Below are 551,416 nucleotides of genomic sequence, written 5' to 3' on the forward strand. Positions count from 1 at the left end.
TCATGGACGTCGATGGAGACTACCATACCGAACACACAGAGCTTTTAAACTGGCTCATTGTGAAATATCTGTTGGATAGGATTTATCACAGCCTGGACTCGGATGATACTCCAAGGAATCAGACACCTTATATAACCATAATGAGATATGTGGTTGAGGAAACCATCTCGATCATAAAGGACCTCATGGCTATATTTTGTGCATCCAATGAGGAATTCGAGAAAGTAGCCATTGACAACTCAATTCAGCCTAAAGAGCTCGCAGACGTTGAAAAAGAGATGACAAACCAAACTGCTGAGCCAAAGTCAAAACGCAAAGATCTGACGGGGAAGATCAGGAGGCTTTTCATCAGATTTGCTCAGAAACATTCATCTAGGGTTGCTCCATCCATGTGAAGTCATTAGGTCATTTTATGCTTAATTAGTAGTTAGGTCATTTTATATTTGTTTGTGTTAAGCAGTTTGGTCATTTTATACTTGGTTAGTAGTTTGGTCATTTTATACTTGGTTAGTAGTTAGGTCATTTTATACTTGTTCGTGTTAAACAAGTATAATAAAGTGTGAATACAGAATGAAGTGCTGTATCCACAGCACTTCATTCTTTTTTATACTTAGCATTTAATACTATGCTCCCCCAATGCCTGGTGGCTCCCATCAGCCACCTGCAGTTGGATCCTGGACTTCCTAACAGGTCGCTCCCAGAGGGTCAAACTGGGCCCCCACCTCTCCACTGCTCTGAGCCTGAACACCAGATCACCACAGGGTTGCGTGCTCAGCCCACTTCTCTACACCCTCTACACTCATGACTGTGTCTCCAACCACCTCAGCAACAAGATCATGAAGTTTGCAGATGACATGGCTGTTGTTGGTCTCATCTCAGGCAGGAAGGGGGTGCTGGAGTACAGGGATGAGGTGTACTCAGAGTGGTGCAAAGTCAATAAACTGCTCCTCAACATCTCCAAAACAAAGGAGCTTGTGATTGACATCAAGAAAAAAAAACAAAAAAACGGACATACAGCCTCTCACCATCAGTGGGACCTGTGTGGAGAGGGTCCCAGTGTTCAGGTTTCTGGGCATGGAGTTGGAGGACAAGCTAACTTGGAGCACCAACACCAAGGAGCTGCTGAAGAAGGCACAGCAGAGACTGTACTGTCTGAGAATCCTCAAGAAGAACTGTCTCCCCTCAGACCTGCTGCAGGCCTTCTATCACTGCTCCATAGACGGCGTGCTCACATACAGTCTGTGTGTCTGGTACGGCAGCAGCACATCCTCGGACAAGAAGGCGCTCCAGAGGGTTGTCAGGGCAGCAGAGAGAACCATAGGCTGCCCCCTCTCCACCATGGAACAGATTTACACTTCCAGGCTCCGCAAGAAAGTTGTGGATATTTTAAATGACTCTTCACACTCTGGCAATGGTCTCTTCCAGCTGCTGCCATCAAGCAAGAGATACAGAGAAATAAAAACCAGGACAAATCGCCTAAAAAACAGTTTCTACCCAATGGCAATCATGGCACTAAATTCAAAGGCATAAAAACCCTGCTCTTGACACCACTCTGTTAAACATGTAAATTCTGTATACTCTGCGACACCTCCAGGTGCTGCAACTATCTTCTGATGTCTATTTATTTCTCGTTTTGTGCTTTTTTTTCTTTATCTTTTTATGTATGTTTATGTATATTGTGTTTGTGCAACAACAACAGATCAGCGATTCTTCTGGTCATTAATGTGTGACGTAGACCCACCCCAAATAAAGTGGGCAACATTTAATTTCCTTTTGGGATAAATAAAGCATTTTTAAGTTTAACTTAAAATAACAAACCTTTTATACAAACAGGAGGTCTCATTCTCACGTCAATCAAATTCCTGAATCGGTTTACTTTATTACAGACAAATATTTTCTGATCCTTATTTATTTATTTATTACAAATGAAATAAACCAGTCAATATCTCATTAAATATCAAAGATCTTGCCAGAATGTGTTCAAATATATTTTGTACATCAGAAAGAGATGAATGTAAGTTTATTGCAGCAAAGGCTGAAATAAACATTAAATCAAAACTGAATCAAATTGTAACACTAACAGAAATCTACATATTCAGTGGAATTAGGCGATGGCACAATAAATTTCCAGGAAACATAGTTGGGGTTCACAAACTAAAAACAAAAACAAAAAACAAAATATGTAGCTGAAATGATCAACAAAGATATTTAATAACTGAATAGTATTCCTGGAAATGCTACCAAGGTTTTTATTGTTTCTGATTTTTCTTATGTCATATTTTGGGACAGCAAATTTAATCTTGATTACATAGCTTAAATAATGATAATGACGATGATGATAATAATAATAATAATAATAATAATAATAATAATAATAATAATAATAATAATAATAATAATAATAATAATAATAATAATAATAATAATAATAATAATAATAATAATAAAAAGCTGCGATTTTGGGTCAAAGGACTAATTATATCCAGTGTTTGACTGCTTTTACAGAATGGTCTGCTTAGTAACTTTAAATCAATTTATTATTTATTTATTAAATCACTCATTCTTTCCCATTTTGCTCTCACATTTATTTAAATTTCCGTTTGTAATAATATTAAATATTTATTAAAATGTTCTATTTTAACTTCTGATGGGAACCCTCGCACAAGGAATATAAATTTATATGTTTTTGCTTGAATGGTAAACCAAAACTGAACAAAGAAATCTTTTTTTAAATTGTAAGCAATCGCAGTTTGTTATTTTTCCGGAAAAAAAGCGACATCAAGCGCCTACATGTGAAGTTGCATCGACTAGACACGTTGACACCTTTGTCCCGCCCTTTGGTGAAACTTTGGCGGTGCTACTAACTTCACGCTTGTTATAATGTATAAGAACCAGAGAGAGGGGCGGGACCGTCAGCACCAATTGGATTCTAATACCCGCATTAGTGCCTTCTCTATCCGGAACCCAGCGTAACTTAAAACAATCGCGCCACAGTGACGCAACGGATTTGCTTTAAAAACGTTCTGGATCCAGGAAGTAGCGTCACACAACCAATAATCAATCCCGATTTCAAAGTTTCCTGTTTTTATCCTGGAAAACTGTGATAGCTAGGAGAAAAACATAGAATTTAAAATAGTATGCACATTTGGTTGACTATTTAAATATAGTTATGGCTTACGTTAACTTAAGGACCGTGTTTGCGACTTTGCGACTTTTGCGACTTTCTTCGTACAGTGAATTTCTCTTGATAAGGGGTTCTCACCACTTATCCTTACTGCCATGAAGTACAAATTTGTCTGTAATCAGCCATGTAACGTGTTATGGAAAGTGAGAACCCCTGATACATCACTGCAGTTGTAAAAGTGCTTTTATAAACTTCTTATGGAGAGAAAATCTCAAGAAGACAGAACTCCTCGTGAGGAAGGTGGAGACCTTGATCTTCGTTGGACTCTAAAACAAAGCAGGTCAGAGGATGGAGAATAACGCATCCGAAAATCGAAACGTCTCCACAGCTTTGCCGGCTTGTAGGGAATCGGTACCTGCATTGAGAGAACCACATCATGCGCCTGGAGCTGAGGCTGCTGAACCAGAGAGGGAGGCTTACTCAGCGGATCCCAGTGATCGCTCCATCTCAAGCCTCTCCTCTTCGTTCTCGTCAATGTTTCAACCTCTTTCTTCATCTTCCTCATCTTCCCGTGGCTCAGTCCTGTCTCTTTCGCCACCCTTGCCTCCTTCTGTGGAGCTTTCTGCAATCATGACGGACACCAGGCTGACCCTGGATGTTTACCTTGGGGGAGCAGCTGCGTTGCCCTTGGTATGGGGGTATGACCCTGATCATCTGAGGGGCATCAAGTACCTGAGATTGGGCTCCGAGGACAAACCTGGGCTTGATGCTGCAATGGATGTCCTTCCCCATATGACAGGGCTTCACTCTTTGGCCATCCGGGGTAACATATTGCATCACCAACACATCAGCATGCATATTGCCATATTTTTGTATTTAGTTTAGATAAATTCTTCTAAAGTAATAACTAGCACTACTTTGACAAATTGTGTTTTGATTGTCTCTGGCAGGTTGTTGTAACAATCAAATCACAGTCTTGTCTCTACTTACTTTAGGATTTCAGTAGCAGCAATCCTTCCTGTTAAAATCACATTGTCTGTTACTAGATATATATATATATATATATATATATATATATATATATATATATATTCTTGTGTTTTTTTAAATGTCTAAAATACTCTTTTCAGAGCTGATTTCAGCTCTAGATGCTCAATGTTCATGGGAGGTATTGAAGATAAACATTGTGGATATCTCAACTATACTTTTTAGAAAGGTGAAATTCAATTTTCTAAACTTTTATTTATGAATTCCCATGAAAGACTTTATGGTGTTCATTGCCTTTATCAGTAACTTGATTGGAAGAAGGTCAGTTCAGAACCTAGAGTCGGGAATCAAACTATAGCCTTCGTAATGGTTCACATTTTCCACCATTGGATTTTTTTTGTTTGAGTGGCCAGGATATAAACCAAAGAGTTACATTTTATTCAAAGTTACTTTTGAAATATAATATTTTTTTTATTGTAAATGAAATTTTGGACCTGTAGAAAGGTAATTAAGAAGTATGCAAAGTAACTCTGATTTAAGAGTGACTGACAGAACATTTGCATTCACGTTAAAATATATTTGGTATTATAAAGGAAAGTTGTTCCTTTTAAGAAATTTATTTCAGATATCTACAAGTTTTATCCTAAATATCTGGAGCTGACTGTCAACACATCTAAATTAGATAAGTGACACCATTTATTATTGTAAGAAATATATAGGTATTTTAGAAATAAATATAAAAAATTGTTTGTAGCTTGAACAAAAGGCACTTTGGATAGCTAGAATAAAACATCCGCTCTGAAGATATTCCTTTCACCATCTCCTGTATTTACTCTTCTTTCTTAAAGGACATCGTTTTTATGACTCACGAGGTGATCCGCTGCCTGGACTCCTCACCAGTTTGCCAGACTCCACGTCAAATCTGTCTCACCTGAAACATGTGGATCTCTCTTTCAACCAGCTTACCTTTATGCCATCATGCCTGCTCCAACTGCCGGCACTGTCTCTGTTGCTTCTCTGCCACAACCACATCTCCGCTTTGCCTCCAGATCTAGGCCAATTATCATCCTTAACCTACCTGTCCCTGATGGGGAATAAATTGGTATCTGTTCCCCCAAGCGTGGGTCAACTAAAAGCGCTGCAGAGGCTCGATGTATCAAATAACGCTCTCCAGGAACTGCCTGATGAAATTGGTTTCCTGGGGGAGCTTGTTATGTTGGAATTGTCTCGCAACAAGCTGAAATGGCTGCCAGAGAGCATGGGTAAGAGGTGCAGGGTGAATTACGGTTTTAGATATAGACCACTTTAGAAATAAGCAAGATATTCTGTTTGCTGGGAGTTAAGTTGTTGACGAGTTTTTATTTATTGCACAGGCTCTCTTGTTTCTCTCAGGGAACTGGTCATCTACAGCAATGAGTTCCGGGTAATTCCAAAATGTCTGAATGAACTCCCTCTGCTTAAAATGGACATCCGTGATAATCCTTTGGGAAAACCTCCTACGCCGCCTCCACTGCCTCCCGTACCGGGTGAGCAGACGTAAATTGGTTTATGCTCAAATATCTTTTATTGTAATCATGCAATGCACTTTTTGTATTGTACTCATTATAATTGTCTTATCTTATCAGATTACCCAGAATTCCCAAAGTTGCATCTTAGATCAAACAAGCACAGGTACAGCTCTGCAGTATCGTGATCAAATTTGTAAATGAACACTGTCTGCTTAAGCATTGCAGGACGAAACCAAACGTGTCCCTCTCCTTTGCTCTTTAGCTTCTTTGTTTCGTCTGCTGGTTGCCATGTGTTTCTCCCAGGAGGGGCTGAGCTGATGTTCCCCCCTGGATGCCTGATGACAACCACCAAACTCATGTGGGGTGAAAAAAGGCCAAACAGGAAGTGGGTGTGGCTAGAGGAACACGACATCCTTCTGAGTCAGCCCCTGGAGCTTCGTCCTCACGGTGTTACATTTTTAAAGGTGTGAAAATGATTCCGTATAGTTTATTACATTAGCACAAATGTACAGTGCCATGAAGAAATATTAATAAGCCTTGAAATCTAGAGAAGTGAGGCATGTATTCTCCACTTTTTGCTCTTATACTCTTAAAGAGCATTCTGGAAGCATTAATCATGCTTCAGTTTGCAAACATTTTGTTATTTTAAAGCCTTACTTCAAATGCTTAAATGAATCTTTTTACTGAAATTTCTGCACACAAATATCCCATTATGACAATAATATGAACTGTGAGTACTTGTACATGGAAAAAACATGTACAAGTACTCACAGCCTTTAACCGATCAATTTAATACAATTTGGAACGAGGATGCAACAAAACTAAATGTGAAAAAGTAAAACTGTGTGAGATTATGTTAGAGACCATTAGTGAACAAAGAGCATCATTAAGAGCAAGGAACATGCCAGCTGCACAAAGCATTAGGTTGGCATTTGGTTAAAAAGGTTGTAATTGTCCTTTTATGCATTTTTAGAATTATTGTAGTATCTAAGATACCAAATGTTTAATATAACCAATATCTATTTAGCCATACTTTACACAATTTTAATACAGGCTTGGTTTAAACGGTTGTTTTACTCTTCCACCATCTAACAGGGATGCTGGATAAAAGACAGTTGTTTGTACAGGAATGAAAACCTGCAACTCCCTTCCTTTGTTTGTTTTAAGTGCAACAAATGCTAGAGCTTTTACAAGACCCCAGTTTAATTAGTTTATTATATACTGTTATAATTCTACATTTATGAATCAGTATGCTAGGTCACTACTGTTAAGCGTGTGTAACTGTTTTTGTGATAAATGTTTTCTATGATTTGGACTTGGTTAATGGGGATCCAAACAGACAGGCTTGGATCCCCATATTAATGCTATATGAGCATTAATCTATATTAATGCTCCGACTATTTATTAGGAATGTTTTTGGGTTTCTCAGTTCATGTTTTTGTTGTTTACTTCAGCCTGTGGAGGTATGTGTACCGTATCATCGGACCAAACGTGGGGAGGTGGTGTTGCGCACGTTTGATGGGCAGACATGGAGCACTCTGCCCACTCAACTCAGGAGAGGAAGTGAGGAGCATTGTTGTTATCCTGGGGGACGTCCAGCCAGGGTAAACGAGAAAATCTGAAATTGGACCGTAAAGCTTGTTTTTCTATCTTAATGCAGATCATAGTGTTACTTGTGGAATAACATCAATTTTTATGTTTTTGTAGCTGGCATGTTCCTCTGTGAGCCACTTCTCTTGGTTTATGGCAGTGTCCAGACCTGTAAGGGATACTTGCTCTGTCACACCAGCTGGAGCTCTTCTGGTGTCCAGCTCCAACCCTGGAATAAAACTTCACTTCCCTCCTGACTCCACTGCACAGACTCGCACTATAACCCTGCAGGTGAGGTCAGCAAACAGGAGTGAAAAGAGCACAACCTTCTAAGATCCAAAACCAAAATTATTCCAAGAAAAATCAATAGGTGGCAACAGCTGGTTTGTTTTTGAATGTACTTTTGACTGGATTGTTTGATTGCAGTGTCAGTGTGAGTAAAAAGCACAGAGTAAACATGACCCATCTCTTAAGACCGCAGGAGGGTTCAAAAACCTCCCATCATTACACCAGACATTTGACAAACAAAAAACAACTCTTAAAATAACAGGAGGCTCTAAAAGTTGCTGAAGTAATCATAACAATTCCAAATACAAAAATTAATTACAGACTTTGGTTCCAAATTGACTTCAGGAGATCTTAATGCCTAAAGAAAAAACTAAACGATAGAACTTGTGACTTACAAAAATTCAACATAAATGGCCACAACCAGCAGGTCCACCATTGTTACCATGGCCAGTTGTTGATGCGTCTCTCTCTTCCTCTCTCTGTAGGTGCTGCAGGTGTCTGAGTTTGAGGTGCAGGCTCTGTGTGGCGATCCTCAGGCCAGAGTCAGCCCCCTCCTCTGCCTCTCCCAGACTCCTACCTCACAGTTCCTGCAGCCAGTTAAAGTCCAGATCCCTCTGCCGCCAGGAATCACAGGTTCCATCGGCCATCATGGTTTTCAAATGCGTGCATGAGCAGAATATTTTAGCATGCATTAACATTTACTGTGGATCCACAGGGCATGAAGCCAATATGTCTCAATTACATGTGCTTCACGGAGATCCAGCTGCTCAAACCTGGACTGACATTACATCACAAGTGTCTCTGTATGTTACCCATCTGTATGCCATTTTCTACATTACCCACTTCTCCTGGTAAGCTGCTGTGCTTTGTTATGCAATTTCCAATTGACATACTTCAGATTGTATGCCAGGGGTGTTGTAACTTTGGTTTATCTGCTCTATTACAGGTACTGGCTGTGGTACACTACACAGCGTTGTGTTAGCGGGGTGGTCAGAAAGGTTTATCAACGGCTAAAACAGTTTAAAGTCCAGTTCCTCGTCCTCCAGCGGAAGTCGGATCCCGCTCAGGTTCTGCTGCAGTGCCTGCCTGCTAACAAGGTGTGGCATCTCACCTTCTGACCTTCTTTGGAACCTCAAGTATAGATGCTGAACAGTAATTGTGTGGGTTTTCTGCTCAGATGGAGGGCAGAGTTCAGTCTTTGTCTGAGCAATATGACGGACCTCACCCCTCAGACCTGTGTGACCTCCTGGAAGGAGAGCAGTTCTTTGCTGGCTTTGAGGAGGGCTTAGACATCATCACAGGTTGGAATTCATCTTTGCTGCCATTAATGTTGAATTATGTGTTGCTGGGTAACATCTGTAAACATGTTTTTTTTTTTTTTAACATGTTTATTTATTTTCCTCAGGCAGGCCGGATTGTGTTGAGGGGCGTCTGTGTTTTGTGTTTTACTCCAGTCTGAAAAATGTGAAGGAAGTGTACATTTGTTCTGTTCAGGGGCAAAAAGGGCCGGTGAGAGGACAGGTAAGAAACACAGAACAGTGAATAATAATAGATGATACATGTCCACTCTGCAGATAATATAATGAGCAAAGAGCATAACATTTTAATTTACATTGAGTACGTACAAAATAAATGGCGATCAACCCTGTTGCTTTGCTTCACTTTGATTACTTTCAGTTTAGGAAAGGAAGCCTGTTTTGAGGTCCCACATCTAAGACCCAATAAAGACATAATAAGATGCAGATGTTGTTCTATTGAAATAAAACAAGGTTGGATCACTCCAAGAAGGAAAATGATTTATAAAAAGTAAAAAAAAAAAATCTTCTATGTGCTTCATATATCTCAGCCTGAATGTGAAATTTTAAGTGCAGATTGGGCTTCAAAATTCAACATACAGAATTTCAGTTAAAGGTTTCTTAATACTCCTGTGCATCTGTTGTCAAACAGATTTCTTCCTAGATGTCATCGTTAGTGAACTTGGATATAATCTGTTTGGTAACCTATGACAGTGTAGGGAGGAGGGTGTTGTAATTGAAATATTCTTGTGTTAAGTCTATAGTTGGCTCCCTTCTAAAACTATTAAGAAAATAATAAAATATTCTCTTACAAATGTTCTGGGAATCCTTCATGCTGTTTGTTTCATTCATTTTCTCAGTGCTTTCTGTCATGTATTATAATACTCTTCTTATGCTCATGGTTTGTGCGGAGGATGTGATCTGTAATTCTACGGTACCTTAAACCTACTGAGATTTGCAGTGTGCTATTTTTGCATCTTCATGGATTGCAGGTGTTATCAGTGAGGTGTGCTGCTCCTGCTGCACATAATAAATCAGATTACGCCATTAAACATGGTGGTGTCCTTACACTGGGTTTACCTGTACTTCTCCACTGACTGCCATTAACAGCCAATATGAAACTGATACAATCGGCTCATCAAAATGAAGAGAAAACAAGATTAAACATCTCAATCATACCTCACTTTACATTACTTGGATGAGGGGAATAAAGATAGACACTGGTTTCCACCTATGGAGTCCTTTCATGATACTTGCTTGCCTAGCCACAAGATAAAAATATATAGTTGCAGCTTTAAAAAACTTTGGACTGCAGGCTGTTTTTCAGTGAAGTCATTCTTGGAAGCTGGAAAGAGCATACATAAGTGTGCTCTCAGGGTTGTGGCTGAAACAGATGTCATACTGTCCTTAATGGGGTAAAGGTTGAAAGAGGACAACTTTCTGTACTTGTTTATCGGAAACGTTGCATAATAGGAAATAAGCTAGATGATGTGATTTGAGGCCTTTTGTACAGTTTATGGCCTCATTGAATCTAGTGTCTTTCTTTTATGACTTAATTTGGAATTTAAAGGGAAACAAAAAGATTAAAGCTTGAACAAATAGCCGTGGCGATGTTAGCTGAGCAAGTTGCAGTTTTTAATCTAAATGTTTGTGTTTGTTATTTGTTTTTCAGGTGTCATTCTACAGAGGGGAGATTCCCAGTAATCTCCCAGAGGAAGTGGCCAAAAAGAGGAAAGGACTTGACACCCAGTGGCTCGCTACTTTACCATTAAGACTTCCTGTCAGTTAAAATACCAGACATTGTTGTTTCCCACTTTTCACGTACACTGTTGCTTTTCTTTATCATGTTTCTATTAAAATTTTTTAACTTTATATATAAAATATTTGCAAAATACTTACACTATTGTTTGAATTGCTCTTCTTGCTTTTTGTTCATTCCACTGACAAAAATACAGCTTTTCTAAACCTTTTCGGCTTCTTTCTATGAATAATATTGCCACCTAAAGGGGAACATTTCCATGTTTCACTTGCAGGCTCTGAATTCAGACAACAGTTTCAACATGGAGGAGCTTCAATATCCTCCCCTGAACCTGGGTGACCCAGAGAGCGGCTACCTTACAGAAGCCAACCTGCTGTCCATCTCCCTGCAGATTGGACGGGACTGGCGTGTCATTGGTATTAACCTTGGGATGAGCTATGAAGTGTTGGACCGCATAGAGTACAAACATAGGTGAGAATAAAAACATTTAAATAAATAGTTGTCTTGGATTATGTTAAAAATAGAATTATAATGTGTCTGACTTACAAAGATGTTGGAATTTTGTATTTTTTATTTCAGAACTGTGAAAAGTTTTTGTTTTTATTTAACAGAGACTTGTGTTTTGTTGTTATCCTGTAGTGAGATGTTTAACTTCTCTTTTTAGGTCTATTGTGGCCGATTGATAATCAGAAAAAGGGAAATAATTTAATGAATATTTTTCAGCGTTTTGAGATGAATCTGGAATACAACTGTTGTCTGAAATATCGTCTAAATATACGTGCACTGTTCTCTGTACAGTTCATTGCGAAAGTATTTGAAACCCTTGAGCTTTCTCACATTTTGTGGAGTTGCAACATTGATGTATTAAATTTTGTGTTGTATTAAATACCAACACAAAACAGTTCAAATTTGTGAATTGGAAGGAAAATATTTTATAGTTTTAGTAAATGTTTTGAAGTAAAACTCAAACAAGTGTTCATTTGTAATTAATCCTGCTTTCTCCTAAATCCAATTACTGCTCTAACTCAAAAGGCTTGCAGCTGTAATTGAGTTAAATAAAAACTGAATCAGGGGTCTGAATAGACTACTCTTAGTTTCCCACCTTGCTCCCAGTTATGCACTACTTTGAGATGTTGTATTGCAGGAAGTCAAAATAAAATACATTGCAGTTTTGAGCTGCAATTAGATATAAAAATGTAAAAATCTTCATTTCACTTTTGCATATTCAAGATAGTAATCGGGTAACAAAGCTTGTCTTGATTGTGGAATAGATAAAAAATCATTCAAAACTGCGGCTTAAATTTTGCTAGGATTTACATTTGCTGTAAAGGTAATTTATGTAATCAATGTGCAAATATGGTAAAAGAAAACCTCTGGGGAATCCAGGTAGACTGAGTTGGTATGTAACTACAAAAGAACCAGCAATAGGAGAAAATTTTGATTGTTTTAAATTATACTGTCAGCCATCACTGAGCCATCTGGGACACTGCAGGAGATTACACACAGGCTGTTTACTCATCTGTCCCTCCCCCTTCTCCTAAACCTAAAAAACCCCACTCATGACGCATCCTGTAGATGGAAAAAGATGTGTTATGTAAAGTCAAAGATTAATGTCCTTACAGCAGGAATATAGTGGTTATTGTATGGAGAAGATATAAGGAGATTCAAATTTCTTACTTTTAGGGGGCCGTTTTATTTAAATACGCCTATGACTGCAGATTACACTAAATCTATAATGAGCATGCATTTATTTCAAATGTTCACATTGCTGCTACTGATTGAGTTGTGGACAGATGTATTTATGCACAATGTATTTTTACACCATTCTTTTCTACTCAGGCAGCTGCAGCTGGCTGCTTCATAATGCAACATCTCTTGTTTGTGTTACTCACCAGGGACAACCTCGGTGCCTTAGTGCTGGACATGCTGTTTCACTGGGCCCGAGGACAGAAGAATGCAGGACCTGGGTCAGTGTCCAGGCTCATGGCCGCTATGATAGAAAGCGGCAGGACGGATCTGGCAGAGGAGATCGAGGACATAGTCAGTCTTGGAAGGAGGAAGTACACGGAGTCGCTGAAGAGAGTAGGTCTGGAAGCAGAAAGCTCCTCTGTTGGGGAAGCTCAGCAGTAGATCAGCCCACACTGGGCGCAGATGGTTGCTTTACACTTGAGTAACCTGCTTGTTTACACTGAGGCCCCAATCATCCCGTCCGGCTCTATGATCAACTGTCATAATGTGCAAAACCCTGAGACACCAGCCTCCAACTGGTGGGGCTTTTTATGAGACTTTTTTCTTTTATTCAACTGAATGGACTGCATCAAGACCAGTTCCGTGGTCGGCTGGCATTTTGAAGATTCAATTTAGAAAGCAAAAACCTACTTATAATGTAATATATTTGTAATTGTATAATTTTACATAACATTGTGTAAATATTTTGACTCTGGGATCAAAATATTTCTGAACTGCTTTTGACCGGCATCTGCAATTGTTGAAGATCATTTAAAAGAAAACTGGGATAAATGAGATCTTTTTGTCCTAAGAATTATGTTAATAATAAAAAAATAATGCTCCAATGCAATTGACAAAATGTGATCATATGTTGTCATTTAATAATAATAAGTAATTTGGTTATTTATTAGCTCCCTATTATTCGAATTTATTAGCCAAATTTTAGTTTACAAACATTGGTCTTCTGAATAACAATTATGTTTATCTTCTGGAGTGGCCAACTCAGATTCCTTTCATGAATCTGATAGAGAATCTGTGAAGGAAGCTAAAGATTAGAGCAAGGAGGCCTTCCAACCTCCAAGAGCTTATTATCACAGATGAATCCTTAGAATTGCATTGGTAACATGTAAAAGCTTTATAGCAATGATAAAAAGTGTTTGCAGAAGTGTTTGCATTATTTATTCGGCTCCAAACTTGATTTTGTTTGTGGTTGATTTTTTTTTCCATTTTTTAACTATTCACTATTGATAAAATAATGATCAATTGAGCTTTACAACGTAAATTATATAAGCCAGGTTTGTTTGTATAGCAAATACATAATAAAAACATACACTCACTAATTATAAAGGAATAAACATTAGATCATCAAAATCATCGTATAACCTTAGGCATTAAAAAGCAATAAGCTTTACAGACTTTCTTTTACATTCCACCAAACACAATGCACACATCAAAATTAACTATATGTTTTTGTCTTTGTGCTGTTTTTAAAAAAAAAACTTTTTTCTGCTCTACAAAACTGCAGTCAGTGCATCTGTTAGAATAGATCACTGAATAGTCCTGTGAAATCCATGTTTGGTCTTTAATTTGACGTGTTAGGGTCGCATTCTCAGTCTCAACCCCAATATAGCAGCTCTTGCCATTTTTATATTTTTAACCCACAAGGTCATTGTGCAGCGATGAATCGTCATGATGACGTAGGCTACCGTCCTACCATCCCCCTAGCCTCTTACACCTTTACTGCACTCGTGTGTGTAATTCTACTATACGCCACTAGAGGTCTCATTCAGATTCCCTGCTATGGTTTGCAGCAGCTTTTCTCTGACCAGCCAGTCTGTTCCCCTCCCTGCCTGCCTGTCTATCTGCCTGCCTGGCTGCTTGCTTTCACTCCCACCTCCTCCACTGGACTCAAATGCTAGTAATTCCCGTAGGTTAGCTGGTATTGGAGTATTAGTCAAATACACAGAGTGAAACCGCATTGATTTCACCCCAGAATCACCCCGGAGGCACAAGCAGCGGAAACGACTCTGGTATGTACATAACGGGGATGCTCGTTGACGTTTCCTTTGAAATATTCTGACTGCTTTTCAATGCAGGGAGCGTATATTTTGAAAATATCACCTGAAGATAACCGAAATACTTGGCGTAAATTTTTAGCTAGGCGTAAGATGAAGATAGCTGCATGAAGCAGTGGCTGGTAATGTTGGGGCTAAGATGCGCCTGACTGTGTGAGGTTGTCATTGAGTAACGGGAAGGAAATAATTTCCCGTCATGCAGTAAGTGTAGCAATTTTAAGCTAAAGCGGATTAAATATACAAACTCAGCAGCAACGTCGGCTTTAATATGTATCTAGTGTAAAATGGCTTATTAAAATGTTATACCGGGGCGATTACGTGCCATAAATCGCCGAACCATTAGACACGTACAGGTATATTGACTTTCCGTCTGTAACACAGAAGCGGTGGGTCGGCTGTCATCTTTAAGTGTTGCATACACATTTTTAGTTCGCTTGTTATTATATTCATATATAATAACAAACATTCTTTCTTTTCGGTAGAACAAAAGAGGAAGATACTTTCTGGTTGTAAATTAGAGTTCTCCTTTAAGTTGTAAAGTTCTTTAAAAATATACAACGATACATGTTTAGAAATTAGTGCTTTACATAATGAATAATGCCCCTTGAACTATATAATATTTTCTCAACATGCAATCATAAACCTCACAGTATTTAATGGACCACCTGACTTGCAAGTCTTTTGCATCCTTGAACAGCCATCTCCATCTTTTTCCATTAACTCTTAATTTCACCATTTCTGCTGAACAAAAGCATCTCCATGTTTCATAATGGGAATGACCTGTTAGGAGTAACCTGGAGTATCAGTTTTCTCCCACTGAAAGCGTTTTGGTCGTTGGCAGAAAAGTTCATTTTGCTCTGACTTGACGAAAGCACATGGTTTGTGGCAAATGGGAATTCTGATTGCTTTCTTTCCACAATTGAGGCCATGTTGGTGTTGTGTTAGTGAATCCATTTCCACAGAACTGAAACTCGAGTTACCATAGTCCTTGGCTACTTATTCTTTTTTTATCAAAGCTGTATTTTTGGAGAGGTTAACTGGTCAGCCATGACTTGGTAGGTTCAAAACTTGAAATGTTATTTCCTAAACTAAACCTGACTTAACTTGCGTGATCTTCATGATACTCTTTGTTCTTCAACATCTAAGGCTTTCACAGAACAGCAGGGCTTTGCACTGTTGCCTTCTGGATTCAAAGCCCAACCCGGGGTTTTTCTGCATGGAATGTTGACGTTCTACCCAAGAATGGTGGTTTCTCTCCGGGTACTCCAGACCTCCTCCCTTAGTGCAAAAAAATAAATAAAAAAATGGCTGTTAGGTTAATTGATTACTCTGAGCTGTACAATGTGTGTGTGTGTGTGTGTGTGTGTGTGGATGGTTGTTTGCTCTGTGTGTCTCTGTGTTACCCAATTGGTGACCTGTCTGTATCCCACAACCAGCACCAGCAGCTATGTGACTGCATAGAAGATTAATACTCTTGTAAGCCACAATTCATTTGTAAAACAAATTTTCTTCTGCTCAAATATGCACTACTTTGCATTGGTGTAGCACATAAATACCAACAGAATACGTGAAAATAAAATAATTAAACATTTTTTAAGTGGCATACATACTTTTACAAGCCACTGCACCACACAAGGGTCATTATTCTGTAACCCAAGGCATCCACTGCAAAGGCTTCAAAGCCTTGTAAAACATACACATGGGAATATTTATCAGCTGGGCAGGATGGCAGAGGAACTTGCAAAAATGTATTTATTTTAAAACTGGCACTGGGAGCCTTACTTGTACATGTATGGAAAAGTTCAGGCTATAAGTGTAATAAAGCATTCCAACTGCTTGGAAATAATTGATGAGGTGAGTCATTCTTAGGTGTTAGGTGACATCCTTTGGTATCTGCTGGAACTGTTCAGCATTTTAGACCAGAACTTAGAAAATAGCTTTACTATGACTCATCATGCAAACTTTGTTTTATTTTACTAGCTTGCACGCAAGACCAAAGGGATTTCACAAAAATGTGCTAAGTATCCCACAAGCAGGAGGCTCACTGCAGGAGAAGGATACTTTGTATCATCCCTGTGTGAGAGTTGTACCATCATGTTGCAGTGTGCTGCAATCTGCAAACTGGAAGCAGTTGCAAAAAAATCCACTTTTTTTTCCCCCCTCCACGGGATATTTTCCCAAAGTCATTTGGATGTTTTTGGTGAAATGTGAGAATGTGAAGTTAGTCAGCAATTCTCTTTTTTTTTCTCCGAAGAGTAAGAAAACTGAGATTGAGGCAATAGCGTGAAGATAAAGAAATCCCCAGATGGTTTACAGAAACAAAGCCTCCATGTACTACCTGTGGAGTCGGAGGAAGGACCAAACTCTTCACCTTTCATCTGCACAAAGAGCCTTTTTCTACAACATAAAAGCCTGACTCAACCTGATATCATTGGCCCACGACAGGCGATTTCAAAAAGCACTCTGTTGTACTGTTTTAATGGCTGCAATATGATCTCAGAGCAGAGAATCAGTGACACAAAATGTGTTTCTATGCCCAGATCTCACTCTTCTGGCTCTAAAAAAGGGTTGGGAGTGAGCTCTCATAAGTATGTATTAAGTTTATAATCCTGATGGTGTAGGGAAGAGGAAATATTAATCAGATTTGACGTTGTAAATGTTATCCCTTGGGCCTACACTGCGGTGTAACACTAAAAGTATTCTGTGTCTCGTAAATATTTGCAGCACTGCAGTAAAGCATTAAAATAGGAGAACACAGATTAATGTTAGTCTGGAGGATTATTCAAAGCATTCCTTTTATAAACAACTATCTGACCAAAATTGACACATTGTCATGAAGGTAAATCAGATAATAGATTATGCATGAGTCATTTTATTACAATAGCCCTTTTACATTACTTTCTGTTCATGTCTATGTATCTCAAACTCTGGATTCATTTAAGTCAGTCTTTGGCCTTGGACCTGAGTAGATTGTGAAACCCTGAATGGTTGTTATGACTGCATTCTTATTTATTTTCTTGTACTTTACACAATATTTTATTCTGTATATATTTTCCTTTTTTATCTGTTTGTAAATGTGGTAAATAAAAAAAATCCATAATGCCGTGAATCACACTTACATATTTTCTTAAAAATAACAAAGGAGATAGTCAAGTTGTCCTTGCCAGCAAGAGCTGCCAAAAAAAATCAGCTTTGTACGTAACTGTGAAAAATATTTTGGTCCTCTTTTCCTTGCAGAATTGTTTTAATTCAGCCACTTAAGTTTGCAGAATATTTTACAAAAAGATGTGATTCAGGAAAATATGAGAATGTGATGTTTGTATTGGTTTTTGCCTTTGACGTATTCCATGAATTACATTTTTGTTTGATCTCTTTCATAAGATAGTCATGAATACTGACCTCAACAGAGACAAATGAAGCATCCATCGCTTTAGATGTTCTTTTGTGACTCTAGTTAAGTCATTGATGCGCTCTGTGGTGTAGCCACTCCCAGGAGAGTTTACCACTGATTTGTGCGTTGTCCATTTGTAGATAGTGGCTTTCAATCGTTTTTCCTGGAGTCCCAAAGTCTTACAAATGACTTTGTAACCATTTCCAAACAAATAGAGGTCAATGGCTTTGTTTGTCATCTGTACTTGAATATCTTTAGATTTGAAATTGATGTGTTTCTTTTACCTACTTCATTCAGCCTGACATTAAGTGATTTCTTAATGCTAGATATTGGTCAGAAATCAAGCCTGAATTTGACTAAGGAGACTAAACCAAAACATGAAGTTAATCTCAATTATTATTAATTAGTAAGAGGGATAGGGGTGGGGCCTGTTTCTTTAATAAATGAAATCATAATAGTGCTTTTGGTTTTTACTTAGTTATCTTTAATATTGCAATTTCTTTGAAAAGAGGGCTGATACATTTTCATAACAGTTCATATTATTAACAGTAATAGAAATATTAATAATGCAATGTAGCTCTAAACAGATGGAGCTTTGCGTTAGATCTGACCTCTGTGATCTTGCAGCTCATAGCATTACCCAATATATCTGCAGAAACACACTTCTGCTGTTGGGAGCTCAGTGTGCAGTGTGTTAATGGAACCAACTCATGTGAGACAGATGAACTGGTATCTACTGCCTGCACTGAGCTAATGAAGAAGCTGCATTTGCGTTCCATTTTCTGTCCTGTCTTCCCTAGTCACATGGGTTCGTTTTTAGTGCTGATTGCAACAAGGCTTCGTCACCACAGCCACTCACTTCCTTGTATCTTTAGCCAAACTTGAATGTCATTCATTCACCAAGACCTTTACTCAGTCGGCACTTAAGAAGAGAGGAGCAGCACTGGAGCTTAGATTGAGAAGGTATTTGCCTCTGGCTGGTTGATTTGTGTAAAATAAATATGATTTGCATTCAGTTTGTTTTGGAAATAAATCGAGAAGGAATAGTCTGCAGATTCTTAAAGCTTGATTTCATCTCTTCATGGTGAGATACCTTATAGAAGCAGCTTTAACATCACTTCATCTTTAAGTTATCCACTCATTGATCCTGTTTACTTTTCCCTAATGCATCTGAGTGCAGACGTGCATCTGTCCATTTACTTAGCTGCCTCTATTCACGACTGGCAGGCTGCCATAGGGCTTCAGTATGACTGCAATAGTAAGAAAATTAAATATGGAAATCGTCAAACTTTTCTATTTAAAATAAGCAAATTATGCCACTTGAAATTAAATATAATTAATTTAAATCCACCTTATTATTCATACTTAAAAACTGTGAACTTAACTGATGGCCATGAAACATGCTTATGTTTGGTATGTTTAATATTAAATGTGTTTGCATGTACAAATTACTGTGTTTTAATCATTGATACTGGATGTTCTCTAACTGGCAGCAACAGGTTATCATATTTACATGTCATATCATTAAGAAAGAGTTAACAGTCTTATTGAATAACTTGTTCTGATGAACAAGGGTCACAAACTGGACTGCTACCTTTTTCAGAACCATCATTGTGTGTTAGCTCTTCAGCTAATCAGCTGCATCCAATAGCCGCTTTAGTAGGTTGGCTAACGTTAAGTTCAAGGTTCTGCAGTGGTTGCATAATCACTTATTGTGTACTCATCAGTACTTATCAGTTCCTGTGGTGCAAACATAAAAAAATGACCTTTGTTCAGAAATGTTCAAGAAGGTGAGATTTTTTAGGCCTCACATGAACCGCTGACAATTTTAGGAGCAGATATACAAATTTTGATTAACTGGGTGCAGAGTTTGTACTGGAGTTACTTTCCATTCCATTTTCAAAATAGAGAAAATAAATACAAAGAAATAAATGAATAAGAATAAAGATAGCAAGTACAAGGCAGGATTAACAGGACCCATCAGAAGTTACATAGTGATCACATTACATCCTGGAGGTTTTATGATGCGTTATTTAAAATCTTATGCACAGTACAGTGGACACCCAAGAAAAAAAAGAAATTGTAGCACAGACTTTGCCTTGAGTTTGATTTGATGAAGTAAAGATTTCTGTCCGTTTTGAGTGCAACAGCTTTAAGATCTAACAAACCGCCACCCTCTTATTGACTTTAAAGTGCTGTGTGGTCAGCCCACTCTGCCTGAAGTTTATCTAAGTTTGTCAAAAACTGGATTTTTCTTGCAGCTTTCAGCGTGATGTATTTTATGCTCCAGTTCTGAGCATCATTGTTACTCTGATACCCATGGGCTCCCTTTCTCCAAATCTCTATCAGAACTTTATTTTGAGGCCATAGCCTTTCATTACTTTAACGCAATGCAGAAATATTCTACGTTCGGGTATAGAGCAGTTTAGTGAGATTGTAACAGATTCCTTGCAGCCTTGGTTGATGACGAGTTTTTTTTTGTTTTTTTTTCCTGTGGACACTCCACAGTGGACCTAGTTGTGTCCAAATACAGAGTCTGATTGTCATGACAAGACACTGCAGCCAGGCTTTGGCTTGGGGACATGTCCAAGCGCAGATACCGTCGTGTGGATTAAAGTCGACAAGTAATGTTGATGGCATGGTGGAGAAGGATGGAGATGTCAGATTCACGCTGCATCTCACAAAGTGACAGGAATCTGGACTATTGCTACATTTAGTCTTTGGCGTGAGGTTATTCAGTGGTCTAACAAACTGAAGTGCTGAGTATGGAGTAAACACGTGTTTGTTCATGGGGAAGTAACTGTCAGAGAACAGAAACTAAAAGAACACGCTGTGAAAGGAAAATTTAGGCTAAATGTCACGGCTGTGAGAGAAAACAGAGCTAGATGTGCAGCAGAGACACTCTCAGAGACCTCCTCTGAACCGCTTCTCTGCTCCTCCTTCCTCCACCCCTGGAGCAGCCAGTAAAAGCCTCCAGTTCCCCCATCCACCAGCTGTGCTCAGTGCCAGTTAAGGTTACCATGAACCTAAAACATCCACTCCTGCTGTTGAGTCTCCCAGAAAGAAGATCTGGGAGAATTTAGGATATTACCGTTGGCGTGTGCACACACACACACGCACACGCTCACACTCACACACACTTCACACTGCAAACCCACCAGTCAGCAAAGATCTGAGATGCAAAAGCTGCGTTTACTGAGTCGTGACTCGTGACTGAGAGAGAAATGTTGGGGGAGGGCTGGTGGGAAGGAGAGAGGAGGAGAGCAGACTCAGGTTTTGATTGGTGTGTGGAAGGGTGGAGAGAAAAAAAGGGGAAATTGGAATCATCTTTTCACAGTAAAGACCCTCTGCGTCAAAAAATAGTGACACACATCTTGGATGTGTTGTTTTTTTCCCCCTGTTTTCTCTCTACATGCTACATCTGAAGCAGACAGATTTGGCTGTGCTTGTTTTGCTCCAGTTTCCCAGCGAAAGCACGTTTGCATAAAGCACGATGCTTCAAGGTCACATGATGAACAGATGCTGTGGTGGTTAGAGTTGTTTCACCGAAGCCATTATAGCTTTATGTTAGGAAAACTGTCAGAAACATTTCTTTCTACAGTAGGACTGCTTACAGAGGTCTTAGCATCTACTGTTCAGAGAGGAAAGGTGTCTTTTTTGCAGTTAACGCAAGAAATTTGCTGTATTTAGCGTTGTAGTTTTTTGTTTTTCTTTTTACATATTTTAGAAATTGCCTCATTGTGCATGCAAATGAATGACAGTCACTGGCATCAAGCCTTGTAAGTAACAGTTCTGGTTGTAAAGATATTTTTATTATAACAACCTTCAGGATACAGATACAGCTCAGGCATTTTTCTCCCATTTGTATATTTCCATTGTTTTCTCTGAATAATTGATTCCAGGTATCACCTATCATTATGAGAGAACTAGCACCGCATCTGATTGTAGCAACAGTGGTAATGAAATGAAGCTAATTCTTCAAGTAACTGTTGGGAATCTGAAATCTTAATTTTGTAAATTTGAAAATTTATTTTTTACAGATTTAGAGCTATTATAATGCCTTTTTGAGTGAGTTACTCTGTTTAACACTTTCAGCTATTGTAGTTCTGAAGCTCTTTCGTTACCTTTTGAATATTCGCAATAAACATCATTGATTGGTGTCCTATAATCTTCTCTAACCTCCATAATGATATTCTATTCAGACCAAACCTAATCCATGTTGATCTGTCACAGTCTGCATCTTAGCTTTAAGATTGTTGAAGAACCAAAGATTAATCCTTAAGAATACTGACATAATTTCATTCTGATTTTATCAAAGCTAAAGTTTAATCAGTAATACTTTTATAACAAATTTATGTCAGATCATGATTTCTTGGTTAATGTCAAGTTGTCATAACAAGGTGTCATGATTTACCCAGTGACAATTTATGACAACAGTCATAAATATTCATGAAGACTTACTCATGTTCATGACAGGCGTTATGTCATGTTTATGACATTGTCATGACAGTCTTATTCACAACCCGTCAAATAAAGTGTTACCTAACAATTTTTGTGCATTTTGTTTTTGATAGTTTTTCCTTACTCCTAGTTGAATAGACTTTAGAGTCACTGCCTACTTCATGTTATTTTAGTGCTTGTTGCAAAAGAAAGTCTCTCTTAAAATGTTTGTTGTCGGTGTGCTGGTCCTGTTTTCTGTTGGGATATTTATCTATCAGAATCACTTCACTTAAGCAAGTTTTTCTCTCTTTTCTGTCAGACTTACTTGAAGTAACAACAACTGGATTAAATCGAGTGGGAAAACAAAAGACCACACCACTTTGTCTCACTTAGATAGCAGAACACCACTGGAATTATCATCTCAAAGAAAATAAACATCACCAGAGTGACCAGCTAATCAACGTGTTTTACTGCGACCAGCCGGGGGTTCAGATAAATGGCTGATAAACAGATCAGGTAAAGATGAGTGGTCATTATATTTTAATGATTTCTGTGATATTTTCTTTTTCCTTTCATTCTTGTAACATTTTTTTTGGTCTTCCGTTTCATGCAGTTTGCCTGCCAAATTGATCAATGGAGGGATTGCTGGGATTGTTGGAGTGACCTGTGTGTTTCCCATTGACCTGGCCAAGACTCGCCTGCAAAACCAGCAAAATGGATCTCGCCTTTATACCAGCATGTACTGTATAGACGCTCTTGCCTTAAATTACAGTTTACAGTTTTGCCATATTCAGAACTGATCTGTGTTGTCTTGCAACTTGCCCAACAGCACATGACCCCTGTTGCTGTTGTTTTCTTTCAGGTCAGACTGCCTTATTAAGACCATTCGATCAGAGGGGTATTTTGGGATGTACAGAGGTATGTCGAACACTTTTACTTTAAACTCTGAAACACACAGTTTTTCTTCATGGCTTTCTGTTGTTTTTATCCTCCTAGGAGCTGCGGTGAACCTAACGCTAGTTACACCAGAGAAGGCTATCAAATTGGCTGCTAATGACTTCTTCAGGCATCACCTCTCCAAGGATGGGTGAGGCATCAAAGTGCTGAGAGCCTGACTTACATTCACCTTCTCCTCTAATTCACTCTGAAGATTACTGCCGTGTTTACTAACATATCTATAGCCGAACATATTAGCTGCCTGCACTTCCACCCCAAGGCTCCAGTTAATCCTTCACTTTTTGTCCTCTTCTTGAATACTCAGAGGATTTTAAGACGCTATGAACTCTGTGGCTGACAATGTGTCTCGCAAAAGACACATATTTTATACCCCTTAAATTTTACCATATTTTGCCACATTACAACCATAAATGTCCATGTAATTCTATGTAATTTCCCAATATAAGGTAGCATGTGATTGTTAGTGTAAGGTAATACTTGGTTATAAGTAAAAATGATGCATATGCATTTCGCCCCATAAATTTAATCATCTTCTTATATTGGAATGGCCCAGTCCAAGTCCAGAGCTAAACTATCAGATGTTTGTAAAGTCCACACAGTAGCTCTTCATACATGCCCTCCAATCATCCAATTGAACTGAGGTTTTCCTAGGTATTAAGAAAAACAGACAGAAACTTTAGTCTCTAGATCTCAAATCTGGTAGAGACCTATTTAAAAAAGACTCTCAGCTGGGAGTGCAGTGAAAAGTGTTTTTACATCAGAATAACCAGCTTCTTTAGCAATGGGGTTTTGTGGTTTGATGTCCTCAAAGCTTGTAGACTGTACTCTGGACAACTTTCAAGTCAGTTCAAGAAACCTTTGCAGGTGATTTGAGTTAATCAGCTGTTTAGGATGTGACCTCATGAGTTTCCAATATAACTTTGAATAACAAAATTTAAGGGTTTCATTTTCTTTAAACCGTAACCATCAAAAATACAAGAAAAAAGGACTTGGAATACTCTCTGTGTGATAAAACTATGTAGTACATAAGTTTCACTTTCTGAAATTAACTTTTTATGATATTCAAATTTTTGTACAATGTTTATTCCTCTTTGCATTTCTGCATTACTTTGTGTGGCTTGTCACATAAGACATACATTGAAAATTGTATTTGTAAAGTGTAGAAGAGTAAATAACCCAAAAGTAGTTAAATGAGTATTGATACATTTGCAAGGGACTACAAGTAAAGTCACTTATATATGCACCAGCAACCCTCTTATCAGAAATCTGATCACCAGGTAACAAATAAGGGTTTCATACCTCAAACATTAGCAACCATTATCTGGTTTTACTGAAAACAAGAAACCATTGTCCCCCCTAAAAGCTGCATGCACCGATAAACCGGAAGCTTTCTAGGACATCTATCTCAATCTCCTTGGAAACAAACATGCAGGCTGATGAATGATTGACTTGTCTGGTCCCAGTGGCTCTCCTTGTGAATTATTAATCTGTTACTCTTCCTGACATGTTGATACAGAAGACAAAGATTAGCATCACAAGAACAAGCAGTACCTTTTTCTGCTTTCAAGGATGTTAAGAAATAAAGTTGATCTTTGCATTGTGTCTTTCTTTTCCTCCTCAGAAAACTCACTCTGGTCAAAGAGATGCTGGCTGGGTGCGGAGCGGGTACATGCCAGGTAAATGAGAAAAAAAGCTGGTGTAACTTCTGTTGCACCCTACTTTCCTCCTTCTGAAACTCCTGACTTCAGCACACTCAGTTACAGTAATCATACTACAATGAGTTATGATTGTCTCTGTCCCTGCAGCTGCTATCAGCCACAACCACATTATCACGGGACATGGTAGTCAAAGAAACACCCTTAGAGTCTGTAGACGGTGTGATCTGGGCCTGATAGTGAACTGTAATGTTCTGTTCTAATGAGCGATCTGCAGTCACTGTAAGGCTGTGCTGTGAGCAGGAAGATACACGGCCAGCTGTGTAGATGTGTGTGATCAGATAGGAGACATTGTGAGAGTGCTGAGTGAGTGAGTCCGAAGGAAATGCTTCTCGTCACTGAGGGCAAAGACTTCAAGCCTTAGGACTGTGATTAGATTAAGTGCAGCAGATCTTGGATTACAATCGCAGCTGAGAACGTGGTTGTCTCACCCTTAATCTAGTTAACTAGTTACTATGGTGTTGCTACAGGGAAGGCCGGGGCTTGACATTGAGCCAATTGGTGTCAGTAGATTTACACCAGACACACACTCTTTCAGTCTCACTCAGTATTTATCTAAATCGAGTTGAGTGAAAAAAGTGAAAAAGTCTTCAGACCACATTTGTCATGTTGCAACTATCAAATTTTATCTTTTTAATTAAGATTTTATTTTAAACAAAACAACATTAAGTAGTGCATAGTTGAAAACCGGAGGGAAACCAGTAAGGGTTTTTCAAAAAAGCTTCACAAATAAAAGTGGAATGTAGTTTTATTTAAAGCCCCTTTTTTCAGTCCACCTAAATAATTTAGTTTAACCTTTCTCAGTGTAAATACAGTGGTTTTGTGAAAGTTTTAAAGGATTGCTAGAGTATAATAGTGTTAAACAGTAGTGTGAAGACCAAGGGACACAGCAGACAGGTCAGGGTTACAATTGTGAAAAAGATTACAGTAGGTATTAAAAGATTATTTTTATTAATCACCAACTGCAGTACACTGTTAATCCAAAATTCGAATAAACCTCAAACATAAATGTTTAAGCAAGTAAAAGTGAGGTTTTGGCTTTCTTAGGCAAATATTTATTTGTGAATTATTGGGCTATTATTATTATACAGAATTATTGCACATCTAAATAAAAAACACACATTTTCTCACCTCCTATTTATATCTGTTTTAGTGAGAATTATAAACAAACAGCTTAAAATTTTACCTTAAACATTTTTTACTATAAAAAAGAAACATTGACAAATATAGCCCTCCTTATTTTCAATAACACTGATAAAACTTTTTCATTTATGAAGTCTGTCAAGTTTCTTGTTCTGTTGCTGATCATCTTTTTATTCAGTTACCAAGACACTTCAGAGAGATTGAACTGCCTAAGTTTTTAGTTAGGTTCAGGTGAGGCGAGGAACTGGCCATGTTTTAAGTCTTTCGAATTTGGCTCCTTTACTTTACTTGGATTCATTGTCCTGCATCAAAATGATAGTCTTTTTGAAAGATGCAGACTTATTCCTACCCCTCTGCTTGATGAAAGTGTCTTTTAAAAATTAGCAGTAGGTTTGGGGGTTGATTTTGAATCCATCTTCAACCAGAAAAGGTTCAAACGGGGCGTGCTGTGGTGGTGCAGGGGGTTAGCACGCCCCACCTTGGAGGCCTCAGTCCTCAACGCGGACATCGCGGGTTCGACTCCCGGTCCCGATGACCTTTGCCGCATGTCCTCGCCCTCTTTCCTGTCTGCCTACTGCCGCAAAAAATACGAGCCACTAGCACCGCAAAAACTCTTTGGAAAAAAAAAAAGAAGAAAAAGTTCAAACAACACATCTTTAACTGCATCACCCCATCCATACCAGTACCCCTAATTCAAAGTGGATCACTGATCCAATCATGGCCCCATCCATCTGGGGTCCATCATAAAACTTTTGATAAATCTGTCTTCAGATATTTCTTGGCCTGGTCTGCACCTTGGTCTGTGGTGGTCGAGTTTCAGCCCACCTTACCATGGCCATGTCTCTAAGCTCTAAACATCTTGCACGTCTAGCTATTAGAGTCAGATTATAGTTATAGAAAAGGACAGTGCTGAAAGATAATGGCTTCCTTGTAGCTTAACACTTTATTCTTCTTTTCTTTGTCAACATGTTTCTTGTGACCCTGTGGACTATTTGCAACAAAACATCTAATAGTTCTGTGATCACGCCCCGATATCTTATAAATTTCAAGAGACTTCACTGCTCTGACAGACGTTTGGTAATGTTTGACTTTTCAGAGTTGGTTAAATCTTTTTTTGGCCCATTTTGCCTAAAGAAAGAAGCTGCTTAATAATTATGCACACCTTGATATAAAATGTTGACTTCCTTAGGCAACACAATCCTCCATTACACAGATACACATCACCTAATCTGCTTAAATGCATTAGGCATCCACGTTCATCCAGCTTGGAGCTAGAAAATATGACATGGTGAAAATACTTACTTACCTAATAAATGTTGATATAGTGTATATAGTGATATAGTGTATACTTTATTAAATCTAGCAATCAAAGAGTGTAACACACCTGCAAACACTTCAAGACATGTCTGTCCACCCAAATTGTGAACTACACACATCTGACCTTACGAAGAAATATAGTGTTGAAAGAAACCCAAAACAATTCTTGTAGGGAACACAGCAGGCGTAAATACACTCTGGTCAGATGAGACCATAATTTTGCATTGCATGTTTGATAACTAACTTTGCTCATCACCCTGAACACACCATCATGTTGTTGAAATATGGTGATGTTAGCATCTTGTTGTAGGAATCTTTTCCTTTAGCAGACACAGGGAAACCAGTTGAATGATGTTGGGAAGATGAATGAAACCAAGCACAGGGAAAATCAGAATACCTGCAAAATACTTAATACTGGGTTGGAGGTTTACCTGCCAACAGGACGACAGCCCTAAACACACGGTCCCAGCAACAAGGCTGTGGTCAAAGTCTAAACCTAAATCCAACTGAAAATCTGATGCTCTCCATCTATTCAGGCTAAAATTGAGCTAACTTGACAACAAGAAGATGGAAAAAGGTAGTCCAGATGTGCAGAACTGGTAGAGACATACCCCAAGACTTGCAGCTATTACTCAGGTATTGACTCAGGCAGGCTTAATAGAATCCGATGGTAGACGTAAAAACCATATTACCTGTTCCTTTCAGTTAATGATTATAAGCTGATTTGTTGTGGTCTATCAGGTAAAACTTCAATAAAGTAATTTGAGAAATGTGATACTGACTTGACAAAATGTGGAAAAGTTCAAGTAGCACTCTAAATTTCTACTTTTTGAGAGACAAAGCTTGTGCTGCATGTGTGGATGCTTTGTTTGACACGTTTTATTTCCGTTTCTTCACAGGTTATTGTAACAACTCCTATGGAGATGTTGAAAATCCAGATGCAGGACGCTGGGAGGCTTGGTAAGAGGAAATTAGACATATTTTTCAATATCACAGCTTTCAGTGTCATTAGGAAAGAGCGCCCTCGTGTGGTGTTGTTAGAGAATATACATGCACATTTTGTTTTGGACAGCATTACGAGCTTGAGGTGTATTTTGCTTCTCATGGACTTTAGCTGCTCAGAGGAAGCTCATGCCAGAGACGGTGCCAGCAGGAACGGTGGAGACAAAGTCCCCGACAGCCATGCAGATCACCAGACAATTACTGAGGGAAAAGGGTATTGCTGGACTCTATAAGGGCCTTGGTGCCACACTGCTCAGGTAAATTAGTGTCAGTTTCTAACAAACTCTGATCCATTTTCCGTGTCCAGGCCTGAATCTTCTTTTTGTTGCGTATGCAGGGACGTTCCTTTCTCCATCATCTACTTCCCCCTTTTTGCTAATCTGAATAACCTGGGGAAGAAAGATGCAGAGGGCCCCGCTCCTTTTTACGTGTCGTTCATATCAGGCTGCGCTGCAGGAAGCACAGCGGCTGTTGCAGTCAACCCTGTTGATGGTGAGCTGCCATGTTTTGATGCATGTTCAGCAGCATACACACCGATACTTGACGTCTTTAGCCTAACCTGGGCTTACTGAATTGCAGTGATAAAGACTAGACTTCAGTCCCTGACTCGAGGAAGCACAGAAGACACGTACTCTGGAGTGATCGACTGTATCAGGTGACCTCATTATGTCTGTACAGCTAAAGCAAGTGTGAAGTCTTCATTATCATCTCTGCAGGCAGATTATTAATGCTGCTCCTTTGTTCTGGTGTAAGTAATGACTTATGTCTTCTCCAGGAAAATCATGCGCAACGAGGGTCCTTCAGCCTTCCTGAAGGGAGCCTACTGTCGCGCCCTGGTCATCGCACCTCTGTTCGGCATCGCCCAGGTCGTCTACTTCCTGGGCGTGGGCGAATATATCCTCAGCTTCTTGCCCAAGAAAAACAACTAAGACGCGCCTCTGTTCTGCCTTCCCTCCCATGATGCATTACATCAGCTCCATGAGGATTCGTCTGATTCTTAGAGGGTTTTTTTTGGATCTCGTTTATTTTTGTTTTTAAATTGTGCTGAATGTTCAAAAAGTTCAGAAAGGAGCCTTTGTTTTGCCAAGATGCCTGTGGCAGCGCACAAGTTTCCAGTTGTCAAGCTCCGCCACAGCAGCTTTCTGGAAATCATGCTACAAACAGAGGTCTGTAATTAAATGATTTTATTGTACTTTTAAATATGATTGTCAAACTTAGAAAATTAGATGTACTGCCCTTGGCTGTAGCAGCTCTGCAAGCCGTTCAGTAATGCTCTTTGGCGGCTTCATTACCCTTTTGATATCAGACCATCCTGTTGCATTCGATGCGAAATTTCCATTTTCCACTGCCCTAAATTGATCAATAAAGTCAAAATTTTCTGTTAGAAATATATAGAAAATCTGGAGTAGGCATGGGCCAGTATGAAATTCTCGTGGTATGACAACTATGTGCAGAAATGCCATGATATTACTGGTTTAGACATAAATTCTGAAACAACAATTTATACAATTATTTTAATTTGAAGCAGAAAATCAATCAAATATTGCTACTCCTGCTAAAATAATACTACAATGAGTTATGATATTGTTAAATATCAAGTATATTATGATTAAGAATATTAATATTTTATTGATAAATGGACACAAGCAAATATGCAAGGATTTAGCTTATTATTATGCAGAACATCAATTATACACACACTTTTGTGGTTTTGTTGTTTAGAGAGAAACTATAGGGGTCTACTAATATTTTTAGTTGGTTAATTAGATAGCTAGCCTGCAGCCAGCTGCTGAACAGACATACCAAAGTGTGACAGCAAGTGATAGGTGGAAATCAGTTGACTTTCATGAAGAGCTAATTTTATTCTTTTTTGAACAAAAGGGCAAAAGGTAGCAGCCTTTTTGAGCTAGCTGACCAACAACGTGCAGAAATAGTTTGGGGAGGGGTTTGGAAAAATGTGTTGTTGTTTCCATGGCTCCTTGTTAGACTTTTAGTTGAAATAACTGTATTATGTAAATCTTTAGTGAGTTTTAAGCTGTAACTTTTTAAAACCATCGTAATACATTGATTTCAGTAACCAGCCCATGCCTAATCTGGAACTTTTGTGGATTACTTAAAAAAAAGTCAAATAGTCTTTATGTAATGAGAGAATACTAAACAGTGGGAGTCTGGTTCATGCCAAGTCCCAGGGCAGTGTGTTGATGTGATACCAGCTCACTCCCTGTGATCTTTCCTGGGAATCTACTTCCTTTTTCTTGTATAGTAAGTGGTTTTAATGAACTCAACGGTTCAGCTCAGAGCAGGCTTTAATTGCCTTGGCTTTTTAAGGAGATCAGGTTCCATCTGATATTTAGTTTAGCCACAGTGGTTCTAATGTTTGGCCTCCGAGAACAATGTCTGTTTTTTGTGCTCACACCATGCAACTTCTGATTATTGTGAACGGCCACAGACTGTGTTGCTGAAGTTTAAATTCAAAACAACATCACAGTTGAGTGATCATCGAGGAGATTGTTTTTGAGCTTTAAGACCCTTGCGTGCTGAAATGTTCTGCAATCTGTGATTTACTGTGGATTTCTAGATGGTCAGACATCATGTTGTGAAACCTGTAGTCGCAGACTTGTTTTTTTCTTTTTTTGTTTACACAAGAGTTTGCTCTTCATTTTCCAGCTTTGTCCAAACTTGCATTCAGTGGCAGGACCCAAAGAACTAATGAAAAACCTATTCATTCATTTGAAAAGTCAGACCAATGCGCTCTCAGTGTTGTGTGATTTGTACCAAACATTTCTGCTTGTTTGCTTTAGAGGTTTTGTTTGCTTTAAGCCGCCAGGCGTAAAAAAGAAAAAAAGAACAGCCCTGTCGTATCTTGTTTATGCATCACAACACTGAGGCGCCCTGCCATTGGTAAATCAAGGTGACTTTGATGTGTATTATCCAATCACATTCCTTCCTTGCTCCCACTGGTCAAGCAGCTCTTTACTTGTTCTGTTGCACTTCTGATGCAACTTTTTCAGTGTGATATCATTTGTGGGAGTGAGCTTTATTTATAGATATTCCCTCCTAGAAGCAGTATAGCGTTATATATTTGTATGTTTTTTTTTTTTAGTGTTGTATTGTCTACCTTGTTATCTATATTGTACATATTCAGATGAAATGAACTCTGTTTTAGAATTTATTGTTTTTGTACATTATGGATTATTTGCACACCTACCTCTCCACCTTCCCCATTCAATTCATATTGTGGTGATTTTATGTTAGAATGACAAGTCAAATGAAGGAACATCAGAGTTTTTTCATTACTGTGCGCCAAGGGGAACACTAGCTGATCTTCAGATGGATTTTTTTTTTGGAGGTGCCATTTTCTCCGGACTATGAGTTAAATCTGTGGGTTCAGCCACTTGTTTGAACATAGGACCAAATGAAGAATCTTACTGCTGAAGTTTAGTTTCCAGTGAATGACATAACAATAAATAAATGCACACTGAGGAAGACGAGCTCTAAGGAAGCTGTTATGTTCATGTTTAAATGGTGCTTCTTCTACGAGGCTGCTGCAATACGACAGAGGCTGCACTAAAAACCGAGGCGGCTAAACTCAGCCTCTCTCCACGTCTTACTGTAACTGAAAGCCATAAATCGGGGAGGAGACCGCTAGACACCAAGTGGCACCTTTCAACAGTGGAAGCAGACAATACGTTTGAGGGAGGTGAAAAAGGCAAAAAGACCCACCAACTCATTTAAATTTGGCTTTATTATTATTACTATTATTAGTATTATTTTCTTTGACATTCCAACTTGATTTTAAATGCATTTCTGTTCAGAAGTTTACACTCAGTTATGGGCATGGATTTTATTTAACTTTTTTTTTTTTTTCCAGGTTGGAGAGATGATACTTTGTACAACTATGATTTTTAAGAACAAGAACTGGGTGCTTGGTATATATTTTCAACATGGGTCTAAATCCACACAGGGTCAAAATTACACATTGTATTGGTTAAATGCTCCAGGAGCACAAGCAGCAAAGCAGACCCTTCCAAAAAAATCCCATGAAAGTCACATGTGACTTTGAAATGTGATCACATGTGCCACATGAAAACCACACACGTGTTTCACACAACTTTTCACATGTGAATGATGTGAATCACATGTGAAAGCACATGTACATTTGTGACTCTGAAACATTTTGTGGTAAATCATGCGATTCCCATGTGATACACATGTGGAAGCATGTGTATCACACGTGCATTACGTTTCATATGTGTATCACATGTGAGACACATTGATACATAAGATGTGAAACCCATGTGGATCACATAGTATACATATCTGTAACACATGCAAAAGGTGTGAAATAGATGAATATATATGTAATTATAAATAATGGAACAAAATTTTTTACCATGAAAATTTCCAAATTCTTCATATTAACTTTTCACGATGAACATAAGGTCACATGTCAATCTCCTATAATTTTATAAGACATAACTGCATACTAAAGTAAACTTGTAGCTATCAATCAAGACTTCCAAGACAAGTATATATGTACACAAACAACAATTTATGTACTTCTGTTTGAAACCGTTGAGAACCAGAAACAACTTTTAACATCTGAGCATGACGCCATACAGATTTGCCCCAAATAAGGCCCAGACAATAAACGTGTCGAAACCAGATGTGTAGAAACGGGATTAATGCCATCAGTGCCAGTCCAGAGAGGGAAAACAAAACCTCAGCGACTGGTCCTTCATGTTGTTTCAGGAGAGACTGTAGCAGTCTCCTTCAAGGAGTGTTAGAACACACACATACACACACGTTGGCATTGGTGGCTTGTATAGGGGTCTTCCTATATGTGCCAGTAACCACAGGTGAAGGTGCTGTGGGTGTTGATGCTCAGGTGGGGAGTTTTCCTTCTCCAGTGCTGAAGGTGGTGAGGTCTCTGGCTGTTCTGATGTGTTGCCCCATTCATTCCTCATCTGAGCTTCACTGGACCACTGGCCTCGAAACAAAGCTCATATGACCTTGACTACATTTTATATACACACAGAGCAGAGTCCTATTTTTACATTAGTATGTAATTGACCAGAGTGACATGGGGTGCTCTGATCTGCTAAATAAAGCAGCATAAAGTGAAGTTGTTTGGTGACTATCCTGTGTCAGGCTAATAAAACACTTCAGTTGATAAAAACTATGATTTTCTTGACAATTAAAAGAAAAATCACGCAGTGTTAAAAACAGTAACAGGTCAATTTATATTTTTCAACTGGGAGAATGTCATCATAGTAGCGAGCTCACACATCTGCACGCGCTCCAGACATGGAGGGAGAGTGCAGAAATGGCTGTTTTATTATAACGGTCCTCAACCTTAATTTTGACTGAAAAAACAGCTGCCGTGTGTTGTGCGACCCATTAAAAACAGCTTAGGTAAAGTTTAATTAGTGAAGTATCGAATCATCAAATCTGCACTAATGTGATTTGGGAGCTGTTGGACTCAAGATAATGGCTTCAAACTGTAAAATCGGCCACCAGTCAGTTAACGTTTAGCTACCTTAGCATAACTTTAGAACTAAGGAAAAGTTCACCAGTACATCATTATCATTACCCATTATTTTCCCCATTTATATTGCTGTGTAAACATTTTCGATACACCTCAAGATTCAAATTAAGTAAAACATTTAAGTTTTTCTGAAAAAAAAAGCCAATTCTTCAAGTCCACTTCATCCATAAAAAAGAGAAAGAAAGCACTCAACTATCTGCTTTTTTTTTTTTTTTTTACAGTTTTGTTAAGTTTTTTAACCGTCCTCAACTGTCCAAGTGTCCAACGGTGCGAAATGTGTATGAGCTTTAAACCCTTTGTTTTGTATTATTTTATTTTAAAGCATTTTAAACTTTTATTTCCCACCAGTTGGTTATTTTATTTTAGTTAACTATATACTTTAGATCATTATCAAATATTTCTATTAACACATAAGTGTCACTTTGTCTTAAAGTTGAAGTTTATGCCTCTGGCATAACTTTACATTTATGTGTATCCTATGCACATAAACTAAGGTGTATGTGATGCACATGAGATACACATGTGATCCCATGTTGAATTGGATCACATGAACAAAATACTTTATCACATGTGGAACATGGGAACCACATGTGACCCCATGTCAATTTCATGGGATTTTTTTGTAAGGGGACCCTCAGCATGATGCTACCTTGGTACTGTCAGGAATGTCACATTGACTCCACCAAGTATCTTTTTTAGTGTTGTGATAAAACTAATAATGAACTTCTGGAAAGGCCCTGATATCAATTCTACTAAAGATCTGAGTGATTCTTTTATGTGGGAACTTAACAAGTAAATAAGAACAATGATCAGATATCTAGAATTATGCCCGAAGCTTGTTGAAGGTCTTAGAAAACATCTAAGTGATTCAAGACATTTTGTCAAATATAAATAATAAAAAATAGAAAAAATCTACACTGTTTTCAAAACTGTAAAACTAGTTTTGTGATCAATTATTGTTCCAACCTGGAAAAGAGAAGAGCTGAAATGCATCATTAAAAGCCGAAGGTCAAACATTTCTGCTCTAAGTAAGTGAATGTAAAGTTCTGTCCAGAACCTGTATGCTGTGATTATGGTGAAATGGTCTGTTGTAGTGTTGTTGATATTACTACTCGATTGATTTTCAAACCTCATCCCTCCTCCTTCTCCCTCTTTAGATAGTTTTCATCAGTTTTCAGCTGAATCTCAAAATTCTTCTTACTTTCTTTTGTTTTGTCTTTTATTCAGCTGTGAATTGTTTCACCGACCTTGTGCATTCGGTTGTGTATGTGCGCGTGTGTGTCTGATAGTGTAGTGCTGTAGTTGAAGTGTAGTTGTTGGTGTGCTACGGATTCTTTTTTTCTCTCTCTCTGTTTACTCCCTCTGTGTGTTTTTTTTGTCACAATCCTCTGCCAGTATGAAAGTTGTGTGCAGAGAAACTTCTAAAAACACCAAATGTACTATTCGGAGTGTGTACAATCAAAGAAAGCACAAGGGATTTTTAGGTATAAGATAGCACATGTTTCTCTCTATATACTCCACAAGCTGATTTGGAGGACATGTAACAAACTGATTTATTTCTTTGAATCTGTTGCTATAAATTCCTATATAAAAAAAAACATATTTATCTGCAGTGCTAGTCAGAACTTTGCGTGCACTCATAACGGTATGTTCCAATTTATTGGATATTTTCTTTTTACAAATAATGGTAAATTATGTTTGTTTTGGGATGTTTGTCCTGTTGAAACACCAAAATGTGTTTAAATTTTAACCACCTGACCTGCAATAAGTTGTTACCCATAAATGCTGGAAAATCGGTTAAAAATGATCAGGAAAGAAGGTGAACTACTTGCAAATTATGCACCTTTATCTCTAATCAGATGTGTGGTTGAAATCTAAGTGTTGATTGTTTCAACAGACACATTAGAACAGATTTTTCAAAGTGATACAGCAGGTTATTGTTAAGTTTTTAGAAATCCTTCACTATAAATTTTGTTCGCAATGCTAATGTTGAAATCAAATAAACATTTAATGATGTTGATTTGACCATCTATCAACAAGTGTGGTCAAAAATCTAGCCAGAATCATGTCAGACTCTATACCAGCCATGTTGTCCAGGTGCAACTAGTAAAGAAAATGGGACTTGGATGTACATTTTTTGACCCTTTGGGGGCTAGAAAAAAAATCCATGATAAATTCAAACTTGCAACCCCATTTCTGTTTTTAAAATAATTTAAAGCTGTATAATTATTCCTCCATGTGTAAAGATTAGCTTCAATTAATCAGAAAGCGAACCCAAATTATCCAGAGTGTATGCAAACATCTGACCAGCACTGTGTATTTATCTGTCTGTAAACCTAGAGGGCTGAGACAAAGACCCACATGATAGTGTCCACTATGTTAGCTATAAGCAGTGAGCCACAAGATGTATATCGCCTACATAATCTATATGAATCAAATATAAGAATGTAACTTAGATATTATGAGATGTATCATTATTATTGTGAAGAGTTTATAATATTTTAATCTAAAGATTTGTGCTTTACACTTTCACTAAAAAATTCATGAGCCAGCTTACTGTTATGCAATAAGTAGCCACACACACTCGCGTGTTAAGAGAGGAGGCACTGAATACAACCAAGTAATCACAGCATCACACTCGCACACACACGCATACAGAGTATTATTATTGCACCCATGAAGCTCAGAGGCCGTTCAGACTCTGGGCTCACCTTGCAGCCCTTGTTCTCTTCCTCCAAGAGGAACTGTGCAATAAAGCACTTTAAAAAACAAGGACCCCTGCCTTCGATCTGCTAGGCGTCTCTATCACAGAGGCTGTTTGTGAGGTAGTGTGGTGAAAGGCACAGTTGTCTGTTAACATTTGTCTGCAATGCAATGGAAAAGAAAAAAAAATTTGTTCTGTGTCACAATTTACTGTTCAATAAACTGACTGTCCTTAAATTGCCTGTCGTAGTTGTCTGTCCTGAAGGTTGCGAGCCTTCCACTCATCACTGTATTTGCTTTCAAGGTCCAGCAGTTATTTGACAGAATACAAAAGAACTGACGGAGTGTGTTTGTCTGTAATAGTGCTGTGGAAACAGGAAGGGGAATGGTTTTGAAGAGATCAAGGACGACTGTGTGACTCCTCGAGGGCATCTGCAGTGGCTGCCTCGTAGCCACCAGGTGTCACTGTGGGACTGCGGTGGAGTTTCTGGAAAGAGAGTGAGCGTCACCATCAGGCACTACAGGTGTCTGTTCATTTTTAGGTGGTGTGACCTGTAAGTCACACCTTCTAGCTACTTTCTCTTATTTTTCTCTCTAAAATATGCAAACGTCTACACACTGGTGGCTTGAACACAAATGCCCTTCTTACCTGAGCTCCTTGTGCTTTCGCTTGATTAATTAAGCCTGTCTAAAAACTTAAAATATGCACAAAAATTTGCTTTCCACCTCATGTTTGGTTTTTGACTTAACAGATCTCATAAGAGGGGGTGCTCATTCATTTTTAATCCTGTTTTATTTATTTACCCAGCATTGGTTCATGGTGTTAGCTTTCAGAGTGCTATTTTGCACATCCCTGCAGCATTATTACATCATAGTACTTTCAAGTAACCCTGCATGCACACACACACATTCACACGCAAGCACACACCCTGAAGTCTCTCTGTGTGCTTCCTCATTTATGTTAGTCAGATTTCATATTGAGAGACACCTTTCGTCAGACCATCTACTCCAGTGTTTACTCGCTCACACACTAACACTCACCAGAGAGAAAGAAAGAGAGAGAGAGAGATTAGAGGAAGGCTCAACGAGACTTTGAAATCTGGAAATGAGCAGCAAGCCACTGTTCCTGTGCACACTCAAAATCCTTTTCATGTGTCATGACTTAAGCTTCCACCGTGAACTATTATTAGCCTTTTCTTGCTCTCGGTGGCAAGTGGAGGAGGAAGGGAGAGGCAGTTAAGTTGAGCTGAGTGATGGAGGAGAAGCAGGAAGCAAGAGGTCGAGAAACAGCAGAGAGACTGGAGGAAGTGAGGGGCTGGTGCTGATGTGTATATAGGTCACTAAATCAATGGGAATCAGATTTTTGAAGGTGTATTTATAGATACCAGTGGAGACAGATGCATCAGTGACAGGCACAATGTTGCTGGCAGCGAGGGGCTGGGCAGGAGGGGAGGATCTGGGAACTGAGTGCGGTCAAATTAGTCTGCTAAGAATTCTGCCCGACCAGCGGGGAAAGATGCTCAGCGGAGTGCAAATAGCACAGAGAGCTCGGTGCACGGCAGAGTATGATCAAATGGAAATCACTACAGGATGCTCGGGGTAAATGACTTTTTGGCTCTATTGATAAAATGCAGGGAAACTGTTCAAAGCATTTCCATCAACGGCGCTGATTTACTCATATCCTACTGAGTTTCTAATCTGCGATATCACATGAGCCCCATTATTGAATGGAATACCGGGCCTCTGTTTCGTGAGCTTCAGAGGGAAAAATGTGCAGATTTATGAGTCAAAGTGTCAGAAGTCATTTTGGGATCTCTACTGAGTATAATATTATAGATTTATTACACAGCATCTGTTTTAACAAGTGGCAAAAGTAGTGAGACATCCTTTTTGCAGAGGTTTTTAATAACTGTCATGCCTCATCCCATTTATTCTCTAATGCTCCATGTCTCTCTCTTGCTCTCTCCACCAAGAAGTTCCATTACAAATTGGTAATTTGCTCAGAGAACATGAAGGGAAAAAAATAATTAAAGAAATTGTTTTAAATTGCTTCCTATAACCGGCTTTTTCTGGGACTGTGTCAAGGTCAGGGGCAAATCAGTCCTCCTCCACTTCCAGAAGTCTGCCTGAGTGTGATGTAAGACCGCCTGTATACTGAGGGCTTAAATAGTCTGCATCTCATTCCTGTAGCTTATTCTTGGTGGAGGTGAAAACCAACTATTTCCCTTTGCACCAAAAAGTGATGGTCGACATAACTTACTTCCTTTCTGGGAGTTCCTGATCTGTTCACCTGCTTGCACCTGTGTTTCTGCATGCAGGAACAAAATTGTCATGAATATATAGAGAAGATAATACAAAATAAGAGATCGTAAGAAAATTTCTCTGATTTAACTATTTGTAGATATGTGTTTAAGTAAACGCTTTTTTTCCAGAAACTAGAGACAAGACAAATGACAAGAAAAAGATATTGAGTTTTCAGACAGACAAATCTAGTTCATATTCATTTTATAAACTAACTTATTAAATATTTTAACTCTAATACTTAAAAATTTATATTTGGTGGTATAACCAAGATTTTTAATCACATATTTCTTGCATGGTGGCAAGCACCAGATTGTTTGCTCATTTGAACATTTTGTACCTACTTAATGTTATTTCTCTCACTCCTACTGCTATTTCATACCTACACACTTAAAACACTGAATATCAATTTACTCTTCCAGTTGTTTTAATACATTAATTAATTATTGTGCACAATATTAATAAAAGTTACACAATACGTTTAATTTATTACATATTCTCTGAAAACATTTTGTTCCATTTCCATTTATTTTCATTGTAGTGTCTGGTGCCATATAATCATCTGAAATATGATGGATTTAGATCCCAGTCAAAACCAAACAAACTCAAATCAACCTCCTGCTGGTAGACGTTTCCTTACAGTAGACTATGGGTAAATTATATAAAACTACCATTAATTATCAAGTTGTTGATGACATTATAGCTCTTCTGGCACAAAAGTTCAAACAGCTCAGCAATGTTTTATGACTTATGACCATCCATCTTCCTCCTAATCCTAGTTTTCAAAAGGGGTTCAGTTCTTTTGGTGGGAGTGGGCATTGAAACAACCAATCCACCTTAGAGACGATGGCCACACCATACTATAACTGCCAGTATAAATCACATTTAGAAACAACAATTAAAGCTGACCAAAGTGCTGGAGAATGAAACCAAGGATCGACTGTGGTACCATCCGTCCTAGTGGTCTTTTACAAACCTCATTCTGGCTCTTCTTCATGTTGCATTGACAAAAGATTTGGCTTTCTAGCTTTACATAACTTGAAGAGTCTGTTTTCTCATTCGGCGCTTCATCTCAACTGCCATTTTTGTGACTGTGTAGGGCAACCTATGGTTGCTGGGTAACATCAGAGTGAGTAGCCGTTCATCCTGGTCAGTGAGGAGCTGTTATCTCCCTCTGTTGGTCTGCAGCTTTGTTGTCCCCAACTGTCTGTTTATTGACCATGTCTTAAATCTTAAAGACGGTTCCTCACAAACCAGATTCAAAGTATTCTTTTAAGTTCTTAAGTAGAATGATATGTGCATGTATTAGAATGTTACAGTCAGTGGAATTAATTTGTTGTTGTCCATATAGAGATGCTTATTTCTGAAAAAAATGTTTTGGTCTCTTACTTTTTTGCAGGGCGGCAGACAAAAAGAAGGAGTAAGTGCGTAACAGGGCTCCACATGAAACACAAACACAAGACGTCCCGAGGAGTTTTCTAACTGAACCATTAAAATTACTCAGTTTTTACTGTTGCAACAATAATCAAATGATACCATAGTGTAAACTCCATCCATGTTTTCACATGGATGTTTTACTTTATGACTACTTACATTTTTACTGAGCCACTGATGTAATGTATTTATTTGTTTTAAAATTTGTATTCAGTCTGCAGTTTTTAAAAAAACGTGTTAAAACATTTTGAGTTTTACAACACAAACACATTATTGTTCAACCATATAATATTTACATTGCATGCCCCCTCCTACCAGTTTCTCAATGCATGCTCAAACTCAGAACACCTGATATACAGGATTTTATTGTATGTTAGATGGGGAAAACACACACATGTGGTGTAATAATAATCCTGGATCTTCTTGCTGTGTGACAACATAACTGTTCTACCTTGTAGCCACTAGTGTCTTTAGTAATATCTTCCAGTTGTTATTTCCCTTTTGATTTACGTTGAAAATGCAAGATTTTTATTTGGAGTTTGAGCCCCTGCAGAGTGTTATGGGTAAAGAGCAGAAAACAAATAAACACACATTGCAAAAGTATCCTGTGTGTAAGAAAACAGGAAAAACGATTGTCAGAAAGGTAAATAGGACACAGAGCAAACAACCATGCACACATACACACGTTTTCATCAGCAGTCATCCAGTCTACTTTAATCTGAACTCTGAGGTGCTGCTGTCCATGGTGCTGAAAGGCCAAGCATAGTTTTAGTAATAACAGAAATTAGCTTTATTAGCAATTCATTAGATTTTAATATTTTAGGAGTGTATTAAAAAAATGAGCAGTAATGAACTGACTAAGGTTTTGTTTTCATTTGGTCCTTAAATAAAACTATAATATTCTCTTAAAAATGTTGAAAACGACTTCAAAATATCATAGGTCTTATTTTACAAGTGACAACTGCAGGGACATCTGAAAACAAAAAATTAATAATTTAATAGCCGAATTAACAAAAATTTGTTAGAATTAATGAAAAAAAAGTTAGAAAGGTTAAGTTAAATATGAAGCAATTTGTGTAAACCACTTTAATTTTCAATTAATTCCAGTAAATTCCTCCGATAGTCATTAAGAGTTTCCACTTAGAAATATTTTCCAAACCCACCACCTCCTGGAAAGCTAATACATTTATATGAAGTCTCTGGAAAGTTCTGAAAAGTTCACTAGACATTTTCCACTGCTTGTTATTCCAGCAGCAGGATTGTGGAATGACAGGAGGAAAAAACTAGTGAAACACATATACCTAAAACTTAACAGGTCATGAGACCATGGCTTCCAAATAACCAATGGAGAATTTATACAGGTGCAATTGGACATAGCTTTCTTTAACCACTCATGACGCCCTCCTAGGCTATGCTGCCCTGGGTGGTCGTCCATATCGTCAATGTCAAGAAACGCCCCCGGTTTTTAGAATTTTACTCATTCAAAGGATGCTTTCAAACACAAGTGAAGATATTTCAAATTAAGCTTGAACCAAATTAACAAGCTGCGACCCCAGGTTGCATTTAACATAACGCACAAAACAAAAACCCAACAATAACATTCAGCAGCAGCAGAGAAAGGGAGCACTGGAGACTTTACGCAGCTGCAAAAGTCACTCTCCCCATTTTGTCCTCTAAGTCACAGTACGGAGAGAGAAGGAGGCAGCGAGAGAGGAGAGAGGAGGAGAGAGGGAGGGAGTATAGTGAGAGTCTCGGACTGGTTAGCCTACCTATCCACTAGGAGGAGAGGAGAGGCAGCCGAGCAGCAGCAAAACAATAAACACCTACTACTACAAATCACATCGGCGGAGTTCACGGCACACGCAATCAAAAAGAAACAAAGAAGGAAACAAAGAAAGAAAAACAGGAGTAATACTAACAGACAACTGAAACAAAACGACATTGTGTTCGGCCGGGAGTGAAGTCACACAGCCATGTATCTGAACAGGGAAGAGGACAACAGCAAAGGTAAGGAGATCCTGTCAAGAACTGCCACTCTTCTGGGAGAGCGTCCTGACAGTTTCAAGGTGTTCCATTGCTTAACGCGCCTCCTCTGCTGGAGGTGACACCAAAAAAAAGGTGGGAATGTTCTGTCACACATCCTCCCCTTTAATGTGGCTCGTACTGGGAAGCCTCGTCCTTTCTGAGCGGACAGGGGATCTTGCTGAAAAGTGTGGGCTGTCATTATGTAATATCGGTGCAGTTAATTGCCTCCTAGGAGGATGCATATCTGTACGCCCGATCCTGTTTACTGCTTCTTTACTAAACCGATCAATTGTGAACCTGTTGTGGGCACATCCACTTTAGTCGTGCACGAATTTTGCATGTGTGCACCGGCTGGATTTGTGCGCTTATTTAATGTTGTGGACATTAAGGGTAACGTAGCACAAGGTCAAAGCCTTGAGCTGCAAAGAAAACCCCCGGTCTAAATAGGTTATTATCTTCCGCGCTCTGCAGCATCCTGCAACAAAAAAAAAAAAAAAAAAAAGGAAAAAAAGATACAAACGGAGTCGGCTGCAGCTTAATGCTTGTAAGGAGAGATAACCGTGCCGCAGCGAGAGGAGTAAAGAAGGGTACATAGGAGGAATATTTGAGTAATCTCTCCCACGTGTTTTTGAGGCGTGATTCCCCTCTCTCCACGGCTGCTCAGAAACGCACTCGTCTCTCGTCCCCTGCTGCTCCCCACGAAGCATAAATAACTCCCCCGGGCTGAGAGGTAACGCTAATTACCACCTAAATCTTCAGGTTGTACGGGAATAACACCTGCTGCTACTGGGGACCAGTCCAGGAGGTGAAGGAGGTGAGGGTGGTGAAAGAGGGCGCAAAAGGTGGAGTGGGAGGAGCCGTTTTTGTTCAGTTTCCCCCTGTGTGGTGTGAGATGTGATCTCACACGGACCACAACACCGTGGATACTGTATGGGGAAGTGTGAGAGGGAAGCAGCAGATCCGTGAGATGCTGATAGTGGTGGCAGCTCGAGACAAAAACAAGAAGATATACAGAACCAAGATTACAGCCCCAAACAATCCAGACAATCATTGACGTTTTCTGTTGTCTTTCTGTCTTTACTTTACAAGAACATAAAGGTAAAGACAATTACACTAAAGACAGTAAATACACTAATCCGTCACTTCTTAAGGTTCGAGACACGTTATAATTCTTCGCAACATAAATTTGACAAGCTGTCAGAATAATTGTCCTTATTGACACCATCACACATCTGCAGATTTGCTGTCTGTGCGTCCCGTTCTGTCACATCCCAGTGGTTATCCCAGTAGGATCTGGTGACTATGGAGACTACTGGAGTACAGTGAACTCATCGTCACATTCAAGATGTCAGTTTGAGAGGACTTGAGCTTTGTGACTCGGTGCATTATCCTGTTGCAGGCAGCCATCAGCACACTGTGTTCATAAAGGGATGGATTTGATCCACAATGATACTCAGGTAGCTTGTGACATTTAAACAGTGCTCAAACACTCATTGTCCCCAATATACCCCCAACACCAGATAGTCCTGTGCTTTTATGTTGTTTATACCTAATGCTTACCGTGGTATATGAATGCTGCAGCTGAAATCACAACTTATTGGACCAGGCTGTGTTTTTCTAACCCATTATTGTCCATTTGTGATGAGCCTCAGGTTCTTGTACTTAACAGACTGCAGTGACTCCAGATGTGCTCCTCTGGGGCATAAGCCTAATTTAAAAACACAACTTTTAAATTGTGAACATTGTTTTTGCTTTTGATCGGCTTTTACAAGTAAAAATTTTCACTGTTCTTCAAGCCTGTATGGTTTGCATTAAAAACCATACAGGTTGACCAGAATAGGGCTCATAGGAAATATCTAAACCTTTTAGTTTCAGTCGAATTGAGCAGTTGTAAAACTCGGGTGAGAAAGAAATATTTAAAAATCATTTATCCGATGCAGTGCTGCACTGTGGAGCAGATGGTTGCACTGTGTCCTTGCAGCAAGACAGTCCTGGATTTGAATCCCAGCCTGAGATCTGTATGCGAGTTCTCCCTGTGCATGGGTAGTTTCTCTCTGGGTACTCGGTTCATCCTGGACAAAGTCTACAGATATTCAGCTCCCCTCACTATTCTCTGTTGGGCCCACTTGTCCACCATATTGCAGCTGGAGGATAACACTGAAATGCAGTAAATCAAAACACCCAATCACAACTCCGTAGAAGGTTTTCATGATGCTGTCAGGGAGTGATGTTTATTTTAGTTTTCTTTAAAAGCACAGTCTCTGCTGAGTGCTTCACAATCCCAGTGGTGTTCTTCAACCAGGTGGGGTCATCAGAGATCTGCAGTTCTTGGAACTCAGTGTTATCAACTCTTTCTAATTCACGGTTGCTGAGGCTGCAGGTTGTGAGGTCAGGTTGTAACCTCTGGAAGTCGATAAAGATCTCCTTTTTTTGTTCATGTTGAACACCAGGTTGTTGCTTCTGCAAAGACTCTCTAGCTGTTTCACTTCCTTTACATATAATGACATTTGAAAACTTATGTTTGTGAGATGCATTTACTAAAAAAGGGGGGGCTTTTTTTAAATCAGTTCTGAAGCATTCAAAGAGCAAGAAAAGCATATCTGATTTCTGGTTAAGGAAAAACTGGCTAATTATTCTGTCTTAATCTTGTTAACAACTGACTCTATGCAATCTCTCTAAGCTGGTCTGATTACAAAAGTTAATAATGTAGTGACCTAAAGTAAGGTTAAGAGAAGTTTTGTTCAGACCAGCCGTATGGCACAACTCTGACATCCACATCCTAAAGTATCATTCGGGTGATAGACTTTGTGCTATCCTCATCAGTATGAGTCAAAATACCACAAAGGCTGTTGATAAATTAATTCTGCATTGAAGTTTTAGCTTAAATTAACAACATGTTGATGCTGCTACAATGATTTCTGTCTTCATGTCTGTGTTCATTCACAAGACTGAGAGTTGACACCTTAAACTCTATGGTCAAGGTTGCTATAGTTGCTTGTCAGGAGATAAATACATTCAGAGTTATTTCATGAGTTTGAGTATTGATTGTAATGGTAAAATCTTCTTCAGAACAGAGCAAGATTTATTTATCCTTGTTTCATTCAGAGTGAATGAAGCTGGAGACAATAGCTTCTCTTTGACTGACACATTCACAGTGTACTCCATAGCTGAGTGGGTTACATTACAATGGATGTATCTTTTACACACAGTCTTTTAGAAATGGAGTTGTTTCCACCTCATCAAACAATCTTTATTGACATCCACTGGTGGATTTGCAGCTAAAGCTGGAGGCAGCGTTTTTTTGTTTTTATAAATGTCAATGTTGCAATGTTGTCATTTTTAGTAAGTACATTAACTTAATTTCCTCTTTAATAAGTTGACTCTCTCTCTACTTTGTTACTCAGTTTTTTGGAGCAAACAACAAAGTTTGTTGACATTGTTGAATTGACATTATTAAAAATTTTAGCTGAAAAAAAGTCATTGTACCAACGCACCCCTAGAGTCTTTTCCGTCATTTAGGCTTGAAAAATGGCCAAGCTTATTTCTGGTTTCCTGCTTTCCAAAAACACTTTGTGAGAAAACAGCTGCAACTCTGTCTTCATTTCTCAGCTCGGTAGATATTTTCAAGTTTGTCATTTCCCTGTTTTTGAACATCTCATTTTGAGTAAAACAAATAAAACAGTCAAGGTTGTGGCCACAATGGAAGGCTTTATTGAACAAAATACTTGTTTTGTGACCTGGGTTGAGTTGAGTTGTTTTGAGGTTTTTTATTAATCTGTGTTCCTTAGTCTCTTTTGTTGTTTCTGTTCATTTAGTTAAGTCCTGCTTTGCTATACTAATTCATTTCTTGTTTCTAGTTGTTCCTTGTTATTCTATTTAATTGTTCCTTTAGGTTTAGTCATTCTTTAGTGACTAAAGATTTACTTCCCAGTCCCTGGGTACTTTCTCCCTTTCTCTCTCTCTTCTCCCTGCCTTCTGCTACAGTCAGCATCACACCTGCAATCAGTTAGCCAATCAGCTCAGCTCCATTGTTCCTCATTCGCTCTCTTCTGTCAGTACTTAAACACTTCTATTCCTCTTGCTCTTCGTTTCTTCCCCGTTTTCCACTGCTGGATTTTTTTCAGCCTTCAATTTACGGTTTTTGTTTTGCTCTGGTTCCCTGTGGTCCCTGTTATTTTTGTAAGTTTGTCCATCATTTTTCTCATTAAGCATTCTTCATTTACTTAACATTTTTGCCTTTCTGCATTCGGGTCCACCATCAAAACACACATCATGACAACTTGTGCTGTTTATGTTTTCCTTCTGGCAAGACAAAAATTATTGATTTCAGTTAAAGCTGCATTCAACTAGAATGGCACAATATCAGGGAAACATACTATCCCTAAAAACTGTGATGAAGATATTGATTATGATTAGCCCACTCTGTTTTTCTTTTCCTTCATTTCTTTTACTGTGTATTTGTAGTGACTGAGATGCTGAATCTCAGTCACTATACAAATACACAGTAAGTGTGGGCTAAGAAGACATGAAAAGATATTGCACAAACAATTTGGACTAAATGTGTGGGTAATTGTTATGCAGAATTTGCATGCATGACATGTGAAATATGATATCCTACCAACTATTTTTTTCTCCATGTTTTCATTTAGGACATGGATATTGGAATTAATTGTAATTTGATATATTGTATCTTTCTTAAAGCCTACAAATGCTTTTTTTTTTTTTTACATTCAAGTTTAATCGTTCATTTAACTTTATTTACCAATTCACAACAATTGACATCGCGGTACTTTTCATTTCAATTGACTCCAGTATACATCATGCCTTGTTCCCATGTATACATCATGCTGTTTGTTTGTTAAAGCTGATTTCTATTCATCAATGATCCCAAAAAATGTCAAATTTTAAGACATACTTCAGTGTTATTCAGACATAGTTTTGGGCAGTTTGTAATTTGCAGCCCGTCATGAACAGTACCTTTTCTTCTAGTTGAATATTTGAAATTTTTATTTATTAAATACGTTCTCCTAAAATCAACTGCAATGTGAAGGGATAGTGTGATTTGAAGGTGTTATGGTCAAGGAGCTGAGCACATATTATGGCCCATCGTTGGGCATTTAAAGGGCAGCCACATGTGTTTCCTCTTAAACTGTTATCCATGCAGCTCATATGCTTGCCAATTGCACGATGCAACCACAAGACCTCACTCAAACCTACAATATGACCCCATCAAGTTCTGGAAATGCTGTCGATAAATGCAGCCTCAACCATATTTCAAAACAGTGAAATAGTTCTTAAATCTAGCAGAGGCAGGAAGCCCTGAAGCAAATGCGAACTTTCGGTTAATTGGCTTGCGGTTGCTTACAAATGGTATTTATTTTGCCTGTCAATGTTTTCCTTTCTGGCTAAGTGGTATTGGACAAACAATTTAAAAATAGTGGGGGCCTCATTGATGCTTTCTGTGATGTCAACCACCCTGATGGAAAATCTTTATTAAACAAAACTGTCAAATCAAGACTTCTCAGACATAGATACAAGTTGTGAAGCTTAAAGAACTCACCTTAATAGTTCTTTACTGGGCTAAGTTAAATATGGAAAGCAACTTGATTGCACTTTGCAAGACAAACTTTACTTTGGCAAGAAATATCCTAGCATTTTAAAGTTGTGAGGTCCTGTGTCACATATTACAGCATGCTGTCCTCTCGGCTGCCTGAAACAGTCTGTGTCTGTTGACCTATTCCCTATTAAGGCTTACTGTCAGACACTTCTGCAACTGCCCGATCCTATTATTTTTTGTTGCTGGTACTAAACACGCCAGCTCTTTGCATAAAATCCTTCATGTGTACATACCCATCTCTGCTTTGCAAGTGTACCAAATTACCCTCCGTTTGTACTGTTCTTCCTTGATCCTTCAGCAGTTTTTGGCAGTAACTGTTGTATTTTTGGCCTTGCAAAGTGATTCTCTCTTTAAAACCGGCCAAGAACTTGGTTTACGTAAAACTTCAACTGAAGGATGAAGCAATTTTCAGATTTGCCTTTAACGAATTGTTGGCTCTGACGATTATTCGTTAAGTGATAAAACAGGTTGGTTTTTTGTGGACTATGAGGAGAACTCAGGGTTCCGGTGATGCCTTTACTTGGTTCACATTAGTAGGTATTTCCCTTGCTGTGCTGCTGTGTCCTTTGAATTCACGCTGTATTTCAAGGTGGATTGAAGGGAGAGGGAGAAAGGTCTACCACTGACATATTGAGGACAGAGGATTAGAGGGGAGTCTAGTCAAACAGGTTGGTCATATGTAAGCTTAAAAGTCTGACATGATGTGCTCCCTGAACATCGCTGTCCTTAGCAAAAACAGTAAATTACAGTTCGTGGAATGATGGGAATGAACAGAATATTGTGGCGTCCTATAATTTACTCAGTCTGATTGTGAAATGGATTATTTATACTCTTGAGAAAACATTCAGCAACTATGATGAGAATTATGTAGTCTGTTTTCAAAATGCTATTTTAAAATGTCCTGGTAGGAAAACTATTCAGGGCCGATCTTCTTTCTACCCTTACTTTCACCCATTGACCACTGAAGGCACTCACCAGTCCCCAGGTGATCCTGAAGGATTAAGTGGGTATGGAAAATTAAAAAATGAATGGGCCTAACTGGCCAAGATTTTATATGATCAAATCAATATTTACTGGAATTCAACAGCATAGGTCAGCTGTGCGCTGGTTTTCTGTGTTGCTTTCCACAATAGCCGGAGTTTTTCCATTTTAGCAACCCCCTGCGTGTGTGAAAGTGAGAGTGCAGGAAGCGCCACCGCCCCACACATAACCAGAGCTCTGTGCCTGATTGTGAAATGACTCCAATGCTGCCATCACAGGAAGGATTCTGGCAGCAGAAGGCTAATCTCCACCTGAACGGCAGTGGTATTTACTTGCCAAAATGCTGCAAGGTTAGAAATATTGGACTTTGTTTGATGGCTTTTAATGAACTGAGGTTTGTAGGTAAGCAACTTTAGCCTTTAATGTGTTTAACCACTGATGGAGTAAGGCTGGGTTTTAAAGAAAATCACAAGATATGGAGGCTGTGTTTTTTTTTCTGGTGACTTTTGTTTTACTCCAAAATAGAGTGCAATTTAGTGGAGTCAATACTGTTTCTATCTGAGAGCAACAACTCAAAGCAGAGAATCTTCTTTTTTGCATTTTTATCTTGTGCTAACAGAATTTGTGCATGGGGTAAATTTGCCTTAGCTTTATTTACTGTGTGGTCTTGCAATTGCAGCATATACAGCTTGAATATGATATGTTGTAACACCAACAGTTTCGCTATTGATTTAGGTTGATACTTTATTTGGTTTTGGGCCCGAGTCCAAACTTCTGGTCAAGGCCAGCAGTCTAAATGACTTATGTTTGGCATGCATGAGCTGTACTAGAGAGAGCAAGAGGTGGAATCTGTTTGTTTATTTTGGCATTTCTGACTTATGTGCAACTAGGAAAATATTATGCAGCAGATAGATGCTATAAGGAATACTTAATGTGAGCTGTCTGTTTTTTCTTTCTTTCTTTAGAAGAGACCCGAGGTTCCAGTGTTTCTGTGTTTTGCTCTATTTCTGTCCTCTAGAGAGTCATTGACTGAGCAATTGCTGCCATTATATTTGTATACTCTCATTATTTTTCTTTCCTGTGGAAAGTACTACTAGCTCAGTGACTATTTCTTTAACTGTGTTTCTTTCCTGCGCAACTACTTTATGCAGCTATTGTTGCCATTAACTCATTGTTTTGTTTCACATAGAAATTACTCATCATTGAAAAAGCTGTTCCTTCCATCCAGTGTGGTTGTTTAGTTGTCTCTCTAGCTGTGAATCATTGATGTAAATGTATCTTATATTAACACTGTGTACTCTGTTACAAAGAAAGTACTCCTGGCTAATGGAGTAGTAGTTGTGCTTCCGTCTTTAGCTATGTTTATGTATTTCTGTCCATAATAAAGTCACTAACATAATTTTAAATTGAACTGGTTTATAGCTGGATATGAGTTCGATCTGTTAGTTTATGTGACATCTGTTTTGAATCGGTGCTACATAAATAAACTGAACTAAAAAAAATAAAAGATGCATGTAGCAGTGTTAGTCTCTAATTGGCTTTAATAAATCCAGTTGAACATGCAGTATGTTTATACAGTCAAACCTGTGGATACGACAGGAACTTACTTCTTAATTAGAAGGTCTTCAATGCGCCCCGGGATTTTACACTATCTGCTTTCTGGTTTCTGTAAATTGATGGTGAGCATCAAAGGATTTTAACTGCAGAGAAAATGAAATATAAAATGGAGTGGATTTCTGGGGCATCTTTAACGTGGTATGAAGTATAAGTGTCAGCAGAAGACTGTGAGCTCCTACCCTCTTTGTTATTATTGCCCTGTAGAAATTGATGATGTCCCTCTACTTCATGGCTGTTTTACTAATGTGTGATGGGAAATTATTTGGGGGCAATTGCTCCAGCAGTGTTGTAACGTCCACGCCTCTTAGGGCAAGATGAATTGAAACAGAGCTGGATGGCAAGAGAAAAAGGTACTTGGCTTGGCAGCTGGGCTCAACAAGTCTCATTTTCTTTGATCAAAACTTTAAAGGAGGATTAGCTGAGATCTTAATTCATGACTCCCTGAATTAAATTCTTTACAGCACAAAGCAGCTGTGAGCCACGCTGTTGTCCTGTCAGCTTGCTGCATTGATATCAGATGCAAAGCCTGGATTAAACACAACACATTCACCCTTGTGCACATTAAAGCGGGGAACACAATCACAACAGAGACCGTTGGGTATAAAAGGAACATAAACTGGCACAGAAAAAACAAAAACCCGAAACATTTTGGCATTCAATGGATACTGTCATTTGATTTTACGTTTATCCACCTTGATTAAATGGCTAATGGCTCCAGTTAAGGTTGCAGATGTGTGCTGTGAGATAAAACCGCAGCGAAAATCTCAAGGAGTGTAAGAGTCAGAGGAACAGGCTGCAAAAGATTGCAATTAGATGCTTTTGTAGGAACACCTGTAATGAAACGTGGGTTTGAACCTGCTGTGTTTGTCGATCCCCCCTGGTGGAAACAGGAAGCCAGTCACCTGATTAGAGCAAAGTCTAACCAAAGTTTGAATCGAGTAAAAAGCACCGCACAAGAAAACTGAATTGCATTTGTAGCAAGTTCCGCTAGTTGCTATTGAAGAAGTGGAAGCCTTTTACACTCCTGTATGCTGGAATCAGTCATTAGATAAAGAAATTCATGTAGTACAATATCTTTCACTACTTTTCCGCGTTTCATTATGTAAAAACACAAATATCAATGGATTTTATTTAGATTTTCTGTCACAGACCAGATCTGAGTTGTGTAAAATTGATATTTTCTGTAATAAACACAATGTAGGATTTATTTTTACATTTCTTATAATTAAAAGCAGGAAAAGTGTGACCTACACCAAAGTTATAATCTATTGCAGTCTCTGCCTGCAGAGGTCACCTGATTAGCAAGTAGTCCACATGAGTGTAATTCAATCACTGTAGAAATTAATCTTTTCTGTGCATCATGTAAAAACGGTAAGGTTATGGGACAACTGCAAATACACCACGATACCTAAACCGTAATAGCCAGTTGAGGAAAGCGTTAGTTGGCAAGAATAAAGCAATCAGTGAAAGAAAGCCATAATAAGTCCTACTTGCAGTTTGGCACAAGATGCTCTGGGCAGATCAGGCCAGAATTAAACGTCCTGATCTGCATGCAAAACACAATGTTTGGCGGATAACTAATGCTACACATCATCCACAAAATACCGCTGCAGTGAATAGTGAGGGATCATCACTGTGTTACAAGCATTGCTCAGTTCTGAACAGAGCAATGCTTTTAAAGAGACTGCAAAGACTTGGCTAACCTGTCAGGAAGTCATTGACCCTGAAACCAAACTTGTACAACTAGAGCTGGAGACTTGAAATCTTGTTTAGAAATTCTCTACATAGAAAAAAATGGCAAAACCCTCATTATCTATGTAAAGCTGAGAGCAGAGAGATTTCGCATCAATCTTGCATCTGGAGATGCAGCAAAACAAGCTTATTTCAAGCATTGACCAGTGAAGGCTAAATGCACATCCAAATGCTAATTTTCATCTAAAAAAGTTTGAAAATATTTCCTTTTACTTCAGAATGACACACTACATTATGATAGACTAGCCCATAACCGTCCTCCAATAAAAACTAAACAAAACAAAATACAAAAATGATTTGCTGTTGTAACATATCAAAATGTGAAATAGTAGAAAGTAGCTTCCATCCTAATAGCAGACTTGTTGATACAGTCTCTTAGTGGTGGAGTTATTTTTATAGTATTCTCGCTCAGCTGACTCAAGGGGAAGATGAGGTCCTTCACTTCTCCTTTCTCTGCCATCTTCCATTCCCTTTCTGCTGTGAGTCTCAGGCTTGAGGAGAAAAAGGATCGCGGCAGTTAACATTAGTTAGCCACAGGAGGAGTGATAGACAGGAAAAGCTAGACGGGCGTACAATAGAGTAGGGGTAAACTGGGGGGAAAAAAGATGGAGAGAACAAGTGAGATGGGAGGACAGGATAAGCAAAGAACAAGCCCCGGAGTGCTAGCAAGTCAAGGTCACACAGAGGATAGGAGGCCCTGTGTTTGTGTGTGTGTGTGTCTGTGGGAGTGTGTGGAAAAGCAAAAGTGCAGTAATGGACGGCCGGTACAGGAATTAGCGACGGGCTGGTAACAGCCGACTGGTTTAGCTTGGGATGCGGAGGATGAGGGATAAAAGCAGCGAAAGCTGTAGAAACTTAATGACATACACAACCTTACTTAGAAAAAAAAATCAACATTTATTTTTAGAAAATGTAGTCAGCAGGAATATAAATGCACAACAAGACAATAGTTTTTTTCCTGACCAGGAAACACATACTGGCAAGCCAAACAACTCAAAAGACAGCTCGTGTCTCTCCTTCTTTCTACCAAAGATTGGATGACAAAAATCTTCAGTCTGGTTTATTTGTCTCAACTAGCCTAATTTTTGAAGCGCAATTTTGTTTACAGAGACTTCAGTATCCATTGTATTTATTGTTTTGATTGTTTTGTTTATTTATTTTGGATATCAAAATGGCTCCAGCATGAAATGCTTATTAGAAGTTGAAGTTTATTGATCTTTGAGAGCTTGTACTGTTATCATTTATCACAATGACTTCTGCAAAATTTGCTATGGTAACTGGCCTTGCTGTGGATATTGTTTTATCACCTTACCCTGCTTTATATGTCTCCACAGCTTCATCCCTTAACTGTCTGCTGTGTTCCTTGGTCTTAAAATCCTGTTAATTCACTGATGGTCTCTAACATTATGTCATTAGACTGAGATTAAATTAACATAGTCTCTAATTAATTAAACTAGTTACAGGGGGCTAAATACATATGTGTACTTTTCATTTATTTTCTACTTCACAGTTATACATGCTTTGTGCTAGTCTATGATATATGTTTACCATAATATACATTGAAGTGTGTTGTTGGATGTAAAAATGAAAACAGTTTCTTGGGATTTGAAGGTTGGTTTTGGAGGACAGTGTTTATATACACAGGAAACGATAGATAAAAGCTTTGTTTTTGCATATTTTCAGTGCCAATGGATGCTTCACATGTATCTCAATCCTTCTCTCCTGATATGATTTAATGTCTAACTCTCACTGTATTTGACTGGAATAAGAGGCAGCTGTGGTACATTTGTCCCGTTTATGGCTAAAGGATGTGCTTGTATGCTCAGTGAGTGTTTTCACGTCTAGCTCTCACAGTGTTTCTCTATTTTGCTCTCTATTCTTCACGTTGCCTTCAGTGACCTCCACTGTCTCATTGCAGGTGCAACTGTCAGTACGTGCCACATTAAAGTGACTGGGTTTTGAAAATGAATAGTTGTAGCTCCGGTTGTATGTCCCCCTCTTCTGTACCCTAAAAGCAAAGGAGGAAGAAGAAGAGGCTTCTAATCCCAACCTGAACTGAAACCCTGCTATTATTTTGTTTAGTGCCGGTGAAAGGCTTGGAGTTTGTTATTTTAGTAATATGTTTTTAATACACTTACTCATGCATGATACCACTTTAGAAGTAAAATCTCTGTCCCTTCAAACATATCAGCTTTGTTTATAGTTCACACCCAAGAGAGTTTATGCTTGTGAGCTGTTGCCATAGTGTTTTGGAGCACCAATGAAGTGATGCACAACATCGGAGGTTACTCTGGTGCTCTGACATATCTCTAAAGAGCATAAAGCAGCAAGTCATGACAGGGTATGATCCATCTGCATAGATGTCAGCCCATACTTGACCTGTGAGATCATGTCCAGCTCTTGCTGCTTTAAAGAAGCTTAAACCCTTGCTGCATAGATCTTAGGCATTTTCTTTTTTCCAGTACGTCAGTCTCGCCACTAATCCTTGCATTGAACCTCCCATGGTTACACAATCACATCCGGGTTTGTGATTGTGCTGGGCATCAGCCGGTTCATGATACCCGGCAAATTATCTGCAAATGTTCAGTGTGTGATTAATCTTCTAAACATAATGATTTCTTACATGTGTACAGTAGCAGTTTGTTAAGAAATGGTTCAGATCACCGAGTTTAATCAAGCAAATTCAAATAGACAGTGTTACTGAGAGAGCAGAGACACAAGGAGCACATGGAGCTGAATCCCTCCAAGGAAGTGCTTTTTAGTGTCTATTCAAGTGTCTATTGAAAATAGTAAAATTTACACTTGCATGTAAAAAATAGAACCATCTATTAAATATGCAGGTATTTCTGCAGACATGTTCACATTCCCCAATTTATTTCTTTTTGTTCTTGGAAAAATAAGAAATTGAATTACAGGCAAATACTTGAAATTAACTTTGTTTTACTCCTAACTAGAAGATATCAACAAGAAAGTTTGATTGAACTGAGGAAAAAGTTACGACAGCCTACCCTGCCCTTGCTTTTGTCTGCATCTTAGTGCACACCAAAGGAGGAAATGAACCAGACCTCATTTGAAAATGATTGAAATCCTTAGGTTCAAACTGCTTACAGCATGACATGGTAGCTTTTAGTTTTGGTGCATTAACTTAGTGGAAAAATATCATACTCATTTTAATTTCCAGAGTCATCCAATCACTGGTCAAGTTTGATCTGATTTTACTCACCAGCCAATTTCCCACTGCATCTCTAGAGTCATTCTTGGTGTGATTAGTTGTTTTCTGTTGTAAAGAATACATCATAGGAAATAACAACCAATAGTTATTGGCTGTGGGACCTCAGTCTAGGTTAATGTAAGAATGTCACAGAATCTCTCCAGCAGCACCCACCTGGACTCTTCCTCAGTTGTTATAAAAAGACATTAAAAATATTCAAACATTTTTACTAAAACACTGTTAGTGAAATCACAGCACCCCTGCTTATCAAAAAAGATTAAAAAAGATCAAAAATGTTTATCTGAACTCAAAGCAGCTCTTCACCCATGACTGGCTTCTTATATTTCTAATTCATCCAAGCTACCTAAAATATAACTTGCATGTGTTCATTGATATATATTACAGCATAACCATGATACAACTTTCAGTTATACAATAGTTTATGTTTATAACTTCCTAAAACTGAAAATATTTTAATGAGTGTCTGCACACCTCCCTCTTCTGCTCATTACCACCCGAAAACTGGACCACTACCTCTGTTCCAGTGGATCCTTCTTTGCTCTTGGACCTAAAAATGAGATTCTGGTCTGTTACCACACCTAATTAGCTCCCTTAAATCAACACAGTTGGTTAGAGGCTTTGGACGTTGCCCCAACGTGGCAGTTTAGCTGAGAACTATCTCCAAATGGGCATTCAGTCGAACTGGTTTTCAAAATAGTACCGGTAGGAATGGCTGTGATGTGACTTAGGTGAGTGCTTGGGCCTTGAAATGCACCAGTTAAAATAAATTGTAATGTACGTTTGAGTTAAATATCACCTGAATGCAAAATCTAGCAATTTCTTAATTTTTTTTGTTGAATCCAGAAATATTATTAAACCTGCGCAGCAGAGTTTTCTCCCTCTTTTTTATGTTATAGTCCTAATAGAATAATAAAAAAATCAGAATATGTTAGAATCATAATTTAAGGGTCAGAGTGAAGGAAGCTGGAAATGGGTATGAGCCAAGAAAAGTCTGATCAGAGCATCTCGTCCAATTAATACACCACAATTGAAGTTGCGATCCGGAGGGTATGAATCTGAACCGCTCACTGACAAAAGTAATGAGTGTTGATATATTCAGTGCAACATGTTTGCTTTGGTACACCGTGTTCCTTGACTTAGTTTGTATGTTGGTTGTTAGAGCATTAATTTCTCTGTTTGTGTGTGTAGCAGCAGCCTCTTAGTATTTAGCGGAAGAAAGAAAATAGTGTGATGCTGTGTGAGGCACCCTGTATTTGGCAAGGTACTCAGACTGACAGATTGGGCTATATGAGTGCCATCTCTTCGACTTGGCTGGCTGAGCCTTTCTCCCTCGTTCCTCTCTCCTGGCTTTCATTTCCTTATATCCCACTTCAGTGGTGATCAGCGAGGGAATGGACAATTTTTCCTTTCCCTTGGCTCATTCAGGTGTATATGTTTAGTCACACAACACTTTAAAAGGGAGGAACCAAATGCAGGCAAACAGGGAAGGTGAGGAACACAAGGTTAAAATTCAAGAGTCCTGCAAGTCAGGAAGGCAAAATCTAAAATCCAAGTAATAATCTAAAAATTTATTGAAGGACAAAATGAGACATGATCAGAAAAGAATACAAGAAAGACAAATATCCATAACATGACAAAGTCTTAAGCTGTTTAAATCAACCCCAGACATATACACAAACCCATAAACCATGACAAGAATCCCCCTCTATGGAGTTATTTCCTGTATAAATGTGGCCTTAATTAATGAGTGAACAGCCGTCCTGGCGTGTCTTCCCTGTGGTCGAGCCAGTGGGTTCGCTTCTGACTCTGTGAGGTTCAAGTGTCAGAGAATGCAGCTAGCACACGTGCCCTTGCTTTACTCTCTTCCATTAGCAGCTTGTGGATGTGCATCACAACTGAGTAGAAATTACACACAATATGTAGATGATGAGCCAGAGAGGTATTGTTCTGCAGCATCTGCTATGAATAGGGGTCGATGGAGTCATAGTTGTCTCTGTGTGGCTTGTTGTTGCAGATAATGAATGTTGTGAATTTGCTCACAACAGGTTTTCATCAGAAAATTTTACTAAATTTATTCCAACAAACACCTAATTTCATTGGATTTATCAACACAGTTGTTTTCAAATTTACTCTATGTGGTGTATTGCAATTTCTCTTAACACCATCTTAATACTTTCAGTATTAATACTAACTTTCTAAATTTTGTCATATTGCAACCACAAACTTCAAAGTATGTTTTTGGTGATCCATGTGCTTGGCCACCAAATACTACAGCATGAATATGAAGTGAAAAGTTTTCAAAATATACGCAAAAAATTTTTAATTTGGGATTTGGCATTACATGTATTCAAGATGTAAAAGAAAAACAACACAGAACCCTTGGAATCTTTATCGTCTCTTACATATTTACTCGGCAGTTATGAAAGCAAACTTGGATTTTCAGTAAGACAAGAAAAGATAAATATTTTAAGATTTTTTTCTTTGTAAGAAAAATGCTACAGAACCCACATGCCTTGAACATGCTGTTATGTTATATTAAGTTTTTGTTGTTGCGAAAGCTGCACAACAAAATTTCAGATTTCTTTGAAAACATTATGAAGACAAATATTGACATTTCGCTAGGGTTCACACACTTACTTGAAATCTTCACTTTACTGCTATTACAACTGACATTGCTGTCATTCGTCTTTGTAAAAGATAGCTGTGGAGTCTTTCCTTCACTCTGTAATGACTCTGGCTCATTGCAAGTTTTCTTCTGGTAATGTGCTTCTGTCAAGGAAAACAAGGCAGCACCTCTTAATGAATTGCTCAGAGAATCCACTGCTGATGGATCAGAGGTCCCTATTCTCACGATTTTGAGCACCAGCTGAGAATATGATGGAAAGAGTGCAGAGAATTGACTGAGGAGAGGAAGGAGCAGGCAGCAGACGGCAATGAACCCAGGGAGGAGGGAAAGACAACATAAGAAAATCCAACAAATACAAAATAAATGCACAGTGCCAAGTCATATGGAATCTGTGGCTTTTGATTTATAAATGGAGTGTTTGCTTTGGACTGAGTGTATCCAGTATGAACACAAATAAGAATGCAGGGAGACTTTTTGACTGTTTTTGTCTATTTTTGACACTTTCTTTTTCCAAATTACCTGTATGACCTGCTTTTTGTGGCTTTATCTCGACGCCTCCACCAGTCGTGGAACTTCGTTGGGGTCACAGGCTTATCATTTGCCTTTTGCCCTGGCAGCGGCCTGAATTTGTGCAGCTGGAGGAGCACAATGAATTGAATTCAAGCAATTGTGCATGCACGGGTGTGAGCCGGCAGAGCTCAGATTTGGACTCAGTGGAGCCGAGACACACCAGATTGGACCGACTCGTCCAAGCAATGCAATTCTGATTGGCCTGGCCTACGGAGCAGAAATGTGCCTTTTGTGGAAAATGCACTCATATACTATCACCAGTCCCCCTTTGTTTACATCCATGGATCTTGTTTCATTTACACAACATTCATTGATTAGTGCCAACCGCCCTGAAACCGTTCTCAATGATTATGGCTCTCAGGGCTCAGGAGGAGCGACTGATACCCGCAATGAGTCATAAAAGGCAACAAATTATGCACACCGAAAGCCTGGACATTGGGTGATATTTCAATGTTTGGCCACTCATTCTTGGAGTCTATTTGCTCTCGGAGTTGGCACATGCTCAAATACCCTTCAGAAGTGCAGATGCACAAGTAAACAGTGAAATCTTGACTCTCCAGTCTTATGGTGTATTTTCTGTGCACTCAAAGGATTGCAGGCGGAATCCTTTTGAACTTCTTGCAATAAAACAAACACAAGAGTCAGAGAGAGGTATGATGAAATATGTTGTGACTCTGATCAGCTTGTCACCACCAAACTGAAGTGCACAATTACACAATCGGAACAAGATTCTTGAGTGCCTAAATCCACCATGTGACATGTCATAATGCTTCTAGTTCACTGATGTTATTGTGAATCTTGCCTGGGGTGCCATTTTGTTCACGGTGGTATTTTTTGTCAGTATAAATCTTAGGTTGTTAACCAGCTTCCTTTGGTGTCTGGTTACATTGCAGTTGACTTTGTGCTTGGTGTTACACAAAGATATGAGTGTAAAGTAAAAATAAAAAAAATATTCTGTGATAACTCTTGTTTTATAGTATTATGTATATCGGTAATCAGTGACTGGGAGGGTATGAGCTAAAGAAAAGACAATAAATTATTCATAATTACTTTTTTAATTACTTTGCTGTTTGTTTCATGTTTGCTCCCTGATGACAATCTAGTGTTTCAATACAAATGAATAATTCCACAGAGAAAAAGTCAGTAATGTCATCACAAAGATGAAATTAGGATGCTGTTTTTAAAAGCCATTATTGTTTTGTTTTTTTCTTTTTGTCAACTCTGGTTGTTTTGTGAAGGGTAGAAGTCAGCCAGCCTCTGTTACTCCCTTAGTTCACCAAGCCAGGAAGTCACAGCTTCGAATCAGCTGACTTCCATAAGAGCAGGATCGGCTTTGTGGTCTAAGGGCTGATTTTAGTGATGACGTGCAACCAGGCAGCAGCAGGGTTTACAAGAGTAAACAAGATTCAAGCCATTTACAAGTTGAAAATATCCGGACAGTGAGAAGTATGAAAATTGTGGTTTTGTAAAGAATGGCATGGGAGAGACTTGCAATGCAGATTTTATGCATGATGCTGACTGAGGCTGATGCAACATGACACAGTCTGTCGTCCCACACTGCCCGCTAACTTTTTATTACACTCACAGCTGTGCAGTATATCACCGTATCGGCGTTAGTCTAACAGGGGTCGAGATCAAATCAGACTTTTACCGTCCTGTAACAACCACCCTTCTCAAAAATGTCATGGCTGTTTACGCTAATGCTATTTTATGAACCCATTAACCAAAATTAGGTTTGCAATGGGTTTTTATTCGCACAAAACTGCTGATCATTTCCTCACCCATTTCATAATTAGGAAAAATGGTCAAACTATTTTTCTCAAACATTTTAAATTTGAATGGAAATACCTGCACAGTTAAGTTGACATTAAACCTATTTGTAGTTAGAAGCTATAAAACATTAAGAGCAGTTGAGTCTGGCATATTGTTCATGTTTGTCTTCTTGCATCAAAACACATTTATCTTAATAATGTCAAGATTATTTGTAACAAAAATTGAATAAAACATTCCTTTAACAAATACACTTTTCTGTACCAGATACGTTGGTTTCTAACTTTAATACAATAGTCAGTTTCTTTCTCATATCAAGGTAAATTTATGCTTTCTATTGTTGGCATCCTGAATAATGAGGGAGATAAAGGACTGCTGTGCCCATTGTTTGGAGACGTGTTCTGTTCTTTTGGCTGGTTGTGAAGATCCCATTTTCATGAGAAAGGAAGTGGCACTTAGCAGATAGGAAGGGTGACGTCTAAGGGCATAAAGATGCATCCAAAACAAAATTGGGTTTAGGAGTATAACACAAGAAAAGATTTCAACAATATTTTTGGGGATAGATAAGAATACTCATTTTCTTGCGTTCAAGTCAAATTAAATTTTCTCGAACTCTTTTAAAGAATATTCTTTTAGTGTAAAATAAACCATTTCAAGTTCATCAGCCTAAGTACTTTAGAACTTAAAGTGGAGGTTTTTTAAGTGGAAAATGTGATAGGAGTCGGTGATCTGATGTTTTGAGGATGGAACGTGAAAATCCAGTCAGAACAGTTCTGTGAAATAAAAGTAAAACTGTGTGAATAGCCCAAAGTATTATAGCTATTTAAGTGACATTATTTCATTGATATTTAAACCAGCCTTACTCTATTCTTACATACTTATTCTGACCATGAATGCTTCACACACAAAGCTTATATTTCATACAGGAAGATAATTGGGCCACATTGCCTCCTAACTGTCATTCATGTCTTCTATATTTGAGGTGTGTCTTTGGCAAGGTGCAAATTACTAATAGAGCATTCTTTTCAAAATGGAAGTAGGATTATAACATTCTATGTGGACGTGCAAATGTATGGAAAAGGTCAATGTAAGGACAGTGAAATGCAGTGACAGAGCCTCTCCAGACACTCGCGATGATATGATGGAGATCTTCACTTGTTAATTAGCTATCAGAGAGAAAAGCGGCATGCATGGGTCGTCATAATGGGTCTTTGACACCCTCGTTTTCTAGGGTTAATGTGTTATTGCCTGTGTGAGTCCACTGTCTTCTGAAAAACACTTCTTAATTATAGAAGGAAAAAAAACAGAAGAGGGGAGGACAAAATGGGAGGAAAGGGGGAAATAAATCTACACATTTCAGAAATAGAAATGGATGCATGAGTACAGCTGTGTAGAAGTGGAAGGAGACGGGCAAAGTATTTTTAAGAGAAGATGGTTTTAGAATCACCTAAAAATGCTTGTTAATGTTTGCAGACCAATCCAATTTGAGATGCCCCACTGACCAAGCTCTCACTGTGACGAAAACGCGTAATGACTGCACATCGGACGTGGCTGAGGGTTGACAGCCATGTGGCTCCCAGCCTTCTTCCGACAAGCCTTCCCTTTCTTAAAGCATCTGACAGACCTCATTAAGGGCAGTTCACACAGGGTCTATTGACAGGAGACATACCAGGACAGTCATGTATAAAACATGAGTTCACCATCGTCCTACAGAAGAACCCATAGCTGCAGCCGTAGCTCATAGATTCCAAACACAGTAACATATTTGACTCATATTTGTTGTTTACTGGAAGTTAACTGCATGTCTCTGAGGTTGGTTCACATTTGACTTGCTTTTGTACCGAGTCGGTCAAAATTTAAGTCATGTACGTTAGATGTTAAGAAAATAACACACCCTTTTTAATTGCCAGGCTTTTGTGAAATGAAAAATAAGACCAAGCTAAATCATTCTAAACTTTCTCATCACATATTCTGGTTAACTCAACTGACAGAGATATATGTTTGGTGTATGATTGTACAAATCCTGAAACCAGTATGGAAAATTCAAGGATTCCTCAAACATGCATGAATGGGTCGAGGTGTCACTCCAGGTATGTGTTTGAAGAGAGAATTAACAAAAAATTATTGGTGAAATTGTATGGCATGTATTATCATTCAAGATGTAAGTACAGCTAGAATAATTCAACATTATATATTAAATCACATAGAAGCAGAAAATAACTTAAAAATGATTTATTAGTCTTTCTACCTCAAATAAAGCTGGCATTTTACCACCATTGGAGACACATTGAGATTCACTGCCCCCTAGCTCCTTAACTCTTCTAAAATATTAATATAATATAATAGGTTGTTTGTATTAAATATTTAGCCCTGTGTTATATTTATATCTCATAAGTTGAGGGTCAGTATAGCTGCAGATTACCTTCAGAAGTGGAAGAGGCAGAGAAGCAGATGATGGCTGTGAGAGGAGACAGCAGTGTGTAGTGTATGGTGTGTGTTTGGAATTGCTTCAGGAAGTTCAGTGAAAATGCATCTTGTCTCCTTTCAGCTGCTCCATTTTCTTCCTTTTCTTCTAAACACAGCGCTGTGCTCGGTTTCCCAGTGTTCATTTCCTACTGTTTGCAAGAGCACTTTATGTAATGTGCTCCTGAAAGATTTGACAGCCTGGACGGGGACCATACAAAATCTCCTTTAAGTTCACTATCTAGCACGAGATCTGAGGAAAATGTTTTGAGTCTCTCAGGTTTTGAAGGAACACCGGATGTAAATCAAAAAAACAAGTGGAAGACGCAGGTAAAGATGCATAGAATGTGAATCTGGCTCAACTTTCCCTCAAAGTCAAAAATGTAGCGGGACAAAAATTATTTATTTATTGTGTTCAGCATATAAGACTAATTATTTAACAAATGGGCTGAAAAGTATCTACAATCACATTTCACAAACCACACAAACAAACGAGGAAGTTACACTAGAAAACAACTCTTACAACATAATAAAAATTATTATTTAGCTGCTTTTGGTTAAGTGATCAAAGAAGGTCTGCAGTTACCTGTAAGTACACTTTGAAAATAACTTGGGACTGTAGTAAATTTATTCAAGTCCAGTTTGAAAATTAAGTCAAAAGAGTTAAAGAGGAAGGAACAGAATGTACAAGTGAGAGTTTTCTCTGGTAGCAGTTACTTATGGTGCCTTTACTGGTCAGAATTGGATGTGATATTTGAGTTTCCAGCTGGCTAACCAACCAGTCTGGGTTTGATGTGGTTGAAATTCGTTTGCTTCTGTTTACCAGCAGATATTTTCCATCTTTCTGCAATATGTGCTGGCTTTAGTAATAAATTAATGCAAAAAAACAAAAGAAAAGCAAAAACAAAACAAAAATGAAAAACAAACAACTCATTATTCCCTGTATATATGTTGCTCCTTATAAAATATGTTTTTGAGTTTGACTAACAGGTTTGTTTTTCAGTTTAATTACACTTTGAGGTGACATTAGTAATTTACCTTTATATGTTTTGTGTTTTAAGTAGTAAGAATTTTCATCTGGTATGTGTTCATTGAAGCCAGGTCTACTTCGTAGGGGACAAATTTGTGCATTTGGCCATATTTGTAATCCTGACCTGAGGTTATTACTGTGTGCACTCATGGGGAAAGGAAGGCTGATGCCTGGATTCATTTTATCATACTGTGTCAGTTGTTTGAGGCCTTAGTGTTGGATGTTTGATTGACCTGACATGTATTGTTGATTGCTTATTTACTTTGCTTTATCCATACCTAGATGCAGAATATGCAGCAACATACATTGTCCTTAGAAGTGACTGTGGATGACAATTGATTCAGCACATATTCCTTGATAAGACTAAAATTGCAATATTACATTTGGTCCAATATTTTCATAAGATCTTATCCACAGATACTCTGGGGCCTCCCTTTGGTGTGTGCATGCTCATATTTGTGCATGACCCACTGATCACCTGTGAGCAGCTACAAATGCAGGTGTTGCTGCCCCCAAACCGCTTTAAAAGCAGTGATCAGTGATGCACATGGCTGCATATTCAGTGTAGTGTGAAAGCAAGTGTCTGCCTGACTCCGAGCTGGGGCTTCAACTTCAACATTTTGCAACCTGCAAAGACATGACAAGTTATTTGTTCTGTGGAAATAACGTGGGCAGTTTTGAAACCTCAGTCCATGAATGAATGACTCCAAATTCATTTGTTGTCTCTGTGATCATTTCCTTCTCAGTGTAGGATTTTAGTTGCAAACAGGTTTAGATTTATATATCTATCCCATAACTCAACTGTTTTAATTGTATGGACTAAACTGACATCACTAAATTGGGAGGAAAGTTTTGTTTTTCAACAGGCTTTTGGAAGAATATTAGTGATACATGTTATTTGGCTTTGTTGAATAAGGCTAATGAAAAGCCCTGAGCATTGGCAGTCCTGCAGACTTGCTCACTGTCTGCTGCCAGCCAGACTGCATACCCACTTCCAGACTTATGACCTCCTCCTCCTCCTCCTCTTCGCCCCTTCACAGCCTTCAGCATTGCCAGCCAGCAACTAGCAAAGCCTGGAGGTAGGGCATACTGGCACCCCTCTGTGTTTGATGGTTGCACTTTTCTAATTCTATTTTGAGCGCTTGTCTTTCAGCAAAGGTTCGCAAAAATGATTCAGTCCAGATGAAGAGACAAAGGGACACTTTGGGACATTTCCCCTCCCCTCTCTGCTATTACATGTTATTGTATAATGTGGTTATGACCACTTCACTGCTCAACCATATATTGCCTAGGAATGTTGCTGAAAGTGGTGCCAGTTGCTGCTGCTGCACATAGGCATACAATGTTCCTGTAAGAGGGAGCAGAGCTCTCTGCATTGTACACTCCATTGTTTTTTCCTCCTCCTGTTCCCCTTTACAAATTCTTCTAGTATCAAATCCAATTCTCCATGATAGTGAGCCCACACAGGAATCCTCCAGAACATCCTGGTGAATCACCCTTCATCCGCAGGCTGAACACAGCTGAGCCATGTTTGACTCTAACACTAATAGGCACAGACACATACCCATCCAAACATGTTCTCCTCCCTGAGCCCTATCTTTCAGCCTTGTGCTATTTAGTAGTAAAGGGGTGCTGTTAGCCACTTTATAAACTGTCATTGTGTAATGAATGAGCTCATTTAAACTATTGCATTTAATGCTGATTACTTGATTTAATATTAATTATGACGTAGCAACATTACCCATTATTTTGAAATGACACGATAATAATTTGTGGGGCCTTTAAACATGCAAGCTCCAGTTTCAGCTTTGAGCTACCCAGGGCGACACACCAGAAGGGGACGGCATGTAGCAAAACAGGCAGTAATATCTTGCCCCTATACTAAGTCAATAACAATGTATATTGTGATATACACATAATCAATATTAATAAATAATGTCTGGTAGAATATTCAATAATTTTACTAAACTCTGATCCAGAACTGCACAGCATTCTGGGGGATGTAGGCAGAAGACTGTCTTCAGCTGCTCATTCTCTCATAGCCAGCCAAGCAAGGTTGGTGACATCAACTAACTCACTCACTCTTTGGTTACCTAGTAATAACCTGCTGAGTAACTTTCACAGCAGCAGTTTAAGGTTTCACTACTGTGCCTCATAACTGCTTAAACCAGTTTGGCAGTATTTCAGATAATTAAAACAAAAAACGAATTAATAATAATAAAAGATACTGACTGATGTGAATATTGTGGTGAATTTTCAGCTACCGTATATTGTCCAGCCCTATTTGCACCCTGAGTGAATTTTGTTAAAATAACTCACCAAACACTGGAAAATTATAGAAATCAACTGTATAGTATATATTTGAGTCACCTGGTTTCATACAGTATTGTAAGGATGACAAGAGTGATTGTAAGCAATGGGGTCTGATGTTTTTGGCTGACTTTAATAAACGTCATACTGGAGAAGTAAGTTTGAACTGATTCTGACAGGAATTCTGAAGAATTTTATTTCAGTCAGATGGACGTTTTACTGAGAAATATTCAGCTCTGTGAGAGGGAACAGTCCTGCTGCAGGCAGTTCTGCATTTTAATGTTTGAGCAGGAACATAATGTGAGGAAGAGACTGAAACAACAAGGGAAATGATCACCATCGGTGCTTAAACCAGCATAAATCTATTTATATTCCTGTTTGTTTTTCATTCTACTGATTTCCATATTCTGTTGCTGTCGGCTCAATTATATGACATGCCACCACAGAAGTCAAAGAGATAACATACAAATCTATTGTTATACATTAAACACAGAAGTTTATAAACACATATTTATTCTTGTTACTTCTGCATAGTGGATCAATTTGCTACATGGAAAAAAAGACATTTCCAGATTTTCTTTGAGATTTAGCTAAGAGAACCTACAGGCTCTGGATGTTTGTTCATGTAAAGCAAGTGGAGTTGGGACAAGGAAGAGTGTTTGGCACTCTTATTTGTGTGAAGGCAGAACAATATTGTGTGCGAGTTTCAAACTTATTTTTTAAGACTGTTATAAAAAAATTGAGTTTAAATATTGATGTACAGACACAAAAGGCTGCAGTATGATGCACTCTCTGCGTATACATACTTGATAAGGATATTTTTTCAGGTGGATGAATCTTAATTAAAGAACAATTAAGGGTACTTTCTAATCTCGAGACTCTAAGAGGAACACAATTTAATAGACTTTACAATGCCATTATAGCAAGACCAAAGGTTTATGTGTGCAATGAAAAGTAACATTTCTTATCTCGTTTGTTTCTTTCTGGAAATTAAACCTACTTTATTTATTTTTCTCTAAGTTTCTAACATAATACCAGTATTTAGCAATACTTTAACATAGATATAATAAATTAAAACATTAAAATCAGCATTTCTAATATGATAATCACAAAAGTCAATTGTTAAGTCTTAATTCTGGACTAAAATAAGGGAGAACATCATTCTTCCAGTGACGGGAAATGTGCTCTTCTAACTCTGCTCACCACTCTGAGCCCATTCTCAGCCGGAGACCTGAGCTGGAGTGTTTCCCTAAATACAACGACTCGAAGAGCAGAGGAGGTTGATCTGCTCAATTCAATCAAATCTGATTTAACAGGAACCAACGTTTTCAGACTGTTTGTGAAAGTATTCTCAAGAGCCCCTCGATTGGCTTAAAGGTCAGGTTGTATATAGATTGCACAGTTTCCCCGTTTGTCCTTTTAGAAATCTAACAGGCCTCATAGAGACACGGAGCTGAGAGGCTGCCTCCACAGCATCACTTGTTCCATCAGGCCCCATTACACAGGACGAGAATTATAGCCCCTTCAAGTGAGTCAATTAATCAGCCATGGATCAAGTTAGATCAGAGCTCTTTGTTTTTTGTTCCTGTTACAATAAATAATAATTGCACTGCTGGGGAGATTGTTTGTGACAAGGTATTTTGCATGTTGCCGGGTCAGAATGAAGTGCCCTCAAGAGGATGTCGAGAAATTGAGGGAGGGATGGAAAGCGAAACGCTCTCCACGATTAATTATATATTTGAGGCATTAATACTCTGTTGCTCATTATCACTCCGCCAGAAGAGACGTGTCCGCGGACGTGATTTCCATCTTTTCTCTTTTCTGCCTTAATTCCTCTCCAGGCTGATCTCACACTTCCCTCTATTATTTCCCACCGCCAGCTATGCCAGCAATAGTTAACCAAATGACATCCTTGTCATGATGTTATGGTGATAATGTCAAGTAGCTGCAAGAGCCCTGTCTGCCCGTGTGTGTGTGTATTGCTGTGTTTAATAGTGGTCAATTCTGCCATCAAATCACCCCAGCCTTGCTAGCTAGATGAGAAGCTCTACTGTCTCAGTAGGCGTTACAAACATTGACACAGAGCACTGCAGTTATCATGTTCACTTCTTTGAAATAATACTGAGATGATACTTATGGCAGGAGGCTTGTCTTGTCTGAATGGCTCCTGTTCAAGAGCTTTTGAGGAATAATTATAGGGAGGCTTCAACATTTTTCACATAAGGTTCTGTTGAGAGTTTATTACCTGCATTTCAGAACTGCTTCATCCAAGACCAATGTAGACTTTTAACTTCTTTTACTAACTTCAATCTGAAAAATATTGAAGTGGCTCACACAAAAGTTATTTCATCAGCCTCTGTAATGATGTCCAGAAATGATCAACAGATTTAGATAATGGCTAAAAGATAAATCATCAAAATACCAATGGATAAAAGCTACAAGCTGGTCGTCAAATATAAGCATAGTGCTATAAAGGTGCAATGAAGGTGTTTCTCTTTATCACTGAGAAAGGACTAAATTATTTTCAAAATTAAAAAACAAACAAACATCCAAATAAAAATACTTTTTTCCGAAAATGAGACTGTTTTAAATTACATTTTGTTTTCTTTAGATTCTTGTGTCCTTTCCTGTCCAAAACAAATCAAAATCTCTGTATGTTAGTGTTGTAGGTGGTTAACCACCATTGATCTTCCTGTGGGAAACATTTGCTGAAAACACGAGATTGATCCCTGTCTCATTAGCTTTTCGCTTCATTCTCCAACACCAGCTATTTTGGAATCACTCAATGGCGATGGGCTGGCATTAGATGTGGGCATAATAAATACAGAGATTTCACAGCTATTCACATAAAGACTTGATATCTAACACAATTTAACTGCTTTTATTTTAAAAAATTTATTTATTCTTTTCTAAAGTACTGTTACTACAGTTAAAAATATGTAGTAACCCCAGCCTGTAGTAACCTACAGATAGTCACAGTCTGTAATCAGAATTGTGACCATAATAATAAAAATAATAATAATAATAATGATAATAATAATACTAATTATTATTATTATTATTATTATTATTATTATTATTATTATTATTATTATGCTACAAACTGCAAAACTTTAGGTTTTGCAGTTCTAAACCATTCAAGTTTTTCTAACTAAGAGGCAGATATTAGACTGGTCAGTCTATCTGGTTAGGTCAAGGCTACAAGGAGCTGCCTTACTTCATCTGACTAAAGTCAGGAACAGTACTCAGTCACTGAGCACTGGTCAGCAACAGTGACCAGTGTTGCTGACCATAACTTTCTGCAGCATCTCATGAAAAGGACTTTGAACAGAAATGACAGAAAATGCTGCAAACATTGAAATTGTAACTTTAAAAAACTTTTTTTGCTGACTGCCGTCCAAAACCTAAAGTAATGGAGCCTCTCTTTAAAAGTCCTCAGCTACCCCTTTAAGACGAGCGAGCCACCACAACAAAAAGCCGGGCTAAAATGTCCTCAGGTGCTGTATAATAACTGAGTTAATGTGGAAGGAAAATTAGAGAGTGTGCCCTGCAGAAAGTGAAGGCCACAAGGGCCAGTAGTGGTGGAAAACTATATTTCCCTTGGGCTCCAGACTGCATCCTGCTGTAAGCAAGCAGCTGTGTGGCATCATCAATAAGTCTCTGTCTGCTGGGTGCTACCCAGCTGTAAACTGTTGACAGCTATACGAGCAAACACATCAATGAGCTGTCAAGCAACAGACAGCGGTGCTGAAGGCATCTCCAAGACGAGATGATCCCCATGCTTAGGATTCTAATCATTTACTGCTAATAATATTTGAAGAATTATGTTTTATGCTCAGTTGGCTCTCTGCTTCCGTGTCCGTCTTTGATTATGGAGAATTCAAGTGGGATTAATGTAGGTGGTTGGGTATTTTTCATTACTGGAGTTTGCCCTTCCTTTGACTTTGGTTGATGCTAATGAGGGTTATTTTCTGTGGTGTCACTCCAGCTGGAGTCTAAAAGCAGAGGGATATTTAAATCTTCTCCTGACATGCAGCCAATACAGTGTCGTCCCTGGAGACGCTCTTCAGTCCACAGCACTACAGAGGACAGGACCGGAGCAGCGCTTTACCTGTATAACACCCAGCAAAGTGATGAGATTTGTCACCTGAAGACATGGGCTGCTTACTGGTCTGAAGGTTTATAAGACTAGTTTCAAAAATGCTACAATTTCCCAGTTTGAAATCCTATAAATAATAATAATAATAATAATAATAATAATAATAATAATAATAATAATAATAATAATAATAATAATAATAATAATAATAATAATAATAATAATACCAATGGATTATTATTTTGGTTGATGCTAACATGCAAGTGTTTCCTCTGGCTGTATAGTAACTAGCAATGGTGTCCTGCCCATCCCCAACATGTTGCTGCCCACTGCAAGACAATTGACTGAAAGAATACTGCAATTCCTGATAATCGGTAACTGTCAGTATCAATAATAATTTTAGTTTTTTGTTTTAAATATCTGAAAGGCTGGCTGCACAGTGGCGCAGTTGGTAGAGCTGCTAGTCTTGAAAAATACAAACACCCCTGGGAAGTAAAATAGGGCCACCAGTTACTGCTAAACACTATTATCAGTAAAGGTTAGTTTAAAAATGACATTGTATTGTTGTCAGTTTGAAGAAGAGTGAATACATCCTCAGAGCAATACAAGGCTAACAAGCTGTTCAGACTGATCCCACGCTTTAAATGATCTGCTTGACCTGGCGATAAGGTCATTCCTCCAGGGAGGTATTGGCTGTTTTCATCTGGCCCAATCTTTGGATGTTTGATGGTTCCTCTCTGGAATTCTGAACCGAGTTAATGATGGCAGCAAAAATAGTCTTGATAGATACGCTAGCTCTGTCTGTACTGTTAAATAAATCTTGCTCCAAATTTATTATTAAGATGTAAAACAAAGACAAAATGTTATTGTGGAGAAACTTGCCTCAATCTTCTTGATTCTGTGTTTTTTAGTCTTGTCAGTCCATCACACTCCCTGGCTCGCTGATTCAGGATTAAGGCCAATACAAACACAAACAGAGAAATGTTTTCTCAGAGCTAGCGCTACAAGAACTCATCATTGTGTTGTTACAGGTCGCTCTTGGAGCTTGTGGTTGACACATTTTCTGGGCAAAACCGTTTTATTTGTGGTGTCTGACAAATATTGTGTGATTGGTCAGAAATTTGAAACATTCGTTGCTACCATCCTGATAAATGGTGCTGGGGGAGGGATTTATGAGGACTTCTCACAAATTCTGTACTTTATTATGAAATGTCATGGCAGAGAAAATTTTTTCTTATTTTTGCCACCTCAATAACAGAAAACATATTTCTCTGTTCTTGCTGGATACTTTGAGGCCTTTAATTTGCTCACACAAGTTGCCCCAGCATAATGTTACCTGGTACTGATCACTGACTGGTTTAATAAGTGCAACATTACACAGTTGAGGTAGAAATATAATCTATCTTTTCCAAACTTTCTATTTGTCTGAGAGGATAAACTGTTCCAAAACACTGAGCAACAATATCATGGAAACCATACGGTCATAAAATGTCCACACATGTTATTCATATACAATTTTTAAGATTCATAATGTTGTAATATGTTGCATTATTTTTGCAACAGTATGAATAACTTTTGCTTTTCTGTTTTAGATGAAAATAATTACGTGATTTTAGAAATTGTTTTTCAAATTCTGTGTAAATTTACTCTTGTCCTTTGAAAATACTTTGTAAAGTCTGTATTCTGTTTACTGTGTGAGGAAAGCAGGAATCACCCATTTATAAAGCCTCATATTCTGGAGTTAACATGCCGTTTCTAATAAGTTCCAGTTTGTATGTGTATGTATGATGCCTTTTCAGCATCAGTTTCAGTTCTTTTTTTCTGAACCCTCTTACTCTTTCTCACTAAGCTGTCACACAATTGTTCATCATCCTCTCATCAGCAACTCCTCCTGACACCAGTTGTGAGAAGGTTGTGGTTACAGGCGTGGTGTAGTGATCTCTCCTCACACCATTTTAAGTTAGTCAGTGTGAGGATTTGACTGCAGGGAATGTGTGTAAAAGACTAAAACACACAAACACACAGGAATGGCGTTGGGTCACTTAAGGTCTGTGTTTTAGTGGATTTTTTATGGACTCTAAAGGTAGAGGACTTTGACTGGGCTGTGGCTCAGTCAGTATTCTAACCTCCTCCTACTGACTCCAGCTTGCAGGGTTTTTTTACTGCCTGCTCTGTGCAGACTGGTAATAAAGTGACTTTTACAAGCTATCTTTATTTGAATTAAGAGGCAAAAGGCAGAGCCCTTTATGACGTCATGAATCAAAATTAATTCATTTGTGCTCTGCGGAGTCTGTCCACCATGCCCGTATGAACTTTGTTCATTGTTTGGTAGACACCCGCCACTCCTGGAAACTGGATAATCACACGAAACCCCTTGAGCTGTAAGCTCATGCTTCGCTTCTGTTGTGTGTGATGAGACTTTACATAAACCATAACGGATATGCCGAGAATAGGCTGCTTCGCTGTCATTTGACTGTCATTTAGCTACCATTCAATTAAAGTTGCACTTGTCCTGCCAATAATTTAATTACACCATTAATAATTGTTTTCCCATTTTTAAAAGGCACAGAATATTTAGGCTAATATTTTGCACGTGACCAGAGGGGCAGGAATCAGACATTGATATCTAAGTGCAGGGGCATGAATGCATGCAACTCCGTATCCTCAGGCAAAAACAATTGACTTCAACTTGGATTAGATTTTATTATGCCACCCACATGATACATCTGGAGCATCCGAGACCTCTTTGTCTTGGTTGATGTCACCAGCAGCAAGCAGTTGATGTGGGCAGATGGGGACTGTAGGCCTGTATGCATATGCACAGGCTTCACAAATCGCTTTTCAATAGCATTACAGTTGAGTCCCTCTTCCCTCACTCCCACTCCCACTCTTTTTTTTTCCTGCTTTTTCTCCATTTTCTCGCTTTCTTCACATCCCAAAAGTGCTCTGAGAGGATCCCACTCATGTCACTTGGCTTAGGATGTGTCAAGTGGAAGAGTGCGTGACTGTGTGGATGTTTGCAACTCTGAGCATGTATGTGTATCCATTTTCTGGAAGGCGGTGTCCTTTTTAAAGGGGATGAATTAGAAGTTTGTGTTGAGTACATTGGGTGAAAGTGATAAAAAGTTAGCACTGAGTGGGTGTAGACAGTTGGATATGCCAGGATTAATAGCTGGCACGCTTTACTTTGCATTTAAACGAGGATAAGGAGCAAATTAATATTTATGGGTAGGTAACTAAGTGGAGCAGTTGTCCAGAACTGTCCATACACTTGTTAAAAAGCATGCTTTATCAGGCCAATGCAAATCATAATCACTTTGAAGCAAAGTGGACTTTACAATAGCCAGTAAACTACCTGTTTATTCATTGAAGCTCATAATAATCCATTCCAATGCCAGATTTAGGATGAAAATTAGATTTTGATTTTACCAACATGTTGAAGTAACAAGAGTCCTGCATGAAACCTAATTATGCACAGTATTAAACCTAAAATCACAAAACATTTTTTCAGTGTTTTTTCCAAGTTGAGTCATTTACATAAACACTGTTACTGATACAAAAGAGCATTTTGAAGGATCCCCTTTAAAACAGGAAACTATTACCATAGATGGTTGCTATCTTCATGACTTTAGCTGCGTCTTCTTGAATCCTATCACTCTCTGTGGATTATTTTATGCACAAATACAATGTTTTGAGTGAAACATATTGAATAGACGTCTAGCTGCTTCTTAGTAAAGGACACAGCAAGCACTTTTGCTGCAGCGATCAGTTATGCAGGAAAATTGATATGCTCCATGGGAATAAACAGGTGAAAAGCTTGATTTCTTCTCACCCCCAGAAACAATTCCTCTCTCAGGGTTATGAAGCAACTGAAATATCGGATCGAATAGACAGAACAACCCAAAGCAGAGACAGCAGGAAATTAAACACAGTTCATGCCATAGTTAAGACAGATGAGTGCATGTGTTCTAAAAATGGAAACAAAGTGACACATGTTGTTTCCCGTCCAGCTTTAGGAGATAACGAGCATTTGTCAAATGTGTGCAAGAAGCCATTAGGCCAGAGGTGGTGTTTAACAATCCAGAAGCTGGTTTACTGGGAAGTCTGACCCCGCTTAGAACAAATAAAACTTATTGGCCCTGATTTCAGAATCCTGGTGGCCATGACGGACTTAGTCTACAGCTCACAAGCTCATTACTGGGACAGACACTAGCCCACCTCCAGAGTTTCAGCAGCCACATTGTGGACTTGAATCAATAAAGTCAAAGCCACCAGTGGGACTGGTGAATAATGGCTTATTTGGAGCTGTGTGGAGCAGCCATAACGGCCCAAAGCTTGGGGGACACGAGAAGCTCATTCAGCTTGATCAAGTGCCGGTGATATATTACTTATTTGTCTCTGACACACAGGAGCTCTTAGCTGGTACTTATAAAACAGTGTTTTATAAGTCTGTACTTCTTGCCTGTGGGACAGGAAGTCAAGAGTTACAGTTGATTATAAGTTAAATGCATGATTTATTGTTAAGTAAGCACAGATGGACTGCACTGACAAATATTAAGATAGCATCCAGGCAGGTACATTAACCTTTGTTAGAGCGACATTTGAAGGGATTCTCTGATATATATCTGTAATCTATTATTAACGTGCGCTTCACTTAAGGCAGCAGCACAAATACGAGTTTGCTCATTTGAAGGCAAGGGAAGCTGCCTTTTTATAAATGGGCTGGCTCTATGAGGCTTACACATTAAAGTAATTTATTTCAATCTTGCCGCTTAATTTTGTCATTCTGTGCCAGAGCTGGGGGAAGAAAATTATCTCAGGGACACTGATAGATTATCTGATATATGTTACGGTTTAATGTAACTCTTATCTAAGGCAGGGGAGAGATAGATGCTGCCAGAATGTTAGTTTTATCTCTTGATCAGATGGAATTGAAAGTGGATAATATTCAGTTACCTCCCACTGGGGTTATGACAGTGAATAAACATTGCTAAAAATATCTGTGCTGAGTTTAGGTTTGTGGATATAAAGCTTTGCATTTTTTGAATTAGAGCTCTGTGTTTAGGGACACGACTACTCTACAAGGCAAGTGGAGTGTTAGAACTAGTATTAGAGCTAGTATAACTCCTTATTCAAAGCATTTACACACATTTCGTCACATTTCAATCACACACATGTGTATTTTAATGTGAAAGAACATGGAAAAACACTTCATAACTGAGAAGTGGAAGAGAAATTTAAATAGTGAGTACATGCATGTATTTAGCCCCATTTATTCTGATATCTTTTAATGAAATCAGTGCAACCAGCATCTTCGAGTAGTCATTTAAATAGAAAATAGGTGTGCAGAGGATTGTTAGAAAAATCAGTCTGAATGAGTTTGAGCTATTTCAACACATTCTCACACCCGACTCGTCATATATTGACGAGTTGGGGCCTTATCTGACCATCGTCACATATTGTGGTATACCCCAGCGTCAATATGTATGACAAACGAGTTCCTTCACCGTAAAATTTTGACGATTTTGGCGATTTTGGAAGGTCGCATGTTTTTACATGGATTATTTACGCGAATGGTCCGCAAACACTGCCGACACTTCAAAACCCAAAAATTGGTTAGGTTTAGGGCAAAAATTACGGTAAGGCATCAGGTAAAACCCTTCGTCACATATTGACGCTGAAAGAATACTCAGCGTCAATATGTGACGAGGACGGAAGTCCCATGCGTCAATATATGACGAGTTGGGAGTGAGAGTGGGTTGGCTATTTAGTGAAATAGCTCAAGTTCCTGGGTGAGTGTTTGACTTTGGGGCTCCATAAATACAAATAAATTTTCCATCCACATCTCATATGAGCATTACTTTATGCTCATTTATTTTGCAAAATCCTAAATATATAAACACTAAGATTTTTGATTGTAACATCTATGTGAAAAAGGTTGTCTCCTCTATCTGTGTTTTCTATCCAGTTCGTCTCCGAAGCTTGCTTTTGATGCCTTATTTATTATCTGGAGGTTTTCATACAGTATTAGCTCCCTTTTCTTACCCTGTTTCCTGTGCTTTTTGTTTTTCCTGTTTGGATTTTCAGATCCCACAAAAATTGCTTTTAATTAGAGCTTTCTTTCAAGTTTTTACAGCGTTTGCCTGGCATTTGGGATGGCTTTATAACCAACACAGAACAGATGGTGCCTTTCTAGGTGACGCCGTGCATGTGTCACATGATGCCTTGCTAGTTAAATGCAAGCACGCCTTGTTACTCGGACGAGATGGAGGTTGTCACTGAACCGAGACGTACATGAGTGGAGGTCCGCTTACCTTTACTACGAATCGGCCTCTGTGAGGGGCACAGCGGTGCTGCAGCTGAGCCTCGGGGAGCATATTGGGACCAGAGAACAGACAAAGCGCCCTGCAGCCTACAAGGGAAGCAAGAGACACTTGCTCTCACCACAGGTGCAGCCCACCTGTCAAAATTTCACTGATCCAGTACACATCCATGTGATTTGCTGCACATGGAGCTTGAGTGTCTGCTGTGGACTTGAATTTCCAAAGCTTCAGCTTGTTTCTTTTTCTCCGTCTCCTGAAAATAGCCTCTGTTCCTTGCTATCAGTTCATCTGAAGATGAAGTATTTATGCAAACAAATCTGTGCCCATACACATTCAGCCGTTGCATTGTAAAATGTGGTGTTCTTTATGTCTAAAAGCTGATCTTAACTACAATGCTGAAGTTGCAACCTGGATAAAGATGGTCAAATTAATGTTTTATTTCAGTAGCATAAAAAAGGGAGAGAAACAAGTTATAACTTTACTTTTATTATGCTTATCTAGTGGGGCAGAAATAGTAGTGAAAATATTATGTATGTCAAAAGTATTCACTCTATAAACACTCCCACAAAAATTAATGTAACTGAGGCTTTTAAGATCTTAAATAGAGAAAATGATGGAGGAGTTCAAACAAACCCCAGAACTATAAGAACTGCAGGGTGAGAATATGCTAATGCACCAAAAGAAGGCTTCTTTTTAGATCTTACACACATCTTTTCCAGCGGTGCCGATAAATGTGTGGTGTGCTGCCTGTGTATCCCCACTGCACATCGTATCTTTCTGTTATTTTTTATTTTTTGTGTCCGATTGTTTTGGATGTGATTCTTTAAAGATGGTCTATATCTTTGATTTTTTTTTTCTTTTTTAAAGCTTGGAGCTTCTCAGAAAAATGTGCCACAATTTTCCTCCTATCCTGATAATAATTCAAATGGTTTGCACTTTTGGCTGCCTGCAGTGGGAACCTGTCAGTCTATTTGTGATCAGAGCAAAAATGTCAGTCTGTAAGAAAGCAAATGCCCACTGAACTGTGCTGGAATGGCAATATTACAGTTATAATGTAGAGCGAATGTCAGAGCAGCAGGTTAGGTTTTGAGAAGATTGGTAAATTAAATGCCACCAAGTCAGTTTGACACATTTCTTACCTTAATCTAAAATAAATGTCTAGTTTAAAAAAAAATTATATTTAAGGTTGCTCTTGCAGTTGCAGCTCAAGTTAGTACAGCAGAAATAATTCAAATCTGCTGATTGCAATCAGCTATGTATTAGTCCTCAGACTCCAAAGGAAAAAAAAAAATTCTACTATGTAAAATTGAACCAGAAAGTAGTCGGAACACATTTGCAAAACTCAGCATCATGCTTTAGCTGCAGGTAAGCAAAATTTTGCTGAAACATCCTGTTTCTGCTCCTGAGGCAGAAGAGACTATGGAGTGACATCTGAGGTTTACCCTGCCGGTCAGTGGCTACAAAAAGTGCAGAACCCAGGCTCAAATAGAAGAAGCAGGCTCTTTGAAGTTACTTATAGGCTACAAGCTTTGAACCCAGATCTCTTGAGGCACAGTCCTCTTCACCTCACTTAGAGCACACAGATATGCTTTGTCAGTTTTGATGACTGGACATTGCTCCAGATCCGCCTGTCCAATTACTAAAGCTTTTTCTCCCCCTGAGGACTGGGACTTGTATGTTATTAGGCCTGAGGTCACTCCATGGGGACCAGATTATATTTGCAGTCACAACAATGCTTAATGTCATAAATAGGCATAAGCCAATTATTGCTATCAAGATATACCAAATGCTTTATAAAAGTACAGTTTTAAAGCTGTCATCATGTGGGTCCTGTTTGAAATTATTTATTGATTTGACAAAGAAACTGCTAGGTTTCTTTGGGTTAATGTAACACAACCCAGCAGCACATTTGCTTATCTTGCAAGATATTCAGATTTGGCATTAATAGTCAATGCTGTAGATGTTCAATCTTTTCTTTTTAAATACTGACTTCTGTTTTTCCTGGAGCTCTAACCTGTTGATTCTGATTGTCACTAAATCTGAGCTTTCATCTTCTGACTGTAAATCTTGATTTATGCATTAAAGCATATGTCATTGACCTCTATTACTGTAATGCCACAAGGTTAATTTCGCTGATTTCACTCGTGTGTTTGAGGAGGAAAAAGAAAAACTTCCATAGCGCTACGACGTAAAGATGTAAAACAAAAAATTTATTCCACAGTTTCTTGCGTTATCCTTTACAAGAGCAATTAAATCTTAACCTCTAGAACCCGACGGACCCACCGGTGGGTCCAGCTGCCATGTGACCTTGGCTCGCTTAGGGTGTAAGAGGTTAAATAACCTCCACAAAACAAACTACGGTTGAAAAACCGTGTGGCTCTGTCGATTCTCACTTGCTGTGCCCTCGCTTTTCCCTCTCTCTCCCCTCCGTTAACACTCAGGCCCCTCACCTCATTTGCATAAATTGCAAAGTGGCCAATGAAGTTATAAGGCATACAAACTTAAAATAAAACACTTATTCACAAAACATTATGAAATTAGCTACATGCAATATAATAATGCTTCCTAAACCTCAATAAATTAACTTATTAAATTACTAATTAAACAAATAAGTTTTTACAGTAACTGAATATTTTCTACATTAACCTGGCCTCCACAATTACAGTGTTGTTGGTTTACCTTTCATTTAAATAGTGTGGAATTATATTATGCTATAATAGTTGGGCAATAACACGGAAGCATCACCTTTGTACATATATAACTGTAGCATACATTATTTGATCATAAGATAAGCCTGGCTGAAATAGATTTTTTAAATATTTCAAATAATTTCTAAGTATGAGTGCTGCAGCTTTCACACAGGTGCATTAAACATGTTTTTCACTGATACATGATTAATGCAACCGCTAGTCAAAAATATTAAAGCCCAACTATATTATTACTTGTAGTCATGCAACAATATTCAGACATTCTGTCTGTGCTGTTGAACACACCTTAAGGAGTCTGCAACTATTGAGATTGAAACTGAAACTGATGCCATGAACTACGTTCTTATTTATTTAACAATTATCTGATAACGTGGTGACACTGGTAGAGACCTTCACACCACCAGTTGATTCTTAAATATGTTTTTAAATAAATAAATGGACCTCGGAGAAAGTTACATTCAAAGTTGTTAAGCAACAGAACACTGCATTTTGCATAAAGTGTACTAAATTTCTCTTGTTTAGATGCAGCATAACACATTTATAATTTTGTCTGGCAAGAAAGAAAACATTTTACGAAATTAAAAAAATTAATATATAAATATGATCGAGTAATGTATCATCAGAACAAAAACAGTACAAACTGTTATTTTTGGTGCTTTTGATAAATAGGAAATTCTTTTGGATTTTTCAGTTTTTCACTGATCAAGGTGAAATTGATAATTTTTAATGAATGCATTATGTAATATTTACCAGCAGTAGGAATAAATAAATTTCTGTTTTTAAAAAGCATAATTAAATTATGTTTTAATTATTCACGTAAACAACATGAAGCCATGGTATGTTTACTCAGAGTTTATCATGGGGGGTTGAGGGGGTCCAACGCCAGTCACAACTTCACACTTTGGCTCCACCTTTCTTGTTGACTGTCCACACTTAACCTCTTGCATGAATTCGGTCTTTGTTTTTCTCTTCAGTGAGAAGGGTTTATTACAAGCTCATTTGCAGCATCATTGGAAGCACTTTCCCCGGTACACAGAGCCATTTATTTCCTCTTTTATCTGCATATAAAAGAGCGAGCCACTGAAATCTAAAACAAGCAAGTGACTTTCAAGTTCAAGAGTGGCCTGACTTCTAAAGGCCTTTGATCAAAGGCTTCAATGGCTTGTTCACCTCACTTGTCATTTCTTACCGAGTAGTGCCATTGCAGATGAGATTCAGCACCCTCCCTTTGCTATGATTTTTTTTTACAGTGCTGGCTTAAGCTATGTGTATGTTAGAATATTGCTTCTCTGTTTACAAATTCAGAATGCAAACAACCATTTTAACCTTTCACCCTTCCAAAGCTGCACCTGCTGAAGTATTTCAAGCTTGAGTTGTGTGCAGCGGGAAGAATAAATGTAATTTTTTGAGCGCTGTGATGACTAGAGGTTTTGCATGCTTTTTTTCCTCTAATGATGCAGTTTTTTTCCTACACAGCCATAGAAGATTTGAATATATCTCTAATACCTCCACACAGTGTATTTCCTTCCTTTTATTCCTTTAACCAAGTTTTGCACGCTACAGATGGCTATAAAAAAAAGGGGACCGTGAAATGGGAAGCAGAGTGGAACTGTCTATTACTTTAAATACATCTTTTCAGTTGAAAGCCATGTGAGTGATATAGCTCATAAACTCTCTCCTAACCACCTGCCACATCCCCACCTTTTGACCTTCAGAGAAAATGCAGGGCTTGATGGCTGTACATCAGCTGCTGGCTTCCAGAGATCCTGACACATCCAAACATTTATCACTGAGCCACTCAGCACCGACTGCCTCTCCCACATGCCCAGAGCTTCGCAACAGTCCGACTCTACTTGTTTAAGATTCATTGCTATTCTTGCTAATGCCATGCTTTCTAATGGACTCGACTTTATTGACCTGCTTCTAGAATACACAAGCAGACCACAGAGGCTATTTTTGAACATCTGTGAATAGAGATATTCATCATCCAGGAGAAGGCTGAGGTTTACAGACCCTCTCATACTTAAAGCTTGTCTTCTGCCGGGCGTCTGAGCAAAGATAAAGACAGATAAATAATGGACAAGATGCTTGTAATGAATGTTATGCTGGTTGTAACTTTACAATCAGATAAAGGTCAGGGGAGTACGATCAAGTGTGTTTACTCGGCTGGGTCAACTTCATTTGTAGTCGCGATGAACAAAGATAGTGTAGAGACTTCTTGATATATCTGTACATTGTTGGATTCCGGAAGCACCACATAAAACATCTGATATCATCTATCTCTTCTTTTAAATAGCATTTTTAACCCAGTTGCAAGTAAAATGTTATTCTGTTGTGTTTTAGAGACGATTCCATAGTCTTCTTTGTCTGGCTCCAGGCTAACACTTATTGGAGAGATTGGCAGTTCTAAAGCATCGGCCAGAGAGACTTTGCTCCTTCTCCGACTATTTTATCCAGAAGTTTATCTCCATGGTTATTCACACCCCTCAGGTTTATAAAATGTTTGATTTCTGCTAAGACTAGAAAAAAAATATTAGTGTTAAGAACAGCTTGCACATTTTCACATCGGCCACCTGGATCTTTTAGTTGAGACAAGCAAAAATAATATGTAACTGTGGTTTCCATAAATTTAGCTGACTGGACTGCAGTATTTCTTTAACTTGTAATGCAAAATTGATGCTTCAGTGTTGTCATATGGAGGCCGTTATTTTCTGCTTATTTAATTGTGCAAAATTGACATTTTTTTTATTTTTGCATTATGGTAAAATGTTTGATTTACTTTGATTTATTCATGCACGTTTGAGAAGTCCCTTAATTTCTCACAGTAACTACTCTGGGGTGCCTAAAATAATGGCCTTCCCAGATCATAAGGTTAATATACTGTATTCCCAAAGGTATTCATTCACTTGAGTGGCTTCCAGTTCTTAAGCCATCTAGTTTATTCTGACGACTGTCCACTCTTTACTGCTGCAATGACTTCAGCTCTTTTGGGAAGGCTTTGTACAAGGTTTTGGAGTTTGTTTACAGGAATTTTTGACCATTCTTCCGGAACCACATTTGAAAAGTCAGACACCGATGTTGGACAAGAAGGCCTGGTTTGCAGTGTTCACTCTAATTTATCCCCAAAACTCTGTAGGCTTTAATTCAGCCAAGTTCTTCACATTCAAGCCAACAGTTTAGTCTTTCTCTTTGTTGAAGTGCAAAATATATGGCAATACAAAACCTGGGTCTTTAAAAGTACTTTGCGAATAGTAGCTGTTATAATAACCACTGTTATTTGTAGTAGGCACAGTTCAAGCAAATGCTGGAAAAACATTTCCAAATAATGTTTTTAATCCCATCCTGTGTAAAATGTGAATTAATTACAGCAAAGGCACACATTTTGTTCCCAAGACAATTAATATCTAAAATCGTCTTTATTTTCACACTTGGTGGTTAAGACCAATCAGCACCAAGTAAAATAAATAATGCTCTGGCTCTGGGATTGCCTGCAAACACTAGTCAATGGTGTCTCAAGCAGAATTGCACCTCTGTATTTCAGCCTCTGAAGCTGATTTTTTTTTAGAATATTTTAAATGGCGAAAGTTATAATTTGAAGTTTTGTTCCACAGAAAAAATACTCAAGTTCATTCTAATGCTGTAAATTTTTAACTCTCGTCTGCTTTAAAGTAATAAAGCACTATATAAGTCTGATATCTTTTGTAAAAATAAAAATTGCTTATCCTTTTTTATAAGAGGACTTGCTGATTTTGCTCCTAACCAGCTGAATGGTATCCTTCAAATAAATATGCACGTTAGTTAAATGTGTGAATTCACGCTTGCCTGCCAAGCAACTGTGTAATGAACCTTCTAAACACAGTTGGTAGATACTGTTATGATGAATAAACACCAGCCATAATATAACAAACACAGAGTAGCAAGTCAAGTCATGTTACCTATTTAGTTACAATTAAATTTCTGCATAGAAAACAGCATTTACTGCAAGAGGTATTTAAAAAGAAATCTCCAAAGATTCTGCCTATATGCATGGTAAAAGAGTCTGTGTGGCTGAGCAGTCTGAGTGGATCTGATAGTTATCAAATAACAGTCAACGTCTTAATGGTCAACAAGAGGATTTATTTAGGCTTTAATTAGTGGATGGCATCTAAACGTTTGGCTGAAATATAAATAGGTCTTCAGTAAATATCGAACTCCCATCTGGTAATGAGGGGGCAGGGATATAACAATATGTGTTATCACTTATTCCCAAACACATTCAGTTATAATCACTCACTGTGGATCCAAAAGAAAGAATGAAAAATAGGCACTCGTAATATATCATAAAAATATTGGATTAAAGCACTGAATTTGTTAGTGAGGAATGCTGAAATGATGCAAAATGCAGGCTTACAGACTAAGATTTGGATAAAAGCTTTATTTCACTCAACAAAAACCCAAAGCAGGGAATCCAAAATCATAAATCCAACAACAAGAGGAACACAAAGACAAAATCCACTGAGTGAAGGAGTTCCAACACTTCTGATGGATTTGAAGAAGGACCAAGTTTATATGCTGATGGAGAAGATGATGAAAGGGATATAGAAAAGCCAAAAGATTTATTTATTCCATTGTCAGAAAAAAATGACAACCAAATAAAGCAGCAGATAATACATCAGATGAGCACTAACTCACATTTAAGTGATTTGCAGCTTAAAAAACCTAGCAGGACAAAAAAAGTGTAAAAATCTAAAATATCCACATGTTTTTAATAGACTAATAGGTTTGGTATGAGATTGTCATGATAGTATAATAGAGGGTAAAAATAATGAAAAAATAGGGCTGGACGATGTGGCTTAAAAATGTATCTCAATATAAGAGTTTCATGTCAGTCAGTATCAATAAATATTGATGGATTTTTGGTTTTAAATATCTGAAATACTGCATATTGGTGGTGTGACCTTTCCTCTTTTATCCACGGTTTTCACTCCACACCGTTGTTGTTTAATATTAAGCAGTTATGCAGAACGGTGACGAAACGTTAAACAGCTGCCGCAAGTTACTCAGCAAGTTGTTGCTAGGTAACCAAAGAGTGAGTGAGTTAGTTGATGCCAAAAGCCTTGTTCAGCTGGCAATGAGAAACTGAACAGCTAAAGCCTTTTCTTTACCTACATCTCCCAGAATGCTGTGCGGTTCTGGATCCGAGTTTGGTGAAATTAAGCTGTGTTCATAATACAAGAGAGAAAAAAAAAGTTCTTCCAGCAAAGAGTTGTGTCCTATTTGTTGTATTTAGTGCAAACTAAGTCTTTTTGCTCTTGGGGAAGCTTGCTTGGATCTAGTAGCCTAATTGCTGTGTGCTTCTCATTAATTTCTTCCTCTTTTTTTTCATCCATGTTCTGTGCTGGTCTGTGCCGGGTCATGGTTTCTGAAGTGGACTCACGCTGGCTCTGAAACAGTAGCTGAGGCAGAAGAGAAAGAGGCAGCTTTTCCACATAAAACAACTTCACTGCCATTTTTTGCTCCTTTCTGAGCTAATCTGCTCCCACGGGTCTTGGTGAGAAGGAGAATAAACGCAAAGATAGAATGGAAAAATATGATGAAAAGGCCAGTTGTGACAAGCACAGAAAGGGAGAGAGATAGCTGTTAGGGAAACGAGAACAAACCCAGTTGGTGTAGGAAGGCTGAACTGTTTTTCAGTTTTTGTCGTTGAGTGGGCTTGGAGGTGTACTCTGGCATATTGCTGTTTATTCAGGAACTATTAGGTAATGCAATACCAAATTTCAACATATTAGCATCTTTCCCCCATCATTTAGGCTGAGCATCTCTGTCATCCAAAGTGAAGATATTGAAATGTGGATTCTAAAAAATTCCACACACCAGGGGAAGCAGTGGATGGTGATTTTTATGAGTCTTCCAGAGCCACCACAGTCCCTGGGCATCCTCTGCTGCCCATTAATCATGAGCTCTCTTGCATTGTCACCCCAGCCTCCCATCCACCTCACCACCCACACCCCACCTTTTCACTCTCAGCCTGTCAGTTAACAAGCCTCGACGCCATGACAGTGACGTGTGTGCGGCTGACTGATGCCTGCCTCAGGTTTGTATTGAAAAGGTATTGAAATGCTCCTCCACGGAGGCCAGTAAGATTGTATTTCTCTGCTTACGATGGAATGTAAAAAAAAAAAAAAAAGGAAAGAAAAAACAGCAGCCCAGCTTGGCAATTCAATTAATCGTGCAGGGGAGAAGGCGCAGATCTATTTTGAGACGCTTTCCGTTTGACAGCATCTACAGTGGCATGTAATCAACCCGTGTTTTCATTTTAAGCACCTGTATGTCTCCCCTGCCCACCCCCAAAAAAGACATCACTGATCTTTTTCCTCTTTTATGTGTTGTTGTGTGTCCAGGCTCGGTGTCCCTCAGTGTGTTCCTGGTCTCCCTCGCAATGACAGTTTGTGCAGTTTGGCTGGTGGCTCTTTGTGGCGTCTGTGGTTGGTGTCAACGGAAACTGGTAAGTTTACGTACAAATACAAGCAAAAGCTTTAATCTACACTGCATTACATTACAACTGGAAGTGTTAAAGGGGAAAATATTGCATAATTTTTTTTCAGTCTTTCTTTTTCCTCATCAAAAACATTCTTGGAGTGAATGTTTCATGCTGTAGTCTCCTAATAGTGCACTACAGGCCCCTGCTTCCCCATCTCTGCTCCTTCAGACTAGTGACAGCAGGAATTAGCAAACACCTGGTGGAGCTGTGCATCAGATGAGCTCATCATAACAACTACTTCTCAGTATGACACTCCTGAAAATGATTGAACGGCATTATGGATGAACATGGTTGTGAAGGAGGCGTATTGGAAAGACTAGGAGTTTCTTAAAGAGATAGAAACCTGATTTCAAGGTGATAAATTGCAGAATTGTTTCTAATGTACCTCACAGTAATAAATGGAGGTGACATAGTTACTTGATTGTAATATAAAATGGCACTATGTACCTGAAAAATACATAATTCCGTCCGTTTAATACACCTAGATAATCAGTGAACCATGGAAAAAACAGAAAAAAATTCATGCGCTTGTTCTGAATAACCTCATTTATCCTTGGTGGATAAATGTGCACACATAATACCTGTTGATGCACCTTTTGATTAAATTCTAGTATTCAGTCTTTTTAATTAGGTATCTGTAGGCATTGAAGGCTAAAAGATGTGGTGTGGTCCATTTTGTACATTACACAAATCTTAGTGGTTGTGAACTTTAAGCATCAAGGGTACAATGTGAATCTTCCTGGATGACTCTGCATTTATTCATAAACAAAAGGTTTTCCATCAGTAAAGTTATTAGATTGTGTGCTTCCTGCCTTCATAATAATTATTGTAGAAATATAGATGATTTAGGCTAAGATTAACTTATTGTATAAAAACTGAAAGTTCTCATTTTGGGTAATATCTGTTGTAACATATCTATTAGTAATTATTACACCATTAGCTTGTCAGTATTCCTACATTTGTGATTATTTTTCTATTTGTGCAGCTGTGTGAGCTTAATTTTATCAACCCAATTCACATTTATTTACACTTGAGCAGATTAATCCGGTGGCTGCAAACGTAAGCTTTCTGCTGCCTGGATTCATACCGTCTGTTTAAATGCCTTTGACAGAGGGCTCCAATGTAATGAGCTTATTTCTAAAAGGCATCACAAAAAGGTGTGAAATGCTGGTTCTAATTTCAAAAGGGGTTCTTATGTTACATCAAATGTATGCGATGCAAAATTTTTCTATAGGTGTTACAGTCAAGTAATTATCAGTTGAAGGGATAACTTTTTCTCCTGGAATATTTTTTAAACAAGAGCACATAAGTCATTGGTAGTAAAAAAAAAATTTTCTGTTGTCTCTTTAGGACCCAATATACTTTAGGCTTTTATTTGAATGTTCACATGCATGTGAAGGTTAAAGCTAATAAAGACATGCAGATGTAGTGGGATGACAAAATGTATGGAGGACAGATCCTGCCACAGTTGGCAAGAAAAAAAAGAAAAACATGGCTTGATAAATTAACTAATGTAGCAAATATTACATCCAAAAAAATAAGAATTTTCTCAACTTACTAGACTATACAGTGACAATTTATTGTCAATTTTAGCAGGATCTTCTGACCATGTTGGGCGTAAGTAGTTTTTATATTTTCATAATTGATTTCTTCAGGTATAAAAGGAGCTGACTGCCACTTAGCTTCTTTTTTCTCAACTTCATGCTATATAATATTTGCTTTGGAAACCAGTGATTAAAATTAATGTTCATAGTTTAATACATGATAATGAACATACTCAATATCTATTAGCAAGGGATTACATTAACGTACTTCAGTTTAATCAAAAACCAAATCATATGAAATTGGAAGAGATTATGAAATTAATGCCGAATTAAATTTTACTACACAAATGTATAAACCAACATGCGCTTGGATTTTTTTGGGTTTACAAACCAGAATGCTTTTTTAGAACTAGCAGCGCATTAACTTTGTCAGTGTAACATCAGAATTAGCATAAGCCAAGCTTCATTGGTGCACCTCCATAGTTTAAAGTAGCTGAGTACTTTAAAAACACCTCTTGCCTACATGAATAAAGAGTGCAGACACAGTATGTGTGTAAAATTGTCTCTCTGAGCCCAGATGAAGCAAACTGACCTCTGACAGAGGGCGTGTCATTGGAATTATGTGGTATGAAATGTAATTGATTAAACAGGAGCCACCATTCATCACACAGACAGACCTATAAGCCTGAATGCCACTTCATCTTAAAGGATTCTTTTCACATTTTTATGCCTATAAAGTTAATTTATTTCTTATCCACCCTGGTACAACCAACAAAAACTTGCTTCAAGTTTAATATCGCCTCAATCTCTTTTTCAGCTCAGTGTTGCTCTGCCAGGTCACTCTAATAACAGAATTTGACAGTACAGCAGGTTTTACACACACTATGCCTCGCTATATACGGCCATTGGCAGTGCTACAATCACCAAGAAGGTGGCTGTGCCTGAATTACTTGCTGATGTCATTACAACATATAGGGGGTAAATGATCCTTGCTAAAAAGGAACAGAGGTTCTGGACAAGCTCTGTGTTGTTTCAACATCACATTATATTTGATATTCCACCTTAAAATAAATGGAGCAGTGAATTTCTTCTAGTTTCCTGTGGTGAATAGAGGTAGTTCTGTTGCCGGTGTAATGGGAAGTCTCTGAGGTCCTCCTCTGAGCGCCGCTGCAGATGAATCTTATTTTTATCCTCTGACGGTGCTGTGAAGCAGTCCCGCTGCAGCCGCAAGTTGAGATTAAGTGACAATTTTTCTGACCTCACAACACGATGATGGCCGCCATCGACCACACAGAACGATTCTCTTCCCTCTCTCACGAGATGGCATTTAAAGCAGCCTTTTTGTTTTAATATCAGTGAATCTAGTTACCTTCTGGGTCTGTGTTTGTGTGTGTAGCGGACACAGTGGGAGGAATTAAGACGTCAATTAAAGCGCTTTGTAGTCTTTGGACCACTTACTTTGGGGAAAAAAGGACGGCAGCCCACTGGTGTGAAACCACTTTCAACGCAGCTGTTTAATGTACAAAATAATTAGGTGTGACCGAAATGAATTGAGCTCATTTCTCTGATGAGAAATGTGTTATTTATGACATGCTGCTGTTTGAGGAAGCACAAACAGTGTTAATCTGGTTAAAAACAACTTTTTCACATATCACGAAAATATTAGTTTTCTCCAGGGCCTTATAGACGTATTCATACCTCCTTAAACATTTTTGCCTTTTGTAAAGCTATAAGCTAAAACTTGCTTGTGGCAAAGTGCAAGCGGGAGTTTTTAAGGCTTTTTTTCAAAAGTGTCTTGTCACTCTTCCATAAGGGGAAGATGTTTGGAGTGCACAATTCAGTTGACTCTTGTCCTGTCACCAGATTTCCCACCTGAGCTGTGGATGTCAGAGAGCCATGGGCTTCCCTGATCAATGCTCCTCCTTATCCTTATTTGGCTTATCAGGTTAGATGATTGGCCACTGGCTTGTGTTGGTGGGTTTGCAGACTTTATGTGATCTCTCAGATGTATGCCATCAGTGACATCATAACCCACTATAAAGAGGAAATGCTGGGGCGGCCCTCTCATGCACCCATACCTAAAGAGACAAAGAAGAAACGAACGGAAGTAATTTACCAACTTAGAAACTTAGGAATTTAGAAACTTTAACAAAACTTTCACCTAATAGTGAAAGAAATTAAAAATAATATGTTTAAGGGACAAATTGTAAATAAATACAATTTTTACCACTTCAAATAGGTTTCAGAGAAACGGTGGATGGCACTGGTACATTGCAGCAAGGTAGGCACTAGCCTCTATGGGATCCTGCACAAATAATTGCGTATGGATGATGATGTTCTTTAATAATCTCAGTTGTTTACATCACAACATTTTAAAACTTAGATTAGATTATTCACATGCAGACTAGTAATTTACTAACTAGGTTTATGGAAATTCACTTGACATGTTTCAGATCTATGTTTGTTCCCTGAGTTCATACCAGAATTTACATAAACATGCTTGCTTTAAGCTAAACTCTTTTATTAGCTTAATAAAAGAGTTTATTAAGCTAATAATATACTTAATAATGGAAAATGGAATACAGGCTTCTGTATTCCATTTTCCATAAGGTCGTGCTTCCTGCATGTTTCTTAACTCGTGTCCAAGGCATTTGTTTTGGATATTTCGGAGTGTACTCTTAGACAGCGTCAGCTTTTATAAGAACAAGCAGCTTGCCTGGAGCCTCACGTGTCATTTGCAAGTGGACCCATTCCAGTTTCTGGTATGATTCATAGGTTATAGACAAGATGTTTTTGGGCAAGTGTTGCTTTCGGTATTTTAGCTTTGGCAAACTGGTGCAATGAGTTTTGTTTCAACGGTCCTGACATGAAGTCAGCCTGCTTAAAAAAAAAGCTCATTTTTGAAGTAGAACACAAAGAACAATTTAGTTTGTTGTGGCATATTTTGAACAAGTACGTAGTCAGTGTTGTTTAATGCCTGATTTAATCCCAGTGGAAACAACAGCAAGAAAGCAACAAATACTAATACAATAATCTCTTATAATGTGATTATTGGGTTCCTGTGTGGTGAGGCTGATAGGTGTCAGCAGGGGCCTCTGCTTTCGGTAGTGGGAGAGATTTTCAGATTTCAGAAGCGGTGCGGCTCTAACATCTGTTTGAGCAGCAGTGGCCGCTTGGCATTCAGAAACCCCCCACCTGCTCCTGTGTACCTTGTTGCTGTTTGATCCGTGACATAGTTGTGAGTGGGGTTAAGATTGAACCAGACCACTTTCACAGCACTCACTCAGGGTTTCCCTTTAATATTCTGCCAACTGCTATCGTATGAGAGAGAAATGTTCTAGTTATCAATGAGATGATCACGAATCAAAAATGGTCATGTAGTTATGAAACGGTTCCTGGAGGATGTAATATGCAACAGCAGAATGCAGGTAAATCAAAAGGATTTTGACTGATCCTAAATATAAATCACTTGATTTAACGGCCATTTTAATAGTTGACTCCTATTTAATTGTGGAGGGTTTCTGGTAACATCCAGTGAGCGTGTCTACTCTTGTTGCCTGTTAATTCATGGCAAACAAACACAGCTGGGTGTTGGAAGGCGAGTCCACTGCTGGGTGAGACAGAAAGAGAGCCATGCTTTTAACTCTGCCTCGTTTCATGTTGGGACTCTTTCAGAAAACTCTCAGCATCACCGCAGGCAGTCCAAGACCACTTCTCCTCTTACTCATCTGCAGCTCTTCAGCAGTAACTAAACTTGCTGCTTCCTCCAAACAAAGCATTTCCTGAGTTTCTGTCCCTTTTATTAAGTCAAAGCATCCTCGTCAGTGCCTAAGATACGGAAAATGTGTTGTAAAGTTCCTTCTCTGTTGCGCCATCCTGTTGCTATACTTTGTTTTGAGAGTCATGAAAGAGGTGTGTGCAGTGTGGAAAATGTTCCATACTGCACACACCTTCTTCTTTATGCAGCATCACTCAAACAACGCTGTTGTCTCAGGTAGCATAAAACTGTAATAATGTTATGTCAGTTTTCCTAACATTTTGAAGCACAGGCTGAAAACCGGTGTTTATTTACCAATTTGTTTTAATTGCCAGCCTAGAGACTACAACACCAGTGCTACCTTCAGTAGACAGCAGAGCTTCCAAAATGTGTAATGTTTATAGTGATTGATCTTTGCGAAAGACTTCTTGATGGTGAATGCTCCATAATATCTTCCCCTAAGCCAATATGAAATTGCTTTTTCTTAAAAATCAATACAAAAAAAAGGCAACATCCCTCAGAGATTTTGGTCCAAATTAACTTCAGAACATCAGAGCTATTGCTGCTAATTTGTTAGCTGCATGTCCTGATAGAAATCTTCTGTTACACAACATCCTGAAGGGATTTGACATCTGGCGACTGTGGAGAGACTCAGAGTACAATGAACGCATTGTCATTTTCAGGAAACCAGTTGAGATGGTTAGATCTTTGTGGACCTTCCCTGTCCTCCCCTGTGGTAATTAAGGTCAGCAGCAATAGTCTGGTAAGCTGTGGCATTTAAACTGCGCTAATTTGGTACTCAGGGACGCAAAAGGAGGTAAGAAAATATCCGCCATAGCTTTTCATCGCTGACACCAGTCTGATACCATTCAGACTGGATTTGTGATTTGATCTTACACCAAATTCTGATCCCAACATCTAAACGTCACTTTCCCTTATCTATTATTGCGTAAATTTGGTTTTATGTATGTTTTTTTCTGCTTTTGCTCATTTGATACATGGAGTATTGTGTTAAATGATGGTGTTCTGCTTACCTTAGTTGTAATCATTGATTGCTTGAGCTACTGTTGCCTTTTCATCTTCAAGAGCGAGTCTACCCATTCTCCTCTGACCGCTGACATCATCAAGACATTTTCATACTATAAAGCTTCTGTTAACTGGATTTATTTATTTATTTTTTTGCTTTTAATTTTTCTCTGCACACCTGAAAGAAAATTGTGCATACATCATCTATTCCTGTATTAACTTGTGTTGTTTGATACCAACAGTAACACATCAAGTTCAAAATCTACTTTTTGTTGTCATTCTGATGCTCAATTTGAACTTCAGCAAATCCTCTTCAGCTTGTCTAGATGCCTTAATGCATCGATTTGTTGCATCGGGATTAATTAATTTGCTTTTAGCATTAAGTAGGTGACCAGATGTACCTATAAATTGACCAGCTAGTTTAAATAACATCTAGGTCAAGTGTGAATCAATGAAGTAATAATAATGTCACTGACAATGTGTGCCATTGCCCATACATTGTTTCCAAATTAAGACATGCAACCAACTCAGTCCAGTGGCTGCAATAATGGATTAACCATAACCCCGTATAATTATTTTTTTATGTTTGCATGTGAGATCAGTGCTGGATTAGGACACCTCCGTCTTTATAAGTAATCTATTAAAATGATTTTGTCTCTATCAATTTATGCTTTGTCCATCAAGAGGCTGGTGCTTATTTTAGTCACATTAAACTGTTAAAATATGAAGAATAAACATATGGAGTTTATTATTATTTATAAAAACACTGACTGTACTATAGAGGTGAACTAAAGCTCAGTCATAATTGTCAAATGTATTGTTATGTAATACAACCACATAACTTCCTTCTCTGATTCTGTCATGACATACTACAGTTAGAAAGTTTTGTCAGTTAAATTTAAGTTGGTTATTATTTTTTCAATTTCCAAAATTTATTTGTAGAATTAAGATAAAGAACTTGTCCAGAGAAACATACTAAATTCCTAACATAAGCCTAACTCGTACAAGAAATTGCAGCATAATTTAAAACAGCCAATTCAGAACCTGATTAAATATTTATTTTAATTTATTCATTAAGCTAATTTGTTTTTTTAAAACTAATTATTTAATTCTTTCAAAACAAATGGTTTATTCTGGGAATTTGTTAGAACTGAATGTGACTAAATGATCTAAGTCTTACTAATTAACTGGAACACCCCCAACAGAATTTAAGTCATAATATGTTCGATTGCTAGAAAGTATTTGGGGGATTATTTCATTATTTGATCCATTGTTTTGCTGTGAAATTTATTATGAAGTGCTGACTCAAAGCAAGACCTCACTGAAGCCTTCAGTCTGAAAACAAAAGCCCAGGTGGTGAATTTTATCGTCTACTATTGGTTTTCTGTAACCTAGATTTGGAGGTATTGACTTCATTTTGTCCTTTGTTTTCTGTCTTATTTTGTAATAACTGCTCAGCTTTGTCATATCAGCCTTTATAGATTTCTGCTGCCTTACTGTGTTTAAGGAGAAGAAAATGACTTTTAGCTATCCATTCTTGTGAATGAGCTTGAATGATGCTGTACAGAAGTTCTTTAGTTTCTATTTTTTGAAGCTGTGTGTTCTCTGCGAGACGGCTGTGTCTCACTGCAGAATGGATGACTTCTTCCTCGTTTTAAACCCAACCTACTGGGGGCTGTCTGTCACTCACTGTTTCACTCAGTTCTCATTTTCACCTGTCTCTCTCTCCTGCTACCTTCCATGTCATTGTTTCACAAGCTGCTCTGTGCCGTCGTTGTTTTTCACTCTTTGTGCTCAGGCCTCTTTTTTGTTTTTCAATTTGATTTCCATTTTCAGCTTTCGCTCATCTTTCTTGGCGCGGGACCTCTGCTCATCTCCTGGGTCCTCCCACCTTCCAGAAAATTTTACTATTCTAATGAATGAAACATGAGTTTTTTTTTATAGTTTGTCCTCGCTGCAAAGAAAAGCACAGTTTTGCTCTCCAAAATAATTGTTGTAGATTGAAGAATTTGTTGTAGATTGAGCAAAATCTTTGGAAAAGTCCACGTCTTCTCCTTGGAAGTTATACCTTATGTAGTTTTCAGACACATTTTTGAGTTCCTCTGGGAGTACACACACAGAAACATGCAAATTTTCTTTTGTGTTTTATAAGGAGTTCATTTGAATTTCAGTGTATCATTCTCTGGCCCTCTCTGTTTCGAAGCTTTTTAACTGGTTATCTGCGATTGTTTATTCACTTGTTGACCATTCCAGTTTAGATTATATCTGAACACGCAAGACTTGAGCGGCTTAGTGTCCGTGTATGTATTCGATATGATCCTGTTTGCTATTGTGGCCTTTATCTTTCTTTCTCAGCAGAGTTTTTGTAAACTCTGACTTTGCAACAAAACCAAAATCCACATAATTCTGGGATCTGCTTGCAGTTTTGGGGTGATCTTGATTCTCGGAAACACAAACTACGAAATGTGCCACCCGGCAAGAAAAAAAAATAAGTTTTTGGGAATGAAAAGCATTTGATAATACATATTTCAAATGTTGTAAAAAAATCAAACAAGAATTTAAAATTATAAACAACATATACAGATACATTGCCTTACTATCTTTAGAGGTCAGTGATCATTCACATTTACAGGGTAATTTATTTCAGTGAACTTACTCCTTATTAGTAAGGTCAACAAACTTCTTTTTGGCTTTGTTTAAGTTGTCCAGACTTTAGTTTTTATAATCTAACTCTGCTCTAAAATATTCCACCCTTAAAGTCAGGTCTTTTATATTCACTGGCCTTCTTTGCTGCATGTTAACTAATGTGCTTCAACAACTTTCTGGGACCTTCGGAGAACAGCCATGTTTGTGCTAAGATTAAATTGCTCCCTGATGGACTCTACTTATGGAAAGATTAATGCAAGCAATTGGTTTCACTGGATTTATTCAAGAGTGTCAGAGTAAAGAGGGCTACATATTACAGATTTTTATTAGTAAAACCATTTGATCCCCTCATGTCATGCAACGTGACAAGGTGAAATGGAAAAGTGGATAGGGCTTTAGCTATTTTATTGCGCTATAGTTATATGACCCTGGTAACAAGGATGCTGCTTTATGCTACACCAAAATGTCTTAGGCTCTAAACGCAATTAACTTCCAGTAAAACAGCTGAGCTCTGGAATCGTACCTTTAGTCAACATAAAGAGTTGAACTCATAGGGAGGAACGTGCTCTCCTCTTTGTGTGTATCAGAGCATCACTTTTAGTGTTACGCTCATGGTTTTTTGTGTGGAAGAGCATCTTTGGACTGATTCCCAACCCGTTCCACTCGTATAAAAGTGTCAGTAGAGATTACGTGCAGCAGGACACGTGCTAGGAGCCTTTAAAAGTAATGAGCTTTTCCAGAAGAAAGCGCACAGGAGAACCTACTTTTTGAGCCCTATAAATTGCCATTATTTTCATGGTTACTGCAGGTCATGGTCCAGCTGTTTGAAATCAGGTTTGTGCGGGACTTTTAGGAATGCCACTCTCCAGGACCCGGCGGATTACCTCAAAGAGGCAATTGGCATGTAAATTTCAGGGTGGTGTGAATGATAATCGTAGTCAGAAATGACTCTTCACAGCAGATTTGATTTGACTTTGATTAGTGTAATCAGAGTATCACGAGGAGTGATGGCACAGTGTTTCTGAGATAATGGGAGAGGCATTTACACTTGAAATTAGCACAGCAAAAACACAGCTTCAAAAGGAGAAATTCAGGCTAACCTTTTTGTGTCTTTGTTTTCCTCATCATCCCGTCCCTTCTCCGTTTGGCTCCAGGGAAAGAGGAACAAGCCGGGAGTGGAAACAGCCGACACTCCAGACTCTGCACGTGGGCGAGGGGAGAAGAAAGCCATCAAGTAAGTGTCTGGTAACTGGTTGGGGTGGAACAGTCTGGTGATAATGAGCTCGATTTGGTTCGGCTTTGAGTCCCCCCAATGAACATCCACGCAAACGACGCAAAAAATGAGCATTAATTGTTTTTGTTATGCGACAATTTCCACAAGGATAGTCTTCTGGAGAGCAGTGTAATACCAGGACAGTGATTCAATCAGTTTAGATTTGATCTGCATTATTTCACATTTGAAGATCTTTGTTGTGGATGAAATCCTTTGACTGCTCAAGAGGCTGCAGGTGCAAGGCAAAAGACTTCTTGTGAAATGCATGACGTCTGATTGTTTTGGGGTGATATTAATCTCACATTTCTTACAGGAATGAAACTGAGATAAAGGCATTTTATGGTCTTGGTAAATGAAGCTGGATAGGTCAGGTTTATGTTCCTGTATGTCCTGCTGTATTCCACGTAATAACCTGCTTGTTCTCTTCTTTAGCCTGGTTTTGCCTCAGCTACCTTCAGTGTGTGTTTTATTTATTTATGTATGGATGGTTTTTAAGCACTGAAATGGGCTTCAGCTTATAAATGCATTCTGACTTGGTTTGTTGGATCTCTTAAGTTTTTTTTTGTTTTTTTTTTTTCTGACTGGCTCCAGCAGCGTTGGTGTTTTCTGTTGGTCATTTCAGCTTCCAACTCCTTCCTCCTTTCTGCTCTGTCCCTGTGCAACATCTCTGACCGCTGGTGTGTGACTTGTACAATATTAGCGATTCTGCTCACTGCACTCTCTGACTATGTGTGTAATTTCTCTGCACTGTGTTTCTTGCTTTCTTGCTTTCTTTCTTTCTCACTTCTCTTAACACCAGGGTTGGGGTGCAGACTTCACTTCTGCTTCAAGAGTTTTCTATTATTATGATGTGCCTTTTATTAGTTTGAGTCTTTTTCTTATGTGTCAAATATGTCTGTGGAGTTGACCACCCTGAATAACCACCAATGTGTTTTTAAATACACCTTCTACGACGACTTGTCTGCTTCAGGTAGAGAAACAGACTTTAAATCTGGGCCTGCTGTGTTTCCGTCGATGCAAGAACAGCCTTCGTCCTCCAGCCAAGCCCCAGGGACGGCCTGTGATGTAAATGCTCGGTTGGTGCTAGGTCTGTCCGTAGTTGTGTTGCTCTGACCTGTCTCTCTCTTTGGCCGCAGTGATCTAGACAGAGACTTTTGGAATAACAATGACAGCAGCACAGTGCAGCAGAGGTGGAGCTCCTATCCGCCCAAGGAGTTTGTACTAAACATTTCTCCCTATGCCCCATATGGAGATCCGCGCCTCACGCTCAAGTGAGTCTTGATCCAAGTTTGGTAAGAGACTTCCCTCTGAGCAGGGCTGTAATGAGGCAGGGGCAGCACTGCTCTCTTTCTTTTTCTCCTTTCCCTTTTTCTTTTCCTATCTTCCCCTTCCCACATATTCTCTTCACCTGCTTTGCTGTCATCACCATTAGCAAACTCATCCAAATTCTGATTGGACGTTGATAATTTCCATATGTAAAGACCAAATCTTCTCACAGATAATGGGGATATTTACTGGAACACTCATTTTATAAATGCAATAAAAATATGCATATTTGTTGACCTGCTTTTGTTATATAACATCATTTCCATCATCTGTAGTAACAACAACAACAACAACAATGTTGATGATGATAATAACCCGACCACTGTTGGCACACTGGAGGGCACAAATGATTGCTAATGATGGCTCTAGTTGGGAAATCTGAGCACAGCAAATGCCACTTATGCACATTACAGCGTCCTGTTGAAGGCATTTGACCATTAGTGCATCAACAAAATAGCACAGTCATAAAGCCCCCCAGCATGTTTCTGCTGCTTCTGTTCATATTGCGCCTCGCAAAAGTATGTACACCCCTTCATATTCTGCACATATTTCATCCACAAACTGTGAAAAAGCAACACAAAGTAAAGCATAATTGTGAATTGGAAAGAAAATGCTAAATTGTTTTAAAATATTGTGGGAAGGAAAAAAGAGGGATAAAGGCAGTTGAGCATTTGAACCCATTCCCTTTTACTCTTATGTCTGTATAAACATTTAATGCTGTCAGTTGTCATCTAATTAGCCTGATGCTTGTTTATCTCCTTTTACTGTGAAGACCTCAGAGGTAAACAAGGTCAGACAAGTCAAAGAGCCAAGACTCCCATGGTAACTATGGAAGAGCTGAGGAGATTCACAACTTAAATGGAATAGAGGATAATGTTTCAGAAGGACAATGATCTTAAACATATAGCCACAGCTACAATGTCGTACTTTAGATTAAAGCATACTCATGTGTTTGAATGGACTAGTCAAAGTCCAGACCTTCATGAATGTGTGTAAAGATTTACAAAAGATGTTCACAGATGCTATTCATCTAATCTGGCTGAGCTCCTGCTGTTTGGAAAGATGAATGAGCATAAAATTCAATTTGTAGATGTGTTACACTGATGAAGGTGAAAAGTGGTTTTAACAAATTCTGTTTAAATCCAAATGCATGCAACTTATTCCTGATTTACAATAAATTTTCTGCCACTTTACATCTTTGTTTTATTTTGTGTTGGTCTTTCCCATAAAATCAAAGTAAAACACATTTCAGTTTGCCAGCATTAAACGACAAAGGAGTGTGAATACTTTTGCAAGGCTATGTATAATATCATCTTTAAGTGATGCACAGACGCCCCCTCACTCTCTACAGCCCTGCTGCTCCACACTAACTCCTGACCTATAACCTCGCCCCTTTCTGCCCATGGTGTGACCATGGAGACGGACAACCCTCATTTTCCTTCTCTCCAAAAACACTTTTAACCAACCTTTTTCGATGATGTTTGAAATCTGCCTGTCCTCTGCCTGTTTCTTATATTTGTGTGGTGCTATTGTGGTCGCTTTTGTCGTGGAGGGTTGACCGTTACCACCAGGTTGCAGTGTGGTGACAGTTCTCATCTGTACTTAACATCCATTTGTGGCTTACTCTTGAATTCTTCTCCCATCAATGTAATATCAACAGTGTGTGCTGCACTAACATTGAATCACTTGAACTGCATCTGCTCTCTGCCATTTTTGGGAGACAATATAACACTGTTTTCTTTCTCCTTGTTGCTATAAAAATCTCACTTGATTCCAATGAAACTCCGGCAAGGTCACCTCTGGGCCCTGAGAGGACATTTAGATTCTGGGAATTGATCTGACAAAACTCCTGATAATTGGTCATCTTAACCAGATTGCCCAGAAAAAAAGGCTGCACTCAAGTCTTTGCATTTCAGTATTTAAGAAAGCATTCAAGTTTCCCATTTGTTTCCTATCAACATCTGAGTCATAAGATCCTGCCTTCATGTGTGAAAAGTGGTGAGTTTTCTCTACTACACGGTTAGCAGAAATAATCTGCTAAATCACTGGTGTGTGGGCCTGAAAAATAGTGGCATTCAGTCAAAGTGAGACTATATAATGATAAGTTTCTCACAGGGAGAGACGAAGGCGACCTCTTGACTCCCACCAATAATATGTTGCTAAAGCCAACAGACAGCTGGAAAATCATTTCCTTTCTGAACTCCCTCGAGATGAGCAGCTTTCCGTCGTCATAATGACACCGAGCCTCATTTAGTCAGTCTCCCTGTAAAAAGGATTTAGTGGATTTAATGATAATTTTTAAACATTTTCTACAGCCATAACATTCTTTTCGCAAAGGGTTATAGCTATTGAAATATTAAAGTCATAATTTAATAAAACCTGTTCAGGTAAGGAAATGGTATTTATACTGGCTTCCACTTTTATTGGCAACCCTAGTGGAGCAGTGTAAAAAATAACAATTATATTAAACGTTTATTGAAATGGCAGACAATAAAAATCAGCAAACCCAGCGTTTATTACTTATAGTCAAATGTCTAAAAATTGCACAAACACACACACATGCATAGCCATGTATTCTAATATTGCTGGTATTTTTATTTTTATTCATTTAAAAATTTTGATGAGTTATAGATGCCAAATTTGATAGAAAGTATCAAATCTCAGAATATTTTTCTATTGTGTGTTGGAATGGAGTGAAAAGTAAAGAGTATGTCACACCACTTTTCAGATTACAGTCTTGGGAATATCGTCTGTCATTGTATATGGCAGATTATAATCAATGAAGTAACCAAAACAACTTCAGACAGTATAAATTATTTGTCTGAAATTTTAGCTTTAATATAATTTTTAAAGTTTAATCAGTAATACTTTTATAACAAATTTATGTCAGATCATGATTTCTTTAACGTCAAGTTGTCATAAGAGACATTTTGAATAATGTCAACTTTGTATTAAAAGTGTCATGATTTACTGAATGACAATAGTCATAAATATTCATGAAGACTTACTCATGTTCATGACAGGTTTTATGTCATATTTATGACGATGTCATGACAGTCTTATTCACAACCCGTCAAATAAAGTGTTACCCAAAATAATCCTACTTGCTTTTCCCTGTGTTAAAGAGTAAATATACATTCACCTTGTGCTCTGCTCAGATGAGGCTTGTATCCCATCCTGACCATCGCACAGCTAAAGTTGTGATCGATAATGCATAAATATGCAGGATTGTGGCAGGTAGTGAAAGTCAAATTTGAAAGGTGACCCTGGTGCAAGTTTAATACCCTTACCTCACAAGCATGCACGGTGCAATGCAAAGTTTTAGGAGCCTTGTGTTTTGTGTTTTCTGGAGCGGAGGAGCCATGCCTTTTAATGAAATGCAGTCATGTCACCAGAGGGCACTAATGTTCTTTTAATTTTGATCACCACTGCACCCGTTTTGAGATTAAATTTGAGTTGACAACTGCCTTTAATGGGGACGTTGATTAATTCCGGTACCTTGTGCCCGCTTTTGAAGGCCGGTGTGATTAGCACAGTACTTTCTGCTTGGCGTTTATCTTTCTGAATACTGTCACTGAGTCTTAAGTGCTGCCTAAATGACAAGTAGATATTTCAAAAGGGATCTTTTACACATCAAAGTACAAAAACAAATCGTGCCCAGTGGCTTATGAGCACCAAATATTTCTCATGACGTCATGCTTTATTTGATAAGTAGCACAACACAAGGCCTAGAAGCTCAAATTAAATTAAAGGGAATAACTAAAAAGCTAAACTGCACACCTTTTCTCCTCTAAGCCCAGAGGAGGAACTTGTTGCTGGTTTTTCATCCTTCACAGGCTACCTCTAAATCCCTCTCCTCCTCCTCTTGCTTCACCTAGCCGTCCTCTCCCCATCCCTGTCCTTTTCCACGCTGGACTCCAGACCACTTTCATTCACCTGCTTTCTATTTGACCTCGAAACCTGGGTCTGCCCCTTCACACAGTCCACCGATCGGTCTCACCTCCTTAACCATGTGGTTTCTCAATCTGTTTTTTTGTGTGTGTCTTTGTGTCTTTCTCACTCTCTTTGGTCTTTCTCTTCTCTGCCCATCATTATCCCCCTCTTCTGAACCCTTTGTCTACTTTGGGATCTCTACATCATCTCTTGTCCCTCAGTGGGGCGGTTTCGGGGGGGCAGAAAGGGGCTGCCGCAGCTGGGCATGGGGATGCTGGGGGGGGTCCTTATCGTAGCGACAGCGTGAAGAGCATGGTGACAGAGGGAGTGAAGGCTGGGAAGTGGCAGACCGTCCAAAGCCACATGCAGTCCGGAGGATTAAGACCTACCAAGTGAGTTCAGAACCAGAAATTATAAAAATCAACGCTTCAGTTGCAAAATGCACACCTGACTCACAAAAGATGTAGTTCTTTTGGGTTTATCCCTTTAGCTGCATCAATCATTACATGAATGACTTTAATTTGGGAACAAACAAACAAATAATGTACACTCAACACCCCTCAAGCCCGCCACAGTCACTTTCCTTTCATACACGCCAGTTCTTCCAGTTGTTGCTCTGCATCCGAGTTGCACATTTCTTATTGTCTCATCACTACATGTTGAATGATAAATTATATTTAACAACTTAGGCACACATTGAACATGCTAACATTTTTCTCAGTGAATATACTTTTAATTGGAGCTATTGATTGGATAGAGAAGTTTTTTCTACCTGATAACTGCTTCATTCTAGATTTTGGGTACATTAATGTTTTTTTATCTTCATTTTGCAGACAATGATTATAGGAAAACCTTTTGTGCTAATCCAGCTCTTTCTCAAACTATCTGCAAGTGAACCTGAGATGAATAAGGATAAAACATGCTGAAACATATAATTGGGACTTGATGTTAGTCGGGAACCTGATACCGACCTTTTCAGAACCCTGAGGCAGTAACTAGTTACAAAAGCACTCTGATATAGATTTAGAGACTACTTGGGTGTGTGTAATGTCTTCATGAGAGCAGGACTTACATGCTGCCAGCAAGGTTAAGGTAACCAGAAAGACATAAATCCTTTCTTTCTCTCAAACTTTTTAATTAAGACTTGAACTTACAATGTAAACTATCATTCACTGTACAAATACCTCATCTGTGACGTCTGACATGATGCCGGGGCTATATTCAGTCTTCTGTAAAGGAGGCAGTTAAACGCTGGTGCTGTGATTTTCTTCACATTCCGTTGACACTTCATGCCTGCGATTTCTTCCTCCACAACACATTTACGCTCATCACTACCTCACTCACTCCTTTTCTCCTCCTCTCATCTTTCTTTTTGCCCCTGTCTGTAATTGGATTCTATTTTCAGGCCGCCATGAGTGTCTGTGTGTCTCCTGTGTTTGTGTCTCGCACCCTGTTTCTTCCCATCTCTCCTCCATCGTCACCCTATGCTCCCATCGTGCTCCACTGGTCTGTCACCGTCTCCTCTGCCCTGCCCGCTCTCCATCGTTTACCTCTTTCTTACTAACTGGTTTAGTTTTGCAAGGCATCCATTGAACTTTTTTCATCCTTTTATGTGTAGCTGTTAGGTACGACGAATATCACAAGAAAAGCTGCATGTAAATTGTGCTGGATGAGGTAATGCTAACTGCACAAACTGATGGGAATAGCTCTCTCATGACCTAGTTCTGGTAGTCTGGGTTACACAGCGATCCAAGAGAGGAAGTTATATTTAGTTAGGAGAACAAACTAGAAAAAGAGAGGATGAGAAGTACTGTAGAGTCTGCAAAACACAAGAGTGATGTATAAGTAGGCAGACAAAGGAATTCTAATTGCATTGTGGGATAGTGGTTTGAGTCATTTTAGGTAAGGCAATTAATCAGTTAAACAGTATTTAAGAAGGGGAGGAGTGGAAATTAGGAGACTGACAGAGGGGGAGGGAGTCTTGCTGTAGAAGTTGGTTGGCTGTCAGGATCTCTCCAGAGGTCCTGCATGTGTTTAAAAGACCAAAAATACTTAGACAGAAATGAGGAGAGGCTGTCAGAGGTGGAAATGTTGACAGGCGAGTAGAAGAAATGGGGATTTCTCGTCGAACCACAAAGCTCTCAACGGCGAGGCCCGGAAGCAGTAAAACCTCGACGCGCACCCCGCGATGCGGCCGTGCCGCTCAGAGCCGCAACACACCTGTACGGACGGTCAACATCCGACCGCTGCCGCTGCGAAGCTCACCTCCATACAAACAGCATGCTCAAGCCACACATCCACGCAAGGCGCACTCACGTCCGATGCAGACTCACTGCTCGACCCAGCACCACGAGCAGCACATGTCGCATGCCGATCATCACTCAGGCTGCACCTTTTACTGCTATTTTTGCTACTGCTGTTACAGCTGCTGCCTCATGTTGCTCTCTTTTTCTCTCCTCCTCCTCCTTTCTCCGCCTCCCAACGCTCCTTTCTCTGATCCCTCCTCCACTTTGACCTCAAATACCACCACACCTCCTCCCTCCTCTCCAATCACACAACTTTCAACTTCTTGTTTGGATGAACTTTCCTGCTTCTGCCCGGATGCCAACCTGACTTTGTCTCCAATACCTCCCCAATGCCCTCGACCTCTTTGTCTAATCTCGGATGATTCCTCACCTCTCCTCATCACGTCCTGTCCTGACCCAACCACCTCCGCCTGTCGTGGTTCCTCATACTCCTCTTCAACATCGGACTCCCTCCCACGTCCTCACAAACCAATTCTCTGCCGGCCCTGGCCATCAACCCGCTCTCTTTCCTCGTTACTCCTCTGCCCTCCCAGCTTTGGCGATCCAGTCTTATCCTATGCCTCCACCCTGGAGCACATTCCCACCCGGCCTCGGACGCTGCTGCGGCAGCAGAGTCTGCAGCAGCCCCTCATCCACCCATCGGGTGCGGGTCTCGGCCACCCTCCTACCACATCCCAAAGCTTGGGACAGTTGCACACAGGACCTGGACAGCCTGGGGGAGGTGGTGGGGCAGGGAGAGGAGATGGCGGCAGTAACAGTGGTGAGGGTGGGGGTGCAGGTACACGAGGCAGTGGCCGGGTTGCTCGGGGCGGTTCAGGGGGAGCAGCCGCCTCACGCTATAGGGGAGGCGGAGCAGGAGGGCGCTCTCGTGGCAATCCTGGAAGCTGGGATTACATGATGGACCAGATGAAGAACCGGGGCCTGGATGTCAAGTCCTTCCTGTAAGTCTCTAAAAGCCTTCCTTTACTCATAAATAAATAATAATAGATGTTGTGCTATGTATTTATTGTTATATATTTATGTAAGGTACATCTTTAATGTGTACTTCTTTTCAGAATTGAATAGTTTTCAGTAAAATAACTTTATATGCTTAAGTACTAACCAGTGCATAATCTACAGCCTGCAGATTCTCATCCTTCAGGTGTTTCTGTATGTGTGCATCAAATATCCAGGGAAGGATATTACTTGTTTTTTTCCTCAAAATATAATGAATTATATTTGTCTTTGCGAGTGTGCTGATGTGCGTAAGAGAACATGGCAGTGGAGCTCAGTTTAATAATTACTTCTATAGTAACTTTTAGTAACTATCAACAATTGCAGCGATAGATTTAGGATATATGAACATATCTCCAAAATATAAGCATGTATTTACAGAATATTTTAACCTTCTGTTAAAATACTTTAATCAACAAACTCTAGCAGAGCTTGTAACAATGAAAGAATAAGGACTAATAAACCAACCAGATGTCAAACAGTAAAAGGGTCTACAAGAATAAAGCAATAAAATGATGCAGTGATGTCAAGGTTCACTGTAAGTGTTTACATATATATATAATTGAGATTCTTTCTGCAGGAGCTCAGATAAGCTTAGTTTAGGCCTATTTTTCAGCCTTGCTACAGTCACTGGTCACCCAAACATCATGGTTTAGGGTCATGCTGTGAAACTCCTACATTCTGGAAACTTAAATGAAAATGGGTAAATGCAATTCTTTTTGCAGTTTCTTTTGTTCTGTATGTAGTCCATACCTTTTTTTCCCTGTCATGGCTGGGTAGAACTCTTTAGCCATTATTTCCCACTCCACTATAGAAATAAGTTTAAATTTAAAAATACTAAACTGCCCCTCCCATTGCTTTGTTTTAGATAATCTAATTTAAGTTAAGATGCATATTTAGCGGGGCCGTACTGTGGTGGCGTAGGGGATAGCGCAACCCACATTTGGAGGCCTTCAGTCCTCGACGCAGCGGTCGCGGGTTCGATTCCCGGACCCGGCCAACGTTTGCCGCATATCTTCCCTCTTTCCTGTCAGCCTACTTTCGAATAAGGGACACTAGAGCCCACAAAAAGATGCATATTTAGCTTGCTACCTGCCCTTTACACCTGATATTTTTAATGGATAAATGCTAGTATTCATGGAGAGCCGTGAGGACAATGTTTATTGTGTTGTATTTCGAACTCTTAGCCTTTTTAGAGTCTTGAATTGAAACAATGGGATTTTGAAGGATAGAAACCATTATTTTGGCAACTTTTGCTTTTCAGTTGTGTGTGCATGCTTCTTACTCAAACCTGGTTGAGATAAAGAGTTATTTGAAATGTTGAATTTCTGACACTATTCAGTTAGACTTTGTAATTTCTGTGCCAATCCAGCATTCTGACTCTATGTCAGCACCTTACTCCCAACAATTTACCAGTATAATTTACCTTATATCGGCTTGATGTGAAATGTTTAGGCAGGTATCTTCTCTTTTTATAGTCTTAATCACTTTTTATTGTTTAGCTGTGCTATTGTAATGCAGCTGTCAAAACATATTCCTAAGAAACCATTCAAACTCTATCTGCTGTTTTGCTGTAAGTCAGTTCACGCTAACCTTACACACGGATCAAAGAGCATTAAAATACTAATATATAACCAGATTGAAGTTGTATTAAAACAATATTTTTTTCATTTTTCTCTGACACTCAGAAAAATTTAAGCTGCTATCTGTGGACATCAGACATTTTTGCGCTGACAGAGGACATATAAAAGTAAAAATTGTTGTAATAGAAGGCATGTTATTACCTGATAAACTTTATGCTCGATACAGCTCCTTCACAGTCTCGTTGTTTTACTTTCTTCATGAGATTTGCAGTGACTGTAACATTAACTGCTATTTGTCCTTCGTCTTCAGTTTAAGGTTGTTATTTGCTTTAAATCCAGGAATCCAATTGTTTCATAATCCTGAGGCAAAAACTGTTTCTAACAGACTGCTTTTGGTAGGTAGGAAGAAATCTGTCCTCTTGACCTGTTTACTTCCACTGAGCTTGCCAATGTTTCCTGCATCGATGATCTTTGTAGAACAATTTCTAATCCATCTTTTTTGTGTCACCACACATCCATTTGACATGTTGTTTGGAAAAGGGTCTGTCATTTTAATCAAGACAACAGAGTGTAGTCATTTACAACCATACCCCAACAGACCTGCATATAGATGTGTTGTCACTTATATAGTTTAGATACTTCCTGGTTTTAAAAGAGCTTGCCAAGCATTTTTGTCCAGTTTTTGATTTAAACGTGTTGGTCCACTTGTAAAGGGTCAAAACCAACTTACAAGTAACCTTTCAGCAAGATATTGAGTTTGTTTTCAGTCAACAATATTGATAAAAAATATTTAGAATTCCACTGGCAGATTTGTTTTCTCTTGTAAGATGTGAAAAATGTCTTCTTATATGTGAAGAAATCTGCCAGTGGAACTAGTACTTTTTAAAATCAATATTAAGGAATTATTGACTTAAAACAAGCTTTCATATCTTCCTAAGAAGTAACTTGTAAGTGAGTTTTGGGTTACTTGAAGTGGATCAAAATATTTACACCAGAAACTAGACAAAAAACAAAAAAGAACTTAGTAAGATTTAATGTTTTTGCGATTTTAAATGCATCACAGATAACGATTTGTGACAAGAAGAATCTGTATTAAAGTAATTTATTCTAGACTTCATCAGTGCAAAGTATTATAGATTTTGAAAAAAGCTGAGCTAAGCCCCTGCACCTCCCCCAATTTATTATAGGAGCTGATCATGGTAATGTGAGATAATGAAGCTTAAAACAAATAAGGACTCAATAAATGGGGCTATAAAAGTGCAATTAAAAAGGCTAATAAGCATAGAGCAATACATGTAAATATGTAATAAGATGTTAAATTTGAGGTTTACGCTTGTACTATGGATTCTTGCCTTTATTAAAACCAGTTAATTGACTACATTTATTCACCTTAAAATTAGACACTAGGCATCTCAGGGGAAACATTTAAATGTCTCAACAATGTCAGTTTACAACATTCACAGATTATGTGCCTCTAATGAGCTGTGATCAAATAAAAAGCTACTCATTGAAAACATAAAAAGTACTGAGTCTATTTTTTTATTATTTAGAAACTCCTGCCTGAAGAATGACAGGAAAGTGCGACATACTGGTGGTTCTCGTTCTGTCGGAGGATTGTTAAATGGTTCCACTGCATGCTCTGCTAAACAGTAACATCTGTTTTGTTGGCATTCAGCCTGTCTGCTTGCAATCGCTGTAACAGAACGGCGCTTACTTAATTACATTCCTGAGATGGTGGTAGGAAGAGCTAGAATATAGTTATCTTCACATATGTCTCATCCAGTTTGGTTATTTTTATCCACATTTTATAGGAAACAGAAGTTTTGTTAACTTATCTACTTCTTGTGTCCAATCTGTCCAAACCTTGAATGTTTTGTAAAAGCATCAACACCCACTGAACTTTTTTATTTTCTTCCCTGTCATGACCAGAAGCATCTGTGTTTTGCTAGAAAGACAAGCCCTCAAAAAAACTGTAATCTTTAAATTTTTCAAATGCATCCTCTTTCCAACACACCGGAGTAACATGAGTACCTCCATACCAGGCCTCTGCACATTCAGTACGATAATTATTCAGAACAGAGCAAAGTTATGTATCCATCCTTTAGTTAATCAGGAAAAATATCTCAGTGAGATTAAAAACCTCTTCAAGAGTGACCTGACCAAGATAGCAGAATTAAACATGCAATAAATCATAAATACAAGACCAGACACACAAAATGCATGACCAAGAGCAATCACATAACCAAACATAAAGGCAGTTACAGGAGCAAAGTAATCTGATCTCTTTTTAGAGGTATGATATGACATTAAATATTTCTGCAAATTATTCTATGTGGCTGGGTGGAAAATTTAAAAGCCGTTTTGTCCAGTTCAGTTTTGAGCTTTGGAAAAATAATGTCCCAAGAGCATGTTTTGCTGTATGAAAAGGGAAATAACACTGAATATTACTTCTAATTCACCCTGTCTTGTGACGATACATGGTAGTGGCAACATTATGGTGTGGGTATGCTTTTCTTCAGCATGGACAGGGAGGCAGATCACACTTAAAAATGGATGGAGCTCAATGTAGAGCAATCTTGGAGGAAAAAAACTGTTAGAAGCTGCTGAAGACTCAGGTGACATCAAGAATTAAACCAACCAATAGGATGCTTTAGATAAAAGTACAGTATCCAGTATTTTATGTTATATTGGCCCAATGTCCAGAACTAAATCCAGTGTCAAAACTTGAATGACGGTGTTCACACTTCGGTATCCTAAAGACTTGCATCTGTAAGTGCAGTGAAAGATGGTTCAATAAAGCATTGGTTATACAAGGTCAAATCACATATTTTAAAGTTTTATTTGTGAAAATAGAAAAAAATAGAAAAAAACCCCACAAATAACATTTGGAAGGTATCATCACTTTACAGTTATGCACTACTTAATGTTGGCTCATTAAACCAAATCTTAACAAAATGCATAAAGAATGGTTTAAGGAGTATCAATGCCTTTGGAAGTCAGGCTGATCATAAGGCAGCCTGACACGTCACTGTGCATCAGTTTAGGAACAATGGCTAAGCAGCTGTGTGTAGATTTGAGTTAACCCTGCCGTATTGATCTTATGTCACCAGCACCATTACTTCTGCAACATATTGTAACTCCTTGCCCAGAGGAAGTGGGGAGGGCAGATAAGAGAGGAGGAGGGTGATGAAGGGGCAGATGAGCAAGGACACTGTCAAGGTACAGCATGTGTTCAGAGTGCACCGAATCAGCTTTACTGTAGCCTCTCTCCATCCATTCCCTCTTTCTTTGTGTTCTCTGAAGCCTTCCCATGGATGTCACAGCTGAGCTAATGCCGGTGGCTAAAGTGGGCATCAGCGATGCAGCACAGCGTGCAGCCTCCAAGGTCACTGACAATATGGTCCATGATCATCAACCGTTGCACTCATTGTTGTAAATGCGAATTTAAGGTCATTGTTGGTGTGTTTCCGCCTCTGGAACATCAATGTCTCACATGATTGATGGCACAGAGGGGGCAGTAATAGACATGACCCTTTGCTGAAGACAGTTAATTTTAATCTTGGCTAGATTCCCTGTTTGGGTGAATCATTGCCTAATGAAAGTGTTGATGTCATTGACACAGATCTCTTGCCTTTGCAGAACTTGGACTAAATGGATTACTTTGGAGACCTATCTCCATTCTTTTTGGCTGGAAATCAATAATTCACCCCAGCTTCATTGACATCCCCTCCCTCTCTCACCTCAGCTTCCTTAATGTCTGGTGCGTTGAGCGAAGTGCTTTTATGAGATTCCTGAGTGTAAATGCCCGTACTTAAAGGGTAATCAGAGAAGAGGCATGCAACAGCCATTATGCTTACTATATCAATGTAAGCACCATATCATGTTGCATAATCCAGTGATTTTTAACCAGCGCTACAAGTAGCCGGCAAGTGCTTCTCCACAAATAGATGCAGTCAGGTCCATTTGGACCCGGATGCAGGTTTTTGTTGTCTTGGTTATTGGCAGTATCAAAACACTTATCATTAGAATTATATAATGGGTTTAAAGCACAAAGTTCTAAATGTAATTATAATGTTTGCAGTTGGAGGACATTTTATGAAGCTATAGTGCAACTTTTTAAGGTGATCAAATCTCTTTTAAATCACACTTCATCAAAATTTACAAACACTTATAACATTTTTAATGTCATATTAACGTTGCAAATGTTAGAGAATTTTTTACTGTTTTACTGTAAATTCGAAAGTTTTAAGAAATTTTTTTTTAGTATAAAGAAATTTCTGACTTAGTTCAAACATCTTAAAAGCTGTTTAGAAAGGTTTGCTAGAATTTCAGAATATTCCTCCTGACAGAACCAGCTGTAACCGAGTCCAGTCAGTTGGCTGGCCTGTTCTCACACACCTTTTTCACACACAAATTTCTTATGGGACTAAGACCAGAACATTCAAAACCATAAACAAAATTTAAAAATTCCTACATTCAAGATAATTATTACTAAATGTAAACTTACTTGTCAAATCAAAAGGATTATAAACAAAATATTAGAATTGGATAAGTCCTTGCTAAGAACTGTAGCAGTTAGTGTCTACTTGACATCTTGAATCTACGAAAGACACTCTGACCAATGGGTTTGCATTGTGCAGCTCTGTCAGCTTTCATTTCTCTGTCCGGAGTTTTGCTTTGAGCATTTCCATCACACTGGATCAGCTGTTTGGCTCAGCCGTCCCTGGATTATACCCTATTTTTCTTTTAGAAATCCTGGGCCTACCTTCATTGTATTATTTTGTGTCATTGCCTAGTTAGTTTGCAATGAACTGTCTCATTAACTTTGCAGAATTTAAATTCGAGCAGAAACCACCTTCCTATAAGAAAAGGAAACTTAGAATATTATTTGTCACGTAATCAATGAAACCAGCAGGTATTATTTCCTATCTACACTTGTCCCACTCTGTGATCTCTGTGTGTTTTTTTTTTTTATTCAATCTGGCAAATGTTGATAAGCTGTAGCTGTCCAGGTATATTGTTCCAGAGCAGATCTGGCTTTTCAATAAATGCCTCTTTGGCTGACTATAACTAAGCTTTCCTATGCTTGAGTTTCATGAATGATTTTCATGGTAGACATTGAAAATGATACGTTTACCCCTTGAAGAGTGATTTTTACCTGGCTGTTCTGAGGGGTATATTCATTCATTTTTTACCCTAAAAAACAATGCTGTGATCATCTGTGACTGCTGTCTTCAGTGAGAATCCAGACCTTTTCAATGTTACTGTTTATTCGGCCAAACTCACAGTTCCTGCCGTCTCTCTTGATTTCTTTTTTTCTCATTAAGTACGGCACGCCTTGAGCTTCTTAATTGTATATTGTGAGTTCACAGTGACAGCTTCCAAATAAACATATCACACTTTGAATCAGCTTGGACCTTTAATGTGCTTGGGGGCGGAGGAAGCAATAACACAGCACACTTGCCTGTTCACAGCTTTTAAATGTTCCAATTTGCCCCTTGAAAAGGAGGGTGCTTCATTGAAACAAAATTTGTATGTGAGCAGCCTGCAATTAAAAGTAAAGCCTGCACTTTAAACCTATATTCATTATTCAAATTGCATCTAAAATGAACTATTTTCCTAAATAGCAGAAAGTTGTGTTTGTAGCTAAAACCCAGTTCTCAATAAATCACACCAAGGCATCAAAACTAAAACTGAACTTTGATAGTCTTCAAAGTTTTTGGCGAGGTCATCAAGGGCTCATCAACTCAACTTAATGTAGCGCTTCCATCGTTGGAAACGCCCAAAACTCCCCAGCTGGGGAGAAACACACACAAAGGAAAGTTGTGCAGTTCACATGCAAAATGCAGTTGTACCTTAGGTAAACCTCTGAATTATATTTTGCAATGACAAGAGAGGAGAAGTGAAGAAACATTCAATACAATAGCTGGTAACAACTCTTAAAAAACAATTTCAAGCTTCAGAGCCGAGCTGTAATTGACTTAATTGACTCTTTGAGATATCGATGCAAAGAAATATGACATGTTAGGTTTTGTGAAGGATTAGCAATGTGTGACAGCTCAAAGTATTAAGAGAAGATGGAGTTGCATGAGCAGAGACATAAGCAGTTCAAGGAACATTAACAAGTTCACATCCTACTCAGAAGATGCTAAAAGTGATTTTTTCCCCCCCTTTTCTTTTGTGGTGGTTTTGCTCCTGAGCTGATAAATCAAGACATAATGCTGATTTCTTATCTTCCATCCCCTGTAAGATAAAAGAAGGTGAAAGAACTTAACACTAATCTAACTTTGAGGTTTTGCCACAATGATAAATTTTAGATTTTTAATCAGTTTTATATCTGGTTCCTTGTTTCTTGATTCTTAATCCTTTCTTAGAAATGTTTGTACAGTAGAATTAGTTATGTGTCTATCATTGACATTCATTTAGTTTTTAAAAATTGTTCAGTTTTAGGAAAGCTTTAGTTATTGGATATACTGTGGTTCATAATGGATTTGACTCTTTCCATTGATTTTATTTCATAATCTTTAGTTGAAATGTTTAGTGCTGACTCCAGATGTGTTCTAAATCTTGAGAGTTGAACATAAATCATATTATTCTTTTAAAATGCGATAGATATTGGTCTCTGGAAAGAAAAAAGGTTCATCCATCAGATATTTTGACAGTTTTTTCGTCAGCTTGTGATTAACTGCTTGGTTTCTGAACATTAATGTCATTTAGCTTAATATCACTGCCGGTTTAAAGAAGTGTGCTGACAACAGGTAGAGTGTGTATTCACATTTCATAGACAACAAGCTGATTATTTAATGATTCCTAATGGATGTGATATTTAACAGCTTGCCTTTTTAAGATGTCTACACATCCACACACACCTTTAGTAATTTGTCTAGTTGTTTTTTTTTGGTTCCTTCTGCTTTCCCTCCACATTCGCCTTTTTACACTGAACATTTGGGGCGTCTTTCTCCACAGTTAAGATTTAATTAAGCCTCATTAGGAAGATCTGGACTAATTGCTTCTATTTGAAAGATGGAGTATCTGGAGGTGTACGCCGTGTGTCATCGTTTTCTGGGTCACTGCTCTCTCACTCTTCTCATTTCATCTTCCGCCACAGCTGCTCTACAAATCCTACCACTTTCCGTTCCCTCTTCCTCTTACTCCTTAATTCCCAGGCCTCCTCATCACTGCCTCTCTCCACTGCTTACTGTCATCCAAACCTGCCGTTCTATAGCTTAAGCTCCTCACTGCGTTACGGTATCTCGGCTGAGAAAATATGTTGCCGTCAAGCTGTGGGGAGATATTAACCTGAACTTCAAGATTTCACCTCTTTTTTCTATGAATGAAGCTTTTTTTGGACATTGACTCTAAGTTTGTTAAATAATCTGCCTGTTATGCATCAAAGACTGTAGTTCCTGAGCTTTATAGGTCTCATAAAAACCTTTCAGATTAACACAAGTTCCTGACAACACCTGTCAAATGTGAAATTGGGTTATTTTGCAAATCATTTTCCATACTTTTTGGGTAATTTACAGATCACTTCACATATTTATCGATGTCAGCTTAATGAATATATCTGTTTATGCATTTTAACACATCTATTTTTAGATTTGATAGTATTTTGAGAACAAGCAAATTTAACATCTTCAGTTCCACTTGCTTTTTTGGATCCAGCATGTTTTATGTAGCAACTTCAGACTTTTCTAGACTCAAGTTTCCAGAGTTCAGTCTTTATGAACCTTTAAAATAAAGTAAAAGAAATGTATAAGATATACCAGTTTGTCATGAATTTACCTGGAAGAACAGATGGAAAGGAAGACACAAAAAACAAGATATATGTAAACGGAAAGCTGAAAATTAAACAGGAGTTGAAATGAAAAATGGACAGAAGAAACAAAATGATAAAGAAAGGAAGGAAATAAAAAGCCACAACATTTAGGCAATCAAATAGGGAATGAAGTCTATAAATACAAACATTTTTCCACACGCTTAATTCCTTTCGCCTTACAAATAATAAAATTTCATGTTTTTCCAAACTGTGTTGATCCCTAATTTAGTTTATAGGAGTTTATACTTTATATATATGTATAATTTTAATTACACAAGATGCAAAATATTAGATCCTCTTCACACCAGAATAATTTCAATCCCATGTTGCTGCTTCTTTGGAGATTTGAAAATCATACAGTAGTAAAAGCCTTTCCCAGTTTCCGACCACAATGCTTCCACCATGGGAATTGCATCTGACACTTCCTCATATATTTTCCTTTAAATATGGGAGTTTTCTGCACCTCCACCAGCCTTATTTAAGTTAGGTGAATGTTGCTTCTTTAAAGAGTTCTGCACAGGTGAGCATGACATTCTGCAGAAATGTAATCTAAAACCCAGCAAAGCCACTAAAAAGAAGCTTCTGTAGGTGAAAAGCCAAATATGAAATGTGAATCTGTGTGCTGCAAAATTACTTAGAAATTCTTGAATTTGACCTTTGATTTTCTTCCTAATATCCTTCCCTGGTCAGATTGCTTCCAGCAGGAGTTTTGGTTGTGTTGTGTTTTTTTGTTGTTTTGATCACTTTGTCTGTTTTCTCTGATTTTGGTCTTTTGTTCCACTGCCTCTTTCAATCTTCCTTCTGCCAATCTAAAATGATCTCTCCTTCTTCTTCATGCTCAATTCCTTTTCTCCTTTGGGCATCCGCATTCTTTTTCTTGCCCCTCTTTCTATCTACTGTATTTTTTTTGTCTTTACTGGGAGCCAGTGAAGGAAAGCTGGTGGTCCTGGCTTTGGCCATTGGTGTGGCAGAGCAAGATGACTTTGCCAATATCCCTGACCTGCAGGAAACAGCGCAGGCAGCACCACCAGCCAATCAGGAGCCCCCTCCTGAGAAGAGGTATCAGATATTGTATGAGAGAGAGAGTGTTTGTGAGCATGTGTGTGAAGCAACTGCATGAAAGGGAAATGTGACATGATTTCAGAACTCATGTAGAGCAAAATCTTTCTCTTTTTTTTTTCCCCAGTGATTGTGCACCTGAAATAGCCTTTCACAGTCTGTTGCAGTTATAAAAATACATCCAGAGTTTGCAACGTAAAACTGAAAAAAAAACACTCATCTAATGGTGAGATCAGTAAAAGAGATAAAACGTTTCAGGTTTTAGCTGTAAAGAAGTAATGAACTTCTAAACCACTAGAGTGAGATGCTCACTGGCACTCTACTCCTCTATTATGCTTTTAGAGGCAACATTTTAAACAATCAGATAAAACTGTGTTTTCCTATGCCAGTGGTCTTTCATTTTACATGATCACCATAATCATTTTCTCTATCACAATGACATTTTCTCTCACTATTTTCCTCCCTATTTTTTTTCAGTCTTTTTACTCCTGTCTGAGACCTCCTGCTGGTAATTGTCGTATTTCTTTTGCATTTCCATGCTTTTTATTATCCCAGCCTGTTCTGCGCCTGTGTTCTTCTTTTTCCCTCGTGCTCATTAGCTTCCTTCAATCACCCCTCGCCGCTCTGAGAGTCTCGTCTCTGCAGCTCCGCAGAGGGCCCAGAGAGGCTCCTCATTATTCCACAACACGTTAGTCACTTACATAAACATGCAGCCAAAAATAGCCTCTTTCCTTGTCAGCCAAGTTACACACTTCGAGTCAAAAATATTTCCACTCGTCTGTGAGGATGCACCAGCCTTGCTTGCATGCAGTCTTCCCGTCTCCAGAAATAATTATCTCTGGATTCTGTTGTGGAATCGGACCAGTTTTAATAAGCGACTACAGGGGGAGGGCCATGTTAGGCAAATAGCTCCCGCCATTTTTTATCCGCTGATGGTCGTCCAGATTATCTGGATTTCGCACCCCAGAGCCGATGTTAAATCCTTTCTTTTCTCCAGCCTTCTCGTGCATGTGAGATACTCAGTTTTTGTCTGCACTCCGGTTAGGTTAATTTAACCTCCATCTGTTTTTGTAATAATTTGGTGACACGCTTTAAAACAAAATGGTAGATGAGGGCGAATTAATTCTGAAGTACATCTTGAATCTGATAGTTATTTCTGGAGACTGGGAGAAAATGAGGGTTCTGTTAAAACAGATTTAATGCCTTGCTCTTATTACCTTGTTTCATATTAAGTCATTTTGCAACCACAAATGTCCATACAGAGTTTTTTGGGGTGGGGTTTGATGCGATAGGCCAACACAAAATCTGATATACAATACATGGCAACTATTCTTATAAATTTCACATTACTGTTTTATGGAGTCTCTTAAAAAACAGATCTCCCTTACTTTTCATACATTTTTACCTTTAAAGCATCCCTTTGCCAAAATCTGGTTTGTCTTTTCATCACGGTTTCGCAAACTGTTTGTTGATCATCAATGCTGCAACACCCACACAGCCTGCAAACAATTCTCTTCTGTTCAATTTGCCATGTATACGGCATTTGTCTTTTCTAGCTTTTTTGTGTAAACTGAGAAACCTTTACAAATGGATTGTGAAATCTGCTAATAGACTAAACAGCAAGTGGGAAGCAGCGTGTGGCCCCCAGGATCCACCTTGATTATCAGCGACTGAGTGCATTCCGGTATTCGCAGGATTAACCTGTGGCTCATTTAATTTCTTTGACTTACAAACAGAACAACTGACAGCTTACAGTCTGTGTGGAATAACAAACTGCTGTAGACCCAGTCCATAATTTATTTGAGATGTAAAGTATAAACATAAAGGGAGTGTTTTATCCCTCTTGGCCTCGGCGCTGCTTTCACAAATGTCTAAGAATGACATTATCAATCTCCCGTATAGCATATGGAGACAAAGCCACAATTTCATTCATCCCTCACCCCTCTGCCCATCCTGTTCACCGCTTTTCAACATAGTCACTCTGATCACTCATCTCCGCCTGCATTGAATTCACTGGTTTCGGTTTAAATATATTACTGGTACAGTCAAAAACATAACCGCTGCAGTTTATTTGATTGGGTAATGCAGCTATAACATGTTAGCACAATCCATGCCAGGGTCAAAATTAAATTTCTCTGCTAGCTGATGTGTCCCAACTAAAACTGGTTGGTCAAGCAGCCAGTAGCGACTTTAATTTAGTTTGCTCAAATATATATGTTGGTTCTCATAAGCAGCTCTTGCTTCATGCAGCTTTCAAGCAGAGTCTGCAGAACCTCATTAAAAAATTTAAATGAAGCTTTGATGTATGCAAAACATACAAACATAAACTTCGTTCTGACATATCCAGTTTCAATTTAATTGTATCATTAACTGTTGATCTTAAATACATAACAGGTCGAGCTTATCATTAAAAACTGCACTTACTGTAGATTAATGAATGGTGAAATATTTTTACATTGCTGTGTTGGCACAATAATTCAAGTAAAAGAGCTTGGAGATCATTGCTTCACTGATGTATTTATTTTGGCATGTTGCTGATATTGTTTAACCTTGGTCACAGTGAAATGTAGGGCTGCAGCTAACAAATATTTTGGTAATTGATTATTCTATCGGTTATTCTGACAGTTAGTTGATTAATTGGATAACAAAAATTGGTACATTGCAGGTTTTTTATTGAACCAGTTAAGCCATTTTTACACTATATTTGAAATACATTGAAAGATGATAATAAATAAATAGTTAAATTCTTTTTATGAATAAGAAAATAAAATTTAATAAGTGCTCCTTTTCTGTACATTTGTAGCAAAGGATGCATCTGCAGCTAAAAAAATACTGAGAATTATTATTTCTTTAAAAATTGAATGGCAAAAAGTACTTAATACATTTATTTTACAGAATTTGAATTTGGCGAAGCTAAAATTTCACTTGAGGAGAATGCAAACGCAAAATACTTTTCCTGTACAGTTTTGACCTAATTACTGCTCTATGTTTTTGTTTTAGCAAATGCCCTTTTTACGATTCTATATACTCCAGTTAATGATTAATCGATTACTAAATTAGTTACAGATTATTTCAATAACTGATTAATCACGATTAATGCAATCAATTGTTTTAGCCCTAGTGAAATGTATCTAAAGTTCCTGAGGCCAAAACAAATATAACTCTTTTCTTTATATATCTGCTCCATGTCTCCGGTTAAAGGCAAAGTGGCGTTGTTGTGTCCGATATTCATAATTCACTGACCTTGTGTGTGCTGTAGCTGGGTGAAAGCGCTCTGTGGTGGCACGTTTATGAAGTGCAGCAGAGCAGACTGACAGTTCGAACTGCAGCAGGCCCGGCCCAACTGATAAAGAGTTCTGACCAGTGACAGGGCGGAAAGGTTGTATAATGAGAAGCTTATCTACCAGGCATCTGTAAGTTGTGTTTTCTAAGAAGGCCCAATTAGTATGCTAGAGTTGCTGCTTAATGCCTCATTGGTCTTCGCTCAAACAATTCAGTTACAACTCAGTGAGCATATTCTGCAGGTTCTCTTTGGCCGCTCGTCGTTTTAAAGAGAGCTTTCAGTCCAGATCCCCTCGGAGCAACGATTGAGCGGTCCAATGAGAACCGGGCCACAGTACCAAGTAGGAGGGATACGCATCTTTGTGCCACATTAACATTCAATCCACTTGCCTGTGGTCCTTTAATTATTCATCCATGCATGTTACATAATTCTGTGTAAGCCAGTGAAGGCAGTTTTTTTTCAACCTCACGGATATTATTAGACAGGGATGTATATCTGTGTGCCATAAAGAAGCGATGCATTCAGAGAAATTTGCTGTGTTTATTGCTATGTGGGCCGTGTAATATCATTTTATTATTAATGAGCTTAAATTGATCTGAAAGACAGTGGATAGGGGTTATGAGCTAAATCAATATTAATGTGTGTTTATTTAAGTTCACAATGGGTAATTATTTTCATTACTCTCATAAAGAGTTAAATCTTTTTCTTCTGTGGAACGCTGTGTGCAGCATAGCCGTCAGCCACAAGGTAGCTCAGAGAGAAAAAAAAAAAAAACGCATTAAAAAAGGAAATAACATTTACGTAGGGAAATGTTTTCTGCTTTGTGTGTGTGAAAGAGGTTATTCTCTCCACTTTTGTTCTATATCTTTATTTTTTATTTCATTCTTGATTGTTTATTTCCTTGAATTTATTTCAACATTGTGTATATTTTCAATCCGTTTTCTATAATGAAATGTCTATCTTGTTTTTATCTGTATACACTTTTTGTTTTTTTCTGCATTATTTTTTTTTCTGTTTTGTAAAATATACTTCTTTCCGTTGTTTTTCATCTGAAGCAGTTTTTAAAATTAGTATTTATTACTTTAGTATGGACTGCAATGTTTTTTTTGTTTTTTTTCTTATGTTTTGCTTTTTACTCGTACATGTTGGTCACTGTGCTCTTAGTTCGTCTTTACAAAACAGCTTAAATGTTCCCCTACAAGCGTTTTTAAATATTACAGGAAAAGAAATGCTTGTAATCTCTATCAGAATTTGTACATATAAATTGATTATTCCATGCCTTGCTAGTCTGATACAGCCTTCCTCCTGTGACAAGGGCTTTCTAAGCCTAACTAATCAACAGGGTCACCAGGGGCTCTGCTTAAAACTGTCCCCAAGGCAGTGGCTCCCTGAGGCTGCCGTGTTCATCCACACATCACTGGAGGAATGTCGAAATGTATTCAGCTGCATGCCAAGACGGCTGTAGGAAGATAGCATTTAGCCACGGCCAAAGGAGAGGATGAAGAAGAGGGGGCAGCGTGTTCATACACCAATGCATACAGTTACAGGCCAGTGGAGAATGATAGAAAGTTCAAAGTACAAATCCATTGAGAGAGAGAGTCAACTTCACATTTGTGTTTTAGCTGAAGGTGGATCTCCATCCATCAGGTTTGTGCAGAACCAGATTCCCACCTTTTTTTTTTTACATAGCTAGATTGATGGTGAACTGGGAGAGGAGCTATTAGGAGCATTAACTCAGGACTTCTGTGCCCCATCTCAGAACAGGTTTGATAAATGCAGCTGCCTCATCCTCAGGCAATCTCTGAGATAAATAAGGATCCAAAACATTTACAGCAACTTCTATTTTGGATTTGGAGTCTTATTGGACCTCTGAAAATGGACTTTTTTTCCCCTCACGGCTTTGTGTTGCTTATATTGCTTGGGAGGAGGAGGCAGTTGCTGTGATAGACTCTGAGGCATGAATGCAAAATTACAGGAAGTATTTGGAGGCTGTAAAAGAAGCAGAACAGTGAGCTGTGGTACATAAAGAAGTCACTAAACATACCCCAAGTTACAAGAGTAATTGCACTTACCATTTATCATCAGCAATTTTTGTGTGCTCACTGAACAATTTCACTAAACAGGTTTGCTGTAAAGTCATTACAGACCCTTAAAAACTCCAATATTTACATTTTTCAAAAGTATTAGTATTGTTTGAGCATTTCCTTATTTTGGCACAGTACAACACAAAAAACAAATGTCAGTGTTTTGTATTGAGAGTTAATATGATAAACCAACACAAAGTATAATTATAAGTTTGAATAGAAAGAAAAATTATAAATTTCCTTCATGTTTTTTTTTTTTTTACCTATGAGAATTTGAAAAGTGTGGCATGGAATTGCATTCAGCTGCCCCATCGACAGAAAACAAACCTCTATGTAAAACTCTCAAACTCCAGCCCTTTTTTCCTTATCTGTAACTCGCAGTAGGAATTTTTTAATTTTCATCTTTTCTGTTTTCGGCTAATCTTCAATGAAAGAATCACAAGTATTTTATGTGTATTACTGAAATAGGATTTCACTAAATAAATCTCTTTTAGGCTAAATTACCATTCCAGCATGCAGGAAGTAATTAGTTGACACTGAAAGCAACCTTATTTATTAAGTCATTCCAAGGATTTGCTGCAGCTTTTAAGGAATGACAGCAGGTCTGACTCTAATGTGAATGCTGATGTGGTTCATGTGGATGATGACTTATGTAAGCAACAACGTGCGGCAGTTCTCACTATGATCCTTGGTAGTGAGCTGCACTCCTAACGCATGATAGATCAAGTGGGTGGCAATGAAATTGAGCATAGATGTTGAAATACATCACTCCATGGTCTCAGCATGTTTGTTTGAGTGTTTGCAGAAGAGCGTAAGACTGAATGTTTGAAATAAGAAAAAAAAGAAAGAAAAAAGTGTGGGGTGGAGGGTCTGGGTTGGGCTCTCTTTCTCGCGTCTCTCTCCAGCCTAGAAGTGGAGTGTCTTTGCCCCCCCTTGCCTCTCTCTTCGAGCTGCTGGCCATCGGTCAGGTAATGAAACAGGATAGTATCACAGGACGGTGAAACCCAAAGTATGCCTGCCTGCCTCCATATGTCCGTTCACGTGAATATGTGTCTGCGAGGCTCTCACCCGTACCTGTCATATATCCTAAACCTTATCTTCTTTGTTCTCAGTGTGTTTGCTTGTGTGTTGCACCCACCCCTCCCTGTGCCCACCACCCCTTTTCTCAAACACACCCTTTTGTCCACTCCCAACAGCCTCTTGTCAGACACACCCCAAACATCCTCCCAAACCCATATATATACACATATATATATGGTCTATATTTCAAGAGTTGTTGCTATGCCAACAGCCCACTTTCTGTGTCTTCGCTGTGGCAGAATCTGATCTGAACCCACTCTGCCTCCCACTGGACACTGTAGACTACTGCAGGCTTTACAGAGCCACGTCTACCACAGCAGCCCCCTGAAGGGTTGGATGACAAAGAAAGCATTGGCACCAAAATTATATCAGTCGCTGTTCTGCCATCTGCCAAAATTAATATTGCTTTCTTAGGAATATAAAAAAAATTGGAATCAGATTTAATTTTGATGCAGAGAGCAATCTGGAGAAGAAAACTTAGTTCCTCCAGCAGAGCTGCAGCCCCAGCCACTTTGTTTCAACAGCCTGGAGGCAGAGAGCCCAGGACCACCTTTGGCTGCTCTGGCTCTTACCTGAGAATGCACTGAACTCCTGAATGAAGTATGAGGGAAAATTAATAATTGAAGACGTTCAGTCTCCCATCAATACTTGGGAGATGGAGGAGGCGGGAGGTGCACTGCTTTACTTCAATCCCTACTAGTCTCTCCTGGCTGTAGAGTAGATTGTCATATCTTCACCCAGCATCTCCCTCTCCTCTCTCACTCTAGTTTAGATGTAGTCCAAGAAAGTGAAACAAACGAACAAAAAAAAAAAAACACCCCTTGGCAATAAATACACAGTACAGTGGATTTCGAGTGTGCACACTCTTTTTAAAATCCCAGGGTTTTGTGATGTGAGCAGATAAACCAAACCTTTTCCAACTTTTATTTGATATGCATCCTGAACTGTTCAACTGAAACCTGGTTGTAGCAGTCTGCACTTCTTTAAACTAATGCTTAATTGAAATACTGTTTGATTCATTTTCATAATTTAATCTTCTTGCGTTGATATCTGCCATCAATTGTAGCGACTCTGATTAACCAGAAATAAAGTTCTCCTGTCACATTTGATTTTCTTCAGATTTTTCATCTTCTGTTGAAAGTCATAATTTAGAGAGTTTGTTAAAGATCAAAAGAATCTGATTTGAGAAATCTGTCAACCAGAAGAAGAACAAAAAAGATCCAAAACATTATTTATATGCTATTGCAAAGTAGAGACAATCATTAATAAGAAAAGTAACTAAAGCTGTATTACACAATCAGACATCAGTGCAATAGAGTATAGCACAAAAAAGCATTATTTTTAATTACGGTACATGACTACTGTTTATCATTTATTTAGCCAGTCTAATGTATTTCACCTGTATATGGTTTGTTTATGATAATTGATAAACAAACCAATTATCAATTAGATCTCGATTATTTTCTTTTCCCACAAAATAGTAAAATGTTATATCTTCAAAAAGACCAAGATAGTTTTGTAACTTATTTCTATTAGAGATAGATTAGAGGCACATCACTTAAAAACCATCAGGAGTTATTACTGGAATCAAAGTTTACATTTCTTATTTGTCAAACTAATTTATATTTCCTGGTGTCTACTGACAAAAAGTATAGAAAATTAGACTATCAAAATCAAAACTAAGCAACAGAAACCAAATGTTAGTCTCTAAGATCAGTTTTACAGGGACTTAGAAAATAAAAAATGTAGCAGTCAACCAATTAAGGTTGTGATAGTTGTAAAGCCTTTTCAAACTCCAGCTTAGCATGTGGAAAAGTCTCTAACTCTGAAAGGAGAAAAAATGACATAAAGGTGCAATCCATCCCATTGGGTTCCTTGTCTTTTAAATTCTCCACAACCTTGAATCTGCCACTGGTCAGTTTGATGAACAATCTCGCTTTTGTAGCAGAAGAATTCAGTCTTACTTTTGTCCTGGGGTTTCATGCAATGGGATCTGGGATCCCAGTGCCCTTTGCTGAGCATCCTTTGAGTTAGCCTTGAGGATCGCTTCAGAGGGTCTGATGGGGATTTCTTCCAAATACTTCCAAGCCTGAGCAAAATCTCCCAAACGCTTGTGAAGAATATGATACAGACTAACTAAACTAAAATTGAAATTTTAAGACATGTTATACATTGGATGGAAACAGCTGATATTGCAATCTATTTTAAATTATATTTATAATCCACAGCCTTCAGTTGTCTGCTAGAATGCTGAAGGTGATTGCACTTCTTGGTATTCCAGCGAATGCAAGCATACTTCCAGCTCAAGTTAGGAATGACTTCATGGGAAATAAATGAACATTTTGAAATGGCCTCACTGGAATCATAAAATAAATTTGGTAGAAAATCTGTGGGATCACCCAAGTAAGGTTGTACACTGTCAACAACCCCACAATCTGATAGATCTGGAGAACCTTATCTTGACAAAGTCACGACATGCTAATCAACACATACCAAAGAACACTGGTTGAAATTAAATCAAAGGGAGCCTGAAAATGTGAAGAGTGCAGTCATTCAATCATGTTTTACCTTTTTATTCAGTTTTTTATTCAGTTTTTTCCTGTTGCTTTTCAGTTGAATAGCACAGAATAAACGTCACAATAAACGTGAAAAAAGTTGTTAATTCTTGGCCTAATTTCTTACCTCACAAAAGCTCTGAACTTTAACCAGGGTGTGTATGTTTAAGAGCTTTTGCTACTAAAACCAATCACTAAAGAACAACCTCTGTCCTTCCTGAAATGGAAATATGACAAACCCTCAAAGAGGGTTCTCATCTTCCCTAACTTTTTTTTCCCCTGCCAATTTTTTTAATTTTTTAATTTTTTTTTTTTTGCTGGTTGAAGTGTTTGCTTGTCTTGTTTGCTCGCCTTTTCTGTCTGTCTATTTGTCAGTATATTTTCCTTCAGTCAGTTCTGTCTTTGTCCTTTGCAAAAATGCCCACATTATTGCATTCAACATCGATTCTCATCCAAATTTGGAGCTTTTTTAGCGCAACCAACAAAGAGCGCGCACTTCCTCTCAGCGAAAAGCTCGATAGAGAATGCTGGCCAGACAGACAGACGTTTTATGGGCTCCTTGTTTTATGGCCTGTCCAGGGCATTGCCTTCACTCGCTCTGAGTGACAACTACTTGCATATATTGAATATGCACATGTAGCCAATGCCGGTTTGTGCTTTGGCCCCGTGTTCCCACTCCACACTTTTAGAGTGTTGCTAAAATGCTGGAAAATCAGGCTAGTTTAAAAACAATTTGTAGCATCTGCTGAATTTTTGATGTCCTCTTTTGTAACACTCTAAATGTGCTCTTCCTATGTTCTTATTATTTGTCCCCTTTCATGGTTTTAGTGAAGTTATAGTTTTGAATGGTATATCACCATATTTCTCTTTCTATATCTCATATCTAAGTTATTTTAAACTCTCCGCATCAAAAAAGATGTTTCTTGTTCGCTTTATTCTGATGATCAATTGTATTTATTGTCTTTTCCTTTTTTTCTTTGTGCTCTCTCTCTCTCTCCTTTTAGCATGTTTGCTCCTTTGTCTTCTCTTAAATATATTGTCTGTAGCTCTGTTTTATTTTAATTTTTTTTCTTTTATTCTTTGATTCTTATCAGAACTGACAAAACTAAGCCTATCTTGTGTTTGCAGGCTTTCCTTCCTTCGTTCCCTATCTTTTCTTGCAGCTCTGTTTTTCTCTCTAACGTGGTGTTATGATCTCACTCTCTTTGGTTTTTGTTTTCATACTGTTCATGCTGGTAATACTTGCTATCTCTTCTAAAACAGATTTCTAAAAATCAGCTTGCTTGTGTATTTCTCTCCTTTTTTTGGTCTCCTTTTCTGTCTAAAGTCATTATTATTTGTGTCTCTTTGTAATTTGTGAATCTTATATCCATCTGCTAATTTTTTTCTCTTTCTCCATATTTCTGTCGTTGCTTGTTTGTCACTTAACTGTTTTTCAGTGTTCAACATCTTCATTTAAATGGACTGTTGTCTTAGGTGTCCATCAACCAGATCCTATGTATTTTCCTCTATTCATTTCTGTCCTCTCTCATGCTTGTTTTGTCTTATTTTTCTAATTTGATTTCCTCTTTGTAATTCCTATTTTCGTGATTTATGAACTTAGAGTTTTTGTTTTTTCTCCAAGTGTGTTTGGAACGGAATTAAATGTAACATCTATTAACATTTGTACCTCAGTGCCAACCATGCCAGTGAAGATCTCATGTCTCTTTTTTTATTTTTGTAAAATCAACTGTTTGTCGATGCAACTGAGAGATTTAAACATGCAATGTCTGTCCTCTATATGTTGCTATATGTGTTTGTCTGCGGTTTTTATATATTTATATGTATGCCATTATACGTGTGTATCATAAACTCTCAAAGGATTTGGGAAAACAATTTCATTTCTATTATTTTAAGATCATTGACTTTGTGCTTTTGTCTAAAAATGTGTTTATTATTTTGCTAGTGGAGGTTCTTTTCGAAGATGTACATAAATTTCTTATGAGTTACACCTCTCAGGTCTTGTGCCCCTCATTAATTTGTGGAATACCTGGCAGATTTTATTTGGCTTTTGTTAGCAATAGCTGTTTAAAAAACAAAACCTGTTCCGCTGTGAAGTGACATCAATCCGTAGTAAAACTGGGACTGAACAGATTATTTTAGAGAGGCAGTTTGCTGCTAAACAGGTGGAGGCTGGAATCCCTGTGGGCTCAAACGCTTTCTGTAGACGAATAAACTGCTCATTAATGTTTGAGCTGTTTTACGTTTGTCAACCTGATGTTTTGCTTGCAGGGGCAACAAGCCAGCAAACAGCCCCAAGGGTCACCCTCCTGATGCTGACGGGCACTCTTCTGTAACTGACCTGGCGAACTCGCTCACTGGAGACATGGTGATGGTAAGATGACCTAATCCACCTGACATCCTCCCTCGCTTCCTTCCTTCCTTCCCTCCTGCTTCAGGTCTTGATTTCCCACTCAAAATATGTGGCTAAAAGCCACATATTTTGTCATATGTGATTACTTATTATTATGAGTCTACTGCTTAAATAGGGGGAGGGAGAGGCAGTATTATTTAATATAAAGCTTTTTTTAGCTTTATATGATGTAATAATATTATACCCTCATCAAAAACCTATCTTGGAGTGTTGCTTGGATTTTTTCATCCATGTTTGAGAAATCCTTGACTCTCACAGGACAACCATTCAGTGGTGTCTGAACTCCTGCTCTACAAAGCACTGCCCATTTCCACAAACATTTGCCTCAGAGCTGTAAACTCCTCCAGACTAGTGGCAGCAGCAACTTGCAAACTCCTGGTGTAGCTGAGTGTAACTGTTACACATATAACAGGATATAAGATTGTGAATCTTATATCTCAGTCTCAGTCTAATACGCTTAAGAATGGTCCAAGTTTTTTATGTTTGATATGTACTGCATAGTTACTTGATTGTGCTATACAAATGGCACTATGTGCCTGGAAAAATACATAATGCCCCCTTTTAAACCTTTTTCCATACAAATCTCAGTAATTAATGTGACTAAAATGTTGATTGGAGTAATTTAATTCATGACATATATGAACATGAGTGTTTATTTCTGGCTAATGATTAGATTGAATGAGGAAAAAAATAATGTTTAATTGCAGAAATGCTAAACACAAAAACAGGAGGGCCCCATGGTTTGATGGTACAACAAAGAGACTACAGTCCTCGGTTCGATTCCTGGCCCTGGACCATTTGCTGCTTGTCTTCCCCTTCTGTTGCTGCTATTCCTCCTTAACATCTACTGTTGTAGAAAGGCCACCAGTGCCACAAAACCCTTTAAAAAACAGATAAGCTCTAGTGTTGGGCAGTAAATAACCTTTAGTGTTATTAAGTTCTGACTCATGCTGTTTTCAACCTAATCACTGATGTTTCGAATACGCAGTGAATTGACTTCTGTACACTCCTAAATCAATGTTTTTTTTATTTTTATTTTATTTTATATATATAGAGAGCCATGGGATCAACATTTTGCTACTTGTTACACATTGGATTTCTGTGAACCGTTACATTTATCACTTTTTTTAAGCACCAGCTTAACTTTGGTGTAAATAAAGAAATTAGTTGCATTGCCTTTGAGGGTGCATAACTTGGAACGAGCCAAGGTTTTACAAACCTCTGTGGCACATCACAACTCATCTGTTTTATGGCGTATGTCATCAATTTTATTCAGATGACAGTCAACTCAATTTTCTTATGAAATCCATAAATTCCAACAGTCTTGCAGATTTCACAGGTTTTCTTTCTGACAATTATTCCTTGGATTAACAAATTCATGCAATTTTTAAAATTTTCTTTCTTCAAATTTAGTCGTTACGGGTCATAAGTTTTTTTTGTGTTTTTAAAAGTAAGTGTTGTTAATTTATAAATCTATTAACACTCTGAAGCAAAGATCACAGGTGTCTTTATGGTGTTTTCATGCACATGTGCAGATTGCACTTGAGCATCCTTTATCAAGTGTATTTCACCCAAATTCCTTCAGTTGTTGTAAAATAATTTAGCTTGACTCATTGAGACAAAAAACATCTTTAACTCCTTACACTTGTTCCCTTTTGCTAGTTTTTTTTACAGCAACATTAGGAGATTAGTCCTAAATTACCTTTACTCTATGAACATTGGAGCATTGTCAGGAAAACATAGTCTTGTCAAACTATCATTCTAGAAAATGATTTTGATCATGGTTATAGGGCTAAATTGTTGTGTTTGTATAACTTATACTATACATATAGGCAATATTCAAATTTTATTGCTAATTTGCATTTACTTCCAGATAGATATAATTTGAGAAATACAATCATACATAGCCTATTAACTGTAGTTTAAGCAAAAGGGCAGGAAAAAAAGATTACTTTGTATTTTCAAACTTGGAATCTGCAAGCCAAAGCTTTGGAAATCCTGATTAGATCTCATTTGATTTGTTCTAAGACATGGAAAGCATTTAAGCTAAGTTATATTTGTCAAGATGAGTAAATAAAATCACGTTGTTCCAAGGTAATTCTTGTCACCAAGAGGAGTTGTGCTGCAAAGTCATTTTAAGTTTATAAGGCAGGTTGATCTAAAGCTGCCTCTGTAATGAGCGAGTCATAATAGAAAAAAATAACACACCAGCCGTTCCCACAGTGGCAATCAAGCAAGCCAAGTCATCCAAGGTGACTCATACTGTTTGACAAATTAGAGTTGAAATTCTCCCTCTTTCTGAAACCCATATTGATGAATCAGAAGTGAGCCTTTGTCATTTTAGTTTTGGATGAAAGGTTCAAAAGTACTATTTCAGGTAATTTTCTGAGCAACTCTTTGCATGCCAAACAGCACCTGAGTTCTTTCACAAAAAGGTTTACTGTAGTGCATGCTTCTTATCTCCCGATTGTTTTTCTATGTGGGAAGAAAAAAAAAAAAAACAAGTAGACAACAACGGTGTATAGTAGGAAAGGTTTCACGTGCAGAAAACTGACATTAGTCCATGTTTTACGTCTCACTGAAAGCTTTTTTCCTCCTCTTTCTCTATCTCTCTTGCTCTCTCTCTTTCCCTCTCTCTCTGGCTTTTATCAGATGTCTGCCTTTTAGTGCAGAGCAATGATAAAGCAGTCAGAGTGGCTGTGAGAGAGCACGGGTAGTCTAAAGCTCCATATCTTCAATCTGAGCACCTCCTGCCTCTTAAGTACATTAGTAAGGAAATTAAACTCTCAGAGTCTTCTTAACATCGCACCAATCTCTGTCTCTGAGCAGCTGCTCAAGCATGCCATGATCAAAATGTGACTCTGAAATCATTCCCCCTCACAGCTATTTTCTGTTGAGGTCTGGGTGATGCAGAAAGTCAGTGCCTTTAGGTCTGACTTGTACCTTGTGTGGCTCTTACTGGACACGTGATGGTTTCCGTTCATTGCTTTGTCTTTTGTGGCCTTGCAGTTGTCCCCAGGTTCGGAGGATGACGACGGTGAAGGGCCTGTCAGTGAAAAACTTGGTCGTATCCAGTTCAGCATAGGCTACAGCTTCCAGAATACAACCCTTACCGTCAAAGTTCTCAAGGGCCAGGACCTGCCAGCCAAGGATTTCTCCGGCACCTCGGACCCTTTCGTCAAAATCTACCTGCTGCCTGACAAGAAGCACAAGTTGGAAACCAAGGTCAAGAGGAAGAACCTCAACCCCCACTGGAATGAAACCTTCCTCTTTGAGGGTTTGTCATATTTCCAAGTTTTAAAGACCTGAAATGTAATGTTAATCCTACTGGATTCTGTAATTTTCTCTGGGTTTAAATGTGAATCTTAAAGGGAAAGTGTTACATAAAATTCACATTTTGCATGTTTTTAGGGTCTCAATTGCACAAAAATAAATCTTTAAAATATAAGTATAAAGTTTAATATAAAGTTAATGCAGAGGGGTGTGTGCAAGACTGACGTGACAGTCATAAATATAATATAACACCTGTTATGCACAAAAGGAGTCTTCATGAATCTTTGACTGTTGTCATGAAGTGTCATTTCGTAAATAATGACAGTTTAATGCAAAGTTGTACTAAAACTTGTGTAAAAAGTCCAGTAAAAGTGTCAACCTTGCATTAAAAGTGTAATTATTTACAGAATGACACTTTGAAGCAACATTCATAAATTCATGAAACATTCATGAAGACTCATTCACGTTCATAACAGGTATTATGTCACACCTCTTGATAATAAAATCTTATCGAAGATGCACCTTTGGTTAAAATTAGTACTGTGTCTATCTGAATATGTTTCCACCAAGCTGTAATTTAATAACATTCTTGCAGCTCAAACTCTGTCAGGTTGTAAAACTCTAAAGCTCTATTTATGTTTACTAACAAATTCCTGACTAGACTGATATCTGGGCTTTGACTTGGTCACTCCTTAACATTAACTTTGCTTTTTTTGAACCATTTTTTTTGTGAAGTTTTGCGTTATATTTGAGGTCGTTTTTCTAGTTTGGTTATAAACTCAGATCACATGAACTGACAATTTTATCCCTTGTGCCATCAGCTGAATTCCAGACTAGATTTGTAAGCTCTTTAGAATTCATTTATTTTTTCTTATTTGACATTCTTTGACATTCTGCCATGCAGTTTTGATTCGTAAGAAACCATGGAAGACATTTTGTAAAGCACACTCTCTTCTCTCTGAGCGCTGGAATCTTTAACTCCCTCAGATTCGACGTAGCTGTCTCTATGGCTTCTTGAACCAGTCTTTTTTTCCCGGTCACTCACTTTGTAAGGACAGCCAGCTCTAAATAGATTTAGACAAGTCCCAAACTCCTTCCATTTTTTTAAAAGATGAATTTAGTTCAACTCCGTGGGATGTACATCGAGTTAGAAATGTTTGTGATTTTTTTTCCAGACTTATAGTTTCCCGTTAAATAGCTATGCAAGTTTGTTTAAAAAGTATTAAGACTTACCAATCATATTGACTTTGAGAGCAGTTAAATATTTGATTTTTGAGATTTCTTTTATAATTATACGAGCACAATGAGATGGATCAAATCACACTTTTGTGATTAGACTGAGTCACTGTTGAAATATAAAAAATATATTCATCTAAATTTTGGGTAATTTTTTACCCTACATTGAGTTTTTATTAGATTTTTTCTCAATTTTCTGCTCTTTTATCTCAGGTAATTTCATCTGCAACATTTTATTTCAGCAACAGTTTTCTACCTGATTAAACAATCAAAGACCTTAAAATTACAAAGATAAATGAAATGCTCTTGTAGAGTAAGTGTATTGTTTGAGCACAGAGTTTTGAAACGAGCATCATTTTTGCTGTTAATACAGATTTTTTTTTTTATCAGTGTTTGTGTATTAGGGGGAAAAAAGTGGCAGAAATACTTAAATACTTTACTGTAACCTCTGTATCAAACAACAACAAAACTGATAATGAATTAATGTCTACAGAAAACATTACAAAAAAGGTAATCAATTTTAGTTATTTTATAAACTGTAGGAATAGTTATTGTTTGAGAGGAACTTTTTGTGTGAATATGTCACAGTTGTATTAAAAATGCACTTATTTTATTTTTCTTACACCATAAACAATAGCAACCTCAATCCTGTATATTTTAAACAGTCTGAATGTAGAACTAAGAAGCTGGCATTTTGAATAGAAATGTAAATATTGCGTTAATTTTCCAACTGTTAAGACACTGCAGTTTGCAGTTGATTTCTTTGCTTTTTTTCATCAAGTAATACAGAGATAAAGCGTATTTGCAGCAAGCTTGGCAGATTCCACAAAGACCTATTTCTCGATTGAAAAGGAGCTTTGTGTTAGTTGTGTGAAAACTCAATACCAAAGTGTGAAATTGGAGCAAGTTTTCTATTGATTAGACCTCCAGCCTAGAAACAGCAGACCAATATTCTGTCTTATTGTAATAATAATCATCATCTTGTAAGCTGCCGAGGCCGTTTGTCATCGGCAAAGACAAAAGTGCTTTTTACTTCTTGTAAGAGCATGTTTTTATAACTTTTGTGATGGGCTGAGTGTGAAATGACAAAATAGGGTGGAATATTCTCAAACCTTTTCCATACCTACAGCCCTTTAAGCTTGTATGCGATTAGTTTTGTGACAGGAGTACAGCTTATGCTCCACGCATTGGCATTTTTGTCATATTTTCCCCTGGAAGCATGTTGCACATTACTGTTCCCTCTGTACTGTCAGGAACATGCTTCTCACAATCTGCCACTTAGCTGTGCCTCTCCGCCCACAGTGTTATCTGCTTCCTGTGTCTGCTTTAGGCTTCCCTTACGAGAAGGTGAGAGAACGCACTCTCTACCTCCAGGTGTTGGACTACGACCGCTTCAGCAGGAACGACCCCATTGGAGAGGTGTCAATCCCCCTGAACAAGGTGGAACTAGGCCAGCTGAAGACCTTCTGGAAGGAGCTTAAGCCCTGCAGTGATGGCAGTGTAAGAGGGCCGTTAGACAGAACTACGGCTGATGCTCACTTTTAATCCCAGTGTAATTTGTTAAAGCAAGTGTGACACGTTTGGTCACAGCCTTCATCATGTTTGATGTGATTTTTGGGTGAGCAATGATCATAACTAAGCCAGCCCGGTCACTGGACCATCTGTATTTGGCACGTGGAGTTAGAGCAGAAAGGGCAGTGATGTAACATTGCACAACGAGGCAGTGAGTAATCTGGAGTTTGATATCCCCTGATGAAATCTGATCTTAGACCGGATGATTCACACTCCATTGTTTTTTTTTTTTGTTTTTTTTGTTTTTTTGTGTGTGTGCGTGTGTGTGTGTGTGTGTGTGTTCGTTTTTGCAGGGGAGACGAGGCGACCTGCTGGTGTCTCTCTGCTATAATCCCACTGCCAACACCATCACTGTGAACATCATCAAAGCACGCCACCTTAAAGCCATGGACATCGGGGGCACCTCGGGTAAAGTCTTTACTCTGTTTGTCTCGGTCTTAAATCTGTGTTTTTCAGTTTGGCACCTTTGCCTTGACTTTCAAAGTTTTGAGGTTTTAATTTGAATTTGTAATACAAGGTACTCACTGACTGGTCAACAGAGAAGGAAGAATACCTTGCTAAGAATTTCTTTACACTATTTTTCATATTACAGTGGCAGAAGGTCTGCTCACTTAAATTGAGCGCTTCTACAGAATTGTTCAAATCAAAGAAAGTACTTTTGGTGCACACCAATGTTTTCACATTAAGTGACAGAGGAAGTCAGCATTAGTCTTTACTGTTTGCACAGTAGGACTGATGAATGGTCACTGAGCTGCAGCTCTTTCTGCCTTTGTAAATTTACAGACTTTTATTTGGTAAAAGTCTATAATTCCTTTCTTTACATCTTCATGATAATGCCGTGCTTTGTGTTGGTCTGTCACGTAAAATTCCAATAAAATGCACTGACGGTTGTAATGTGACAAAATGTGGAAACAGTCAAGGCGTTTGAATACTTTGATACTCTGGTTACTGTCCTCTGTTCATAGTCACAGCAGGAAGGTGACATTACATCAAGCATATCTGTTGACCTCTATCTGCCTGTATATCTATGAGGATCTTGAATCTCCCAGCTAAATGTGCATCAGCGCACTCTGGTCTCTTCTGGTTAAAAAAACTTATCCAGTCCTGCTGTGACACGCTTTCTGTACAATATTATTTTTGGTAAAATTAGAGTTTCCTGCAGTTACTATTACCAGATATAAAATTGCTCTAGAATTTGCTGTATGAATCCCAAGCCCCATTTCCATAAATACTTCCTCATTTGTATGTTTGCTAGCTCAGGGAATAGGTTGACCTTGAGCTCAATCGAGGTCTCTGCTTCCCTGCTGCCTTTCCTGTCTATAACAATCAAGAGGGTAATTGCAAAGCTGACCCTGAAAGCAAAAAAAAAGAGAAAAAAAAAACATCCATAGGCATTTTCTTAGTTACCCTTGCGAAAACTTGTGGTCTTTTATGTCCTTTCTGCAGACCCTTACGTAAAGGTGTGGCTCATGCACAAGGACAAGCGTGTTGAGAAGAAGAAGACGCCGGTGATAAAGCGCTGTCTGAATCCAGTTTTCAACGAGTCCTTCCCCTTTGACGTCCCTGCCCATGTGCTGAGGGAGACTACCATCATCATCACCGTCATGGACAAGGACAGGCTTAGCCGTAACGATGTTATTGGCAAGGTAATTTATGACATAAGCTTCTGCAGGGAGTCTGCAGAGATTTTTAGATAGGTGTCATGGGTTAGCTCGGTCTGTTGAAGAATCGTAGAGTCAACAGTACTTGTGGGCCAAGAAAGTAAAATCAAATTAACCAGAATGACTTATTTTATTGTAATTTTTTTCTATAGGAAAGAAATATTATTCCGCGTAGTTCCAAAACTTAAGAGATTTTGCATGTTTACCCAAATTGTCCTGTTGTTAGACAAATCTGCTCTAAAAACAGGTTTTGGGTCACTTTTTTTCAAACTGCCTGCTGGATTTAGCAAAGCTTAATTGAATTCAATAAAATCTGATTTGGTTTCAGTGAGCTGACTTTTCAATCAAAGTCTCTGGATTGACACGGTTCTGCTTATTATAAAAGCTTGATTATAAAAAGATAAATACTTTGGATTATACTTTCTGCAAATCATCAATTCCCTTTGTGGGAGGGGTCAAATTTCTGCAAGCAGGGTGGCTGAATAGTGTAGAGGTACAGTTTCAAAAAAACTCCAACGTTGACCGCAAGGCCAAAGCTTCACTTTGCAGATTCCTTAGACAAGTCACACTTACAAGCTCAGATATCCAGTTGATGTTAAAATTACCTTAAGTCTCTAGATGGGGCCTTCTACTACTGTTAATGGTTAAATTTTGCTCTGAGTTAGGCAAATGTCACCCCTTGTGAACTTGAACAAACACTTTTGTCATGACAACCATGAAACTTTTAAGCAATTTGAATAGTTCTATTGAACGACACCAACCAGCTGTCTCCTCCTATGTGTATGAGTTAGCTTTAAGCTTGCAGATACTTAAAAACGTACAGAAGACTTAGAGTAGAAGCTACAACGCGCTTCTTTGTTTGAATACTGACTATTTCAACGTCTAGCTTCATTATTTTAGGCAACAATGGTATTAATAATGCAATGCCTATTAGTAATACAGCCTGTGAGTTAACAGGGAGAGCTATTAGTGCTTCAACTCACTGTTTTTTGACTTATTGCTGCTCTTCAGCAATAACTGATAGCAAATACCAACGTTTACCATCATGATACACGCGAAAACATTGACTTGGAAGAGATGGACCATACAGTGATATTTTTTTTAATGTTCTCAGTAGTTTACAAATTTTCATGAAGTGTGCATAATTGTTTCTTTCCCGTCTCTCAGATCTACCTGTCGTGGAAGAGCGGGCCAGCAGAAGTAAAGCATTGGAAGGACATGCTCGCTCGGCCGCGTACTAACGTCGCACAGTGGCACTCTCTTAAGGCCTGATTGCACCACCCAGCTTCCTCCATGGCCACTTCCCTTCTCCTACTTCCAGCCCCTCTTTCCTCTCCCTTACTCCCGCTCCCGTCCTTATGCACAAGACTGACTTGCTGCCAGGCTGCGAAACACGGGTACAATTAGCCATCTGCTCTCTTAAACCTTTAAACTCTTCTCTATTTTCTTTTAGAATCTCAATTTCCTCTTCCACTTCTCTCTAAATTTCTCTCCCCTTGTATGTTTTTTTCTGTCGCCACTTTGCCAATAGTCCCCCTGTTTCTGACTGTCTGTATGTCTGTCTTCCTGTCCTTATGCAATCGGCCCATGGAGGTCTAATGATCTGTTTATTTGTCGCTGCAGTCCCTGACCAGTTAAACAAGTTGGTATCTTAGAGAATCATAATTTGAACTCATTTAATATTGTTGTATAAATAGTACAGTTATACAATATAATACATAAGGCACTGTATGAACATACAAGTGGATGTCAGTAAATTACAACACCATTGTTTTGTTAACTTAGTGATTCAGCTCAAAAAGTGAAACTCACTGCATACCAAGTCAGCAAACTAGAGTATTATATATTTCCAGTCTTTATGTCTGTTCATTTTGATGACTGTGATGTACGGCTAATATGAACCCCAAATTCAGTTTCTCGTAGAAGTAGGTTATTACATAAGACCAATGAAAAAAAGTAATACAGCATTGTGGTGCTACAACATGTACTGTATGTACTCAATAATTGACTGGGGCCGCCAGCCTGTGGCTCTGCAGATGTGTGCGCCAGCCTTCAGTTTATCCTCATTGTTGGCTCTGGTGCCTCGACTATGTTTGAGCTTCAGACCAGGAGAGTTTGCAATTTTGCCATATTCTGCTAGAAAATAAAATCTGCATTTCTATAAACCTTGTCAGCAGAGTGAAACATGGAGTGCTCTAAAACCTTTTTGGTAAGCCTCTCTCCTGATGTTGGACTCTATAAAATACAATAGAACAACCTCAACTATCTTGAACTCTGTGCCTCTTCCCTTTATCTCCAGTCTCTGGGACCTTGATTTACCAATGAAAAATAAAATCTGCTTTTCTAATAAAAAGAGGACTTTGGACATGTCCTTTTTAAGAATTATTTGCCAGTGTCTTGCATTCAGCAGTGTCTTAACACAGGGAAGGTAACAGTTGCAGAATATATTTTGGAAATGACTGTGTGCAGTAACTTTTAAGACTCTGACTCCAGCCTCAGTCAATCCCTTGTGAGTCTCACCAAAAATCATACATGAGTTAGAATCCTCTCAAGGCTTCAGTTATCCCTGTTGCCTGTGCCAGATTTTCTGCCACCCTTTTCCCTTCCACTCAACTTTTCAATTAGCAGCACACTCTTGTGGTTTTCCACCTTTGTACAGAATGTCAGTTTCTGTCTGCTGCTATATTCAATTTATTTCAGAAACAGAAATTTGGGTTTTCATTAGTTGTAATCGGTAATGATCAAAATAAAGAGACATAAATGCCCCAAATATATGATCTTTGTAGCGAATCTCTATTAATTATTAATTTTATTAACTAATTAACTTTTCTGTGACGTTAGGATGCAACTGTACCCATCTTATGATTATAAATTTTAGCTATGTAGATTGGCAGGGTTTCACCTATGAACACTAGTTAACTATATTTTAGCCATATTCTGTCACCTGTTTCCCTGTTTCATTAGTCTTTTCATTGACCCTATTGTTCTCATTATTTGTCTCAAGTTTATTACATTTTTCTCTCATAGCAAACCTTTTCTCCTTTACTCAAGAATAGTTTAATGTTCAGCTGAAGTCTTTCAAAGTGATCGATAATAGGTTTGTGATGAAACAAGCTGAACTCAGGATGGATTTGTTCACACTCTTGTCTCTCCTCTTCCGTCTATTCTCCTCTCTGTACTCTTTTTTTTTTCCTCTTCTCTTCCTTCTGGCACAATATTAGTGACTTACTTTTCCCCACCACTCCTCTCACAACAACCCTCTTTCTGGAGCCTTCCTTGTCGTCTGTGTGCTGTGGGTGCTGTGTTGTAGCTCCAACAAAAATAGAGATTAAAAAAAGCAACTAAACTTTCCAAAGCTGGGAAAAGAGGGGACACAAACTTGTGACATGGATCTGTCCCGATTTTTCCAGAAAGAAAAAAAAAAGACACGGAGAGAGAAAAAAGAAGATGAAATCCTAGGATGTCACTTTTCATGCATCACCAACCGAGGGAACTAATTGAAATCTTCCAATGTTCACAGAAAAATCGAGGGTTAGAGCAAAGTTTGTGCACATGGATTCAGCTGTGTGCACACACTTCTCTTCTTCCTGTGCTCTTCTGTCATGCTGGTGGGTGTCCACTTCCAGCAGGTTGGACTGTATAGTTAGACTGCTGTGTTAATGTATGCCTTCTGCCAGTTGAGTGTGCATTTACAGGAGCAGCACACTGAACTTTACAGAAATCTTCTTCTCTTTTCTCTTTCTTCTCTTGCGCTCTTCTTGCTCTTCTTACTGCCATTGTTTCCCCATCCTCTACTGCCCTGCCTTCTGAACGAGGGCACGGGGAAGTTCATTTTGCACTTTTTTGAAAATGTAATAAAAATAATAATGATGATTATAATTTTTGATGACGATGATGGTGATGATTATAGCTGTGGTGAAAATCAAGGGAGGAGAATCTGGAAGGGTTGGTTGCAGTCAGGGGGGGAGAGGAGACGTCTGCTTGGTGTTTTCAGGGTTTGGAGTTGAAGCGGAGGACACAGAGGATGCAGGGCTCTCATCCTCTTCTTGGTCTTTTTTGTGTTTTTTTGTTTTTTTTTCTTATTCTCAGAGTACTTATGTGTGCTTGTGTGTGTATTTGGAAGGAAACTGCAGGACTCCTGGTGGGAGTCCACTGATGTTTGAAATGTCAGGCTGGGATGGAGATTCAAGGCACGTTTGCTTGTCTCATGGAGACTGGCCAGCACAACAGTGCTATTACACAATGTGTCGATTAACATCAAGCTTGTCAGAGCTGAAAGCCACAGCCTGCACATTGTTATTCTGAATGAGTCCAAAAGAGAACAGTTTTTATATATAAGTATATATAGCGACAAGAAAAGGCAGTTCTTAACCATGTTCTGAATTTTAGTTGCAATTCATAGGAATTATAAATGACGGACAGTGTGTGCAATATTAGATGATTGACTTGTCTGCCTCTATAAGATACTGCAGGAGTGGATTAGATGTTATCTAATGCAGTAATAGTTGCCCAGTTTGTCAGAAACATTCAGCTTAGCTTCATACCTGTGGAAATAAAGCTGTCATAAAGCAGCAACAATAAAACTTAATTAGATGCTCAGTAATTAGATGCTCATAGATATCTCTGCTCTGTCTTAGTTTGCTGTTTATCCCAGTTGTTTGCAGTTCACCTTTAAAACACTCTTGTAAAGTTTTGCATTTAATTCTGTCCCAGGGTTTCCCTTTAGCAGTCCCTAATCTTTCTACACCTTGGCACTTTATTCAGGAAGTAGCTAAAATATTTAGCTGAATTATCAGTACTGTGTTTTTCAATTAATTAAAATTTAATGGCAAATGTACCCTAATGCAAATACATCTATTTAAACATATTTAAATTTCCAGTATAATATAATAGCTTTCTAAACCAAAAGTATGTACCAGAAATTACTTGAATTGAGTTATATAAAGCTCATTGAAGTAAGAAAACCTACTTAAATAAGAAGACTCAAATCACTGTATATTACTGTATAATACCTACTTATGTCAAAGTGTCAAATACTGAAGCACCTCAATGTTTCATTGGGGTAAGATATAAGTAAGTAAGTAAATTCAGCTTTATTTATTTATCATATTTTCACACAAATGTCACAAAGTGTATCATAAAAAGGGTAATTTTAATAAACCACACAGAAGTGTACAATACAGAAGCCAAAACACAACCCAATCATCTTGTGACAATCTATTATAAATAAAAGAAAAACCTAATTTTGTCTATGTTCTTAAGGACAAAGAAATAAAATGCTTTAAACTTTACATCATAACAGTTATGGAGAATGTAGACTATTTTGAAAGTGTTAATTCTGCTGTGATTATTAACAATTAGTAACAGCAATACCAAATAAAATATAAAGGAAGATTTCAAATTAAAAACTATAGCGGTTATTTGGCTGATAAAAAATGGTAAATCAGAAAATATAAATTTTTCACTTTTGATTTGCAAGCACAGCTGTTTGTTGTTTCTCTTTTGTTTCCATGTTTACAGGCTATAAGACAATTTCCATTAACCTTTCTCCAAATCAACACAGAAAACTAGGAAACCCTACGCCATTAAATGTAGGCTTACTTGCTATAATAGTAAGTCTGTATAAGCAAATCCAAGACTTAATCTATATAAATACTATTTTTTGAGTATATCTATGTAACAATATTGAAAGATGATGCGATTATTTTAATATTGTAAAACCTTTTTTCCTGGAAGTCATCTATCTGCATATATGGATGATCTACTATTATATATCTCATAAACTTTGAAATATGCCGATATTGGAACAGTAATTTGAGTATGAACAACTATTAAAGCTGATGCAATTTTTATGGAGTTACTGTTCTAATTTCCTGTATCTGCTGACTGTGCTGCCATCCTAATGATAGTTTACTCTTGAGAAGGGACAAATAGTGAGGCAGTTAGTTTGGTTGTGTATTTTTTTATTTTTATTATTTCCATTACTTTAAAAATTAAAAACAAATTTGGTCTTTATTCTTAAACTAGGAAAATGTAATGCAATAAAATTGTGTTTTTGCTGTTTGAGAATATTGATCAAGTTTCATCTTCCCTTACAGACTAGGAAACCAAACAGCAGCTATAAAGAAAGAAGCATTTACTGCATGTTTTAATACCCAAACAGTAGGAGGTTTCCCTATCTGCGTTTATTTTATTAGCAATTGCTTCCCACCACCTTGTGTTCAGTTTCCAAGGTAACCAAGTGCTTGATTGCTTAATGGTTTGTGACAGTCCTCTTGAATTATGTTTACTATTCAAGATGTAATGCAGATATCGGCCACAGCATTTGAATATAGTTTTTTTTCCCTTGCCCCCCATCTTCTTTGTTGCCGATGCAGAAGGATGTTAGTTAGTAGCATTAATACTTCATCAATATGTGCAGGAAACTTGTTTTTCTTTTTGTCTATGTCTATAGTGATGTCTCTAGATTAGTTTGCTTTAGAGATGAGCAACTGGATGAAACATATTTAGATGAGATGATAAAGAAAAGCACAGCAGACTGATCTTTGTGGGTGTAAATGTTCAAGAAGCTGTCTCCCCACATTTCTTGGGCTAACAGTTACTCACCAGTCCAACTAGTTGTTAGCTTAATTCCTTCTCAAATCTCTTCTTGATTCTCTACACTGAGATTCTTCTAATTTCTACTTAATTTGAAACCCACTGTGTAAAGACTGCTTAATAAGCGAGTCCATACATAGCACAGCTTCTGCTAACTCTGCTTTTTTATCTCTTTTGATTCACACTAAAGATGGTGTCAGCATACAACTGTGCAGTTGTAAACTGGCCAGCACTGTATAACTCCTCCTCATGAGTGTCGGTAAGCTTTTCTGGACAGCATGCGGTGTGCCGAGTATGTTCTGGGCACTGTCTTTCATGTGGGCCTCAGTGCTGGCTGCTGTGATGCACTGATCCAGTCCAGTGCCCTTCAGAACAATTGGCCATCCATGGAACAGGGCTCACTGTTTTGACAGCCAGTGCCTGCAGTGTCACAGCACATTACACTCCCATTAGGTGGTCAGAAAGGAGCAATATCTGCTTCCTTGAACCTGGGGGGGTTCACTATTTGCAAAAATAACTCTGGCTAAGAAAAAAGAGATATGGAGCAGTTTTATAACTCACATGCGTGCAAGTAAAAGTCTTGTCACCCATCCGTTAGCTTGGTCAGCTTTATCTTTGCTAATATAGGAGCTTTTCCCAGCTAGAATTAGGCAAGGGAGTGAGTACACCCTGAACAGGTGCCAAGACCATCACAAGGCTAACACAAGGACAGCCAATGCCTAACAATGGATGTTTGTGGACATCAGGTGACATCAGGCCCCCAGGTGACCAGCAGTCCCTTTTTCCAGTTATCTGTCAATGCAAACCGCTGCTCCACCTGGCTTGTCAGGTAAAGACAGAAACTAATCAGTGTAATCACTCCTGAAGGTGTGAAAACACTTTCTGGACCTATTAAGTCATCAGTTTTTCGGCCATTTCCCTTTAACTGAGTTACATATTATTCAGAAGGCTGAGCTACAGGGCTTTATAAAGTAGTCCTCAGTCACCCTGTGAGCTTGGAGATACGCTGTTATTTTTATAACATGAGGCAGATTGTGAAGTCACTCATCCTTGAAAATAGACTGCTGAGAAGACTTTTGGACTTCTAGAAGTCTAAGCTCTGCTCTTTAATCCAGATGACCTCCTGAATAAAAAAAATATTGGTCAGTGTTGGCAGGATGTATAAATAACTTATCTGGAAATTTCATAACTTTTCTTTTGACCACAAACTGATCCTTCACCTTTATGATTAATGGTATCTTTATAGTTTAAAAGAAACTGTTGCTTATTTTTTTAGGAAGCGTAGCCGTCATCTCAGACCTGGATATTTATGAGGATTACTTGTATAAAATGAGATACAGCTAAGTTTCCTTTAGTGGTTAAAATAGAAGAAGCATTGATGCTCTCAGTTGTGACTACTCTTAAATGTTTGACTCTGAAAAATTGTGAGGGAAAATGCTGTGTGTTTGCTATAATGCCTGTTCCCTCATGGTATATTTCGTTTGACAACAGTCTAAATCCTTCAGAAAGCTTTTATCTGTAAAATAATAAGAATCCCCTAATTTATCTTTGTTTTCTGCCATCAACTCAACAACCAAAACGCTAAAATGGATGGAAAGTTTAAATCTAAACATATGGAGACGTTACCAAATACCACTTTTTAATTGCACTGCCACCTCTCTCACACCTCTAAATGTGTTGCGCTTTCTTGGCACCAACAATGTCAGGAGTGACCTTCAGCAAGCCAGGGCTCATGAATATACCAAAAGAGGATTACAGATGTTCCCAATCAAGACCCCCCCCCCCCCCCACACCCCCAGACACGGGGTCCAATTGGTGTGTTTGTTCAGCCTCAGTGCTGTCTCTCATCATTATATTCAATTCCTAGGAGAACCAATGAACAGGTTCTGGTGTGTGCCTGAGTAAAAAAACTTTACTACATTTCCCTGTAAGTTTATGTTCTTTTTCTGCAATAAGTAGACTTTTTGTCTCTAAAACCCTTCCCAGACCTGTATTGTCACCTGTAGTCACGATGTGTAAAAGCTTTAAAATAGATTAATCTTTTACTTCTCTGATTGACAAATATTGAAAAATCTAATATTTAATTTTAGAACATTTTCTAAGTGTATAAAGCAAGGTCTCTTTTTAAAATCTAATTGTATTATGTTCTCTCTTTTAAACTACATAGTCTCTCTAGATTTGGTTCACTACATAGGCTCGGGGACTGGAATGATGATGGTAGAAATGCTTATTGTATTTTAAACCATTATTATATCATAAGCCCAAATTTGAACCCGTTTTCAGATTTCTGGCAGGACCCACCAAACTTAACTTTTAAATGTTCTGGTATTTCAAGCAGTTCCAAGTGGGTTTTTGAAGACAAACAGGAACCCGCCATCACAAAACTGCCATACTTAACAGTGAGCCTGAGGCACGTTACCTCACATTCACCTTTTGTTTCATGGCGGGTCAACCTGGAATGTTTGCTGCAGAAAAATCTTGCTCTCAATTTGAAATTTGGCACAGACAATCATAGTTCCCCAAAGATGATCCTAGCTGACTTATTTATAGCTTTCTTAAAATTAAATAAATCCATGTCTGAATTTTAATATCTTGACATGCTATTTTGTACATTTCCAGGCATTTTAAAAAGTTGAATTATATTTACTAAACTTATATAATTAGCTTAAACCTCTCTCTACTGAAGAGGTCCTACCTGTTCCTTATGTTCCCTTGAGATTTATGATGGTGTTTGTCCTTGTCTCATTCCTCCTTCCCTTAATTTTCCATCGTAGTTTTCCTTGATGGATTTCTTAAGTTAGGCATCAGTGACTCACTCTATTGGAAAGGTGCCTGCTCTGCTGTAGTCTTTGCTAAATTAAATTAGGGTTGTTCTTTCTCTTGGAGACCTTAATGTCTGTGTGTGGATTAAAGTGAGGCTGTGGTAATCCCATCCTGGAGGAACATCTTGGCTGCCTGTGCTTTATTCTGCTGAATCATGTTGTGACACCTGAGTAAGTTCAGGAGTCACCTGGCTCACCTTCGCTGTTTGTCTGTGCGTTCGTCCTGCCCTGCACCGACAGACCTCTCCTCTCCCTCCGACTCACCCTTTCAATTGTTTTAAGCATCTGGTGAAAACCAGTGTGACTCCTTCCATTCAGGGTTGTATGAATAGTAACAACACGAATATGAAAAACAACAACGAGTAATAATTTTCTTTCTGTTCACATTTGACTGTTGGTTAGTGTGTACTTGGTGTTCTTGTGTTTTTATTTCTTTACAGAGCATTGTGAAGAATAATTATTTTTTTCCTTTTTGTTTTTTAAAAGACTTTATGTAAATATTGTTGGTGAAAATTAACATTTATTGTACTCCGAGTTTTCATTTGTCACTCAAGGCGATGAAGAAAACAACGATACACATGAATAACAATGGTGATGTTGATGATGATGACGATGAAGCTGATTATACCTGCCCTTCTTGAATAAGGGCTTTTGATGTCTGCTGTATTTTTGTTGGGGGCGTCGTGAGGTCAAGGCAAGACAAGCGACGGGGAAGGAGTGGTACCCGACACATCCCAGGTTCTTTGTAGCAACACTGCCACAAGTCCCAGAATACACACAGGTAACTCAAGGCGACACAAATTGTAGCCATGAAGCATCATTGCATTCTTACATTCTTTGCAGTGTGTGAGAACAACACACACCTCCTTGTTGAGTCACTCCGACCCAGTCGCTTGGCATCACATCCCCCCCCGTCAGCTTACAGGCTCTGGGATTTACTGAAATGCCATTGTGTTAGATGGGATTGACCCTGTCCTGACACTCATGATGCCTTGCTCATTGAATTTGGAGTCATTATTGATGTGTAGGGAGCCATACATAAGGATGGGCCTGGCTTCCATCATCCTATAGCAACAAGGGTAATTTGCATGCATGTTTTAGTTCCCAAGTGGGCTGATGTGAACTTGCCAAATAACCGGCTTGTCGGTTGCTTGGTTTTTTGCAAGAGCTCTCAAACGCCAGCAAGGACAGTCCAGGATTAGAGAGACAGCCAAACTATAAACTGCCATATTGTGATGTAAAAAAAAACTCATATAACAATACTTGCACCATCTTTCCTCTTTAAAACAGATTTTAGCTGTGCCATATAACAACATATCCCTTCGTTTTCTCCAGGACTCATCTGCAACATGCTGTTAGATGTTAAATCATGTATTAGTTGTAACTTCAGAGAATGCTGAAGGAGCTTTTCTGTGCCGATTGATCATTAAGTAGTAAGGATATAAAGTGATGTCACACTGTGTGTGAAAGAGAGGAGTTGGTGTTGCATAGTTCTGCAATTTAACAAGATTTTGGAAATGTGTCAAAACATCTCAAAATATCTTTGCACTTTGAGCTTAGCACAATTAGTAAGATTAGCTCACTTAACTTTGCAAACTATGAATGGTTATCATGTGTGCTCGCTGAAGACTGAGCAAAAACTGTGAAGACTACCAATTCAGCATGTTCCCCGACAGACAGAATTGAATTAAAACAGAGCTATTTTGCTGCAATGCATCCAGCCTTGCTTTTAAAATGTTGGTGCCTCATGTGACTTCATTTTTAAATGCCTCATCTGTGCTGAAAACAGCTAACTTTGCTCAGTAACAACTTCCAAACCAAAGAGAGTTTTTGTCAGTCTGACATGTTGGCGCCTGTGTTTTCTGAGCCTAAAAAAGATTGGATTTTCAAGTCAATCAGTCACCGCTAAGAGTTGAATAAGTGTAAAATTTTAATTCTGGCCGCTAGATGATTTCTCGGTGCAACGCTGCAATTTATTCTCTTTGGAATAAATGAGGAATCAAAATGCACTTTTATTTATGTTCAAAGCATGCTATGACTTTGTAAAACATTGGTAAAATCAGGTTTGTGGTCAACTACCATAAATCCTACTTTGTCAGATTTTTTTATATGCTGCACCCTCATGTTTCAGGCCCAGCATCCGCACAGTGCAGCAGCGGAGCTGATCAGTTTCAGGTTTCTTTGAGGAGCGTCTCTGACCTGACATGGTTTAGCAGATACTGCCAGCAGCTGAATCCAGGAAAGACAGTGGATACAGTTCTACCTTCATCTGTAATACCACCCCTCTGAGGGAGTCCCACAGGGACGCTGAAGCTCCACCACGCTAACCAAAAATAAAGCCCAGCTACTTTCCCCTCCAAACTCGATCTGATGCTGATTGTGAATGAGATGCAGGCTGAGCGGCGTCTAAATCCTGCCATTTATACAGAGATTTTTAAATCAGGGAGGTAATAAGCAATACTCTTAACTGACCTACTGAATCTAAACTGAGAGGGGTTTTATTTTTGCATTGAGGGATGTCAAGGGTAACACTCCTGCTTTTTGGTTGGGTTTTTAACTCCTTTCTCCACTTGCCTTGGCCCACCTCTTCAACAAAGAGTGCTCTAACTTTAAACACAATTGTGATGTGTACAATCTGATTCCATGTATTTATTTATGCATTTTTCTTTTGCCAACTTTGTATAGTGTACAAATATCTATAAATATACAAACCATGACAGTACTGTATAGATTTTAGCTGCCTGGTAAGGTTAATAGTATATACTTGGTAGACTAAAAGAAAAAGCGTAGAGCTGTTCAAAAGCCAGATACTGAGAAAAAAAAGATTGCTTTCTGTAAGACCCGTTACCACTGGCTCTTTTTTATATTCTAAGTTTCTGCTTTCTTTTTTCATTGTAGCCAGTGGGATTTTTTTTGTCCATTTGTTTTGCTTTTGGTTTTTTTGGGGTTTTTCTTTTTTTTGACAAGACACAGCAAGGTTCTGGCAGCCAGGAGAGCGCAGTGGAACGCAGACTGGAACCCTGTGCAGTTGTGAGTGTTTTTAGGTGTGCGTCCGTCCATCGTAGTGCTTAGTGCTCTTTGTGCAGTGCCTCCCTCCTCCCTCTTTTTCTCTTACGCAGATTGCTCGCTAAGATGCAGGATGATTGTGTTTGCTGAGGCTAGCTGATGCCCTCCTCCTTTCTCTTTTTTTATCCTCACATCCGCTCTGTTTCTTCATTACACCGCTTAGTTTTAATCCTCCACTAAGTATAGATTTCCACTTCCTCTGCTCGATTGTTCATTTACTATCCCATTCAGATGATAATGCGCACACCACCAGAGTCTAATTTCCTGGTAATCCATTCCATCCCCCATCATCTATCCTGGATTCTTTGTCCATTAGGATCTCCCATTTGTCACCCTCCATGTTACTTTTTCTATAGAGCTCTGTGGACCAGAGAATAAACAAAAAAAAGAGGAGATCCATGTTCCTCATCCCAAGTCAAGCCTCATCACTACAACTCTGAGGAGATGGAACAGAATCAGCTCAGCATGCAGCAACACAAAGCAGCCATATTAAAGTCAAGCACAGATGTGAGAGTTTATGTTGTGGCGGCTTCACTGCTGCCTGTTTGTAGCAAGAGCGAGAGGAAAAAAAAAAACGCCTTAAAGATCGGACCAACCACACATATAGATACTGGGATGTGTACATTTGTGGAAACCCTCCCTTTTTCTGCACCACTTTTATTACTTGGTATTCCAGTGTGTTGCTTGGTTGCTTTGTACATATCTGTGTAGTACTTCTGTTGATGTCCTCGTACTGGTATAGTAAAGGGTTCTTACTGGGTGGCCTCGGCTGACGCCCTCCCTCTCCTGTTCTCGTCTCATTCTCCTTAAACGAAAACTTCAAACATTCCATTTGAACCTGAACCAAACAGCTACTAAAGATGATTGGATCTCACTAGGAGCTAAAGAGAAAGGACCAAACTGCAGACGTCTCTCACTGGAGCCATGATAATAACCGAGACGCCTTGGTCACGTCCCTCTGAGGGCCGCAGAACCTCCACTCATCTGCACGCGACTCTCTGCTTCTTCCAACCCACCTCCTCTCTGGTCTGCCCTGGTTTGGAACAGAAGGGTGAGACAGAGGGACCGGGTCGGGAGAGCCCTGGGAGGCAGCGGAGAGCTGCGTCTCTGCGGTCGCGCCCAGCAAAGGGAGGGAGGGCGTCTCAGGGCGGAGCTCAGTAGCACTTTGGTTTTGCGTTCCATGTTTATTTTTTTCAGCCTCTCCTGTTTTTTGGGCCGAGCGGACTGTGATCTTACTGGGTTTTGTTTTTGTTTTTCTGTGTTCTCGCTCTCCTCCACTCATCAGTGTTACAGTGTGCTGGGTGGACGGAGCCTTGGAGCTGAGCTCTGATGTTGTTCCATATTAAAGAATCATTTTTGCTACACTTGTGTTCAGAGCCTCATTGGTCTGTCTTGTCGTCCTTTACTTCGGTATACTGTAACCAGGGCTACACTGCATGGCGAGAACATTATACCTGCTTAATATCTTGTTCTGTAACCAGTAATTATCCTGTTTCTGCACCTGAAAGCAGCTGATTATCTGATCGTTTAATCTGCAACCGTTTTGATTGTTCATTAAACATTTAATCACCTCAATTTCAAGCATTTTCGTCAGCCTGATGCATCCCAACAACTACAAAATGTCATTAATGTTTGAATAAATATTAAAGGCCAATAGAGGATTTACTAATAAAGATTCTAAGTCAATTAAAGTAAATCTGCTGTTGTACTATGAAGTGTATCCATACACTTCATAACATGATTTTTCAAAATCTCGTGATCATTTGTGCATTTCTATGCAGCTCCTTCATTCAATGATTTCCAGAACCCAGTGCTACGATTACAGCTGCAAGGTTATCACAATTCAAAAACTTGATGTTCATAAGAAAAATTCTTGAAACATTTTTCAACATGCCTGGCAACATTTTTGAAGGCAGAGGATTCTTGCTGAAGTAGATAAGAAAATTTTAATTCAGCATGATTGTGTTTTAATTTTCTTAATGAGGGCAAAACCAATACATGGTAGGTAATTCAGCACCAATTTTGAAAAAGGAAAAAAGAAATGAAAATGTCTCTTTCTTACATATCAAACCAGTAGGCAACACTGGAAAATGTGTCAATGTATTATACAGAACTTGGTATCTTGATTTAATTGTGCAGTGAATTGGGAGGAAGATCTTTTTGAAGGTGTAGGAGGAATCTGGTCCACAAGAAAAAAGGTTCATTTCAATGTAAACGTGAATCTGGGACATTAAAATGTTATTTTTACAGGACATTTATGGAAATCTGGTCAATGCAGTTGGTGGAACTCAGAGTAACTTAAGACCATTTTGCATAACTAAAGACAGAAATCTTTGCCAATTTTTCTTTAAGTTGGTTGAATAGAGAGCATCTACTGAAATTTTCTAGTCTTGCCATAAATTCTCAACTGGATTTATACCTGGACTTTGACTGGGCCATGCTAAGACATGAATATGACTCGATTGATGCCAATCCATCGTAGGTCTGGCTACATGTTTAGGGCTGTCATGTTGAAAGCATTTGAATCATTTGACCAGTCTCTTTTATTCTTAGTGTTTGTGGAAACAGGAACACTATAGATGACACCCAAACAATGGCCTTTTTATTTTTATAAAGGTCAGGTTTGTGCATGACTAACAGATGTTTTATCAACAGATTCATTCACTTGAGCTCTCTTTTCAATGTATTTTATTTAAGGAGGTCACATTTTTAAATTTGTATTTTGAAAAATAAATTATAGATCTATTTTCTTTCACAATTATGAATATGTTTTGAAACCCTGAGACTGAAAATCTACAATTTAAAATTTCTGGCTCTCTTCTGGATCACACAAAATGAGCTGTCTGCTAATTTCACTGCACATTGACACAATTAGCTTTTCTAACAGGTTCCCTTGTATGATTGGCTAAATGGTACAAAGTCAATCTAAGCAAACTGAAAGGGCAAAAAAAGAACCTAATTTAGCTCCGCTACTTTTAGTTGCAAAGACCTGCCTTTAATGGACTCCTATTTTAAAAATCACCATAATCTTTTTTGAACATAAATTAAGATTGTGAACAATAGAGAACACCTTTATTAGTAAGATAGATAGGTCAGTAAAGTGTTATTTGATTCAATACATTCCGAAAGAAACCCTCCACCGTGAACTCCTCCAATCAAAAATCTTTTCATCATGGTACTAAAAGTGTAACAAATATCTATATACAGCTCCTTGCAGAAATGTGTATCCTTTTTGAAGCCTAACAGAGTTTTTTGTAATGTTATAATAAAGTTTATTTTATTTTATTAGAATTCACAATTATGCACATCTTTGTGTTGGTCTGCAACATCAAATCCTCCAAATTATTTAGTTTTATTGTCACAAAATGAAGACAAAGTTTAAGATATATGAATAATTTTGCATGTCTCTGCATTCTTGCAAATAAATCTGTTACTGATGGTTCCGAAAGTGATGTTTGGAGGAAAATCGGTTTGATTTAATGGGGACTGTTGTGAAAGGTTTTAACATCATTTGCTGAAGGAAATGGGATTTTGCAAAGGTTGTTTTAGCCTTCAAGACCAATTAAAAATGTGTGGTGGACAGCTTTGGCTCTGAGCAACATATTAGTCAGCATGAAAGAAAATGAATCACACAGTTTCATCCTGTAGTCTGGAGAAAACTTTCCTCCTTTTTAAGAGGTGATGGGAAATTATCTTTGTAATTGGGGTTGAATTATTTTGCAAGTCTATTTTTTTTTCTTCAGGAGCATCTCAGTCATCTGTGCACTTCAAGTTCCACTGACGTGTGTCAAAATATCTCCCTTGTAGATGTTAGAAATGCTGTTGTTTTCACTCGAAATGTCTTATTTCATGCCTTAATTTTCCACACTACATTTAAGTTACCCTCCACATATTCACCAAAGCTGAGTGGAACGTAGAATGGAAAAAGATGACAGTGCAATTTGCTCCAAACCATGCATGGAAGATTTGTCCATTAAGTACAGAAGTTAGAAAGGAGGCTGCCAGGAGATAAGCCTTGCAGAAGTGAAGCAGTGAAGCAGAGGGAGCACCTCCGAGACCCCGGCAACACAAAGACAGGTCTGAGTGCCTGAGCTGGCTCTTCATGTCCTTAAACATTAATTCCATGCTTTTTTTTATGGCAGACAAAGGGAGCAGGTTATTGAACTGACAGGGAAACCTTGGAGAGCCACCTCCCTGAGCAGCAGACTATCATCAGCAGCAGGAGAAACAGGTGAGCCCCTGCAGACAGGGTCTGAACCTCAACAGACGGCTGCGGGCGAACCGAGTGCATCATCACGACGGGAGACCCTTGCTTGCATCACCTGTGTCTATTTTTAGAACAACTGCATGATCCCCCCCTTTTTGTCTTTGCACCTTTTCCTCAAGTGCAAGCTGCACCAACATGCAAAAGCACAGTCTGTTTATCTTGAATGTTTTGATCAAAAGCTTGCATGCAACTGAGTGTTTTGCTGGAGCAGTCACATTACGTGTGAATTATGCAGATGAAGAACAAACACCGGCTGCTGCGTTCTCAGGATGAACAATCAAAGGAAAGCTAAGAGTCTCTGGATCCTTATTCAAATCCAGGACAGCAGGTGTTTTATCCGTTCCCCCACTCTGACTGTCAGATTGAAGTTGCTCAAACAAGTCAACTCATCTGTTGTAATCTTGAACTGGAATGAAAATAGGCATCCGGTCTAACCCTGCTGTGTGGATCCCCCATTGAATTTATAATTATAGATACCAATAACATGCACATTGTATTTAGAAGAAAAGAAGCAGGAAATGAGATGTCAGTTTCAATGATGCAGGCGTTTCCCTGTAGTTATTTTTTGGAGGAGCTAATAAACAGTTCCAAGTTTGACATGACAGGATGTCAAGCAAGAAAGACTGCGGAACAGAAAATGCAAGCAACAGCTTGGTAAAGACGGGCTCTATCCATGCACTGCTGGCGTTCAGCAGATGGAGGGAAGGAAAAGAAAGCGAGAAGTTATGCAGCAGAGAGGTGGGAAAAAAAAGCTATGAGTCCGAGGAAATTAGACGGCATGAAAAGAAATGGGAGGTGAGAATTAAAGAAATAGTGTAGAAATAGTGTAATGCTGCAGTTTTGAGCCCAATTTGATGAAAGGTGTCTGAAATAGCATTGTGGTTGAAGAGACACACAAGCATATAGGATTTGCATATAATTTACAAAAAAGTCAATTTTTCTAATTAAAAGAATCATCTTTCTATGTTGCTTTTTCTGAAGTCCAAGAGTCAGTTTTGAATTAAAAAGCTGACATGAATGTATGTTTTTTAAAAAGTGCGTATGCTTTTCAGACATTTTCTGCTGCTATAAGCAGTGAATTATCACACCCTGTCCTGGATGGACATTTTTTTTATCAAGATGTCATGCAAATTTCAAACCATCCATCATTTTTATGTAACCTTGGACTAAATCAGAGCCATGGTGGCGTCACAATGCCATCCAGTGGACGCATGGAGAATCAGTCCAGACCGGTTCTGTACAAAAGCTATTCTGGTTCCTGCTGCTCTTTGTCTGGCCTGTTTTAGTTCATCCTTTCTGCAACACACATTATTCAAAGAAATGAATAGAGCTGAGCAGAAGGTTATGGAGTTCTGCAAAAATGTGTTAATCTCAATTTAAACCAGATCTTTTAAAGAATATTCTCCTACGCTTGAAGACCAGATATATGCATAGATTTTCCACAGACATCAGGTTCTTAGTACGCTTGTAGTAAGAAAAAAAAACCCAACAACTTACAAGTAACTTTTCAGCAGGTTGCTTGTTTCAAATACATAATTCTTTAGTACTGGTTTTACAAAAATGATTAATTCCACTGGCAGATTATTTCACTTAGAACAAGACATTTTTCCCACCTTATAAGTGAAATAATCTACCAGTAGAACTTGGACTTTTTCATCCTCTTGTGAAAAAGATTTTGATCTCAGTGGATTTTTAATTGATTAAATAAAGGTTTATTGAAATAAAAATCAATATTAAGAAATTATTTACTTAAAACAAGCTCCTACATCTTGCAGAAAAATGATATGAGTCAGTTTTATCATATTTTACATATGGAAAGACATTTGAACTAGAAACTAGACTAAACTTTTGAAAGATTTTGTGTTTTTGCTTTGTATTCAGAAATTGATGTGTGTGTTGATGGCTTCAAACAAAATAAAACCAATTAGATTTTACCATATGAATGATTTCCTCAGCATTGATATTTTTTATTGAGAAAAAAACCAATGCTGGCTTTGAGTGGCTTTATGTGATAAAGAAATAACTTAAATGACAAAGTAAAAGTGCTGAAGAGTGAAATAAATATCATTCATCTATCACTTTGGTCTTGAAAAGTAAGTCGAATAAAAAAGAATAAAGAAAGATTCAATTGCTGGGATATTGTTTCAAATAAAAAAACAGACCTGGAAATATGCTTGCCTGAAAATGAACAGGTGAAGTCATTTCAGTCTTAATCAACAAGACCCTTTTTTGCATCATGTCGCATGATAAAGGCATAAATTTCAAGTAAAGTACAATGTAAGTCATTTTGTCTGCTCGCTTCTTTTAAAAGGCACCCGCATAATTTCACCTTTGATATTTACAGATTTCAATAATTACATGTGCCTTTTCTTCTTTTTTCACTCTCTAATGGCGCCTATTTTCCTTTCTGAAACCTTCCAAGAAGCCTTTGATGGTTCTGTGTAACAGCGAGCTGTCTGCAGTGTTTTGTATTATTACAGTACAAATTGCAGAAAAGGAGCTGAACTGAACAAATTGCAGGAAGGAAGAAAGAGACTCTTAACAATGCCTCCTTGTGGAATAACATTACGCTCACACCTGAAATTATTTCTATGCACTTCAGTTGTAATGTTATGCCCATGTGTTGAATCTCCTAGCAACAGAAATGTGTTTACCTACAAACCGGCTCAGGACAGAGAGACGAGCAAACAACATAGTGTTTAGGCACAGGTGTGTCCTGGGTCAAGCTTTTTTCACACTCATCTCTATTTTACTTTTAACTCTTTAAATTCAGAGGAAATAAGGTGAGATTGCTTTTACTACCCTATTGGTGACTTAAGTTGGCTTTGTAAATAGGAGATTTCTGTCCTTTCTTACAAACTGTTTTTTTTCCCAGTTGATTGTGAAGTCTAAAAAATGCACTCCTTGCTACATTTATTTCAGATTGCTGCAGTGTCAACATGCCTGAAGGATTTTTTCCAACCGTCACTGTTCATGGCGAAGGTTTCATTTACAGCACACTGCAAAAACACAAACAATCTTACCAAATACGTTTTGTATAACTTCTAGTGCAAATATCTTAGTCCACTTAAAATATGACAAAACTAACTTTAAAGTTAGATACAGGACCTGGTTTTAATTCAGTAATTCTTGAATATTGATTAAAAAAAAAGTGCTAGTTATACTGACAGATTATTTCACTCATAAAAATAATGTCTTGTTCATGTGAAAAAATCTAGTACATTTTTACAATATTCAAGAATTTACTTAAAACAAACTCATATCTTGCAGAAAAGTTACTCTTAAGTTACTCTTGTTGTATTTTATGTGGGCTAAGATATTTGCACTAGAAACTAGATAAAAAATACTTGGTAAGATCATATGTTTTTGCAGTGCATCAACAAATGTTTGGTCAGCCGAAGATTGTCGTACCACCCGTTGAAAGAACTGAACAGTGGGGATTACTGAACAAAGCCAGTCTCGCACCACCTAAAGGTCAGCTGATGATGAAAAAGTCAGAGTAAAAAACTCAAATCGATCTGTTTTAGATTTATTTTTGGATTATGACAGACACATTGTTGGTTGCAGTTTCAGGCAGGATGTGTTTCAATTCCTGCCTTGGAGCCCCCGTTGCATCCGGCTACGTATCGAACCAAAGACCCGTTCTCTCTTACCAGCCCAGTTTGGACCTTGTTGACAACCCTCACTTTGGGTAAGTGTCAGGGCAGGTAAGAACTGTCCGCCACCGCGTCAGCTTTCACTGTCCAGTGTCATCACTGTCCACTGGGAAACACTCAGGCAGAGATGTGAGTCAGGCATGGGGGGAAGCAAGTTATTTCTCATGCTTGCTCTGACCAAGTGACACAATAGTTCTGCTCTGACATTTTCTTTGAAAAACTTATCCAAAATAGAAAACCAATACCAATTCAAATCAATTTTTATTTAAAAAATAATTTATTGTTTCACTGTGTATTTATTCGTTTCATGGCTCTGTTTGCACACTGTGATGTGTATGATTGTATTTGGTAAAGTCAAATACCAATTTTGATGTATGTCTATGGATATTTTTGAAGCACTAAGCACTGTGCTTTGAATGTCATACAATTTCATCGCTAGTGTTTTAGCTCTTCTCAGTCTTACAGAAACTATTTTTCTATCCTTGGCTTGTGAAACAATTTACTGAAATGCTGGGCCATGACACCATGGTAAGCTAGATCATTAGACAAAGTCCAGTAAATTTGTTGTTTCATTCTACGTTTCCCAAAATGTTTTTTTAAACAGCCATTTCTTCTGATGTGTTTCCTGAGACGCAGTTGTGTTTTTTTTTCTGTCTTCAGAGTGTGGTTAGCCGACAATTTCGTAACTCAAACTATGCGGAACTACCAGCCTCCCACCTACTCTGATGGCTCCACGGCCTTGCCAAGCCTCCTTAACAAACCCCTGGCCAGCGGATTCCATCAAGTGAGCACTGTTTGCCACACGGAGCCCGTTATGGATAAGGTACTAGAGGTTTTCCTTTACATTATCCTTACAATTCAACAGCATAGGCATGAGCTGTCTATCTTCTGCCCTTCTTTAGACAGAGTACCAAAGAGTGTTTGTGCCCCGTCGCTTACCACCAGGTAAAAACTTAGGTTGTGGCTGCAGACAGATGATAAGATGAGACATGACAGAGACACTAGCAGATTTCCTTCCTACAGTTTCTCGCCACATGAATATGGGTCCAAAATTGGAGACTGGATGCACTGAAGGAGAAGACCTACAGTTCATCACCTTTCGGGACAAAAAACATGCCACTGTGAGTATTGCTTAATAGTAAGCAACCATATTAACAGGATGAAAGTATTCATGTTCTCAAAATATTTAATTGGGATTTTATGTGTTAAAATTTATCCATTATCCATTTGATGATTTTTTTTAAAAATCATTCAGCTTTGATGACTTTTAAATCTTCAAAGCGGAATGATTCCACTCAGACTGTTTGATGATTTTAAAATCATCAAAGCTATGGGGATTTAAAAAGCTATGCTTTGAGGTAGAAAGTCACCCATAGCTTTGAGGTATAAGAGAAGGGATCTTGCATGATGCATGCGTTTACAAATAAAAAAGTGAAATGTATGGCACTCATTTCAAGCCTCTGGATTAATACTTTGTGGAATCACCTTTTGCTGCAGATACATTCTCTAATAGACTCTAACAAGCCTCTGAGGCCTAGAATAGAGAATAAATCACACCCAGGTGGACTATATCAATTTGATGTTTTAATGTGAAGGTGACTGAATTAATATACATGTCACACTTTTCATATTTCTATTTGTAAAGCATTTAGAAAATAACATGTCATTTTTATTTCTACTTCACAGTTTAAACTAGGTCTGTTACGTAAAATCTCCCCAAAGTACATTTCAAATTATGAATATAACGCAAACAAATTATATGTACAGTACAGACCAAAAGTTTGTTATTATATATATATTATTATATATTTGTTACTCTTTGAAAATAAAATTATCCTGAAATTTATATGTATCTTATCGTATAGAATAAAAAATCCTTCATTGTTCACAAATGGGGAAATTTCTTAACTTATATTCATTGGTTCACAACCAGATGTTTTCTTGTTTTTTTCCTCAGCTGAAGTCTAATGTCACCTTCTGTCACTCCTGTCTGTTCTCCTTCTGGTGCTTTCAGAGCTTAGAGAGTAGACAGATGTAAAAGTTATTTATACATGTCTGAGCCACAATATTTTCCACTAGCTGCAATATTTTGGGGGAAAACAGCTAAAGAAAAATGTTGTTGCACAAGATTCATATGTGGCTTTCTACGAGCAACATCACAGAAAAAATACAGTTTGAAAATGGTATTCGGTCATTCCTCAAGATGATTGCATGATTTGGTTGTATATGTAATCTTATAATTGTGAATGTGACTTTGTCTATTTGTGAAGTGTTTCCCTTTCAAAATGTGGCTAATTTGTCCAGGAGGTTCCGCGTCTGACCAGCAAAACAGTGATGATGAACGACTATCGGTCTCCAACTTTTATGCAGGTTGAGCCACATTCACTTCAACTCCCTTTATGCTGAACAAACAAACACAAATATGTTTTGATATGAAACATTTAATTTTTTTTTCAGGGAAATGAACGCTTGCCAGGTGTATGCAGCTGTTCCTGCAGAGAAACAGGGTACACACGTGGTGCCAACCCCCTCTTAGTCGACCCAGTCAGTCCCTATATTCTCTAACTTGTGTTCCTCTTAAACTGTTGTTATTGTACCGATTTTTTATATGTACTGTTTTATAATATTCTAGCGCCTTCATCTGCCATCACTGGAATTGAAGTGTCGTATACCAGTTGTGAAGGCTACTGGAAACAGGGTCAGACTTTTACTTTTTTTTCTCCAATTAATGGATCATCGCTTTTTGATTACACTTTTTGTCTTTACTTTTATTCCTTTCTCATTTAGGAGCCCTCAGGATTTTGCTTAAATATGCCAAATGAAATTTTCTCTAAGGGACCCTTGGATCCGTCACACTTCACTACACATTACAATAACAAGTAAGCGTTTTTTTTGTTTGTTTGTTTGTTTTTAATATATACTTTTGGTTGGAGTTTATAATATTTTTAGGTGCTAAAAAAATTTAAGCCAGACATGAAATCTTTTGTTGACAAACTTTGAATTAGCAATAAATCACTTGTCCATCATTATTCATCATTCAAATCATTTATTTGAAAAGGTACAGATTTTCCTTGTTTGATGTTTCTCCTGTACTAAGTGATCTATGGAAATTTAGATTTTTTTTTTTTTTTTCATGGAATTTTTAAAAGGATGGTTTTCTTGTTTCTTGTTCATTTGTGGTGTCTTGCTGTCCTAATTTATTTGTGTTGTGCATAAGAGAAATTTTTAACATGACAAGAATTACATTACTTTACAGCTTCTGTTATGGCCGTCCGAAGGACAGGAACACTTTTAATATTTCATCAATTGTCAACACAAGCCACACAAAGAACAATGGCTACAACAAACGGAACACAGACAGGTAAGGTATCATCACGTTTTTGCCTGGATAATATAACATTGTGCTCATTTTTATGATTCACGCGTCCTGTTTTTTTTTATTCCACAGGTTCATATTGAAGAATTAGATGTTTTCACTATTTTCAAGTAATCTGCATCTCAAAAATAAAAATTATCATTCAAGCAAATCATTTGGTCTTTATGTTTTGTTTGTAGAAGAATACAAACTCCAGATGTACATGGAGAAGATGCAAAACTGCATTTTGTTTTGGTTTACTTATAGAACCCATCAGCTGTGGGACTGAAGGCGTTGATGTACCTATATTAAAAGCACCTTGTTGTTACTGACCAGAGAGAATGAGAAGACTGTAAACTAAGGTGAAAAATGATTCCACTCAGACTGAAGCAGACTCTGATTTGCATGAACCTCTGCAAACTATCAAGCTGTTGTACCACCCACAGCTGCATGCAAAAAAAACAACCAACAAATCTAGACGAAAAACATAACAGTCTCCAAGTATGACAAACTGTGTATATTACAAATTTATACCACTGCACTACTGCATCTTCTGTGCTGACGTCAGAATATTTGACTTTTCACATTTTGCAATTCTGCAATTACATAGTGCAAATGCTGTTTTTTTCAGGATTTGTATGTGATAAGTCAGACATTATCACTACATAATTCTAATGTTGAAAGTGATTTCACTATTTTTTTCTACAGAGCTGAAATTTAAAGTTGAAGGGGACATTAAAGAATATAAATACAGGAACAAATTGGAAGAAAGTTGCAAACACTTCCTGAGTGGGTGGAGGCTCACCTTGTAGGGGGAAAACAGCCCTAAATATAAAACCGTAGTTATAATAAGTTTAGACAAAAGCATTTTAACATGTTACTTATTTTGTGCCAACACCTAGATTAAAATAGTGGGAAAAAAAAATTGCTCTCCATTAGTGTGATTTTAAACCAATTTTTAAAGACAAACTGGCAAAAAGGCCAATCTCTAGACGAACAAAGCTGACAGAGACTAACACCCAAAGACAGTGATACCAGCAGTAGCATAGCTGATACCACTGTTTCCTTGCAGCAATAATGTCCAGGGGTCTTCCTTTATGATGTGTACATGTTCTTCCTGTGCATGTGTGGTTTTTGGCTTCTTCTATTTGTTGAGAATGCACAACTGTAAGTTTAATTGGTTTCTCCAAATTGCTCATGAGAGCAATTTGGAGAAACCAATTAAACACAGAGACATCCTGTGTGTCTCTGTGTTGTAATTGCTCCTAGGAACCTGCAGGGACAAGAAGGCATAGACAATGGATGGAAACATGGCTCTACAAATTATTGACCAATACAAATGCACACCACACTTCTGTTCACTTCACAGTTATCCACTACTTGGTGCATTCAGTCCATCAGTTGATCTGAGTGACCAAAGTATGAAGTAAAATACATAGATTTTTTGTTGTTGTGCAACAAAATGTGAAAAAAATTAAAGGTTAAGATTGCTTCAGCAGTTGCACCTGTCTAAGAAGAACATCAAATCTGTCATGACACTGAAAAAGCTCTAACCAGTCAGAAAGGAGGCCACAAACATCTGAAGAAATTGTAGTAGGATGTCAGCAACAGATCCTTTGGGTCCTGTGGGTTGAGGTTGGGTTACTTCCCACAGATGCCATCAGATTCCTAGTAGGGGAATTCTGAAGACCATTAATAGTATTTTGCAGCTCATTTCTCACATTCCTGTGTCTTATCTATTAATACCACTTATGTTATTAGACACAGCGATAGAAACTATTGGTTCATGAAAATTTAAAAGGAGCAGTGTGTATGTTCTGCATTGTCCCAATGCAAATGCAATGAGATACTGTCACATGAGTATACGCATTAATATTCTAACACCAGATCAATATTTCACTCTTTTAATGAGATACAAAGAAAAAGATCTGTGCAGACACAAAGGACTGGATTACGCATGAGCCCCTCATGAATAATGTTCTCAGAGATGAGAGGAGTACAAGGGCCTGGCCTGTATAACGTCAAGAAAATGAGTAATGTCATCATCTGTGACAAAAAGAAGTGCACGGTATTCATGACCCAGCTGAATTTTTGCCCAGCAGGGTCCTTGAGGTTTGTTGGGGCACTTATAATATTCTGCTTCATCATTTTCCGTGTCCGCTTCATGTTTGAAGCCTCTTTAAGAACTTACCTTTTATGGTCAGGCACCCCAGCTATTCATCCCTCCAATGCTCTTTCTTGGCACTGACACTCGTGTCGTAAATATTTTTTAAATCTTTGACCAACACACTCATTTAAATGCAGAGACAGTCGTGCCTTAAAGAAGTAGTGCTGACAAGCACATAACACAGGTACTGACTGTGACGAGCAGAAACGACTCTTGAGTAAACACTGCGTCTTCTGTGACAAAGGACTGGCAGCGGCTCCATTCAGCTGAATATTTAATAGCAAAGAACCAAAATAAGTTACAGCGACCTGATAATGTGCAGTTGAGAGAGATGACACTGGTGTTGTTGCTTTAAAGAAATATAATATCAAGACAATTAATTTTCACAGTTAATTACAGATCATTAATTAGCAGCACATCTGAGAATAAGTCATATTCACGTATCTGCTGTACTATCCAACATCTGTTTCCACCTGAAACCAAATCATCTTGGAGTTAGAGGGGCTTTTCACGCTCCCTCATCTTGTCTTCTTGTGTCTTCCAGCTCCTCCCCATCCTCATATTCATAGTCTATTGGAACGTTTTCATACTCCAACCCCTCTCCTTCATACTCAAGCCCTTCTCCCTCACATATCATCTCTTCTGTCTCATATTCAACCAATTCTTCATCATATTCAAGCTCAGCACCATCATACTCTGTCAGTGGCACTTCTCCGCAGTCCTCCTGCTCCTCATCTTTAACCAATGTTTCTTCTTCTCTAACATCGGAGTCTTCGATGTTCACAGCAGCTTCATCTGTTGCCGGTTTTGAGTTGCTGTTCTTTAGGATCCCATGGATCACTGGTTCCTCTCCAGCCTGAGCCAGCTCCTCAGCCAGCTCCTCGGCCTCTTTCTCAGCAGCCTTGCGACGTCTCTCCTTCCTGGCCTCACGGATTTCCATGAACTCAGCAGCCCCTTCCCCAACCAGAAATACATCCTCGCCTACTTTAGGAGGTTCCTTGATGGGATTGTGGTCATAGGAAAATAGGTGAAGGGTCTGGAGACGCTTCAGACTGGGAAGCTCTGTTATTTTGTTTTTATCCAAGTCTAGGATCTCCAGGGACTTCATGCGCAGCAGGACTTTGGGGAAGGTTTCAAAGCGGTTTCCATACAGCCACAATCCCTTTAGTGATTCCATGCGACAAAAGTCTTGAGGCAGCGCTTTCAGCCGGTTGTCCCCCATCTGAAGGGACTTGAGGTTTGGCAGGTCGTAAAGCTCCTGTGGAAATCTTTGGAAGAAGTTGCTCTCCAGCCAGAAGCACCTTAGATTCTTCAGGTTGGTGAACTCAGGCGGAAGGATCATGAGTCGGTTGCTGCCCAGGTACAGATGGGTGAGGCTGGTGAGCTCGCACACAGCCAGTGGAACGTCTTCCAACTTGTTGAAGTCAAGGGCGAGCGTCCGCAGACCCTGCAGCTGGGAGAAGTTGTCAGGCACCTTGCGAAGTCTGTTCCCGCAAACATACAGCTTTTCCAGGTGCATCAGCTCACACACACGCGAGGGTAATCGCTTGAATTTGCGGTAGCTCAGGTCTAACACAGGATCACCGCTCTCCAACAGCTCCTCCACTCCCAGTGGAAGCTCTTCTTCTTCCTCCTCAACTACTTCCTTCTCCTTTTCAGTGTCCTCTTCCTCCTCACCATCTTTTGCCCCCTCTTCTTCTTCTTCCCCCTCGTCCTTCCTGGAAGAGTTGCCCATGCTGTGCAAAGCAGACCCTGACACTGATGTGAGTCAGGGCAGAGTCATTGGATATGGCAGTGTCTGTGACAAGTGAACTCTCAGTTTGGAAGCTACTGTTGTTTTGTATATGAAACCACAGGCTGCAGCCAGCATCATGGTTCAGGCCAGTTAACACTTCTGCAGCCATGCAACAGCAGTTCCCAAATGCCCCTGTCTCCACTGGTTTATTATAAAATTATGACGTGGTATAATCTGGCAAACAGAATGAAAAAAATAATTAAAGGATGAGGTAGAGATAATAGTGAAAGTTTAACTTTATCTTTAGTTTTTTCTCTTACCATTGTCTCTAACATCCTCGGGACTTTGAAGAGAAAAGTGTCCGGCACTTCAGGTCATGTGATCAAGAAAAGAAAGATTCCCCCCCGAAGTCGTTCTTTTGCGCCTCTTAACTTGCCTGCAGATGTCTGTGGATAAATCCAGAGTTGGTGCGCCGCTCAGTGACCTGGCCGGCGGGAAAGAAAATAAGTCACATAAAGGTCCGTGTAAGAGTTAATGCAGCTGCTCCCTATTACAGGCCGGGTCTCACCGCGGGAACTATAATCCGTGCTGGGGAAGAAATTGCATGTTGGAAAATTACAGCGCACTTACTGAGTGACTGACGGACTGTTCCTGATGTTGGCTGCTTCTCTCCATTACTGTGAAGGCTTGCATTCTGCTGAAGCCTGCCTCTGTAACCCGAACAGGGGGTATTCACATCACATGGTCAGTTTGTGCGTGTGTAAGAGGAGCGTGAGTAAGTTACTTCGAGTCAAGTTTTGAAAAAAAAAATTTGAAGCTTTTTTAAAAAGTTATTATTATTATTATTATTATTATTATTATTATTATTATTATTATTATTATTATTATTATTATTATTATTATTATTGTTTGTTGTTGTTGCTGTTGTATTTATCTGGTTGCATTTACTTTTTTTTTTTTTACTTTAAAATGAGATTATATTTTTATCCAAATCCTTATTTTGGAAGTCTCCTTGCCATCATCTTCAGCTCCCTCCATAGAATTTAAATTCGGACTCTTGCTGGGCCACTCAAACATTTTTGTTTGTCTTCCTGTATGAAGACACATGTTGGTAAAATTACTTTTTAAATAAAAATTTGCAGTGGGTTTTTTTCACAACTTTTCCATTTGTTGTTATTCAAAGGGTGCCTTTACAGAAGGTTTGAGAACTGCTGATAATTTAATCTGAAATGTCAATTGTAGCTGAATTTCTGCCTTCAAAGGAGTGCTTCATCCATTAAAGACATCATACCAGCTGGAACATTTCATATTAGCAGTTAAGTAAAACCCAAAAATTTCCAAATGTACCAAAGTAAATTGAGACTTTTAAGTCAATCTTCTGCTGATTCTATCAACTATTTAACAGTGAGCTTTCCTGGGTGACATTCTTTTTTTTATTGCGATGGAATGAAAAGCCTAAAGAAAGCTGATGGGGTCAGATTTTTTGGGCTTCTGTCAGCCTGATGACTCGTAGCAGAAGAAGCGGACAAACAGGGCCATGGGTCAGCTTGCTGCTTGAGGATAATTCTGTCTGATATGCTGAGGACCAAAAGAGCTGATTTGCACATTTTGATGTTGCATTCAAGTGACCCTGAAACGACACGATGGACTGGAAGCAGTAGATAGGCAAGCAGACAGACAAAGACCTTGGGTGGAGAAAGGACACAGCTGCCGAGGTTAATGTGTTTTGGAAGCACTGCGTGGCCTATGCAGGCAGTACAGGAAACATATGGAAAGAAGACAGCAAGCACAAAATGATATTTGTTTTATGAGGGGCAAAATCATGAAAATGAATAAAATCGTAGGCCTACATACTGCATTTAGATTTTTTTCACATATTAAATAGATGATGAAAGAAGCAGAAAAGGTCTGCAATATGAGCCCTAGCTACTGTGCAGCCTTGGGTTAAATGAAGAGAAGAGTTGTGAGATTTAAAGAAAAAAAAAAAACTCTGACACTTGCTGGTAGCTGAAGGAACTGCAGCAGGCATACAAATAGCATTCACAACATTTTCAACACTTATTGGCACCTGTAGTGAAGATGTGAAAAAAGCCTTGAAATAAATTAATTTATTGCTGCACTAAAGCAAATTCTGAATGCTTAAAATAAGTAAATTCAGCACTTTGGGCAACCCTTCTTTTTAAATGTGCTTTACAAATAAAGTGGATTTGGAATTGGATGAGAAAATAGCTAATATAATTAATAACTTTCATTTGAGTATTTTTGGTAGTGAAGAAACACCCCACATTAAGAAAAAAAAAGCTTTTTTCACAAAATTCCACAGTTAATGACACTAATGATAAAACTTTTTACAACCTGCTTCCATCAGTAAGACAGCTTTTTGTCTTCCTGGGTGACAGTATTTCAAGGTTTGATTATACAGAGATAGTAATTTTTGAAAAACAATCTCTAAATCATGTCCTTTCTATGCACTCTTCATAGGCTTTAGGCGTGGGGACTGAGGTGGCCATGCAAAATATTAATAATGTCAAACTATCACTGTGTTGACATCATGTGACACATGTTTTTGCTTCATTATCTCCCACTAATGAGTCATTCTTAGTTTACTCCCAGAAGTCACCAAAATTTCAGCTTGCAGTGTCCAGGTATTTCACTGAGTTTGTGGTAATATAAACTCTAAGGTTCCCAGGCCTTTAGAAGTCTTCTGCATGCTCCTCCTTTATTTCACAAAGAGCTACCTGCAGTGTTTCCTACTGAATAACTAAATCTTAGACTCATCTGACCAAAGCATAAATGGTTTGTGTTTGTGATAGCAGTGATCTTCTTCTTCTTCTTCTTCTGTTGCGTTTTATGGCAGTTTACACACTTTGTGCATTACCGCCATCAACTGGACGGAGATGTAACTTCAGAAATTAATTTTTACTGTACATCTTTAAACAACAACAACAAAAACTAAACTTAATTATATTCCTACACACATACACACACACACACACATACAGTACAGACCAAAGGCTTGGACACACCTTCTCATTGAATTCAATTAGAAAGTATGCCCAAACTTTTGGTCTGTACTGTATACTAAATCCTCTCAGCTAATTTTGTATCTTTTAAGTATTTAATAAGTGCTTGAATTATATCATGTGATTGATGCTTCCCTAATAAATTAGTCGTAGTTACTGAACTCCCCATTACCCTTTCCAGTTCTTTCCTCTCTTTTATACATTTCCTACAATAAATCAACACATGTTCTACTCCTTCTGTTTCCCCTCAATAATGGATGTTTCCCTATTAATTTTAAACCAGCGGTTTACCAGATACCAGCGGTTTATAACCCAATGCGGCTAATATATGTACGTTTCCATTTTTTTATTTATTTTTTTTTTTACTTTGTGGGTGTGGCTTATAGTGTGGTGCTCTCTATAGTCCGGAAAATTCGGTAGATGGTATCTAGTGGTCATTATGGTACGGAGCCCCCTAGGGGACATGGGGATTTTTTTTTCTTTTGCGTTACCTCGCAAAACTTTTGCGTTCCCTCGCAATACTTTTGCGTTACCTCGCAAAACTTTTGCGTTCCCTCGCAATACTTTTGCGTTACCTCGCAAAAACTTTTGCGTTACCTCGCAAAAACTTTTGCGTTACCTCGCAAAACTGTACTGATCAGTTGTGCGGCATAATTGAATACTGTAAGACTTTCTTACGGTGGCCGCCGTACTTTCTGATTTAATATAAGGTTATGTAAGGTTTTTCCATGAATGTTAATATCTCGTTGTGAAATATCTGAAGTTTTATATCTTTCTTTAGAATACAAAGGCACCACAAACCTGTTATATAAACAGAAACCTTCCGTAAGTAGGAAAGAAATATAAATACTGTACATCCAAACTATATTTCTGAGTTATTATCGCGGCGTAATAAGTCATCTGACAGTTTTGATTGTGTCGCTGTTGTGTTGGTTAGCTAAATGGTTTAAAGAGCTGCTTTTATGTTCAGTTCCATCTCAACCTTAACAGACATAAATATGCGGTGAATGAATCGATTTTCAATCAGTTTTTTGCACCAAAGACTTCATAATAATAAACACGTTTTATTATTAAAAACACAACAAACTAATTATTATTAGGGCCGTATTGGGTTAACTCGGGGAATCTCATCTGTCCGTGTATCAATTAGCTCCAAACCACTTCTTTGTTCTGTCACATTTATCGATTTATTCCATTTTGATTATTATGCTCCAGACTTTGCAAGGACTGACCAACCCACCTCACTTTCCTCATACACACAAACCAGCAGGCCAGTAAGCTTCCCATTCATACTTGATGACGTCACTCCCACCACCTAAGTGTCAAAGTCGCGTGCATGCCAAAATGTACATTCATATGGCTCTTACAGAGCCTACGTGTATGAAGTCTTTGGTGCAAAAACTGATTGAAAATCGATTTATTTACTGCATGTCTTATGTCTTGAAAACATAAAAGCAGGTCTTTAAACCATTATAGCATGCCAGTTTATCAAGCTCAGACAGAATTTAGTATATTCATATTCACTTCATGAATTTAGTTTTGCATTCTAAAGAAAGATATAACACTTGATATGAAACTACAGTAAAAGCAACTTATGGTAAAATCGTAATAAAAAAAAGTTAGATATTACAAATGCAAGAGATTGATAAGAAAATATAGATGTTGACAAAAGAAACGGCATAAAAATCCAAGAAAACAGAAAAAATGGCATGTCCCGTATGGAAAAAGATCTTTCTTTTTAAACACAAACGTAGCTTGGAGATCATTTTTTAACTTCTCCACTATCTTATTTTCCAATATAAATACTGACCAGTGATTATAAGAAAAAAAATCAGAATGTAGCAATGTAATAGTAAAAAAGTTTGAAAAGTAAGGACACAGTAATTTCATTTTTAACATTTTACTGAATAAATACACTCAAATTAAAACATTTTTTTTTTTTTTTTACCATTAGTTTATACTATTAAAATAAAAGCTTCACTGTTTATACAGATCATTCGCAAAGTCTAAGCAAAGTTGCTGGATGTTTTACCTTTCTGCTCTACAGTTTAAGCTGTCTACACATTAAAATAATCTATCACTTTACTAAAAAAGTGCAGTAAGGCGGTTATTATGTTTGGGTTTCAAACTGGCACCTGGAGAGTTTTGAGATCGTGTCACAGACTTTGATGTTCTTTGAGTCATTCCTGAGCAGGTTTGTGAGATCAAACACGTAGGTGTCAAAGTAACACCCACGTCAATATCAAAAGTGCTGCACTGTAAAATGGTTAGAAGCATTACTCAGTTTCTCAAAACACACTGCTCATAGGTGTTCATGGAAAAATGTTTTAGGAACTTGTATATTAAACTTACCAGATCAGGGACCAAAGGTGTGTGTGAATGTTTCTGTTTCTGAAGGGAAACCAAAGCTGGCTGTACAAAAATGGTATAAATTTGACCTGTTCAAAAACAAAGAGAAATGGCGATGAACCTAGGTACATTTCAAGCATTAAAGACTTTAAATACTGAAGTTGTCAAACATAAATAAACTCTAACCTTTCTTAACACTGGTTTTAAAGGCAGAGAGTATTTGTAATGCACTATTTGAAAACAACAAATCCTTTGTAGCCACTCTTTTATTGAAAATGAAAAGTGATGCACATTATAGAGTGCCAGTTTATCAAGCTCAGTCAGAATTTCTAGTAATATTCATCACATTCACTTCATGAATTTAGTTTTTACTGAAAATACTTAACGTGAGCTACAGCTCTAAAAGCAACTTGATGTAAAATCGTAATAAAAAACGTTAGATATTACAAATGCAAGAGATTGATAAGAAAATATAGATGTTGACAAAAGAAACGGCATAAAAATCCAAGAAAACACGAAAGAAATGGCAACGTAGTTGAAAAACGTTTTAAACAACAAACGTAGCTTTTATTTTAATCATTTTATTTTCATAAAATAACAAGAAAATCACGAACGGTGTAGCAATGTAATAGTAAAAAAAAAAGTTTAAAACAGCAAAGTAACTTTCATTTTTAACATTTTATTGACATGAAAACACAAAAGAGATAGCAATTAAATAATAAAAAAAAGTTTAAAATACTTATATATTTTTAAACACTGTATCATCGGAAAGTTGGTCTCACGATTTGAGAAACGTATATCTCCAAATTAACAGCAGTCCAGGGCATCAAGATCAGCAGGAAGGACGTGATAAACAGGCCAAGCATCTGTTTATGCTTTCTGAGAATGCCACCGCATCTCCTGTAGTCCGGGCATGGGCCAGACCCACGTCCCCCAGCTGAACTTTTTCCAGGATCACGCAGTTGACCCGGTTATGTCCAGAAGAGCAGCTCTCTGAGCCTATCGCGTATTTAGCAGCGGTTCGGTTCCTGATAACTGCGTGCCGATTGGCCAGAAAGGCTCGAATGATCCGCTCGAAGTTCGTGCACCCGGTGGGGGTGAATGAGACGATGAGCGCAGCCTATGAGGGAAGGAAGCTGGAGGAAGGATTTTATGATGCTCGCAGTTAGAAAATGAATTCGTGCTGAGCTGGAGCAAACTTATTTAAACTGGTCTGGTGATGAGACTAAAACACAGAGGGACTTAAATCATTCAGATCTGGTTAATAGCTACAGTAAGTTTTAGACATTTGTCCTATTAATGTTATTACATGATAGCTGAAAGAAATCGAAAAAACATTCATAATTGATTTGATGGAATATTTTTTTCCCGCATTTAATGTAAGCCTAGCTGGAAGAGTTGGTGTAAAAGTTCGTTTAAGGGCTCAGTCATAAATTCATAACGATTACAATTCCTTTTTGTTGTTTTAATTAACTTGTGTAAGTGTGTTGCAGCATTTGTTTTTAACAGATTTAGTCTAAGCTTCATTTTTTCCTCTCCAGTTGTGACAATCTGTGGTAAAGTGCTCCTGAGCTTCAAGTGAATCCAAGCAGCATCAGCAGGAACGATGGGAGGTGGAGGACAGCAGACTGAGCCTGCAGAGCCAGGCAGTGGGAAAGCTTCAGGTGTTTACACCTGGGAGGAGGTGCAGAAACACTGCAGCAGAAGCGACCAGTGGCTGGTGGTCAACCGAAAGGTTTACAACATCACCCGATGGGCCAAGCGGCATCCAGGAGGGTCTCGGGTCATCAGCCACTATGCTGGAGAGGATGCCACGGTAACATCTCTAAACTCTCTTAAAAAAAATTTAAAAATAAAATCTTATTGCATGTAAATAAAGCAGTTTTTTTTTTAGTTCCAACTTATCTTGAATATAATCAGATCTTTACTCACTTTTATCAATAGGTCAACAGCCTCAGCTAAAGAATAATATATGACATATTACAAGTTCATCATTCATTTTATTATAAAAAGCTAAATTTAAGAACCTTTGTGCACTTCATGTTTGTGTCACCTTTGTAGACACAGAAATGTACAAAAATAGTCATCCTCTTTCTGATATTGTGTTATGAAGAAGCTTTGGTACATTTTTTTTTACAGTGTCACTCTGAACTTTGAATTGTCGCAGCTTTGTGCTTTGGATAATTTTCACAAAGCAGGATCCAAACTCTGCCAAGTTTAATTGTCAAACAAATATCTTTACATCTTTGCATCTTTACATGCTTTGAAGAGTTTAGGGTAAAATCAACGGCTGCAAGGTTTTCTCCAAGGCTTGTGGCTGCAAAGCAAGCCCCCATCATCACCCCTCCACTACCATGCTTTACTATTTTACTTATTTCTGTATTGTTTATCATGCCTCAAAATCTCAGTTTAGAACATATTTCTCTAAAAAAAATGTTTTTTTGGAGGGGGGGTATTTCTGGAAGACTTAATTTTCTGATCAAACTTCCAAACAATCTATACTACAGTTTTCAGGATTTCCCACCCATGCAAGGCATTTCCATGCACAGCATCTAGATACTCATCTGGAACCCCAGTCGTCTTTCATGTATGAGCTAATACCTGCCCTGAGATACTGATAAGATAATGACCCAGCTGGCTGCTGCACATTGACTCATTCCTTTGAAAGCACCAGGCGTCTCTCTATTATCCCACACATGGCTTCCGCACTTTGGCTTTGTTTTCTGTTAAATAAATAATGAGACAGTGTAATATGTCATGTCTTGTTTATCTAAGGTTTGGCTGACCTCATTAAGACTTTTTAATATGTCTATATACAAAAACCTGGTCTGGCTTAATTTTTCAAAATTCACAATGCAATAATAGAAATTAATAAAAAATGTGAAAACGACAAAAGAATCTTTCTAAAATTAAAATTTAATAATAAAGTCTCCTAATATACGCATCTATAATGTTAATAGTGAATGTAACAGCCTGTTGAGGTGTTTTCATCCAGTCCCTGCACATCTTAGATACAGGTCTATCTTAATAAATTAGATCATCCTTGAAAAGCTAAATTATATCATTCATTCAGTTTAAAAATTGAAACGAATATTATATAGATTTATTACACACAATGATATGTATTTAAGCATGAAAATATCTGTAAATTTAGATGATGTGACTTACAACTAAGGAAAAGCCCCTGAAATAAAACAGTTTACCAAAAGATTAGACCAATACAAATATTTTTATTGCAAAATTGTCTTATCTTGCATACACAAAAGCACGGGGAACTGTTGACATAACAGTTGTCCAACAGACAGTATTGTGGCTTATTCTTCCCGTAAAATGTCATTGCTAAAGAAGTTGGTTTTGAGAACTTCCTGAAATCATAGTGTTCTAACGTTCAGAGGAAGTAGAAAAGTACACAAACAATACTGCAGCATAGAGAAGATTGTGAAGCAAAGCTCATTCAGAATTATAGGGTGGATTCACCAGGCATGAACTGTAACTGCACTCAATGCTACAGGAGCCACCATATCTCAGAAACTGGCTACAAATGTTGTATTTCTTGCATTAGGCCACTTCCAAACCAGAGACATGATTGGGCTAAAGAGAAAAAAGACTGGACTGTTCCCTAGCAATCCACAGAACTATTTTTAGATCAAAGTACATTTTTTATTTCACTTAGAAATCAAGGTCAAACAGTCTGTAGGAGGAGTGAAGAAACACAGAATCCAAGTTGTTTGATCTCTAATTTGAAGGTTTCAAGTCAGCTGCAGTTTGAGGTGCCATGTCATCAGCTACTGTTTTTTTTTATCAAGTTCAAGGTCAGAGCAGTCGTCTACTAGAAGATTTTACAGCACTTTGTGCTTTGTTGTGCTGACAAGCATTACTGGTTTGATGATCATGGAATCACATACCTGATTGGAGTTCAGGTCAGGAGAGTTTGCTGGCCAAACTGGATCTAAGGGATCTTATCAAGAGGAAGACCATGACGATCCAACAATGCAGATTTGTTGAGGGTGATCTTTCACGACATGCGCTTGCTTCCTCAGTGCCACAGTAGCTGCACACAGTGATCACCTCCATGCCACTCCACACCGATACAAGGAAGTAACTGATAATAATAATAGTAATATAATAACCTTTTTTCACAGGTTATTATAGTTCACTCTTAAGATGTATTTCTTAATGAATCAAGTTTGACCTTTGTCCAGTGATGTCACGTGAACATTAGTGTGAACTTTAATAGACTCATCACCCCATGGCTAATATCTCTAAATATGAGTCAGACAATGCTCTTTTTTATTGCCAGAAGGAAAACTTACTTAGATATGGATTGTCACCTAAGGAACAATAATTGTTAATAGATATTCTTATTTTCTTTTTATTAATTATAGAAAGTAAAATCAAATCTACCAAAAGCAGGTTTTCACACTCTCTTGTTCCTGGCAAAGTTACAGAAACATCAGATAAGCAATCTGTGTTCTTTTGAATATGTCTATAATTTTCTTATTTTTCCATTTTATTCATGTTCTTAATTAAATATTAATTAAATTCCTATTTGAGAGATATGTACGTGTATTGTGTCCACAGAGTTGACTAATAACCATTCAGTTTGTGTGTTTCTTGTGATGCCACAGATGCAAATACACACTAACCAGAACTCTTTTTGTGAAATCCTGCAGTCCAAATTCTTTATTCATGACTCATTTCAGATGTGTTTTGTTAATCCAATTAATAAACCTCAAGCTCTTTATCTCAAATATGAACAAATGCTGTGGCTACAAATAGCAAAACATTATAAAAAATATAGAAATGTTTCATACACCATGAATATAAACAAATAGTAGAATGTTTTTGTGCAGTCCCTTAGTATATCAGCTCATTTTGGTTGCTTTTGGAGGGGTAATTGTGTAAAAAAACAAAAAACAAAAACAAAACATGCATTTGCTTGTTCTACAGGAGGCTTTTACTGCCTTTCATCCAGATCTGAAGTTTGTGCAGAAGTTTCTGAAGCCTCTACTGCTTGGAGAGCTGGCGGTGACAGAGCCCAGCCAGGACGGGAAAAAAAACGTGAGTCTTTACATTGAAATCTGTTCTGAGTTTGCAGCATCAAAACCGTATTGTTTCTAGCTGAATAACATGTTCTTAATTTTCTTATTGCAACTGAAATTTTTGCTTTATTTCAACAGTTTCACATCTTAGTATAGCTGTAAAAAAATAAAAAATATTTCATTCTCTGCTTCCAGGCAGCAATCATAAAGGATTTTGAGTCTTTACGCACCGAGGTGGAGAAGGAAGAACTTTTTAAAGCTAAGCCTTTATTCTTCTGCCTCCATTTGGGTCACATCCTGTTGCTGGAGGCCCTGGCCTGGCTGATGGTCACGTACTGGGGGACAAGCTGGACGATGACGCTATTGTGTGCACTGATGCTGGCAACATCTCAAGTAATTTAAACTCATAAATTATTTACGTTTTTTGTTGTTTAGAAACTAAATCTCATGCTAATTTACCTTCTTCCGTGCAGTCGCAGGCTGGATGGCTGCAGCATGACTTTGGTCACCTTTCTGTCTTCAAGAAGTCAAAATGGAATCATTTGGTTCACAAGTTTGTTATTGGACACTTAAAGGTGACTGCATAGGTTTATGCCCTGTGAATAATTTCTGCATGGATGCTAACAGAGGGATTTTATAGGGAGCTTCAGCCAACTGGTGGAACCACAGACATTTCCAGCATCACGCCAAACCAAACCTCCTCAAGAAAGATCCCGATGTCAACATGTTGGCTGTCTTTGTACTGGGAAAGACTCAACCAGTGGAGGCAAGAAGCTGAAAGGAAAAATGTTTCACATGATACAAACTGTCACATAGCTGCTCACCCATCTCTGTCCTTCTCTCTTTCACAGTTTGGCATTAAAAAGATCAAACACATGCCCTACAATCACCAGCACAAATACTTCTTTCTCGGTATGCTTGTTGGGAGTCATTAAAAGCTAATTAGAAAATTATAATAGCTTTCCAGGATTAATGAATATTTCTTTTGCAGTGGGACCTCCGCTGCTCATACCGATTTATTTTCACATGCAGATAATGAACACCATGATTACTCGTCGTGACTGGGTGGTAAGATGCCAAACACAGTGTGATGCAGAATCATTACATAAGTTGGAATGGGATTTCAATTTAAGCCTATATAAAACACATTTTTAGCCACCACACAAGATGAATGACAAATTATTCTTCACAATAAGAAAGTTTTTTAGTTGATCTGAATCTTTTGTTTTACAGGACTTGGCTTGGTCCTTGTCGTACTACTTTCGCTATTTCTACTGTTATTCCCCTCTGTACGGCTTTCTTGGCTCATTTGCACTCATGATGTTTGTCAGGTAGGTATTCTGAAGAAAACTGAAAATATTTGGTGGTTGAGGTCAGTTTTTATATTTGTTTTCAGTTAACTGCAAATGAGACAACCTCTGATTTTAATTTTGTTTACTATATTTATGCTAGTTCCACAAGTGATGTTATTTCATTCTCAAAGAATCATTCTATATATATTAATTTGCTATTGTAAAATAATTTAACATTTTGGGCTTTTAACCCACATGAACACCATGTTTGCTTTCCATTGCTTGTTTTGCAGATTTTTAGAGAGTCACTGGTTTGTGTGGGTAACTCAGATGAATCACATACCAATGGAGATTGAGTATGAGATGAACCAGGACTGGCTGACCATGCAGGTGCATGCTTTATTAAAAGAAAACCATATAACTGTCATAATAAAGATTTGTATTCTGCTGATGTTGCTTGTCTGCAGAACTCAACCTCCCCAAACAATTTGGCTCCTATAACCTGCTGAGCTGCTTCAAACACAGACTAGATAATCATTTTAATCATACAAATGATGTGGCTTTGTAGTGCTAATTTACTGAAAAAAAGTAGTTTTTATTTTTTTATTTACAAGAAATTAGAATAGTTTGGATGTTTTACTAAAACTTTGGTTAATATGGCGTATGTCGTAAGTTGCCTTGGATGAAACTTTGCAGTTTTGTCTCCAGTTCTTCTGAAGCATATGTCTGTTTTTAATGCAATCTTGGCAGCAGGTAATAAACCTAATCTCACGAGATTAAGATAGGAAACTATTGATAAAGTGCAGATACTGTGGGTTAATAAATGTGCCACGAGCCTGACCAAAAGGTTTCTTGTTCTCTGCTCATTACTCCATCTATTGCACCCTGTAAGCTGAAGACACCCATCAATACATGATCATTGAGATGCAATCTGTTTACAAAGACTGTACACCCTAAACATTGACTTAGTTCAGGTTGATGTGTTTTACAGTGCTTTGTTTTAGTGTTAGCTTTAATACACTACTTAAAGCTAACACTAAGCTTTTATTAGTGGTAATTAAAGCTTAATTAAGCTTTAAGCTTTAACTACAGCTATCCTTTAAACTGGATAGCTGTAGTTTAAAGGACAGCTGCCTTTAAACTACAGTTATCCAGAAGATTTACTGAGTCAAATGATGTATCAACATATCTAGAGTCTTTTCTCATATGATCTTTTTCAGTTACAAGCCACATGTAATATTGAGCAGTCCTTGTTCAACGACTGGTTTAGTGGACACCTCAACTTTCAAATCGAACATCAGTAAGTCAAACGATTTTGTGACTGAAATGAGTGTAAGATTTTTCAAACTCATCCAGAAAAATACGGAGACTTCACAAATGAGGACTCACCTGTTATTTATTGTCTTTTTCTTCAGTCTGTTTCCCATGATGCCGCGCCACAACTACCACCTGGTGGCCCCTCGGGTCCGTGCAATGTGTGAGAAGCACGGGGTCCCTTATGAAATTAAGTCTTTGTGGCGAGGAATGGCTGATGTAGTCAGGTAATAATTCACTGGGTGAATCAGCAAAATGTGTAAAAATAAAAATGTCCTTAATAAATTGAAATATCATGAGAATAAATGCCTTCTTTTTCTTACCTCTCATTATAGAAACTGCTGCTTGTCAGATCCAAAATGTTTTGCGATTTACCAAAATTTTGTTTTGTCTCCTTGTTTTCTCTTTATTCTTAGCTCATTGAAAACTTCGGGGGAACTCTGGCTCGATGCGTATCTTCATAAGTGATGAAAAGTTTCTAAATGGACTGAGATTTTTCTCTGTATGATTTGTGTGGCTGAAAATGAAGTCATACCTCTGACATTGTTGGTGTTAAAATTAGAACTTTAGAGGGGTTTTTTGCCTTTTTTTAGTAATAGAGTTGCTACTCTTATCACGCATGAAGCATTTATTATATATATTTTTTTGATTAACCATAGTGGAATGTGAACTGGACAATACAATAAATTAATTTATTTTCTTGTTTAAAAAAATCAATGAAAAATAAAAAAAAAATTTAATACAGACAATTACAAAAGAATTTTTTCATCAAAAAACATACAATATAAAGTTTCTTCTGTCAGTCCTTCAGCTGTAACTGTATGTGATCTTTGAATAAACAATAAAATGCTGACCTGTTCATGTACCTTCTTTTTTAATTTAGCTAAACCATGCATCCTTTTTCTTAAGGATAGTTTCGTTGATAGGTGTGCTAGAAATCTGTTTTGTTGCACTTGTAATGGCTACTTTTACAGAAAAGCATAAAATCATCTCTGAACTGCATTAAAATACTTTCACATGTGCAAAACTGCATCTGCATCGGAAAGTTAAGAGGTTAAATTACAGTTAGAAGTGGTTTGCTTTTTCCATTTCAATAAGAAACAAAACAATTGCAGTCAGCCTGAATTTACTTCTGTTAAAACAGAAGTTATTGTAGAAGTTACTACAAATTACATCTGTAAATAAATCCTCTTTAAAGAATTTTTTTATATTTGAGTATAAAACTTTATTTTATTTTTATTTTTATTTTTTATAATACAATTGCTCAGTAATTGGTAATAAAGTATATTTTACTGCTTGGTAAAGTTTCAGAAAAGTAAATGGTGGGAGAATTATTTAAAAACACACAAAAACAACACTGACCACACTGCTTGCACTCAAAAACCTTGCACATTTTTATAAAGCTAACATGTTTAAACAACATCTATAAACATAACATTGACAAATGTATTTGAAATATGTGGACCAGTTGTTGAAGTCTTGTGTTCTATATCAGGTGACCATGGTGACCATGGCATGACTGATTGTGCACCAGCCTTATCTTTATTCCTTCAGGAAAGTTTTGCAAAGGATAAAGGTGTACATGAGTACAGTACATGATCTTACTGCATGATAAACTTGCGACCTATTAAAGAACGTTCTTAAGGTCCAGTATGACATGGCAGGGTGAGGTAATATTGCGACTCAGTAAATTTGTTTTGGACTTTGTGAAGCTTGCCAACTCGATCTGAGATGGTGCAAAACATCCTCAAAGCATAACTAATGCAAGTGTTTGATGAACATAAATTCACATTTTCAGCCATCAAATTGTAGAACATAGAGTAAGGTGGACAGAAGATAATATATGGTATGTTTTTATCACCATCTATGCCGAGTCAATACTTTGCAGAACCAAACTTTTCCTGAAATGGTAGCATCATTTCCAGGGGGTTTCTTAAGCCTACCATGAACAGAGTTTTAGAAATCTATTTCTATTCTGTCAATTTTGTTTCCCTTTTTCAAACCCATTTCTGTTGTAAAGTTGCTCAAGTAAAAATGTGAATGTAAATTTTCAAAACTTGTGACAAATTCCAAATAGAATTTTTCATTCCAAGGAGGCATTTTTGCTCTTTGTCTCAAAGAATAAAATTATACTAAGAACATGATCCAGTTTTCAAGAGAACCTAACATATAAATTCCTTGTGATTGTTGAATTAAATAATAAATAATGTCTATTTAACAGATTTGGTGCAAATAAAATTGTCCTACTTTTGCAAGAAGATCAAAGGACAATTTTATTTAAATGGAAAGCTCTGTATATATGGAAAGTGAAGAAATAAGTTTACAAGTTAATGACAAAACAAAATACCTAAAGAAAATATTTTTTTCTATCTACAGCATCATTCTATTATTTCATGCAATGTAAAAGATGCATGAACCAACTGAAATAAAAATAAAATGACTATTGCTTGTTATTTATTTTTCCTTAATGTTTAATTATTTAATATTTATGTCTGTAGAGTAACTTTTCATGCAGGTCATTATGTTCCCTTACAATTACCTACAAGTTTCTAGCTTTCCAGTTCAAGACTCAACAGCCCTTTGTTTTGACTCTCATTCTTATTATCACTAAAAAAATTTAAACAAGTTTTAGACATTTTTCTATCAGCCACATGATCTTTGATTCCACGTGTTAAATTAATAATAAGGAGTCCAACAAAACAAGAGGTTGAAATGCTGCATATCTGTTTATTTCAGTGAGTTACACCCAGCAGTTGCTTCACTGTATTAGTTTATCTTTTTTCTGGGAAATGTCCAGCATCTCCAAAGTTACATGAGTCACACCTCTCCTGCTGATTTTTTTCTCTTTGCGCTCCCAGACGACCCTTCATGTTTATTGCGCTCCTGATGCCCCGACCGAGCCATCCGAAATGTATGTAAGGTGCGCTCTGATTGGTCAGAAAACCTCGAATGATACGCTCGAAGTTCGTGCTGGGGAAGGAGGGTGACTAAACAGAGGGAACGAACTGATGGCTTTTATGGTCTTTCTTATTAAAAGTTGGTCTTTGCGAGCGGAGAAAATAACGTGAACAGGTCTGTGGACGTGACTGAAGTCCGGAGAAAAGCAACAAGAGTCTGGATTGAGTAAGTTTACATTTTTTCTCTGATATCGCTTAACAGCCAGACTATGTGAAAAAAAAAAGAGTTCTATAGCCAAACCAAATATTTAGGTACATTTTCTTCTCCTGCGTGTATGATTTTACACAGATTTCTAGAGGCATGCATGATTGTCTTTTACAAATTCTGGTAATTATTAATTATGTCGCTCCTTTTTTGTCTAACTTCATGTGTGAATGACTGGTTGTTTAGCGCACAGCCGCCTGCAGGTTCCCGGATCCAGAGACAGCAGCAGAAGCAGAGAGGAGTATGGGAGTTGGAGGCCAGCAGACTGAGGCTGCAGGTGTTTTCTCCTGGGAGGAGGTCCAGAAGCACCGCAGCAAAAATGACCGGTGGTTGGTCATCAGTCGAAAGGTTTACAACGTCACTCAGTGGGCCAAAAGGCACCCAGGAGGATCTCATGTCATCGGCCACTATTCTGGAGAGGATGCTACTGTAAACATGCCGCCTCTTTAATCAGAATAAAAACAGGATGCATTCATGAACTAACAGTTAACATAAAACCATAAAATTTTAGCATTTCTAACAAACTAACGTGCTGTTAAAGTGCCATTGGGTCATTTACATGATTGAGGATGATTTTCTTTGCTGAATTTTTAATTTAGCCCTGCATTTTAGTATAAACAAAAAGTAAAAACAAAAACAACCATAAGAGGGCAAACACTTTTTCACAATTATACCTCATGGAGAAACGTTTTTATCATCAGACTTTACCAGAAAGAACTGTGCCAGAGAAAACTGTGCCAGTGACGACCACTGAAGGCATAATAATAAAGGACCAACAAAGGACAAAGAACTGATTAGTGGCAGATGTTGAATTAGTGAGGAGACACAGTGACCCCCTGGGTTTCAAAATTACAGACTGTGTTGAAGACAAGTCTTCAGATTTTTTTGCGGACATTTATTTATGCACAGAGCCTTAAACTGTAGCTAAAAATGGCCCAATTTGCATAGATTGTGACAAGGTTGAAACCCCAGCTAGACTTGAAGCGCATGGAACAACTTTATGAGGCTAAAAGGTTTTAGCTTCTGGCCTTTTTAAAAGAAGGAAATACAAATCAGCCAGGGACATCCTTCACTGACAGTAGGTTCCCAAGGGAGGACTTGAATGGTGTTGTTGAATTCTTCAATTAGTGGTCATATAATATTTTTCTTATGTCATAAATCTGACAATTATATAAAAGCCCGATATTTTCCATTACAAAGAATTTGATTTTTGCACAATGATCTTTGTTTATCGGGTTGTGTCATTCATTTGTTTTTATAAATATATTAGAAAAGCTGAAGGTGCAAATGAGATGGAATTAACCTAGTTCTGAAGATCATATTTTAATTATCTAAGCAGAAGTGAAAATCAGAATGTGGTGGTGTATGAAACAACACAAATTTAAATAAAATATACTTTTGTGTTTCAGGGCACTTTCTTCTACTCCACATTGTACTAATATTATGATTATTCTTTTGTATTTTTCAGGAGGCTTTCACAGCTTTCCATCCTGATCAAAAGTTTGTGCAGAAGTTTCTAAAACCTCTACTGATTGGAGAGCTGGCAGCGACAGAGCCAAGTCAGGAGGGAAACAAAAATGTACAAATAATTCAAGTCTCTCAAGGATCTCAAGATAACTCACACAATATTTATTCTGTTCACAAATTAGTTTTTTTTTTCTTTTATCAGAATAGGTATTAACAAAACATTGTTACAGCTTGCGTTTTCTCTGCCACAGGTAGCCATCATGCAGGATTTTGAAACTTTACGCACCCAGGTAGAGAAGGAAGGACTTTTTAAAGCCAAACCTTTATTCTTCTGCCTCCATCTGAGTCACATCCTGCTACTGGAGGTTCTTGCCTGGATGATGGTATGGTACTGGGGGACGAGCTGGACTCTGACGTTACTGTGCGCTGTCATGTTGGCAACATCTCAAGTAAGTTCAAAAAAGTTGCCTGTCACATGAAGATTAAATCACCTTAGGTAATAGAAATTATCACTTTTTTTTGCTAGGCGCAGGCTGGATGGCTGCAGCATGACTTTGGTCACCTCTCTGTCTTCAAGAAGTCCAAGTGGAATCATCTGGTCCACAAGTTTGTTATTGGACATTTAAAGGTAACCTTTGTAGTTTTGATGTTTTAAGTTTTCTGGTAATTTTTTCCTGTTTTTAAGAGTCCAATGTTTTACAGGGAGCTGCAGCCAGCTGGTGGAATCACCTGCATTACAATCATCATGCCAAACCAAATATCCTGAGCAAAGATCCTGATGTCAACATGTCGGGCATCTTTGTTCTCGGATCTGTTCAGCCCGTAGAGGCAAGCAGCTGGAAGAAAATTTGTTTTAAGTATTTTAAGAAATTTGTAGCAGCTCACAAACTGTTTTTTCCTTATTTGTTCTCTCGCAGTACGGCATGAAGAAGATCAAACGCATGCCCTACAATCACCAGCACCAGTACTTCTTTTTATGTATGTTTGTCAGAAGTCATGGAATATGAGAAATGAGATGAACAATTTTTCATGACAAAAAATAAATAAAAAATCATAATACTTTACCTCTGTTTCAGTGGGGCCACCTCTTCTCATCCCAGTCGTCTTCAACCTGCAAAATCTAGTCGTCATGATTTCTCGCCGAAACTGGGTGGTAAGATTTTGGACGTATGTTTTCCAATAATGCAATTATGTAATTATGCATGTAATTATTTAAATTTTTTCAAAAAGGGACAAAGGATGAAGGTTTATGTAAACAGATCATTTTAATGTATTGTATTGCTACATGCCAACATTTGCTTGAATGTTTCTTAAAGGCAAAAAATTATTTCATTTTGTTGTTAAAAGTTGCATAAATCCAAACAGTTGCTAATAAAAATAGGAAAAGTTTAAAGCTGCTGTCCAATATTCTTTTATATGTAATATTTATTTTTAATCTGAAGCCTTTAAGTCGTTTAAAGACAACTAAAGTTTTAATTGGAAAAGTTTGTAGCAGGTCTCAAATTCAGAACCAAATTCTCATGTAAAAATTCAATAAATGAGACAAAATGTCCAGTAAGTTTGAACATTTTTAAATAATGTTTAACATGCTCAGGAGTATTTTTGTCTTTTTATCAGGATTTGAAAACATAAAAACATGAGAAAAAATGTTTTAAACAATAAAATTGTGTTTTTCCTCTTTTTGTCATTTAAAGGATCTGGCTTGGTATTTGTCCTTTTATGTTCGATATTTCTCCTGTTACGTGCCCCTGTATGGCTTTTTCGGCTCCGTGGCTCTCAACTTCTTTGTTAGGTAAGAATTTGAATTGTTAATTATTTTGTCATTTGTTGCTTGCTCGTAAGTTTCATTCATTTAGCAACTGATTAAAAAGATCCCAACTGTTTCCAAAAGTTGTTGTTCAAGAAACACGCTTATGATTTGTGTATAAAAAACTGTTGAAATTATTTATATACTGTCATTAAATAGTGCTTGTAATTAAGTGTTTCAATATGACTGTTAAGTTTTTTTTTCTGAGCTCAGAGTAATTTAGACTCCAAAGCAGACCATTTCCTAATCATTAACTGAACCACAGTGTAGCTTATTTTTCTTATGTTCTTAATTTTTTTAATAATTAAGAACATAATAATGATAATGCTAATATTTAATTAACAATTTATGTAGACATTAAATTTTGTTTTTATTTTACACACAATTTTTCTAAATTGTGGCTCTGACCCCAGATGGATCAGGCAGTTTTAACAGAACAAAAGATTCTGACCTCTGAGTCACGTCTTGTTGATGTAACCTTTATGAGTGTATATTAGACCATTACATCAGGTTATCTGCTATCAAAATATGTAGGTTATTATTAAAGGATGTCTTAATAAAAAATGTCAAAAACTGCAAATGTATGAAATGCAGAATATTTAGATGATATTTTTAAAATTGTTTATCTTGCAGGTTTTTGGAGAGTCACTGGTTTGTCTGGGTGACTCAGATGAACCATCTTCCAATGAATATAGATTATGAAAAGAACAGAGACTGGCTCACCATGCAGGTATGTTCTTTTTTTTTAAATCAAATTTATATGCATTAAATATATATTTCCATAACATATAATTTTTTAACAAGGAGACATTTAATCTTGCATGTGAGAAGAGAAACAGATCAAAATATTGACATTCTGATCTGTGTCCAATGCTGACAACTGACCTTAGCTGGTTTTTATTATCCCTTGTTCTTTATTACTTTGTCTACCTTACCTGACCCATTATCCCCTTATAAGCTCTCTCCTCAGTCATTAACATTACTCACAGTAAAATCTGAAGCTTTCTTCTAGTCATTCAAATATGCCATAAGTTTCAACACAGATAAAGTTAAGCCTACGTATGTCTTTTCCTCCATTTCCAGTTTTAATTCAGCAAAGGTGTCTCACTGATTTGGGTGGCCAACACAGTTCACACTTTTTAGATTTTTACCTAACAATTGTTAAACATGTATTACTTTTATTTTGCACTACTTTGTGCTCCATCATCACATTTATTTATTTATTTTTTGCCTTCTGCCTCATTAGCCAAGCAATTACAGCCGCTGTGCTTTACAAATAGATTAAATAAGCCAGAAAATTTATTGTGTGATTCACAGAGAAAGTTTGAACAAACTCTTCAAATCATGCATTAAATTAAAAACATTTTACTTAGAAATTTAATGCCAGTTAACCTATAATTTAACACTAAAGATTCAATTTTGTGCTGGTAAACTGAGCATAGTGTGTCATTTACCATCCAAACTGGCATTTAACATCAATTAGCTCATTTCAGAGGCTTCTGTTCATTATGTTAATTGGTATTCATTTATTAAGAAACAAACTTTGCACTAATGTATATTCCCACTGCAGCTACTCAAATATTCTTGACTTATTTTAGCTGAAACAATCTACTAAAATAATATCAATTATTCAGGTTACTATGTTCTCACAAATTTCACAGCAACATTTTTTGCTCTGTTAGTTGTGGAAATGCTCCACTGTTGTTCTAAGAAATGTCTTGACTCATGGAAAGGAGTTTGCTGTGTGTTAAAAATCAATGAGGGTATATTTGTTGATTTGAATCACCTCATTTGTCTCATCAGAAAAGTTATTTTGTACCTCTAAGTGATGAGCGTCGTTATCAAGCTATCGCTTCTGCATCATTTCCTGTTTCAGTTACAAGCCACATGTAATATAGAGAAGTCCTTTTTCAACGACTGGTTCAGCGGACACCTCAACTTTCAAATCGAACACCAGTAAGTCGACAACGGTTTATGAAAATGCTGGCCTCTTGTTTGCAAGACAAATATGGATACTAATTAGGTGACCTTTTTGCTGTTAACTTGTTGTTGCCACAAAGACACTGTCAGATATTTTAGTTGGCATTTAAACAGTTTTGTGTGACTTTAGCAATGTTAGTCCTCTGTTGTTTTTGATTTAATATCGCCATTCTTCAATGGGTGGGGTATGAAATTTGGTCTTAAACTATTAGAAATTTAAAGCTCTACTATTAATCGTGTTAGTTGGTTTGACTTTGATTCTTCTAATAATTTGAGTCGAATTTTTTAAGTCTGTTTCCGAGAATGCCGAGGCACAACTACCACCTGGTTGCTCCGAGGGTCCGTGCGCTGTGTGACAAACATGGGATCTCTTACCAGATGAAAACGTTATGGCGAGGCATGACTGATGTCGTCAGGTAATAACACAGACAGGAGAGGCGGTTTTATGCAGAAATCACGCTTATTTAAACTAAATTGAAAATGATCCTTCAGCTGATTTAAAATGCATGAGCAGAGCAATGACACACTGTTGGCCTGCTCACCTGCCTGGTTACAAACTGATGTTTTCCTATTTTTTTTTCCCTTTCTTGCTTTTTTTCAGTTCACTGAAAACTTCAGGTGATCTCTGGCTTGATGCCTATCTTCATAAATGAAGAGCTGCTTATACATCAAGTGACCTTCTTTTGCATCAACGACATGTTGTGTGTTGAAAATAAAAAACTAAAAAACTGAAAGTGTAACTAATTTAACCATTTTCGAAGAACTATTTAAATCTTATAGGATTTTAAATGTAAAGCTTAAAGGATCATCTGAAATTATCTTTAAAATTGAAGATAATTTAGGTATTTTTAATTAAATTATCTTAATTTAATATAAGATAATTAACTACATGTTTCTTTGGTAAACGTTTCCAGTCACACTGACTGAGTGTGACTGGAAATTAACTGACAATTAATATGATGACCTTTTTCCAATAGTAATAAGTAACATTACTGATAAAATGGTTGTCCTCTTATTGTAATCATTCTGTCATACAAAGGTTAAATATTATCAAATCTCTTAACCTTCATTTTGCTTTCTTCAGTTGTAGACCTGCAACCTTTTAAATTATTTTGTTCTTTGTTGCACAATAACCAAGTTGTTGTCTACTACAATATTTAGTGTTATTACTGGAGAGACAAACATAAAAAATATTCTTTGAAAAATAATCCAATTTATGGTATATTTTGTAAGTAACTTGGCATTATAGACTCATAGACAGATGTGTTGTGTGTAGGAACATATAGAAGGAATTTTAGCAATCATGACGAAAGTTATTAAGTGAAATAAGAGTGAAAGGATTTATGCACCCATTGATGTTGCAAAATTATTTTTGTACAAATAAGTACAAATAAAACATTTTGTATTTTCCTGTTTTTCTATGTGTCAAATATTTTTGTCATAAAACACAAAATCAAGTTCAATGAAACCCTGCAGCGAGAGTAATATCCCCCTTCATCTAGTAGCTGGTTCTGCTACCCAGTGTTTGCAAAAATGGGTTAGAAGTCTCTTAGGGGACTGGAGGAAGTTTTCTCTTTAATGCAGCACAGTTTTAATTCAGCCACATTAAAGCATGCATTTATTGTTATTGATTTTTCCACACCATTGTAATCACTCTTAACTTAGACTTTGTTACTTCAAAACCTTCAATTTGTTTGGAGGTGGACTTAGTAGGGCATTTCAGATCATTGTCCTACTGCATGACTCAAGAACATTTAAGCATAAGGTTCAAACAGATGGATGGACATTTTGATTTCCGGATTCATGTGCCATCAGTGGCAAATTATCCAAGTTCGGAAGCACCCTTACAAAAATATCCCATGAAAATCACATGATCACATTTGATCAAATGTGTGAATCACATGTAGAAATGTGTGATTCACATGTGAATCACGTGATTTTACCACGAAACGTTCCAAAATCACACGTATTCATGTGCTTTCACATGTAATTCACATCATTCACATGTAAAAATTTGTGTGAACCACATGTGATCACATGTGAAAGTCACATGTGATTTTCATGGGATTTTTTTGTAAGGGCAAGAAAGCATTCCCAGGCCAACAGACAAATATTAGGATGTTTGATTCTCAACCAGGCTCTAAGGGAGAGCCCAGACGCCCTGCAGAGAAAAGGTGTGACCATTGACGAAGGTAAAAACGTAGATTGATCTGTTAATTGGGAGATTTTCCTTACGGCTCAGCTCTCTTCACCACAGCAGAACGGTACAGCGCTGGCATCACTGCAAACGCCACACCAATCTGTCTATCGATCGCCTGCTACATTGTTTCTCCTCATTTATAAAAAAGACCTTGAGATTCTTAAACTCCTCCAATTGAGGCAGGACCTTATTTTCAATTTAGGAGATAAGTTCCTGGTTACTTGCTAATCTCATTCTTTGAGAGGAGGTTACTAAGTAGCCTCTTAGTAACCTTGTCCCAGATGATGAGGTTACTTATTTATATTTTGTTGACCAGAAACATTTAAGTGTTTAAATAGCAAAAACAAAAGAGATCTGTTAGGACTGCAGTGGTTTTTCATAGTACTAGATGATATGGAAAGTATCACCACTTATGTAATTATTAGGGTGAAATATCAGTAAACAAACACCAAATTAATTTGGGGCTCCTGGTGTTTGAAAATACATTATTTACTGGAATATTCTCTTGTGACGATATGTCTCTTTTAAAGTGAAGGCAAACATCACTTTTTCCAATATAGTTTGGAAGAGACAATGAACCAATCCCTCAACAATAAAAACATTACCCAGGGTACCACATACATGCTTTTTATTTTTTGCATCTCTCCAGCCACATGAATTAGACATAAATAGCTAATTGTTCACTGTGGGAATCTGGGTCAGGCTGCGGCTGACTGGACCTCCCGATGAATGCAGTTACCATTTCTTAATTAGCAGATCACATTTCCTTGCAGCACTGACTCTCCACTGAGGGTTAATGTGCAGAAAATGTGTATTTTTCCCCACTAAAATATATTTTGCATGATACAATAAGGATTTAAGAACATTTTTCATTAGACTCATAATTTTGCAATACAACTTGTTTTTTTATTGATTTGATGTAACATGCAAATCTTAAATACATGTTTTGATTAGCTGCAGGCAAGAAAGCATCATCATTAATAGAAATGCCCAGCTAGCAAATTAATGTTTCAACGATATTTGAAAGTCAAATGCGTTCCTGATCTCCGACTAGAACGACGGTTCAATTTTCTGCAGGACAACAACCCAAAGCATGCAAAATCTCAAAGGAGTGGCTTCTGAACCACTCTGTGAATCTCTGTAGAGATCTGAAAACGGCTGCACAGGCATCTCCCATCCAACCTGAAGGAGTTTGTCAAAATGTAGAAAAAGTGAAGAGCTGTGAATACTTTCCAGATGCACTGTGCTGTGAGTTGAAAGGGGAAAAAAACAGTCATTGTTCTTAAATAGCAAATATTAGCCAGATAATCAATAAGTTAAACATGAGTAAGTGTTACACTAACTATATTCAAAATGGCAAAATTAGGTTTTTATCCTCATTTTTATAACAGCTAAGCTCAGCATTCATAAATATATCAATAGGTTATAAAATGGCAGACTGGCCTTTATGCAGCAAATTAACAAGCAGAGAGAGACCAGTTGGTGAAAGGATAAAGTTAAAGTTTTGATTGTAGAGGTAAAACATGATTAACTGAAAATTTGTGTTGAATTCTGGCAGGTCCTATCAGATTTTAATTACTAAGACATCTAATTATGTTTTACCAGATAAAAAAATAAAGTGGAAAATGATGGACACACTTCCACACTGTAATTACAGATCTATCTGCAGTGCTTAAGTTAGCAGATAAAGTAATTATTTCACATGATCCGCTTTTAGAACTGCAGCAAGAATGTGTCAAATAAAATTAAACACTTTTAAACATGGAACAAATGCTGAATGATACCTAGGAGACAAAATTAACAGGAACTTACAGGAGAAAGATTTGATAAGCACATAAAAGGACAGCAAAAAGACAAAAGAAGAGGCATTAATGGACATTTTAAAAAATTTCCAGAAAGACATGTTTCCACAACTGAACACAAAACGGAAATAAACGAAAAAATGAAATCAAAACTCAAAGTATGTTGTGCATATTATTAGAAAAGGGTAATTTGCTGAATATTCAATTGCTCTCAAATGGCACAGCAGATAGAAAATTAGAATATTAGAACAGCAAAGTCTGTGTCCAAACCAGACGTCTCACTTTACCACCCTGTGGTGTGTGTGCGTGTGTGTGGGTGTGTGTGGGTGTGTGTGTGTGTGTGTGCGTGTGGGGTGTGTGCGCGTGTGTGTGTGTGTATTTGCTGCATTTTTATTTAAAGCAAGGTTCTTCTTTACTTTAATACTTTATTTTTATAATTTGACTTAATAAGTAAGCGTTGCTTATTATTGTTCTATTACATATAAAAATAATAAATTACATTGAAGTTCAACCAAAGAGCATGTATCATAAGGGAACATTTTATTTTCACCGTCTGCTGCACAAAGGCTGTTAGAAAGATGACCACACAGAGAAAATCTAGCTAGGATTATTGTATTTGTTTAGCAGCCGGGGGGGTGGGCTCTGGTGCTAAGAAACGAGAGGATTTGTAATCTGCAGATTGTGTAACCTGTTTTGTAAAAAAAAAAAAAAAAAAGTGTGCAAGCAGTCTGTAGGAAGCTGCCTACTCCTTGTCCATTCTGATCAGAAAAAGTAAAACATTTGCATTCATTGAAAAATTATAAATCATTACATTATTGTAATAGTTACTTCTTCACATAATCCCTAACCCATTTTGCACCGTCTGCATAATTTGTGTGCTCGCAGGAGCAGCTGGAACTGAAACACACTGACTGGACGGACAGTTCTGACCTATGGCCTATTTAATTCACCCCGGTGTTGAGCAAGCAGCACTTCCAGGGTTCGGCCTCTAGGGGGTCCCTGCAGCTGATTGGCCCCAGTCTTATCCGAACCCGCTCCTTAACGTTGGCGTAACCTCAGCAGCATCTTGTCCCATGGTGCAGAGGCAGCGCTCCAACAATCCAGAGCTGCTCTTCTCCTATTGGTCAGAAAGCCTCGAAAGATCCGCTCGAAGTTCGCAAGGGACGAAGAGACGTGTTGGGAGGAGGGTGAGAGAGTGAACAAGGCCTATCAGGGAAGACTGCCAACTTGTCGGCTTTTATGATCGCCTTCCTGCTTTTATAAAGCAGCTGGACGGCGCTGAAGGTGAAGGGCTCTGTGGGTGTGAGAAGAGCAATCCGGATCTGGATGTTGTAAGTTACAAATATTTGTTGTAATACACCTGATCGCCGCCACATTTGTGAGACAAAAGTGAAAGCATAATCTGGGAGGGTTTTTGTTTAGCTCAGCAGAACAATGGATGCTTCATTACTGCTAGCTGGATCTATTGTGGAAATTTTAAAAACGCGTTTACGCCTGATTAGATTGTGGTTGTATGTTTTTTTCCCCATCCGTGTGTGAGGGCAGACTGGTCCTCTTGTGAACCGGTGAATTCAGAAAGGGACAGCAGCAGCAGCGGAGAGGAGGATGGGAGGCGGAGGACAGCAGACGGAGCCTGCAGAGCCAGGCAGCGGGAAGACTGCAGGTGTTTACACCTGGGAAGAGGTGCAGAAGCACCGCGACCGAAACGACCAGTGGCTGGTGGTCAACCGAAAGGTTTATAACATCAGCCAGTGGGTCAAAAGGCATCCAGGAGGGTCCCGAGTAATCGGACATTACGCCGGAGAGGATGCGACGGTACATAAGTTTTCTTCATGCCGGAAAAGATCATTGTTTTCCACTAATGATGTTGATAAATTGCTAAAATACAAATGACAGTATGTCAATTGCTGATGCTTCGCTATTAGGAAGTTATGCTAGTCTGTCTGCATTCTACTACAGGACATGCTATGTTATTTATAAAAGACGATTCCTTTTTTGTACTTCCATAAATGATAAAAATCCACACTTTATTGATTTGAAAATCATTACTTCAAAATTATGGGAAGTTTTATTTTTCATGCATTTTAGCCCATCAATTTGTGCAACTGAAAACACAAATCATGTTCTGTTCAGTTTGTAACTACTGTGTGGTTTATACACTTTATGTTGGAGGTATGCATAACCTTTAAGTGCAAAGTTATTCAGGCTAAATGTTGCCTAAATATGGATATAAAAGTTTATCTCAGAGAATATATTTTTTACGTTGACTTGAATATAAGTGAGGTTTAACTTAAAGCTTCCCTTCAAACTGTATGTCAAACTAATTGTTATGTTATTTACATATTATCATCATTTCAGGTTTCCACATTGATTTCCATTTATTATACTACTTAATATGACTCACTTTTAAAAACTAAAGAGTTAAAAGTTTTGTCTGATTTGTTAAAACTTTTTACCCATACTGCACGTTAACCGTTAACCTTTCTGCACTGGAAATGGCTTTTTTTGGTATTCCATGAAGTGGAAATTGGAAAATAAAATAACATAAAATAAAAAACTTCTTTATTGAAACTTAAAATTTTATGTAACAGAGCTACAGAGATTAATTTGGACATCTTTATAAGATTGTGCAGTTGATTTTTTTTCTGTTATTTCATTAAGAAGAGGGTTGTTAATATTTGAGGTTGCAGAATGGACCTCGCTGTGAACTTTGAACAGAGTCACTACGTGTAACTGGAAATGATTTGTGATAAACACATTACTTAATGCTTCTAAATGCACGTCTCTATGTATCCAGATGTCAGTTGTATATGTTTAAATGTAATGTTCTAATCTGTTATTACAAGTACTATAATAAATAAAAAAATATATGAACAGATTTAACATTTGATTTCCAAAATATTCAAATTTGACATTGGAAATACTGGGTTTTGGAGCAGCTGGCGCTAGCTGGATTACCAATGACCTCGTTCTTTGTTGGGTTAATTCCATATGCCTCTGGCAAAAGGATACCCACATGTATTCATTAATTAACTTTTTCTTAATTGATTTTCTTTTCTTTTGTTGATGCAATTTTTTTTTCTTTAACTCCACTATAATGCAAATTTTTCTACATAAATAGAAATGAAAAGGATTATACCAGTTGGTTCACACATTTGCACATGGTACATGACCTGAAGGATTTTTCACATTTTTACCAGTTGACAACAGTTCTGCAGAAAGTGACTTTAATCTGCATGTTATGGTCAGCACTTTGCTCCGAGACCGCAACATTACAACTAGACATTGTTAGTTGTGATGTTGTCCTCTGTTGGACTCAGCACTCAGCTGTGCTCCAACATATATGTGATTTTTTTTTAAACAGCTCTCAACTTTGCTCAGTTTTTATTCTGATTTACGCCTAAAACGTCAAATGTTTCTTTCCAGGAAGCCTTTACAGCCTTTCATCCTGATCAAACATTTGTGCAGAAGTTTCTGAAGCCTCTGCTGATTGGAGAGTTGGTGGCGACAGAGCCAAACCAGGATGGAAACAAAAGTGTAAGATTTTACATTTAAAGGTGGTGGGGGATCCCTGCTGTCTGTGGAGTGTTTTCCACAACAAATTTTAACATCCTTATATACAGCACCCCATGAACAGCCAACTTCTGTGGCAAATCCATTTTGTACCACACCTCGTGGAGGTTGTTAATAACAATCCACTGGACTTCAGTCACTTTTCTTATTGCTGTCATATACTTTTGAAATTTTTCTGAGAAACTGAATCTTAGATTTTCTATGAACTAACAGCCACAATTATCAAGATTTCCCAAAAATGAGACTTTGAAAAATATCCCCTTATGTGTAATGGATCATGAATTTTATGGAATAAATTCATATTTTAATGGTATTTTAAACTACTGTGATGCTCAACTTCAGTTCTAAAGAAAGCATGCATATTTTAGATGTTTCCTGAGTCAATCCATCTGATTCACATAAATGATCCATTAAGGGTCCTGTGAATAACTTTACAACATACTAAAGAAGTAATTAAGCCCTTAATTCTTGCAAATCTAAAATATGTAGAGCAACAGCTGTTGAGGGCAGTATTTGGCTACCCCACATCTTTATACCTCTATTCAGGTTTCACTGAGATTTATAATATTAAGGATTGCACAAGGATTTTATTTTATAATAAAAGTAATTTTACTTCTCTGCTTGCAGGCAGAACTCATTGAGGAGTTTGATCGTTTACGAGAACAGGCAGAGAAAAGAGGCCTTTTTCAAGCGCAGCCTTTATTCTTCTGCCTCCATCTGGGTCACATCGTGCTGCTGGAGGCCCTGGCCTTTCTGCTTCTCTCACACTGGGGCACAGGCTGGACGATGACGCTACTGTGTTCAGTAGTGCTCGCAACCGCTCAAGTAATTTCAGCAGCACTAAACTGTCCTTATTGTCATTGAGTAACTTTAAATGGATGAAATAACTACTTATCCTCTCCATTAGTCGCAGGCCGGATGGCTGCAGCATGACTTTGGTCACCTCTCTGTCTTCAAGAAATCCAAATGGAATCACCTGGTCCACAAGTTTGTAATTGGACATTTGAAGGTAACTCATGATTTATTCTGTTAACCGTCTGGAGTTCTCTAAAATAATGTTTTTTTAGGGAGCTTCAGCCAACTGGTGGAACCACCGACATTTCCAGCATCACGCCAAACCGAACGTTTTCAAGAAGGATCCCGACATCAACATGATGGATATCTTTGTACTTGGGAACACGCAGCCAGTGGAGGCAAGTAGCTCAATAAAGGACTGCATTTCTAATTCGTTCTGAGCTCTAATGCAGCTTAATAGCTCACTGAACTCTGTGCCTCTCTCTGTTGCAGTATGGAATTAAAAAGATCAAACATTACCCCTACAACTACCAACACCAGTACTTCTTTCTCGGTATGCTTGCTTTAAGACGTTTGGGAAGAATTAAAGAAATCTAAAATTGTTCCAGAACTAACTAGTTTATTTCTTTCAGTGGCACCTCCGCTTCTTATTCCAATTTTCTACAACTACAATATAATGAAGACCATGTTTACTCGACGTGACTGGGTGGTAAGATGCCCACCTCAGTTTACAATAAATATGTTTTACATAAAAGGAAGTTGTAACTAATTTTCTTTGTAAAGAAACATATAAATAATATTATTTATTTTTTTGTTTGAAGGATCTGGCCTGGGCTTCCACATACTACATTCGTTACTTCTACTGTTTTGTTCCACTGTATGGTGTGTTTGGCTCTCTGGCACTCATGATGTTCGTCAGGTGAGCTCACTGAGAAGGATTTAAAATGCTGCAGACTCCAATAGCTTGTTTCAAAAATGTATGTGACTAATTTAGGTTGCAAACATGTTCATGTTTGTTTTAGTTGTGAAATAAAGAGGCAGACAAACAAAGTGGAAAAAAAAACAATCATAATTTGATTATGCATTTGCATTAACTTTTTTTTGATAGGATTGCCTGCAATCTTTGCCGTATGCTTTTTTTACTCTGCTTTCAAACAGAATACAATGAATCGAAATGTGTTGATATTAAAATCTGCAGGTTTTTAGAAAGCCACTGGTTTGTGTGGGTGACTCAGATGAGCCACTTGCCAAAGGAGATCGATCACGAGAGGCGCCAAGACTGGCTGACTGCGCAGGTACCTGCTTTATGAAGAGTCTCGTTGGAAATTAGAGCCAACGGCTTATTTTAATTGAAAATAAAATTGAATAAAAACCAGATCAACATGTTTTAAGGTTCAACACTCCAGACAATTTGATTATTTTATCATACATTTTATTACCTTTTATTCCTGCAAGGTTACACACATTTGCTACAGATTTTTGTATTTACAGTATTTTGTTTGATAAATACTTTACAGCACAGTATTCAGTGTATAGTTTCCAACCACATTGTCAAAGTGAAAGATAAAAAATGAAGTACGTTTGAGGTATTTCAAACTTTCTTGTATTATATTGGGACTGGCCAACAGAAAGAAGTGCATAGTTGTTAAATGTTTATCACAATGAGAAATGTGTATCATTCTTTTAGAGTCCACCTGTATGAAGTTTAATCTCTGTATATACTGTGAAGGTATTTGAGGTTTGGTAAAGAAAACAATGGTGGACAAGCAGCATTATGAAAACCAAGGAACATGGCACAGATAAAGCTGTGGAAAAGTTTAAAGTAGGGTTAGACTTGGAAAAAAAAAACAATACCAGAATATTGTCGCACCTTTCCAGACTTTGTGGGGGAAAGACTTTTTAAAAATAATTTCACTTAAAAATGGTGCACTACTTTACATTTGTCTACGTACTACATAAAATAAAATACTTTGAGGTTTGTGGTTGTAACTTGACAAAATGTAAAAAAGTTCCGTGTTGGTTCTTCTTTTTTTTTTCCCCTGTTTCAGTTACAAGCCACGTGTAATATTGAGCAGTCCTTCTTCAATGACTGGTTCAGTGGACACCTCAACTTTCAAATCGAGCATCAGTAAGTCAAAGGATTTAAACTTGGACTGTAACTGACTTTGTTGTACCATGTGAGCATTTTTACAACTTGCTGCAATTTGGACAGAGCCAAAGACTGACGAAGAAAAAAAACTGAGTCAGTAAAAAAACATTTTATCCAATAACAGAAACAAGTACTTGTTTGCTAGTGATTTACTCCTCTGGACCTGCAATGGATTTGATACTTACAAAGAGAATGTATTGTGCTCAGAAAGGCTTGTCCTATTCAGTACTTTGTTAAAAATAAGTGCGGTATTTTAAATTATATTTACATGTTGTTTTCTGAATGTAATATTTATTTTTCCTATTTTTTAATTTTTAGTTTACCTCTAACACTAATGCCCATTCATTTTTGAGTCCATTATTCTGCGTCTCTCTTTCAAGTCTGTTTCCCAGGATGCCGCGCCACAACTACCAGCTGGTGGCGCCGCAGGTCCGCGAGCTGTGTGAGAAACACGGGATTTCTTATGAGACAAAAACTTTGTGGCGAGGAATGGTTGACGTGGTCAGGTAATAACCTAGAGCCACTGTGATCTAATAAACAAACTGATCAGAAAACAACAATAAGAGTGTCATGAAGTGTGGTGGTGATGGCGGTGAGGCAAACGCAGTAGACCCAGATGAGGTGAGATGAGGAGTTTAATGGTGAAAAAATAACCGAAAACAGAAAACGGTCCACAGACCTGGCAGCACTGTTGAGCGGAAGGCTAATGCTCACAACAGGTAACAACAGGTAGCAACAGGCGATGACAGGCGATGACGGACGAACACAGACGTGACAAGACGTAGCAAGACGTGACACAGACGTACAATGACGTAGGACCCGACGAAGACAGACACACACAGGTGACACTAAATACACAAGAGGAAATCAGGGAACGAGATACACCTGGGGACTAATCACGGGGAGACAGGACAACACAGAGACTGAGACACACAGGAAACTAGAAATAAACATACAGAAAAACATAGAACACGACAAAGAGACTCTGGAATATTATATTTCATTAGTGTGAAAGTTGTATACATTCACTATCTTTAGTTCCTCCACTTTTTTTTCCATACACTTTTTGCATCTTAACTACTTCTCCATACTTTGTGCTTTTTCCAACTTTTGCCATGTTCTGTTCATTAAGGCTATTACAGCTATGTCTTTTGGTATTGAGATCTTTTATGGCTTATGAAATATTCAGCTTTTTGTGATCATATTGGGCCCCATTGAAATGAATGGAACATCCCATAATTTCTGAAAAATTCTGCAGAAAAGTTTGGGATCTTTCACAGCTAAATATTTTCACAGTATTCAGCTAGAAATGCCAATAAAACTTTAAAGCATAGTCATATTCTTCAATTATTTCAAAAGCTCTCTATTCAAGTATTTACTTATTTGAGGGAAGAAAAACACTGGCCCACTAGCTGTGAGAGTTCCCAAACAAACCCTTCCAATCCTACATTCTTTTGAGGCTATTAGTCTTTCTTTAAACGGTTATACAAAACAGGCTCTTAACTGATGTTTTTTTCTGTTCTGTTTCAGGTCGCTGAAAACTTCAGGGGAACTGTGGCTTGATGCATATCTCCATAAATGATTAGCTGGCTTTTTCACGTTTGTCATATAATACGGAAATCTAATAGACGAAACTGGAATGATCTGTTTTTCAGTGTTTAATGTAAAAGACTGTTTTAATCTTTAGTGAACACTGGATTTTTGAGGATCAACCATAAGTCAATGTTAAAGGTGAAATTATAAAATGTGACTGACCCATTAAAGACTTTCAATAACAAATAGTGAATCGTTTTTTGTTACATTAGAATAATACTCATGGTAACTTGAAACATAAAATGCCAAAAAATAATGCTGAAGACAATAAAACATGTAACTGGAATTCATCAGGTCTGGAAACAGTAAAAAAATAATTATGAAACTGCTGCTGAAACAGTTATTATAGTTTATGTAACAGAAAAATGGTAAATCTTAGAATATACCTTGAAACTCATAATGAGCGTTGCATATGTTTTACCTTTTTCCGGTGAAGCTTTTGGTTCATTGGAGTTATTACATACAGTGCTATTAAAAAACTGGGGAAAAAAACAGTACATAAAAATCTGTTGCAAAATATTAATGGTAGATTCTTTAATTATATCATCAAAAATATTTACACCAAGAACATGTTCTATGAATCTTTATGTCATTTTTCATACCAGAAAACAAATTTAGTTTATTCCTCTTAACATTTTGTACAGTTTACATTGCAAACACCAGGTTACAATAGACACTAACGTACACAAATAATAGAAGATGTGCAGAAGCCCTTAAAATTGATTAATCTATTTTTGCTGTAGCATAATTCAACACTAATTTACAAGACGTTAATAAAGGAGCAGTGGAGGCTTTGTTTTCAAGGTTATATCTTACTTTTTTAAGTTGTTCAGAGTGTTGAGGTTGTTGATTTTGTCATCAGTATTTTATGTAACTGGTTCACAACAATTTCACTGAGAAAGCAAATGGTTTAACGGTGCCTTAAAGCAGAAAGTCAGATTGTAAAGAGAATGCTCTAGAGTTGATTATATTAATCCAATAAGAACTGAACTTCTTGACAATAACAAATTGTACAGGGGACATTCACTACATTGTTTCTTCAGTGATTTTCTGAGCATGGCTGCCTTGGTCTGTTACATTATTTTTTTCCTTTTTACTTTTATGAGAAGATTCACGTTCCATTTAATAAGTCACAAAACGCCCACAAGAAAACAGCTACTTGTTTACACTTCCCCAGATCTGTAGACAAAGTGATACTTAACTCAGTTTATTAACTCAGTCCACAAGGAGCAACTGGTTCTGTTGCAACAAAATGAAAAGACTATGAAATACTTTGTGTACAACATAATACCACGCACTAATGTATGACTTTGTTAATGGAATATGAAAAAGATTTCAGTCTTAAAGAGCTGCAGAAAAAGTTTCCAATGTCAAAATATGCTTCAGCAATAAAAGGTTCATTCATTTTAAAGATTTATACCCATTTTAGGTATGCCGATAAATTTGGAGGGTGCCATATAAAAGATTCCACAGTTACTGAGAAGGGCATATTGCTTTATTAAGTTGCCAAAATGTCAAATGACATCAAGAAAATAAGAATAAGAACATTTATTCTAATACTTGTCACTGATTTATGTTTACCAACCAGATACAAACTTCTGCCATACACAACAAAAAGTATGCTTGCTATTAACATGAAAATAATTGGCTATGCAATAGAAAATATGTCAAACATCCTGGCACTGATTTTAAAAAGCAACTGTAAAGATTTTAGATGTTTACAGACAAATTTTGTAAACAGTATAAAACAGTATTATTAAGAACATACACTGACCCTGCTCTCTCATGCACACGTATGTTGTATGCATGTCCTGCACATACACCAAACTAAAAAAAAGTTCCTCTTCTTAGCAGGTCATTTCTTCAATAATTTCATCAATTGAGAAAAATGCAACATAATTTGAAAACACTTGAATAACAAACATCTAACATTTTACAAAATAAATATGCAATTAAAAATGAGTGTATTCAATCTTGTTTGTTTCTTTTTTATTTGAGGATCACAAGAAAATGTTCGCTGATTTAGCGAGCTGCTGCATTTGGAAAGCTGTGAGGAGGGAAAACATTTAAAGGAGATCGTGGTGCTGGATGTGTTCAGTCGTAGCTACTTGTGGAGTCGACCTTCTCCTTTCTTCGCGTCATGATTTCCTGCAGCTCAGAGTCTCCCTGGGCCTTCTGGAGAGAAAGCACATTTGATGCTTTTTATCATTTTGTTCTCTGAAGCATTCCCAGAACACAGCAGCTACTTTGTCCAAAAAAATGCAACATGTTGCAGTTTTATGAGAGAGCAACAAACGTTCAGCAGAAACTATAATTTCTTAAACAGTTCTAGATATTTATGTTAATAAATACTTTTCTAAAAAGGCCAACTTTATCAATCCAGCACTGATCTTTGCTTTGTCCAACATTTTTTAATTTTAGATGTATTATTTATTATCTTGTTTACATTACATCTGACTGGTCTGTAGAGCAGTGTGATTGTAACAAACATTTTAAGTTGTTTACTGAACTGTTGTTACAGTAACTCTCCTGAAGGTGGCACCAAAGGGAAACTTTTAGGAAAATTATAACACAAAGCAATGTCAGGACAAACGATTAAACTGTAACACATTTGACCAGATTTCTGCTTCATCAAGATGTCTGCTGTTGAAGCTACCCTATTTTGAAAGTTTACTTTATGTCTATAATAAAATAGAAAACAATATTTTAAACCAGTTCAGAGTTCAACTTAAGAGTTGCAAAAAAATAAAAAATAAAGTAGTATATTTGCAAAACTTTCTTGAGTGAGAGTTGAGAATACAATGACACCAGACTGGATCATTTCATTTTTAGTCTATTTGCAATAAAACTTGAGAGCAGAGGTGAGGAGCCCGGATATTCAAAAAACAGGGCATAAGTGGACCCAGCAAAAAAAAAAAAAATGAGTAAGGTTGTAATGGTAAACATAAACAAAGTTATGGTTAGTTATGTATTTTTTTATTTTAAGTCAGTTTTGCACACTCTAATAAAAAAATAATTCCTATCTGTTTAGATTCTTTTTAATCAAAAAATTAGTCATTTGATTTTTTTATGATAGCAACCCTAATTTTAATTCTTGTCAAATTGTGATATGACTATATTGAACTTCTTGACTTTCTTTTTCTTTTTCAGTTTGAGTGGAAACTTTGATATTACGAGTGACGTCAGATGGTTTATTTTAATCACCTCTGAGTCATTTTTTCTATTAAACATGTATTCATTTAAGACTATTTCCTGCAGTCTGAGACCTGTTGACAGCTCCTTCATTTCTAAATGCACACTTTGTCCCAACTTGTTCAGGTATAGTATGAAGATTTCACACAACATCAATAAAATGACTCCCGGAAAAACAGGTTTTTAAGCAGGTTGCATTGTGACTAACCTCTAATTGTCCTTTCTGCAGAGACACCTGATTGAAGACACGGCCCCCTTCATCCCCACACACAGCCTTCAGCTCCTCTTTGTTCAGGGAAAACAGCTGCGCTCCTGTCAGGATTCCCAAACATTCAACAGTCCTGAAGAAAGGACAGTAAGACAGTTTATTGTAATAGCATTTGAGATACATCGATTGAATTTCTCAGTGTGACATTGCTCCTAACAGAGGGTACGTCGTTGCTGGGTAAACAGTAAAGAACCAGATACAGTCTTTTCAAGGCATTGTGACATGTTGCAGCAGGAAATGCCTTGGTGTCAAAAGTGGCATAAGGAACAAGTGAATTTCTCTGAAATGAGTTTGTTCCATCCCCTGGAGGGATGCCTCTCGAATATTTCCACATTTAAAAAGGAATTACACCTTCGGCTATGCCTTCAAGTGCCTGATCTCTAAGTCATCTCTTCATAATAATATAGCCACATAAAAGCTACCTCTTCAACCATCTCCCAATCAACGATTCTAAAACGTTGCGCAACAACGACTGAAGAACAGTCATTTAATGACTCTGTAGTTACTGCATTATTGCAGTTGTAGATGGTGCAGAACATGAAGGCACTGCACAGTTTATTTCACTGCGATGGGATTTCTAAAGCAATTGTGCAGCTGTTCCTGCTCAAAGTAAATTCTCCTTTCTGATTGCCATCATTATCAGAAATATGGAGATCCTTATCTGTCATAAAGAGAGTCTTGAAAACAGACATGAACACCAGTTCTTCTGAGTCCTCTGACAATTCAACACGCCTCACCTAAAGTGGATACCATGGTCTGGTACTGTCTTGCATCTTGTTACTCACTTGTTAGCCACCTTGGATAAAGACAACTACTGAATGATTAACGTTATGTAAATATAATGCTGCTGTCATTGTTGATGTAATGTCACCTATATGGCTAATGAGAGCAGTTCAGGTCATCTGAAAAATGAAATAATCTCTCACGTTCTTGCGCATTAGTATACCGTATTTTTACCGTCTTCTATTCCCATTTACAGAGCCTGGGAAGGTATTTATATTGCAAACTTCAAAGATTTTATGCAATTAATCAACACAAACTAGTGCAAAACTGTGAAGTGGAAGGAAAATGAGACATGGATTTAAAAATCTTTGACAGATTCTGAAATTTTTTTTCAGAATGTTTGGTCTGAACTTTGGCTAGGCCATTCTAACACATGAGAAAAGTAAAAATAAACCAATCTACTGTAGATATTGTATAATTGGGTTCAGTATGCTGCTGCCTGAATGAAATACCTTGTTGATGTTAGCAGTCAGAGGGGAATACAGAGACTGATTCCAGATGATAGAAAGGTAACATTATCTCAAGGAACTACTCATTACATACAAGGTATGTAGAATGCCTTCTCTGAAAGAACATGTGAAACATTAAAACAGATGTGAAACAGCAGCAGAAGACTGACACTGGGGGCCACTGCTGACAGGTAAAAACAGAAAACTGACATTATTATAACCTGGAATATAACAGATAAGAAAACCGATTGGTTTGTCCAATCGGTCACAGTTTCACCTGATTTACAAAATGATGTATGATATATCAGTGTTTTTCAACTCTGGTCTTCAAGGCACACTACCCTGCATTTTAGGCATTTCCCAGCTTCAGCACACATTACTTCTACTGATTGCTGATTAACAGGCGTTTGCTGAGCTGCAGTCATCTGAATTGGGTGTGTTAAAGCAGAGAAACATCTAACACATGCAGGGCAGTGAGCCTTGAGGGCTGGGGTTGGTATAGATTATAAACCTTGCCTTCCACCTTCAAATGTGCAGTATTATTAGTCTAACACAAATAGTTTGGGAAAACCCCCCCCAATAATTTTATGACTATGAAGACTAATGAAAAACACTAAAATCATCACTACCGTTGGGTTTTTAAGTGAGTAAACAAAGCAAACTTACTGTTTAGAGAAAGCTTTCGCATTGAGCCACTTTGTCACCTGCTCTGGAGTTGACTGGGAAGTTAATGGCACCTGTGGGGCAGCCGGGCGCTCTATTCGGATCTTTCTGGGTGGCGGGTTTTTGTTTGCTGTGATTTTCATCAATAGCTCATTATTAACCTCGTCCATCTCTGCAGAACAGAAACGTGATAGAAACGGAAGTAAGAACAAGTGTTTTGTTTAAACATTCTCGGTTTGTTGTTTTTGCTGTGTGCGTTGACTCACTTTTATCTTTCTGTATTCCCCCTTTGAAACTGTCCCTCTTGTGCAGAGGTTCAGTGGGCGAACTCATGTAGTCGCTCTGGAATCACACAACCACACACAGACGGAGTTCAAGACAAAGAAACCACAATATTATTACAAAAACCGGTTCAGCTTCACTCTTTCTCCGGCCGATTCATTTTTGAATGAAAGCCAGAAGCAAAATATGCGAATGTGTGTGTTGAAGAAGGAAGAGGAGCTGCATGCACGAGCTGACGCAGGATCTTTGTTGTGCATACCATCTGGAGGAAGTGCAAATTGGAATGTTAGGTAGGAAGTGCTGACAAGTCGTACAGAGCATCTTGCAGCTAACACTTCACAATATTTTCTTTCCACTGTTTTAAATCTATAAGTGTCTTCACTCTTCTCCAAATCTATCTCTTGTCTCCAGCCTTCATCAGGAGATCCTACAGATTTTCTCTCAGATTTAGTTCTGAACTCCAGCCAGGTCATACGGAAACCTTTAATTTTGTTCTCATGAAATTATTATTTTGTTTATTTGGATGTAAATTTGCACTTACGGTGATGCTCAGGGATTATTTTTTTTCCAAGCAGATGCTTAAAATTCTGTGGTGAAAAACTACTCCCATTTAGTAAAAAATGAATCTAAACATGTCTCTGCAGAGTAAAGACACCATATTTGTTTGCTTTTTTCAGTTGAATCATATGGGGTATTTATGACTTTACTTTTACTTTGTCTCTTTTACTCAACAAAAATAAAATTTTAACAGGGTTATGTACACTTTCTGTACACCAAAAACATTTAGTGAAAGGAAAGTGTGTTTTTCTTGCCCTGGTATAGATGTAGCAGCCTCTGGATCATCTCTCAAAGCCCGAGCCAAAGTATTTAGGAAATCAGAGTGATAATATGTGTACGAGTTTGCAGTGTTTCTCAACGTGTCTTTAACAGAGAGGACTGCAGTAAATGTTGTGCATGCAGAGTTGGTAAGTTACCGGGAAGGGCTCTTCTGGTTCTTCTAGCCTTACAACATCCAGGATGTTATATGGGACGTAGCCGGATTGGCCGCTGCGATTCCGTAGTTTCCACCACTGTTTGTTATCTTCCAACACCTGTGAGGAAAATTCAACAGCTCACTCCACAACACAGGAAGCTGGAGTAGATATGATACATTATCGCCCAAGAGCTTTCTTTAACAATTCTTCATTTAAAAGGCACAGTTCTGATGCAAAAGTTAACATCTCAATTGAAACTGTAAAAAACAGGAAAGTGTGGTGTTGCAACCTCAAGGATTTCATCCTGCAGAACTGACAGCTCGTTGGGATTCCGCGCCACAAAATTATAACGGATTTTGGCATATTTACGGTTGCTGTGCATCCCATTTGGTGAGGAGTGATTGACGTAATACTAAAAAAAGACAAAACAAGGAAAACAGATACATATTTTTAAGACATGGCTATATGTTTAATAAATCTGAACTGAAGTAGGGAAACAAAAGCATCTTACATCGTCAGGTGAGTGTCTTCTGTAGTCAGGACTTGTGGGAGATGCAAGTGGACTGGGTGGTCCCTCGGTTTCCCAAGGAGACGTCAAGAAAAACTCTGCAGGTGGCTCCCATCCATTTCGAAACTTGGGGTAATAAGGAGGCGCACACTGATCTCTGGGCCACTCTGCTCTGTGAGAGGAGGAATGTTTAAAAGTGATCACATAATAAGCAGACAAAGCCAGCAGCAGGAGCAGCAGCACTCCACATGTAAGGACACCTGGGTCTGGTCCATCCGTCGCCAAGCAGCTCAAACATGGTCATCTCTTTGGGGGTGAGGTGTCCATGCAGGAAGTTGACGGCATCCATCGAAAGATGAGGGGAGATGACGGAACGCACCAGGTCAGGACTTCCACACGTCTGCAGGACCTGAGAACATGGTTTAAAGGTTCACAGTTGGACCTGACTGAAGGAGTAGTGCTCATTATCTCCTCTGAATACTCAGAGGTGATCATGTCAAGATACTGTCCAGGTAAAGATGGCATAACAACCCCAAAATCATGGAGTGGTTTGCAAATCATTAACACCCTTTAGACATTTGCAAAAATAGTTTCAGTGTAATTATGAAGTGGTAGAAAAATGACATGTTTTTGCATTGTCTTTTACAAATAAAAGTCTTAAAAGTTTGGCATGCACTTGTATTCATCATTAATTGCTGCAATACCCCCTACATTTAATACAATGTCAACATTTACCTTGCACAAATCAGAAAACAGTGTGGACAATTTCAGCTCATTAAAAATACAACTATCTTGTGAAGTTACAGCAGCAAACATACCAAGACATGTGTGTCACTCTGGAGGAGCTGCAGAGATGCACAGCTCAGGGGAGAGGACTACTACAATTAGTCGAACGTGCGACAAATCTGACCTTAATGAACATGTTAAGAAAGGTATTCTGATCAAATGATGCCAAGAGTAAATATTCTGGTTAAAGTTCAGAAACAAATCAAAGGAGAATCTGTTGCTATACTTCAAATGATCTGTTTACAGATGCTAACCATACAATCTGACTGAGCTTGAGCTAGTCTGAAAAGAAAAAAAAAATGCTTAAGTGTTGGTCTATAAGCTGTGTGAAGCTGGTAGAGACAAGACAGCATGAATGGCAGAAAATAGTGGTGTACTTTTCTTTTTTTATCTGTGTGTCCTTTAAAAACATCTATTCTAATGTGTTAGTTTATCACACAAAACCCCAATAAAATACAGTTATGTTCACATCGTATGAAAACCTTTTGTATTTCTCGACTACATCACTTTAAAAAAGCAAAAGTTAATCATATAACCTAAGCTTGTATAAAATGAAACAGTGAAAACAATAAAGCAATTAATAAGCAGCATTAAAAACAAGCAGCACATAAAAAAAAAAAATCTGAATAAAAATCAGTTAGCTGCTGCTTTACAAATCCATGTACAATCTTCTGCAGCAAAGTTTCTGGAGAGAAACCCCTGCTTGGGCAATGTATAACAGTTAAAATAGGTCAACTTTCCTCAGAAATATCACAGAAATCTCAAGAGTTCACAAATCATTTTCTGTCCTGCAGTATCGAAGGAGTGGCTGAACACTCCAGCTTTGAAAGCCATGCATGTCGCTCCAGTTGGTTAAGTGTTTGAGCAGAACACCGAGAGTGGGTGTGGTGCCAGAATAAAAAAAAACAAAAAAAAAAAACAACAACAACAAAGAAACCACAAATATTTGATGTGAAAAAAATGCAAGCGATGAACTGAATTTAAAGAGCAGTCTGTCTGTGGCCTCTCAGCTCAGCCAAGTTTCATTTTAACCAAAACAAATATTTTAGTGAAGGCCCCTCAGTGAGAGAAAGATGGCTTTCCTCAGTTACATTAAACTCAAAAAGATTATGGTTTTTAACTCTTACCAGCTCCAAAGGTCCAAACAGGAAATGAACCAGCTCCTGAGCACTTGGGTTCTGTAGATGTTTCTTCAGTTTGGCCTGCAGGGGGCAGAGTGGCAGGCAATCACTGGAGAGTCGTTGACCAGAGAGCGGCTGTTCACCAACGGAGGTTAGAAGCTTTGATATCTCACCAAGAGGTTGAGGGCCAGCTTCAGTTTCTGCAGGCTGTCAATGAACTCTGCTTCAGAGGGGGGCCTGGCCCGCAGGGTCAGCATGCCCTCTGTAAGCAAGAACAACAACAGTGACCACACACAGAGGCCAGGGTTACCAGCTGCTCCACACCCCTGCTGCAGACAGGACGCAGGTTTCACTTTCTTGGCAAAGGATCAAAGTCATAAATGTTGTTTTTTTTTGTTGTTTTTTTTTCATCTATTCCAGAACATTTTATAGCTGAAGCGATACAACGAAGGAAGGTAATAAACAGCTCACCTTGACCAGGTCAAGAAAAACTCCTACAGAGTTTCATAACCAGTGACTCAGCTGGTTGAACAAAATATTTATGATGCAGGATATGTTGGATATAAAATGGGAGCTTAAGATAAATGTTGACTGTTTTCGTAAATTGTCGCTTCTGTAGTATTTACTTTTCAGTTGCGTCATTATGTAGGGATGGGAGGAAAAATTAAAAGACTCTCTTCTACTTGCTGGTTGGTGGATCTTTGTAGATTGACTTACTTTCCATAAATTCTCAACTACAAAGAGTTTCCGAGCTAGTTGTAAATCTCAGACTCCCTTTCATGTTTTATGAACCACTTCACATCTGTTTGATTGGTTTTCAAAAACATTCAGCAAGAGTCAAAACTTCTGCCATTGAATGTTTTTTCACAGGACAACCTTGCATAATGCTGATCTGCTGCATGGCCAAGTTTTTTGTACCAACAGACCAAGATGTTTATGTCTCATTACTAGTCACCCATAATTTCCTTGCATAAAGAAGCCCTGTACTCAGACATCATATGCATTTCTTATGTTTTTTTTATTTTTATTTAATTTTTTACAAAATACCAAAAAGATACTCTGGAATCAATAAAATAATCAATGAATAAGAATAAATTAGAAAATCTGGTTAAATGCAGCTATTCCGCACCGTTAGTACTGTTTGGACATGCTTTTGTACAATAGCAGCTATTCATTATTCTGATTTCAATATCATTTTGTTTGTTTTGTTTTTTTTGTTTTTTTTTTAATTAAATAACGAAGAAATCTGAAGCTTCAAAGCAGATACTAACTTCAGCCTCTCTAACCAGTCACAGTATTCCAGCAGCGCTTCCACGCTGATCTTCCAAGCTGTCACCGTTTCCTTTTTTTAACCATGCAACAAAAATGTCTCCATACAGACATTTTAATTGAGAGCTTTTCAATGCCTACTTAACTGAGTGTTGTCAGCCAGTCTGATCATCAGTTTTAGTCATAATAACACCTATTGAACTAAATACCTCACACACTAACAACAACTGAGCAGAGTTTCCCAGACACACAGTTTGATGAGAAGTATTGTTATATTTTAATACCGCAAGATCTTGTCATACTTGATCAAAAGAATCTTTGATTCATCTATAAAATTTTCTACCTTTCAAATGTTAAAAAAAAAAACAACCCATAAAACATGAAAGCAGGTAAAGTGTTGACAAAACATGCATAAGTATGATGAAATGATCAGCACACAGGACACAAAGAGAACCACACATTGCAATGTGACCAATATGTCCATATTGTCACGCTCATTGAGCCACTGCAAAAGAAGAAAGGTTGACAGACCTGCTGGTCCTTTCTTCTTGTTCTTCTTACTCTTGTTGCGTTGATTGAGCTGATAAAAAGCCTCAGCTGCCTTCTGCAGCCGCGCCACAAAGATCTCGATGTCGTCCAGGGCACAGTTGAGGATTTGCTGAAGAATAATAATAATAATAATAAAAAGAAAAAAACATGTACGCTGTAGTCGTTATGATCTCATGAGAAGGACAATGTTGACCACTACAGTGGATATCAAAGCTCACCACATCCTTCTCAATGCGCTGGGCCAGCTTTTCATGCGACTCTGCATCGTAAGGACCTGAAAGTGGAGAAACTATCATTAATCACAAGAAATACTAATACCATAACTGGTAAAATTATGTTATGTTACTAAAATGTGTGAGTTTGCGTGACTGCGTGACTGCATAACTGCGTGCTTTCTTACCATGAGTGTTTGCAGCGGCTGCTGCTCGCCTATTTGCAACAGGTGGCGGGCCCCTGGGGGCCGAGGGAGGGAGGATGGTTTCTCTCTGACGCTTCATTTTTTCCTGGTTCACCCTGAACAGGGAGAATGGGGCAAAATGGATCACTAGCAGTCATTATTGCCACAAAAGTAAAAGTAACTAATAAAATAAAAACATATGTATCTGTGTGTGTATGCTATTGTTCTTACTTGAGGGTTTCCAGTCTCATTTTTTTCCCATGTTTGTTGTCCCCCAGTGCACTGTCTATGTCTGCGTGAACCATCTCAGCCTGTACGAGGCGGAAAGAGACACAGAGGGAAGAAAAGAAATGTTTTTAAATATCACAGTTCTAGGTGAGTCGTTTTAAAATTATATCTAAACTTCTTTTCTTTTTTTAACAATGACTTTGAATGAATTTGCTCAACAAGTTCCATTTTGCAGAAGCTCTTTCACAAAAAGAAATGTAGCAATAATCTCTGACTTGAAATAGTATTTACTGTAAATAAAAACAAACTGCTATGAATATATCTAGAAATGCAGCAGTCAGGCTCTTATTGGTGAGCAGTGAGACAAATAAAGATCTTTTTTCAACAGCCTGATCTTTGATGTATTTTTGTTTTGATGCATAAATAATGATAATAATTGAATTTGTTTCTTACTAGTGTGATTTAAATTTACTATCTCTATCAAGGAAACTGCAGCTTTTTTATGGTCCAATTGTGATCATAAAAAATTTATATTTATATATTGTTGAAGTAAAATAGAGTTTGTAATCTTGAATAGAAAATCAGAATCAGTTTAAACACAAGAAAAAAAAATCTCTTTCCTTCCCTTGGCCAGAAGGAAAGAGACTGTAATAATATGATATTATTGGGATTGGAGCCGTTTTAAGATGGTAGAAATGTGCCATTATTTTTGCCCTGCTCTAATTTACTATATCATAAGCCCTGGTAAAGATCTGATATCTAGTCTCCATAACAACCATTTATTTTACCACTACCAATGCAGGCCGTATTGTTCCAGTATTTACACAAAACAAAGAAATCTGACCAAAACAACCAATAAAAATGGCAGAATATATTTTTAAACAAACAACATAAAGGTATTCAAGGGCACCTGGACAGGTAACAACACACTTCAAGTCTTGGAAGAATAAAAAACACTCAGACACACACCTCAACTTGGTCACAATGGAAGAAATGGATGTCGGGTTTGTGTTGGTCCCTGTCTTGACACATGAGCAGCAGCACAGATGGGTAGCGTGTCTGATTCAGCACCGTCTGGCAGAGGTGGACTGTGGTGAGGGGGAAGTTCTCCAGTTCTTCCTGCATAACAACCAGAATGCCATTGTTATTAAGGAAAAATAAAACAACAGATACCAATTATTGTAGAGTCATATGCTTTACACTTTTCTGAGGTATTTCTGAAAATCTTTCCCACCAGATGAGAATCATCAACTCAAACAGCCACATTAAACAACATGTAATTTCTAGAAAGTTCCTTAAATGTATAAATAACTTTATATTTAACAAGTAGCTTAAGAAGTCATGCAGAACATCTACATCTGTTTAAAACTGACCTCCTTATGGGAGCATATGTAATGTCAAAGAAACACAGAGACATGTGCAGAGCATAATGTGTGAATATAAACAAACCTGAGTGTCACAATCAAGAAGTCTGAGTGCCTTGTCTGTGACCTGCAGCAGCATCTCCTGTGTCCAGATTTTATCCCTGGAGTCCAGAAGAATCAGTTTCTTGATAGCATCGTCTACTGTCACAATAGATTCTGTCTTGTCCATAACAAACGTGGAGAGATGCTGAAGAAGAAAAAAGGCTGTTAGTAATTAAAACCTGGACTTGGGTAAAAGAAAATGGATAAGAAGCACACACAAAAAAAGAAAACGATTCAAGTTGGTTAGTTTTCTCCTTTGCCAAGGAACTTCTTGTATGTTTTCTGTGTCATCTGCAAAGTTCTTGGTAAACTGCAAATTAGACTTTAAACAACTGTCTTTCAGCAGAGGCTTTCTTATCACTCTATAAAGTTCACATTGTGGCATATACAACTATTAGTTGTCCAGTCCATAGATTCTCCAACATGAGCTTTTACAGCACCTGTAGAGCTGCTGTTTACCTTTTTGCTGCTTTTCTAACTTATACTCTACTTGCCCAATCTGTTAGCTTAGATGGACAATCACATTTTGGTATCTTTGCAGTTGTATTATGTGGAAATTTCTGGATTGAACTGAAAAGTGCTTGGTGAGATGTTCAGAGCTTGGTGCAAGGTTTCATAAACTAACCCTGCTTCATTTTCTCACACATTAAATTACACAGGTATGGATTTCATTTACTAAGCGAAAGTGAACTTGAAGGGAACTTCAAAGCTTTGTTTACATGATGAAAAGAAAAGATCTGAGTACACAGCCTGTTAAATTTTTTCACATTTAATTAAGTTCATAAACTATGTAGAATTTTCTTTCCACTTCACAATAATACACAATTTGTGCTAGTCAATTAAATAAAATCCAATTAAATCTATTAAAGTTTGTGGCTGTAACATGTCAAAAAAAAAGTTCAAGGAGCATAAATGTTTGTGGAAGATTTGTTTAATCTGTCCAAATGCCTCTCAATTTCAGTTGGTTGTGCATAAAAATGGCTGCAAACAAGAGATCAAATGAATTTATCAGTTTTATTGATGTGACTGCCTAATAGTTTGCCAGAATAGATTATCCTTTATTGCATCTGATGCAATCCGGTTGCAGAGATAAACTATAAGTTCACAATTAGATGTCTTTCAAATGAGGGTGTTTCACATCTTAGACCTGCTATCGTGATAAAACATATAAACCTGAAAAATGAAACTTTAAAAAAAAATCTAACTGCAAACTTATTGGATTTTTTGATTGTTATAACTGAAAAAAATATGAGCTAAAAATACAGATTATAGCAGTTCCTTTAGCTAACAGTTAAATCTTAGCTTGTCCTTTTTTAATTCCTGCTCTAAAACATTTCGCACTGCTTCTTTCTGTATTCATTATGTTGGACTGTGTCCTGCAACCTGCCCATGTGTGATAATGAATGAATTTGGAAAATTATCAAGATTGGCATTGGACACAGTTCAGATCTGATCACTGATCCACAGCACATCTTTCACCTGTGCATATCCGCCCCACATAGCTGCACTCCGAGGGCTGACTGTTTTATCATGAGATCTCATAAATCACAGGAACTCATCACTATGTGAGCTTTAATCTCTGGTCAAAGAACAACCCCGGATAATGTCATGATGTGATCTTTATCGTTTCCTGCTGCGATTAGGCAGTCTAAACAGTTAACATACTTAAATAAAAGTCAAATGTTAGCAACAATAATACTACACAAGCTACTTGCTTCCAAAGAGCCACACTTTCCATAATTAAAATTGGTCTTGGTTAATATTTTCACAATATTTTCAAACAACTTTTAAGGTTTTCTTTAGACCTTGGCATCTTTTATTCCAATGTTCTGTCCAGTTTGAGTTTTCTATCAGGTTAGCATTTAGGCAGTTTGCTTTAAAAGACGGGATTTCAAACAGGTAGAGGACAGAAAAAATATCAGGTCCCAAATTTAAAAATTAGATAAATTCATTCGATTTTTTAAAAATGTTTTCAGCTGTCAGCAATTTGGAAACAATTTTGCTTATACTAAAATATAAACCTTTGTGTATCATAGTAAGTTTTGTCATTTATGTACTTAATGCAACTTTTACTTACCTCCTACATAATTGTAATTTTAAAACTTTATCATTTTCCAGATTTTGTAAGATTTATTGGGGTACTAGGGCACAAAAAATATCTACTCAGGCTTTATTTTTCTGTATGATGCTAATTCAGCAGCAACATACTTAGTGTTAACTTTTGGACAAACTAAATCAACTCTACCTGAAATCTATAAGGCTTAAGATTTGTGAAACCTGGACTAAAGTATCCAACATAAAATACAAATTCTACACAAGAAACTCACGGCTTTTTGACATTTTTTAAATGCGCTGGTTTTCTCTGCCAGCTAAAAATCAAAACCATCAGTAACACTTAGAAAAATGTCAAGTTGAGATTTGGCAATGTGAGATAAAAGAGTTCAAATGAATATAAATTCCTGTAAAAATCAATTAAATGATTCGACATGACAATGCAGGGAATTTGGATTTACAGATTAAACTAAAAGTTTTACTAATCAAATAAGGACTAAATCTTTTTAGACTGATTACAAATGAGCTGATTTTTAAACTTTAGGAAAAATAATTGTTTTTTGTTTTAAAATAAAATATATATACATGTAATAACTCGTCTCCCCTTTCACAAACCCTTTACCACACATTGTCTCATGGGCTGGAGAGACAATCTATATTCTATTACACAGCAACGTCAGAGCCCGTTTAAAAGATTACAAAGAATATATGTGGTACAGAGGTTGTCAAATCTAAATAGATATACAATTAACTTTTTTTATTCTCTATAAACCATGTAATAACAACTGTGACTGAGTATCATAAACATAGGAAACTTAATTTTTTTAGCTGTAATTCTAAACTCTTAAATCAAGTCAGAAAACAAAGGCTTTACCTCAACGTGGTACTGCGACGTCTCTTGCATGATGAAATTTGAGTTGGAGTATTTTTTCCGCTGCTCTGTAGGTAACAAAAAAGAAAAAAATTATCCAATGCAGACAAAAAGCTATTGTAAAGTAGATCTCTTCATTAAAAACCAGCTCTGACCATAAGTCCACATGTTGGCGTTTCAGTAGTGAGACGAGACGGAGGGGAAAAGTAATGCGTAGCTTGAACAGCACACAGCAAATAAGGAAGTGACAGCTCTTTACCTTATGATCTCACAGTCAACAACTCTGCTAATGATTCAGTTCTGTGACACACTTAGCAAGGCAATTACTTTAGATTGTCTATTAGATAAATGTTTTTGTGCTGAAACAAAACAAAAACCATGTCAAATGCACTTTTTGTAAAATTAAACTTTTTGTAAAATGTGTCAGATTAAAGAATATATGAGCCCATATAAGTAAAATGGCCACAAAGGCACCAAATGAGTACTTTGATTTACTATTCTGGTACTAGTGGTCTTCATTTACAATAGATTATACAGAAAATGGGCATAGAGTGAAAGGGGGAATGCAGCAAAGGTCTCAGGGTTGGAAAACAAACCCCAATTGAGGACTGAAAGCCTCCTTCTACACTGTATGCCACCCCTAAATAGGTTAATCTTAAATCTTATATTGTAGGGTTGCATGTATCTTGATTTCCCCTCCCACATTTCATAATGTTGTCAGAGTCGGCACGGAACAGCCAGGGCTGGACTCATAAGTCCAGATTTATTGGAGGTACAAAGATCAATGACAGCACCAGGAACGGTTCCTCCTCTCTGGCACTTTACCCACTAGTTAATAAAGTCTGACTATAAATCTGAGACCAGCTGAAGACTGAGCCTGAGTCTCTACAATAAGAATGATTGTTCACAAGACAAAACATTTAAGATGTTCAAAAATGTAACTTAGAAAGTTATACAGTCTTTGTAAAACCACCTTCACTGTAACCACTGCTATATGTTTTTACAAGCTTTGTGCATCAAGACTGCTCAGTCAGAATTTATAAAAAGAGTCTGTGGGAACTTTTTAGGTCTTGCCTCTGATTGTCAGCTGGATTTAAACTGGACTTTGACGGGAGTGTTCTAATACAAGATTTGATCTAATCGCTGTGGTTCTGGTTGTTTGCTTAGGGTCGTTGTCCTGCTGGAAGGTGAACCTCCACCACAGTCCCAAGCCTTTTGCAGCCTCAAACAGGTTCTCTTTGATGATTATCCTTAATTAAATCCATCAATCTGCATGTTTGCTTCATTTTATAATCCTAATAATTATTTTTGTTCACTAACAATCTCTAGCGAACATCTGAGGTGTCCACAGAACAGAGGTAATTATGTGGAAATTGAATCACTCCACTTGTTATATAAAAATCTGAAGCAAATTGTATGCAGTGAATTTTATTGCATGGTATCCAAGTAATGGTGGCTTAGTAATCACATACTTTTTATGTCTTTGTTTTTAAAATAAAAAATACTTAACACCAAAATCAAGATGGACTGTTTATAAAACTTTTACAGCAAAATATTTTATGGTTGTTTTCTCCTTTTTTTGTTGTTTTAAAATTGAAACCATTGAATCTTTAAACCTATAGATTCTATTTCAGAGCAAAAACATTTTGCAACTTCTAAAAGCCAGAATAAAACAGGAAAAAAACACATTGATCTTAGCAGTTATTTATGTCAACATGCAAGCACCAGATGTTCTCATAGATGCTTAGTTGATGTTGAATGAGTGCACCAAAGTGATTGGATCCATTTAGCAGGTGAATATTATTAAAGGTAACAATTACGCTTCAATAACGACATGTCCTATAAACTCTAGCAATAGCTTTCATATCAGATCTCTCTAAATTTCCATGTTCCATCTACCAAAGTCAACATTCTGATGTAACACTGGGTTTTGTCTTCATACAGATACATTTCCTATTGTTCACTTTATGTTCAATGCAGCACAAAAGTTCTGTTGTTTGCAGAACACTTAAGATAATGTATGCCAGGGCTCAGTGAGTAAATTCCAATATTTACCCTTTTTACCATCGTGACAAAGAGCTCTTCATGGAGCTCAAGCATAACATTGAGTACAGATTTTAAAAAGGGGACGAATTTATACCGTCCAAATGATGCAACCAATTGTCTTTCCTGTTCCTTCCATTTCCTTCCTGCTTGGCTCTCCGCAGGTGAAACAAAAGCGTCAGGTGTCACTCTGAAAGCCGAGCTCGACTAATGTCTTATTAATGACTGACATTAATTCCAATCAATTCACAGCCCTGTGACCTAGTGCAATAAGAGCCACTTAGTCGGCAGATGGGCCGATCTGCAGAACTCTCCAGAGTCAATGGTCGGTGATAAAAACACAGCACCCTGGCAGATTATCAGCCTCTTACATGACCCAGATCCATCGGACAATCGCTTAAACACCACAGAGTTTGATATTTCACCTCAAGCAATCCAATCCTTACAGGACTGACACTGCTTTCAGAACTAAATGCTTATTAAGTTAGATTTATGAAAATACAATTACTAAAGAAAAAAACTTCTGCTGCTATTAACAAAACAGATAAGTTATACAGCAAATCTGACATTTGATATTTACAAAATAATTTCTTTCATTTTGACCTTTAAGAATAAATGCACAAATCCAAACTTTGTAGCTAATTTCTGATCTCAGGTTTTGTAAAGTTTTGATTTGCCAATTTTGGCCACTGAAAACAGTCTTGACAATTGATCTTTTTACAGTCTTCCTATCATGAGCGATCAATAGTTATTTGTATTAGTGTGATGTCACACTTTGTGCATGAGAAAGAAGTTGTGAAACAGGATTTTAGATATTTTAAAACAAAGACATAATTATTACAAAAAGTGGATAAAAATCATTTTTGGCATCTTATGTTAGCCTGTGTGTATCCCCTCCAGATTGAATAATCCAGCATATTTCATGACTGACAGAAGTTGAAAGCTCATAGTAAATACAAATTTAATTTATACAGTTGTCTGACTTTCTGCTTCTTTTGACTTCCAGGTCTTCGAAACTCGGTAAAATCAGAAAAATTGCAGTTCAAGGCCTGATCTAGAAGAAAATAGTTTCCAGCCGCCAGCCGATTTCTTCATTCCCTTCTTTACATTTGCATCCACAAAGATACCTCACCTGAAAGTGCCACCATCAACATCCAAAAAATAAAAGTAAATATGGGAATTAGAAGAGTCAAACCTTTCAGTTAGAGACCTCACCTGACAGAGACATTGTCCAGAGAAGCTTAGGTAACTGTCTGAATGTTTTGGTCCAAAGCAGAGCAACAATTAGTCTGATGTTCTCTCTTTGTGCTTCAGCCCACAGAAGCTGATAACAGATCAGGCAGAAGCACCTGATCTGATTTGCATCACTTGTCTACTGCACTGTTTGAGTTATGGGGGAAGTTTGCATATGTAAGAATACTCTGCTGCATGTTTATTAAACATTTTATCCAGATCAGTTACAGATAGATAGTCCACAGTTCATCTGGGCAAAGGGAGGACAGGCGATCCTCCCTTTGCTGGTAGCGGTGCCATCTGTTACTCAGTAGGAGCGGAGCAAGAAAACAACAACTAATCACACGTACAGTAGGGTGTCACACAGATCACCAGTGGGTTGCTTGCTCCCAGCAGATATTTGGAAGACAAATAGCTTCATCGTGTTTCAGGGGGAGCAAGAAAGACTCTGAAGACACTTTGTAGCCGTTCAGCAATCTTTCCAGCTATTTGAGCCGATTCTAAATATAGAAGAGTGCAACCATGAAAGAGCCTTGCCTGGTTCCACCTTTGTATTGTTTCTATTTGAGGCGACTCGTTGACAGGTTGGAACATTTTTCTCTGTAGAAGGAGGTGCCGACAAGGACCAGTGAGCTCATGTCTAAAGCAAAGAAGGAAGGGTCAATAAGCGAATGAGATGGAGAGTCTGCCTTTTCCTTTCCACTGCTCAATGTGCCTTTTATTCACCTGTCAGGCATGGATATCCCCACCCTGTTCCAGCCGCACATTACGAACAGGCACACCCTGCACTTTAGCTCTTACTCCCTCACACACACACACACGCCTACACACACACATATTATGTTTTTCCATCTCTGCAAGGACTTTTCACTGACTTCCATTTATTTTTTATTTATTTCTATAGTCAGCCCCTAGACTTATCTCAATTTAAGCCAGTCACAATAACATGTTTTAATTGTTCTAGAAATTATTGCGATAAACGATAATGTTGTCGTTTTGAGACTATTTTCAACTAATATAAGAATAATGGTTTAAAAATGCAAGTACGCGCTCTCGAATAACAAAATCTTTAATTTCCAGAGAACATTTAACAGTGGAACAGGCAGACATTTTAAAAATCCAAAATAAATAAGCAACACAATTAAAACAACATATAAAATGGATTATGAAGTCTCAGGAAAACAAAACAGCATTTCAAAACATATTCATTATTAGGCTCAGACAGGGAAGATATGGAAAACTGCCATATTGGACTCATTTTAAATCATCATTAATTGATTTATTGATTATTGTGATACACTTAATTCAATTCCCCCCTCAGACTTTAAAAAAATAAGCACTTCTTTTTATGTGGTTTAGGCTTTGGGTCTTCACAAAGTAGTATTTGTTGGAAAAATGGGCCTCACAAGATGAGAAATGCTAAGCACACCTTATAAAAAAACAAACCTTAGGTAAGCAATGGCAATAGTCAGAGAATATTTTATCTTTTTTTTTCCCCCAGCGCAAACATAAATGAATCACTTACATACCACACCCTTGTATTTAAAGAATGCACTAAAACATGAATGCATCCGTTCATATGAGAAGACACACAGAAGCCGATGCATCCAACTGCTAATCCTTGTTGTACCACATGGGGAGCCAGAAAGTCCAGTTTCCTTCAAGAATTCCTTTCCTCCCATTGCCCTCATTTTCTAACTGGGTGTCACCAATTGAAAAAAAAATAAAGCTTGTTCAGCATAAACACTGGTAATTTTTTTTACAGTCAGTGATTATGCACGTGTTTAATCGGGGAGGGATTGTGATGGTGTGGTAAGGTCGTACAACCCCAGCTACACGTCGCACATGGCGACCAGTGGGTTTCCTGATGGGAGTCATTTGCATTGCAAGTGCAATAGTATTATGATTTGTGCCCATAGCAGAGCGGATCCACAGCAACAAAAGGTGTGGCGAACTCAAAAGCGGAAGGAAGACATTCTTTTGGGACAAGCAGGTGTCAAGTTATTCTTTCTGAGTTGATTTACTGAAATACTATTTTTCATAAGTGTTAGATTTGCTTGGATTCACTCCACATACGCTTCTTGGCCACTCCTGGAACCTTTTAATGATATCAGTGTCATTTTACACCATTCCTGCCAGTTTTGTTTAATTAATATCATTCAATGACTCAATGTAAGTCGTTGGGTTTAGTGAGAAAACTTTTGAATCTTTTTTGAATAATAAACAGAGCTTAATTATTTCTTTGACAGCCAGGAGAAATTAGAATGTATGTGAGTTATTTTTTTGCAGTGTCTTGTAACAACATTTGTTGTGAAATGACAACATTTCACAAATTGAAAATTATTCATAGACAGTAGAAAGATAGTAGATATGCTATGTTAGTGTATGAAGAGGATGCTTGTAAATATTCAGGCTAGCTTAAATTACTAGAAAAATGACAATGTGCTGTATTTACAACATAACAGATCTTGGCAAGAAAAGTAAAGGAACTTGTTTTTGCTTATTGTTGTTCAGACTGTAATCATTTGCTTAACTAGATGGTAAGATAACAAAATAGATATATTACAGAACTTGTGCACATATAGTGTGCCTGCTTTCACTTGAGAAAATAAATAATTGTGGCTCAAATAGTAACACTTTTACAAAGGTACTTTAAATTTTCAAACATTGTTTTATGTTGTTAGAAGCAGTATGTTTAAATTGATTAAGATGGGCAAGTAAAATACAAAATGAAGAGCAATAGTCTTTTCGTAGGACTAAAACTTACCCAAAATCATGAATCAATTAACATTTCAACCAGGGCAACAAGAAGAATCCACTTGTGCTGGATGCTTGATTTCAATGATAACAACTGAGGATAGAATAATGTTTTATTCCTATAGAATTTTTTTATTCCTACCTAAATCTGATAAGTTTACAATTTTTGCTGCTCTTTGCAACTAGGATGTAAGTTTGAGTAAAAGAATGAACAAATTCAAGAGAAAGTTGTTTCGTTTCTATAAAAACTATTCTTTTAATGGTAAATGTGTGTGACTCCCTTAATTACAAGATTTTATCTGTCAACAATCTGTTGTGACAACATCCAGTATTAAAGGAAAGCATAGACACAGGCTAGAGGTGTGTGAAAGCACATTCTTTAAAAAAAGCCAACAGTAAAGAAACACCTGTAGAAGCTTACCATAGAGGGCCTTGGCGCTGAGCTTGCTGTCCGATCTGGCCACTCCACTGCAATGACAAGAGGAGGAGATGGGGTTACGTTGGAAGCCCTTCATCTTCTCTCCCTGAATATCTCCGTCAGAGACCCTCAAACCGTTCTGATAAAAGCTGATACATAGGACAGGGAGCAGACTAGACTACATTCAAAGTGAAGCATATGGACTGGAGGAGAGAAAGAGAGTGAGAGTGGAAACAGGAGAGAGGGAGGAGAAACAGACGGGGAGCCCAGGCAAAGCAAACAACTCTGAACAGAGCGGCTCTGTGCCCAAAGTCCCTGACCCACACTACCTTCCACAAACTGGGTTAGTGATTCTCTGCAGCCAACGCAACTCAACTCAGTCTGCATGTAGAAAGATAAACAGCCACAGGAAAGCAGCAGAAATGTGTGGAGTGTGTGAAACTCACTTGGCTTGCCTCGACAGAGGTCCTGGGGCGTTCATGATTTCCGGCATCCACCTGGGTGAAGAAACAGAGAAGAGGGCAGTCAGAATAGAGGTAAAAATGAGAGACTGAAGAGAGGACACATCTGGAATGGGGATATTTTCTCACCACAATATTTTCTTTAAAACAACATGCTATAATTGTGTGATCTAATAAAAAAAATAAACACACACACAACTGTGCATTCCACACTGAACGACCTTCAGCTTTAAGAAATGCTTTATATAATTGAGAAATATGACTAAATATCTTATTAGAGTAAAACCACAACTTCCATTTAAGTTGTTCATCCTACTCCCATTTAAATGAAATGACAGACATGAGTCCCTGACACTAATAACAAAACCTGCTGAACAGTTGTAATACAAAAGTTTGTCCATTTCTTCAGCCTTGAGAAAACTTCAATAGTGAATAAATTCAATGTTCCATTTTCACTGCCTTTTCTAATTGAAGGTAACACAACAGTGAACTATTTTCAGTTTTTTACACGTAAATAATTCAGACCAAACCTATTTTAATAAATCCCTTACAGAGATATCCTGAGTAACACAAACTGCAGTTTTTAAATTATGGGAGAAATGCTCAAATGTGAAAAAAAGAAATTAGAAAATGAATTTTGGTTCAGCTTTTTGGAAAGCCAAAATTAACACCTAATAACTGCCTGGCATGTGGAATTCAGAAACATTCAGTAGAACCTGTTTGACAACACGAAGTAGACTGAAAGATGTCAGACAGCAACACATCATACCATATAGTCTAGGAAAATTAAAGAATAAATGGAAAGCAAAGTCAGTTACATCCATTAGTATGGGAAGGGTTACAAATTCACTTACAGAGGTTCTGGAGCCAATGATTAGCCAGGTGATAACAGCATTAACCCCAAGGAGAAAAGCAAGCTCATGAAAAAGGGAAAAAATAACTTTGGCATGAAATTGTCCCTAAGATCTTTGACATAACACTAAGACACCATTTCAGAAAAAGAGCACCTGGCTGACAGACACACATGGTGGGTGTAGTGTTTCATAGTGGCTCATAACCAGTTATTGCAAACTATGCAAATTATTATTTAAAAACCATGTATACACTTATGATATCCATGTCTATTACTTGAACTTGTATGATGATTTAAAACATCCAAGTGCAACAAAACATAGTGACAGATGAAATCTGTAAGGGAAAAATACATTATGGTTTTATAAGGAACAGACTATATAGTAACAACTGAACAACACAGTGAACTTTTTTTTAACATATTTTGTAATTTTATAGACAACTGTACAAATGCTGTGTCTTAATACTGTATACAGTCTAATGTGCAATAGGTTTTCTTGCAGAACTATTTATATCTTTCGAACATTTTCTCATTTTGTGACTTTACAACCACAAACTTCAATGCATTTTGTTGGGATAGAATAACAAGTAGAGCAGACTATGAAATGGAAGAAAAATTATACTCGTGAACAATTTTCAAGTCTCTATTGGATTTAGGGTTGCACTTCCACTGGGCCATTCAAACACATTAATATGCTTTGTTTTAAACTTTCCTCACCTCATACTTAGGGGTTTTGCTGTAAGGTGAATATCTGCCTCAGTCTAAATGCTTTTGTAGCTACCAAAATATTTTTTTCAGTAATCCCATGCATTTTAACATTAATCCATAGTATGACTTCTGGAGGCAGCTGGTTCCAGGTAAATATCAAAACATCAAACGATTTTTCACTCAGCTGGTGAAAAAGTTGAGATTTTCACAAGTAAAAAATATATATATTAAAACTAAGTTTCATTCTTCTTTACAATAAGAATCTACTCTTTGTGTTGTTGTGTCACAAGAAATTCCAAAAAGATTCAATTCTGTGATTGCATCATGAAGAAAGTATGAAAAAGTTGAATACTTTGCCATGTCGCTGTCTAGTCACAAGTTTTCAACATTATGATGTTAAAGAGCTCAAGGTGTTTTATCAAGTCAGATCTGAAGTTGAGGTGTGCAGCTTGTTCTTCTGCAGCTGCAAGTGGGGGAAACAAAAGCAAACAGCAGGCTGATACACTCTGTGTAATTAGATCCAGTCCATTGAGGACTATGCGTGCATAACGAAAAGCGGATCAATTTAGACAGATTTTTCACATCCAGACACACAGACTAGTTGTTTGGCATGATTAGTGCAACTTCTAAGAACACAAAGCAAAGTGTAACAGAGCCCAGCTCCTAAATCTGAAGGATAAGGAGGAGTAGAAAAGAAAACAAAACCTTCCCACGCCCTTCCGCCTCAGGACTTTGGCTTAGCTGTGAACGCGTGAAGAGGCAGGTTACACAGTAAACACCAGGTCTACAGGGCTATGAGTGAACAGCCTAATTTTCCTTATCTATAATCAACTGAACCCAATAATATGTGCAACAAAGCACAAGTGAAGTTTATTAGGTCTTTGCTTTTATTACATTATTAAATACTAATAAAGGTTTGTTAATGAGAAAGGTGAGCAACAGTTAAGACTGTAGATAATAATCGTCTTATTTGACTTTTAAACACCAAAGAACCACACACTGCTGTAAGGTAGCAGCTCTGTTTGTATTATTAACAAGTAGCAAGAGGTTAGGATCCTGTGTCACCAGCAGATGTTGGCTGTAGGAAACTGGTCTTGTGTTCCGACTCTCTAACATTGATCAGCTATAATGTGTGGGAAATCTTACATTTGTTATACCAAGCAGCTCACACTGTAGTTGTTGGTAGGACATAAACACTCTGTGTGACAGTTGAAGGTGTGTTTAAACAGCATTCTTCATGGAGATCATAAAAAACAGCTTAAAGCAGTAATCTGCTCAAGTCCTCTGAAAGAAATAAAATGAAAGCTCACACCCACACTTTTTACAGCTTGACCTCCAGCTGTGTGGCTCCACGGCTTAAATCTGCCATGACAAAGAGTATTTACTTTACTATAAGTGAAATCTGCTACAGACCGCTCTTCCTGCCCTTATCGCTCTGGTCATCACCTTTACATGCATATTGTTCGTGGCTCTGGCCTGCTGCCAGCATTCAGGAGGTGCTCGAGGCCAGAAGAGGACAGGCTCGGTGTCATGTATTGTCAACCTTGCAGCACAAGGCCATCTGTGCACCTGCATCTGCTTTTTGCTGAGCAATGACAGCTTTACCTTTAAAGTACAATGTCCTCCATGATTACTGGAAAGGATCCCAAGATAAAGAAAGAAATGATACAAGAAAAGAAAGGGAAAAACACAAGACAAAGAGGTGTGGAAGGCACACGGAAGGAAAGATAGACATCAAGAAGAATCATATCTTGTGTGCACGTCTGTACCAATAGGTGCCAATGGGTGTGGAGGGCACTGTGAATGCCCAAGATATTAAAGAAAATGACTGCAATCCAGATAAGCAGAACTTTACAATATTTTTAAATTTACTCTTTATCTACTCATGGTGAGGTTGAGTTTAAACTGTTATGTAATAAGGTAATAAGGCAATATAGATTTAATAATCTTCTAGCTTTCAAAAATGACAAATTATTTGAGCGAGCAGGTGATAAAATCTGACAATCACCTTTGGTTGATAATTAGTGTCAAAGACCAACATACAACATCTGATTAGCAATGAATTGCTTACTAATAAACAAATAAATATGTTATCCATATGACATTCATACAATTTATATAAATTATTATTATCATTAAAAATAAGACATTATTATAAATAATAATATTAATTTCTTATGAATGCAGAAATTTCAAGCTCTTACGATTAGACGTGAACATGTGGGTTTTTGACATAACACATGAAAGCTGAAAGATGTTCAAGTTTTGTTACTGTTGCTACCATCGCTATCGTTTCCCATGTGTTGAGTTTCAACACAATACGATACATTGGGTGGCGATGACCTTCGCCTGTCGCTATTGTTCATCGCTCCCCATGTGTTGAGCTCGATATTGTTGCTGGAAGAAGTGCAACAACATGGGCAAATGCGAATGGGTCAGTTAATATTGACTGGGATACAAATGAGTATCTTTGAAAAATTCATTATTCTTGTATTGATTATATCAAAATATTGATTATTTTGAAAACCCTAAGCTAAAGGCAGAAATGTAATAAATTAGCTTAAAATAACGAAAGCCGAGAAAGGAAAAGGTCACAGGTCAGTGGTGTGGATAAATGAGGCTGTTTGTAGAAATAAGATTAAGAAAACATCAGGGTGCATAATTGCTTGCATCGAGTCTAGACAAACATTTTAAAAGACTCTATAATATTTATGGCTCATGCACACAACTGCAGAACACAAGCTGAAACCAAATTAATAATTCTAGGGCAATACACTCCTCATGATATGGATTTCAATTCTGAGAAGCATACTTCACAACTTAAACACCGCTAAATAAATCCTTGCAGTGAAAAATAAGTCAGTACTTACAGCATGTGTTCTTAATAAGCTTATATTTTCTGCTTAAATTTGTTCAGTCACCTATGAACAAACCTTAACATAAAGCAGAACCAGAAACCACTGACATTAATAACTGGTGTAATCTCCACCAAAATCTAATTTTCTTCTTACATGAGCAATCTGGACTTTGTCCCACGGACCCTGAAAACCATCTGGAAAGAGATAACACATATCTGATCTGAGGCCATTTAACTGAATCAGCTCAGGCTGTTGTAAATGCTGATGATTTTTCCATTAAAAGCACCATGATTCACACGTCAGTGTTGGAAAATGTGTTGGACACTGGGTAGTTGTATTTACAATGAGTAAAACCACATGAAACCACTTTCCTCTGACCACAGAACTAAAAGCTGTAATTAAGACTAAATGGGACACAGAATATCCTGGTGAAATGCTGGAAAAACAGAGCCAGATAAATGTTACAACTCCAAAATAATCCCATATGAATGAAAAAGACATTTCATTGTTCTGTGATAGCAAAACAAATAAAGCAGAAGCACTAGATATGCTCTATCGAGGTTCAAAAGTGAGAGTTTAAAAAAATATATATATTATTTATATTTCTAATACATTTTAAACACCTGAGACAAAGACAAAATATATCATGATAAGGTCAAAAATGTATTAAAATATATTTTGCTAAATAAATCAGCCAAAAAGCAGATATATTTACAGTCAGTCAATTATTGCAGGACATAATTTTATTTCACCTGTCAGAGTTAGGGGCGGGACTATCACTGCTGCAGTTACAGATGATTGGTCAACAAAGGAGTGCCAGTGAATCTTAACCAGTCAGATGCCTCTCTCTTTAATTAACCATGGTAACATATCAAACTTTTTAATGGTGACTTGCAGTATGAAAACTAAGAAATATTTGAATAATACTCTAAAAAGAAATTATTTTCAAAAATAGAAATGTATAATTCAATATATTTTACATTGAATTATTTCAGGTGAGTTATTTAATAAAAACTAACATTTTAACAAAATGATACTTTTAATTAATTAATTATAGTTATTTGAATGACTATTTTAGTATATTTTTATTGCATCATGTGACTTTTATCAATCAATTTTTTATGAAGCTGCCTTTCTGGACTAAAATCAAACGTGCTGAATTGCTTTGTGTTTATTTGAACATATTTTTAATCCATTAAGGTTCATAAAAATTTAAAGTTGCTCCCTTAAAAGGACCTTAAAAAGACCAAAGAAGCAAAACAATCAAACCAAGTTCAAAATGGACTCAAATAAAGTCACCTTATTCCAAACTTGATTAATAGTCAGTTCTTTTAATCATTTCTCAATTATATGTTTGATGGGTTCTACATGCAAAGGTGAACAATGGTCCTTCATCATCATTCTTTATCATAGTTGGTGACCTTAGTTGGACATTATGTCATAAACACTTGCCTTCAGATTAATTATGAAGTTAATCCACAGCACCAGACTTTATTCAGCATTACTAGCTACTCAATTACTGCTTGGAGCATTATGCAGACACAGTTTTTTCTAAAGAATGGGTGTGCCTAAAAGTTTTGGAACACCTTACATCATTCCTTATTAGACTGTGGTAAAAGTGTTACTGATGATATCTTAGTACTGCCTTTAGTGGCACTAAAGTCCTTTAGTACTTTATATAAGTACTTAGCCTACTTATTTAAAGGGTAAGTGTTTTTCTAGCCATTCTAGGCGTTCAAGCTCTGTAGTGACATAACAGAAAATGGACAGTACAGTGAATGGAAAGTGAATAAATAAATTTTTTAAAATGACAACTTCAAATAAACATCTTAATTAATCCATCTCTATCTTAAACAGGTGGTAGCCATGTTGGATTTTGAAGCCTAGCTTGATGGAAAAAATCTCCACCTTTGCAACTGGGGATTCCTAATGAGTTCAACTATAGTTGTCAATCAACTAAGCAGAAGAAGAAACTTTATGCTTAGTTTGTTTGTTTACACAAAACAGGAACAAATCAAGTTGTACTGCTTTTAAAATGTCTTTCATTGTTGTGGCTCTTAAAACTGCCACTGCTGATTATGTGCAGACATCTTTGAATCTTGCTAAAACTGTTTATCCTAAAAATTCACCATATTTTCTACTGAAGAAGCACAACATCAACAGATTCCGTATCCTAAAGATTCAACAGGTTTTAATTAAACCTTCAGGTGATTTTAATAAACATTTAAAAGGCACCGTGACTATAGAAGAAAGCCAAACACACTAAATGACAGTTATGATTTCAAACAGTGCATTTGTCATCACTTTAGCAACTCACGGAGAAGTTTCGCAGACTGGGCGTTTAAGTTGACACACGTGGATTCAGACAGCGCCCCCGACGTCAGCCGACCATCCTAAAATCTTCAGTGCAGAACCGCAGAAAGAAAGGTAACTCCGCGGGGGGAGGGTGGGAGAGGTTGTCGAAACTGTCAAAGTCAAAGAGCTTTGGTTTTGCAAGAAAAACGAAGATAGGTCCGAATGAACCACCTGTTTCACTTCTAAGAAAACAGCAACTGAAGGAAGAGAGGTGGTACAGGTGAGAGATGGTGACTGAGCAGGTAACTCAACCCAAAAGGGGGCGGGACTAACCTCAGACCTCACTTTGCTGGTTGGTTAGAGGTTAATCTGTCTCAAAATTTACTGCAATCACTTTAAAAACATTTTTCCTCTTTGATAAAACAAAAACTGTGTACTTTATTTCCTGCATGCTGTTATTTTTGTCAACTTGTATTGAATTGAGGGCGGTTCCAGCCCTTGTCTCACAATTTGATTTCAAGAATTTCTGTTGACATAATAGGGAGTTCCCCTTTTTTATATAAAAAACGAACCTTTTCCCTTTTTTACTTTAACTGGAAAACAAGTATAGTGTATTAAGTAAAATAAGTATGTATAATTAAATTAATTTAAGACACAATATTTCATTCTAAACAGTTTGCTGCAGTTTCATCTGAAGATAATCTTTATTTCAAACATGGTTATTATAGTAAATCAAGCATACAATAAAACTATGTCTTGCAGGCTTACTAGATAATTTAATTTAAAAAAGCAGAATAGAAATTAAATTCTGTTTAATTTCAAAACGAGTTAGAGGAAGGAAATGCTTATTAAATCTTATCACTGTTTAACTTGTCCTACATCTATATCATCCATATGTCTATAGTGGTAATTACCTGTAGAATTACCTAATCATTTATATTATTGCTCTACAGCCTAACCATACATTGATATTTATACTTACATGAATATTACACACAACTAATCTTTAATTGTTTAATGACCAATATATTATATATTATTATTGCAAAAGTGTTGTTTTAACATATTTTCAACATCCATCCATTGTCTGTTCATCCTTGTCCCTAATGGGGTCGGGAGGGTTGCTGGTGCCTATCTCCAGCTACGTTCTGGGCGAGAGGCGGGGTTCACCCTGGACAGGTCGCCAGTCTGTCGCAGGGCAACACAGAAAACAGACAGGACACACAACCATGCACACACAGACTCACACCTAGGGAGAATTTAGAGAAACCAATTAACCTGACAGTCATGTTTTTGGACTGTGGGAGGAAACCGGAGAACCCGGAGAGAACCCACGCATGCACAGAGAGAACATGCAAACTCCATGCAGAAAGACCCCGGGCCGGGAATTGAACCCAGGACCTACTTGCTGAAAGGCAACAGCTTTACCAACTGTGCCACTGTGCAGCCTATAAGTCAGTAACATAATATAAAACATATTTATGTTTATTTCAAATCATTGCCCAGTAATTCAAGTAAGATAAAACCACTGTGCATCAAATGCACATTAGTGTGCATTTGATGATGTGGAGTAAATAGGAAGAAAAAAAGGAGATTAACTAGAAGTGATCATTTAAAATACATCCACAATAACATGTTCAACTTTTACATAGCAACAGAAAATATTAAACAAACAAATAAGTAAAATCACTTCAGAAATGTGTTGCATTGTTTTAATATTCAGAGGCTTCTTTTCTACACTAAGCAGAGACTGGTCTAAACTGGCTGGATTCCTGAGGGTGATTGCATGGATCGCTGCCCAGGTTTCAGTATCACTTGCTAACAATGACCTCTCTTTGGTCCCTCCAAAAAAAAAATCCACACAATGCTGTACTTATGCAGTGCAAATTACATGAATAAGCAGTCATAGTACTTAAACTAAAAGCCAGAAGAAAAAGTCACCTCTTGGGGTATCAAGGACAGGCATACAGCACGGCCGACCTACAGTCAGTGTTTATCTGTGCTCACCCGTTGCTCAACCACAAGCACTCTGATATGTGATTTGTTTGGAAGGTGGTTACTTTAGGAACCTTGTCACCGGGTTTGATCATTAACCTTAGCTGTCAGTACTGAGAAATCTGTTTGAGGAAAGTGGAGCCATAAAGGACAAACACTGAAAATGCAGTAGATATTAAATGCAGGCAGGAAGGCATTGTAGAGGACACAGTGTGAAAACATTAGGGCTATTCTTTGTTATTTCATATTACTGGGCCATATCACATTATTTCACAATACTGTTTTGGATTTAGGCTGCCATTGCTGTGCATAAGTCCAGACTGTTGATTTTCCCATTGACTAAAGTATGACCAAACCTCATTTAAACACTTAAAAACAAGCGCTGTAAAAAAAAAAAAAATAAAGAAAGAAAGAAACTAAGGTCTAAAAATATTTCCTTTTATTACATTTTAAAGCTATTCTGCCCCCTGCTGGACAAACTAGGTAACACATTGAAACTGATAGTTTGTAACGTTTTAATAGAAGGGCTCCAAGTTAGTGAAGTAGATTTTTTTATTCATAACCAAAGATTGCCTTGACTTTATGACAGATATTTATACAGTGGCCAATGTGTAAATTCTGAACCCACAAACCAAGAGTCTGGAAAGAGGGACACAAAGGCAGATGAATGATTAGATGGATGAAGATGGATTTAGATATTGGGATAATGAATTAAAGGTGAAAATGCAAATATTTGGTATATTCTCTCCTGTTTCAACATTTACCAAGACCCAGAAATGATTTAAATCAGATTTTTTTTTTACTTTTCCCGACTGATCAGAAACCCTGGGTTTGACTTTGAACACAACCAATATTTCTATTATTATTCTTCCACTTCCAGCTACATAAATACTTACAATTAATTAGATTTCAATAAATTTATAATTTAAGCCACTTTTAGTATATTTTTTCATACTTAGCCTGCAAGAATGAAATAATTACAAAAGAACAAAAGTTTAATAATAAAAAAAGAAATTACAATAAAAACACTCTATCTGTCCAAAAAAAAATTCATTTCATAAATCTTGTTTTCTATCTGTGAAATTTTAACTTCCTAGTTTGCTGCAGGATATATGGTGGTGAAGTCTTCTTCAAAAATACTCTCTGAAACAAGAAAGACAGAAGATATCATTAAACCACTTATATCAATGAATTATGTTTTACCAATAAGGTAAAAACAAAAAAAAATGCATTATCTAAACAATCCACACTGTAAACAACAGAACTATTCAGCAACTTTTGGATCCATTTCTTCAGTTCCAACATGATTTAAAATTTATTTCAGATAGAAAAAAAAAACTAAGAATGTGCTGACACTCTATCAGGTATATGTGTCACTCGGATAAATGATATCCATATCAATAATGCAGGCGTGTCTTAAAGGAGCCATGCCTGAACAATAGCCTGTGAAACAAAGAAAAGCTCACTGTTGTCAGGTCATTCAAAACAAACATATGAGATGCTAATTACGTCAGGATATCTTGTCAATCACCATAAATTGAGTCCTGGTGTCAATATCAGATAAAGAAGTGTTTTGTCTAACATTTGACACCAGATATTACAATTTGCCAGACTGTCTTTTATTTCTGGTAATAAACAGAACTTGCACAGTCGTCTTTAATTGTACTGAATTCGGAAGTTTCCACAGATAGTTTAAATTTCTGATAGAATAAATTCTAAAGATTTTAAACCAGATCTCAAGAGTGACTTGTGTAACCTTAGCATTTTACCTGCAATATCAATACTTAACATATCAGTAAATCTCATATAAGAGTGTAAGATAAAATATTGTCAACCGGAGTCGGTTCTGGGCCAAGTTTACCAAGGGAGCCTGCATGAGACACGTGTCTTTTTATGAGAGCGCAGGACAAAACAATGGAACAAAACAAATAAAAATCAGGGCACTATTTTGTTGTTTGAGTCCAGGGCATCAAATTCCAGAACCCTGATCTAGAAGATGAAAATTCTAGATCAGAAAAATAAGCTTCAATCATTTCAGTATGACTGAATCTTATTGTGCAAATAAAACTTTGAAGGTAAAACATTAAACTGGTCCAAGAGACCAGTTTGTAATGAATTTTGTGCCACTGTATATTATCATAAGAAATAGATTTAGAATTATCCTTTCAGTCAGGGGCAAAAACATCATCTCAGAAGTGAGAGGGTCACATTTTTCAGAGGTCAATTTAATGATGCATTGTCTTCTCAGATTCAGGCACACCTCTCATTATTAGCTAAAAACACACATAATCACCAACCTGTCTTTAGTTAACAAGATCTAAAGTTTTAGCTTTTAGTTTTAGCTTTAGCAAACTTTGGTTGAATTAACATGGTGAGTGAGTTTAAAGATAGCTTGGTCAAAGATGTTACCGCATGTTAACAACTGATCATTGTAATTCCCATAACTTTTTCCTCTGTTGAGGAATCGGGGCTGTAAAATAACAAAAGAAAGTGACACAAGAGGCTAAAAATGTATATTATTGAAACAAACCTCCTAAATTTGGCCAGGGTGCTTAAAGCCATGACTCCATCTGCACCATAGAAAGTGATCAACACACTGCTGATTATTACATCTGCTCTCATGACGTAGGTCTGCCACACCAGGAAGTACACCGCCAATAAGATGGTTGTTATTGTCATAATGAGGTTCCCAAACATATAGCTGTCACTCTCCGTCAGATTGCCCCTCACACCTGCAGTGGATTCATCCAGTGAGTTTCAAAAATCTTATTAACACGCTTCATTAAAAGTATGCGTCAAAGTGACTCAGTTTGCAAAGTGTGAGCGTTTTTCTCACCCCAGTAGAAATGCAGAAACTCCAGAGCAGCAAAGAGGAGCAGTAGACCAACATCATTTGTCAACGCATCAGAAGGATACGGCAGTTCCAAGCCTAACATGAGCAAATGTTAGTAACTGTCAGTAGTTATATAAAACACGTGCTGGGATAGAAATGTAAGAGTATCACATGGCATCACGGACTCTTTTTGATGATTAGGCTGAGAGTGAAGAGGAAATAGAAGACGAAGTAGATGCTCGTCAGGTTCAGCAGCAGCTGCAGGGTAACAGAGGACAGCTGGAGGCAGAGTTAAGTATTACTGTCTCTTCCAAATATCAGGATGGACAATGTGTGTTCATTATTTTCGATCTGTATCTCTTTAACAACTTTAAAAAGGATACCGAACCCGCAGACATTCCTGCAAATTAAAATAGACACGACGAAGTGAAGCAAAACAGGAACAACAACCTATGTAGGTACATTATGTTCATTTTTATAAAGTTTACGCATGAGGACGGTCTATAACCATAGCAACGCGTCCACCTACCTGGTCCTGGAATCGCCATTTTGATTTTCCTCCTCGAACATTCAAAACAAATACGTCTCCATCTGCCGGCTGGAAGACGTAGTACAACATAAAGACACTTTCTCCAAATAAAACTAAAATAAAAACCTATTCACAAAATCTATTACTTTTGCGAGCCTCATTTATCAGATTAAATGTGCATTGAGATTTTAATAATAACCTTTAAGAATACTAAACACACTTTTCATGTCTTTTTAATGTTGTACTGTAGTATTCTAATCTTAAAATGTTGTGATTTTCAGGAAAAGCGGAAAATAACAAACATAAAGGTTGGCTAACATAATCAGGCTATGAATCTATTCTTTTCAACTCTGATCTTTGTCCCTACTGATGAAAGCATGCCCATTGGTTACCCAGGTTTACATGGCTTGTGGCAAAGTTTGAATTAGACTTCTCCTGGCTTTTTTACTAATGATGGTTGTCTTCTTGTGGGATTGAACCACACAACTAATTGGCCTGTCAGCAACCATGGATTTCTGCACAATATTTTGTTTGGTTTGTGCATTATTACCTGTTTTGTCATAAATCAAACCATAAATGGAGCTGTGAAAAGGAGATTTTATTATTTTATTAGTTAAAAGAGCGTAGAACCAAACACATCAGGAGAAACATGCAATTTACTTCTGCTCATGCTTACAGTTGCTCGTCTCTATGAGATAAGAAATACAGAATAGCAAAATGAACTGCTTTAGAATATCCAGCTGTTTCATTGTCCTCTGCAGCCTCTGTCTGTTTCTCTTTCTCGCTTGTCCTCTAAAACAATCTGCATAGTGTGGCTGGAAGAACGGAGGCGTTGTTTTGGTTGAATGGAGGAAAAGCAGAGGGGTGAGGGGTGGACAGCGAGATGCTCCAGCTGTGGGGGGACAAGACAACACAACAGCATCTCACATGTGGGTGACGGATGGGGTGGGTGTCCAGGCTGCGGGGGATGCACACAGTGGCATTGTTATAGGGGAGTTGGATGTATCTGATAATGTTGCGAGAAATAGATCATTCCCTCAAATCCTCCCTTTAGGAAGCCTTCACACAGAACACTAATGTTGCTATGTGTTTACCTAAGTTAACACTGTTGAGAAAAATGTCCTCCTCACCCCAAAAAGTGGACTTGAGGTAAAACAAGTATTTTAATAAAGTTCAAAGTGTCAGAATTTGCATAATTAAAATAAAGTGAATTATATTGTGTACAGGCTCAACTATTAGGTCCTTAAAAGTGATTGTGGTTATTGAGAGGTAAACAAGCATTGTCTTCTCTTTTTTGTATTTTTTAAAAAATATTTATGGTAAAGCATTATTAACTCATACATGAATAATGGAGATTACTGAAATACTGTGTCTAATGTAATGCATTAAAGCTTTCACCCCTGTTTTCAGTATTGTTGTGATGTTTTACTAAAGTTTATGTTTTGTTATCCTCAAAGTTTGCAAAATGAATCATTAGGTCATTGTCCAATAATTGCTGTCATGTAGAAAATCACAGAAGCAGAATCATAGAAGCAGATCTTTGAATTTATACATAAAATAAGAGGACATTAGTAACTTTTCATAAACTTTCAAAACTCTTTCCCTCTAGATATATTTTTTCAGCAGGAGCAGGAAGCTATCGGACATCCCTCACCTGCCTCAGCTCCTCTCCTCCGACTCTCCCTGCAGCACACACCCTGTTTGGGAGGGAGAGGCGCAGGAGGGATACAACTCGCCTCACAGACTCCCGGAATCTACTTTAAACTCATTTTCACGCTTTTGTTTTTGAATCTTTTACAAAGTATAGTTTTATTCCTTCTTTTATAGGGGACATATGTTTTAAGAAAGTAGCCGACGTCACGATTTTTTTATGACGTTTATGAGAACTGAATTTGCGCTGTTGAGGCGACTTTTTTAAACGTTGTCCTCATGTGGAGCGCTCTTGGTTTTGTTTTATTTTTAAAGGTTTATCCCGTCACGTATAGACCTATAATTCGAGCTACAAGGGAATTTTGAAACTTTAAAATTGGCCCTTTAGATTGGTGCCAAGCTGTTTTACTAAAGCCGAAAAAACTTCAGCGCATTTAAACCGGCATTTGTACGAAGTGAAGTTAAATAAAATCGGGATTTCGTAATGTATATGTGAAAGTTCCCCCCAAATCCGAATCGGTGTCGTTCGGAAAAGGGGAGAATTTGATGGAGGTTTTATGTGGGACCCGCTAGGATGGACGTGGTAGATGAAACAGAGGCTTTACAAAGATTTTTTGAAGGTAAGATGTTTTCTAATTATCTCATTGACCTTTTACGCATAAGTCACTATCGAAACAAAACTTTTTTTATTTAAAAGAGTTCTGACTTATAAATGACTTAACTTCATGAAAAAAAAAAAAAACTTTTTAAAGTAGCAAAATTTAAAGCTATACCTGGGCTGTTTAAATATAAAGAAATTCCTGACTCAAACCTCAACTTATTTGTAAACATTTGGCCATAAGGTTGTAACATTTTTGTTTTTAGATAAATTCCTCTTTGCAAATAGAAGTATGCACTTTAACAGATGACAATAAATAATATTGTCATAATCAATTAATGAGAAAAACATTTTTTTCAGATAGATAGATAGATAGATAGATAGATAGATAGATAGATAGATAGATAGATAGATAGATAGATAGATAGATAGATAGATAGATAGATAGATAGATAGATAGATAGATAGATAGATAGATAGATAGATAGATAGGTGATTCAATAATGTCTAAATGATTTGAGATTAATTTAACACAACATAATGCTTTTGTTTAGACATTTTAGGTGATGTACATTTGAGAACATGCATCATTTTCTAAATAGCACATTTTAAATATAGTTTCATAATTACATCATCTGCTCAAAGAGTACTGTGCATAATTCTTTAGTCTCACCATTCCTTTATCTTGTCTTTTAAGGAGTAAATATATTTTGGTTCTGATTTGGGCAGTCAGCTCTTCTTAGTGTGAGTGCATGGGCAGCAAAAACAGCAGAAATTTAAAAGAAAAATCTAAATTAACAAATGTCAGGGGTAAGATGTGTTGTTCTCATCATCAGATATCATCTGTAATTATTTTCAACAGTCAGTGTGCTCTGATTTGTTGCTTTAAAGATTTCTCATTCACTCCTGAAAACAAGGGGAATTCAGAAAAGTTAACTGGTGCCCGGAGAAAAAGTGCTGCTGATGGGTAACAGATTGAGGAGAAAAGTAGGAATCCTGAAGGAGGGGGAAGGTGGAGGAAGGTGGGGCTAAAAGGGTGTAGGAATTTAAGTCAAGATAAATTGTGTGTTTTGTAAGTGCTCTGTTGGACCAGAGCCGGCTTGAGATTTTATGGGACCCTGAGCAGAGTTTGATTTGGGGCCCCAATTTTAATTCACATTATTTATTAAATAAATCACAGTAGCTAAACAGTGCAGAAAAGGTTATTTCTCTGAATTACCTCTTTGGTCTGTCAGTCAGGTCTAGAGTACAGTGATTTATAAGCTTAGTAAAGTCAGGAAAGAGGAACCAGTTTACATTTAGTTTGCAGCTACATTGCAGATGAAATATTCCTCCAGCAAAATATCAATTTAATGTTAAATTGATTAATACAGGATGTTTTAAATAGGGTGTGAATAATTAGATTATTTTAAATATTTATCATCAACACTAGCAAAAACATAAAACAACTATGATAAAACTAACTAAAAACTGGGTTAAACAAGAAAACCCCAGAGGATAAAGGACTTAATGGGACTCAAACTTCACTGGACTTTGAAGTCAATGTAAAAACAAAAAAAAGGATGTTTTAGTTCAAGACAAATTCTGTTTGAGAGGTCAGATGCTATTGCTGTCTGCTACAGTTTGAGTCCTACTTTAAGACTTTTCATGGGAGCAGACACATGCCAAATACCCCAGGGTCCCATATTGGGGCCCCCTTCTTATTTAATATAAAAGCTCCCCTCTAACTCAGATTACAACAATTTATGAGAATAATTATCTTAACTACACAGATGACACAAAGCTACCAGGTGACTATGAAGCCATTCAAGCACTGAACAGATGCAAGTCAACGCGTAGTTGTGGCATAACGTTCTCCTGCTGAATAAAAAGAAAACTGAAGTAATTATTTTATTACCTTAATTATGGACGACCTAGACCATCCTCTTCATGAGTCTGCCTTGAGAAAACAGAGTATTCTCAGTCAGAGGCTTCTTCAGATTTGTTGTATTTCAAGAGATCTCTCCTGCCAACAGCCGACACCATCTACAGTAACTTTTTGAAGAATCTGAATTAATGTTACAACATTTAATTTCCCCTTGGGATCAATAAAGTACTTTTTTAATTTGAATTTTTGAACTTTGAATTAAGAGTAACAACCAAGAGTCAGCACACAGCTTGAGCTATTATAATTAGAGATTAGTGAGGCCTGAAATATACTATATTGATGAACTCAGACCTGAACTTTCAGAGTCACATAAAGACAATTGGAAAGTCAAGTTTCTATTATATGAAGAACATTTCCAGGATAAAAGGACTAATGTCCCAGCAAAATCTTGAGTAACTTATCCTTTTATTCATTTTTAGTCAAATTTATGACTGCAACAGTGTCTTCACAGGTTTACCTAAAAAGTCAGTCAGACAGCTGCAGCTGATCCATAAAGCTGCTGCTGTCATTCTCACTCAAACTAGAAAAGTAGAGCGCATCATCTCAGTTCTGAAGTTCTTAAATAGCATTCCTGAAGCTCAAAGAATAAACCTTAAAATAACTTTGTTAGTTTATAAGTCACCAAATGATTAGAACCAAAATACATTAATGGTTTGTTGACATTTCAACCTTCCAGGTGGCTGAGATCTTCTGGTCCATTTCTACTCTGTATCATTCAGCATTCCGTTGTTTAGCTTCCAGAAAACTGCAAAGATGTTGAAACACTAAGTTCATAAAATGTTGTCTGTTTTTCAATCTGTCATCGCCTTTCCTTACTTTGCACCTCCAATATAACATAATGCTTTTGGCTTCTTTGTTGATTTCTTTCTTTCTCATGAAGTGAAGCACTTTGAATTGATTTGTTGCTGTATATAACTGAATTTCATTTATATAGCATCTTTCGTAAGTTAGAAAACCACAAGGTGGTTTAGAGTAAAATAATTTGAAAATGCAAGAAATATGCTATTAAAAATAAAATCGCCTTACTTTGCCTTGCCTTGGGGTCACCATGCAGGACTGGGGGCCCTAAGCAGCAGCATGGTTTGTGCTGTTCTTTGGGCTGGTTCTTGGTGGCAAGGTGGGAATGTCTACATTTCAAGCCCCAAATTACTATTCTTTATAAAAAGCCTAGTTTTGTTGTTTTTATCTGCAGTGTATTTTTGACATTTTCACTTTCTTCTGTCTATTTTTACTTATCCGTGCTCTAAACCTCCTATAAGTCATTTAAACGTGGTGCCAGTCCATAATACACCATGTGATTAACTGTTCCCTTCTTGTTAAAATTCACAACACTCACTTTACTGATTCAGTTTTTTTTTTTTTTTAAGATTTTCAGATGTCAGGTGTGTATAAACACAATCACACCCTAAGAAGAGATCTGTGAGGAAATTTTGACTCTTTATTATTGTATGCGCTAAACACTGACTGAAATATATACAGCCATCCATGACTGTCAAATGGTTCCTCACTGTTCTGACAGGAATTTAGTGTGTTTACATTCTTGCTTTGGGAGTAAGAGAGATGTTCTTTCTTTGGCTTTATTTCAGCCACCCTCACTTGGTTTAAAATGTCAACTTGTCCATTAGGTGCTTGTTTTCCTTGTTTTAATCTTGAGCTCATGATTTCATTGAATCAACTTTGTAGGGACATCAAAAAAATGCTTTTTTTTATAGCTGATCAGTTAATACAGCGCCATAGAGAAAAACACTCAGACACGCAGCAATATGATTGATTTGGGTAGTGGTAAAGTGTGTTTTAAGGGGTTTAGTGAAATATATATGTGTGCACATTAATGTACATTCCTGGCATAGTCCTGGTGGCTGTTAAAACACGATGAGGTGAGACTGGTGTTACTCTTCGTGGTCTTAGGCCTCTCGCTCCGACTCTCTCTGACTCCATTAGAGTGACAGTGAGCAGACAGGGTGAGGAGGTGAGATAGTGCAGACTCAGGGTGGAGAGAGGAGCCAACCGCGGATCCCCTCGAAACTTGACCTTCTCCTCTCTGACTCACTTTGATAGCAACCAGTTGCTCACACAAAGATGGTGTGTGCGCCACAGAGACTGGAGTCACAGCTGTCTGCAAGTTGTCTTAATGTCACCAAAGATTTGATTGAAAGAGAAGATGTAATGTAGTTCTTATGTAGTTTTCATAACAGATGAATAGTCACTTAAAATACACAAAATTGGCTTTATGAGGGCACACTTTCAAAAATACTAATTGTGATGGATGCAGATGTTTTTGATGAGCAGGAACTATGTCCTCAGCGAGTTTTGTCCTGAGGATTCCTCTTGATGAGATGTTCCCAACTAATTTTAAAGGGAGGCATTCATCAGGTCTCCTTATCATATCAGAGAAACTTCTTAATTGACTTCTTTCAATGCAGAGGAGCTTTCCCCTCACTGAACCTCTAAGTTCAGCCATCCTAAGGAAACTCATTTCACTCACTCTTTCTTTTGGTTATGATCTATTTCTCACACAGGTAAATGAATATTACCTTTTTGGTCCAGACATGGTCTCGATCCTTAAATTCAGCTCCTGCTCTATCTTTACTCCCTGAAACTTGAGGCAGGGACTGACCCCCAACTTTGAGGGAACAATGGTTCTTTCTCTGGTTGAGAACCATGGTCTCAGATTTAATCTTTAATATATACTTGATGTCCTTAAATTGTTTCATGTGCAACGTCATTTTGACTGATCACCACAAACACATTAAAACATTTTGTTAATCTGTATTTCCTGTACTATACAAGCTGATGGGACAGCAGTAAATCTGTTCTTCCATTACTCAGTTGTCGCCATCTGAGTAATTTTATGAAAATTCCTGCTGCTCTACTCCCACAGTAGCTCTGAATAATGGGTGTAAATGCTGCGACTCATCATGGAAATCCTGCAATAAGGCTGACAAAGTTTTGTTGAGTTCTCTGATTTATGGGTTCATCAGAGAGTTACTTTTAGAGGGAAGCATTGTTTCTGAGCTTGCAGACAAGCTTGCAGTACTAAGCAACGTGCTGCAAGCCACCCCGCTCCCTGCGTACATTGTTAAACTTGACTTCACTGATTAATTTACTTTTGTTTCCACACTCATTTTCAATGATGTAAAGTCCTGCCAGAAAATTTTAATGACCATTTTTTTTCATTTTGTTGCATCTTATGAACAGCAATCACTGTAGTCTTGCAGTGCTCCTTATCATTGTTGTGAAACCAGAAACAACTCTGATCTGTACCAGAACATCTTTCCTAAATGTTCCTTTATGTTGTCTCTGATTATGTCTTGTTTAGTTCCTCCTCCTTTTTTTTCTCAGTATTGAGAATTTCAACCATTGGCACTCAGCCTCACATTTTACTTAGTTTCTCTCTGCATCCAGGTCCCAGCCTGATTTCTGTTGTAATCTCCCTGAGCCAGAGCCACCGGTGCGGCCAGTGCTTGTATGCGACAAGGGCTGTGTGTGGTAGCCTGGTACAGCCCTTTCCCATGACTGGGAACTAATCCTCATTAAAACACTCTATTTCACACATACACATAGTATCTTTAGCACACAACACACACACACACATTTTTTACACTGTTCTGCGACTCTCAAGACTTTGTTCTAAAGTCTTTGCGTCCGATGGGAGAAACATGTAAAAGATAGACAGGAATTGTTTCTTTCATCTTCTGTTTCAGGTGTTGTCAGCTGAAGAACGTCATCATGCTTTGGCTTCGTCCAGGTACCCAGTGCTGCTCTGTCTGCTCTGCTTCTGTAGATGTGGTTTCTAAGACCTGATGAGTGGCTTTGTGTTTTTGTTAATGTGTCAAAGTGATATGCCTCAGTTTTCTGAGCAACTCTGTCATGAGAAAATATGTAAGACATTAGCATTGGCGATGATTTGGAACATCTTCTGTAACTTTTGCTTTAGTATGTTTGTACTTGATGGAATGCTATAAACACAGTATGCATATTTCTAAATTGAGCTGTATTTTCCAGATCAGCTGTGAAGGTTGCTTGCGGTCTTATTTGTCTATGTTGATATAGAGTTTGGCAAGTCAGTCTTAAATAGCAAACTCTATAAATGCCTGTATATTAATCAACAAATCAATTTAAGAGCTTTCAAACATTTGATTTGATATCCTCTTAAGTTCTTCTCTTTTTCTACAATTGCATAATACTGTATGTGCTGTGTGAATGTTATTTATTCAGCTTTTTCCATCTATTTCACGGATGTTCAGCCAGGATCGTTGGAGGATGAACTAAGATTGTTATTCATTGTAGTCAGATCTTTTCCATTTATTAAAAAAATCTGCCAACTTGTCTGCAGAAAATGAGAAAAATTCATTCAAGGTTTGCCTTTAATTTTCTTTTGTGAAAACAGGTTAGTAGAGTAGATTAAGTCATTATTTTTTTTGTCCTGGAATGCCATTTATGTTATTTTAAAGAGCTCTAGGTAATAGTGTGGCAAATGAAACATTTAGACTTTGTCTTCGAGGAAAAAAAAATTCTTTGAATCTTTTTTTTACTTTTGGTTAAGAGGAGTAAAACACATACCATTAGAGAATGTTATGTGTCATGTAGGCTCAATCTCAAGGACAGAGCAGGGGAGAGCAAGGCAGAGGTTATAAGCAGTGCATACACTAGTGTGATTGACAGTGCTAAGACATCCTTCCTTGCTCTGATTGGTTGTTTCTGACCGGGAGCTGTGGATTTATGCAGATGGCAGTGGGATCAGAAACAGAAGAGCTCGATTTTTTTTACAGGTTATCTGTCTCATGTTATACTGTAAGGATATAGTGACTTTTTTAACAAATATGTAAAAAAGTTAGTCACTGCTGCTTTAAGATTACTTAGGTTAAAACTGAATCAGTTCATGCTTATAGTTTATTAACTGAACTTTCAAATCTAAATTTGCACACAAATCTTGATCATGTATCACTTTTACATGTAATAAAGTTACAAAAGATATAGAAAAGTTTGAAGTTATGGGTTAATTAGCAACTGAATATGTTAGTATGTAGCTTTGGTAACCAGTCCTTTACAGATTTACACCTATTTAATTTTTCTCCTGTTCTCTTTGTTGACTGCGCTTAAATTTATCTGCAATCCTGCCTGACTTGCTGCCATTCTGTGATTTAGTTGTCAGAAAGTAAAATAAGCCCAACATTTTTATTGAAAATATGTAAATTTAGACAAAGTTTTTAAATTATGGCCAGCTCTTATACACTCCAAGGATCTTTTACTCTGTTGTATATGTAAAACTCTCCATTGTCCACCCTGCTTACAGCAGGCTATGCACGGTAAGGCTTGAGGTTACAGAAACCAGCATAAATGAGAACAATTATTTGTTTAAGCAGTTATGGTGTTTATGTAGTTAATTTTAAAGAGTGGGAAGAGACAAACATAGTGTCAGTAACAGGCGCTTGCCTAGACAGATATTTATGCTCCAGTTCTTATACACACAAAAGTCACAATTCCCCACAATTAAGGGAAACCCTTTCCTGCAAAAGAAGCTAAAATTATCTTACTGAATAGTGGATCATTTAATGATGCTTGGCTCAATATCAACATGTCAAAAACAGCTATGGTATGTTCAAAGTTCTCCTTAAAAGCTTATGCCACTCATGAATGCACTCATGTAAATGCATTTTATGGCATGATAAATAAAAATAAGAACTCTATGCATTATATGAAATGCAAAGATTACCTTAGGAAACACGTATTGTATTGCTGCATTTTCTACTCATGTCTGAAACTGGATGAATATGTTCTTACTCAAAATAAAACCGCATTTTCCTGAATCATATTCATCAAATCATCTTTAATCGGAACTCACACACTCTGTCCTCTGTGTGACAACCAAGCCATTGAAATGGTGGCATAACACACACACGCACGTAAAAACAAACAAATGCGTGTTCGCGTGGGCACGCGTATGCTCACACAACCCTTAATCTTTCCAAAGGCACGTCTGTATCGAAGTCAGGCTGACAAGCATTTCACTGTTCTCCCCTGGACACAGCTGGACAGAGAAAAACATAGAGGACAGGGAAATCTACACATTCAGTCCACAGCCAGTTAAGATGATTCAGTAATTTGCACGTTTCACATGCTTGATCTTCTCTCTAAACCAAATGACATTGACATTGGCTCCTTTAATTACTATTATTGATTAAAAAAAAAATAAGCATGTAAACAGAAGAATCTTTTTTTTTTGCTTTGGTGTGACATTATAAACCATTACTGTTCATTGTTGTATTGAAAAAGCTACATCACAAAAAAATTAGACAACAAAATAACACAATACGAATTAAATATAAATCATATGTTTACTGTGAAACTGTACATTTTCACAATTTCAACTGTTTTTTTTTAAGTACCCCATTCATACGAAAGAGCAGTGATAACATTTACAACTAGATGAGTAGGACTAAATTTTTTTTCCATAGTGAGGTGATTTCTTCAAGATTTATGTTATTTTACAAAATAAAATAAAAAACAGTGAGAAGGTTTAAATTCCCTTGGTAAATAATTTATTTCTCAGCTCTTTTATTAAAACCCTTGACGTTTTGGAGCATTTTTGTGTCAATGGGACCTTTGACACAAACAGGACACGTCATGCTGAGTTGTACTGAGACTGAACAGATTACTGGACTTCAGCCACAGAATGTTTTTTTTTAAACTATCAATACCTCAGAACAACAATGGCTCGAAAAGAATTACTGAGGATCAGACCTTTGAGTGTTGAACCAGGTGCTCAAGGGGTTGACAATTATAGGAGTCACTTATGTCTGTTGTTCTTAATGCTTTGCTGTCACTTTCTGTTGGTGTATGACTCAAATGATGCTCCAGTTATGCAATAATAGTATTTCATAATTTTATCTTATGATGTGCAGAGATTTTGTCACTGAGGAATATTTACTCAACTCAGCATCCCAAATGCATGAAGTAGCTTCAAAAGAATGACAGTCCAATCTATTTTCTGATTATTTTTTACTTTTGCCAATTAAGGTTGCTAATAGGTTCTGAATGGAATGTTGAGTTGTATTTTTTTTTTTATTTCAGGTGATTATTAAGTGTAGGGAAGAAATAAGATGCTGCTGCTACAACAAAAGAAATCTACTTGGTCATGTCTTTATTTTTTACTCTCTTCATCCAAAGTGTTTAACTATGTTGTCAGGACATTCTTGCAAATTAGTTCTTTTGTCTCAATGAGCTTTATCCTGGTTAAATCCAGGTTAAATTAAGGACTATTAAAATATACTGAACATGGCCCAGTTATATGAAAATCTTGAGTAAAATACCATGGTTTCATTTTCCCATAATGAAACCATGGTAGTTGTTTTAATATCTGCAGTATCTAAGTTCTTTTTTTCTTTTTAGGTAAAACCAACAGTTTTCCCACCTAAATGAAATAATATATTGATTATAACTGGAACAAAAATGTTTCCTATAAAATTTGTCATCATTGTTTAATTCATAAATTTTAGCAAAATGTAGAATAATAACTCAATGATTTTAATAGCAGTTTTCAGGTCCTTAAAAATGCTGTGTAATTTTGCCATCCTGATCTTTATCCTGTTCCACCAATAAGACAAGGGGACATTATTAACAAATGAATTTGTCATACTCATCAAACCTTGCTAACTATAGAATTAAAAAAGCTTTTAAGCTTTTTCCCTCTTTATCTTTTGCAGTAACTGTAAATATTTCAAACAGCTGCATTTATCTGAGTCGTAAATGAGGGGAAACTGTACTAGCCTTTGTTCAGCTAGCTGACCAACAGTGCTCAGCAACAGGTCGGGGAAAAGTCCCTTTGCATTCCTTGATGCTGTTAATCAGCCAATGACAGGGTTTAATGGTTTGCAAAATGCACATTTTGGGTTCACACTTTGTTTTTTAGACACATCAACATGACAAGATAAGAACCAGTGTGACAGAAGTTTTTTTTAAATACACTTTGGAACATGTCTATATTTACACTTTTGACACTTAATCATGGTGATGGATTGCATGGATACTAACTAGTCATTCCAATAAAAAATTATAAACCCTGTTAGTTTTCAATGCCATCTTGTTTTGAACATGTTTCTTGGACTACAGTTTGAAGTCTATTTTTTTCTCACTTTCCTTTGTTTGTAAAGTCTTCCCAACCTTGAACATCATACCTTTTTCCTCTCTTTTCATGCCCCAAGCCTTCCTTAGGCCCCATCAATCTTCCCTCCTCTTTCCCCATATCTCCCTATTTTCTGTTATCAGTCCTGCCAGCTTAAATTTACTGCCTCTTTGGGTGGGGTGCACATCTGGATCCTATTTAAAAAGAACCATCCTGCCTTTTTTTCTTCTTTTTTTCTTTACTACCATGCATCAAGAGACATTTATCAGCTGTTTATTGTCTGAGAAGCAAGATTGTTTTTTGTCATCAAAATGGCAACACAAGGATTTATAACTTTAAATCTTAAATCTAATTTAATTAATCTGAGACAAGAGGGTTTTTCTGGTTGAAAGACATGAGATATGACTGTTCACTGGAAATGATCTCAAATGTTTTCCAGGATGAAATCACACATTAGTCACCTTTGTTGCAAACAGTAGAACTCAGTAATAAAATATTATAGTAGCTGTGACTCTAGCAGCATGGAGCAACATTTGTGTTGTGTTTTGACGGCAGTTAGAAATGGATGGAGAAAAGGGAAAAGGTGAAATATTTTCTAATGCTAACACAAAAATTCCTCGCATTCCCAAGTTTCTAGCTGAGGACCTTCCTAATCTATTGGAGGAGGAGTGAATGCGTGTGTGTGCGTGCGTGGGTGTGGGTGCGAGCGTGTGTGTGCGTGTATATGGGGGTGGTGTTTGGGCTTTAAAAGAGTGGGGTGTCCCACCCACCCACTTATAGCAAATCCGTTTCTTCTCATTTGTTCTGTTTGCACAATCCGACATTTGGGAAAATGTCTTAGAGATTTAAAAAAAAATATTTACTTTTCAATTACAGTATTTGAACTGATGGTGATTATCTCTATAAGACATATATTCAAAAGCAGGTGTTCATTCTACGTCTGTGTTTTCAAGACTAAGTGAGATCATGTGTTTGGGATTTGCAAGGCTTTGCCTATCAAAGGCTGAAAATGACCCTGGGGAAAAGATTGGGTTGGATTTTGGAAATACTTTTGTGTAGAATTATTTGTAACATTTTCTCTACATTTGTAGAAACAATAAGTCAATTGACTAGTGAATACTTTAAAAGTGAATACAATAAATAATAGTCAGAACTATTTGGAAATATTTTTAAACAGCCCTTGGATTTCTCATTTTCTTTGATATCCTTTTTGATATTTTAGTTATTTTAGTCATGAAGCTTATAAAACTAAATTCAATTCCATCTGGTTACCCATTTCCTACTCAGAGTTACCAATTACAGGTTGTAGTTAAAATATTCCATTGAGAAAAAAGCCAAACATATGTGTTCTCTCTGCATATGTGCCTCAAAATGTCCTCTTAAAAATGAAGAGATTTAAGCATGAAAACTTTGTTACTTCACAAAAATAGCTGATATGTCATACCCTTTGGGATCTGAAAATGAGCTTGCTCCTTAGGGGGAAATGAATAGAAGCCTCCCCCAAAGAAATTTATATATCTCTAGATACAGCAGGAAAGTACTACCTTTATTGAAGATATAAACATCTGTTAGGATGTCAAAAATGATAATTTTTTAAATATAGGGTTAATTTAACTCAACATTTTTTCAAGTAGAGCAAATGTGGCTTCAGTACAAAACAGTTTGTGTAACAATGGAGGAGATTCTGAAACATCACTATGTCCACATCCTTTAACTCTTTGTTACATCTGAAACCTTAATCTCTACATTTCCCGTGAGCCAATCACATTGGCTCACAGGAAGCCATTTCACAACATCATCATTAAGTGTTCAAGATAATGTCATCATGTCTCATTATCACATTTTACACCTTGAAATCAACAGAGTTCTTACAAAGACATTTGTGGAATAAATCTGTCAGGGAATTGTTGCAACACTTGGACTGAGTTGTGGCATTGTGTGGAGCAGCTGATAGATTCCTGTTGCTAATCCCCAGATGCTCTCCATCTTCTCTTTTCACGTTCCCAACCCTCCCTTCTCCACAGGTCATGATATTACCAGTTCTCTGGAGCCAGCCAACATCGACACCAGTATCCTGGAAGAGTACATCAGCAAGGAGGACGATAGCACTGACATGTCAGTAGGGACTCCAGGCTATCCCAGCAACGTCAAAACAACATGCACCAACCAAAGCAAACCATGTTGTTACAAAGGAATTTGTTTTTTCTGATAAGGCTAATCCCTTCTTTCTTTTTCTTTTTTCTCCCTCCCAGCTGTTTCTCAGAGGTCCACAGCACCCCGGGACCAAATTATTCATCTCCTCAGGCAGGAGTGTCCTCCTCTGGAGGATTGGTGTGTGGTGTGAGTCCCCCTATTCCTCTGCGCCAAGGAGCCCCTCCAGCCGGGCCCCCAAGTTGTCAGAACGCCTATCCCCAGGGTCCATCTCTAGGGCTCCGACACAGTTACCCCTGCCTGGGACAGCAGCAGCAGCATCAGCAGCACCAGGCTCACGTCAAGCCAGAGCACCGGGGCCATTACGCTCCAGGGTGAGCACAGTAGTTCAGGAAAAAAACTGGGAATTTATTATCAGAAGGTTGGTTAAGTTATTTGGAAATGGTAATTTTTTACTTTAATTACTGACTATTTCCCCGAAAAAGCTATCCAATTACTTTACTGATTGCTTATCTTCAAAAGTGATTACTTATTTGAATGACTTTACTTAGTTTCTTTAAAAAAAAAAAAGAATGTAGAGCCTGAATACCTTTTAAAGAATGTATTTTTAGCCTAATTCTATTTTTTCTGTATATTTCATCATATCAAATTTACTCAAATGAAGTCGTCCCCTTTTAAAACCTGTTGATGTCTTTCAACGGTGAAACAGAAAAAAGGTGGAATTATGAAAGAAGGCCAACAACTAATCACACAAACACCTTGTTTTTGCTGACTTTAAACTATACAAAACAAACTAAACAGAAAATATAAATTTTCATGAGAATATAAGACCATGTTATTAGATATGAAGGATCTACATGTTTGTATTTTAAGTTTGTGCTGATTTACTTCTGTGTTTCATTGTTTAATTCGACCTGATCATTCAACCAGACAGCCTTCTTCAAACACAGAAATACAGACGTTGTTTGACTAAGTGAACAGTAATGAACTAGCAAGTGTTTCCTGTTCTTTGCTGCATGCAGATTTTCATTTTGCTTTATGCTCTGATAAATAATAGTCATTTTAGGCATGCTTTAGTTACAGCCATGTCATGATTCCAACATGTATTTACCTTTCTTGAATATCATGTTCTCTTGTCTTTCCCATTTTTATAAAAATGTCATTTGGCCACTTTTACAACTTATATATCAAAGAAATATAACAACATGGATCATTTAGTGAACATTTGTTTAAACTCTGATCAACTTTAAAAAAATAAAGTATCAATGAAAATTTTTAAAATTCCTAAGATGCACTTATTTTGTTGGTGGGAGAGAGGGTATGTTTTCATTTACAGAATTAATATAACAAAATTAAATGTTCTCATGTTATGCCACAGCTGTACCAGGTTGCTAATAATTGGGATTTCGATTAATAAAATATAATAAAATACTCTTACTTCACCATTACAACCAAAAACCAACTCTTCAATAAGTGCATTATCAATGTTACTTTAGTAATTTAAAGTGTTAGTCAAGATGAGAGGGAGGACTGATAACAGAGATAAAGAGTCCACTTATATCCTCAAAAACAGAAAGTCTGACCTTTCTGATTGTGAGAAAGTGCAGAACAAGAAAAATAGCACAACTAGGATGAAGTGGTTAATGCTGGATATTTAAATAGATTTAACATTTCTAGAGACTAGCATGCCTGTGTTATAAGTTTTAAATTCATTCCCATTATTTTTCTTTCCTTCTTTGGATCTTTGCTGCTAGGACTCTTCCTGAGTCCCCACCAGACTCCAGCTCTGAGCCTTATTCCCCTCAACAGGTGAATGGTGAGTAGCTCACTTTTTGCTTTAGAAATGGGAAGTCAAACACCAAGGTTAATGTTGGTTTATTTTATTTTAATTAAACTAGACATAGACTTTGCAGCCCATTTCATTGTTTTATTAATCTCACCTTTTTCCAACAATTAGATTCAATTTTGCCTTTTAAATAGTGTGCTTGCCTTCTCAAATCTTTGGTTTAGATCCTCACATGATCAGAACCATGACTCCAGAGAATATGTGCCAGATGACTCCAACGCCGCCTCTCCCACCACACGGCCATTATCCTGGCATGCATCGAGACATGTACCTAAAGCCAGAGCCCATGATCTCGCAGTATCATATTGGCCCAGCAACTAGTGGGGGTGGGGAGATGCAGCAGACACAAATGCTCCATCAGCTGCTGCAGCATCCACAGGGGCAAGAGTGAGTCAGTGGATAGAGTTGTCTTCGCCAGTGTGTGTTAAAACATCAGACACAATCAGTTCTGATTTTGTTTTTGCAGCAGCATCTCTGTTCATCAAGCCAAGAAGAGGAAGCACTCTGAATCTCCCAACAGCACATTGAATTCCCAAATCCTCACAGGTATCATCAAACAAGAACCAGGTAGGCAGGCATCTTTCTTCCCTCCCTCCCTCACCTCCTCTACCTCACGCTCACCTCCTCTCACTAACTCTTAACACAGATTTACAGAACAAAACGTTTATTACATGAAGCTTCAACACGTCAAAGTCAGCTGTTTTAAATGTGTTTGTCACAGGTTTAATGCAGGATGCAGACAACACCTACCTGGATCCAAACTATCAGTGCATCAAGTGGCAACCTCACCAGCAGAACAAATGGACACCCCTTTATGATGCCAACGGCAAGGACCTGTGCGTGGAATTCATCTTTGCTATATTGTGCAGAAGCAAAAAGAGATTAATGGATTTTATAGACTCAAAAATGAACTATGATTTAATTGGTTACTGGTATAATTCAACAAAATGCACGACAGGAGTGGAAAAGTAATGGCTTTCCACAACATTCCTGCACAGTGAGGTATATGTGGGAGTGAACAAGAGCAGGGTTTCAATTTAGACAGACACCGTCAACGAGGGGGAAAAAAATGTATTGCACCTCGTTGTGCTTTTGCAGTGCCAAACAAGATAGGGAGGAAGGTTGGAATGAACTCTCAGGACCTTTGAGATATGTTATCAAAACCACCTGGTTGACCATTGAAGCTCTAAACACACAATGCTTAAATTATGAAAATATACGGGAGTGACTTTTTCAAAATTCCAAAATTTTACGGGAACGTTTAATCTGAGGTGACCTCTAATTAGCAGAAGGATACAGATGAATAGCCATGTTAATGCTTAAAAATGTAAAATTTTGTTGATAGCTTGTTTTTCTGGCTGTACAGCTCAGTTTTTCTGAACTTATATAATGAAACCTTTATTTTCCAGCGTGGAAAAAATAGAAAAGTATTTTTGGTCTAGTTTCTAGTGCAAGTATTTTACTACACTTGAAATAAGACAAAACAAACTCTTAAGCTATAGGTGCTCGTTTCAAGTCAATAATTCATTAATTCTAATTAAAATGCTAGTTTCACTGGCAAATTTTTCACTTATAATATGTTAATTGTTAATAAAGTGAAAAACAATCTGTCACAGGAATTAGTACTTTAAAAAAAAATCAATATTAAAGAATGATTTACTAAAGCTGAAAGAAAATAATTAGCATTTTCTGAAAATAATTCATAAATTCTTGGAAAGTAACCTTTTATTTTGCTGAAAGTAACATATAGGTTTACATAAAATAATAAAAAGAAAGTCACCTTTAACCTACTAAAGTGCAACTTAATTACGAAAAAGTACACTCTGTGAAATTATCTGTAAATACAGCAGATTTTTTTCTTCCCTGTTTAGACCGATGCCAACCTACCGCGTCGATGCTGACAAAGGCTTCAACTTCTCCTTGGCTGACGATGCCTTTGTATGCCAGAAGAAGAACCACTTCCAGGTCACAGTGTATATCGGGATGCTTGGAGACCCTAAGTATATCAAGACGAATGAAGGCCTGCAGCCCATAGACTGCTTTTATCTCAAACTCCATGGAGTGAAGGTGAAGGAAACATGCTGGACAGTCAAAGCATGATTTCAGATGTATGTATGGTACCAACTTGGCTTGATTAGGTCCTTAGATGATGGACAACCTGACATTTATTACTTTCCATATTCTATAAATTGTAGATTTATGAACGTTTTTAAGGAATGATATGGAAAAATACTCACACCTTTAATTTGACACTGGGTGTAAGGTTGTGTATTTATTAAGTGCTAAATTTTTGTTCTTTGCCGGCAGGTGGAAGCCATGAATCAATCGATCAGTGTGGAACAGTCACAGTCTGACCGCAGCAAGAGGCCTTTCAAGCCAGTGCTGTAAGTCCATGCTCCTTAAATCCCTTTGAAACAATCATGAGCTCAATCATGCCATCATTATATTTGTCTTTGTGTGCCAGGGTCACGTTGCCCCCTGAGCAGGTCACCAAAGTTACAGTAGGACGACTCCACTTCAGCGAGACCACAGCAAATAACATGCGGAAGAAGGGCAAACCGAATCCTGATCAGAGGTAGAAAAAGTGTGCTGCATAAACGTGAAATATTTGGACACATTTATGACCCTTAGGAGTCTGTTGTTTTTGACTGCATTAATCTTTGCAGATATTTCATGCTGGTAGTGGCCCTGCATGCACAGTCCCACAGTCAGAGCTACACTGTGGCTGCACATGTGTCTGAGAGGATCATCGTCAGGGTAACGTCTGGCCATGTCTGTTTCCTTCTTACAGCAATCATATCCCGTGTGAATGTGAAACTTTTCTATTGATCAGCTCCTCAGCCCTTTCTAACCTCATCCTCTCCATTCCTTTAACCTGTGTGAATGTTCTTACCTTTACATTTTGAAAAAAAAAAATGTTCCTCAGAGCTCAAATGATGAAAGAATACATGATGCTGCTGTCCTGTAAAAAGAGAATTCAGAGAATTTCTCTATTTTTTGAGCAAAATGTGTTGATGTAGATGCAGGGTGTGTCCAAATTACAGGCTGCAAACTTTGAAGGTTGATTATGTCAGCAGTGATGCAACAAATAATGGCATGAACAAAGAGATGGAATACAGTTTCAAATATAAGTACATAAAAAACTGGTGGTTGCAAAAATTTTTTATCTAAAATATTAAAGCAGTTACATATTCTTTAGCACTTTTTTTAATTCCTCATGGTCCTTTGTCCTTTAATTCATCTTAAAGGACATTTATCACCACTTCTTACAATAATTATGTTCAGACTCGTAACTCGGATTGCTATATTAATTTATATGTCCAAAATCTAGGAAGAAATTGTCAAAATAGCTAGCTTGAATATGAGTTCAGAAAGGCAAAGACTGATTGTAATTTATCAAGTGAAAAGACAAAAATCTAAAAAAAAAATTTTTTTTTAGAGACCTAACAAACCAGCACCACACCCCGAATTTAAAAGAGGTCTGTGGAAAGACCAGACTAGTTTACCAAAATGGTGAATGACCACTCGTGGCCTAAATTATAATTTACAAAAACTAGAAATCATGGTAAATATAATTTTTGCTCCGGTTCTGATCAGCATTCTTGTTTGATTTACACAGGCTCTAATATTTCTCTGAAAAACTGTGAAAACTGTGAATCACAAGAATTGGCTACTTTTAGAGAAGTGGCTCCAAAAACAAGGTTTAAAAAGTGGATTGCTGTTAAAAACAATAGAATGGTCAATTGAAATTCATAGATTTCCTGAGTTTGAAGTAGTTTGACATTTGCCCTTTAAAACATGAAATCTAACATTTTCAAACAAAAGCTTTTTGCTGGACAGCAGTGTTTGTTGTATTTTATTATACAATTATTTATCAACTGCATGAGATAGAGAAACATAATGTGTCTTTTTTGTAACAAGAGCATTTACTTGTTTTGGAGATTTTGCTTTTATCATTGTGATATAAAAATAAGATTTTTTTATGTAAAAATGTGTAGCTGTGATAATCAAAAGTGTATATAAAGCAAGCACAACCATGGTAAAAAAAATCTCATTTAATTACTGGTGCTTTGTATGAAGCAATGATTTCTGAGCTGTAGGTTTTCCAGTGTTTCTTCTTTTCATGTTTTTCTTAATATATAAGATAAAATATATATTGTATTTGGGTTTACCCAGATTGTTCTTACAAAATGTAAGATGGGTAAAACTATTTTTACCTTGACTGTAACCACAATATTCCAAATATGTGTTTTACGTCCAATGTGTACCACAGTGCTATTTTTTTTAATATGTGAATCTGATTCCCAGTGTACCTCTTCCTTTGATTTTTTTGCGACAGGCATCCAACCCAGGCCAATTTGAAAGTGATAATGAGGTTCTGTGGCAGCGTGGGCAGCTGTCAGACTCCGTGTACCACCACGGCAGAGTCGGCATTAGTACAGACCGTCCAGATGAAGCTCTCGTTGTGCACGGCAACGTCAAAGTCATGGGATCCCTTGTCCATCCATCAGACATCAGAGCAAAAGAAAATGTCCAGGAGGTCAGGATGAGTGTGTGACTCTGTGGGTGCTCTAAAAACATTTCAGATGTCATTCTTGTACCCTTTACATAGCACAAAGGGTGCAACAATGCATACACCTCACTGCATAAAACATGATATTGGATTCATGAGAACAAGATGTAACCAGATTCTAGCAATAGTATGAGAAATCAAAAAATTCCTGCAAATTTGATTTCACAGGTGGAGCAAAGGTTTAATTAGTCATGAACTGTGATTTATAGATTTTTAATTGGTTTACAATATTCCAGTTCTGACATGATTAATTCTAAGATGGTCCTATTCCAAAGAAGAACTGGGAATGTTCTTTTTTGTGTGTTTTGTGTTATACATCCAAAAATTTCTATCCTATATTTTAAGAGTTTTAGGCGGCTACATTTTTTTTGCCTGCCTGGAAATTTTCATTTTCATTTTAGGCAAACACAACAGACTTAAACACATCCTTTCCTACTTCAAATAAGGGTCTTAAACATGCATACATCAGAGGATTGAGCTCAAACAAACACCTTCAAGTTCTAGATTTATAACAGCACACACTTGGTCAACCAGATGAAGCCAAAGAAAAAAAGCAAACATATTACTATTAATACCTGTCTAAAATAGCACAAAGGCAGATAACCAATAACAAAACTCTGGAATGTTGAATTTCATCAGCCTAGCCGCCCTTTATATACAGTATTTGATCCTAGAATTATATTTCAGAAAAGTTTTGACACTCCTTTGTTTCCTTTTTACCTTTTATAGATTAACCAGTGAGGTTTGACTCTTGGGGAATTGAGGGGGACTATTACACATTTTGCCGACTTTTCACTTATCAAGTTGTGAAACTTTCTTCTGTTTTCTTTAGCATTACATAATTTTCCTAGTATTTTTTTAGCTGTTATCTTCACTTCGTTACATATTCTGATATCAAATAAAAAATGAAAAGTTTGCCATTTAAAACATCACACCTGTTATATTATATACTGCAATTGCATTGTGTTTTTTTTCTGCATTTCAAACAGTATTTTAACACTTCTTATACAAAGCTCCTTTCTGCATCATACCTTTTGTATTCATACAGTGCTGTTATCTTTTATAAGGTTAACACCACAGACAATTTGAAACGGATTTCTCAGATGAGGCTGGTTCATTACCAATACAAACCTGAGTTTGCTGCGACTGTGGGCATAGAGAACACAGCAGAGACAGGTAATGACTCCACAAATTATTTCTACTTCTGCAGCTTTATCTTCCTGGTACGATGTGTAATATAGTATGTGTCTGTGCATTTTTCATCATCTACATGTTGTTACATCTTCTTGATGCTCTTTATACTTCTACTTCTCTCCATAAAGGTGTCATTGCTCAGGAGGTTCAGCAGATCCTTCCTGAAGCTGTTAAGGAAGGCGGTGATGTCGTTTGTGCCAATGGAGAAACTATTCCCAACCTTTTAGTTGTCAATAAGGTAAGGATCGTACAGAAATACATTTTCAAACAAGCAGAACTTCTATATATTGTTGGCACTGATTGTGTCATGCTGTTTTTGAAGGAGCGAATCTTTATGGAGAATGTTGGAGCTGTGAAGGAGCTCTGCAAGCTGACGGACAACCTAGAGACTCGCATAGACGAACTTGAACGCTGGAGCCGCAAGCTGGCCAAGCTGCGGCGCCTTGACAGCATGAAGAGCACAGTGAGCGGCAGCACAGTGAGGTGAGAAAGAAACACAAATCCCTTTGATTTTCCATCTAAAATGTGCTATGTGCTCTATGAAAACTATTTTTTGTGTGTCTTTATAGCCAGTCGGGAAGTTATTTTAGCAGAACAGGAAGTGGTCCGCTCAAGAAAAAAACAGTCAAACCCGGGAGCAAGGTGTGTGGCTGAATTATAGTTTTTAAGTTATACAGTGCTTTGCAAAACTACCTATACATTGGTGAACTGCAGTTTGTACAGATGTTATTGTGTTTAATCTGCCTGTTCCAGAGCTCACCTCTCGATCAGGGCTGCATCAGTCAGAGGTTCATGCAGGGAATCATCCTGGCTCTTCTTATTGTCATGGCCTTCAGGTTTGTACGGAGGGTTCCAGGTGCAGTAATGGGGGTACATGAAAGTTGTTATGCATACATCTGGTATGATTAAGTCTCGCCTGTTTGTTTGCAGCGTCATTTCGATGTCAGTCCTTTACGTTCTTACGCTTCACCATAGAGGAACCATCACAGAAAAAGATGGGTATGCACTTCTAGATTCAGAAACAAGCTTACCACAACATCTCTCCATTTCTACTTTTAAAATAGTTCTGTTAACGATGTCTCTGTTTCCTGTAGCTATGTTTCTTCTTGTGTTCTCTACATCTCATGGATGCCTATCTTCACTGCTACTATAACTGTCTGTCCGCCTGTCTGCACATGGTACACTGCCAGCTTTTCTACAACTTAAGTTTCCTTGAGCTCTGTCATTCCTAACTTAATTTGCTCAGCTGTTTCTGTTTTGTGTGAAATGGGATTATGTAGTACATATGATCATAATATAAATCATTGGAATGCATTAAAGTATGTTTCTGATTGGTGCAGGTCAAGAGTTGCATTGGAATCATCCCACAAGAATCATTTAACTTCAGTCTCTACCACACCTGCACCAGGTACTATCGACTTCAATTTGATTGTGAAATTATTCAGCTTAATAAATTAAACTCAATCATGCTGGTTTTTTCCCTTTATGTTAACCATCAATAGCTTGCTGTTCAACTACAGCTGTGAACAACCAATCAACAACCACTCTGACATTGAGTAGTAACCAATCCACATCTGGTGAGAAAAATTAACATATCATGTACTCATATTACACAGCAGACATGCTCACTGTACAGATGAATTATCTGTCCTCTCAAGGCATCCCAGTTCCCACTCCTGGCACCATCGTTAAAAAGGCCAAGTCCAGGCAAATGGACAAAGATGGCCACAACAGGAACCGTCTCAGCCACACATCAGCACCCATGTACTTTGCCAAGTCCAAGAGACCTGTGTCCCCAGATGCAGAGGGAGTGGGAACCACCAACCGTTTGCCTCCAGGTCAACAGCCACCACCACGGAGACAACGCAGCCTGCATGCTAAAGGTACCTGCATGACCAGAACCCAGCCATGACACTTCTCTACACATTAGCAGGCAGTGCACAAATAATATGAAGCATTGGGTTTAATGACCACAAAATGAATATTGTGTATTTAATGTATAGCGGTATAAGTCTGGCTTAGAGAACAGGATACATTTTGTTTTTCCATCACAGGAACAGCGACAGCTCCATCTCTAAAAAGTGTTCACATTGTGGAGACAAACCAAGAAATCACCTCACAAAGTTGTGAGTCATCGGAAAGCTGCAGGTCTGAAATTAGAAGAATAATAATTCTTGGTTATTGGTGGACATATATACATATTTTTGCTATGACTTTAAATATTTCCTATTAATGCATGTTTTGTGTCCCTCTGCAGCTATACTCTATCACTTAGGGGACAAAAAAATCATTCCATACCACAAATTACACTACACATGATGTAAGTATAGCATGGATGCACTATAACACAAATGATGTGATTGTGTTTAATCATAGTTGCAGGGTTTCTATTAGGTCTTAAAATGTCATGGATCTTGCTATTTTGTGCTTCCAGATATTTTTTTCTTGTTTTTTTTTAGGATATTAAAATCTCTTAAATAAGATTTTGTACTTATTTTTATCATTTGTTATATCCTCCAAATACAATTGTAACAGTAAGATTTCCGACTTCCGGATTTTTGAGTTATTAATGATCACTTCAAGGACAGGCATTTCTCAAGTGATAAAAAGTATAAACCTTGTTATGCTATTATGATGATAATTTTATTTCATCATGGTTTTTTCACCTCATTAAAACCTTGATTTCAGAGATATCTGCTCCAAAAAGTAAAAAAAAAAAAACAGCTACATTACTATGTTCAGATTAGTACTGCCCCACTGCTCTTTCACATTTTAGTTTAACAAAATTTACTTTTATTTATTTTTTTGTTCTGTTTGTGTTGATTTTACTAACGTGATTTTGATTTTGTTTACCATTATTAACTTTTTTTTATTGTCTTCCTCTCTTTGACTAGAAGATACAATGGGAATGCATGCTAATTTTCTTATTTAAAGGCCTGTAGTTATTATAATATATTATAGAACACTGTAATTGGTAATGAATATAGTGAAATTCATTGTTTTAGGTCAAGAAACAGTGTGTGGGTGAAACAATGTGGAGCCACCAAAGGACGTTTATGTCCCAACCACACAGAGTCAGAGCTCTATAGTGGACAAAGTACATCTACAAAGGTATATCTGACCAAAAGTGATCAGTATCGCTTATATAAACTATTTATATTTTCACAGCATACATTACTTATTTGCGTCATGGATAAAATTTCTGCTTGTTTCTAAGGGGACTCATCACCTCTGGTCAGTACCCGTTTTGTCTTTCCAAGACGTCACCTATCACTTCCGTGTCTCTCACTCTGTGAGTAAACCTGACCTAGAAAAATAAGGGACTCACTAAGATTGTCATCTGACTCCCTCAATTTTCTAAATCTTGTGGAATAATTTTGATTTTCTGTGACTGTGTTGAATTTAATATATTTGCTCTCTTTTTTTTTGACAGGGAGAAGTGAGTTGTGCCACAGAAGAAAAAATCCCATTGCACTCTGACTACCATTTTTTCATTCAAAGCAGCTGTGTGTGAAGAGGAAGTTGATGTGTGCCTGTTTCTTCACACTTCATCATGTATTTCCTGTTTGTGGTTCTGGATGCAGACTGTGTATGATAGAATAATCTTTCCTTATTACTGTATATAAGTTTAAAGATTTTCATGATGAACAAAATTTACCACTATCCCAACTGCAATCTGTACCAAATTAATTTTAGTAAGTGATTCCTGATTCCTGTGATCACTGGAATACAGCACCCTCCATTGTTGTTGGCACCCTTCGTTCAAAATGTGTAAAAATCCAAAATCCAGAAAATACCTTCAGCTGTGATTGCTCTGGAGTGAAATGTGTGTGATTCAGACTGAAAGAAACTCTCATGCCAAAAGATGTATTCATGGCAAAGTGTGAACCACTTACAGACAGTGGGACCTTTAAGCGTTACTCTTTCCATCATATTTTTACTCAGTCTAAACGTCTACATTACATTTTGATCTGTTCTCTTAAATTCATCCCACATGTTTTTAATTGCATTCAGGTGCTGTTTTGGATCATTAAACTACTGAAAGTACCAATGATGATCCATTATCAGTTTTCACAGGAGCCACCGGATTTTACTCAAAACATTCTGGAAATTCGGACAATTTATGTTGATGTATACTCGAACCAGGCCCTTGGAAGATGACCAGGCAAACAATAGTGTATATCGGTTGTCACAGTAAATGGTGGGCATTATGTGGCTTTACAAATATTTATCATGTGTTACTGATTTGTTGTTGCTACGGAGATTTTATTTTGGATATATTTTACGCCCTTTACCATTTTGCTTCTGTGGGGGTTAGTAAGGTAATGTATTCTCATTTAGCCTTTTTGATTGCAGCTTAAGTTGTTTCAATTTGTTTATTATTATTTCTCTATAAATAGATGATCAATACGGGGAGAGATGTTCTCTTGTTTTTTGTATTTTTGGAGTGACTAGGAGCAATGGGGTTCCTTGTGATGTCATGCTGAAAACAAAAAGTAATTTCTTAAAATTATAGTTCCTAAACCTTCTGATTAGCTCGCCAAGTAGAGTTAAATTTTAATTAATTAATAATAGCAGACATGCTGCAGTCTCCATTGGTGATTTCATTAAAAGGTATTATTTCTTAACACATTATTTTTGGAACTGAGTAAATGTTTTAAAATGTTGGGGTTTTTTAGAATTGTGTGAGATTACAGAACTGCAAGAAAGATTTCTATATTTTTACACATTATTTTTAGCAGGGCTGCCAGTAATTATGGAGGCTCCAATATGACACACTAAATATTGTAATGCTCATGATGCAAGTAATATCCAAAAATATATGGTTATCTTTACATTTGATCAAAATGTCTTCCAGCTATAGCATAAGCCAAAAATATGTATGCCTTCGGTATTGAATATACCTCAGTCAGAGAACACTGGTAAATTCTTAGTCTCTACAGTGGAGCTTCATGATGAGGCTGCTACTGACATCTACACTGTCCACTTCATCTTTATGGAAAAAATAAATTAAGCTCTGTTTGAAGTTATAACACTGAATGACTCATTTTAAAATGTTTATGCATTTGGCTACACTGAAGTTGCTCCTTATACAAAGGTGTAGTGGAAATTTGAGATGAGACCCCTGAGCCAAGTTTTCTGCAAAATCACTGGAAGATATTTGTGTAGAATAAAACTGGAAACTAGAACAAATCACTGGAAACAAACATGATGATACACTGTTTACTGACAATATTTTCACCAACACTGGAATAGCTTACACTGTACTTTTTTAACTGGACAATGCTGGTGAGGGATAATTGGTATAATGGCAAGTTTCAGGTGCAATTTCAGGTGCATGTCCAATCATTTCTCTAAGTATTACATCATGGCTTTGAGGTTAGATGTCTTCTGGCGTATTTTACCTTTTGTTTGAAAGGGCAGTGATAAATTTGAAAATTTTGCACTGGTTTTACTCTTCTGTGTATTTTGTTGGATCACTATTAAACATTTTCCCCATGCCTTAAACAAACTAAGACTATGCAGTGATAGCATTTTTATTACTTCTGTATTATATGTTTTCTTGTTTTTGATTTTCTTTTTTATTTCTAATAATTTTTTGACATTTTTCTGACATAATGTGTTGATTAAAAACTGTCATGTGTTGTGTGTTTAAAACATCTATAATCAGGAAAAACGACAACAAAAAAGTAACTCAAAGATTACTAGCAAAGAACGGAAAGAACAGCCATCAAACAGAGATTATAGCATTTATAATGTAGACTGTGTGATTCTTTCACTGTACTCGTGTGGGTAGAGGGTACTATTTTAACTATTTAAAAAGCACCAGTTAGCATAAACCACTGTAGCACTTTTGTCACTGTATATAAATATATATATGAACTGCTTTTGCTTCAGCCAATGCATGAGGCTGATGTCAGATTCCTAAGGTAGAACTGCATTCCATATTATTCTGTTGCATCATTTTGTACCTCCTTTTTAACTGATGTGCTTTATTTTTTCTGTTTTTTTATCAATAATATATTAACTTAGGGTAAGATGGGCACACATTTGCAATTTTAGATCTGTTTAATAAAGAAGAACAGCATTAGGATGAAGTTTATTGCCTGGAATAATATCTCTACTTTTAAGGATTTTATTATTAAAGCTTTTTTGGGGGGTCAAAAATACGCTGTAATACTATGATTGCATGCAGCAAATAAATTGATTATTGCATTGTCTGAATGCGTCTCCTTTTCTTGGGACTTACTAGATCATTTTTCATCCTGTCCACTGGATGGCAGTCAATCATTTAGAATTTCTAGAAAGAAAATAGAACGGTATGCCCTGAATTTTGTCTCTCAGGCAGAACACACATAATAAAAGACTCATTGGTGACTATTTCATTGTAGATCACTAAGTCAAAATTTACAGAGCAAATAACCGACAAAATGTATATAGCACTGAGCGATTCGAAAGGCAAATTTTCCTGAAAGGCTTACATGAGGGAAAAAGTAATTTGACGTAATGGCGTCATCCCTACGTCCAAAAAACCAGGAAGCAGTAACCAGTACGTGGCCTTTTCATCTCGAACAGTAGCTGCGGGAATCTCGCTTCGTCTCAAAATGGTAATGAATTCCGATATTTATTACTCAGTGTATATCATATTATGCTTTTATACATGCAATCTTGATATATTTTGCTAGCTTCATCTTTACACGTTGTATTCTTGTTCCCCGATAAATCAATATATTTTCTGAATGGAGCAGCTAGCAAGCATGCAAACGTTGCTGAGCAAGTCACTAAATGTCTTCAGATTATTTGTATCGCTTACCAAAGCCGCTTACCGAAAATTGTTTTTATGTTGCGTTACTTTGATAAATTTCAGTATTTTTAAGCTGCTTGTGTGTGGGCTTCCTGTTTGCTGTGGCTGCAGGAACTAGAGGCCATGACCAGGTACACCAGCCCGGTGAACCCAGCGGTGTTCCCCCACCTCACTGTGGTCCTACTGGCCATCGGAATGTTCTTCACAGCCTGGTTCTTCGTGTATCCTTCCGCTGGTTCTGTTACAGTACCTTATACTGTCCGTTGTACACAGCATAAAGGACATGAGAGTATTAAATGCGCACTGTCTCCTGTGGATGGTTCTGGGTCAAGATTATATTGCACCATATATGGCAACTTACATTTTCTATAACTTGTAACTCTTGTGTCAAAAAATAATAATGTAATTTGAAATATCTCTTATATTGATTGGAAAATAGCAGAGTTTCAGTGTTTCAGAGTTATAAACAACACAATTTGCAGGGACTGAACAAAAATATATGATGACATATCAATTCCCTGGACTTTGGGTATATGAATGTTTGAAATCAAACTCACAGCTGGGGGATGTAGAGTGGACATTGAAAAAACAAAGTCAGGATACACACAAAAAATAGACTATGCTGTACAATAATAGCACAGCATAATGTCATTAAAAATCCCAATGTTGTGATGAATTATGATGGCCTTACAGTGATGAAATGGAATTATGAACATATTGTGCCAGTAAAAATGTATAATTATGGACATTTAAAAGAAACTGAGTATTAAAATTAGAATAAAAAGCCCAATTGATGGGTTTATTTTAATGCTTTCATCAGCCCATTTCATGTATATTAGACTGAGAGAGGACTATTTTATTTTCGTGCTTCTGCCTGAGTTTCCTGAACTTTTCATCAGTTATGAAGTAACATCAACAAAATACACAAGGGACGTCTACAAGGAGCTGCTTATCTCACTGGTGGCTTCACTTTTTATGGGCTTTGGCGTGCTTTTCTTACTGCTGTGGGTCGGCATCTACGTATGAAGGTACATGTAACATCTTGTCTTTTACATTGTTAATAGAGGTTTATGTTTATTAAGCACTTTTAACTGAATTTTATCTGTTTTCCTGCTGTTTTAGGTGGCTAAGTCAAAAGAACATCACACATTCCAACGAGACAAAGAACATCCATCACAACACTTACAAGATTCTGGCTTTTAATTTGATGGCACTGACAATATTATTTGAATCACAAGGACTCTGGATTTCATTTCACAAGTAAAGGGGATTTGTACAAATTATGGTGTGGTTCTTTAAGTCTTGTGAGTGTTATTCTTCTATTAATATTTTAATAATACAATATAGACATGATTAAAGAAGGGTCATGTTGCACAACAATAACTCGTGCTCTGCTAAATCTGTAATTTAATTGAAATAGACTGGCATGGCCGTCTAGCTAAAAGATAATTAGTCATAAAATAATTCAGAGTTCAGGTTTAAAAATTTGTTAAGATGTCCTTCAGTCATTCACTCCTAAGGCCAGAGTATTTCTACAAGATGCAAACCGTGCAGAAAACCCCTGGAAATTCCAACTCAAGACATTCTTGCTGTGCTAACAATGTTGCCATCATGGAGGCTTTAGTCTCACTTAAATTTCAACTACTTTGCAAAGAAGAGGCAAAAATTTATTTTTTTTAGATAAACAACTATCACTAATATTCCTCTAAAGACAATAATCCTCATTGCAGTGAAAGGTTCTATGAAGTATTACATTGTTTCTACTGAATGCAAATGTACAGCAATGTTCACATTTTTATTTGTGGAAATAATTATAAAAACCATGTATACTTTTGCACCCTTTTCACAATTAAGCTCCATTTTGTTTTGGACAATTGCATAAAGAAATTAAGTTTGTTATATTAACTGGACATAGTGGTATAATTATGTTTGCAAAACAGTGGTAATGGTGTTGTACAAACTATACCTAGTATCTGTCTTGAACTACTTTAACCAGGTTGAGAATAGTAAGTTAATTTGACACACTGAAGGCTATTTGTGGTGTGTTTTACTAGTGGCACCTTAAAGCCTCAATCCCTGATTAATCTTTGGGTTAAAAATAGGGCACCCTGCTTCACCTTGTCTCCTGGATAATACTGACTAGCCTACTAATGAAGGATTACACCGTAATTAGATGAGGATTATTTAATAATAATTATAAAAAAAACATTGAACACAATACAAAGATTCCAACTAAAAACCCAACAGAGTTCACATAGAAATTGGCTTGTTTAAATCACTTTTACAATGTAAACAGCACAGGCTAACATTTTATTAAGGCAAAAAAACCATCTGATTTCTTTTTTTGAGGGAAATAATAAAATTCTACCAAATGGACAAGGTCTACATCTTAGAGTCAATGGGTATAAAACATAAAATGAAATGAAGGCAGGCCAAACTTTTTTCATTCTTTTGTTTGCAGTAAGTGTGTAGTAGCTTGTTTTTTAAAAGGCCACAAAGATTAACAGGCTCAATCCTGATTAATACTATACTACATATGCCATCCTTGGCCTGCCTGCCAGTGTAAACCATTTAACCGCCTGTCTGCCTCACTTTGAGGAGCCAGTTTAAACAAACTGAAACTTTGAGTCATTCACTAACAGAGCGTGAGTTCAATCTCTGCTCAATGGCAATTCTCTTAGAGTCCAACACATCACAAGCATAAAATCTAAGGATTCAGATACGAGTCACTGGTGAGCATGCCCAGTCTTGTCAGATGGCAGTTTCCACAAGGAGCCTTTATTGTTTCTCTCAACACTGTCCCGTTGTCACTGACGAGCTCTGGCAAATTGATCGCGCAGCCACATAGAGTCCTCATACAGCCTCGGGTCCCCCATGTGCTCCGCTGTGCGCTTGTATAAGTAGTAGTACAACACAGCCGCTGTTAACAGACACAAGCTGTAAGAAAAACCAAGAGTAACTGCGTATGTGTCTGTTTTATCTTTGTATTAATTACCTGTTCTCTGGAAAACAAAGAGAGCCAGAAGACCATCTGTCCACACAAAACGGTTCGAGTCGAGCCATCTTAGGTTCTAGGAGCAAAAAGATAAAACACTCACAATGCAAAGCAATTACACAGGACTGTGAAAATGTATTTGCCCCATTACAGATCTCTCAAGATTGATTTTCAATGATGATTTCACTGAATTAGGGAAAAAGCAATCCAAACAAACTCAATCATTATATGAAAAAGAAATTGTGTCCTAAGTCTTATAATTGCCTGACCCATCCATGAGTTTTTTAAATAGCTGTAGAGAATATGTTTTGTTGTTGATTAATAAACAGATTTTGACTGGCAAACATCAGGGGTCCAGCTTTAGAGTTTCTGGATTCTTTTCTTCGAGTGATGAGGCCTGGAACTTGCCATAATTGCTTTATGCAATTTTTTTATGGTAATGGTAAAGGGGTTGCACTTGTAGATCATTTTCGAAAGTCAAAGGACTCCAAAGCACTTTACAATCAGTCACTGGCTTGTTTAGTGGCACTAAGGGTGGTAAGCTTACATTGTAGCCACTGGGGCAGTCTGACAGAATAGAGGCTGCCACTCAATCGGCACCACCTCTGACCAAAGATACAACAGGAAAGTGACTGAGACAAATGGAAAAGGGGTTCAAACTGGCAACCCAACAATTACAACATGAACCCCTACCTCCTGAGCCACATCTTACTTCATGCTGTCAGACAGATTTTTGTTTAAGTAATTTCTTGATTGGTTGGGCCAGTAATCAGGCAGATGTGGCTTTCCTGGAAAATGTGGTTAATTAATAGTTGAGTTGATTCCTCAATAAATGAAATCATTTTAAAACTGTACTTTGAATTGAAAATTTTAAATTGACAAAAAAAAGCAAAAAAAATAAGTAAGGAATCTGTAAGAGGTCAAATATTTTTTTCACAGCACTGTACACTAAAAGAGTGTAGAAGTAAAGTCAGACATGTCTTAATTTCTGAGTTTCTGTTTGTACACAACTGTCTGTGAAGGCCGGAGCATACCAACACCCAGCAGTGGAAGCAGATACTGAGGGTCAGGTAGAGAGCGGAGAAAACAAGCAGAGCCCTGAATCTGCCCAGCAGCACAGACACAAGGCCGACCTGGAAGATGTAGGTGTTGAACATCATCAGGAGGATGATGATGACGTTGAACAAGATGGCGATGTCCTGGATGCTGCAAACACAGTTTTTGTCGGTTTATTTAGGGTGTTGATTTTGGTCTGTTGTTAGCACTGTTGCCTTTACAGTAAGAAGGTCCTGGGTTCGATTCCCAGCCCGGGGTCTTTCTGCATGGAGTTTGCATGTTCTCTCTGTGCATGCGTGGGTTCTCTCCGGGTTCTCCGGCTTCCTCCCACAGTCCAAAAACATGACTGTTAGGTAAATTGGTCTCTCTAAATTTTTCCAAGGTGTGAGTGTGTGTGTGCATGGTTGTCTGTCTCTGTGTTGCCCTGTGACAGACTGGAGATCTGTCCAGGGTGAACCCCGCCTCTCGCCCGGAACGTTAGCTGGAGATAGACACCAGCACCTCCCGACCCCACTAGGGACAAGGGTGTAAGAAAATGGATGGATGGATTTTGGTGTGGTGACAAGAACATGAGGTGGGTTTTTTCCAGTCATTGATTCTGACAGGAGTCTTAAACAAAATAATCTACTGCTTTCCTATCCTGCTCTTTATATAGTAACACAACAATAAGCTTTATGTTTGGGTAGAGCCTTCGGTCTTAATAAGAATGACGGATGGTGCTTCTTTGATCACCAGGTGGAGGAGGGGCAGGTCAGCATCACTCAATGTTCTTACACTAAGTTTGGTACATGCTATTTTTAAAAGGCTAGATATAGACAGTCTAAATGAAATTAAATATTATCAAATCAGATTTTTATCTTAAATCGAGAAACGTCACATTAGTTGGCACAAGGAGAATGATTTTCAGTAATCATATTAAGAATTTACCCACCGTCTAATCTGGTGCAGATTATCAATCATCCGCAATATGACTTTTATATATCTGTATATATTTATATTTTAGTTATAACTTTTCAGCAATTATTTTGTGTACTCTGGCAGCCGAACAACATTTTGTTGCCAAATTCACTGTTGTGTCTATACTAAATCTAAGAAACTGGATGTCTCATCTGAAAGGCTGCTTCAGTTCCTGAAAAAACTCCTGAAACACCTTCAGTTAAGACAGAAATTTCAATTAACTATCTCCTTAAACACCTGGAATTTGGAACCAGTAATAAATTAATGTCAAGAGAAAAACTAACTAAAATATATGACAGAGGTATAATTTCTGGAATGCCTAAAAATTTCAGGAATCAAGAAAAAAACTGAATTGTGATTTTTTTTTCTCTCACATCGGACACTATTTTTCTTGTGTGTAGAGCTAAATCTGTATTACTTTCTAATGAAAGTGATACTCATCACTTTCATTTGTTTGAAATTGAAGCTAATTGTATTAACTGAAATACAGTATTAACTGTACAGTTAATTATACAGTTAATTGTATTAACTGTATTCCAGTTAATACAATTAAATGAAAACCAACTGTATGGTTTCCAGTATATTTATTACAACATATGCAGCAATCAATTGGCCACATTTAAGACTCTGCCTATTTTCCCTTGAACAACTACTGATAAATCCTGAAAAACTATTCAGGAAATTTTGCATTTGAAAAAAACAATCAGTGACAAGTAGGCTTGTCACAATAAGCAATAAATCAATTAATTGCATGAGAAAATAAAACAAGCTTGATTTCCATTTCCATTATGCAAATTGAAATTATGCAAATTTCCATTTGCATAATTTATCTTTTTTTCTCTCTCTTCCTACCAAAAAGTGGATAACAAAGTCTTCAGTCTGGTCCATTGGTTCTCAGCTAGCCCTTTTTTGAATGACAATTTTGTTAACAGAGACTTCATAACTCATTTTGTTTGCCGTTTCTATTGTTTTGGTTATTTATTTTGTATGCTTAACATATCTGCCAGTTCCAGAATTAAAGATTTGTTAGAATATAAAGATTACTGATCTTTAAGAAGGTGGATGTGTATTATTAAGCCACTGCCATTACATTATGTGAAAATAGTCTAAAAAGAACAATATTATGATTTATCACAATAACTTCTGGAACAAATTATCGCCAAGCAAAATTTGTTGTTGTGGCAGGCATAAGGAAAAAGGTTGTACTTTGATGTACAAATTGGGATTTTTAATTCCTTCATTTTCTGTTTGATTACAACCTCAAAGATCCAGATACAAGTCTTTTTTTTCCCTTTATGTGTTATAATTTCTTAACAAAAATGCTAATCATTCAAAATCAGATTTGGCAGCTCAGAAATAAAAAAAATCCCAGAAATTCTATTGGTCAAAAAAGCCTTATCTTTGCGTCTCTCAGATATACCACTATTTAACGTTAATCTCTGTGATATCTAAAAAGTTATCATATTCTGTGACTTACATGAAAAGCACAAGTTGGATGACAGGAGCTCCTCTCAGAAGTTCACTAAAGGAATTAACGAAGAGGTCATATGCCAGCAGAACCAGTTGGATTAGAAGCACCAGTGAGTAGTTTCCAGTCTGAAGCATCTTTGACCTGATCTTCACTGTCCTCTTTTCCTTTGGCTGGTTGCCTTCACACTTCTGACTAGTCGCTCAGCATAAACCTCGTACATTCTTCAGTACAAAAACACGGTCCATGTGGTTATACAAAGTGGAAAAATAGTCCATTCACATAATTCAGTTGGTTGCTTTTTTTTAAAAAAATGTTCCGAAATATTTTTGGCAGAGATAAAAGAAATCTGAGGACACAAGTCTGTCCAAACTGTCAGCGAAATTCTGGCACTTGAGCATGCTTTATCCTGTATGATGGCATCCTTCATGTAGAAAATCCCCTTGAATGTATCACCTACAAAGAATAAAACAGAGGTTGCAAAATAACAGGAACGTTGTAGAGTAATGCAAAACTTCCAGCAGAACATAACATCCTGAGTTTCTTGGAAATCTCCACCGATACGAGGAGTTGATGTAAGAGCTCCTCTGCCTCAGACAACTAAATTAGAAGTAAACCCATCCATGTAAGGTCATCATGCTGTTACACAGGCAGGCATGTGTAAAGGTCGCTGCTGGGATTATGGCTCTGAGCGAACTAAATTTACGCGGGCACGACGACAATCTCTTGTTTTGATGCTGTTGTTCTTCCATCTGCTTTTATTCCCCTCATGACGACTGTCTGGCGCTGTTTTGCTCTGGTAGCGGATAATCTCGAAGACGGATAAGTGTGAGATTTCTACAAAATCTACACACCTTTACAACTACATCGACTGTTATACAAGCAGAGTTTAAGAAAATGGTAATTGCCTACTCACCTGAAGTAAAAGTAGCTCTTCATTTCACCTCTTTCTACTTTTCCCCCCAAAACGATGATCTCTTAATGCATCCCCCAGCCCTTTTCAGCAGTATCGCATGTATTTCCGTAATTCCATGGTAACGCTTCTCTTTTACCATAATGGCAGCAAAGCGAGGGCAAGTTTTTTTGTGTAGCACAACATAAACATGGTAAGTGAATCTGCTTTAAAGAAAAAATAAAACAACAGAAGTTAATTTGTGTAAATACATAAAAAAGAATTACATCAAATGAGCGAGAGTTTAATTTGATCATAGCATTATTGTTATTATTATTATTATTATTATTATTATTATTATTATTATTATTATTATTATTATTATTATTATTATTATTATTATTATTATTATTGGAAGTAGTAGTAGGAGGAGGAGGAGTAGGAGTATTGCTTACAAAGATGTTTTCTAATTATCTCTCACTTATATGAAATTTACTGCAGTGTGGTCTCCGGTGACTTGAATAGACTTGCTTCATTTCGGACCAGCAGCTCTGAAATGTATTAAGTGCCAAGACTATCCAGTGCCATATAAACAAATTTTTTTTAAAATATATTATTTTACAAACAGTGAGCCATTGCTATGCTTATCGTAATGCAGCAAGAACCAAAAATTCCATTTTCCTGGCTTCAGTCAACATTACGGTAAATATATAAACTGTGCAGTCGCCCTCTAGTGTCTAAGATAGGAACTTGAGTGACTGAGTTAAGTGATCAAAGGTAGAGGACTCTGTAGTAACGCGGCTGCAGCAGGTAAGTAATCAAACTTTTTCCAACTTCGGTTAGCTTATTATGCAACATGTGTCTCTTAAATTAACTCTGACCTTCTTTTTACTTCACTAGTTCACTGTAAAATGTTGTCTCTGTGGGGGGTTCTGCTTTAATAATTTTTAATGATCTATTGTGGTGGGTTTTGTTTCCTCTGCTTGAAATGCTGCCCTAAATTTCAAGTTTCGCATTCACTTTAGGCCATTAAACGTGTCCTAAAGGCGTTTAACAAAATTATAAGTGCAATTTCAAACACAGATATGCATTTTGTAACCATTTTGTTTGCTAAACTTGTTGTTTTATCGTAAGTGCTCTGGTATTTTAGGGAACGCATGTTTGAAGTTCACCACATAGTTAAGCGAAACAACTTCTGCCACCTCTTTAAAATTAATGAAAAATGAATAGAGTCTATTGCAGTTTATGAACTTTGGTGTGGCTTCTGGCTTGTTTAGAGTTCGACTGACACACTAAATCTCTAAAACGCACTGTTTGCACAAGTCTCTTATCTGGTGTACTATATCCTTTAGTTTTGAAAACTTCCCGGACCACCAGCTAGATAATTTACAGCTTTTATCAACGTTTTATTTTATGTCTTAACAGATAGCGGAGCATAGAGATACAGTAGAAAGGTCAAGACATGTTATACTAAGCCTGACTTTAGTTCAGCATATGAAAGTCAAAAATTGCTTTTGTTGGTTTGTAATGAAAAATGTGACTTTTGTGAATTCACTCTGACTGTAAAAAATGTATAACTCATTGTATTCAATAGAAAATTCCGAATGTTGATGTTGCTACTAATGCTGTTTCCTCATAGCTCTTTGGAGGTAAATCTGCTTGTAATTGTGGTAGCTCTGACAATGCAAACAGCTGCAAATGTTAAATTTGCATCTCTTTCCCTTGTTCTAGCTGCTCTCCCCTTCAAGAACACATAATTCTTCTCATATGACACCATCCTGTTTTTAATCACATACACATCCTGCTCTCCTTTTAGGGAGAACAACTTGTTGTGCTCTGCAAAGCTGTATATGATCTTGACATAATTTAGCAATAAATATGAAGGAATAGTTTCTTCATATTTATTTATCAATGGCATGATAAAAAATATCTGAAACTGTTATGAAATGTGGTGTAGATCAGCCTGACAACCTTTGTGTCATGTGCTCAGTCACAGTTTACTCTGCACTGTGTTTAACAAGGGAGTAGTCTCATGGACACTTTCTTGCTAATTTAAGACAGCATTTTCTACAGTCATACAAGCAAGACATTGATTCCAATTCATCAGGAGAGTTAAAGTCCTGTTTTTTAGACTAAAGATAGATAAAACATAATGACTGAATCATTTATTCCTCTTTTTTGTCTCCCTATAGGAATGTCTATGTGGCTGAATGATGGTGAAGTGCTGGTGGGCCAAGGCAGGGGTGAGGTGGTCCCACTAAGCCCCAGAGTGAAGGGCCTACCGTCTGGCAGCCCCAGACTGAGGAGCCTACCGTCTGGCAGCCCCAGACTGAGTCAAAGACGTAGCCCGCTGGCTTCACCACATGCCAGAGAGCCGACGCCACTGAGCCCACAGGCAGAGACCATGGGCAAAGCCAAAGAGCTTTTTGTCCTGTGTGACAAAGAGGGTAAAGGGTTCATCACAAAACGAGACATGCAGGTATGGTGGCTGGTTTGGTAGAGCAGCAACTTTAAGGACATTCATTTTTAAAGTGTTGATTTTTATGTTTGTGGTCAGAGGTTAGAAGGCGAGTTGCCACTCTCCCCAGAACAACTGGAGACTGTGTTTGAAAGTTTGGACCGAGAGAACAATGGATTTCTCACTCCTGTTGAGTTCAAAACAGGACTTGGTGAGTGGGCTGTGAAACAAAGCAAAGCTGTTTGTGAGATCCGTTGCCTTAAAAAATTTCCATACCCCTTGTCATTTTTTTTTTTTTCGCATTTTTGTCATAATAACTTCTTAACCATTCTTTCTCTGACCTGTCTGCTTTATTTCCTGGTCTTCGTGATAATTTTTGTTCACTAACAAACCTCTTAGGACTTGACAGAAAATCTGGACTTTTTTGTTATTGTTGACACACAGGTGAGCTCTTACTAATTTTATGAGCCCTGAGTATAGTTTTTTTTTTTTCCCTGGATTCTAGTAGTATCAGTGAAATGCTACAAATGTATTCCACATATTTAACATTTTTCTTAAACATTCATCATTTTCCTTCTATTTGAAAATTATGGAATACTTTATGTTGCTCTCCTATGATTTACCTTGAAGTTGGTGATTTTAACACAACAAAAAGTTGAACATATTATTGTCTCCTTGGCTCAGGTGAACTGATGGGTGTGGATGAAACAGCTGAGCTGAGCCCAGATGGATCAGAGGCAGAGAGGAATGATGTAGACTGGTCTCAGGACCCCACCGCAGCCAGATTTGTCAACATACTAATGGAGCTGGGTGCTGACAAGATGTTCAAAGAGTAAGATGTGTTACTTTCAGAATGGTAGTGGAAATGTCCCCCAGTGAAAAAAGGTTGCACATTGTCTCTGAGAAGGGAGGGTGTGGTGGCTTAGCTGCTTTTATTATTTTATGCTGTGATGCATTTAAAACTAAATAATTCTGGTTGAATGTAAATGTTGATGCTTGTAATCGGTGCTGCTATTTTGCAAGGTCCTGTTTGGGGGATAAAAAAAGAGATTGTTGATCTTAATGTTCTTTTTTTATCTGGTTGGATAAAGATTGTCATACATCAGTGTGCTGATAGAAAAGTGTTGATGTTGTCTAACTTTATCATGTTTTATTTTGACTTGTGACTATGTAAAAGTCAAATTATATTCTCTGTTTGATAAAAATGTTATTAATGTTTCTATTCTCTAAAGGTAGTTGTATTAAATGACAGCAATGTGAGTTTCTACCAGCTAAATAACAATTAACCGTATGGACTGTTTAGTGTCTGGCTGCATTTAAATGAACACTTATGAAAAAATTTATAATTTTACAACCAATCCAAGACAGTAAAGAACAAAATCAGGTTTTGAGACTAATAGAAACATGAATCCCCAAAGAACTATTATTTAGTTTGATACTTTGGTGGAGGAGGCATTAAACTGATAGAATGGATTATGACTTCACTATAGAGAAGATATTTTCCGCAGTAATCATTTTGATGTTTTTTTTTAGGGATATGAACAGGAGGCTGCGAGATGAGAAAGACGCCCAGCAATCACTTAAGCTGGTTAGTCACCGACACAATGTCCTTTCTTCCCAGCCATTCCCTTATCTCTTCAGTGAAGACCCTTGTCCTCCTTGGACCCGGCAGGTTTATCCAACCTGAGCCAAGTCTTGGAAAAAGCAATGTGCTTTTCTCCATCCCCTGGACAATGATTACTCAAACAGGCAGCTCCTGTTAATGACTTAATAATCTAAGTTTTCTGTGGAAGTGGTCAGTGTAGCGAAGGTTTGTGCTTAGCCGCAATTTAATGTTCCATGTCAACGGGAAAAGAAAATGTTTTTGTTACCCTTACTGAACCCAACAAGTAAAATAAACTGGCTTAATGTTTGTTACACTGTCAGTAAATTTGTCTTCAAGTGAATGCCATACATGTTTAATTTTCATTCACAGAAATGTTTTGAGCACATGCTGTCTTGTATTTTTTCTTAAATTATAATTTATGAAAGAAAAACTGTATTATTGGAAAAAACATTGTGTTAAATTATTTTGCTTCAGAATAAAGTATTTTTGACTCCATTTTTGTCTTTTTAAATGTGAAAAGCATCCAGAGAAAATACTCATGCTGTCCACGTAATCTTCTAGAATCCAAACGTCACCAAGTCTCTGCAGAAGAGAGGGTCAATATTAGGCAACTACTTGCAGCAAGACAAGCCAGTAGAGAGGTTTGTATGATTGAGAGTCTCCATTTCTAATTTTTTTTTTTTTTACAGTAATGAGGCAGACAAGATTCAGTTATTTTTCTTCTGTGTTGATTCTGAAGACAGCTGAGCTCTTCTGAAGAGTTGGAATTGACTGATACAAAAGAGGTCACAGATTCACCCAAGACCTGTCTACCGTCATGTAAAGTCCTAGATGAAAAAGTTGAACAGATTCAAACTCGGGTGGTGAGAATCTTAAATATTCCCTCTTAAAAATATAAGACTAGACCAAGAAAAGTGTCAAGTTTGGTACATTTTACTTTGCTTTTAGAGCAGACTTGTCGATCTACAACGCGTGTTTAAGGTGGTGTTTCTGGGTAACTCTGGGGTGGGTAAGACCTCCTTCATCCGGCACTACTGCACTGGAAACTACTGGAGTAAAATGAGTTCTACTGTAGGTAAGCAATTCTCTATTGTACACTAGCATTCCCATACATGTGTGAGAGGCATGGGTATCACAGGACAGTACAGTTTCTACCAAGCTTGCTGGTGCCACAGTAAATTAATTACTATAGAATATATTTTCCTGGAGCATTTTTTAATACTGAACATAATTTTCAAATCTCTGGAGAACTACACTATCTGGTTATTATTGGTTATCATGCTCTTTTCATGTTCTACCAATGGAAATGACAACATTTAAAATTCGTCAATCTTGGACTGTAGTTGTGCGATGATGCAATCTGGAACCTAATTCTGGTCTTTTCCAGACCCGTTTCTTAAGACTGTGGAAACAAGCTTATGTTTACAGACTGTAGTCAGCATGCCATTGTCCAAAAGTTCTTATTCCCTTCTTACTTACTTGGAAAACATCTTGAGATTTTGAACAATGTAAATGTCAAAGTAACAATGTATGTCTTCCTTTAACATCCAGTCTTTGCATATAAGACTGAATGACTGGTTGTCTAATATAAAAAGGAAATATTACTGCGGTAAGTTTGTCGGTGGTCCTACTGTGTGTCTAATTTTCCAAATGATAGCTGAACTTAATAACCCACTGCCAACTCAGTCTGAGTCAACCTTAAGTTTCATGCTTCATTGCAGACTTTGAGTCTTAATCACCAGTCTTGTACTGTGGAAATTTTCTTTCTGCATGGACCAGAGCTTTGGGTAAAACTGTGTTTATGTTCAACCATACAACCAGATAAAAACTTAATTCCTTGCCAACTTATTTTCTGCAGAAATCTAGAGTTTGGTGACTAAATATAAAAGTGTTGATTTTACTTGAATAATTTTAAAAACTTGATTTTAAGCAACACTGTTTAATGCCTCATCCTTAAATACACTTTTAAGCAGACTGTCCCCGAAAGGACTAACACCCTGCTGTGTAAACAGTCACATGGAACGGTACTCCGTCATGTCGACCTGACAAAAATACACACCTAGTATTTACACTTTGTCACATGTCTGCTGCTTGACATCAGAGAGAAGAGATTAGGATAATCCCTCGTCACTGTATTTTTTAACATTTTGTCACATTACTGTCCAAATTTTTAAAGTATGTTATTCGAATTTAATAAATGAGAATGTGGAGGAAAATTAGCATGTTAAACTTTATTTGTGTAGAAACTTACAGCTTGTCTGAGTGAAGACAGATTGGCACAAAATTGTGCATAATTGTTTGAAAGGAAAAGTTTTCATATTTTTCTAAAACAAAATCTTATTTTTTTGTACTCAACTTTCTAAGTAAGGAAGTTCTTCCTGTAGTCCTGCTGGAGGCAAAAAGACACTGCAGAGTTTTGCATCTTCTAACATTATATCATCCAGGATGGGCTCCTCCCATCTTTTAATAAATAAACTCAGCTCTCTTGTCCCTACTGCAGCATGATGGGGATTTTGTGCTCATCGAGGATCAATTGGGGTTAAATAAATATGCAACATTTTCAGATTATTAGTAAAAGAAAAAAACCCATCAAGGTAATGTATCCTTTTCTTTTCACCTCATTATCATGCATTGCTGTGAGCCAGTATGTCACAAGAAATCCCGGTAACAGTGAAGTTTGTGGTTGTAACAAGACAAAATGTGTCTGTCCATCTGGATAGCCCAGGTTTATCCAGATGTAGCTGTGATTACATGTAAAACTGACTACTTTTAAGATTTAAGTATCTAAACTATGTAACTGTAATACTGTACATATGTAATAAGGTGTGTACTTAAAGCTATTCCATTGTTGAAAGAAAACTGCTGTAAAACATTACATTCTTTGGATGTAGCTGGACTGTTGGAGGGTGTTGTGATGACGTTTTGTTATTTCTAGGTGTAGATTTCCAGATGAAGACTTTAATTCTGAACTCCACCACTATCACATTGCAGCTGTGGGACACTGCGGGCCAGGAGAGGTCAGATGTGTGCTTGTAATTTGCAGAATCTTTGACCAATCAGTTATCAGTAGCTCAAGCCTAGCCTATCTGGATATAATTAAAATGTTTGCATGCTTCCAGGTATCGCAGCATCACTGAACAATATTACCGAAAGGCAGACGGCATCCTTGCCATGTATGACGTAACTCAGAGCGCCTCCTTCAGTGCGGTGAGAGGATGGATGGATTCTGTCAGGGTAAGAAGGCAGACCTGTTCTGGCAAATGCAAATCAGTCATTTGAATACCCACAAAGGTTATTGAGGAAAATGATCATTTAGAATCTCAGTGGCATAATAATGATAATTTTGTTTACCTCAAAAACTTGTTTGGGGAACCTCTTGTTCCTCTTATACTTGAGCAAACCGAATTAAGTCAGTGTGGTGTATTTTCCCTCCAGGATAAGATGTGTGAAGGGACTGTGCTGATGCTGCTTGGAAACAAGCTGGACTTAGCAGACAATAACAACAGAGAAATCACAAGACCGGAGGGGGAGAGGCTGGCAGAGGTGAGCTGTATTTGAATATTCAAAGAGCTCTCTGCACTGATTCACGTAAAGTAGCAGCCTAGATTAAATAAACCATATTAAAATATCAAATAAGTACAAGGTTTGTCTTTTTATTCTTTTCTTGTTTTTTGTTTTTTTGGTTTGAACAGGATTACCAGGCTTTGTTTCATGAATGTAGTGCCAAGACTGGGTATAACATGGAAGAACTGATGGTTCACCTGGCTGAGTATGAAACCGCAAAATATTTTTCTTCCACTTACAGGAAACTTCAACTTATTGGTTTTAATGACATTAACTTCAAAGTTATCCACTATTTTTCAATGATCTAACATAAAAAAAAATCTGTAAAATACCAAAATGTGTCATTTTATTATGATTATATTGCAATAGAAAAGCTTCTAGTGGTGTAAATATTTTAGAGAGAGAGGTTGTTAAAGGGAACGATTAATGATTCACATTTTCAACATTTTCCACATTTTGTTTTTCTTTATTTTGGATTTTCTACTGCTTCTTAAAACAGCTCAAACTCTTAGCAGAACCACCCAGCTGTTTTTTTAGCATGAGCTGTTTCAAAATTCTTTGGAAGATAATGTCACTAATCAGCAGGCACTGTCCCTCACCTATCAGGCCCAGAGAAGCCCAGTCCATCGCCTAGCAACCTCAGCAGCGCTACCTGTCACCTAGCAACCCAAGCTAAGCTAGAACACGATTGGTCAACTGGTTTATTTGGGTTTAAAGAAACAGGAGGCCCTAAAGCAGCTCATTCTGGAAGCAGCTCAAAAAAGGCAGAATTGAGCAGACTGACATCTCATTATCTAATATTGATTTTGTGCAAAAATACAAATACTGGATAGCCCATAGTCATATACTAACCTAACCTTTTTAAGGAAGTATAATAGATCCTCTTTAAGAAACAAAACAAAAATAATTCCCCCAAAAATGAAACCAAAAGCAAATCTTGGTTTCACTAAGGTTTTTTTTGGAAGCTTCATTAGAGTTGTTCCCCAAACCACATGATTATTTTCGAAGTTGCAGGTTTAAATACTTTCTTATTTCCTAAGAAAATGCACCACAACTTCAGGCTTTGTCTTTAAATATGTATGAAAAAATTTATATCTGAACAAAGCCAGGACAAGTTCCTCAGTCTTGTATAAAGTACGGTAAATGTATCAAAGCTTTCAGATCAATAATTAATCTTCCAAACTGTTTTGGACCAAATTTATGTTGTCAGAGTATATAAAAAAATTTTTTTTAATTCTTTCAAAATGATCCCATTCCATTAAAATTGTTGTTTCTTATATGTACATTGTTGGTGTGTATGTTACTGCTGAATAGGCTGTAGTTTCTCCCACATAAGATGGTAGTTAGAGGTGCAAAACAAAAACTGTCTGCATAAATGATGTGGTTCATTTTATTTCCGTTTTAATTGTTTAAAAATAAATTCTCTTCTTATTTTAGGATGCTGGTCACCAAGGATGATCGGCAGTGTGAAGACGCTTTTTTACTGACAGAGGACACGAGTCAGAGAAGTTGCTGCGCTCTCAGTAAAAAGAAGATTTGATGCTTTTGGAAACTGTCTCACATCAACAAGAACTGCCCAAAATCACTTCATTAAACAAGAGGCTCTTTTCTCTTTTTTGACCAACTTCTATAATATTGTCATACTTTGTATTATCAAATCTTTGTTATAAAATATATATTTTTATCATTTTTTTGTGTCCTTTTTTGTGAGAATTTTACTGCATTGTAAAGCCTGTGTGAATATGTAGCCAGATGGGGGCAGACAAGCCTTCTGTGTTTGTCCACGGAGGCGGTGAGGTGTGTGTGAGGCCAAAAGAGGAGGACAGACGCTCATGTAGGAGGCTGTGAGCGTCAATTGAAAACTTACACTGTGGCAGTTCTGCTTCAGCAACAGTGTCACAGTCACAGCAGGGTGAGAGGGATCTGCTCAGTTACCCTTAGAGTCATCATCCCTGTGGGACACATCGTCTGAATTCAGGTAGGACTGTTGTCCTTTCAATAAAAATAAAAAAACGAGAGAGCAGCTTTTTCCATTACAGAGTAGGTTAAAAATAACTCAGTACAAGCATTGAGATTGTCTAATATTTAAGCTAAGGTGAGATAAGTTTACTGCTAACTGAAATATCTACATTTTCTGATATCTACTTTGCTCTTTCTTCTGTTTTGACCTACTTATCTTTAGGATAAATCTATATGAACAATCCAAGCTTTTATATTTTTAAAGCTCTACACATATGATACTTCAGTTTCAAATACATAAACTGTTTTATCGTAAAGTCGAATGTTAAACATACCAGGTGTAAAGGGCTCAGCTTGCGTTACTGAGATGGGGAGCATACGACTGTGTGCTGGCTGACATGTGACACAAGTCGTTAAGTATGTTTTCCCCACAACATATTTGATTTCATCTCTGAGCTCTTTCCATGCCCCCCTCGAATAAATTTGGTGCCAGCTTTTTTGTCAGTCTACAGTTTAGTCAAAGGAGGGAAACTGTCTACAAGTCGTCGAATAAGTTCATTAAACCTACAGCTGAGATTTAACTCATGTCAGTACATCACTTTATCACATTGAAGGTGGAAGTTAAACCCACTGAAAGAGGAAATTACTGAATACATTTAGGTCACAGCTAACTAGTTCTAATCAGACACAGAGTTTGTGGTAATTAGGCTTTATTTACCCTGAAGCCATGAAAGTTTCACTGATAATCTTATCTCTAAAAGAGCAGAATTTGAGGTCTGACCTGAATTCAGAGTCTCTTAGCTCTCTGAGCCATCTGGATCTTTTGTATTTGGAAAATATTACTTTGCTTATGATGCTTGCAGACATTTAACATATGTTGTTTTACAGGATGGAAGCTCATCGTGAAAAGAAAAACAAATGTGGGACAATTTGCCTGAAGTATCTACTTTTTCTCTTCAACATTTGTTTCTGGGTAAGTTCACAAATAAGTAGGTTTACAAATAAGAAGTCCTCTCTACCTGTATTTATTTAGATTTTACAAATGTACTAAAGTTCTCGAGTTAGATTCATTGTCATTTCAGCAATATACACAGTGGACAACAAAGCAAAATGCCGATCTTCAGGACCAGGGTGCCAGGCTAAACATAGACTAAAACATATTTCCAAACATAACCTTAGCTTAGCTTTAGCTTGGTTTAAGATGAAAATATATGGCAGCAATAATGCTGAATAACATTAAAACAACAACAAATCACAGCTGACAATCATTAAACAGCAAAATTGTGAATGTGATCAGGTACTGATCAGAATTATGGAGTTTGATTATAAATAAATGAATACATATTCTGGATCAGCTATTGTTTGATCAGTCTGTAAGTTCTGGGACATGTGTGAGAGTCAGTTATTGCTCAGAAGGCTGGTGGCCAGGGGAAGAAACTGTCTGCCATCTTGGTAGTGGAGACACAATTGCTCCAAAACCAGAACACAAGAGGGAGAAGAGTGTCTGAGGGGATGAAGTGTTCATCCATAATGTGGGCTGCCTTACAGATGCAGGATGTGCTGAAGATGACGTAGACACACTGCTGTTGTTTTGAGGGGGATTTCTCTTCATTTCAATTTTCTTTACAGTTAGGGCATAAATTGTTGTTTTCACATGATCACAAATCCATGGGGTCAGATTCAATACCTTACAAAATTACTGAAAAGTTAATATTTTTCAGAAACTCAGTTCTCAAAGTAAATCATATTGTCTAGATTAATTACACATAAATAAATGTTTGTGAAGCCTTAATTTTTGTCAACTGTGATGATTTTTCTCTTATAGCTAATGAAAACACAACATGTAAGTTAAGAATATTAACCTGTAATTAGACCAATAATGAACATTATATTGGTGAAATATGGGCTGAAAGAAAAATATGTGTAATGCCTGCTTAAAGGTTATTTTCAAAAGGGTCTTTTAATCTGACAAATGAGTCTTAGTGAACACATATTCTAATTTAATTAAATTAAACATATTAATTTAAATGCATCTTATAAAAAAGAAATATTTAGGGGTTTACAGTGACTAAATGAGATGTTGTGTGGTTTGCATAAGTGAAGTAACATCTACTCAAAGTTAAGAGATGCATGATTCTTGACATGTGGCATGTTGTGTCTCAGCTGGCTGGAGGGGCCGTGTTGGCCGTGGGACTGTGGACTCTGGTGGATAAGAGTGACTACATCAGTTTGTTAAACTCCAGCTTCTACTCAGCCTCCGCTTGCATCCTGATAGTCGCTGGAGTCATTGTGACTTTCACTGGAATAATTGGATGCTGCGCCACACTGAATGAAAAGAGGAGCCTATTGATTGTGGTAAGATGGTAGATCCCACAAAAACACTGGAAAAAATACAACAGCTTAAATCGGTTAGCTTTTTGTTAAGCATGTGAAGTCAGATAGTCATGCACAAGCTCTTCATTACAACAGAACATGACTCTGAGAAGTGTGTGTTGAAAAATAATCCTTGGTGACCTTCTGTCTGGTCTGCATCCATTCAGGGTAGCCTGATATGTGAGGCATGTCTGTCAGATATGACAGATAAAGTCACGCAGAGTGTGTCTTTAAGAGTTTAGATTTAGAGCTCAGCTCATGCCAGAGGAATGAGGAGCATCACAAGCGGCTGCTCGGGCCACAGAATGAGAGAGAGAGGCAGACAGTCGCAGTGAGCAGGGTACAATTCAAAGGCAAACCTGAACTAACTGTCACGTTATGTCTTTTTTTATTTCCCCTTGGACCTCTGCCTTTTTAAAGGCCCTTCCCTTAATCTTGCTGATTCATTTAATGGAACAATCACTTTTGATTCTTTCCACTTTATTTTCAACTTCAATCAGATCCAAGCTTTTCCTTTCAATTCCATTTAGGCCCTAAATCTATTGACAAATATAAAATTAAAGATGTCTGAGTTTGAATTGTTTTTTATGTAACCTATTTTCATGTCCGTTCTGTAGTATTTGGTGTTGCTGCTGTGTGTCTTTCTGCTGGAAATCACAGCTGGAGTCCTGGCTTATATTTACCAACAACAGGTAAATTTAGCTTAGCTTCGCACAAAGCTAGTAACTGGTTTTAATTCAATCTAATATAATGTTCAACTGACAGTTCTGTGATAAACTATTTACCCCTATAAAGATTTATTCTTTTTTGTCAGTCCTAAATCTTTCAGATCAAAAACAGAAACAGACAAAGATAATAAGAGTAACTCTGGGAACTTCATTTTGTCAGACAGGCTACAAAACTTGTTAATTGATCTCTAAGCAGCTTGTCAATCACCTTAGTTTAGATGCAGAGTTAAAAATAGGCTGATAGTCGTTTTGTGAAGTGGGATAGTAAAATTGTGTTTAGTTGCAATTTATGATTTTTAAAAAAAGTTGGGGTTTTTTTGGGGGTAGGGGGGTAAAATTTGTTTGATGATCTAAAGTATTTCATGCTGACCAAAAAAAAGAAGAATCTGTAAGTTTGTTTTACAACAATGTACATATACCAGAACAAGGAAATTGATTTTTTTGAAGATGTAAACAAATGTATATTTTGTTTTGCATCCATTTAGAATTATGTTATCATGCAAAATTAGCTTTTTATTGGTAAAACCTAACTCTGCAGCAATTCTCTTTGCATGCTTTTCTCTGCATGCTCTTTTGGGTTTTCTACACTTTCTATTCTTCTCACACCTGTTTCTTTTCCCCACTTTGTCACTGCAGTGTTTCCCTTTCTGCTACCAGGTAATCTCTTGAGATGTGTTTTCTGTGTTTGCATTTGTTTCTCCCAGAAGTTCATACATAATTCTAGTAAAAAGTTGAAATGCACTGCTAATGGTTTTGAATGTAATTGTTTTTGGGTTTAATGAGGAATTTGAAGTGTTTCTTTTCTCACAGTGAAATAAAATATTAACAAATAACTACAATTAACTTTAAGGCAATATCTGAGTGTCTAGGTGTCAAATCAAATGATACAAAGGCAGGGGGGAAAAGCGGAGCATTTGATTTTTTTTCTTCCTACGCTCAAGTATTTCTCGTGTCTCATAGCTGGATGATGAGCTCAGACAGAACCTAAAGTTAAACATGCAACAGAAATACCTGCAACCAGGCGAGGAGAGCATCACACTGTCTGTTGACAAGCTACAACAAGAGGTGAGAACATTTGTTTCTACTACAGCTGCAAAAACTGGCTCAAAAAAAATATATGAGAGGAGCAGAAATAACTATCCTCATCCTTAAAAGATTGAATGCAATTTTAATTTTAAAAAAATATTTCTTTTTTCCTCCCACTCAGTTTAAATGTTGTGGAAGTCACAACTTCTCCGACTGGAGAGACAGTGAGTGGATCCAGAAAGAAAAAACTCAACAGCTCGTTCCTGACAGCTGCTGTAAAACTCCCAGTACCCTCTGCGGTCGCAGAGATCATCCATCCAACATCTACAGGGAGGAGGTATAGCACCTCGCAAAACAGTCATATCGCTTCACCATTACCAAAGTGTCTTTATTATTACAAACTTTAAAGTGTTTTATTGGGATGTTTTGTGATATTTAACGTTTGATGTATTGCTTTTTAACCTAACTGTGATTTAGAGTGTTTTACCAAGATCTTCATGATGTTGTTTGATCTGTAACTTACATCTTCCAAGAACAATTGCATTCATACAGGGATTAAATTACACACAGGTGGACTCTGTTAAGTAACTATGTGACTTCTGCAATTCCATTCAGGAGTATCAGAGTAAAAATGGTGAATAATACAAATGCAAGCAAAGGTTGTCATATTATTTCTAAATAATTTTGAAAATCATGTATAATTTTACAGACATATCCATAACATAAATTCACATTGAATTGCATTGAAGTTTGAGATTGTAACATTAGAAGAAGTTTTGAGGAGCTAAATTTCTTCCTAAACTAATTGTTTCCGAACATTTTAGATCTTCATTTCTTTCTGTTTTATTCCTACCCAGGGAGGATGCATTGAGAAACTAGAGGATTACATCAGAAGCCAGTTGTATATTCTGGGTGGAGTGGGTGTTGGGATTGCATTTCTACAGGTAAAATAAGAAAAACACAAATGAGTATTCACAACCTATGAAATGTGAAAGAGGAACTGACAAGTTTTATACTTCTGTTTCCTTCCAGCTTGTAGGGATGATGTTCACTTGCTGCCTTTGTCGAAACCTGAAGGAAGATCTGTACTAACGTTGGACTCTTTTAATATCACATTCTTGACTGTGTAACTTTTAGTTGAATGATATAAATCCCAACATTTCCCACGATGTTGCTGTAGAGTTGGGAGCTGAAATGATGAAAGCTGTTTTAAATGACAAACACTACAAATGTACTAATGCTGCTGGACAGCACCAATCTCTATTTCACAAGAGGAAATTCTAGTTATCTTACATTTTATGATAAAGTATGAGATGTAAATATACTGCTACGCAAAATAAAACACACAAAAGATAAATACTGTTGATAATCAAGAGGTGTCTTTGTGTACCACAAGGAATTTAGTAAGGGCTGTGGAAGTCCCTCTCCTCCACTGTGCAAGACAAAGTATTTTATAATTATGGCTTTACCAGCTCATATAAGTTGTATCTCGTAATTTTGCCTTAGCTGACAGATAATGATGTCATAATACCTCATCATTATGCCTTACTATCTCATAATACTACTATCTAATAAATGTATAGTGTTATTATATTAAGAGAGAAGGCCATAGTTAAGTTATTGTTGTAATTCTAATGCATTCTTTAAGCTTGTTTAGTTGCAATGCGAATAAAATTGAATTATTCCCAACATAATTTGTAAGGCTTTTATTCTGAAATTATTTTTGCGGATGTTGTTGTCAGCTGATCTTACTTCCTCGTTAGATCGGGTTTTTTTTTGTTTGTTTTGTTTTTTGCACTTCCATTATCTTCTTTGGCAAAATAATAATAAAATGTCTGCGAAACCAACCTGCTTAATAGTGGCCAGCGCTTCTCCTCAAGGTGAGTCCACTGCGGCTTTCACTGCATAGTACCGGAGTAGAACCGTAATTTATGCAGCCTATTGGTTGTAATTCAACAATGTTATCCTTGGTAATTTAAACTGTAGCCGAATGTGCTGTTGTAGAGCATTATTGCCTTTTTTTAAATGTTAAATTGGTCTGTTTTATTCGTTCAGGGGTCTCCGCCAAATCCTTTCTGCAGTGCTTCAGTCTTTGCAGCACAGCTTTCAATCTGCAGACCGCTACACCAGGGGTAAGAGCTTTAATATGAATGAATGAGCGAATGCCTTAAAAGCAAGTGCAAACGTCAAACAACCTGAGTACAATACACCACAAAAATATGTAAAAGCGCAACCTTTCTTGCCAGTTATCTCTGAAGGCGAAGCCATGTAACCATCTCATAGTAATATAAGATGGTTATATCACTATAACCATCTCATATCACTATGAGAATCATCAAAATTTTGTAATTTTGATGATTATGGCTTACAGATGATGAAAATCCAAACTTAAGAAAACTGGTATACTCTGAAAAAAGGTAATTAATGGAAACAAATAGACATTGCTGAATAAGCTGGCTGTATCCAAGCATTTTAAAAGAAAATTGGCTGGAAGGACGAAGTGAGGTAGGAAACGATGCACCGCAACATGGAGAACCTCAGCTTTGAGAGATTTGTAAAGCACAATCTATTTCACACATACAGATGAATATTAGACATGGGCAACATCAGAGGACCGTGACATTATGGTCCAGAATCCTGTATTCAGATTAAAGTAAATTCTGCATTTCATTTAGAAATCAAAGTTCCAGGGTTTGAAGGAAGATTGGAGAGGAAGCATGTTTTGCATAGAAATTTACATACTTTTCAGAAACCTGACATTTGTGCTTAAAACATCCATCTATGATCAGTCTAAAATGATATTTGCACTTTTCTGAGACGCTGAATTTTGGGTTTTCTTTACCTGGCATACATATATGCTTTCTGAGTGGACTGGCAAGAAGCATTGCACTTTTATGCAATGTTCTATTTTGAGATATCCCGTGTATGCTATGGTGACATCCTGCTACCCGCTAAGATAGTAAAATGATCTCATCCCTTCAATTCAAAATGGCACTCTTCATCCGGTGAACAAAAAAGGTTTCTCGCCTTTTCTTGTTTCTTAAGAAGTTCTGATCAGATCAAACCTTTCTGGTCTATTCGCAATTTTCTTTCTAACACTATAACACATACTTTGTTCATTTTGGTTTAATTCAAGCAGTGATGCACCAGTCAATCAGCCAATTATCCTCAAAAATAAGATGGTTAGGTATGCTTTAATACCTGGGGAAAATATTTTCTTTCTGTCATGTTGTCTTTCATCCAAAACTACCATCTTTATATAAAAAAAATCCACAGCAAATTATTTTCTTTTGTGAGCTCTTGCCCTTAGAAAGAAAAGAACTGGAACCAGTTGGTGAGAATGAGGAATCAAAAGGCCAATTAAGTTTATCAGTTCATTCTTTCCTTAAAGGCTTTTTGATAAGGAAAATTGATTTGAGTCCAGCTGTAAGTGATGAGATTGGAAGACAATACCTTCATGCAAAATATCAACTGGTATGTCTGCCATCGTGTTCCTATTTTTAGTAAACTAAAACATTGTGTCAAGGAACAAGTACGTTGTTGATGTGTTTCTATAACAAATAACTGTTTTTCTGATGCATAAATTAGATTTTTTTAGTATTTGACTTTCTGATCAGAAATGGTAAAGGTGAAATTTGCAGATCTCGAATAAGATGTTTATCGAAACCAAAGTCTTTTCCACTAACAGCATTTTGTTTTGCTGTTTATCTTATAGCTGCCAGTTTGATGTCAATACTTCATAATCTGTTCTATTTTACTATGATTGTGTATTTTTTGGAAATACAGGGAAAGCCAATAGACTTTGTAGGAGTTGATGAAAGCACAACGAGATGGGTGCAGGACTTTAATGTGAAGTCCTACGCAACACCAGCCAAACTCGAATCTATAGATGGTGAGAAGAGTTAATTCCACAACCCATCTGCTGCTTTTATGTCTGTTGCTGATATTGGTTGGACTCTGCTCAGTTATGATCAACCGATCTTTTCCAAGGTGCTAGATACCAGGCGCTGCTCATCCCTGACTGCCCCGGAGCGCCGAATGACCTGGCACACAGCGGCTCCATGCACCGAATTCTCACACAGTTCATCTCCCAGCAGAGTGAGTTCCAGACTTGTGTTGATGTCTTTGTTAACAGCTTCAGTGCTCACTGTATTTTTGTTTTCTCCGCCTTGTGCAGAGCCCGTGTGTGCTGTTGGACAGGGCGTGTCAGCACTGTGCTGCGCCACTGAGGGACAGAAGTGGATCTTTAGTGATTACAGCTTAACAGGGGTTAGTCTTCTCTTACAGGCGGGATGTTTACTCAGGCTGATCACATGTGTATGAGCTACCTAATAATCGATGTTTTCCTCAAAGCCATCTGTGTTTGAACTGGTGCGTCAGCCCGACTTTGCTAACCTTCCCCTTATTGTGGAAGATTTTGTGAAAGACAGCGGAGGATCTTATACAGGTGACACTGTAGACACTAAACGAATACAAGATTACTGTTCCTCAAACCGCTTTAACGCTCATCTCTGTTTCCCAGCGAGTCAAGAAGACGCCGTGCATGTGGTTGTGGACAGACACGTCATAACTGGACAGAATCAGCAGTCGACGTCACTGGCAGTGAATAATCTCATCCTCCTTTGTAATGCCAAATAAAGGGTCACTGTCTGGATATGTTGGTAACAAGCATTTATCTTGAACAAATCTTTGAAAATGATGAGTTCAGCTGCAAATACGTACACAACTACTTGTTAAACTACTCAGTAAAAAGTCACAGATGCAACAATAAAACCCTTCAATTTTTTTTTCACATTTGTGAACTTTTCCCAAATTAGGGCCAAGTATTTTGTCTAAACCCAGTAACCAATGACAGGACAAAATAGCCTTTTATTTTTGACAAAATGCATTAATCCAGCATGCCTTGTTTAAGGATATATTGTGTTTAAGGACCTTTGGCTTTAATCACAACCTCAAGTCTTGGAGTTCTCTTCAGTATCTACAGTAAAAACCTGCAGAGAGGAGATCTGTCCAGTCTGACAGTTTTGATCTCTCCAGAGACGTTGAGTTGAACTGAAGTCCAGGTTCTGGCTGGGCCTTCTCCCACTCCTTTGTTATTTCGTCACAACAGTCCAGGGTTCTGCAGCCTTCACAATTCAGATTGTTATTTTTGCTCTCGATCTAGCTAAATAAAACTGGTTTAGAGCCACAAATATTGTGTGACCTTTTGTGATAAAGAACACATAGTTTGACAGATATCTACTAGATAGTTTTTTTTTTCATTTTTGAGAAACCATTTTATTCTTATTTTTAGATTGAAAATAAATAAAATCATAGAACCTCAGCAAAAATATCATGGCTCCATTTTATTGGACGTTGACATCTGCTCTGTTTCCAGCCATATACCACATCTAAACATTAATTATACTTTTAGAGCCATTCTGTTGTGGAACGTTATTTTTTCCACGTTTGAAAAAACCCCACTGCATTTACTTTTAAATTCATATATAAAATCTTTAGTCAAAGTTAATAAGAGTTATTGTGGAAGGTCCAAGGAGCCACTGGTGGTGCCATAGCCATACAGAACTTTCTAGAACAAGTTGTTTTAAAAAAAAAAACAACAACCCTATTCCGCTGCCATGTTTCAATTTTTGTCACAGAATTTCAACCCTACAGCATAATGCTGCCACCACTGTGCATACAGAAGAGATTACTGCAGCATTCCATATATTTTCTTCAGGAAAAGCTATACTGTGAGCAGCAGACACTTGTATCAAAGGATGATGGTTACCGATCAGGAAATTTGTCTCTCCTGATCTGTAAAATCTCAATTGTTTTTAATAATGAGGGGCTTCAGTCTGGTTATTTTGTCTGTGTTAGCAATATTTGACACCTGGCCTGTACACTCCCCCCCTCATTATTCAGGTTGTGGTTCCTCAAATTTCATTTTTGAAAAGCAGAAGTACTTTACAGACATTTAATGTTTGAAAACATGTTTTTTACTATGTCACAGCTTATTATTTTGCTTACATTTTTTTTTTTTAAAGAAAACAATATTCAGATCTCTTTTACAATAAGTCAGTACCAAAATGTGAGATCTCAATGGGTGTGAAAACATTCCTGGAAAACTGTAGTTGTTACAGCCCTGAACATCATAATTTCTGAACTGTACAAATTTAAAAAATCATAAATTAACACAAATGAAACAAATCTGAAGTACCAATATTTTCTCTAAGTGCTTTTTCAAAACAAGCTGTCCATGTTTTCATCACCCTCAAACCAGCTGATTATTTTCCAGGCTGATTATTTTGCTGTTGCATTTTTTCCTTCTCCAGTTCAGAGGCAAAAAAAAAAAAATGTACAGACACCAAAAACACTGTTTCCTTTATGACAAAGTCCAACATTTATAGGAGATCATAGAAATAATCCAGTCCTTGTCCGATTTCCCATAAAGATAATCCTGTTCCCAGCTCAGTAGCCAAAGAGATCCTCATCTGGATTGACTGCAAAAAAAGTTAAATAATTTTTTTTTTTTTATTACAAATATTTTACATTTCTTTACTGTTAAACACAATTTACATTATAATAAAAGTTTACCTTCAGTGAAGGATAGTACACCACATGCTTCACAGCACTGCTTCTGGGGAGAAGGGAAGAACATTTATTTAGGAATGCTTCTCAGTGTTGAACATTTTCAAGTGTTTTTTTATTTATGTATTTATTTATTTTTTCAGTACCTTTTGTAACTGAAGTAATGCTCAGCAGAGTATTCATCCCAGATCATCTTTGGTCTTTGTTCTCGCAAAATCTCAATGTACCTACAGAGATCAGCCAGGAAATGGAAACTGTTAGAGCTCCTCAATGTTTTTCCTCATGCTGCATTAGATTTCTCTTAGCAGTTGGAATTTTGATCCGAGAACGGATTTACACCTGAGAGTGATCTGGTAGCAAACCATGCAATTTAACCAGGGTACTTGCTACCGGCGATACAAGTCAGGTATGAAAAATTTTCACAACTGTTAAAATGTTAAGGTTTTGTAATATAAAACAATAAGATTTTTTCTTTTTTTAATCTGAACTTTTCTTCCTTTAATGAGACATTTATCTTGCATTTTTCAACTGACTGAACAAAGAAATCTGTAAGGGTGAGAGAAAGAAGCTATGGTGAACTTGTTGCATAAGTGGCTCCACCCTTAAGCTAACATTTTATTAAAGCCCCATTTGATTCAGTTCTAGCATTCAGCCCAGCAATAATTAAAATATTTGAACTAATCCTAGAATAACTTGATCAACATTTGTTTAGTCTGCAGAGAGGTCACTAAGGATCAAAATAATTCGGTCCAGGAGCCAAATTTGACCTGAAATGTAATTAATTATATTTGGTCAAACAGGTAATTCCACATCCCAGTAAGCTAGGGTTAGCTAACTGATAAGCTAAACTTAGCATATCAGTTAGGGTAAGGCCCCCTCCTCTGATGACATTCAATGGCAACCTTTGTATTCTTTAGTAAGTGAGATGCAAAATAATTAACTGATAGGAGTTTATGAACAAGTAATTTCTCTGGTTTTGCAACAATAATTAAATCCTGAAGGACAACTCGATAAAAACTGAAACAAGCTCATTTAACCAGTAAGGAACCAACGGTTCCATCTCACCTCCCACCCAGGACTGGCTCTGTCCCATGGCTTGAAAAATCAAGGCCATACAAATTCACTCCAAGCAGAATCTTTTTTCTCCACTGAGTGTTTGGTGCAAGCTGTAGAACACAATCTCTGATCCAAGGCAGTGGTGAGCTTGGACCCGGTCTGTTAGAACAATAAAATAGGAAAGGGTTAATTTCTTAATTTTCTCTGCCTGCTTTCAGAAAAATCCTCTCATCTATGAACTCACCTGGATCCACTAGAGTAGTCGTAGGTCATGAGGCTGAATCCATCAACAACGGGGGCCAACTCATCAAACTCCTCCCTGCCAAACATCCCTGGGCTCCCCGTACTGATAATTACACAAAATTCTTTTTTTATTCTTTAGCTTGGAACAGTTTAAGGTTTTGTTTTACACAAAAGTAGTTGTTGAATGTAAAATAATTAGATTCACCTCATCACAGCTGGTGGGATAACTAGTATGCAGTCTAACTTTTTAGCATTTAAAGTCTCACACACATGTTTCACCAAATGAACAAGCTCCCTGTTAATAAAAGAGATTAAAACATGTTTAATCAAATCAAAATGTTAAGAGTTTTCCAATATCCCTTTTCAAAACAGTAACTCGCTTTCTCTTGTTCCCGCCCAGCTGACTCCAAAGCTCCAGGGTAAATCCATCGAAACCCTCCGTCTGAAAGGCCACAATGTTCCCATCAAACTCATATTGAGCAGACGACAAAATCACAAAGAGTTAAAAGATAAACTTAATACATTTATTACCTTAGCAACATCTATTAGTTCACCTGCCAGCTCCTCGATTTCATCCTCACTCCCAAACACGCTCATGTAATCCTGGTAGGACCAGCCGTCAAACAACACTCTGGGCACTAGATATAAAAAGGTTGAGAAAACCATGAAACATCTTCCCAGTGTCAAACCACATCCAATAACAGATGCCATCTGCTCACCCATTCTGACTTTTTTGTTCGTCTTGCGTACAGCTTTGACCCAGCCTAGAGAGACAAAAACATGTCTTACTGTATGAAAATGAGCAGATGTTTAAAATTTGGCTGTCAGTGAAGTGAATTATCTACCAGCGTCGTGATCATGGAGTCCTGTAACGTCAAACGTCCCAGGAGCTCGTCGGCGGAGCTGAAGCCAAACTGGAGAGACCGACGACAGCTTGGAGCCAAACTGCTTGGCGATATCATAGCCATGGGAGTTCCACTGCAGGAGAACAACAAATATGAAACAAGAGAGGACTGGTCAGACGAAAATGACCAAATACATGTCTACTGGTTTGTCATAGAATATGTGAAGAGAACTCAAGAGAAAGGGAAGTGTAGCCTTAAGAAAACCACAGATCTGTATCTCTAATTAGAAAAAATGGCCTCAATTTGCTATGGAACATAAATATTGGACTCAAACAATAGAAGGTCTTGAGGTGTGATGAGCCCAGATTCATCTCTTCACAGAGCAAGGTGAAAATTAGGATAAAAAGACAGGCACGTGAAGTCAATAAAAACATTGTTCATAACTAAATTGGTTCCTGAATGTTCAGCAAAGTTTCTAGTACAAGATGTTCCTTTCCACCATAGATTCAGTTTGATTTATTATCAGTAAACACATGAATTGTAATTATCACACAAGACTCATAGTAATTATCTGGACACCAGGTTGGTGTCAAAATAATTGACATTTAATTGCATTTCATCAAATAAGTCATCATAAAACTCAAACCTAAGGCAAACTTCTTCGTCTAAGTAAAGTTTCAAAACATGCCAAACGTTCTGTTCTCAAGGATGACTTTAACTATAGAAAAGAATGGTTTACAAAAGATTGATAAGTCCTATAATTCTCATTAAGAATTTAAGAGTTGCTAATACTATCCATTTGACTAGGATATAAGTGCAGGCAACAATCTGACTCCTTCTTGGCTGCGGTAACAACCACATAACGTCTAAACAACACCAATTAAGAAGCAATTTTTTTTTTTGACGGAGACTTACAGGCGTGATATATCCGAGCACTGGTCCTTCAAACGTCTTCTTAATATGAGCACAGTATCTCTTTTCTTCCTTCACTATGTCCTTCCACTGCACATCTGTCACAACAAGACCTCTGTCCAACACAGACAATTCAGCTGGAGAACTCTAAAAGGCAAAATAAAGGAAGAAAACCGTTTGAGGCTTTCAGAAAAAGCATCGAGTGTTAACCCTAAGCAGTCCTTAATTCACAGGTAGAGAGCAGCTGCTACTTACCTGCGCTTCAACTTTATGCGACTTTTTTGAATCCGTTTTTGACAGAGTGGCACCGACCAGCCAGCAGAAAGAGCTGGCATGTAGCAGAAATATCAATATAGACTTCATTTTTAAAAAAATGTCAGCTCAAGTATGTCAGTGCAAGTGTTTTCTTCCTTCCTTCCTATATGCCACAGATGAAGATAATTAAAAAGCATGTCCTGGTGTGTGACGTCACGTGAGACAGCGACCGCAAACGGTACGGTCAACATTCACCACCTTTGTAAAAGTAATAAACGCATTTATATGATTTAAAACAGACTATCACTGATTGAAAACTTAGCTCAACGTGTTATTGAAGCGTCACCACAGCTAGGTAACTTCCACGTCTAGTGATTTTCAAAATAAAGGTTCTGACCAATCACAGAAAAATATCTTCCCAGCCGGTAGGTGGCAGTGTGGTGGACTTGAAAACCGGATGACAAAAGTCAAAGGAAGCTGCTATAAACAGACGTGCATGGTGCAATGTAAGAGAAGACTTGACGGGTATTTAAACTACTGTACGTATTTACAATCTTTGACTACAAACTGAACTGTAAGTTATCTCTTGAGGTTTCTTCCCAAATGTTGCCGTGTCAAAATATTTTTTTTTTCTGTTTACGACGTCAATGAGCTTCATTACACAGGCCAAAGTCTAAAAATATGAGATCCAACATTTCAAATCTCAAATATATTTTTTGATAGATTAAATAAACGGCATAAATTATGCTTTCGTTTTTTGATGTACTATAGGTGTACTGAGCAATGGCAGTGGAGACATTTGTGTCCAAGACTCTGGAGCTTCTACAGGAGGAACGGGAGGCTGAAATAGAGGAAACCAAGTATGAAACGTTTACATGTTTTTATTTATTATTAACAAAAAGAGCCATATACAATCCCACATTAACCTTCACAAATGCAAACTTTCAAATACTGAAACTTTAGAGATGTTTCTTCCCAAAAGTCAAAGTAAAGATAACCAGAGGTTTTACAGAATCTATTTATTTTGTTGTTGTTGTTGTTGTTGTTTTTTTTTTACAGAGAATGAGCTGACTGATTGAAAAGGGTTCTTCTTGTAAACTGATCATTTTAGATGTGTACACTATAAATTCTTTCATAATTTGAGAAATTTGGTGCAGATGCTGATTATAGATACATACTCTCATTCAGTGATGGAGAGAGGTGGAAATATAAATTCTTTCTATGATAAAGACATGACATTCATATTTAATGCTTTTTTAATAGAGTCAGGTTAAGTAAAACATGACTGAAATTGCAAAACAAGATGTAAGCGGATTTTTGCTTTTTGGGTGTAGAATTCTGACACATTTTTAAAATTTAAACAGCTAAATAATTATCATGATTACACGTAAGATTACACATAGATAATTTTGACTAACTCCTATAAAGTGGACTTTCTTATTTTTTCTGTTACTACAATTTCTTTTCGCTGTTCGTTGTAGTCCATATTTTCCAAAGTACTTGTGAAGCTCTAGGTTCCATACTTTCATAAATTAATAATCCTTTTTAACCAATATAACCCTCTGATGAAAACTGATAGATTTATCTTGTTCATGACAAGCTTCAGTTTGACCTAAATCCATTTCTTCAAAGTTTAATTAAAAAAATACCTAACATTTTTTGTCATATCATAGTTGTGTTTGTAAAATGACGTATTCCATCCTCAGAATATGGCAGGAGAACATTTCCTTGAAGGATCTTCAGAATAAAGGAGTTTGCCTGCTGAAGCTTCAGATAGTGAGTCAGTCCACTGGCCTGTACGGTCGCACCGTCATTGTTTTAGAGCCCAGGAAGCATCTTGGTTTCTCCTCTCTTCCGAGCAACAGCTTTGGGCCAGGTGACAAAAGAGCCTAAAAGTATTACTGTTGCTTTGGTTTTGATTTTTTCCTCACACCGAGATTCATGTCTTTTTTTGTTTTGTTTTGTTTTTCAGGAGATATTGTTGGCATATATGACCCTTCTGGTTGCAGTGCAGCCTCACAGATCTGCACAGGAATAGTAACAAGGATCAGCCAAGCTTCTGTCAGTGTGGCCTTTGATGACCTGAAGGATGGAGCCAGCTTTGATTCAGATGGTCTTTATAATCTCTTGAAACTGGCCAATGATGTTACCTACAAACGGATGAAACGGTGAGTAAAGTCCAGTAGGTGAAATACAGTTTAAACTCAGCTTCAATCCATCTTATGTCTATAATGAGTTTGTCTCTGCAGGGCCTTAAATGCATTAAATGGCTACAGAACCGGACCAGCTTCCTGTCTGATACCTGTTCTCTTTGGAGATGCGCAACCTTCTTCTCACTCACATTCAAGTGAGTAAAGCTGGTCGTAAAACAACTTTAAAGATCACAGTATCCAGATTAAATATGTGTATTTTGCTCTTTTGTTTTATCAGATGAGTTTGAGTTCTTTAATTCCGAATTGGACGATTCCCAGAGAGAAGCTGTATCCTTCGCTCTTTCACAGAGAGAGCTAGCTGTGGTTCATGGACCTCCAGGCACAGGAAAAACCACCACAGTGGTGGAGATCATCCTGCAAGCTGTGAAACAAGGCCAGAAGGTGCAAAGAGTTTCAATAATTTAGCACAGTAAAAAAAAAAAAAAAATGTGTTTCTTAAAACATCAGATGCTGGATCACTGGTATAAGTATGGTCCTGTTTATGTCCAGGTCCTGTGTTGTGCCCCCTCAAATGTTGCCGTTGATAATTTAGTGGAGAGGCTCGCTCGCTGTAAAGCCAAAGTCCTGAGACTGGGCCACCCCGCCAGACTGCTGGAATCCATCCAGAAACACTCACTGGACGCCATCCTCGCTCAGAGCGACAACGCAAACATCATCGCCGACATCCGGAAAGATATCGACAAAGCATTGGTCAGCACTGGAGGTTGTATTCTTGCAAGGATGGAGATTTGTTAGTCTCCTAAAAGCTAAAGAAACTTTTTTTTTTCTTTTCTTTTCAGGTGGGGATGAAAAAGAAAAGCGAAAAAGGAGAGCGAGGAAACTTTAAACGTGAAATAGGAGAGCTGAGGAAAGAGCTGAAAAACAGGGAGACAGCAGCCATTGCTGAGATCCTGAAGAGTGCTGATGTCGTGTTGTCCACAAACACCGGTCAGTGGAGTGAAGCGTTCATCATCCTTCAGCTGTAGCAATAAAAATAATGGAGGAGGTTTGTGTTCACAGGTGCATGTGACGACGGCCCTCTGAAGTTTCTGCCGGCAGAGCATTTTGATTGGGTGGTGATCGATGAGTGTGCGCAGGCCCTGGAGAGCAGCTGCTGGATCGCTTTACTCAAGGCGCGCAAATGCATCCTGGCTGGAGACTACAAGCAGTTACCACCAACCATCAAATCACAAAAGTGAGAAAACAAGTTGTGTTTTTATTTTCATTAACTGTCAAGAATTTATATATGACTTTTAAATGAGCAAAGCTGATCTGTTTGCTTTAGAACACACTCACTGTCTACTTTTTTATGTACACATTTTCAACACAATCAATGTAAAAGGAGGGTTTATTATGCAAAATTGACTTTTTTGAGCTTTACGTCGTGTTACATTGTTAGTACCTCATCAAAAACCTATCTGGAGTGTTGCTTTGATTCTTTCATGCATATTTGAGGAATTATTTAATCTCCATAGCAACCATTCACGGGGTACCTAAATGCTGGCTCTCACAAAGCAAGTCCCATGCTAAACCGTTAGTTTGGGATTGAATTCACAGAGAAATCTGCAGCATCTGCATAAAGGTATCATGTTAAAATGGACCAAAATCATTGATTTGTTGAATCTGCCTTGGGAATTAAGTACTATCAAGGGGTACATAGTAAAATAAGTACTGATTTTATTTGGGTCATAGCAAACAAAAATCTGGGTTAAATTGCACTTACATGTATGTGTTGTGAAAATAAACTTAAAGCCTTTATCAAGCTCATCAAACCATCCTGTTCTGTTTGTGTCCTTTCTGTACAGAGCTGCAGCTAAAGGCCTGTCCCTGAGCCTCATGGAGAGACTCATTCAGATGTATGAGGACTCTGTGGTCCGTATGTTAACAGTTCAGTACCGCATGAACAGTGCTATCATGGAATGGGCCTCCAAAGAGATGTACAATGGACGATTAACTGCTCACAGCTCCGTGGAGAAACATTTATTGAAGTAAGTTTCCACACACTCCTGGAAAATATCTCATATTCCCAAGGCAACGAAGTCTGACTCCTGAAACTAATCGTAAAATATTTTCTCCGACAGAGATCTGCCGGGTGTTGCCTGCGTCGAAGAGACCAGCACACCACTTCTTCTGATTGACACCGCAGGGTGTGGTCTGGGCGAAATGGAGATCGCAGACGAGCAGTCCAAAGGCAACCAAGGTGAATGTCTTTCCTGGAAGACTGTAGAAAATCTCAATGGGTTTATTGATTTTTCTAGTGTAAAGTCTAACTTTTACTGACTGTGTCTTCAGGTGAGGTCGACATTGTTTCACTACATATAAAGAGCTTGACGGAAGCTGGAGTAAAGGCTAAAGACATTGCTGTTATTGCTCCGTATAATCTACAAGTAAGTCTCTGGTTTGAGAACAGCTGCAGGTAACACTGATTTTTTTAGTTTCACAAAATGAAACTGAACCCGACAAACAAAGCAAACATTTTTTACTGTGTGGAAAACATAAGTCACTGATACACTCCAAAAGTTAGAGCACAAAGAAAATATCTTGGAAAAATAACCTGAAACAAATTTTATTTATTGATGAGTCAAATAAGTAACATTATTGTCATTAATTGATCAGTGCAGAACCAACAGTTTTTAGATGAAAGTAAACACACAGGAGGACAAAAGAGTTGGTGCCTTTCTGTTAATGACCAAAACGCCATGATGAAAATGGCCACTGAAACTGGATGAAACTGACAAATTTAATAATTAGTAAGTGATAAATAAAACTTCACTAAAATTAATTAAAGCATAGAAAATCATACATTTCTAGCACATGGCATACCATCATTTTTGTCCAGACCTGTTTCATTAGTTTCTTTTTAAAAATGATTCTGGTGAACCACATTTCAAAAACAACGTCCGATTTTTATTTGTTAATTTTCAGTAAGTTTTTCTTTATTATTTTGTTAATCTTGGTTATTATCACCGCGGGGTACCAACAATTTTATCCACATGTCTAAATTGGTTGGATTGGATGGATATAAGAAAGTACATGGATAACTGTGGAATATTTTGAAACTAAATATTATTACCATGTAAAAAGAAATATTAATTTTGTTTTTTTGTTCATTCCAGATTACTCAGCAGTATATTTAGACTATCTTGCCACATAATTTTCCTAAAACATCAAATTCAGCCCCAACGTTAATGGCTGGGTGACCAAATTTGTTCCTGTTCATAGATCTCCACAGTCCTGCCTTTGGGAGTTTTTTCCTGAATCTGAATTTTTAACATTTTAGTCTATAGTATGTTTACATTGATAACATACTATAGTGGACAATTAACATTAAACTCCTTGTATGAATTAACTCTAACTTAAATCTTAGTATTGTTCTAGAAACAGTTGTGCTATTCTTTTTATATTACTTGATTTGTAATATAATAAAGTTGATATATGATGCATCATAATATACTATTAACAATATTAAATTAAAGCCTAGGATCAAATCTTTTACTAAGGGATTAAATGTTTTTAAATCATTATTTTTCTAAAGGTTGATCTTCTGCGTCAGAAGCTTTCTGCACGTCACCCAGAGATGGAAATAAAGTCTGTGGACGGATTTCAGGGCAGAGAAAAAGAAGCTGTTGTGTTGTCGTTGGTTCGCTCCAACAGAAAAGGTTGTTTCCTCACAGAAATTTCTTATGATTTTTGCTAAATCATAACCACGAGCTGTTTTGAATAGTTTTTTTTTTCTTTTCCTCTTTAGGTGAGGTGGGTTTTCTTGCAGAGGACAGACGGATAAATGTCGCCGTCACACGCGCAAGACGTCACATCGCCGTAGTGTGCGACACGCAGACAGTTGGGAATCACGCTTTCCTTAAATCTCTGGTTGATCACATGACCGAGGTCGGTGAGGTCAGAACTGCATTCGAGTACCTGCAAGATATCGTGCCGCAGAACTACACCCGGGATCATAAAGCCACAAAGACCAACACTTCCTCCACGTCTAGCAAGCAGAAGAGTAGCGATCACGGTCCAGGTAAAGCAAAGGAAGGCCAGAAAACGACCAGCAGCTCTAAGGACAACACAGCTGATTCACAGAATCACACGAAGTCCCACACACCAGTCCAGAAAGACCAAAAAGGCAAGAGCCGATACGCTGAGATCAGACTGCAAGTGGAGAATTTCATGAAGGATGTAAATATGAAGAATTTACATTTCCCATCATCCTTCAACTCCCACGATCGCCTGCTGGTCCACCAGATCGCTGAGGAGCTGGGCCTTGTTCATGAGAGCAGAGGAGAGGGTGGCGGCAGGTGCATCACTGTCTCCCGGCCTGTGGCATTGGAACCTGTCGAGGAGCCGACCCAGGAGGAAACCCAAGAGGAAGAACCAGCTCCTGCTCTGCAGAGTGAGCCGCCACCATCCCAACCTTTAGTAGATCTGAAGACGTTACATCTGGAGAGAATGCAAAGGGAGCAGCAGAAGAGGGAAGAAAATGTCCAGCAAAAAAAGCAACAGAACTGCAACCCTGCAGCTCAGGGAACAAAGAAGTCTAAAGGTTTGTCTCAAACCATCGGGAAGTGTTTCAACTCCACATTTGCTCACAGAATAACTCTGGATAATTTCCCCTCAGGAAAGAACAAAATGAAGGCAGGGGCCTGTGATATCGCTGCTGCCGCCGTTCCAGATGATGACTTTGATGCTCTCATCAGCGCTGTCGTGAAGGCGGACAGCGTTTGCAGTTTTGTGAAATGCAAAGCATCTGTGTTAACACTCGGCCAGCTTTGCATCTTCTGCAACCGGCAGTTCTGTCTCAGTCATCACATACCAGAGGTAAGAAGCGCTGTGTGTGCTTTCTGACTACTCTACGGCTCAGAACCTGTGCTACAGCTCTGAACATTAAAATATTGTATAGAAATTAATTTACTTCAGTCATTTATTTTCATTGCTGAAGAAGCTGGCTGTTCAGAATGCCGTATCTAAGCATTATAATGGAAAATTGAGTGGAAGGAAAACAAGTTGTAGAAGTAGATGCAACAATATGAGTTTAGGAGAAACCAAAATTGTAGAAGAGGGAAGAAAATGTCCAACTGCAGTCAGCATGAAAAGACTTACCACTTCGGAAAACTGTTTTGGGGGAAGCTACTTTTTCCTATTGTGGTTCTCATACTTGGAATACAATCCAAAGTAACATAAGGGACCTTTCTCTTCTCACCTCATTTAAACAATATCTTAAAAACGGGCTCTTGGAGAGTCACAAATGTCAACATTGAGTATATGTGGAAATGTATAGATTTTTACAATTGTTTTATGCATTTCTTACTCTGTTATGTTTTGTGATTTTTAGTTCTATTTTTAGTATTGTGCTTTAACATCAACCTGCCAATGGAACTAGAGATGGAAATAAACCACAATGTAAATGTTCTTTATTGTCCCATTTTTAAAAATAATTTTGAACTTATCCAGAACATGGGCAACAACTCCTGAACTAAAGACAACATTACAAGCCTCTTACATGACTTATACGACCCCCTGTACCTCACCAACATAATTTCAAGTTGCCAAACATTTTGGCATTAAAAATACTACTGTAATATTCTAATTAGACCAAGGAACTGGATTTTGAGTTTTCTTTAGTTGTAAGGCCACAATTATCAAAATTAGCAAACACATCATTGAATGTTATTAATCAGAATAACCAAAGAGTTTCACAGTTTAATTAAATTCTTGAAATAATCAACTTTTCAGAAATATTGTAATGTATTGTTGTTTTCTAAGTGCCGTTTTGTTTTGTTGTTTTAGGTTCATGGCTGTGGAGATAAGGCAAAGTCTCACGCTCGGATGAGAATAAGCAAAGAGGGGGTTCTTTATGCCGGGAGTGGGAAGAAAGACAAATCGTTGGACCCTAATAAGAAAGTGTACCTTCAAAGAAAACTGGACTCTAAGCTGAAAGATATGGCATCACAAAGGAAACCAAAGAACAAGGAGAAGGACACTTAATGTCGTAAAATAACCTTTATAGTTTATTGAATGTGAAGTCTTTGTTCTGACTAAATAAAACAGCTCAAATATTCAATTCAAAATACTCCAATGTCCCTCATTTGATACAAAATATTGCTTAGTTTTAATTTTATGTCAAAAGAATTACATTTACTTCTGTTCTTTCGATTTTGTCACTTAAAGACCCAACGCCCTGCAATCCCACTTCACTTAAAGGCACTTCCTAGGCCTTCTCTGGAACTACTTCCATTGTCTGAGCGCAGACTGTGAGTGGGCTCGAGTTTTTCCAGTCCTCACATAATCCAACAGAGAAGTATGGGAAGATTTTCTCTGTGAATTTGTCTTTGAATGTGTATATCACAGCCGAGTCGGCAGCATTGGTGAAAACTACCCTCCCTTTGTCGCAGTCCAGCTGCACGGTAAGCCTCTCCGGCATCTGCTTTACCGCCACCCTGGTGCGAGGCGAGGTCTGAGCCCAGAGGGAATCTTTGCTGCACTGGCCGATCACCCAGTAACCCTCTTCGGGGCTCAGGAAGGTGGTGGTTTTCCTTTTGATGCACTCACGCGCCACCCCTATGAACCAGTCTTTGCCGTGGCCCACCTCTACGGTCCAGCTGTGCTTCCCGGACGTAAACCCAGTGGCGCCCAGCACACACATGCGGCTGGTGCAGCGCTCAGGGTTGTCGGGTAGAAGCAGCTTGTTGCTGTACTGCACACTGGTCAGCTCCTGGGACAACTTCAGATTGGAATGGGCCGTGTTCGGGTCCAGAACGACAGAAGCTGCAAAACAGGAAGTTCCGTTGAAGACGCCGTATGTAATCTTTTATTTAAAAAACATATACATATTTATGTTAATTTACATATTTATTGAAACAGTTATGACGCGACAATAGTATGGTGCTGTATATCAGCTTCTCCCTTGCTCTCTGCTACCACACAGCGTCTCACTGTCAGCTTCTCACTGTCAGCAGAGCCCGTCCTGAATGCTAAGGCTAGTTAGCATGGCCGCTGATGATGACAGTGGGAAAACGCCGTTCCTGGAAGGATTTCTTGTTTCTCCACCATTAACATGTTTAGCAGTGTGTTTACGGGGTTGATTGACAGTGCTAAGACCCTCCTCCTGGCTCTGATTGGTTGATTTTGATCAGAGTGGTGCATTTCTTCAAATGCAACAGCAGCACTGGGAGGACGTGAACTCTTCTCAGGGTTACATTTCTCATGTTAAACTGTCACAGCATAATGTCTGTTTAATGAATATATAAAAAACATTTTTTTAAAAGGTTAATTGGTGGTTTTATTAACCTAATTACAAATGTGCTTACCATATTTGACATTTTTCAACATCTTCTGGCAAACTGTAAACTTGAGTATTCCCAGATGCTTGGCAGAAGTAATCAAAATTTCTCTCAAGGTCTCAGGTTCCTGGATGTTGCATTTGACGCTGAAACGTGAAAATCATAGCCACCTTGATTTATAGAAACATTTATTTGATTGATTTTTGCAGATGAGAGCTTGCACATACCTTCGCTTTGTTCGCTTGTATTCCTAAACATGAAGTAAAAAAAAAACATGTTTAAGACATTTTTTAACAAAAAGATTGTATGCATTCTGTATACAGTCATTGGAAAAACATCCAGAGTAATCATGCAAACACTAATTAGATCTCTGCTGATGGGTATGCTACACAAGGCAATCATGAGCAAATGCACAGGTAATACTGGTCCTTAGTTAAGTATGTTCAGTTTTAATATGACTTTACTCTTCAACCATTTTATAATCTGTATAAACTAAATTTATCTTTTTTTTTTTACTGGCCTGCACCATGAGCTTAAAGTTTTTGTTTTCTCAAGCAGCATTTTTGACTTCCTCCTGTCAGCATCATAATGTCGCTGTATTTTGTACAACCCATATTTGGATGTGTATTATTACATATCAATTTTATTTTAGTTCTTAAACCGCACATCCTTTTATAGCCACTTGCAGAAAAAGATGTCAAATTAGAGCCACAAACTGTAGGGAGTTTTGCTGGGATTTAATGTGAAAGATTACTGCATAAGGAAAGTATTATATGGTTCTCTTAATTGTTTTGCGAAAAGAAAATCTTAAAACTAAATTGTGCAACTGTTGACTTAGAATTTTACTGAAATTAACCTTGACTATTTTATCAAAGAAATAAGTCCATAATCAGTAGAATGTACCTGTAGGAATGGCAAATCCTTTGCTCTGAGGACAATATCTACTTTGCTGATGGTGGAGTTGAGAGCCTGGATCTCCTTGTCTATGTCTTCGATCTTATTACACATGACCTGTATTTTTATTTGCTCTTCCTGTTTGAGCATTCTCAGTCTCATGTCTTCTTCATCCTTCAGGAACTGGTGAAGCTGCAGAAATTCCCCCTTTATCGCCATCTCAATGTCATTACTTTGAGTCTGTAACATTAGAGCAGGCTGGTTATTCTGGTTAGGAGGGACTTTTCCATCCCTACAGGATATAACTCTTAAGTTAAAAAAGATAACTTAAGAGCTCAACATTAGGATTAAAACAATGGAATTGGTGAAATTATCCAAGAAAAAAATAATCTCCAAGTCTTTTACCTTTATATAAGTTTTGATCTCCTCCCATTGGTGTTTTGTTTTACTCATTATTCTTACTTTCTTTCTTAAGGACCCAAGGATGTTAGACATTTCTGTCTAAAATGAGAACATTAAGAACACTTTCAAAAGGCTTGACTCAATAGCTAAATTTCATTTTCATAGCAAACTACAATACAATTTTGGTACAATTCTGGTCATTATGTTCTGATACTTTACACACACAGAAAATAATCTCCCTGTCCTCAACCAGAAGGTAGCCATACTTGTCTTTCATATAATACTGTTATCTTACCATGTTTGATTCTTTCTTGTTTTTATTCATACTATACCTTTTTCTGTTGAGCTGCTTCCTCCACTGGGCAGCACTTGTGCATTTTATGGTCCCTTGATATTTGGCAGACGAGACAGATGGGAACCTCATCATTGTCGCAAAAAACCTTCAGCTTCTCCTTATGAAGCGCACAAGTCTCCTGAGCCATAGCCTTTTTGTTTTGAAACTGATCCACGACTAACTTCAGATCCTGGTTGACGGGAGGTACCCCACTGGAAGACTCAGTGCCACACACGGGACATTCTTGACACTTTTTCCACTCCCAGAAGTTGTGTAGGCAAAGTTTGCAAACATTGTGTCCGCATAGTAAAAGAACAGGGTAGGTATAAATGTTGGAGCACTGAGGACAGGATATCTCTTCCTCAGAGATAGATTTCCTCGTTGTTATCATGATGGTGTTCACCTACAGAGTGACTAGATAAGATAACGTCATTGTTGTTTCTACGCTGACTGATTCCAGTAAATGCTGCCCAGCTAGTCGAGCAAGTTAAAAATCCCAGCATGTTCAAGGTTCTACGTGACTATACATTTAAGACTTCACTGTAAAGGTGTCTGTGTGGAGTGCAAAGAGTTTAAACAAAAAAAACACACACATTCACTGTAACTGCCCTTTATTTTCAATAATAAAACACTTCCATATGAGACAAAGTAACATAGTTTGATCAGTATTCCAACTATGCCTTTGAATCTGTAAGGGAGAAATGACTAGAAATCCTAGTCAGTTCTAGTCATAATGACTAGAAAATCCTAACAGATTACTCTTCTTTCCAAGACTGGTGGCAAAAACAGAGGTAGTTTATATTGTTAAAGAAACTGGCAGGTTGATCTCTATTTACTGGATCCAAGTGGTCATCTTGAATGAACTGCCTCAGCAGGTACACTCACAATGAATCATTGTTTTTTGGGGGGGGTTTTCCAGAAAGCAAACATTTAACCAGCTGGCTTTCAAAGGTGAAGTCAACTTCCTGAAATCCTGACACACGGGTTTTTGTTGTGCAATAATTGTAATGTAGTTGGTGACAAAAAAAAAATAATCCAATGATTTCTTCTTTGTCATACTGCAGTTTGTAAAACAAAGACAGCAGTTAATTACAGGGTTCCAACAAATTCCAAATGTAATTTCCCAGAAACAGGATGATTTCAGCAATGGTACAGGAATAAAGTCTGTAAATATGGATAATTTTTCTACTTTTCCATGTTATTTCTCCTGTTTGTCCAGATAGTGAAAATACTGAATTCAAATTTGACTCTTTTCCTGATTGCTTAGGAACCCTATATTTTAAAGCTGAAGTTCTGGGTGTTAATAGCTGCACTGGCAGATTAGCTTCAGTCTCTAAAATATCTGTAACCTGGCTGCAAATAAAGTACATTATTTAGCTAAAGATATTTTCCCTCCTTATTAAAACAATAAAGCTAAAAGTAAATCATTTACATGGAATATTGATAGTAAATCTCAAAGACTATTAAGAAATGCTCCAATAAACAGTAAAATAAATAAATAAATGGGTTCATTATCTCACATTGTTGTTTAGTTATTCATTTAGCTCGTAAAAAGACCAGATTTGTTTATCTTATTTTCCTTCATCCATCAAAAAATGTCAATCCCTTCAATGCCTTTGTAAGTAAAATACAACCAGCAATATAAAAACACTAACAATGTATTGAACTGAAACTCTACATCTTCCCCAAGAAACTGAGTGCCTTCATGACTGATCAAAGGTCCGTTTTTTTCCCCTTTATAAATAAAAGTAATAATAACAACATATTATACAGCTGCACGAACCTGTTTGTAAAGACATACTAGTTTTTCAAAGGTTAAGAGATTTTAGCTAGTTTTACAAAAAAATACATTAAATCAACCAAATGTTTACCAGAAAATGAGAACATTATGTACATGAAATAAAACAATATTATTCAGGAGTGACTGTGCTTTTGTGAGAAAAACAATTCCTACAGAACGACTGTGGTGAATTTTGACATATGCATTGATTTTAGATATCAAAGACTCATCTAATTGTTTTTAAATGGTTCTTACATATACAACAGCCAGTGACGTTGGCGGTCCTTATCCTGTTGCAACAGATGTAAAGTTCATCTGATTTTTCAGCTTATCTCACAATTTAACACAGTTAAATAAACAGTATCTCCTCTGATGGACTGAGTCTGAAGTCTCAATGAGACTGAGGCCCTAATCGGGGTTTGTGAGCCACAGACTCAGGGACGCTCTTGTGCTAGAGTAGCCGTCCCGTGTGCAGAGGACCAAACGTTTGTGCCTTTTTGAAATTCAGCACATCCTAAGGCTGCCTGCTGTCTTCACGTCAGTCCAGAGCCTTGAAGGCATCATGCCGTGTCTGCAGAACCAACATGCAAACTGACGGTGGCAGTCACACAAATCCAGGCTTGATGGAGGATTTGAAACACTTTGGGCAACCCTTTGTCCCGTTTGTTTGCAGACACCTGGGGACAGGGCATAAAATAAAGATACTTTATTTTTACGTCTCTGCTAGACCAATACAAATCTGCACATCATTTTGAATTGTAAGCATAATCATACAGAGTTTTAAAAACGTTTAACAAATAAAAGCTTATAAGTAAGGCTTGGATTCTTATTAAAATCTGCAGCGTTGGCTAAGCTCTCTAGAAGTGCAAAGAAACATACCACGAAGGATACTTTGCAGCACACTTCTCAGATTTTTATTTGTAAAAAAACTCCTACAAAGTTTGAGGGGTGTAAACACATTAAAACACGCATCAAGATCCTTGACTTTTTTAAATGCTCATTACCTTAGTAGGAATGAATTGGGAGAGAGTAAACACCTACTTGAGATGGAAAATGTGGGAACAGGGTAACGCCTGCAGCTTTTGGTCCCTGTCCCCGATGGACTCCCCACACATGCCGCAGTAGAGCTCCAGCTCCTCCACACACTGCAGGAACTTCACCACCTGTTCTCGCAGCTCCTCCTGCTGCTTGTTGTTGCGGTAGATGCCCTCACGTAGGGAGTGAACCTTCAGGCTGCACAGCTTCGGTACCAGACAAACATCAACATGGAGACTGATAAAGGCTTTGTAGCTTATGTGTAAATTTTGCTGATTTTTTTCATAAGCTTCAGTTACCTTGTTTCCCATTCCATCTGCAAGTTCCTGCGCTCGCTCCAAAGATTCAAGAGCCTGAAAAAAAAAAAGAAAAAAAACACAGGACATTTATCACAAAAGTTGTGATTCCAGAGACCAATTAAACAAATACAATGGTTTCACAAACAGTGTACAGATATATATATCTAACTGCACAAACCTTGTCATATTCTTTCTGCAGAAGCCAACATTTTGCAACACCCAGATAGACGTGTGCTTGTCCAAGACGGTTTCCAATCTCGGTCATAATGCCCAGTGCAGACTCGTAGCGAGGGAATGCTTTCTAAATGATTTAAAAGAACAACAACGTGTATTTTATACACATTTCTCAAATAAATAAATGTGCTAGAACAAGAGTCAGAATAAAAACATGATAAAAAAAAAACATACAGATGAACCACATCATCTGCATTGATGATGTGTCTTCCACTAGTCTGGAAAAACAGGTTCACACTAACACAAAAGTATTAATGTCACCTTACATTAACATCATGCCTGCAGCGGTGGATGTCTGCAAAGTTCAGTAAGCACAGAGCTTGCAGGGGTCGGTCGCCATGCTGCAGAGCAATCTTCATGGATTCCTGTCAAAGCACAACACAAATGATGCTTAGAAAGACTCTCCATCTCCAGCTTAGATTATGAACAGACACCTCTTGAATAGCTGAAGAAATGTCTTCACCTATTTCTATTTTCCGTTTTTTATGTCAGTAAATGTTCAGAGGGTTAGGATGTGGGTGCTCCGGTATCTGAAGTATCCCAGGTTGTGTAATCTGTTTGGTCGAATGTGATAAATCTGAAATGTCTCTTGTTACTATACTTTTACACTCCAAAGCAATGACATCAAGTTATTTTTTACCCTCTGCACATAATTAGAACAGGGCAGGGACTTAAGCTGCCCTTTTTATTAACTCTTTAAACCAGCGCCTCTGTGAGAATATTTTTGTAGAGGTCTGAGGCCTGAGGACGGCAGAGCAACTGGAGCTCGCACCTGTCAGCAGTAAGCACAACACATATAACAGACTCCTAGTGAGGAAACCTAAATTGGGAGATTCTTAAAGTCTGTGAGGAGATTTATATGGTGTGGTTTCCTTTAAAACAATACCTCGCAGCACCCCATGGCGTCAGGCAGACGCTCCAGCTTCCTGTAGGCCACAGACATGTGGAACTGGCTCATGGCGCGATACTTGAGGCTCCAGCTTTTGCCGTAGTCATTGACGAGTTCAGCTGCCTTGCAGGGGAAGAACAGGGCTTTCTCGTAGTCCTGTCATCAGATATGCAGAATTACAGTTCTTCCATTTCAAATAAATAGCGTAGTACACCACTGACGCACTAGTATTAGAAGTCTTATTTGGCTTTGTCTGCTTACTTTTGACAACACAATTCATGCCAGAGTGACCCAGGCTTCTTTCAGATGTATTTGAGCAAAAGAATAACAATGCACAATCACTCTCCCTCCCCAACCTGTTTCTGCGCACAGCCAGTCAGCTTGCGGAAAGAAGGCAACTGTTCCCCTTTGACAAAACAAGCAAATTCATCAGTTCACAGAGTGGAAAGTAAAGCTCCTCCTATCACTTTTAGTAAATAAATATTATGAGCAGCATGTCTGTTGATCCTTCTAATGATCACTTTACCATGGTAGATAGTCCTAATAATTATTCACCTCATATAAACTCATAAGATTCTGTTAGTCTATTAATGAACAAATAAATAATCTCCTTAAAAAGATAGCTTTTATTTAATTTGCTTTTAACAATCAATTGTCAATCAGTTGTGCTATTTCAGCTGCTATTGATGGGAGGACTGTTGGCTTTCTGTTTAAATGATCTATCATTATTATCTAAATCTTCTTGTACATTTTTGCTTTAGTCTTTTGCGTAAGTAGGACAAGGCATGACATTTTTATTCGAGGTTCTAGTTAGAAAATCTCACACTGGCACATGCCTAGACCATGTATTAATTTTAGGCATTTAATATTGAACTGTTTTATCACAATATCATCCATATCACCAACTAAACTAAACTAAACCAAACTAATCACCTAAGGATTATTTAGGATGTTGACTGTGGTTCCTCTCATATGTTAAATGAATCCCAACCAGTCTGCTCATTCACTCAGTCCTTGTATTACCACACAAATTCCAAAGCATCAGATTCAAAAGGACCAAAATCTTTGAGTAAAAGTATGATGTCCTGATTTTTCTATAAATATGTTACAAAAACTCTATAAAATATACTAGCCAGTTGCACATAAAACTAAAAAGCAGCTAAAATAATATATTAACTATTAGAGATAGAATTTTTTTGATCCATGTCATGTTTATTATTTTGATCTTGATGCAGGCAATGAACTTATGCATATGCATATAAACACTATATAAACTTCTGCTAAATTTAGATTTAGAATCTTACAGAATGACTTGAAGTTTAGTAAGTTGATATGCTGCTCTTAACTAATGAATAAATCTAAGACATGAGGTTCACCTTTTCAACTCAGCTGTTACAAATTAACTTTTAGAAGATATTTTAATTAACTGCTACAGTGTTACATAGACAAGAGAGATAGGTTCTGTTCTTGAAGTTTTGTGACCAGAAATATTTCTAAATTTCTGATTTTTTTTCCTGATTATTATTTTGTAGCAGTATCTTTATTCAGAGGTGTCAGACAAGAAATGTGCAGAGAGAAGAGAAACCGTTGAACAAAGATCCTACGGTTGGGCTTCAAACAAATTTGTATTTCTTGAAAGCAACGGAAAAGTATTTGATTTTTCTTGCAGTCAGCTGTTCATCAGTGCACAACAATCCGTTGGGGAGGTTAGACCAGTGTTATTTTAACTTTATGCAAGCAAAAAAGACTCTGGACACTCTGGCACTTTCAATGGCGTCAAAAGGACTAGGAAAATCGTAATGAAAATTGTTTTGAGGCTGTTGGTCCTCCGAATTTTTGGACTACGTTCTTAAAATACATCTGGAATAAATAAAGCTGATTAACAACCAGGTTGAAATGAAACATTCTTCATAGCTTCAGTATATTATTTTTATAAACAGCAGTATTCAGAACACCTTTAGCTGCACATAGATGTTTCCCAGACTGCAGCAGACTCTGCACTCCAACATCTTGTCATCGTTGTTGTGAGCATAGCGCAGGGCCTTCTCGTAGCTCTCCAGGGCCTTCTGGAAGACGCTGAGACCCAGGTAGGCGTTGCCCATGCTCAGACACACTTGGCCATTGAGCTGCAAGCTTACAGTGGTGCCTTGCATGTTTAAGCAGGTCTGGCAGTAAGACACTGTCTTCTGGAAGTCGCACAGCTTCTCATTGCTACGCGCCAAGTTCAGGTAGCCTTCAGTTAGGTAGTCTGGGTCCTCCATTTCCCGGGCTGTGTCAATCTGTTCGAGGGCGTACTGCAGAGGAACGTGTTGGTAAAGAGAAACAGATAATATGGAAAAATCTCATTTGAAATGCAGAGCTTTAAGAACTGTGCTGTAATGTGGGAGCTTGGAAACTGCAGCTCAGGGGAGGAGCTGTGCCTCGAAGGCGGCACCTGGTCACCCCCAAGCATTTTGCACAGCTGAACTGTTGCCACTGGAGATCAAAGGATTTCTAAAACATGCATGAAAGAATCAAAGCAATACCCCTGTTATGTTTCTGATGAGGGGACAACATTATAACATGATGTAAAGCTCTAAAAATTTGATTTTACAAAATACTGCCCCTTTAATTCAGTCACATCGAAGCATTTATAAGTATAAAGAGCCAATTTAAGGTTATGCCACAACATCTCAATCAAATTTATGTTCAAACTATTTAGTAGGCCACTCCAAACCTTCCTTTTATATTTTTTTTGTTATTATTATTTAAAGCCAATGACGGAATAATTTGCTGTTGTGCTTCAGATCATAGGGAAGGATTAGGGTTATGGTAAGAGTTAGAGATAGGGGTGTGTAACACAAACACACTTGAGTTTAAGGTAACAATTTGAAAGCCAGACATTCTCCTTTAAGAATTCCTTGTAAAGACTAGAATTTATGACTGTCATTTTTGACAAAAAACGATTTTCTTTAACAAGTAATGCAATTCAAAATAATCCCACTACTACTACCATGCTTGACAATTATGTGTTTATATATATGTAATGGGACAGACATCTCCTAAATTTTCCCCTTTTGTTCCTGCAGTCCACAGAATATTTTTCCTGAAATCTTTTTGAGAAAAATCTTTGCGTTAGATTTGATCAGAAGTATTGCGAGGGTACGCAAAACTTTTGTGTTCACTCGCAAAAAGTTTTGCGTTCTCTCGCAATAATGTACTGATCAGTTCATGTGATGTGGCATAATTGAATACTGCAAGTCTTTCTTACGGGGCCGCCGTACTTTCTGCTTTAATGCAAAGTTATGTAAGGTTTTTCCATAAATGTTAATATGTCGTTGTGCAGAATCTGACGTATATTGTTTTCTTTGGTATAGAAATGCACCACAGACTTATATAGAGAAACTTTCCGTAGGCCTATGTAGGAAAGAAATAAAAATACATCCAAACTATTTGGACTATTTATGAGATATTATCGCGGGGCAATGAGACAGTTTTGATTGTGTCTCTATTGTGCTGGAAGTCCGAACGGTTTAGATGACCGTTTTCAGTTGCATCTCAACCTACACATACATAAACATGCAGTGAGTAAATCGAGTTTCAATCATTTTTTGCACCAAACAGTCATTAATAATAAACACGTTTTCACGAAGGCTCTGTAAGACTCAAATGAATGAAATAAGAAATTATTGATATGACAGGAGCTCGAGGCTTTGACACTTGGGTGGCGGGTGTGTATTAGTGGAAGGTTACTGACGTGCTGGCTTTGTGTTTGAGGAAGCGGCACTTGTGCATTATTTGGTCAGGTCAGTCTGTGTCGCAGTCCTGGTAAAGTTTGAAGCATGATTATCAAAATGGAATAAATCGATAATTGTGACAAAATAGAGAAGTGGCCTGGAGGTGATGGCTATACGCGTCGGACAGATGAGATTCCGAGTTAACCCGGTGCGGGTAGGCTATACAAAATATACCAGCAAATATTTGAGTAAGCTTATTGCGAGGGAACGCAAAATATATTTTTTTTTCCCATGTCCCCTGGAGGGCTCCGTAGTTATTGCCTTGAAACTGTCACATGGATGCCAGATATGCTGAGTTTCTTTCTTTTTTGTTGAATCATGAATGCTTAGTGTGAGTCAACTGATCCCCGCAGTGCCTTAGATGTTATTCTGGATTTTTTGAATAAATTTGACTGGCCAGATACTTCTGAACATATTTATCACTGCTCCACGATTTCTCCTTTTGCAAATAATGTCTCACACTTTGGAGTCCCGAAACTTAGAAAAGGTTTTGTAACGTTTCATACACTTTTAGATCTTTACAACCATCTCCTCTTTAAGTCTTTTAGATCATTCCATGAATTTCTGCTTTTAAGCAGTTTTTAATCTACCCTGTCTTATCAGACAGGTTTGATTTAAAGGATTTTCTGATTCTCCAGATTTGACAGTAATTAGCCCTGAGTGTTGCCATGTCACTGAAAACTTTCAAAAAATATGAACAGTCAGTTATTTGAGTATTTAAGAAGGATGTTTCATTTTTTGCACAGGCCTAGTCTGATTTTAATAGCTTCTATGAATTAAATTATAATTTGAAAAATGGATTTCATAATATTCAGATAATCTGAGAAACTGAGGAAAAACACGTAGCTGAAAAAACATGCGACATGGCAGATTTTCACGGCACTGTATCGTTTGGGTCGTTAGACCTCTTCTTTTTGAAGCCCTCATTAAAACCGCATCATTAAGTCTGGGTCCTTTCTGAGTGCAGATGATTATATCAACAAGACACCCTACACTAACTCTAAGGTTGCAGGACATTTATTTACTCTGCATCGCTGGGAAGCCCACAAATGAATCCATGTTTCTCAGGACGGCTGTTAATGGTAGGTGGTTACCTTCAAACTCCTTAATGGAAATATTTAAATGCTACAACAGCAGAAGTGAGCTGACATGTTGACATATGAGGTGATGGGACACTCTGTAACATTCACTGTTCGGATTTACAACCACTAAGTTACATGGTGCAAATGGAGCAGGACTTATGCAAATGCTCATTTGGCTGTTCAGAGAAAAATACCTTAATAAAAGCATGAACTAAAATTACTTTATTATTATTTTACCTTTAAAGAATTACCAAAGAATATTCATCAGCACACGTTGAATTCAAAGTGTCAGATTGCATACCTTAAGCATATCTTTGTACTTTCCCATTTCTGAGTGGGCTGTGATCAGGCACCCGAGAACTCGAAACTTCCCTCCAGGGTCAGAGGTCTTTTCCAGAACTTTTGTCCAGACATGCAGGGCTTTATCTGTCTGATTGGACTGATACAACTTCAGGCCCTTCTCTATCTGCTGCTTGGTTTGGTCCTGGCCCATTTCTGGTGCAATGCGCAACGTGAAAATATTCATTCGCTTAGGCCATGCAGTTTCAGCAAGGCAGGAAGAAAGCAGATCCTTCCAGTACAACTCCAAAGAAGACTCCTTGAAGATGATCCCCTCAGAACGGTCGGTACCAGATCCAGCTCTATCGGCTCCGGCTGAGCTGAGATGGAGACGAAACCGGATCCAGCGAGGAACAGTAGTGGCACACCAAGAACATTATCACAAAAATGCCCTGCTAAGAACTGGACAACTGATCCTGTTTCACCTCAGGAGCGCAGAAAATTCTCATTTATAAATTCCCTTGGAAAAAACATAAAAGATACAAGTATCCCTGCTGAGAGCTGGCAAAGGTTTCCCAGAATATCTGCTCCCTCCACACCCCAGCAAAAGGAATTCTTAGCACCCCCTTCGACCAGCCACCCCACTCCACCTTCCTCCTGCTGCAGCTCCAGCAGATGGCCTTGTCACTCCAGACCATGTGTCCCTTCAGGAATTAATGTTCTGCCCTCAGCAAACTGTCCCAAGGTCACTACAGCTCCTAGCAATCTACCTTTACATGAACCAATGACAGAGAGATACACACTGGACAAAATGGAAAAGTTTGGAGCCTTGGAAAACAAAAGTCCCAGAGAGTCATGGTAGAGGTCAACCACTGTCCCAGGAAGCAACCTGCTGCTGTTCCAAGTTTTGTTTTTGTTGGTTTTTGTTTGTGGTAAAAGAGCTGCATTTCAGACAGCGTCCCTAGTAGCTATAGGTTGTTATTGGTAGTTCTTGTGTAGGCGCATCTGAACCCCAACACCAACCCCTCATCCCGCCGTCAGCAGCCAATGCTCAGAATAGTTCGCACAGTCTGACATGTTCCTGAGCTTAGGTTTCAGCTGCACAGACTCCAGCAGAACATCAATGGGATCACACTGTTGGCCTCTCTCTAACAACTCTATCTTTCCCTTAACTTTTTCACTCCCAAACATCATTGCAGAAATTTTTACCAACTTTAATCCTGCTTCTACTGATTATATTCATACGTATATATTCAGTCCCTTAGAATCAGTACTTTGTAGAATCACTTTTTGCTGAATTTAAAGCTGCAAATAATTTCAGCTTTAAATTTGGGACATTTTGAGTGAAATTGTTGCCCACACTGCTTTGCACAAAAGATCCAAGTTCTATGAAATTTGGGTATCTAAATTCATAACTCTTGACACAAATTCTTCATTAAATGCAGGTCATTCTAAGAATAGATATGTTTGCTCATTGAAGATGTAGCTGTATGCTTAGTTTTGTTGCATAACTGACCCATCAGTTGTGTTCCTCAGACTTTGCAACATTGTTTTTTTTTTTTACTAATGTTCGCTAAAAAGCCTTTGAGGATTTAAAACAACAACCACATTGAAATTTATATACAAGTGGTCTCCATTTACTAATTCGGAAACCTCTGAGTAGTTTCACTGGATTTTATTTAAGGGTATCAAAACAAAAGAGCATCAACAGAAAATGTACACACTTTTTAAAAAAAACAAGTACCATTTTTGTTCTACTTATTTACCTGCTACTTTAGATGAAGTATAATTAGACTCTAGAAATAGACAGTTTAAAAATACCTCACTTGACTTTTAGTTTTATTTTTAAGAGTTGAACTGTTTCATTAGAAAACTGTTTCTGAATAAATCCCAGCAAGACTCAATGGTTCTGCTAATCTACCTTTTTTGTCTCTTTACATTTTTGTTAAACACAGCAAGAAAGCAAATACTAACACTCTGTGTTGATCTACCATAAAATCTCAGGAAAACATATTTATAGTTTAACAAGTATTAATAAATTTACAAGGCACTGCATTTTTTTAAATCATGTATTTTTTGAAGGATTTTAGAAACATCCACCATTACTAAAAGACTTTGAAGGCTGATTGACCAAATAAAAACTAAAAGTGACTCTATGCAGGTTTTACCATTTATCAGAACACATGAACTCGAACCAGTACAGCACACATAAAAATGTAAACGTTGAAAAGCTACAAAACATTCTCTGATATTATGTTTACAGACTTAAAATGTGTGAAGATTTAGCCACTTTCAGCAGCCTGATGATTACAATTCAGTGAGGAGTTTTTTACTGACCACTAAAGCATTTCATGCATGTTAATATACGAGCAGTGCACAGGAAACAACAGCTTTGATCATCACTGCTCACAGTGTTACGACACATTCGGTCCCCAGCTAAGAGATGCACAACAACACGCTGATACAGAAGCATCTCACATACACAGCTGAGCTTTTGGAATGGCTAACACAGCTGAGTGGGAATCTTTTTAGCAGATCTGAAGTCACTGTAAGTCACACCAACGTCTCTCACCTGATTCATTGTGATGATTGTGGACCGTAGATTGGAAATCCTCAGGCCAGTACAAACTGCCAGTTCGTTAGGAGGATTTTTATACCTTTGATAACCGAGACCACAGATGTGGCCGGGTTAAACTTTAACGTGTTAGCGTCGCCTTTCTTACACTTGTCCCTGAAGACGTATATGCAGCCGTTACAGCTGGCCACCTTCCACAGAGAAGGGATGCAGCTCCACACCTCTGGGAAGCGCAGCCGCGTGAAGCTCTCCAGCAGAGGGTTGTAGCACACCAGCGAGTCCCCTTCACCTACGATGAAGATGACGTCCATGTGGACGGCGGCGTGCATGCAGCCCGCAAACGGCAGCATGTATGGTTTGATCTGGCACTTCTGGGAGGAGGTGTCGAAGCACTGGATGAGACGGGACGGCTTTGTGAAAAAGTCCATGTCGTTCTCCTCGCCTCCGAGCAGGTAAATGGTTCCTCCCAGGTTGACGCCAGCGGCCCCAGACACGGCTGTGTCCAACTGGCTCGTCTCTGTCCACATGTTGTCCTTCACTGTGTAGTAAATGATGGCGTTCGACAGCGTGTCCTGCAACGTCTTCCCGCCCAGGGAGTAGATGGTGTCTTCAGAGGCCACAGACACCATGGTGTGGTGGAGGCGGTCTCTAGGCAACGGTGCACAGCGCTCCCAGTCCATGGTGTGCATGTTGCACTTCCACATGCGGCGGGGGATGGACCCCCCCACCACGTATAGGTCCCCGCCATGTTTACAGGCGGCGGTAATCTGATGGCAGAGACTGTTCTGGCCACTCACGCTGATCGCATCGTCCTCATCACAATGCAGAGAAACGGCAAGGGAGTGAGTCCTCGTCTCCTCTTTACCGATCAGATAGATGTGGACGTTCTCCCCAATTTCCTGCCATCAATCCAGAAAGAGATTTTAGTGACAGAAATAAGGATGACGAGAACCAATCACCTTATTATTATTATTACTACTTAGATCTGTCACAATAAGACATTTTGCTGGACAATAAATCGTCCCAGTAATTATTGCCATAAACAAGTATATTGTTGTTTTAAGACCAGCTTCAAGAAACATACTGATAATGGCACGATAAACCAAGTTCATCCGCTCATAGATGAATAAACTTTACTTTTTTAAAGAACACTTAACCAGAAATATACTATCGATATAAAAAATAAAGCACAACAAAAACTATAAATAAAACGGCAATAAAAAAAAAACACACACATAGCCGAAAATGAAATGGATTATGAAGCCTTTGTAAACAAAACTGCCCTTCAAAAAATATTAATATTACTAGATCTATTATCACAACATGCTCTTGTCCTTTCCATATTCTGAAAAACTACAATAATATTTACAGAAAAGCTTTTTTTTCTTTGAAATCATCACCTTGACTAATGACGTCCCAATTGATCGATAGAGATGCTGTTTGATCCACTTTTAGGGTTTAGTAAAAGTCAGACAAGAGTTAGGAATGATTTTATATTTCTTTTATTTTCGTTTTTTTTTTCTTTCAAAATTATTAGCTTCATGTTGGAACCTGTACGCCCCTTTCTTTCCTTCAGGTTCAATGTTTGACACATTGAAATGTTGAATGACGTCTTTGTTCTGTACCTTTTTAAAACCCTTGAAAAGAAAAGAAATTATCAATAAGACGTGAAAAAAAATTTAAATCTGATTGGCAGGTGTTTAAATTCTACCTTCAGATTCTCCTGGAGAAGGCAGGAGAACTCCTCCCTCTCAACCTTGTTGTGGTTTATCCACGACTCGATGGCCATTTTTGGATTCTGGGAGCTGGGAACACCATCTAAACACAGAGACAGAGCTTATTGAGCAGCGTTGATCAAGAGAGGTTACAATTCTTATGCTTTTCAATTTGTCTAACTATAATACCCTTGATGATGTCAAGCAGCAGGCAGAGGGGCAGATTGAGATATTCTTCAGTCTGATGTAGCTGAGCGAGGTGGATTTTAGCACATTGCTTGGCTGCGGTATACAGCTCCTGGTCACTGTGTCTGTCTGCGAGCCACATCACCTAGAAAAAACAAAACAAAACAAAACAAAAAAACAGAAAAAAGATTTAGTATAAATGTTTTAAATCAGCCTGGCCTGCAACGCCAGTGACAAATCAACAAAGTCTTCTGATTCTGGTCTGCTCCTCATCCCCAGAACCAGGACCAAACAGGGAGAAGCAGCATTCAGCTTCAAAGTACCACAAAGCTGGAACAAACCTCCAGAAAATTGTAAAGCAGCTGCCTTAAATCTAAGCTGAAAACCCAGAGTTGTCTAGAGTTGCTTTTGAAACATTGTAAATGAAACATTAATCAACATTTTTACATGTAACGATTGACAAAATATAATGCTTCAATTGTTGACTGTGTGTTCTGTGACTTTGTATTTATGATGTAAAGCACTTTGACCTGTCTTGTTGCTGAAATGTGCTGTACAAATAAACTTGACTGATTGATGGAAATCACCTGTAAGCAATTCTTGACCTCCACCGTCCGCGAGAGGAAGCGGGAGCATTCCTCAAACAGAGCCGTCAGCTGGTACATATCCGCCATCTCATAGGTATCCTGCAGCTCCTCCACCCGCAGCTTGATGGTGCCGTGGTAGATGTAGTCGACCAGCAGCTGGAAGACGGAGGCACTCACGTCCTTCAGCTCGATGAAGCGGTTGTGGGACTCTTTGAGGTTGGAGGTGAACATGGAGCGGAAGAAGCTGCTCTGCGCTGACAGCACCAGCCGGTGCAGGTGAAACTGCCTTTCATCCACAGTGACGGTGACATCTGCAAACAGGCCGTCCTCCAGGCACAGATCCATGATGCTCTTCACCACGCGGCTGGAATGAGAGCGGTCAGTGAAGGTGTATCCGAGGAAGTAGTTCTCCTCTCCCACAGAGCCGCCGACACTGACGCCGCCCTCCTCACCGGACTCCATCTTTGCTGCCTGCCATGTTAAAAACAAATGTTAATGCCAGATTATTAGGGAAAAATAAACAGTGGGTTAGATGGAAGGAAGTTAGTTATCATTTAACAGCTTTACAGTTTACAGTTGACTTTACAGCAACTGTAAATACGTAAGTATGCTAAATGCATACTAAATGTATTAGTGGAGACATAAAATAGATGCTTATCAAAGAACAGTTAGTCTAGTGAAGTGATCCACCAGTTGCTCCACATCTATCTCTGCATGGTTTTGGAGAACAGGATAACTTAGTACACATGTACCTACTAAGATATCTTAGGTATTGCAGCTTTTTAAAACATTCAGTTTTTACAGTTTATTCTTAGGGCAACGGTAATGCTACCTAGTATTTTTTTTTTGTTCTTCATACTACAAGTTATCAAAGATTTTCTTAAATAATAATAATAATAATAATAATAATAATAATAATAATAATAATAATAATAATAAAAACAGCAACAAGATACAGCATGTCTTGAATGTTACCTTTTTATAATCAACAGGTCTGAATAGTAAATTCTTCATTTTACTTATCAGTAAGATGTTTCGTTTGATAATGTATTAACCCATGGATTGAATAGGATGCTGTAAACGAGTGGAGTTTGTAGGTTTTATTTTTGTTTATAAAGCTGTGCTTCCTCACTGACTATAATTCCTCAATTTGAACAATAAAGTATATATTACTAACTTCTGAGAATTCATGGAATGATCTAAAGGACTTAAAGAGGAGATGAAAACAAGGTTGTGAAGATCTAAAAGTGTATAAATTGTTACAACGCCTTTTCTAAGGTTTTGGGACACCAAAGTGTGAGACAATATTTGCAAAAGGAGAAATCGTGGAGCAGTGATAAATATGTTCAGAAGTATCTGGCCAGTCAAATTTCTTCCAAAAATCCAGAATAACATCTGTGCAGAAATATGTACCACTCAAAAGCTCACTAGTCTATTGAACTGAGACTCATATTCCAATATTCAGACGTATTTATTAGTTGTTCTTGTTGTTGTTGTTTTTTTACAATGAACAATTAAATCGTTCGGTCTATACACGTTTTCTAATAAAGGGTCTTCAACATGCAAAGATCAACCAAAACAAGTGATAAGTGATGCTGATTGGCTAAGCTAGGTTACCACTAGCTGTGTTGTTGTGTTTGTCTGCCGCTAGCGCCCGCAGCAGAAAGCCGCCAGTTTTTTTTCTAATAAATGTTCTACTAAAATATTCTGAAGAAAACATGGAACTAAACAAATATTGCTTAACTTTGATAGCCATGCAGTTACGCTACCTTTATTTGCAATGTTGCAGCATTCAGAGGCAGCTGAACTGTTCACCGGAATAACTGTTGTAAAAGGTTAAACTAAGATAGCGCCAAACGCTTACCGCCCCCCTGTGGCAGAACCTCATTACAGCAGTGTCTTATTGAAAACAACAACAAAACAATCTGTAATTGAATCTCAGTAAGCATATGTACATAAAGCTGCTTGGTGAAGGTGTGTTAAAAACTTTAACGAACAATTGGTGTGAAGAAGAAGTGAAGTTGAGCAGTTTTGTCAGGATTTCCTCCCTGGTAGTACTGTTGCCTGGAAGTCAGTCTGAGAGGTCCTATTTAGGTTAATACCTCCATTCATATTTTCATGAAAACTTTTGATCACAATACTATGACTTAGAATAGATAATCTGGGATTGCTTTTTTCACTACAGTTTCCACGTGATGTTTTTTTCTCCCCTACAATCTAAGGATGAGAACTGAGAGAAGAATTCAGATTTCCCTTACCTGTGCTTGGTTTTCAGATAAAATATTTAAGTAAATCACTTTATTGTGTTTTGCAAGATAAAGAAAAAAAAGAAAACATCTAAATTAGAAAAATTTCCACAACCTACACTTGCTCCAGGGGAGCCATCTGGTTTCTGCCTGTTTTCCAAGCTGAAAAAGAATCTGTGGTATTCAGGGGAAGTTTTCTTCTTTCCATGAGTGGAGAGGTAGGGCAGATGTTGCTTTTCCTCTTTTTGTTCTAATCTAGAGAGGCATGAATGCACAACTAAGACTCTGGCTCCCAATTATTCTATGGCTTTGGCTTGGCCAAGAGCTGCAAGGTGAGTACATCAAGACATTGATAGTTTATAGTTTATAAGGTAATTCATGTGTTGTCCAGTTTGCATTGTAAATATTGAAGTAATGACAGTTATAATGGTAAATCAGCTCAATTTTTAGCAGTAGTATAATTAAATCTATGACGATTATAATTTTTCCCCTTCAGATGTGGCAGCAGGCTCAGGTCCAAATGCTGATCTCTCTGATGCAAACCTGATGTTTGAGGTAGCTTTATGTTTAACTTCTACAAATTTTCAGATAACTAACGCATCTATGCTGTTTCTTTTCCGTGGTTAAATCATATTTTCTATATTCATCACAGATTTTACTGAGTGGGGTTGAGTTAAATAAGGATAACAATGTTTTCCTGTTGGACGAAGAGCTGGCATCGATGAGGAAAGGGCGGGAATTCTTGTCTCAGATCAATGATGGCATTCCAAGGACTCTGATCTCGACAGAGCTCATGATAAAGACACAGGAGGCTCGTCTGAAAACTCCTCTGACTCGGGATCAGTTTGAGAATCAGGTTCTGAGCATGGTGTACTCTGCTCTGCAGACTGGGGTGCAGAGGAACAAGGAGGAGCGAGAGGCTTGGGGTGGAGTGCTTATCCAGCTGGCAAACATCACCACCTATGACTTACGGGGAGGTTTTCTCTACAATTATGCTTAAAGAAATCATAAAGATGGAAGCTTGGATATTAAAATTATACAGGAAACATTTTTTTTTAAATAAATATTCAGCAATATACAAATGAAGATATTTATTATTTTACAGTAGAAAAAGTGCAGGAAAAATGTACACCGCCCTACTACAAATGGTTCCTATAAAATACAAACCATTTTATATGGCTTGTAATGTTTGTCAACATGCAAACACAAAACACTAACAGAGAAATGTACAAAAATAAATTTAAATTTCTCAGCTCTCTACAGTTTCCTCTTCTGAGTTTGTTTTTGTTTGGTGCACCCGGTTTTGGTTTTGGTCTCGGTTTCTTCCAGTGAAGCTAGCTTTTTCTTCAGCTTTGCATCTGCCGTCGAACCCCTCCGGTCTCTGCCAGAGCGTTGCTGACCCCTCCGCTGACCTCTGACCCTGTCTGCTGAAGCCGGCGTTTCCTCGATCGGTTTGTGTCGGCCGCTGACCAGCGACTCATCGTGGTCCCAGATCAGTAGTGTTACACCTGAGAGCAATCATAAGAGTTTTACTGCTGAATTCAGCTTTTATTCCTCTTAAGCTTTTTTCACATTTATTTATACTGCACTTCACAAACTGTAATGAATCTACTTTATGACATGAAAACATAAAGTAGTACATAACTGTGAAGTGAAGGAAATAACTGATGATTTTCCAAAATTTTCACAAATATAAATGTGTAAAGGGCTTTTTGTGTCATCCACCCCCTTTATTCTAATACCTCTAAATCTAAATAAAATCCAGTGCAACCAAAAGCCACATAAAAGCTGCAGAGATCCACAGCGTTTGTGGGAAAATATTAGTTATGTACGACTAGAGGGCCGATTCTGGCCTTGGAAAATAAAAGTGACAAAAGGACTTATAGGATAATAACAACCCTTAAGATATAGAAACAATTACAATTTAGAGATTTAGACTAAATCATATTCATGTGTCAAAACGAACCAAAACAGATCTTATTTTCCAAAAAGAATGAGCGAATTATACCCCCTAAACCAAATATGATTATCCTTCAGTTATTCACTACTTTGTATTGGTGTGTCGTCTAAAATATCCCAATAAAATCCACTGAAAAAGCTTTAATACAACAAAATGTGATTCAGGTGCAACCATGAAGACAACTCACCCATTCCAGATGCGATAACGTCACCCATTGGACTGAACTTATTGATCTGTAGAAAAAAATCAAAAAGAATCTCTTGGTTTAAAAAGGTTCTGAATTAGTTTATTTTGACTTGACTTTTTAAATTAAGTGATACTCACCGATTTGATCCCTGAGGCAGTGGAGTCAAACATCTGAAATACCAACTCCCCACTGTTGGAGTCAAAGACGTCAATGGACCTCTGATCTCCAGTGCAGATGCGGTCATCGGGGTATCGGCCGGCCACAATCAGGTCATACAGAGGATGCCAGGTGGCCTACAGAACAATCCGTCATTATTTTGTTGTCACAGACAGACTCTGATAAAAAAAAAAAAGTATCTTTCTACATCCATAGTACCTAAAATAAAATTTTTTAGTCATAAAACTAGATTAATTTTTTATCAAATGTTTATAAAAGTCGTATTCTCCTTTTATTCCCACTGAAATAAACTTGAAGAGAGACAACATACCTTGATGGGTGTGAGGTGCTGAAACTGCCTGTGTGGGTGCTGAATGATGTGCTGAGGCTTCGACCAATCAGAGGAGGAGTACACGCGGATCTGGTCGTGCTGATCTGTTGTGAGCAGCTTGGAGGCGTCCAAAGGATTGAAATAGGCTGCAGTAGATTAACAGAACGGGTTAGGTTTACCTTTAGGTTTTTATCTCTTAATAAAGTCCTAGCTTCCAATTTCTTCAAATATTTGCTCTCATTTCTTATATTACATCATGCTGAGAGATGATCTGATCACAGCCCTTTGAGAGAAAGGAGTTTTTTTAAAGATATCTGGTTTAAAGTAAACTAGAATCCAAACATTCATCTGTACTTTATGAAAATATTATTTTTAACCATTTAACAATACTTAGTAAAACCTTTTTCTTTAATAGGTCAAAGTATTTCTATTAGCTAAATGTTAGAATGATAGAGAATTTCTGTTATTATTAAACAACCCAAAACAATTCAGAGTTCAGTTGTTTCTTTTTTTTTTGTTTTGTTTTGTTCATTCTGGGCTAGAAGCAACACTCTGGAATGAAGCCTGAAGAATTTTAAATCAGTCTAAAGTTAATTAATTTTTCTTCTGATACTTGACATCAAAAAGGTTGTATTGCTTCAGTATGAACAACCAGACTTATGAACCAGACAGGAACGGCATGATCGGGAATTGTTGCCGTTTTAAAGTCGCAATTTTTTTTTAAACCTGAGTTTGCTGATACCTGTAACTGTACCTTGTCTTTTTTTGTTTTCTCAGCAGAGATCGAACAAAAAGAAAAGTTTACCAAAGACACAGAATTCCAACCTGAGTTGACGGCTCTCTCGTGAGGCATTTCGTAGAGGAAGCTCTTCTTGTCCTTGATGTTCCTCAGGTCCCAGAGCTTCACTGTGTGATCAACCGAGGCTGTCGCCAGCAACCAGTCGCATCGGGAGTTAAACTCTGCATGCGTCACTTTGGCTTTGTGCAACTTACTGCTGAAAATCTAACAATTAAACAGAGCAAATGCAACAAATAGTTTTTAACATAACCATCATATTTCTCTTGACTGGAAGCAATACTGACTTTGATTTCACCAAATTTCTTCCTTCTTCCTGAACATAATTTAGCTGCTACCAATTGCAAACCTTTTACGTCTTCAATCCTTTGCTTTAAATAAATTCTCAACTAAGATTCATTTAGCGCATACAAAAATAAAACAATTTTTAGAAGACTGCTGTGAAATGGCTGTAAGAACAAACCTTTTTCCCATCCAGACCCAGAAGTAGAAGCTCCCCCATGTTGTCCCCAGTCACAAGCATCTGCCGACTCACAGACACGTCGACACAACAGTACCAAAAGCTGGGAAAAAGAGAACAACCATTTAGAAAATATAAGCAATAATCACCAAAGTGGTGTCATATGTGACATTTGTGATAAATAATAGTTAAAAACATTACAGCAATTTAGAAAGGTACAGAATTCAGTCTACTCCATTATGTAACATTCAACTTCCCCAACAAACTTTTTTATGCTTTAGTACTTAATCAAACAAATCAATAGAAATAAACTAATTTGATTTGAAATTTAGAGAAAGACTTTTAAACACAAAAAGCAAACCAGCTTATACACAAAAACAGAACAAAAAACATCAAACTAGAAAAGCACAAACAGTTTGTACTATGCTTCACAAATATATCAACACAACTCTTTAACATTTTGTAATATTGGAGCCACAAACCTGTGTGGGTCTACACAAGATCAATTTCATATGCAAGTTTACGGCAATTACCCTAAATCAAGGAAATCTGTCCGACCAATCAGCCAATTTATTGGTACACCCCCAGATTGATTGGTTGTGCTAGGCGTTCACAGAAGCTTAAAGATTAAAATACACAATATATACTTCATAGAGGACTTCTGAAGATAATTTGTAGCACTGGATTTTAGCTTTCAGAAGCACACATATAAATAAAAAACAGAAATTGCCAAAATAACGGTTGCACTTTTAAAAAACTTTAAATTTAGATATAGTTGTTGCAACATATGAAATCACCGCAGAGATTTGTGGTTGTAATGTGACAAAAACAAAAATAGTTCAAGGCTTATAAATACTTTTCAATGGCAAATGTTGTTGCCACCGTCAAGCATCAGTCTTCTTTTCAGTTTCCTCACCAAACATTGTGGTGATCATGACCGCAGTCTTGTGTTCTGGACAGCAGGGTGGGAGTGTGGCTCTCAAAGCTATGCAGGGTCAATGTCCCCTCGCCAGAAGCCGCATAAACTCTGGAGAAGTCTGTGGGGCAAAACTTCATCCCGCCAATGAAGTCTCCTGCTCCGTTCTGCACACATAAATACAAATGCAGGCCAATAATGCACTCGCTTTGCATGGAAATGCTGGAATTTGCTGGGGGCCGCCTGATAAGAAGACTGATGCTAGACTGAGTGAGCTTACAGCCCTGATGGAGAAAGAAAAAGGCCTGTTAGTCTTACTTCAGGGACTCTGTGCATGTAAACACTGTTAGGGTTGTCCCACTGAAATCCTGCAGAGATGTTGTACCGCCCATAGACGAGGTGAACAGCTGACTGGGATTTAACAGGTTAAACTTCATGTCTGTTACTGAGTCTCCTGCCCCCATCTAAGCAGAGAATCAAAAAAGGTTGTCAAAAGGCACATCGAGGATGCACACTTCTACAAATTCACCTCCTTTCTTTAGCCACAAAAGGATTTCAGATGATAATAAAGATCAGCAGGACCCCTCCATGTTGTTGAGATAAACCCAATCAGACACATCAACTCACCCCTCGAGTAAAGCTTTTTGTTTCAGACTTCTCAAAGTCCCACAGAAAAATGTCCCCCCCTTTTGAGGCTGCAGCCACAGTGGTGGGATGAGTGGGGTGCCACTCCAAGCAGGTGATTCTGCGATCAAATGGACTGCTGGCGCCATGAAAATGGTAGGATGACAGAGATCGAACAAATGGCTCCTGGAGACACTGCAAGAGACAGAAAAAATTTTGTTTTGGTTATTTTTTTAAAACCAGATTTTTATTCAGTATGCTGCAGAACGCTGCAGGAAAATTCCAAGCCAGGCCTAAACATGTCTGCTGTTACAGTTCTTATCATTCTCAACTACATTAATCTTTGATCATCCCTGTCAGGAATAATTTTGTGCATAAATTTGCAACCCAAATAAGTTCGAGAGATATGCAGAGTTTTTCAAGGCTCTGTACAACACTGGAAAAACATCCCTCAAAATAAGAATAATTTCTGCAGGAATTGTGTAGAAAGCCTGAAAGAGAGAGAAAAGAGGCGCACACAAATGAGATAACGAGGTGAGCATTTGAAATCATACAATCATATATTTGATTAAAAGACAATAAAAATATCTAATTGTGTGGAAATAAATGTCTTGTTAATTATGTCCAGTAACAATTTTTGGACTGGCTACAAGTAGCTCCAATTTGCCAACAGTTCACCATAATGAGAATATCGTCTCATAATCCAAAGCACTTCGAATTTTGAAGAAAATGTGCTACAGCAGCAGAAATTTGGCAAACAAACTGCCTCTGTAGTTTGTTCTTGTTTTTATCAGAATCAATTGCCTTTGGTATCCCCAAGTCATGCCCAAGTCACCCCCAACCATTTTCAGAACGAAGCATCTCAGCTTTCAGCTCACACCCTCAGACAGGAACACATTACAGCAGTTTTACTTTCATCCCACTGGCTTCCCGTCCATTTAAAAATAAATGTTAAACTTTTATTATTTGGTTTTAAAGCTCTTATTGCCCTTTCTTTCTTTTATTTATTTGAATTGCTGCTGCAAATTGCTCATGCAGTAAGCATGAACAATTTTTATACAGGCATAGGACTGCTGTTACATTAAATTAGTCTATTATGTGTCTGGCCCTATCAAGTAAACGCAATAAATAAAACCTCTTTAGTCACACCAGTTCCTTATGGTCAGATGGTCAACATTCCCACACTGTTAGATGAATATTTTCATTTTTTTTATATCAAAGCCTAAGATGCTTCTATTCAGGCAGGCTTTTAATACCTAAAAGTGTGGTAGGACTTCTGGTTTTATGTATTTTTTCTTAGTTTCCTTTACATATTTATTTTGAAAAACACTTTAGTCAGCAATGCTGTTGATGTGTAAAGGACTACATAACAAAATGATTGACAGCCACTAAAGAGAAATTAGGGATTATTTGACCCCTACATACAGACTGCCCTTATTGATCCTGAACTAAGAAGAGATGTTTACCTGTCTCATCTGAGAGTGCAGACTCTGGCCCAAAGTACTCTTGTATATGTAGTGCAGTATACTTCCAGGGCCATTCTTCCTCTGGACTCCTGCAGAACTGTAAGAAGGCCCTGCAAAATGAAGAGACCCATTCAATCAGCTACCAAAACTAAAACAACACTGGCACAATGAGTCACGGAAGCCGTCCAATCGATGCAGCACACCCGCTTTAGATGTTTCTCCGTCTATCTTGTCTCGCAGTTTTGTACTCAGCGACGTGTGTTCTGCAGCTCCTTTCTTCACTTTACTTTTTGATCCATTTGCCTGTGACTTGGTGGGCTTCCTTTTCATTTCTCAGCCTGTTAGATCGACAACACAACACGAGAAGAGTGATTTGACTCGACAACAATCAATCTGCCTTCACGCATAATGTTCGAAGCTGCTGCTTACCTGTGGTGGTCAGCTGGGAGAGCTGCATGAGCCGAAAAATCAACATAAGAAACTTTTGCGTTTGCGTAACACTGCACTACACGTGACTTCAATGGCTGCAGGTTTGTGTTTTGTAACCTCGGTGTTATACAGTCGGAGCGCGGCAGAGGGCGCTGGTTACTCGAGAACAACGTCACTGGATGTTCGAAAAAAAGACTACAAAAGTGACATGATTTATTTTTTCAAGATTATTGCTTTTTTTTTTTTTTTTTTTTTTTTAAAGAAGAACCAAGAATATTCTGAACCTCTGAGAATATTCTGAATATGAAGGCTATTAAAATTGTAACTGAAAGCAATGTGTTTATTAAATTGAGTATGGCTTTCGTTGTTTTAACTTTTATAAAACTGGTGAGTAATAATAATAATAATAATAATAATAATAATAATAATAATAATAATAATAATAATAATAATAATAATAATAATAATAATAAAGTACATATTTATAAAATGGAAGAAAAATGATACTGATACATTTCGTAGTTTTCTCTTAGCTGCTACTTATCATTTGCTAGGTTAGCAATTTTTTTTTTTTTTTTTCTGCGGACTTCACATAGTTTACATTTTTGTCTGGTGTCGTATGTTTATCGTCATACACCAGCGGAAGCACGTGCTCACTTTCTGGGATCTTATTGGCTCATTTCGGCTTCTTTTCAAAAAGTTCCGTCTCAGACCAAGGCGGAGGGAAGATTCAAATTTAGAGCAACAGAAACGGTCAAACTAAACAGATTACTACTCTTTACAATGAATCGACAAGCGTAAGTAGGATTTATTTTTCTCCGCACGTCGCCTTTAGGGTTTATTTCAAATATGTTTTGTGTTAGCATTAAATGCCGAACTGTTGATTTACGGAGTTGGCGAGACTTTGATGGCTAGCTTAGCTGTGGGATAGTTAGCAGAGGAGTCAATCATTGCCGTTTACTGTTATGAATCACTAAAAGTAGCTATGACGGTTTGAAATGTAATAAATTTTACCCTTCACTATCAGGAAATGTAAAACGCCCCGAAGGCATCCTCCTAAAAAGCCTCCCAACAGCCAGAGAGACCCAGTTGGGGTAAGTATCCCAGGTTGATAAGCGAGCATTTCAACATGGCGGTCTAAGAAAACAATGCCTGTGGTTTTATTAGCATATTCAGCGAGTCTTCATAGTATTCTGTAAGAAAAATAATTTTGATCTATATCAGGTGTATCTACGTGTGCGGCCTCTGGTTGCGGAGGACGAGGAGTGCTGCATTGAGGTGATCAGCAGCTCCACCGTCCAGCTACATGCTCCCGAGGGCTTCAAAGTCAACCGCAATGGGGAATATAAAGAGGTAACCACTCCAGCCATGCAGGTCTACCTTTAAACTACATCATCTATGCAATATACATGGATTAAATATCAATTTTAGTTGACTCAGTTCAGCAAAATCTGTTTAAAACCTCCTTAGAAATGTTATTTGGCCTAAATTTTGTACATTGTTTTCTTCAAAAGCTGTGTCTTGCCTTTTTTTTATTAAAACAAAATAAATCTTCAAATACTTTTACCAACTCCAAACTAGAAGATTGAACCATTTTAGGCCTATCAAACATGTCTGATTCTGAGTTCGGTGAAGAGCACAGAAGGCTGTTCACATTTTTTAAAATTGTCTGCCTTTTGCATAATAAAGTATATTCATATTAATGGATGTGTTTTGTTTTTAGACACAATACTCCTTCAAATACGTCTTTGGAGTTTCTGTATCGCAGATGGAGCTCTTTGAGAACGTGGCCAAACCTCTTGTTGTCGACCTCATTCATGGGAAAAATGGTAGGAGCATAAGATAATAAATTGTAAAATGGGGAAATCAAAGGTGTCTACAGAAGACTGGAGCTGCCACCAACACATAAGAAAATTACAGCAATATCATAGCATAAAAACTTTACAAATATAAGTATTACAACAACACAATATATTCGACAATCTGACAATATAAAAACATATAAATGTATTTTTAACTATTTATTTGACACTTGTACAATAAATGAACACTATCACTAAATATAAATATTAGGGATGCACAATATAGCCACACTAACATCAGTAATGTAACATGATATAGCTGTTTTCTTTTGGTAGCTCTATGCTTCCACAGTTGTCCATGTGTTTCTGCATTATAAAAGCATCAGATTTCTTTTTCTTCTTTTTAAAGTCCAGTGTTTACTGATGATGTGCTGTTTGCTGCAGGGCTGCTCTTCACATATGGTGTCACAGGAAGCGGGAAGACTTTCACCATGACTGGCTCTCCAGGTCAGGGTGGACTGCTGCCACGTTCCCTTGACATGATTTTCAACAGTGTCGGCCCCTTTCAGGCTAAAAGATATGTAAGAGAGCAGTACACAATGATATATTTCAAGTCCACATGACTTGTCCCTGTATTTCCTTAGCTTTATGTTTATTGGAATCTCCTCTGCTCAGGTTTTTAAGACGGATGATAAAAACGGTATGGAAGTTCAGTGTGAAGTTGATGCTTTGTTGGAGCGTCAGAGACGGGAAAACAATTTAACAGTTCTTAAAACTCCCTCCTCCAGGTAAATCATGTCATGCTAGGAAAAACAAAAGCTGCAATCATCACTATAACTAAATATTGAGGTTGTGTGTAATTTCCTACTTTTTAGACAAAAGGTTGACCCTGAAATTGGTGACATGCTGAAGCCAGAGGAGACCTGTAAAGCAGATGGTGTGGATGAGGACAGCTGTTACAGCGTCTTTGTCTCCTACATCGAAATCTATAACAACTACATATATGACCTCTTAGAGGAAACGCAAGAAGACGCGATCAAGCCAAAGTAAGTGCCTAAAATAAAGGACGTACAGATGTGCTTGAAGTGTATGCTTGAGCACTATCATTCTAGAGTCTCTGTGAAGATGTTTAATAGTTTCATGACAGAATAGCTGGAGGAGAAAAACTGTTGTCTTTTCTTTTTGCTAGGTGGAATGGTGGAGGCACACCTGTGCGCCAGAACACTGAGTTCATGTATGTGGCCAGTGAATACTAATCTAGTAGACACCAAATTAGCTGCATGATCGAGCTAAGCTGTCCAGTTGAACACACATGTAGAAGAGAATTCCTTAATAGTGATTTTTGATATTGCAAAAAATATTTATTGGCTACTTAATTTGTGAAACAGGAGTCTATGTTAGCTGGATTCATTATAGGGGAAACTATAATCTCAATTATTTTTGGTTTTGGCTAAAACTGCCCTAATTAAAGTGATCACTTAATTCTAGAAAACAATGTATCCATTAAACTCGAAAAACAGTAAATTGCCATTAAAAATGTTTCCCTGGAACCTCTTTGAGTGATCACTTCAAATAACAAATGCATATTTGTTTGAATATTGTATATTACTCTAAAAATTAAGTCAATAAAATTTGCTTCAGCAATCTCAGCAGGCGGGGGAACATTTAAGTTATCATTCAAAAACTTATTTTTGTATTGAACTAGCTGTGATTTAAAAAATCTGCACTTTTAGTGTATATTACTGTCCAGATTTGATACATCTCTTAATTATCAACATTTTTAATAGATCTGATCTGCAGTAGACTATACGAGAAAAATTGAAAGAACAATGAAATGGCAGTTTCAAGAATGTGACACTAACTTTAGCACTGAGTCATTTTATAAAGATAAAAAAACTTGTATAGGGGAATGTCTTGTTGAAATTGTCCAATATGTGGACCATTTTAGAAGTTTGTGTCCAGACGAGTATGAAATTTGTCATTGGTACATGTGATGGAGCCCTGAAATTTGAGGACTTTTCAAGTTTCATCTTCTTTTCGTTTCATTAAATTTTAGAAATCCCTACATTCCTTACATGACTCACTTTCTGCTTGCAGTCTTTGCTTTGTGTCACAAGCATTTGTAAATTCATGCTTCTTGCCGCTCTATCGTTATTTGCTCTATCGAAACTTTCCCAATGCCTACCTGTACTTTGTGCTTTATGCTCTTTATGTGTTGCATGGAAAACTGTTCCTCTTCACTTCAACACAAGAACAATTTATCTAAAACATTTTTTATTACTGCCACAGACCGCCCCAATCTAAAATCCTTCGAGAGGATCAGAACCACAACATGTATGTGGCCGGATGTATGGAGGTTGAAGTCAAATCTGCTGAGGAAGCATTTCAAGTGTTCTGGAGAGGTGAGCGTTTCTGTTTCTGATCCACAAATGTTTTTAGCTACAGATGCTGCAATGATGACTTCTATGTTACTGACCTGGAATTGCTGGTCTCCGTGTCGGCTCTGTTCAGGAAATGACTTGGGTTAATCTTCTCTCTGAGCGGTTTCAGATCTGTTGCAAAAGATTCATTTTGTGCAATGAATTATTGATATCATTTAACTTGCACATTAAAATTCTGTGTTTCATGTTTTATTTTTGCGTGTGTAACAGTTGATATTTTTTTGCAGGTCAAAAGAAGAGGAAGGTTGCAAACACTCGGCTGAACAGAGAGTCGAGCCGATCGCACAGTGTGTTCATCATCAAACTGGCTCAGGCTCCTCTGGATGCAGAGGGGGACAACATTCTCCAGGTTAGTTGCAACCAAATGTCTCTCAAAGTTCAGAACATATTACAATGTCCACCTGCTATTAAGTTGTCATCTACACAGTTGATTTGGATTTTCTCCCTTTTAACCGTCAGGATAAGAACCAGGTGAGCGTCAGCCAGCTGTGTCTCGTTGACTTGGCGGGAAGCGAGCGCACTGGTAGGACGGGAGCTGAAGGCACACGAATACGTGAAGCAGGTTTGTTAAGCGTAAATGTTTGATTAGATAGGACATCTAGAAATCTTTTGCTCAATCTAACAAGTTTTTCAATGCAGGAAACATTAATCAGTCGCTCCTGAATCTGCGGACGTGCCTCGAAATACTTCGGGAGAACCAAATGTACGGCACCAACAAGGTAAGTGTTGCCAGATTGAAGCTAAACATTTCCATTCAGACCATGCAGGTAACGTAGAACTTCTGTTGTAGATGGTGCCATACAGGGACTCCAAAGTCTCCCACCTGTTTAAAAACTACTTTGACGGAGAAGGAAAAGTCCGGATGGTTGTGTGCGTCAACCCGAAGGCGGATGATTACGAGGAAACACTGGCAAGTTGATCCCACAGATTCACTGCGTCCTTCTGAAGATGTTTCCATTCTCTGACAAGTTTCCTGCCTGTGCAGCTGGTGATGCGGTTTGCAGAGATGACCCAGGAAGTAGAGGTGGCTCGTCCGGTAGACAGGCCCATCTGTGGGTTCACACCGGGACGCCGCCATAGGAACCAGGCGTTCAGGGAGGAGATGTCTCAAAGGTTGGAGGACCGGGGTGGTAAGGATGCTGCTTAAATATAATTTTACGCCGCTACTTTTTTCCTATGCTTTGAACCATGCAGCTTATAGCCTGGTGCGGCTTTTCTGTGGATTTTTCTTCAACCGCCAGGGGGCTCTTTAGCAGGAAGTGAATCATTGGAAGTCAAAATTGGAATTCAAAGAAGAAAGTGCAAATTTTCATTTAGAACAAGCACATGCTAGCACTAGGCATGACAGAAATTTCTTCAAACTCATATGATGCAGCTTTTAAGTTGAGGGCTATTGATCCGGCAGTACAGGAAGGAAATGGAGCCGCTGCATGTAAGCCGAGCTTACCTCCATCTGCAATGCATGGTTTGGCATTTCAGACGGAGGGCTGCGCCTTAATAAATCTAGTAGATTTATTAGAACGGTGCCCTCTGCTGCAGAAAACCGAGAGCGGCGGAGATACCAGCAGCTTATAGCCCGGTTCAGCTTATATATGTACGTTTCCAGTTTTTTTTTTTTTGTTTTTTTTTTTATAGTAGGTGCGGCTTATAATATGGTGCGCTCTATAGGAAAATATGGTGTGTGTGTGTATATATATATATATATATATATATATATATATATATATATATATATATATATATATCTATATATATATATATATATATATATATATATATATGTGTATATATACATATATATATATATATATATATATATATATATATATATATGTATATATATATATGTATATATATATATGTATATATATATATGTATATATATATATATATATGTATATATATATATATGTATATATATATATATGTATATATATATGTATATATATACACGTATATATATAATCTATTTTATACTAAATCCATTTTTTTAAATTAATTTTATCAATGAGTTCTGCTTTCAAAGCCAACTAAGAACTATATTTATGAGGGGTCATTTCCAGAATGAAGAGCTGGACTTAGTCTGAAGGAAGTCTTAATTCGCACCAAGAGCTTTTGGACAATTTCATGCTTCCAACTTTATGTCAACAATTTGGAGATGATGCTGTCTTGTCCCAACATGACTGTGCACAAAGTAACTTCCATAAGGATATGGATGAGTAAGTTTAGAAGACCTCTACTCACCTAGAGAGAGTATAAACCTCACACTGATAGAACATCTATGGACTGAATTGGAGCAGAGCCTGAGAGCCAAGCTGTCTTGTCCAGCATCAGTTTCTGACTTCACAAATGCTCTTCTAGAGAATAAATACAAATGTATATCTGCAAGGGCTGGGTTGGCATCATATCAAACTCCATGTAATGAAAATAGGATGTTACTCTAGTTCTTATATGAATACAGGTGGGTCAACAGTTTTGGCAACATAGTGTCATAAGCTCATACTACAGAAACTAAAGGCTAAGGGGTTTGGAGTTTTTAGATTGAAATCATGTTGATCTTTGATATAATGTGTATAATCCCTGGATTGTTTTAGTTTTCCATGTGTTTAATCATAAAAGGTTAACTTGTTAAATCGGACGTCTTCCTTCAGACGCGATGTCTGCTCTAAATGGCATGGTGTTGAGCCTGCCACCTCTGCCCACATCTGAACTGACTGACCCGAATGATGAGATCACCATTCCTCAGCTGATTGAAGCACTGCAAAACAGACAGAGGATCCGGCAGATGATGATTGACGAATTCAACAAAGCAGGTGAGAACTTGCAGCTTGTCTGTCACAGGTCAACAGCTTTTTTTCTTTTCTTTCTTTCTTGTTTGATTTGTTTCGGCTCACCTTCCATATCTTATTTTAGCAAGCAGGATGAAGTCTATGCTGCAAGAACTGGATTCCGACGTCATTTCCAAAGAGAATGCGATCCTTGAACAAAATGGTAGACTTGCAGAGAAAGACAAAGTGATTCATAGCAACAAGATGGAGATTGAACGTTTAGAGAAAAAGACCAAAATGCAAGAACACAAGGTTCGTCTTTGACTTATAATCCCTGGACTGCTTTGACACTACTGGTTTGTAGATGTTTTAAAGTTTTTTTTTTTTTAACTGTCTCATGACTTCCTTCCAGATTGACATTCTTCAGAAAACGACTAAAATCTACGAAGATGACAAGCGCTCTCTGCAGCAAGAGGTGGATACCAGGGGACACAGGCTGCAGAGAGAGCTTTCTGAGAAGAGACGCATGGAGCAGCGCATGCAGGGCGTAGTCTCAGACACACAGCATAAGTGGGAGAAAGAGTGTGTAAGTTGGAACAAACGTATCATCACCTGTGCGTTGCTTCTGGAGCATTGTTAGACTTTGCAGTGACATAATTTAGTGTAACAATGCCACTTTGACATCCGTAATGTTGTGCAGGAGAGACGAGTGAATGCGATGCAGCTTGAGATGCAGAACAAGCTGTGGGTGAAAGACGAAAAGCTGAAACAACTCAAAGCTATAGTAACAGAGAGCAAGACTCCTGGTCGTCCCGAACCACAGCCGCGTCACACTCAGCCTCTGCCTCAGCGCCCGTCCAGGGAGGAGCGGCCTTCCAGGGAGGAGCGGCCTTCCAGGGAAGAGCGCCCGTCCAGGGAGGAGCGGCCTCCATCAAAGAGATCAGCCTCACCGTCGCCTGTTCCGGTACGTCGTCAACTAAGCACTTTGCTCCTAGGCTCTTTTTATTATTGAAAATTGTTCAAGGTAACGAGTATCACTGACTTTTCTGATGCTCTTTTGCTTTGTCTCTAAGGTTCTTGCTGTGGGATTGTGCAGGTGTTAGGGATGCAAGTTATCGATTGTTAATCTAAAGTTGATTGACTAACGATTAATTGATAACATTTTTGTTATATCAAGAAGGATGACTGTCTTTCCATAACATAAAGGTTAAAATTTTTCATAAAATGCCGAAAACTTATTACAATTTAACAGTTTGTATCAGCTGTATTAAATACTCTAAATACAGGAAATTGTGCTTTTCTCACGTTAAGTTAGACATGTTTACAAAATATAACAAAACAGGAACCTCTGAAGTTGCTGTATAGAAAAATAATATATGAAAATAATATAACGTATATGAAACAGAGATGTTGGTACATAATATCAGTCTGTAGTTACTGTTAAATGGAAATTAAAACATTATTCTATGAAGTGCGTTAACTCATGAGAACTTTCAAAATAAACCTTGCTTTTTGGTATAATATAAACGAGGTATTAGGGCCACGCTAAAAAAGCAAAAATAATAATAAAACTTACCAAAATGAAGTCATGATATAACTTAATAAGCGCCATTGCGGTGAAACTTAAGGAGCTTGTCGTTTACCCAAACCTGATTCCGTTTTGGACCTTTTAAACTGGCTCTGCTTAAGAATGACCAGCGGCGCCCTCCGCTGGATGGCGGCCAAACTACAACATTAAAAAGAACTAAGTGGTTATCAGTTAATCGATTGGGACTCATTTTAATGTAATAAACCATTAATATACAATTAATTATGAGTTGATTAATTGTTTGGATTCCTAACAGGTGTCTATATGTTCTAATCTATTTTGGTTTTATGATTTTGTTCTTTTGACCATATCTTATTGTTTATTTCCATTTTGCTCCTCAGAGTCTTGACGAGTCTCGTCAGAGTCTCGACGAGTCTTCTCAGGGTCTTGATGAGTCTCGTCTGAATCTCAACGAGTCTTGTCAGAGTCTCAGTGAGTCTCCTCAGGTCAGTCCAGTGCCAGGGTCACCTGCAGTCAGAGCCACTAGTGATGAGGAGGTCGAAATGAACCCAAGACCCACATGCCCCCTTCCGAGCAGCAGTTGTTCTATATCAGTGGCCAATACCGTCTCCTTAATGGAGCAGGAGGCGGCTCCAGATGAGGTTTTACGGTTACCTGATGTCCCCAAAAGAACCCTGTCTCCCACTAACTGCTCAGCCCGCCGAACCAAGAGAAGAGCAGAGTGCTGTAGTAGACGGGAGGCCTGTCTCCCCTCTCCCATTTTACTCCTTGACTTCATAGAAGAGAGAAACAACAGGGTCAGTGAGGTAGTTGCAGCAGCATCAGGTTGAAGAATTATAAACTAGATTCTCTGCTTGTTGTAGTTAAATTTCATGTTGTTCAGGAATCATTGAAAAGTTTTGCTCATGTCTTTTTGTTTTTGAATTGTTCCGCTTGTTATCCAATCAGACGACCACGCCGGTGCGGCCTCGCCACCGCCGTTCCCGTTCTGCGGGCGTAGAGAAATGGGTGGACCACAAGCCACCCTCCAGCCTTAACTTGGGGACGGTCCTGCAGCCGGTCATCCCCAACGCGATCCAGGTGTCTGCACCCAACGAGAAGGCCCTGTCCAAGTGCGACAGATACGTGTTAACGCACCAAGAGGTCGCCTCTGATGGCGAGATACAGACCAAACTCATCAAGGTCAAGTACAATGTAGCAGGAACTTAAGGATTTAACTTATGTTTACTTTTTACTCAGGTTGACTTCAGTTTGAGAGAATTTTTGTGCTCATTGCAGTGAAATAAAGAGCAGATCTGTAAAAGAATAAACAAATAAAAAGATGGAAGAAATGTGGAATTCTATGAACAAAAGAATCAATGTAGAAGGAAATTAATCAGTATTCATTTCTGCATGCATTGATTAAATTATTGTTTCAATCATGTTACTTTTTGTATAGAGGGGTGTATAACCATTAACCTGTGAAAATAATTTTGTTGTCAAATCTGTTCTTCATTACAACATATATGTTCACATTTATTTCTTTTTTATTATGATTTTTGGACGTTCAATGTGTAAATCTTTCTGCAGATTTTTTTTCTCTTTAAACTCATCCAGGATAATTAAGACATAAAAAATATGTTGCCAGTTTTTTTAAGCTAGATGAAGTTTAGGGCAAATAATTTCAACTAGCAAGGCACGATGTATCAGCATGAACATTGGTATCGTCTGATATTTGTAATTTTTTTTTTTTTTTACGGATTAGTCCAATTATTCAAACTAGGCCAGTATTAACAGATATTTACATCCATCTTGCTGCAATTAGAGTTTTAGAAGTGGATCTAGAAGATTAATGAAGTATTTTTTTTTTGCTTTAAAAAGCTTCTGAGCAATGGGAGCAGTTTTTTTTGGGGGGGTGGGAAAGCAATCTTATAAGAAGAAACCTGAACAGCAGGGAAGCAAATATACATTTGACCTTTTTTGTTTTTGCTGCACAATTCTTTTTAATGCTTTAAAATTAAACAATCTCCTACCAGGTTAACTGATTGTATCTTGGAATATCTGAGTTTATATTACTATTTAAAGTTGGTTCTAACCTTATTGTTCCTAACATTTCAGGGGGAGGTCATTAAAACCAGAGGCGGAGGCCAATCTGTTCAGTTCACCGACATCGAGACGCTTAAACAGGAGCTCACCACCGTCTCAAGGTGACGAAAAAGGCAATGGTCCCTACAGTATCTTAGTGCTCAATGTTAAGACTGCAAAAGAAATTTTTGCTATTGTTTTCAATGCAACATGTGTATGGTCATTGTGCATTCTGGAAAAGTATAGAACTGCATTTCATTATGTTTCAAGGTGACTTTTATTTATTTAAAGAGAAAGTGTTTCCAAACTTTAGTCCTCATTCTGTTATCTAAAAGACAAAGTTGCATACGAAGCAAATCTTTCAGTCATCTTTAGTCATTGTAGGCTAAATGTTCTGATTTGAGAAATGTTAGATTGTAAAGTACAGCTGATTTAACTCCCAGATCTAACCTCGAACCAGCGCACGTCTGCAGCATCATGTTTCATAAATTTATATTTAAAAAGAGAGGTGATGGAACCAAACAGGGTAAATTTTCTTTGTGCTCCAATGTCTGGGATAATCTTTCAGATATGAGCCTGAAAAAGTGCTGGAGCCATGTGGAGTCATGGTTCCAGCATGGTCAGATCTACAGTAAATATGGCCAGTTAGATGAACTCACTGAGGGCAGTCCTCATATAGATGATGGTGGCCAGAAAATGTGATTTAACTGCAATCAATATGGTTATCCCCAAATCCAGCAGTATGGTAATTGCATATTTTCTGATGTTACGTAGCCATGATTCAATTAGAATTTTGTAAAGATTAAAGCATTTTTAGTGGAGAAAATGCTAGCTTAACAAATTTCTGTCACTGTTTATCTGTGAAGCCGAAAAAGGAAATCTTCAGAAGGAGCTGCTGCAGGTGGAAGTCAAACAGATGGTGCTTGGACTGATGTGGAGACACGGGTAAGTTTAAAAAAAAAAAAAAAAAACAGACATGACTGTCTTTATTTAGTCATTCAGTTTTGATCTAGGATGAAGATGAAGTTAAAAAAAGCAAGTAGCAGCTGCTGCATTTCTGTTAGTCTTTTTTTTTTTTACACAGCAAATATTGGTTAAATGGGAGGAACTTTGATGCATATTAAAAGGCTGGACTTTACCCAGTGTTTTAAAGTCACTGATGTAGCAGAAACCAAAATTCATCCCTGTGATGTTTCTTTTTAGAATTTCCATTAAAGACTTTTAAAACTTCATTTAAGAATCCATTTTTTATTTTTTCCAGTGCTCTGTGGCCTTGGAGATGAGGGCCGGGTCAAAGATGGGGCCTGGAGTTGAGCATCACGGGATCACAAAGTAAGCTGCCAGTAACATAATTAACAAGAAATCGTTTTATTGACATTGTAGGAAATGTCTGATTCACTTTTTTCTGTTAAAGGCGCAGAAAACCCTGAAAGCTGCTGGTTGCTCCGTCAGTAACTCCTCTCTCCTGTCCTCACTTGGCTGCTGTGCAATACTCTGAACTTGTATTTTGTATTTGGCTCTTGTTCTAATTTATGCTTTTTTTTTTTCATGCTTTTTTTTATATATTTGCAAAGGATTTCTAGACATAGGTCACTAAAGTGTTCATAAAACATTGCTGATATTGGTCTGCCACTCACTATTTGTCAAAATTTTTCATTCTAGATCTACTCTTGAATAAAACACCTTTTGAAGAGAGTGCGTGTGTGTGTGTGTGTAAAATAAGGAGTGGAGTAAAACATACAGGGAAGGGTTGATAAAATCAGTACAAAACTTCAATATCACATAAGACTAATTAAAAAAAAACAAACATGTGAACTTAAGTTTCCACAGTGAATGATCATTTGAGGCGTTATGTTATCTGTTGGGGTTTATCCATTTTTATTAAAAACAAAATCCAAGTACCAAATACATACAGTGCAATGTACAAGAACATACTTATTCACTTAATTTCTGTATTTTAAAAATCCAGTATTTAAAGTGTTTTGTGCAATCTAATTTTGTTAGAATCTAAATCTTAGGTTTTTATTTGCTATAAGTTATGAAAATTAGCAGAATGAACACTTTAAATACATTTCTTTAAGTGGAATGAATCCATATAATTGGATTTTACTTTTTTGAATTTAATTTTTACATTTTTGAGGATTTTAAAATTTACTTGGATGCAACTACATAACAATGTAACACAAACGCCATCCATATAATTGGTCAGCACTAGAGGGCAGCAGAGGACAGCAGGAAACTAGAAGTTCCATCTTTATCCTGAACTAACCTGTAGGCAAAAAAAAAATAAACATTTCAACAAAAGAAAATTCAAAAACTTATACTTGACTTATTTTACAGCACTGATGAAAGTGGAGCAATATTTTGTTCTGAATGTCCAGTTTGACTTTATTAGTTGCATTTGTCAATAAAGAAACAGCAGCTGGTGTTGGAAAGAGGAAGTTTGATGAACAAAATTCAGCAATCATTCATTCATTTATCTAAAATGGTTTGAATATATCTGCACCCAAACAGTTCTCTGATTTCAGTGTGCAGAGTAGCCCCCCCCCCCACATATTTGTGTAAGAAAATTATATCATAATCCCTCCCAGCATTCAATTAGCCATCTCTTATCGGCTGAACATCACAGGTGTTCTGATCATCTCGTGCCGCTGGGTGCAGTCATCCAGGCTTTGAGTAGATGGTTGAAAACTCATCTACTGCCAGTCTGGCTGAGTTTCAATTGGAAAGCACTGGAGAGTGACTAACACGGAGCCTCTTGGAGAGGGTCAAGAGCCCAGAGCAAGCAGTGGCCATTAAATTCACCTCTATGAGATATTGAGTGCTTTGCTTTTTGACCAGGCTCTGTTTGATGTGCTGCACCACGTCATACACAGCTCCTCACCACAGGGCCCTCCACAGCCAAGTGGTGTGAGCTTTATAAAGATGTTATTATCAAACTCCTGATGAGCCTCTGATCAGCGCTTTCAAAAGAGACACTTGAAGGGAACGGCATCAAAAGGCCTGAAATACACCCAAAAAAAGACAATGCCACTTATCCAACTGTATACTCGGAGTACACCATTCTGCCTTTCAAAGCCTAAAGCCCGCTATGTTTATGAATTATTCTTTTTGTCAGTGTTGATAAACTTGCTGGAGGGAATTTTCCTCTTCTACTTGAGTACACAGTCAATTAGACTGCCTCGGATTTTTAAGAGCGAGCCTAATTGCAGTGTTTTATTGACTCTTTGCTTGAATGACTCTGATGAAGATGTCTTAAGCAGCCTTTGGCACAGTTGGGATAAAATCATTTTCGCATCAATCTGTAATGTAATTGAGGGTCGTTAATAATCAAGCGATTCAAATTTGTGTTCGCCTTTCATATTTTAATTTTTCTCGATTACAGGCTGATTAAATCTACACATAAAAAACAGATGACCACACAGAGATTCAGTTTGCAGTATTCAATGGCCTAGAACAACAAACAGTTTAAAGCTGATATATTGATGCACAGTAAACAGTTGCTTCTTGTGAGACAGACAAAAAGAGCAGATGTGAACACTTTGGCAAATATCACTTTGGCCTGGTCTATCGTCCAGGCTGCAAATGATGCATGATGTCTTTTACCTGGAATACACAAAAGGAAATGAAAAATTGTGTTCACAAAGGCTTTTTATGAGAAGAATTTCAAGATATTCTGTGTTGAATAATATGCAAACTTCTTTATGTAACTGCAATGACAGCTTAAAAAAAAGACAATGTAAAATTTTCCATCGGCTCCACAAGTGTGCATCACTTTGTGTTGGTCAAGCTCAAAAATAATCCCATTTCAGTACGTTGCAGGTTATGGTTGTGCATACCAAAACATTAGAAAGATTAATGGTACGGATGATTTAGCAAGGTACGGTAGCCGTTTGATCTATTTTTAATTTACAACACTTTGATCAAAGTTGTCTCACTGCATACGTTCACTGTTTTGTGTTATTAAATCTGAACTTAGCAGCAGGTACACAACCTTTTTCTGCTTACATTATTAACACCGTTCTGAACCAGGCAGTGAAAAGTGGGCATATGTTTAAATAGATGTGATGGAGCGCGTAACCTTATCCAGCTGTGCACCACACTTGGATTACAACAGGCAGCTGAGGTATGATGGTTTCCATCCGCCACCAAATCTGCATCGCATCAACTAAATAATTGCAGATTCGAAAGGCAAGTTAAAACAAGTGACTCAATCACAGCCGCGGCTGTCCTTTAAACCGCAGCCTATTACACGGCTTTCCTCTCTCTTTTAGTGGCAAGCACAACAGTCCCTGACAATTAAAGTCAGTTAGTGGGAAGCGTCCATAAATACTGCATGAGAACATAGCTTTTGTAAAACCAAACCTCTGATCGGGGTCAACACTACATCTTCATATGTCACGGCTGTGGCTGGCAGCCAGCTCAATGTGTTGGGCCAGAAAACTAGGCGAACACAGATCAGTGCTGACAGCCTTGTCATCTGGCCCATCGTTCAGACATTCAAGGCTCACCAGGCTTTACTGCTTTTTCATCTTACATGAATTTGCCTTTGGGAAAAAACTTTAACTTAAAGAAGGTGGGACTTTGGGGTGCTGTTGTCAACCATCAGTGAGCTAAGCGTGATAACACTTTGAACAAAACATTGGTTTTGGTTGGGGAGTTTAATAACTGGCTATCCGGAGAGGAACCTGTTCCAAAGTAGCTTCCGCTAGTTTAACATGGACATTTTAATCTGCTAGTAACATGTCCATATTAAACTAGCAGATGTCCAGAAGAACCAAATGTCCATGGAAATAGACATTTGGTTCAAGTTTGGAGCGGCTTCTCCAAACAAACAGTGAAGAACACAAGATTTTCCTGGAAAGAAAATCATGTGTACGTTTGGCTCTATGCGAGTGGTTGCAGTTTATTTTTTCATCATGTTATTTTAGCAAGCATAAAGTTACTTATTTGAAGCAGAATTGCATAACAAAAGTAGCTCTCTAACGTTAAGCATTGCAATCTGAACATTTCACCACATTCAAGCCATTTTTCTTATGAATAATTATTTTGGACTTGAACCCAGTGAAATTTTTTGTAAGTCTGTAGGCAGCAATAAACTTTATAGAAGATTATCATCTTGGATTTGACTGATGATCTGTTTGCCGCAGCCTGCCACTGAAAGTCAGTGGGGAGAGAGGATACTTGGACAGTACATTTATTGCAGCATGTAGTTTGTGTTGTATAAATGCCTGGTGCTTTGGCGAAATGTTTCAGAATTTGGTGATCACTATTGGCAGGTGTTGAGAATAAATACATTCTGTGTTTTCCTTCTATCTCTGTTAGCTAGTTACTAAGCTAAAGCTAAGCTGAACCTAAAGGAAATGAGATGTTAGGAAATGCAAATGAGAGCTCTGCTTTGCAGAATGACACATTAAGGAATGCCCTCTTTGGGGTGTAGCTTAGACAGAGGCTAACAAAAGCAGTTACCAACTGTTGCTTGTCACCATTTTGACTGTTAACTCTTAAAGGTAGCATGTCAGAATGAACCAGCGCTATATTTTGGTATTGATAAATAGAATTCATGAATTCATCTCACTGACTCTTCTTCAGCCTCATACATCACAAACTTAGCATGGAGAATGGATGATTCTCGACACAGGACATCATTTTTGGCACAATACATCTCAGAAATAGCGCTTCGCATAACCTGGGAGTTTGATGGCTCTGTTTTAGAGCATTAATAATGATTTTCAGATGCCTCAGAGCATAATTTTCTATCTTTTCTCTCTTCATCCGTGCTAAATCTACTGTTTATCTGACTAGCTTGGCCTACTCACCTCTTTTTTTGACTGCAACACACAAACATACAGTAGCCATCTACATGAAATAGGTACTTCTTAAAAGCCACTTTGACTTTTAAGAAATAGAAAGCCACTGACAGAACAGCAATTACCCATGCATTACTCAAACCTTATCTCTACCAAAGAGTAACAAGAAAATTATCATTGTTGAATGACAATGAAAATAAGTTTAGTTTGTAGGTAACTGTTTTGCAGTTTTCTAAAAGTTTGTTCCAGATTAGAGGAGCATAAAACAGAATAGTGCTTCTACAGGCTTGGTTCTGGTTCTGGGAATATAGAGCAGACTAGAACCAGAAGACCTGAGTGCTCTGGAAGATAAGATTGATACAATGACAACAGATCTTTAATGTCTCTTTCTAACTCACTCAATTTTCTTCTAGGAGTTGCTGTAGATGCCTATGGCTGTTGGCAAGAAGAATCTTCCTGTTAGTAAGAAAGTAAAGTTTATTTATAAAGTGCTGTTTATAGACACAAAAGTCACAAAGCGCTCTACAACATAAATCACAATTGTTACACAAAGTATTAAAACAGCCATAAGGGAATAAAACTATGACACAAAAGCTCTGGAAAATAAGAGTTTTCAGTTAGTTTTTAAAAACCTCCACTGTGTTAGCAAAGCGACGCTACAGGGGCGAACTGTTCCATGGTTTTGGAGCCATGATTGAAAGGCCGTGTGCCACTTAGTTTTTACCCGACAACATGGAACAACCAGAAGATTCTGGGTTTGGAATTGGAAACCACGGAGAGTAGAGTGTTTAGTTTAATATCTGGGCCGCTAAAAACACTTTAAAAACCAAAGGTATTGTTTGAGAGGGCTGTCTAACACACTAAATTGGGGTTGATTAGAGCATGAAGACATCACTTTTCTGTAGTAAACTATCAATGAGTCAGATAAGGAGAGACTAGAACCAAGGGGAGAACATTACTCTATCTCTATAGTAGTAAAGAAAAATGTTTCATTGGTATATGTTTAGTTAATCAATAACCTTTTAAAATTGTTGTTTACATGAGCAAAGCATAAGAAGAGTGTAAGAGTGTTCCTCTTAGTTTAGTCCGAACAGAAACTAGCTCTTATAATTAACTCATTGACTTGAATGTATTCTTACTTGCTGCCAAAATATTTCTTCCATAAATGTACAACTGCAAAATCTCCCTGGAAACTCATAAAAAATTTTTTGGAAATGAAAACAGAAATTCATTGTGAGTGTAGGACGGGTCCCCTGTTGGCTTTTGATTTTTATGATATAATTGTCAACAGGTTCTTCAAAACAAAGAAACTTGGAATGGATACCCCAGTTTTTGTTTTTACACCTTTTTTATTGTTGCAAGGACAGTAGTTATCAAAACACATTGGACCACTTTGGCTTTTAAGAAGTAGAAAGCCATTGCAGTTTGAAACACCATTCAGGGGACTCAAGGAAAACTTTAGGAAGAGGGAGAGCTGGTCAGATGAAACAAAAATTGAAGTTTTTGACAGCATGCAAAACTCTGTGCAGTGAAAAACCCAATTATCCCCCTGAATAAACTATATCTAGACAGAGACCCAAGTGATGACAGCATCATACTGTGGGCAGAGAAACTTGTCAGACTGGGTGGGGAGATGAAAGAAATTAAATACAGGGTAACTCTGAAAGAAACCTTGTTTTTTCTTTTCTTATAGAAAAGAAAAAACATTATCATTGCATGATAATATCCTAAAATATAGTCAGAGCCACAATGCAATGGTTTAGATCAAAGCATTTAAAACACATTTGCAGACTTGTAGCTGCCACTAAAGTCTTCCTGCAAGAATAGCTGTTTAATAAAACAAAAGAATTTCAAGGGATATGAATATTTAAAGGGCACAAGTTTATGTTTGATGTGTTTTTATGTGTTTTGTGAGGTACTTTGTGTTTTCATCTGTGAAAGGTGCTATGCAAATAAAATTTTACTTTCTCACCTACCTAACGCCATATTTTATGCATGTAACAACCTGTTAAATTATAGATGTAAGTAAAAACTTGATTAAAAGGCAGAAATGTTGATTTGGAACAAACTAAAACTAAATTTAAGAGACCAAGAAAGCACTGGTAAGACGATGTAAACCTGTTACTGAAGTTCTCCCCTTTTACCCATTGTCTCCCTTCATTGCATCAAATCCTAAAAAGGAGCAAAGTGTGGGAAGATGTTAATACAGGCATGAGAATTAGCAATGCTCCTAATTTACTAGATAGATTGGAGCAAAACTGTAAGATTTCTTTGGACGTGTGGCTCAAACAGTACAACTTGTGTACTTGCACTTAAGAATTTGAAGAGGTGTAACTGTTGTTTTGTCTGTGAAAGACTGAAGAAACATCTACAATTATACAACTCCTACAGAATTTTTCTGAGCTACTTCAGGTTTGTAGTTGCAATGCACAACCAAAAATACCCTCATTCTATACTGACTGCTGATAAAAGGTTAAAAACGCACTAGATCTGAAAAATGCATAAAGTTCAGAGATAAAAGATGTAATAGCTCCCACACTCTCTTATCTACTTTGACAAATAGACGGGTCAAAGAAGTTACAAGCTTACAGACACTCTTGGAGGTTAGGTTTGGTTTTTAAGCTGCTGAAGTACATTTCAGTAGAATTCCTCAATTCTTTTGAAATTGAGGAATTTCAGTAGAATTTCAGGTACCATCTTACATGGTACCATCTTACTGTACCATGTAAGATGGTACAACACTCATCTGCTGCCTCCACCTCTGATTTTTATTTAGCCTTTCAAGTCACAGAGCATCCAGACATTTATAGTTTAAATCACTGTGTTTTTTTAGTTTATGCACTTGACTGCTGTTCTAAAGATGAACACAACATACATTACATTGAACACTGTCCATTTCATATCCTTCAGCTATCATCGGTTGTTGGGTTAATCTATTTGTCCTCATGCGTGTTGCGGTTACGTTTTAGCACTGGAAAAAAAAAAAAAAAAAACCTGACCATTGACAGCCACATTTCAAGACATGACTGATTTCTTTTTGAGAATACTGGGAACTGCTGTTGTGTAGCCTCAGATTGCCAAATTGGGCTGAAGAGTTTTCCCTCCCCCTCTTTGTTCTTGGCGGCTGACTAAGTGCTTGCAGCTGTCACTTGAGTGTATTCTCCTTGCCCAGTATATGTGGCTTGGCTGCACTTTTAGCTGGCTGTTTCTTCACTGTGGTGACAGTGTGCCATGACTGATTTCCGTCGACTCACTTTCATTGTAACCACAATGTATCCTTCACAGAAAAGAAAAAAAAGTCTTGAGTGCTTTTTTACAAGTGCTCGATCTCATCTAGTTAACGCCGCAGCGTAACCCGGGGTTTGCGTGCAGTTGGCTGATTATTTAAGGAGCGCTGCAAGCAATTTGCTGATGAAAAGAAAGGAGATGAGATGCCAGAAATCGTTGTGCTGACAATGGTGCAATGCAAGATGATGTACGAGGCTTAAATGGTGTTTGAATATGGTACAGATTGATTTACCTTTCGCTCGATTAGGATGAAAAAAAATGTAAGCTTGTTAAAAATAGCTTTTAACCAACTCCTTAAGCGGATGTCTGTTTGCTACAGGAAGGAGAATGGTATTTCAAACATTTGTCTTGCCAATGCTATCATGCAAATTCCTCACAGTAGAGACAGCTTATCTGTGAACAATCATAGGTGGCAGTTGGGGGAGGGTGAAATTGCACCACATGATTTTCATATCTGCATAAAGCTCAGTCAGTCAGGTTCCTCCACACAAACACCTACGCAAAGTCTAACACAAAAGCCTCTTTCAAAACACACACACACACATCAGCAGTTTATATTAAAATAGCCTGGCCTTTTCCTCCAGAAGTTGCCCTTTCTGAGTGGTAGGTAATTACAAGTACAAGCTAAGAATTTTTTTTGGACTAATTTCAAAGTTTCTAATGAAGCAGCATTTTTTTTATCAGACAGGGGCAGGAAATTTAATGAAAGGTGAGCTTGACAAAATTACACAAAAAACTGATTCATAAAACTGTTGCAATGGTCTTTTGTATCTTGTTTTGTATGTTTTGATCTTTTTAAAAATTTTTCATGTTATAACAAACTTCAATATATTGTATTAGGATTTTATGTGACAAACTAACCAAAAGTAGTAACTGTGAAATAAAAGGGAAATAAAACATGGTTTGTTATATTTTTTATACATAAAAATTTAAATGGCATTGCATGTATACTGTTAAGCAACCATTTGTGTTCCAGTCCATAAATCAAAGTGGCTCAAAGGCTACATAATAAATAATGTGGAAAGGTCTTTAACTAAAGTTTAACAAAAACTATACAACCCCCTCAATCCCCCCCTCCCAAAAAAACAAAAAAGCAACAAAAAAAAACAAAACAAAACAAAACAAAAAATATTCATATTCATTTGTCATCTGAGCAAGTGACAAAAATGATGCTGTGTCCCCCATCATGATTTGTCTTGATCTTTTGGCTTATCAGATAATATATATTCTAGTTTGATGTCGTAACATCACAAAATGTGATGAGGTTTGAAAATGTTTGCTGCTGATCTTTGCTTAATGTGCCTTACAAATCATGCGAGTTATTGAATCGATTAGAAATCATTGAGCTTTTGCACACGAGCACTACCTGAGATGCCATTTGCACCAGCCTTACCAGACTCTGATGATTCAATGCATGCCTAATAAACTGAGGTGAGAATTCAAATGAGGTCCAAACTGCCTGCGAGGCTCGCTAAAGCAAACACCAGGACAGCTGGCAGAGAAATCATTGTGACTAATGGTCTCAGTGTGAGACAGGAGCACGGCTGTGGGTGGCTGTTTCAGCACGCTAAGAGGAACAGACTTTGTTTGCTTTCCTATAGCATAAAGCGTGACTGTGTGATTGTGGAAGTGTTAGCTTTGTTTGCTTTGCTTTCACTGTCATCGCTGCGTGACACCAGACCCATCAAAAATATTTGTGGCATTCTTTCTTTTTTTTGTCTCTTGATGGAGAGACATTGTAAAGTTTGAACATATTAGGTCACATCGCTCTCAACCAACGGGTGATATTTAAATCCTGCTGCGGTTTCTAGACCTAACGCACGGCGACCTGTTGTCAGGGTGGATGGCTTGATTTGCTCTCCCCTTGTCTTTCACCACCGTCTCTGAATCCAACTCAAAGCTGGAAAATGGCTATGCAGCTGTCATAATTGCGGCATGGTTCAACGTGACGCGGGGAGCATGTTTTTGCTATTATCTGTTCCATCTGATCCAGGAGTGAATGCTAAACCTCCACTGCATCCCTTTTTTCTCACAGGCTGCTGCTTGAGCGATAACCACATCAAAGGCTCTGAGGAGATAGCAGGATTCTTTGAAGCATATTTGTGGAGCTGAATTTGCTGAGCTAACACGGTCCACCCAGAACACCCTTGAATAAGCTTGTTTGGCTAGCATCATCTCTGTTTGTTGAGGAACTGAGTGGATTCTAATGGATAACATACAAGGCCCGTCTCTCTCTTGTTGTTTTTTCTCCTTTCGAGCAGCTAAACGCATCCGTTCTGCCAGTGTTTTTTTCTTTTCTTTTGCTCGTCTGACATACGCTTTATTGGGTGCCAGCTCAAATATTTATCTAATATCAAACTGGCTGTCATATTTTGGAAGCAGTAAAATGCCACAAAATAAATTGCATCATGTTCCACGGTGCCAAGTGAAAAATGCCTGTTAATAACAAATCTTAAAAGAGATGGCTTGCAGACAAAAGAAGCAATGTTATGGATTACAGTAGTACATACCTTGCAATGGTATTCATACTTTTCCACAGTTTTTACTTTCACAGCTACAAAATTCTATTTGTATAACTGTGATTTTATGTCACACACCAAATGTATAATTGTCAACTGTAAGGAAAAGAATACATGTGCATGGTGTTAACTTACTTAGTTTTCCATAAGTCAGGTGGAATTCACAACTAACATGCAGAAGAAGGTGTTCTTATAAAATAAAGTCAAATGTAATTTCTTTTTTAAACTTTGTGCAATATTCAAGCACATATTCTCATCCCACCTTGAACTACAGAACCGCACTGTAAAACACGGTGGTGGCACCATCATGCTGTGGGCATGCTTTTCTTCAGCAGGGACAAGGAAGGTGGTCAGGGTTGATGGGAAGGTGGAGAGAGCTGAATACAGAGCATCGTGTCAGTCTGCAAAACACTGGGCTGGAGGTTCAGATTCTATCAGGGAAGTGATGCTAAAAGAGAGCTACACAACAATGGTTTAGATCAAAGTATATTTATGTATTTGTATGGCTGGCCCAATCAAAGTTCAGACATAAAGTTATTTGTGAATCGTTGGCAAAATATGAGAATTTATGTTCACAGAAGCTGCTCATCTGATCTGACTAAATTTGAACTGTTTGAACTAAAGGAGAACGGGGAAAACTTTTAGTCTCTAGACGTGCAAAATTGGTAGAGACATACCCCAAAAAAACCTAGATATATTTTCTGCAAACTTGGTTCTTTAAACTTTTCTTATTTTTACCTACAAAGGTTTTTGAAAACCATGTATTCTCTTCCTTCTGTTTCACAACTATTGACTACTTATTTAATTAAAATTCATTAAAGTTTGAGGTTGTAATGTGACAAAATGTGAAAAAGTTAGAGACATTAACACTTCTTCAAGGCAGTGTTGTACATTGTGTTTTGACATAAACTTAAAAATGCATGATGCACTCAAGGAAAGCCACCACATAATAACTAAAGTGACCCTTTGACTCCTGAAAGTGAAGGCCGTTTTAAAGGTGAATATAATAAGTGGATAAACATAATACCTCTCATGATGATTTACTTTTCATATTCACAAGTTGTCGCATCTTTTTGTCTGCACTTGAACTGTCTGGTATATATGCAGAGGAAAAGGTTTGACTCGCCAATCAGCTTTGGCTCATTTGAAAGTGAAATGTGTGGAAATGCTGACATCTCTTTCTCTTCCCTCCCTAATACCGGGGGCACCACAGGATTTACATCCCCATCTCTCTCTCAATCTCTTTTTCTTTTCTCATTTACATTATGGATGGTTCATTTAGCTTACATGACTGAGTGAATACATAACCCAGGGCAATTCAAAATATCGTCGGGGCCTGTAGGAATAAAATGAAACCACATAAGCAGAAAGGATTGCTGCAATGTCTTCTGTTGGATCCTGTAGCTCTTCCTCTTGCTCACACAGCTGAAAAACATGGCCACAGCTGACCTAGAAGACAGAGCTGAACTGTGTGTTGGTAGTATACAGAAAGACCTGCAAGAAGAAGATTTATTGTTAAACCTTGTCTGAAGGTGGTTGTGTAATCATGCACAGTACTGGCTTTGTTTATGACAGTTTACCTTTCTCAGAGCAGCAGGGGAGTGAATCACTAAAGTCACCAAATCTCACCTTCATTAAAAACATCTTAAGGATCTTGACTAACAGGTCAGGACATTGATCTGTTGCTACAGTTATAAATGAAGCAACATGTTTTCTGAAATTCTTTACACTTTTACACCTTATGTTCACATATACATGTTTTAGGTGAGGGGAAATTTTGATTCATGACTGATAGGTAAAATACATTTTTTCTTATCTTTTTAGCTTTGACAAGACCCTGTCTTCCACTAAATTAGGAAGGTGAACTGCTGAACTTAAATATTGAGATAAAGGGGCAAATTGTAATCTTTACTGTGCATTTGGTTAATATAATAATGAATTATATTTCCAGCTGGAAATACAATAAAAAAAAAAAACAACCTCTGAAGTTACTGGGAAAGTTCAAGTTCACAGAGGAGCTCTGGATTTGGTTCCCAACTCAGCTGCTGTACATTTAAAACACAGTGATTATTGATCAACGAAAAATAAAATATCAATAAACATATTTGTAGTAGTGTATCAGGGACATAAGAATGGTGTCGTATCCCTCAGTCGTCTGTCAACAAGTGATGGACTGAAGTTGCACAGGTTTTCTTTCTCTTATGGCTGGCATTCAGCCATAACCATAAGTTTGGAAGATCGCCACCAGTTCAGCAACTTTCTGCCAAATTCCTGTCAAAACCATCTGATCAGCTTTCCAGCCTTGTTGCAGAATCCAAAACCCTGAAAGAGAAGTCATTTTGCAATAACAGTGAGTCTGATTGTCTGTTGAAATGCTCTTCTTGGGAAACACTCTTAATCCCAAGTTGCCTACCTTTCTCTTTATCTGTTCTTAGGAGTAAAAACAATGACCTTATCTATTCAAGATAACTATTGTATGTCAAATTTCTGTGTTTTTCTTCTTTATATTGCTGTAGGAAGCTACAACTATGAGGTAAATAATGATAACTCAGTTGAAATGTTTCTGTTTGTGCATCCGCTTCTGCATTCAGGTTTTCTTAAATAGTGAATCCGAAATTGAGTATTATTGTTTTTAATTTAATGTGTACTTATCCTGATGTTTTTAAGTGTTTTGTGTTATGGTAAATTTTTCCATACTGATGTGCAATGAATATTTAGGTGATAAAATATTTGGTTCATGCCAGCTTTGCAAGAGATGTGTGGTATTGTAAATCAAATAATTATGTTAAAGGAACACTATGCAGCTGTTACAGACATCTGGTGGTCAAGCTGAGAATAGCAAAAGCTGAGAATATTTTACTGAATTTTGGCATGAGAGTATAATACATCTTTAGCGTTTACAGATGATGAACATATTTTATTCTCATGTTGATGCATTATTGTCTCTCCTGACATTATGTAACATGATCTCTGCCCTAAAAGGTGGACCTCATTTTCCAAACTTTGGATCAATTGAAATATAAAACACCTTCAAGATGTTTTTGCTAATATTCATCTTTATTGTTTTGTCTTTTTGTCTTCACAAGCACCCAGATTGTGAGACTGTTAGCAGAAAGGACACGATTGCTGAAGAACATCAGGGCATAAAATGAAAGGAATTCATGGACTTAAGGTGAATGATAAAGCATAGATATGGTGGGCTGTTTAGTAAGAAATTTCAGACACAGTCTGGGAAATGTCTACGTGAGAGATAGAGATAAAAAGCCACCAAGCAGGTGAATAGGCCTGCATATGAATAATCAAGTAGGCTTTTCTTATCTGTGTGTTTTTGTCTGCGTGTGCGTTTTACGGTTGAGCAGAGCTGTTAACATTATAGCTGCGATGTGTAACCAATGATAAGAATTTAATACCTGCATTCAGATGAAAAGCATGCTTTGGCACAGAACGCAAGCTTTTATCCTGGCTGCCAAGACGTTTGACAGCACCGTTTTCAGCACGGAGACTCAAACTGCACAATAATCTGGGTGACAAGCAAGTTTTACAACCTCAAGGCCTCAATGAGCTTAATGACAGAAAAAGCGTATACATAAACACAGCTCTGCTCACACAGGAACAACAAAGCTGTTGGGTTTCACAGAAAGACACTGCACAGGTGATTGTTCTTGTGCACTGGTGTTAAAAAAGAAGGAAAACATTTGTTCTGGTTGTGAATTCACCTGTGCACCCTCAACCTCCATCATCAGCTGCGGTTCTCCTTCTCCTGCTCTGCCTCACGTTAGCGCCGCCGCTCCAGCCTGGACAAGTCCGTGGCTGTTATCTCAATGATGTTCTAATTCTAGTCAAACAGTTCTGTGTTTGACTCAATAGAGGCAGTGTTAGTCAGGAGAGTCAATATTAGCAGAGCACACAGAGCAGGGCTGGTGTTAGGAGAGACAGGAGTCATATGTGTGTGTGTGATTGGTTGTGTGTGTGTGGGCTGGGTGTGTGACAGCACACACAGTTAAGTGTGCTCTGTTAGTGAACCTTGACTGCCCACTGCAGTAATAATAATAAAGATAATAAGAAAACGGAAGAAGGCAAACCTCTGCTTACCTTTTTTTGTCCTCTGTGGTTTCCGTGTTTAACAAGATTGACATGTCTTTTATCACCTGCCTCTCACGTTGATGTTATTGTTAGACATCACACTCTCTCATTCCACGTCGTGCAGCTGAGGGCAGTCAAGCCTCAACCTGCCGACGGGCCTATGAGCAGCACGTCAAAAAGGAAATTCTTTTTTTTTTTTTTTTCCCAGTCACGATCACTGGGTGCTGTGGTGGTGCACGACCCACGTATTGTGGCCTTAGTCCTCGTGGCGGTGGTCGCAGGTTCGATTACCGGCCTGGTGACATTTGCTACATGTCTTCCCCCTCTCTCGTTACACTGTTTCCTGTCAAACTACTTTCAAATAAAGGACACTAGAGCCAACAAAGCCTTTTTTAAAAAAGACTGTCACTGTTAATTTACAGACTTCTCTATAGAGTCAATGGAGACTTGGTGAGCAGATTCATAGTGGGAAAATTTCTAAAGGCAATCGTTTCACCACATAAAACATGTGGCGGCGTGAACAATATTTATGCCTGAATGAAGTTTTAATTACACATAGCAGCTAAAAAATGTGTCTGCTCTGCCTCATTTGTAATCATGAAGTCATAGGAAATTATATATCAATCAGCCCAGAGCAACTTCTGTTTGTTCATGGTTCATCCGTCTTTCTTATTTCCACAGACTGAGACTGGGTAAAAAAAGAAATTACCCTTCTGCATCTGTTTTCCATTCTTTTGTTTATTAAAAACAAACTTTCTCCAAACTTGAAAACTAAACAATATGAGCTGATACTGTATTTTTTTAAGCAGTGTCACAGGCATATTTACGTCTTTAGAAGTGTTAAAAAAATCTTTTTGCATAAATACCTCAGACACCTGTGGCTTATGACAAATGAGGCTTAGATATATACAGAATATGTGTTTTTTTAAGTTAGTGGTTGCAGCTTATATTTCAAATTCACTCAGTAGTTTGGTATTTAGACACATTGGCACATCTGCAGACTTTTAGCAGATAACAAAAAGGCTTACCAGTGTCTAGATGAATAGTTTATGATAATTCTGATACTAGCTAATTGCTAATAAAAGACGCTGAACTTAGTTTCAAATCTCAACTCTGTAATCTTTTGTCTGCATCTTCTCTATCACACACAACACCAAGATGTATCTCCTCCAAATGTATTAATCTTTTATAGCCTTCCTGACCTTGGCAGGAAGGCTGCCAAGGTCAGCCTTCCTGCCTGACCTTGGCAGGAAGGCTATAAAAATGCAATCCTACTCATGTTTTTTCATATTATCGTTCTGAAAAATAGAAACAGAATTTACTAAAACTGGTATCAGTAGTACAAAGTTGTAAAACAAAAATGTACTTAAGAAATTGGCCTCAAAACTTTGCTTAGCCTCTATGTCAGGCTTAGCACCTCAACTTATATAGGTAAATAGCAGTCCATGAAATACCATCGTTATTTCTTTTACATTATTATTTGGTTCAACTTAATAATTGACCTTAACATCAGGGGTGTGAAAAGGGAATCGTTTAAATGCAGCTGGTACAATTTTGGACATGATGGATCACTTTCAAAGATTTGTTGATCGCAGTGAAACCAATGTGAATTTTGCAACCAAAAGTATTGTGTGAAAAAAGCAGTAGGGGGAGAGCAATGTGGCAGATTAAACATGTTATGGCACTGCAATAGTGTGGCCATAGCAACCTGCTTTATTGGCATTTCAAAACAGCCTGGGGCCAATTTTTGGGGTTGATCCTGGAACTTTCACACAACACTATCTCAGAGGATCCTGGAAATGTATTGATTTTACTTTTGTCTTTATTTATTTACAGTTCAGATGTTTTACCAAGCTAATGATACCTTAAAATTAAAAATATTGTACAAGAAGTGAAATTTTTGTCTCACAAGTTTTGTCTTACATCTAGTATAAATAGTACCAATCAAAAGCCATGTCTCTCTTATCATCAAGAGTATGAGAGTGGGATCCTAATTCTAGGCTTTGATTGATTAATTTTAACCATTCTTTTCGAGAAGGTATGATAACAAATAGCTATAGTGAATTTTAAAAGTAAGAACGTACATTTTAATTTATTGTGAATTTTATGTAATCTAAGCAGAAATTAAAGATAGTCTCAAACATATATACACATCCCCACCGACAGTTGGTTGAATGTCCCTTAGCAAGTTGCAAATAAGTCAAACATTTTTGTAGTCATCAGTTAGGTAATAATTTGGGTAGATATTTTAGCAGTCTACCTATAAAATAGACTTCATTAGATAGCTTATCAGATCATATCTAACTTCTATTATTAATCTAGAACTTTTTTAGTCACCTTTAAGATTGGATCCATTGCAGAAGCTAAATTCCAGCTTGTTTTATCTTTTCCTAAATAGGTTTTGATAAATGTTTGGCATTATTGTTGCCTTGGAATACTAAATTGGGCCAAATTTCATTTCATTTGATTGTAGATGAAAGGAAAATGTTTGGATGTTTAGGGGACAACCAAGGCTCAATCCTCTATTGAACTTTAAGATGCCGGAACACTGCTGTAATTTTTCACAGTGAGGTGATCACCATGAACTGAACTGTGCTCCAATAAGTCAACAATGCCAATAGACATCAAACTTGCATTTTAGTGGACCTTTTAAAGCAACCATTCAACATTTGGAATGGAATAAAGAGCAGTAGTAAAAATGGTGAGGTGTTGCACCATGTGTTTCTTAAATCTTGGATGATTCACGGCCCATGACTTCCAAAATGAATTACAAATTTAGAGACTGTTCTCCACCTAAACTCAGCACATTGTAAATGAGAAGCTGTACTTTGTCGTGCTCATTGTAATTATATTTAAATGCAATGACAATGATGTTATCAACCTAAGCAGTATTTTTTCCCCATTTGGATTATGGTCCTTGAAAGTTAGTTTTCTCTCTTGTACCCTTCCGTCATCACTATTGCTTAAATAGTTCTATTTGTGAACTGTGGCATTGTTTTTGCAATGTTAAACTAAGAATGGTTACAAAATTGTTGAAGAACATCACAGACCCCTTCAACTTTACTTGCAAACAATTCAGTCTTGCTAAGTTGCTCTTTTTAATACCCAGTCTATTATAAACACACTAAATTGAAATGTTTTTGCACACAAGACTACTCCGCCTGCCTCCCCCACAAAACCTTTGAATGGGATGGTTGAAAATTTCTGAAATTTCTAAAAGGACTGTAAGTACAGCCAAAGACATCTTGTTCTGTCAAAACAGCAACATGTACACTTAATAATGATGAAGTTGCCACCACACATATGAAATAACTCTGTAGCTAAGCTACTGCAGCTGTTGTGATGGTTGCAAACAGTCAGTCATGTCTGACTGAGCTTGTGGCCTTGTTAGCAGTAATAACTAGAGTAAACAAACAGCAGCGGTGTATTTTAAGGTCATCACAGACATTAACCAAAACCTCCAAGTCAGCACAAAGCAGTGACTGGGATGTGGCAGCGTGCTTCTCCTTTATAAATCTGCTGACATGTGAAAAACAGCAACATTAGCTAATGCACTACTTAAAGACCATAATTGCTCTTTCCCCTACTGTTAATGAATGCTAATTAGAAGTCTGGAGCAGTTTTGTGGTGTGTGCTGGCTGCTCCTCTAATGTGCCGTATTGTTCTTCTCCTCGCTCCAGCTCAGCACTAATGCTGCTGTGCCAGCTATTAAAGTCAGATAAGCTATCCATCTTTAGCACTGCCAGCCAAAAAGCCACTAATAACTTAGCCACAAAATTGTTAATTTCCACGGTTTTCCCTCTCCCTGTTTCCCTGTTTGAGCGTCGGCACTCAGTGTACAGCAGATACACTGAGGCAGATATTCCACTTTGGCTCCATGGTGTTATTTTCTTTTTTCAGCCCACATTTAGCAGCCTCATTATCGCCAAATACTCTTCCAGGGGAAGCAGGCTGCTATATCTGTGGGTCCCTCCTCCTCCTCATACCCCTCCTCATTCAATGTGACACTCTATCTTGGATGCTGTTGTGAAAGTCTATCAGCATCATAAAGCCCTCTTTGCTAAATGCGTGACTGTGTTACGGGACTCCACCTTGTGGGTTGCAATAACACAATTTAATCCTTAAAACACCTCCACTGTAATAAGGGCAATCACAAGCAAGCTTTTAACGAGGATTAGGAGACATATTAGCAGGCCATGTTATCCTCATTCTGGATTGCTGATAATTTTACAACTGGTTTTAGGGTCTGGCAGACATCCATTCACCAGTTTTGGCAACATGATCCCCAGAAGGTTTGAAGAGAAGAAAAAATTATGCACGCCTACACTTGTACAGAGTTAGAAAGAGTGGGCACGCTATCAAGACAGAACATTTTGTCTGGCAAACCTAATGTTTGCTGTCAACAAAGTGATTAAAATAATTTTTATATTTGGATTCCAAAATAAAAACTTGCTTTTTTGGTTAATTGTCCTTCTTATTTTTGACAAATTATATTTTATATTTGGGCATCCAAATTTATTTCATGGGTGTCATAATTTTTTCCATTGTCTCATAATCATTAGCAGCCAGAGTTTGCCACTTTTTAAACAAAATTCACCTCGAGTGTTTCCAGCTGTCATTATTCTTACAGCTAGTTTATAAGTTTTGGGAAAGGTTTTGGAATGTCTGTCAAAATCTGACATGATGATTATTTATCCAAATATCTTGTTAGAAAACTGATGTGTCCCTCTTGACACCCCACGTATTACATCATATGAATGATTCAGTCAGTAAATAAGTCGGTGACTAACATTAAGCTCTGAATGGATAACCACAGTGAGCGTATATTTCACAATGCCAGATTTGTACTCTGCACAAATATGAAATAATCATCTTCATGTCAGACAATAAATAAGCCAGGAAGTGACTGGTTTATAGTGGGTGGGAGAGTTATAGTCTTGTGGTTTGCAGTCATGTCTTTGTTCTATGATTGTCGATGTGGTACAAATGAACTTTTCAAGTTGTGAGAGACTGTAACGTTGTTTGACATGTAAAATAAGTGAGCTTCATCCATTTTCTCCTGCCAGTGGAGAAAATGGAAATATCTGAGAGCTCTACAGCCATATTTAATCAGTTATAATCTGTCATTAAGAAAATTTAAAATCTAAGCAGGTATTAAACATACTTTTTGTTTTATCCTTCTCTAACAATTTGTTTCTATTTCTGTAATAAGAACAAGTTTTTAAATTATTTTATATAACGTTCTGTATAATGTCGTGTTTTCATTAAATGCAAGTGGAAACTCATCATTCAAATATCCATCTGTATGTAATTAATACATGTGCTTCACTTGGCAATTATGTTGTTTTCAATGATATTCTCAGTTACTGAATGTGTCACAAATGCAAATAAATAGACATTTACTTCAGCTGTAGCTACATTTCACACAAGATGCAACCAAGTTGGATTACAAAGCTCAAAGTTTAAAGATTTGTATTGGTGCTTCAGATATAGGAAGCAATCTGCATAATTGAATTACAACTATGATCAAAGCCACATAAAAATTTGACATAAACAGGAAGTGAACAAAAACTCAAACTGAAAGTTACATTTTCAAACCTTTTCAATCTGTAATTTATTATAGATGACTTTAATTATACAAGACAGAAACTTTATTATCAGTGTGTCAATAATTCTGAGACAGTATGATGTTCTACTTATGTTGCAAAGGTTTAAATGTAAATGCTGGAAAGTGAAAAACACAAAGCCATTAAGGTGAAAAGACAAAGAGACAGAGGCTTGTTCCTGTGTTAAGGGTGAAGTGGTTCACATGATCCCGACAGCAATGCCTCAGAGTCTGTGACCTTCTGTCATGCAACTCTCACCTGCTTTTTCAACGAGATAATTTAAATGGTATTCAAAAAAGAACTGTAAAACTCCACTGTTGTTTGTCATTAAACTGTTTGAACTAACCAATAGCTTAAAAATAAAACTAGAAACAATGTGAGTTTTAGGTTTTAGGTTTTCTTTTAAGTTTCAGACATTTAATGATCAAATACCAATGCTCTAAACCTACAGGTACTCAGGATATTTCTCAGAGCTTGCTTTAAAAGGTCTTATTTCTTGTTCTATAAATGTGTTTGATCCAACCGAAGTATCAACCAGATACAACATGCCTTATAATATAAACCCAGTCCTGTCGGCCGTAAATCAAATAACGCTTGAAGAAATGTTTGCTCCTCCTCTTGGAGAAATTATATCCACTGCATCCTGTAATTGTCAGCAGTTTCCCAGTGATGTGCCTGCAAGGTAGGGTGGTAATAGTGAGCAGATTGTCAGGTTGTTGAGTGGTTAGTGATACATCACACAACTCTTCTCTCAGTTCCAGATCGGTGGAGCTGTTGACTCACACATGTATCCATTTCTCCACCCTCCACTTCACAGCGCCGCTGCTAACAAACAACTTGACACGCTGTGGAATGTCGCTCTGCACTGAAACAGAGGTACAACAGGTATAAATGAGCCAAACGCAGCTGCAGGACTTCAGGGCGCCATGCAAAAGTTGCTATTATAATTGTTATTATTTTTGTTTTTTCTCCAGCTCCTTATCTTAGCAGTGATCAGCTTTATGCAACCAGAGGGTGTGTCCTTAAGATTCCTGCAAGCGATTTCACATTGGATTGAAGTGCTATGAGAAGGTGTGAGCATTCCTTTGCAGACCAAGGAGGGATGCAAAGATTGCTGTGTGAATGAGGGTAGGAAACCTGCTCAAGATTGTTGAGATAAGGACTACTGGGAAAGCAAAGGTCATACAAACAACAAAACAAACACCCACCTCACACAATCTCATCTCTATCAAATTTATCCTTCCGTAACAACTCATAAACAGCACATTCTCTTCTTTGATATACCACTGACAACGATAATCCAGGACCTTGTAAAACCCGCTTTAAACGTAATTGGTACCCGTCACAAATCTTACTCTTTTTTTTTTTTAAAGGCCCCATAATAGCTGAGAAAACAAATCTTCTTTGGGGTATAACTCATCAACCTTACAAGGTGGATAAGTAGTAACCCAGAAGACAAAAAGATGAAAGGGAAATTCTGTAAGTCAATTCAATGCAACCATTTTGCTTTTGTCGGTGTCCTGTACTGTTGTATAAAATGTTGTGTTCAGAGCCAAAAGAACCAAAGCTATGGCAACAATGGCTTTTCTTGTCGTCCTTTTGCTACAGGCAGAAAACTCTACCCTAATAATTAAGTTTCAAAATTGCAAAATTTCTTCCTCCAGTCATATTGTTGTGATGAAGATAAACAGATTGTTCTTTTAATTAGTTGTGTATAGCAGAAGTGTTTTATGAACACCATCCATCCCTGCACTATTATAGCTAACGTTTTACAGCAGGTATGCCTTGAAATGCCCAGATACATAATCTTTCACAATTATTGGTAGCCTATGTTTAGGTGTAAAAAAAAGTCAAAAAACAAACTATATAAAAACTTAATGATCCCAAGATGCAAGATTAGTCAATTTTAGATAACTTGTAGATGTTCCAAAAATGGCTTGATGTTGGATTCTTGCTCTTTTAAATTCGAGGTTGTAATTTTTTATACCCCTTCAGTGTCACATTATGCAGCCACAATAAATATGAATTTCTTTTATAAGGGTTTACACATTTTTATGATGCCAATAAATGTGAATGGCAATTCATGTGTCACACACACTAAAACAATAAGAAAACCAGGAAATACCACGTGAGTTGAAAATATACACCATTACAACCTTTTTGTAGGTCATAAGACTTGTACTAAGGCTAGTTATACAAAGGTGTTCTAAACTTTTAAAAGTTTACTGACCAATAAAATCTTGACTTGCACCTTTTCTACAATTAAAAGTCAACAAAATTTGGAGCATGAGTAGCGCAGCTCTTTCTGTCCCTCAGCGTTTGCTGCACACGGCCAGCCTGCTCAGAAAATGATCAAGCAGCACATATTATAAAGATTAGTCATTCACGCATAAAATAAGGTAATCCACTTACACAAGTTACATAAGAGGTCTGCAGTGAATTTGTTTTGTCTGAAAAGTGGCAGGGAACCTTAAAACTGAAACTTTAGACTGAAAATGATCATTGGGGTTTATTTAAATTAGGTAGAGTATCAATATTTATGAACTCTTAAAAACAGGTTAATTTAACATTTTTGTTGGTGTACAAGCATAATTTCTATGAGAAACAGTTTGTAATTTGAAAATATTATTATGTCCCCAGAGCCAGTTTGTCCACACTAAAAGGCTTCTGTGTGCTACCGCTGTGTGGTGGTGAGGGGAGGGTGGAGACTCATTGCAACATTTCAAAGGTGAGTGATTTATCTGGCAGCTGTTCCCCAGTGTGCCGTTCTGAATGCCTGTACCCCATGTTTAACAGCTGACAAACACAAGCTTTTTCTGTCACGTCACATTTATTGCCCCCCACACAATTCTATTAGTGCAACTGCAGCCATACAAGGATATAGAAAAGTTTTTATGGGGTAGTTATCTCATTTAATCATACAATATGAGTACTATGGCAATGCACACATTATCACAGTGACCCAGGTTTGAGTGCGTGAACAGAGATTTTGCGACTCAGCTAGCAACAACAGTGTGGCTTTCAAGGACAAAACCGTAAAACGGATGCTTTAAAATGTGTTTTTTTTTTTCATTTGAGACATGTGCTCCTTAAATTAGAGAAGGCTGAGAAGCACTTTTTAAAGCTGTTTGATATTTGAGATCTCTCCATTACATCCACAGCGGCGAACTGGGAAGAGTGTAACCTTATTTCACGCAGGATCTCAAATAGTGCTGAGAATTTGTGAGGCAGTTAGTGACCGTCATTAATAATGGCCTCGGCTGGTCTGACAGCTGCTGATTGGAATCAAGAGCTGTGCACTGGCAGACAGCTACAAATTTCACTGACAGCCAGGTCTCCATTACTAAGCGTCAGCTGCCAAAACAGCAGTAATCAGAGAAGGAGAATAGAAAGAAAAACCCGCTCTCTTACCGCACTATGCTATTCGTTTAGTCTTAGAAAACATTTAAACATGTACAAGCACATGCAGACTATTTTCTTGCACCGCATGCCACTAACCGACCTCTAAACCTTTGATAGATTACTCGTTTCTGGAGTGATCAATGGAAAGTGTTGTCCCAGACACACCTCTTGTGAAGTAACATAAGGACATTTTTGAATGCTTCATCCATTTGATTTCCAACAATTTTTGTAAGGTTTTAGGTTTTAACTTGTAATCAAACAGAAAAAAAAATATTAAGGTTAAGAAATGATGTAGGTAAAACCTATTTCATAGCTAGCATCTGACTGACCATTTTAAGCTAAAATTAAGAAAGAAAGAGACAAGAAACAAATCAATGAACAAAGGAATGAATGAAAGATTTATCTTCATCAGCACAGATAGAGCGTTTGCATGGCGCAGCATAATGTTAGTACGGTTATTGTATTAGTTCTGTAATATTGTGAGTAAGTTGCAGCAGTTGTGCACATGGATGGTAAATATGGCATGTCAGAACTGTAGCACACAAGCTGAGCATTTTTTTCAGTATGTCCAAAAGAACATGGCAGCCTGAGTTATGTATTAAATGCATAAGAGGCAATACTGCAGTTTGATTACCTAAGACACTATATTCCTGTCCCATTGAAATGAGATGCAGACACAATACTGTGATGGTAATATTAGACAAAAACAAGATAATTTTAGCCAGTTACAGTTTAAGCTAGCCTGTGTTTTAGCCATCTGTACATCTCAAGCCTGAATGCTTCCCCTCTTGGTGCTGCTCTCTGTTTCTGTTTGAAATAGAGGATCCAGCTTTGTCTTTGTTACTTTATCTTGGCATTCCACTAGCTGGTTCTCTTAATAAGAAGCTGTAAGTCATGTATTGTGTAGTTCAAAAATAATAAACATGTAGACAAGAGCTAGGCAAAAGCATGGTAATGGAACATTTTAATTATGAAGATGATGCAAAACCTACTGATGGGGCACAAATAGAACAAGGCACGGAGCAGACGCAACATAACGGTAGAAATACAACAATGAAAAACAGGAAGCTTATATACAGAGGAGAAATAACCAATGGAATGGGAGGCTGGTGAGTCTAGTAACAAGAACATTAAACAGGTGTGACAGAAGACTGAGCAGAGGAACAGAAGAAGACTAATTAACACAGGTAACAAACAACGAGCTGAAGACACCAAGTGGAACAAGTTGAACATTAACACAAGATAAATAAATTGATACAACATACAGGAAAACCTGACATAAACAGAGGAACACAAGGAATAAACTAATCATGACAGAAGTAAACCAGAACAATCCAAAATGATCAAAATACAAATACCCGTGAATAACATTGCAAAACTATCTTAAACATAACCTTAATATTTAGCCACATCAATTTACACATTAACATCAAGCGGTAATGATTAACCCTTTCCTCAATCAATCTGAGGAAGCAATAAAAGGCCGTGGCAGCAGGAGGAGGGTAGCATAAATATGTTCCTGTCAAAACAGGAAGAGTAAAGCATTAAGGCTTCTGTACTCTGGAAAAGTAATATTTTGCACAAAAAGCACAGCATTCTCTTAGAAACCTGTGTTTGCTATAGAAATGATGTAAACAGAAACTATATTTACATAACAACTAAACAATCTGTCTTTGTACACTCCAATTTTACTCAGGTATCTGAGAAATAATAAATACACCACTCCATGTTTTTCCCTGTTTTGTCTCTTTGCAGTAAATAAGCATCATAAAAACAGTATATTTTGGTTGTGCTAAAAAAAAAACTTGTGGTGTGTGGGAAAATTCATGCAACCCTTACGAATGAGGCACTCATTTTTATAAGATTCAATAAGACTCCATAATTTGATTGCTTAACTGCAACCATCTGCCACACTCTGAATTTCTTAGCTGTTCCTTTCAAAATAAATATTAATTTCTTAGGAGCAAATTGTTTTTGAAGAAAAGTAGAATTTCTTCATTCTGAAGGCACTGAAGTGAAATTCACATCCAGAGTTTTGTTAAGAATTAATAATCTACAGCCTAGTACTGGAAAGAAGCCATGATTGCCTGAGCACAGACTTCAAATTCCTTCAACGTGTGACCGAGTCAATTTGATCGAAGACGGAGGGTGTAGCATTTTTCCAGTGGGAGGAGTAAAAGTGAAAGTCTGTGGCCTTGAACACTTTGAGCCCTGTAATGACAGAGGGCTTTGGTATGGGTCAACTTGTCATCGCTCCTTTTCCACTGATCCCTGCTACTCCCTGCTGCAAAACATGTGAACAGAGTCTCTGATACACACTGTCTCACACATATACACACACACACACCCCTACACACGTTGGTAAAAAAGCACTCTGGGTGTGTCCTGCAGGGAAGCTACATTTTCTGATCCTCGTGTTTTGAATAAATTGACAGCTTTATTAAGCAAAAACACTTCAGTGATAAACAGCACCGCTGGCATGTTGTTTCATGGATGACCCCATTAGCTCATTGTGGGTTGGAGGGAAAAAAAAATTTGGGATGCTCAAATTTAGCCAAAGACAGATGTGGCGACACATTAAAATGAATCATAAATCAGACCTCCCGCTAATGTTGTTCTACACACAAACTCATGTATCAGCATGGTTTACAGTGACACATGAGTAATGCTCAAAGAGTTATTTCAAAAAGTCATCTTCCTAAGCCAACTGGAGAGACTAACCAACGTATAATTCACATCAATCCCCTACAAGCACAAACAATGCTAGTGCAACATGCATGAATGCAAACTGCAAAGCTTCAGGAGGTGGTAAGAAAACCAAGACAGGGAAGGTTCATTTTATAGCTGCCTCTTGCATGTCAGCTTATTCCTGCAGCAATAAAACACTCCATAATAAAAGGCACTACCCCAGAGAGGCAGCAGAACTGCAGCTATAGATAATCCTCTCAGCTCACGGAGTGTTTGCATTTCTATCCTCTGGAAGCTTTCGCTCTGCTTGTAAGCATAATGGAGAGGAGCGAACTTTGTCTTCACCGCTTTATCAGTGTGAGCAAAGCAATATTGTGGCCTTTGCTAAGAAGTGTGGGAGCAAGCTGCTTAATTATCACCTGCTTCATTATCCAAACAAGACCTTTAGAGAGCATGTAATTAGACCCCCCTGATAAAACTAATAAGGGGAAAAATTGCTGTCAGCTGGTGAAAATGAACATGTGCATGTTTGCTTCAGTCAATGCAAATAACAGTATACCTCAGTATGTAAATATACACACTTATAGTACCAAGTTTGGTTAAATATATAAAAAAATGTTAAAATGTAATTCATAAAATATGACCTTAACCGCTTTCTGAACTTTTTGCTGAACAAAGTTATTCACTGTCGCTTGATACTGTAGATTGTTGCAATAATAGAACTTGGAATTCAAAAACTATCTATGACTTATGCTGTCTCTGGTCAGAAGCCAGGAGATGTTTTCCATCCTCTGACCCCTGCAAACATGGTGCCTGAAGCTTTTAGATGTTTTCTGGAACATTTAGCTTTTCTCCTTTGGGAATAATGCAATACAGTGATCCCTCGCCACTTCGCGGTTCACTTATCGCGGATTCGCTATTTCGCGGATTTTCATAATGCTTTTTTTTTTTTTTTGGTGCATTGTGCTCTGCATTCTGATTCGCTAAAAACTCACTCCCGCTTCTTGTATCAAAACATGCTACGAATTGTGCTATCATTTTGTCGTCTCGTGCAGTTATATGTACGTACATAAAACAGCTTGGCAAATTTACATTAAGTTGGCCAAATTATCTTGTAATTTCGAAGAAGAGAACACTGCAGAGCGCAGTCAGGATGCAGCAGCCCAGTCTGAAGAGCAGTGAAACGGCCTACACGTGAGTCACTGTATTTGTATACAGTACATGTAATAGTTGCTAATTGTAAAAAAAAAAGTTTTCTATTTCGCGGATTTCACTTATCGCGGGTCATTTTCGGAACGTAACCCCCGCGATAAACGAGGGATTACTGTACACTTCTGGTTTAACATACTAACTCCTTTTTGGTTGTTCATTGTTAATGCGATGTTTAGAGCAACAGCAGTCATTTATGTTAACTACAAGCTCTGCTGGCAGTAAATTAATGTGAACTATTCTTTTTACAGGGTAGACCATACATTATTATATCCATCAACAAAGTTCTGACAGAATTCTGGTTGGATATTTGACCACTCTTCTTGGCAGAACAAGTAGATGGCTCCAGTTCTTAAGCACAGACCATACAGTTTTCAATCAGGATTGTGTCAGACCTATTTTAACTCCATATTTTAACTCCATAAGAACATGCTTCATCAATTTCAAAACCCTTTTAAATCTAGCTGTTGAATTATTGTGAGGTCAGTTAATCTGGGTTACTCCTCACCGTTTCTATTCCAATAACTTTGTGGAAAGCCGCAGTTTCCCAGGCAGCTAAATGGCCTGTTAGCATTCTCCTACACTGTTTGACAGCTTGTACGTTTTTCTATTAAGTACCGATTAGATTTGGACAGCTTATATTAGGACCACAACACAGAGCTCAGCCATAGAAAGGTGAAATTCCCACAAACATTTTATGTATTATACTCACATCAATGTCACGAGTCATAAGACACACCTTTGAAAAGTTCTGAGAAGTCACTTGAGCTCAACAGATTGACTTGTACGATCTGAATGGACAGTGATTTGTCACTAGGGGACCTGAGGGAATGGGTTTATGGTGGCACTATGATCTGAAAGAAACTTTTATCTCACCCAATAATGATCAGAGGACACAGCTAGGGATTGACATATGTCAATCAATGTGCTGTTCCCAAGAAAGCTGCTGTCACATTGTTTTCCATTTTGCTAGGATCATTTAATCCAATGAATTCAGGTTACTCCCTTGTCTTCATTATTCCACTCACTTTGTGGAATGCACCTGTGTCACTAGAAGCTCAAAGGCCCCTCAACATGATACTCCAACCACCATACTTCACATTTTTGTCTGTTGTTACAGCAACATTTTTCTCCATAAAGGATTTAGTTTATCCATGTGGGACAGCTGAAAATTCCAGTAGCATCTGATGGTTTCCAGTTAAGGACCAGGTGGTTATTTTGCTGTCGGGCTCCTCTCACTTCCTATTGATGTTAAACTGACTTCACTGTTTATCGTAACACCAGGGCTCCAGCGTCTTCAAACCCTTCTGGTTCCAAATTAGTTCAAAGCAGATGCTAACTTCAGGCTTCTAGAGGCAAACCAATTTCTGTGTAAATACAGCAGGGAAAATTACGAGCTAATTCCAAAACAAATGTTTTAAATGCAGATACAGGACATTAGAACTCACTTTTTATATCTTGCATTCATAAAACATAAAAAGTGATGAAGTCACATGATGAGAGCAACTGGGTCTCACTTCATGAGACAAACTTTACTGACAAGAAATATTGTGGCGTTTAATTGTTGGGAGATCTTGTGGCTCTTGATTTGTAATGTACTTTACCTATAAAGTATATACAATTTGCAATTTTTAAAATGGTTTTAATAACACTTTTTTTTATTGTTTTATTGTTTCACTGTTTTTATTTCCTCAAGATCACAACCATATAATTGACAGGTATCATGTTGGATTGCTGCAATGTAGCATGGGTGGAATACTTGTGCTTTTGCATAGATAACACAGTTGGGAAAAACATCCTTTAAGTTGTCACCTTCAGATAACCATGTCCTAGTTTGCTGGATTTGAACGTCTCTGAACCACGCGGTAAAGGTAGGATTGGCCTCAGGGAGGGGACTCTAACAAGGCAGTAGTCCTTATTTAACATAGCATGAAAATGCTGTTAGTCATCGCTCGCCATGACAGCGGCTCTCATTATCACTACCTGGATATGCATGGCATGGTTGTCAGAGCGAGGCAGGCACTGGGGACAGTCACACATGATTGCCTCAAATCAGCCAAGAAATAGGATGTCTGATCACTCTCAGGAAATCTGATAGAAGGACACAAATTCACCTCTGGCAGTTTGAGCTAATGTTATGAATGCAAATGCAAGTGTCTTATTAAGGTACGAATGCACAAATACTAAGTTTGTTTTACAGTTTTTCTGAAAAAATAACACAATCCTGTGGCTAGAAAGTATTTGGTGGAAAATGAGAGATAATTTTGGCCCCTTCCAGCCACTCAGATCAGGCCAAGCTCTGATTCCTGTGTCCTTATGTCAAGTGCTGTTTGGCTGCCAGTTTCTCTCCGCCTCCCACGGCACTGATGATTTTAGGACTGCAGGTGGAAAGCCTGTCTGCCCACTAGAGGTGGGATCAAGAAGAGCATCTCACACGTCATCCTCCTCTTGACTCATTAAAGTCTTCAGCTGTTCCTCCCAATATCATTTCCGATTTCATGCAGATGTGTCACACCCATCAGGCTTTGATTTATACTATTTACACCATACTGTACACTGTACTTGTTGTGACTGTGGAGAATCTGCTGAGTGCCCCTCTCCCTTCTCCGGCCTTTGAGTAGCCAGCATCCTGCTAAATGCAAGCCAATCGTTTGATGGTGGGTGGAGCGCCAAGCCACAGAGCACCTCTTCCCGTTGGCAGCTTTCCCTGTGGTGGCTCTGATCACTACACAGTGTTAACAACACGTGACCTGGCCCTGCAGCCCACAGTAATTGAGGTTACATCCCAGGCAATACCTTGATGAATAATTAAAAGGCCAGAAACAGAACTCTGAGTGACTTAGCCAGCGCCCCAGGGTCTAATAACGTGCTTGGACTGTATTAGGTAATCTATCCACTGGTGCCAGTTAGTGTCGCACACTCACGAATAAGCACACAATTGGGCCCAGATAAAGGCAGCACAACAGCATCAGTCATAGTCAGGGAAGCGAGCTGGCTGAGGCTTCGCAGGAACAACATGAGGAATTATTTCAGGGTGACTAGCGGGCACTTATCTTGCCAGCAATGTGAGGCAGATTTGAAAATGCAGAAAGGGTACCATCTGGTACTAAACTGTGCAATAATGAGATGCTTTAGGACAAAGAGGTAAATCCTGACTTCCAGGACTTATAAAAGCAACACGTTTTTGACCTTGCCTGCATTGAAACCTGATCATGGAAACACTGGGCCCATTTATAAGTTGGTGTTAAGCCTGCAAAGGTGATAAAGATGTACCGCCATGCCAGGACACTCTGTTAAATCTACCAACGTCATTCAGAGGCTAACAGAGGTCACCCCCGCTATGCCAAAACATTGCTTGCTTTACAGTCTGCAAGTATAAGATTAGAAACCGACCATCTGACTGAATCCTTTCCGGAGAATCCTCTCTTGAGATAAAATGCAGTAACAGTGTAAGCATGGGTTGCTATGAAATTCTGAAAGTACAAATGCTATGGGATGGAACACCGAAATTAACAAAACATAAATAGAAAGGCCACCAATCACTGCAAATGATTTTCGTGCTCTTTTGTATGACATTGTTTCCCATTTTGTTTCAGTTATTAGCCTTTTAAGCACACAACTGAAAACCTGCACATATTCTACTAGAACAGAGGAATGATTCATTTCACACAACATGGAAAGACCAAGAACAAAGTTATTTCTGACAAGGATATTTTATACATCACAAGGACTCAAATGCAGACCAGATTTATTAGTATTGTACCCACAACCACTTCAAATTTCTTACCAATCAAACAAAAGCTGTTGGACAACACACAGGAACAAAGCTCTGCCCAAAAAGCTGCATCACAGAAAAACTGTGAGAACTCCTAAACCGGCTGCAAGAACAGATTGACTTCAGTTTGTCCGGGGAGAGGGAACATATTTCTCTGTTGCTGGGATGGAGTATGTATAGGCCTTACAGTAGAGACTGTTTATTGAGGACAAAGGTGTCGTTTGTAATTAGCTGCTTGTAGTCCAAAGATTTACTGACATGGTTCTTGTGGCTTACAACTTGTTGACTGTAGTTTAGTAGAGATGTTTCTGCTTATTTTTGAAAAAGAAAAAAAAAATTGTTTCTACTAAGTCTGGTGAATTCTAATTAAATATTCTGTAACACCTACCCATCACCAGCAGGTGGCAATAATGTTGACAGTGACTAAATAAACATTTAAAACAAGACCCTGAGCAATAACAGAGTGGTAGACTAAATATTTTACCAAAAACATTTGTAAATAAAATTTTGTTGAAGTAATTTACCCTTTTATCCTTTTCATTAAACTTTTTAAGAATAAATGTGAAGCTTATCTGAAACAGAATCAGAACTAAAAAGAGACAAGTGGAATAACCCACAGAACTGCTCCACAGTTTTTGAGTTTTTATGATTTTCTAGAACAACAAAAAAATGGCTATATTTAACATGGTTCATCATGACATTATCAGTTTAAATAGTAATTGGAAATACATAACACATATTTATCCTTTAAATATTACTTAATCTTCTTTTTTAGCCTGCAGAATTGACTTGTTTATGGGTTGTAAACACAGCTGAAAATCTCTGATTTGTAAAATTATTGTGGATAGGACTTAATTTATTTTCTTTTTTACATTTTCAAATATTTCAAAATAGCAAAACTGTCTGACTTGTAACCAAGAGAAAATATAGTAGCCTTCTTTCAACCATCTAACCAGCTATAAATAATTCTGGGAGGGGGAGCACTGTGTTACTTTGGTATTTAATTTAATGACTTCAGTTAAATATATGGTGCTTAACTGTGAAACTTTGATATATCTTTGTATTGGCATCCACCCATGCCCATTGCAGCATGTGTGAGACATCTTAAAGTATTTATTACTTATCATTTCTCATTTTATGACTTCGAGTTAAAGTAAGTTTAGCAAGGAAAGATAGATTATAGCTGTTGAATTTCCAGTGAAGCTGTGCCTAGACATGCAAGTCTAAAATATTTGCAGGTTAAATGTGGAAGTAGGGTTGACTGTTTTAAAGTCTGAAGTGAAGGAAGGTGAATACAAACCCCAGTTTACATGTTTCTCTTAGTTCAGCAAATAGAACAGTGTGGCGCTTTCCTCTGACAGGGCCCTATGTGTCACAGCTTCAGCAGTAAGTTGAGGTGAGCTGCCGGTGCAGAATAATTAAGACCTCTATGGAAGTGACAGGGTCACCAGGAGGCATGCAGCATAGCAAAGCTTCCCTTCTCAGCTGTTTCCTCTATGAGCTGTCACGGCTGCTGCGTATTTATAGCAACATAGTGCGGCACACATGTCCAACCCTCCCACCTCCTCCACCTCGGAGACAGATGTCACCTTCAAGTCTCTATTTCTGGGGCTAAACACAAAGCTTTCAGCAGCCTAACAAGCCACATACGCAGGCAATCAGCAGAACAACAGGAGTCTGAGGACAAACATCTACGTTGCCTCATTCAGGCTGAAATCAGCGGGCGGGTAGGTGGCAGTTCACCTCTCCCACTGGACTGAGCTTCTTTACATAACAGCTTGGCAGCTACTGGTGTTCTGCTGAGTGGAGATTGTTTTGACACAATCAAAGAAATATGTGATGAAATAGAGGACACATCACTCGGACTAGACAGCATTGTAGTATTTAAAACAAAACTAAGATGCTATTAGGATAAACATTTAAGCTATCTGTAATCAATTGAGAATAATCCATGCTGTTTTTTAACTGTATATTTCACATTTTATGATGATGGTCCAAATTGCAAGAAGTTTTGGTCTTAGAAAATGCCTGTTAAGTATAGAACTATCTATTTCAAGTTGGTTGAGTTAAATATTTCAAATTTCAAATTAGATATAACTAATTACTATTCAGACTCGTTCAGAAATCTGGAAAAGCCCTTTAGTGCAAATGGGAACTTTAAATCAGATGTTAACTTCTGATTTAAAGTTGAAGAAGTAAATGTTTGCTAGTGTTGGCCAGTTTTAGCAATCATTCTTATCGGGGGAGATGATCATATCTAGAGCAAGATGATACATCTTAATCTACATTAAAGCAATTCTGTAAATAAGAGTGGATTAAATTTTAAATTATTGCGAACATTTGCTGCTGACAAGGAAGACATAACCTTCCTTATGCAAATCTTTCAAACAATCTTTTTGAAAGATTGATACACATCAATCTTTCAAATAGGATTGATAGTTTTTTTTCTCCCTTAACTAAAATCATCATCAACCGATTTTTTTTTATTTTCTCAGCTTATCTTGAGCTAAAACTAATTGAAAACTTGTGTCAAACTCAAGGCCCGCAGGCTAAATGTGACCCACCATAACTTTTTATGTAGTCCTCTAGACTTTAGAGAGACATGTAAGTAAGCCTTCAAGAAAACAGTTGTGTGTCTATATATTATTTCATCAATCTAATCAAAACTGTTTTTATCTGTATTCTGCCAAATTACCTCAATGCGACAAAAAGTTCAATGACGTTTAACTCTACGAGCACTAAAAGAATGTAGAGACACCTACATATTCATATTTTAACAGTTTAATATCTATCAATATAACTTGCCACAACAAGTCCTTTAAATAAATTCATGATCTTGATGTGCCCTGAAATAAAATGAATTTGACAGAAATATAAAAAACTTTGCATGATGTATTGTAAAAATTAAAAAGCAAAACTAGCTCCGAAAATAAACAGGAAGCATACTATTTAATACAAAATATGGTGCGTGTGTGTAAAGTGGTGGACAGTGTAGTTGTGCTCTCAGATAAGAACTGACTGTGGGGGATTAGGGGTGATGTCGGGTGGGACGGGATTGAATGTGTTGACATAGCTTTAATTCAGTTTGATACCAGACACCAGTAGTTTGTCTGAACCTCGGTGCACAGGGGGTGTTAACCTCTCTGGGATTCTCAAAATATACAAACACCAAGCACGACTGGCCACCAAGGATTAAAATAACTTTTATGAGTGCCAGGCTCATATACTGCCATTTCCACACTTCTCTTTGGTCAGCAGTAAACATCAGACAAAAGGATTGGTGCAATGATGAGAAAACATTCAGTTTAAATATCTATTAGAGTTGTTTTTTGTAGATCTGTTTAGAACGACATTAACCATGCTATAATCACCCTGCGTCATATTTAAAAAAGGCAATAAAGTTCAATTACAGTGTACAAACGCATAAACATCTTGTATGGGTAACAGATGCAATTTATGACTGGAGCTACAATTTGATCCTTTAACCTTAAACAGATTGCTAATGTGTCAGACTATCTGCCCAGTGGTGTGTTCTCAAGGCTAGGGTAACACGTTTTGAGCCCCTGGATGAAGTGTTGGTTACTCTATATGAGCATGTCTTGCAGGTCATAAGCCTGTCACTGCCAAAGTGGGTTTCTTTTACTGCCACACTGGCGATAATCAGCTGATGCTGGCTGTCAGTCGACATGGCAATGGTACAGACAGGGGACAGGCTCAGAGGACACATGATCGCCCTGCTGACAAGCATCCCTAACCCCAGCTGCTCCGACGGCTCCTCTGTCATCCAGGAGGACGAGGGAAAGGGGCCACAGGCTGAGAGGAAGGTGGCAACAGGGGCCTGCTGAGAAAAGGACAAGGAAAGAGACTGAGGAAAGCACGGGTTTCAGCACCCCCAACATAGCTGTGCACCACACCCCTCTCAACACGGCTACCCATTGCCCAGCAATAGAGGTTCAAAAAGAGCCGAGCTCACAACAGGCGACTGCAGGTCCCACACTAAGCCAACAATCAGGTGCTACATTGTTTCATGGTATTAACTCAGACCACTGTGGTGACATGTCACAGGATTCTTGTATATATATTTATACATTCATGCATGTGTTTGTCTTTGTTGTTTACACCTGCCAATACAGTTCCTCCTATTTGCCAAAGGAGACAAAAACTAAACTTTTCACCTACATCCAAAAAGCTTAAAAGATTCATTTCACCATGCAACACGGTGCGGGCAGCAGCATGCTATGGGGATGATTTTCTTCTGCACTGATGAAGATGCTAGCCAGACTTGATAATAGGGTAGATTGAACTAAATACAGAAAAATTGTGGAAGTAGACAGGTTACATACAACAAATGACATGAGAATATTCTGCACAATAATCTCTTTAAAAAGTAATATTAAATCTAACAGTTGATAATTCAGCATTTTGATTAAGTCTCTGTGTTATACTTAACATTATTAGTGTTAATCTATATGCTACATTATTTCAGCAATAGGGATAATGATTGGTATTCTGTTTATAGCAAAATAACAGAGGGATTCTCCTCAATGAGTCGAGTTTGGTCATATATGTAGTCATCCAGTTGAGATGCGCTGTGTTCCTTTATGTCTAGGTAGGAAGAACACTGTTCCTCTTGACATTTTAGTGGTTTTGCCCATGACATCTCCAATAGGCTTAGCAGTAAATTCTGGCAACCCAGATCCTCTTTGTCCAGCTTTGCTATGTTGAAGTAAAGATATGGTCCTTTCTTCAGAGCCACAACCACTGACTACTCCACTGTAGCACCCTCGATATTCCTTTATGGCCTGTTGTAAGAATTGCCCACTCATGTGAAGATCTCTCATCAGTCTGACGGTAGATGTTGCATCAAAGCGGCAACATCTAACTTTCACCAGCTAGATATCTGCATTCCATTCTCACTGTCTAGCTTCTGCTGCAAGAATATTTTCTTGTTGAAGCCTTCCTGCATTGCATCATACCAAAAAATGTGAGCTCAATAAAATAAGTCCTTTTCAGGGTTACATGGCTTTGTGTTACAGTTTTCTGTAAATGTGGTGAAACTGTGATATTTTTTTTTTTGGTTTATAGCATTTTTCTCTTGACCTTTACAGCTATCTATAGTAAATAGGTTTTATAAAAATATATATATTTTTTCAAAATGAGCTGACAGACGAACATGCACGCAAACACACACACACATCCACGCATACTCACAGCTAAGGACAATTTAGAGAAACTGTGAGAAGAAACAGGAGTGCCTGCAGAGGACCACTGCATCCACGTGGAGAACATGATATATCAGTCCTGAGAAAAGCTCTCCTTTATCCTATATGGACCAACAACCTTTTTGCTGCAAGGATGAAAAATGGGAAAAATTTACATTTTACACTGTTGGTTTTATTTCTATTTCATTTTATTTTGTGTTTTTTTTTTCTTAATTTTTAGAAATACTCTCAAACTTTTAAACTTTTAATCATATTATTCTAGTTGTTTGGAATAAAGTGCTCACTCATTTTTTAATGATCTTACTCCCATTACTTCTTTGCATAACTACTTCTTAGAATCCAATAGTATGCAACTCTGGAAAAAATTAAGAGACCACTGAAAATGATCAATTTCCCCGATTTTACATTTTGCAGGTATATGTTTGAGTAAAATTAACATGGTTCTTTCATTCTATTTCTTCTGTTCTATTTTTGGACTCTCTCTGAAATCCCAATATATATATATTTCAGAAAATGAGAAATAATCAAAATAAGGAAAACGATGCAGTGCCTCAAATAATGCAAAGAGGACAAATTCAGATTCATTCAGAAACAACAAAACCAATGTTTTAACTCAGGGGGAGATCAGAAATCAATATTTGGTGGAATAACCATGAGTTTTTCTCTGGGGTTCAGTGCAATGATCTCTTAATTTTTTCCAGAGCTGTGTATGTTGTTCTATGCTATATTATCATACACTATCACTTAGATATGAGCATGTATAACAATATTTTTCCTAAGCGGAACACAGATTAAGTCTGACCATCTCAACACACAGTTGGCTGTTTTCATTTTCATTCAGCAAAATGAGGTGTTGGATAATGTTCCAAGCTGTAAATAACCCTGCTGCATCTAACATTTAAATATAGAATTGAGTCGCGGAGCTCTGAAAGCTATGCATCGCCTTGAAAAGTTCAGCACAGTTATTAGTTTAAACTTAACTGTGGCCCCTTATAGACACTGCGTTGTGTGCACTCGGCATTCTGACGTGCTCAAATGATCCTACATTAACACACATGTGGCAAAGTTCAGGCATAGACGCGCAGCCCATGACGAGCTGAGGCTGCGAGAGCCTACTATCCCCTGGGGAAGGATGGGGTGGGGGGTTGACCTCTCCAGCATTGATTGACAGGTAAACGGCTCAACCTGCATCTTCTTTTCGAGGAATGTGCTTGTGTCTGTCAGAGTGAGGAGTAGCTGGCAGGAGTAAAGACAGAAGATCAAGTCAGCTTTAAGTGTTAGGATAAGAACCTCACAGCTCTCGGTGCCATTTAACAGCACACCAGACTCTCTCATTTTAGATGCTCATTAGCAAACTGAGGACTGGTTATTGCAGAGAGAGCGCCTGCTCACCGACAAGACTGTGATTACACTGACAGAGCTCCTGCTTAAAGGATTCAGTTTAAAAATGTTCTTACTGCATATAATTAGGCATGACACTGTTTCCTAATCAATCTACAATCTAGAAGTTTCTGGGTTTTTGCTAATCACATGAGGGCTGAATTATTCTGATAGCTACTTATTCAGATTAAATTTTGCAATATTGCTGTGCTGCAAAAAGACGCACACACTCATTTATTTCTCTAACCCCCACAAACTGTAAGTGTTGACAAGTTGAGTGTTGATATATGCATATCCCCTCTCACATACAGTGCTTTAATACCCAGGGAAGGGGCCTGACAAGCACCTCTCTCTAACTCTCACTGCCTAAATTCTCCAATGAATTGAATTAATATCTACCACACATATGATAAAAGACATTTAAAGAGAGATTTAGTGTAATTTCTTCACATTAACACCTTTCACATCTCTCTGAAACTGAGAGCATTTGTGTTATGTGACCTCATGTCTGTTTGTGAACGTAGGAGGCCAACATAGCTCAGGAATAAGTCAAACTATTAAATTATCAATGTTGACTGAGGGGAATTTATTTCATTCAAGCATAAGTAAATCCAATGAAAAGGTCTTGGGGTATGATTGCAGTCATTTGATCAGGTGATTGCTGGCTACAGGGTCTCGCTAACCCTGAAAAAAGCCTTTTTATCTTTAAATCCAACCACTCTCCTTTAACCCTAATCTATCATCTCCGTTATCCTGCATGAATAATTGGTGGCCTTAAATAACCACAGCAGGCATGATTAATCGAAAGGGGTGAGGTGTTGAGATCTGGTCCTACGGTGAATGTGCCGAGCCAGCAAACACCTCGCACTTCTGTGGCCACTGCCATCTGTCTCCCAGTGGGGCTTGTTCCTCCACAGCAATCCCTGTGACTATAACAACATTACCAACAATTTTCTGACACATATAACACAGATGTCTTCCAGCTACCGCAGGTTCTGCTATGTAAATGAGTTTACAATCAACTCCCGTTTTATCCACCTAATAGCCACTAATCTAAAAGGAAAACCACAATGACTAATTTCTGATCTCTGTCCGTTCTTTATTAGGTAAAAAATATCATGACTACTACAAAATAATTGTACCAACCCTTTCTTACATGTTTTAAATCATTAAGCTCATTAGCATTATATTATAAACAAAGTTAAAAAGCCCTCCAAAAATTACAGTGCTTGTATATCTACCAATGGAGAAGAGATGGAATAATGGAGAGCTTTTCTCAGGACTGATTGACTTACCAAAATTACTCTAAAAGTGCATTGAAGACTCATCCGGCAGGTCCCAAAGTAACCAAGAACAACATCCAAAATGCTGCAGAACTGCATTTGCTCAGTTAAGGTCAGAGTTCACAATTCTGTAGTAAGAAGAGACTGGGCATAAATAACATCCATGCGGGAATTAGAAGCAGTGAAGACCATGCCCTCGTTTTTATGGACTTACTGTGGTTGCAGTGGTGATTCTTGCCGGAATGGTGACCTGGATAAGCCCCTCCTTCAACCAATTAAAAGGGAAGCAGTTTTTAGTTTGCTTTTCCAGCAGAAAGCAGGTAACCTAGTCTCTCAGTGCTCAGCAAAGGTAAGGGAAGCAAGGATAAGTAGTAGCTAACTTGTTGAGGGTATGATTGTCAGATGAAAAGTTTTATTTTCTAGTTCTTGGATGCCCTGTCCTCTCTAGCTCTGCCCAGAGTGAAATGAAGTTTGGATTTTGTGCCAGGCTTTCAACTAAATAGCAAGAACAAAGATGGTATTTTTCTGCCCTTTCCAGGTTGCATTGTTGTACAAAAATTTCCCCAAAGGACTCATGATCATCTAGTAAGGTGAAGTAGCACACGGTATCCTCCACAGGGAAACATGGAGTTGTGGCCTGTTGTGAAGTCATAGACTGGTAATATCTGTTGACATAGTGACGTAGATCTATGACCTCTTTCCACAACAAGTAAGGTATTACAGATTACAAATAACAACAGAAACTTAATAAGAAAATAACAAGGAGACCCTTAAAGTTTGTCCTGCGCAAACTTAGTTTGTGATACAATAACTATTGCTGTCAAGAAAAACAGAAGTAGAAACTGAACGTCATCCGCTTAAAGTTAAGTGGGAAGAAAGCCCAACAGTAATTTAGACAATCAAAACTGATTTAAGCTTAGTGCATTAGTACACTGCATTCTAGGGATTTCTTTTTTTTGCTTGTGTTATTTGTTTTAATAACTTTAATTGGATTTCTGACTGGGAAAAATAATAAAATAAAATAATAAAATCAATCTCCAAATGCCTAATCTGAAACTTGAATAGATACTTAGATGTGCTGTGTTATAGATCCCAATTATATAGTTTATTGTTGGCTAAGCTTGCTTGCATTATGGTTCAAAATTCTTTCAAAGCAGTTTGAAAAATATGTCATCTAAAACTTCCAACAATTACTAAGGGGATCATGCAAGATGATAATATAATTTCTACCCTTTATTGTCAAAGTAAGTTATATTGCTACAGATGGCCTTTGGTTAACCAAGCATTCTTGAAAGGGTCAGTGCAGATTAGCAACAATTCAAGATGTTCCCATAGTCTAGAACAGGAAAAACAGGGCTCACATTTACAAACACAGTTTCTTTCTTTCTATATTTATTTATTTTTTCAACTATTAATACTGTTTTCTAACCAGGTACAAATCATTTTCTGTTAAAAAATAAAACTGTAAATTAGCTAAATACAACTCACAGGGGTATAAATCTTAATACTTACTGACTCTAAGGGCAACCTCTAGCTCCATGTTGTACCTTTATTTTTAGTATTGCAGGGTGATGAAAGTTTCTTCCAGCTTTTCACTGACCTTCACTGTTAAAATGAAGTAAAACAATAATCTCATAAAAAATATTTAGGAAATGTTTCACTTTATGCCTTTTAGAAGTCGGATTATCCTTTAATCATTCAGCTATTCACAGTAACAGATATCTTGACAGGGCTTCCCAAAATTTCACATGCCATCACATGATATGACGCATTACTCGTCTTGGCACGCTAACACTCCTGCGCCACTGACAGCTGAGGCAGAGGCATCCTTGTCCAGGAGTGCAGATTGCAGACAGATAGGTCAGCCAGGTGATGCACATTAGTTTGTGGTAAATGTATGCTCTGCTGGCAGAAAACATGCTGCAAGCTGCAGAAAACATGAACTAATACCGTGTCAATACGTCTGAGGGTAAGGTGAAAAGTAATCACAGATGCGTCTGTGCAGGGAATTTAGAAATGATGAGTCACGCCTAGAAAACGGGAACTTCTTGTGTATTTTCTTACATAGCTTTCCATGCAACACAAATCTACTCTACTTTGAGCATCACTTATAAATAAACAGCTTAATCACATAAACTGAGGTTGTTTTTCAGTGTAGGCACAGAAACCAACCAGTAGTTATTGGATATCCAGATCCCCTTTCAAATGTTTGGGTTCCGATCAAGGTGTTCTTTATTAAATGATATTAGGCTCATGAAGAATATTGACAGAAACATTTTTCTGAAAACAGTGTTCATTTAAATATACAGATATTTTCCATGCATGACCAAACCAACTGTCAAAACCCAAAGATGGATGTCGGGTTTTTTATACAACACTCTTCAGTATTGAAGCTGTTACTGAAGCAAAACGACTTTGGAAATGTTTGCTGTCTTTTGAAGATCTTAGAGTTAAGGCAAAGCTCTCCATTCTCTAGGCAAAACACACGCAGACTAATATTTTCAGTTACTACTGCTTACCACACTAATAGTAAATATAAAGTGCTACCCTACTCACCTTTATTATGCAACACTTTTTAATCACAAGTGGAAGTCAAAGACTGCGCAATGGGAAACAAAAACATAAAAAGAACAGACTATGAAATAAAATTAATATTCTTTATTTTACCACAGAAGAGAAATTCAAGAGAAATAAAAGCAGCATTGATGTATATAGATTCACACAAAAACATCTACCGTAAATGCTTTAAAAATATTTTAAACAAAATACAAAATTATATTAAAACACTCCACAGTTATCAGGAACAATATACTTTGATACAAGGGATGACATTTCATGTAATGTGTATTTGTGTTTGGAAATTAAAAAGACAACATACCATTTACATGATATATTTACATTATGGTAAGCATCAAGTAGATGTGTACCATAAAATAAATGTGCTATAAAACAGTAAAATAAAGTAAGATAAAAGTCTAAAAAGATAAAATATACTATGAAACATTTGTCATAAAAACAGTGCAAATGAGCTAAAATCAAAGAATCAAAACAAGCATAATCTATGAAATAATCTTGTAGTAAATAGTAATAGTAAAAACCTGTTTTACAGCAATTACTGTGTTTTTCCATTTCACATCAATAATTATTGAGCTCTCAGTGCAGTGGGGTTGAAAATTAATTACCATTAAAAGAACTTAATGATAAATCAGACTCAGTTAAAAATTATGTCGGCAGGTCAAATCTTTACAAATACAGTAAATTAGCAACAAAATACAGATCTTTGTGTAAGTGTCCTGTCTGCTGAGTTTTACTCATGAGGTTAAAAAAGTAGATATGAGTATTTAAGATTATTGACGTTCTTTTGAGAATCTTCTTTATCAAGTCTCATTAACAACAATAGCAATTACACTAACCAGCACAAACAGCAAAGGCCTCCATTATATTGGTAATATACTGGCAGTCGCAGAAGTCACAAGCAACAGATATTTAATTAATACAACATAAAAAACCTAAACAAGAATAGAATAGTTAATTAGGTCCTTAGTGTAATTGATGTGACATGTTTAGCTTGTTTCACGGCAGACTTTAACCTCTCCATATTATTTTAGTGCTACATTTTCCACCCATCTCAGAGTGACACCACATACTGACCAAATGAAATAAACACTGCAGTTTAATGTGGCTATTAATACGCGAGGAGCTCCTCCAGCCTGCCTTATTAATTACACGCTGATGAAATTTGACAGCATTGCTCCTGGGTTGGCCAGCAGCAGTAGCAGCACATTATTACCAATGCCTTTCATATTTCAAGACAGTAAACATGAGCTAATATAATTCAGAGATATCCCCACTCTCTCTTATTGAAGTTGCCATTTTGTCTTCTTCACATAACAAGCCAATGCCAATTAGAAAATGAGTTTGAAGAGCAGAAGCAGTTTGTGTATTTAGCTAATGATGAATGAGAAAAACAGAGAAATGGTGGTGTACCATTTATTTTCAGTTTCAGTAGGTCTAGCCATGGGGTTAGGGTTAGGGTTAGGGTTAGAGACTGTGGTTTTAAGGTAAACATCAACAAAGATATAACATGTGATTGGAGTGGTATAAACCCCTCATTGACTTAAGACCAGGACTAGAGCAAACATATTTGACACTTGAATTGTATTTGACCCTAAAGGACTTGAAATGACTCAAACTAGCGAAAGACTTTATGCAGACTCTGAGTTGGACTTTCCCCTTGAGGTGATGAGACTTGACTTAGATTTGAGACCTGATTCTGATTTGGACTTTAGAGTTCATGTTTTGAGACTTGATCTGGACTTGGTACTTAAAAACTTGAGACTTCTCTTGGACTTGTCTCTCAGAAATATGAGAGACAAGTGAAAGATTTTAGACTTCAAATAGATTTGCTGTTCAAGGATGATTTGAAGCTTAAGTTTGGGTGAAAGACTGGAGATTTGATGAGGATTTAAAGCAAAAGAGTTGAGACTTGACTTGAAGCAAAAGACTCAGCATTTGACTTGGATTTGGGATGAAATACTTGAGACTGTATTTGGTTTGAGAATTAACTAGGACTTGGAGAAGAAAACAACTTGTAAAAGCATATCATTTATATGGAACTTAGTACAGTTTTATGGTTGGGCACAGTTCTTTCCTTAGGTATAATTGTAACTCAAAAGCTTTCTCTGATGCCATTATATCATTACAGACACTTGCTGGCCAGTGCCTTATTTTCCACTGTACGGGAAGTAAGCGAGAGGAACATTCTGTTAATTGGACATCGAGTAAGCCTAACAATGAGCTATGCATGGTGAGATTTGCTCCACAGAGCTGGGGCTAAGGATTGGGAGGAAGAGGAGTTCTAATTGGCTGTAGAATGAGAAGCTCAAGCCAGCTGTACACGTTCTAGCTGTGACAGCGGACTACTCCCCTCATCTCCATGAAAATGAGCTCAAGATTCACAGCCTCAGGAGACATAATACACGACAATGCCAACAATAACGGTTAATTTGAAATCATGTAGCAGTCCTCTCTCTTGCCATGTCCCTTGTCTCCCTCTTTTCTATTTTGCTTCCGCTGTCCCTTCTTCTCCTGCTCTCCCCCTGAAATAACTCATTCATCCTAAAAATGGTTTTCAGTTTTTTTCCCTGTCTCCACACAAGCCCACCCCTGAATACCATTAGTCCCATCCCTCTATGCTCTAATGACCAAATGCATTTCCTAGATTTTCTCTGCAGCAGCCCTTATTATCCTGAAGCTAATGTTTTAAATTCAATTGCAACAATCCATATCCAGGCCAATTTACTGTCTCCTTTTTTTAAAGGCGGCCTTCGCAATGCAAGCTTTAGAGAGCACCGTCTGTGGAGTGGAGATAAAAGTGGCAGGCTCGCTGTGAGTACAACCCTCCAATCCCCGAACAACAGGACGTTTGTTGTTGGTGTATTCACTCAGCGTCTTGACAATACCCCGCCACCTCCTCGTCCACATTCATAAAACACTAAAGCAAATGTGTTCAAAGCATGCAAAGCAGGTCTTGATGAATTCATAAATGTGCCCAAAACGCCCACTTCCTGCGCACATGCACTTTCACAGGACCTGCTCTCCTCTAGCTGCAGGCAAACTGCCTATTAATGTTTCACAGTGTAGTGTATCTGTGTCTCTGTCTCAGTTTCTTTTTTTCAAGGGCACACTGCCAAGAGGGGAAAGTGTAGGATGAGGGGCGGAGGGCTGGTGGAGGGTTGGGTGTTCAGATACAGACAATATTTCCCCCATCTCTCGTGCCTCAATGCTTCAGTGCTTGCCAGACTCAATCACATGTGCAGTGTGCTTTCATGAATTAATAACGGGCACTTTGGAGGCCTGGCAAGAACATGGTGACCACACGCTGATGGAAGTTTAATGAGCAGCACGGGGACCACGCTGCCATGGCACCGTCGGGTCTCTGAGCGCACTAGGCCATGTCCCCGGCCTCCTCTGCAGAGGCACAGTGTTTGGACTCTCATTACCTAGATAAATATATCTGCCCTCTGGATCAGCCCACAGGCTTCTGCTTCCTCCTCCTCCTCCCCAAGAGATGCTATCACAGCCCTGATTACACTGCCCTGCCCTTGGGACGACGGCTGGGATGGAATCACAAGAACACAAACATCAGTCTCAATTCACTTCCCTGCTAAACATCAGTCCCTTGCACAGCCGCTGATCTGCCACACGTCTGCTGAGGTTCAGGACAGTCCGACCAGAGATCAGTCCAGAGCAGCGGCTGGAGTAAGGTTCAATGGTTTTTTCCAATAGCCAATTATCTAAATCAGGTCACATTTGGATTCAAGCTGAAGCACGGGGTAATTACAGAGGTCAGTCACTAAGAGTGTACCTCCCTTCCCCTCCCCTCCCGCCTCCTTATTTCCAATATCTATCTCCCTCCTACTCACCATTCAGCCACTCAGGAACAACCCACTGATGAATCTCTGAGATTCAGCACGCTCACTGATTTAAGGCCAGCCACAAGCATTGATTTGAAATGGCCGATGTAGCAGGGCGCAAAGCATCCTGCCTGTTCTAATGATTAGATCAAATGCATCACACCTCCTGAACCGGTTGGTCCAATACCAACGAGTTTTCAGAATAAATTTAATCATACACCTAATTCCATTTTAGATTCATCCAAATTTTTTTTCTTCTTACTTAAACTCCTTCCTTACTTCCATCCAAATGTAGAATAGTGATCATTAATTTAGCAAAAATGAGATTAAAACGCAGTACCTCAGAATATTTCTTACCCTTCAGTGTTTTCAGATAAATTTGTCAAGTTTTTTACTATATGTCATAAAATAAAGAGCACAATGGGACTAAAGTAATACATCCTTTAAATATGAAAGAAAAAAATATAAAATCTCAGGAAGTACATTTCAAGGAAATTCATGCCAACAGGAGGAACCAGAGCAGATTACATCAATAACTCTCTTACAGTAAAATACAGCCAGATTGTCAGATTTAAGCAGGTATTAAACATACTTTTCAAGACAGTATTTCTGTATTAAAAATGTTTTTGTTAATCTGATGTACTTTCCCAATCTTAAATGTGGAACATCATTATTATTAGCAGAAATAAATGCTTCGGTATTTGTGTAATTAATCTCTAAAACATGTTTCACCTGGTGAATTAAGGTACTGAAATAAATGAAATAATTGTCAAATTTTTTGAATATCACTGGATATTGGTGTCTATCCATACTGCTGCATGCTAGAGAAAAAAAATATATGCTAAAATACAGAAAACGTTTTGATTTAATTCCATCAGAAGCTGCAAATGTGACTGGAACAAGAAAAAAGAGGAAACGAAAGATACTATATTTACTGGAAATACATATTTAGCAGCATGCTGCGGCAAGAACTGATGGAGCAAATGCATCATAATGCTCCATAAATAGGTTGATGTACAATCCAATCTTATTAAATGTGGCAAATGTCATGCACATTTGCATCTTGCTTGATAACAGTGAGTCATGGGTCTGTCAGAACAGAGTGGTGAGGAACATTAAAGTGAAAGAGAGCTAATTATGGATGACATAATCTTTTAACACTTTAGCACATTAGTGAAGCCAGCATGATCAGATATTTCATGTATGATACTTAGTAGGTAATTCTCACAGTTTTATACCATGTATTTGTTCTGTTGGATGTGGTATTTAACTTGCTTCTTTTGTCTAAGACAAAACCAAAAATAGTTTTTCATTTGTAAACTGCATAATGTTTGGTTGAGAATAAGATACATTTTTATTACCTAATAACATATATTCCCTCATCAATTAAATATGTAGTTCATTATTTGTTTCAAATTTCTTTTTTTTTCTTTTTTTTACATTTCTGTGGTACTACACTCATTTATTTAACTTACATTAATATGATAAAGACCTGGTATGATCACAATTTCTACTTGATGCTATGTTAAAGAACTACAGATGAAAGGGATAGTTAAGTGGTTTTTTTTCCCAGCTAAGATTTGAGGATTTTTATTTATTTATTTTTTTACTAGAAACATTTATCCCACCTGAAGCAGAACAGGCAGAAGAAAATTAAAGAAATATTCAGTACATGGTAACACAGATCACACATTTAACTAATTTTAGCTATTTAAAGCAACTCAAACTGAAAGTGGTTATGCCTGTCACATGTAAGCTAATAACATCCTAGGCATTAAAAGCCTTTCTTTTCAAGTTTAAACTGTAGACGTATTGTGCTTTTAAAGTTGGTAAATGAAGAGCACACAGCTCTGTAGGCAGTCACCCAGATAACAGACATTTTCCACTCTTTATGATGAAGCATGACACTTAAAAAACATTTTTGTACAATTTTTGCATCTGGTGTTTTTGTAGATGTGTAAATTACCTGAATACATTCTCCACAACCATTGAAATCAGAACATGCACGTTGATACATCTCAGTGGTCTGTCTGTGCCATTTGTATTCAAAAAGTAACTGATGGCTTTGGAGGGAAATGTAATATGCACTTGTAATGAAATGGAAGGGCCTTGTTGAATTCCCCTGTGTGCAGAGGTCTCTTCGTTTTCTTGCCTCTTGCACCTCTTGCTCTCATGTTTATATAACAGTACGATCTCAATCATTCTCTCCAGCTGGTTGAAGGTTACCAGGGCCAAGAGGGTAACAAATGGGCTCAGCGCACCATCTGAGAGCTAGCAAGCTGAAGGCTGGATAATGGTCTGTCATAATGGACAATATAGGCAGAGCCCTCCTGAGACCAGGATACCAAAGAACAAGTAGGCTGAATTATTCATGGTTACCATGGCGGCCCGCACAGCTGCATTACATTAGGCTCTTCATTAGCTGAGGCGTATTCTACAAAAAGCTCGAAACTAAAATATGACCAATATCCCCCATTGAGGGAAGACATTATCATAAACTCTCAAGGGGGTTTATTCCTGCCTAAATGTGCCTGAGTGCTGACCTTCCTCGCCGCAGTAATAATGTGGTGGGGATTAAAATGTGATTCCATCCACGACAAGAGCTCCTCATGCTTATTCTAATGATGGCTGCACTGTGACAGCCCGGCTACGTCTGACACTGCAGTCATTTCCCACTAATAAGACACTTAACACAGGGCCTCTTGCTCCTCTCTGCTCTTGAATTCGACAATGAGGTAGACACAAGTAGCTGAGGGGAAATTGCACTCTCGGTTATATTTGCTTTGCACGTATATGTACAAAGCTGTCATCAAGATGTCATTTAGAAGACTATATGTCAAGCAGTATAGCATTATAATATATAATACTACCTTGGTTTACTTATACAGAAAATTAATCAAGTTTTAATGACAGTAGTCTGTATTAAACAAGTATTATGGTTGTCCAATCCATGGACAACCAAATTTTACTGAAGGAGCTGTGTATGTATGTCATCCTTAAAACAACTTATTTTTGCTTGGGACAATCGCCTAGCCAGTCTTACTGACGAATAATTAAATTGAGCTCTTCAAAATTAAATACAGCATTTTAAAAAATGCTAATAAAATTTCTGTAAATCACATGGTATTGCTCGTTTTAAAGCTACACATGACTAGTTGTCCTCTGTAAAAATAAATTCTTTGAAGCCTTTTGTATCTTTAAACAACTATGCAATTGAAATCTAAACACTGAGGAAATGCAATCGTGATTTAAAACTCTTCACTCTTTTTTTGGAGCAGGACGAGAACAACTGAAGGGAATTATTCACTCTTTTCTTTATTCTTTTTTGAAATATGAGTTTTTAAAAGTTTAACATAAGTTGTCTCTTTGACAACATGTAGTAGTACCACTTTGAGCCATTTGATTGATTGATTTCTTGATAAATTTAATTTTGTTATAGAAAAGCGCACAGATTTATTATTTTTCTGGACTCTTGATATTCCTGCACCATGAAAACCTCTACAAGAGACATGTCTGTTTGTCATATTGTGTGTTGTTCTTCACACCAGTGAGCAGCGGCACCCATGACTGAGCAGCACATGTACAGACTTGCTCCTCTTGTCTGTCAGACAGAGGTTGTGAGAAACCTGTCCAGCTTTCTGTGTGAGCCACCATTGTACATGTACAGCTGATATCCTTATCATTTCCACAAATATGAATGTAGATGACCACCAGGAGTATATTAGATCACCACAAAATGACAAAGTCCACTTCGGTCGTTTCCAGAGTAAAACGCAGAGAAACAGTGAGAACCAAAAAAAGTTCCAATAGTATTTATAAGTGTCTGTATCTAAGTCATCCTGAGAACAAAAACTAAATTTTTTTTTATTGTTTTTTTTTTTTTTTTTTTTTTACAAATGTCTTTCATTTATTTCATCCATCCATCCATCCATTTTCTTACACCCTTCTTCCCTAATGGGGTCGGGAGGGTTGCTGGTGCCTATCTCCAGCTGCGTCCCGGGCGAGAGGCGGGGTACACCCAGGACAGGTCGCCAGTCTGTCGCATCATTTATTTCATCGTTTTTTAATTTTTAGCAAATAAAACAAAAATAACATTCTAAGAGACCACCAGCTGTTAAAAAAAGCATAAAATGAATAGTTTTAGGTACACCTCTGTTTCACTCACTAACTGTGATAGGACACACACCTCATAATTTAATAATAGGGAGCAGAATGACAGAGCAGAGGAGCTCATGCTGGTCACTCTGCTTCCAAACAACCCACAATTCAGGGTCACATGACCTGAAGAATCAAAATGACCCATAGAGAGGCTTTTAAATCCACAATACTGGGGAAACACATTTCAAAATTAAACACAGAATTGCATAGATACACACATGATACACTCAGCCAGTAATATGCTTTACTAAACAGTTAAGGTTCAGGCAAAATCTTGTTGCCTTCTCTGGAAGGCAAAAGGATTAGCGCTGCTGAAACATGAGCAGTTATTGAAAAGTCAATACATTGTCATTAAAAGTGAAGATTGTTCCCTCAAAGAGAAGATATCGATCCATTACTGGCCATCAACTCATCCAGGGATCCACTGCCAAACGGGGATGTGAGGTTTCTATTTCCTGATGTTAACCCTTGCTGGTATATCCAAATAGTCTCAATGACCTTAAATGACTCAAATAGGTTAGAGGTCATCTTGGTTAGATAACTGCAATCATGTAGCAGTGTGAACACAAACAGATGTTGCAAGTGTATTCCTGTATTTCACGTTTTGCCACATTACAGCTACAAAAGTCAATCCACTTTACACATCTGGCCTTTAAGGAAGGGTTGGAGAAAGAAAGTCGTTCAAAACAAGCCTTGAAAAATCCTGTGTGCTATTTTTCATGAGTTTTAGTTGTAAAAAAAGTATCTTCCTTCAGGTTCACATTTCTAAAAAGCGAGAGTGTTATAGATCCTTTTAACAATGAACTGCAGAGACAGTCACTGTAGAATAATGCAGCACTACAGTGTACTTCTTTGCAGGTCAGATTAATTGCGCACATTATTTTGGCCAGAGTGATATTCTAAAGAGTAAAAGTAAAAGCGAAAACAAATCTCTGCAGCTATGTCTTCCTTACAACGCAATGAGAACAAAAAAAGCTCATGAGCTCTTTAATCACATGATGCCTTCTGCACAGTGATTGTGGACTTCATCCTCCTGTGCTTTCACTAACCTCTGTGACAAACCCTCTTTTCTTAGAAACAATGCATTATTTAATTGGATATTACTCTGAGGCAATCCACATGCAGAGCAAATCATAAGAGAGACCTAGATGATTTATATTTTCCTTAATCCTTTGAATTTGTGTACACTGGGTGATTTAGTGATGCAGTGGAGCAAAACTCAATCATTTGAACAGAAAGAAAATGCCTTCTTTAACATTTTTAATCCTCTTTGAACTGTAAACTCCATCTGTAGTTTAAAGTGATGACTCATTCAAAGCATGATCTTAATCCGTTTTCACGCAGCTTAGTTCTGAAACCAAAGGGAATCAGAGAAGGCGGGGGGATTGAAAGCAGTCGTCAATGCAACAAACTAGAAACAGTTGAATTTATTTTCATACAAGGGCACTAATGCTTTTCTGATGCCCTCCTTCTGTGTTGATCAACACAATACAGTGGAAAAAATAAAACCCATGAACTCTTTCTAATAAGAAATTGCAGATCTGTAAAAGTCTACAAATGTAAACATTAAGATTAATTGTTAATCTTATTTTTCATTAATTGTTTTTAATACTTTAAGAACTTTTTGAGTAGACCTTTATATCTGATGCTGCTATTACACCTGAATTTCCCCAATTTATTTCTACTCTATTTCCATTTGTATTTTCTAGATGTAATTATTACCCTAAACTGTGGATTACGATAGATTACCTCCCCTTTGTTGTTATTTTGTGAAAATATCTTTCCCATGTGTCTTACAAATGTCTTGCATTTTTTCCAAAGTTTACACTAAAGTAGACATATTAAAGGAAATCATTTTTCTGATATTTTCATAAAAGATCTAGTGGATATAAAATATTTTGGGAACACCCAATCTGCTGCAAGTTTGGATTTAATTTCTGCTTACCTGCAATGAACACAGCATCAGAAGAGATATGTTTGCTATTTCCAATGAAACAGGTGCTCACTTGTTTCAATTATTTATGCTCTGTATGTAAAAAAAATTCCAATTCCTTTGCACATGGGGTATTTAATCATAAAGTGACACTTCTTAATGTTTAATTAAGAAACATCTGCCCTAGGTGTGGATAAGTTTTGCTTCCATAAATATACTTGACTAACAAACTGTTTTTTTTTAACGTGTATGTGCTTGTAGTCTCATTTATGGGCCCCATCTGCCGTCTGAAAAATAAAAAACGCAAAATCTTTAATGATGCTCATAAATGCTAACTGTCAAATTAAATTTTGAACATACCTAACTCTCAGCTAGCCAGATTGCAGTTTGTGTATCACTTGAAAGTCATAAATGTGCCACTTAATGACTTTATGAATGACAACTTTCGTGCTGTGGTTGCAAATAAGTCTGGTTTCCTTAGCCCAGAGCTAAATCCAATTCTCAGAAGAGTTGAGCGGCAGCTTGACTAAAAAGATCTTCACTGGTCTGTATTATTTTAAACCCCTTTCCTTCCTTAAACAGCTACTAAAAGGAATATGATATGTTCTTCGGGCTCAGATGACGCACATCATCCCATCTTAGAGGTCACCATTCAGATCTGTAGAACAACAATCAGCTTCTTTCAGTTTCTGCATCTTAAGGTCAAAGCTGACCACAAATTAATTTCGGTTGTACGACTGTTAGACATATTTTCCGCTGATTAAGAAAAGTATTCTCAGTTCTTGGCTTGCCTCTGATCAATGTGAGGTTTGAGGCAGAGGTTTGGCACCTAAACTCAAAACTGCGCTTTCATACAAGCGAAATGTTCCCCTAGGCTGCGTTCACACCGAATCTGTCAATGTGACACCTTCCCACATGGTTGTGCTGAGATGTGGGCAGTTTTATTTGTAACCACTGAGGAAGATCAATTTTACAGAACACTCGATTCTGCTTCCTATCATCTCTTCTCATCTCTTTTTAACAAAGGAAATATATTAAAAGCCACAAACCTGTGTGAAAAACAAGAAGGTTTTAGTCTAAACATTTTCTGCAAGGCTTTTGTTTCCCTCTCTCACTCAGTTTATGCAGGGATGAATGCAGCTCTGGGAGTTATGGATGGGTTAATTAGCAGTGAGAGCTCATCTCATTAGACAGTGAATGGCATTGGTGCTGAGTCTACAGCATGCTGTCAGAGCTCTGATAACACATTCTTCCACAGTGCTGCTTCAGCATCTCTGCGTGTTTATTTTTCTCTTTATAGACGGTGACACACATCATTAACCCCATGCCTCTTTCGCACGACAATGATCCGAACTCACACTTACAAAATGACTTTGCCAGCCAGCTTGCCACATCATCTGAACAAGTTGTCCATTTCTGATGGCAAGCTGTTATTGTCTTATCATAGCACTCCAAACAATTTTTTTTTTGGCTAATTTTGTGTTGTTAGTATTATTGAAAAGTTTTTAAACATCTATTTAGTAAACAGTGTGTACTGTTTAATCTGAGTGTGTATTTTGTGACGGCCTCAGAGGTTTGTTGAAGAATATTAGTGAAAAAATGCAAAAAATGCACAATAAGCAGGTCAGGGCGGAAGTTTTGGAGATGTTTAAAGAATGTTTTTTATTACATAGCAGTAATCTAAGCGTTGTAAATCTCACCTGGTACCGTTCTTTTATGGAAGAGAAACAGTATGATACAACTGCAAGCCTATCAAAACATGATAATAAACTCACTGACAGGCCAGAAAAGAAGAAAATTAAACAGAAGAAGCCAAGAGGCCCATGGTGACTCTGGAGGAGCTGAAATGACCCATGGCTCAGGTGGAGTAATCTGTTAACAGGACAAAAGGAGGACACAGCAAATATATGAAATAATATGCTCTTTTGAAGTGAAACAAAAACTAATTTTTTTTGCTTAAGTGCAAAGTATATGGTGTGAAGACTAACACTGCAACCTAAAGGCCAAGAGATGTAACTTGATGATGATATTATTATGCTACTGGGTTGCCTTTCTTCTGTGAAAATGGCAAAATTAAAATCTAGCCTTAAATACTTTTTTTTTTCGGAAAGCCTTGAAAATTGCTGTTCATTGATGCGTTCCTTTAAATTTGACTCAACGGGGATGTAGATTAAAAAGAAAGAGCAAAAATATCAGCCTGTAGATATGCAGGAAGTTCTACAAATTATTAGGTCAGTGGGGCAAATTACATTTGAACATTTAACTTTTCAGATAAAAAGAAGGTTAATTGAATGCTATGGATGCTGTTTTAAAATTTTGTACTACTTTGTTCATAAAATCACACTAAAATATATTTTATTTTGCAGTTGCAATGAGACCAAAGATTAAATCACCACGTTACAATAAATTCAGATTCATTACTAATCCCTCACACAATAAAACTACTGTCTGAAAAAATTACCTTAAATTTAGCAATCACACAGTTATCCTTCGTACTAACTCAACCAGAGCTGTACTTATTCTGTTTGTAGTGTGCAAAACATTAGCAAAAGGTACCAACACCTCTCCTCAACCTGAAAAACTTTGCAATCTGGTTGACGTAATTCATGTTTGGTTCGTTCAGTGTGCCATCAATACAAATTAAACTACTGTGGAGACCACTGCTTTTTGCATACACTACGGACAGGAAACCTCACAGATAAATAGGTTTTATTGAAGTAGCAAAATGTGGCAGAAGCCAGAGGAGGATCTCTTGCAAAAGAGTGGCAAGAGATCTAGGCTGAGTAATACTGCTTCTTGTCAAAATCAAAAAACAAACATGCCATTACAGCAGTAAATCTGTAAGACAGGATCCATCAAATTAGTCCAAATGAAATGTGTTCCCTCTACTGCAGAGGGCCAGTTGGGCCTCATGTAGATGTGCCTTGGCAGACTCTAACATTTTCTGTCTGGCATGTCTTAGTTTTGCTTAACACAGATTTATGAGAGGAGAGACTGTTTCCAGCTGAGATAAGGTAAATTAAAGGTGTGCAGTCTTTATAGGTCATGACTCAGCAGGACGACATGAAACCTCCATAGCAACACTACGTTTATAAATGGACAAAACTCAGCGAAGACATCTTTGAATGAGAAAATAAGAAAACCTCTCTTGTGGACAGCTCAAGTCATGTCACTCTCAGAACTGCTGCTTGTTGCATTAAACAAAATGAGGTTTCTAAATGTTTTGGTGTTTATCTGGCCACTCCAAATAAATGACAGCTAATTTGTGCTTCCTGTAAAATAATTTTTATTAGCATCCACTACCAATATGATATTGAGTGCTTCGGTGGTAACTTATACGTCTTTTAGTGGGCAGACATTATAAATCCTTCACAAATAAATGAAATTGGGTTTTAGGTGCTTTTTAACTGGTGAGTCCTAAAGTCATAATGGAGCCTTGTCTCACCAGAAGATGTGCAAAATGAACATCCAGCCACTGTCCACTTTATTAGATACACCGTACTCCTGTTGCCCCGAAGCCTATCTGGCACCAACATTAATATCACTAACAAAATCACCAACACACCATTTTTACCCATTCTGATGCCTGATTTGAACTTCAGCAAGAAATCTTTACCCATCAAAACCTGAGTTGCTGCCATATGACTGACTGATTTCTGGATGTGTTAACATGAGAGTGAACTGGTAAGGCCTAAGAAAATAGCATGAGTGCAGCTAAATCATATAACAATCTGTGGTTAAAAACCTAACTTACCTGAAAAGTGCAATATACTATAGTAGAGAAACCCTATAAAGAGACTAGCCACTTTCAGGTCATAATTTACACTCTTGCTGCCCGCCTTGATCACCACCATTGTTGCCTAATAGGCCATGATTTCAAAGAGTAAGCCAGCATCTCAGAAGAAATGTGACTCACTGATAACTCTTTAGTGCAATCATAATCTGAAAAGTAAAATTTTAGCCAAAATTTGCTGATTAGAACGATGCACGACAGCTTTAGGACAACCAGGAAGACGATCACAAAAAGAGTTCATTCAACATGCTTCTTCTGAAAATAGTAGTACGGCAGAAACGTCTGACACACAATTTATGCATATTGCTCACATGAAGGCTGTTGAGTTATGCACCACAGTCCTTTCCCTGATCTCGACTGCAAAAAATGGGGTTTTGTGTTAGCCTGTTTGTCATAGTTCTGCTGTGTGCACAGAATTTGCACCGTGTTCACAACAGGAGGGGTAAGCAGAGAAACTGATGTTCAACCATAACCAAACATCTCACAAAAGATGTAATATTTCTTAATATAAAGGAAATGTATGCTCGGCTTTTTAAAATTGGTTGCGTGGTGGAGTAGGTGTGAATGCTGTTGATTTGCAGCAAGAGGGTCTTGAGTTCGGTCTTTCCTGTCTGACTCGGTTTTTGTACTTCTATTGATTTCATTTCCATACCAATATAAATAGATTGGGAAAAAGACAAAATGTCTCTAATTCATACTTTTGTTTTGCTTTTTTGCCCAGGATAAATCCAGTACCAAGCAATAACTGTCAATATTTTAACTATCTTAACAACCTAATGATGAAAATGTGATGCTACATATTTATTTTGCCATATGAATGTGCCCACCATGTTGGTCAAACACACGTCATTTGACAAATCATTCTCCACCCAGCAGGATTAATGTCTCCTGCATATTTATAGCTTTTTTTCAGATTTCCAATCAAAGTGGCTGGCAGGTCTCTGGTGTGAGCCACGCCTCTCAGTTCTCCATGAATCATTCATGCTGTTTAGCTCACAGTTGTTTGGGTGCATCTGGCTCAGGGAGGTATGAAGTTGGCCAAATGGAGAGGCCACATGGCAGCTCCAGATGTTTTGCTTTTGTATATGCACAGCTCATCAAAAACAACAAGCGGTGCCACCCTGGAGTCTGTGCCATCTGTGGGGGAGCAGACAACTGCTTCTCGAGTTCCCTGGTGAATAATTGGAGGACTCTTATAGAAAGTTTCAAGTTATTTTCAGACAACCCCTAATGCCAGATTCAGCAACTCGGAGGACAGGAAAAGAGATTCGGCTGATGTAAAAAAAAAATAATAAAAAAAAAAATTGGGCAGCAGGCGGCTAATTTGAAGTCAGCTCTTCGGCAGGAGTGCTTGGGTTTAGGAAGAAGTAAGCATCTGCACAGCAGAAGTGTCCTAGAGCAAGACAGCAAATCCCTGACAGCTGCTGGGGAAGTTTTACAACTGTCTGACCTCCCTATGAAAAGAGGATGAAGCACTTCACCCTTCAGGGATCAATTAAACAAAGAATAAGCATGCCATTACTGCAATAAACCCATCTGTAAGACAGGATCAGTGTTTCAAATTAGTCCAAGTGAAATGTTGCACAAGTAAGAATTTTATGGCTGATTCTAATATCCATGCTTTGCAAACTTTTGACCTACTGATACCAGAATCGATAAATTCTCTCGAGAAATTTAAGTTCTCCAGGAACTTAAATAAAAACAAAAGAAAATAATTCTTATAGATTTTTTAGCCCTCTTGATGATGTAACAGCCCAATGACCATTAATATTAAGCATAGAGGTGACGGCATGCCAATGTCTGGGAGCACTTTTTGAGATATAATATCTTTCTTGAGCTTATGTTAGCGATAGACATGCTTAGCACAGTTAGCATTACTAAGTTTGCAGTTTTCATGTTTAGCACAGTTAGCATTACTAAATTTGCACTTTTCATGTCATATCCTTGAGAATGTTAATCATTATCTTCACTACAAGATTTCCAAAAGAAAGCCATCTTTTTCAAATCCAACATGTACCAGCTGTTGAAAGCAAAAAATGAAAAAAAGAGAGCAACTCTTGAGCTCCATTTAGAAAATAAATTAAACTTTAATTTCTAATGTCTCATTTTCTGTCGATCTCTTGTAATCTAAACAGTCTTCAGTCTTCAGTCTATTTCCTGAAGCAATAGCTTCCACACTGAAGAGGGTCGTCAGTGGAGCTGTCCAAACACTGAATGGCATCCTGAGTAGAATTTACTTCTTGTTTAATCTTGACTATTTAGCAAACTAGCAAGAGTTGCCTTTGTATTGTTACACTGAATGGATTTATCAGTTCTTTATTTTGCTAAATAACATTGTAATTGAAAAGAATTTTCATTTCATGTAAATTCAAAATTCAAACATTGTTTTCAGTTTTAAAATTACATTTATTTTTGAATAAATTTAATAAATAAATTTGAGAAGTCCTCGGGTTCTGAGCTGTAGATCTCTACTGTTCTGGGAATGATTAGCAGCTACTTAGTCCACTTTCGCCTGTAGTCAGCTCTGGTATATGTGGTGCATGCACTTATTGGACAAGAGTTTAAAATTTGAATTCCGACTGGCCAAACACCAATCGGGGATGATCCATCTGAAAATAATCTAATTTCTACTTTCTACTCAAAGTTTTACATATCTGTCCGCTCACATTATTCTAAATCCCGTTCTTTTTGTGTCCAGCCCCCTCTTGCACATCACAGCCGTCCCCAGATTTCTGCTACTCTCAGTAAAATCATTATTTAGTCCTTTTGTAAGCAAGCAGTGTCCCAGATCACAAATTAATCTTTCATATGTTTCCAAGATCTAGCCTGCTGTAATCCCATCTGTATGAGACACAACAAAGCACAGCAAGAGAGCGCCCATGAATTATTCATTCATTTCTCATGAAAGGCTTTCGTTATGTCTGTCATGTTTCACTCTTGCAGGGAAAATCCATTGATCCTTGCCTTTTCTCTGACAACAAGAACAAACAACCGACATCACATGGGCTGTGCATTTTGCAACGCTCCGGCAAATAGATCTGAGAGAAAATGCATCCACAGTAGGTTGCAAGGTTATCTATTCTACATATGTGCATAATTCGAACACACAAATCACTCACGCATAACCGTCCTCACACCAGATTAAACATATCTCTTACCTAATAGCTGCGAGAGCGGCCTGAGGGAAAATGCTTAAGCGAGACACAGTGGATGAAGTCACATGTGCCTTGCCAGAAATCATTTATCTCCAGTATTATTATAATGTAACGAGCATGTCTTCTTTCTGACAAGTTGCCTCCATAATTCAGCGCTACAGAATAGAGAAAACAGCATTGTTAACAAGAAAAAGGCTTTAAATCACAAGCAGGAGTACATTTCCTGTGAAATATTAATGTGGAAAGTGTGTTTGTGTACAAGGAACAAAGGCCAGAGTGTTGTACATCAATGGGCTGACAGTGCTGCGGGCTCTGCTTACTCCAGCTATGGCACATTGTGTATGTATAGGGGATTGGTGCATTGGGGAAAGAGGGAGAGGGTCATTTATAATGTATAGGCCTGCTGGAGCATGAAGTGTTGAGTCTGCCTGGGTTAGTGTGCACCGCTCAGTGTGGCTGGTCTTCACCTCACTCCAAGCAGTTGCCTTATTTACTTTAAAGGCTGTCCTCTGGTGACTTGTTTGGGATCTCAAGATGCCTGATGGATGAGACAGATCCAATTCATTTTTACTGGGATGACTCGAGAAGACACGATCCTTCGTTTGAAAGTCACACAGTCTGCATTAGTGTCTCCTTACTTGCAGAGTAATAAGGTTAGTTGGGGAGTTGTCTGTAGGATGCTTCAGTGATGCTCAGCAATTCCAAAGTGGCAGACCTGGTTGAATACACTCAAAACCAGTCCAGTTGTTTTCTGCCTAGCTACAGCTATGAAGACACACACAGACTGAGCAACAAACTGGTGGTTTAGGCACTGTTGTCTAGTTAAGTCTGGGAAACTTAGAGTAGGTGATTCACAACTCAGAGTAAAGAAGAAGAAGCGAAGAGAAATAATTTAGCACTTTAAAGCAATTCAAACAAAAAAAAAGTGTCATATAAGAAAACTATGTTATCACTATGCTATGGTAACAAAGTTTTCAATTTCACAACAGACCATTGTTTCAGTTTGGTATGTTTTGCTCAGCCAAACAATGGGCGTGTTTCAATGTTTAATTATTTTCATTGATATGATGTCTTTCCACTGCCGGTATTGTTAATAATTTTACACAACCTCTTTTCAAAACATATGCTCTAACAGGCTATCGTTGAAAACCTGCCTTTGAAATGATTGTTTATGTTTTTATTTCCATTTTTGTCTTTTCAAATGGCAATCCCTTTTGCTTGAGATCATAAAAATCCTACTTCCTTTGGGGAATGTGCCTTTTCAGTACTTGGTTATTAAAAAAATAATACATTTGTTTCTTGGTAAAGATAGCACAAAACATTGCAACAGTGCTTATGGAAAAACAGTTGATTTTGATGGTCACTTTTGAGACTTTGCATGGTCAAGCAGAGGAGGGATTTTTAGGACTTGATAAACCCTACATATAAAACTTTTAGATATTTGACCATGTTATTTTGAGATTCATGTCAGCTAATTGCCTTTTGAAAGCAGTTTTACCTTGACAGTTGAATCAAATTCTCTTTTTACTGCATTGGATGTTTCATGTCTATTAAATGTGGACTGAAATATTTCTATTTTATTCAGCATTTCATGAAGAGGCACCAAAAATTGTTTACTGTTTAGATTTTGCCTTTTGTTTTTAGAGAAAAACAAGATATAAACAAGTATATGGATACTGTTCTTTTATTGTCTAATTTTACAATGCCCAAAGAGAAATTTGAAAACTGATATAAGCAGGTTAAAGCATAGCAAGCATAGCCCACTTCAAACCCCCAAAGAACAGAAACTGGCCAGAAAATGTATTTCTTGCTGTTTTGGTGGTTTGCGATGTTCATCAGGCAAAAGGCAAGAAAAATAAACTTATACCATTAAAAATACTACTCTAAGCTTTTTTTTTTTCCCATTTTGCACCTGTAGCTTGTTCTGTTCTTGTCGCTCATGTTTCTTTCATAGCTCGCTGCAGCTGATATGACAAGTTGCCCATGCTGATTGTGTGTACTTGACTATGTAGATTACACAGCAGCTTGAAGGATAAGAGTGTTGTTGTTAGCCTGGGCTGCCTCCTCCCTGCCTGTCAGCTCCAAGCGAAGATGAGCTTGTGGCCTGTTCTGTCTGTTGTTAATCCTGCCTGTTCTGCTTTGTCGAAGCCTGTGTTTGAACAATGGAGCTGTCTTCTTGTCTGCTAATTTAGGAACAAACATTTGCCTGCACAGCAAACAAGCTCTCCCAGGAAGTGCTATTAATAGGATAATTAAGCAGACGGTAATGAGCGGGATTACAGCTAATTATGACAAGATTTGTTTTGGCATTTGCCTGAGAGGCAGCAGAGTGTTAAAGTCTGCACAGGAGTTCATCGCTGCACTGAGTGAGCAGGCACCTGAGTAAACAGACTGGGATTCATTGGGGTGCTGGTGTGATGCGTGCGTGTTCTTCATGTGAATGTTTGTGGCTGAGTGTGAGGGAGTGCAGTGATAAACAAAAGAGGGTATAACAAAGGCTGTGGTGCTGCCAGAGCAGGCTAGCAAGAGTGAAAGTTAGCCCAACGTTTCCCTACACAACTTTCTGAGCCGTGTGACTGTCAAAATGCTTTACATGTCTGTTATTCAATTCAAATTCACCACTAACAATATTATGGACTTTGAAAATATTGTTTTTACATTTATATCTAAAATATTAAATTAAACAAATTGTTGGATGAAACAATATCAGGAGATGAAATAGCACTTGGAGGAACAGGAAATGTAATGTATCTTGACTTCCAAGCAGCAAGATAACTTGCAGAAGAAAGACTTCTTGATCATCAATGTGTGTCCACCAGTCTGTGTTGAGTCTCCATGGCAACCAACTGATTTTTTTTTTCTGGCCTTAGTCTCCACTGCATGCAGTACTGTTTTGCTGCTTTGTTTTGGGCTTTAACTACATATGCACCACAGCGTCAAGATGTAAAAATTTCACAAAACACCCATTACTTTATCTTTGTGATAAGAGGATGTTAGCTGCCAGCACTGCTGTCGTGATTTGAGTTTCTCTGTGTGTTTATTTTGAGTCCCTGTGTTGTCCTGTTTTCCCCTTGATTGTTTCCCAGGTGTGTCTCGTTCCTTGATTACCCTCAATGTATTTAACCCCACCTGTTCCTCTGTCGTCTCATTTTGCGTTGTGTCTCTGTCGTCTGTGTGGCCAGTTCGTCGTTTAGTCCTTCGTGTAACTGGTTGCTACTGGCGTTGAGCCCTGGCTTCCGCTTGGCCGTGCTGCCCGGTGTTTTTGGACTATGTTGGACTGTTATTCTGGACATTCATCATTAAAGTCATTTATTTATTACACTCTGGGTCTACAGCGTCCTGCCTCACCACCTCCACACCACTACTTCCTGACAACTGCTTAGTCAAGCTTGATTAAAAAAACACTTTTTTTTTTATTCAGGTAGTCATTTAAAGGTTTTATTAACGTATTAAGCTATAGTAATGAATGTAACAACTGGCATTCATGAAAATAAAAAGAATAAAGACTGCTGATTTGGTGGCATATGATAAATAATAAAGTCCACTTTGAGGAAACCAGAATCTGTTGCAATGATTCTTCTGGGTTTGAGAGAGCTTAAAGTAAAAAAAAAAGTATTCTGGTTTTTACCCTCAGATAGATGTTTTTGCCACTCAGCCCTTACAAACCAGATAGTTGTTCATTTGAAAAGCAATTAGTTTGGAAAAAACACAATAGATTATGAACTTTCATTTTATGACCAACGGACCTGGTCATAAAATTTTTTTATTTCTTCTGCATGTTTTTATTTATCATCAATTTATTTTTTAAAAATCTCTTGAATTAAATGACCCTTTGAATAAATGGATCCCACAGGATATTGTAGGCATGCTAAAGTTTTCTTTGATGGATTTTGTGTATTTCATTGTTGTTTACAAGCGGATCTAAAGGAGCAGTAAAAGGAAAGTTCTCCAGATAAAGTGCACAGTTTATCCAACCCTACTTCAGCCCAGTTCTCTACAGGGCTTTGAACCAGAAAAGGCTTTAATTGTTGCCGTATATTTGATTTGGGAATATTTGGTGAATTTGATGATATTGTTTTATGTCATACAACATGTTAAAGCTTAACTATTATGCAGATGTCAAACTACACAGCATAAAATCTTTTTATGGTTCTACTTTAGGCATCTCAGTCATCTTAGATCTTGGTTTTTCCAATAAACTGATCTAAAAGAGGTAAAAGGAAGAAGTGAACACCGTTTTGTTACAGATACAAAAGGATGCAAAATTATTTTTAAAAAGTTTTTTACTGGTTTGTTTTTCATGTTATCAAAAAATAAAACAAGTGTTGATTTGAATGACAAACAAAAGTAATTTAGTTTCATTTCAACACTTGAGTCTTTATTTTTTCTGCTTCTAATGATGGGAGCAAAAGGGCAAATCCTTTATTTGATGCAACATTAAAAAAAGACAGCTTGACTTCTTTTGAAGGTGACATATTCTTAGCTGCAGAATCAGTGTCATTTTACTCATGTGATAAAAGATTAAATTAGACTTCCTTCCTTCTTGGGGACTCAGCATTCAAAGGAATTAAAACTGTGGGGTGACTTTAAGCGACATGATCCTAAATTCACAAGATTCAATCAAAAACTGACAACAAACACGCCAAGTTAAGGTGACGGGGAATCTTAATGCGATTGTAGCTAAAGCTTAGACAGCAAGCCGCCTCCATTAAAGCGTGCTGCACAGCCCAGCAAGCTCCAGATAAGACAGCTGAGTCTGGGATTTAGAGCTTTGGCTTATCATCATCTTCACACCACTGTCTCACCACTAGCAGAGCACACAGACCCTGAAATCCAAGTTTGTCTTCAGGCTGTAGCTGCAGTCAAATTCAGGAGGGAGGGGAGCATTTAAATGTGTTACAACTTCTAATTAGGACCTTGATCTCTTTTTGCCTTCTTAAAAACACAACTGCTTTGGCACGACAGCAAGACTTTTCATTCTGCTGCAGAAGCCGGGATGAGATTATGGCGGGAGGGAGAGAGCGAGCTGTGTGGAGTACTGTTTCAGAAATAAAATTGCTTTTATTCCACCCAACATGTGTTCAGTGAGATTAAGGCATAATCTTGCGAGGTTTAATAGGAATGCGTTTGTGGCCTTCCAGCTGAGGCAGAAAAAGTGGAGCATGTATGCTTCCACTTTAAATCCTGTTTATTGAATTATAAAGAACCTTAAAGGATAGGCAACGTGATGCATACATTTTAATATTTTATAAAATCTTGACGCATGCCATCATGTAAATATGCAATGTTTAGAAAGCTTTTTCTTAAATTTTTTCATAAGTCAAATCACTTTCATTTAGTTTTATGTTCAAAAATAGTACATATTGTAGATTTTAATATAAAGAAGATTGATTTAATTAATTTACAATGCATGAAATTTGACCAATTCAATAGCATCTAATTTTGAATAAATTCCCATTTAAAGAGATATATTTCATTATCTTCATTATTTTCAGTCTCGAACACCAGATGTATTACTGTTTTGATAATAGCCTTTTGAGATCCCTACCTTTTAAACATCATAAAATGCGTTTTACACTTTAATTATTCAAAGGAAAGACAGAAATGGATGCAAAATATTATATTGTTTTGGTCATGTATCTTACACATCCTCTTCATCTTATTTATATAACAATATATGCATTTTTTTTGTGTTTTTCTGAAATTCTTGCTACTTATGAAAGTAACTTTTCTACAAATGTATGTTTTTCTGCTTTATAGAGCACAAATGATAAAACTGATAAATGGTGAAATTTTGTAGTGCATAGTGTATAATTTATTCTTGATTACAATTATTGCAGAGAAAATTTTCATAGTGTGTGTAAGTGTGTTTTTATGATACAGTCATCCATATAGGGTTGAGTTAAAGAATTATATAGAATGTCAAGCATTTAGGAATATTTAGAAACTAATGTGAGAAATTATCCTTTTATTTAAGAATCAACATGAAAGAGCCAAAGCAATCATAGAAATGCCACCCCAGACTACATAGTGCTTTATTCTGCAACATAAGAACATAGTGGAAATCCCTAACCTCAATTTATGTAATCCAAAGACCTTGCATGAACTTCAGTTTGAGCTGTGGCTTTCAAGAGGTATTTGGAAGTTAAAGTCTCAGATCAGATTTGGACAGATTAGAATTACGAGTTGGAAGTCTGGGAGGGGTGGATATGAGGATTTGCACCGCTCCACGAGACGGCCCTGTCAGTGATAAGTTATACTGAGCCACGGGGTAAGAGGATTGCCTGGACTAATCCGAATCAAAAGACATACCATGTGAATTACATCCCGAAACAGGTTCGCTTACAAAGATTAGAAGCCTGCATGTAAATCCTGTCATACTCTACTTGGCGCTGGAAGAGGAGCCTGAAAGAACAAACACAAACATGTGTTTTGTACCCTGCTGCAGCATTCTGGCACCAGGTCCTCCTCAGGAGTCGGTGGCTTCCTTGATTGCAGCTTTCTCCTCGGTGTTCTTCAGGAGATTAACTGTCCGTCGTTGAGACAATCTAGGCCAGGCACACTAATTATTCACACAACATCTAAGAAAGTGCTTATACAGAGGGTTGAGAATAACCATCCCCGAGTGTGCTGACACCCACAGAGCCTCCTGCTGTTGCCTCCTTCCTCTTTATCCCTCGCCATTCCTCCCTCCAACAATCTCTAAGATAACCTCTGGTTCAATGAAGCATTTGTTTCTCTTCCTGTTTGACATGGGCGATTGCATCAAGGCATCTGGCAGCAACTTACTGTTAAGATGTCAAAGTCTGTTACTCTCTACTGCCGTGACAGAAAAAAAATAGTTTTTAGTTTTAGTTTTTTCCCCCTTTCTCTCTTACCTCTGTGGAAGTACTGAACAAACAAGGCTTGTATCCCTGGCCCAGAATGCTTCAAAGAGTACATGTCTGCTGGGACTGGCTGTGAAATGTAGAACAGTGTTGGCTGCTTAGCTTTGCACTTCAGCCAGAGCAAGCTCATAAGAGCTCTGCAGAAATCCGGGCAGATCTGTAAATCAGGGAGGGTGTGCTATATGGCACAAGCTCCTTCACTGCAAGAGGTGTAAACATTTTATTGCCGTAGAAAGACAGAGCTGCAGTTTCATAAATTATGCTTTACAGATAGTGTTGGTAATAAGACAAAGTGATGTCAGAAGCTTGAGTTGCACGGGGTTATAACTCCTGATAAAAGCTGATGACTATCCCTGCATAAAAAGGGGAGTGAGTGTGCTGGGCCGCGGTGTATATAAGGGAGATATACTAATATCATTACCCTACACATCAAGGCTTGCAGGAATGCAGTAAAGCAAAGCTATTTTGTCGCAGATTGAGTGGATGTAAATGCTTTAGGGCACGGTGTAAATGGGAAGCACTGAGACGAAAGCAGTGGGAGCCAGCGCAAGAAAAACTATCAACCGGGTGGTGCAAAACTCTCCACAGCGCTATGAAGCATGCCGAATAGAGGTCTCTCACTGCAGTATAACGGCTCATAAAGCCACAAATGGTATTTCCACTTCATTCAGTCTCAGGGCCATGTTCCAAGGAGCTCCCTCAACGATGGAATTGAACCCATTAGCAATCGATTAAAGAACCAGCAGGCAGACACTGCTCCCGCCTGCGGGGGGAGGACAGCGTCTGGCGGTAGGGGCGAGAGGAGGCCCGTTAGCCAGCATACCTGCCCTGGGGATTGAGGTTCAAATCTTTGTTTATGCAGAAATAGCGGCCAATATGCTGGCCTTGGGTGACACCCCCTCAGGCTCAGATTAAGATACTGACAAAGGAATATTACATATCAGGGTTTGATTGACACCTCATGTCACTGATGGAAAACACCGTGCCCAGAGAAGGAGGCTCCCACAGGACACCTGCTACTCCTCAAGAAATTATGAGTTACGCTCCTGATAAGCATATTCATAAATCCTATCGAGTGTTTGAGATGTGGATGTTTACCCAGACCGTGAGAGATATGAATGATGAGCAATTTGACCTTTGGCAATGGAGAAGAATTTTAATCAAGTGTCATCATTTGACCAATCCATAAAATTACATGAAATGGAAAATAGTCATCTGATTACCTCAGACCTAGAATAGCTTTACACATATGACCTAATTTGACCCACTTGTGCATTTAAACAAATTAGAATATCATAAAAAGTTAATTTATGATAACTGAGACTCAGAAAATGCCAAAAGTGACATTTGTGCTGGATTGAACATCAATCTGGTCTAACCTAAACAACACTGTCAAGTAGAAGATGAGAGAATCTAACAGCAACAAAAAAATTAAAACGGCCACAATTAAAGCAACCTGAGTTTCCTTAGAACCTCTGCTGATCCACAGTCTGGTTTTCTTAGCATTTCCTACAAAAAAGCTGCAATTGGAGTACAAATATATTTTTCAATAAGTGATACTTTGCATTAGAAATCATCTTCTTTATTGATCTTACACAATATTGCAATTTTCTGAGAAGTTCAATTGGGGTTTTCATTTCCTATAAACCATAATCATCATCATCAACAAAAGTCACTTGGAACATCTCTGTCTCTGTTTAATAAACCTATGTGACTTTCATATTTTAAAAACTGAATTACTAAAATAAATTCAATTTAAAATTAGATTTGACTTGATTAAGTTGCACCTGTACACATCACTGTATATATTCAATGGACATAAGCCTGTCAGCTTTTATTCTTGGTTTTGACCTTTGTCTGCTTGGGCCTCATAACTGACATTTTCAATTACACTGCAAACAACTTATCAATATGCATGGATTTCCCAGCCAATATGAGAGCAAACAGAGTCGTTTGGAGAGCTGAGTCTGTCAGGGGAGAGAAACAGGGCAGACATGTCAAGGTCAGGATTTTGTTAATGAGGGACGGGCCGCTGAATAATTGAATGGGCCGAGCAGAATCGACTGTTGAAGCAGAAGCATTTAAAGCGCTGGCGATCGTTAAGAAAAATCCTCCCAGCACTTTATGTTCCATGGCAGTAATTTATGCACGGGCATCCAAGCGGGTGCCCTATGGTTCACAGGACTGAATGCACAAAGCAATGAGTGGATTAGCCAAGCACACTTTAGAGACAGCAGCCAAGCGTGCAAGTCATTCCTCTGGATGAAGTGACAGCTCTGGCAGAGCAATTATAATTCAGCTGTGCATTTTTAAATACACACACAAAGGAAACTCTGCATAAATGGAAAAATAGTTAATGTCTGAAATGCCGAGGCTGAGAATTACCATTATCTAAAATCATGTGCCACATACGCCAAGTGTTCCCATTTCACCAATTTTATGTTTTCAGATTTCTATGTCCAAATTTCACCATTTTCCAGATCAAGATTTTCAAAAACCTCATTGCTTTATAGCCAATTTGGTGAAGTATGAACGCAAAATCTTGCTCACATTTACACCAACATTTTCAAATTTTCAAAGAAACAAGAAGTCCTTAAGCGGTTAGAATGTAAATGTGGAAACTTCAAAAAGGGAAGAAATAATGAAAAAGGACGGATGGACGGACGGATGAGTGGACGCAACAGCACAATTAAATGCTTGTAAACAAGATCAGCAATTCTAGTTTTTCCTAATGCTCCCATTGTTTTGAGCTCAATCTCCGGCGTTTTTAATCTGCACCAAGAGCTGCTCAAGCTGCTGTTGTTGCAGCAACATACTCAAGCAGTTCTCAGGCCTTTAAGCCGGGACCCCTCTCTCCTCACAGTAGGTTGGCAGCTTTGAGAGGGAGGGAGAGTAGTAGAGAGGGGGGGGGGGCTAATCCCTCTATGTAATTACTGCTCCCTGCAACGGCCAGACCATCTCTGTGTAAATCAGATTAGCTGACCTAAATCGCTCTCGTTTCTCTCTACTGCATCAAACAATTCCTTATCTTTGACCATAGAGCTAAACAACACCACTACTCCAACCTTCCACCAACCCCCAAAGACATGGCCTGTTTATTTGATCAGCACAGGAAAGCAAACAGTTCCTCCATGATACACAAACAGGCTGGACTGGGCAGGGCCGGCCCCGCTGGGTGGCCGCAGAGAGGCTGAGTCACTGGCCAGGGCCGACAACATGCAGATAACCGGCTCCATCACGTCCGCAACTTTCATACGGCGAAGCCATTAAAACGAGAGGAAGTCCAGCAGACGCATAAAGATGTTGCTGAGCACTCGGTAAATAAAGGTCAGCGAACATGATAGAGATGTATTACTGCTCTCTGTGCTGCCTCCTCACCTCCTTCCCATCCAATTTATTCCTCCGGTCTTACATTTACAACTCTGAGAGCAAAGGGAGGGAGGGGAGCTAAGTGGGGTGGAGGGGAGGAGAGAGAGAGAGGAAATGCTGCTCTTCAGTGGGAACAGAGACGGGCTAAAGTAAAGAGGGGGAACAAATGAGGTCTGTGATCCTGCCTGTCCCCCCTCCTCCCTCATTCCTCCCCCCTGAGCCCCAATCAGGCTGAACCACTGCTCTCAGCGCGACAGCCAGGCCTTTGTTGCTGTGTGAATGGAGGTTAAATATCCCTCGAAATCAGAGCTCTTTGGCTTTCTGGACGCATAGTCAGAGACCCGGTGCCTTTCACATGCTAATGCCTGTGTTTTTTATTTCCTTTGTAGCCATGGTTAGACAGTGGTATCATGCTAAAGGGTGATGAATAAAGCTGGTGAATTTGTTTTTTTCTCAGCTTTTTCCCTCCCTCTTCTCCCCCATTTTGAGTGTCGCTCCCTCTTTTATCACCATCTCTTCGAAGCCGGCCCACATTCCATCCCCCCGCCTCCTGCAGGGGTTTAAAAAAGCACAGATGGTCTCTCCTGACCTGCTATTCATCATTGTGTCAAAAGCTTTGTCAGAATAATGCTCCCCAACATCGCGCTGAAGGATTTTATTTGTTTCTATTGACGGGGCCTGTTAATTTCACAGACGTCTCATTAGGCCTAAACCACCAATTAATTTCTTTTGTTCTCATTAAACTGCTAATTCTAAACATGAACCGTGCTGACAATGAATGCTGCTCAGTGCCAGAGCCACAGACATGGAGCTGCTGGAGCGTGAAGCAGGCAGGTAGAGGGAGAAAATTGAAGAGCAGGAGGAAGGGCGGAGAGAGTGGCAGTAAGAGGAAGAAAGTGAGAGAGGAGAGCCATGACAAAAGCCTCTGTTAATTTGGAGACACCCTTAACACCAAGTATGCATGGCAGCTCATTAACTGATCACAGATTTATGTTTTTTTGTTTTTTTTTGTTTTTTTTTTTTTCTGTCGGGGAATCAAGTGGCCCTCAGGTGGAAAGGTTGCAATCATCTGTTGGTGGTAACAGCAACCAAACAACTCTGGACCGACATAAAAATGATAGCAAAAATAAATCAAAATACAAATGGGAACAAAAGTGAAAAGTGAAAAGCAAAGACCGGGAGCCAAGGTGGCAATTTTTCTATTGGAAGTGTGCTCGCACTCTATTACGGCGGTGCAGACTGTCATTATGGCCGAAGATATATGGAAGCCTCATAATATCCAGAGATTGGTAGTTTGTTAGACAGCACTGTACAATTTGCTGCAGCCTTGAAGGATCCTTGAGCCTCTCTTGACAATTTACCAAGGGGAATTGCCAGAGCGTTGCCTTTTGTCTGCTGGAGACACAGGGGCAATTATCCAGCCTCCTGTAATGTTTCCCTGACTTTAATCTCCTGGCTGAAAGCGTAAAGCAAAATGGGTAAGGTTTCACAGTGCCTCTGGGTTCTATTAACACACAACTGCTGTTTCTGCTCAGGCCCGGACAGCTAAGAGAGGGCTGCCGTCTGACAGACAGGTTTCCTCCCGGGCTTTTAGAGGGAAAACATGATTATATCATAATATATTTTCAAAAATGGATCCCTTTTGAAAGATTGCCCCCACTGTCTTTTCAATAGAACATGGCGGTACCTTGGCCAGGGGCGGTGAGGGTGCCAGGAGTGACAGACACGTCAGTATATCAAGTTTTTAACTAGAAAAACTAAGTGAGTTTCCATTAGATTTTTGAACTTTTCAATTTTAAATGTTTTATTTTTAAATCTTTTTAAGCTTGCCTTTTTAGACAGTATCATTTTGTCTCTTCATCATGATCCTTTGCCTCAAAAAATCCTACACGTCTCTTTTCTGTAGGAACATACTTATTATTAGTTACTTTTTTTACAGATTCAAAACAAACCACCTCCATATTTTTTCCATGTATAATATGAGTACAGAATGTTATGAGATTTTTATATTAACTTTTCCAAGTCAGGTAAAACTTTATCTCGTACTTTTGTGTCAACATAAAGAATTATGCTACTGGTTTTTGTAAACACACACTTAATATATGATATGGTGCCACCAGCTTCAGAAAGACAGTCAAAAGATAACTTTCAAAGGTTTACATACTAGCTAAAAACAATTCCTCAGAAATAAAATACAGATGTGCTTCAATGTCAAACTCTCTTCCTTCAGAGAAAGATGAGCTGGGGTTTGTTCGGAGTGTATTTGATAAAGATCTGGATGTTTTCAGAACCTCACTGCAAATTTCAGACATCAACTTGCATCTATTCAGTGTTAACCAACAACTGATAGCCTGGAGTTAGCAAATGCATCTGTGAATCACAGATGCATTTGGATATGCATTCCTGTGCATATCCTGTGATTGCACAGGATATTGTCAAAAGAAAACTAACAAAAAGAACTTGCAAGCCATATTTCCTTGGTGATTGTATTGGTTCCTGTCTGAATTACAAAAGAGTATGTTACTTATTGAAAAGTACCAACCTTCACTGACTGCTGTTACCTTTACACTGCATTAAATGGCTTAAAGCAACTAACACCAAGGAAAAAATTAGATTGTGTTTATACATTCAACAGTCCTTCCAAAAATAATGGAAAGATAGACATTCTGACTAATTATATTGCAATATTAATCCACAAAGCAGTAAAGTGTACACATTTTGTCAAATCAAAACCAACTGCAAAATTCTTTATATGTAGGAGCAGATTCTTTCCAATTCAGCAAAAGTAGCCATAGTGTAAATTATTTTAAATAATAATTAGAAGCAAACACAGGCGAAGATTAGCCAAAGGGAAATCCAGTTCTCATCACCTTAGCTCAATATCAGCATTTCCCCCGTAATTAGTCATGTTACTTATACACCTCCAGCTGTGCTTTAATCACTGAATGTGTGTGGAAAAATAATTAGCATCTTAGCATAATGCACATAATAAAGAAGCACTTGTAGCTGTCTTGATCTTAACATCAAAGAGCATGAGAGTCCCTTCATGGGGCATTAAAGTAACACGAAAAAACAATCTAATCAGAAGCCATAGTATTTACAGGATTTTTGGAGTTAGTTCTTCTGGAAAACCTTTATTGCCAAAGCAGAAACAAAACAGTGGTTCTAAAGATAAGCAGAGAGGAAATTATTTATTTTATCGTAATAGCTGCGTTGCCTCAAACGTGGCCAATGCTGTCAGCCGCTTTGACCTCAATATCTAAAATAGCATCCAGTCCACTCGTGTGGCCGTGTCATTTCACTAAGCTCTCCACGGGGTAAAGAGCAACATCAAGTTTTCATGTAGAGAGTCCTGTGAACATCAGCAGTCTGAACACAGCGAGTGACAGAGGCAGCGCTGGCAAGCAGCAATCCACCCTAATCCAAATGAATCCGGGTCTCCCAGGTTTGTTCATCCTGGTTGGAGGGCGATGACTGCTCTGCTCTGCTGGAGTGCTTATCTGCTGTCAGTGGTCGGTGACTGTACAGGCTTCATGTTATCAGGGCTCAACCTGCTTGGGGATTGGAGGGTCCACGGAAGGTAAACACAGAACCTGTCTTTCGCTTATCTGTCCCAGGAGTGAGTGTGCCTGTAATGTCTGGGTGTATGTGTGTGTGTCTACATAAAAGAGAGAGGAGAGAGAGAAAAACAGAGAGCGGGGAGCTTGTTTCCATGGCAACCTCCTACTTTATCCCCCCCCCCCATCCCTTGGCCCTCCCCTCTATAAGAGAACCCTGGTGGTCTTTGTGTAATGCGATTCCACTAGAATGCACTGTGGATTAGAGCTGTGTTGCCTTTGGGCCCTAGGCAGGGCAACAGTGAAGACATTATTACCCAGATCAAATGCTGTAATCACTAGGCACCGGGGGCTTTCACATGCATTGGAGATAAAACCGAGGACTGGCAATGCTCAGGTGATTAGTGGATTAATATTCTGAATTTCAGGAAGGTGCCAGTCTCATGCTGTCAGAAAAAAAAAAGAGAGAAAAGAAAAAGATTTTCTGTGTGATGAAAAGGAGAACATATGAAACAGAGTTCCGGCCAAAAGATCAAGACGGTATTCTGTTGGGTTGTGGGTTAGAAAGGGCCATTATGAGATTCTCACATTATGATTATCTTCAGTAAAAACACCAGAGTTTCAGGGTGTCATAATTTTTACACCAACAATTTAAAGCAGAAACATTTAACATGATCATGTAACTTTTATTTAAAACAGAAAAACTCTTATTTAGGCAGCCAAATTAAAATGACATATTGATTATTACCCTTATTGCAATGCTTTCTCTACAATTTATTTATTACTTATTTGATTTTGATGGTTAAACTTATTGCGTAGACTATCCCATCTTTTCGCTATTCTGCTTTTTACACATTAATGCTCAGAATAAAAGATATTATCCATCCTAAAACTTACTGGTACAAGTCACAATGAAAATTGGTGATGGTAATTTCCTTTAATTCCTTTAATTTCCTTCACTGTTACTTTCTTTTGCCAGTTTGTGTAGTTCCTTATGTGACTTCTTCAGGTCCAAAATGATTCCCTTTACAACTGGATGTTTTATAAGCCCCACAAATCAGTTCCAACCTGGCAGAACCTTTGTACCCACTTTGATAACCAAAAATTTCAAGTCATCATTTACTCATTCTACTCAGTCTACTATGAGGAAATGTAGGTACTGTATGTGAAATAAACAGTAAATATCGACGGCAGAAATGCTAAAATTATTCTGATTTGACTTAAAGGCCATGATCTGTTATACTTATGAGTAAGTGGGTCCAAAAACCTAAATCAATAATAATAGTGATAGTGAACGAGAAAAAATTTACAATTATTCTTTCCGCCAGATGACAAGAAGTGTGCAGCAACAGGTGGGGGAGAGGGAACTCTGCATTACTCCATGCACCATAGAATGTCACTGCTGCACTTTCTCTGGTATCTCATTGAAGGATATTAAAATATTCGTTGTGATGGAAAATTTTTAGCATTTTAAAACCTCAGCCCAACTTGATATAAGCAATCAGCCCATGCTTAACTGTGCTACTTGGTAAATCAAAAAAGATAGCATATTATCAGTCACCACTTGGTTTCCTGCATGGTTTTCAGATCTTCCCTCTAACAATCCAGACAGACTATGCAACTGGACTACGCTCTTGTGTTTTGAACTTCTGTAAAGCACTTGGGCCACTCTAGTCTCTCATCCTGCACCACTACCCTTCTTTAAATAGTTGAGAGCAGCACGGGCTTTTGCATGAGAACCTGCTGAAAGCCTTCCATTGAAACGTAGATCAGCGGAAGGCGAGACAATGACCCCCTCGATGTCCACGATTAGGCTCTTAGAGGTGCGGCCTTTCATCTGCAGATATTCCACTGTTTGATTAAGAGAGGAAGAAAATCGTACTTGAGCTGGGAGCTTAAGGTACAAATGCACACAGGAACTACACACTTCATGTGGAAAAAGAAAGACTACAGCTTTTAACAAATGAGCCCGTGAGAGCGTAGCGCGGCGGCTGGCTCCATGCTGAAAGCATCCGGCCCCGCTTTTGTAATCCAACAACAACATCTCTGGAGAGACAGCCTTATGAAGAGCTCACTGCTTCAAGCACATGGTCCTAGAAAAGTGTTGTGGTGGAGTGGATGGACTGGGCCATTCTCCTCATCCTGCCCCAACGAATTCAGCGACCAAGAGGCCACTCAACAGAACTCAAGAGGTGTGTTTACGTCATTTCTTTCCTTCATGCAATAGCTCTGAATTAAACTTCCATCTTACTGAATCACACTGAAGATGACCGTGTGATGTCACAGTGCAACCATGAAAACCTAACAAGAGATTGGAGCCGACAGTGACCACACTTGGGGCACACTGCGCCTTTGAAAGCTGCACCAAGTTCATCCCTCAAATATTAATGTGAGCTCAGTCATTTTCTGAATTCCAGTTAAGCCAGGAGATCCACCACAGCCGCTCTAACAGCACACGGAGAGTCTTCCGTTTATGTCTGCAGTTCTCCTGAGATAGATGTCAGCTCTGGATGCATTTGCTGCCATTTGCTGATGCACTTCCATTTACTGTCAAGGAGAGCCTGTGAATAATATTGCATGTACTGTAAATGCAGACTGGAGTACAGGAGAATCCTTGAGATAGTAACAAGACAAACTGAAGCGAGGACTCTGAGGACATGCTTTTGGCTTCCAGGCAGTAGACACAAAGACAAGATACTTTTCGCATACCCTACAAACAGTGGATATAAACATGTTACACATTGTGTTGGACTCCCATGTCAAAATAAATTGCCATAATAAATAATGTCAAAACGTTTCCCACATTTATTGGGAAGTACTATTCCATACAGTTCAATAAAAAAATAAAATAAAATAAAATAAAAAATCTAAACAGGGACATTTGAAAAAGATAAATTTTGAATAATACTAATAAAAAAAAAAAGATAAAGTCTTTGACTGTGATAATGCCTCATGATCAAAGGTATCCTTTAAGCTTCTGGAAGCACGGGATCAAGGTGACTGTGTTATAATAGCTGCATTTTTAGTGAATAACTGTGTTTACTTCTGTTGCTTTTTTGGTCATGCTTTTATCCCTTATTTTTCTACGTCTTTTGTTTTATTGTTATAGATTTTTAGGATACAGGCCAGTGTACCAGAAGCAAAGGTAAACAATGCATAAGTGTGGACACACCCTTAATCTAATAGCACACATTGATTTAATTTCAGCATTTTGTCTTCTTGTGTCTACATGCCATCGATAATAACAAATTCAATGAACCAAAAATAGAGTTCCGCTGTCTTAGTAGTCTTTTCCTGACATTTTCATCTTTCAAGTTAACCTTGTAAGACCTTGTGTTGCAGTATTACACAATCTCTATTTCAAACAAAATAAATGTACAAATATTTATTTTTCTTTCGTTTTTTTGTTGTTGTTTTTGTACCCAGACTTAGAGACTGAACATTTTTATTCAGTCTTGGAATCCTATTAGGTAGGAAACCTGCCTAATAGGAGGCTTCCTATTAGGCAGGTTTATTTTGTGACTCCTGCTACAGTCACAAAATACCCCAACTTCAAAAACTTTTGATGTGCAAGATCTCTGTGAGTTACTGTACCACATTAATCAAAAGCAAGATAAGCAAAATGTCTTTTAAAATTTTGGGGGGTGAACATTACAATGTGTACATATGTCATGTCTGTGTAACACTTGCACAAAATGCTAAATAATTTCAGATTATTATCATCGTAAAACTGTACAAAAACATGTTTTCACCTCCAAAGTATAAAGCCATCCACAAGCTTGAACTTTTTAAAAATGTTTGTCTATGTCTGGGTTTTTCACATTTAAGTCATGGTTTGAAGAGAGCAGATCAAAAATATCTAATTGTAGAAAAGTATCAGTCAGGACAAAGATACTAAAAAAAGGTTCTACAGCATTGCATATATGACTAAAGTGTTGACTGGCAAGACAGAAGTTCTTTCTTTCATAAAAAATATCCAAGCCTGACACAAACTTATGGAAGAAAGTGTTATAGGCAGAGCTACAACTGAATAGGCCACAATTTCAAAAGAATAACCATATTGCTAAAAGAACACAGTGAAAGATGGTAGTGGCAGTATCATGTTCTGATGCAACCTTACTTGAGAATGATTTAAAAAATATAGCAAAAACCTGCTAATTTTAACCCAAAGCACCAAGGTGTCCTTTATAAATCAAATAAAAAAAAGTATTTGCACTGGAAGAAAATTGTAGCTGTAAAAGCCAGAGTTAGGAAATAAATAAAACTAACAAAAAATCTGATGCTATTTTAAGTGTAAGCAGGTACCTTAAATCAGATTATTGTTTCCATTTTATTTCTGAAGGTGGAAAAAGGTCTGGAGTGATACCATAGTCTTCTTTGAAAAATGTGTCTAAAATCTGCTATTTCAACAGATTTGAACACCTTATGTTTCAGACGTTTCAGATTTTGGAAATAAACAAATTTGTTGTCTTTCAGTTAACTGAATTTATCACAAAGATTGACGGAGGATACATAGTTATGATTTATTCCCTTGCAATAAAAGCTGCACAAAATTTCATCTGAAAATGAACTTATTAGCATAATAGTTGCTAGTTTGATGTAAAAAGATTAAAATTACCATTTGCAGACATCTGTAGTCTTGGCACTAATCTATGCCAGTGAATCAGTTGAAATAGAAGCCAAAACAATGACAGAAATACAATTAGGCAAATAAGTCCTTCAAAATGAAATAAAAAATATATAATTTTACCATTTTAAAAAGAGCCGATATGCAGATTTTGTAAAAAAAAAAAAAGGGTTGGATATTTTTCACATTCTCCCTGACTCTTCTGCTACTTTCATGTTAAGGTTTCATCGTTTTTAAAAAAAAAGAGTTAAAACATCCAGCTATTCACTAAACACCTTCGTAAGCAGAATGGCAACAGCAGTTTAGAAATCAAGTCCAGATTATACTTTATATAAAAACAGTTTATTGACTTATCAACAACTGTCTACTGTACAATCCTTATGGGTGAAGATGAGTGTATGCGACAGTTTATGTAGAGGTTGTTGCTGTAAGAGTTTTCCAGGCAGAATATTGCAAGTACTGAAGAAAGCAAATGGCATACCTAGGCTGTCAAATGTGGATGTGGCTTTGCTTGCCATCTATATGTGTAACCAAGCAAGTCTTGCATATCAGTCACAGGCCGTCAAAACAAGGAAGGCAATAATTAACTTGCACAGACTGATGACTTTGCAGAGCGGAGCAATGAATTTTCATACAATGGTTGAGTCAACATCTGAGCTCAAGTCACGGCTGCCTTTCAGGAAATCTATCAGTCTCCCAGTCGTTAGTTATCCATTTTGGTATTACTGAAAGCAGCCAGTGTTCAGGGACAGATCTTCATTTCAGAGTTGAGTTTCTGCTGACCAAAGCCAGTGGGCCACTGAAAACTGAAAACAATGAATTTCTTCGTCCTCCAGACAGGGGAGCGGGGGGAAACGGGCAGTTCCGGAGTCTTCTGTGGCTAAACTCCTTGGAACAAGCATCTGTTGTTTTGTACCAAGTAGCAAACAAAGAAAAAAAAAAGGAAAAAAAAAAAAGCTGTTATCGGGAAAGAAAGAAAAAAAAAGCTCCAAATTAGATTTCCGAAAAAGGTTGCTCTTGACAAAGAACATGGGAAAAAAATGGAAAGGAGGGGAGGGGAGGAGGAAACAGAATATCCTCTTACAAAGTCCTAATCTAATTTCCATCCCCAAAGGGGACAGAAAATCACAGAGAGAACAAGAAAGAACCATCACAAGCGAAATTGGACACCAAAATATAAATCTATAAAAGGCCATTTATTACTCCATTATGTACACTTTTCACAGGACCTCCGAGGAAAAGCTCCAAAGTGAAGCACCGCTTCTAGTTGTGTCATGGAACTTTATCTCCACAGTCAAAAAGCATAAAAAAAAATAAAAAAAATCCAACAGGAAAAAAAAAACAAAAAAACAGCAAGACGTCTTTTTGTTTAATTTCCTTTATCTCAGTGCCTTCGCAAAACCGCTCTTGCTGTACAGAGTGTTGTAGTAATCAGACATAAAATCCAGGTCCAGAACAGCGCCACCATCCATTCCAGTCTGGCACTGCCAAACTTCCTGTCCTGCAAAGCGGAATCCATTTCGTCTGTTTGAGGGAAGATAGACGGAGGAGGAAGAGCATGCCATTCCTAAGCATGGGCATGCTCCGATTCGAAGCCGTCCTAAGCAGTTCTAGTAAATCACTTCATACACGGTGGCCTTCTTGTCACCGGAGCCCGTCACAATGTACTTGTCATCCGTTGAGATGTCGCAGCTCAGGACCGAAGAGGATTCCTTGGACTGTTAAAGAGAGGAGAAGATAAAAATGTGTTATTCCTGAAAGCGACTAATACACTTTGATCCATTTAAAGTAAAGTGGGGAGGATTAGCTGACTACAGGGGTAGATTAGATTGCGGTGACATCAAGTTTTTGGCCCTCAAAAAGACTCCTTTGTCAGGTCAATAATTCAGTTTCAGTTTTCACTGATAGGGTAGGCCTGAGAGACAGCGGTCGGCGTGTCCTTCCGCTCGTTCTTTTGGCCGCGGCTGCAGACAAAGGGTATTGATCCGCATACCTGGAATATGCTGGCGCCATAAGGAGTCCTCCAAGCGTTCAACAGATTGTCCTTCCCAGTGCTTACAAACCATTTACCTGCAAAAAAAAGAAAAGGCAATGCCATGATCAGGCCTCCTTGAACTAATGAGAGACAGGGAAAATATCTTCAGAACAAGACTCATGACATCTCTAGCCTTGAGGACAAAACAACTGAAAAAAGGCTTGTGATAGAGTAACAAGGAGTGCATAATTGCATAGTAGAAAGAAAATGATATACAAGTTTGAGCTTTTTTCTCTAGAATAAAAGTCTGTAAAATGCAGAATGCATTTCATTTTCAGTTGTCCTAGAACATTTTATTAAGCCTTCTTTTGCTTCAATTATAACTGTCTAACAGTTTTGCACATCTAGTCACTGAAATTCCTGCCAAATTAGAGGCAAAAACAAACTAAGAAAGATTTATTTTGAAAACAAAATGACATAAGCAGTTTGATGTCTGTAGAAAAGGGATCTGTGACTCATTGTACACTGCTAGTCCCAAAAAATGATCCATAATTATCTCACAGGTTTGCATTAGTAAAACAAAGATTTTCAAATTCTTTAATTGTTAGGGTTTACTATTTTCTTACATCCTGTAAAAGACTTGACTGAATTTTCTGGATGGGTTAGATTCCAGGGCTACCCTTTATTTATCTCCATCTAATTTTTTATGTCTCCAGCTTCCCCTTTGCACATGTAGAAAATCATTCCCTCAGTATGATGCTGCCAGAAGTGGGGGTGTTGTGTTTGGGTTGATGTATAGTAAACTTTCTTCTGCGCTGGTGTCTTCTCATTGTAGTTGAATGAAGTGGATTTTACATAAAATTATCAGAGTAAAATGGGCTAAATGAAAATACATGCCACACATTTCAGATTTTAATTTGTAAAAATAAAAATAAATAGAAAAACGTTCTTTTTACTTTCACTTAAGACCAATGTACAAATTTGTGTCGATCTAGCTAAAAACAGCAAAAGTTAAAGTTTGCATTAACAATTTTAAGGAGAGTTAATAGTTTTGCAAGGTAACATATTCTCTGTTCCTTATATGAGGGTTAGTTCATACCACAGTAGGCGAACTTAAGGGAGAGGACGCAGCTCTCGTGCAGGTGCAGCTGATACTTGTCCGGCTTCGAATGATGGAGCACCTCCACATTGCTGCTCTCCATTCCAACAGCAAGCCACTCTCCCGTCGGACAGTAGCCCAAGGAGAAGATCTGGGGGCAGGACAATATTAACAGTTCAGTGGCTAAAACAACATAATGGTGGCTTACACATTTGGTTCTGTATTAAACGGCTATACCTGTGAAGTGAAGTCGTGCTGCTGCAGCTGTCGACCCTCTCTTAGATCCCAAGAGCGAACAGTGTTATCAAGGCCGCCTGTCCACAGTTTAGTACCATCATGAGAAATGTCAATACAGCTAGCACCATCTGTATGACCCTGGAACTGCCTGCAATCAGAGTAAGAAGGAACACAAACATGTATTGACATCCTCTTTAAAAGCTCATCACACAAGAGTGGTTCTGTTATGGGGCCAGAGCCCGCACACTGGGAATATATTTTTTTTCTCCCCTAACCTAACAAGAGTCTGGTTGTGCAGGTCCCAAACGGCGATGTTTCCATCACTGCAGCAGGAGAAGCAGACTTTGGCGTCGGGGCTGATAGCCAAGGCGTAGCACGCCGGGGCGGACGAGGTGAGCTCAGCTTTGATGCGGGGCGTCTGGGAGGCCAGGTCCCAGATGGTCAGAGTGCTGGCCTCGCCTCCAACAATCAATGTGCGACCATCAGGCAGGAGCTTACAGGATCGGATGTAGTTATCCCTGTTCTGTCGCATGGAGGACAAAAGCCAATCAATACAAGCTCTGGCCAGTGAGAGGAGTGCAGAGAATTAGAAATGAATCAGGAGGAAAACCCTCAGACCAAATCAAGCAACAGGTGTTCTCCAGGCTGACCTGAACCAAGTGGAAAGACGTATAGATGGTCACGATAGTGCATATATTTTAAATTTCACAATATTAAAATTCTATATTTATCCACAGAATGACCTTCAGATTATTCAGTGTTTTTCTTCCTAGCATAAATTTGTGCTCTGCATTAACAACAAACATCTGGAAAGTCATTTTTTTTCTGTAGCCAATAGTGTTCAAAGATAAACAAGGAATGACACATATGTAAAACCAAACTAAAAATGTTCTTTGAACATGTTTCCAATTTGTGGTCCTAATTTCCTTTACTTTTGGTCCCCCAAAAGTAAAGTTTTGTCATTAAGGACAAAGGTTCCTAATTGGCAGATGCTGGTTAGAATCTGAACCCAAATTAAAGATGCAGGAGGTAACTCTTATTAAAAAAATTATTTTGTACATATTTGTAAAAAAACATCAGTATGTCCAGACAGTATTATATGAGGCACATAACTTGTTAAAACTCAAACAAACAAACAAAAAAATCAAGCTCCTTTTTTTGCACATATATCTTTAGCATGGAAGGTACTGGAAATGGTAACTACCTGCATTAATTGACTGGTTTATCTAGCAATGAGGATGTAAAAAATAGTTTTGAAACATTTCTTCACACTTCTACAGACCTGGAAAAGTAATAACAGTACTCATACTTTTGAGTCTGGTATTATTTTGATCAGTATTGTTCAGACACTGAATAAATGTTTACATTTCTGACTCAGTACATTTAAAGTCAGACTCTTAAATGGGATGTTATCCCTGTACCAGTTGGGACGTAATCCTCAACAAAGGATTATCCGATTTTAGATGGAGTGACACAGTTTTTAAACTCCACTACAAAGGCTAATTGTGAAATGTCAGAAATGAGTGAATCGGGAGAAGGTTCTTACCAGACAGTCCAGTTGGGATACAGGGCTTTTGCTGCCTGGCTGACTGATGTCCCAGATTTTGACGCAGCCCTTACCGCCAGTGTATACGTGACGGGTGGGGTTGCTAATGGTGACAGCACACACCACTTCGCCATGGCTTAGTGTGTTGATCTGACGTGCATGACGCGGGATACCTGGGCCAATGAGAGCATCGGGCGGGAAGGGTACAGGTTGCATCTGACCATCTGCGCTGACATGGAAAGAGTACGCACTACAGAACGATACACAGAAGTGAAATTATAGTCGTTGGCCTTGGAAATGTGTCAAAGTGCTATACATTTGGTGAGACACTCACGGTTTGCCCCCAGAAATGGACGTGAGGCTAGCTGGAAGGCCAGGGGCTCTCATATGTGTGTGAGGGTCAAAACCCTAAAGAATGAGATAACATAAAAGTCTGAAATTCAGCTCTGTGACCAAAGAAAGAACTCTCAACGTGTCCAGATAGAGCTGCATCAATCTGAATTTTTACTAACATGTCCAAATTTCTCTTTAGAAACTAAAAGAGAGGACATAAGGACATCGCAGAAAATACAAAAATCTTCTTCATCATTTATATTAGAAGTGAGACAACAGTTAGTGTAAAACCAAAATTAACTATATTAATAGGGGTAATGGACATAATGGTTGTAAAGTTGACGTCTATCTTTCCTCGAATATTAGCATAATTAACGCTGCTCAAATAACACATCCAGGTCTGGTCCTGAGACCTATAAAAATCTCACAATATTTGCTTCAAAGAATTTCAGAGAAACATTTGAGCACTCTGTTGAACCTTCCTGTTATCTGTCGAAAGGCTTGCTCTCTCTCGACATGTAAACTGCGGACATGCCTCAAAGCAAACAAAAAATAATAATTTTTGAATAGCTTCTTATTTTTTTTTATTTTCCCCAGACTATGTCAAACATTTAGCTGACTCTGCAAAATTGCTAAATCCGGATGTTTTTTATTCAGTAACTGCATCCACATTATAGAGACTTGTTGCTGTGATCCCACACTGGTAGCACTTCCTGGTGATTTTGTTTCTTTTTTGCAATGTTATTCACATTATGTCTTTATGGTAACCACTACTGTTGTTGTGAAAGATCTTCAGCAATGAAGTTCCCTGTGCTCAGAAGGAGACACATGTCATACAGCAATTGTTTAAGGAAGGAAATATTGATATGTCAAGCGTTTCTGAAACTTTTGTACAATCGAAACCATCAAAAAGTTTGCTTAGCTGCATGTTTGCCCTGGCCGTTTCATCCATTTTTTTTTTTACATTTGATTTTGAGGTTTTAATCTCTATGGTAGAAAATTTGGATAAAATGCAACATGAAGGCTCATGGCCTTAGAAAAACAAATACATTTTTGACTTGCCTTTGTCAAATTTTGGAGAAAAAACCCCCAGATATGGGTCACAAATGAGATGAAAAGTCAGATTTACACTGAATGTGACATCCTGAGTAGCATATTGAAAGAGGCAGGATCATTACCATTGGGGAGCGTCCATACGCTGCGGCTGCTGCAGCACTCATCTGAGGGGAGATGTGCAGGCCAGCGTATACGCCCGGACTCGTCAGACTTCCATTCATTTCATGGTGGCCCATCATGGCAAAGGGAGTAGGATAGGAGCCAGCAATGGACAGAGGGGTCCGCAAAGCTGGTGCTGCTGCAGGAAAAAAAGAAATTAAGAAAAATCAAAACTAGAGATGGATATCAGTATGCGAGATGACCACAGACTGGAAAAGAATGATAATAAAACAAATAAATTTAGACTCTAACAAGGACAAAGAATGGTACCAACCAAGAGCCTCCATGCCTGGTGGTTTGCCCAGGATGGGTCTGAGCCCAGGAGTGGAGCTGGTGCCAGGGGTGGGGGCATCGTTACGCGGGGTGGGGGTGTTGGATTTGAGACCAGGCGTGGAGGATTTGTCATTCTGTCAGGGGAACAAGAGAGCAAGCGCATTCACAATCCCAAAAACCAGGCACTGTGCAGACTGACAATTTGAGAGCAAACTGAACCTAATCCAATCTAATTCTGACAACCCACAGCCATAAACTGCTATTTATTCTAAAACCTATTACGGTCACAATGGAGATGGGGCCGCTTCTATCCCCTTTAGCTTTAATCTTTCAGCGAGGCAGAGGCAAAAATCCCAGAATAGTTAAATACATTGAGCTATTAACAGAGGAGACCTGACTGATCCTGATGCGGGACAATATTATCCCTGACATTTTAGTTATGCACTTATAGCACAGACAGTCATTCCTAATCCACAGTAGAAAATGCTCCAGATCTATTCGCACATACCCTTTTGCTCTCCCTGCAATTCCTTTTTAAAACCCCCTTCTGTCCTACTTTGTCCTCATCTCTCTTGATGTCTTACGTGACTGAGCTCCTTGGCTTTGGAAGACGGGGTGCTCCCGGAGGAGGCCACCGACGCTGGGCTGTTGGGCGTGTCTTTCTTGGGTGGGCGCGGTTTATCGATGCCGTTTTCTGGTGGGGAATGGGCCGGGCTTGCCCGTGGAGTAGTGGGATCCTGATAAAACACCAATTTTTATGGTTATGTAACAGCTTTGGTAAAAAGTAGGTGTTATCATTTAAAACTACAAACCACTCACCTCATTAGACACATCTACCACCAAATCATCACTTTTCTCTCCATCACTGTCCTGCCGACAAAATTAGAAAAATCAGCCACCTTAGTAGACATACTCTGGATAAACGTGTGTTTCTTTCTGAGAGTTGGATAAGCCTGCAGCCAGAGATAGTGATAGTTGTCACTGTGAAGATGCCATGCAAGTAGAACATTGGTTCATATCCACAGGGCATTGCAAAAGTTTTCATAAGGTTGAGAAACTTTTGACAGATTTTGTTTTGGCCTTCGCCTTCCTCTGCAATTCCGATAGTCTCATCTCTCTTCAGTGTTCTGCCTGGGATTTCTCCCATTGCAGTAGATTCCTCAAGTAGAATAGGCAAATCAGCAAACAGAAAGAGAAGTTGTGAACAATGACTTCGATTCCCTGCATTGTTTTAGAATTGTAGTCTGCCTGTAGACTGGTAACAGTTAACAAAGCCGTTTGGTCTGAGTTGGCCACTCAGACCATTAATTAACATTAATGTTAATTTTGAACATAAACAGTTAATGTTCAAAATTAACATTAACTGTTAATGTTGAATTAACATTAACAGTTAATGGGTCTTTATATCTTGTGTTAATCTTGTGTTTCTTTTTTTTTTTAATGTCTGAATATTTTTAGCTTTAATAGCTAAAACTAGATGTGAAGCATTTCTGTTCTTATCCTTTAATCAACATACATATCTGCTCATGCTGTCCTTCTCCTCCACTTTGCGTTTCTTTGAATCCAAGCTGTAGTCTGAGGAGCTGCGATGTTTCTCACTGGCTGTTCGCAAACTTTCTGATGGCGATATTGAGTTATTCTAGAGAAAGAAATAAAAAAAAATTTTTTTACTGCCATTTTATTTGCCTTTGCAAAATTCAGCAGCATAATAACGTATGCATTTCAAATTAAACAATGAACACACTGAGCTAATGCAAACGCTAAAAACGCCTCATTCACACAATAATATGGGCACAGCAGTCGTCTAAAACATGCAGCTGTGGGCCAGCACCAAACAGTACCCTGACACCAACCGAGCCCAAGCTCACACACACACACACCGCCCCCCCACACACACACACACACCGACACACAACAGAATAAGCCGTTATCTAAATTAAACGGAGTACGGCTTGTTTTCTGAGCTCGTCCACCCCCTCTCCTTATAACTGGACAACAAACAGCCTCACAGGGGCTTGAGCAATGTGTTGTGACTGAACAGAGGGCCTTTTCTCCTCAGAGTCATTTGGACTAAGCATGAGAGAGAGAGACAGAGAGAAACTATATGCAGTGAGCTCTGGGCATTGGGCACTGTGTCAGCTCCTGCTTTGAGCTCTGATAAAGAAAAAGAATCTATATCCTGCCAGTGGGCATGGCAGCGTGGGACTGACTGGTGCTTCTCCGTAAAACCTGCCTACACAAGCTGGGATGGCTCACTCCAAGCGCCAACAGAAGGGGAGGCACTCGGCAGGACTCCAGCAGCTTTCATGGGGAGCTTGCCATTTGCCTGCAAACTGCCAAGTTGTCCCGAATCTCTATGTCCCTCCATCAGAGAGCCAAAGCAACAGCACAGACAAAAACCAGAGGAGGGGAACAATGGCTGATGGACTGGAAGTCTGGGCAAAGGGCCACTGTCTGCATAATGGCTGACCTTTAAAGAGATGCTTAGCGTGACTCATTAACCAAAGTCACCACTCTACTATCAGATGACCTGGGACGAGAACACAGAAAACAAAACAGGGCCTGCTAATCGCCCCAGGAGCTCCATTTCTTCAGAGATGACTGAGCCCATTCAGCCGGCGTGGCCCACGGAAACAGAACCGCACAGGCCCGTCACAAGTCATCAGACATTGCAGCGCCTTGAATAAAACACTTCAGCAGGTTCCAGCCTAACAGAGAGCATGAATATTCATCACACGGCCAAAAAGAAGAAAGCAGGAGCTGGTAAACAAGAGAGACAGTAGAGGGGATCAAACAAATCCTTTAAGAGAAGGAGGGCAAAGTCCTTCTTCAATTGTGATGAAATTACAAGCCTTCTAATCTCTCCAGTATGATAGCACAAAGGTTTTATACTCCAAATGCCATTACTCCAAATACTAAAAGCAGATTATAACAGCATATCAAATCAGTAATAAGATACAGTGAAGCCCAACAATCGCTGCGGTCCTGGACACTCACCGTGCTTTCTGCTCCATGGATGTCACAGAGGCAGCAGAGATGATGAGGGAACCCAAGTGAGCAAAGAGAAAAAGCATGTCAGTTAGTCAAAAGTAGCAAAAGCTTCTGGCTGAGTATGTGTGAATCAGCTGTGGGGCTCAAGGTTCCGTTCATCGATGTATGCTGGAGCTGCTGAATAGCTGATGCAGTCGTCATGGGCTGGGAATGCAAGTGCTCATTACACAGACAGAATGTGAACCGACAGGTTGGGTTTCACACCTAAGAGCTCTATGATACTGCTCTAATAAGAAGCAATACATACTCTACGTGTTATCTTGCCCACATTTAACATGTTTTAAAACAAAGTTAAGCTACCATAAATAGAAACAGTCAATTTTGGTGCATTATGTTTTTAAAAACATGTTCAGACAGTTTAATGTCCTTTTAATTTAACCAGATAAGTCGGTTGAGAACAACATTTCATTTCTAATGACCTTTGATGAGATGCCAGAACATGCCAGATGCCCAGGACATTCTGTTTGGAGTACAGCATAAACCTTTTGCCCTCATGTTATTACACTTTTCCTAATTTGGGTGTTTGAGAATACGTCTGCTTTAAAAAACGACCGATCAGGACTTATCTCTCCTGTTATTGGTTAGCAGTCTTTGAGTGTAAGATGGCACAACCAAGTTAAGATAAACCATTAGCTCAACCTTCAGATATGAAACTGTTACACTCTTTACAAAGCAGAATGTCAAAAACATATGATCCCTATATACTTTTAATTTCTTAATTCCACACATTTCCAGATTCTTAACATTAAAAAGTCTCTTTAATTGCCATTTTGAGAATTGCATTTTAAACCCCAAATGGAGCTACTGGTGACAAAAACAGTTTTTGAGTTAAAAAGTTTAGATTTTAGTTTTCAGCTAATTGATTCAGCGATATTTCTGATCTCAGTTTTATTTTACTGTAGTTACCAAGGCTTGGAAAACACTAAGAAATTTAAATTCCATAACTTTTGAGTTTTGAAGGCTACGTAGGAACCCTCTTGGTCTGCTCAAAAGGTTATTCAAAAGCATTTTTCAAAATGACAACAATAAATGTTAAAGAAGTATTTTCTTTAATAATTAGAATGAAACTGCATATTCAGGTTTATCATAATATTCCCAATTTCAGCTAAATAAACTTCCAAAATGTGGTAATATAACACACCTCTGTGCTCGAGATCATGATGGTTCTTTTCATCCTTCACTGGGAGATGAGTTTGGCTGCCCAGAGCCCCAAGTGCCAGCAGGCCCGATCCAGAGCCGGTCACAGGGGGGATTCCTGGAGGCTGCAGCCCCGAGGGGTGGGGCGGCAGCTGGACCGGAGGGCCGTGAGCAGCGTGGGAGAGGTGCTGCGCCTGGAGCTGCTGCTGCTGCAAGACAACAGGGATGCAGACAGACAAACACCAAGTGGGTTGGAGGGAAGAAGAAGCCCCTTGCAGCACACAACATTAGCAAATGCACACGTCCATTGTCACATCTTTTTCCCTTTCAAGTTAAAGTGGCATGGGCCCTAAGATTGAGGAAGCGGAAGTTATTGCAAAAAATAAAAATGCACTGATGCAACTTTTAAATCAAGAAAAAATAATCACAGACATGGCATTTTAAACTCTTTGGAATCTTATTGTAGCATTTAGCACAGCTAACACATGGTTACTATTTCTAAAAACATATTGTTTACTCCCTAGAAAACTAAGACTAAGATTTCATCATTTTCATGATGAAAGAGATCGGAAACTCAAAAGGTAAAACAGACTTTGTTGTATAAACAGTTCAGCCTTCTTGTTATCTGCTGAAAGCCCTGCTCTCTCTCAAAACCTGAATGAACACATCAGGACATGTAAAAAAATAGTTTTTCTTCTCAATTTATTTTTTTTAAACACTTCTAATTTTCACTTTGTTCGACCAGCTTCTTGACATCTCAGTGCATCTCATTTTTTTTTTTCCTCCAAGGAGTCTTTTTTATGGGCTCTAGTGTCCCTTATATGACAGTAGGCTGACAGGAAAGGGGGAAGGAGAGGGGGGAAGACATGCGGCAAATGTCGTCGGGTCGGGGAATCGAACCTGCGTCGAGGACTGAAGGCCTCCAAACGTGATTCGTGGTACCCCCTACGCCACCGCAGCATGCTCAGTGCATCTCAATTTTAAAGCATTTTTCTGAATGCATTCCATATGCTACAACATTAGTAACATATAATTAAGAAATAGCAGATATTCATAGCACAAAACAAGGTACCAAAGACAAGTTTGATGAGAGCCTGGATTAGCACAACAACAAAAAAGGAAAAAGTTATTCATACTGTTGTTTAAACTGCTGCATTTCACTCTGCAGCATCACAGAAATCTTGTAGCATCAGTGAGTTTAACAATCATCTTTAAAAAACAATGAGCTGCCAGCCTCGGGGCCAAACAACTACCTCCTTAAAAACACAATAAAAACATAAAAATACACAACAGAATGTGCTTACTGCTTTTGTATGCACAGTCCTGTATTGGCAGCTCATAAATCATTTGCACACCCAAACTTTTAAGACACGGGGGGAACTCTGAGTGCCAGAAGCTGGCCCTCCTTTTCTCTCATTCTTTGAGAAGGCAGCTTCAGGAGCCAGTTGCAGGGGTCCCACTGCTGGCACTCTCTCAAGTCTCCAATATTCGCCATCAATATTTGAAAGGCACGGGGAAATGAATGGGAGTAAAAAGGCACTCAGCCTGGGAAGGAAGCAGTTTAAAGCAAGGTTAAATAATACTTAGCTGAGACACCAATAAAACATCAGCAGTTTATTACCCATCTACAAGCTAGCTGAATAATTCCGCTGTTGTTACAGCATGCAATCTTTCTCTTTTACAAGACGGACTTCATTCAATGACCTTTTACAGCCATTTTAGGAATATCGGGAAGTTGGTAATTACTACAGGGCAGAAGCAGGTAGATTAACTCAGCAGGGGCTCAGGGGTGGCAGGAACCCAAAGATCTAAATTTGTTCTAAAATATTATTCTCTTTCTCTCCCGGAGTGATACGAGCTACGCTGGAAAACTGAGAGAGAGAAAGAGAGGAAGAGTGTCTTCTAATATTGTGTCCATGAGGGAAATTAAGGAGCCAGTTCATTGGCATGGGGGAAGACATCCTTGCTCATTGTGTTTAATGAGGCACTGATGGGTAATAAGCATGACTGATCAGCAAGAGCCCTCATTAAAGGGCTATAAATGAAGACAATAATAAATAAATAAAGAAGTCTAGCCCATTTCTTTAATTTAATAATCCAAGATAAAGACTTATACACTATGCCCCTTTTTAACCCACACACCGAGTGTTACTGCAGGAAACAAAGCCCACCTGAGAATAGACTCAGGTGGACAATTACATTCAAAGCAGACATGGGCCTGTTACTAAAAACAGAATTTGTCAAGGTTTTTTTTTTTTTAAAGTTATAGTATCAAAATTAGTCAGATTTCTCATAATACTCTCCAAGAACACTGGTAGCTACCGTAGAGATGACAGCTACTAGCTCCCTTGGTTACAGTAAAGACGAACTGGACTGGTAATAGTTCAGGTCACAAAATAACAGTGTGGGATAACTCTTACAATTACACCTGGCAAACTACAGAAGGAATGTTATTCAAGTCTGGCTGCTTAAGCAGATAGCCTGACTAATTAGCCAGATAGTTTTAGCCTATTTTACTCCCAGTGTTACTCTATCAAGAAAAGAATGCCAAACAGGCATACTATTCAATCAGTCCAGTAGGTTAGTACACTTTTGCTTAAGTTTAGCTCATTAAATTAACGTTTTTGTAACTAATAAACAGCAACAGGAGGAATAATCATAGTTTTTCTCATTTAAATCAAAGTAATTAGGCCATATTAGTATACCAGATGGATAGACAGAAAAAAGTCAGGACAATGTGGGTCAATCAAAATCATCAAAGCTATTTTCACCAGTAGTATTGCAATTACTCTTTTTACTTAAGATTGTGAAATATTGGTTTTCACACTGTGTAAATATCAAAGCACACCATGCCCAATCAAAAGGCGCACTAATTGGATATAAGAACGGTCATGCAACATACAAAATCCCTTCAAGCCACAAAAGCCAAATCCAGTCCAAAGTGTGCAAAAGACAAATATTTGTGTACACCACTGACCATAAGAGCAGGGTAGGCAGTTTGCTGCTGCTGAAAAGGAGGACAGAGGTGGTCAAAGCTATAGAAGTACCGGCCATAATGACCACACAGACAGGTTGTACTGATGAAAAGTGCGAAAGAACCCAGGTTGGTATGTCAGAGACTTTTACGTTCGAACCAAACAGGACGCTCCAGCAGTTGGCTTCACCTCAAGCAGCTGCCCTAGTTGCATTCTATTAATGGCCTGCAGCTCCATCAATAAGACATGCAGCTGGTTCCTGTACACTTGTCTGTCTGCTTGGCATGCTCTTTCACCCCCACCTTGCTTTACAATATACATGAGGATTTTGGCATGCTAACAGAGCTTCTCTGTAATAAATAACTCATGGGAAGGTGTTCTTAAACATACACATCCCCCTGACATTAGCAACTGCTGCGAGGTTTGGACTGAGGCCTCTTCGTTTTATTCGACAGGTCCGATGCCACACACAACTGTGTATTAAATCCTCCTACAGGCACATCATATATTCCATCTATATTCTTAAAAACGACAACTTCAAACTATTGAATCACAGAGAAACAATCAACCCAGCTCCAACTTCTAAACAAACAATGTTAGTGCTGTTATCATCCAAAACTGAAAAATATATATGATATCAAATCAAATGTTACTGTTGTTAGACACAACTGGTGCTGCTTGCAGTGTAATAAAACATCTTGCGTCAGTCCCAAAATACTAAGATAAAACCGTCTCTATTCAAGAAAGTAATAAACCAGAAAAAAAAAGGTCCAAAGGAGCATAATAATTGAATTCCAATATGTGCATCCAGGCATCAGGTCAGCCACTATGGACCTGCATGCTGAAGGTTCAACTGTTCAAATAAGATCACAGATATCCTAAGCTTTGTTTCCCCAGTGAAACCAGTTGCCTCTGCCTGAGAAGTGCAGCATGGGTAAAGCTGATCAATGAGCAGCAGATGGTGTTTTGAAGCAGCGATGAACACCAAATATTAATTGTTCGGCGATGAGCTCTGCAAAGCACAGAGCGGCGGGGATTTCTGTTGTCTGAGCCGACTCGGGGAAGCTGTTCTGCTCAGCCTCAGCCCTTTTAACTCCCACGGCTATCCGGGTCAAAAGTGAGGGATGAGGCTCCTTGTTAAAACCTTAGCCAATTAAAGCAATGCGGGCTGCGGAAGGAGTCTCAAGAGCTCTCAGGCTCACATTTGTAAATGCACAACAAGGCAGGAAACCACGCTAGTGAGAGCAAAGCTGTAGAAACAAACCATCCCGTAAGAGTTACGCTAAATATACGAAGCTAAGTGAGATGCAACAGGACTCATAGTTTAACAACTTTTTTGAGATTTTATACAACAGACCAACACATAGCAACACACAATTGTGAAAAAGATAGAAATAGAGTTAAGGTTCTGAATTCTTGCCAATTCTTCTTTGCGAAAAAGCTTCAGCTCAATCAGCCTGAAAAGAAAACATTTCTGACCATCAATTTAGGTTAGCAGTTGGTAGAGCTGTTGCCTTGCAACAAGAAAGTCCTGGGTTCAATTCCCTGCCCGGGGTCTTTCTGCATGGAGTTTGCATGTTCTCCCTGTGATTGCGTGGGTTCTTTCCAGGTACTCCGGCTTCCTCCCACAGTCCAAATACATGACTGGTTAATTGGTCTCTCTAAATTCTCCTTATGTGTGAGTGTTGTCTGTACATGGTTGTTTGTCCTGTCTGTCTCTGTGTTGCCCTGTGACAGACTGGTGACCTGTCCAGGGTGTACCCCGCCTCACCCCCAGAACATTAGCTGGAGATAGGCACCAGCTCCCCTTCTTCCCCCCGGGACAAGAGCGTTAGAAAATGGATGAATTTAAAAATAATCCTTGCCACAGATTTTGATTTAGGCCCGGTTCATTCTTACTCATGACTATGCTTTACATTAAAACATTCAAATCCAGTATGAAGTCTTTCGCAGGCTCTAACAGCTGTTCTGCTATTGCTTATAAAAAACATTCCCACAACATTATAGTGCTTCCACTGTTTTACAGAATGACTATTTTCAGGATTTTGTGCATCTTAGTCGTTAAAGATTAATTTTTTTTGTCTCATTTGATCAGCGCGCCTTCCACATGTTCTTCCCCTGCATGACATTTGGCTATCTGCCAAGAGGACACTTTTTGGCAGTTTTTTCCCCCTATAATTAGCTTTCTTTTTGCCTCCATTTCATGTAGAAAGCAAAACTAATAGCTGACCTAGCTGTCAAACGAGTTTCAGACCTCTGCAGGTCCTCAATTATTGCTCCTTACTCAGGTGGCCAGTCTAGGTTAATGGGTTTATTTTGGTTGGTTTGAAGTTGTGCCATGCTTTTTCCATTTTTGACTACACCTAAGACGAACCTAAATACTGAATTGTGCATTACATTATGTTGGTCTGTCACATATAATCCAATAAAATACAGAGACATCAATATGTTTTCAAGGCTGTATGTCAATCTATGAGTCTAGATAACATGTTTCAATTGTGTTTTTTAGGTGCATTGACTGTCTGCCCCTACTCAAGTTAAAATAAAGGAAAAAAAGGGAGTATACACACGGTGAGAGGCAGATTGGGAAGTCCACGTACCCCGATGATGGCATTCAGCTCGGTCATAGTCACCTGCTTAGCCCTCTCCACTGCCTGAGCAACCTGCTGTTGGTGCTGTGGGGAGACAGTTAGGCATGATTATTGAGACATCCCAATACTAGTTTCTTTATTACACCACTACAAAGACTTCTAGGGTGAGGGTGAATGTCAACAACATGGTACAATTACTAAAAACTACTTAATTGTCTCTCTCTACAACACAGGTAACAATATGTCACTTAAAAAAAAAAGTTGTGACATCATTTGAAGGCCACGTTCAAAACCTACCTCTTGTGACAGGAAAGGCATAATTTGAGCTAAAATTGCGTTCAGTCGTTTGGCAATCTCAGTCTGGAAAAAAAAAAAAATAGAAAGAGAAGCAAAATAAGTTGGAGGTGAATGAAGCACACAGTGACTGCACATAACCCCGCCTATAATGTTTACACCGATTAAGCCAATTACTCCGGCAATCAGAACTGCTTGACTCAACATCCTCTAAACAGCGTGATATTGACATTTGAAATATTTAAAACATTAGGAGAGCCCAGGGGGATGGAGCACAGCTGTGCTGAGAGAGCACTCCACGTTAAACGGATATGAGCAGGCAGAGTGCGTCTGCGTCGAGAGGATCTCCTCCCTGCCCTCGCCTTCCTCCCTCCGCTTCCCCCCTACAACTGCAACTGCGCCGTCCTGCACTTAACCTCAGAGTTAAACCGCACAACCACACCCTTTTATGAAGTCTAGGCCTTCAACCTGCGCTGTTTACTTACATGTGACAGTGTGGGGGATAGAGATTATGAATCGCAGCGCACAATGATAACAAACCATAACAACGTTGTGGGTTACTGTCCTCCAATCTGTGATCGATAAGCACTAAAAGGACAGCAAGCGGTCTGCATCAGAAGCAGCCTTTCTAAGAATCAAGCCTGAATAATTTCTTGCTGCCATCAACCCAGCACCCTCTCCCCCCCCACCCCCACCCCCAAACCCTCCTCGTCTCCCATCCACAGAACCCTGCCTCCATTCTTCTGCTTGCCGACCAACTGCCATGGCAACAGCTACAGCCCTATCTGGCTGGGGATCATTATGCAAATGGCACCTCTGCTTGACCGTAACAGGCTTTAAAATCATATTACGTGCTTGGAGGCAGGTCATTAAATTGAATTTTCAGCCTGTCGATCACATGAACGGACCAAATGAATGGTGGATAAAAAGAGCGGTGGGAGAGGGGTGTAGGATCCACCCCCACTCTCCTGTAAAAACACAGCGCAGCCAGCTTGTTCTTTCCCTCGTGCTCTCTCTCTCTCTCTTTCTCTCTCCTTCTAGGCTTGGGAGATGAGACTTTCAGGTCTGAGCTCTGCTCTGGGAGCAAAGAGAATAACAGGGCCAAAGCTACATCATCTTTGGAATTTATGAGACGCAGTTCAACCCAGGGCCACTGCAGAACACAAACACATCACAGGGATTTTCTCTGATTTCTCATTTGGAGCGCAACAGCAGCAGCACACACGCACAATGTAGTTCGCAGACCGCCGGCTTATTTATTACACATGGCAGAAATGCCAGGCAGTTTCTGGCAGGCTGACATATTACCTCAGAGCAGAGCCAAGGAGTGCGATGGGAAAGTAATGACCGACAGAAGAAGACCTGCTGACCTATGTTACAACATGGATAGCTACTTAAGCTAGAAGAGCCAGAAAACAAGCAGGAGATGTAATGTGAGATGAAATAAAGTGATGGCTGGCATCGGGAACAGCTGCATACAACACATGAGCCACTCAAAAAATATTATTAGAAAGACTGAAAAGTTGACCTCCTTAAAAACCTTCATTCCGATTTTTCCTTCCACTCAACTTTCTATTGATTTGCTGATATAAAGCACTCTGAACAGCCAGCTTTATTTGCAATGACCTCTTGTGGCCTATTCTCCTTGTGGAGGGCATCATTGACTGTCTGATGGATAACCATAAAGATCTCACTTAGACTGTTAGATGACATTTCTGTACTAAAACTTAATTTTTATTAAAAAAAAATATATATTTTTTTATATTATAAAACAAAAAGCATTTACATAATCTGTAAAACGTAATAATCAAAATTAAAACAAACAAATGAAATATTTATTCCTCTAATGAATGTATCCCTTTTTTCCCCTTTTTAAACTAAATCATTAAAATAAACAAGCTTTTAGATGATGTTACAGTATAGAGATACACCTGCTGGTGCTGCAGAAAGTACAATGGTCCAAAAGGTGATTCTGATCATAACTTACTTATTGCCTGGAGACAAGAAGGGGAATGACCTGTGGTCTCATACGATAAAGATTTTATGGCTGATACCTCAATCCGGTTTTGTAAGAGTTCTAGAAAGAGTTGACAGAGGCCATTAGAAACGGTTGGAAAGCTACCGGGGCCGTATAATCCATGTTTGCCGAGATAAGCCTTGTAAATAGCGCTCAAACATTTGACGGGATTTGTAAAAAGTCCTCGAGCACTCGGGGCCCATTCCTCTGTAGCTTAGTGTCATGGTGACAGCTGGCTGGGAGAGGTCAGGAGGTGCCGGATCCGCTCTGCCCTAAACAACAGCCAGCCTCCGCGCTCCCACAACACAACATGCAAATACATGGCAGACGCCTCGGCGCAGCTCGCCACTGCTGTCAAAATAGATACAGTGCAGCGCTGCAAAGACTCCTCCTTTTTTTCCTTTTTTTTAGCCTGCTGGCAGATAAAAATGGGGCTGTTGTCACTTTAAGTAGATGACAGCTTGGCCCTTGAGAGGCCAGCTTTGCACGGCTGCTACACAATTACAGGTACTCGGACCTGTGTAGCACCACTTTAAGAGCACTCTCAGGCTGGCGTGTCAATTGTGTGCAGAGAGGTATTTGCCTGTTGTTATCAGCAGTGGGAAAATGGACCTAAAAAACACTGATGGGCATTAAATTTAAAGGAAAAGCAGGTGATTCATCTGAAAACACTGCTTGACTGGTTATATTTAAAGAGGCAGTAATTTGTACTAGCTGAAAGCATGGCCTTAGGGCATGACTTTATTATTAAGAAGAATGTAGGACCAGTAAGGTCATCTCTTCTAAACTGAATAATTAGTTTCCCACTTAACTGAAACGCAAAGAATCAGTCTTTGTTCATTTGAAGCAAACTTTTAAAATGGTAATAGAAGTGATGGGTATTGTGCCAAATGGCCTGAGTAAAGGGACGCAGTCCACAGATCAGCAAACATCAAACTTAGTAGTTCAGAAATTTTGAAGGAAGGTACTATTAAAAGCTCATAAGCAACTGTATCTCATTTGTTTAAATTCAAATTAGCTGATCCTGGATGGTCCAAAACCAAAACATAATATCAGTCTGGCATCAGTTATTTATGCAAATGCTATTTTAAGCCATCGCCAAGCTTGTTTTAGACATGTTTTACACAGAAATCTATGCTCATTTACACAGGAAATTAAGGTTGGAGTCAGTGCCCCAGCAATAATCTTCCTGGGTGAAACACATTAAGAACAGAACATGTAAAGTGAAATTGATGTATGAACAAAACTGTGAAAAAACCAAAACCTAGAGTGTGATGTCCGTTTCCAGCAAGTAAACAAAACAAAACAATAATAATGGTTATCCTTCAAGAGGACAACAATTCAACATCTAGCAAAAATGGATGCATTTCTTACTGCACAATAAATATATTTTATGGATCAACGTGAACCGCAAAAACAGCTCTAAAGGGTTGCATTTGTATCCTGGTCCCTAAATATTAGACATGGTGAGACGTATGAAATCTTTAACATTAATCTATCACTTAACTGATCTGAAAAGAAATACTATGAACGTTCTGCTCCCTTTGCGCATTTGCCAGGAAAAGGTAATAGCTGCCACACTACCTCCTACTGTCATTTGTTGAACTAGTCACTAGCACCTGTATAAATAAGCACCCAAGGTAAACAAGATGACAATTTAAAGGGTCACAAAACAGCTTTCCAATAAACCGCAGCAACAAACTTTCCTTTGACAACTTTAGGATCAAATAATCTGAAACCTATTTAACTTGTTCTATGCAAAGACTACAAAAGTTTCTCGGTTCTTGCAAGTTCTAAATGAAATCTTTCCATTTACGTAAGTGAACATGACAGCCAATACCCAAACCCCAAGACTATTAAACTGATGTTCAGTCCTTTGTGACAGATTTGAGATGTAAAGCACTCATGGCTTTCAAGACCTACAGTGTCTGAAATCACTTTTCTATTTTCTATGAACAATACAGCGCTTTGGTGCTGGTTCCATACATTTATTTATTTATTTTGTCTTTAAGCAAACTCATGGAGGTATGAGTGTGTGTTACAACTACAGGTAACAACCAAATCTGATTGAAGTGAAAGTTTGAGTCCCAAACCCCCAAGCATCTCCAGGAAACAAGCACCATGTGACGGCAATTACAAGGTTGACGTCATGCAGAAGAAATTAGCCATTTGCATCAACTTATTGCCAGGGCTGACAGAGAAGGATCAGATAACACTGCCACATCAGTCCATCTAATCTGTGTCAGTGTGTGCATTCTGAAACCTGAAATATGTCCCTGCACGGTAATGAAAAAGGCACAGTAAGAGGAATGAGCTTCCACACTATGGAATAAATCTCTGGGCAGGGAAATAATATGGCTGTGTGCATCCAATAATCCACCCCAACCCTGCCTGTTAACCACTTCTGATCTTCACCTCCTCCTCCTCCTCTTCTTCTTCCTCCCCCTCCCGGGTTTGTAAGGCTGCAAGAACGAGGTCCCGCACTGTTTGCTCACAAACACACCGTTCAGGAGGTTAGGGGCCCCACTGATGAATTATTCAAGCGCTTCCATCAGTTCTGTTGAGGCTCCTGATAAAAGTCAGACGCTAAAATGGATCAGTCGATTAACCTGTTTACACAAAGCCAGGCTCTTGCCCCTCCCCCTCCCAGCTCTTTTCTCCTCCTCGTTTCCAGCTCCCATCCCCCTCCACCCCACCATCTTCCCTCTGGTTGGCGATAAGTGCCTGACAGAACCTATCAAAGGGGCTCGGGTCCTGACAGACATGTGGCAATGCGACACACAGCCCCAGACACTGATGGATCATCCCACCAAGCCAATCCGTTTTGCCGCCAATGCTGTCATTGACCAAGGGGAAGAGACAGACTTAATGGTTTAAATGCTGCATGTAGCAGAATCTGAGGATTACTCATTCATTCAATCTTTATAGTACTTCAGGCGTTATTGTGATTGATCTGTGAAGCAATACAAGATAGGCCTCTTGGATAAAGATAAGCATGCAATAAATGGCTAAATGACTTTTGCACCACTCTTGTAATTACTGTTCAGCAGTTCTGTCTTTGTAATCGTCACGTCAAAGGCAGAGCTAGTCAAAGTCTACCTTTAATCTTATCAAAAAGCTAACTTGAATTACATGACACCACTTGTAGATTTCCAATAAAATGGCTGAGACTGAATGTATAAATGGTGGCACATGGTTTCATTCATTCAGCACATGCACCTGTGCACTCCTGTTAGCTTTATAGTGTATGGGTTTTTGACTAACCTGACTGCTCTGATACACTGAGCAGAGAGAATATAATAAAGATAATAATGCAATGCACAAAGAAATCAACTTCTGACCAGAAGTGGACAATTTTCAACTTGATCAGCCCTGACTAGTGACCTGCCGAACAAAACTCAAATTTCTTTTTGATCCGTTAATGCAACATTTTTAAGCACAACACATTCATTCTTTGGAGTGGATCCTGTTACTGAGGGAAACAAACTGTAAATTTAGCCATTATCATATATAATGTAGTGTTTAATCCTCCTGTTATGTTCGTTTCTAGGGTACAGCAAAAATGTTCGTGGGTCAATTTGACCCAGGGCGTGTTTAATCATGCAATGTTGTCAGAAACCAAAAAAATTCCTCCAAAACATTTTTGTTTCTGATTCTTAACTCCAATGCTAACCATTTCAAACAATATTTGTGCAATGATGTTTTATTATTTCTCAGAAATGAAGGATCAATGACGACAACCTACTCTTTTACTCATTTGGACGTAAAAAATGGAATTTCCATTTTTTATTTCCAAGTTTTCTTGAACTTGAGCTTTGGTAAATTTTTTTATATTACACTTTTTTTTTCAAAGGGTGATCTTTATCTTGAGACACACTTTCAGGGTAAAATTGACCCGCTAATTAATATCAAGATAAATGAGTCATGCAGAGAGTATTTATGTTTTCCTCCACTTCTGCTGAGTGTCAGTGTGGGTGGAGTTTGTCCACGGGAACAGAAAAGATTCTCATCAAAAGTTGTATGAACACCTTCTTTCTCACAGTTTTCTTGTGAAGTAGAGAATAGTGAGAAAGTAGGTTCATGTTCGTGTGAATGTGTATGTGTGTGGTGTGTTGGGTTTGTGTGTGTGGTGAAATATGATTCATTGCTGCAAGGAAACATATAGAATTGGACATTTTTTATCTTTCTTGCACTTCAACTTGACTGCCGGCTCAAAATGACCTGAACAGTGTCTATGTAAAACGTAGACCCAATGGGGAGTGCTAATGTGTAAAATGAATAAATTTTCAAGTTATTTGTACAGTGTACCTATTAAGACAAATAAAAAAAGTTTTATGCAAAAAAAATTCTTCCAGTTATTTAAAAAACTTTTTAAAACTTTAAAACGGGTGAATTTGACCCGCAACATAACAGGACGGTTAAGTGCTAAGTTAAGAAGATGTGAGATATAAATAGCCATTTAAAGGGAATGTTTTCAAATACATGTTGAGAGATGCCTTCAGTTCATTAAGGCTGTAAAGGACCAAATGAACAGTATATATTAACTTTACTGGCTAGAACATTTTGTAAACAAAACACTGCTACTTTGTGGTTGAAAAACTGGACATTTAGGGGACTACCACTCTAGATACACACAGAAATATCTGCTTTAGTAATACAGGCCACACAAACCATGCTAAAAGCTAGCATATTGTTTTTTGAAATACTTCTATGATTGTTTTATAATATTTCACAATAGCCTGTCTTACACTAACTGCTTTCTCTAACACACAGCGTGATGTCTCCTCAACACATGATATAACTATTAGCACTCACAGAATAAAGGATAGAAAAAAAATATTTGAATTCTGTTCTGATATTATAATTCTAAAAAACAAGTTAAAATTGGCTAAAGTCTGTTTGGCAGGTCAAATAAGCTTAAAAAAATATAATCAGAGGTTCTCTATTAAAAGTTATAGCAAATAAAAAAGTTACATACCTGTTTGTGCATCTCTATGTTCAACCCATAAGACATCTCGTAGTACTGAAAAAGAAAGAAAGTACACATTACACAAACTGTGTGATATTTTTATGGTTTTGAAAGTAACTAATAGGCTCTGCACAGCCACTAATCAATGTGATTGATCCCTACACTAATCACATTATCACATGCTTTTGAACAGTGGGGATGGAAAAAAACCTTGAAAGGTGATGAACTAAGATCAGACCAGAAGAGAAGTTCTTTGAGCAGCTGACAGTGTGCAGCCGATAAATTGATTTTTTTTCCCCCCTTTGCTGTTTGTAGTGTAGGCGCAGGGAGGACAGGGTTAGATGCATTGATCACCATCTTAAGCCCTCAGATCTCCACGATGTCTGTTTACTTAGCGTAACGTGATTGCTCAACACTCTTGATATTTCCAGCCAGGTCAGTCCGTCTGGCTGGCTGAAATGTAATCCGTGGAGTCCAGAATTGGCAACCGGGGCAGAAATGGCTTTCCAGTCAGCGTCTATTTGATGAGGCCAATGCATTATTCAGTCCATTAGCTTCTTCGAAAATTACTCTCAAACAAGAGAGCCATTCTGTCTGAGATCAGAGTCTTACAGCCGTAGCGTAACCTGACACCCATCGCTGGCTGTGGGATACTTCCCAACATGTTTACCTAACCACCTGGATGTCAGATTGACATGTTGTTTTCACAGGAAAAACAACAAAAAGTAGTTTAATTTAGGCCAGAATGTATTGGTTTAAATTGCCCCTGCTGTGTGTGTGAGTGTTTACCCGAGACAAGCGAGTACACATCCACAGGAAAACCTGCTCATTGCGTCATGTCTGGGCTCATTTCTTGCGTCAGCGGCACACCTATGTTTTTCTTAGAGGCTGCTTAAATAAAAGCTAATAATTAAAGATTATAAAGAAGGTTAGTGCAAAGATACAACCGCAACCCTGTTCCACAACCTCCATCTTGTTTACAGTGGCCTCCGTCAACAGCTCGCACCTAATTTATGGCCCTGCATATGTCTGAGCGTGGTGTCTCCAAGGAGAATAATCAGATCAGCACACACAGAGGGCAAAGCGGCAGTCAACCCCTTGGAGATCAGAGAGGCGGGCTTTAATGAAGCCCACTGCCCATCAGAAAGAGCTCTTCCGTAACAACTAGCTGCAACCAAACCACTCCTCCTTCCCACCACCACCCGAGGGCTTTTACAGGCCCGTACCTGACACAGGCCCTAACCACCACATGCAGGTGATCACAATAGCATGCGTCGCTCCACCCTGACCAGATTTTCAACAAGCCTTGCAATTTGGTACCATAATTGCTCCCCATTGTAACGCAAGCTTACCATGACATAGTGGCGCTGCATCTCCGTTTTCTCATTGGCCAGTTTGTCATACTCCACCTTGAGACTGAAAACAGAAGACAAGGTGTCAATTTCAACCACTTCAGCACTCATTCACGCGTATATAGTTGTCAGATGAGGAATAGAGTGTGGGGGTTAGGGGGTCTGGCCCTTTTTCATTGCAAGCCGTTTATTACTCTTAGCCTTCACAGACCAATAAAGTAAACCGATGTTCCTGTCATTTCTGTGATAATCATTACCTGTGATACTGGGCTTGGAGGAATTGAAACTCATCTTTAATTCTGTCGCAAGACTCGGCGACTGTAAATTTGAAGCCAGGCTGGCCGGGCTGATGTGGAGCCTGAAAGCAGAAGGAGAGAAAAATCTCAGCAATCCGACTCACCGGTTTGGAAGTTTTATTCCACAAATTCACTACTTCCAGGATATGAGCGTCTCCTCTGCAGTAAGACATTATACCACAAGCAGAGGTGGGCCCATACTTCACACCTCCAGCTGCTAATAACACCCCATGAGTAGGCTTTCACACTGAATATGAATATAAAGCCACCACCTGTCCTTGCATACAGCACAAGTCATGTGAGTAAAAGCATGTTAACATGCAAAACATCTGCACACTCATCAGGAGCATGGGGATGACCAGCATTATGAGTGGAAAATGGGCTTTGCAGGGGAGTTTTGCCTCTTTCTTTGCACAAACGCTCAAAGTGCATAAGAGGCACATCTTACCGGATGTCGGCCTTGTGGATACATCTTGAAATGTATCCTTTGTTTATGTCTCCAGTGTGCAGGTCCTTTGGCAAAATGGTCGAAATTTGGCTCACAGATACCGATCTCAGCAGACAGGGGTGGGGTGAGGGGAGGTCGTGGAAATTCTATATTCGAGTGGGAAAAAGACGCAAATTAACCTACACATGTACAATAAACAACTTAGTGCAGTTCCAAACAAGTCCACAGTTATTACTGCAGCAATTTTAAGTCGTGTAAAAAAGCAACACAATGCGCGCGTCTCTGTCTTCTTGACCTTATTCGGTTACGATTTTCTTTTCTTTATATATATATATATATATATATATATATATATATATATATATATATATATATATATATATATATATATATATATATATATATAACAAATTGATCATTTAAAGTGGTTCAATCTAATTCATCTCAATGTGGGACTTTTAACCACTGATCATATCGGCTTTTTTTTATGATGTTCGTCAAATGACCAGAAAGCCCCGCACTCACAGGACGGCACCGACCGACGGGAGCTGGCTTTTCCGTCGACTTTGACTCTTCACGGAGGCGCGAAGAGCCGCGCTGCGGAGCGCACACCCCAAGAAGACACATTAAAATACGCTGAAACAGAAATCAACAGCTGTGAAAATATACATACCCAAACGTGCGTCCTAGTCGTTGGTCCGACTGTTTTTCCCCAAAGAGAGAGAGGGAGAATGAGGGGAAAAAAACAGAACGGTACAATTCAGGCGTTTAATCCCTCGTAATGTAGACGCAGATCTCGACAAGCATCCTCCACTCTCTCCAGAACGCAGCCAGCCAGACTAGACCAGACTGGAGGGAGCAGTTGGGAGAAAATTTCGTGCGGTCGGGCTCGATTAAACTACTTTATTCTTCGGCGTTGAACCTCCGAGGAATGCGCTCTTTACGCGGCTGGTTAATCCTTTCAAAAAAAGAAAAAAAACAAAAACAAATATACACATAGGCTTCCAAAAAAAATCTCTCCTACGAGTCGAAGAGGTTCTTTAAACGCGTAACACGGTACTCTCCACCATCTCGCATTTCCCCCCCAGTTGTCCAGCTTACCCCCGGTTGCCACACACAGGCAGCAGGGCTGAACTGCCGTGGAAGCGTCTATCTGTCCAATCGCATTACTCGGAAGGAATATGGCCACATCTGCCTATCGGAGAGCGGCGGGCCCCACGTGGGGTGCACTGATACATGACATCATCCCGCGGATCCACAAGGCATCAGCCGAGCCGTCCCACAGTGTGTTCGACAACAGCAACACGCACTGATGTCCCGACGATCATCTCCAAATTTGACGGAGGCTGCAAAAGTACCACATCCGCGCTTCATTAGGGGATGCTTGCTTGTTTTTTTTCTATGAATAAAATGACTTTAATTATTTCTTAAGGGGGAAGAGGGGGCGAGGCCACCACGATAACTTGAGGGGGAGGGGGAGAAGATGATGCGCCTTGCAACAAGCGTTCTTCAATTTTTACCCTCCATACAAGGAAACGAGCTATATAAACACGAAGTGATGTTACTGTGAAATATCCAAAGTGAAAGCCCCCCTTCAAGAAATCCGGCTTTAATCCGCCCCTTAATGCACATGCACCGTGAAGGGCACGATAATGACCAATCGATCGTCGACGTTCGCCAAACTAAAGCCATAAATTTCTACTTTAAGCGGCTCGTGATTGTTGCACAACACGTCCGCGCCCCTACCTATCAGCATTTGGGTGATAGCTACACAGCGGGAGGGGAGAGAGGAGAGGAGATGATTGCCTTTGTGTGATATGAACATCAGCCATGTCTGAGCACTGCCTTGTTTTGAAGCCTCGGCTCCTGCCCCACGTGGGGAACTCCTCTGCGGCTTTAAGACCTCTCGACCAATAGCGGCGCGGTGCACTTACTCGGCGGTCTCCCATTGGTCTGCCGGCGCCAAGCCTGTCATTCTCGGTGCTGGGTTGTCAATCAATACCACGCGGGGTCAAGCGCTGACAAATGCCTGTGCTCCCCGGTCCTCTGCCTGTGAATAGAGCCTGGAATGGCTGCTTAATTAGCTTCGAATGGCTTTTCTCTCCAGTTCAAACAATCTGTTACCACCACGTGGTAATGAGAGCCTACATTAAACAAAGGAAGAAAGGAAGCATGCAAACAGTTGTAACATTACAACCTGTAGTTTTCCTTTACATATGGGTCTATGTAAAAAGCAGACAAAAGGATGTTGTTTATCACAAAAGCAAATCGACCTGTTCTAACAGTAGGCATGATTTAAATGTTATGTTTAATTGAAGATGTAGAGTTTGAGTAAAATGTCTAAAAAGACCACGCTACTTGTCTTTAGCTGTGCTCATAGGAGAGAGAGCCTTGTCCATAAATACTTCTGGTATGGTAATTATGTTTAATCATAACAAGTCATGTGATGTTTAGGTCAGTAGCAGGTTTTGCTTTAAGTGTCAGAGCCAGCCCAAAGCAAAAGCAAACTAAGTGGCGGCTTACACCAGCAGGGGGCACTGGAATAGTCAAACTACTACAAATGCCAATCATAGATGCTGACCATTGTCTCTTCAGCTTGCTGCTCCTCCTACTTCCATTTCATACCCATAAAGAAAAACTGATTCAGATTTTCATGGAATACGCAAATAAGTGTTTATAAAATGCTCAAATCTTGTGTGTATTACACTGCTTTCAAATTTATTTTGGTTCTGGTCCGTGTTAGGGCAGGGTGGCTATTCTGAATTACGAACATTTTAAAGTAAAGTCCTGCTGGGAAGATTGTTTATTGGAGTCATATAACCACAATTTATTCCAGTAGGTTATGAGTAAATTAGAAAAATATATATTTTGTCATTGCAGGTTTAAAACATCCCTTGGTTAGTTCCAAACACTCTACTGTAAGGGCACCATTTTTTCAAATGACCAAAATGGAAAAGGTTCAAAATGGCAAAGAGATAAATAACCAGCATGCATGTGTTTGGTAACTTTCCTACTCTACTTATGTAATATGTAGAGTTGGCATTTACGTCATGCCAACAACTCATGAGATCTAGGAATCAATTTGTCAGTTGTTCAGTCATTTAATACATTGGATGGTTTGATGATATGCAAACTGAGAGGCTGTTTAGTACTCCCACATTAACATGGACCTCAAAAGAGCACCAGACATTTTCAAAGATGTCTACAAAAGCAAGTTTAAAATATCAAATATAAGTGTCACTTAAGCAAAATGAGCATTCTGGTTGATAACTTTCCTCCTTTGCTTAGTGACAACTAACTTCTGCTCTCCAGGAGCTGAAAATATGTTATCCTAGCAGCATGCTATTACAAGTGCTATCACTGGTGAATCATTACATGCCAACGTGACAGTGTGTATAACGTGGGTGGATTACCAGAGTAGCCCTGAATATTCATGTGGTTTTAGAATGAAATCAGGATGCATGAGTTTTTAGATGACATAATTAGTGAAATCTCATCTCTTTAAATGAAACTTGGAGGGAATTCTGTTGTCATGTCTGCAGCTGAATAAGAATTATGTCTTCCAACTGTTTGGGAAGAAAAATTCAACAAGTCCGTAAGAACAAATGCTGACAGAGTGTTTGACAGTGCAGCACATAATATTACGTGAATATCAATAAGTATACATTTATTATGAGCAGCAACTTTGAACAGTTAATTAATTATTATTGTTCATAACAGATTTACATTTATATTACTGGTAGGTCCAAAAATCAAATCACTTTTAGGACTCCATGTAATCTTGCTCTGAATGGCGCCCTGGGGAAGTATTTTTTTTCTGTATGCAATATATATGTGTGTACAAATATATTTTTAGAAAGTTAAAAATATGCCTTTTTTTAATTTTCAAAAACAGACTAGAAACATTTTTAAAGTAAATTTTTGATGTCCCGGTGGCCTTTAAAGATGACAATCAGACAGGAAGTTGGAAGAGCAAAAAGGGACAAAGCTGTTAAGAAAAGAATCCAAGGCTGGGAATCAGACCCTGGCCAAAAACTGGCTTTTAGTCTTTGCCTCAGTCAAAGACTAATAGCCTTTATATTGGAAGTAACCTTTAATTTCAATTTAAAGGTGATTCTAGTAAAAAAATAAATAAAAATGGAATAGCTTTTTCGTGTCTGTTAGTAATAGAAGAAAGTTTTTGTGAACCTTAAACAAATCTTTGAGAATAGTCAACCTTGATGCAAAAACAGCCATATTGGATATTACACTGCCTATGGTGTATAAGTAGTCCTTATTCTAGAAGTCATATCTTATGAGCTCTGAGTCAGTCAACAATGTTTACATTTATTTTTGAGAGCTTGTCCTGTCTTGGATGAGGAACCACCTTGCTCTTATCAGAAGCAGTTCATTATCAGAGATGATAAATCAGCTGAAGGGAATGTAATACTCTGTACACAAGTATAACATGGAGTCCTGTACAACACAGAACAATATTATGACCATGTTGTAAATTGCTTAGTAAAGCAATTTTAAACTAATGCCACCAAACTGGGTTGTAAAAAATTACTTGAGGCCAAAAAAAAAGTCAGCCATGTTTCACAGTGGCACAGCAGCAGATTAGGGGCGAATGCTAAGTTCATTATGTCATACTGAGGTCTGAGATTGCCCAGCAGTCATCTTACTTGTCATTCTTGTCAGCCACCTTGAGGATGTGGGATAATTGTGTTATTTCCAAAAGTATGGGGGCAAGTCTGTGAGAAACTCAAGCACACACAAGAACCGCCGGGCTAATCTCAGCCAGGCACCCCCTCGTGCTTTTCAATAGAGAGTCCTTGGATTAAAGGCAACAAAAGGGGCCAAACCCCTGGGAGAAAGGGCCCCTCCACCCACTGATACCCCCACACTGTTTATTTACAAGAAAACCCCAGCCTGAGTCTAACTCCCACCCTTAGGCATTGCACTATAGGTCTGTTTGCAGAGGTGGCTCTAATTCTTAACAGAGCAAGGATTGTCCTTGGTTTTGCTACTTTGAACTGACTAGAAATTCACTTTTCACTCAGCTGAGATGTAGCTGGTGTGAAAATACTTTGTCTGCCACAGAACAATCACTGTGGGGTCAAATTATTCAAATGTAGCATTATTTTCAAAATCCTACAAAAATCTGTTTTGAAAAATTGGCACTGATTGAAATTTTCCTGTTGCAGCTCCACAAACAAGCCCCACATCAACGATCGCGTGGAGCTATTTTTTCATAATTTTAATGGTAGTATTTGCACAGTTTTGGCTCATTAAAGCAACTTATTTATTTTTCTAAACTACTTACCGATATTTCTTTCCTGCATGGTTTATGTTGTGTTTACAAAGCAAAAAACAAGCTCCCTGCTACAGCAGATTGCTGGGGTTCAAGCTTATAATGCAGCAACTCACACGCCTGAGTACCGGCAGACTGTTTTCATGAAGATTTGCAGACTTATACTGTACGTTCACAAATAAACACTGTGTATCACTGCCACGTCATTCACAGGCAAGAGGCAAAAATATGCGAAAACAGGCACACACATTCCACGCAACAAAGAGCCCACAGTATGTGGTGGAAAGATGAATTGCCTGTTCTGTTTTAATCAGGATGAGTCATCAAACTGTAATCAATGAAAACAGGATGAGAGTCCTTATCAAAGGAGAAAAAAATGCAGATATGAGCAGTGCTGTAAAACAAAAAGAGACTTTTGGCAGCGATCTGGAGCTGCAAATAGCCCTAAGCAGAGGGGGACACAGCCAAATGATACAATGAAAATTAATATCCTGCAATCAACAACTGCCTCTGATAAGTACTGACAATAAGAACAATACATGCACAAATTTCTGTTCAAAAAGTCACTTCCTTGTGCAAATGTTTAATCTTTTCTCACACAGAGTGGTAAAAATAACCTTATTTATGGTTTCCATATCTGTGAAAAATGACATATGGTAATAATAGAAATGCAGAACATCAAAAGTGTTGTGGCAAAATTGATAACTTGATAACTTCCTTTGCTAAACAAGCTCCTCGTTTCAGTCTAAAAGTCCAGAAGTTTTCTCTATTTTTCTTAATAAATATGTATTTTTCTTGCGTATTAGTTTACTTACTTGTCTTTGTTTGGCCAATCTCTTTGGCTTTGAAGAAATGGAGAAACTCTCAACCACACTGAGGTCAAACATGGATCAAAAAATAAAAACAGACACATTGCTAGGTCATCATCAAATCATATGTATGAAATTTGTCTGCCAAGATGATATAACACTGAATTAATGGAAATGTTTCAGCAATAATACTTTAATCAAAAAGATGTAATAAATATAAGGAAGTAAAATTAACTAAACCACTGCTATGCATGTTGGTTTTGGTTTATCATAGCCATAAAAATAGTTGACATAAAGTGATAGCACTTTGTTTACATCCAGGAAACCACACAGTGATTAAAAAACAAAGGTTTAGAGTGACAATGAAAATCTGAAACAGTCAGGCATTTGTTTGGCAATCATTTCATCTTCGCAGCAACATCCTCGTCTTCAGTTTGGTCAAATAAATCACAGCGTTTCAAATCGACAAATTGATTGAAGCGTTTAGTGGAGCGAAAGGCTGCAGGAGCACGCTGGAAACTAAAACATAGAAGCCTCACAAGTAGCTCTTGTATTTTCTTCTATTTTTGCACAGAATGTCTTTTAACCCGGCAGACTTTTCCTCCTCTGTAATATTGTCATCTATATGTGTTGTTGTTGTTGTTCTGTACAGAGCAAATAGCAGAAGGGCTTCCAGCTCGAATCTTAGCCACTTAAATTTGACTGCTATTTTCAGCAAAGTGATGCTGGCAGACAGTCGTCCTTCTTAACTTGTTTTTTCCCCTCATACTCTCCACATTGTATAATCAAAACTCAAAACTGCCTGCTGAACTCTTCTGCATTACATCTATTTTCATAACACCCACAGACCAGGTCTAGGTAAAGTCTGTTTTGTCTGTGAGGTGAATTAGTCATAAGAATCTGCTTCTTAGACGTACAAAGATTGCAAAAAGACTCAATAACATTAAACTGATCAGAGGATCAAGCGGTACCAATTAATTGAGAGGACCTTGAGCTGCACAACAAAGATCTTGTTACTCTAATCCCGTTTCCTAAATGGCTAATGTGATTAAAAAGATTCTTTGGGCCGAAATTCAGTTTTGGTTCATGATTACATTCACATGGCATGGGAATGACTTCACATGACTGTCTCGAATGAAAACTTGTTGTGCAGAAAAAGTGCTCATTCTATTAAAGTCAGAGGCTGAGAATTGCTTAGCTAAGTGTCGCATGATGTCGAGCGGTATGTTCCCGTTCATCAGACGGCGATGTCGGTGAAGGCGAGATCCTTGTCAGTGAGGAATGTGCAGCTCTTTTGTATCGCTGCTATATGGTAACCAGACAGCTTTAACTTGCTCTGTAACGACAACGCGAGCTGGATCATATTTCACAAATCTCCCTATGAGAGCACAAACCTCTGTCATCATATATGCAAGCCTTTCACCACTTCTGCCTTACTGAGGAGCATTTCATATTCCATGGCACACAGTGCCATAGCTGTACTTCTCCAGTCCAAATTGACTCCACAAGTGCTCCTATACCTGCTGACTGACGCATGCTCACTGAAAATGATTCCCTCACTAGTGGCTGGCACTGCTTCATGCTCTGGAAGTGTGCTTGATTCCATTATTAAGCTGAAAAAGAGAGATGGAGTGAGTAGAAGGAAGGGGGGGGAAAAAGCTAGACTTGGTTGAGGAGAATAATGGACATTTGAGAAAGTTATCAGGGCAGGGTAGAGTGTGGATGTGGCCTGACAGCAGATCAGAGAGCTCCTCCAGCTGGAACCTCTGCTTAAAAGCCTGGCAGAGCCGCGCCCAGGAGTCAGCCGGGATGATAAGATCTGTGGTATTATTGGACAGGTCCGAACAGCAGCATTTATCAAGGTTATATCATGTCTACATCTTTATATCAGCATCAACCACTGGTGAAAGCAGAATACAAATATTACACCTAAAAATCACCTTCCTATAGAAAGATTTAAATGTGGATCTGATTTTAACAGTAATTTATTTATTTATTTTTTCAAAGAAAAAGAAATAGTGAACTCTATTAATTTTGAAATCAGATTTGCACAGAGCACAGAAAATAAATGTTATCTTTCTCATCAATAAAAGCAAATATCATGTGTGTGATGCTTGCATTTTTTATTTAAGGATAACCATTATTAACTCACTCTAATAATTTATATAGTACTTGTGTACATTCAAATAAAATCTACAGATCCTAATAGTCTTGCTAATTAGATTATAATTATAACTTGTGCCTTATTTAAAGAATTATGCAAGGAATCCATCAATCCATCTTAATATCAGATGTACAAGAGAATGACCTAACTTTATAATTTGATGCACTTGGTAACTTTGTTAGAAGTGTCATTCTTTTGGAGCACACTTATTGAAATTATATATGTCTTCAAAAGTGACTGTTACTCTGTGTATATCCAATTTGTCTTGTAAAAATGGACAGAAAAGGGTTAAAGAATTACAGAGAAGGAAAAGCGGCGAGAGAAAGCGAGACCAAATCAACAAATTAAAGTCTGTCCTATGAGAGCTTAAGCCTCTTATTTTTATTTCAAATGAGGACAAAAATTGACTTCCTTATTGAATCTAATTATTAGCCGATGCCCTCCAAAAGTCTCCTGAAATTGCCTGGAGCAGTCAGACTATTAGCATAAACACCACCACTGGCAAGCTTAAAACAAATGGCATATTTAGTCAGTGTTAATGGGATTAAAATGTGCGGGATTCAGGAGTGGTTCACCTAACAGGGAGCATCACACCATCATTATGTATGTCCTGACTTCTCAACTTCCAATCTTTTTGTTTGCGTTTAATTTCTCTGCCACCTCTCCCCCCCTCCGCCCCACCATCTCCCATCCCTTCAAGCTAGTCTACGTTATTCAACAGATTGTGTTCAATCTTGATCCCAAAAAATCCCAGACAATCATAAATAATAAAGGATTACACCGATCTGAAAAGCTGGTGCCTTGCCTGCGGCAGTGAACACACAGAGAAATAATAGTTGCCCATCTGTGCACCAGCTTGGTAAAAAGGAAGGGTAAACAAAGAGCATAGTGTACCTGGTGAAGCTTTCTCCTCTCTCAGCTCTTTGGCCAGAGTACATGAAAGGCTTTGGATGGCTCCCACCCCCCCTGCAGATTCCACTGGCTCACTTCATAAGATTTTTTGATTAGGGAGGTCTGAGAACCATAGACTGACAAGGTGCATCTGTCAGGACTCTAACAAGCCTTGGGATTATCTCTCTATTGGGGGTCCAGCAGTACTGAGATGCAGTTTACAGTATCCTCCATGCTCAGAGAATAACTGTACAGAGGAGCTGTCTAATCCAGACTGGCCTTGCTAAAATATTTACACCTCTTGAGCTTCTCCATGTTTTCTTACATAAATCATAAACTTTATTGAATTCTATTGAGATTTAATATGACTGACCGACAGAAAGTAGCATGTTATTGTGGTGTGAAAAGAAAAGGATACATGGTTTTTACACGTTTTTCAGGTAAAAATGTGAAGTAGGGTATGCATTTGCATTTGACCCTTTTTACGCCGATAACGCAAAATAAAATTAACATGCCACACTTTTCAGATTTGTATTTGTAAAAACAAGTACTAAAAAAAGCTTTTCCTTCCAATGTAAAATAGTCTACTACAACATGATCTACCAGATATAATTCATTCATGGTTGGGGTTGTAATATGACAAAAAGTGACAAAGGTTAGGGAGTCACTCCAACACATTAGAGCTTCCAGAAAGACTGATTTATATGAATACACCTCCAGCATCAATCACCCATCTCATTTTGAGGATATTGATCTTGCTCCCAGAGATCTCACAGGGGTCAATCAATTCATTTTGAGGTGATATGATCTGCATTAATGTGTCAAGTTTATAAATAAATGAAAGATGGATTTTACATGACTTCCATCATCTATTCAGTAGCCTGGATGTCTCAAATTAACTGTCTTGTGATTTGAGTAGTTTAAAACTCCACTCATTCCACTCACTGCTTCTACAAACCTCTACATAGAATACACGTTGCTGCACAACTGTATGTATTGTGTGACTGTATCTTTTAATTGGAGGGAAAAAAAACCAACTTAGCTTGGTTTACTTCTGCAACCTTACAGCCTGTGCAGAGGGTAAAAAATGACCTTACGGCTTCTCATCCATCCCATCTGGGGAGCCCTCATTACAGCACAAGATTTATATATGTAAATGCAGAGAGAGCGATATTGAGATAAATAGAGTTGGGTTCTGCAGCAGGGAGGAGACAAAAGATAGAGCAGAGGCATAATGAGCTCTGTTTATGTGCAGTGTTGCTTGGCCTGTTGACAACAGATAATGAAGTTACAGTTAGTGGGGGGATCTGCTGGCACTAATTAAGCTCATTGTCATTAGCAGCATTAGAAACACGAGGCACTGTCTCAGAAATGGGAGGTGCTAACAGGAAAATTCATGTCAGCACCAGCAAGTCCAAACACACAAGCAGCTCCATGCAGGAGCTTATATGCAAAAACCTCTGGAACTTTTTTGCATGTTGCCATCTTCTCACAATATGTATTTTACTGGAATGTTATGCATATCTGTAAAGCTGATTGATTATTTACACTTGTAAATTCTTGGAATAAGCTTCCCATATCATAATGTTGCCACCAATTATTGGAAGGTGTGTTCAAGGTGACTTGTGCTAGTTTTCTGTGGCTCACAGTGTTTTGTATGTTTCTACAATTTTAGTTTAATCTGACTGAAGCTGTATGCTCTACATGGTTTGTAGAAAACTGAAAATTGGACAGCATGTGCTTTCCTTTAAAGAAATATTTGATCTTCTTGTGACTTTTCCATAAATGCCAGATTTTGTGGCGAGCACAAACAATAGTATTTGTAACCGCAAAAACATATTTTACAGTTTTGTGCTACTTTGTGTTGGTCTGTCACAAAAATCTCATTAAAATAATTTCAAATTTAAGCGTTTGGCGTGACAAAATGTGAAACAATTTAAATACTTTTGAAACCCAGTCGCGTCTGTTCTGCACTGATGGAGCTCCAAAAATTTCCATTAAACATTCATTTTTCAGAATGAGCTAAAAATAACTTGCTTCTGTTTTATTTCACACAAATATCTATCTCCACGCGAAAGGACTCACGTGAGGACGTGCCACAAGATTTGAACATGATGCAGTAGCTTTGAAACATCTAAGAGCGTCTAAAATCGCCATTTATGTTAAACACCTTATACAGGAAATATTTTCCCTCTAAGTGAAGCTACAGTGTGAATTGGCTTGTGCAGAAGCCACAGCTCTGACATCTGGAAATGTGGCATTCACCACTGAGCTGTTAGAAAGTGGGAGAGCTCGATTGACTGTCACAGAGTCAGAGCAGAGCTCAGTGAGTGCCATCCTAACCACAGCTCCATCGCAGCCTGTAATCCAACTCACCACCAAAGCCGCTGCTGCTGGCTGCCTGCACAGACCCAAGCCTCACTGTTTGTTTATCCAGCACGTAGACCGGGCCATTAAAAGTGGGAAGCCTGTCAAAAATAAAAAGAGACTTTTCATGTTTGAGGGCTGCAATTGTGGCTCTTGTGTGATGTTTTTCCTCCACACTGACCCCTTTACTTTGAGGTCGGGAAGCCGCTTAAGCCTTGCCCCGTGGAGCCAGCCATTTTGCCGGGCCAAATGCAGTATTTTTGAATGTGGTTGTGTAGCGTTGGGGGTTGAAGCGGTGACTCTGGCAGAGACTCTCTAGTAGCGTGCAGTGATGGCCTACACATCGTTATAACGTCTCCTTGGGCAAAACAAAGCCAAAGATTTTAAATACATTCTTACATTTTCCCTACTTGGTCTAATTTGCCTCGACTTTTGCCTGGCAAAAACTCTCAACACTCTCAAAGTTAACCATGCACCACGCAGAGTAGAGACCGAGTTCTAGTAATTGAAAAAAAAAGGATTTTCCCTTAATCTTCTGCATCACTCTCGCTCTCCAGAAGTTGCTAACAAATGATACAAGCAGTTTAAGACATCTATTCCCAGCTCAAAACGATTCAAATAATAAAAGCAGCAAAGGGAAAATGTGGAAATTTGCTATGTAGTTAACTTGTGACAGCCACCAATTAGGTTTATGATTCGGGCGCCTCTGGGCCACTGTCGCCAGGCCTCAGTCTCCCTCTGATGTCATTACACAAATCTGCAGCAGTCTGACAGAGCAGAAAGGGCCACACTACAGGACACAGGAGGGAGAGAAGCAGAAGAGAAGGTGGCTCAACTCTTCTCCTCCGATAGCAGAGGATAAGCCTGCCGAGGGGCCTCTTATCTCATCTGCACGTCCCGTGTAAATGTAAGTTTTAGTCTGGCAGATTACATCAGCTGAGGCTGCGAGGGACCGAGGTTGGCAGCCGGGAGACCTCCATGACTCCCTTCATGCGACAAATGTGTCCCCTCCACCCTTCGTGAACTAACAAAGCCGGAACAGGATGTACTGTGGGAGACAGCTCCTCTCAGTTAAAGTGAGTCCCCCAGAGAAACTGGAATTAAAACTGCCATCTTCCATTTCGTTCTGCAGCTCACCCCCTCAGCATTTGCTTTCGCTGTTGGCTGTGAGAATAGTGATATTAGTGGACAGCACGCCTCAGTTTTGATAAAAGTCTGCATTGCAGCTGTGTGGAGGTGTGTCCTGACGAGAGAAGCACACAGCATCTGACATGCATGCTCCTCTGTGTTCCAGAGGCCACAAAAATGCCATGTGACTGTATGAGGTTCATTTTAGGATACATAAACACACCCTCTGTGTTTGTCTAAAAAACCTCCCCATCCATGTACTGTATGTACAGCACATTCCAGCCACACAGACAGACAGACAGACTTACAGACAAGCCACATCTGGTGAACGACCCACAGAAGGCCTTCGCCCCATTCCTCCTCCTCCTCTCCACTGTCATCCCACCCAGGGAGGGGAAGTGGTGAGGTTGCAGCGGTTGGCCTGACGGGGCCAGCTGTGGGACCACAGACCTCTGAGGGGTGCAGGGAGGGATCCAGAATCCTTATTACAGACCCAGCTTCACACTGGGCCTCACAAACAACTACCTCACAGCCAGCGGCGGGCACCGAGCAGCAACACTGTAGGATTTGTCCTTTAACGGCGTCAGAATGAGAGCCTTGTTTGAACTGGAAGGTTCAAACAAGCACAGCGTGTTCTTTAATGGGATAATAAAGACTCACAGTGACTTGCAAATAGTTTTCATTCCCCTTGAACCTTTTTCAATGTGTTGTCAAATTAAACTACACACTTCAATGTTTTTTATTGGGATTTTATTTGTAAGACCAACAAACACAAAGTAGAATCAGTGCAAAAAAAAAAAATCTATTTGGTCTAGTTTCTATTGCAAATATCTTGAAATAAGACAAAACTAACTTACAAGTAACTTTTCAGCAAAATGTGCAAGCTTGTTTTAAGTCAAAAATTCCTTAAGATTGATGAAAAAATATTAGTTCCACTGGTCGATTACTTTGATTATAACATGGGAAAAAATGTTTTAAGTGAAATAATCTGTCAGTGGAATTAGTCCTTTTTCATACCATGCATAGTTATCCTATTTTAATTCACAATAATGCACTACTTTATGTTTTTCTATTACACGAAATCCCTGTGAAAAAAGATTGAATGCTGTGCATAGCCTGACCGAATGCGGAAAAAGGTCCAGCCACTTTAAGTCACCAAAGTGACAAACTCAGAGCAGCGATACAGATGCTGAATAACCCTGGCACTTTTGGGGTGGATTGCCATAGTGCCACAGTCAGCTGACAGCTCATATCAGCTGAAGGCGACTGTTGCTGAACTTCACCGTCAGCTGGATCACAGGACAGGAAGTTTGAGAGTGATGAAGTCACTGTTTTGCCTTGGTCTCCAGGGTGGTGATTTGTGAGCTAATCTGGTGCTGTCTCCCCAGACTCCAGGTCTTTCTCTCCCCCTGCGGGGGGCTGCTAATGGAACAGTGGGACAGAGCCACCATGCAGCCCAGAGTGACAGGAACACACACGAAAAGACAAAGAACAATGTTGACATTGACTCTGTTGTCACTTCTCTGTATGTGCACACACATACAAGCAAGGATGCACAGTATTGTGCACACACTTGCACAGAAGCAAATGCAGAATAAATTACGCACTGCATGTATAACCTTGGCTATTTGCAATTTGTCATGCAGCCTAGGAAAGATAATTGAGGCAACCTCACAGTATGCAAATGGAATGATAATCAGCCTCACTATACTCCCAAACACATGCACAGAGAGAGAAAAAAACAGTTACATTGTTAGCAATTTCTAATAGAGGACACCTATTGACCTATTTTCTCTTGGAAAGCAATTTGTCCCTCCAAAATAAAACTAATAGGTGGCAAGATGAATGGATTAGAGTGGGCTAGGCTGGGCGCACTATGCCATGAGGCACTAAATCACCAGATTATTAGTTTTATGAGCCAAGCCCATGAGAGAATGATTGCTAATGTTCCCAGAGTAACCAAGGGAAATAAAGGTAATGGAGCAATTTATAAATTCTGATTGGTATACATAGAGAACGTCCAGCCCATCTCCTTTGTTATTTTACTGCTCTCGATAAAATACGCCCCGAGCCACACAAACACTGTGGCCAGCTATCAAAATCAATACAATCACAGGGCTGCGAGTGCTGCCTCTGCTTCTCGGTTATTTTTAGTGCATTGCAGTCTGACCCACAGTTATAAATCAAAACCATGTGGAAAGGAAAGAAAAAAAAAAAAGAAAACCAACACCAGCTTCCTATTTTTTTCTCTTTTACTTAATTCAGACCGTCTGGAAGACATACGGGAGACGATTCACCCCCAGCGCTCTGAACACTCAAGATGTGTGTTTACAGATGAAGACAAGCTCGGTTTGAAATCATGCATCACAATTTGTCAGAGAGACGAACGGATGGAGGGAAGACAGGCGGGCAGGTGTTGGGTTTAAATCCTCCCAGCTTAGATGAATAACCATCTTTCACTCATCCTGTTTTCGTAGCCACACAACTTTCCATCATACAAACCCCAATCCCTAATTTCCACCTCTTCACAGATCTCTGATGTCTAAATTGTAAGTTGCACAAACTTCAAATGTATTCTAAAATGTGCTGCAGATGTAGGTGCCTCTCATGTGGTTCATGAAAGGAGAGTTTTATCTGGTTGGGGGGGAGGCTTGTTGCTTTGCCACCACAGCCTGACTCCCTCGTTTTTTATGTCGTGGTGGGTGGTCCCGACATCTTCTCATGTCTGTTTGTTATGACGGTAAACAGCACACATCCTACAGCATTTTTCCTCCCCACTTTAGCTTGTATTAAATAAATCACCTAATCGCTGTTCATTTAGGAGATGTGTGGCTAAGATTTTTATTAGAATTCGATCTGTTTCAGTGCTGATGTACGCTTTAGTGCAAAGGTGAGAGGAAGAGAAAAGAGGTGTTACAAACAATGCTGTGTCTAAAGAAATATTTACATTCTTATTACGTTTTTAGCCTCAATGTATTTTATTAGGATTTTATGTGATAGTCTTGCCCTGCGACAGACTGGCGACCTGTCCAGGGTGAACCCCGCCTCTCGCCCGGGACGCAGCTGGAGATAGACACCAGCAACCCTCCCGACCCCATTAGGGACGAAGGGTGTTCAGAAAATGGATGGATGGATGGATGGATGTGATAGACTATTACAAAGTAGTTCACAACTGTGAATTTATATGATACATGCTTTACAAATATTTGCTATAAATGAAAATCTGAAAAGTGTTACATGCATTTGTATTCATACCCCTTGATTCTGATGAAATAGAAATAGTCAATTTGTATAGATAAAGCCAGTTTTGCATGAAGACTTTAGAGGTTTGAGAACAGTAGCATCTTCACAAACAACATCATGAAGGTAAAGGAACGGAGCAGACAGTTCAGGTAAAGTTTTTGATAAAGTATGAAGCTAAAATATCTCCGTCTTTGAACATCTCACACAGCTCTGCTCAATCCATTATCTGGGCAGAGAAAGAGTGTTTGAAAATCGCAAACCTACAAACCTGAAGCATTGACCAAAACGACAATGCTAACCCTGGAGGAGCTGCAGAGATTCACAGTTAAGGTAGCAGATTCTGTAAACAGGATATTTATAACACTAAACATCTGGCATCAAATAGTGACAAAAAAAAGGCAAAGGAAGCCGAAACCGGAAGCCAAGAAAAATGTCCCATTTGTGGTTTGCTATCCATGGGATGCATTGAACATGTGAAAGAAAAAGCTCTAGTCAAATGGGACCTTAATGTAACTTTGCAAAAATTCTTAATTTGTAGGAAAAAGCACCTCATAGCTCTTTAAACACCCTTCCCCCAGTGAAATATTTTTATAGCAGTTTCCTGCTGTGAGGATACTTGTTTTCAGCAGGGGAAGGGAAGCTGGCCAGAATTAATGGGAAGATGGTTGTAGCTTCAAACAAGGAAATTCAGGAAGAAAATCTTTTAGAGGCTGCAAAACACTGGGGCGGATGTTCCCCTTTGAGCATTCATAAAGTTTGCAGTTACAATTTCACAAAATGGAACAAAAGTTCAACGGGTGTGAATACTTTAAGATCGTGGCAGTGCCTCCAGTTGTCCTTAAGCCCCAAGCAGCTCGCGTGTCAGTGAATCTGTGACAGATTTGTTTTGCCGGAGCTTTCTGCAGCCAAGAGGAGCTGATATGTTTGAAAGAGTAGATGCTGTAAACACACACACACACACGCACGCACACACACTACTTGACCTTTAAAGAGCAGGGCTGCTGACAGCTCGCAAACTCTGATTGTAAGTGAAAATCTTCTATATGCTTCTTTTCCACCCACTTCTTGTTTTTCCGTGGTGAAGCTACATTGCTCACTTGTGTTTTCACTTCCTCATCTTACAGGTATGAAGTAACATTGTGACCTGTGACAGCAGAATCTGTTGAGACTTGTCGAGGGAAGGACAATGTGACTTTTAGATGTTTTATATTCTTTTGTGAGTGGGCGATGCAGCAGAAATGACTCGCTGATGCATTTGGAGGGCTATAGGTGTGACATTTTTAAAGGCTTCCTCCTGCACATAGACAGCGCTTCATTCCTTCAGCCCGCTCCCACAGAGAGGGTGTTTTTGGGTCACTCTGCTGGTTCATCATCACCCCACATTTCCTGTTGTGAAATGGTGCAACGCCCTTCGCAGAGCGGAAACTCATTTGGATGAAAGTTAACATTCACCTTCAGAGCTTTAGTCTGTAGCTTTGTGGTATCATTTTTAATCAAAGCAGGTTTGTCAAGCAATTTGTGTTTGACATATAACAAGGTTTTAATTTAGCGCACACTTTAAAGAACAACCAACTGCAGGATTCGGGCTCAGATGTGGACGCTGATTTTCCAGCAAATTGACTCTTCTGCAGTTTTCGTGCGGATTCTCAAAGAGAAAGGCAGCAGCAACAAATTCTGAGATCCCACAGTCTCTGTACAATGTGGTTAGGTTTTATCCAAACGCGACAAAGCCTGGAATAATTCTTGTCTTTCTTCCATCAGCCTTCCAGCAGCTGGAAGCCGTCAAGGGAAGCCACCCCAAGCAAAATGTTATTCCAGCTTGTTAGTGTTTGAAGTCGCAGTGAGCTGGGTTGCAGAAGCTGCTGCCTGCGGTTTATGGCTTGTTGGGCTGCTCAAGATATGGAGTCTCACTTTCCAACTCAGGATGTCTCTCTGCTATTGAAGCCACAACTGTAGCTGAATGATAACACAAGCCCGTCTAGAAGAAAGGACTTCAGAATCGACGCGTAGTCTTAGCTAAGTGAGTGACAGCACTGGAGTTTGTGTGGTAGCATGTGTGCATGTGCTTCAGCTCCTGTTGTTTATCCACTGACTGGAGCAGCGCAGCTTGCTCAAGCTCCTCTGTCTCATTTTGACATCCTTTCTTAATGATACAAAGTAAAATAATAGGAGATTATTTCTCAGTTCTCACATTTTGGCACCTCTGGAAAGCATAGTTAAGGCCTTGAAGTAAACTAAGCTTTCATTGTTGTAACATCATCACAAACTGAAGAAAATTACTGAATTTGCTGGGAATTAACAGTGGGGAGTTGCCTTTCTATGCATCTGTTTTTATTTCAACGATTGCTCTGATTATTAATCTAAGTAGATTGAGGTGAATAGCAATTTTTTATTTTCAGGTACTCAGCAAAAAATGCAGGTCCAGTTGTATTTACTTACATGGTTGTCAATCCAAAGCCCACACTTTTGAGTGCAAATTTCAAATTTCAATAAACAATCATTATTTTCCAAACTTTGATTTCTGACTTCCCTCTTAAGCTGTCTTCTGTTCACTCTTCTGGTTTTCAGTGATGGTCTGGATAAAAAGGTTGATTTCAGGTCCAGCAGAGCAGATTTTTTATTATCGTCCTGCTGAAAGAATGGGTGATGACCCATTCACCCACTTCCAGTTTACTAGCAGATTCCTCCATATTTCTATTTAAAATGTCTTGTTATTTAACCTCTAACAATGTTCTCTGGCCTTTGGAAAAGAAAAAGGCACATACATTTAGCTTCCACCAAAGCTAATTGTTTCATGTCCCCTTAGACATTGGTACTGAAAAACTCAGTCCTACTATAGTTCTCTGACAGGGAGCTTTGATTCCTTTAAATCGCTTACGATCATCCTCACTATGTATATGTATCACAATAAACTTTTTGGTTCAGCCTTCTTTGTTACATGGTTGTCAGTCCATGTAACAAAGAATCCAGTTGTTCATAAGTTTAAGTTGTTTTACTAACTGTATCACTTTAAGCAAGTTACAGTAGCAGCCATATCATGAATCATAAAGGTAAAATCTTAAATATAAACAGACCTCTTTCATCTTAAACTAGACAGAAAAAAAAATTATTAGAAATTTGCTTTAACTTGACTTATGCTATAAAAATAATAATTAGGTAAGTAACTGTAGCACTAGTGCTGTAATACATAAGACATCAAATTTTGATTTGTCATTATGTTTCTAGAATACGACAAAATAGGAGGGGTACGCTCAGGTTGAGCGCTCCAAGCCGCTGTGTGTTTATGTGCCGCCAGAGCAACAACTAACATGTTACAAAAAAGCTAATGTTTCTTAGTATGCTGCATGATTGTAAACATGAACTCGTGGTACTGAAAGAAAATATTTATTACAATTTTCCATTAAAAGTGCCAAGGTGTGTGAGGAATAAAATGGGAAAAATGTCAAACTTAGCAACTGGATGTTCCGACGTTAACCACCGATATGTTTTAACAATCTTGTTTTGCATCTCAAAAGTGGTTAACCTCTTTCTGCTTCCCTCTGAATGAAACAGTTCAGTTCCAGTTCAGCAGAGGCATCCTTACCACAGCTGTCAGGTCAGTTGAGGAGAACTTTGGCCCTCAGAGATGCAAGCCTATGATTCTGGCATTTCTGAGTCTGTATGTGGTCACACAAAAAGTCCATTTCACATATTCTTTTGAGGTTAGCCTCATATTCTGGTCAGAAAGATATGGGTCATTATGTGGCCAAACTCTTTATGGTGTTGGAGTAGTACAGTCAACATCAAACGTGACATCTTCAGATGTCTTTTTGGGATGCAAAATGGCAATAAAAGATTATTTACTTATTGATTAATGAATGTTTTTTTTTTATATATATAAGTTCAGTCCTGATTCCATCAAGTGATTGTAACAGTGGTCACCTCATTACTGTAAAATCTCCACAGGGAGGAGTAAACGCCGAGCTGAAGCAGGTGGAACAAAGTGCTCCCTGTGAAAATGACAGGCCAGAATGTGAAAATGGCTGCAATAAAATGCAATGAACAAACCATTAAGCCTTAAGTGAAGGACATGCAGATACCAATTAGATATGCTTGGTTGATTCTATTACACTATAAAGATGAGGTTAGACAGAGGGGTCAAGAGGGTCTCTACGATGCTGTGTCTGATTTAGTGAAGGCTTCTCTTCCAACCTCCCTTGTGCAGTGTTTGGTTCCCCACGCAAACACAAAGAAACAGTCTAAGACATATGACCCGGGGTCAGCTGTCATGCCTGCTGCTCCTGCTTGTCCCTTGGGGAGGTTAGTCAGACAGGCTATTGATCAGCCAGAGTATTATCAGAACTGAAGCTGTTTATCACGCTGTCTGCTCCCAGCAGGGAGACTCTGTTTCTAATGGACCGTAGTGGGGTGCTCTCCTGCACCTGTCCTTGTCACCCACACACCTTAAGCACCATCGATCCCTGTGTCACCCGTCCTTGTCATGCTTCTCTGGAGACGAGGGGTTTTCCTGTAATGTGTGAAAAAACATTATTTCTTTCATCCTGGAGCTTGGACCAAGTGAGGAGCATCATTTTTTAAAGTTCTGATGTTGACCAAATACATCTGAAAAACAGATATTTATTTAGACTGTATAAGAAAGATGAGCGTTTCTCAGAATTAGAAGTATTTGTTAAATGTCTGTATGATGAGTATTTTTATTTTTTTTATTTTGTCTTTCTTTCTTGAAATTGAAATTCAGACATGTACATACATTTCTTTAGTATTTGCTGAAAGTATTGTTCAACTGTATGACTTTGTTAAAGACTATGGGTATCCTTCCACAAGCGTTTCTCAATAGAGCAAGGGTGTTCAACTCCAGCCCTTGAGGGCCCGTATCCTTCAGCTCTTACATTTGTCTCAGCATCAACACACCTGTGTCAAATATTCAGGCCATGAGCAATGATGTGGAGAACAGGATTGCATAGCAGGAAGGTAATTCAGCCATTTGACTGTGATCTGGAGGACCAGGCACACATCTAAAAGTTGTAGAACACCAGCCCTCATGGGCTGGAGTTGCAGGCCTCTGCACCAGACAGTAGTTTTCTGAAATTTTCTCCCATTCCTCCTGACAGAAATGGAGCAACTGAGTCAGCTTTGTAGGCCACTTTGCTGACACGTTTTTAACTCTGCACACAAATCGCACACACACTTTGCTATGATCATTTCAAACGGACTTTTCTGTCATTTGGCTACTAATTTGATTTGGTCATTGGTCATTTGGAAGACATTTCTGCCCAAGCTTTAACTTGCCGACTCATCTCTTGAGATGTTGCTTCAATATTTGTCACATAGTGTTTTTTTCTTGTTACCACCTATGCAGTGCACCAGTTTCTCCCATAAGCACGCACCCTCACAACATGATACTATTGCCTTCATATTTCACAAATGAGACAGTGTTTTCAGGTTCGCAAAGTTTCCTCTTTTTACCACAAATATAACAATAGTCATTTTGGTCAAACAGCTAAGTTGTAGTTTTGTTAGATCACAGGACATGCCTTCTGCATTTTGGACTCTTTGTCACTGAGTGCATTTGCAAACAGTAGTTTTGGGTTTTTTATAGTGCAGTTGGAGCGATGGCTTCTTCCCCTCCGAGTGTCCTTTCAGTCCATGTCAGTACAGGACTTATTTCACTGTGGATATTGATGTTCTTTTACCAGCTTCAGCCAGCCATTTCACAGTCTTTTGTTCTGGGGTTGATTGGCGCATTTCCCAGCATATCTGGAACAAATCTGGGACACAATAGCTGCCTCCTTGCTAAACAATGCGATGACTAGACATTTCCATGCAGTTTGCACTTGCGTATAATTGTTAAGCAGATCTGGATAAGCCAGACTTGTGGTCTCCACAGGTGTCCATTTACCGTAACTCAATTGTAGTAAGTTCGCTAATCAGATGTGTACAAAGCAAATTACATCATGCATAAAACTGCATCCCTTTCCTTAAAAATCTTTTATTTTTCTGGCATTAGTTAAGTGGGAATACGTTTGCTAATTATTACTGACATGGTCTGATTCACCTGTCAGGCAGTGGAAAAATGTTAAGTTTTTTTTAAATGGTGTCTGTAGATGTATGGTTTCAGTTGTGTAAGCTAAAACAATATGAGCTAAAGAGGAAGGGATCTTTCTGTTTACTCCCTTTGAATCAATGAATGCGCTGAACTTGAACATTACTCACGTTGCCATCTTGGCAAATTTTTTAATTTTTCCCGGGGGAAAAATTCAAGAAATAAAAATTTCTTGAATTTTTATTTGTTACTCTTGACTTCCAGGTGTTTTTCAGCATATATTTTAGCATTGTGCAAGAATGCAAAATATGAGCTTTCAGGATTTCTACATTGGATATTTAGCTGCAAATAAAGTTCCAAATCACTTATGCACCAATTGGATTTGTCCTCTTTCTTTCCTATTTCCATTGTGTACATGCTTACTCAACAATGTTGCAGAGCAATGTCACATCCTTTAAAATAAATTTTTCAGAATTAAATATTTAGTCATAAGGAGGATTCAGGTGTAGAAATAGTGACATAATCTGCATATATATTTTCTGAAACATAAATGTCAATGTTTTTGTCAACGTTCTCTGCCAGAGCCAACTGCCAGAGGAACATAATAGTTGGGTTTATCTGTTTGAAGACGTTTGGTGCAGAAGTTATGAAACAGGAAAGACACAGCAATATGCTGGTGTTTTAAGTGAATCATGCCTTTTTGAAGAAAGGTTTCACAATAAAGTGCACATCTTTGAGGTCAGCAAATGAGAAGCAATGTTAGGGTAGAAAATGAACCAAGCTGTCGCCTGCACTTTATTCACACTTTGGATCTCTCTTTTTATGTGCCACCCCTTATGCTGCAGTAATACACCCATTCTAAGGGTGTGATCTGTATCTTTGCAACTGCTTGAGTGCAAACCTGTTCTTCTGCTCATCATTTTTAAGTAGTAGTTGCTCTCCACCTCCACCTTGTCCAGAACTTTTATTGGTAATGCTAGACTGCTCTTATGGACAGCACTCTGATGTTAGACTTATATCTCTGTCTTAGAATGCTGCCACAATGTGCATTACTAATAATAATTTAAAAAAATAACATTATACCCATGGAGAGTATGCATGTTGTTTCTCATAACAGATGACCTAAAGAGCAACATTACGTGGATACTGATGTCTGGGTATAAAACAGTGCTCGACCCTGAGCATGCTGTCAAATTAATTCCAAAATAGACTAAGGGTGAGACGCTTACAAAGCCTCAATCTCAGTTCCATATGAAATATGTACAAATAAGAACATTTTTGGGTAGGTCATAGTTATTTCTTTTTGTGTGGTCTATAAAAATATCTGATTTCAGCTGTAAACCCCCATATATAAGTCTTCAGATTGACAAAAGACCATATGCAGCACAATCAAAGAACATGTTTTGCATGTAATCAGGAAGATGTTTATTTAACTCATAACACAGTTACAAACTTCCAAAGTGCTTTTGATAGTGAGATCATCCTGTCTACATCGCTTATATTTCACAAAAAACGGTTTTGACACATATTCAAAACATCTGTGGAGTAGTGTTAGGATCCAACAAAAATCTTTAAATCCAGTCTTTGTAGCCTATCTTCACCACTCGCTTCGACGCATCTAAGTCCTGTCAGCTGACAAAAGCAAACTGTATTTCCCCCGCTGCAGGTGGGTGGATCAGTTTATGTGCTCAGTTGATTGGGTAAAACAATGCCCAGTCACACTCTTTGAGCCTGTGGTCAATATCGGCTCTGTGCACAGCAAAGCTGTTACACTGGTCCATTAAAATAGGAGGCTGTGAATGTCAGCCACCAGAAGCCGAGGCCATAAACAAGCCAGCAGACGGTGGTTATTCGGAGGTCAGGCAGAGTGCTCAGTTGTCGGTGGCGGCTGGCCGGGGGAAACAAAGTGATGAGGATTTAATGATATCCAGCTTTGTGCCTATTGATAGCAGAGTCAATGGGCTGCGCTGTGGGTGTTTCTCTGATACACAGCAGATTAGCAGCTCTGTGCCAGATGAAAACGTCAGAGATCAATAGGACACAAGGGAGAATCAATAATCGCCCCACTGCTCTGTGGCTTTCATTTGGTGGATTGCTGTGGTCCTTTATGGCCTGCCGTGCTGTCAGCGTGCCATTAACTGCATTCATAAAACATGCATCACAGATCTGTCATGGGCATCATATGTTAATGTCTGCAGCTAATGAATATGAATGTGCAACTCATAAGCCAGCTCCCTCTCTCTCTCTCTCTCATTACATTTCTTCACACTCTGCTGAGCTGAGAGAGGTTGCTTTGGATAAAATGTAAATCACTGCTTTATTGGGCTAAAATGTTTCACTATCACATTAAAATGGCATGCAGGTATAAGACAAACTAACTCAGTTTGCAGCAGATCAAAAACTCTGAAGCAGTGGTGAACTAGAGAGAAAAGAGTGGACTAATTACAGCCCCAGCACAGAGCCTGGTGTGAAGGAATAATAGAGAATATTCAGTCATGTCCTTAAAACTATAATCAGCGTTACCTGGGTTGTCGCGCTTCATTATAGTCCAGAGATCTCAGATTAATTAGCATTATTGTGCACAGTGAGTGAGAGAATTGGACAGTAATTACATTAACCTTCTGGATCGCACCTTGTCTTTCTACAAGATATGTCTGGGCAATAAAAGATTGCTATTGCATAGATGATTACACTTATCCTCAACAGTGTCTGCCTACTAAATTGATCCAATTAGCCATTCAGGGCTAATTTAATTACTTGGGGCCGCTGTGGCTGGTCTGCATTTCCGTCCTTGCCACCAGGATAATCATAACTCCGAGCTACGGAGACGATTTTCAACACATGCATGAAGAGAGCAAATTTAATCTGATATGGGGAAACAGGAATTATTAGGCTCTTTTAATCCAAACGAATGCAAGCAAAGTGAGATCTTTGGCCAGATTTCCTGCATATTAATGGGCGTCAATAAAGGAGACAAACAGGACACACCCAAGTCTGGCTTTGCCACAGTTATCAGTGTCAGACGTCTCTCACTTCCCCAGAATATCAATCATGTGAGAAAAATATGTTTCATTTTATACTCTAATGAAGGTGAGAGCCGGTTCATATGAAAGAGTGTTTCCACGTCATTAGTATGCATGTGGCAGGCACATCGTTGATATTAGGTGAAACCTTCTTCATGCGCACGAAGTAATCTCATCTGCTTCATTTTGAGCGAAGCGCCGAGACGCCAAGCACGTACCAATCTCGTCTGCTCTGGGGATGACGTGAGTTTGAGAAATGAGAGGTGGAAAAACCACCTCGTCGCCAGCCAACATCCATAATTGCCGAACTGAACGAGACAAGGATGAACTCTGGGCCTGGCTCGACTTTGTTGTAATTAAGTTGAAATTCGCCAATCGTTTAAACTCACAAATGGAGCTTTGACAGGAAGCCAAGGGTCTATTGAAATACCATTTGCTTGCAGCTAAGGTATTCATCTGCCTTTCCAAAGGAATGAGGCAGTGTATTAAAGTCCTCAATCAGGCTTCAGGAATGGTTTCTCAGTAATTTGAGTAAAGGTTAAATTCTTTTATACAATAGCAGAAAAAATGTTGCTGCACCTGGCAAGGATGTAAAAAGAGCCTTAAGATTAACTCATCTTTTAATTCGACAGCATTATCTGACACAGAATATTTTTGAAAAATACTTTTTTTACTTAGTCATGTTTTCTATGGCATTTGCAAAGTCAGAACATACAGATAGAACAAGTTGATTATTCCAGAGTCCTGTTTTTGTTCCTTATTGGACCTCCAGTATTTAGATCTGGGGCATGATTTTTAACTTTTTGTCTTATGTGGCTATATGTTTTGCATCATTGTCGAAAGATCAGCGGTGGGCCATTTTCAGTTTCCTAGTACAGAAAAATTTCCAAGAGTTAATTTTTTTTTTTTTTGATGATATACAGTCTAACAGGGTTTCTAGGATATTTGAAAGGGAAACGACAAACACCAAACCCACCTGAATTGTTTAGAATAGAATAGAATAGAATAGAATAGAATCTTCCTAATCAGTCAATATTAATTAATAACAGACAACAAGGAATAGACTAAATTTAATTAGGCCAAAGTTAATAGCCCCACAGTTAAATCCCAGTAGCTCTTGGCAAACCATACATGTTTACATTTGTTATGGTAGGAAAAAAAGGCTTTTTTTATTTTTTTATTTTTTTTCTCAGATGGGGTTCAATACTTGATGAGATTTGATGAAACAGAGATGACACACCATACAGCATGCAAGTAGTAAAAACATTCTTTTATTACCTTTATTAAAGAAGCCTTTCTTTCATTATTAGATTATGCTACAGTACAAGGTGTAATTAAGGTTTCCTACATATACAAGAGGTGCCTACAAATTTGTCTGCATATGTGCAGTCATTAAGTCAAATTGTGCTGGTTAATAAAAATAACATAACTGATTATCCCATAAAACATTTTGTTGGATGTCTAGTATGTTTGCATTTCTCTCATAAGTTTATGTTCATATTAGCTGGAGGGAGGCACAGTAAAGTCGGTGTATTCACAGCTCTGCATCTCCTGCAGTGGTACTTTTAGTACCAATGTGTCAGTCTGGCTCGGTCAGGAACACAGAGCATAAACAGAGCTATAATCACAGAACTGCTTGGGGAGAGCTGTTTTAATCTGTGATTATTACACCAGATCAGTGAGGATTCCTGCTCTGAGCTGTGTCAGTGAAAAAAAAAATTGGATTTATATCAAAACATCAGACATTCATTGCCAGTTTATCCCAAAGGATGCACAACCACAGACAAGTTACAGCTTTTATTTTATAGACAAAACAAAACAAAGTCTCTGGAGAGATCGAGCTTCTTAAGATTGAATTTCACATTAAAACAAAATGTTAGAAACTGTTGCAATTATAACACTTTTCATGTGGCATAACGCTAAATAAAAAGTAAGGCTCCTGTTGTCGTCATCAGTTAGGAAGACAAGTAAACAGCATGTTAAACATGACTGTTTGACAGTATTATGGAGTCAGAGTTGCCTCTTGAGATAAACCCAACCCTCACAGCAGAACACATTTGGTCTTTGCTTTACAATTCCCTTTAAATAGCAAGATTTTTGAGTCAGAACAGTCTTTGAGTGCTTCAGCACAATAAATAATAAATCACCAATGCGCCAACAAAGCAAAACTATAAAAAAAGTTTTCTGGGATTAGAGAGATGGATGGGGTTTGTCCTTCATACATTAATAGCTAAAAGCAGATATGGATTGTGGTGAATTGCAATATAGATTTTATTTTGCAATGCGAAGCAAACAATAGGACACTAGCTTTGTGTGGCGCAGATGATTTATATTTGGTTAATGTTGACTTTTAAATTGAGTTTAACATATTATATTGTCCTGCTAACTGTAAGGAAACAGGAAATAAGTTTTGTCTTAAATTTGCCATTGTTTATCCTTCAATAACCTGTACATTTAGTGAAAATTCTGTTGTTCATTGCTTGGTGTCATGTGATGCTTAATTACTTGCAGCCTATCAGGGTTGATAACCTGCAAGCAGGGTCGTTCTATCCCCTAACTACACCAATAGAGGGGTGAGAAGTTGACATCCAGGCATCATGGGCATGCCATATGAATTAAGTGTCTTTAAAGATGGTCTTTAAAAGTGCTGAACTAGGTTTTGAAATATTAATATATGGAGTCAAAATGAAGATATTTCATATTTTCACATAGTCCAACAGGCTAATTACTGCACCCATATGTCTACATATGACCCTAGAGATCGTCAGAATCATAAAAAGGCCAAGCTTCCTCAAATACCAACCATTCTGACTGTTTTTAATGCACTGAAATTGTTTTTTTTAAGTTTTCTTCTCATTTGTTTCTTGCTGACTAACTTGACATTTTACTCTTATGGTTTCAGGTTATATGTAACGCACCCAAGAATGCAATGTCTTAAAAAAATGTCTTCCATTCATTTTGGATTGCATGAACCATAATGCCAGTTATGGTTAATGCATTTTCCAATCATTAGAGTAAAACTACTATCCTAATTGTCCTAAATACAATTGCAAACAACACAGAGCATTGACGTTAATGACCACTTATAACAAAGCATAACCCAGAGAACTAACACAACCCGGTTTAATCTTTTTAAATGTTTGATGGCATTTGCTTGAGAGTGAAAGCAACAAGTACATAATTATCTATCTAATTAAGCTGCCAAAACACAAGCACAGTGCCTGAGCACCTCTGAAACTGTGAGTGCACCATTCATTAGCATGTGCTATAAGCTTATTAATCATCTAACAGCCAATTAGCACACTGCTACCATTTGCAGTGGGTGTGTAAATAGATTCCTGGGTTAATTTCTTCCTCTGATAATAAAGGGAACATTATGAAAATTAGCTCTGTGACTATGTAAATGATCTATGTTGTTAATTGCACAGCAGCGATGGATGTTTGCTGTGGACCAGGCGACTGGTGCAACAAATATTTCCCAGGCTGTTAGAGAAATTAAACGGGTAGCTGCTGATTCCCTGGAGGAATCCACAAGCTGCAATAATGACATTTACCCAGCCTCTGGCACACTGATAATGACAATGTCGCCATTTGGCAGCAGGCCAGCGGGAGGTGAGGGTGATAGTGTGGGGCTGGCAATCATCTCAGAGAAAGACAACACACACACACACACGCAGACACACACATATATCCACACTGACCACCTGGAGGAGAAACTGTACATTTTAAAGAATAAATCACCTCTTTTATCAGCCATTGGTTATTAATTATAATTGCTTTCTAATAAGAGGGCAGCAGCAGCACCTGCAAGACATGATGGTATTGTAAATGGAACCTAATGAGATTCACTTTATCAAAATAACACAAACGTAAGTGCGCATATACAGTAAATCCATACAAAACCACCACTGCATCTAATTCCATTACCACTCACCGCTAATGGAATTAGATGCAGTGCGAACAAATGTATGTCATTATTTACAATGCTTATTACAGGATAATTTAGGTGACTTTTGAAGTCATCTGGTTGAAACAGGATATCAAATTAAAAAGGGACAAAAAAGAACTTTCTACACATTTCAGACTTCTTATAGTAAATAATTATTCATTCATTTCCATTCACTCCATGCACTTTGATCAGGCTTCTGTGTAAAAAAACCAATCTAACTCCCTGTTCATTCATTCAGAGGTAGCTGTCAAATTACTGTCAAATTTAACTAAGATGTCAGACTGATCTAGAATCAGCCAATCTATGGGCTATAGCTGCTGACTTCCTTCATGAAGCAATTAAGACATTCTCGATGTAAAAACCAAACAAGAAAAGCATGAGACAAGTCACAGTTTCTCCACCAAAGCGGTGCGCCCACTCCAGCCTGCTCCACCCTCCTTGTCCCGGTTTTGTGATGAATGCTTCAAGCTGCCCCTAACCATGCGTGTGACAGAAGAGGAAATGAAGGCTGCAGCAGACAGACAGGATGAATGGAGCATTTACTTCGGGTGGCTTCCATAAAACAGCCTGCCATGCAATACTACCACTGTACTGCTGACAATGTCTTGCTATTTATTGACTGTGTAGTTCAGACACTTTAGAAAATACTCCCAGCATGTGCGAGGGGATAACCTTAGGCTTGACTAGTACCAGAAAAAAGTCTTAGTACTGGAAGGTTTGGTTACAAATGCTTGAAAAATTACATTTATAAATTTTATTCAACTGTGAGCCTATTTCCCCATCAATGCTCTGTAAAAATTCTCAAAATGCTTGACATAGCAGTTATATTCATACTGAGAATAAAATATATGTAGATGGTCTCTGCTTAACAACTAGACGTCATCTGAAGCAACTGGATTTTTCTCAAGGGTATAATAGTAAAGGGGTCTGAATATAGATGCATAATTTAAAAATTGTATTAATTAAATGTGCAAACATTTTATTATGTAAACATTTTATGTAAACATTTTATGTAAACATTTTATGTAAACATTTTACATAAGTTTTACACAATAAAATGTAAAAAAAAATCCATTGACAGGGGATTTTTGTCAGTGAAAAAAATCTACAAAAACATAAATCCTGCTTTTTTTTTTCTTTTAGTGTTTTCTGTCAACTTAAAATCTCCCAAAAGATTGCATATTTCAAAAGAATATAAAAAGATGCAAGAGGCGTTGTTGTCTTTAAAATACTTTTTATTTAGTTATAATGTCAGAAAATAGCATCAAATTGAATTTTTGAAATCTTTCTGAAGGCGATTCCCCCCATGCTTCTGCTGTTCAATCAATTAACAACCACATAATACCGCGTCTTTCAGAGCCAGCCAAAACTTTCTCGGTGCTGTCATCTGCTGTTGGAACAATTGCTTAATATAACACAAGACTCGAAGGAGCACTTACCAGGGCCCAATCTCCTGGAATCAATAACAACAGGCAGGCTATATTGTTTCAAACAAGGAAACAGTGGGAGATGAGGGGAAGAGAGCACCAGAGAAATGGGAGGTGGGTCAATACAAGTGCTTGGGGTTTAAAAGTAGCTGGCTCAGCCATATAAAGAAAAAAAACTACCCTGAAGTGCTGCTGTTCCCTGACATGGTTATAAGCACCACTTCCTGGACAGAGGGGCCATGTGTAGTTAAGATCTGAAAGAGGATGTGGTCTATCATTAGGCCTCTCCACAGCTATAAGAAAAGTCAGGAGGTTTTAACCTCTGAGCAGAAGCATGGCGGCTAAAGGGCAACAGCCTGGGGGCAGACATGGTGTGACCGCCTGCAGCTTTTGTCACCGGCACTGTAGGATGCTGTCAGGGAGTGGCGTCAGCAGTCGTGGCATTTCGGGGTCAGGAAGGATTTCATTTTGTTTATTATAATTGGGCAGGAACTGTCTGTCAGAGTTGATGAGAATTCAGATTTCGCTGGGAGCAGATGATTAGGAAGGCATTTACCATCGGCGTGACACAAATGTCACAGTCCTGGTAGCATCCCAGCGACAGAGCGGGCGGATCCTCCCCGCCTGGCTAATGGAGAGGATTTTTCTAGTAAGTGAAGCTGTTGCCTCCCTGGGGCCTGTCAATGTCAGAGCTGCATGGATCGCATCATTTCCTGTGCCAGCAGGGTGAGCTGGCTGGAGACACCACAAGCTATCGATTTGTCTGTAATCACACAAGCAGTTTTGGCTTGAGAAAAACTTCATCCTGAAGTGCTTAGCTTTGAGGCCAGGATACAGTTTCGCTACAGGGAATGGGGGAAGAGAAAAGATGAGGTATTAAATATCTTTACAACAATCTGAAACACAAGAGCAGAGAGATATTGACAATGGAGGGCAAAATTTGCTCCCTGTTATAGATCAGTGGCAACTCATGTGAAACCTCATGACTGCTGAATCTTTTAACCCACAATCCAACAACTAATCCTCATGTAGTTTTTGCTTTGATTCATAACAGAATTTTTAACTTTCATCTCCAGAGACCCTAATCCCCTACTTCAGCTGGCCAGCTGAAATTGAGATTTTATCAAATTGTGCTATTAGTTTAGTCATTTAGAGACTTTCACAAAATATTGAGCTGGTTTTTCAAAACCGACTGTTCCTGTATCTTTCTTTTTATGTGAATGGTAAATGGTCTGTACCTGCGCAGAGACCCCAAAGCACTTCACGCAACATTAAGTCATTCACCCATTCATGCAGACAATCACATGCTGATATCAATCAGCTCATATTTTGATTAAGTCTTCCAATAAAAAGTGTGCAGCTGGGCAGTAAACATGTCATAGAATATTATCATGCCCATCTTTTTGTCTTTAGTGTTACTCCATCACTATTACATAAACATTGAATAGGATTACATGTGATTCATTTCTGCTACAAACCTTGAACTCTTACATTTTCATGTCAACTCTTCCAAAAAATGTATATGTAAAAATATAAAAATATGTTTTCATATGTGGAAATGTTTACTGGAAAATTATACTTAAGTAGAAAGAATGATACTGATTGTCAATGAGACTTGTTTGATTTTTGACAACAAGCAAGACAAGCTGGGTTATGGTTTCCAAAAACACATGTGTCAGGTGCCAAACATGTCTGAATAATCCACAAGAAACAAAAGCAGAGACATAAAATCATTGACAGCAAAAAAAAAGGAACAAGAAACACTTCCTGATATTTTTGTAAAAAAAAAACACCTCATGTCATGTGTATTGAGCAACCTGAGTCAAAAAGAGAGAAAGAAAACACTAGAGGGTTTTATGATGCTGCAAATTTGAATATCATCTCTATTTTGAGAGCGGAAAAGGTAGTTCTGACTAACAGTGAATGCGTGAGTGATTACACCTGCGTCTTTGGATGGAGACAGTGAACCTCGGAGGACAAAAAAAGGATCAAATGCGGGTATATGAAGAAGCAGGTAAGGAGGAGGTGTGAACTTGAAGAATCCTTTTCCACAAGGACTGTGATCATTCTGCCTCTCATCTCGCTTTTCTTTGATGTATTTATATGAAAGTATATCACCGAATCAGTCTCGGAGTCTCAGTTGAAGGTTTCGATGTCTAAAAACTGATGCCACGTGAAGAAAAATCATGAGAGAGATTTAGCAAAAGCATAAAGAACCATAAAAAATTGTACTTGAAGGGAAAACGAGACTACTAACTTTTTCTAAGTTGAGAGCATCTAGTTGAAATTCAAAATCAGTATCTTTGAATCTACTCAGTGCAGCACCTTGCAAAAGCATGGTGCAAGCAATTATTTGTTCATTATTTGGTATGCAAAAAAATCTGAAAAGTGGGATTCATTTGTATTCAGACGCCTTCATTGGACTGAGAACAAACTAAAAGGAACTGAATATAAATATTCCGTGCATATAAATGCTTTGTGGTGGTTTATGACATAAAATACCAACAAAATACATTGAGGTACACAGTTGTTGTAACATCACAACTGGAAAAAGTTCTAGAGCGGTGAACACTTTCCTAGGATATTGTATTCTCTCTGCTTCCATATGCTGAAGCAGATGTGCTGCCTGCAGACAGACAACTGTCTGCTGCTCCACGTCTACTATCAAACAGCTCCCCAAGACTTCTCCCAGCTCACGGCACGCTACCTGCATACGGCCCCTCCAGTTGCCATGGTAATGGAGACTGGCGTAAGTAGCGATGGGCAAACCACAGACATCAGAGCAGCTGTTAAGCAGAAACATCAGACGACTGCCGGCGGAGGTAATTTATTACGGCTGTGTTCAAAGTCCATCTGAACCATAACAAGCCTATAAGCATGCAACGGATCGAATACATTAAACTGGTTGAGAGAACCCCGCTCTCTCTTCATTACAGTGTACATATTATGTTCCACCATGCATGGAAGAGTGAACAAAGAGACACACTGAACACCAAATGAATAAAAGACATTGGAGTGTGCTCAAAAATCACACAATCTTATTTGGAGCATATCATGTTTATGCACAGAGTGAACCTTAATTTGCTCCTGAATAATTGACTTTGCCAGAGTTAAAATCTCAGGAGACCTTTTTTTGTTTATTTGCTGCATGGCCTTTGCAGGATGAACAACATATTAACCTCTAAGAAATGTCTTGTCAGGCCTGCTGCCAAGCTATACATAAAGACTGTTTTTTTTTCCCCAACACCTTTTCTCTCATAACCTTCAACTAACCTTTAAACCTCTGCAAATAATTCCAATCCTATTTTCATATCAATGGCCAAGTCAAGGCAGGCAATTATCTTTTATCCGCATATTTTGCTGTCTGAGGAGAGAATAATAAAGATTTCCCTTGTGAGGAGCTGGAGGAGAAAGAGAAGAGAGCGAGCCAAAAAAGCAGAGCAAGATGCTGGAGATGCTATCTAAAGACATTAATGCAGCAATGAATTATTCAGTAATGACTACAAGATCTGTCATGAGGAGAGAGAGAGAAAAAAAAAAGAAAGAAAAAAGCTGTGCTAACATCTGCACTGTGTTCTGAGGGGGCTGAGCAGAGCAGGGCATTGACGCCAGAACGCCTCAGAAGATAAACATGACAAATTGGCAGATCATCTGTTCAATTAGGGTAGCAGAGCAGGTGTGCTGGAGAGGTGGCTGCGCCACAAGATGACACAGTTACCAAGCCAAACCAGAGGCATGATGGGAATACCTTGTTTGTGTGACAGTGATTTAAAGTGGTGCACCAGAAGGATACCCCATGAAAAAAAAGGATATTCCCCTTGGTACTCATTAAAATTCGACTGCAGACGGCACCCTGCCCCTCTCCCCCTCTGCTTCATTGCTTCATCCTCCTGCTTTTGGCGCCTCAGCTGCCTGACTGGACCTTCCAGGATCATTTCTTATTAATCCATAAAACATACTATCCTGGCGAACGGATTGAAGGGAGCAGTGGAGCAGCAAAGCATGAGATAGGGGAGAAAACATCACACATTTTTGGCGAACATGCAGGCAGGTGGGGGGATGGAGAGACGAAGGGAGGTTTGAGAAGGGGGGTGGTGGTAGTGTCAGGGGTTGAGATAGGAGAATAAGTGGTGAACAGGGAATGGGCTGCATGTGCAAGAGATGATGCTGCTGGAGTTAAGGGGGGTGGCGGGGAGGAAGAAAAAGAGGAGGGGATTGGAAGCAAGGAACATGTTTTGAAATATTAATCTGGTGGTTCTGGCCGTGGGCTGGTGCACACAGATGAAAAAAAAAAAAGAAAAGAAAAACAGAGGAAACCTTTGAAGCGGGGGAATGTTCCTTGAATTTGTGAAGCAGGCACAGTATTAGAAGGCCACGTTGGTAGAGAACAACTGGGGCTGGTGGAATGTTTCTCACTTCTTGTATTCATGCTGGGCTGCATGGCTTATTGGTGCAGTGTGTATTTAAAGAGCTCCCCTTTTCCCAGGCCTGACACAAATGAGATGAGTGTGGTACACTCTCTTAATCCCCAGCGTCGTGTAATGCCTTTGAAAGGAATACTTACTGCAACATAAACTATCACTCATGGTCTTAAAGCAAGTTCAAGTGCTGTTCTCTGAGGGAAAGGCAACTTTCTTTACCCAGCATTCAATGTTTATTGCATTTTGGAGAGGAGAAAAAAAAATCCTAATAATTTCACAAAGCCTTAAAGGAGTAGATATTGGTTTTTAAAGTGAGGTTCTATGAAGAAATTATTTACAATTAATATCTTACCCGTGTTAGATTAATATTTTTGCATCTTCATTTAGTTTAAATCCATTATAAATAACTTGACTTTCGACCACCCTCATAACTCCAATCTCAAAAACATTATAATCACTTCATGCAAATACTCTTTAAACAGTTTTCAGATTACCACAGAAACAGAGGATTATTTACACAGGACATTGGAGGGGGTGCACCACCTTTAGTCTTCCTGTCTAAAACACATTCTAAGAACAGTGATCTTCAAGGAAGACAACCACTACCTGCACAAAAGGTCCCTAGAAGTCGCTAGGTTATGTAAATCAGTGTTCGAATGGCCATGTGCATGTAACAATATAGAAAACAAGAATAAAAATTGAATATACAAAACTAAAGAGTAAAAAAAAATACATTTTTTAATTAACTACTACTGTTAACTTTTTTAATCACAATTCTAATGTGATTTCGAACATGATCCAAATTAATGTTGGTTTTAACATTTTATTTTATACAGTTTGCATTGACAATATAAATTAAAAAATAAAAGACAACAGAAAAAAAACTTCCAAGAGATTAGATTTATTACCAGTAGTATTTTTTTCTAAAAAAAAAAAAAAAAAAAAAAAAAAAAAAAAGATGCTAGAAGGATCTGAAACCTTAAATCTTAAAGTATACCTTTAATAACATATTGACATCAACACTATGTTTTGACTCCTGCTCTTGTCTCCCACTTGCACCATTACAGATGGACAGAAAAAAGATGTTCCACAGCTCTCAACACAGACCCATAATATAACAGCTAAAACAGCTAAAACAGCTAAAACAAAAGCAAGAAATTGTGTAAAAAGTTGTAAAAATGGACGCCTCATTTAACACAAGGAAAATTTGGGTAGATAACTTAATATGCAATCTTCAAATTTACTTCACTAAACAAATCCGCTGTGAAGACAATACATTAAAACACTTTCAAAAAATCACATTGGGAAAAGTCATCATCATTAAAGCGTACTCAGGCTAAGTATCTTAGATGAATTATGCCGCCTGCATCAAAAGACAGCAGGAATAACATTGAGACTGTGTCCTCAGTTCTTCTGTTCCCTGGTAGCACCCTGCTGGGAAACTTAAAATTACCCTCAGTCTGGCTATTCCCCCTAATAATAATGATACTTTTTTTTTCTCCAGCTCTCTCTCTAATTATGCAAAGAACTCTCAATTAGCATAACTCGTCCTCTGTGTCAGTGCAAACAGTAGAACACCCTGCGGGCCCACGATGGTTTCATTCTATCTCTTTTTTTCTTATCTTTTTTTTCCCTGACTTTTTTCATTGAGCTAATGAAGATGTATGCTTGTAGTAATGGCTGTGTGCAGGTGCAACCTAGCTGCTGCAGAAGGTGACGTGTGTTTAGTGTGCTGCCCTCTGCAGGTCTCCCAGAGGGGCTGCAGCGCTGCAAAAAAAGCAGGCCTCAAGCCTCAGCGGAGAGGCTCCGGTGACACACATACTCTCTCACACAGCCTGCAGCGAAGATTAAAGATGTATGTTTAGGGCAGATCAAATAGAATGCAGAATCCACAAGCCTACAGAGAGAAAACAACACATTGAAAAGGATTTTAAATAAAACTATACTAACCGTTTGCTCAAGGCTTTGTCTGAGCCTGGAGTCAGTGCTGGTGAGAGCGCCTCATGAAATTGTGTTCTTTAAGAGAAACCTAAAGGGCATGTTTCATCATCTTTCTAACTTTTTCTTTTTGTTTGTGTTCATACTTGTAGGTCAGGACAATTGCATTCATTTTCACGTACAAAATCAAAATCTGTGTTAAATCATTTTAGAAAAACCATAAGTTGGAGACAGAAGTTGATGAAGAGTGGTAATGGTAAGTTGTATCCCTAAAGCTGGACATGACTGGGGATGCCTGACAAAAATAGAGATAGCATAGTCTGTATTTCAAATGTAAGTTAATAAAGCAAAGATTCATACAGGTGATGTCAAAGCCTGAGAGAAATACACAAGAAAATAAAGAAGTGAGAAACCAAATGTTCATAAAACAACACCAATAGCTGTCTAGGTGGTCTGGCTGTTGACTCCCTGTCCAAGCTATTAGTCTCAGCCATTACATGAAACATAATCCACTGCTTATTCAGCTTTGCGTTGTTCTATTAATTCAAAATGTCTATTATAATCTTCATTTCACAATCCTATTGAATTTGGAGAATTTCAATAGAATTTATCCTATTTATCAGTTTAAAGACGCACATCCATTTGATATATCGTCATTTGGAGTCTTTTTTGGTGAAGATAGTATTTTCCTAATTTGCAGCAAAAGACAGAGTCAGGCTCCCACACGCTTGGAAGTGCCTATCTGATTTTAAGGAGGTAACACTAAAGTGTGCCAGAAAAGGATGCTTAAAAATATTCTTTTGCTCTTGAAAAACAATAAAAATGTCAATTGTGATTTACTTGTGCTTCATACTTTCAAAATAAAGACTTTTACTGGCTGTGAAACATGATGAAACTTGGACATTAAAAAAAGAAGGTTTTCATTTATGCTTTTGCTTATGCAAAGGACAATATGCTCCTGAGAGGAAACAATGCGAGAATCTGCAAACAAGTGACAGCTGGTGCAGGATCGCATTCATGTAAATGAGTAATGCAAGTGTGCAACAACTTGGAAATGGCAGTCAGGCCTGACTGAGACACATGAGTGACCCATGGGACTTAAAGGTGTTGTGTGCAGCTTTTAAAAAAATAACACACACACACACACACACACACAGGAGAGTGACAGTAATATAAGACATTAAAAGCTGCCTGAATACAGGCAGGGAAGAGTGTATTATGTACCACTGAGAGCTGATGAAAGTGCCTGTTAGTCCTTAAGGATTTAGCAGTAAACACTACAAACAGAAAATCCTTAGAGAGCGCCGTCACTTCCCTCCGCCTCCCCTTTCTCCTTTTCTCTCATGACAAAGTGGAGCACCATTTAGACCACACTGGAAGAGAAGACATGGAATTTCCTTTAAAAAAGACAGTAAACCAGATGCCAGTAAGCCTGAAATAGATCTATTGATTCAGATGACCAGCATGGCAAACATCATCTTTGATACCAGCCCTAATTCTTGCCTACTAGTTTATATATTGGACTAGTTGAAGATTTGCTAGTTCAACATTTTAATGCCAACTAGTAGGAGCAGAAATTGTATTTTGATGCACTGAATGTCAGATGATTTAACTACTTAGCATTCAAATGCAGTAATCTGTGTTGACTTGTTAAAACAGATTATGCCAAGTGGTTTTCTGGTGACTCAAATGTGAAGACTAGTCAACTAGTGCAGATTCTAAAAAAGACTAAATTTATCTAATTTGAAAGTTTTTCTCACACTATAAGAGTAGAATAGCAAACATAATTACTGTTTAGTTAAAAAGCAGTGCTGAAATGGCTTCTTTCATCCATCCATTTTCTGTTCACCCTTGTACCTAATGGGGTCGGGAGGGTTGCTGGTGCCTCTCCAACTACGTTCCGGGCGAGAGGCGGGGTTCACCCTGGACAGGTCGCCAGTCTGTTGCAATGGCTTCTTTCAGTTAACTAATATTCATTTTATGTCTTTCTAATTAATGTGCAAGGCCAAAAAGTAGTAAACTATAAGACATTATAAGTACATTATTAATGTCCTTATTAAATATTTGAAGCATTAACTTGCACTAGAGAACTACTACTATCAAAAAGCTATAACCAGACATTTTAGCCGCTATTAGTCAACAAATATGACCTAAAATTCAACGGGGTGACTAGTAGAGCCAAAATACTTCACTGGTTGAATATCTAAAGTTTGTTTGGCAATAATATATCACAAGTGCCAGCTGCATTTAGAAAGATAGTGCTAAAACAAGTTGAAATTTAGAACAGGGCTAAAAGAGAAGCCTGTGTAGCTACAATAACGAGGAATTAAAACCAAAGCATTGAAGTTCCACTTTATAATGACTACAACTGAATGATTTATATGTAAGAAGGAAGGATTGATAAACGTGATTCATATAAACTAGTTAAGTAGTATTTAGGCTTCATCAGTTATCATGCAGATCAAAAGTAGTCTTATGCTATGCATCTTTGGGTGCATTTTGGGAACCCTTTTCTAGGTTCCCTAGTAAACTGGTATCACCAAAGAAAGCTCCTATTAGTCAACTTTTGCACTTTGTAGGGTCTACTAGCTAAGCTAAGGGTCATCAGTGACGTTTTTAAATGCCAACTGATAACAAGGTGGCTAACTAGTTTGATCTATTGTCAATTTGTGTGTCCAAAGTCCGTTAGCTGAGAATATTGCTCAACTAATGTGGACAGCCAAGTTAGACAAAAGTACCACAAGATGGCAAAAAGGAACACTGCAAAGTAGATCATCAAGTGTGAGTGAATCTCTAACTAGCAAATAGCAGCTACAAACCAGTAGGCAGAAATTATTGTTGATGTCAAGGATGTCAAGTTTTTGCAAGGGTATTTTACCATACCCTTGTGGACTATCAACTATAGTCAACACCAAGAGCAGTCACAGCTGATGGTGTGAAGTAGTTATCCGGTCAGCACATGACACACTGATATCCAATCAGTGAACACCATTTTGACACATCAGCAGCTCTCCTGGTGGTGTAGGAGGCGCCTTTGTCGACTCGAGTGTCCACATTTTTGCTCAGAGAGCCAGAAACATGCACACTCACACATCTCTGATGCCCAGGGTGGAACACTCCTTCCTGTGAGAAGTGTAAATGAAAGGTCACATAATGGTGCGAGATTAGAACGTGGCTTTGGGTTTTGGCCTTCTCTCTGAAATCGGTCAGACACATTAGAGGGACATGTTTTCCCGTCGCCTCATTTGAGGTGTTCTTGTGATCCTTGTGAAATCCTCTCCTGTCCTTACACTTCCACCGCCTCAGGCATTTAGAGAGAGAGAGGCAATAGTGAGAAGAAAGAGTGCGTGTGTGTGTGTGAAAGAGAGGATTTCACAAATGCCTTCATCATTTAAACGGTTGGTGCTGTCGCTGGAGCGCGGCATGAATAATTCAGCGAGACTGCTCCTTCTTCAAACAGACAAATAGAACAGGATTACGCCCCCGCAAAACAAACGGTAAACACCACAATCAAAACAACAGAATTAATTAGGTAATTAGGGAGACAAAATAAATGTGAAATAATGATAAACTCTTTGGAGACCGCAGCTGCATCTCCTGTTACAGTATGCAAATATGCAGATTCGAGAGTTCAGAATACATTTACAGACTCAGAGGATTGTTTGGGAGTGAATGGCACCCGCAACCATTTTTATAATGATGAGATTCACTCGCATAATCTGTATCCAAGCACACTGCAGAGGAGGAATCTCAGAAGTGCATTTGCAAGACTTGCACAAATCTTCGTGAAGCCAGTCAATCATTGGTGATGAATATTCAAAGCAGTTCTCAGGAGATCATCCACAAAGAGTTCGCTGCTTACTCAATGTTTCAGGCTTTTATCTGTCCAGAATTTTATTTGTGTATACACAGCATCCTCACCGAGGAAGGGAGAAAAAGACACAGATGTGCTGCTTACATAATTGAAGAATGAACAACAAAAAGCTCAAGGATTTGTAGTTCATTTGCTGTCAAGAGTTAAGAAGGCTTTTATCTGCTTCTCATTCCAGCTGGAATATTTCGGTGCTCTATAGCCGATTAAAAGCGTAAGCAAAGCGAATCCTTCTCATCTCTGAGAAATCCTGCTGTAAAAAGAACCGACAAAGGCGTGCAGAGATGCAGGCCCCCGCAGAGGATTTTTGCATGCCTCCTGATCCAGAAAGGTCAAGGCTAAACTTTCTGCCTCAGGCAATTATTGTCATTGACAAAAGCAGAGGAAGTGCAGCTGACAACCTTGGCTTTTGTCAGACGACAGCATGTCATAGGTGGGTGCACGAGTTTGGGGCATGGAGGGGAGGGACTCTAGGTAAATAACAGCTATTGGTTCCGAGAGATATTTAAATCACATTTCCAAATTGCTGCTCTTCAGAGATGGTTTAGAGAGGGACAAGAAGGTTGAGACGTAATGACAGCTTCTCTGGGGTTTATTGAAAGTGATGAAAGCTCAGAAGAGGGGATTGCTCACTGTGAATTCATGAATTTGAAAGAGATTATTTAAGCACAGATCAATTTGAAAGTCCTAACACTCAACGCTGATGCAAAAGCGTCAAGGGCGGACAAAAATATGAGCACAAATGAAAAAAAGAAGGAGTCCTTTCAACATCCTGAAAAGCCATTTTGCTGCTGGAACAAATTAGTTCTCTAAATCTGATAATCCTGCTGTTCAAATCATTTAGCCATCCGCAGCCATGGTTGTTATATATCCATATGTGCTGGTTTATATGACAACTGTATATAGCGTCTTGTGAAAGTATTCTCAGTCCTTGAGCCCTAAAGTTAATCTATTTTACTTGGATTTAAGACCAAGAATGTATTGTTTTACTTTTTGCTTTCTTTCCCTTTTAAAATACATTTAGGAATTTTGTAAATAAAAACAAAAAACATTTGCTTCAGGTCTTTTGGCGTATGTCTCTACCAGCTAAGCACAACTTGAGACATTTTTCTCTGTTTATCTTTTTTTCAAAATAGCTCAATCTCTGTTAAATTAGATGGAGAAGATCTTTGAACAATAATTGTCAGATATTTTCACCAATTCCTTATCAAATCTGGCTCTATCGTTTGACCTTTGCCAGTCTAGCATCAATGTTCTTACCCCTTAGATTTGCTTTTCTACTAGTAGAGGCCCACCCTAAAATATTTGAGATTTTTCCTGTGTTTAGCTCTATCTGTTTCACTATCAACACTTATTATGCTTCCTTGAACAAATTAGGATTGATCTATTAGCTATACAAAACATGTTTGTTACGTTTTTTGCACAAAATCATTCTTAGATCTTTGAAAAGCAGAAGAGCCTCCTGCAAAACCAACAAAAATGCAGCATGTGGTTTCGGGTTGGCAAGTCACCACCAAAATATTTGTCTCTTCCAGGAGCCATTGTACAGCACACAGAGGAAAAACCAGCTAACCAAATGTGCTTTAGCTCAGTTTGGGTTACTAGGTAATGGCACAGTGCTGGTCGAATATGACTTAAAAAACAGGAGGTTTTTAGAAATGGCTCATTTTCCAGGCACCACAAAACATTAACTTATTACTATAAAAATGCTGGGTGTTTTTTATGCCCTTGGACTGATTTTAGAAGCAGTAGAGACCCAAATGGAAGTATAAAAACATGCACAGTGGGAATTTAATTACAGGCCCACACAACATTTTATGATGTTGTCTGTTTACTAATGTTCCAATAAGCCTCAGACGCCTTTATAAGTTTCATTAAGCTTAAGCTAGACACTGGTGTACTCTATTTACTGATTGTGTGGCTTCTGAGGTCAACTGGATTTTAGTTATGATTCAGTTACAGTATTTCATTCAAAAACCCTTTAGAAACCTTTTGGTTCTGAAAAATAATGTGTTCATTAGCAGAACTATAAATTGACCAGCAGCTTGCAAAAATGGATCAGTGAGAGGATGAAAAAAGAGCATTGATTTGAACAAGCAGCAGGGGTCAGACAATCAGGGAATGATCGTCTGCTGTATGCCTCTTTAAGTGAGTACAGATTTAGTGGTGAAGTGTTTCTAAACGACTGGGACTAACTGCATTAACCGCAGCTGAATACTAACCCCTGAAGACAAGCATTAATGCGTTACAAGACAGACTGAGATTCTGTGGTGCCATCCAAGCGCTACAGTTTTACAGATCCCCTATGTCAGGGAAATGAAAAATATATATATCACTAATAAATGAACCCGAGATACAGAGAAAGAGGAAAATCTGGGACAAAAAGAACGTGGCAAACATATTTTGTTATGAGTCAAATAGAATGGGGAATGAGGAGCTCCTGCTGTCCTACAGGGCCAGGGCGACTGCTTTTCTACATCCACACATCCTCATATGCGCCAGCACTCATTTACTGATCTCATTAATATCCTCACTCTGAGGAGGAGAGAGACAGCAGCCGTGAAAACAGCCTCCCTCATCTCCTCCTCCTCCCTGCATCCTCTATGAGCCTGTTCCACAGGGCCCTCCCTCCCTCTCCTCTCATCTCCACCTCTCTGTAGTTCAGTAATTGGGCTCAGCTCATTGTTATTCAAAACCCTGTAGAACCAATTAGCTGCAGACCTCCTGACCCTGGCTTGCTATGTAATGGTGCAAGCTAAAGACTCTAAGTGAGGAAGCCAAGAGCAAAGGTTTTAAATTCCTTTAGTTCCTGATTAATAATCCTGTCAGGGCGATCAGAGACATTAAAGAGAAACTCTGGTTCGGCTCCTGCTTTTATGGCGTCTCCCTCATTTCTAGGCTGTCCATTAAAGCTTAATGATGCCGGGGGTCGCTCTCGCTCTCCCTGTCTTGTCAGATAAATGTACAGTTAACAGGATAATGAGGAATCCTGATCCTACGGCAATCTGGGACAGGGCGGCCGTGTGACCCTGAGGGGAGGAAGCAGAGCAACAGGGGGAGGATGAAGAGGGAGACGCAAGGATAGTTGAGGCTTGTGGGGCAGCGTGGATGGTGGACGAGATGTCCGACTGCCCTGTAGGATAGAGATGAAAGCGCCAGGGTAGACAGGACCTGAGGTGAAAGGCAGAGATGAGAGGGATGCAGATAACACCCTCATGAAACATTGATGAGGAGAGTGAAGGTAAGGAAGAGTAGTGGTGAAGACTGCCAAGGCAGCCTGCAGCTCCTAGTGATTTGTTTAGCAGGGTCACAAAGAGCAACATTTTTGGTTCCATACTGGTCTTAAAATGTGTTGGACCCATTTAAATCAGTATGGCTGGAAAATTATTTAATATGTCAATTTAAAGGAGGAATATTATGTATCTTGGCTGTGCCTCTACTGCACTTTCTGACTATCTTGGCTGTGCCTAGGACTGCACATTTCTGGACTGAGATGTCTGATGTTGTATATATATATATATATATATATATATATATATATATATATATATATATATATATATATATATATATATATATATAAAAGTTATAAGAAAATTGACCTTGTATTAGCTGTATTTGACACCTTGAAGTTGGCCGCTGTCGCTTTAAGAACCTCCCATCTTGTCTGACACTCCCTATTCAAAAAGTTATCATAACAATGTTCTCCATGTCATATATAAGAGCAGTAAATGAGCAACCATGGGTCACCATATGAGCTTGTTAACAAGTGACGTTTTTAGTCCTAGTGGCCTTCATATGACAATGAATTGGCAGGAAAGGGGGTTATGAGAGAAGGGGAAGACAGGCAAAGAGTCAACGGGCCGGGACACAAAACTGTGACGGCATCTGTACACAGGTCTCTCGTGTTACTCCTTCACCACCACCATGCCCATGAACAATTATTTATACACACATAATATTATAAAACATGCTTTTGCAAATAAGTATAGTCAAAAGCCTAACAACTAGTGATGTGTTCTTCGAGGTTTCTATGTGTGTGTCATAAGAGGAATGTAGTTTTATGTAAAACTCCACCAAATTGGACCGGCAAACATTCCATCTGCAATCAGAGAGCTGCATAGTGTGGATGAGTGTAGTTAGGAGTTTAATCTTGAGAAGCAGTAGGAGTACTGTATATGTCAATGATTGCAGCGGAATGACCACAATTTTGTAGCTCAGTAAGTTGTACCTATCTTACGGGAAGGAGGACGCAATGAAGAAACTGTGTAGCTCTGTTCAGAATTCTGTCAGTTCTCATTTCGTCCTGAGTTTGAAAGGCTGGAATTAGATAATAGTAGTTTGTGAAATTTATTCTTTGTTTGGGTTTTTGCTTTCAATAAAGTTTGCATGTGGATATCACTTTACATCTTTTTGGCTGCATTGCCTAAATCCAAAAGATTGCACATTTAAAAACATGAACTAAAGTGCCATTATGTTGATAGATTTGGACATGTAGCAAAATAATAAGCTAAGTTAAATTGCTTTCGTTATGTTTGGACCAGCAATGAATTTCTATGAGACAAAATTAAATATCTGGGTTCAGCTGAATCCATCAAAACCAAAGTCTTGATGTTCTCTATTGCAGAATGTTGCTGCAAACATTATTGACCTGCCCATGTTCCTGCCTGTATTTATGCCAAGAGTAGTGAGAAAGAGACTGTAATGGAGACACTGCAAACTGCAGAAGAACTGACCAGGAATTAACCAGTTAGTTGTTGGACTTGTCGGTGGAAAAGCAACTTTTATTAGTTGAGATGGGACTTTTGCATACCTCTGATGATCTAACTGACTTTTTTTTTGCCTTTGTGTTCTTAATTTCTGCTGTTCTGTTGTAGTTTTAATTATCTCACCCCTATTGGTTCATTTTATCATCAAAGGACTGCCAGAATAAATATACAACAGATCAAAACTGCTCAAAGGTTAGTAGAAAGGTACTTTCCTGTGAAGTTATTGAGGGAACAAAATGCGGCGTTGGGAACAGTTTGTTGGGGTGATAACTCCAAAAAGTGTTGCCAAAACACCAACTCCAAAAGATGCAAAACATGAGAGAAAACTGTATATGGAAAGACAGATGAAATACTATTAAAAATCTGACAGTGCTAAGATTATTGATAGCTAGCAATAAAGTAAAAAAGTTAAATAAAATAAAAAATATAAACATACTTATTAATAACCAGAAAAACAAGACCAGAAAACAAGCCTAGCAAAAAGTAAATTGTAAAAATTAGCCAAACGCTCTTCAAAAATCCATCACAAAGTTAATTGTTATTCTATTCTGTCTTAAGAGAAACACGGGGAAAGAAAGCTATCATCAAAAACGTATAACAAATACAGAATTCACAGAGAAAAAAGATCAGTCAGTTTTATGGAGATAAATTAATTGTAACTGTTGTCTTAACCTCTCTTTTAAAACATAAATTAGATCCAGATTAACTCTAAATCCTAACAGAGTGTGAATACTTTTTGGCAGTCATTCTGTGTTTTACAGAGTGTATTTGTACCAGATCCTCATAATCCTTATCATCAGACCATATAAGGCCTTGACTCAACTTGTTTGTGAGTCGTCTCTGCTGGTCATTATGATTTTTGAACCAAGATTTCCTGGCACCTGTTTTCTGGAACCTGTTTGGAGAGGCTGAGGTATTTGCATTCCTTATTCTGAAGTGCTTATTTGGTTCAGTTCACATGCGATCTTGTAAACACTGGCTGCTTCAGGTCCTGGGACACTGATACATCGCCTCCCAGGCTGCTATAAATCCTTTTACAACAAACTCCATAAAGCACTCTGATGCCTAAATATTTATGGTTGCCTAAGTTTCCCTTGAGGGTTGTTTTCTGTCAAAGTACCAACAGCGGTAAGTCATGTGGAGTGACTCCAGAAATCTTATCAGGGAGTTGTGGTCTGGCCATCTCCAGCGGAGGAGGAACACACAGGGAGGAGAGGAAGTCTGTGTGATTCTCCCTCCATTGCTTCTCCTCCCCAGGCCTCCACTGTTAGTGGACTCAATTGACCCGCCAAACAAACAGAACGCCACATGACCTCTGCAGAGCAGACAGACAAACAAACAAACTTTCCCATGTCAAAAACCACCAGGTCCACCGCCGCGAGGGACCACACAACAGTCAATGCAAGGCAAACAGGCTGAAAATATCAATGGACAGAAGACAACAACCAATATGTCAAAGCGTAAGCCAAGCGCTCTTTAGAGGGATCAGATGGTGCTTCTGCAGTACGTTCCATCGGTGTGTAGGTCAGCCACAGCTGAGGTGTAAACACAGGTGTGCTGACTGGGAATCTCATAATGTGAACTGTGTAATCCTGGTGTTGCTGGCGGCTTCTGAATACCGTGGCTCCTTGAAACAAGTGTCTCTAAAAAAGGCATGCCTGATGAGTCCTCAAGCACCCTCCCAATGCTGTGATTACTGACGTTTACCCTCTTTAATATGTGTAATTCCCATTTTCTCTGATTCACGAGTAAGGGCCCTCAGGGGGACCAAGCTAAGTGGCAGTCTGCCAGAGCTCTCTGGCTGAAAAGGCTGTAAGTCATTTTTCCCTCAGCAGTTAGATACAACGTGACAGTTTCAGGTTGTCTCATCTGTCTTTATTGCTGTTATTTACATCTCCAAGCACTGATGATAGCTTTACTATGCTATGTTTTTTGTTATGTGCTTCCCATGCAGGTGTGAAGCATATTTGGTTTATGACTCAGTACCTATAAAAACAACTGAAAAGATAGCAACATGACATTTTGCCTCAACAGGCAGTGCATTGCAGTCACAAATTACTCCTTTTTCTAAATGCTCAGTAGAACCGTTGTAATGACTGTAGCCCAGTATGGCCAGAATAACTAATCACATAATTCACCGTAACATGTATTTTCAAAATCCATTCCCAATCAGGACAACTATAAAGCCTTTAGCTCATGCACAAAGCAACAGTCTAAAGCTGTTGCAAAAACTTTACCGTAAAAGCCACTAAAAAGTGCTACATGCTGCAAATTTAATATGTGCTACCATTTGTTGCGAAGAAAATAGAAACATGTGAATGTGGCGTGACTATTTAAGTCATAAAACCTCTTCTAAGTACCACACGATAATTTAAGATGTACTTTTTACTGCAAGAATTTCATGTAAGGATGTAGCGTTTGTGTAGCAAACAGTAGTATCAAAGTAAAATCACATTAGAGTTAGAAAATCTCAAACGTTTGAACTAAAATAAATCCAACTCAAACTTTCCATTGTTTCTAAAGCAGATAAGAAATTATTTGAACAAGATTTAGGGCTTTCCCTGTTTCAAAATGTACAGTCACATGCCTCCAACTGCTGTAGATGGGAAGCAGTATTTTAATGGAAATTATGTTAAATAAATGTTTGCTTTTGTATTGAGAAAATAACAGAAAATAATGGATTGAACACTTTGACTTTCCCCAACGTTTTTAAAAAAGATGAGCTTTACAAAAAAAAAAGCATAATAATAGATTCTTCCTCTCCCACCAAAAACAGTTTGTTTAATCAAAACATTTTCCCCAGGATTTTGTTTAAAATATATTAGCCAGTCAGAAAAGGGTTGTCGTAGCCTTTTGTTCCAAAAAAAACAAAATTTCCAATAAAGGCCGTGGTGGGTAGCAGGTGGGTTTTGGATTTGCACGCACTTTTGTATTGATTTATTTATTGTAAAAGTATAGACAAAATAATAACTAAAAACGTCTTGTAGCTTAGTCGAAACGAAAAATAATCTCAATTTAATGTTTGACGGTACAAAAAAGTGGTTTGAATATATAAAAAAGTGTTTTTAATGTAGGAAAAAGTGGTCAAAAAAATCATTCTACAAACCTCCCGTCCACACCAGACATTTGCCAAACAATCTTCCACCAAGCACCCGGTGTGTTCTTAATTACACAAATTAATGGGAGGGTCTAACAATTAGCCACGTAATCTAAACAATTCCAAATATAAAAATTAATTACAAATTTTGGTTCTAAATTAACCTAAACATATTCTAACAACCCAAAGAACAAAACTAAATTGGTAGAAATTATAAACTACAAAAACTTAGCATAAATGGCCACAACAAGGGTCAACCCAAGACTGAGTGAAAAGGAAAAAGCACAGTTTATGCACCAGCTAGCAACCAACAGCTTTAAGATAATTGTCTACCAGACCTTCAAGGCAACCATGGATATTGTTTGTAAGCATAAAGTCTTTCAGGTGGTAAAGTGCATAATTTTACCTTTACTTTCTAATTCTATGTCTGCACATATTGTCTGCTGATCACGTTCTCTCCAAATGTTACCTCTACATGTCTACATATTCAGCAATGACTTGCTTTTCCTCAGCCAATCAGCACCAAGGTCAATAAATGCCACTCCTTGATTGGCTGCTTTGTAAACACCAACCAATAACGTGTCAATTATTGTATTTGAACTTCCAAAGCAGCATTTCCTTTAGAATATTTTACACAGGCTCAACAAAAACATCCGTGGATAGGCAGGTTTCACACAAAAAATCTACAAATAGGTGAAACCGCAAATACTGAACTGTGAATAGGCGGAGGTACACTAGATTTCCAAAATAATATGTAACATTAGTTTTAGGTAACTTTGTATATCAATACAATACAATATGTTATCTTATTAAAACTAACTGTAGATGGATTATTGGAGTTTGAGTTGTGCCGCAGACAGTGTCTTTGAAAAGCTGTTTGACAGTAATGTTAATGCAGTGCAGTTTAAGCGGACAGATTGATTATGTACAGAAATGTTAGACTTGTGGAACCGCTGCTTGGCTTGGCAATATAAAGTATTCATTTGACGCAGTTGCTCGGAAATGCTTTCTGGTGCACATTTGAGCATATTAAAACCTGAGTCGGTGAAAACCAGAGCAGACATTATCACAGGTAGACCAGACTACCCACAGTGCTGGGTCTCCAAGCTACTGCACTCAAAAAATTACCTGCCTTTCTCTTTTTAGCTTGACAAATTGTCTATAAATCCTTACTATGTGAACTCACATACATTGTAATTTTATCAGATATATATATATATATATATATATATATATATATATATATATATATATATATATATATATATATATACATATATATATATATAGAGAGAGAGAGAGAGAGAGAGAGAATATCTGTAAGACAGCGCTGTTTAGTTGAGTCTCAGTTGTGGAGGAGTTGCTGAGTTTCAGGATGTCTGTCAACTATAATAAGAAAATAAAAAAAGGTTTTTGCTATTTCATCACACGACGGAGGTCAGTTAAAAATCACACTTCTTTTCCCATTCTGATTTCCTGGAAATATATTTAGGTAAGTAGCTTGCTTTCAAGATGTTTTCAGCTTCAGTTAAACAATTTACACTGATCAGTCAACCCAATTTTGAATTTCTCCTTCCTGCTGGCAGGAGGCACTCCACATGGCCATCAAAAGTGAGAATTTGAGAGGCTGCGGTTCCATTTAATGTCTAGTTAGAGTATTCTTTTCATCTCTTGGTTAGAGAATGTGCTACGGGCCAAACACAGAAGCCTCACTGTTGGAGAACAGCTACATGATGACAGACCCACCAAGAATGTTCGTCTGACCGCCATATGTAATATAGCACCAGAGTTTCCTTATTAAGGAGTGAAATAATTTCCACCAAAGTGGTTGGTGGTGCTGACAGCTCAGATTAATGCTCTCTGTAAAACAGCCAGAATAACAACTGCTTCTGCACGCATCGTGAAAAGCAGTAAGTATGGCTGAGGGAAGCCTGCCAGCTCTACAAATTCATGCATATTTGGGTCTGTGAACATCTGCCAGCGCAAATAATTTATGCTGTTCTCTCTGCTAAGGGGCGATGAATCCCCTCTGAAAAGTTTTCTCCAACTTCTACAGTAAGCCTCCCTCCTTCTCTTCCTCCTCCTCCTCCTCCTCCTACTCTCCCTGGTGTGAAGTGGTGCAGACACACGCTCCAACCACAGACTGGGCTGGAAGAGGAGCATCCCGAGGCGTGTGGGAAAGTCCCATGCATCGCTTCAGTCGAGCGTGAGCCAACTGCTTCCTGTCTCTCTTCGGCCCTCAGGGTCAGAATATGCCGTCAAGGCCGCATCTGCAACATCCTCGGCGCTGAAGTGTGAACGGAGCGTAGATTTGGGTGCAGGCCTCGCTGCTGGGAGGGCTCCGTAGACCTGTTCCACTGTAACAATAAATATCTCATGATATCATGGAGAAGGTGGATCAAAACATTTGAGCTCACTCGCTCAACGGCGCCTCCAACAGCTTTGTTGTTGTGTTCCGACACAACTGTATCAGGTGCTCAAACATCCGATGGGAGTCCTTTTCATATTCGAAATGCCACCACCACCAACAGATGGCATATTAATCATTAATTGAGTCTCTGCCAGTTGTGTTTGATGTGCAGCACAAAATTCTGGGCTACTTTTTTGCTCAGCCGTGTGCCACTCGATGATGATAGACTATTTATGAGCCGAGAGGAAACCTAACATTTTCCTCTAAAATTATAATCATACAACGCTCTGTGTTCCCACAGTCGGCTCAACACGAGGCCAGCTCATGCTGCATTATATCGACTTGCAAATTAGACACCAACTGCTTAAACATTTGTGTCATTCTACCTCCTAACAACTATTTATAAGTTAGGAAAAGTACCTGCAGGCAAAGAGAAAGCTGTAATTTTTTTAATTAACAGTTTGCACTTTGATTTGCACACTGGGAATGTGTTGAGAGTTTTCCCTCAACTCCCCTATGTGTTCTTGTGTATGTTCAAGCTTTCTCTGACACTCCTTGTTACTCGTCTCGACTTCGCCCTCTCCTCCTGGTCTGAGCCTGCCTCTGCCGGGCCTTCAGTGGACTGGCAGGAGGTCAGCATCAGGCCAGTCCCAAGCAGCTCCTAAAGGGAGCAGCTGTCAAGAAGCAGCACGGATAGTTGGAGCACCGAGGGCAACGCTGTGGCACGTCAAGGTCAGAAGAAATCCGTCGACCCGGAACTGACCAATAGCGCAGTTGGAGGAGAATCTGTCAAGTTTTCAGGCCTCCTAATGAGATATCAGCTCCACAGCCCTGGAAATCTGTACTACATATGCCACAGTCTGGCTATTTTAGGAAAAGCTGTTAATCATTTATATAAATACAAATTCTTACTTAAATGAAGGCATATATCGTCTGTAAAGAAGTTATTTTGCTGTATATTGTATGCAGGTAGATGTCAAAACATTTGAATATCATAAAAAGTTAAATATTCGTGGTCACTCATTTCAGAACTGAAATGTAATTTTGATTAATATGGCTTACTGTTGATAAAAACCCAACATTTTAATTCAAAAATACTTTATTGATCCCAGAGGGAAATTAAATTAAGAAAAAAGTCAGTCTCAGAAATGTGCATATTGTGAAAAAGTTATATATAGCCAACTTGTAACTATTGCCTTCACAGTCTAGTCATTGAATTAACTCAAAAATGTTGCAAAGATTTTCTAAATGGTATCTCAGTCTGGGTTAGTAGGCAACATCATGGATAAGACTGCTGATTTCAAAGACATCTAGAGGACAAATACTGGAAGCCATAAAAAGGTCATCGTTAAAAGAAGCTGGCTCTTTTCATTGCTGTATCCAAACATTTTCATGGAAAGTTGAGTGGAAGGAAAAATTCTGGTTGGAAAATTTGCACCAAGATAAGGTATTACTGGAGCCTTGAGAGGATTGTCAAAATTCATTCAGACTGAGACTGGAGTCACCTCATCAAGATTAATTGTGAATTGATGAATCCCACATGTTGGATACAGATGTTGCATTTCTGTGTCAAACCTCTCCTGAACCAGAGAAAAGCAACAGAAGCGTCTTATCTGGACTATTGCTAGGTGGTTCAAACTTCTCTTTTCAGATGGAAGTAAAGTATTGTATTTCATTTGGAAATCAAAGTCCCAGAGTCCGGAGGAAGAGAGAGGGACAGAATCCAAGTTGCTTTAAGTCCAGTGGGATATTTCCAGTTAGCGATGATGTCGGGTGCCATGTCTTCTGCTGATGTTGATCAGTTGTGTTTTCTTAAGTCCAAAGTAATCATGGATATATTACTTTTATTAGATTTACCTTTACTTTGCCAGCATATGATTTGTGCTGAAAATGTCAGCACAAATCAGAGGAGACAAAATAGCTCATGATTTTCAAAAATGCGGATAGGAATATCTTCTCTTAATAATTTAGTCAACAAAATAAAATTTGCAAAAACTACTTAAAATTAACTTCAAACATGTGACCTAACATCAAGCTTGTTTAAGTTTGACAAAATACTGTTAGTAGGTCTCACAGTCTTTTAAGTAGTGAAGCAGATAAGCAAGCCCAAACCATTGCATTTCTACTACTATCTTATCTCTGTCTTATCTTTTGACTCTGTTCAGAGACTCCTTTAAAGATTATTAGAGACATTTGGATAAAACAGAAGAGTTTTCTTTGGTTTCTCAAAAATATATATTGGGTTACTGAAGGAGAGGCTTGCCAGGGCAAATGCAAAAGCTATTACTGTGGACAACAACCGCAACACTATGGAATTTATTGCAAGTAAAAAAACATAAGACAAAAATATATCCTGTTGCAGGAACAGATGGAATTTAACTTGAGGCTTTAGAAATATATTTTTTCCTTCCTTTAATGCCAAGATTTCATTTGAAGGCCCCAGCCATAACAGCTATATCTCCTAGAACTGTGCTGACGGAGCGAGGGATTTCTCTTGACCTCGATACTCAAACTGTCCATGTCACTTTGTGTAATGTATGTATTGTATAATATGATTAAGAAGCTAAAACAAGAGCATTCCAGTGCAACCATTCAGTCAATCCGCCTATATATTTACTAATGAAATGGATAGAAGGGTGGGACGAACCCCCGACCCATCTTTACTAAACTGCTTTAGCCCTGAATCAGAAACAGCCAATGAGAAGAGCTGCGACAAAAACTCAGAGGAAGTCATGTTGCCTAAACGGGACATTAACAAAGGCCGTTTGTGCAAACAATGCATATTTATTTTATGCATAGTTTACATGTTAATTATGCAAGATTTTGACACATATTAGACAGGTAAGCATCACATATTTGACGCATTGTACACAGTCACATGAAATATTCATGCATTTTTGGCCTGAGAAGCATTCCATATAAGTGGGCGGGTCTTAACATTGATTTAGACAAGATGATTGGTCTGAAATGGACACAGGTGAAATTAATGAATTCTATTTTTTTATGTAATTGACATTTACATTAATTTTGCCTTTGAAATATTTACCTTTCATATTTTGTCTAAATTTTAATTTTTATTTTCAGTTGAATGAATAATTATGTAATGATTTGTCTATTTATTTGACTGTGGCACTTTTGGCATTCCCATCCAGTAGATGTTCACAAAGGGTTTTTTTTTTTTTTGTTTTGTTTTCTTTTTAAACTATAAGCGTTCTCTGCTGTCTTCTTTTAATTACTAATTTATCAGCCAATTCTGCCCTCTGCAGGGTAAAGAAATGTTGTGCATCAGTTTCCAGTCAATTACAGAACCCTGATTTATTTGTATAATTAATTTACATTAATTGGTGACTAAGTAATAAAAAGAAAAATAGTTATTTGCACATTTAATGTATAACTAACATCTTCATATAAATTGATGTTCCTCTTAATCACTGGTCTGCTGGAGCATATTTATTGAAAATAAATCCTGCTTATGAAAATGCAATATATTTTAATGCCTGGTAAATTCAACAAAGAAAAAGAAAATGAGACTTCTTTTGAGAGCAGACAAAAACAAAGTTTCCAGAGCTTTTTCCAGAAAAGTCCTCAAAAGTGTCAAAAATTAATAGATGTGTTCACCCTGCATTTATCGTCCGAGTGGAGGTGTTGAGAAACAAGTTTCTGAGAAAATCCAAATTAAAATGCAAACATTTTTTTGTGAAGAGATCTGATCGTCCTCAGACTCTCAGGCGTGGATCAAAGCAGCGGTGAGACTCTAGGTTAGCAGCAGATGAAAGAGGTACACATTAAGCTGTTTACTGTGGTGACATGAAAAGGTGTTTTGGCTCTACATTCTGCCTAATGAGGGACAGAGACGGAGGGTTATCTTTTTAGATATTCAGTTGCAAGTTCACAGCGTTTTACATCTTTGCTCAACATCAAAAGAAAGCTCCATTTTCTTCCACCAAGGTGACGTGAGAAAAAAGCGAAGTCTCCGTAGATTAAATTAGCATTTAACTGTTTCGCTGGAGGACTAATTTGCACTTGGATAACTAACTAGATAAGGTGAAGCGCAGGGCCTTTGCAATCCTGCTGCATTATTTTGGCCAAGAGTTAGAACCGAAGATCCTATTAGCTTGTAAAGAAATAACACGGTTTGACAGAAAAGGTATTTTTGAATGTGTGTCATCTAGAACTTCTAGGAATATGTTTCAGAGAAAGGCTTCTTTTGCCCATCTTTTTCAGAAGAGGTGAATTTCAATATTTGGTTGGCAGAAAAAAAAAAAACTATACAGGATTTTTATACCTGATTGTCAATCCAGGATTTGAACCTAGCATCTTGCTGCAAGGTGCCAACAACTGTTCCACTGTGCAGCCCACCAAAAAAGTAGTGATTTAGAAAAAAGTTTGATAAAAAATTAAACTTCTTTTCCATGCAAATTTGATAACTTATAACTTGTTGATGACTAAAATTTGATAACTTGTTTTTGTTTGTTTGTTTCAATGATTGTGAGGTAATTCGCAAAAGGATTCAGGGCAGAAAAGGTATTTTAAGACTTGGACTTTACAATTCATTGTACTTCTGAAGTATTTTAATAGATATTTACCCAAAAAACAAACTTTTGTTATATTTCCTCTTTCTTCCTTTTAATAGTTTTTGTGCAGACAGGATTTGCACAACAAGCAAGAAAGTTTGTGTCTGGACTGGCTGATTATTTCTATAATATAATGATGATTCTTGCCAATAAATTTTTTACTTCTGGAAAGCCTGTTTATTTTCCTTTAAATTGTGCCACATTTGTAAGAAAAATGCATTTGTGTGTTAAGAAACAGAGTTGAATGAAGTCTGTATTTTTTGTGTGACATGTTAAAAAATTATATATTCTAGTCCAAACTCACTTTTAGAACAAACTAACAAAGCTGCAATTCCCCTGGTGGGGTTTCTTTGTAAACACATGGTGATGGAGTGAATATACTTGGCTTTACTGTAGAAAATAAATATTGTCACAACACAGGTGATAAACCCAATGTACAAATTAAATAAATAAGGCCTCAACATGTTTTCATGTCTTTACAGTTTCTTTCCGCCCAGCCAAGTTGAGATCTTAAGCATAAAACCACTACTACGCCACAGTGAAAACAGATGGATCAAATAGTCCTTGTCCTTTATTTGGACTGCTCAATGTTATTGGAAAGATTCTGAGTAAGAATTACCAATTCTGGCCTCCTTTCAGGAAAACAAACAGGCTCATATGTGATTTTCCATTTTACAGGCTGTTTATGTCTTGCAAATTCCTTCTACAGAGGAGCGGCATGGCAGCTTTCATGTTTTAAAGGCCCAGGGTGACCGCAGCCCTTTGTGGCTGAGGCACTTTTCCAGTACTAATGACATACAGTCACACAAGACTCTGGCAGCGGCGTACAACCGAGGCTGCCTGCCCGTTGTGTAATTAGTCTACCACTAAGTCCCAGTCTAGGGAAACATTCACAACCACATTAAACACAGACTGAGTTCGAAGCAGATGGATACGCTCTGGAGGAGTCATATGTAACACAAATGGCTTTCATCAGCAAGATAAACTGATAACACTCGATGTCTAATAAGACCAAGCTGTTTGGGGTCTCTGCAAGATTTTCTTTCAAGTTTGCAGCCTGGTTGAGTTAGCAGGCTTTTTTAAAATTATTATTAGCATGACATATTCCAAACAATATCCTCTTTCTCCAGAGACACTGGATCAGCGAGCTTCTGTTACGGTACAACCAATCAAAAAATAAATAAATAAATAAAAGCCAGAAAAAAAAGCAACACTAAAATCAAGAAAAATACCAACAGCAAATGCGTGTTTGGTGGCATAATAGGATGACAATCCTGCCATCTGGTGGTTAAAGTAGAAACTGAAACAAACAGAATAGGTGGAAGACTTTTCAAAGCAACAGCAGCTGTGGAACAGAGGATAAGTTGACAATGTGAAAACAAGTGACTGAGGAAATGACTTTGTGTGGCAAATTAAATTACTCCTCACCAGAGTCTGCAGAGAGTAGCACTCACTGTTCCACAGTCCATCCTCACCAGGATGTGCTTCACTCACTTTGGTCTTTTTAGGTCATTTCAGTGAATAAGCTGAAAATCTAGTCATCCCAAAAAGTCACGTGTTGACACAAAGAATCAGTAAGCATTGACTGTTGAAATGAAGATGTAAGCAGGACTAAATCAGGTGACATGAAGTGCAAACACGGCCTTAGATTGAATTTTATGAAGAAAACTCCAAAATTCTGCATGTATAGTTTTAGAAGAACAGAAATTTCTCACATATTCACTCCAAAACGTGGAAATAAGAAAATAAGCTTCAACTCCAAACGGCATTGCAACTCTTTGTCTGATTTGGAGTATTTAAAAATGTGCACATCAGTCATAATGCTAATATTATGTTAAAACTAATGAAGTAAGCTTGCACTGAATGACATCAATACCCTTATCAAATGTGAATTGTTTATATACACAATATATTTCTTTCTTATATACAATATACAGCTATTAGACCATAATTTGCAATATTTTTTTAAGGTCAGGGCATTTACAGGTATATCTGAAAAAATAGAACAGTGGGAAAAGTTAAATATTTTTTGTCACTTCTTTCATACACAATCTCATGGTTATTTCACCAAATATTGATTTCTGAACTATTCCTGAGTTAAAACATTAGTATTGTTGTTTCTAAATTAATATGGACTTGTTCTTTTGTCTTTGCATTATTTGAGGTTTGAAAGCACTGCATCTTTTTCCTTATTTTGACCAGCTCTCATTTTCTGCAAATAAATCTAACATTTTTGCTTGAAATTTCAAAAACATGTTGTCAGTAGTTCATAAAATAAAAGAACAATGTTCATTTTATTCAAACATACTATATAGCTTTAAAAAGTAAAATCAGATAAACTAATCATTTTAAGTGGTCTTTTAAGAGCTGCATATATATGCACACTTATTCATACATCTATTTCAAAGTAATTGTCAGGACTACTGATAATTGTGGCAAAAGAAATAAGGTGAACAGAGTTTATATTAACAATTTTAGACAGTGCAATAAAAGATTAATTTATGTCAAAGCCTCTCACACATGCTTAGCAGTTGAGCTCATAAATCTTTTTCTTCTCTTTTGGCTTTTCCCTTCAGGGGTCGCCACATCGAATCATCTGTCTCCATATAGTCGTATCCTCTAACCTCACACCAACTAACTTCATGTCCTCTTTCACCACATCCATAAATCTCGTTTTTGGTCTTCCTCTTGGCTCCAACCTCAGCATCTTTCTACCGATATGATCATTGTTTCTCCTCTGAACATGTCCAAACCATCTTAGTCTGGACTTTATCTCCAAAACATCCAACATGAGCTATTCTGGTGCATTAGGACTAATCTTCAATCTGTTTTAAACAGAAAAATAGTTAAAAACCATCCATCACACTTGAACAAGCCCAAGAAGGGGTGTCTGTTTTGTGCAAACATTATATTATTTGTCTCTCTCTGAATAATGACACCACTAAATGGCTCTTTTGTCTCTTGGTTTACATGACAGCCCAGAGTGTGGCCAGACCTGTGTTATGTTTAGGATTAGATGTGGCAGCAATGCAAGAGGAACAAGGAGCAGGTAAGTGGCTTTTCAGAGGAGGCCCCAGTAAATGTCACTCTTCCTTATGGTGTTTTTATTTTAAGCCGTCGGGGTGCAATGAAGTGAAAACTCTACAGTAAAAACACATCTGCTTCTGGTTAGGGCTGGGGAAACTTGGATTAAACAAATTCTTTAAAAAAAAAGAGAAAGAGTTAGGATTGTTCTTGCCATGATAAATGCAAGTGTCTGACAGATGAAACCACAAATCAGCCTTAAGCTAATATTTGGTTTCTCTCTTTTTCATGGTATGAAGACACAACAGTGGGGGGAGAAAAAAAACAGCTGGAGGCAGAAAGGAGGAAGAACTTGGCTTCAAAATAGATTCTACTATGTTCTTTTTAAAAAAACAACAAATGCAGAAAACGATTTCCACCAACCTTTATGTTAATGTTTGCAGATCTACACTGTGGGTAAAGCCATCAGAGCAGGATATGACAGACATGAAAGTTTATTTGTCTCATAACAGACATTCAACCTGTAAAATATGCAAGATAAACTTGTTTGAAATTCTTCCCAAGTGTTTTAATTATCAATATCTTATTCCGTTCATAATTCTCTTCAACAGACACGAATTCATTTTAGCTATTCCAGTCTGCTTAAAAGATAGGACAACAAAAATACATCCTAAAGTGAAACAGGGTGGTAGCAGTATTATGTTGCATGTTTTTCTTGAGTGGATAAGAAACTCAATAAGCTCAATAAGGAGTAAATCATATAAAGATAGTAAAATTAAAACTTTGATCAAAGTATATTCCTGTCAACCTCGTGGCAAAAGTTAAAAATTGTTGTTCACACACTTCCTCTAACCAAACTGACTCAACTTGAGCTAATTTCCTCAAGACAAGGAACAAAATGTCCATCACAGAAACACACAGAAAGCTAATAAACTATAGTTTATATTTTATGTTTGTAGACAGGTGCTACTAACAATAACTACATGTCAGTTTAATTGAATAAGAAATAGCAAAGTGACATCAAACAAGCCAAGTGGGACTATAAAAGACAGCACAGCAGGTAACGAATGAAAGACTTTTATTAGAAAATAACTCCTTCCAGGACGTTTGTAACCGGTATCTGTTTCAAGTCAGGAAATAGAAGAAAAACAACAGTAATGTCCAAATTTGTGAATTAGCCTCAGACAAAAAAAACAAAGTAAACAAAAAAAGTGGTAATGAAAAACATACCAACATGGGGGAAAAAGTTCTCAGCAGCGTTCCTCTTGGAAAAGAAACAAAACAAACAAAAAAAAAACCCAACTTCATTCACACATGATTCTTCTTAGAGTAAAAATAATGTTACAAAATCTGTGCTTCAAAGAAGGTTTTTTTTCAACTGAAAGTTTTCTGATCTTTAACACACAAAGGTTTCAGATCTAACCAAAAAATAAAATAAAATTTAGACCGCCTTTCGATGATACTCTGGAGGAGCAACTTCATAGTCGCTTACATTGAAGAGTGACGCAGAGTTCTTAACGAGATACCTGAAAAAGAAACAAACACTTGTTTATGCTACAGATTCTTCCTTTGAAGGTTTGCTGAATTAGTTACCAGTACTTACTTGAGAAAGTCTTGTAGATAACTGAGAAGCAGCGCAAGACTCTTCTCATCCAGGGGAGTGTATGCCAGCATAGCCCCAATTCTCACTGTCAAAACAACAATTCAGAACCTTTGAATTGGTTTTTGAATAGAGGTACAAAAGTGCCAAAACTAAATTATTAAAATTTGAGTCAAATGGAATATATTTTATAAATATTGAAAAAAAAATGCAGCATTAATTTACTATATATTTTATTAATGGGATTGCCTAAAATATGCATTACATTCACAAAAAAAAGTTTATTTAAATGTAATTGTTTATTTAAATTTCATGGTCTTATGCTGAAAAACATTGTGAATTTATCTGATATCACCATCCACCAATCAGTGGGGATGGTTGCTATGGAGGTCAACCAATCATGTTTGGATCTACCTGATGAGCCACATTAACATTTTAAATTATTACAAATTGCACTGCTGAAAAAACATTATAACAAAACTCAAAAACAGATTAAAGCTGAAATATTATTTCTGCTAGATAAAAAAAAACTAATCTCTCCAAACCGTTCTCGCTATTATTTAAACTAACATAACACATTGTCGATTTAATTCTTCTATTATTTAAACATAATACATTGTCAATTTAATTCTTTTAAAAATCTCTCAACCCAAATGTACGACATGAAACTGAGCCTAACAGCATTTGAGCTGCAGTTGAAGCGTCTGAATTATTTATTTTTGCTATTCACAACCATTCTTCATAAAGGTTTGTCTTTTTTTTTTTCTTGAGTGTTTACCAAAAAGTCTGAGTAGGTGAGGCGCGCCGTAGATCTGAGACATGGCTGTGTCGGGGTGGTTAGCCAGGATGTCTGCGTACTGAGGCCGCTCAAATTTGTAGAGAAGTTGCGTCCCCAGCATGACATTGAAATATTCACGGATACCGGCGACCACCTCATTCACAGCAAACTCCCTGAGAGTTGAAGGAAAACAAGTTGCACCGGTAAAGACATAGGTTTCGCTTGGCATTTCTGGAGCTGGCTATAAAACAAATCCTGGAAATAAAATAAGATGAAGGTGAGTCTTTACTTGCTGTCAGAGTTTCCTCTTGATTTTTTGTAGTTTCCATAGTCTTCGAGGACAGCGTCAACGTTTTTTTTGGCTGGAAGGTGAAAAAGCTGAAGACAAACAAATTGAAACAGAATTGTTGGAAGATTGTCTCTGTGGCTTACTTAGTGGAACTCCTAAGAACCTTTAAAAAAAATAAATAAAAAAAATCACAAACTTTTTAAAGGGTCTTTTTTACTAGACTCTTTACTAAATGCACGAAGATGAGAACTCTATATGGAAATATGACAAAATGTTGATAATTTACCTGTTTTTGACGTGTGATCAGATCCCAGTCATCCACAAGCCATGGTTTAAGCTCCTCTGGGATTTTTACTTTAACTTCAACTCTGTTTATAAAGGTTTCCTCCTAAGCAGAAGGAAAGAAACAAAACAAAACATTGTTTCATCCGTGCACCTTATATGAATGATGTCCTTTAAGGTTCTGAACGTAGTTATTACATGAAATCCTGGACCTACGCTCTCAACAGTTGGGTCAACTCGTGCTCTCTTCTTCCTGGGAGGATGGGTTGGATCTCCTCCTGAACTCGTTCCCTCTCCTGCTCCAGGAGCTGCAAGCACACATTTATTTAACTAACACGTCTAATGCAGGCGAAAATCTACTTTTTGATTTGAAATACTAAAGCAACATATATACTCACTCTTCTGTTTGTTCTTTTTGGTTTTCCTGGGGGAAAAAATAGTACTCAAGTTTCTGTTATAAAGTTTTATAAAAAAATAAAAAAAGATGAGAAGAAAAAAAAACAACAACAACACAATGGCACAATCACTCACACATCATTTTTCTGCGATGCAGCAGGGATCTTCTTATTCGGTGCAGCTCCCCTCATTCTCCCTTCTACATAATGGTCTCTAAATTGAGAAAACAAAAGTTTTGTTAATCAAGAACCTGTGGTTCTGATGAAATGGGAATTTTCCAGACAATTAAAGAGAGAAAACAAAACGGATTAAATCAAACGGAAGAGATTGAACACATGACATTTTAGTGGACTTACTGATTGGCCCTCTGAAGCTCTTTCTGTTTCTGAAGATTACTGTCCACATACTTCAGTACTCTGCTTTCAGGAACCCATTCGTCCCAGCTGAAAGAAAAAATATTATTTGAGTACTTAAGCTACTGTTAAAAATGTGCAAGTTTAGGCATTTATTATCTGAGCTGAACACTCACTTCTTATTCCAACCACTGTAATGAATGAAGTATTTGATCTGTTTGTCCTTGATATTAATCTTAACACACTGCAAAGAGAATTACCAATTACTGTCAACATTAAAAAAAACATCAAGAGGGTGTTTATAAGGATAGTTTAACTAAGGTGGCCTACCTTAGCTTCGTAGAGCAATGGCCCATGAAAACACAGCACTCTTTCACCTGCATTGGAGATAAAACAATGAAGTTCCACTGAAGAAGCTTCACACACACAAATATGGAAAACAACAGGGAAAGGACATGTTTTAGCACCAGACAAACATTTTTATTTTCTTATGACCATACAAATTATCTTTCTAAAATTTCTTTTTCATTTACATAAGATTTTTTTAGTTCCTAAAATAAAACACGCAGCAACAAAAAAAGAAAAGATGACTTAAAATATTTTTATTTAATTTCTGACTCAAGCAAAAGAAACTGAACTGAGTCCAGATCATTGTGTCATTTATTTGTGATCATATGGAGGATCTGGGGCAATTTTCCAAGTTGTGTCCCCATTTAATAGCAACATGTTGCTATTTTGACTCTGCCCGTCCACATTATGCATTAAAAATGTCTTACCCACTGTGTCAAGTATTGCTATGGATTATGCAGAGAAGTAAAAGTACTCTTGGTTAAACTAAAGAAAGATATTTAATGATTAGTTAATTGGTTGTCAAAGTGGTAATACATTTATCCAGGCAGACATTAATTGATTCATTTCGGCATTAAAACAACCAACACAACAAAATAACGAAATGGTCAGCGCCTGTGGAATCATAGAAGGGCCAAGACGCATTTTACTTATTGTGATCAGACGGAAGTTACAAAAATTCAGAAAACTGTGGACAAAACAAAACTTTTCACCAAGTTATTTTTTAAAGTATTTACAAAAAACAGTCAAAAGAAAACAGAAAAAAACAACAACTGACAAACGTAGTTTTGGGTTGCTTGTTTTGTCCGGCTTTTAGTTTTGAAGAAATATACCGGAAGTAAAAAAAAAAGTCTTAGGTCGTAATTTTTCAAATCTTTCAAATAACTTGTATGGTCATTCTGGGCTTCCGTACACTGTACTTCATCAGGAAAAAAATGCATTTATCTTGATTTTAGCTTTAACTTTCAAAACAGTTAGTCGTCATAGATATATATTCTTCCAAGCTGATATGATGAAGATTATGGCAAGCCATCAAAAAAACAAAAAACAATTCGGGTCTTGGCGGGTACTTCTGCTCTGAATTACGGATTTTTCAGCTGTGAGTAAGCGTGGCATTCCTAGCTTAGTTCGCTTTTCCATTAAAAAAACTGTAATACAATCTGTACGCACATATATTCAAAATGGCAACAATAGACAATGGTGAGAAAGACTAAAGTTAGCAAGATCTGAGCTAACGGTTAGCTTGGTAAAATACTATCAGGGGTGGGCGGTGAAGTCTCTCAGTAGCTAACGCTATCTGAATGAAGTTAAAACTATCTCTAAAATTAACACAATGCACTCTATATCAGAAGCTTAATTGAAACTATGGAAACAGGGCTAAAACTACCAAATCTAATTAATAACAACCCGTTGTGTCTTTATTGCAACAATGACGGCTAAGCGCTCCACCTCCAACAACTCCAATATTTAGGCGTTTTAAAGCGGACAGAAACTCACACGAAACAATACGACAAACAAACACTTGCATACCTTCTTGAAATTTAGGTTTCGGGTCCTGTTTCGGCGCCATTCATGGATTAAGCTATCAAAATTTGGGAAAAATCTTCAGGTCCCATTCCAGTCCACCACGGCGCCGCTATCCAATGACGTCATTCTTCTTCTTCTTCTGTGGATGTTTTTTGATGGTTGGCAACTAGCATAAGGTACATAACCGCCACCTACTGGGACGAAAGTGCAAAATGTTAAACGAAAAGAATGAAAAAATGAGGACTTCACAATGAAACTGCTTAAAGTAAAGTCAAGTTTTTCTTTATTAATCCTGACTTTCTATTCTTATATCTTTAACCCACCAATGCAACATCTTAATTTGATGCTTGCCCATTTATAAACTATCAATCAAACCTGTGTGTCGTACTATAAAGTCGAGCAATACCATCTCTTTACTATTTTTTGAAACCTGTTCATCTTTTACAGATAAACACAAGTTTAAACACAAATATCCAGATGTCATTCTTTGACAAAATCTGTGAATGTATAAACGGGAAAGTTCCTCTATTAATTGAGAAGAATAAGTGCTTTCCTAATATATTGTAGCAATAAAACATAAATTTATCTTAGGTTTAAACATTTTGACCAGAGGTGTCAATGAATGTCTCTCACATTATAAAAGCACAAAGTGGTGGATATTAAATTTCACTTAAAAATGACTTCAGGTATTAATATCCTTTACCCCTATCCAAAGTTAGAAACTTTTTTTATCCAGCAGCTGCAGCCAAACTAGTGATTATAATTAATGTTAGACAACCAACTGCTTTACCTGTGTAAACTATTTAAAAATGATGTGAAATGTTCTTTAATGCCTCATGAGGAATCTTAAGAGAACTACTAAGCCTGCAAAGACCTTTTGTTTGTTTTCTACAGGGTTAAATCCTTACCAATATCAATCAGCACAATAGATCTCATCTCTTTTCAAAATGATCAAAGCGTCTATTGAGTTATTGACATCATCTTATAGCAAAACAGACAGAAACTAAAAATGGTACAATGCATGTCAAGCAACAGTGATATTTTTAAATAGCAATAATTATATAATTACAAAAGAAATATCACATACAATGACAGCAATGCATATTCACGAATCAAACCAATGCAGAAAGTATATATGATAATAAATAAACCTAATCATAAAGACAAGTCAAGGAGAAAAGCAACGAAAAGGGAGGCATTCATAATAACTTTAAAGTTGTTTTACCTCTGGGCCAAAATGTATGTTGTGATTCACTCAAAGCCTAAACTATCACAGTAATCTTGAAGGCTGTTGCAAATATATTAAACACCAAAAAAAAAAAAAAAAAGAAGAAGACTAAAAGACTATGTATCCTGTGGCCTCACTACAGAATCGCATAGCACTCAAGTAGGTGAGCTTGCAGGTAGCCAGCAGACAGAGAAAGCTGAAGACGACAAACTGGGAACTGTAATGCTTAACTGCTCCACACAGATTCGATGCACGAAAACAAAAGGAAACAAGTGCTATAATAAAACATCAACATAATGAAATGTAATTAACTCAAAATTAAAAATAAACACAGCTATAGGCCTTTCAAACTGACCAGAAACTAGCCATGTCTTGTATGTGGAGCAGAAATTTGTCAGCTGGTCACTTCTGTCTAGTTTGTATTAAGTTTTGAGTAACACAAAATTAACAGCTATACATTAAAGAAAAATGCTAACTTTTGCAAGATATATATATATATATATATATATATATATATATATATATATATATATATATATATATATATATATATATATATATATATCAAGGTCCAATAGTGAGTGCTAGCTGGACCAGTGCCCTTCATTCACACACTGAAACAGTCTGATCAATCTGACTTTCTCCCAATTAAGGTGTAGATTATGTAGAGTTTGAGCAATAATACATGATTCACTGTTCTTTGATTCGACTACGATGAGCAAGAAGAGAAAGAGCGCAGTAATGAAACACAAGGATCGTGCACTCTCTCCTGCATTTCTAGTGGCAACAGTTCCAAGAGGCATAGGAATGCTTCTTTCAAAAATAGCACACACCTAATATAACTTACATCATAAATAATTATTTAAAAATAACAACCACAGCATGAATGTGTTAAGAGAAAATAAATGTACAATGATGGCAAAAATAAAACAAATGGCCAATCTTTCTGCTGTCAAAACATTATGACAAAGATGACACCATTTAGAACATAAAGTGCTACACATTCTCCCGTGTTGCTGAGGCTCACCTTTCATCAACAACAAGCCTGTTTTCTTTATATTCTAAATATGTCCCGTTTGGTGTTGACTGCCTGGGGACTGTGCATGTATGCTGAAATAATGCCGTTGACATAAAATATTGAAACAAACTGTAAAAACCAGGTACAAAAGCTACAATATAATCAAAGACCACATGAAGAGGTGTGGAAAAAGTCTTCAGTATTCACACAAAAATATCAACGGAAGTAACGCACTGGACAAGAAGCGTCCCAAGTTTATATATACATATGATAAGTAAAATTGAAAATAGATTTTTCCTCTCTGTACATAGCACTGTATTCTTTCATCTTCCACTTTCAATATTTACAAAGAACTCCTGTTCGAGGTCTGATTCAGTTCGCCGTGGATCTAGTCAAGAGAGATAACGTCAGATAAGGAGCCGTAAATGGCCGCCGCCGCCGCTGCCTCCATAGAGGACCGTGACAATCCAGAAAGGCCGTGGCTGTCTCTTTCTTTTTCGCGTTCCCGTAGACTGCTGGAAGACACCAAACTGCTGGTGCTGCCGCTGTTGCTGCCTCCATTGGCGGTCGCCAGGGTGCTGCCCCCAGGGGTGGCCGACTGCTCCCGTAGCATCTGGGAGGAGCTGTAGGGCAGGAAGCGGTTGAGGAGCAGGTCGTGGTCCTCTGGCGCAGACGCTGATGCGGCCGCTGCAGCAGCCATCACCATGTTGTAATGCTTCCAGGACACAAAGAAGGCATTTTTAGCCACCAGCAGTAGAGTGGCGCACAGTGCAATCCATACGACATGAAATAAAGTTTAACTCAATGTTTTAGTGGGGTTGGCTCAATTTGCTGCTTTGCCGAATCATATAGCCATTTCAGTTCTTGCGTCTATTTCATGCCTACAAACTGTTTCATACTCATGTACTTGTAGTGCTGTGAAAATACTTTGAAATATCTTTCACTTCTTTATTAAAGAGAGATATTTCAAGTCGAACAAGTTCTAAAATAAAACAAAGTAATACCATCACTTTCACTTATGTATGGGGAAGAAAAGGTTTTCCAAACAAATCTGGACCTGTATGAAAAAATAAAAACACGCCCCTGGATTTGAATCTGATTTAGATGTAAATATTCTAGGATGACTTCAAACTTCCTCTGAAAACCTTTTGTAGCTAAATTACAAAAAATCTGCAGAGAAGAGTGAGTATAAAATCTCCCCACAATAATTTTCCAGTTGATGACAGCTGTCATCACCAAGTGAGGCTCAACCATTTATTATATTTACGAGGCAATTAGTTTTTCAGAGCGGTATTAAATGTCAGTTAATTTTTTCCGTTATTACATATTTGATTGAACTGACCCAGAGTAGTCCATGAAAAGATTTTTTTTTTATTTATCAATACCACAAGCAGCTCTAAAAGTCCCTCTGATGGGTACGAAACAACAAAACCTATAAAAGTTGCCAACGCTATAAAATGACAAAGAGTTACATTTTTACTTCGCAAAATGATTTTTACAGAAACATGTATAATGTATAAGGTATCATCATGGAATCATTTAAATCATATATTATACAGAATAAAATAAATGTCTTTGCTTTTAATTGTCAACATCACTCAATCCAGTGATGTAAGAGGAAAATTTATAAATAACGTACCTGATTGTCACTTTGGAGGAAGGAGAAAAAGTTCAGATCTGTAAAAAGAATAAAACATAAAACTTTATTCACCTTTTTAATAATACTCTGACTCAAGAAGCGGTAAAATTACTTGAAAAAGCCCTTTTTAGTTGATTTGATTAAGTGAAATGAAGGGAAAGCATCAGGTTTACCAGGCAGATCACTTGTGTGATAATAGTGGCGGTAGTCCTGAATAAGAGGAGGCGGAGGAGGAATGTAGCTGCTCTCCACAGGGGGCATACTGGGAGTTCTGGCCACAGGTGAAGCTTGGCTGTGCAGGTTCAACACTCTGATCACAGATAATGCAGCACAAAATCAGAGATATTTCATGTGCATTTCACTAAATTAAAAGAATCGTCTAGTATTTCAATTCAGTATTTTCAATTCAAAGAGTTTCCCTTTTTGAGTTTCCACCGCTAGTGGAAACTCAATTTATGGCTTAAACTGTAAACCATAATTCTCAAGATTAACCAAAATGTCTACTTGAAATATATCACTTTATTTGCCAGTAAATGAGTTTCACTCCTTGAATTAAATTACTAAAATAAATAAATGTTTTGATTATCTTCTCATTTTCGAGATGTTTCTAAATGAAAACTAACAAAGTGATTTTGAAGCTTACCCTTTGTTTGGAGGCGGAGAGACTGGAGAAAGCGAGGGACAGACCCGTTTCGGAGGGGGCTCGTCATCCTGCTCGTCTTCTGAGGAGGTATCCAGTGTCAAATCAATCACATCCACTTTCTTGTTGTTGTCATTAGACGACCCTCGTTTATGTTCATGCGAGTCTGTTCTAGACAAATCTACCCACAGAAAAGCAAAAAGAAAGAAACCTCACTCTGTGTTCGTGGATCGATACTGGATTGTGAGGCTGCGGAAAGCATGAGCTACGCACCGCTGTCCACGCCGTTGTAGGAAGCCGACACCTCCTGAACTTCTTTCTTTGACTTCATGGGGGCCCAGCTTCCATCTTCCTTGAACTGGATTTCGTCACAGTCAGAGCAGCTGTTCAGGATTTCCATGAACAACCTGTGAAAACAAGCAGCCTGTAAACAGTTTTGACACAAACTTCACCTAAAATGTTTACTTTCATCACAATTTAGATCAACTTCCATCAAGACACAATATATATTTATTAGTAGCGCTGAACAATATGTTGAAATGTAATAGCCGGTGCAATATCCATATATACAACAGTGCAATCTCTGTTGCAATATTTAAGAGGCCGTTATAACTGGAGCCCAATACATTAATGGTCTGTGAGGTAAATAATTTATTTGGTTGATTTGATGGATTGCATCTTCATGACCACGATGGCCGCAATTTAGTGAGGGAAAAGAAAGAGAGAAATTGGGATTATTTGGATTAATCTCATCTGAAATAATCCCTGGAATATTCAACAATAATATTGCAATAAACATGTTTTTTAAAAATGATACAACAGGCTACACATTACACAAACTTTAAATGATGGAAAAGGGTTTCTTACATTCTGAAGATAATGAAAATATTCTGCTGGGTTATCCCGCAGTTAGCTGCACAATTATCCTTTTCAGACATAATCTACTCAGATGTAGAGTTAAAAAAATAATTTTAAGTTTTAAGAACAAAATTGAGGGGAAAGGGTGTTCTAGTCGTAGCAGATATTTTAAACCACATTTTAGAAGATTTGACATGAATTACGATGACACTCACCCATCTATGATAAGATGCTCATATGGTGCCTTCTTGTCACAAACCGGACACACCCACGTCGGCTTCTTCTCGTTCATTTGGATATAAAGTGTAGCATCAAAGCACTGTAGGTGTGAGCATGTCATTGATCGGCAAGGGATGGTCAGCCTCATCTTTCCCAGCTGTACAAAGAGACACAAGTGAGCAGCAGTTAATAAAGTATGACCGACTCCTAATAATAAACCCCAAAAAGCATGGTGTGGTTCTTTAATATCCCCCCCTCTGTTTTATACTATTTTACACAGCACAAATAATTTCCTTTTTAAATTAAAACCCTATTGTGATCACAAAGACTTAAAATAAGCAGGATAATACTGAAGAGTATTTACAGGACAAAGCAGAGAAACTCGCAGACTGGTGGTCGCTATCTCACTCTCTGGATCCGCTGTCAGTTTCTCCTTGACTGTCAGATGGAAAGAGAGAAACAAGAAGGTTAAACATGTACTTAGCCATGTATATTTACCACAATCGTATTTATGCAACCTTCAGTGAACAATAAAGTTAGATTAACATTTAGATGGATTAAAGCAACAAAAAGAAGCACTAAACAATCGAAGTCATATAGTAGTATAGATACGGTAAACATATGTTGTATATGCCACTTTAAAGGAACTTTAGATCATCAAAGCCACTGTGAAGAAAGGTTCAGAGACGGAGGATGGTTCATTTTAACATTTACAAACAGACCTATGTGATGTAAACAATATAAAATATGGCTTAAATTCATTCCTCTTTAATGTGTTCTTAAAATTCAAGTGACTTTGATGTGTTTGTCTTTGAAGGTTTACAGTGGGGGTCTTTAAATCCAGGCCTCATCCTGCCAAATTTAGACATGTTTCTGGTCCACCACAGGACGAGTCAAGCAGCTGAGTTACCTCCTCAGTCTGCAGTCAACTTCTCCAGTCTTGCTACTGACCTCATTATTTGACTCAGGTGTGTTGAAGCAGAGAAAGAGCAAAGGCTACATTCACGCGGCAGGCAAATCTGACCCAAATCTGATATTTTTGACCACAAGCAACCTATAAGTGACTTTTTCATGGAAATCTGAGCGGCCCAATTCTAATCTTTTTGCACACACACAAAAAAATATTTGTACCACTTCCATATGTGGTACTAAATCAGACATGTATTCAATTGTTGTCAAAATGTCTGCAGCCAGAACGGTCACGTCACATTTTATCTAAATTTTACATCAATAACTTAAGAAATAGTTAAGACATAGTTTAATGACTATGTTTTAACTACGTCATGGTTTTTTGTCCAGTTTTATGTTTCGTCTGGTCATAAAACTGCAGCAGATGAAACAAGACACAGTAAAACTGGACGTAAACAATGACTGAAAATTATAATTATGAATTTATGGAATAAGTCTTTATCAGTGGAGCACATCACAATCACACCACTACTACAGCACAGCCCTTCTTAATTAAAACTGAAAAAGCTTTCCTCAAACCTTTTGTGTTATTATTTTAAAAAATGCCATTTCTTCTATAGAATCCATTATGACACCATCACACATAATCTGCCTTAACTTGGCTGAAATTGCACACAAGTGTGCATGATAGAACATTAAAATCACATTCTTTTCAAAGGATAAATAAACAAGGTTTGACATCAATATGTGACATTTTCTCAATGCAAAACTGAATACCTAATATGGTTTTGCAAAGACTTAAAAGCTTGTGATGAGCCTCAGAGTGCTCTTGTACGCTGCAGCAGCAACATTCATAATCCACAATAAGCCTTTCAAGACAAGACCAGAATTTGAAACAAAAGAAAACCTCAAAATTTGATACTTTGATAAATTTGCCACTCATATATGACTTTAAAGTACGTTGTTTCTATTACCCAACATGTTTTTACTATTAAGCAAAGTGTGTACTTACTCAAGGCTCTTGAGTGGTCAGGATTCCTAATCCCTTTGGCCCGTAGTCTTTGTAACAACACTGCAGATGACTGCTGTCTTACCAAATACACCGCCATAGAAAAACACTGACCACAAAAAAAAAAAAAAAAGACAAATGTCATGCAGACGGCTCACATACTGTTCCATTATTATTATTTCTCAACATTCTGACACAGTAATCTCACCCTTCCAATTTCTGATGTCCAAGACACCACAATAGTGTTGGGTACAGTGGTAGATAGCCGTACAAGAGATGTTATGTTTATAGGACGACTGGGCCTTTTTGGTTCCACCCCATTTTTTGTGGGAGGGAGATATCCCTGCAAACAGAAAAAAACAACACAAAACGTTTATTTCACAGTAGCAAATTAAAAAGAAAACACACAAAACACTAAACCATAGCAAAATAAGGCTTAGACTTACTGGGAGATTACATGGTTTGCCATTAACCTTCACACACAAATTGGGGGGGAAATGGTCCTCTTGCGGACAGCTCGTCTCTGATAAGCAAAATCTGCAAATGATAAAAATCATTGATTAAGGTTTAAACAAATGCCTTAAGCAAGTGGATTCTAATAGGCTAACATTTCCACTATTAAGTAGGTTTACTTCAATAATATAGGATTTATTTTGTGACACAGGTGGAGCACTTCCTGAAAATGTATTTTATTGCTGTTTATAGTAATATGAGAGTATTTTTACCGAGTTGAAATGTGTGACTTAATGAGAGACTAATGTAAAATGAGATATTTTGTTAAACCATAAGTTTTCAGACTGTCAGGCACAAAAAGGCTAAGGGACTTCTCAAAAACCTTTTCATCAGTGTTTTTCTTCTTTCCTCCCTTCCATATAAAGATCAGATTTATGGAATGGATGCCTCCATCAGCAGATTTTTTTCCTCAAGAGTTACTGTGCTGTCTGTTGTTCTGATTGACGCTCTCCTGGCTCAATGGTTAAGTGGACAGTCATTATTTGGTAGGTTTGGAGTTATCGCACACTTCATTTTCAGGCAGAGAACTAAACATTCCTCCATCTTCAACACTTATGATATTGTTTTACAACTCAACTCCACTTTGAACTCTTCTGCAACTATTTCCTGACCCATCTGGTACACTCCTTAGTATTCAGGGTGCTGTTTGTTTATCTACTAAACAAATGGATTCTAATTTTTTGGTTTTTAAAATGGCAAAATGTAAAAAAGTTCCAGAAGTATGAACAGTTTTAAATGGCACTTGAAATGACAACCAGGATTTCAGTGATGCTGTTATTGTTTTTGTATGTTTTAGAGCCAGAGCTGAAAGCAGAACTATATCAAACACTAGACTGATACTCAAAATAAAGTGTGTGTTGGAAATACCTTAGTTGAACTTGAACAGCAAAGTCACATTTGGTCCCAGATATGTCCCTGAAAATTTAGAATCAACAGTTTAGTACACAGTACAACAACTAAAACAAATTCAAAGTTAGGAATTTTACACATTAAAATAGCAGCGGCACTATTCACTGGTTGTGCCTTTTGGCTATTTTTTTTCCTGCAGGCACTTTTCTCACTTACATTGAGCTGCTAATTTGTTGAACTTGCTGTGGTGTTAATGCAAAGGCATAACATGCTTCCTGGAAGCGCTGACTGTTGTCTGAAACTTTGAAAAAGAAGCCAGAAACACAAAGTCAGACAAGAAGCTACAGAAAGTTTTTTATGCACGTCTCTCACGACTCATTGTTTAGCTATACCTGTGATCTCAAAACTTCACTGGTATGCTCAGGCAGGAGGAATGTTATAACTATAAACACAGCTGAGCAGCAGTTGTGGACTCACCCAGGCTTGTTGGCTTAATGAGCTCATCTAGAACATCGTAGAATGGCAATCTCTGGAGCTTGACGTCAGGGTGTACAGGGTGCAGGGCAGAGGAGAGGTGTGGCAGACTCAGCTCATGTTTAGGTCCGAGAAGAGAAACAGGCAGCAGTGGTGAAGGAGAGCTGTGGCCATCGAATCCTAGCTGAGCAAGGCCAGTGGGCAAGCTGGTCGCAGAATGAACAACAGGAAGAGCTAGGTCCACTGGCGAAACCATTTTGGTTGGGAACCGCCGTCTGTAGAGTTCTTTGATCTTCATCTGCACAGCAGGACTGCAGCCAGCCTTGAGTAGGTGGAGAGCTTTGGTCAAAAGTTCATGTTTGCGCCCATGCTTATTCCGTCCTGCATAGCCCAACAACACTTGGAGCTCAGAAACTCGAAGGCTCATTACCATTTGCTGGTGGAAAAATGAAGAGTGGGGAAAAGGATCTATAAAAACTGGGAAAACGCAGTTTTCTAATCCACGATGTAACTACTACCTCTATCAAATATCCTGTAGCACTTTTTTTTCTTTAATATGAAATATTTATAAAACAGAGACGCTTCCATCAGCCTTCTCCTGCCCAATTTAATATAGAGGTAGTAATTTGAAAGAAATGATCAGATTATCCATACTTTAGCTTCAAAGCATATGCATTTAAGCTTTAACTAATTGTTATTTAACCCCTTCAAAAGACCGACATAGTATACGTTATTGGTTAATGCATTGAGACCAAAGATCAATAGTTTTGATGCATGTAATGAATAAGGTTAAAAAAACATAGCCTTTTAAATATTTGTGCTGCCAATGACCAGTCGCAGACGATCAGGTCAATTTAGCATATTCTAATCTCTGGATATGTGATCTTATTGATATTTGAATTTAGACAATTCTGGATTACTTTATCTGTTTCACGAGGAAACGAACCTAGATGTAAACACTATCATAACATCTTAGACTCAGCCTAAAAAAATGTTTTGTACTTTATACAAAGAATAGCAGCCGTTTTATTATCAATGCATAAGCTTCCTTTTTCTTCTCCAAAAATAAATGTCGCTTAACAGCTACAATTATGTCAAAGTAAAGGTCTATTATAAAGCAGAAGCAGCATTTCTGCACATACAAGTCTGGTTTTATTAAAGAAAGTACTTATCATACGGAGGGTACAATAACAATGTATGAAAAAAGGATGGAGAGGAAGATAACAGGTTTAGTTAGCATACACTAGCTGCCACTGGCTATACGATGCTGTCATTTGCCCAAAAAGAAACCAAATTCTTAATTTGTTTACCTTCGCGATGAATTTTTAAATGGATATACTTCCCAAGCATTATAATATAACCAGATTTGCTATCAGAGACTACCATTCCTACAAAAAGGAAGCAAAATTTCAAGTTAACATGCGCTTCTCTTCCAGGGAATAGACACGGCCCATTTTTCAACAGATAACCGTTCGAACAGTAGTGTAAAAATAATAAAATGTAGCCGAAACTGCTGCTTTGTTCAATTTAAAACCCTGCCAATCGTTACGGTTACATCCTTAATGAAAGCGTTATATTAGATTTTGATCAGGAGAACCGCAGGGGAAATCTAACGGGAACGTCGGCAACAATAACAAAGCTAATGCTAACGAGCTTAGCCGCAAGCTAACGGTATTCTGCTTCATTCTGCTCAGCTGTTTATTCATCATATACTTTCATAACAACCCAAATCAGCTCTTTGCTGTCGAATACCAAGAGTGATGTTGCGATAAAATGCAAGTTTCAGTGACTGAAACATCTACTCGGCAAGCTAATATACAGAGGAGGTTTACCTTCAGTTCCGCACTCTCCGCCATCTCGTTACATTAGGTGCGCATGCGCAACACGGTCTCCCTCAAGGGACTGAATGTTGTTCTGCGAATCCCAGAAGGGGGCACTGTTGCAACGCTAGTAATCACTCGCATGTTTTTAAAACCGTGAACGAAAGTACAATCGAATAGAACGGACACAGTGTTAGTGGTTAAATAGTTTTAAACTAAAAATGATTTTGTCTGAATCTTCATACACTGATAATGAATGACTGATTGTTTTTGATAAACTGAACAATAGACATCTCATTAGTAATGAGACGTGATAATCCTAAGTCAAAATATTACGATTTTAGGTTACCAACAGACGAAAACGTAGAACGCTGGGTGACTTTTTTAGTAAAAAAAAAAAAAAAAAAAAAAATCAATATATTCGCTCATTTTATGTTAAATTACAGTACCACAATATACAAGTGAAAACTTACTTCGACCAATCAGCAACATATTGATTACTTTGAGTCTAATAAAGCAGAACTTGCGCAGGATATTATTACTGGGTTGATTTTATAAATTAAAATACAAAGAACGGAAAGTAATTACCACACCGACGCCAAAATGTGTCATATTTCTTCAATAAAATGATTTATTCTTCAACAATGAAAACAAATGTTACAGGGACAAATAAACTACTCTTATTATAATATATGGACGCAGATGCACAGATTTCCTCCTCTAAATTATGTGTTTTTTTCCATTCATTAAAAACAAATACAACTACCAAACAGTGGATTTTGCTGTAATTTTCCGTGACTCATTTAAAGTGCATTAAAACCAATGTGAGTGACTGACCTAAAAAAAGACAAAAAGTTATAACCGACTTATTTATAATAGAGGAAAAAAAGAGCAAAAATGTTTCTGAACAAAAATAAAAAGATAATTAATTTCAAGATAGGACATTCACTGTCATTGCACTTTGCCACAAAAATGAAATGAGTTGATGGCAAAATTTTAATAAAAACAAATTACAACGTATGTAGGAAGGTTAAATAAATACTGAGGGTGGTAATACACTTTTTTAATCTTACAAATAATTACAGGTTGGTCAGTTTTCAGTTCAGTTCCTCCAACTTTCCGCTGATGTTTATATTCCACTTTTTCCCCCAAACTCTGGTGTTTAACACGAGCGGTAGATGAATCATTTTCACCCATCATCTGCCTTACAAACAAATACTGTATGTCCAATACTCAAGGCGGCAGCAGAGGAGATTTGAATGTGCAGGATCCCGTGCAGTGGCGAGGAGTTAACATCTTACAGGAAAAATGGTGTAAAGCGTCGTGAGCTTCTAGAAGGAGAAAAACAATCAATAGTGCACAAGCAAGCGGCTCCTGAACATCATAGATACGCAATATCTGTTATTTACAATAAAAGATGATTGAGAGACATTATAAAAGACCATATGATGAAGCAATTCACGTTTTTTGTTGGCGGACTGATAATTGCTTTGAGGGTAATATCTTTCAGATATGCCACGAGACAGGGCGCAATAGATCTTATTTGTAAATCAATTTTTAGTAAAAATGTACAAGATCTTGAAAACGGACAGAATGAGGCAAATTGCGTTGAATTTAAGTAAATTACGCACATATCTTTGAACACATCTGCTGTGAGTTTTTTTCTCATTTACTTTATTTTTCTCACCTCTGACGATGTGAAGCTGCTGCACCATCTCCTCCCTGTAGGAAAGCTCCCTTTTCATTTGATCTTGAAAATTATCTATGAAGTAAAGGTCAACATTAAATTTGGTGTTCCGCTCGTATGTAAGAAAGAAAGAAGGAAAGAAAGGAAAAAAGAAAAAGAGCTAAAAAAGCAAAACATAACTTCAGTCAATCAAAAATAAATCACAATTAAAAGACACAAATAAGCATTTAGCTACGTTTGTTTCACACTTTATTAACGTATTTGTTATGATTTTACTTTTACAAAACAGGAAGCTTGCATAAACCGGACTGCAACTATGCATAGTCAGACTGTTAAACAGCAGACAGAGGGCGCTGTTCCCAAGCAAGAACTACAAAAATTCTTTTGAACTGTTACCAACGTCAAATTCGCGTTAAAACAATTTTCCGTGTTTTGATAATGAACATTGGTCAGAAATGTCACATGTCTATATGTAATTATAGATTTATATTATAAATGGAAGACGAATGTATTATTATTTAGAAAGAAGATTATGTTACAACGTAGGCTATTCGAAGAAATTTGGGGAGACAAACAACAAATTTTGTGTTATGTTGCGATCTTGTTAATCTTGCAATGTTGCTGTTGTTGTTTGCATAAAATGTATCCTTTTGTCAGAGTGATTGAATATCTCTAACTTTAGTTTGAAACAATGCATAATATCAGGTATGAGGAAAAGCCATATTTGCATGTTATTAAAGCAGAGTTCAACAAAATAAAATAAGTCAAAAAATAACTGCTCAAGTCAGATTAGATTTTAAGAGCAGTTTAAGCCTTTACCGAAACGATTTAATGGTAGCCTACTAAAAGATTTGCACATTACAAAACAATTTTAAAGATCAGAATTACCTCTTTAATCTATGTGTTTCACAGAGGCTGAATGCGTTCATGTTATTTTTACTGGAAAAGTAATGGAAGTTCAACGACTGTTTCTTCTACAAGAATATAGTACAAAACCACTTATAAATGTATTTGATTTGGTCATTTTTTCCCACAGAAAAAAATACAATATTGCAGAATTAGTAAATATTTTAGAGGAAAACACAGTACTATTATTTTTGTCATTAAAAACTTTTTTGTTTCATTAATTTCACCTAGAATTTCTTATGTGTGGATAGATTTGTAATAGTTTGAGAACCAGTCAATGGGAATATATACATCTTTCTGATGTAGTAATTCCAATAACACATTTTAACAGTTTTAAAACCCAATTCATGTCAGTGCCTAAAAAGAAAAAAAAACGTATTGTTTTATTATAAACCCTAAAATAAATCTTTTACACTTGTTGGAAGACAGAAATCCAAATCATCGCTGCGTTAAAGAGTCTTCTTACCTTTCAAGTTCTGAAATTCGCGTTCTAGCTTTTTCCTCAGCTCGACTTGTTCCAACAACTGCTTCTGCAGCTCCTCTAAAAAAGCAGGCAAAAGAGGAAGCGTTAGTGGAGGAGCAGAGAAACAGGCGCTGGGAGCCTTTTGCATTACAACTAGGACAACTTTCTATTTTTAATCACAACGATGATGAGAATATCATAATCATCATCATCATCATCATCATCATCATCATCATCATCATTATCATCATCATCATCATCATCATCACTTAGGATGAAAATTCAGAGCACAGCTTCCTGAGTCTGTTAGTCTAAAAATAAAGGCACAAAAAGAAAGTACTACATCCCTCCTATTTTTCGGACATATGAGGATATCAGAAACTGTTGAAGCTGAACATGAAGACTCGTTCGAGATACCTGTTTTTGTTTTTAGTTTTTTTTTTTTTTAAACTATAGTTTGGTTTTAAGTTGATTCAATTTATCTGTATCATGACAAAATATTGAAAATGTAATTGTTATTACTCAAAGCACACTGCTGCTACTGCGACTACTATTAAGAATAATAATTATTAAAAGAAACAGTCATCTTACCCTTTGCTAAACTTTGGAACTCTCTGCGTAATGGCGCAACTCTGGCTGCCGCGTCCTCACCTACATTCACACAAATTAGGTTTCAACATTTTGATTATTCTGAAAACAAAGCGTCCATACATACACTCAAACAGAGCTTCTAGCACAGCGAAAAACTTTTTTTTTTTCACGAGCTCACCCTCATCCGGCTCTCGCTGGCTCTCCTCGCTGCTTTGTCCATTAAAAGATTTTGTTTCAATCTCCTCCACTGTGGAAGACGGCTCTTCCTTACTCGCGCTCTCGTCTTGAAAAAAAAGATGCAATAAAATTAAATTAATATAAGTACATAATAACAATCTATTCGCTGTTTTGTCGCATTTTTTTTAAATTGAAAAAAAAAATCTACCGTTTGTAGTCAGTACTGCCGTCAGGTAATTGGTGGGTCTGAATTGATACGGGCTGCTCCTTTGTTGCAGCTCAGCTCTGTCCGGTGTGTAAACCTGAAGCAAAGGCAATCAAGCTCAGAATAATATTCGAAATTCAGTAAAATGAAATCTAAAAATAATATGTGATTGTACTGCACTCAGATAAACGTTTTTTTAAATTTATTTCAAAAATAATTTGATTATTTTTGATTGTTGTTTTTTTCTCTCTTTTTTGGAATTATTATCAAATTTCCTTCACGTGGAAAAAAGTAATTAGAAAAAGTAGGGACATACTTCAGACAAATAATAATTTAAAAAAATTAGCAAAAAAAAAAATAAAAATCTAATTTAGTGGTATTTTATTTAAAAACGACTCACTTCTGTGAAAGGTGCTGCTATGTGGTGCTCTGTCAACTGTTTGCTCTGCAGCTCTCTGTCAGAGGACTGGGCCACCTGCAAGCTCATTTTCTGCGCTTCATTCTCGCTTCCCTCTGCGCCCTTTGAGGACTCTGAGTCTTTCGGTGAAGCGCTGTGCGCCAAACCAAGAGGAGTCCCAGGCCCGAGATCCTCCTGCTCCTCTGGCGATCTGTTTGTCTCCACGTCTACGTCCGGCTCGCCCTCGCTGTCCACGCACGGGGACACAGACCGGTAGCTGGAGCTCTCGCTTAAAAAATCAGGTGATAAGTAGCCGGTGCGGCAGCCGTTGTACGCGCCCCTGTTGCCGTACAGCTTGGCGATGCAGTCGGCGTCTTTAATGACTGGCCTGAAGGCGGACACGTAGCTGAGCTTCCGAGCCGGGAGGCTAATTCCCTCCGTGGGCCTCCCCTCGTCCCCGGATTTGTCGTCTTCGTTACGTATGGACTGGGTGCTGGAGCAGCGGTCGGTGTCCACCATGCTGTCTTTGGACGTGTTGGTGCTGCGGTCGCTGCTTTCGGAAATGTCCACCTCTGTCTGCCTAGGGCACAGCAGCTCAGCAGGGGGCTTGTGTGAAGTCTGTGCGTATGGAGGCATGGGCAGCGGGCCCGCAGCGGGCCAGAACATGGGGAAGGAGGGGTAGGCGCTGTCCTTGGTGCCAGGCCACAGGACGCCCGGCAGCCCCGCTTTGCTCTGCTCGCCCATTATCCCGTCATCCTTCTTCTGGCACAGACCGAAAGCTGGGAAGCCATAGGGATGAGGGAAGAGCGGCGGAGGGATTTTCTGTAGCATCCCGAAGCCTTTACTGGGCACCGGAATGACCGGATAGCTGCGGGTGCTGGTCATAGCACCCCGAGTGTCTTCACAGCTGAGAATTTTTGCGGGGATCTCCGGCGAGTCTTGGGATCGATTTGGCCCCTGCAGTTTTAGAGGAGAGTTGGACCCTGATCCACTCCCCGGCAGCGTCCTCTTGCGACTTCCCCCGTTGAACATGGCCTTCACGTCTTCCCACGCGTGCATGACATCCATGGGACTGCTCTTATCTGTCAGCTTGAGGTGTCGCCTCCAGGAGTTGAAATTAGCCGCATCCGGTTGTGTGTACTTTGACTCCGGCGTGCGATGGGAGTGAAATATAAATTTATTCGGGGAGAAATACATGTTGCAGTAGGAGCACTTGATGCACTTGGCTCTGGAGCTGTTGTATCTGGCCGGGATGAAGTTTCCTCGGCTTCCCCAGGCGCACTCGTGAGACACATCGAAGGCGAAATTTTCGGGAAGTTTTGGAGGCGAGTGCGCTCCCAGAAACGACTTACAGAGTCTCTCAGCCTCGCGTTTGGTGATCATCCCGCAGCGCCTGGAGGAGATTGGCATCGCCCCGGCTCTCCGCAGGATCTCGAGCTGCACCGGGGTGCACTGGACGCACGTGATGCCCAAGGCCACGCGTCGGTTATGGATCTCGTTGTAGCTGTAAGTCTTCAACAGGGTGTTTGATATCTGCGCAAGGCAAAGTCTCTCCTGACCATCTATCACCAAAGACACGATGGGTATTCCGTACAGAACCGTCTCGCCGACCTGGTTGGGTTTCAAGTTGGTACTGGGATAGGAAAGTTCTTGTTTGGAGTTTGGCGAAGAGCTAGTGGTGTCTCGTCCCGTAGGTATGGAGTCCATCCTTGGAGACCTGGAGGCTGCAAATATGACATATAATTTGGACACGAGTTGCTGTACTCTTTACAAGAGTTTTAATTAAGATATTTTGCTTTTAAAAATTTTGTGATTTCTTTTTACGCAAATGGCTAGTATGTATTTTATCACAAGTCTTTCTACAACGCAGTTTTTTTAACCATGACTTTTTAATTCTTGCAATCATGATTGAGCATTTCAATCCTGCAAAGTACAAAGATGACAGCACATGCGGTCATCTTCCAAAGTAGCCTCCATCTGACACCCAGACCGCATCTGTGCTCAAGAAATCTGTCTCCTTACTCACCTTTGACGGTCCTGTTCAGATCACCTCCGAAATCGAATGACTGATTGAATGAATGCCGGCTAAATATTAAGAAGTCTATGCTGGAGGTTGCAAATATGTTTGCTTTAGGAGCGGGACGCCTCCCTCCTGCTCTGTGTCCTCCCGTCTCTCTGCTGCGCGGTCTGTGTGCGCGGATGGTTTGTGTTGCGCCACCAGGAGCAGCGGTGTCCACATGGCACGCAGACTGTAGTACAGACCGCCCCCCACCCCCTCCTCGCTTAACAGTCGCTTTACCCCCACCGACAACGACAGCAATCAAGTGACTGCAAAACTTAAGGCAAGACACTCCCACTTCCACGAGCAGCCCGCATTAAATATGGATTCATGACCATTTGGTGTGAGCCTGAAGGTCTGTGCTGAACTCTAAGAGGAGCTAAGTAAACAAAGTAAGCACTTTATTCGAAGCGATATAAGTTAAACGATCTTTACAAACTAATAGTGGGTGCATTTGTTTATAGAATAAACGGGAATCTGCATGTGGGATTCACTAAAACAGCAGACCCCCCTCTGACACATTGTCATGCGCGTGGTGGATGAATGCTGGGTGCAGGCCTCCGTCACGTGCTGGGTTCCCACGTATTCACCGTTTACAAACTACTCGTGCCCGGAGAATAATATTAAGCAGCTGCTCTGAGGTTCCCTCTGTGTGAGCTGCTTTATGCTGTTTTTGCCCCCTCAGCTCAGAGAAAAGAATCAGACACAATGCGCCATCAGCGACCGACATTTAAACTTCCTGAAAGTCAATAAAAGGTTTTGGGTTAATCATTGTCATGTGGCCCCCGCGCTGCGACAGGCGCTGATATAATATTGATGAAGGTAACGGGACACGTTCTGCTTGGCCTCAGTGACACCAGCGGGACAGAGCTGGACACAGCAATAATGACAGTTTGTGCGTAATTATTTAGTCAGTGGGGGAAGACGCAATGTTGGAGCAGTAATTGAAATAAAAATTATTATTATTATTATTATTATTATTATTATTATTATTATTATTATTATTATTATTATTATTATTATTATTATTATTATTATTATTATTATTACAGTCACCCTATTATATTTTTCAAGTGATGTTCAAACATGAATATTAATATGAGATATTTGTTAAAGAAATAAGTTAAAACACCTTGCTGCACTGGCCAATACTAAATTTAGATGAAAACACTGCTTGTGATAAGATCAGCAGATTGTGAATTTGAAAAAACTCCAAAAACTAAAAATGCATGCATATTTCTGTGTGCCTTTTCTTATAGCATTTGTAAATTTTATGTTTTTATGTATTCTATACAGCACTACGGTCTTAAAAGTAAAACTGGATTGGAATAATGTTTAAAAAAAAACTCTTGGAGATTTGGGAAAAATAATTAATTATGGCTCATACGTTTGAATTTGCAGGTCTCGACTATGATATATAAATAATTAAATATAACCTTGCGTCCAGCATATTGAATTTAATTCGGAAGTTATTAGCGTAATATTCAAATGTGATTAATGTAAACCGCACCAGGTTTTCTTTCTTTCTTTTAAAAAAAAAATTATTTTCACATATCTCAATCTACAAATCTCATTCGCTTTTGGGAATGAAGCAAAATATATTAGATTGATTTATGGAAAAAAAAGAAAGAAAAGAAAACAATCCGTGTAAGAAAAGAAACAATTTGAAACAGGCGGATGAAAATGTGAACAAATTTAATCGGAGTACAGCTTTGCCCTTCACCTGTGTATCTACCGATCACTGAACATCAGTGAGAGGCATCAGCGCAATGGATCGTAAAAACGGAGGGTTTCGTTGTCAGTGAAGTGAATCAATCCAAATGAAGGTCAAGGATACTAAACACTCGTTCAAGTGCGCAAAACAATCTAAATAAACCTTTTTACAATTCTTAACATCATCCACTTAAGGAGTACATTTCCAATTTTGGCCGGTATTTTAAAAGACGATAAATCCGATATTATTTTTCCTAAGCAAATGATGTGCACTTAAGAAGAAAAAATGAAAACTACAAACCCAAAAAAATCAAAACAAAAGAAGAAGAAAAGAATTTTGTGAGGTCAGTGTCAGGTTCGAGCTGATTCCAGCTCTCTGTGAAGCAGAACAGCTCATTTAAAAGTGTCTCTGCATTAATCACAGCGCTGCATCAAAGTATGATAATCACCTGAACACTCTATTAAAATAAAAGTGGCAACCCAGGGGAAATCTTACCTTGCTCTTTAATTGTTTTGAGTCTTTGATAGGCTTTTTAATCTAAGATTAATTTATGCATTCTTAAATAACCCTACATATGATTAATAAGCTTGAAAATTAAAAGGAGACTGAAGCAATTATAACAAGTGGTTGGTCATCACCTCATTAGATGGTGTTAGAATGACGCAGTTGTTAGTGTGAATGTTTCCCTGATTGGGTGTGACAATAATCAGGAGTATTTTTTTAAGGAAAATGTGCTGCAGGCTAATTATTCTGGATCTTTCCTGTTTGCTTTCATGTCGTAATGAGTCAGGATGCAGGATTTGTCACTTATGGCTGATCAAAGGCAAGAATGGACGGCACAGGTGACTCTAAGATGTCGAAGCACAACTGGAAGAGGAAGATCAGCTGTTTGAGAGGCCACAGGAGAGGTGTTGAGAAAACAGTAAGACTTGCTAAATGGTTGCTAATGCGTAAACAAGACATCACCCCTCTCCTGCTTGGATGTTTATTTGTCTCCTAAAAGCCCACCCCTGGGTCTTGACCCCCACATCGTGCACCGCTAAACGGAACATTTCATCTTCCAAGGAGGTGGAGTGTAGCGGGTTAGAGTGTGTGGATGTATGTGTGTGAGAGAAAGAGAGAAAAGTGAAAAGGAGTGAGAGTGAGAGAGAGAGAGAGATACAGAGAGAGAGGGAGAGAGAGGTGGGGTGGGGTTCATCACTGCATCAAATGAGACTGAGCACAGGGACCCTTTTGTCACAGAGCGGGACTCATCTGCCAATGGTGAGCTGTGAGGTCCTGGGGGAAGGCCGGAACAAAGGTGCTAAAAGGCTGTGTGACAATGAGGGTGCTCCGAGGAGAGCCTTCAAGAGTGGGACACAGGCTGCATGGGACAAGCTGTGCCAATCACTCTGCAATTATTACTATTTGTATGTGTGTGTGTGAGTCTCTGTGTGTGCTATCAGGGGCCTTGTGTGGGCATTCATGGAGAGGAGCAAGGACACATGCTGCCGTGTTTCTCTGAGCTTTTCTTGTAATGCAGAGCTGAACTGAAGCTCTACAAGGCAGTAATCTGGAGGTAATCAACCACCTTTTTGGTTCGACAAAGATAACCTCCTTTGCTTCATCTCATCCACTGCTAAAAAGAAATTACTTTGAAACACTTGGAAAGTTTATTAGCCAGTAGGGTCATCTGTAAAGCACTATCTTCTGGTATGTTAGAAATGGTCTCGCTGACAAAGAGCCTCCAAAAGTCAAAAGAATGAAGTGTACAACTGTAGTGGTTTGGAGGGAAGATTATTTATTTTCCTTTATTAAACAAAGAAATCAACACAGCATCTTGCAAATGGGTCAATACATGTTGAACTGAAACTGGGTCTTTTAAAATGCTTTTCTACCAGCTGTGCACATGTACACACTGAAAGTTTTTCTCAGTTTTCATTGAATTTAGCTCTGAACTTTGACTATGCCATTCAAGCAAATACATAAGCTTTGTCCTAAGTCATTCCCTTAAAGCACTTGGTTTAATGTTTAGGTTTTTTAATCAAAGCCCCCATAACAGGCTTTATTGCAGTATTTTCCTGTAATTAGCTATATTTATCTTCCCACCAGCCATGTGATGAACGTCACTGTCCGTTCTAAAGAAAAGAATCCCGACAGCATGATGCTGCCAACAATGCTGTCAATTCTTGTTTTGCAGTTGCAAAATACTCAGTAATTTTTTACTGATGAATTTAACATGGCTATATAAAACACAGAGAGCTTCTTTTTTGGTTTGTTTTTTAACCTGACCTCGCTCTAAACCTCAGGTCTTCCAGCATGCTCTTCCGTCTCCCTGATGCTGTTTGCTCAACCAACGAACCTCTGAGGCCCTCACACAACAGCTGTATTTCTAATGAGATTAAACTATGCACAGGTGGACTCCATTTATTATGCAACTGTTAAAGGCTATAGGTTTTTATTTAGAGATGTCAGAGTAAAAGGGGGTAATTTGAAACATGGATCACACTGTTCAGAAATTTCTGTGTAAAAAAAGTGTGAAAGGAAAGTATCATTCTTCTTCCCCTTTACTACAATGTTCGTATTCCATGTAAGATAAGATACAAAATCCACTGAAGTTTGTGCATGAAACGTGAACAAATTAAAAAATTTGTATTGACTGTTTTTAAGTAATTCTTTATTGCTAAAAGCATCTCTTAAACTTATTTTTGTCATTCTTGCTGCTTTTATATGGTGGGGATGTAAATTTTGCATGTGCGACAGTGCAATAAAAGGAAGATGCAGAAATTTGTCTACATCCCAACCCCAAGCAGTTTTCAAAAGTGTAATGAGGAGTCAAGTGAGAATGGGAATTATCGTAATGATAACAAAGGTCTATGCACCATAGCTGGGGGCTATATTGTAGGGCATTACCATAAAGATGTGATGTGCTTGTATTGGAGGGATTTTTTTTTCTCTCTCTCTTTTTTTTTTTTTTTTTTTTTTTTTTAAGAGAGAGCAGGCCAAAGCGATAATAAATATTAGTAGATGACAGTGCTTTGCTGGATTCCAGCTGTGGAGCCCAAATTTCCATACAGATAGAATGGCTCTGGGTGGATGATATGCGAGTGAGGGGGAAGGAGCCGGGCGACTCCATAGACTCGTTGGGGCGCACAAGTGCATCGCGCACGCTCATGGCCGTGATGAGGAAGTGGTAAATCTCAGTTCTGGACTCCGTCTTGGTGTTTCCCCGGTGATTTTCAAAGTGAGGGGGCAACGGGAGGGTCTCAAACACCCAGCCAGTCTCTGCAGAGGAGCTGTCCAGGGTGCTGAAACATAACACTGTTTTCCTCTGCTGACAGCTTTCAAAATCTGGAAGTGTAAAGAGCTTATCTGAACAGCAAACCAGAGATTTCCATCAAGACCCTGCAAGTGAGGAAGTGTGCAACATACTTGTCATCACAGTGTCTAACAAATGAAGTGTTTTCGCATGGCAAACTTTAGAAATCACACAAGTCCTAGAAATACAAGATGTAGTAAATGTAGATGGGAATGTGCTGTTTAAAATGTGCTGCAGAAAAAAACCACACACACACACACACACACGCACACGCCCACACACACACACACACACACGCACACACACACACACACACACACACACACACACACACACGCAAATTATCTCAAAGATGTCTACCATTTAGGCATCTATCTCAGATTATAAGAGTAGTCAACAGAACTTTAACATCTGTTGACCATTCATTCAATCATGTTGGATTGAAACTGTAAAAATAATTGGTCATGTGACGTTTTAAGCTGAACTATGATTTTTGTCATTACTTTCCTCCATTCCCCAGTATTTAATACATTTTTGATTTCAGCGGGTAAAAACGTTGCTACCAGGCAATGGCTAAGAAATGGACCAGAATGGTTCAGAAAATACTGGTAGAAATTGTAAAACTATGTTTAACATAACCACATATGGCAGTTGATATTGGATACTTGTCATTAATATTGAATGATGTATTTAAAAAACTAGGAAGTTGTTGAGAGCAGGGCAGCTGTTACCCCCTTCAAGAGTCATTGACCTTTCTACAAAATGGCTTGTTAAAGAAAACAAAATTAAACCAACAAACAAGAACTCTTCATGGAACTTCAGGTAGAAAAAGTGGAAAAACAAACCAAAAAGAAAAACTGGTACTGATGACCTGGGACCAAATCTGTACCTTTTAGCCTTTGCAAAAAGACAAGACTTTTACTGATCTGTTTAGATGCCCTGAGCCTAATTTGCTCAATTTTTCTGTGATGTCTGTGCCATACCATACTCACATATTATTATTACTATTATTATTATTATTATTATTATTATTATTATTATTATTATTATTATTATTATTACTATTATTATTATTATTATTATTATTATTATTATTATTATTATTATTATTATTATTATTATTATTATTATTATTATTATTATTATTTTTGGTTGTATCTAAATATATTACTGACTTTGTGTGAATGTATTTTCATCTGCATGTATAATTTGGACCTTGTAAGGATAAGAGAAAATCCCCTAAAGATGAAAAATTCATAATTCTCATTTTCAAAAAGTATTAAAGTTAAGCATAAAGAAGGAATAGCTTGAATGTATGTAAACTTCTGACCAACACTGTGTCGTGGTGCCATTTCTTTCTCACTGTCAGTGAGAGCTGCCGCTTTTGTATGAATGCAATTCCAAGAACTGTCAAGCTGCTTCATTAAGGGTCAAAATAGTAATTAGTTGCACAAAGTAATTAATTCAACCTGAGCGACAGCTTACGTCCCAGAAAGGACATGTAGACATGAGGAATCAGGGTGCAGTGAGATCCATATGTGTGAAATCATGATGAATAGTCTGTGTGAGAGGTTAGGTTAATGATAGCAGGGGATGAGTTGCTGGAGAATGGAAGGCTGCGGTCTCCTGTGTTCGTCTCAATGAACTGGTGTAAATAAGTACACAAGCATCTGTAAACAATAGCTGCACAGGTTTTCTATCAAACAAACACAGATGTTTAAAAGTGGGCCCCAGAGATGCTCCTGAATCCTAGCTTTACTTCTTTTTTTTTATTTATTTATTTTTGTTAGTTGACACATGCTGTGTGCGTTTATGTAAGGGCAAAGCTCGCAGGAAGGAGACAAAGATAGTGAGAGCAGAGAGCGTGAGGACACCAATCACCCTGTAATTATCCCCCTGGTGTGTAAACTGCCCAACTCTCTGTCCTTGATAGATTCACCTGACCCAATAACACAACACACAGCCACGACGGACTGCAGGCGGAATACAGACAACATCGTAGATCAGCCGGGGATCAGCGGTGAGACAAAGACCTAACATCTGGGAGTTGTGGTAAAATTAAAGGACCAGACCAATCCTGCCGCAGCTTTATGCTAATAGCCTGGAAGCTGCCTTTGGAAAAACTGAAGTAACACACGACTCAATATGATTTGATATTAAAGAAACACCCGTCGGCATTGCAATCCTTCTTACTTGTTCGGGGTTCCTCTGCTGCTCACATCAGTCTGTTACCTTAGAGTGATGCATTAAGCCATTTAAATTAAAGATGGAACAGCTTATTCTAATACGCCTGTCCCAAGGAGGGCCTCGGATGTTTGCTGGAGTGGGACATCAACCCCTACCTCTATCCTCAGGCGGGGCAGTGATGCATATCGCTTCTTCTAAATAGCCAAAACAATCTGGCCAGCCCTCCATCCAAAAGGCAAGCATTTGCATTATGGTGCGGAGAGGATGAATAACACCACTGAGCCTGTCATTACTGGACACAAAGACATCATCTTCCCCGACATGAGTAAATAAACGTCATATCCAGGGTGGAAGGACAGAGGCAAAGAAGCAGTAAATACACCAAAGTACTGTGAAGAAAATGACTTCTTTCTCCTATTTGAGGCAGCCAACCATCCACTTTAGTTTTTTTTTTTTTTTATGAACTTCAGCAGCGGCGAACATGACTACATTTGACATATAGATGTCTAAATCATTCATAGTGAGGCCATGGTCAGCTGAATACAAATGAGGATACATTGGGTGCTCCGTCTGTCCCTGAGGAGCTGCGCAGGAATAGATCTGAGAAAAGCACAGTTTGATTGATGCTGCCACACTCTGAATAATCATTGTATCAGAGGTCAAACCACTTCAGTGCCATGCATTATATCATTAATTACCGACATTAAAAGAAAACCATGTCCATATGTTTCAAGTGTGTTTATTCCTCTTCTCTTCCACCCACTGAGTCGTTTTACAATTACTGCAGCTCATCAGCCTTAGAAATGCAGGAAAAAGAGGCACCCATAAGATCCTGAATGCATTCTCAGAACGTCGCACTAGGAATATGTGGTAGTAATTACAAGTGATGAGAGAAGCACATTTGGTTCTCACAGTTACATATGCAATTAAAATATTATTCATTACCTCTTAAATAAAAGCCCGATCCTGAAATCCCATTAAATTTGGGATAATTGTGTGTGTTTAATTATAAGCTGTGGTGCAGTGAAAGAAAGGAAGGAGGGAAGTTTCGGAGAAAGTAACAGAATGCGCTGTGACCCAGATAGCAAGGGAGACATTTTGTTTTAAAAGTGACCTTGCTGTGAAACGTCAGCTCAGAATAGCTCAGAGTGCAACAGCCTCACCGCTTCTTCTGCTCTGGTTAAACCGAGTTGCACAGGGTTTGCAAATCCATTCATGACTGCTGAAGAACCTTTCACTATCATGCTACACTTCTTTAGTGTGGTATCTATTTTACAGTTTGAAGAGCTTTGAACAGTCAGATGCTGGCGTCGTAAAGTGGCAGCATTATCGAGGGTAGAGAGAAACCCATCAGATGTCGGATGTAAAGCAGGAGTAACAGCACATTACCACAAATAACCTCTGCCATTTAAAAAATTATATTCTCACATAATATAAATTGATAACTCTTGGCCTTTGTATACTTGTTTTGGCTGCTTTTTTCTACATCGTCAATGTCTTAAAAGAAATGTTGGAAATCAAAGCTTAAGGGACCGTCATGATGATGGCTGACCCATATTTGATGAGAGGAAACCTTTGCATTAAATACATATTATATCAAAGAAAGATGTATTCAGTAAGTACAAAAAGCAGCTGTTAAATGATGCTTTTATATATCAAGGGAAAAAGGCTTTTCAAACCAAACTTGACATATGTGAAAATATCATTTGAACGTTTTTGTTCCCGTTTACTACCTGACCTGTTAAATTAAGAAATCATTTGAACAGGAACCTGTCTGACAACAAGCAAGCTTAGACAATTTATAAGAGCAAAACATAATATCCACAACTTAAAAACATCAAGAACAGAAGAAAAAGAAGTCATTGACATCTACTTGACATTTCTAAGGCTTTTTGACTCCAGTGAACTACAGATGGAGGAATTATTCACAAGTGGCACCTGGAGCAAATCAGCGACCAATCCAGACACAGAAGAACCCAGAACATCATTGTTTATGTTTTACCAACTGGAAAGGAATAACAATGAGAAAAGTATCTGCTAATCAAAAAACACACACACACAAACAAAAAAAAATTATCTGGACTTAAGAGGAAAAAAATTGAATCATAACAGCTCGTTTAAAACTGGCAGTTATGCAAGTTTTTGCAAATCAAGTCAAGCAGAGTGTTGCTACATTTCTATTAGATAGGCAACCTGTCATTAAGTGTTTATGGTTACTTTTGTGTGTCATCATGTTCCCTATTACAGTTATATACTATCTGATGATGCCCGTGTTACTGATTTGCCAGTTGGTGTTTTGTCATTTTCTCCACTTACCTTCTTCAGGTGCCCTTCAGATCATCTCTTCCTTCACAGCTGTGGCCTGTTTGTTATCACTCAGCAGTTATGCTCTATAGGTTTCCATTCACTCTATTTACCTGTTACTAGCTGTCAAGCTAGTATGTTTCCAGATGCTCTTCTTTTGTGGTGCTTCCAGCTCATTTGCTATGAGTTTTTTGAATTTTCATTAAAAACTCTGGTTTACCACGATCCTGTCTGCATCATGCCTGCATTTGGGTCAACCTGGTAACTTCAGTCTGATAATTTCCTACTCTTTATGGGTTCTCTAGTGAGACAGTACCCATACAAACATAGCACATCTTTAGAGATCACATTTTGTTTGATGTTTTTAGTTTGCTATTTTATCATGGACATACATTTTGTTTTACATTCAACATGCAACATAGGATTAAACTTAAAAGAATTTTTTTTAAAAGAGACTAAAAGACAAACTGAAACTTGAGAGCAATGTTGGCAACAACCAAGCTAAAAGGTAAGAAGTATTTTAAGGTTTGTTGTTGTCTGCTTGTCTTGTCAGAGAACACGGGTGAGCTCATTTACTATCATTGCATTCCTTGTTTTTAAACATTATTTCTGCTCACTTCTGTTGTTGGTTTCCAATGAGCTTTAGGTACATGACATGGTTTTGTTATTGGGATCATAGTTTTACCAATCTTTCATCGGTTTGCTAAAATTCCTTTTCATACTCTTGCTACAGATCATAGTCCTTTTAATGAAGAGCCGAAAAAAGTGACAAGAATTTTCTCAAGTTGTATGGAGAATAGAGCAGTGGTCTCCTTTTTCCACTTGTTGTTGCACACTGCCTGTCAGAGAAAACAAACAGCCAATTTGTTTTCTCTTATCAAAAAAACAAACTGGCTCATTCTTTCAGTGAAAACAGGCCAACCACTAAAGATGCATCACTTATCACTACTGTTAGGGTAAAATTATTTAAAGCTACAGTTTGTCTGCTAAGCAGGTAAACTCTTGACTTTCTACTGGAGCAAAAAAAGTCCCACTGCTTAAAAAAAGTAAAATTTAATGTTTATTTGGCGTTAATTAGTTTGGTTGAAGATGCAATTTTTTTATCAATGATCAGGTAGAGGCTACAGATATTTTATACAATATCATCTGGTCTGCTTAGCTGAATGGCCTCAAGATGATTTGGGATGAGACCAAAGTTCTACTGGTTTTCCTGATGGCTTTAAGATTTTAAAGGATTACCGATTTTAAAAATCTTGGCTCACTAGTGTTGGAAACGAAGCGGGGCTTTGGTAATCTTTTGATTGTGTACTTGGCAGAAAGCCAGGATATCTGTTGTTCTTTCAGCTTTCCTTCTCTAAATATGAAACCTGGACCATTCTAAAAAAGATTTGAACAAAGTTAAGGTTTGTCAAATGTGGCATCTGTATGCATGACTAAGTTACCCACAACGCGATCCAAGAAAGATGCCAGCAGCAACCAGCTGTTGATGCACAAAATGTAGTGGCAGCAGATACCTGCACACTGAGGGGTCCAACAAACCAGAAAAGACAAAGAAGAAAGATAACTTGAAGTGAAGAAACCCTGTTGGCAGTGGGATCCACAGCGAAATACTAGCTGGCATAGAAAATCTTCCAATCCAGTCACCAGTTAGGGACCACCAAAAGAAGATTATTCAGGTAATATTTGCTTGCTACCTTCCTTTTAACACTCTACAAAGAACCTAATACAAAAATATTAACTTATGTTTAACATTATACTAACTCTTATAATAAGTCAGTCAAGTCACATCACGGAAGGAGTCAGTTGTTGGCTTAGTGTTTTAAATTAAAGCTATTAGATAATGAGTTAATTTTTTTCCCATTTTAATTTTTTTGTTTTTTCAGAAATGCTTTTGGTGTGTTTTACTCAAGGCTGTCACATCATGAGACTCAGCCCAGTCTTAATAAGCACACAGCTTTCTGTAATCAAGCTGTCTGTAACACTTGCACATAACTAAAAATTTCAGTGCAGAATTTCACTTGCAGTTGAGAAAACTCTAGAGATGTAAATCCATCTCCCACTCAGAAAGTTATTTATTCCTCGAAGATTTTTCTCCACACTCTTTTTGCTGCCTGTATAAGTGTAAGCTGATGCACAGGGTGTGTGTTGGCCCGGTCTGGCGTCTCCTGCTGGCTCCCTCGGAGCTGCTTGGCTCGGCCCGGTGGCTTCAACCTGCAGGCAGCCATAGGACAGCCCAAGCGGAGCTGTCTGCCACTCCTGTGCTTCATTAGGAAACAAAATATAAGGTTTCCACTCCATTAGGAATGACTTTAGGAGTGAAAGCACATAAGACGCCGACTCACCTCATCAACAATGCATTGCAATAACGGCTGAGGATGAATGAGAGCGAGCAGAGAGGGGAAAGGGAGAGAGAGGAAAAAAAACAGCATTAGCCTGTATGCGATGTCTTTACAGCAGAGTGGAAGGGAGAGAAAAAAATCATTAATGCAATAAAATGTGGTCAGATTAATCAAATGCCTCAAACTCTTATGAAAATATTACAGGGGGAGAATTTTCTATTACATCTAATGGTATCTAATTTAATACTGGCAGTTAAAGGCTTGGGCATCTATTTATTGTGAAACACAATTTAGGAAGTTTAAAGGGAAGCAGTGAAGCATGTGTGCAGCATAGCCGTCAGGGCCATAGGTAGAGATTTTTTCTCCTATTTTCTCTCGACCAACTCATAAAAGCTTATCATTAAAGACTGTAGGTTGCTTTGACTTCCCTTTTATTTTTTTGTGGTGGGGGCAATATGTAATTAGTGTGTCATAATCAAAATGACCCACTCGGCCACTTTATGTTCAGCAAGACAGAATGACTGCGCCAGCGGTGGCAATCTGTGGGCATGTGCTAACAACATTAGCATAATGAAAATATACAAATGCTAATAGCCAGTCCTCTTCACATGGACAAGGAGCTGGAGAATGTGGGCAAACATTGAGAAACATACAACGGTTCTGTAAATTACTTGAAAGAAGTGAGAGAGAGAGAGAAAAAGAGAGAGAGAAAGAGAGGGAAAAAAGAGTGTTTTTTGTGTCTTAAAAGCAATCTGGGAAAGTGTCATTCCCCCTCGTTGCACGTCTTTTGTGAGGGGCTCTGCGGAAGATCTTATTTTCAATTAAAACCTCATTTGCTTGTAAGTTCAGATGAAATCATGTTGTGAATTAGCACATGAATTTACATACTGGGATGCCTGCCAGTGTGGAAGAGGAGGCTAATTTACCTTTAAGATTGATTTTTTTTCTTCTTCTTCTTTCTAGAAAGGATTTTAGTGATGGCGTGGGAGCAATGATGCATACGTGAGATCTGAGAAAACATTTACCAAAAATCCAGTGGCAACAAAGGGAGCCGAACTGGGGAGATGTCTGAGAGCTTTTCTTACTGATAGAAAGAGTTCCTGTAAAGTTAAAACAAGAAAAAGAAAAGAAACACTTTTAAAACCCTCACAAGGACACAAGTGTTGAAGCCATTAACAGCAAGTGATTTTTTTGGTAATGGGTTTAACAAAATGGATCACTTCAAATTAGGAAGGACATGTTGAAACAAAACTATTCATTCTTGATTCAAACATATTCACGAATTTCAAAAAGGCGACAAGCAACAAAGAAGCTGCAAGCGAGCTTGTCATCATAGAGAGACAAATTGTTCCCAGTACTCTTTAACCATAATTTAAAAACATCAATAGAAAGTGCCGGTCATTATGGGTTTTTTAAAAGTTTTTGAGGCTCTCCACCTGCATTAAGCCACTCGTGATGTTCGAGAACGAAAACATTTTCAATCAGCCGTCCATCTGGCTGCAGATTGTCCACATTAAATCACTTGCTCATTTTGCGAGGCCTTGTCCGACAAAAGCGCCGCAGCTGTTATTGATTCATCCTCTCAATTAAATAAAGCTATGCTCCCTCCACACCTTGTAAATACCCAGAGACCCCCCATCCTGCACAATATCCATTCTCCTTACGCCGCTCGTGTTATCAGTCTGCACGGAAAATTAATTCCCCCCACTGCCGCCGAAATAACTATAATTGCAAACTACACAGAGAGAGAAATTGGAAAGTGAGGTTTTAATATACATTTCCAGGTGTATTCTCCATTTGTTCAAGTCAATAACATTTTTTCATTAACATTTGTAATAATGAAAAAAAAGAGAAGTTATGTCCCCTGTTCATTTTCTTTTTAATTCAGACACGAATTCACTCATTGCTAACTGTTATGAGCAGCACTTTCTCATCCAATTTGTGTTAAGTCCTCCAAATGAGATTATTGCTGGCTATCAAATAAAAAACATTTACATATTTATCAGATGAATGAGTCACATCTCACAATAAATGATTGAATGCTGATGCTGCACTTTAATATGATAGAAATTAAATTGGATGAATAAATAGGTAACTATGTGAGTGCAGGTTGTTTTAGATACTGGAGTTTTGTGGATTTCTTGTATATTTTTGTGGAAAAGATATTTATTTTTCTGTATAAATAGAGCAGATCGGGAGATGAAATGCCCACACTTCTCATCTTTTGTCCTTATTGATGCCCAGCTGACTTTCAAACAAGTTTGAAGCAAACTGCAGGAATCCACTCTGCTTTTCTGTGGTGGAGTAATGACGTTTATTTTAACTCCAGTCACAGAGATTTAACTCCGACCCACATCACGACATGCCAAACAGTGATATATATTTATTTCCAATATTTTCCATCTGCTAAAAAATAAACATCCTTAAATTAAAAAACTCAAGCCAATCCAACTTTAATAGTGTCTTTCCTAACTTCAAATTCCAGACAGAATAAGGTGGGATTCCTATTCGATAACTCCAACTAGAAATTTGTAACTTAAAGTTATTGTGTAACTTTAAGTTACACAATAAAGTTGTGTAACTTTATTTCAAGTTACACAATCCATATAAGCTAGGCTGAACTTTTGTGTCTCAGTTTATTATTTTGCCATAGTGACGTATGAATTAACTGATGACATAATCATAAAGATGCTTAAAATCTAATGGGTAATTTAATTCAGTTGCATTTCATTATCAGAACATTTTGTGAAACACTCCTTACTCTCTTCAATTGTTATTCTTGTTTGGGCTGGTTGACCATTCACCTCCACATGGTGCATCTTATTGGAATTATATGTCAGTTCCTTACAGTGAGCTATGAGAAGGCACAAAAGAACCGTCTTTACTAGCAAGTATAATTTAGAGCAGGGTCAGTACAAAATGTACAACGATAAATGGCACCTTTCACTACAAAAAGTCATTCTACCCAGGGCACAGAGCCATACCACTCATTTCAAAAACTGACACTGGCTGCTTTAAAGCTACAGTTGGCTTTAGCTACATGGGCTTGGCTATTAAGCAGCATATGTGTCAAAATCAAAATACAAATAAACATTTAATTTTTAACAAATTTGTCTAATAATCATCTTGACATGTATTTTTAAGTCTTATCTCTATTTTCACACAAGTATTTGAGAAGTATATAGTCCAATAAAAGACGAGAAAGAAAGGAGGGGGAAAAAATGAGCCAACGCAACAGACTTAATCAATCAGAAAGCTCTTTGCTAGCGGCTGCATACACATTAGGCCACATCTTCAAGATTTTTCAGAGCAAACCGTGGAGCAAAACTCCATTACCTCCTGACACAAAATGCAAATGAATCACAACATGGGGTGGGAAGGAATTAAAGACCCTTCTCTAATCAATGACAAACCAGGATGAAACCCTGTCTTCCGTGGATCTGCTATAGCCGACCTCCAAAGCCCCTGAAAACACACACACACACACACACCCACACACACCCACGCACCCCCCTCCCCACATACACACGTTTGCAGACAGACTGAGAGACGCGATGCACATTTCGGCATAGGCATTGGCTGGTGGGAGATCCTCATATAAATATAAAATAGTGCTGTGGTTTAATAGTTATGATAAGTTTAATACCAAATTTATTGTTTTTTTTTCTTGTGAAACAAAGACAAAAAATTATTCCATAAATTTACTTGCTAAATTTAGTATTTTGCTGTTTATAAAGTAAGAATGAGAATACAACAAGTTGATATTAGCTAATCAGGCTATTTGTTCAACTACAATAAAACTGTGATTTAATTTCTGAGCCACAAATGATTTTCCTGACCTTGACAACAAGTTTCACTTCCAAAAAAACTTACAAATTTCCTTTTTGTTGTGAGTGAGATAAAAGTGTAGAGTGGCCATTGTTAAGTCAGCTGACAAACAGTTTGCAGCAAAAGATCAGGGAAGAGGCATCTGGATCTATTTGGGAAAAACTCTGACACTTTATCTTGTGTCTTACAAAAAGAACTTTAGTAACTTTAGAACCTCAGTATTCATTGATACTCGTCAAATAGCCAGAATTCTAAAAATCAAATAATTGTGTCGATTTTATACTGTATCAGGCTGTAAAAGGATATTTAGGAATCTGATTAAATTGGACGAGGAGCGTCGGACCCAGGCTGCGAGGCGGAGGTAAGAACTCTCTCTGTTCTGCTGTGCTCTCTTCTGCTCAGACAGATGCACGGGCCTGCGTAAATGACAGCCTGAGCCCGAGGACGTCTTCTGGCTGCCACGCGGCCTGCTACAGCCTGCTACAGCATGCTACAGCCTGCAGGTGAAGTGTCTGCGGCGCCATATGGAGCGGGGAAAATTAACAACGAGAGGAAATTCTCCACAACAGCGGGAGGTCTCGCTAGTCTCTCCTCCAAACAAAATTTAGAGACATAGAGAAACAAGAGAGGGGGAGTGATAAAATTAATGGGGTTCGACGTTCTAACACAACACCGACGGCAATGTTTGCACAGAAAAACAAGAATTCCCTTTACAGTTTAGTCACATTGCACTCCAGCATTATAAATCAGTGACTGGCTGAAGCAGTTTGACCCATTCTATAAATGCATATTAACCCTGCTGGCGCTCCTTCCTCCGGTTCTTGTTTGCTTCTGTTAGGGCAGGTGAGTCGCCTCCATCCCCGGTGGCTTCTTATGCTCTCTGCCATCATAGCAGAGGTGCCCCCCCATGGAGCCTCACTTGGTTTGGGTCATTGATTACAAAGAGCCTCCTGGTTTTGTCTGACAGATGTGAATCCATGCTATTTAATTTGGAGAGTTACCCTCAAAGGGACCACCATTAGCCATCCAATCTGACCACAAATAGCGTTCCATTAAGCAGAGAGTTTGAGAAGCTCTGGTGGTGCATCTCCTTACAGCATGGAGGGAGCCTCGGCGAATAACGCAGAATGTTAAGTGCTCGGTTGTTTAAACAAAAGGGAGATTTTACTTTAAGAAACGTCTTTTGTTTTAGAGTTGCATAAAGAGTCGCCTCAGCGGGATTCTTCAGGCATATTAGAGCTGAAACTGTCCTTGTTTAGTGTCTAAAGAGGGTGGGGTTGGTAGTTAAAATGTTAATAAGTGCAATTCAGTTTTAATTTAACAGCCTTCTGCATTCCTAATTAGTCCACTAGCTGTGAATAAATGAGGAAGAGAGCTCATCTCTTGCCCTCCACTTTCAGCACAAAATACATTTTTGCCACTTCCGATATGGAGCTAAAGAGAACTGCCGGGAAAGTCCTCTCCTCGTGAACAAAGCAGCATGGCTCAGTTTGCGATTTGAGCTATTATTTTCTCACCAGGTAGAGACACTGAAACCTTTGATGGGACAATTTACAAGCAAAGTCATAAAAAAGCACAAGTAAAACAGAACAGAAAAATTGTCAAAAATTGCGCAATGTTTTTTTTTTTTTTTTTTTTTTTCCCAAAACATTCAACTATGGCCTCTTTGTAGAAGTGTGCATAAATTACTTTATGTAATCATACAATGTAGATTAGCATGATAATGGTGGATGTTAATAGATGCCAGGAAGCAAGGAGTGACAGCACTTTGAAATGAGACATGCTTGGGGCAGTGGACTCTCTCTCTCTCACACACACACACACACGCGCGCACACCCCCCACACACACCCACACACTCGTGCAAACACACCACGTTTGGGAATAGCCAGCGAGGCTCTTGTGCCATTACGGCAAATGTGAGTGACGGGGAAGAAAGCCACGTCTAGCTGGCTGCCTGAAGGGCTGCTTCAGTATTTTCCATGAGTCTATAGGCTCTCGGTCTCATGGGGGGCTCTATTAATTGTGAGCAAAATGGTCCACCATTAGATCTAAAGGTTTTAGAGACCAAAGGACATCTTACCTCGACCACCAGGGCCAGATTCAAAAAGATTTTGAAAATAATCAGACAAAATTCCTCTGATATCTTAAAATATTTGTCAGAGATCGTATTAAATCTATGCCTAAATAATAATCAGGGATGGAATTGTTTGAGACTGATTTTGTCTTGAGGCATAAATGTTACATAAGAGTAAAGAAAATGTGACCAGAAGACATCTCAATATGGCCAACAGAGAGATAAAAGTAGATCATTGGGTCAAAAGTTTAATCTTACCATGGAAAGGTGAAAGAAGGAGCATTTCACATGATGACATGGCTTTGAAGAGAGATCTCCTGCCACCACCTGACCTTCTTTTCTAACATTTGCTAATCAGACCAAATATGGTCCCCTACTGATACAAAAGAGGGTTAACACAGAGATAAACCTAAGAATAAACCAGAGGCACTTATTTAAAAAGCTCCCCAAGCCACAGTTGGAACGTTCAACAAATATCGCAAATCCCGCTTCCTTTTATCCACCAAAGCCTCTGCAGATCAGAAAGCTCTACAGGGGGTGCAAGGTGGACACATAGAGCCCCATACATTTACAAAGTATTTGTGACCACTGCTGTGTAGTAATCCCAATAAGAACAGCTTTAAGACAACAGCACATTGATGACCTTTTATCCTGCTTATCCTCTGGCTGACCCGATTTAGACTCTCGCATTTAGAGTGCTAGAATGGCACTTAAGAGAATAGGTGAATTTTTTTTTTTCCAAATGGAGTTTTGTTAAGATGGTATGATTAGTAAATATCTCACTTGTAGAGAAGAGTTTTAATGTTAACAGTAAGTCAGTGAACTTCTGAAACTTCTCAACGATGTCATCTTTAAACTGAGGTCACATTTGCAGATGGCCAGATGTGTTCGTTGAAGTCAGTGAAGGAAGTGGTCTGGAACGTCCTGGTCTGTTGGGTACTGTGAAAATCAAAATATTACTCATATTTTGATATGAGTAATATCAAAATATGATATTTTGATATCATATTTTGATATGATATCAAAGTATCATATTTTGATATCATATAAAATATGATATCAAAATATTTTAGTTGACAGTCAACTGTCAACAGACAGTTGACTGTCTAATCCAGTCAACTGATTAGACAGTTGACTGGATTTATGCAACATGTTCTGCTTTTCAGTTTGTTTTCCAAATAGGAACATTTTTGTTACAGACTATGGTCTACTGCTGCCTTAATATGGACACCAAAATAGTTATTTTGTATGATATGCCATCTAATGCACATATGACAACAGGTTGTATGTTTATAAACAATTCTTACAGTTTGAGAATAGAGCTGTCTTAACTCGGTGGTGTTCAGTACCAGTCTTTTACTGTATTCAATAATTCAGCTGCTATAAAAAGTATTTGCCTCCTTCTCTACTTTTTTCTCACACTTAAATGTTTCAAAAGACCAAACAAATTTGAATTTCAAGTAAAAGTAACCTTTTATGAATACAAAAGAAAGTTTTCAATTAAGTATTTTCTTGACTAAGGGAAAAATGCTTTCATTTTGATTTGCTCCATGTTTGTTGGGTCTCATACTTTAGATGGGTGAATGTAAAATGTGGCCCTCCAAGCGTTTGCACCAAACTTCAAATCTTATCTGTTGAGCCAAACAGAAACATGAGTTTACTTGCAAATCATAAAGTGGAATACTGTTATAGAATAATCCACATGCATAGGTTTCACTATCCACATTTGCACAACTGAATGGTTTATCATTGAGAAATATCAAAGGAATGTCACCAGTCGTGTTACTCCTTGTAGTCTAAAGTGGCTGCATGGTTTTAAAAATTTTTATTTTTTTCCCCAAAGATCTTAGCAGCAGCTCCTTCAGTTCAACCTTTTTACATCCAATAAATAAGAGCAGCACATGCTGTTGAATTTTTTCAAGGCATACCAGTAGATATCTTCTCCAGATAACCTTGATATGAAATATTTAGCTGGTGCTGTTTACTGTGTAAGGCATGCGCTTATGAAACAGAGTTGCCATTTTCTTCGCTGACCTTCTTGTCAGGACAATGATCACGGCCTCCTGAGTCCACAGCTATAGAAAACAGGGCTCCAGCTCAGGGAGTCCATACGGCTGACCTTCTGACAGCCGAAGCTGAGGATCTACATTCAGATCTCGGGGTCAACATCCCCACGTAAGCACTTTGAGGAGAGCCGAGTGAAAATTAATTAAAAACGTCTATGCGTGGTGAATGATGGGCAGCTTTTGTTGGTCTCCTGCATTGACAGAGGAGGTAGGACAGTCCTGTCTCCCTGGTGTTGGCGAGCCCCTCATGGCCCCAGCCATTGTCTCACTGCCAGGCTCTTGTCTTATCAGCAGCAGCATATCAATGAAGCCAGTGTCTCGTTTGAGCAAATGGTAATTACAACATCCATATTTCCGTGCAATAAACTAATCACATTTCAGTGAAGATTCTGAGGAAAACAGCAGACATTCAGGGAGGCATTTGGGAGATGTTTCAGCATAAACAAAGAGAGCTCATCTTTGTTCATGCAGTTCAAACACATATACTGCTCAGATGACAACTCGGCAGTCCCTTTGATAAATCTTCCATAGTGTGTGCTCTTCCCATCGTGCTGCAAAAGAAAAGATTTAAAGTGCAAAAGCATTTAAGCAGGATGAAGCTCAGAGTTTAATGTGGTCCATCAATTCCATTCGCACAGGGTGGCTGCCTCCATATCTGTCCTGGGAGACCATCAGAGTAGTTTAGTGGCATGTTGTAGTTTAAAGGTGCAACAGAAGAGCCAGGTAACAAGGGACAAAATAGTCTCGCCAACCCTCAGTTTTAACTACCCGGGTTCCCTTTGGCCCACACTCATTAAACGCAGAATGCATTTGTCCTTGTAGCTTTTCACACGCAAACCACACACAGGCTCACAAAAATGGACTCTTGTTGTTCACAACTCAACACATCAAAAAGCCAATGGCCATTAGGTGTAAATGGATGGTGTTCTGCACAAGTCTCAGCTGAGCCCGTGTTTCAGGAGCGAAGGAAATGCAAAGGCCAACAGATCCATTAAACTCTGTCCAAAACCACAGGAACTATCTATGTCACAAAAGGGTGATGGGGGAAAAAGCTCAGTTAGGAGTCTCAACCAAAATATCTCCACAGAGAAATCCTAAAAATTTCATAACCCAACACAGGAGCAAACGCAGGGAGGAGTGAGTAGGTGAACATATGATACAGAAGCAAAAGAAAAAAAAGAAAATCACTGTGGTGACAAAATTATAAATATTTTGTTATGCAAAGAACTGATTACATATGTCAAAAACATATATCAATACAAATCTAGAGACAGTTGTATATTTCACTAAAAACACTGTAAATATCAGAGCTTTTCATTTTTAGATTTATGTTTAGCTCCTCATTCACTGTACAGCTCGTTTTATACAGAAATAAAGGAGCCATAAAAATGAAAGATTTCCCAAGTTTCATTTATTTCTATTGGCCATAAAGTAACATTCTCCACTGCTCTACTTATTGCTATGTGAGAATGCAATAAGCTATACACATATGTTAAAAAGAAAGAAATTTGCCTTTATCTTTTCCTTTGTTAAAATGGATCAATTCTGCATTTTTTCCAGGTGATTTTTTCATATTGTTTACAAGTGAAACACACCTTACACTTTAGATTTAATCTTCTTTGAAGCTCACATTACCGAGAACCTAATATTGCTAATAACTGTATGGCGTCTCCAAGTTGTGGCCTGTCCAAAGATTTATTGAAATTAAATCTCAGGACATCAAATATCATATGCTACAGTATCAGATCTGTAAATGGTGCTGGAGAAAAACAAAAGACAATAGTAATTTTTACTTAAAGATAATCACAATTTTTTTTATCTTAAGCTCAGTACTTTGACAATACTTATTTAGTGTTTATTGTACATTTTTGCTAATGTATTATCCTACTGTGTAGATCTGTGAAAAATGTTTTCTTCTGGTGCTCAGATAACACCAGATGCCATTCCTCCGTTGCTCGCATTTTGTAATTTTCTTCAACTTAATACTAAATTGCTGCATTCGCTTTTCAGCCTTGATTTTCACAATATCTAATGGTGACACTAAAATCGCTATGAAAACACAAGGCACTGTTGATATCAGACATGCCTAACTCTTCAGCTCTAATAAGGAATAATGGAAAATGAATCCAAAAATGTAAAAGTGTTATTGATTTTTTGATTAGTAGAGCTGGAAGTTGTGTTTCAGAATTTCAATTTTGCAAGCAGGTGTTTTTGCTCAAGGTTATCATCCCATTACTCTGATATTGGCTCATGCCTGTTACAGACTCTAAATGGGGCTCCCGATCCTGTATCCTTGACAAAAACTATAGTTATAGATGTTCAGGTATAGGAGAAAATTGGTTGGCAAGAAAACTGTCTGCACTTTCTTAGAACAACACTTATGGAATGGTGTGTCATTGACATGGAAAAACATTTTTAATCAAAGATCCTAACTGTGAAGTTTTTTTTGAAGATAAGCAACTATGTAAATGCCCATTGGTACATAAAAGTCAAATAGAAAAAGGACTAGTGCAAAAGAACCGTTGTTGTGCGAGTCGGTATAAAATCCCTTCTTAACATAATCACATTACTTTTAAAGAGTTACACTAATGAAAACTGGAGGGCCTTTAAAGTCCAGAAAACAAGTAAAGATACAGTAAAAAGAACAATTAAGCTGGATAATAATGTTTGGAAGGCACAATAAAAACTAAGATAAGAAAGTACTTTTATATTAGACTCTGGGGGCAGACACAGGGTCAGAGAAAAAGCGGTAATCTCCACAGCCACAGTCAAGTGACTCAATTACCACATTTGCTCTTTGTGTTGACCCCTCAATTAGTGTGGAACTGTAACAATCTGCTCACCAAATACAGCCATTCATCACCAACTGCCCAAACCACCAGCCTGCTTCTCTGAGGTACCTTGTCGCAAAACAGGGCAGCTGGAGGTCAAATTAAAAGCTGGCCTTTGTAGGTGCCCTCTTTAATATCCTCTGCTGAAGAGGATGAACTCTGATAGGTACAGAATCATTACAGATGCAGTACAACATTCTGGCGTGGATTAAGCTCATAGGAAACGTCTGCATGATGCTAGTCCGAGCATTAATGGTGAAAAACTAAAGATTTTAGATATCTTAAGAAACAGAACAGAACTTATGGTTCTAACTTCAAGAAGAAAGGTATCATATTTTCTTTGAACACTTTTTTGCACTGACAACTTGAAATGAGTATATCCTATATACACATTAATCCTTGGTGGTTGACCAGGGGCTGGTGTCTGTCTCTTGCAGTCATTGGGTTAGAAGCAGTACACTGCAGGCAGTTCACCAGCCAATCACAGAGGCGAACAACAACATAGGTACACTCACATCTAAAGGCAATTTAGATACCAGATGGCGCACTGAAGGGAGATGAGAATCAAGTGGATTTCTGTAGCACGACCAAGATATTTAAGATATTTATAATCAGTGCAAGTTCATCATATTTTCTATAATGATAATATTCCATTTCCATTTAAGTAATGGTTCTATTCGATTTGATGTTCTTCTAAGTCTACTTGTGTGTTTTGATGTAAAGGTTAAAGTACAATAAAAATATTAGTTTTAGGGTGTGCCCAGCTGAGTTTTCTTCCTTCATTAAATTTGTTTAGTATTCCATTGAATGATAAGTAATATAGAATTTATTCAAGGCAGTTTTCAAATGATTTATTATGGTCTAAACTTTTACACTCAAATCGATCAAAAAGAAACAGCAATAAAAACCACGGAGGGGAGTTTAGCTCTTTTCCTAGAATTGAAAGTTATACAGGTCATCTGCAGATTAATAACTACATCTCTTCTCCTCCTCTCAAAGGTAATGAATGATGTTTTTAAAAGGAGTGCAGTAAGTAAGGACAATGTAGGAGTAACTAAGAGAATGATAGTGCAGATAAGGTCTAAGTGGGTGTTAGGTGGGTGGTTGGCTCCCCACCGACTCCTGTCCTGCCAGACCATTCAGTGAAACGCCGAGCTCTTGGTCATGCTGTCATCGCAGACTGTCAGTGCCATGTTCCCCTTCTCATTCTCCTGCTGCGGTTAGGGTTGCAGGCACAGTAAAAAGCGAAGCAGTGATGATTTAATTATGACACAGGTTCATTCAGTCACGGCGATTAGGTTTCCAGTCAAGGGTGAACCGATGTGAGGTAAGTTTGGTTTATGTTTACAGGGACACATGTTGGATCCCAGACAAAGAACATTTAATCTCCCAGGATGTGGGGTCTCCTAAGGGAAAAGGTCCCATCCTGCAGTCCTACTCAGCTCTGAGGAGAGCAGGGCCCATCGCTCTGCTCTCAGAGGCCTAGTTTATTCATGATAGATAACTTTCCACTGTCCTGCTGCCCAAGCCGACTCATCTCCTGCTTGGCAAAGTGAGTGACGCACCTTACCTTGGGGGATTCAGTTACCCTGAATGCGACTTCACAGGTCCCTGACTGACTGCTTTGATTAATGGCTGAAGGCTGCTGGTGGGCAGTTGTGATCATAACTGACATTAATCTCAACCTGCTGATTAATCAATCTTGTGCAATTTACAGCAACAGACCCATCTAGAGCATAGAGGCTCGTCCATTGTCTCTCAAAATGAAACGCACCACTTTAGTCCGTCATGACTCCAGGGTCGTCTCTTCACTTTTCACTTTAATAGCTCCCTCTTCCTTTAAACTCCGATCAATACCTTTTAAGCAGAATTTGCATTTCATAATTAAAGCAAGCGAGAGTTATCAATTTGGAGCTATTATGCACCGTGCCTTATGGTGTCTGACATTTAGTTGTGATTACACCAGTGTCTGTATACTGTCATGGAAGTCATTAGACTGCTGTCATCACAACATGTTTTCCTGGCCTCATTAACACTGCTTCCTTTGTTGTGCTGCGACTGTGATATACAGCATAGAGATAACTGAGAATATAAGAAAAAAAAGTATTTATTAAGAGGAGTTTCTCTTAAATAAACATTTAGGTTTAAACGATGCAACAACTCCCCTTGAACCTTTTCACATTTTGTCTTATTACAAATTCTAGCTTAAAAGTATTTTGGGCAATTTTATGTATCAAACCAACACACAGTACAGCAAAATTGACAAGTGAAACGATTTCTGTTTTTTGTTATGTAGAAATGTAATTGTTTTTATAGAAATTAAAATAAATAAAGTTCAGATTTTAATTTTGTAGAAATTAAAATCTGAAAAGTTTTTTATGTATCGAGTTGGGAATATTGGTGATTGGGGAAATTATATGATGCAAAAAATTTTGCAAAGAGTCTCTAAAAAGGATGCAATATTTTGTTGTTAATTGTCAACACTGCGATGACAAAAACAAAGGCCTGAGGGTATTTCTGGTTAAAACCCAGCAACCCCCACCCACTCTCTGACAGACCATCAGTAGAGCAGGTGTGTAAATGAGCTAATCAGACACTGCTGAAAACCTAATACAGTAACAGACTGAATATTCAGGGTGTGTTATATATTGTGTTCTTTGTGGCTGAAATCTTTTCAGATACTTTGGTGTTGATCTTTATACACTTAAATGCAATCTCTGCCCGTTGTTTTCTCTTTATTGTGGCACATCGCAGCTACGCTAATTTCTGAAGGTTTAATAAATATCAAAATCGAGTCTAATTGCCTAGTTCATTTCATAGAATCATAGCAGTCCTAAAACTGAACTAAGTATTTTATAACGTATTTAGCAAACTTTGGCTCCTACAACTGCAATTATGTGAAATCAAATAAATTGTCCAAAACAAGACAGAAATTCACTTAGTAATCTCACATCTTGACAGACACATTTTGCTTATAAGTTTAAATCAAGATAGAATACACATTTGTACATACAGCATCTGCATTTTTCTCAGCTTTAAATCCAGCCATATTTTATAGAAATCTGATGAAAAATGAGGACACATCAGGATCTCCATCTCGCATCGGAACAATATGGTTTTCTTACCATGACTCGATGCATAGTAATGGTGCCTGCAAGCGGGTGTCACTAGTTATAGTGGCTAATAGATGCTGTCCAATCCGCTAATATATATCGATGGCCTAACCAATCCCAACCTCTGACAGATGTCATGACAAATAGATAAATTGTTTTCACTTCACCCATCAGTGGTCATGTTTTTTTTTGTGACTGACATTCATTTATGAATTCAAGATCTAGAATGATTGAATACTTAACACAAATGTGTAGTTGCATTTAGCTCACAAAGCAACAAATTAAATTAAAGCGTAAAACACTTCATATTCTTTTAGAAGTACCTGTAATCCCTCAGGCTTGTTTTATTGCTGCTTTAATTTAAAAAAGGTGTATTTATTTGTGTTCAAAGAATTATTTTTCCTCACAACAGTCTGACTCTGTCTGACAGCTACATGGAAAATACCCAATGGAACACCTACAAAAGCAATCTAATATAGTATTCTCCATGACCTGCTCCACAAAAATAACCCATGTGTAGCGGTCAGCCTGGTTTGCTCTTACAAAAGACACTGCATGTACATGAGCTAAAGCACAAAACAAATTATAAAGCAGCTGAACGGCCTTGAGGCTCAGAGCATTTTACAGCGGTTGCAAATAAAGGAAACATCAGCAACATCTATTTGTGTCGGGAGCTGCTTGAAGCTAAATGACACTGTTAGTGTTCATAATCAATTCTGTGGGATTAGTTAAAAGAGGAGGACAAAACACAAACAAATCAGGGGGCTTCTTCTAAAACAGCACCATAAAGATGTAGAAGCATATGGATTTTCTGGAGTGCTCACTTGTGTGAAGAGTTGTTGGGCTTGCAGTATTGACTTTCTCAAAACGGTGGAACCGTGATATAGTTAGAGCGCCTTTCCTTAGCTCTAATTATGGTGTCATAAACGGGAGAGACCATTAATGAAAACCACTCATGGCTTTAAAACAGCAGATAGGATTTGGAGGGCTGGCAGAGGCGTTGTGGCAGCCGCTGGTATCAATCAAAGCCAAGTACTCCTGTGTGTCGTAACAAGAACAAGAGGTGGTCAATAAGTCAGCCGGAGAGTCAACAGACTGTAATAGAGACACAGCGGAGGATGGGAAACAGAGATATTTGACCCGAGACTGCCTGTCATTTTCATGAAGCGGTGATTGTGCATCATCTGGGAGAAAAGGGCACTCTGCCACGTGTTTGTCTGCACAAATCAATATCAAAGAATATCACTTTATGTCATCCGTGTCCAACAATATCATGATTCAATAAGATAGAAAACTTCAGAGTGCTCTGCTTTTGATCTCCTTGTGCCACAGAATGCAAACATTGATCTTTTAGCTATGCAAAACAGCACTTGGTTAAGAAAATGTATACATAAATTATGAATTATTATGGCACAGTGGACTTCTGACAAACATTTGTTGAAACATGAAGGATTGTTGGTTTGTCTACGTCAGATTTCTGTAAAACTGCAAACTCTGTTCTCTGGTACTACAGCATTTTCATCTGTGTGTGCTTTATTGGTGACTCAAAATTGGACACCAAGACTAAGTGCTTTGCATGAATCTGATTTCTATATTATAAATAGACAATTTAAATTTGAAGCAAATGAAGGGTAGTGCAATACTAAGAGGCTAAGTTAGTAATACTATATGTATAACTGCAGCAAAATAACAAATCAATGTATTATATAGAGTGGTACAATGGTGATACTCTTCAAAGATTCAATAATTATGTTAGAAGCATAATTATTTACTTTTCATTACATCAGATATCTTGAGAAGAAATGAAAGTTAGGTGTTAATTAAATGATCATTTCCTCACAAGAAGAAAAGTTGATTTCACTTGATAAAATATTGTCCTGAGGAAAAATGTTTTGCTGAAAAATGCTCAGGAGCTGCTGAATAATACTGTTTTTTATAACAATCTGATTATTCATTATTTTTGAAACACCACCACCACTATAGAAAAGTCTCTTTATTTGCTTCAATTATGTTTTCTAATAAAACTATTGTGATGCAACAGAAGTTGGAAATCCAAAGTAGTCATATTTCAGATACTTTGAGCAAGCCTGCCTCTGGTTATACCCTAATATTATATACCAAGAAGTTCCCAAATAAGTAAAAACTTTACCACAGTAGCATCCCATTAGAGTCGTCCTTGTTTTTCTTTGTTTGTGCTGCTCTTCCAGTGATGGTGTGGCACGTTGCACGTCAACATGCATTTACAATATGATAGCCACAGTAAAGCCAATTTGATTTTCCACAGTGAGAGGCAATAAAATGTAATTACAACATGTTTTACCATTAACTTCAAGACGGAGTCACAATATAGCCAAAGCAATTTCATGCTGCCTGTAAAAAACAGGATCCAACAGGAAGGAGAGGCAGAGTCATGGTTGAATGGCAGAGTGTGTGTGCAAGGCACTGATGGCCCTCAGTGGACTAAAGCACAGAGCAGACCACACACACACGCACACATACTCGCTGTGGACCTAAACCATACAAATCCATCTCATACACATGTTAGATAAATATTCATATGCAATAAACTGTATCAATAAATCCTCGGAGGAGTGGAAGCTATTCCACAGCAGGTCAATAACTGATTCCACCAGCAGATAATCATTTTTCTCTCAATGGTGAAGCTTGATATGATGTCGATACGTGCTGTCAGAGTTCATTCTGGCTGTAGCGGTTAGAAAGAGCATCACTGAAAGGATATGGCACCTTCCTATTCAGCTCCATTGATCGGGAGGTTGTGTGTTAGTGGTGACAGAGGAGCGGGTCGGCACATCTTGTGTTTTATGCTGCGTTTGTATTAATCTGAGGCTACGGGGCACGTGGAAGGTCTGCGGCTCAGTTTGACCGCAGCCTTACAGCTGCAGGGGAGTCAGGCTTTTTAATTGTCTCATTGAGACACAAGTAGCCGTGAATTGCAAGAGTGGTAGTGGTTGGGTGAGGGAGGTGGGAGTGGTAGGAAGGGGTCTGGAATGGCAACAGTACTCTGATACGATGAACATATACAATCAGTCAGGATAAAGATCTCACCCTTGGCGGCGTGAAAGGGGGAAGTGAGCAGTGCTGGGGAAAAATCAATACGGAACCGCTCATTTTGGAGGGACATGTGTGTCACAGTCAATAGGAGTTAATAGGCTGGGTTGTTCAGCGAAGACAGGCGGCTTGGGAGAGCAGCCGCACTCTGACAGCTTAATACATACTGAATGGAAAGCGGGCTGCATGTAACAGTCACTGTGGACATGTGGAGTGTGGAATAGAACCTGATGGGCGCAGGCAAAAGTTAATTATAGAACAGAGCTGAAGGTCTTAGACACAGAACTGCAGAATTACCCATCCAGTAATCAGAACAGACGGAGGCTGCTGACCCTCAGTATACAGACTGCCAGCGCTCACCAGTTAGCACTAGAAAACAATGTAATGTTTACACTGTGGGAAGGTTTGAAAGCTCCTCAACTGACATATAGGCTTCTGTTTTTCGTTAAATTTTTTGAGTTATCTTACTCCATAGGTGTCAACAAAGAATTGACTGGTAACACCTTTATGATAGATTAATAAACGGTTCATAATTCTGTGATTAAGTCATGTAAACACTTTATAAACCATTTATAATCAATTTTCTACCAGATAGTGCTAACTTTTACTTTTGCTCTTTGGGTGTTGATCATTTCATCTTTTTAACTTTTATGATTTATAATTTTATAATTTTGTAATCGACTTCTTCAGGTTTAAAACTGAATGATTTAAAGCAGCTTCAAATTTTAAGAGTGAACCCACTAGGGGTTCAATTCAAGAAAATGTCATTTTATGATTTCCAAATATTACCTAGCAGCAGAAGGTCACCTCAGGTATTGCTTTTGTCTATGGCCATAATTGATCATATAAAACTGGAATCAAAAATGAAATGAAGATAGGGTAATAAAGTCTTTCCAGAAAACATTTTAAAACTAATTTAAACAATTTTAATGTAAATATGAATCTTCATAACTAATAAA

General features: G+C 38.1%; 28 protein-coding genes, 1 long non-coding RNA gene and 1 other non-coding gene across 67 annotated transcripts; 16 read left to right on the forward strand and 14 right to left on the reverse strand.

Moving 5' to 3' along the window:
- Positions 1–3,044: 3,044 nt before the first annotated feature.
- pidd1 (p53-induced death domain protein 1) lies at positions 3,045–13,139 on the forward strand. 2 transcript variants are annotated; one of them, XM_044125082.1, is made up of 15 exons: positions 3,045–3,947; positions 4,960–5,373; positions 5,485–5,637; positions 5,737–5,782; positions 5,882–6,083; positions 7,074–7,223; positions 7,327–7,500; positions 7,983–8,130; positions 8,213–8,348; positions 8,444–8,594; positions 8,675–8,798; positions 8,903–9,018; positions 10,465–10,572; positions 10,826–11,022; positions 12,447–13,139. In XM_044125082.1, exons 1-15 carry the CDS (start codon positions 3,473–3,475, stop codon positions 12,679–12,681), a joined length of 2,829 nt encoding a protein of 942 aa, XP_043981017.1. In that variant the 5' UTR covers positions 3,045–3,472; the 3' UTR covers positions 12,682–13,139. The 2 variants fall into 2 exon arrangements, with proteins under 2 accessions (XP_043981017.1, XP_043981018.1); XM_044125083.1 differs by lacking the exon at positions 12,447–13,139 and having other exon boundaries at positions 10,465–10,523; positions 10,826–10,949.
- A 955-nt stretch (positions 13,140–14,094) lies between these two features.
- Positions 14,095–31,810, forward strand: slc25a22a (solute carrier family 25 member 22a). Of its 2 annotated transcripts, none has more exons than XM_044125342.1 (11): positions 14,095–14,309; positions 22,505–22,701; positions 22,799–22,924; positions 23,048–23,103; positions 23,182–23,272; positions 24,764–24,818; positions 28,217–28,277; positions 28,432–28,576; positions 28,657–28,811; positions 28,899–28,974; positions 29,095–31,810. In XM_044125342.1, exons 2-11 carry the CDS (start codon positions 22,682–22,684, stop codon positions 29,246–29,248), a joined length of 939 nt encoding a protein of 312 aa, XP_043981277.1. In that variant the 5' UTR covers positions 14,095–14,309; positions 22,505–22,681; the 3' UTR covers positions 29,249–31,810. The 2 variants fall into 2 exon arrangements, with proteins under 2 accessions (XP_043981277.1, XP_043981279.1); XM_044125344.1 differs by lacking the exon at positions 14,095–14,309 and adding an exon at positions 18,640–18,708.
- A 4,186-nt stretch (positions 31,811–35,996) lies between these two features.
- Positions 35,997–39,951, reverse strand: LOC122835891. Its single transcript, XR_006371362.1, has 3 exons — positions 39,848–39,951; positions 38,831–38,878; positions 35,997–37,057 (listed from the first exon to the last, which is right to left on the reverse strand). It is a non-coding gene; the product is annotated as an uncharacterized LOC122835891 (long non-coding RNA).
- A 2,108-nt stretch (positions 39,952–42,059) lies between these two features.
- Positions 42,060–148,217, forward strand: syt7a (synaptotagmin VIIa). 3 transcript variants are annotated; one of them, XM_044125346.1, is made up of 12 exons: positions 42,060–42,312; positions 85,809–85,912; positions 96,076–96,155; positions 97,331–97,465; positions 104,293–104,700; positions 115,082–115,213; positions 126,487–126,589; positions 129,638–129,905; positions 132,468–132,637; positions 133,003–133,117; positions 134,156–134,355; positions 135,538–148,217. In XM_044125346.1, exons 1-12 carry the CDS (start codon positions 42,279–42,281, stop codon positions 135,640–135,642), a joined length of 1,854 nt encoding a protein of 617 aa, XP_043981281.1. In that variant the 5' UTR covers positions 42,060–42,278; the 3' UTR covers positions 135,643–148,217. The 3 variants fall into 3 exon arrangements, with proteins under 3 accessions (XP_043981281.1, XP_043981282.1, XP_043981280.1); XM_044125347.1 differs by lacking the exons at positions 42,060–42,312; positions 85,809–85,912; positions 96,076–96,155; positions 97,331–97,465 and adding an exon at positions 101,712–101,845; XM_044125345.1 differs by lacking the exons at positions 42,060–42,312; positions 85,809–85,912; positions 96,076–96,155; positions 97,331–97,465 and having other exon boundaries at positions 103,031–104,700.
- A 5,568-nt stretch (positions 148,218–153,785) lies between these two features.
- ppp1r32 (protein phosphatase 1, regulatory subunit 32) lies at positions 153,786–158,308 on the forward strand. Its single transcript, XM_044124509.1, has 13 exons — positions 153,786–153,905; positions 154,045–154,104; positions 154,495–154,596; positions 154,690–154,813; positions 155,439–155,601; positions 155,681–155,723; positions 155,802–155,899; positions 157,083–157,148; positions 157,236–157,322; positions 157,411–157,476; positions 157,566–157,657; positions 158,035–158,139; positions 158,227–158,308. Exons 2-13 carry the CDS (start codon positions 154,062–154,064, stop codon positions 158,243–158,245), a joined length of 1,008 nt encoding a protein of 335 aa, XP_043980444.1. The 5' UTR covers positions 153,786–153,905; positions 154,045–154,061; the 3' UTR covers positions 158,246–158,308.
- Positions 158,309–160,632: 2,324 nt separating this feature from the next.
- On the reverse strand, positions 160,633–162,744 carry LOC122835435 (leucine-rich repeat-containing protein 10B). The gene is made up of 3 exons (XM_044124511.1): positions 162,666–162,744; positions 162,356–162,519; positions 160,633–162,269 (listed from the first exon to the last, which is right to left on the reverse strand). Exon 3 carries the CDS (start codon positions 162,033–162,035, stop codon positions 160,809–160,811), a length of 1,227 nt encoding a protein of 408 aa, XP_043980446.1. The 5' UTR covers positions 162,036–162,269; positions 162,356–162,519; positions 162,666–162,744; the 3' UTR covers positions 160,633–160,808.
- A 5,771-nt stretch (positions 162,745–168,515) lies between these two features.
- On the forward strand, positions 168,516–175,914 carry fads2 (fatty acid desaturase 2). 2 transcript variants are annotated; one of them, XM_044125240.1, is made up of 13 exons: positions 168,516–168,680; positions 168,949–169,223; positions 172,358–172,468; positions 172,645–172,842; positions 172,923–173,024; positions 173,090–173,215; positions 173,301–173,361; positions 173,441–173,517; positions 173,683–173,780; positions 174,035–174,131; positions 174,962–175,041; positions 175,157–175,282; positions 175,472–175,914. In XM_044125240.1, exons 2-13 carry the CDS (start codon positions 169,014–169,016, stop codon positions 175,521–175,523), a joined length of 1,338 nt encoding a protein of 445 aa, XP_043981175.1. In that variant the 5' UTR covers positions 168,516–168,680; positions 168,949–169,013; the 3' UTR covers positions 175,524–175,914. The 2 variants fall into 2 exon arrangements, with proteins under 2 accessions (XP_043981175.1, XP_043981176.1); XM_044125241.1 differs by lacking the exon at positions 172,358–172,468 and having other exon boundaries at positions 168,520–168,680.
- Positions 175,915–178,014: 2,100 nt separating this feature from the next.
- On the forward strand, positions 178,015–184,888 carry LOC122835841 (acyl-CoA Delta-4 desaturase-like). Its single transcript, XM_044125242.1, has 13 exons — positions 178,015–178,178; positions 178,404–178,646; positions 179,686–179,796; positions 179,936–180,133; positions 180,211–180,312; positions 180,387–180,512; positions 180,602–180,662; positions 180,761–180,837; positions 181,379–181,476; positions 182,125–182,221; positions 183,368–183,447; positions 183,762–183,887; positions 184,073–184,888. The coding sequence occupies exons 2-13, from the start codon at positions 178,461–178,463 to the stop codon at positions 184,122–184,124; spliced, it is 1,314 nt and encodes a 437-aa protein (XP_043981177.1). The 5' UTR covers positions 178,015–178,178; positions 178,404–178,460; the 3' UTR covers positions 184,125–184,888.
- Positions 184,889–188,483: 3,595 nt separating this feature from the next.
- LOC122835839 (acyl-CoA Delta-4 desaturase-like) lies at positions 188,484–195,769 on the forward strand. Of its 2 annotated transcripts, none has more exons than XM_044125239.1 (13): positions 188,484–188,804; positions 189,014–189,288; positions 190,900–191,010; positions 191,674–191,871; positions 191,954–192,055; positions 192,114–192,239; positions 192,334–192,394; positions 192,474–192,550; positions 192,663–192,760; positions 193,040–193,136; positions 193,890–193,969; positions 194,371–194,496; positions 195,521–195,769. In XM_044125239.1, the coding sequence occupies exons 2-13, from the start codon at positions 189,079–189,081 to the stop codon at positions 195,570–195,572; spliced, it is 1,338 nt and encodes a 445-aa protein (XP_043981174.1). In that variant the 5' UTR covers positions 188,484–188,804; positions 189,014–189,078; the 3' UTR covers positions 195,573–195,769. The 2 variants fall into 2 exon arrangements, with proteins under 2 accessions (XP_043981174.1, XP_043981173.1); XM_044125238.1 differs by having other exon boundaries at positions 188,485–188,804; positions 189,019–189,288.
- Positions 195,770–196,112: 343 nt separating this feature from the next.
- Positions 196,113–226,399, reverse strand: eps8l2 (EPS8 like 2). 2 transcript variants are annotated; one of them, XM_044125249.1, is made up of 20 exons: positions 225,090–226,399; positions 218,339–218,389; positions 217,896–217,942; positions 211,445–211,509; positions 208,502–208,663; positions 208,022–208,171; positions 207,056–207,135; positions 206,828–206,940; positions 206,646–206,701; positions 206,410–206,536; positions 204,783–204,871; positions 204,616–204,690; positions 202,963–203,111; positions 202,706–202,874; positions 202,484–202,606; positions 202,195–202,311; positions 201,205–201,280; positions 200,942–201,110; positions 198,984–199,116; positions 196,113–197,758 (listed from the first exon to the last, which is right to left on the reverse strand). In XM_044125249.1, the coding sequence occupies exons 2-20, from the start codon at positions 218,383–218,385 to the stop codon at positions 197,678–197,680; spliced, it is 2,028 nt and encodes a 675-aa protein (XP_043981184.1). In that variant the 5' UTR covers positions 218,386–218,389; positions 225,090–226,399; the 3' UTR covers positions 196,113–197,677. The 2 variants fall into 2 exon arrangements, with proteins under 2 accessions (XP_043981184.1, XP_043981185.1); XM_044125250.1 differs by lacking the exons at positions 217,896–217,942; positions 218,339–218,389; positions 225,090–226,399 and adding an exon at positions 211,597–211,821.
- A 137-nt stretch (positions 226,400–226,536) lies between these two features.
- LOC122835845 (transmembrane protein 80-like) lies at positions 226,537–230,462 on the reverse strand. Its single transcript, XM_044125251.1, has 6 exons — positions 230,425–230,462; positions 230,279–230,295; positions 230,081–230,174; positions 229,899–229,991; positions 229,593–229,794; positions 226,537–228,205 (listed from the first exon to the last, which is right to left on the reverse strand). The coding sequence occupies exons 1-6, from the start codon at positions 230,441–230,443 to the stop codon at positions 228,193–228,195; spliced, it is 438 nt and encodes a 145-aa protein (XP_043981186.1). The 5' UTR covers positions 230,444–230,462; the 3' UTR covers positions 226,537–228,192.
- Positions 230,463–232,119: 1,657 nt separating this feature from the next.
- Positions 232,120–258,713, forward strand: myrf (myelin regulatory factor). Of its 5 annotated transcripts, none has more exons than XM_044125243.1 (27): positions 232,120–232,694; positions 244,749–244,839; positions 244,977–245,249; positions 246,630–246,691; positions 246,886–247,108; positions 247,188–247,288; positions 247,443–247,557; positions 248,593–248,788; positions 249,029–249,105; positions 249,186–249,296; positions 249,388–249,493; positions 251,061–251,261; positions 252,362–252,470; positions 252,617–252,726; positions 252,811–252,971; positions 253,058–253,130; positions 253,242–253,324; positions 253,419–253,487; positions 253,583–253,666; positions 253,829–253,896; positions 253,991–254,065; positions 254,147–254,371; positions 254,543–254,636; positions 254,746–254,808; positions 255,494–255,599; positions 255,706–255,780; positions 255,922–258,713. In XM_044125243.1, the coding sequence occupies exons 1-27, from the start codon at positions 232,649–232,651 to the stop codon at positions 256,000–256,002; spliced, it is 3,078 nt and encodes a 1,025-aa protein (XP_043981178.1). In that variant the 5' UTR covers positions 232,120–232,648; the 3' UTR covers positions 256,003–258,713. The 5 variants fall into 5 exon arrangements, with proteins under 5 accessions (XP_043981178.1, XP_043981180.1, XP_043981183.1 ...); XM_044125245.1 differs by having other exon boundaries at positions 249,388–249,478; XM_044125248.1 differs by having other exon boundaries at positions 247,188–247,267.
- A 274-nt stretch (positions 258,714–258,987) lies between these two features.
- Positions 258,988–260,573, forward strand: tmem258 (transmembrane protein 258). The gene is made up of 4 exons (XM_044124978.1): positions 258,988–259,096; positions 259,405–259,514; positions 260,193–260,321; positions 260,416–260,573. Exons 1-3 carry the CDS (start codon positions 259,094–259,096, stop codon positions 260,317–260,319), a joined length of 240 nt encoding a protein of 79 aa, XP_043980913.1. The 5' UTR covers positions 258,988–259,093; the 3' UTR covers positions 260,320–260,321; positions 260,416–260,573.
- Positions 260,574–262,049: 1,476 nt separating this feature from the next.
- On the reverse strand, positions 262,050–266,801 carry tmem138 (transmembrane protein 138). Of its 2 annotated transcripts, none has more exons than XM_044124976.1 (5): positions 266,686–266,801; positions 265,779–266,225; positions 263,323–263,494; positions 262,289–262,364; positions 262,050–262,213 (listed from the first exon to the last, which is right to left on the reverse strand). In XM_044124976.1, exons 2-5 carry the CDS (start codon positions 265,904–265,906, stop codon positions 262,101–262,103), a joined length of 489 nt encoding a protein of 162 aa, XP_043980911.1. In that variant the 5' UTR covers positions 265,907–266,225; positions 266,686–266,801; the 3' UTR covers positions 262,050–262,100. The 2 variants fall into 2 exon arrangements, with proteins under 2 accessions (XP_043980911.1, XP_043980912.1); XM_044124977.1 differs by having other exon boundaries at positions 265,779–265,993; positions 266,686–266,787.
- Positions 266,802–267,530: 729 nt separating this feature from the next.
- On the forward strand, positions 267,531–269,955 carry LOC122835566 (EF-hand calcium-binding domain-containing protein 4A-like). Its single transcript, XM_044124726.1, has 4 exons — positions 267,531–267,624; positions 268,854–269,140; positions 269,219–269,330; positions 269,804–269,955. Exons 1-4 carry the CDS (start codon positions 267,612–267,614, stop codon positions 269,953–269,955), a joined length of 564 nt encoding a protein of 187 aa, XP_043980661.1. The 5' UTR covers positions 267,531–267,611.
- A 698-nt stretch (positions 269,956–270,653) lies between these two features.
- On the forward strand, positions 270,654–275,976 carry cracr2b (calcium release activated channel regulator 2B). Of its 3 annotated transcripts, none has more exons than XM_044124326.1 (9): positions 270,654–270,707; positions 271,287–271,366; positions 271,465–271,588; positions 271,674–271,800; positions 273,661–273,742; positions 273,845–273,959; positions 274,161–274,268; positions 274,418–274,494; positions 275,727–275,976. In XM_044124326.1, exons 1-9 carry the CDS (start codon positions 270,657–270,659, stop codon positions 275,827–275,829), a joined length of 867 nt encoding a protein of 288 aa, XP_043980261.1. In that variant the 5' UTR covers positions 270,654–270,656; the 3' UTR covers positions 275,830–275,976. The 3 variants fall into 3 exon arrangements, with proteins under 3 accessions (XP_043980261.1, XP_043980262.1, XP_043980263.1); XM_044124327.1 differs by having other exon boundaries at positions 271,465–271,585; XM_044124328.1 differs by lacking the exon at positions 274,418–274,494 and having other exon boundaries at positions 275,727–275,860.
- Positions 275,977–276,110: 134 nt separating this feature from the next.
- On the forward strand, positions 276,111–285,567 carry gatd1 (glutamine amidotransferase class 1 domain containing 1). 3 transcript variants are annotated; one of them, XM_044125538.1, is made up of 10 exons: positions 276,113–276,267; positions 277,137–277,221; positions 278,412–278,603; positions 279,239–279,313; positions 279,986–280,006; positions 280,310–280,414; positions 280,557–280,712; positions 281,233–281,319; positions 281,408–282,255; positions 282,431–282,511. In XM_044125538.1, the coding sequence occupies exons 2-9, from the start codon at positions 277,138–277,140 to the stop codon at positions 281,465–281,467; spliced, it is 780 nt and encodes a 259-aa protein (XP_043981473.1). In that variant the 5' UTR covers positions 276,113–276,267; position 277,137; the 3' UTR covers positions 281,468–282,255; positions 282,431–282,511. The 3 variants fall into 3 exon arrangements, with proteins under 3 accessions (XP_043981474.1, XP_043981473.1, XP_043981476.1); XM_044125539.1 differs by lacking the exon at positions 279,986–280,006 and having other exon boundaries at positions 276,111–276,267; XM_044125541.1 differs by lacking the exons at positions 276,113–276,267; positions 277,137–277,221; positions 278,412–278,603; ... (3 more) ...; positions 280,557–280,712; positions 281,233–281,319 and adding exons at positions 284,162–284,267; positions 284,366–284,473; positions 284,553–284,644; positions 284,729–284,822; positions 284,898–285,567 and having other exon boundaries at positions 281,984–282,255; positions 282,431–282,507.
- A 1,154-nt stretch (positions 285,568–286,721) lies between these two features.
- On the reverse strand, positions 286,722–290,655 carry chid1 (chitinase domain containing 1). Of its 2 annotated transcripts, none has more exons than XM_044125537.1 (12): positions 290,257–290,655; positions 290,005–290,148; positions 289,090–289,222; positions 288,964–289,008; positions 288,776–288,882; positions 288,625–288,686; positions 288,450–288,539; positions 288,246–288,347; positions 288,011–288,160; positions 287,092–287,172; positions 286,952–286,991; positions 286,722–286,857 (listed from the first exon to the last, which is right to left on the reverse strand). In XM_044125537.1, exons 1-12 carry the CDS (start codon positions 290,362–290,364, stop codon positions 286,759–286,761), a joined length of 1,161 nt encoding a protein of 386 aa, XP_043981472.1. In that variant the 5' UTR covers positions 290,365–290,655; the 3' UTR covers positions 286,722–286,758. The 2 variants fall into 2 exon arrangements, with proteins under 2 accessions (XP_043981472.1, XP_043981471.1); XM_044125536.1 differs by having other exon boundaries at positions 286,952–286,994.
- Positions 288,735–298,509, forward strand: ighmbp2 (immunoglobulin mu DNA binding protein 2). Of its 7 annotated transcripts, none has more exons than XM_044125533.1 (16): positions 290,699–290,795; positions 291,028–291,116; positions 291,963–292,132; positions 292,229–292,424; positions 292,506–292,603; positions 292,687–292,850; positions 292,959–293,159; positions 293,249–293,396; positions 293,469–293,643; positions 294,254–294,436; positions 294,530–294,648; positions 294,741–294,835; positions 295,984–296,107; positions 296,197–296,991; positions 297,067–297,266; positions 298,236–298,509. In XM_044125533.1, exons 2-16 carry the CDS (start codon positions 291,040–291,042, stop codon positions 298,431–298,433), a joined length of 2,943 nt encoding a protein of 980 aa, XP_043981468.1. In that variant the 5' UTR covers positions 290,699–290,795; positions 291,028–291,039; the 3' UTR covers positions 298,434–298,509. The 7 variants fall into 7 exon arrangements, with proteins under 7 accessions (XP_043981467.1, XP_043981468.1, XP_043981462.1 ...); XM_044125534.1 differs by having other exon boundaries at positions 290,738–290,830; XM_044125532.1 differs by lacking the exon at positions 290,699–290,795 and adding an exon at positions 288,735–288,753 and having other exon boundaries at positions 296,197–297,266.
- On the reverse strand, positions 298,433–301,770 carry LOC122835982 (nuclear factor 7, brain-like). The gene is made up of 6 exons (XM_044125535.1): positions 301,357–301,770; positions 301,028–301,123; positions 300,632–300,862; positions 299,956–299,978; positions 299,756–299,874; positions 298,433–299,213 (listed from the first exon to the last, which is right to left on the reverse strand). The coding sequence occupies exons 1-6, from the start codon at positions 301,747–301,749 to the stop codon at positions 298,657–298,659; spliced, it is 1,419 nt and encodes a 472-aa protein (XP_043981470.1). The 5' UTR covers positions 301,750–301,770; the 3' UTR covers positions 298,433–298,656.
- A 182-nt stretch (positions 301,771–301,952) lies between these two features.
- Positions 301,953–311,344, reverse strand: rapsn (receptor-associated protein of the synapse, 43kD). The gene is made up of 8 exons (XM_044125542.1): positions 310,755–311,344; positions 307,551–307,889; positions 305,593–305,751; positions 304,973–305,071; positions 304,651–304,773; positions 304,473–304,526; positions 304,180–304,379; positions 301,953–303,815 (listed from the first exon to the last, which is right to left on the reverse strand). Exons 1-8 carry the CDS (start codon positions 310,977–310,979, stop codon positions 303,743–303,745), a joined length of 1,272 nt encoding a protein of 423 aa, XP_043981477.1. The 5' UTR covers positions 310,980–311,344; the 3' UTR covers positions 301,953–303,742.
- A 1,546-nt stretch (positions 311,345–312,890) lies between these two features.
- kbtbd4 (kelch repeat and BTB (POZ) domain containing 4) lies at positions 312,891–317,724 on the reverse strand. 2 transcript variants are annotated; one of them, XM_044125548.1, is made up of 6 exons: positions 317,565–317,659; positions 315,796–316,266; positions 315,212–315,353; positions 315,019–315,125; positions 314,933–314,944; positions 312,891–314,206 (listed from the first exon to the last, which is right to left on the reverse strand). In XM_044125548.1, exons 2-6 carry the CDS (start codon positions 316,255–316,257, stop codon positions 313,346–313,348), a joined length of 1,584 nt encoding a protein of 527 aa, XP_043981483.1. In that variant the 5' UTR covers positions 316,258–316,266; positions 317,565–317,659; the 3' UTR covers positions 312,891–313,345. The 2 variants fall into 2 exon arrangements, with proteins under 2 accessions (XP_043981483.1, XP_043981485.1); XM_044125550.1 differs by lacking the exon at positions 314,933–314,944 and having other exon boundaries at positions 317,565–317,724.
- A 539-nt stretch (positions 317,725–318,263) lies between these two features.
- LOC122835989 (protein FAM180B) lies at positions 318,264–319,094 on the forward strand. The gene is made up of 3 exons (XM_044125553.1): positions 318,264–318,373; positions 318,538–318,596; positions 318,694–319,094. Exons 1-3 carry the CDS (start codon positions 318,307–318,309, stop codon positions 319,039–319,041), a joined length of 474 nt encoding a protein of 157 aa, XP_043981488.1. The 5' UTR covers positions 318,264–318,306; the 3' UTR covers positions 319,042–319,094.
- A 23-nt stretch (positions 319,095–319,117) lies between these two features.
- Positions 319,118–325,523, reverse strand: ddb2 (damage-specific DNA binding protein 2). Of its 2 annotated transcripts, none has more exons than XM_044125551.1 (11): positions 325,367–325,523; positions 325,141–325,275; positions 324,938–325,047; positions 323,475–323,666; positions 322,848–323,014; positions 321,935–322,034; positions 321,501–321,678; positions 320,676–320,821; positions 320,326–320,481; positions 320,189–320,234; positions 319,118–319,549 (listed from the first exon to the last, which is right to left on the reverse strand). In XM_044125551.1, exons 2-11 carry the CDS (start codon positions 325,265–325,267, stop codon positions 319,299–319,301), a joined length of 1,473 nt encoding a protein of 490 aa, XP_043981486.1. In that variant the 5' UTR covers positions 325,268–325,275; positions 325,367–325,523; the 3' UTR covers positions 319,118–319,298. The 2 variants fall into 2 exon arrangements, with proteins under 2 accessions (XP_043981486.1, XP_043981487.1); XM_044125552.1 differs by lacking the exon at positions 322,848–323,014 and adding an exon at positions 323,166–323,311.
- A 495-nt stretch (positions 325,524–326,018) lies between these two features.
- kif23 (kinesin family member 23) lies at positions 326,019–337,685 on the forward strand. Of its 5 annotated transcripts, none has more exons than XM_044125543.1 (24): positions 326,027–326,163; positions 326,394–326,460; positions 326,591–326,719; positions 327,090–327,195; positions 327,613–327,749; positions 327,844–327,956; positions 328,044–328,214; positions 328,358–328,402; positions 329,458–329,570; positions 329,837–329,958; positions 330,069–330,171; positions 330,249–330,328; positions 330,400–330,519; positions 330,595–330,739; positions 332,261–332,422; positions 332,523–332,689; positions 332,790–332,963; positions 333,078–333,341; positions 334,307–334,732; positions 334,875–335,108; positions 336,024–336,112; positions 336,857–336,935; positions 337,252–337,322; positions 337,405–337,685. In XM_044125543.1, the coding sequence occupies exons 1-24, from the start codon at positions 326,150–326,152 to the stop codon at positions 337,418–337,420; spliced, it is 3,147 nt and encodes a 1,048-aa protein (XP_043981478.1). In that variant the 5' UTR covers positions 326,027–326,149; the 3' UTR covers positions 337,421–337,685. The 5 variants fall into 5 exon arrangements, with proteins under 5 accessions (XP_043981482.1, XP_043981478.1, XP_043981479.1 ...); XM_044125544.1 differs by having other exon boundaries at positions 334,307–334,723; XM_044125546.1 differs by lacking the exon at positions 334,307–334,732.
- LOC122836379 lies at positions 329,617–329,712 on the forward strand. Its single transcript, XR_006371524.1, has one exon. It is a non-coding gene; the product is annotated as a Z30 small nucleolar RNA (small nucleolar RNA).
- A 74,625-nt stretch (positions 337,686–412,310) lies between the features above and the next one.
- On the reverse strand, positions 412,311–441,621 carry tle3a (TLE family member 3, transcriptional corepressor a). 8 transcript variants are annotated; one of them, XM_044124706.1, is made up of 22 exons: positions 440,632–441,620; positions 439,959–440,104; positions 439,472–439,572; positions 439,215–439,278; positions 437,872–437,916; positions 430,880–430,942; positions 430,592–430,666; positions 427,994–428,020; positions 425,021–425,225; positions 423,826–423,833; positions 422,345–422,467; positions 421,648–421,698; positions 421,413–421,565; positions 420,830–420,962; positions 420,519–420,694; positions 419,342–419,415; positions 419,008–419,257; positions 417,737–417,984; positions 417,462–417,609; positions 417,225–417,375; positions 416,144–416,220; positions 412,311–415,868 (listed from the first exon to the last, which is right to left on the reverse strand). In XM_044124706.1, the coding sequence occupies exons 2-22, from the start codon at positions 439,980–439,982 to the stop codon at positions 415,761–415,763; spliced, it is 2,304 nt and encodes a 767-aa protein (XP_043980641.1). In that variant the 5' UTR covers positions 439,983–440,104; positions 440,632–441,620; the 3' UTR covers positions 412,311–415,760. The 8 variants fall into 8 exon arrangements, with proteins under 8 accessions (XP_043980641.1, XP_043980637.1, XP_043980638.1 ...); XM_044124702.1 differs by having other exon boundaries at positions 427,994–428,023; XM_044124703.1 differs by lacking the exon at positions 427,994–428,020 and having other exon boundaries at positions 430,562–430,666; positions 440,632–440,916; positions 441,060–441,618.
- A 57,839-nt stretch (positions 441,622–499,460) lies between these two features.
- On the reverse strand, positions 499,461–504,742 carry morf4l1 (mortality factor 4 like 1). Its single transcript, XM_044124478.1, has 12 exons — positions 503,976–504,742; positions 502,428–502,474; positions 502,274–502,341; positions 502,101–502,187; positions 501,880–501,957; positions 501,747–501,772; positions 501,565–501,656; positions 501,353–501,454; positions 501,067–501,155; positions 500,778–500,950; positions 500,003–500,087; positions 499,461–499,925 (listed from the first exon to the last, which is right to left on the reverse strand). Exons 1-12 carry the CDS (start codon positions 504,013–504,015, stop codon positions 499,841–499,843), a joined length of 972 nt encoding a protein of 323 aa, XP_043980413.1. The 5' UTR covers positions 504,016–504,742; the 3' UTR covers positions 499,461–499,840.
- Positions 504,743–505,747: 1,005 nt separating this feature from the next.
- pias1b (protein inhibitor of activated STAT, 1b) lies at positions 505,748–515,249 on the reverse strand. The gene is made up of 14 exons (XM_044124477.1): positions 515,161–515,249; positions 513,332–513,764; positions 513,071–513,155; positions 512,873–512,920; positions 511,939–512,029; positions 511,701–511,835; positions 511,496–511,601; positions 509,939–510,012; positions 509,571–509,731; positions 508,771–508,904; positions 508,501–508,678; positions 508,031–508,167; positions 507,858–507,895; positions 505,748–506,933 (listed from the first exon to the last, which is right to left on the reverse strand). Exons 1-14 carry the CDS (start codon positions 515,182–515,184, stop codon positions 506,607–506,609), a joined length of 1,971 nt encoding a protein of 656 aa, XP_043980412.1. The 5' UTR covers positions 515,185–515,249; the 3' UTR covers positions 505,748–506,606.
- Positions 515,250–515,763: 514 nt separating this feature from the next.
- On the reverse strand, positions 515,764–521,736 carry skor1b (SKI family transcriptional corepressor 1b). Of its 2 annotated transcripts, none has more exons than XM_044124348.1 (8): positions 521,601–521,736; positions 519,578–521,298; positions 519,181–519,274; positions 518,974–519,078; positions 518,796–518,855; positions 518,208–518,282; positions 516,836–516,910; positions 515,764–516,479 (listed from the first exon to the last, which is right to left on the reverse strand). In XM_044124348.1, exons 2-8 carry the CDS (start codon positions 521,279–521,281, stop codon positions 516,382–516,384), a joined length of 2,211 nt encoding a protein of 736 aa, XP_043980283.1. In that variant the 5' UTR covers positions 521,282–521,298; positions 521,601–521,736; the 3' UTR covers positions 515,764–516,381. The 2 variants fall into 2 exon arrangements, with proteins under 2 accessions (XP_043980283.1, XP_043980284.1); XM_044124349.1 differs by having other exon boundaries at positions 515,821–516,476.
- Positions 521,737–551,416: the final 29,680 nt, after the last annotated feature.

The sequence above is a fragment of the Gambusia affinis genome, linkage group LG08 (genome assembly GCF_019740435.1).
Source record: "Gambusia affinis linkage group LG08, SWU_Gaff_1.0, whole genome shotgun sequence".
Classification (NCBI taxonomy): Eukaryota; Metazoa; Chordata; class Actinopteri; order Cyprinodontiformes; family Poeciliidae; genus Gambusia; species Gambusia affinis.

Bases quoted from the DNA above. Each gene is read 5' to 3' on its own strand.
- LOC122835566 (XM_044124726.1), top strand. The intron at 269,141-269,218 runs GTATGGTGGCTG...GTTTGTGGTCAG, and splicing joins TCACAAAACGAGACATGCAG to AGGTTAGAAGGCGAGTTGCC. The intron at 269,331-269,803 runs GTGAGTGGGCTG...TCCTTGGCTCAG, and splicing joins TGAGTTCAAAACAGGACTTG to GTGAACTGATGGGTGTGGAT.
- rapsn (XM_044125542.1), bottom strand. From the start codon at position 310,979: ATGAATATTTTCACGTTGCGCATTGCACCAGAAATGGGCCAGGACCAA. The intron at 307,890-310,754 runs GTATGCAATCTG...GTTCCTCTGCAG, and splicing joins AGTACAAAGATATGCTTAAG to TACGCCCTCGAACAGATTGA. The intron at 304,380-304,472 runs GTAACTGAAGCT...CTGGTACCGAAG, and splicing joins CAGATGGAATGGGAAACAAG to CTGTGCAGCCTGAAGGTTCA.
- kbtbd4 (XM_044125548.1), bottom strand. From the start codon at position 316,257: ATGGAGTCCGGTGAGGAGGGCGGCGTCAGTGTCGGCGGCTCTGTGGGA. The intron at 315,354-315,795 runs GTGATTTCCATC...TGTTTTTTCTAG, and splicing joins AGGTCAAGAATTGCTTACAG to GTGATGTGGCTCGCAGACAG. The intron at 315,126-315,211 runs GTATTATAGTTA...CTCTGTGTTTAG, and splicing joins GCTGCTTGACATCATCAAGG to ATGGTGTTCCCAGCTCCCAG.
- gatd1 (XM_044125538.1), top strand. From the start codon at position 277,138: ATGGAAGCTCATCGTGAAAAGAAAAACAAATGTGGGACAATTTGCCTG. The intron at 280,713-281,232 runs GTATAGCACCTC...ATTCCTACCCAG, and splicing joins CCAACATCTACAGGGAGGAG to GGAGGATGCATTGAGAAACT. The intron at 281,320-281,407 runs GTAAAATAAGAA...GTTTCCTTCCAG, and splicing joins TTGGGATTGCATTTCTACAG to CTTGTAGGGATGATGTTCAC.
- cracr2b (XM_044124326.1), top strand. From the start codon at position 270,657: ATGAACAGGAGGCTGCGAGATGAGAAAGACGCCCAGCAATCACTTAAG. The intron at 270,708-271,286 runs GTTAGTCACCGA...GTAATCTTCTAG, and splicing joins CCCAGCAATCACTTAAGCTG to AATCCAAACGTCACCAAGTC. The intron at 271,589-271,673 runs GTGAGAATCTTA...CTTTGCTTTTAG, and splicing joins AACAGATTCAAACTCGGGTG to AGCAGACTTGTCGATCTACA.
- tle3a (XM_044124702.1), bottom strand. From the start codon at position 439,982: ATGTATCCACAAGGCCGACATCCG. The intron at 425,226-427,993 runs GTCAGTGGTGTA...GTTGTCTTGCAG, and splicing joins CTGCCTACCCTGCTCTTATG to CAGCAGCAGCTCCAGGCGCA. The intron at 420,695-420,829 runs GTTGGTACCATT...TTTTTCCTGCAG, and splicing joins ACCAGGCATGGAGGCTCTTG to CAGCACCAGCTTTGCGGACC.
- ighmbp2 (XM_044125532.1), top strand. From the start codon at position 291,040: ATGGCAGTGGAGACATTTGTGTCCAAGACTCTGGAGCTTCTACAGGAG. The intron at 293,160-293,248 runs GTCAGCACTGGA...TTTTCTTTTCAG, and splicing joins AAGATATCGACAAAGCATTG to GTGGGGATGAAAAAGAAAAG. The intron at 297,267-298,235 runs GTAAGAAGCGCT...TTGTTGTTTTAG, and splicing joins TCAGTCATCACATACCAGAG to GTTCATGGCTGTGGAGATAA.
- myrf (XM_044125243.1), top strand. From the start codon at position 232,649: ATGGACGTGGTAGATGAAACAGAGGCTTTACAAAGATTTTTTGAAG. The intron at 247,109-247,187 runs GTGAGTCAGTGG...TTGTTTTTGCAG, and splicing joins CAGCATCCACAGGGGCAAGA to CAGCATCTCTGTTCATCAAG. The intron at 249,494-251,060 runs GTCTGTTTCCTT...TTTTTGCGACAG, and splicing joins TCAGGGTAACGTCTGGCCAT to GCATCCAACCCAGGCCAATT.
- syt7a (XM_044125345.1), top strand. From the start codon at position 103,565: ATGGGGATTTCTCGTCGAACCACAAAGCTCTCAACGGCGAGGCCCGGA. The intron at 115,214-126,486 runs GTATCAGATATT...TTTTGCTTGCAG, and splicing joins GAGCCCCCTCCTGAGAAGAG to GGGCAACAAGCCAGCAAACA. The intron at 126,590-129,637 runs GTAAGATGACCT...GTGGCCTTGCAG, and splicing joins TCACTGGAGACATGGTGATG to TTGTCCCCAGGTTCGGAGGA.
- LOC122835435 (XM_044124511.1), bottom strand. From the start codon at position 162,035: ATGGGCAACTCTTCCAGGAAGGACGAGGGGGAAGAAGAAGAAGAGGGG.
- eps8l2 (XM_044125249.1), bottom strand. From the start codon at position 218,385: ATGCCGGAAATCATGAACGCCCCAGGACCTCTGTCGAGGCAAGCCAA. The intron at 217,943-218,338 runs GTGAGTTTCACA...TTGTCATTGCAG, and splicing joins CCTCTGTCGAGGCAAGCCAA to TGGAGTGGCCAGATCGGACA. The intron at 207,136-208,021 runs GTGTGTGTCTGA...CGCCTCGTACAG, and splicing joins TCCATTGTGACCAAGTTGAG to GCTGAGATGGTTCACGCAGA.
- LOC122835841 (XM_044125242.1), top strand. From the start codon at position 178,461: ATGGGAGTTGGAGGCCAGCAGACTGAGGCTGCAGGTGTTTTCTCCTGG. The intron at 180,313-180,386 runs GTAACCTTTGTA...AATGTTTTACAG, and splicing joins TTGTTATTGGACATTTAAAG to GGAGCTGCAGCCAGCTGGTG. The intron at 182,222-183,367 runs GTATGTTCTTTT...TTCCTGTTTCAG, and splicing joins GAGACTGGCTCACCATGCAG to TTACAAGCCACATGTAATAT.
- LOC122835839 (XM_044125239.1), top strand. From the start codon at position 189,079: ATGGGAGGCGGAGGACAGCAGACGGAGCCTGCAGAGCCAGGCAGCGGG. The intron at 192,395-192,473 runs GTATGCTTGCTT...TATTTCTTTCAG, and splicing joins ACACCAGTACTTCTTTCTCG to TGGCACCTCCGCTTCTTATT. The intron at 193,137-193,889 runs GTACCTGCTTTA...CCCCTGTTTCAG, and splicing joins AAGACTGGCTGACTGCGCAG to TTACAAGCCACGTGTAATAT.
- LOC122835845 (XM_044125251.1), bottom strand. The intron at 229,992-230,080 runs GTCCGTGATGCC...TGCTCATGTTAG, and splicing joins CAGCCTAATCATCAAAAAGA to GCTTGGAACTGCCGTATCCT. The intron at 229,795-229,898 runs GTGAGAAAAACG...AATCCACTGCAG, and splicing joins GTTTCTGCATTTCTACTGGG to GTGTGAGGGGCAATCTGACG.
- LOC122835982 (XM_044125535.1), bottom strand. From the start codon at position 301,749: ATGATAACAACGAGGAAATCTATCTCTGAGGAAGAGATATCCTGTCCT. The intron at 301,124-301,356 runs GTATAGTATGAA...TTCTCATTTTAG, and splicing joins AAGCAGCTCAACAGAAAAAG to ACAGAAATGTCTAACATCCT. The intron at 299,875-299,955 runs GTATGTGCAAGC...TTCACGTTTCAG, and splicing joins TACAAGCGAACAAAGCGAAG to CGTCAAATGCAACATCCAGG.
- tmem138 (XM_044124976.1), bottom strand. From the start codon at position 265,906: ATGCTTCAGACTGGAAACTACTCACTGGTGCTTCTAATCCAACTGGTT. The intron at 262,365-263,322 runs GTATGCTCCGGC...TTTTGCTCCTAG, and splicing joins GCTTCCACTGCTGGGTGTTG to AACCTAAGATGGCTCGACTC. The intron at 262,214-262,288 runs GTAATTAATACA...GTCTGTTAACAG, and splicing joins CTTTGTTTTCCAGAGAACAG to CGGCTGTGTTGTACTACTAC.
- tmem258 (XM_044124978.1), top strand. The intron at 259,515-260,192 runs GTATCCTTCCGC...ACTTTTCATCAG, and splicing joins TTCACAGCCTGGTTCTTCGT to TTATGAAGTAACATCAACAA.
- skor1b (XM_044124348.1), bottom strand. From the start codon at position 521,281: ATGGACTCCATACCTACGGGACGAGACACCACTAGCTCTTCGCCAAAC. The intron at 519,079-519,180 runs GTAGATTTTTTT...TTTTTTTTCAAG, and splicing joins GGCAGTACTGACTACAAACG to ACGAGAGCGCGAGTAAGGAA. The intron at 518,283-518,795 runs GTAAGATGACTG...CTGCTTTTTTAG, and splicing joins GTTCCAAAGTTTAGCAAAGG to AGGAGCTGCAGAAGCAGTTG.
- LOC122835989 (XM_044125553.1), top strand. From the start codon at position 318,307: ATGAATGCACAACTAAGACTCTGGCTCCCAATTATTCTATGGCTTTGG. The intron at 318,374-318,537 runs GTGAGTACATCA...TTTCCCCTTCAG, and splicing joins GCTTGGCCAAGAGCTGCAAG to ATGTGGCAGCAGGCTCAGGT. The intron at 318,597-318,693 runs GTAGCTTTATGT...TATTCATCACAG, and splicing joins ATGCAAACCTGATGTTTGAG to ATTTTACTGAGTGGGGTTGA.
- fads2 (XM_044125240.1), top strand. From the start codon at position 169,014: ATGGGAGGTGGAGGACAGCAGACTGAGCCTGCAGAGCCAGGCAGTGGG. The intron at 172,843-172,922 runs GTAATTTAAACT...TCTTCCGTGCAG, and splicing joins TGATGCTGGCAACATCTCAA to TCGCAGGCTGGATGGCTGCA. The intron at 175,283-175,471 runs GTAATAATTCAC...CTTTATTCTTAG, and splicing joins GGAATGGCTGATGTAGTCAG to CTCATTGAAAACTTCGGGGG.
- ddb2 (XM_044125551.1), bottom strand. From the start codon at position 325,267: ATGAAAAGGAAGCCCACCAAGTCACAGGCAAATGGATCAAAAAGTAAA. The intron at 321,679-321,934 runs GTTTGTTCTTAC...TTTAATTGTTAG, and splicing joins TGGGTCTGGATGGGAAAAAG to ATTTTCAGCAGTAAGTTGCA. The intron at 320,822-321,500 runs GTTGGAATTCTG...AATCTACTGCAG, and splicing joins CGAGAGAGCCGTCAACTCAG to CCTATTTCAATCCTTTGGAC.
- chid1 (XM_044125536.1), bottom strand. From the start codon at position 290,364: ATGAAGTCTATATTGATATTTCTGCTACATGCCAGCTCTTTCTGCTGG. The intron at 288,348-288,449 runs GTGAATCTAATT...TGTAATTATCAG, and splicing joins ATCCCACCAGCTGTGATGAG to TACGGGGAGCCCAGGGATGT. The intron at 287,173-288,010 runs GTGAGATGGAAC...TGATCTCTGTAG, and splicing joins GAGCCAGTCCTGGGTGGGAG to GTACATTGAGATTTTGCGAG.
- morf4l1 (XM_044124478.1), bottom strand. From the start codon at position 504,015: ATGGCGCCGAAACAGGACCCGAAACCTAAATTTCAAGAAG. The intron at 502,342-502,427 runs GTAGGCCACCTT...TTCTCTTTGCAG, and splicing joins CATTGCTCTACGAAGCTAAG to TGTGTTAAGATTAATATCAA. The intron at 502,188-502,273 runs GTGAGTGTTCAG...TTTTTCTTTCAG, and splicing joins TACAGTGGTTGGAATAAGAA to CTGGGACGAATGGGTTCCTG.
- slc25a22a (XM_044125342.1), top strand. From the start codon at position 22,682: ATGGCTGATAAACAGATCAG. The intron at 23,104-23,181 runs GTATGTCGAACA...TTATCCTCCTAG, and splicing joins GTATTTTGGGATGTACAGAG to GAGCTGCGGTGAACCTAACG. The intron at 28,577-28,656 runs GTAAATTAGTGT...TTGCGTATGCAG, and splicing joins CTTGGTGCCACACTGCTCAG to GGACGTTCCTTTCTCCATCA.
- ppp1r32 (XM_044124509.1), top strand. From the start codon at position 154,062: ATGCCTGAAGGATTTTTTCCAACCGTCACTGTTCATGGCGAAG. The intron at 154,597-154,689 runs GTCAGCTGATGA...TGTTGGTTGCAG, and splicing joins CAGTCTCGCACCACCTAAAG to TTTCAGGCAGGATGTGTTTC. The intron at 155,602-155,680 runs GTACTAGAGGTT...GCCCTTCTTTAG, and splicing joins CGGAGCCCGTTATGGATAAG to ACAGAGTACCAAAGAGTGTT.
- pidd1 (XM_044125082.1), top strand. From the start codon at position 3,473: ATGGAGAATAACGCATCCGAAAATCGAAACGTCTCCACAGCTTTGCCG. The intron at 9,019-10,464 runs GTAAGAAACACA...TTTGTTTTTCAG, and splicing joins AAGGGCCGGTGAGAGGACAG to GTGTCATTCTACAGAGGGGA. The intron at 10,573-10,825 runs GTCAGTTAAAAT...TTTCACTTGCAG, and splicing joins CTTTACCATTAAGACTTCCT to GCTCTGAATTCAGACAACAG.
- pias1b (XM_044124477.1), bottom strand. From the start codon at position 515,184: ATGGCGGAGAGTGCGGAACTGAAG. The intron at 512,030-512,872 runs GTATTTCCAACA...TATCATTTGCAG, and splicing joins GCTGTTCAAGTTCAACTAAG to ATTTTGCTTATCAGAGACGA. The intron at 508,905-509,570 runs GTGAGTGTCATC...TTGTTTTCACAG, and splicing joins GAGCATCTTATCATAGATGG to GTTGTTCATGGAAATCCTGA.
- kif23 (XM_044125543.1), top strand. The intron at 330,329-330,399 runs GTAAGTGTTGCC...CTTCTGTTGTAG, and splicing joins AAATGTACGGCACCAACAAG to ATGGTGCCATACAGGGACTC. The intron at 335,109-336,023 runs GTCAAGTACAAT...CTAACATTTCAG, and splicing joins TACAGACCAAACTCATCAAG to GGGGAGGTCATTAAAACCAG.